Below are 430,244 nucleotides of genomic sequence, written 5' to 3'. Positions count from 1 at the left end.
CAGGATGATGACTAACATCTTCTCTATGACTTTCAAATTAAGTGACTTGCCCAGAGTCACATAGCCAGTATTTCAGGTCTTCCTGGTTTTAAGGTCAGCTTTCAATCTATCAGGTGATGATGTTTTTGTCCTTATTTCAAACCCAAATTTGGTCTTTTGTCTCTTCCATTCATTGCTACTGATTCTGCCCTCTGGTGCCAAAAAGACCACATTATCCGTGTAATAAGCCTCCAAAAAATCTACAGTCTCATGTGTCCTGTTAGCCTTCTCCTCTCCAGGATAAACATCCCTACTTCCTCCAATGAATCCTTATGTGACTCTGATCCATGACCCTTCAACCTTCCTTTTAATACTATTTAGCTTGTCAATGTTTTCTCAACTATAGCATCCAGAACTGAACTCAATACTCAGCATGTTTTCTGATCAATGCATACAGAATTGCTATCACTACCTTATTCCTGATACTTTGCAGCTCTTATTATCTTCCAAGATACCATTAGCTTTTTTTTGGCTCCCAACCTCACAGCTGATATTCACTGACTTTTAAACCCCTTGGTATTATATTCAAAGACTCTCTGATGCCCACAAGCAAGCATTCCCTCTGGTGAGGACACATCAGCCTTCCACCCCTAACAAGCTGCCGGGCTTTAGACCTTCCCAAGACATATTATGCAGTCCTTTGTTCATATGAATATATAATCAGATTAACAAAATTTTGAGAATAAAATAAGGATTTACATGGTAGTAGTACAAATAGATTAGAGCTAGAGGCTTAAAAGAAATATGCAAAATAGAATTTGAGACTCTTGGACTGGATTAGAGCAGGACTAGAGGGAATCTCTTAAATCCCTCAGTGCATGATGGTTAATCTCCAATTTTATTTCAGTCTAATTAATGACTTAGAATTCAGTTGTGTTTTACTAAGGTTCATGAATTTTTTTAATGTCAATAACTGTTTTAATATAATTAGTTTCCTTTGTAATCTAATTTATTTTATTTCATATAGTTAACAATATCATTCTGTGGTAGTTTCATAGGTTTCACCAGATTGCTAAAGGAGTCCATGAAACATAAATATACACCCACACCCATACACACCCCCAAACATACATAAAAACATTAAGAACCCCAATTTAGATTTAAATTCCTAATCTTGAAATTATTCAGCAGATTTGTCCCCCAATACAAATTTCCCTATAGAATCAATTTAGAATACCAAAATAGCAAATCCTCAAAGAAAATCATCAGGGGAAAAAACTATAGTTTCATGAAACCCTGAAACCTAGAGAGTTTCATTCCCATTAATAATCTATCTCAGAGGTCACCTGAAGGGTATAACTGCCAGAGTAATAAGCCTACTCTCATTCAGGAAAACTTGATAAACAAAAGTATAATTGTCAATGCATAAGGGGGAAAAAAGATAGGTAATTATACTACTATATAGAAAGTGGGGCATTAAATCATAGATCTTTGTCTATGATTCACCAGAATTACAGTCAGGTACAGCCCAAGTCATAGAGTGAAGAGTGCACTGGAAATCTTACTTTCCTTTTCTAACCTCATATCATAGAAATAGTCTTTTCTGAGTTATTTTCTATTCTGATCTTGATTTTATAAGCATTCAAACAGTATGAAATCCTATTACCCAATCGATATTACCCTCTGATTATAAAAAAAAACAAAAGAAATAAGAGTAGACATATGCCACAAATCATAATTTTTCCAATTAAATCTGGATACTTGTTATTATATAAACTTGTTAATAGAAGTAAGCCTTTGGTGTTACCTAGGACAAAAACAGCATTTTTAACTATACACATAATCCAATGTGTTGCTGCTATCAGAGTAAGTATAACTAAGTTGTGAAAGTGAGAATGAAGCAACTAATCTAATAGCACTAATGAGGAAGCCAGATTTTTGTCTTCCTTTAAAGCTACCTCTAGAAAATTTATAAAAACAGAGACAGCCTAGGTCTAATGTTTCCTAAACTGATGTTTATCCTATGGTTATGGTGCAAATATGTTGGCAGGAGAGAGAGCAAGACAAATATGCGAGACCTCATGATGTCAAAGAAATTTCATGATGGGGATTCAGTCCTATATGTCTTTGTGTTCCACTATATTCTGTGGGTTCCCGAAAAAGTCTTATGCATTGAGTTGCACTACAGGCTGTTTGAGGTCTTAGACAGGGCATGCTCCAAAGGGCTCAGCATCACAAAGTAAACAACAATAGATATATCATTGTCAGTCTTTTCTGAGTTCTTTTCTATTCTTTCTGTCTTACCTATGTCAGAGATTATGAGACTCAGACAATTAGTGGTTATGGAATCCTGACACCTTGTACTGCATTTCTCCCCTCCCCCCATTCAAATCTAATACTTGGAATATCAGTAAAGAAAGTATCTTTTATCACTCCCATCAAATGAAAAAGCATCTTTTGGCTTTCACCTGCATTTTCTTTTAGAACTTTCAAACTTCTAGGGAGAATGTACATTCATATCTCATTTGTGTGCAATTCTTCTCTTAGAGTCTTCTCAACAAATATTTATTAAATGGCTATTATGTGCACTGCACTTTTCCAGATGTTAAGGGGGATATAGAGATAAATAGGATATGTTCCCTGATTATAAGACACTCATAAGCTAGTATAAATCATAATAAAAATGAACTTGATAAATGTATGAGAGGTGGTGCAGAATAGTGGCAGATCACCCAGGTAACAAGTGTCAGGTCTTCTAACTCCAAATGCAGAGCTCTTTCCATTGTTTCATGTTGAGTCTAAGGTATTGGCAGGACAACCAGATGGAGATTTAAGCTCTCTATATGGAGATCACAGGTGAAAGGTCAAAGGCCAAGAGAATAAATTTAGTAGTCATCTGCAGAGAAGTCAATGCTAGAATCTTGAATGTGAATATGATCATCAAAGGAAAGAGTATTAGGAGAAAGAAAATTTTCCTTTGCCTGATGGGAGGGAAAGCTTTGGAGAACATCTACATTGAGAGATTGGGAAGAAGATGAGTTAATGAAGGAGACAAAGAAGCAATTAGAGAAATAAAAAAATCTAGGAAGATAAGTTATACAGAAGCAAAGCAAATATTGAGGAAAGATAGATTGCTATTGATCCATCTACTCTTTTCAAGTCCTGTCATCTGTACCTAACCATATCTCTTTCTCCCATCCACAGGTATGTTTTAAGTGTTATTCAGTCACATCCTACTCTTTATGCTCCCATTTGGAGTTTTCTTGGCAAAGTTACTGGAATTGTTTGCCATTTTGTTCTCCAGCTCATTTTATAGATAAAGAAACTGAGGCAAATAGAGTTAAGGGATTTACCCAGGATCACAAACTACGAAGTGTCTGAGAATTAGATTTATATTCAAATCATTCTGACTCCAGGTCTGGTGCTCTATCCACTGTGCCACTTACATGAAATTTTGTTTACTAAAATCACATTTTTTTTCAAATGAACTGTTAGCTAGTCATGCCTCTCCTATCTTGTACTTGTGAATTTATTGTTGTTGTTAACCCCAATACAAGACTTGAGGCAGATGGTACAAGAAGAATGCTAGTTTTGGAACCAGAAAAACAAATTCAAGTTATTTCCCCGTTATTTACTTATTGTGAGTCCTTAGGCAAGTCACCTGACCTCTAGTCTTCAATTTCCTCATTTGAAAATCAAAAGCATTGAATCTATTGATTCTTGAGATCTCTTCCAGCTCTAAAAACGTAAAAATAAAACATTAAGATTACATATATTCCTAATATTTAGTGTATTATCTGCAAGCATTCCTCCCAGCTATGTCTCATCTGAAAATCTGATAAACCTCCAAGATAAAAGGAAAGTTGGGAAGTGAAAGCTGATCAGTTTGCTTCTAAAAGGTCAAGAGAGCTGTGATCTGACCTATTCTGTAGTAGGTTCCAGTCAACTCACCCATTATCCCTCTTATTTTCAATTAATATTCTGGAGCAGATCAATTTTTATATGGATTGGTAATAAGGGCCTGTTTTCCTAGGATCTCACCACCTCTAGACAAGGGAGTTGACCATAGAAGTTCCAGAACCACATTCTGGGCTGGTGGTAACCCTAACTCAGGGCATCTCTGCATGAAACCCACTCTAAATAGCCTGGAAGTTTTATATAGTCACCTTAAAAAATTCTATACTTGGTAAAATATATAAAACCAAATAAATAAACAAAATTGAAAATGCAAAAAACATTAATTCTAATACTTATAATTTATTCAAAAATAACAAAAGCATCTTGTTTGCTTCCATTTCCTTTTTGACTTCTTAGTTTATTTCTGTGTAATTTTATATCATTGGTAAAAATTATTTTTAGCTTATTAAAGTCATTGTATATATGTGATTCATAAAAATTCTGAGAATTTTCATCACAACTCCCATTCTTACTGACTAGTTAAGACCCCTAATCTGTTGTTTGTCCTTCGTTGTAAAAGAAGATCATGATATCAAGGAGATGATGGCCATGACAAGCAAGTGAACTGGGGTTGATGTGCTAAGTCACCAGCTTTACTTTCTCCCTTAAGACAACTAGGTCCAGATACAAATCAGGAAGACTGGAGATAGCCCTGGATGTGAGGCATTTAGGGTTAAGACATTTGCCTAAGGTCAGATAGCTAGTAAGTGTCTGAGGTTGAACTTGAACTCAGATTCTTCTGACTTCAGGGTTAATATCCTACCCTTTGCACTATCTGACCCTAGTCAAGGGGCTAGTTCAGTCACCTCAGGGATCCAGGGATACCTCCGAGGGCCAATGGAATTTTCACTATTGCTATCATTTCAAGCCTCCATTCAGGTTTCCTCCCTAATATAAACAAACAGTAATAGTATTATTCTAAAATCATCAATATCATAATCCCTTCCAATGATTAGTACCTCAATATCACTTAACCAGTTATTAACAGCTAACTCCTTGTTGTTATTGTTAAATTGTTCTTCAGTTCTGTCTGCTCTATGACCCCATTTGTGGTTTGTCATTTGCTTTTCCAACTCATTTTACAAATGGGGAAGCTGAGCTAAACAGGGTGAAGTGACTTGCCTAGGATCACAAAGCTAGTAAGTATTTAAGCCAGATTTGAACTCAGGAAGATGATTCTTTTTGACTCCAAAACTGGTATTCTATCCACTGTACTACCTAGGTGTCCAGTTAGCTTTTACAAAGGGATATTTATTAAGAAGAAATAGTACAAATAGAAGTACAAATATTCTCTCCTCCCCAAGACCTATGGTTGTACCTTCCCCTATATTACATTAGTTCCTGGCAAGAGTGGCTCCAACCTAAAATGCTTGTTATTAATATTCACTCCAATTCCACTTCCAAATGTTGGTACTGCCAATGGATGAGTGAACAAGTTACTCCCTCTTGTCTTCCTTGATTCAAGCAGATCACTGAAGATTACATTATTTACCAGCCTCATCTGTTCATTGATTCTACCTTCTGGACCTTCTCTGTCCTTTCATAACTCCTTAGGTGATAATTTTGTCCCATGTTCTTTAGCCTAATAGTAGAAAGGAACAAACACAAAGGGACCCATTTTCTTGGCTACATGTGGACCAGTATAGTCAACTAACATTTGTGAAATACTATATGTGTGGTGTGGTAGTAGTATGGATAGAGTGCCAGACCTGGAGTTAAGGAGAAGGAAATGGCAAATCATTCCAGTATTCTTGCCAAGAAAACACCAAATAGGTCATGAAGAGTCAGACATGATTAAGATAACACCAAATAAGAACAATGTTCTAGATACTGTGAGCTTTCCCACTCAAAAACTTATAGCATATCTTCCCTCAGCTGCAGCCAGGGAGGTGGGAGTGACAAAATCATTTAATTAGTGCCTTTTCTGAGAATTCTGAGTTTTGGCTCAGCAGGCAATAAGAAGTTCCCCTTCTTTATGAAGTGAGCAGATTAGAAAAATATCTGTACATGATCTGAATACTACATGGGGATTGTATCAACAGAGCAGAGTGTACCTGCTCACAAGGCTATCATCTGAATGATCATAGTTTATTGCCCTGATTCTGCTTTCTTCAATACTTCATAAAAATCTCTCCACATTTCTTTGTATTCATCACATTTGTCATTTCTTATATGCAATAACATCCCATTATATGTTGGACTTGGAATCTTCCTAACTCCGAAGTCTTCCTGAGTTCAAATCCTGCTTCAGACACATGACCCTGGGCAAGTCACTTAATCACTGTCTACCTTGGTTTTCTGTAAAGTGAGGATAATAATAGTATCTTCTCTTCCTCCCAGGGTGATTGTGAGGATAAAAATCATTCAACATATGAAGTGCTTTGCAACCTTAAAATACTTTTAAAATTTTGACTATCATCATCATCATCATCATTATTAGGTAGCACAATTGTTCATTCGTTTTTCCATTCCTGGATCACCAGAGTGATGTCTAGAAGGAGTGAGTAATCAATAATAGGATTCTTCTAATGTTAAAACAAAGGCACCAAGCCATTAGTGATTTTACCTGGAGCTCATCAGGTTAGAACATCCTACTAGCCTAGCTAAATTCACAGGTGCTCCAAGAACTCCAACTTCCCCCAGGCCGAGCTATCAGCTAGGTGAACAGACTGCTAGCTCTTTCATATCCTAAGGCTAAAAAGCTGCTTGTCTCTTCTTGACTTTTCTCAGCTTGTTCCTTTCCTTATATTTGAAAAATAAAAAAAAACCCACTACTTCAGCATTCAAATAATCTTTAAAATATTTCTAATAAATCGCATAGATTCTCCACTTGGAGCTAGTACCTAGCTTAGGTGGAGGGGAAAATGTTCCTTATCCCTTTAAGAGTTTTGGTTCCTCTTCCTCCTTTCACACACACCCACCCCCATCCCCAGCACTCTCATTCCAAGCATTTAATATGCAAATGAATCAGGTTAATGGGCTTTAAGTTTTTATAATTACAGATTCTACTGCACTGAAACTGAATGTAAGCATGGAATAACTTTCCTAAAGGTGAAGGGACAAATTTGTCTATTCTCCCTCTCCAGGATTCTCCAGTGAATCTGAAAGGAAAAAAAAACCCAAAAGGACTGACTAACAAATGTGAAAACAGCTTTTCCTCCAATCTTTCCAGGGTCAGAGGAGGGGAAGGAAGATGTACTTAACTGAGTTGGAATGCTTCACCTGTCCCCCAAGTCTACTGGTCTCAGACTTGCCCCAGACTACCACCCCCTCCTCCACTGAAGCTAGTTCAAACTGGAAAGCCGAATATTAAATTTTCAGTGTGAGTATTTACATGTCAGAAAACAGCAAATGCTACAAATCAAAGTCTGATTTATTTATTTAATTTTGTTGATTTTCTAAACATAAAAAAGATGGAGAAAATGTTAATAATTCAGATTGAAATTAAAAGTACATTTTTGGGGGGGGGGGAGAGCCTGTTGTTTAAACATTTACCAACATATCACCAACTCTATTCCAGTAGATTCAGAACTTTTGGTCTTCACCTTTCCTGGCTTTGCTCTACTTTTTCTCTGTGCCTCCAGCTCTGAAAATTCCACTCTAGAGACCTACACAAAGCTTGGGAGATGGCTAAAAAGCCATTCACCTCTCTGCTCAGAGAGTCCAAGATGAAGTGTTGGTTGAGATTCCTAATTAACATTCCCTGCCTCTCCCTTCTCCCTAATCTCCAACATGGCAGTCATTCCTTCTCTGGTCACTGTCTGTACTGTTTAGGCAAGATTGAGACTGCTTATGGCATGGACAGCCCCTACCTTCTTGAAAGTCCATTCAAGATCAAGAACACAGCAATAAGAACCAGAACTCAAAAGGATACAGAACCCTCCAAGTTACCATGCTAACAACTCTGGGGATGTGTGCTGCACCAGTCTGTCTGAATTAATACTAGAAACATAGTCATTTAATGTAATCTAATACATTGTAAAAGGAAGGGAAGAATATTTACCAGTGGGAAGGCTAAGTGATTTAGAGTCACTGTTGAAATGGAACCTTAAGGATCCTGGTTAGGATCATTTCCCCAGCTTTATTATTTATGACTATTTATATTTCTTTTTACAATTATTTCTTATAGATACTCTTGTAATGTGAGGATTTACCAATTCTTAAAGGAAAAAATGGATTTGGGGGGAACATATTAGAAGAAAATGCTATCTTACTACAATTACCCTATCAGAAACTAGAGAACAATATCAATATTACAGGGATTCTTTGAGGGTTAATTATATATGGTACTTTTAAATGTTGAGTACAGACACAAAGTGCTATGGAAGTTCTCAGTATAATGCTATAGAATTATCACAATTTTAGCTTCCAAATTATATCCCCAACTGAGCCTGCACATGGGAAAAAATCTGCTACATTTGAAAAGGAAGGGAAAGAAAAGATATTGAAGTAGAAATAGCTCTCAAGAACTTTGGAAAATGAGAAAACACTATTTTCTAGATGAAATTTTCAAAAGGTGACTGACTGATCACAAAAGGTAGTCAGACCTTCTGATTGGAGGCAATATCTATCTTCTGTGGCCAGCTGCCCTGTCTCTCAAAAATTTATTCTGGCTCTTTTAAGAAACTGGGGAAGAAAAAAAAAAGAAACTGGGGAAGGAAAATAATTTAAAGAGATTGAAAGGTGGTGCTTACAGTTAGAGTTTTCTTTTAGTTTGGTTCTAAGTTTTTGAAGGTTTAATATAATAGAGGACAATTTTAATTAAGTCTGCATATCCCTGTGATAAACATTATAGCTCATAGGTCAAATATGAGCCCTTTACGGTCTCCTTAAAATTTCAGGAAGGTTTATTTTATGATTTATCCTTGTCTGCTCCTCCTTAGTCTCTTTTGTTAGAATTTCATCTATGTCACATCCATTAACTGTGGATATCCTTCAAAGATCCATTCTGCCCTCTTTTTTCACTCTATATTATGTCACTTGGTAATATCAATGATCTCTATGCAGGTTATTCTCAATTATTATTATTAATATTATTTATCCAGTCCTAGTCTCCTAGTTTTAGTTATCTAGTTATCCCTGGTGGTCTACTGAATATTTCAAACTCAAATGTGCTATAGGCATCTTAAATCATTATGTCCAAATTATTATTCAATTAGGTGGTAGAGTGGATAGAGCTTTGGACCTGGAGTCAGGAAGATCTGAGTTCAAATATGACTTCAGATACTTATTAGTTGTGTGACTCTGAGCTCACCTTTGTCTGCCTCAGATTCCTTATCTGTAAATTGGGGATAAAACCCAGGGGTGTTGTGAGGATCAAATGAGATAATGTTTGTATAGTACTTGACATGGTTCCTAAAATATAACAGACACTATATAAATGATGATGATAATTTCCTCCAAAACTCACCTCTTTCTTATTATTGTCCAAAGCAATCCTATTCTCACATTTATCATGGTTCCCAACCTTGATTTCATTCTGGATTCCTCACTGTCTCTTATTTTATATATCTAGTTACCAAATCTTGTAATTTCTTTCCTTATACAATCTATCTCTTATATGAGTAGCCTAGCACACAAATATTATCTGTGGCTTCAAGAATCTGTAGCCATGCTGTAGTAAACTATCTCTGGTATACCCAGTTGAGGGTAACTGATGGACCTCAGATCTGTCAATGAGTTAGGGGGTTATCTTTCCTGAGAATGTGAAGACTTCTCCCAGTGCAATGAGCAAGTGAGAATGATTTGTTCCAGTGGCCACAAAGGCTACTGAAGCTGGGTCTGTTGAATGCTTAGAGCTCAGACATCAAAGCCAAAGTCATGCACTGCTTCCATAGTCATCATCAGCTATTTAGAATTTAGTCTTGCCACTGGACTTTGATGTATGTCTCTGGAAGAGAAAGTCAGGCTGATGATTTTGTGCAACTGCCTCATTTAAATCCACTTCATGTCCAAGCCAAGACAGCACCCAATATCTTCTATTTTACCCCAACATGGTAATATCATTGATTCTTTTCAAAAACAAAAGACAGGGGTAGTTAGGTGGCACAGTGGATAGAGCACTGGCCCTGGAGTCAGGAGGACCTGAGGTCAAATCTGGTCTCACACATTTAATAATTATGTAGCTATATGACCTTAGGCAAATCATTTAACCTTGCCTTGCAAAAAAAATCCCCAAAAAACAAAAGGACAAACAACTCTGTCCTTCACTCACACACTCTCTATGATCATTCTTGCCTGAGAAGGTTCTAGATTTGAGGATTATAGAAATGCTGAGAAAACAAGAGCCTGGAAGTAATAGCAAAAATAACTTTTATTAAAGTGAAAATCAAAATAAATGGAAGGAGCTTATGCTTCTATCAACAGGGGAAAGATTATAGTAGGAGGAGTCCTTAGTACCATGAGTATGATCTAGGTAGATAGAGACTTCATTGATATAGTTTAAGATAAAACCATTTTTTTGTGCATACTCTTTGATCCAGCAATACCTCTACTGGATCTATACCCTGAAAAGATCATGAAAAAGGGTAAAAACATCACTTGTACAAAAATATTCATAGCAGCTCTGTTTGTGGTGGCAAAGAATTAGAAATCAAGTGAATGTCCATCATTTAGGGAACAAATTGTGGTATATGTATGTTATGGAACACCATTATTCTATTAGAAATCAGGAGGGATCGGATTTCAGAGAAACTTGGAAACTGATGTTGAGTGAGATGAGCAGAACCAGAAGAACATTGTACACTAGAACAGCAACATAGGATTGATGAACAACCTTAATAGAACTGCTCATTCTATCAGTGCAATTATCAGGGATAATTTTAGGGTATCTACAATGGAGAATTCCATCTGTATCCAAAAAAAAAAAACTGTGGAGCTTAAACAAAGACCAAAGACTATTACCTTCAATTTTTTTAAAGTTGTCTTATGTACTACATAATTTTGCTATCTCTAATATTTCATTTTTTCCTCAAAGACATGATTTTTTCCTCTCAACACATTCAATTTTGATCAATATATACCATGGAAACAATGTAAAAATTATCAGATTGCCTTCTGTGGGGAGGGTAGGAGGAGGGAAGGAGGATGGGGGGAAATTGTTAAATGTAAAACCTTACAAAAAATGATAGGTAGAAACTACTATTGTATATAATTGGAAAACAAAATATTTATATAAAAATAAATAAATGGGAAAAAAGATAAAAACTATTTCTTTGAGTCTGAGCTTTTTGTCTTAGAGTCATTTGGTTACTTGGGTATTATACAATGGAATGACAATTCTACTTACCAGAGTAGTCACTACTCATCTGAAACCAACAGAGACAATTTATTCAACTTGTCTTTATATAACAAATTCTCCTGCAGTTTCTGTCTCTCGCTATTCAATTACAGGAAAAAAATATTAGAACTGCTGTTTACTTTTTTTAAACCTAAAAAACCAAAACAGGTGTTAAGCTTTATTAATCTGGGTTCAAGGGTTTAGGTTGCTGCTTTTTTCCTCTCCACTAATGAACCTCTCTCATCATTAGAGCCACAGCTCCAGACTGAATTCAGTCCTGGGGGAGCCTGACCTTCTTTTACTTGGTTTACTTCTCGTACTTGTTTGTTCTTTACATCCCTTATCTTGATGCCCTGGGTAAGATTTGCTTAAATCTTAGATTTGGCTTATGTTCCTAAAATAGGAACTAGAAAGGTACTTGGTACAAATCAGGTACAGGACAGATATTCATTTCCTGCACACAAAAGAAATGCTTGTACAAAAGGCTTTAATAAGTGTGCATTGAAGGTAAAATCAAACACTAAGTAGTGTTAATTACTATTCTGCTCTTCTGGGAGGGTAAGATTTTTAAATCTTAGACCTTGACAGTTTGTTGAATTATTAAACAGATATTTTACACCCTATCTCTCAAAATTCATGTCTTCTAGCCATTTAAGCCAATGGTTGAGATCATTCACTGAATAGTGGTTTTCTTTTCCCTGAGCACCAGAGAGAATAGTTAGATACAATCAGGTGCCTCAGGGTATAGAGTACTAGGTCTGGAGTCAGGAAGACCCAACCTCAGATACTCACTATGTAACTCTGGGCAAGTCATGTAATCTGTGTCTTATTCCAGTGAAGAGAGGGATGTCAAAACACTTCAATATCTTTGCCAAGAAAAATGCATGGCTAGTACTGGAAAGCTATGGTTCATGGACTGAACAACAAGAGAGTATTTGTTGGGGACTCCTCCTAAAATGAAAGCAGCAACAATGGAGGATTCAGGCTCTCCAAAAGCCTTAAACTCCGTGTGACCATGGGCAAATCATTTAACCTCACTGAGCCTTCTTATCTCTAAGATGAAGCTATTGGGCTCAAAGACCCTTATATTTACTTCTAGCAATACATCTATGATATGATCCTATGCTCCATCTTGGGCAATTAAGTGGTGAAGACCTGGAATCAGAAAGACTCATCCGCCTGAGTTCAAATCTAGCCTCAGATGCTTATTAACTGTATGGCCTTGGACAAGTCATTTAGCCTTGTTTGCCTCAGTCTTCTCATCTGTAAAATGAACTGGACAAAGAAATGGCAAACCACTTTAGAATCTTTGCCACTAAAACCTCAACCCAAGTTGAGTCTCTCTCTCTTTTATACACACACACACACAGAGTTAAAATAACTGAGCAAAAACAAACAATCCATTTAAGATCACTCCTCAGTCACATACTCAGGAAAGGAAACAGAAAGTGCAAAAGACAGCCAGGTACTCCAAAGAAGGCCTAGCCTCAATTTACCTAGCTAAGGTCCTACTCTCGTTGACAAAGAGATAGGTGGTCAGTATGTGGGAAAGGACAGTTCTCCCTAACTCTCATGGGGAGAGGGTCAAACAGTACAGGTTGATCTGTAGCTGGGAAGAGAGAAGGCGTAGGTGAGGAGTGATCACTACCTTTTAAAGATCCATTGAGTCATTAACTCTTCCTGTTCAGGAACCAACAGGGCATTACTTTATAATCCTCAAAGTACCCAAATGCTTCATGACAGCCCAGAAACAGCCAGTTGTTTCCTGATTCCCCGGAGTGTCCAATACTGATTTAGCCCTTGTGATCACTTGGAGGCAGGCAGGGGTAGCTCTGCCCAGGACCTGTTAAACTAATATGTAATATATTGATTGATAATAGTACTCTGACTTGGCCTGAATATAACTGTCATGTATCATATTCTATAATAAGAAAGGGTTGACAATAACCTTATCCCTAAACTTTCAATCATTCTTTTGTTTTCAGTGTATTAAACTATTGTATTTTATGTATACTCAATTAAATAGATTTATGGATTATGTTATATGATTTTAACTAAATTCATCCTCACAATATAGACCAATGGTTTTTTAAAAACTCCTTAAAAGAAAGAAATTAGAAAATAATAATAAGGGGCAGCTCGGTGGCACAGTGGATAGAGCACCAGCCCTGGAGTCAGGAGGACCTGCATTCAAATCCAACCCAATTAATAATTACCTTGCTGTGTGATCTTGGGCAAATCAATTAAGCCAAAAAATAAAAATAAAAAACCCTGAGAATAATAATGAAAACACAAGCAAAGAGAGAGAAAAGAACTGAAACTCTAGCTCTTCATTAGTTAATGAACAATTATTAAATAGCTTCTATGTTCCAGTCACTGTGTTAAGAACCAAGGATACAAAGAAAGGTAAAAGTTCCTGCTCTCAAGGAGTTCATAATCACACCATAAAGTGAAAATTACATGATATTATCAGGTAGGAATTTGTTTAATTAGAAATTAGGTACTAAAATTGTGGATCTGCATCTTCTGTGTTACAGTTTGAGGCCAGGGTATGGCTACTGAGAATATTACAGCTTCCTGGAGCCAGGTGAGAGTTGGGTGAATCAGGTGGATGCTAAAGATGGATGAGCAGACCTGAAAAGAGCCGAATAAGTCTTCACACAGAAAGCACTAGTCCTTCTGATGAAGAGCTAAGAAAACAGAGTAAAGAAAACGATACACATAATAACAACAAAAATGTAATTACACAAAAAAAATCAAAGTAAATGTATTAAAATTATAAAGGTCAAATAGTATGTGAACAAAGAGATGTCAGAGGATACCCCCACCCCACTCCTTCTTGGAGGTAGAAGACCCAAAACATATTGCTTGTTTTCAGACTTTTTCAGTATATTGATCAGTTGTGTTGGTTGTTTTTTCCTCTTGAGAGAGAGAGAGAAGGGAGTAGAAAGACTACATCTAGTATTAATGATGAATACTAAATTTCTATTATACCTTGAGATATATCTTAACTAAAGATAGTACAAAGTCAATCATAATTAGTAAGACATTTAAAACTAAGCTTTTGTGGGGGGGGGGTGGACTGAAAATGATGTTAGAGTATGTAGCCATTATACTAGGCTTAACCAACATATATACAGTACGTTAGGATTGATTATTGCACATAAACCTAGATGGGGTAATCACTTCTTTTTCTCTATGTGCTCCTAGCTCATGCTTCTTAATTTATTCTCATCCTCTGATCTCATTCTCTATCTTCTAGTGGGAAGAGAGATGTTATGATGTAAGGAAATCAAAAGATAAATTTTATAGTTTCCTGTTAATCAATAAAATGTTAATATCTACTTTATTATACAATTAACTATGAGCCTCAATCTCAGTTTTTAAAACATAATTTTCCTAGAACTATTTATCCATTTCTTTTTGGACAAATAACTATGTAAAATAAATCAAACTACTTAATGTCCTAGGCTTAAATAAACATCAGGTTTACTAGCCATGTAATTTAACAGTATAACATAATAAAAAAAAGCTATGGTCAATGTATCAGCTATGAGAAAGATCAAAAGTCACTTTTAACTATCACTATAATTACTTCTCTATTCTGGAAAGTCAGTGCCATTATTTACCTTTTTTCAGGATAGCACTCAAAGTCTTTCAAGAATTCTTTTTATAGCTATAAAACTTCTTTTGACTTATATGCACTTGTAATATATTCAGAAAATCACTGCTAGAATCCTTTTTTATAGGGATAGCAGTGGATGAACTCTACCTATAGTTAGATATCTTCGACTCTTAAAATTAGAGTTCATTTGTCCCAACTTGTGTGCTTTACATTATTAACCAGATAATAAATACAACCAGTTCTTCATAGAGGCATTTACTAAAATAACACAGTAAGACCTAGTAGGTACAAAATAGTTTTTCCCCCTGCCAATATATATGGCAAATTCTTCCAAAATTATACACAGAAATTTAGGAAGAGTGGTCACAAACTTAAGAATACAATGTGAAGCATCCATGTAAGGACCATATATTGTCAAGGCAACTCTTAACTATGGCACTGAAAGACCCTAATGTCCTTTCTTCATAGAATCTTCCCAAAGTTTCCCCTTGAATGCAACATCTCTGCTAGGCACTTTACTGGAGTGTCTACTCTCTACAACTGAGTTTTAGATTTCTAGGGCGCAATTCTTTTTTTGAGTCCATAGTCAGCTTTATTTTCTGCTGCCAAAAATCCTGCTCTTCAAAGACACTTCTATTCTTAAGTAACTGTCTCTCTATTCCTAACTGTACCTGCTTAGTGGTGCAGATTCCTGTCTGGTTAAGGGACCTATGTCACTTACAAAGGCATTTTAAAAGAGGACATGGGGGTAGGAGCAGCTAGGTGGTGCAGTGGATAGAGCACCAGCCCTGGAGTCAGGAGTACTTGAGTTCAAATCCCACCTCAGACACTTAATAATGACCCAGCTGTGTGGCCTTGGGCAAGTCACTGAAACCCATTGCCTTGCAAAAACTTAAAAAAAAAAAAAGAGGACATGGGGAAGAGGGAGATTGAGGAAGAAGCAAAGCAATAAAAATAATATTCAAAAAATGAGAACAAAGAAATTGTGAATAAAATTAAGTTGACTGGAGGAAGGAGTAAGGCAAGAACTTTGGGCCCTCAGAGCCATGTACTCATATGGGAAACCAAACCTATTATGTTCCAGGACAGACTTCCCAGTCTTGCATCTCTAGAGACCTGCCCTGAGGGAGAACATTCTCTTTCTTCTGGTGTGAGTTGAGATATTGTATTTCTCTCTGCTGAAAAGTTCACTGGCTCTGTATATTTGGACAACCTACATTCTAACATATACATTTACATATATATATACATATATATATATATACATATATATATATATATACCCACATATCTTGGATATAAAATAAATTTGTCTATTAAAATGTGTTGCTTATCCCCTAATTACCACTAATTACCAGTTTCTTTGCAAGGCAGAAAACCAGAAGCATATACTTGTCAAAGAGTCTAAATAGGAGTATTTTCTCTCTATATCATCTGCCAGATGCTCCTGTTTGTGGATGCACTTTGCTAAAAGCATCAAATATTAGAGTACTACAGAGTCTCTTTAATGGGATTACCAATCATTAGAAAGAATTGGGTAAGCATATACACAGGAGAGATCAAGTTAAAAAGAAAGCAACATGGTTTAGTGAGCTTTTTCAAAATCAGGAAGACATAATGGTTCAAATACCTTGGGCAAGTCACTGTAATCTTTCACTGCTCCCACATAATTTTCTTTTTTTTTTGCAAGGCAAATGGGGTTCAGTGGTTTGCCCAAGGCCACACAGCTAGGTAATTATTAAGTGTCTGAGGCTGGATTTGAACTCAGGTACTCCTGACTTCAGGGCCAATGCTCTATCCACTGTGCCACCTAGCCACCCCTCCCACATAATTTTCTAAGACTATATAAGTTGTGTAATTTTTGCCATCCATAATAGTAGAAAGACTCTTTACAAGGTAGAAGCTGCAAACATCAATAAAATCACAAATCTGCAATCCAAAAAAGGAAGAAAACAAAATGGTGAAAGAGTGTCTATTGTCCACACAATAATATGCAGTTGGACAGACCTACCATACAGACCTATAATCCATCAATATAAGATCATACAAATTCTACAAATGGACAACAAATCAGAGTCAAAAATAGGGGAAATTACTTTTCAAGATCACAATTTATTTCCTGAAACAAAAATCCACCAATTTCTGGTCATGTTATACATATGTCTATAAATTATATGATATCACAATTTTCAGTGAATCAGAATTATAGCTCAAAGCTAGATGACTTAGTCAGGAATTCCTTAGTTCAAATCCAGTATCAGATACTCACCAGCTTTGTGACTCTGGGTAAGTCACTTAACCTCTATTTTGTCTTAATCCACTGGAAAAGAAAATGGCAAATATTCCAGTATCTTTGCCAATAAAAACTCATGGACAGTATTGGCATGCTATGGTCCATGGAGACACAAAGAACTGTATACAACTAAATAACAGAACAACAACAACGACCAAAATGCAATGGAGAAACTTATGGTATACTTAAATAGGCTGAAACCAATTATCAATAAAGTATACACAAGAAATAGAATAAAATATCATCCAGAAAATGTCTGATCAGAAAAGATGGTAATCCAGGACTGGGAGCAAGTCAACAAACATTTATTAAGTGCTTAGCAGTTGTAGGCACCAGAAATACAAACAGAAAATTCTTGTTCCTCTATTGGAAGAAGATAGCATACAAAAGGAAGTTGTGAAAAGGTAGAGTGGGGAGGCTGATGTGCAAGCGATGAAGGTCACTAATTAGGGAGGTATTATAGAGAAAGTCAGGGAGAATCAAGAGGAATAAAAGTATGGCAAGTCTGGGCCTTCATTTATAATAGAAGTTCTAGGAGGAACCAGCTAATCAGATAGAGAGGTTGTAGAGTAAAGAGTAAGTACAGAGGTGAAGTGAGCATCCAACGGTGAAAAGCTTTCTGGTACACTGTAGAAAAATATTGTGGAGAGTGAAGAGTTAAGTTTAGAGAGCATTGAGGCTATAAAAAATTATGAAGGTAATTTTCTATCCTTCCCTTTTACTTTCCATCTGTTTTTACCCTTATATTTAGCAGAGACAGAATTGACATGGGGCAACCAGATGTGCTAACATGTGGGGAGGGGTATTTCCTGCCCCTCCCCTCACTAACCGCAGGCTGCTACCCCCAAATGTACTATAGCTTTCATGTCAGTCTCTGGGATGGATTCCCACTGGGGTAGGCAGATTGTCTCTCTTCACAACACAATGAGTTGTCTAAATGGGGAATCTGTCATACAGCTATGGCTGAACCTACCTTCTTCCTACCCCCGAGTTCACAATCCTTCTCTGCTCTCCCTTTTTGAACCTTCTTTGATTTATGAGGCATGTTGAGGAAGCAGTGGATAAAGCTTATGATCTAGACTTTAAAAGTCCTCAGTTCAAATCCCATCTCAGACACTTTTTTAGCTATGTGGTCCTGAGCAACTAGGAGGGACAATGGATTGAGTACTGACCCTGAAGTCAAGAGGACCAGAGCTCAAAACCGACTTCAGTCACTGAGATTTACTAGATGTATGCTTGCCTCACAACCCAGGCAATATCCAGTTGTTCTGATTCATATCTGGGCCACGGATCAGATGACTCTGGAGGAGAAAGTGAGAATGTGAAGGTTGATGATATTTAAGCACACCCTCACTCAAATCCAACTCATTTGCATGGCATGGCATGACCTCCTTGTTGTCATGGTCCTCTTCAAGGACAAACAATAACACGTGGTCCTAGACAGGACTTTTTCCTTGTCCATATCATCTTTTAACCTCCAGGCTATTCTTTCTTCTCCTTGTCCCTAACCCCTTCAAACACTTAACCCTGGTAAGTCAGGTAAGTCAAACTAAACACAGCTAGTGTTTAGAGGGACAACTTTCTTCCCATGACATGGAGAAGCACAATTTGTCATGAGAACTTAGGACACTCTGTACAAGGAGCCCCATTGGGCAGAAGTAGGTATTTTAGCCTTACAGAGGGACATCATATGGAAAAAATTCTTCTGTTGGTGCTGATTCCAAAGGAGAGAGAGCCTTAGATTGTCTAGTCCAGTTCTTTTGGGGATCCAGATCATTTGGCTATACTCTTGGCCACTGCCCAGAAATCAGTGTAAATAAAGATCTGATCTGTTCTTTTTCACAAGGCTCTCTCACACAGTAACCATGTGGTTTGAAGTTCAGTTCACTACTAGCAAGACTTGTCAGGACTCCTATGCCCCAAGATCCCATTATAATATTAATGTCTTTTTAAAAATCTAATTGTCTTTTTTTTAAGGTTTTTGCAAGGCAAATGGGGTTAAGTGGCTTGCCCAAGGCCACACAGCTAGGTAATTATTAAGTGTCTAAGACCCCATTTGAACCCAGGTACTCCTAACTCCAGGGCCGGTGCTTCATCCATTGCTTCAAAAGTCTAATTGTCTTTTAACGAAGAAGAGGGGAAAAAACCTAACCCAACCCACAAAGCAGAAAATTTAGCCTATGTATGTTACTCCTACCACAAGATGCTAAATAAATGTTCATTGGATTAAACTGATTATTTTACAGAGTAAGTTCAGGGGTCAGAAGAGGTAGTGCCATGCTCATTCTGGCTTTGTCAAGGAAAATCAAGATAAGGAAGAGGGTTGAGGTGCTCCACAACTACCGAGTAAACTTTGGTTGTACTAGTTAAAATTGAAGTTTTACAGAATGAGACATATGTATTCTGCCCACTTGCCCATTTCTAGGATTTTAGGGTTGTCAGTGTTGTTGGTTTTTATCTTCAGTTACACATTAAAATTACTTTGGGGAAAAAAAAATCTCAACTCTGTTGGCAAAACAAAAAAGAAAACGAAAGTTGATATGAAGCCCAGAATTAGAGTGATCAGAGTGCCCCTATTGGACAGGTGTTGCAATTGCAATGATCATGTAATGACTGGATATAGGACTGGATTTGTGAAAACTCAGGTGAGGGGGTAGTGGTAAAGCAGGCCTAACTCTTACTGATCATCTTTAGGGCTTTTCCTATACACTTTCAAAAAAAAAATGTAGAGGAAAGATTAAATTTCAGATAGTTGGAAAAAGTGGTTCTTAATGACCAGGAAGGGTTCTAATGGAGTGTGAATTTCTGGGATGTGAGATCAGTTTTTAAAGAGCATTTATAAAGCACACACAGCATTAGGAAATCGAGAAACTTGGGTTTCTGTCCCCAATTTTGCTATTCAATCACCCTGTGATAAGAGGCAAATTACAAACTCTGAGCTTCTTTAGGTAGAAAGTTTGTACTGGGGGGCCTTCCAGCTATGTTCACCTCCTTTCCTACGCCCTCCAAACAAGAGTTTACTGTGTACAACTTGCTGGGAAGAAATGAACTTCATATGAACTTGAAAAGGTAAGAGAAGACCCTGCTCTCCAGCCCGGCTTTGACGGGTGCTCCTGTTTCCTAGGCGGTGCCTAGCCCAGCTTTATCCTCAGCTGCGATGCTAATTCATTCAGTAACGTAAAGGTTCTTCTTCTTGGAAGGCCAAGTGCACAGATTACCCTCCCCTTCAAGAACAAGTGGGGTTTATTAAACGTATCGCAAAGACAACATTAAACGGCATCCTGTCTTTCACAGAACTATAAACCGGCGAACGTCCGCGTTTTAATCCGCTTCCAACAAAGTGGTCTCTCCATGTCCCCCAGCAGGGTGCAGATGCCGGAGGCAGGGCAGCGAGGCACAGCTGGCCGGGCTGGGGGAGGGGCTGGAGAGGTCACGGTCACGGCCGGGCCTGGAAGTCAGCGGCACCCTTGGCTCCCGGGTCTCCCCGCGGGTGGGTGCTGCGGCTGCGGGGGGGTTCAGGATTCCCGGGGGTTCCCGTCCGCCTCGCCCCTGGCCTTAGCGGAGCGGAAAGCGCAGGAAGCTCGGCCCGAAGCGGGGGTGAATGTGCGCGGGCGAGCGCGGGGCTCGCGGGGCGGGGGCGCACGTCGGAGGTCGGGAGCGGCCCAGGCGGCCCGCGAGCGCGGGGGCGGGGCGGGGGCGCGGCGGGGGCGTGGCCGCGGGCTCCGCCCCCGGGGCGGGGCTCGGCCGGAGGCGGGCTCTGGCTGCGGCGGTGTCACACACGCGGCGGTTTCGGAGGCGGCAGGAGGCGCCGCCGGGACGGGCACGGGCCGCCGCTCCTTCCCTTCCTCCCTCTCCTCTCCTCTCCTCTCCTCTCCCCAGCTCCAGCGGGGGTCGCGGACAGGACCGCGCGGCCCTCCCGGCTGTCAGCGGAGCTGCCGCGGGAGCCGAGGAGGACCCGGGCCGGGAGCGGGACAAGTTGGAGCCGAGGCGGCGGCGGCGGCGGCGGCGGCGGCCGGGGGCGGCGCGGGCCCTGCCGCAGGACGGGCGCCCGAACTAGCGCCAGCCGGGGAGGCGGCGCGAGCCGGCGGCCGTCCAGGCGCCCGCGTCCCCCCCTCGCGATAGCGCGGCCGCCCGGGAGGGGGCAGCGGCCGCCCGGCCCCCTCGCCCGGGGCTTTAGCGGGCGCCCCGCGGGGCAGCGTCCGGCCGGCGGCCGCGGCTGGCACTTGAACTTGACGCCGCGCTCCTCCCGAGGGCTCTCGGGCCGGGCTGCCCGCCTCGCGGCCCCGGATGGCAGCGGCCGGGCCGTAGGGGGTCGGCTCCGGGGCGGTCCCGGCGGCGGCACCATGGCCAAGTGGCTGAACAAGTACTTCAGTCTAGGGAACAACAAAACTAAGAGCCCCCCGCAGCCTCCCCGGCCGGACTACCGCGAGCGCGGGCGCGGCGGCGGCCGGGCGGCGGCGGCGGCGGCGGCGGCGGCGGGGGGCGCCGAGCGGCGGCAGCCCCAGCCCCCGGCCGCCTCCTGCTCCGCCTCGGCCTCCTGCTTCTCGGCCTCGTTCCGGGAGGACGGCGGCAGCACCAGCGACCTGATCCGCGCCTACCGCGCGCAGAAGGAGCGCGACTTCGAGGACCCCTACACCGGGCCCGGCTCGTCGCTGCGCAAGCTGCGGGCCATGTGCCGCCTGGACTACTGCGGCGGCCAGGACGGCGGCGGCGCGGGCGCCAGCAACGCGGGGGACCGGACCTTCTCCTCCGCCTCCTCGTCGGCCGGCTGCTGCTGCGCCTCGGGCGGCGGGGGCGCCGCCGCCTCCTCCTCCTCCTCCTCCTCGTCCCCGCACCTCTTCCGCAGCAACAGCGAGCGGCGGCCGGCCACGCCGCCCGAGGTCAAGTACATCTCCCCGAAGCACCGGCTCATCAAGATCGACAGCGGCGGCGGCGGCGGCGGCGGCGACCCCGGGGGCGGCGGCGGCAGCGTCCGCACCTGGAGCCCGTCCGGCGGCGGCGGCGGCAAGAAGCTGCTCAACAGGTGTCCGGAGGAGAGCGGCGCCGCCGGGGGCAAGAAGGAAAAGGTGAGACCCCCCAGCCCAGCCCCCCGGGCCTGCCCGCAGGAGCTGCTCCCGCCTCGCGGCCCCCGCATGGGGGCGGGGTGGGGAGCGCGGGCCGGGGGGAGCTGTGCGGCCCCCTTCTCGGAATGTAAAATCCGTCGGATGCCGTAAGCGAGCATTTCTGCCGCATGCACCTCTGCGAGGTTAGGCGTAAGGGCTTTATTTCACTTCCACCGCTGTCTTACGTAATGATGTCTTTTTTGCATATTTTGCAACTTTCAGTGCTGCTGATTTCGTAGTCATGGGGGGGGGGGTCGCGGCCGCTTTCAAGTGGTATGACCTTGCGCAAATCATTTTACTTCAGAGCCGTGGCTAGACTAAAAATCTGAGGTTTGTTCTAGTTGCAGGGTTCTTCACTGAGAGAATCTCCAGAACTGTAGTCGTGTGTGTGTGTAAAAATGTCCTTTTTTTATATTATACATATATAACACATACAAGTACATACATACACAATATACATATACATAGCCAGTTTATATATTGAAATAACTTATCCGTGGATACACAAACACATATAATTATCTCTGCTATCTATATAGAACTTTATTTCAGTGTCACTTGCTTCATTTATATCTCTATTTATATTAGAAAATCTCCTGAAGTGTTTGTATATATAAGCAAAATTCATGAAATTCTCTCCTTTGAGGCCCCCTGATGTAGACCAAACCTTAAATTTTACAGACTTTGTCAAGGTTCAAAACTGAAATAACTTGTACAAGGTCATGCCGCTAGTGTGTGGCTGCAACCTCTCCTTCCCACTCTGTTTAATCCCCCCCTTTTTTTTAACTGCCCTCCTCCTTTTACAGGCTCAGAAACCAAGGAGGCAGACAGTCTGTATTCACACAGCTTCATAGATTATAAGCATTACCCCCTTGTGTTTTTTTGGAAGGTATATAACTGGCAGGTTGAAACAAACAGTGCTGCTTACCTAAAATAATGCCCATAATGCCTTGGGTTTGCTAACTTCAGTTTTACATTGGGAAGAGAAGAATGGAGCCTTGCTCAGGTTCATTGGGACAAAGGTTATAGAGAGGAATAACTGTATAAGGAATTTAAAAATACAAACACACCTTTTGCTTTTTCTCCCCAAGCCCCTTAAGGTGGGGAAAGGGGGGAGCATTGTTAGTGTGTGGTATAAAATTTTTCATAGTTGTACAGAGAAGAAAACCCATTCTGAGAAATCCTTTTGCCAATTTTAATATAAGGTTTGTTATCTTCTGGTGTCTCTGGGAAGGAGTGACATGTAGACAGAGATGAAACTTATCTAATCCATCTGAGAGGCATGGGAGTAGTAACTTTTATACTTCAGCCTTACTCCTTTCCCCACCCCCTCACACCCCCTAAAGAAAGAAAAATTAGAAACAAAAAACCTTGAACCATCTTCCTCAGGAATGCTGTGTGAGTCAGATGCATCAGTCAATGAGAGAGTATAAGAGGAAGAACCAACAGTTCTGTTGTTTTTCTTCTTATCTCTGCTACTACTGGCCTCTTGTCACCTGTCACCCAAAGACTGACTTTCCCCTAATGGGGCTTAAAATGGACCTCAGCACAGTAGAATTTCTCTTCAGTTATTATATCTAACTAGATTGGAGTAGATGAATTCAAGACTGGACTGATGGATTATCTTTCAGTATAGTATACCTTCAAAAGGAGAAAGAATGGGCCAGGGGCAGGAGAATGATACTTGATATGAAAGATGAATGAAATTAACCTACTCCAGTCCCTACAAAACCTTAGCATATCTTATTTTATGAACAGGTAGGCTTCTGCCCTGTAGTCAACCAGAACATCACCTTCCTTCCAGGTCACTTTGACTCTTACTTTTTTAAGAGACTGAATTGTTAGAGAAGCTATAGTGAGAGGATCTTTGATTATATCTCCCACCTGCTGCCTCAGTGGAACTAGTGGACAGTAGGTGGTACCAATTTAGAAGTAAAGGGAGCTCCTAACCTGGATTTTTTCCCCCTCGAGTTTTCCAGGTACTTATTCTACTTATAAGCAGGAAATTTCTGTTGCTAGGAATGCATCCATAAAAAGAATACTTTCAGGGGATTAACTTAGCTAGCAAAGGTGTAGGGGCCAAAAGATGTTGCTGTCACTTAGGAATTGGGAGTCATTCCGGTCAAAACCTGAAGGGGAAAATAAAGAGAAAGAGTAGCCAAAAAAGGAAACAGTTTTTGTTGTTAAATCATTCCCCACAAAATGAAACATAGCTTCCCTTTTGTTTCTTATGTAGCTTTTGCAGAAAAAAAGATGTGAAACTTTGTTTTCCCCCTGTTAAATGCCAAGTATACACAAGGAGAGGAAACATGGGATATGAAAAAGGATATGAATTAAAAGTTTACAAAAGAAAAACTGAAAACTTACCAGCAATTTGAAAGAATATTCTAGATCACTAGAAATAAAAGAAATGTAAAACATAAATTACCCTGAGGGTTAGGCTCACAACCAGAAAATTTGGAAAGATGACATTATATGGTACTGTGTTGGAAGGATTATGGGACCAATAATACATAGATTGAACTGTGAATTGGTCTGACTATCCAGGAAAGCAATTTGGGATTTTTTTCTTTAAAAAGTAATTAAATTATCTATACTCAGTAATCTCACTGCTAGGCATTTGTACCCTCAAGGATGTCAAAGAGAGAGAGAAAGGTCTTAGCTATTCAAAATATTTATAGCAGTGTTTTGTTGTAATTATTTTTGTGGTGTCATAGAATTAGGAACAAGTAGATAACCATTGATTGGGAGAACGGCTAAGCGAATTGTGATATATAAATATAGTGTAATAGCTTGCCAATTTGAAGAATTAAGTAAGACATGAAGACACATGCAGAGTGAAGTAAGCCAGGAAAACAATCTATACAGAGACCACAACACTAATTGGAAAGAACAGTTAAATGAAAGGGAGGCGGTGAGAATGTAGCTGAAAGTATTCTGACCCTGGAGTCAAGGGACCTGGGTTTAAATCCCAGCTGTGTCTTCCACTTTACTACCTGTGAGACCTTGAGCAGACTGCTTCACGTCATTCATAAAAGGAGGAGGTTGGATCAGATGACCTTATCTCCAAGGTCCCTTCCGGTTCTAAATCTGTTACCTCATGAAACAGAATGCCATATAATTATAATGAGTGATCTTTGACATGGAGGAGGGTAGAAAAATTGTACCTTTCTCCCTTCCTTGCAGAAGCAGGGGACTAAGGATATGGAACAAATGGAACAAATATGTGTGTGTGTGTGTCTGTGATTTTGCTGAATTGTCCTTTTTACCTTTATTATAAAGAATGGTTTATTGGTAGAAGAGAGGGAAGGGAATGTGTTTGAAAATGAAAAACAAAAGGAATTCATTACAGAACTGAAAGTGCCCTATGAAGACCACATGAAAATGATTTTTAATGAGAGAAGTAAAGTTTTGACTTATTTTTAAATAAGTTGAGAACAGAGAATTTACTCAATAACTGTGGTCATTTTAAGTAGAAAAGACAGGAGACAACTATATCTGAGAAAAGGAGAGAGATCTCAAAGGGAGACAGAAAGAGAAATAAGTTAATATGTTTTGATTCAGCCTTGGATTCCTACTCCTGGGTCTGATGACTTCCCCCATTACTTTTGTCTTCTCTCTGCTGACATTTCTATCTCTATCTCTCTGGTCTTTCTCCCTCCTTCTCTCTAGTTTCAGATGAGAAACTGAAATTCAGGCTTAAGCTATAGCTTGGGTAGAGCTAGAATCTTTGCATCTCATTTATAGAATTGTCCTTGTGTTGACCATTTGATGTTTTGAATTTTAGAGTTGGAAAGGGAGGTGAGAGTTCACTGAGGAAAATGAGGTAGAGAGATTAAATTGTTCATCTAGTTTAGTGACTGATTTCTAGTTCCCTTCTCCACACGATGCTGCTTGTCTGTTTTTTGTTGTATACAGTTGGAATTTGTTTTATTTACTAGAGTTTGGTGTTGGCCCCCTTCCCCTTTTGTAAGGTTTTGTTTTCATGCTTGCTGCCTTTGCCTCATTGTCTTTTTTTTCCTTGCACACCTTGAACACTGAATCTCTTTGCATCTACAAAATAAAGCAAATAACATGCAGCCTTTTTTTCTCTCATCACCTCTCCCCTCTGTTCTCTCTAGGGTTGGGTTTATTGTACCTATCTCCATCCAGGTCCTATGAAAGAAGCTGGACAGTTGGGGAATAACTACAGGGTTATGACCAGGGCTTAGAGAAAGGGGGTTGATTGTGTGGGTATTGTTTGGTCAGTGTTGGGGATGAAGCAAGAATTCACCCCAGAAGTAGAAAAAGCGAATTCTTCCAGGCTTCCAATGAGAGAAGGGAAGAGAGGGAGGAGATCCAAAGGAACCTTAGCTACAGAATGATTTTTTTAAAAAGATTCAACTTAGCCATATCATTTTGATATCTTGCTAAAGAAATGCTTAATGTAGAATCTAATATTGTATTACTGTTAGAAAAAATAATTTTCAAGAAAATACAAGTAATTTCCATCATAATATTCTACATGGAAAACCTGTACCATCTAATTCTATTTTTGCTGAAGTCTTTTGTTTTCTCTATCCTCATTAACTACATATTAATTTCTACAACAGCTGAACAAATGGAAAAGATGAATCATCAGATTAATAAAGGACTTTGGATTTGGAATCCAAGGGCCAGAGTTCAGATCCTAGCTTTATATACGTATGTCCTACTTGACTTTGGGCAAATCATTTCACCTCTAGTCCTCAGTTTCCACAAATGTCAAATAAAAGAGTTGAGTCAGATGACCTTTGAAGCCCCTTGCAATTCTAAATCTAATACCCTGTGAACTCAGAACAGTGCTAGTTCTCTCCATTTTCTTATTTATTCAACAAACATTAACTACTTAGTGTAAGCAGCATGCTAAGGTGTGTATGGGGGTGACAGAAAATTAGGTATGGTCTCTGACTTCATGGAGCTTAAGGTAGAGTAAACTGAATCTCCATAGTTAAACTGAATAATAACACATAGCCTGTACTTAAGTAACAAAGAATAGTTTGCCTTTCCCATTTGGTTCAGACCTATAATTTCATCTGTACAGCAGAATTCCACCCTGGAAACTCCCTCCACTCCTTCAATCAGCAACTCATCCATAACTTATTGTCTTAAAAAGTAGGGGGAATGAACTTGAACTCGGAACTCCCAAGTGGACCCTCTATTCACTATACCATGTTGCCTTTTGATAAAAATCCCTAGAATAAAATTAGATTAAAACCAGCTGTTAGACTTTTTAACTAAAAGGTTATACTGTCAGAGACATTTCTATATAGCTCCATTAATAATTCTTAAAAGTACCGTGATTAAAATGAAGAAACAGCAGTTCTGAGCTTTAGGCCCTATCATTTGTATTCCAGACTGTGAGATGATCTCTGCATATGGTTTCATAGCCTGCAGTGATGATGATGTTTGTCCTTCATTCTTGAAGAAGATCATCAGGGAGGTGATACCATGACAAGCACATGAATTGGATTTGAATAAGGGGGTGCTGTACAAAATCACCAGCCTCACTTTCTTCTCTAGAGCCATCTGGATTCAGTGGCCAGATATGAATCAAGGTGACTGGAGATGGCCCTAGATGCAAGGCAATGAGGGTTAAGCGACTTGCCCAAGGTCACATAGCTAGTAAGTGTCAATTGTCTGAGGCTAGATTCAAACTTCAGTCCTCCTGACTCCAAGCCTAGTGCTCTATCCAGTGTGCCACCTAGGTGCCCCATAGCCCACAGTATGAATTATAGGTATTTCTTGATTTACGGAGCAGATATATATTTGAAAAGTTATCCATAATGAAACTTAAGTATACAGATCCCATTTTCCTATTGATTTCTATTAGGAAGAAAACCCCAACATTGAGAAGGGATTAAATTTAATCCTGAATTCAGGAATTAATTTGTAGGTCATAGATTTAGAGCTGAATGTTGATATGGGAGGTCCCTCCTAAAGCAGAGCTACATGTTAACCCAAGTTCTTAATAATTCACAAACTTAAAGCACTTTCAAATTTTACAAAGTGCTTAATATATTTTTCTCATTTAAGCCCCCCAAATCACAATTCTATGATGAGGTTGACATTATTATTATCTTTATTTCATAGATGAAGCTGAGAGAGCTTAAATACTTGTGCATGGTAATATGACTAATATCAAAAACCCTTTTTGAACCCAATTCTTTCCATTACAAGTCAAGCACTCTGTTGAGGTTTAAAGTATTTAAAAGTGTGAGGCTCTTGATAGTCATTGATGTATGAAAAAAGAAAAGGCAGCTAGGTGGCATAATAGATTGAATATTGCCCTTGAGTTCAGATCTGCTGACAGATACTAGCTCTGTGATTCTAGTCACTTAACCTGTTTTCCTCAGTTTCCTTTTCTGCAAAATGAACCAGAGAAGGAAATGGCAAAGTACTCCAGTATCTTTGTCAAGAAAACCTCAAAAGATATTATGAAGAATTGGACCCAACTGTAACAATTCAATAGCAACACAGGAAAGGGATATTCTTCTTTTGCATATCCCTGAGATTCAGTGAGGTATAGTGAAAGGAGCAATAAATCTGAAATCAGAAGATCCCAGTTTAAGTTTCTTCTTTGCTATTTTCCATATATATATATATGGCAAAGACATTCACCTCTCTTTCAGACTCCATAGTTCTTACTTTGAATGTGAATGGCATTTTCCAACACAAGTCCTTAGGAATTGTCTCTGATTATTGTTCTTCTTAGAAGACGCATTATAACTGATCATCACATAATGTTGCTATTGGTGTGTATAGTGTTCTCCTGGTTCTGCTCATTTCATTCAGCATCAGTTCATGGAAGTCTTTCCAGGCTTTTCTGAAGACTGGCGGCTCATGATTTCTTAGAAAAAAATAGTACTCCAATACATTCATATATACCGTAACTTATTCAGCCACTCCCCAATTGATGGGCACTCTCTTGAATTTCGATTCTTTGCCATTACAAAAAGAGCTGCTATAAGTATTTTTCTACACGTGGCATTTTTACTCTTTTTTTTTTGTCATCTCTTTGGGATTCAGACCTAGTAGTGGTACTGCTGGAGCGAAGGATATTCACAGTTTTATTGCCCTTTGGGTGTAGTTTAAAATCGCTTTCCATTTGGGTTGACTTTTAATGAATAGATAGATTGGGGAAACTGTATAAGCAAATCCCAAGAGATAAAAAGAAGTCTGGAGTACAGATGGAGGACGACCAGTCTGATTGTACTGTTGAGTATATGAAAGGGAGTAGTGAGAGATAATGCAAAAAAATAAATTGCCACTAGATTCTGGATGATAGTGAGTGGCAGGCAAAGGAGTTTTAACTTGCCTTGACAGGCCACTGAAAGTTTTGAAGAAGTATGATTACTAATTCTGTTGTGCATAAGCCTGACAATTATGGGAGAGATGAATTAGAGAGAGGAGAAAGGAGAAACATAGTGACCTATAAATAGGCCAGTGGTCTCCTCAGTGAGGGCCTTGGAATGACACCAAAGAGGCTGTGACTTTACCCCCAACAGGACTGTGATCATCTAGGTGGAGTATAGAAAGATGAACTGCAGCACCACCACCCCTTCCCCTACCTATGACCAGTCATGGACTTGTCTCCAATACAACTATATTATCCCCTTTAATTCTTTCTCATTTAGCATATTCTGGTGGGCTCCTCAGGGAAGTGTAACCTAAAAGGATAGAGGCAGGTAGTTAGCTATGCCAACAAAATTCCATAAATCCACTTCTAGCATCCCTATTCTTTAGCTTACTTTCTGTATACTCATAGCACTCCACAAGCTAGTGGAGTAAGTGCGTCATCATCAACTCTCCAACTACTTTTCATGTTTCAGTGAGTAAGAAGCACAAAATGAGCAGAGAAGAATGGATCTCAATTACAATACTTTGTTCCCTCCCAATCTATCCCTCTTCCAAACTTCCCTAATTCCTTTGAAGTCACCATCATTATTATATTTTCCAGATTTCTACCTTCCTCATTATCCTTGATTCCTCCCCCAATTGAAACTGCTCTCTTTAAAGTTACAAGTGAACACTTAATTGCCACATTGGATGGGCTTTTCCCCAGTTTCATCCTTTGGACCTGTCTGCAACATCTGACAGTTAACCACCCTTTTCCACTAAGACACTCTCTCTCCTTTGAATTGTCCCAGTATGAAGCTTTTCTTTTGGTTCTACCAGCTCTTTGATGGCTTCTAAATATCTGGTCAGTTGTCAGATTTTTTTGTCTAGCTTTACCTCTATATCTCTCACATTTGTTCCTTTTTTTTTTCTGCTCACACAGTCACCACTCTTAACTTAGTCCCCCATCATTTCTTGAGTAGGTTATTGGAATAGCTCCCAGTTATGGTCTTCTAAGCCTCAAATGTCTCTTCTTCCCAATTTATCCTCCACTACCAAAGGAATTTTCCTAAAGTACTAGTCTGATCATACCACTCCCCTCAATAAATTCCTCATTTATCTAGGAATAAATATTATTTTTTCTTCGTGGCTTTAAAAAATATTCTTTTTGTGCATATTTTTGATAATTATTTGTACAACCATATAAACATACATATATATATATATATATATATACACACACACAATTAGGTTAATATATAGCTATTGGATTGGGGGTAGACAAGTGGTTTTGAGGTCAGTTCTAGACTAATAGGTGGATGGTGATGACAGTCAGTACTAGGCTGGTAGCAATGGAAAAACAAAAGTCAATTGATGTTAGAGATGTGGAGATAAATAATACTTGGTAATTGAATGGATATGAGTGCGGAGGTGAAGGGAGTCAAAAGTATCTCCCAGGTTTCTGAACAGGGGAGACTGAGTGAAAATTAGTGTCATCTGTAGAACTGCTAATTTCAGGAGGAGGAGCATATTTGGGAAAAATAACAATCGTATTTTAGTCTTGTTTAGTTTGAGGTATCATTGAGACATTCAAATAGAAATGTGTTGTAAGTCATCTGTATCAAATACAAGGCTCACAACATTCTGGAATTGCCCCTGAGCCAGATTAAAATGTAATTGGGAAATATTTAATCTTCTTTCTTTTTCTTTTTTTTCTTTTTAGGTTTTTTTTTTTTTGCAAGGCAATGGGGTTAAGTGGCTTGCCCAAGACCACACAGCTAGGTAATTATTAAGTGTCTGAGGCTGGATTTGAACTCAGGTACTCCTGACTCCAGGGCCGGTACTCTATCCACAGTGTCACCTAGCTGCCCCCGGAAATATTTAATAAAAATACAATTAAAAAATAGATGATGTTAATATGTGGCTTTCTAAATCAATATGCATGCCACAGGACTCCTTATGTACAATTTAGTGGCTCTCCTCTGAGTTGAGACCACTGCTATAATCAGTTGGAGATGTCCGTCTGGACTTGGTAGAGAATTCAGCTCTGTAGAGATAATTGATTTGAGAATTACTTTAAAACAAATGGTCATCGAAGCCTTGGGAGCAAATGCCAAAAGTGTTTTTAGGGAGAAGGGGTTAAACCATAGCCATGATGAACATTTACCTTAAGAGACTGGAATGAAGGTAAAGGGTCAGTGAAGGAAAGAGAAAATAGATTCATGAAAAAGAAATAAGGATATTGTTTTTCCAAAGTCAAGAGAGATGAGAATATGCAAACAGAGGGAATGACCCAAAACTATACCTGTGGCCCTGATTTCTGAGAGGATAAGGATCTATAAAGGTCATTTGATTTGATAATGAGGTACTTACCAGTGATTTAGGAAAGAGCAGTTTCAGTAGAATCCAGGGAGAAAAAAAATCCAGAATACCAGAGGTAGAAGGAGTGTGTGTGTGTGTGTGTGTGTGTGTTAATCAGTAGAAGTGTCCATCAGAGTCAACTTTTTCAACAAGTTTGACTTGAGAGAGAGAGATGGGACTTTAGTTGGATTAAGTCAAAAGGTTGAGAAAACCCTCCCTCCCTCCCTTCCTCCCTTCCTCCCTTCCTTCCTTCCTTCCTTCCTTCCTTCCTTCCTTCCTTCCTTCCAATTTCGTTGTATTTCGTGGTCAACAGGAAGGACTCAATGGAGAGGAAGAAGGTGAATAAGAGACTGTGATGAATGATGGAATAAGACTGGAGGACTGGACTCAAGTGCATATGTAGTGGGATTATTGTTAACAAGGAGAGGTAGCTATACCTCTTCCTATGAGATGGAAAAGAAGAAGGTGAGAAGAGATGATGTGATGCAAATAAATTTTAATGATCTGCATTGAGGGAGTTCCTTTTGAATGACCTCAGTCCTCTTAGAATTTCATAAAAGGAGAATTGAATACATCATGCAAGTTTTATAAGGAATTGTTGCTTACACAGAGGCATTTATACATTAATAAAATGTATAACTTAGGAAGTTAGTATATTTCCTACATCTTATGTATGAAATGGTTGGTTTAGTGTTTTAAGAATTGAAAATAAGCAGCTCTACAGTATCTTATCACTCTTGAAAGTAGATCAAATGATGTCTTCTCAAGAGATTTTGATAACCTCAGTGATTAACTACCATTTGATTTAACTTGGAGATTTAACCCCTTCTCCAAATCTTTCCTTACCAATAAAAATTGGTTTTAAAAAGCAAATCTGAAACAGGTGTGGCTTTCTCTGGCCATTCAGTAAAAGCTGGCTGAATTTACAGGTGGTCAGAGACCTTGACAAGCAAGTTCAACCTGGAGCAAATTTTTATAGCTTGAGTTACGAGCTCATTATAAAATGATAATAACAAATGAAGAGAGTAGCTTTGTAAAACTGGCCTTTAAAAATAAATCCTAGAATCATAGCTTTGAAGTTATAGAGCTACTTTGCCTGCATAGAACAGGAAAGACTTCCTGCAATATGAAATTGTCTTGAAATATTTGAAGGCACACTTAAATCTCAGAATTATAAAAGTTAGTGTTAAAATGTGCCCTTAGTGAAATCAGCTAATGTGATCTCTTTGTTGCAGGTGAAGGTGAAGAAGGTGAACCAATTTGCTCAAGGTCACACAACTCAACCTGGAGAACTGAGATTTAAAACCTTAGTGGGTCTTGACTCCCAGTTCATCACCCCCCCCCCCCAATACATCACTCATTGTTCCTATGAAAGAGAGGTTAGACTTTTCTAAAGGTTTAGAGGAGAGAACATGGACCAGTTGATAGAAATTATAGGGGCAGAATTTTATTTAATCTAAGAAAGAACTTCCTAATAGTTAGACCTTTCACATAGTAGAGTGGATCATCTTGTTACATAGTGATTTGTCATTGGAGATGAAAGCAGAGGCTCATTCAGGCACTGGATTAGAAGGCATTCAGAATCCTTCTGTAGATCCTGTGATTAGAATTGTCATATTTCTAGCCCATGTTAGCTAACTTGTTCCTTTAGCTTTTCTGGGTTTAATCATATTTATAGGAGGATTTCTTTTGGAATGAAGGGTGCACATTGATCATTTTTTAATCGCAGTTTTGGCTTTGTGGATAGAAAAAGATATTGCCAAAGATCTAATTACTAAATATTAAATTAATCAAATATTAATTATTGGTTGTTAATTTCTTGCTACCTTTGCTTTGTTGAATCATCCTATTTTCTGTATATGCTTTAATTTGTACCAAATTGTATTATTGCCTGTCCAGCAACATTTTATAATCTTTGCTTGACTTAAGCAATTTAGTTTTTAGAATTAGAGAATTATACTGAGGTCTTTTGATCTGCTTTAGAGCTACTACTACCAGTGTTTCAGGAGATTGGTTTTAGCTGATTTTGGATGGACTAGTTTTACTTGGTAAGCAGGAAGGGTGATAGCCTGATTAATTTCTATTTTGTTCCATGGTTTAATTTTTTAATTATTTTCAGTCTTGAGGATGTTAACTGTAGATGGAAGACTTGGGCGCAACAATGGAATTTTCCTTCTCTTCCTGTTTGGTATTTTCCAGTAATATTTCTATTAATGTTTCACTTTCAGTAGGAGTTAACTTCCTGAGTTTTTTTAGCTTTCTCAACTGTTGAACAAAAAAGAATTAGCTTTTCCTCTAAGTCATTCAGTTTCCCTACCATTTTAATAGCAAGTGTTCTTTCTGGATTTCTCATTAGGCTGTAGAGGAAGGATCTCAGAGGTGGGTCCAAATGACTTAGATAGGAAAAGTGAACACTTTTGTGGATGACTCATTTTTTTTTTCTTTCCATCATGTAACTTAATATTAGGGTTGTTGGGGAGGAGAAATGACTAGAGAATTTTTGTGAATATCTCCATTAATCACAGGACTACAGGTGGTCTTCTATCTGTGTGATCAGGAAAGCTGGAGCTCAATCAGACACTGTCACTGATGTCTTTTAATACTAGTTGACATTTCTCCAGATTGTGAAACACAAGGTTTTTTTTTCTCCTAACAAGAAAACTCTGAAGTACAAGTACATTTTTTTAATTAAACTATTTTTCAGTGTACAAAAAAAGATTTTTTTTTCTCATCCTTCCCTCTCACATGGGGGAAAAGTTCTTGTAACAAATATGTGAAGTCAAATGAAATTCTCATTGGATATATCCCAAGATATATCTCTTTCTGCAACTTGAGTCTAGTCATCTCTGGAGTCAGGGTTGTAGGGATCATGCTTCATTATTGGTCCTCTGAAATCATGGTTTATCTTTTCATTGATATGACTTCTTAAGTCTCTCAAAACTGTTTGCATTTCTAATGTTCTTTTTAATTATATGAATTATCTCCTGGTACTGCTCATTTCACTCTTCACATGTAATGGGGGTTTTTGGAGTATGCCCAGTTCATCCAAGATGTAGCCTTTATCAAGAGGGCTTGTGTAGGCACCCAGATTTCTTAAGATCTTTTTTCTTCTGTTTATTCCCCTTCTCTCTCTCTCTGGATATAAATAGGGAAACCCTAAAGGAAAGACCTTGAGCTAGATAAAGGGACTGTCTCAACAGCGTTGCCAGTTTTAAGATCACAACCTATTTCCATTTAGACAGTAAAAGGAGACTAACCCCCATTTGGTGGTGGGATTGCTTTCATCTTTGTAGATATGGGAATGCCCAGACAAGTCCTCTTAGAGATGGGTTCCATATTAGACAGCTGGGCTTCTTCTAAAGAACCCATTACACATAGATTTTTTTTTAAAGTTAGAGTCAAAACATTTCTAAAATTTTTAGTATGATTCCAATGATCCAGGGTGTTGTGGAAGGCAATTTGAATTCACAAAGGTTAGGATAACAGAAAACAAGCCTGGGTAGATCCTCTCAAATTATAAAAGCTCTTTGATATAGGGCTGAGATGGAATAAATGTCTGTCATTTGAAAACAACAATAACCAAAAAAACACAAACAAAAGCAAAGTGAAAGTCAAAGGGGGAAGTGACTTACCCAGGGTCACATAGCTAATAAGTGGTAGTTTGAATTCAGATCTCAGTTTTTCTAACTCAAAATCCTGTAAAAGTCACATTTATAAACTTTTCCGTCTACAACCTTAGGTACAATAAGTTTCTTATTTCTTAAACCAAGATCTAGTAGCATCTCAGCATTAGGAACAGCAAGAAGAAAGAGAAGTTTCACAAAACTGACACATCAACTGAGTCCAGACCCTCCTAGGTTTTCCAGGAAGGGAGGGAGAATCATTTCTCCAATTCTTCTCCAGTTCCACACTTGCTAATCATTATCATTACACAACATTCAGTTTTGGGCCTTTCCTGGATTTGATCTTACAACTTATATTGTTGTAGTCTTTGTGCATATTACTTCTAGTTACTCCATTCTTCATCACTTTTTATGTAAGCCTTACCGTGCTCCTCTGAATTCTTATTTTCACTGTAATAGTAATATTCAATTATGTTCATCTACTGCAGTTTTCTTGATTTTCCAGTCAATGTATGCTTTTTATTTTTACATAAGTAATTTCTTAATGTATCCTTTACTCCCCCAACTTCTGAATCTTCTTCTATACTATAGATATTTGAAGCACCATTATTATCCTGGCCATCTTACAAATGTATGAGAGTTCAGCTCTCATAATTCTGTCCACTTCTCTGCTAAGAGGAAGAAGGTGTATTGTTTTATTTAGATGAATTTTTAGCAACTAAAATAATATTTGAAATTCAGGAGCACTTATGATTTGGTTATTTAATTCAGGAACACTCTAATCTCTTTTTGCTTCGAAAAAATTCCAAGTTTTTAGATATAGGATTTTGGCTTCTATAAATTAAAATCTCTCCTATGGGTTTGTCAGCCAGGAATTCATGATGGTGCCTTCTTTGTTACTGCTTTCTAGGAGTCAGCTCTTCACTATGAGGTTTGATTATTTTGGTTATAGTGAACTCCTAGAATATCACACATTCTCATTGCATAGAAAATAAGTAAGAAATATTTTTGAAAGTCAAATGTGGATTATTTGGCACGGAGGGTTTCAAATTGTCTCCACTGGAAATAATAATAATTAAGAATTTATTAAAATCTAGGGGAGCAGATAGGTGGCATAGTGCCAGCCCTGGAGTCAGGAGGACCTGAGTTCAAATGTGACCTCAGACACATAATAATTACCTAGCTGTGTGGCCTTGGGCAAGCTACTTAACCCCATTGCCTTGCAAAAAACATAAAAAAGGAATTTATTAAAATCTGGAGTTGTTAAATTAGATTGGGGGAGGAGACAATTCTGTTACCATTTTAAACTGTAAATATTGTCATTTTAAATACATTGATGTGACCAACCTCTCAGTTTCCTCCTCTGTAAAATGGGAATAGCTATGGCTATACTACAAACTTCATGAGGTATGTGGGCAAAATGCTACAAAAATGTACTGTCATTTGTATCTAGGGATTACTAATTATTGTTATGCTAGAAATGATGTTTTTCCTTTTGAAATTAACACCTTGAATCTAGAGATAGTCAGGCATTTCTTACTCATTCATCTTCCCACCATTCCAGTAACATAGGTGACAAGTTCATTATCTCTTTGTAGCAGATGAGGAAATTAAAGTTATAAAGACATGCTCAAGGCCAGATAGTTGGCACCTCAGTGATGTACTGTAGTACTGGCGGGGGGGGGCTCCCCAGAGGGTCTGATGTCTTCCTGAACAGAGCCCACTGGACAGCCTCTGTGATGCCAGAGCCTCCCCATGATGATCTGTCTTTTGTATTTTGTTTCCTTGGGGGCCCTTCCAAAAATTCAAAACTAATGATTTTATTTGCAGAAGGAATTTCTTTGGTTTACATGGTTCAGCATCAGGTGACTTGGATCTTAAACATTTTTCCCTCCAGAGTACTACAAAAATGAGACACAATCCAGTTCTCCATTTTTTCCCCTGTCTTCCTTGAAATAACTCAACTCTAAAGAGATTTCTGATCTCCTGACAGTGGAAAACAGTTTCTTCTCCTATGAGCTAGGTAGCAGCTGCCAAACAGTTACCATTTGTTCCCTCTCCCACACCTCCCTTCCTTGCTCTGTTAAATGGCAAGACAAAGAATGCCACAGGACTCTGAATAAGAAATCAGACACCTGCTATGTGTCTGTCTGAACGAATTTCAAGTAGAGGGAATGGTCAGAGGGATAATACAAATACAAAATGCAAGATTTGGGGGGTTTGTTTGGATTAACAGTTTTGGAATTTTGGAGAAATTTCTGAACTCTCTTCTCAGATGGCCTGACCTATCTTAGAGGTAAACCTGTGTTTTCAAAGTATAATCTCATTGGAGTGCATCTTAGAAAGCCTTTGAGTGTGGTCCCAGCATAGACTATGTCTGCCTAGGGGTTCATTACAATCTTGTCTCCCAATGTGGTATAATGCAGACATGTCAGAAACCCAGCCCATGGACTGCCAAATATTTAACAAAATAAACAAAACATAGCATTACATTAAAAAACTGAGTCTGTAAGTAGTCCTCAGGGATACTTAAATATGGTGTAATGGCTCCCATTTCTGTTTGAGTTTGACACCTCTCACATTATGGAAAAGTTCTTGAAGTTGGGAAGACCCATTTGATATCCTATCCTAGACATATAACTAGATCTGTGACTACAGGTAAAGCTTGTAAAGGTTTTTTTTTTCCAGTCTGTTTCCTCATCAGGAAAATTGGAATATTAATACCTGTACTCCTTAGCTCAAGGGTTTGTGAGAGGATCAAATGAGATGATGTGCTTTCCAGACCTTAAAAGTACCATGTAAATATCAGTTATTCCCCTCTACTGAGACAGCCCATCTGCCAGATGAAAATGCACATCAGTTTTTAAAATTTTTATTTTTTTTTGCTGAACTTAACAAATTTTTAACAAAACATATTTTTACAGGTATTTCAATATACTTTAGTAGAATAGCAAAAGAGTACAATCTGTGAAACTGCTGATCTCGATTATGTACAACTTGCTTTTCTTCTGAAATATTTAATAAAGTAATTTTCCAAGTTTTTTTATTTGTACTTATTTCTGCCCTTTTGATCTTTGCATACAAAGGAATATTATGCTAAATTATGGATGGTACAATTGCGAATGTTGTAGGCCAAACCCGGGTGGTACAGTGGGTAGATCCCTGAACTTTGACTCACCAAATTCTGAGTTTAAGTGTGACCTCCAATACCTACTAGTTCTATGACCCATACCTCAGTTTCCTCACCCATTCCTTAGTTTCATCATCATAAAATGGGGATAATGATAGTATCTTCCTCCCATGGTTGTTGTGAGGATCAATTGAGATAATATTTTTAAAGTTGTTATGAAGAGTCCTGGACCAGGACTCTTCCTGAGCCAGACCAAGTTGTGGGGAGTAGTGGGAAGGGGTATTTTGATGATCTTTTATATGAGCAGGGCAGTGCTATTATAGCAAAAGGCATTCAGGTTGTCTTAGCTACTATAGTAAAGGGCATTTGGGTTGTCTTAGCTATTATAGAAAAGGGCATTCAAGTAGTCTTAGAAAAGTGCAATAAGAACTAGATTGGGTTGTAGGGAGGAGAAGACTTTTGATGTTCTATATAGGCAAGGGAGTGGCTTATTATAGAAAAGGATATTTTCATATTGTCTTAGCTACTATAGAAAAGGGCATTCAGATTGTCTTAAGTACTAAGCCTGGGACCACGTTTAAAGCTGGGAAATTCCATACAGGCAGGAGGGGAAGGAGACCTTCTTGATTTTAAATAGACAACTAGAGTTTCATTGTCAGGGCTTTAAGGAAGAAGATGGGAAGAAAACAATCCAAGTAAGTGGACCAGGTTTGAACATCTAGTCCAGAGCAGAAGTGGGGATGCAAGTCAAATAACCTGGGAGAAGCAGCTTTGAGGTCAGAACATAGATACCAGGCCATACCAGAAGCCAAATGGAATTAAGACAATTGATCCCCAAAAGAGGTTCTCTTTTCTTCTCTGGCTTTATGCATTATGTTTGCTGTGAAGATAAGGAGTGATCCATGTTGATGAATAAGTTATTTGGCCCTTCCCATCTTCTTGGAAAACAAAATCATATTCAGATCTTCTAATACTATCAGTATAAAATTTCACTTGTGCCTGTAGCTTTTTTTAAAAAACAAGATGCTAGCAATTTGAGGGGATTTAATTGAACCCAGCCCTATATTTAATAATAATAATAACTAATGTTTATGGACCAGACACAGTGCTAAGCACTTGGCAATTATTAACTCGTTTGATCCTCACAACCACCCTGGGAAGTAGGTGCTGTTATAATTCCCATTTTACTAATGGGGAAACTGAGGGAAACAGAGACTTAAGTGACTTGCCCAGAGTCACACAACTAATATCTGAGACTAGATTTGAACTCAGATCTTCCTGGCTTCATGATTCTAGAACTGCAGATTCAATATTCATGAAATTGAGAGTTGTCCAGTCTTTTTTTAATGAGAACTTTAGAGGCAGCTTGGATAGGGACTAAATCAGTGATTCACTGTGGTGAGAAATGCAAGGATGAAATAATTTACCAGAGGATTCTGTACAGTTCTACAGTCTTAGGGGTAGCTGTGTAGCACAGTGGAGAAATCTTGGCCTAGAGTCAAGAAGACTTGAATTCAAATTCAACTTCAATCATTTGCTAGCTATGTAACCCTGGGTAAGTCATTTAACCTCTGTCTATACTCTTAATAAAATCCGATTCACATACATGTCATGGCATTAGCTCCCAGATTGTCATGGTCTTCTTGGAGAACAAAGGTCAAACATTATTTGTCATCACCTTTTAATAGGTAATATAAAAATACCTTTTCCTTTCTCCTTTCCCCCTCCCTCCCTTTAGATTTAAAGAGTTGATTAGAAAGGATCAAGTGGTTAAATGAGCTGCCCAGGGCCACAACAGCCACCAGTAAGTCAGAAGGAGTACTAACCAGCTCCATGGACAGTTCAATTCAGTGGACCATAGTGACTCTCAAACACTGAGTGTGATTGGCACAATTAAATTTCCCATTAGTGAAACTGGATTGTACTAGATAATCCCTAAGGTGTCATCTTCCAACTCTAAATCTATCATCTTGTCTTTCTTTTAAGGAGCTAGCCAGTGTGGGCAGGGAACACTCTAAATAGGTAGCTAAAGAAGGCCACGAAGAGGGCAGAGAGAGGCTCAAAGTGGGGTTTTTTTAGGTGATTTGAGGAGGGGGAAAAAAACTGAGGGATCAGGAATAACTATAGGGAGGAAGTGGCACAGAACACTAAACCTTAAAGTGATTAAAAAAAATAAAAATTTAAAATAGAATTTTGGATTATTTTTAATATAGTATTATGAGGCAGCTGGGTGGTACAATGGATAGAGCATTGGTCCTGTAGTCTGGAGGACCTGACTTCAAATCGCTTAACCCCAATTGCCTCTTTTTTCCTTTTTTTTTTTAAGGTTTTTGCAAGGCAAATGGGGTTAAGTGGCTTGCCCAAGGCCACACAGCTAGGTAATTATTTAGTGTCTGAGGCCATATTTGAACTCAGGTACTTCTGACTCCAGGGCCGGTGCTTTATCCACTGTGCCACCTAGCCGTCCCCGCCATTGCCTCTTTAAAACAAGCATTATAGTATTCACAAAAAAACATTTTAGGATGCTTACCAGAGAAAAAAGTTGTTGATGTGATCCCTCTGTTGTAGCATAATGTAATAAATTGATGTTAATTATCAAGAAACTATCGAATTGCATTTTAGAAACTCCATTTAAGCAAGAAGACGTAGTACATTTTGCTGTACATGAAATTATGGGTAGAGTGTTTTTTAAAAAGATTTTGGCACTTTAAAGAGGAAATTTTACTTGTGTTGAACAATTCATTTCCTGGCAGCACTGGTAGATTAGACCTTACTGTAGATTGATCTGTGTGTGCGTGGGCATGAGGGGGTGTTTACACTGAGTGTGGGTGTGACAAGTAGACTGAAGGAATCACAGAAGAAGAGTTTGACTTTCAAAATAGCACCTAGAAATTAAACCTAGAAATCATTCCTTCAAAGAACAAACCTAAAGAACAGCAATTCTCAAGCCTTTTTGCCATGGCAGAATCTATCATTTTAAACCAGTTTTTGTCAGAACCCTTCCAGTAAATACTTTTAAAAAGAGTTGGAATGCTTTTCAACTGATGATGTCAACAAGGATAAGATTGATTTTTATAAAAACAAACAAACCACAGACAAAACTTCAAAACATTTCCAGATAATTTTTACTTAGAATCCAATAGTAGTATGGTTCCTTTCATTAAAATTCTCTAGCTTATTGTTGTTCAGTCATGCCCAGTCATATTCTGCATAGTGTTGAGGTTAAATGACTTGCCTAGGGTCACACAGCTAGTGAGTATCTGAGGCCAGATTTGAACTCATTTCATTCCAGACCCATTGCTCTATCTACTAAGCTACCTACCTTCTTCCTTAGTTGTTATAAATAACTTTTAAAAATAATTAAGAATAATTTTAATAATAACCTTCCTTATGATGAGATACCTTGGGGTGGGTAAGCAGGGCACAGGATAGAGCACCGGCCCTGGAGTCAGGAGTACCTGAGTTCAAATGTGGCCTCAGACATTTAATAATTACCTAGCCAAGGCAAGCCACTTAACCACATTTGCCTTGCAAAAACCTAAAAAAAAAAAAAGAAAATGAGATACTTTACAATAATTTCCATTTTCCCCTTTACTTATACAAATTGATATGTCAGTAAGTTGTTTCAGTTCATCATATTTTCCCTCTTAAACTGTTGAGAATTTTGTTTTAAATTTTGCATTGTTTGCTTTAAATTTTGCAGTCTTTGAAATATCTTCAGATCTATAGAATTAAAGAAAAATTAACTAATTCACAATGAACTTTAGCATAAGAGCTGAATTGTATGCCATTTTCAGATTTCTAAAATGCTTTACATAAATTATCCCTGGTAATATTCAGAGCTTTGGGAGGTAGGAGCTATTATTATCCTCATTTTACAGTGAAAAATTTCCTTCACTGTAAAAAGCAGTCAGGTTAAGAAATTTGCCCAGAGTCACAAAACTAATGAGTCTGAAGCTAAATTTGAATTTGGGTCTTCCTGACTCCAGATTCAGTAGTCTATTATGCTTGCTCTATCCACAGATACCACCTCAACCAATTTGGAAATTTACATGTGTGACTCTTCTGAATTTGATTTTTTTATATTCAAATCAGGTTTGTATGTTTTTTAGAAACATTTTATTAAATTTGAGTTTTACAATTTTTTTCCCCATTCTTGCTTCCCTCACCCCACCCCCCCACAGAAGACAGTCTGTTAATCTTTACATTGTGTCCATGGTATACACTGATCTCAGTTGAATGTGAAAAGAGAGAAATCATATCCTTAAGGAAGAAAAATAAAGTATAAGAGATTGCAAAATTACATAACAAGAGGGGCAGCTAGGTGGCATAATGGATAGAGCACCGGCCCTGGAATCGGGAATACCTGAGTTCAAATCCGGCCTCAGACACTTAATAATTACCTAGCTGTGTGGCCCTGGGCAAGCCACTTAATCCCATTGCCTTACAAAAAAAAAAAAAACAAACCCTAAAAAAAAATTACATAATAAGATAACTTTTTTTTTTCTAAATTGAAAGTAATAGTTTTTGGTTTTTGTTCAAGTCCATAGTGCTTTCTCTGGATACAGATGGTATTGTAGATAGCCCAAAATTGTCTCTGATTGTTGCACTGATGAAGTGAGCAAGTCCATCAAGGTTGATCATCACCCCCATGTTGGTGTTAGGGTGTACAACGCTCGTCTCCATCAGCATCACTTCGTGCAAATCCTTCCAGGCTTCCCTGAATTCCCATCCCTTCTGGTTTCTAATAGAACAATAGTGTTCCATGACAGTTTGTTAAGCCATTCCCCAATTAAAGGACATTTACTTAATGTCCAATTCTTTGCCACCACAAAAAGGGATGCTAAGAATATTTTTGTACAAGTGATGTTTTTACCCTTTTTCATCATCTCTTCAAGGTATAGACCCAGTAGTGGTATTGCTGGATCAAAGGGTGTGCACATTTTTGTTGCCCTTTGGGCATAATTCCAGATTGCTTTCTAGAAAGGTTGGATGAGTTCACAGCTCCACCAACAATGTATTAATGTCCCAGATTTCCCACATCCATTCCAGCATTAATCATTGTCCTTTCTAGATATATTGGCCACTCTGAGAGGTGTGAGGTGGTATCTCAGAGATACTTTAATTTTCATTTCTCTAATAAATAATGATTTAGAGCAATTTTTCATATGACTATGTATCACTTTGATTTCCTCATCTGTACATTGCCTTTGTTGCATATCCTTTGACCATGTGTCAGTTGGGGAATGGCTTGTCTTTTCTTTGAAAATTTGACTCAGTTGTAAAAGCTATTTTCCAATTTACTATACATTTCTTTTGATCTTGGTTACAGTGGTTTTCCCTGTGCAAAATCTTTTAATTTAATGTAATCAAAATTATCTAATTTATTTTTAATGATGTTCTCCATCTCTTCCTTGGTCATAAACTGCTTTCCTTTCCGTAGATCTGACAGGTAAACTACTCCTTGATCTTCACGTTTGCTTATAATAATGTTTTTTATGTCTAAATCCTGTATCCGTTTTTATCTTCTCTTGGTATAGGGTATGAGGTTTTGGTCTAATCTAAATTTCTTCCAAAATGACTTCCAGTTTTCCCAGCAGTTTTTATTAAAGAGAGAGTTTTTATCCCAATCACTGAACTCTTTGGGTGTATCAAACAGCAGATTACTATAATCATTTCCTGCTATTGCACCTAATCTATTCCACTGATCTATCACTCTATTTCTTAGCTAATACCAGACAGTTTTGATTACTGAAGCTTTATAATATAATTTTAGATCTGGTAAGGCTAAGCCACCTTCTTTTGCACTTTTTTTCATTGAATCCCTGAAAATTCTTGACTTTTTATTTCTCCATATGTATTTATTTACAACTTTTTCAAAACTTTATTTTTTGTTTTTGCTTACAACTTTTTCTAACTCATTAAAGTAATTTTTTTTGGAATTTTGATTGGTAGGGCAGTAAACAGATAATTTAGTTTTGATAGAATTGTCATTTTTATTATGTTAGCTCAGCCAATCCGTGAGCAGCTGATGTTTGCCCGCTTATTTAAGTCTGAATTTATTTGTGTGAGAAGTGTTTTATAATTGTTTTCAAAAAGTTTCTGAGTCTGCCTTGGCAGATAAACTCCCAGGTATTTTATATTGTCTGAGGTTACTTTGAATGGGATTTCTCTTTCTAGCTCTATAGAAATGTGGATTTATGAGGGTTTATTTTATATCCTGCGACTTTGCTGAAGTTGCTAATTATTTCTAGTAGTGTTTTTAGATGACTTTTTTGGGATTCTCTAGGTATACCATCAAGTCATCTGCAAAGAGTGAGAGTTTTATCTCTTCCTTTCCAATTCTAATTCCTTCAATTTCTTTTTCTTCTCTTATCACTGAGGCTAACATTACATATTGAATAGTAGCAGTGATAATGGGCATACTTGTTTCACTCCTAATCTTACTGGGAATGTCTCAAGCCCATTGCATATAATGCTTGTTGATGGTTTCAGATAGATACTGCTTATTATTCTAAGGAACAAACTCTTTTTCCTATACTCTAGTGTTTTTAGTAGGAATGGGTGCTGTATTTTGTCAAAACTTTATCAGCATCTACTGATATAATCATATGATTTCTGATAGGTTTGTTATTGATACAATTAATTATAGTAACAGTTTTCCTAATATTGAACCAACCCTGCATCCCTGTAGTAAATCATACTTGGTCATAGTGTATTATCCTAGTGATAACTTACTGTAATCTCTTTGCTAAGATTTTATTTAAGATTTTGGCTATATTCATTACGAGATAGGTGCCAAAATCTTAAATATCTTAAATCTTACTCTTCCTTGGTTTTGGTATCAGCACCATATTGGTTTCATCAAAAGAGTTAGGCAGAGTTCTGTCTTCACCTGCTTTTCCAATTAGAATCAATATTTGATAGAATTCACTTGTGAATCCATCTGACCCTCGAGATTTTTTCTTCGGGATTTCAGTAATGGCTTGTTAAATTTCTTTTTCTGAGATAGGATTTAGGTTTTTAATTTCCTCTTCACATAACCTGGGCAACTTATATTTTTGTAAATATTTGTCCATTTCACTTAGATTGTCAAATTTATTGGCATAGACAGGTGCAAAATAATTCTGTATTACTACTTTAATTTCCTCATTGGTGGTGAGTTTACCTTTTTTCATTTATGATACTAGTAATTTGGTTTTCTTTTTTATTTTTAATCAAAATGACCAGACGTTTATCAATTTTATTGTTTTTTTTCATAAAACCAACTCTTGGTTTTATTTATTATTACAATAGTTTTCTTGCTTTCAATTTTATTAATTTTCCTTTAATTTTTAGAATTTTTTTTTTAGTTTTATTTTGCAAGGCAGTGGGGTTAAGTGACTTGCCCAAGGCCACATAGCTAGGTAATTATTAAGTGTCTGAGGCCAGATTTGAACTCGGGTACTCTTGACTCCAGGCCCAGTGCTCTATCTACTGCACCATCTAGCCATCCCTCATGTAAGCATTTAAAGATATAATAAATATATCCTCTGACAGCTGCCTTGAGTGAATCCCATGGGTTTTGGTAAATTGTTTCATTATTGTCATTATCTAGGATGAAATAATTCTATAATTTGTTGTTTGATCCACTTATTTTTTAAAAATGAGGCTATTTAGTTTCCAATTAGTTCTGGGTCTGTATCTCCCTGGCCCAATATTGCTTGTGATTTTTATTGCATTACAATCTGAGAAAGATGTGTTCACTATTTCTGCCTTTCTGCAGTTGATCATTAGGTTTTTATGTCCTAGTACATGGTCAGTTTTTGTGTAAGTGCCATGTACTGCAGAAAAAAAGTATATTCCTTTCTGTCCCCATTCAGTTTCCTCCATAAGTCTTATCAAATCTAGCTTTTCCAACAATCTGTTTATCTCCTTAACTTGTTCTTCTTGTTTTATGATTAGATTGTCTAAATCTGAGAGTGGGGGGGGTTGAGGTCTCCCACTAGTGGAGTTGTGCTGTCTATGTCTTCCTTCAACTTCTCCTCTAAGAATTTGCATGCTGTACCATTGGGTGTATACATATTTAGTATTGAAATTACTTTATTGTCTATGTTACCTTTAAGGAGGATATAGTTTCCTTCCTTCTCTCTTTTAACAGTAATCTATTTTTGCAACTGCTTTGTCTGAGATAAAGATTGCTACCCCAGTTTTTTTTTTTCACTTCAAGTTGAAGCAAAAGATATTTTGCTCCAGCCTTTTACCTTTACTCTGTGTATATCTTTCTGCTTTAAATGAGTTTCTTGTAAGCAGCATATTATAGGAATCTGGTTTTTAATGCACTCTGCTATTCACTTATGTTTTAAGGGAGAGGTAATCACACACACAAAGTTATAATTATTAACTCTTGTCCTTCTTGCTATCTTCCCTCTGTTTGTTTTTTCCCCTTTTTTCCTTTGTCCATATTCCCCAGTATTTTGTATCTGAATATCATTCCCCTTTGTGTGTTTACCCTCCTATATCACCCCCCTTCTTTCCCCTTTCCCTTTCTTCCCTCCCTTCCTTCTGTTAGTTCCCTTTTTCCCCCTCCCTGTCCCCTCCCTCCCCTTTTCCCCTTTTAATACTTGAAAGGTAAGATAAGTTTTTTAACTGTTTGTGTAAGTTAACTTTAAGCCCTCTGATGAGAGCAAGATTCAGATGGCTCTCAGCTCTTCCTTTCTTCCCCTCTATCACAATAGGTCTTTTGTACCTCTTAATGTAATGAGATTTACCTCATTCAGTCTCCCTCCAACCTCCCTTCTCCTTACTGTCCCCCTTTTTAAGGAGATATTTTTAAATCATTGTATCTGAGTCACAGAAAAGTCATGAATGTCTATCACTTCTGATTAAGTATATTCTCTCTAATAAGAGTTACAATTTTCAAGAGTTATAAGAATTTTTCTCCGAAGAGGGGATATAGTCAGTTTCATCTTACCTGGATAGCAGTTTTTTTTTTCATGTGTCTCTTGAGCCTCCTGTTTGATGTCCAAATTTTCTATTAAGCTCTGTTTTTTTTCATCAGGAAACGTTGGAAGTCTCCCATTTCATTAAATGTCCATCTTTTCCCCTGAAAAGAAGGCTCAGCTTTGCTGTATAGTGGACTCTTGGCTGCCTTCCAAGTTCCCTTGCTGTTTGGAATATCTCATTCCAGCCCCTTCAATCCTTAATGTTGCAGCCAGGTCCTGTGCAATCCTTACTGTGGTTCCTTGGTATCTAAATTGTTTCTTTCTGGCTCCTTGCAGGATTTTCTCTTTTATCTGATAGTTCTAGAATTTGGCCATAACATTCCTTTGGTGTTTTCATTTTAGGATCTCTTTCTGAAGGGAATTGAGGTATTCTTTCTATCTTTTTTTAAATTTTTTTTTTAGGTTTTTGCAAGACAAATGGGGTTAAGTAGCTTTCCCAAGGCCACACAGCTAGGTAATTATTAAGTGTCTGAGACCGGATTTGAACCCAGGTACTCCTGACTCCAGGGCCGGTGCTTTATCCACTGCGCCACCTAGCCGTCCCGAGGTATTCTTTCAATAATGATTTTGCCCTCTAGTTCCATGATATCAGGGCAGTTTTCCATCACTAAATGCTGTAATATTAAGTCCAGGCTTTTTTTCTGTTCAGTGTTTTCAGGAAGACCTATAATTCTCAGGTTCTCTCTCCTCATTCTATTCTCAAAGTCAGTGGTTTTGCTCATGAGGTATTTTACATTTTCTTCTATTTTTTCAATTTTTTGGTTTTGTGGAAATAGATGTTTTTGAATCAGATCCTTTTTATCAACTTGTTAGCTTCATCGTACACTGTTACTCAAAACAGTTTTCCTGTTCTTTTTCTAAGCATTTGAAATTTGCTTTCTTTTATGACTATTATACTTGAAAAAAAACAAGATGATAATACCCATAGGACTCCCTGAAAGAAACATTTAATGCAGGCTTAGACTTTTATCTATTTCAGGAATTCCAACAAGGTTTTCTGTTACGTTCTGATTTGTGCTGATGTTTCAGGTGATCAGTTTGTTCAAACACAACAATAATGTTTTCCGCAGGAGGGGATCACTCTCTGTACTCCTTTTCTGTATTCTGTATCCTGTATGCATAGGATGAAGCTCACACAGATTGAAGTGCCCAGGCAAGAGGTTGCCTGGATTTAAAATCGCACTTTTGTCATTAACCCATGTGACTTTGTACCACCATTGAAACATTTATTAAATTACTATCTACCTGGTACTGCACTCAACACAGGGAGACTTAGAGAAAATGAAATGATTCCATTCCTCTAGGACCATACATTTTTTTTCAAGTGAACAATATGTATGCATAGTATACAAAATAAATGTGAAGGAAGCATAAATGGTGATCAGTAAAGGCCTTATGGTAGGAGTTGGTTCTTAGGTAGAGATGCAGAGGACAGTAAGTACAAAGATAACAGAGATAGGAGATGTATGTTGGAGCAACAACAAAATCAGTTTGACTAGTGTAGAATACAGAAAGGCTATAAAGGGTAGGTCAGAACTAGGTAGCACAGGAATCTGGCAGGTTACTTACCTAAGTCTCAGTTTTTTCATCTGTAAAATGAGAGTTGGGCAAGATAACCTTATAAGGTTTGTTTCAGCTCAAAATTTCTAAACTGTGAGCAATCTGATGGGAAGAGAGGTACATCTAACCAGTAGTTTCTTATATTCCAAAGTATTTTCTTCATCGAAGACTTAAATTTTTAGACTTTAATCTTATCCTTATTGTTTTCCCCAAATCTTAGGTTTGAAGGGGAGAAAACTTTCTGATTATATGATTAAAATAAAGTGTTTCTATGCTGCTACCACATCTTTACCCCCACAAAAGGTTAAAAAAAAAGATGCTATTATTTTATATAAAAATCTACCTACTGTATCAGATCAAATGCTACACTTTGAAGTCTACCATTATAGTCCTGCTTCAGATGAAAACTACAGTGCCTTTCTGCCAGTTTCAGCAAAGGAGGAAGCTTTTGATTTCTTCTTGGCCTATAGGCTAATTCTTATTGATGCTTTGTCTCTAGATGTTGGTAGATATTACTGCCTGCCTAGGTCTAAAAAAATTGAGTGGGACTTAAGAATAGCACCCACTTTTTTACTAGAGAAAAATGTAAATAAGGGCAGTTTGACCTGCCTTCTTATACTAATAGCTCAGTGAATAAGGAACCAAGAGCAAAGTTTTAAAGTTTTTGAATTTAAGTCCTGTGACTTTGAGAGCCACAAAAAGAGCTTAAAGAAAAGTAGACTTCTTTATCAAAAGATGAGAATTCAACTTGATTTGAATCCAGACTATTAAGTGATACAGTTAAGGTTTTACCAATTAAGGGAAGTTGTCTAAAGCCTTTTACACAAACTTAACAATTAAATACTTCCTGGGGGCTCTAGGAAACCTAGAAAGTTTATAGGCCTCTCTGAAGAACTGCCAGTACTCCATGTGTAAATGTGGTAACTTCCATGCAAGAGACATTAGTAACCTCTAAACTACATCCTGTGTTGTGTCCCCTGACTTCCCCCAAGCTATATTAAAATAATTTGAGTCTCGAAGCAATTTGTTTGCTGCGAGTTTTTTTCAAACTGAGTAAGAGGTGATTTTTAAATACTTGTCAAATGACTGTGTATTATTTTTGTTTCCTTTTTTATTATGCTCCTAATGAACATAAACAGATAGTCAAAGACCAGAAGAGAATTGGGTATTAAATTTAATACTATAATAGCAACATTGTCCTGTTCATCATCTATGAATTTTCTTTCCATTTCATTTTTTTTTCTTAGGTTTCCTTGATACTCCTTTCTTTCTTTTTTTAATGATTTCACTAATACCTGCCAAACTCCTCTCTATATCCTTTCCCCTCCCCCTGACATCTGCAAACATAAACTCTGGATTCTGACTTTATTTTGGGGGGTATTTTCTATTTGGGGTTTCTTTTAGGAGCTGATTAGTGTATTCTTGAAATTTTCACTTTATCCTTTGGTTCTAATTGATCACAATTCTGTTCTATGGTTTCTTAAAATACAGCATTCATGTTTTTTATTTAGTCATATTTTTCAGAGGGTCTGATCATTATTTCTCTCCTCAATTTGTTTTCTAAACCCATTGTTTTTTATATTAATTAATTACATATTAATATATGTTAATTAATATGTATATTAAAATAGTTCAGTGTTTTGACTTCAATATTTATTTATTCTTTAATTATTCATTTCCATTTGTTCCAATCTATTTCTTAAGGAGTTCACTACTTTTGTTGTAGTCTATCTTAGCTATTTGTTTTCCTGCTATTTTTTCCCTCAGTAATCTACTTTAATTTCCCCCCACTCTTTTCTTCTTTTTTTTACCTGTAAAATTACTTTCATTTTTTGCATTTACCTCTTGGGTTTCTCTTAACACATAGTATTTCTTCTGCTTACTCATTTCTCTAGCTCAAAACTTAGGTAGATGCTTTGTTCCAGGACCCCATCCCATTCTCTTCAATATTTTTGGATCAGGTAAGAAAGTCCTGACTGATTCTGTCCCCTCTGCATCATGGATGCTGGATGCTACTAGAGTACCACAGCTCGGACCCCTGTATCCCCTTTGCCACAATCCACGGCTTCTTCCTGCTGGAGCAGTGTGGATATTGTCTCTGACCCCTTTTCATCACACAATCACCAGCTAGTTTTTGAATTTGTCACTTTTTTGATGATACCTGAGATTAGGCTATCTTTAAGGTACTCATCTCTGTCTCCCTGATCTTTTTTTTTTTCAGTCTCTGAATGAACCAGTTTCAGGCTTATAAGGTACTACACAGACATTGTTTCATTTGATTCTCATAGCAAACTTGTGGAGTGGGTGCAGTTAATGGGGAGGAAACTGAGGATGAGAGAAATTAATTGATTTTCCCGTTTTCACATGATTAGGAGGTATCTAGAGGCCAGATTCAAAGTCAAGGCTTCTTGACTCCCAAATCTTACAGACTTCCTGTTGTACCATGTACCACATACCTTGAGACCTGCCAGACAAGAAGCAGCTTAAATTGGGGAGGAGGGAGGAAGGAGGAGTAGATTGACCAAACTCTGAGAATCTGAATTTATTGTTCTAAATCTAACAACTAAACATGCATTCTAGCCAGAAATTTCTTAATGTCTAACACAACTTTAACCATGTGCTCAGCAAATACCTTGGAGCAAGCCTTTTATCTAAACCAAAATGTGAATAGGTGCTGGGATTAGGATCACTGGTGTTCTAATGTTTAAAATAGATGCACAAATGTGTGGGGAGCAGAAATTATAAGCTCTATGATAATGCTACAATCATTTTAATATAAATATTGAAAGAAAATGTACTGCAGAGTATAGAAACCATAAGATATACAAAGCAAAATATTTGCTGACTTCTGCAAGTACTGTAAAGTTGAATGTAAGGATAATGGATAAGGATCCTCATTATATTGCAACAGGGATATGTGTCCCAAGGCCTGACCTGTTTATCAGTTATGTAATGAAGCTAGCTGTCTATAAATAATTTATGGAAGATGAAAAGAAATTTTAAAACCTGTAAAAACTGTGTGTAGCCTTCAAGGAGTGCAGAGAATCAGCAGAATGGGTAACATGTGGATAGAGTACTGGACTTGGAAGCAGGAAGGCCCAAGTTATATCCTGACTCAAACGTTTATTAACTGCGTGACTCTGGTCAAGTCTAAACTTTTCTGTCTCGGTTTCTTTACCTGTAAAATCTGTTTCACAGGTTGTTTTGCTCTATTATTTAGCTATTATTAAATAATGGCATTGGAGACCTTTATTTCTTCCTTCTATCTATACCAACTATCTATCTATCTATCTATCTATCTATCTATCTATCTATCATCTTATCTGTCTATCTATCCATCTATCTTTTCTTTCTTATCTTACCTAGGCTGGAAATACAGTACATCACCAAATTTTGTTGTTGGTTGGCAAGGAAGCTTTGACTTCTATTTTTTTTTACCTGCACCTGATCACCACTCCTTAGATAGCCTGGTAACCAATTCTTCCTGCTCCCCTTTCCTATTTTATTTCCCCTTCCCCTCCCTCCACCTCCTCCTCTTTCCCTCTCCTAGGGTTCAGCATATTGGTGCCAGACTCAGTGGTAATACCCAATTGTGTTAAAACCTCTTTGCTTTATTTTTGTCTTCAGGGTTTAACATAGTGCCTAGCACATAGTAAATTCTTAATAAAAGCTTGTTAACACTATATAGGATGAAAAAGTCCTGTTTTAAAAAATTTATTCTAAACTCAATTTCTTTAACAAGGCTACCTGCAAATAAGACAATGCACCTATGTCAGAGATGTCTTGTTGAATAACCCAGATGAAATTAGTTGTTCTGAAAGTAGTAGTAGTAGTAGTAGTAGTAGTAGTAGTAGTAGTAGTAGTAGTAGTAGTAGTAGTAGTAGTAGATTTCTTTTGTTAGTCCCCAAGGAAAGTGAGTGTTAGACTAAGAAATGGTTAGGATTTTGTTGGCAGCCACATGTTGCTGATATAACTCTCTAAGATGTAAGGCATTCAGGCAAAAATATACATAATGAGATTTTCAAATAATAAGATGAGTTTTCTGTGTGTAGTTAATAGAGAGACTCATCTTTGTTGCTTTATAGTCATGATTCACAATATTGGTAATAATGATACTGCATTTTAAAAGATTACAAAACAGCACACTTAGGTCTTGATGTTGGGAAGGGACTTTCTAATTTTGCAGAAGGAAGGTTACAAATCCTTCGAAGTTGCAGTTCCTGATTCTTTTTTCCTTCTTAGTGCTTTGGATTTTTCTTTTGTAGTAAGGAGAGAGAAGGGGGATTGTGTTGGAAAAGAACAAATTGGGAAATAAACTAATGAAAAAAAAGATAACTAGACCAATCTAGAAAATCCTTTGTTAGAAGTTCAGGAAGATGAAAAAAAAAGGCACAGAAACTACAGATAGAGGCAACTGTAACCATGAGATTGATTATACATTTTCATAGGGGAAAATTTTTAGTTTATGTGCTTTGGATTTTTCTCTTTTTATTTAGCTGCTTTTTTCTGCAAATGAGTTCTTTCTGTGTCTAATTAACACTGTGGATCACAATAAGTTGATTACATAATTTTACTTCTTGAATTTAATTAATTTAATTACAGTAATAATGAGCATTTCTTCTGTTTCTTTTTCTTATATAGGGGAAAAAAGAAATTAACCCCCTCCTCCAAGATGTGAGTTTAACAACTTTTAGATCCATTTGTAACACTTCTCAATAAGAATTTCATTAACTGTCTGGTCAAGATTTAGACAATAATTAGAAAAGCACTAAATTTTTGAATAAATTTTGCTTTTTGTTAGACACTGACAATATACCAGAACTGACTGCTTCTGATCTCACAGCTAATTACCATGAGAGGCAGGATTAGATCTCAGGTCTTGCTGATTACAAGCTCAACATTTTGTTACTGTACTGTTTAGCTGCATCTAGGTCACTAATATTTCATCGACTCCTGATTCTGCAAAAAAGTTAGGGAAAGTGATGAGGAAAGAGGCTTCTTATATCTTTTCTTTAGGACCAAGCTTGGTAATTATAATTTCACAGCATTCGGTTTCAATAGTTTTATTATCCTTTCCACCAATTTTGTTAAAAATCATTTCATGTATCATTTTCTTGGCTTTCCTTACTTCAGTCAGCATCAATTCACAGAAGCTATCCCATGCTTCTGATTTCATTCTAATCATCGTTCCTTACAAAACAGTAATATCACTTACATTCATGTACCACAACTGGGCTTAGCCATTCTCCCTCTCAGTGAATCCCTCCACTTCTAATCCCTAAACCCAGGATTAATATAGTCATACAATCTCAGTTATTTATTATTATTTATTACTAATTGATACTAATCTTTAATTGACTGCAACATAATAACAGTACCCTTTTACTAATTACACACTATTTGATTAAATAAGAAATTAGTAACCTTTGAATTTTTCCATTATTATAAGAGATATCAAATTAATTGGTTAAATTAATATTCTGACAACCCTTACTTGATATTTTCAGCTCCCAATTTAGCCACTCCCCAGACTACTTACTTCATTTAATCACATTTGCCTTGTGGTCTGATTACATTATAAGAATATTTCATCCTAGCTTCTCCTTTCTTTTGCTGGCTGGGTCAACCTGGCTGGAACTCTAAAGACTGTTTCCCATAAGTTTTTATCTTTAACTTTCATCACCCACTCTTAAACCCAGCCTCCTCCTTTCTCCACTTGCCCAGACCTGCTACTAGTCTCCATCCCCCTCCCCCCCTCTCCCTTCCCCACCCCCTTCCCCTCCCCACTTCATATACATACTACTCGCCAGAATTCATCCCCTAAATTTTTAAGTAGAGCTTGCCAAAATGATAATTCTATGAGCAATTCACATTATGTGTAATATATTTTCATAATCCATTTCTACCTTGCTGTAACATTTGGCACTCTTGACCAGAGGTGTCACTGCCCACAACACTCCTGTGTGTGACCAAACCAGATTAAAATGTAATTTAGAAATATTTAACAAAATAAATAAAAATACAATAAATAATGTTAATATGTGGTTTTCTAAGTCTAAGTAATAGTGTCAGGGATTTTTAGGCAGATCCTAGATCCTGTCAGAGACTTTTGTATAATTTTTTTTTATTGCCAAACCTTAAAGCATTATGGAAAAATTTTCTTCTGTGTCAATTCACAGATACTGTTAATAGAAAGTGAAGAAATATTTGTTCTGTGGCTTAATTAGTTTTATGCCTGGCATATTAGAGTAATTTGTGGTGCCTCAAAGGTAGATCTGATAGAGAATTTCTCATTGTATTGGAATGTAGCAAATGAGGATAACAGGAAGTGATGACAAACACTGTTCAATTCTGTAACATGACACACTCATCCCTATCAGTCCGTTCATTCAACTGTGTTGGTTGCATCATTTCTGGGTGCCCAAGGCACACACTTTATTTTGAGTGGTTGTTTGGCATATACAGAGATTTTTTATCAAAAACATACAAGCAGATGCGGGAAACTGCATTACTCTCAGTTGGCTCCAATTTGATGTTTTGCAAGAGGATGGAAAGTAGAAAGCCATGATAAATATATCAAGCATATCCTGTATGAGAATGCCACCCTCTCTGCATAAATTTATGGGATTATTTTTCCTTCTTGAAATAAATCTATCTAGCCAGTATAATCACGTGTTTACTTAATTATAGCAATTCATTTTTGAATCATATCCCTTTCCCATTTCACTTTTGCCAGGAGTTTTAAGGCCCTGGTCACATTAGAACAGTTATCAATTAGAGATAATTGCTCTAATCTAGTGTAACTATGACCTTATTAAGGTTGTAATCCAGTTTGTTGTCTCAATTAACTTCCCTGCAGGAAGAAAAGAGGATAAGAAACTGTGATTTGAATACACATGGAGTGTGTGTGTGCTTACTGTACTAATAATAAAAAAAGACCCCATGATGAATGTATTCTTTCTGAAGCCTGACAAATGTGTATATTTTAAAGAACAATGCTTTCAAAGTGAATACAGAAGCCTCTTTATCAAAAAGATAAAGCCATTAGTGAATTGAAGGAAACTCTGTATCCTTTAATTGCATTATATTTTTATCAGTATATCTTTTAAAGTTTTTTAAATATAAAATAAACAAGTCTGGGACCGTTTGCCAAAATAGGTAATAAGTGAATTGAATAAAAGCCTTTCTTCTTTATTTTAATTGTTATATTTGCATCATTGATTGAAACATAAATGCAACTTATCAAATATCATTCAACCTTTTGGCAAAGGGCTCCTGATTTGTTTATTCATTTTGAAACTATTGTTCTTTAGAACATCCATATTTATTTTCCTATCTTTAGTGAGATCTGAAGTGGGGAAAAGTGGGTTTAGAGTCCAAAAGTTAGGATGTGAATTTTAAAAGGAACTTTTTGTCAAGAACTGATTCTTTCCACGTGAATGCCTCTCTCTCTTCCCATTTTTATCTCTTTAGTCTAATCTTAACACCCCAGTCCTGGATTGCTCCACTAGTCTCCTTGTTTGCTTCCCTTACTAAAAGCTCTTGTTTCTCCAGTTCTTCTTGCTCACCATTACCAGACTAATTTCCTTAAGCCACCATTTTTTTAGTGCCCTCCCCTAAAATCTTCTGCCAACTTCATCTGTTGCTTTTTAGATCTAGACCAGGCCAGTCTGACTCTTTAAAGCCCCTCCCCCTTTACCTGAATATTCCTTAGTCTATTCATTCTTATGCACTTTTTCTCCTTATAGACCTCTACTCCCAATAGGCCCAACAACTTTTTGTACTTTATGTATGCTGTGGTAACCCTCAGTTTTTTGATTAAGGTAGATCATCTCCAACATAGAACAACACTCATATTTTAAAGAACAATGCTACTCTTACAGTCTATATCTTATCATCCATATCTCATCTGCTTAAATGAGATAAAATAATGAGACTATTAAAAATGAACAAACTAGAACTTAGTCATCTTGTTGATGAAGCTAGAACATTCTCTTGTGAGGCCATACCCTTATTTAAATGGGGCTGTCTTCAAAACCGGTTTATAAATTAATATAAAAATTACCCTTCTTAATTTAGTCAAATCCTTCTGATCAGCTTCAGAATGATTTTAGGTTGTTTCCAAATCCTCTGAAGGAATAAATAATTGCCACAATTGAAGACCATTCAAAGAAGGAACAAATTTTGAAAGTTACATTAAAGGAAGACTTCAAAAGCATTTTTGAAGTATATAAATGCATGACCTTACCAAGTGACCATATTGAAGAGAACAGTATTCACTTAAGGTTAATTTTTTAAAAATCAGTGATAGTATTTTGTAGCAATATTTATAGAATTGCTCTACTTTTTTCATAGTAAAATACTCTTAATACATCTTTCATGTATACATATAGAAATGCAGGCATCGCTATTTCACTATCTATTCACAAAGCCTTGAGCCCCAGATATTTTCTACCTCTGACTGATGTCAAACCTAGCAAGGTTATGGCTCTAGATTCAAATGATTATTGAACATTGTTACCTCTCTCTTCTGAGTGTGAAAAGGTCAAAAACTAAAGAAAACTTTCTTTATAATCCTATGCTTCATTCTTCAGTTCTGATCTTAGAATTTAGAACTGGAAAAGTGACCTTAGAAGTAATTTTAGTCCAAGAGAAGTTGCGTGACTCACTCAAAGTCAAAGAAATTGTATATAGCAGAGTCAGGATGTGAAACCAGATTCTCTGACTCTTAAAAATAGTGTTACCAGACTGTGTTCTTGTTGATGAAGCTACATAATTATTAGAAATAATAAAGGTGGGGGCAGCTAGGTGGCGTAGTGGATAAAGCACCGCCCCTGTAGTCAGGAGTACCTGGGTTCAAATCCGGTCTCAGACACTTAATAATTACCTAGATGTGTGGCCTTGGGCAAACCACTTAACCCCATTTGCCTTGCAAAAAACTAATGATAATAATAATAATAATAATAATAATAATAGGCTGTATTGTTTTGCTAGTAGAATATTCACTAATATCCCTTTCAAACATTTTAAAAAGAGGCTTTCATAATGCAAATTTTTGAATGTTAGTTTACATGGTAAATGCCTTTTTTTCTGAAATCCTTGGGAAATAGGATGTTATAGTTAACTTAGCATCCTTTCTTTTTTTTACAAAAAATGATGTCTGGGTTCATTGTCTTGAATGAAGGATGGGGTTCTGTGAATTTTCTTGCATTTTATGTTAGGTAATTAGGAGAGAGAAATCAGCAAACTTTGAAGTTCAGCCTTTTCCATTAGTAGTACATGAGGATTTTTCATGCTAAATAGAATTTTTTCCTCTGGCTCAACCAGCAGAAAGAAGTTATAGAATGACATTCAAAATGGAGAAAAATATATTTTTTCCCCCTTGAATAATTTGAAGCTATCAAAAAATAAATTGAATAAAAAGCAAAAATGTTCTTAAAGTAACCCATGAAAAAAGTTCCCATTGAATTAGGTGTTTTGAGTCATCTGATGTGGAAGTTAGCTAAAACAGGTTGAGTGGGTTATAGTATCTCCTTTCTTACCTGCTCATGTTTTGTAGAATTCTGACATAAAGTAAATAACAAGCCCCTCCCTTCTTAAAAATGGGTTTGGATTTTTTTTTTAAAGACCTGAGTTTGTCAGGCTACAGGTAACTTCCTTGAGATTCTCATTTCTTCCATGACATCCTTCTTCATGAAAAGCTACCTCTCATTTTAAGGGTAGCCAGACTTTATTTTGTACCCAACACTTCGAGAGAGTGAAGTCTTTGATTTCAGTATAATATTTCCTTATTTCCCCATTCTCTGGGAAAATAGCACAAGTAAGTGCTAGTAAGCATATTAATTTTGCCTTAAAGCAAATCAAAATTAATTTTGTTTTCAAATGTCTTGATATCCGCTCCACCTTGAGAATCCTTATAACTTTAAATCTTGGGATCCCAGGAACACTGTCCGCCTTCTGAGATGTTGCAAAACAGGGGATGTGAATCACTACTGTAACATAACAAACTGCTGCTCTATTATTTTATACAAATTACCATCAGTATATATAGAGGGGAAAAACAGGTTGGTCTAAAGCATAAGGGAAATGACCAGGCTTCAGTTCTAGTTCCTAAGTCTTCTTTTCCATACTAAGTCTTTTATTAAGAATACTATTACAAAAGGAAATGCTGTTTAACAAATAGGTATTTCTAGGGTCCTACTGGAGTCCTAGTATAAAATTCTGGCCTGACACAATCATTTGGAAAATTCCTTTATTATAATGTAACTTTCCTCAGAGTTATTAGTCTACGTACAATTGTTCATCTAATCAGCAAGTATGGATTAAAACTGAAATTGTTGATTTGCTTGCAACTGGAAAGGAGCCTTAGGCTCTTGGACCTCTAGTTCAAACCTCTGATTTTACCAATGAGAAGACTAAGTCCTGTGCTTAATAAGTCAAAAAAAAATTTGACTTAATTCACCATGCCTTAAAGTAAAAAGGTCATACAGTTGCTGAGTACAAGGATTTGAAACCAGTTCCCTTGAATCCAATAGCGTGCTTTTCCACTGACTTGCATTTTATTTCAAAAGCAAAGAAGGAACTTTGAACTAGTTCTATCAGAAGTTTTGATCATTTTCTAGCCCCTTTAAGAAAGTGCTGCTGACTACTTGGGCTTTTTAGCTTTGAACCACATTTTCTTTAAAAAGAGGCATTTACATGTTTGAAAATAGAGTTCTATTGAAATATTTTGTTTTCATTTCATTGCTAATTTCTCTCTCCTCACCTCTTTCCATGGAGCTATCTTTCATAACAAAGAATTTTTTTAAAGAAAAAGAGAAAAATATTAAAACTGATGAATTCATCAAAAAAGTTTGTCTATCACAAAGGTAAAACTTAATGGAATATTTCTGATATTGTTTTCTAATTCTTTCCTGTGCTTTAGACTTAAACTCCTTCCCACCCTCCACAGGAGTATAGTCTTCCTAAGGGGGGGGTAACTTTTTATCTTTCTCTTGAAAATATTTACAATTTTAAAGGCAATATAAGGATTTATAATTTTGTCCTCACAATTGTAATTCTTGGTGTCTGGACCTGGATGTTTAAAACAATAAAAGTGCTTTGTCTTTTCTCTGGTGATATGCTAAATATTTAGTTAGGTCTGATTAATAGGAATAGGGACAGGGATAAATGTGAGACATCTGTGGTCCTAACTTTTGAAGGTAAGTACACTGTTTCTAAAAAAGGGAGATTATAATTTATTATTCTCTGAAAATCACCTGCTAGAATTGTTTTAGGAAAATCAGTCAGCTTGTTTTTGACCTAAAGTAGCACTGCCCAGTTTGTCTGTTAAGTTTGACCACCCACTTATTCATCATACCCTAAATTACTTTGGATTGTTTCCAAAAATTATATCTTCATCCTCATAGATTGAATGTTTGTCACTCACATATTTTCAATAGTGATAGACAAATACTGTGCTTAAGATTTTGAGGGCAGTTCTGATATTGCCATCACTCTAGAACAGATCCTTGTCTTTTCATGCCTGGATGACTTACAGCAGCCTGCTGGTGACTATACTTGCCACAAGTCTCTCCCTTACTTCTGTCCATCCTCCAAGATTCAGTTGCCACAGTGAACCAGTGTCACATTCATGACTCAGTGAACTCTAATGGCTCCCTATAACTGCTATTAAATTAATTTTAAAAGTTTCCTTTTGGCATTCAAAGTCCTTCATAATCTAGGCCTCCCCCCCACCCCAGTATTCTTACACTTTACAATTTCCCAGTTACTCTTGGACTCGTGACATTGACCTTGACTTTGACAGTTTTACTGGTGGTCTGCCTTCTTCATCTCTGCTACTGGTGTCCTTGGCTTGCTTCCCAGCTTCTGTAGAAAGTTTTTCCCAGTCTCTCTTAACTCTAGTCCCTTTCCTCTGTTGATTATATTCTATTTATCCCGGTTATAGCTTTTTTGTACTTATTTGTTTCATATTATCTCTTTGGATTGGGAGCAACTCAAGGTCAGGAACTGCCTTTTAGTCTTTCTTTGCATCTCCATCTGGCACTGATTAAATGCTTATTGATCAACAATACCAAAATCAGGCTTAGAGAATCATAGAATTAGAGCTGGAAGTCACTGAATCCAACCTCCTCAATTTCCCTATGAAGGAAACTGAGGCCCAGAAAGGTGAAATTTTCTTTCCCAGGTTCATACAATTTATATCTTTCTGAGGAAAGATTTGAAACAAAATCTTCTTGACCTCAAGTCTAGTATACCAAATGGTTTCCCAAACAAAAATCTTTTAAGCAATATTGAAATTGTTGAAATAAGTATATGGCCTCCAAAAGTAATAGTTTTAAAAATAGCAACATTTATCTGAATGTTTGGTGTGTTTTTTTAAAATAACATTATTTAATAATTGCTTTTTAGATACCATATGTGGATTACATATAAAATGTATTCTATGCAAATAATAATAAAATTGCTAATATTCAGGTAGCATTATATAACATTATACATAAACATTATAAACATATATTATATAACATTTATATAGCTTCTTCTATATGCCACACATGTTAAGTGCTTTATAAATATCATCTTGGGAGAGCGGCTGACTTCTAGTTGGACTGACTTTGACCCAAAGATATGCTACTCTCACCTTTGGGAAAAAGGAATTATGAGTAGAAGTTGCCAGAGCCAGGCAAAGAGAAATAAGAGATTTAGAATATGAACATAGAAGTGAATAACTGTTGAGAGATAAACCACTCTATAGTAGTAAGATCAGTCTAACTGAGGGGTGAGATCAGGGACTCCTGCAAGTGAAAATATCTTTCTCCTTGGTAGCCAGGTGTGCGGGCTGAACACTTCTTTGTCAAGGGCTTAATAAATGTTTTCTTTGCTGACTGAACTGCTGCTTTTCATTTAAATCTCATTTACTTATTCTAATTTCCTGTTAGACATCAGAAATACTAAGCTCTGTGTGCACTGTATTTAAGGCTTATCTATAGAGAAAGAGGTTAAGAGAAATTATTCCTTATTACAGAGCAGTAGTTTTTAACTTGGTGTCCATGATTTGAAAAGAAGATATTGTCATTACTGAGGTTATTATTATCATATGGCTATGACATGAAAGGCTCACCAACTCCCTTCCTAGAGAGACAAAAGATCTGACCAGTGGGAGCTGATGGGGTAGTTAGAAATGTTAAGACAAAGTGGGAGATTGATAATAGACTATACAGGCCTGACATGAATTTGGGATTCAGATAGTCCTAGAAGTCTGGGGAATTTTACTCTCACTTTCACATAGCCCACTGCTTTATTTGGTGGGTTGGATTTGAAAGGAAAGCCTTTCTCTTACTGAGTGGGGACAGAGAAGAGGAGAAAGAAAGAAAGCTCTTCCTCCATTAAGGAAGGAGGGAATGGTGTTGTTCCCCTGTGTCCCTTCCCCCCAAGTTCAGATTTTCTTGCTGCTACTTACATATTGACCAGGATTTATGCTCTGATGATTCATTTAGAAGGCACCTCAGGATCTTGGAAAGCATTTTGGTCAGTAGAAAGAACATTATATAATTCATTATCCAGGCATGGGGGGGGGAAGTATAGGAAACTGTACTTTCTGTATTGACTCCAGATCGTTCCTGGGAAGTTGTTTTTTTAAATAATCCCATTCAATTTATTTTCCACTTGTTGCTTTCTCATAAAAATACAATATAGGATGTGACATGCAGTTCTTATAGAAATTCACAGAAATAGTGATTTGAAGGGTTTTGGCTCTTTGGATTACTGATTATCAGGAATTTTATCTTATGATGACTGTTTATGACAGTATAAGGTAACTGAAAAGTCAAATCAAGTCAACAAACATTAAGTGCGTACCATACATTAGGCCCTGTGCTAGATTTTAGAAAGGCAAATCCAACCCCTGCTCACATTTCAGTGTGCAAGACAACATACAGACAGGGTACATACAAGATATTACAGATATATATATATATATATATGTGTGTGTGTGTGTGTGTGTGTGTGTGTGTGTGTGTGTGTGTGTGCATATATGATGTGTACCTATACACAGGAAAATTGAAGGTCATCTCAGAGTCAAAGCACAAACATTAAGGGGGATCATTTGACAAATCGTTTGACCATGCTTCTCGTGCAATTTATATGTGTAGATCTTGTTTAGGAGTTGTATGCAGTGTAGTGACTTCCCCAAATAAAGGTCTCTACTGTCATCTGAGTAGCTGGTTATTCCCATGACTTGGAATTGCATCTCTTAAAGAGCTTGTGATTTTCCTTTAGGAAGGAAGAAATTCATAAAGATTCAGGCATTCACAGTTTCACTATCCATCCCCAGATATCTGACCTTAGTAATTTTATATCTGTGGTATATTGTTGCTATTTGATCTTTGCCCACCTTTCCCCTTCTCCCTTCCCCATCCCCCATTCCAAAGCTCTGTAACATAGGGACATTCCCCCACATGTTTAAAGGTGGTTCTGTCAGTGTCATGTTTCTACCTACATCTGATGATCAAGGACCAGTTTCCTGGGAATGATGCAACTGCGCAGGTAGTACAGTTAGGGAAAACACAGGTGTGGGGAAACTGGAACACTATTGTATGACTAGTGGAGTTGTGAACTGATCCATTCATTTTGGAGAGCAATTTGGAACTATGCCCAAAGGGCTATAAAAGTGCTCTATCCTTTGATCTAGCAATAGATCTGCTAAGTTTGTTTCTCAAAGACAAAAGGGAAAAGGACCTTATTTGTACAAATTTATAGCCAGCTCATTTTGAGGTAGTTAAGAATTGGAAATCAAAGGGATACTCATCATTTGGGGAATGGCTAAGTAAGCTGTGGTATATGATTGTAACAGAATGTTAATTGTGTTGTAAGAAATAACAACCTGGAAAGACATGAACTGATGCAAAGTGAAGTGACAGAATCAGGAGAATGTTTTACACAGTAACAGCAATATTATTCAATGAAAAATTATGGATGGGGGCACAGTGGATAGAGTACTAACCCTGGAGTCAGGAGTACCTGAGTTCAAATTTGGCTTCAGACACTTAAAAATTACCTAGCTGTGTGGCCTTGGGCAAGTCACTTAAATCCATTTGCTTTGCAAAACCTAAAAAAGTTATGGATGACTTAGCAGTTCTCAGCAATACAGTGAACCAAGACAATCCCAAAGGATTAATGATGAAGCATTCTATCTGTCTCCATAGAAAGAACTGATATTTATTAAAGACTGAAGCATGCTATTTTCTACTTTTTAAATTTTCTTTCTTTTATTTGTCTTCTTATACAAAACAACTAATATAAAGGTTTTACATAATTGTACACACACACACACACACACACACACACACACACATATATCCTATATCCAATTATTTACTGTCTCATGGAATGGGGAGGGCAGCAGAGAACAGAATATATTTCAAACTCAAAACTTTAAATAAAAATGTAAAAAATTGGGGGGGCGCAGAAGAAATATGCAGGGAAAGGGGAGAGAATAATATTATCCCCTAGAATTATAATACCCCAGCTACTTATAGTCTAATAGGAGAATCAGTTATGGTGGGGGGGGGGATGTAAAGAGGTATTTTTCACAATACACTCAGACAAGTTGACATTTGTTAACCAATATGTCTCCTTTTGACAAGTGTTATTGAGAGGAATAGAATGAAGATTTTTGTGAGTCTTGAAGAGTCAATTCTCCTGTCTGCTTTCTTTCCTAGTCAGCAACAAGTTTGTTAATACTGTTAAGTCTGGAGTCTCTGCTTTCTTTGGAAGGATGAAGTAGACTTTTTTTTTCTCTGAAAAGTGAACCTCTGTGGGTTTTAGAAAACCATTTTTATGACTAGCTCTAACTTAGAGTGGAGGGAAGATTAAGTTGGGAAGAACAATATAGACATACATTTCAATAAAGGAATCAATAATATTACAAGCAGTCATTATGTTTTATTATGATCAACCTTAGTCCTGGAGATGTGATAATGAAACATATCTCCTCCCACCCTGTATAGATAGGTAAAGGTCAGAACAGAACACAGATTAAATACAGAATATGCTATCTGTAATATGCCTGCTGTTTTGTTTGCCTTTGAATAAATTTTAAATATATATTTAATATTTTAAGTATATTAAATTTTTTGTTTGCTACAAGGAAGGGTTAGATGAGACTTGGGAAGGGGATGGTATTCAGGAGAAAATCAGATAAAAGACAAAAAGTCAACAATAAAGCTTAAAAGTAATTTGGAGAAGAAACATGAGATGGGGCAGTGTACTGTAGCTCTCAGCTAAATAGTTCCAATTTTGTCACATAACTAGTGACAAACTTTTGGTTTTGCTTTTCTACTGACCCTATAATCACATGGATATAGGAAATTTTCAGTGAGGAAATTACCTCTTATACAGATCATCACCTACTCAAGTTTGCAGTTTATAATCTTAGTTGCCTCAGGACACTGAGAAATTAAGTGACTTGCCTAGGATCTCAGTATATGCCAGAGGCAAGATTTACTTTAATAATCCTTAACAATAGCTAGAGGTTATATAAGGCTTTAATGTTTGCAAATATTAGCTTATTTGATCTTCACAACTTCCTGGGAAATAGATATTGTTACCCCCATTTTACAAATGAGAAAACAAGGAGACAAACTAAGTGACTTATCCAGTAACATACAATTAGTGAGTGTCTGAGTTTGAATTTGAATTCAGATGGTTCTGAAGTAAGGTCCAGTGCTCTGTCCACTCTGCTGGACAAGTGAATATCGATCCTAGTCTTACAAACTCCAAGGCTAATTCTTTATGCACTATGCCCCACTGATTTTCTTGCTGACCTAAAGCAAGTTATTTAATTTTGTCATTTATTAAAACTTAGTAACTGAATTGTATGATCCTGAAGTTCTAAAATTCTATGATTTTAAGAGTTATATGGAAGGGCCATTTTGGATATTTGTCCTTGTAGGAAATAGGAAAGAGAGGTGGATTCAAAAATTTAATGTCATTTTCCCTAGTGCAGATTCCATTTCACTCTTTTCCTTTCTTTGCCTTTCCATCCCACTTCATTTTACTTTTAAAATTTAGGTGCCAACTGGGAGATGGGAAAGTGCAGAGGAACAATATTTGGGAGGAATGCCTAACTAAAAGAAGGAAAGAAGGAAGGGTTATAAGGAATGTAAGCCTGCTCTTGGGGTTTTGGTTGTGTTTTGTTTTTTGTTTTTTTGATTCTCTAGAGAAGTATTTCTAAAGCAGTGAGATACAAGGTGATTTTTCAAGCTGTTGTATCAGACTAAGCCATTTTGGTTAAGGAGTCCAGTAACACAAATAGGATAAGGGAGTAATACTTTGCAAAAAAACCAAATCGATGACAAATTATAAATTCAGTGATCAGGAATCTTTCTTTAGTTGATGAAAAATTCAAGCACCTGACCTCATGGAAATTTGCATTTAGAATCAGAGAACTGGAGGGAACCTTAGTGGACATCAAGCTCAATCCCCTTTTATTTTAAAGATACAGTAACAGAATACTTCGGATTTGTCCAAGGTAGTAAACATCAGATATGATTTTTCAGACTCCACATTCAGTGCTCTAAATATATTTGATTTAGCGATGCTTCAGAGTTAGGTAGCAATAGATAGGGCACTGGGTGTGGAGACAGGAACTTAGGCACTAGCTGTGTGACCTTGGACAAGTCACTTCACTTCCTGTTTGCTTCTGTTTCCTCTTCTTTAAAATGGAGATGATAATAACACTTAGCTCCTCTTAATTCAGTGCCTGGCAAAGATATAAATGTTAACTATTATTACATTAAAAGGCTACTTGTCAGAATGGAAGCATTTTCTAAGCATTAACTTTCATTCTCTGATTTAAAAAAAAGATGCATTTTAAACTTATATTTAGATTCCATTAGAATAGACAGTTTAAGGGGAGGTTGAAATAATTCACTTTAAAATAGAGTTGAAAGAAGCTTGCAATTCAAATTGTATTACAGTATTTTAGAGGATCCAAAATCATGGAATCTTAATATGTAATCTCAATCAAACCTGAAGTCTGCTCTCTAGGATCTTCTGACGTATAGCATTCAGTCTGTCATGATTTGTCAGAAAGATTACAGCCACACTGGAAGAAAGAGACCCAGTGTCCCTCACATAAATGATGTGTAGGAGTCATTGTCAGCTGCAGAAGGATGCAAATGATCACTAGCCTACAAAACTAGGGTCCAAGTCAGAGTATAATCACTGTGCCAGTAGAGGCAGCAGCAAGATTTGCAGGTTGAGTCTCACCAGGCTTGAGAGAAAGACTTGAGCCTTGAGCCAAGAGAAACCACATTATGCCAGAAAGAGCATATCACCATTTGATAACTTGCTTTTTGACTGGATGCTCCAGCTCTGGGTTCTCTTTCTGCCAGATTTATTCCATTCAGCCCCATTCCTGCCTACCTTTCAGAGGGGGCCAGTGCCATTAGATATAGGGATCATGTGTTGATGTTTAGCCATGTGATATGATGCATTGGGCATCAGAGTAAGGTGGGTTTAATCCTCATATCTTCCCCTTCATCTCTCTGACTGATATGCAAGTCATTCAGATCTGCCTTCCTTCATCTGTAAAACAAAAGTTGGGCTAGGAGAAAAAAGGTCCCATCTGTCCCTCAGTCTCTGAACCTTTGATCTGCTTTTCTCATTAATATGAAAAAGTAAAAAGTTTAATTGCATAAAATCACTATGAAAAAGAGACTATGCAAAGAATTAAAAGAAAGCAGACTCAAATAATTGAAAAGAATGAGACAAGAAATCTTAGAGATCATATGTGGAATGGTTTAAGAAGACCAGGTAACAAATTTCTTTACAATAGTGGGACCTGTACCTTAGTCTACTGTCAATACAAGTAACATATCACACGGAAAGAAAGGAAATAATCATTAATTAAGTTCCTTCTCTGTGCCAGACACTATGTTTAACACTTTATGGTGTTTCATTTGATCCTCAAAACAACGTTAGAAGGCCCATTTGAGGAAACTGAGGCAGGTAGCATTTAAGTGACTTGCCCAGGATCACATAGCTAGTGAAGTTTTTGAGTCAGGGTTTGAATTCAAGGTCTTCCTGTCTCCAAGCCCTTTTCTCCAACCACTGTGTCACTTACCATATTTCTCCATGTGTAAGATGCATCCTTTTATTTGGAAAAATTTAGGGTCTAAAAACTGGGAGTGTCTTATAGTGGTTATAGATTTTTTTACTTGGATTTCCTGCTTTTTCATGCTTGTTGTCTTTGCCCTTATTGTTATTCATTTGTTACTAGTATATCATTTACATTTTGCCATGTTCTGCTGAGGAATGGCTAGAAAAGATTTTTTTACAGTGCTGAATTCAAGTTCAAAGTGATCCAGTTTGCAAAATGGAAATCATCCTGCTGAGCATCAGATTGGTTCTCCTCCAACTGAGAAAACAATCTGAGACTGACTGTGGGGAAGAAGAAACCCTCCTAAAAACGCCCCAGCAGAAGTCCAGAAGAGGCAAGTCAGCCAAATGGCCTGACTTAGGGAGGGAGGGAAGTGAAGAAATGGATTGAAAAGCAAAGGGCTAGTGGAATTCCTGTGTCCACAAAGATGGTTCAGCAGGAGGCAAAAATTGCTGATAAGAAAGAAGTGACTGATTTCAGAGGACACAGTTGGTGCTTCAGGTTCATGAAGCATAATGGACTAAGCATGCACCAGACTTGCCCAAAAGAGCCTGAAAGCTACAAGCAGAAGGTCCTTGTATTTCATGATGAGTAAAACATGAGTTTAATAATTTTATGAAATACTTTCTTTTTCAAATTTTAGGCCCCCAAATTAAGGTGCATTATACATGGGGAAATAATGGTATCTGCCCCTTACACAGGAAAGAACAATGGATTTGGAGTCAGGTGTATATCAGGCTTATAACCCTGTGTGGTTTCTACTGGCTACTTTTATATATTTGAGCAAGTTGCTTCAGATCTCTGGATTTGTGGTTCTTTCTCTATAAAATGAGAGAATCAGACTGGATGATCTCCAATGTCCCTTCTGACTCTGAAATTTTATGTTCCTCTGAATTTTTCCAAGGATCACTTGGTTTTTTTTTTTTCATTTTTGCTACTGTAATTTATTAATAATTTACATTTAGGTGGTGTTTTGTAGTTTAGTAAAACAAAACTTTCATACATTAACTCATTAAGTTTGATAGTTTTTGCCATCAATCTCAAAAACAAGGCTTGAAAACTCATTTTGAGCCAGGTGGGAGAAAATCAAGGAAACAAGTTCAAAGATTTCTGTTTTCTTACCTTCCTTGATCACCTCCTTTTTTATATATATTTAATATTTATTCTCATTTTGTACAACTAATTTTTTATACATTAAAAAAATATTCTTGTTTAAGAGTAAACAATACCCCTCCCCCCAAAAATATAGACTTGTTTGAGCGATAAAGTTAAGGGGAGAGAAAAAAATTAAAATAAAAAAATAGTAATAATTGTAGGTATGGCCAGGTGGCACAGTGGACAGAGCACCAGGTCTGGAGCCAGGAGCACCTGAGCCCATATCCGGCCCTGTACACCCAACAATCACCCAGCTGTGTGACATGTAAGCCACCCCAACCCCACTGCCCTGCAAAAACAAAAAGGAAAAGGAAAAAAAGACCCAAAATAAAATAGTAATAATAGTAGGGGTGGCTGGGTGGCAGACAGAGCATTGGCCCTTGAGCCAGGAGCACCCGGGTCCAAATCTGGCCTCAGACACCCAATGATCAGCCTGCTATACGGCCCCAGGCAGGCCACCCAGCCCCATTTGCCCTGCACCCGCCCAAATAATAATAATAATGATAATAAAATGTGCTTCAGTCTTTGTTCCAACACCAACAATTCTGTCGCAGGTGGATCACATTCTTTATGATAAGTCCATTGCAAAAGTTACTTCCATATTTTTCCACCATTGCCATTGCTGATCGCAACTCCTTCCTTTTGTATTTCTCCACTACCATGTCCTATATTTTCTATCTCCTTTCACACTGACTCTGCTGTAGGGTAGCTGAGTGGTGCAGCAGACAGATACCCGGCTCTGCGGCCAAGAGGCCCTGAGCCCCCATACCACCCCTTAGGCCCAGCATCTACCTGGCCCTATAGTCCTGGACAGGCCATCCAATCCCAGCCCCTTGCAAGAAGTAAAAAAAGAAAATGTGTTATATCTGACCACTCTCCCTCCATAGTCCATCCTCTCTTCCATCATTCACATCCCCACCCCTTCCCCCTGTTCCCCCCTCTCTCCTTCTTAATCCAGATGTCTATACCCCATTGAGTATAGATGCTGTTTCCTCTCCTAGCCACCTCTGATGAGAATGAAGATTCCCTCATTCCCCCTTGCCTTCCCCCCTTCCATATCATTGAAATAGCTCATTGTAATAAAGAAAAATCTTATTATATGAAATATCTTGGCCTATTCCCCCTCTCCTTTTTCTTTCTTCCATTACATTTCCATTTTCTCTATTGACTCCATTTTTACACCATATTTTATCTTCAAATTTAGCTTTCTCCTGTGTTTCAACTATAAAAGATCCTTCTACCTGCTCTATTAACTGAGAAGGTTCATATGAGTATTATCAGTGTCATTTTTCTATACAGGAATATATGCAGTTCATCATCATTAAGTCCCTCATATTTTCCCCCTTCTCCTCCAATCTCTATGCTTCACCTGAGTCCTGTATTTGAAGATCAAACCTTCTGTTCAGCTCTGGCCATTCCAAAAGGAACTTTTGAAATTCCCCTGGTTCATTGAAAGTCCATCTTTTTCCCTGGAAGAGGACATTCAGTTTTTCTGGGTAGTTGATTCTCGGTTGCATTCTAAGCTCTTTTGCCTTCCAGTATATTATATCCCAAGCCCTACAAGCTTTTAATGTAGTTGCTGCTAAGTCCTGTGAGATCCTGATTGCAGCTCCATGGTAGTTGAATTGTGTCCTTCTGGCTGCTTGTAATATTTTCTCTTTGACTTGGGAGTTCTGGAACTTGGCTATAATATTCCTGGTGGTTGGTTTTTTGGGATCTCTTTCTCGGGGGGATCAGTGGATTCTCTCCATTTCTATTTTGCCCTCTGTTTCTAGAATATCAGGGCAATTTTCCTGTAGTAATTCTTTGAAAATGATGTCAAGGCTCTTTTCCTGATCATGACTTTCAGGTATTCCAATTTCCTAAGTCTGTTTTCCATATCAGTTGAGATATTTCACATTTTCTTCTAATTTTTCATCTTTTTGGTTTTGAAGTATTGATTTCTGATTTCTGTTAAATTCATCAATCTCCCTGAGTTCTATTCTTTGTCTGAAGGATTTGTTTTCCTCAGAGAGTTTTCTTATCTCTTTTTCCATGTGGCCAATTTTGCTTTTTAAAGCATTCTTCCCCTCAATAACTTTTTGAACTGTTTTATCCATTTGACCTAAGCTGGTTTTCAGCATGCTATTTTCTTCAGCATTTTTTTTGGATTTCTTTGACTAAGCTACTGACTTCATTTTTATGTTTTTCCTGCATCTCTCTCATTTCTTTTGCCAGTTGTTCTTCTAACTTCCTCATTTGATTTTCAAAGTCTTTTTTGAGCTCTGTCATAGCCTAAGCCCAATTTCTGTTTTTCTTGGAGTCTTTAGATGCAGGAGCTTGTGCTTCTTCATTTCAGACTGAGTGTTTTGATCCTTATCGGGCTCATTTGCAAAATATTTCTCAATGGTGTTCCTCTTGTTTCTCTGCTTGCTCATTTTCCCAGCCTAAGCCTGTTTTGGGGGTGCTTCCTGAGCTTTTGGGACACTCCCACAAGGATTTCAGTGTGTGGGGCTCTGTCCTCCCTCCTGGTCTGTGAATGACCATAAGCGCCCCCCTCTGCCACGGGCCTGAGGTGGGGGGGGGGGCTGCTGTTCTATGGGGGGCCTAGACTGAGATCAGGATCTGAATGTAGTCAGAACCCCAGAGTCCGGCAGAGGACAGAGCTCTACAGTCTCTCTTCACTCCCCTCTCTAGGTTCAATGGACTCATGCCCTGGGTGCTCCTGCTTACCGGCTCTGCCTGCTTCTGTTCCTGGACCTGGGCTGTGGTGGCTAAGCTGCTCACTGTGTTCCCTGAGGGCTGGGCTTCACCTTGCTCACACTGGCAGAGGTCCCCTGCTGTTCCCCCAATTTGTGCCCGGTGCTCCCCGGGGCATAGGTCAGGAACCCCACCCCCCTGCTGTGAGCTGTGGCTCCCAGCGCTCTGAGGCTGCCTCCGGGAGGCTGAAGTTCTTTCACTCTGGCAGGCCACCCCTCTGACCTCGGGGAGCAGAGCCTTTCTGCTCTTTTCCAGGTTACCTTGAGTAGGAGAACTGCCTCACTGGGACCCTCTTTGGGCTCTATCTCTCAGAAATTTAGAGTCCTTAGTTTCAAAGATTTATGAGAGAGCGCCTAAGACACAATCCATTCTTGTCGCCATCTTGGCTCCACCTTCCAAGGATCACTTGTACATGATGATGGCAACTTGGAAGTTACTCTTGAATGAGAAGCATAAGTATTGTCAGGTCTCTGTAAAAGATTGCTGTAGTTCGAATTATGTTGTTATTTTTTAATGCATAAGTATAGTCATCCATGTAAAACATGGTCCCCAATGAAATTAGGGTCTTTGGCTCCTAGGTTTATAGATTGAAAAGTAAAAGGGAATTTAGAGGCCATTTCCTCCAACCCTACTTCTTTAGTAAATGAGGGAGCTAAGATCTGGGGAGAAGAGATTCATCCAAGTCCCTACACTAGTGTTCAGGGAGGACCCACCCCTCCAACATGAGTTTCTGAATGTGCTTAGAAACTCATTATAAATAGTAAACTGTTGATCCTCCTTTGCTGTCTACCTGTCACCCAACTTTCACCTGTTATTCCAAGAAGTAGTAAGTGTAGTGGCCACACCCAGATAAGACTTGAAGATAGGCTAATCAGACAGGCCTCAAAACCATCAGTGATTCTTGAGGTGTCTGTCTACCCTGGGCATGTGAAATGGAGAACAAGTTATTCCAAAGGCCCAGGAAGGTAGCTCTTTGAGGCTTTGAAGGCCCCAAGGCATCCATCCACTGTGTCCTGGGCCATCACCAGTGATGCTGACTTGCCTTGGCACTAGGCTTGGATGACTCAGGAAGAGAGTGAGGCTGATGATTTTGTACAACTCTGCCTCACTTAAAATCCAATTCAGACACAAGTTGAGACAACATCCCATGATGCCACTGAACTTTGAAAACAAAGGACTACAACAGCAAAACATAGTAAGTGGAGCCAGGATTTGAACTGAGGCTCTTTGCCTCTTTATCCAGATCTTTTCTGTTGTAGACTTTATCAAGAATTAAGGAACAACAACAACAGCATAACAGCATTTATGTCATCCTTTTAAGATTTTTGCTTTACAAGTACATACATCTGGTCTTCACAGGGAGGTGCTATTTATTTTCCCCATATACAAATATGAAAAATAAGACTTAAAAAGGTTAAGGGACTTATCCAGTATCATATACCTGATAAAATGAGTAAAGCAGGATTTGGACTTAGGGCTTCTGGACTCTAAATCCAATGTTCTATTCACTGTACCCCCCAGGTGCCCTAAACCTAGTGCCTATATTTAAATAGTATTCAACATACAGTCTTTTAGTTTTTACCTCCAAAAATGGAAATATTTTAGCCATCATCTATCATAATAGATTTGTTTTTATATATTGTACTTTTTTGTGACCCCATTTGGGGTTTTCTTGGTAAAAAATACTGCATGGTTTGCCATTTGTAAAATGAGGAATGACATTTTACAAATGAGGAAACTGAGACAAACAAGGTGAAGTGATTTGCCCAGGATCTTATGTAATTTTATGTCTGAGGCCAAATTTGAATTCAGGAAGGAGGAATCTTTCTAACTCTAGGCCCAGCATTTTATCTATGGCTCCACCTAGCCTGCCATGTTACAATAGATAGATGTTTAATTGTTGGAGCTCAGTAATCAGATACTTGAATAATTTCTTCGTAAAAATATTCATTTCACAGACAAGATAGAACCCAAAGTCATTTGAGGGGAAAAATGGAATTCTAGATTTTAATAAGATAATTTCTCAAATCATGGAGTTTCTAATCATTTCATTTGACTATTTACCTAAAACAAGATGGTCAGTATTCTTGTATTTTGAATGTGAATCTGACTTTTAACAACAGCATACATGGTGGGAGAAGGTGGATAGTAAAAAAAGTTTAGTGTTCAGAGTCTATTTACCAATTTACAAAGTCTATCTGTTGAAGCTCAGGAAAAATGTTAAGATTCAATATTATTCCATGACTTGACCTCTTTGCACTGATGACTTTAGTATTTATTAGATAGCCTAGACTCTCACTTATTATTCAAGACATTACAGCATGTTTTAAAAGTGACTTCTTTTTCATGGTACAAGAATTAGTGACAGTGTTAAAAAAAGCAAATTTAGAAACCAATTCATCAATTTATTGCCCACAGTTTATATATCTATTTATTTTTACACTTCATAGTATTTTATTTTTTCCAATTACATGTAAAGGTAGTTTTCAACACTCATTTTTCTGAGATCTTGAGTTCCAAAATTTTTTTCTTAATTCTGTCCTCCCAAAGACAGCAAGCAATCTGATATTGGCATACATGTACAATCCATGGTATACATGTTTAACCTCTTTCCGCATTAGTCATGTTGTGAAAGAAGAATCAAAACCAAAGGGAAAAAACCATAAGAAAGAAAAAAAAAACAAAGTAAAAGTGAAAGTAGTATACTCCTAACTGCAGACTCCATTGCACTCTCTCTGGATGTGGTTAGCATTTTCCATCATAAACTTTTTGAAATTGTCTTGGGTCATTCATTGTATGACTGAGAAGAATGAAGTCTATTACAGTTGACCGTCGAACAGTGTTGCTGTATCTATATACAATATTTTCCTGGTTCTGCTCACTTCACTCAGTTTCACTTCATGCAAGTCTTTCCAAGTTTACCTGAAATATGCCTGGTTATCCTTTACTCATAAACAACAGTATTACATTTTTTTTTACCACAGCTTGTTTAGTCATTCCTCAGTTGATGAGCATCCCCTCAATATCCAATATTTTGCCACCAGAAAAGGGCTGCTGTGAATATTTTGTTAATATGAGTTCTTTGCCCTTTTTTTTATGATCTGTTTGGGATACTTCTAGTATTATTGCTGGATCAAAGGATATGCCCAATTTTATAGCCCCTTGGACATCAATTCATTTATTTAACATTTACTGACTTCATTCCATGAATAGGACACCTTGGAATATATAGAAAAGGAAACAAAAACTGTAATGCTAATAGATATGTCTAGCAAATAAGACAGGTGCACAACCAACTTTTTAGAAAAGTTGTATTTGAATCATGCCAAGAAAAAAATAAGAAAAAGTTTTGTGAAGAGTGGGATGTAGATGATAATTCATAGAGAAGATACTTAACTATATGCTAAATATTATTTAAAAATTATACAAGAATGGAAGAAAGTATGTTTTTCAGCTGTGGTGAGGGGCGATTTCTTAATTAACAAGAAATAAGAGATGATCATAGATAAAATGGAAGATTTTGGTTACATAAAATTCTCTACATGAAGAATAATTCTATATCATTATTGATTAAAAATATAGAGAATTAAGGCAACTCATACCTATTAGATTGGTTAACATGACAGAAAAGGGAAATGACAAATGCTGGAGAGGAAAGTGTAAAATACTAATGCACTGTTCGTGAAATTGTGAATTGATCCAACCATTCTGGAGAATAATTTGGAATTGTAAAGAGATAAAGAAAATTTTGCATATCACCACTAGGTCTGTATCCTAAAGAGATTAAAGAAAAGTAATATAAAAATATTTGCTCAAAAATATTTATAACAGTTCTTTCTTGGTAGCAGAGAAGTGGAAATTGAGGGGATGTCATGTCCTTTAACTAGGGAATAGCATATTTTCACCAGACCTACTTCACATTTTATTTAGTCAAAAACATTATTCAGTATTGCTAACATCTTTTTATATGCATAAAAATAAATCAATGTATATTTTCATACATGTATATATAAAGTTTCTCATATGGGGCAAACTCCTGGTCTTTATCATTTTCTCTAGAAAGTCATCATCCTGGGGCGGCTAGGTGGCGTAGTGGATAAAGCACTGGCCTTGGAGTCAGGAGTACTTGGGTTCAAATTCGGTCTCAGACACTTAATTAATTACCTAGCTGTGTGGCCTTGGGCAAGCCACTTAACCCCATCTGCCTTGCAAAAAAAAAACCTTAAAAAAAAGTCATCATCCTGAAACAATCACATCAATTCTGAAATTCACATCTTTCCCTGAGTCACCTCCCTGTCTTTATTGGGAAGAGCTTCTCCCACAGCATCTTATTTCATGTTGGTCATCTAGCTTCACTCCTCTATATACACCTTCTATCCTTGTTCATCACATACAGACATAGACAGACAGACAGACAGACAGACACACACACACACACACACACACACACAGAACTTCTTTTTCTATATTAGCTTCTCAAATTAGGTTGTAAACACAAGTTCCTGTCTTGCCTTTATTTTCCCAGCATGTTACAGTGTACTTGCACATGGTAAGCACTTAATAAATGTTTATTGACTGCCTGATAGAGGTATCTTTCATCTCCTCCAATAGAATGTTAGCCCTTTGAGGAACTGAGGCCTTTTCTTTCTTGGTCTCCCCAAGCTGCTTGGCCCTTAAATTTTTGTTGATTCCTGGTTTGATGGTATACTTCCCACCAATAGGCCTTAAGAGGGTCTATTGGGCAGAATCAAACCTGTAAAGGTCAATAGGCCACATTTGTCAGTGTGCTTAATTTTTACCAGGTCAGTTAGAAGAGATATCCTCAGCCATCACATGATTTGAAAAGAATCTTTCTAGCATAGTAATAATGACTTATGTTTGTATAAGGGTTGGGTTTGTTGATTAAATCAATCAAGTCACTTAATTTTTATGAGTAGGGCAGAAGGTGCCCCATACCTTACTTGAAGAAGATAAGAATAAATCTTAAGCATTTATTAAATTTTCTGGGGGCCAGTCACAGTGATAAGTACTAAGAATGCAAAGAAAAGCAAAAGACAGACCCTGCTCTCAAGGAGTTCACAGTCTAATGGGGAAAACAACTGCATATAAACATGATCAATACAGGATTAAACTAAAGATAATCTACAGAAGCTACTAGAATTAAAGCGGAGGGAGGAAAGACTTCTTATTGAAGATGGGATTTTAGCTGAGGAAGTCAGGAAAAACAGGAGGTAGAGATGAGAAGGGAGGAGAGTATTCCAGGAATGAGGAATCAGTGGAAAATGCCCAGAGCCAATCTATCAATCCAAAAAATACTTGGAATTGGAGCAAAATGTTGCACAGGAAGACTGCTACCACAGGTTGACTAAACTTGATCATGTCCTGGGCAAGGGGAGATGGGGGCCTCTATGAAGATCAAGCAAGACTAGCAAAACACTTTGAGAAGTAACCACTTGGGGAAGAAGAAACCAAAGCGCCTTATTCCACCCTACCCTACCCTGTTGGGGACCTTACAAACCTTAAAGGTTCTAGAGAAGCTGAGACTTCTCTTCTCATCTCTTTGTTAACCATATCCCCAAATTACCTGATGACAGGGTGTGCTTTAGGGAACCTAGGTCATAGCAGATTCATATTCACCATAATGAGGGCCAACTCCTTAAGCTCTCCAATGAAGGGGAGGAAAATCTTCCTGTGACCAGGATCTATGTTTCTCCTTTGGCTTCATCTGTTCCCTCTATGAGCTTCAATTCACTTTCCTCTGGGGCACTATGTGTACCTGTGGTAGTGTCACAGATTTTTTAAAAGGGGGAGAGAGAGAAGGAGATAGGGAATGGATGTCAAGATGTTTTATAACAGCTGTTCTTACTATATCAGCTTAGTAAATACCCTTCTATAAAACCTGAGATTTGCTTACCAAATGATAGCCCATAATCATGGGTTGAACAGAATAGGAGATAATAGAATGGGAGCTCAAAATGATAGCATTTGATGGAATCACTCAATCCCCACCCTCCCATCTCTGCCCTATCACTGTACTACAGGGATACTAGAACTCTGAAGGGCAGATGTAGCTTCAATTCAGGACTTGGCTATTCTTTGTAATGGAGAGATGGGAAAAGCATCCCTCAGCAACTGTAACTGCCAAATTTATATTGACTATAGAACTTTGGAAACTTATTATCATTATTATTATTATTATTATTATTATTATTATTATTATTATTATTATTATTTCAGCACCAACAATGAAGCAAACAGCCTTTCCAGATCCTGTTTAGGAATCTTTCTTTAAGAGTGAGTATAGTTATTCTGTTTTGTTTTAGTAGAGGTGTTCTCTTCCAGAGAGTTTCACAGTAGGGCTTGTATGATTAAAACAGACTATATATTAGAGATTCACTTAATACTTTCTATTTCAGGATTTCTTAACAGCAAGTGAAATTAATACAGGAAGGTTGTGTGTGTGTGGATATAAACCTGTAATCAGCAACTATTCTTCAAAGCAGAGTTTGCTGGGAGTACTTTTTGTTTAAGCATCACGCAGTCAATTTATCAGCAGAACTTCAGCCCAGTTTTTATTGGTTTTGAGATTCATTTTCTATCTGCTAATGCCATATGACTTATAATAATCTTTTTAAAAAAAGGTAAACTTGTCCAAAAGTAGAATGCGTTGCCTCCAGAGGTGAGGAGTACTCTCTTTTTCCTGGAAGTCTTTTTTTTTAGAAAGATTTTATTTTAGTCTTTCCCTAATTGACAGATGGTCAAAGGATATGCAAAGGCAATTTACAGATGAGGAAATTAAAGTGATCCATAGTCATATGAAAAATTGCTCTAAATCATTACTTATTAGAGAAATGCAAATTAAAGCATCTCTGAGGTACCACCTTACGCCTCTCAGACTGTCCAATAGGACCAGAAAGGACAATGATCATTGTTAGAAGGGTTGTGGGAAATCTGGGACACTAATATATTGTTGGTGGAGCTGTGAACTCATCCAACCTTTCTGGAGAGCAGTCTCGAACTGTGCCCAAAGGACAACAAAAATGTGCATACCCAGCAATACCACTACTGGCCTATACCCTGAAGAGATGATGAAAAAGGGTAAAAAAATCACTTGGACAAAAATATTCATAGCAGCCCTGTTTGTGGTGGCAAAGAATTGGAAATCAAGTGAATGTCCATCAATTGGGGAATGGTTTAACAAACTGTGGTATATGTATGCCATGGAACACTATTGTTCTGTTAGAAACCAGGAGGGATGGGAATTCAGGGAAGCCTGGAGAGATTTTCATGAACTGATGCTGAGCAAGATGCACAGAACCAGAAAAACACTGTACATCCTAACAGCAACATGGGGGTGATGATCAGCCTTGATGGACTTGTTCATCTCATCAGTGCAACAATCAGGGACAATTTTGGGCTATCTGAGATGGAGAATGCCATTTGTATCCAGAGAAAGAACTGTGGAGTTTGAACAAAGACCAAGGACTATTACTTCTAATTTAGAAAAAAAAACTAATATCATATTGCCTGATCTTGCTATCTCTTATACTTTATTTTTCTTCCTTAAGGATATGATTTCTCTCATCACATTCAACTGAGATGAATGTGTACCATGGAAACAATGTAAAGACTAACAGATTGACTTCTGTGGAGGGGAGAGGGGGAAGCAAGAATAGGGGGAAAATTATAAAATTCAAAATAAATAAAATCTTCCTTTTTTAAAAGATTTTATTTACTTTCACTTTTACAATTTTCCCCCTAATCTTGTCCCCCCCAACACACACAGAAGGCAATCTGTTAGTCTTTACATTGTTTCCATGGTATACATTGATCCAAATTAAATGTGATGAGAGAGAAATCATATCCTTAAGGAAGAAAATTAAAGTATAAGAGATAGCAAGATCAGACAAGAACATAACAGTTTTTTTTTTCTAAATTAAAGGTAATAGTCCTTGGTCTTTGCTCAAACTCCACAGCTCTTTCTCTGGATACAGATGGTATTCTCCATTGCAGACAGTCCCAAATTGTCCCTGATTGTTGCACTGATGGAATGAGCAAGTCCATCAAGGCTGATCATCACTCCATGTTGCTGTTATTTCCTGGAGGTCTTTAATCAGAACCTGGATACCTACTTACTTGCCTCAGGGAGCTCTAGTTCTAGATCTGGTTGATCATTTACATATTGGGTTAGACACAAACACTTATGTGACCTTAGTCAAATTGAGCTTAATGCTCCTGGCACTTCTCTCAAGAAGACTAGAAGGTCCAGAAGAGTTGCCTTTTGCATTGATGGAGGTTTTATAGAGGATGTTCCCCATATGAAGAAATTCATAAGTCTAGATCTGCCTCCTTTCACTACCCCCCCAATTTAAAATATTTAAAGGAGCTGATTTTAAGTCATTTGATTCATTGATTTTGATGCATTGATTGGTATAGTATTGACAGTAATCTTACAGTTATTTGTTTTTAGAAATTACTTGGGGGGAGGTAGGGCTACTTAGCACTATAATTCTAAAAATTTCCACTATATGGAAATTTTCTTCACCATTACAAATAGATAGTGTTTTAGAAGAATGCTGTGTTTATAGAATTGCCTGGGACATTTTGAAGAATTTGCCTATGATCACACAAGTGTCAGAGACATTTCAAATTCATATCTTCCTAATTGTAAGGCTAGTCATCCATCCACTGTACTGTCTTTTATACTTCACTGCCTTTCACTTCTATTTCCAGAAAAAAAATTCTCATTGTAATTTTTTTTGCAAATGGAAATAACACTTTCCAAATTTTTCCTTGAATCTTCATGTTGCTAACTGAAAATTTTACCCAATAAGTTGACTTTTTATTGCTGAAAGTCTCATAAAATATTAATTTTCTCCTTTCCCCTGGCCAAATAAGCACTTTTCATATTCCTGCTTTTGTTCTCCCTACACTAAAAGCACCTTCCCCATTTTTCTTTATTCTTTCATGTCATGCTTCACATTTCCATGTGTCTTCTTGTCATTCCCTTTATAACATACAATCTCGAGTATTCAAATACTGAATTTCTCGGTCATGTTATACCCAATCTTACACATACAGTCTTTTAAAAATATTTTTTATTTTATTTTCCCCAGTTACATATAAAATAAGTTTTAACATTCATTATTAAAATGTTGAGTTTCACATTCTCTTTATTCTTCCCATTCCACCCTCTCGCACCATTGAGAAACCAGGTAATTTGATAAAGGTTGTGTAGTCATACAAAATATTTCCATAAAGAGTTATGTTGTGAAAGAAAACATAGACCTCCATCCCTCAAAAAGGAAGCCTCAAGAAAAATCTGTATATACACTCTTGCTTCTAAATGCTATTTACTTCAAAACAAAAACCCATACTATACCAGTTGATGTCCTTGGTCCCACTGAGGTAAGGATGTTTCTGTGTGTGTGTGTGTGTGTGTGTGTGTGTGTGTGTGTGTGTGTTTTGATATTTGTTTTATCTAGCTGGAATGGAACTACTAACCTTTTATTTTTGGCTACTTTACACTTTCTAGACAACTTGTCTCAACTGCTTCACCTTCCTCTTCATATTCTGTGATTTCTAAACTCAATCCTGAAGATACATGTTGATAGCTAGCATGCTAGCTACCATTTATATAATGCTATAGGTTTTACAAAGACGTTTACAAAAATTATTTCATTTTATCCTCACAAAAACTAGGTTTGTGCTACTATTATTTCCCTTTTATAGATGAGGAAACTAAGCAGAGGTTAAGTGCCTTTTTCAAGGTCACAAAGCTAATCATTGTCTGATGCTGGAGTTGGACTTAGTTCCTCTTCCTGTTTCCAGGTCCAGTGACTTATGACCTGACAACAGCCAATCACAACTTCACAAAACTTACATGAAAATTAGGTTTATTACAAGAGAAATGAACATGTGGATTCCAAAAAGTTTACAATCGATATAGACGTTTGCATTTTTAACAGTAATTCAAAGGCAGAAGAAAGGTGGCATGGGGGGGGGGGTAAAATAAAGGTAGGGAAAGGACAAAATCCCTCCCAAAGGGGAGGAACAAATTGATAACAAAAGCCACATTCTTTTCCCTTAGGAACTTCTAGACCAGTTAGATAGGTTGGTTTGCTTATCTACCAGGGTCCCAGCTCCATAAGCAATTTCTCAGTCTGGTGCAGTCTTGCATCTCAAGGTCACACAGGTAGTCTAGACTAGTTTGTCAACTCAGGGAAGGACTTCATCCTTAGCAAGTGCAGGGCCTCCCTCATACTTTGGGTCTAGTTTTTCTGAAAAATAAGGCAACTTAAAGACAAGTTCAGAGGATCCCATAACAATCTTTTTTTTTCTTTTTTTTTATTTTCTTTTAGGTTTTTGCAAGGCAATGGGGTTAAGTGGCTTGCCCAAGGCCACATAGCTAGGTAATCACTAAGTGTCTGAGGCTGGATTTGAACTCAGGTACTCCTGACTCCAGGGCCAGTGCTCTATCCACTGCACCACCTTGCCACCCTCTGCATTCACATTCTTTTTTTTTCCTTTTTTTCTTTATAGTTTTTTAATTTATTTTTATTCTCATTTTGTACAAATGTTTTTCTTTACATTAATAAAATATACTTGTTTGCAAGTAAACAAAATACCCCTCCCCCCATGAATATAGATAGACTTGCTTGGGCAAAAAAGTAAAGGGGGGAGAAAAAAATTAAAATTAAAAAAATAATAGTAATAATTGTAGGTATGGCCAGGTGGCACAATGGATGGAGCACCAGCCCTGGAGCCACGAGCACCCGAGTCCATATCCAGCCTTGTAAACCCAACAATCACCCAGCCATGTGACATGCAAGCCACCCGATCCCCACTGCCCTGCAAAAACCAAAAAGAAGAAAACAGAAGACCCAAAATAAAATAAAATAGTAATAATAGTAGGGGTGGCTGGGTGGCAGACAGCACTGGCCCTTGAGCCAAAAGCACCTGGGTCTGAATCTGGCCCCAGACACCCAACAATCACCCTGCTATGTGGCCCCAGGCAGGCCACCCAGCCCCACTTGCCCTGCACCCTCCCCCAAATAATAATAACAAAAAATGTGCTTCAGTCTTTGTTCCAACACCATCAACTCTCTCGTGAGTGGATCACATTCTTTATGATAAGTCCATCACAAAAGTTAACTTCCATATTTTTCTAACGTTGCCATTGCTAATTGCAATTCCCTCCTTTCTTATTTCTCCACTACCATGTACTATATTTTCTCTCTCCTTTCACTCTGACTCTGCTGTAGGGTTGCTGAGTGGTGCAGCAGACAGATCCCTGGTCCTGGGGCCAAGAAGCCCTGAGCCCCCATACCACCCCTTAGGCCCAGAATCCACCTGGCCCTATGGTCCTGGGCAGGCCATCCAATCCCAGGCCCTTGCAAGAAGTAAAAAAATAAAATGTGTTATATCTGACCACTGTCCCCCCATGGTCCATCCTCTCCTCCTTTATTCACATCCCCACCCCTTTCCCCTGTTCCCCCCTCCTTCTTACTCCAGTTGTCTATGCCCCACTGAGTATATTTGCTGTTTCCTCTCCTAGCCATCTCTGATGAGAGCAAAGGTTCCCTCATTCCCCCTTGCTTCCCCCCTTCCATATCATTGCAATAACTCATTGTAATAAAAAAAATCTTATTATGTGAAATATCTTGGACTATTCCCCCTTTTTCTTTCTCCCATTCCATTTCCCTTTTTTTCTTATTGACTCCATTTTTACACCATATCTTATCTTCGAATTCAGCATTCTCCTGTGCTTCAACTATAAAAGCTCTCTCTACCTGCTCTATTAACTGAGATGGTTCATATGAATATTATCAGTATCATTTTTCTATACATGCAGTTCATCCTCATTAAGTCCCTCATATTTCCCCCCCCCTCTCCTCCAATCTCCATGCTTCACCTGAGTCCTGTATCTGAAGATGAAACCTTCTGTTCAGCTCTGGCCATTCCAAAAGGAACCTTTGAAATTCCCCTGGTTCATTGAAAGTCCATCTTTTTCCCTGGAAGAGGACATTCAGCCTTGCTGGGTAGTTCATTCTTGGCTGCATTCTAAGCTCTTTTGCCTTCCGGTATATTGTATTCCAAGTCCTATGAGCTTCCAATGTAGTTGCTGCTACGTCCTGTGTGATCCTGACTGCAGCTCCATGATATTTGAACTGTGTCCTTCTGGCTGCTTGTAATATTTTCTCTTTGACTTGGGAGTTCTGGAACTTGGCTATAATATTCCTGGGGATTGGTTTTTTGGGATCTCTTTTCTCGGGGGGATCGGTGGATTCTCTCCATTTCTATTTTGCCCTCTGCTTCTAGAATATCAGGGCAATTTTCCTGTAGTAATTCTTTGAAAATGATGTCAAGGCTCTTTTCCTGATCATGACTTTCAGGTATTCCAATAATTTTCAAATTATCTTTCCTAAGTCTGTTTTCCATATCAGTTGTTTTTTCAATGAGATATTTCACATTTTCTTCTAATTTTTCATTTTTTTGGTTTTGAAGTATTGATTTCTGATTTCTGGTAATTTCATCAATCTCCTTTAATTCTATTCTTTGTCTGAAGGATTTATTCTCCTCAGAGAGTTTTCTTATCTCTTTTTTCCATCTGGCCAATTTTGCTTTTTAAAGCATTCTCCTCATTAGCTTTTTGAACTGTTTTATCCATTTGACCTAAGCTGTTTTTTAGCATGCTATTTTCTTCAGCATTTTTTTGGATTTCCTTGACTAAGCTGCTGACTTCATTTTCATGTTTTTCCTGCATCTCTCTCCTTTCTTTTCCCAGTTTTTCTTCCAACTCCCTCATTTGATTTTCAAAGTCTTTTTTGAGCTCTATCATAGCCTGAGCCCAATTTATGTTTTTTCTTGGAGTCTTTAGATGCAGGAGCTTGTGCTTCCTCATCTTCAGACTGAGTATTTTGATCCTTCTTGGGCTCATTTGCAAAATATTTCTCAATGGTCTTCCTCTTGTTTCTTTGCTTGCTCATTTTTCCAGCCTAAGCCTGTTTTTGGGGGTGCTTCCTGAGCTTTTGGGACACTCCCACAAGGGTCTCAGTGTGTGAGGCTCTGTCCTCCCTCCTGGTCTGTGAATGACCATAAGCGCCCCCCTCTGCCACGGGGCTGAGGGGGGGGGAGGCCTAGACTGGGATCAGGATCTGAATGTGGTCAGAGCTCCAGAGTCCTGTTCCAGGGGCAGAGGACAGAGCTCTCTTCACTCCCCTCCCTCAGCTCAATGGGCTCATGCCCTGGGGGCTCCTGCTTACAGGCTCCACCTGCTTCTGTTTCAGAGTCTAGGCTTTGGAAAGACCAGGCTGCTGGCTGTGTGCCCTGAGGGCTGGGCTCCACGTGCTCCCTCTGTCAGAGGTCCCCTGCTGTTCCCCCATTTTGTGCCGTTGCTCCCCAAGGTGCAGCTCAGGAGACTCCCCCGCTGCTGTGAGCTGAGGCTCCTAGCGCCCAGGGGCTGCCTCCGGGAGGCTGAAGTTCTTTGGCTCTGGCAGGCCACCCCTCTGGCCTCTCGGACCCGGGGAGCAGAGCCTTTCTGCTCTTTTCCAGGTTACCTTGAGTAGGAGAACTGCCTCACTGGGTCCCTTTGTGGGTTCTGTCTCTCGAAAGTTTAGTTAGAGTCCTTAGTTTATGAGTTTTTTTCAGAGATCTCCTAAGACTCGATCCCTTCATGTCACCATCTTAGCTCCGCCAGATATCATAACAATCTTTAACACACCTAGTTGGGGAGAGGGGTAGGATATGCATGTGTGTTCAGATTATAGATAGGCAGGAGACAAATGAACTGAATCCAAGTTACCAAAAGCAGGAGGAAGGCTAGAAATTTGGGAACTGTATTTTGATATTCAGAAATATTCATAGAGTTGTGCACATATAGTTTGGCCTTACATACTCTTACATAAATGCCAGGAATTGCTGCAAATACTTCATTCTGTGATGACTACTAAACTAAAAAGTGAAATAAGATTTGACAAAATGTGAAATAGCTTTGAAGTGGTTAATGATGTTAGAACTACTTGTTTAATCTGTTGATTTATTTAAAGCTGATTATGGTATTAGGAGAAAGGTCTTCATTGGTATTCATTGTCCAGGCATTCAAGTTTCTTTTGATTTTTGAAAGGCAGTGGGTTAAGTGATTTGCCTAAGGTCACACAGCTAGGTAATTATTAAGTGTCTAAGGTCTGATTTGAGTTCAGATCCTTCTGACTCCAGGGCCAGTGTTCTATTTACTGTGCCACCTAGCTGCCCCCCAAATTTCAAGTTTCTTTAGACACCATCTTGACCCCACATGCACCTTTACCAGGATCCCCCCCTCCCATGACATCTTGATGAACATTTCTTCCTCCTCCATTGGAAGAGCTCAGTAGAAGGGAAACCTGTTTCATCCTTAGACAGGTCCTTCCACTTTTGGACAACTCTGATGTCTTAATGATGATAATTACCTTCCTACATTAGTGACAGTTAACAAATTCTGGAGTTAAATGTATTAATAGGTTGTCTAGCTATCAAACCCAGGCTCTGGTCCATACTGCAAGAAACAGTGTGTACTATTTCTGCCTTAGTGAATAAAACAGAAAAATTGTTTACTCTCTCAAGAGTGTAATAAGTTCCCTGATAAATAGTAATTGGAAATGCTGTTTCTTTGCTCTTAGCAATGTTAGCATAATAATAATGATTATTATAGTAATAATAATATTAATAATAAATCACATGTATGTGCAGCACTTTGAAATTGACAGACTCTTGCCAATGTATTGAAAAGCATTTCAGATATACTGAAGCATAGCTCATATGCAAGGCATTGCTATGTTGAAAAGGTACTTTTCCAATTCTGCAACCCAGCAAATATGTTCTCCTCTTGGGTACCTTGTACATAGTAGTGCTAGAATACCTCTGAGGTCCTCTCTTATACCATTTTGTTTATGTTAATAGCTACTTGTGTTCATTTGATGTTTTGTAGTTAGGAAAATATTTTTACACAGATTTGCCCTAGATATTCAACCTATGCCTCTTGTTTTGGATTTGACCTATGATGTCATTGGTATAGGAAATTCCTGGTGAAATCAACACCTGCTTTGCCACTCTGAGGGTCACTTTGAGGACCTAGAAAGCTTAAGTGACTTTCCCAGAATTTTATAGGCCTTTACATATTGACAGAATTCTTTTCTCATCTTTCATTTGCAAATGCTTCCCCCTCCAAGGTTACCTTCTGGGTTCCTTTAGGCAAAAGTATATCTTGATGGCTTGAATGACCTGTTTTATGGCCTTAAATCTACACTTCAGTTTGTATATTTATAGAAATGAATGTTGAACATCTACCCATGTGCTTAAGGAATAACCCCTGTAGGTTTACAATCTAGATGACCTCATGTGCTTGTAAGAGAAGACCAATTAGTTTCTTAATGTCTCATAATAGTAAAACACCATATAAATGTAAGCTTTTATTATTCAATAAATTTGTGCTAACTCAGACTGTTTCCACCAGACCACAGCCAGCACTTTGAGTATAGTTTTTAAGAGTAATCTTACAATTATAATAAGGTAACACCAAACCAGACCACAGGTCACAAAGGCTAAGAATTGTCCAGGCTGCCATACTGCTGATCCTTTATCACTGAATAAACCTAGTCACTCTGGAAATTTAGGGGAAGCCATAAATCTAAGAAGTAATCTAAGAAGTACTTCCCTTACCATCCAGTACTACCATAGCTTCCCACTATGATCTACATGCAATACAAAGTCTAGTGTCTTTATATTAATGCCAGGAAAGGGAAAAGATAAATTTTTGTTAAACATTGTCTATATGTCAAACACTATCCTAAGTGCTTTACAGATATTTATCTTGTTTAGTTTGTAGTTTAAAGAGGTACATTTTGAACAGTGCCTCCTAATTTGGTCAGAGTGCTGTGAAACTAAATATCTTCTGATCAAATAAAAGACTGTGCCGAAGTATTTTGAATATGTTAGAGAATATAAATTCAATAAAATTTGCTTATTAAATAAAATTTATTATATGTTCCTTTACTGTCCAATTCACCTTGTTCTCAAGGGATGCAAAGGAAAAAAAAAAATGAAGTATTTTCTTCCCCATAACAATGTAACAGCCATTAACATATACATAACACATCCAAATCAGTCAGTCAGTTGGTAAGCATGTATTTAGCTGTGGAAGAAAGAAACAAGCTCACTTTCTGATGGGAGAGACTCCCTGAAAATAATCATGTCCAAACAGGATATATTCCTCTGCAGAAGGTGGGATTTTAGCTGGGACTTGAAGGAAGCCGGAGAGTAGAGATGGGGGGGGGGGAGGATTCCAGACATAGGGAAAGAACCAGTGAAAGTGCCCACATTAGGAGATGGGGCATCTTGTGTGAGGACAGCAAGGAAGCCAGTGTATAGCAGGGTTGGAGTAGTGAGGAGTAGAGTATAAGAAGACTGGAAAGGTAGAAAAGTGGTACTACATTGTCAGAGGTTGGGAAATCAACCAGAGAATTTTCTGTTTTATCCTGGATAGGATAAGGAACCAGCCACTCAAGTTTATTGAATAGGGGGAGGAGTGGGGAAGAGGAGTAGCATGGTCAGAGCTACATCACTTTCCATATGTTCTCTCATTTGATTTTCACAACAATCCTGTGAGGTATGTGTTTGTATTACTTCACTTTACAAATGAGAAAACTAAGGTTGAGAAGTTGGGTCACACAACTTTGAAGTGTTTGAATCATGCTGTGAACCCAGTCCTTTCTGACTCCTTGCTCTCTGTTTCTTTATTCATTCAGACAAAAAATTTCATTTTGACTTGAATTACCTGGCTTTGGTCTTAATTTCCCACCTCATTTTATCTATTTATAGATCCTAATATTGACCGTCCACCAGTGTACTTAAGGAATAGTTCCCCAGGTTCGCCTTCCAATTGATTTCATAGGAGTAGAAGAGAAGAGTGAAAAAATTCTATGCCTGTTGGTGTTTTGTTGTGGAGAGCTTGTACAGTGAAGGGAACATTTTCCAGGTTTGCTCATGGAGCCTTTCTGAAGAGTTCTATTATAATTTAAGAACTACACAACAATGAAATAAGCAGCGGTATAGCTAAAGATAGATGATGGGTTTATTCAGCTTACCCAGATCCACTTGAACGGGTTCACTTTCTAGATTCAGAGAACACTGAATATTATTGCTTGCCTTTGCTAAGCGGTTTTGCAACATGACTTGATAGATCTCAGGATTATAGATGCTGCATATCTGTAAAGGCAAAACCTTCCCCAAAGGGAGCACATCTTGACAGGTACCCCATAATACCTGGAGGGTAACCTCTTTTTTCTCAAGTACTAATAAACCTTTACACCTTCTGACATTGTCTTTCATGCTCCTTCTAAAAACAAAGATGGTTGTTTTTAGAAATTCCTTTCAGTAGAACAAGATAATCTTGTGCTTAAATGCCTCTTTCTTTTATTTTTCTCCTAACTCCCAGAGGTGACATGTGTTTTGGAAACAAGAATAGAATGAAAGAAAAAAAAGAAATACATAGATTTAGACTACCCCTTTGGTAGTCTGATAGAGTCTCTGGATTCTTCTCAATAATGTTTTAAGTATGTAAAATAAATGCAAAAATTTTAAAGGAAATCAATTTTTATTGAGATATCAAAGTTTTAAAGTTCATGTACCTCAGATTAGGAGCTCCTGATCCTAGAGCTATGTAGAATGGGGGTTGATTGCATCATTTAGTGATGCCATTTCCTCTCCCTTTCACCTGTTCAACAGGAATTGGATGTAGTTGAACCCTGTACCTAGGCAACATTAATCCTTTATCCTTCCCACCCTCTATAAATGCATCCATTCTCAGTGCCAACTTGAGGCTGCAAAGGGACTCAGTTATTTGTAATCCTCTCTTGTTTAGACAGGCTTTCTCTTCACCTTTGCTCTCTACCTCTTCCTTGCAGGTCAAAGAAAGGAATGGACTTTTAACTTGAGAATGAATGCAAATGTAAATCCCATACTCCAAATGAATACAGCATAAACTATAAACATGATCCATTTCATTTTGTTATTGAGACTCATGGGCTTCAATCTCATTGAACTAAGCATGATACTTAGTTCTCTGGTCTTTATTTTCCCATGCAAGTAATTTTACAGACTTTTGCTTCAGACTTTGACTGTGAGAGTTCCCCACATGGCTTTTTTCTCCTCCATCCTTCTACCATTGATTTTAGTGGGAACTCCTCATCCTGTAAGAGGGAACTAATACTGGTTAAACCAGTTATACAAATTATTGGAAGAAGGAGTAAAAGACATAGGTATAACAGAAGTACTTAATGGGGGAAAGAACATCTTTTAAAGTGAAGGGAACAAGAAACCCAATTGAGTCCGGTCCTCTCCCCTCAGTTCATAAGAGTACTATGAATTCTCAGCCAGTAGAAAAGAGGGGGACTGGTGACTTAGAGGAAAGCCAGAGACAAATGTTTGTAAAAACAGGAGAATGACAGAAGGACTAACAGTTTCATAGAGTCTATGAACAAATCTAGTTCATAAGTAAAGAGCAAAGTGATAAATTCTTCAAGTTAAAAGGAAGAATGATTAAAATAATGAGAGACTAGAACCTTATAAGCAAGTATTAGACCATGAAGGAAAACAAACAAAAATTCCTTGATCAAAAAATAGTATTTATTAGATTCTGAAGAGATCATGTAGCAAGAACAGTAAACTCTCAGAATGATTAAAAAAAGAAAAGATATTAGAGACCATTAATGGAGAATTTAAAATGACAAATAAGGAAAACAAAATTTAAAAGCTAAAGATGCCTCCCACAAAGTCCAAAGCAGAACAAAAGAGGGATTGTAATTTCTTTAGTCTTTAAACCTGAGGTTGGGCTGTGGGGAGAGTGGCCTAAAGCAATTATAGGAGAGAAATCTCATCTCAGAAGAGGAAGCTTCTGAAGACCATTCCTCAAGGGGTTGGGAAAGTTGGGATGGTATATGTCTATGGTAAGAGAAAGGAGCCTTATAATGGTTTTTGTTTAGGGGAGATTTGTACATTAGAAGAATGCATCCACCTTAGGAGAAGAGTCCCCAAGAGTAACTAGTACCCCATGGTGGTAGGGGAAGTATAGAACCAGAGATGGGATAATTTGACCTTATGAATAGTGATTGATCTTATTCACGAGTTTTCTTGTAAAAATGTGCATCAGAAGAGTTAAAATGATTTATTGTGAAGTATTGCAGTTTTTTAAATTCAAAATTGTACAGAAGTATAATCAAAATTCAAGTTAAATGTACCCTAATATTCCCCTTGCACTGGAACAAATTCACATTTTCAAAACACAAGCTATAACAGACTTGATTCTTGATATTATAAATAATGAGTAGGTCAAAGAACAGCTCAATAGAAATAATAATTGTAAAATTATGTCTTTGTTGTTATAGCAATGAGACAGTGTGCTCTAATTTCTGGGATACAACTAAAGTAGTTTTCAGAAAAAAGATCTGAAAATATTAATGGAAGAGAAGATTAACAAACTGAGAGAGACAGGGAGAAGAGGGATAGGGACTGGACTTGTGATTTAATTGATATGGGGAACTCCAAAAATAAAATACAGGCCAGGATCTTCTCCACAACTTAAGAGTTATGGTAAGTTTTCTCATAAGGAATGTCAGAGGCAGGCCCCAAGGCTTCCTGAATATTTTATTTGTTTTCCAATTATATACAATATTAGTTTCTACCTGTCATTTTATTGTAGTGTTTTGAATTTTATAATTTTTCCCCCAACCCTCCCTACAGAAGGCAGTCTGATAGTCTTTACATTGTTTCCATGCTTTGCATTAATCAAAATTGAATGTGCTGAGAGAAAAATCATGTCCTTAAGGAAAAAATAAGATTAGCGATAGCAAAATTACATAATACATAAGATAACTTTTTTTAAAGTTGAAGGTAATAGACTTTGGTCTTTGTTTAAACTCCATACTTCTTTCTTTGGATACAGATGGTATTCTCCATTGCAGATATCCTAAAATTGTCCCTGATTGTTGCATTGATGAAATGAACACATACATCAAGGTTGATCATTACCCCCATGTTGCTGTTATGGTGTACAGTATTTTTCTGCTTCTGCTCATCTCATTCAGCATCAGTTCATGCAAGTCTTTCTAGGCTTCTCCAAATTCCCATCCCTCCTGGTTTCTAATAGAACAATAGTTTTACATAACATACATACAGCACAATTTGTTCAGCTATTGCCCAATTGATGACATTCACTCGATTTCTAATTCTTTGCTACCACAAACAGAGATGCTATGAATATTTTTAAATAGTACTAGTGATGTTTTTACTCTTTTTTCATGATCTCTTCTGGATATAGACCCAGTAGTGTTATTTGCTGAATCAAAGCGTATGCACATTTTTTATTGCCCTTTAGGCATAATTCCAAATTGCTCTCCAGAAAGATTGGCTCAGTCCACAGCTCCATTAATAGTATATTACCATCCCAGATTTCCCACATCCCTTTTAAAATTGATTGTTGTCCTTTCTGTTCATATTGGCCAGTCTGAGAGGTGTGAGGTAGTATGAGCTTGACTTTCTTAGCTATCCACTATATCACACTGTCCTTTATTCAGTTAAAAATAGGCATACACATATATTATTTTTTAGAAAATTAACAACAAAAACAGAAAAAGATAAATTCCTAAATATGATTAGAAAGAAGTAAAATGAAAAACAAGAAAAGAATATAGAAGCATTGGCAAAATTCCAAGGTTGTTATTTAAAAAAAAAAGACTAATAGGGGCAGCTAGGTGGCACAGTGGATAGGGCACTGGCCCTGGAGTCAGGAGTCCTTGAGTTTAAATCCAGCCTCAGACACTTAATAATTACCTAGCTGTGTGGCCTTAGGCAAGTCACTTAACCCCATTTGCCTTGCAAAAAAAAATTTTAAAAGACTAATAAAATTGGTAAACCTTTACTTAACTTGTTTTTAAAAAAAGATGAAAATCAGATAAAAAAGAGATGGAATCACAGTATATAGCAAGAGAACCAACTTTACTTACAAAAAATATAATAATACCCATATTAACAGAATATGAAATAGAAGACTTTACCCAAACTCAGAAAACACAATGTAACAAATTATAAAAGTAGCGATAGGGAGGAAATACATTATAAGTATCATTCAAATACATTACAAATGAATTCTGTGAAACATTTAAAGAGCAATTAATACCTGTGCTACACAAATTGTATGGTTTACGTTTGAAATCAGGAAGACCTCAGTTTAGATTCTGACTTAGATACTAGTTATATGACCTTGAGCAAATCACTTAATCTCTGCCTCAGTTTCCTATTCTGTAAAATGTGGATTATAATGACACCTGTCTTACTGGGCTTTGGTGAGGATCAAATGAGTTAACCTAAAACACAGGTTTAGTTAACCTAAATATTTACCTTGCAAATCTTGAAATGCTATAAAAGTCCTATTACGCTAAACAATCCATTTCAACGTAGTCATTTGCCATTTTTGTAGTAATTGCATATCCCATAAGATAATGTATTCACTGGTTTGCTCAACTTATTCCTTACTCATATTGTAAAGTCATTTTTACAAGGGAAAAGGCTCACAAGGTAGGAAAGATGAAGGGTAAACATATTCAGAGATGGATATCATTTTATTTGTTTGCCTCAATTTCTTCCACTATAAAATGGCTCCCAATAAGAATCAAAGGAAATAATATTTGTGATGCCTCTCTCATGCTTCCCTTCCTGCCTTCTTCCTTTTCTTTCTTCCTTTTTTATTCTCTAGGCATGGTCAAATCTCAGTCTTCAGCAAATAAAGTAAGGGACATCCCAGTTTGCTTCCAAAATAAGCTAAAGCTTGCCTTTTCCCTTGATGATAAATAAAGCAAAGCATTATTAGTTTAGAATCTAAGAGAAATTTGAAAATGTGTGTGTGTGTGTGTGTGTCTACATTTTATAGTTATTTCTTAAACTGGCATGAAAAGGATGTGCCTGGTAAAATCTACCAAGTATAGATCCACCAGCCAAGGAAATCCTTTTGAGTGACTCTTCTAGTAATAGAATTTTAATATTTCTGAATATCAGTCTTTCTGCCATTCAGATTTTGTTTGTCAATTTGGAGAGGTATATGGTAGTTTTAGGATGTTCCTCCTCTTCTTCCTTTTCCCATGCTTATAGCGTCTGAGAAAATAAATGTACTGTGACAAATGAGATCTATGTGTCCCCATATTGTGGATCACAGAGAATACATTCCCTGTGATCTTGTAAGACTGGTTATTTTTTGAGCACCTGCTTTGTATGAAGGTTAGTCCTAGAAGCAAAGAAATTGGAATTGGAACGTACAGCCCTTGAGTCCTTCTGAAGATGAAAATCTTCTGAAGAAGGGATTGGATTTTAGGGCTGGTGGCTGGGACCAAGATAATTTATTTCACACACACCCCTTACTTTAGTGAGAAAATTAAGGACATTTGTTCTAAGCTCCCTCTTTTCCCTTTTTATTCATCTCAGAACCCCTTGAATATGGTAAGGAATGCCCTCTCCTCTTTTCCTATACTCTATGAAACTTTGAAGCAACGTGGAGAAGGGGGGTTAGAAGAAAATCATAGTAACTGGAAAAATGGTGATTATCCTTAGCAGTCCCAGGGAATTTAGAAGAGAGGATTTGTGGAGAAAGAGATCTGTTTTGTACAGATTGAATTTGAGCCTAGGGTCCTGGTGAAGATGTCCAAGAGACATCTGGTAGTATGGGACTAGAGATTAGGGGGAAATTTCGGGCTGAATACTTAGAACTGGAGACTTTTGTTCCTATTCTTTTTTTTTTTTTTTTTTTTTTTTTTTTTTTTTTTTTTTTTTTTTTTTTTTTTAGTTTCTGCAAGGCAAATGGAGCCCAAGGCCACACAGCTAGGTAATCATTAAGTGTCTGAGACCAGATTTGAACTCAGATACTCCTGACTCCAGGGCCAGTGCTTTATCCATTACACCACCTAGCCACCCCTGTTGCTATTCTTCTTGTTGAGACATTTGGGTTAAAGTATCTTGTCCAGGATCATACAAGCTAATAAGTGACTGAAACTGGGTTTGAACTCAGATCCTCCTGATTCGAAGGCTAGTACTCTATCCACTGAACCACCCACCAACCCTGGGAGAAATCTTTATAAAGAGTCATTTGACCTCATGGGAGGTGATAGAGATCACCAAGAGACTGTGTGAAAAGATAAAAACAGAAAAGGCCCTGGATAGAGCCCTTAGACTATCCAGACAGCTAGACTTAGCCAGACAGCTGAAAGAAGAACTAAGAGACAGCAGCATCACTATGTAGTAAAGAGTGAACAAAAAGATTTAAACAGAGGAGTTGTTCTAACTTGTCACAAACATTTTCCTTGATAAAATTCATTTATTCAAGCAAAAATAATTATGAATGTTTCAAGTCATATTCCCAATCTTAGACATTTAGTAGATGTGTGACTTTGGCAAAGCCATTTCACCCTGTTTGTCTCAATTTACTCTTTTGTAAAATGAGTTGGAGAGGAAAATAAATGGCAAACCATTTCAGTGTCTTTGCCAAGTATACCCCAAATGAGGTCACAAAAAGAAGGACAAGCCTGAAACAATTGAACAATAAGGACAACAAACCTAATGCATTATCATTCAAAATTAATCAGATGACTGATTAAAGCACAAAAGCTAAAATGTGTTTATGCCATCTGGCATGCTTTTATTTTGGTGATAGAGGGAGAGGAAAGAGGACTTTATGTCCAGCCAACAATATGGATTTGGAACTTCCTAAAGGTTCGTAATATCTGAGAAGGAAAGAAAGGGGTAGGTAGCTTCAGGGCAGAATGCTGAAAAGGTGCCTTGGGCTCTGGCTGTTTGTTTGTTTTCTAGGTACAAGTTTATGTTGTGTTGCAACTTGCATTCAGTAAGAGGAAGAGAAGACTTCCAGTAGGCTGAGGAGGCAAACCATAGACAAAACTGAATCACTGACAGAAAGGAGGAGGAGAGGAAGGCTTCTCCTCCCTATCCTCTGTAACAGGAGTCTGTCTTGCTTGTGCAAATCTCTGGGCTTCTCCTTGGAGACTGATTGGTTCCTATCCCACCTTGTCCTAAGCTGATATTAAAAATGCGCAATAGAATCAAATTAATGGTGTTTTCCCTTCTTTCTACCTAGTTGAGGCAAGTCACAGTCCCTTTAGTGATTTCATTCTAGAGGAAGAAATATTTTTGCCTAGTAGTCTTGATATATTTCTGTTTTATCAAGAAGGAAAGAAATAGAATAGAATTTCAGGACCTTCAAAACATCTAGTCCTGTCATATGATAGATAAGAAACTGACCCAGAGAATTTACATGATTTGCTAAAGGTCACCCAGTTACTTCATGGCAGTCAAACTTTGAACCCATCTCTCCTGACTCAAGGTCCAAAGTGATTTCCAGTGAACTTGTGCTCTCTGTGGGAAAGTAGGCAGATGCTTATGGATATTTTGAATAAATATAATCATACCACAATACCATTATTTGGGAATTTTCTTTCTTTCCAAGGAAGTTGCTAACCAAGGTCTACTTTCCGAAGTAGATTCTTAAAGATGCATTTCAGAATACATTGGAATTTCTTTTAAGGTCATTATATTCTCTCTGACAGATAATAGCAATTGGCATTTAAGTTAGCTTAGTGTTCAAAAAACACTTTGTTTACATTATCCTGGACTCTTACAAGTGCCCTGAGAAGTAGGCATTGTCTTATATGTACTTCTTTGTGTATACTGTGACTTCCCTAATTGAATTTAAAATGTAGTAAGAGTACATGTATATGGGGAAGTGGATAGAGAGCTGGACTCCAGCAGGAAGACCTGAATTATATACTTTCTGACCTTAGATATTTCCTAACTATGTGACCTTGGTCAAAGCACTTAAACTTCATCAGTTATTCAAAACAGTTTATAAGCTACTACAAAAAGTTCCCAAGTTACTACATAAAATTCCCAGGTGACTACTAAAGGATCATAGCTTAAGTTCTTTAGGAGAAGCAGCAAGATAGTTTTCTTAGCAGCAAGAAAAGAGTGGGAGAGTTTGGGGAATCATGCTCCCCAGAGCAGGCTGGCTTCCCAAAGGAAGACAAGCAAGTAGGGCATAAGGAGAAGAAAAGAGCAAAGAAGCAGGAGAGTTTGAGGAACAATGCTCCTCCTAGAGCAGGATGCCTGCCCTCCAAAGGAAGTCCAACTGCTATGAAATTTACTCATTTTCCTGACCTATAACATGGAGAGTCCATAAAAGTACCTAATCCCAGTACTGTTGAGAGGATCAAATGAGATAATAATCGTACAATTCTTAGCACTATGCCGAGTGTAGAGTAAGAACTTTGATATAAAAATTAGCTATTGTCATCACTATTATTATTATGTAAGATCCTGGAAGACAGTTTTATCTGTGAGTGTGCCTAGTAATCAGTAGGTATTTGATAGTTGCTTGTTGCCTGATTGATTAAAAGACAACGAATGTTTAAGTGATTTACTCAGGGTCATTGGTGAGCATTAAGTCCAGCTCATCATAACTCCAGCCAGCACTTTCTTTTCTGCCCCAAGCCAGGTGTCTTCTGTTTATGTCTGTACTGAGAAGGGCAATTTGGAATATAGATAACCAAATAAGTCCATAGGTTTACACCTGATAGCCAGAGCAGCAATAGCTGAAAGCTGTGGGAAACAGTTTGTCTTTCAATATTTCATGAAAGCCAGTGAAGGGCATTTCATCTGACCCTCGTGCTAGCTATGAACAAGGGTATCTATGAGGATTAGAATCACAACATTGTGATTAATGAAATCTTGACATTTCTATAGCACTGTACAAAAAAGTTTTCCATTCATGATGTCTTTGGATCCTCACAGCAATTCTTTGAGGCTTAACTTACAGTTATTTATTATCCACATTTGACAGATGAGGTAACTGAGGATGAGACTTGCTGAAGATCCCATAGCTAATAACAATAGAACTAGGATTCAAACTAAATTCTTATCATCCCCAAATCCAGTGCCCTTTCCACAACAGCATAACTCCTGAACATGAATTAGTTTCTCTTTGGAGTTTATGATAATCTTGGTTATGAACGATGTGAATTTCCTGGGTAAATTTTTGGAAGGAAAGAAGCAAGATTTATTGGAGTGAAAGAAGACTATGAGAGATTGTCTAAGATATCTGTGAGGACAAGGAAGGACAGAGTGTGATGGACTAGGAAAATGACGGAGAGGTGTTTGATGAAGATGAGTCTAGAAGGAAAGAACCCAGAAGATGAAATTTGGGGCAGAGTAATGGAAAACAAGACATTTTAAATTTGATGTGGTAGAGATAGTTGAAAAGTAGTAGAAGGATTTCTTTTTTTAAAAATTATTTTTATTTTATTAAATATTTCCTAATTATATGTAAAAAAAATTTTAACAGTCATTTAAAGAAATTTTGAGCTCCAAATTCTCTCTCTCTCTGGCATTTCTTCCCTCCTTCTTTGAGAAGCAAGCTCTTTGATTTTGATAATATATGATGTCATACTAGTCATTTTTTCCATATCAGCCATGTTGCAAAAGAAAACATGAACAAAATAAAACAATTAAGATGAAGAAAAAAAATTTTTTTAATTATACTTCAATCTGCATTCAGAATTCATTAGAGATGATATCCATCAGGAGATGGAGAGCATTTTTCCTCATGGGTCCTTTGGAATTGTCTTAGTTCAGTGTCTTGATCATGAAAATAATTTTTTCAAAATTTTAAATGTTTATTGTTATGACAGGTAGGAAGAAGTAGTTCCAGAAAACTAACCAACTTATGAGTCAAATATGATAGTTCAGTGAGTGTCCCACACCTCCCCAAAATATAGGAGAAAAGTACTGGTTTTTATCTCTTTGCAGAGCCAAACTTGATTACAAATGATTACAAAGTCTCCAGTTTTCATTTTTGTTCTACTTTTCATTTTTATTGTTAATGATTATATCTCTTGTTTTCTTGTTTCTAATAATTTCTGTATCTGGTCATGTAAATTTCTTTTTTCTTTTCTGAGTTCTTCTATGTTTGTTTATCTGTTCTCAAGGTACAATAAATGTTTCATTATATATTCAGGTATGACAGTTTGTTTAATCCTTCCCCATGGGCATCTACTTTGTATCTAATTCTTTGATACCAAAAACAATCCCTGCTGTAATGAATTTTTTCTTGTGTATTATCTTATGCCCTCATTGGGTTATTTATCTAACTAGGGATCTCTGGACCCATGGAAATGCCCTTTAAAGCATGATTTAGACCCTATTTAGTCCTTCTCACCATCACTGTTCTAATTTATGAATGAATTTCAGGGAAGGCATAAATTGTAATGTATTAAGGATGGGAGATGTATAATTGACAGAAGTTTTGTTTGCTATTGTACCTATCATTTCATCAGTAGAGGGAATTCAAAAGGAGGAAACTTGCTCCACCATTGTAGATCACCACCTGCTATGTAGCTTGAGTAATCTATCTTGGGCCACTCAACTACTGTAAGTCAAAAGTAAGAATTAAGCTCTGGTCTTAGTGACTTCAAAGCTAGCTCAGGGTCCACTTTGCTTCTTAGTAGCTAAGGGCAGGATGAATCAAGTGCAAGCATTGCAGTTAGAAAATCCCAAGTTCAAACCCTACTTCAGAATTGAGCTTTGTGTCATTTGATTGTCCCTCAGTTTCCCAACTGTAAAATGAGGACCATAATAAACAATCAAATGTTATTAGGTTCAAATGAGTTAACTTCTATAAAGCATTTTTGCAAATCTTAAAGTGACATATAAATATGAACTATATTATTTATGTCCAGCTAGACATTACAGTGGATAGAATACTGGGCCTGGATTTTAATAGTGCCTAAATCTTACAGGGTAGGCAGCTAGGTAGTACAGTGGATAGACTGCTGGGTCTGAGGTCATGTAGACCTGAATGCAAATGCGACCGCAAATATTTAATAGCAATATAACCTTGGGCAAGTCACTTCACTCTGTTGCCCCAGTTTCTTCTTCTGTAAAGTGAATTGAAGAAGGAAATGGCAGACCACTTGAGTATCTGCCAAAAAAACAGCAATTGTGATTAAAAAAAGGGTAGGACATGACTAAAAAGCTTCTTATAGATTTGTTGTGAGGATCAAATGAGTTAACATGGGTAAAGTGCTTTGTAGAACTTAAAATGTTAGGTAAATACTAGCTATTATTAGTAGTAATTAATTCAGTGTTCATCTTAGATCTTAAAAAGCTAATGTTCTGAAAATCAATAATCAAGGTGTGGAGATGAGAGTCAATGAGGACAATATAGTATGATGGAAAGATTCATGGATGAGAAACCTCGTATGAAGGTTGTTTCATGAAGCATGGTACAGGAGAAAGAGAAGACTAACCCTGGAGTCAGAGGATCTAGGTTTGAATCCTCCTTCTGACATAGATTAATGGTGCAACCTTGGGCAAACTGGGCCCCAGTTTCCTCATCTCTAAGATCAGTGAGTTGGTCTCAGTGACTTCTGAGGATCCTTCCATTTATCTATGATCCTGTGATTCAGTGGCATATATAATATTTGAAGACTAAATAATATCTGAGGTTGATTTTCTAAAATTTCACATATCTGACAATAGATTATAACTCAAAAGTTAAAATTTTGTTTAAAAAGGAAATATCTGATAACTGTAGTCCTTTTTGACCTAAAAGTAACACAAGGGAATAAATTCAGTTACTTGTCAGTGCTTAGTGAAAGGTTCTAATTAATCAAGATAACATTTCACACTATATATATGATATAAAAAATGTTGTTGTTAAGTCGTTTCAGTCTTATCTGACTCTGCATGACCCTATTTGAGGTTTTCTTGGCTGAGATACTGGAGTGGTTTGCCATTTCCTTTTCCAGCTTATTTTGCAATTGAGGGTAAAGTGTCTTCCTGGGTCACACAGCTAGTAGCTGAGTGTCTGAGATTGAATTTGAACTCCGGTATTGACTAAAGACCCTGCACACTATCCACTGTGCCAGCTAGCTGCCCATCTATAGGTGATTCAGAATTACAGATTTGTTGTGATTCTAAAATTGAGGAATTTAACATTTCCTTTCTAAAACTGAATAATTTAGTACATTTCCTTTGCATCAGTTTGACTTTCCAAAAACAATTTTGTTTATTGTTAAGGGAATTGTAATATCACAGAAACTGAAGGAAATGTTTTAAAAGTTGGCCACTTTTTCCCATAGGATGTAAAATGAGGATATCAACAACATGATACTAAAGTGATATGGTTACTAAAGTAGAATTATCAGCAATAGTAAATTTCATATTGACTAGTACTTGAATATGCCATCTCCACACTGGGAGTTTGTCACCTGGGAGTACTGAGGTTGGCCGCCTATGAGGAAAAAGAAGCTTGCAAAGGGAGAGGGAGTATTAGTCCAATAAATATATTATCCTAATAAAATATTCTAAAAGTAGTAATATGAGTGAAAAGATGTTGTTGTGCATTAAATATAGTTTTCTTTGTGAAAAAATTAATCTGTTTTACTTTTGAAGTAGCCAGTGGGCCTTAACAAGCCCTAACCTCTTAGGCAGTTCTTCAAGATGGTAAGTTGCAAAGCAGCTACTCATCTGCTTTGGTGGAGGGGTTTTTCTCATCTGGGAGTTCCCTTTGTCAGATCTCTCATAGGTTCTATCTCTATCTTATTTTGATTCTATATCTTTTTAGGCCTGTGTGTGGAAAATTCCAGAGTTTATTTCTTTTCATGTTGAATCTTTAAAGGTACAAGAAGTTTAAAGCCCGAGGATCCATGTTCTGACCAAGTTGGGAACCCCCCCCCCATTCCCTTGGAATTAAGTAAGAAAACAGTTGGGAGTCATGTGGAGTGTTGTCATCTGTTGAGATGACAGGGCCCTTTAGCGAATTATAGATCATTCAATGTGCAGATTCTTATCATTATTATTTTTAATAATGACGGTCGCATCACACAGTTATCTGAGGTTTCCAGTTATCCTCCAGCCTCCCTTGGAAGTGCAGTATGACTGCTGATAGTGTTCCCATTTGCCTCTTGAGAGTAGCCACAGTACAAGATATGAACAGGGTGCTAGCCCTGGAAGCAGCAGCACCTAGACCCAGAATTGGCTACCCCAGGTGGGCAGAGAACCCTCCAGTAGGCTGCTGCCAGTGGGCAGCTGTGCAAGTGAGGGCATCAGTTCACAGGAGGGCAGCAGTGGGCAGGAGGGCAGTTGTGCAGCCAGGTTTGCCATGTTCCCCAGCCTTCCTTTCTTTGATTTAGAGTTGCGACCACTTTGTTTGTAGGAAGGAAATTGCTTCCTTTAGCTGCTGGGATCAAGCAGTAAATTTAAATTTATGTAAATAGCTATGCAAAGTAGGCATCAACTCTTCTAATCTTGGAAAGTTGCCAAATGGCCCAGTTACTGTAGTAGAAGGGGCTCTCTAGGACTAGGCAAATGAGGCAGAGATAGTAATTTATGAATACAATATGTTGGATTTAATGGTACCTATCCAGCAGGGCTTAGCAGTAGGACATAAGTTAGTTTGATTTTTGAAAAGGAGCCTGAGGGCAGTTCATGACTGCCTGAAGGTGAGTGGCAAGCAAGGAGAATCCACATTCATCATTGCATCAATAAAGCAGCTGATGACAAAAGGCTTGATGGAACCTGCTAGGGCTAGACAGTCCCTGGGTGAAGGTGGTAGCACAAGTTCATTTAAATTAAAAATGATAAGAACAAAATCCAGTTCATTTTGAGCTCAGATTGACAAAGAAAGGGCATGTCATTTCCTAGTTAATTCTTTAAACCAAATATTTGGCATATAAATTCAAAAACAGACAGTGACAAAGACTGACACTTATTTGTGATTTTTAAAAATGCAGCATCAAATCAAATTTACTGGTTCAAGCAGTGAAATTACTATATGATTGCTGCAACCTTTTAGTGGATAATTATGACTTTTGACCGTCAAGTCAATATTATCTCTAAACTTTGGAGCAATACTTCTTTTAACTGTAGGATCAATTTATAAATTTCATTTTGCCACTTGTTCATTCCATTAACATGTATTTATTATTGCTGTGGTCTCTGACACCACACAAGTACAGACCTCATAGATGTATTTAGTGAGCAGTTTCTGTGAAAAGAGGACTTGGGATTTTAGTGAGCCTGCAAGCACAATGGGAATCAGTGGTATGATGTGACAACCACAAACCCCTTGCAATCTAAGACCAACATATTGAAGGAGATAATCATCTAGATGTACATCTAGATATACTCAGCCCTGTCAGGACACACATGCAGCTTTTTGTATGGTCTGGGCTCTGCAATTTCAGGAAGAACATTGACAATCTCTAATAGATACAGAGAAGGACAAGTATTATGAGGGAATCCAAATCTATGTTTTATGAGAATTGGTTCCAGAAATTAGGAACACTTAGCTAGGAGAACAAGAAACTTGGAGGAAAATACTTGTGCTTTTCAAATAATTGAAAGGTTATCATGTGGAAGAAAGATCAGACTTATTCATTGTTGTTGTTCTGGCATTCAGTCATGCCCAGTGATTTAAGATCCCATGGATCCCATATATGCCAGGCCTTTCTATCTTCCATAATCTCTCGAAGTCTGTCCATGTTTATATTCATTGTTTATGATACCATCTATCCATCTCATCCTCTGCTGTCCTCTTTCCCAACATCAGGGTCTTTTCAAATGAGTCCCATCATCTCATTATGTGCAGCTTCAGCATTTGATCTTTCAGTGAAGAGCCTAAGTTAATTTTTTAAAAATTTATCTCAGTTTAACTGTACTGAGGGATGGAAGCTAATAGACATAGCTAAACATGGGAATGGAAACAATTCCTAACCCTTAAAGTTAGTAATAAGTTCTTCAACACCAGGAGTCTTTAAGCAGAGGCTGAATGACCCATTGTTGAAAACATTGGAAAAAATAGTAATATTTCAGGTAGGAGTTTATTTAAAATGAATTAGAGACTATCAGTCCATAAAGTTTCAGTAGTATTATTTTTATAAGCTTTTTCTGTTTGGTATATTTATGTAAAAATACCTTGAGTTCCTACAAAGAAAGATTTAACACAGAATATCAGGGTTGGAAAAAACACAAGAAGTTAGCTAGTTCAACCTTCCATTCAGTGTAAATCAAAATTATATAGTCCTAGTCATGGGGGGAAAAAGTCACTTCTTTTGGGGAGGCTACCTCTGTCTTTTTGGAATTGAGCTGATATTTAGGAAATTCTTCCTTGTGTTGAGTTAAATTATACTAACTAGTCCCTGTCCCACTTCCAGGCCTTGGATTATGCTGTTCCTTCCATTCTTACTGACCTCCCTTTCTCTTTCCTCCTGAAATCTTACAGGCCAGACTCTTCCTGACCTCCATTGTATGTTCACCAGTTTATAAATATTTTTTAAACTCTTCTTATGTGCTAGGCCTTGTGATAAGCACTGAGAATGAAAAGAAAGGCTAAAAAAAATAATACTATCCCTGTTCTCGAGAGGCTTATTGTCTAATGGGTGAGAGCCTTGTGGTATGTCACTACAGTGCTCCATGTAAGATGACATAGATCAGATAATCACTGTGTTTGTCCATTGAGATAGTTTTACTATTTACTACTATTTTATATTATTCAGGTCTCCTGCCAGGAATCTTGTTCACAAAATTAAAATGAAAGATTTCTTCAGCTGCCTTATTGAAATAAAAATCCACTTTGTCCTTGGCATCCCACTGATGCCCTATCCAAAATGTTAGATTAACTTGCTGTTACTTAATTAGGGTCATAGAATTTGGAACTGGCCAGTACCTTAGCAGTCATTTTGTCCAATGCCCTTATTTTGCAAATGAGGAAACAAACCCAGAGAGGTGATGGGACTTTGCCAAGATAGTAGGTGGCCAAGATAGGATTCGGACTTATACAAATCCTCAAACTCTATAGCTCTTGTTCTCTATGCTAATATTCTACCCTTGTTTTTAGGGAATTCATACAGATTTCCAAAAATCCTAATTTTCATTTCTTGGTTTTAATAACAAATTATGTGAACTCATGGAGCAAAGCAAGCCGAACCAAGAGAACAGTGCTCCACAGTGAGTGCAAATAACAAATGGAAAAGTTCACTAAAATTCTGAGCAACAGAAAAATTATTAAAGATCAAGGAGAAAGGACAAAAGTATGAAACAGATTTTCCTTTTGACACACAGGTAGAAGACTACTAGAGTAGAATATCCTGCACATTTTCAAACATCATCTCTGTATTAGATATTTTTGTTTTACTGTTCTTTGCCATGAGTAAGGATGCAATCCAGAAGAGAATGGGGAATACCTGTGAAGATAAAAATATCATGGCATCTTAGATTTAGAGCTGGGAGGGAAGCATCAGTAAAAGGTATCTTTTTTTTTTCCTGAGGCAATTGCAGTGAGTTGGGATCTGAACTTGGGTCCTCCTGACTTCAGGTCTGGTGTTCTCTTCATTGTGCCATCTACCTACCCCAAAATGTATCTTTTTTAAAAAGAAAATATTTCAGAAGTAACAGGGAAGACTTATAGGAAGTAATGCAAGTAAAATGAACAGTACTGGGACAGTTAACCCAGTGAGACATAATGGGCTGAAAGAGATTGTAGAGGGGAATCTACTCTAATTCCTTTATTATAGAGATGGGGAGACTGATTTCCCAGAGAAATTATAACTTGCCTACATTCCCACAAGTGGCAGAGTTGGAACCTGAACCTTGGACCTTCATTCCAGTTCCACTACACAGGGAACTGACCTAAAGTTTAATAACCTATACAGAAGGAGGAAATTGCATAGAACGAATAAGCTGATCTCAAGAAGCAAGAAAACCTACCTGTATAATCTTGGACAAGACATTTAACTTCCCTGGGCCTCATTTTCCTCAACTGTGAAATGAGAGGAGTTGGAATAGATATCCTCTAGGCCCCCTTCCAAGGGGCAGCTAGCTAGGTGGTGCTGTGCATAAAACCCCAGACCTAAAATCAGGTGGATTCATCTTCCCACATTCAATATGGCCTCAAACATTTGTTAACCAAATGAACCTGAGCAAGTCCTTTAACCTGTTTGTCTTAGTTTCCTCATCTGTAAAATAAGTTGGAGAAGGAAGGCAAATTATTCCAGTGTCTTTGCCAGGAAAATCCCAAATGGTGAATATTAAGAGTTGGACACAACTGAAATGACTGACCAGCAAAAAATGCCCTTTTCAACTCTGTATGTTTGATTTTTTGATCCATAGTCCCATGCAAAGAAAAGAAGACTTCAGGCAAAGATAACAAAGTAAAAGGTTTCTGCTGGGCCCAGCTTCCCAGAGAAACACCCCCAGCAAAAAAAAAAAAAGATAATAAAGCACCATATGAATAAAGATTCAATAAAATCAAAGATAAACACCATCAGCAATAGCAAACAGTAAGCAAGCTCCTTCATCCAGTCCAGAACTGCACAAGAAGATGGCAGCAAGCCTACTGGCTCTGTGGTTGGGGGCCCCAAGCCAGTATGATCTCAGGTCCTGGCCTGTGCAAGCTGTAGAAAGGAAAGAAGCCAATCCTTAGGATGTGACTACCAAGGAGACAGATGGACTGAGACACCTGGCATGTGTCTTCCAGGAAGCCTGATGCAGCTGACCTCTGATATCAAGTCAGGACCATACCAAGGGACTGAACCAGCTCCTAGTAAGTGCCTGCACAATGAGACAGAGATGAAACAGATATGAATGCATTCTGGATGACTAGGAGACAGAAGGAGGAGACAGGGATTGAAGCAGAATTCAGGTTCTAGACCCAGCTCCTTGTCCCATACCTCAGGGTGGCAGAAGAATACAGGGAGCAGTAACCAGAACTGAACTTTTCCATCCAGAACTATGGCAGAGTAAAAGCAATGGTATCCAAACTGTAGTTGAGACTTTATCTGTGGACTGGTTACTTCATCAAAGGAATAAGAGCTTGACCTTAGTACAATGTCTCAATCCAAGAACTGAGCAAACAGAAGAAAGCTATCCAAAAAATGAAGAAATGCTGTAGGATACGAGAAGCTAAACAGGTATATCCAGAAGAAGAGATTATATTTGCAGTGAATACATCCAAGCTAAGCCCCAGAAAAAAAAGGGAAAAAAAATGAATTGATCACAAAGATTTCCAGGACTGGATGGAAGAAATGAAGTAAGGAATTTTTATTAAAGTGAAATTAAAATTTCAGAGGAAAATTGGAAGTAGGATAAATGGCTTCAAACAAAAATGGAAATACTGAATTCCCCCTCCCCCCCGAAAGAAAATGAAACAAATAAGAACTCAATGACTCCAGGAGACAAGAAATACTTGGAGAGACTGGGGGAAAGAAAAAGAAAGAACATAGAAGACATCCACTATCAAAAGCAACTGAGAGAGTTTTAAGCACCATTAGACATCCTGGAAATCATGACCAAATAAAAACTGCAAGATATAATATTTCAAGAAATCTTTGAAAAACACCACCCAGAACTATTAGAGCCATAGACCAAAGTGAAAATAAAAATCCCAAACTGAACACTTTCAGAAATGTATTAGTTAAGAATTGCAGTGTTGAGGATGTCACAGCAGCCTCCCAGGTGGAAGCTCCTGCCCGTGTCCTCAGCTACCCAGGCCCGCCACCCATGGGCCTCCTCCCCGCTCCCACTATGCCCTGGAGCGGGCCATGCTGAGGCTCTGGGCAGCGCTCCCCAGAGTCGCAATGGGTGTCCTCAGCTGCGGCGGTGCCCACCACCTGGGCACCACCATGTTCTACGCCGTCAAGAAGGGTCGCAAGACCAGCGTGTTCCCCAACTGGAGTGAATGCCAAGCACAAGTGAACCAATTTCCTGCTGCTCAGTTCAAGAAGTTTGCTACTGAGGATGAGGCTTGGGCCTTTGTCCGAAATACTTCAAGCCCTGAACCTACAACAGAGGACCCCAAAGTGAAACCAAACAAGAGACCCTGTGAATCATCAGATGAAGATGAGCCTTGCAAAAAAATTGCAAAACAGATTCCAAACCTTTACTTAGCAAAGATAAATTTTCTTACATGGGAGATGCAACCGTGATTTACACAGATGGCTGCTGCTCCAGTAATGGGAAGAGGAAAGCAAGAGCAGGCATTGGTGTTTGTTGGAGACCAGGCTATCCCTTAAATGCAGGTGAAAGACTTCCTGGGAGACAGACAGATCAAAGAGCAGAAATACATGCTGCCTGTAATCAAAACATCAGTAAGCTGGTTCTCTACACAGATAGTATCTTTACTATAAATGGTATGACGAATTGGGTTAAAGACTGGAAGAAAAATGGCTGGAAAACAAGCACAGGAATAGATGTGATTAACAAAGAAGACTTCATTAAGCTTGATAAATTTATTCAAGGCATAGATATTGAGTGGATGCACATTCCTGGTCATTCAGGGTTTCCAGGCAATGAAGAAGCTAAAAAATTTCAAGATTCAACTTAGTATAATTTTTAAAATCTAATTAAAGAGCAAACCAAGTGAAAAAAAAAAGAATTGCAGTGTTTATAGATCAAAGAAAAGACATTGCAAGCATTCAGAAAGAAAGAATTCAAGTATAAAGGAATTACAGGATATTATGTTAGGCTATGTTGCAATTAGAGTAAAGAAAAAATCTTGAAATACTGAATGTTCCCCCTTCCCCCCAAAAGAGAAGGAATAAGGCTTAATAACCAACAATCTGGATAAAGTAAATATAATCTTATGAGAAAGGAATTTTTAGTTGAATAAAATAATTCCTAATGAAAAGACCCAAGCTGAGCAAAGTCTTTGAAATATAAACATAGCAGAGCATAGGAGAAACACAGAGAGGTAAAATTGAACAATATGAACAACTAAATGATTATTAAGTATTAAATTCTAAGGGGGGGGAAGGGACAAAGTGTGCAGAATTCTATCTTCAGAGATCACTAAAAGATTAAAGAAAGGTTAAATATCAGGGTCTGCAAGTGGTTTTATTCTATTTTCAGATTTTCAGAGGAGGAGAAAGAAACTAAATACTTTAAGGCAGAAATAAAATGTTTGAGGTTAGAACTTACTGTTTCTCATAATTGGGATGTACCAGAAGATTATACAAATATGAAGTTGAGATTGTGGGGTAGCAGGCTTTTCATGAACTTTACTCTTCTTATCTGAACTGATCAAAGGAGAACTGAATGTAGAGAACTATGTGACTATACACACATAAAAAGCAGCCTGGTATAGAAATACATTATATCCAACAGGGAAATACTCCAGGGACTAGGAGAGGATAGTAATGTTAGAGAACAGTCAAATAAATTCCACTTGATCATAAGACAGCATGAATTTAAAAGATGACTGAGAAAAGTACCTGATCCAGACAGATCAGACTTTTTGCTGTTGTTGCTGTTGCTGTTTATTATGAAAACAAAACAAATGTCCCGGTTGAAGGGTCCATGATTACCAAAATCATCAAAAAGTACTTAACCTTTTTTTTGTTCAGTTGTGTTGGGGCCAATACTGCAGTAAGAAAAGCTTAAACTACTTTACTTATTTTTTGAGTGACTGACATTTACAGGAATATATACTAGAAAAGTCACATTTATAAAAAGTTTAAGAAAAGATTTACTGTAAACTTGCATGCACATCATATAGAAAAGTAGCATTTTAAATTTGAAGAAAAACTTTGGAAGTGTTATGCCAGTATCATGGAATAGTGCTGAAACCATACATGTTAAATCCTACATTGTTGGATTTGTGTCTTTTTTCTCCAAACAATTGCAAAAGATGTAAATGCTGTAAAAATGTATCTTTACAGTTTAAAAGCAAGATAATAGTGCCCAGTGTGAGAAATTTTCTCCTAAGTAAATTTTGAATTCTGTTGAAGGCTAACCTTTATGAGTTTACTTGTACTTGAGAATGGTTATGTCCTTTTTCGATCTCTTATTAAAAAGCTTTTTTTTGTAATGCCCAACCTGACCCATCTTTTTTTTTTTAAATCCTTTCCCCAAAAAAGAAAATTTTCTACAGTTTTCAGTACTAGGATGATTCTAATTAGATAACTGTACTCATCCTTACCACAGAGGAAATGGTAAATAATCCACAACCTGATATTGAGTTTGTTGAGAAGTTCCCTCCTCCTTTCCTTCCAAGGGTAAAAAAAAGTATACTCGATTTTGTAGTGAACACACCATTTTTGAAACCTTGAAACCATAACCAAAAATTCATTGAACTGTCCACAGGATAGTTTGACCTAGGAGCACTATTTCTAGCTATATACTCCAAAGTGGTAGGGCAAAGACAGAAGGAAAGAGTCCTTCTGTTCAAAGCTCTTTATTAATATCTACTTTTTTTGTTGTAACTAAGATAAACTTTGAATGCACATCAATTAGGGAATGGCTCAACAAACTAGTACATTAATGTAACAGAGTACAGTATTAAACCATAGGAAATAACAAAGGGCTCAGATTGAGAGAAACCTGTGAAGATTTGTCAGAAAAGAGATATGAGCAAAGTACATAGTACACCCAAAGAAAAACATCTTTAAATGGTGATTTAACTCTGTTCATGCAGTGACCATTCATGACTACAGAAGATTGATGAGAAAGTATGCTTCTCACTTTTGGGAGAGAAGTGATAGACTAGAGGTACAGAATGAGACTTTTATTTTCTCCTGTAGCTAATGTGTTGATTTTCTTTGCTTGGATAAACTTATTTGTTACAAGGAAAGATTTCTCTTTGGAGTAGAGTAAGGAGTTGCTGGGTTGTTGTGACACTAATGCAAAAGGTGTAGAGTATCAAACTATTAAAAATAAAATATGTGTATGTATAGATAGATATGAAGAGGCATAGAAGAGAATAACCCACAAGCAGGATAGTGTTGTATTAAATTCAGTATACATTTTTGGAAAAAGTAGATATCAGAAATTTATAGTTTCATATGCAATCCCCTTCTTTTATGTATTGAAATTTTACTGCTTGTAATAATTATAGTCATTATTTTAAAAAAAAGAATTTAAGAAAAATAAAAGGAAATCAGTTTCACATTTAGCTTTTTCCAGTTGGTATATCACTATGGCTTCAGAGCTTCATCTAACTCTGTGATCTTGGGTCTGTTGTTTGATCTTTTTAGAACCCAATTTCCTCATGTAAAATGATGCTAGAACTAGATGTCTTAGCCTCAAGTTTTCTCATCTCTAAAATCTCTAAACTGCTTCACCAGGTTGTTGCAAAGATTCAAATAAGATAATATTAGGATTTTAATATAAGATTTTAGCTATTTTCAATATTAATAATTTCTTATTGAATGAGCTTTGAAACCTTACAACTTTTTTCAAGTCTATGATCCCATGATTCTTCTAGCATCCCATATTTTGTGATTTCCCATGCTAGACGATATGGAAACCCAATCTGAAGAGATTTACTTGCTCTACTATACAGTAATACTTAATTGCTTTAACTCTAGAAATGCTTATTCTTACTCTTTTTAACAATGCAGATTACTTATCCAAGCTTACCCAATCCTGTGTGTAACTCTTTCCCACTAAGCATCTCCTGCCCTTCCCCATAGTATACTAGGACTTTACTTACTTTTTCCAGCTTTTGCAAGTGGAGCACATAATCAGCACATAGATTATATCTTGCTCTTACCATATAACCAGCTCCATCTTTTTCAAGCATGTATTTCTCTTATAATCTTTATTTTTTTCATAGTTCCTTATTTATGCACTATTCGCTTTCAATGACTCTTTCTCCCTCTCCCCCTCTCACTCCCCTCCCCCCCTTTTTCTCTCAATTTTGTCTCCCTATCTTGCACAGCTTGGAAGTGCAAGACCCACTCCTGGGGCCTGATTAATACCGCTTATCAGCAGAAAAGCTTTGACCTACTCAATTTCTAATGTGGGTTGCTTTACCTTTTGTCAGGCAGCAAGATAGTCTCCTAATCCCAGGAAATCACCATATTTATACCAGATTTAATGTGAACCAGATAATATTAGCCCTTCTAACAACTCACAATTCCCTCTCTCAAAATCAGTCTCAGCCTCTCCATAACAGGGATGGCAGACATGTGTCACCATTTCTGGTGTGCTCATTTTTAATTTTTTTAGAGACTACAGTATCCTATGCTTGCCAAATATAATACCACTAATAGAATATCAGGAATTTTTAAATGGTTTTTGCTCCAGGCAGAAGCTTAGAGTCATTAAAAGAGCTTTGTAATCTCCAGAGAGAAGGACCTTGGGGTATTGGTCGGAGAGCTGACCTTGACTGTGGGACCCTCAGTAAAGTCATTTAAACATTTCAGTACTATGGCCATCTCCGTGATAGTAGACTCTAAAAATAGACATTCTTGTCTACTTAGTTTTTCCTTTGTGGATTCTTTGCCAACTTCCAAGTTCCTAAAAATCTGAAGTATGTTAGAAATTAAATGTTTAATAATGTTATGGAAGCATCACTTTTAAATGATAGTATGAATGAGCATCGAGTTCTTTGGTTTGTTTCTATGTCTTAGTTTTAATATTTCTATTCTTGATTCAAGGATTCTATGCTTCAATGTGCTTTGAGCAATGGTTAGGTCATATTGTTTGCCTTTATAGACTCTTGAAAACCAAGTTTAGTTGGTCTTTTTCAAGGAAGAGAAAATTAATTTAGATTATTTATATAGAAAAAGTAGTAACTAAAAAGCATATTTGCTTGTCTTTCTATATAATTGTACATAAAGACTCCACTCAGGTATCAGACAAAGGGTAGTTAAAATAAATAAATTCTTAATAATCTATCTGATATAAAGTAACTAATGATTATAGGATTAGATGAAATCTACATCTGATGGAATAACCATAGAACTATCTGCTATTTAAAGGATTTAGGTGATTAAATTAACTTCTGTGGCCACAGCATCAGTGAATAGGTGTTTGGTAGCTGGTTGGGTTTTTTTTTTTCCTGACAACTCTTAATAGATCTTTCTGTACCTTAATCTCATCTGCTGTTTTGAGGGTGAAGGAATGAAAAATTTCATTAGTTTGCCTTACTTTTGTAAATCAATATCACAGAAAAATATATGTAGTGATTATTCATTCTGGAAAATCCATCTACTCCAGTGGCTGTCTTACATCAGAATATTCCTCCTTCTGTGGTTAAATGCCTCTTAGGTCCTCCATTTTGGTGAAGGGCTCAGGTCAACCAACCTTCATATTGGCTGTCCTATTACAAACTTTAAACAGTGACCTTTGTTGGTAGTTTACCACCCTTCCCTCCTTTTGGGAGTAATTACCTTCCCCATTACAATGTAAGCCCCTTTTTTGCTTGTATTTGTATTTCCAAAAGTTATCACAGTGACTGTTGTATAGCAGACATTAAAGAAATACTTGTTTCTTTGCTTTATTTTACATCAGTGCTGTAATGAATTTTCTATGTAGTTATATGATCATGGTTAAGTTATACTCAATAGTCCCTAGCATACTGTAACATATTGTGTGATCCAAACATTACTTGTTAAAACAGTGGTTCAGGCCTGTAATCCTTTGTACTGTGAAGGCTGATACTGATAGATCACTTGAGCTCAGGAAATTTGAGTTGCAGAAGATTAAGATGATGTGGTGTTTACACTAAGTCTAGCACCAAAGGGGCGAACCCCTAGGATCAAGAGGGGGCCACCAGGCTGCTCAACAAGGGGCAAAACAGCCCAGGTAGGAAAGGGAACAAATTTCTGTTACTGTGCTGATTGATCATCAGTGGAATCAGATGCAAAAATGGACACTGTCCATCCAGCCTGGTGAGCTTAGAAGACCCAATCCACCCACCCCCATCATCCCCTACCTCCATCCCTTCATGATGAATGGAATTTCTAAGGGTTCATATTCAGCTGAAGAACTCAGAGTTGGAAGTGACCTTTGAGAGTCAGTTTTATAGATGGACAAGCTTAAGACGACCTTGAAAGATCGAGTAGTTTGCCCAATGTTATAAACATATCATAATTATCATAATTATTAGGGTAGAAAGGGAAAGATAATAGAAGATCCTCTTAATCTACCCTACTCATTTTGCAAATGAGAAAACTGAGGCTCAGGCAGGCAGAATGACTTGCCTAAAGATTAGTTAGTCAGTGGCCTAGCTAGAATTGGAACCCAGGTCTCCTGAATCTTAAGCCTAGACTCTTTCTATTCCCCTACATTGGCTCTTTCTACATACTCAGCACAATGATCAGCCACGTACTTTCTGGTCTCTGTTTCCATGCTTTTCTTTCTAGGATTCATCCCCCCCCCCCCATTCCCCTAAGTAGAAGTTGCTTGTGTTTGCATCTGCCATATGCTTATATTTGCATAACCACATGCTCAAAAAAAATGACCTAGTAAGCTTCTCCAAGAATTTGACATTGATGGGCTTTTCTGCTCACTTTGAAGAAAGAAGCATATAGCAATACACTGAGACTAGCTGGAAGCCATCCAAATTCTCTTTGGGAGAAGAATGAATGTATTGCCTTGTACTTATTTGAAAAATCTCATCACTGCTAATGAAAGCCTGAGGATCTTAGGCTGAATTTTTTCCCTTTTTCTTCATCCTCAGCTGAACATGTCTCACTCAGAGTTCCATTCATTTGAACAAGAGTTTATTTAGCCTATGCTACTTCCAGTAGTATTCTCATTAGGACTTTTGAATGTAAAGTAGTATATTCATTCAAATATTTATTAAGTACCTACTGTGTGTGGGCGTTAATAGAGAGACAGGAAAAAAAAAACAGTCCCTTACCCAGGGGAATTTATATTCTATTGAGAGAAAACAGCAAAGCAAATGTAAAGTAATTATGGTGGGGGAGAAGAGCACTAACAATTTGGGGAGACCAGAAAAGGTCCCATATATAGTAGTGCTTGAATTAAGCCTTGAGGGATATTAGATATTTTGAGAGGTGGAAGTGAGAAAGGAGTGAAGTCTAAGTATGGGAAAACTAGAAAGGAATGCTGAATATAGGGACAGCTAGTAGTACAATTTCATTGAATTACAGAGTACATGATGGGAAATCATGCTCAATAAACCTGGAAAGAAATATGACAAGTATTCCCTGTCTGCAAAGAGCTGATGTTTTTTTCTTTGGGGGGAGGAGTCAAGACTTATATTGAACATTAAATAACTTTAAAACAGTAGTGTATATAATAGACTACCTAGCAGTATTTTATAGGAACTGGTTCAGTGTTCTGAAACATGATAATATTTGTAGACTTCTTAGGAATTCAAATAAAACGAAGGAAAAAACTTAAGGAATTTGATAACTATCTTTTAAGTATTTGAGATGAAATATGGAAGAAAGATTAGACTTGTATTAATTGATCTCACAGACCAGAAGTAGAAGTGAGCTACCTTAGAAGTTAACAAAGAGGCAATAAGGTGACTCAATAGATGGAGGCTTGGACCTGGAATCATGAAGACCTGGGTCGTGATATGTCTTAGACACTTTCTGTATAAGTCTGGACAAATCAGTTAACCTCTTTCTATCATAGTTTTTAAATGGGGGTAGTATTAATAATAGTACAAACCTAATAGGGTGGTTGTGATGATCAAATGAGATATTTGAGGAGCACTTAAAACACAGGACCTGGCACAGGGTATGTGCTTAATAAATTTTTCCTTCCCCTTTTTTTCTCCTTCCTTCCTTCTCAGTTTCTCTCTTTCCTTTTCTTCTTTTCACCCTACTTCTTTTCCTTCAATTCATTTCTTCTTCTTCTCTTCCCTCCTTCCCAGCAGATGCTAGATAATCTCTTATTGGAGATGTTGTAGACACTTTATGCTTTAATCCAATAACTATTTTTAATACTGTGAAGATATAAATATATAAGATCTCAGAGACTTTACACTCTACTGTGGAGGAAATTTGTATAAATACAATATATATAAAAGAAATACAAGGGGTTACTTTTTTTTGGAGGGGGGGAGAAGGCACTAGTAGTTGTGGACATCATGAAATGCTATATGAAGAAGTATTGTTTGAGTTGGGGGTTCTAAGAGGTGGCAGTGGCCTGCAACTTCAGTCATTGGAGACGATGTATGCAAAAGAAATAATGGTAGAGGGAATGTCTCCTGTGAACACACAGGAAAGAACTAGTTGGACTGGATCAAAGAGTGAATTAAAGAGAGTAAAGTATAATGAAGCTCCAAAGAGAGGGTGGAGCTGGGTCATGCAGGGCTTTAGAGGAGTTTGTGTTTAATTCTAGAGATAGGGAGTCACTGGAGCTTGTGAAGCAGGGCAGTGACCATAGTCAGACCTTTGCTTTAGGAACTGCACCTTGACCAGATGTGTAGGGTATAGATTGGGACGCTTGGACTGGATGACTTTTGATGACTTCACTTGCCAAAATTTTGTCACTTGCCAAAATTTTGTAGTCTTTAAGATACTGTGATTATGGGTTCAGAGAATAATAGATTTTTGGCATCTTCCCTTACTTGTTGAAAAAGTGTGTACATAATCATTAATGGACACCATGACAAAAATAAATATTCCTCATTTAGTATCAAGTTTATTATTTATGTGTAATGAAGTTTTTGCTATTAAAATGATTTCTAGATCTTATTCATTGTGATCCTCCCCCTATCTTTTTTTCCTCTTGGTTAATATCTAATGATGTAAAGCAAATCCTTCAAGACCTTAAAGTACTATGACTTTTTTTTTTTTGATGGGACATTTTTGGTGATGGGAAGATGAGAAGCAGCATGGTGCAGTGGATAGATAAAAAAACCATCTTAGAGTCAGGGATACTAAGGTTCCATACTAGCCTCTGATAGATATTAGCTGTATAAATTAATGCCACTGTTCAAGAGAACACTCTAATTTTACAAATTGAAGAGTTCCTTATAATGATGACTTCACAGGTCTGGATCAAACCTAGGTATGCATATGTGTTTGTGTATACATACATATAAATATACATCTAACAACATACATATACACATATATAAATACACTGTGTGTGTATATATAAAACTGCATGCAGATGTGCATATGTGTTTACATGTATATTGTGAACATATATATGGATATGTATGTATATATACTTATATGGATATAGAGATATATAAACTATTTGGGATAAGAAACTAGAGAAGGGCTATGATTTTCATCGAGAGAGGGATACCCAAAGCACTGGCATGACATATCTACCAAGGTTTATCACATACATACACATATAACACATGTACATGTGAATAAATGCACATAAACCAATAATTGTAACCCATATATACATGTACATATTGCACATGTGTGTATGTGTACATATATATGTAATAATAATAATAATATATGTATAAATAAAACCATGATAAAGGAGAATGTGGGAATCCCCACAGCTCTGACTTTACATGTCTACAAGGTAGACATGTCACATTCTTTAACTGCTTGATTTTAAGTACTTTGTGTTGCAGACGTTAGGCATTTGTCTTTTAAATTATGCTACCTTTCTTTAAACATTAATTTTCCTATAGGCAAACTGAAAAGCACTAATTCAGAGTGGAAATAGTAGGGAGAAGCATCGATAAATGAGTGTTCTTTTTATAAGGGTCTTTGTACTGTTCAGAGAATTGATTAAAAATGCCTGAGACACTTGTTGGAAGGATACCTTATCTTAACTAGTAAAACCAAAATGAAAATATCTTCTGCTTAAAATTATTTCTGTTTAGGAACCATTGAGATTATTAAAATTCACAGAGACTCTGAGACTCTTACATATAAAATGGCTCTGGTGAGATGAATACTGCCAACTTAAATCAGCTTTTACAATGTTTATTCCAGTACTTTTCTTCTCTCTGGGACCTCACATGTTTTATGAAATCTGGTTATTTCTGATGGAAGACAAAAATTAGTTCTTCTGTCCTTTGTCAGGAACGCCTCACAAGAACTGTAGGCTGGAAATGGTGAGGGAGACACCTATGTAGTGAAGCCCTCACTTTAGCTTTGACTTTACAGTGAGAAACAAAGAGACCACTGGCAGAGTTTCCTATTTCAACAAGCTTGACAGCTCTATCATGTTTGGTCCAGCATGTATCACTGAGTGGTATGGATAATGTTATATAGAAATCACAGATCATCAGAGCTGGAAGAGATCTTGGAAGTGCCTGGTCCAGGAGGGAGGTACCATGGTACAAAGAATTTGAGTCATAGAATCCATAGAACTTGAGTCCAGATCTTGACTCTGCCATTGCCCTCAGTAAATCAGATGACCTCTAAGATCCCTTCCAGCTCTAGATCTATGAGCCTAGGAACTCTTTCATTTATAACATATTTTGTTGAAAGGGACATGACAAAATTGAGGGAAGCTCAATTTTTCTTTGTCATTATTAAGATGTGGAAATTCGGTGAAATCTTGGAATGAACAAGTAATTAAATGCCATCAACTACTGAGGTAAATGTACCTATTTTCCAAGATTCTTAGGAGGCTCAAAGGAGATAAGCTAGGTAGAGTGTGCAAACTTTCCAAGATTTTTACCCATAGTAATAGACCTACATTCAGACCTAAAAACAATGTTTTTATCTAAAAAGTATTTAGAATCATAAAGCTTCAGAACTGAAGAGGACCTTAATGAGCCCCTATCTAGCAACACTTTTGTCTCATTTTACAGATGGGAAAACTGGGGCTCAAGCAGCAAAATGATCTCTCCAAAGTCACAAAGATAGTAAGTGGCTGAGCCAGAATCCAGTTCTCTCTTCTAGACCATTTTTCTTTTTTGTAATCACTTTTGCCTCTTTTTGTAATCCCAGTGATGGCTGGCACAGAGTAGATTCTTAACAAATAATTGATCAATTATTTTTTACTATAATGTTCTAGATCTGTGAAAGAAAAATTATTTTAGTGACCAATTATCCCCTCAATGATAAAACATAGAATTTTAAAACTCTTCAAAATCCTTTCTGACTTTCTAATCTGCTCAAACATTACTCTAATCACTTAATGACCTCTAGTCATATTGGAATATTTGCTTTTCCTCACACCCAGTTCTTATTCTTTCCTTCCTCACTTCTGTCTCTTGGAATTGCAAGTTTCCCTCCACATTCAACTCAAGAATCACATTCTCCTTGATGCCCTTCTTGATCCCCCCCCCAAGATCATAATGCTCTCTCTCCCAAAACAAAATCATATTCTTTTTCTAGGTTTTTCAATACACTAATATCTAAGGGAGTGTGGTATAGCAGATAGAACACTAATTAGATCCAAAGTCGTCTCTTAGCACTATTTCTAGTAACAAAAATTTGGAAATTATATCTAACAATTGGGCAACATCTGAATAAATGATGGTATATGAATGTAGTGGTTTATTATTTCAGTGAGGAATGATGTACATGATGAAAAATTGTAAGAAATAATAGTAAATGGGGCAAAGTGAAGAAAGAACCCAAAATATAATGTACAAAATGATTAACTTTAAAAGGTAAAAAGTCAGTATAGACTTAAAGTAAAAACCATTCCTTTAAAAAAAAAAAACAGAAATAACCTAAATATAAGATCACACAAGAGAGTTGAAACCTCTTTTAAATGGATTTGCCATTAACTGAGATTAGATGCTGTGGCAAGTGTGAGCAGGAAGTGGAATCTGGATGCTTTGTTTGAAACAAAGTTTGTCCTAAAAGATAGACTACAGATACTAAACAGAAAGAATGAGCTGCATAAGAATTGATTGGTGATTTTGTAGCCTCTCAAGGTCAGAAAATGTGAAGGATAAGGAAATCAAATAATATGGAAGACAAGACTGCCTTAGACTTTGAGAGCAGGGATGATTACCCAATGCTTTGCATATCCAGAGCTGCTAGGCAAGACTAAAGTATGGTTGTGAATCATGGAAGAATGGCTTAAAGGCTTTTCAGAATGTTTATATGAGGGAAGAACACAAGTTACGAATTTCAGGGGTGTGGTTTCAAAAGAAAATTTTAAGGTGATTGAGAGTGACTTAGTAAACAGGGCTAAGTTTTTCTTGTTAAAAAGAATCCAAAATAATATGACAAACATTTTAATGCTGGCTGGGTTGCTGATCACTATTGGATGCAAAGAGAAATACAAAGTTTAGCTAAGACTTGAATTCTGCTCTCAGTTGGTCTGCAGATTCATTGTTCCCAGAAAACCACCCCTCAGCTCAGATTCTCACCAGTATGATCTTCTTTTTAGTGCTCAGAATTACAGAACAAAATATTTTGTGTAAGGTAAGTGGACATTTCAGGAAAAAGAGATAGATATTCAGTCCCCCAAATACGTGCTTCCTCTATGAGGAGGACTGGTTCAGGTGCCTGCCCTCAAGGAGTTTTGGGGTAGGGAGGGTCAACATTAATGTAGTTGAGTAACAACCACCACCACCACTACTACTGCTAGCTTTTCTAGAAACTCTAAGCTTTGCAAAGCATTTTATCTGTTATCTCATTTGAACCCTCCAAACAGCCCTGGGAAGTAATTATTATGATAACTATTTACAGATGAGGAAACTAAAGTCCAAAGTGTCCCACAAGCTAGATCAATATCTGAGGCAAGATTCTAATTCAGGTCTTGCTGACTCTATTTGCACCAATTATACAAAATAACTTCTAGCAGTGGGGAACAACAATAACAGGTAGAAACTGGAAAGACTTTTATGCAAAGTAATCCAAAAGGACAGCATTAATAATTGAAGAAATTAGGGAAGTCCTAAGGAGGAAGTGGTTTTTGAGGATGACTTTAAAGGATATGTAGGAGTTCTTTAGGAAGTGAGAATGAATTATCTTTCCTGACTCAATGGCTGGAACGAATCCTTACTTTCTAAGTTATCAGTGTCATAAGTTCAAAATATAACAGCCCCTCCCAGTGTACTGAAAAATCTGTAAAATGTCAAACTTGAAAATGAGGTATTAGGACTTGACTGTTGGGTTATCCCTAAACTGACTTAAGTGGGCTTGTCTGTTACCCTTAAAAAAGCATTTGAATGGAAAGATTAGAGAAGGAACCTTCCAGATTGAACTCTGAATGGAGCTGACATGGACTATAATTTCTCTGCATTTTCAGGGCAAGTTTGAACATGCTAAGAGTCTAACTAACATTGTTTTCAGTTGGGTGGATATGGCCACAAAAAGGGTGGGTCCTTGAAAGCCCAACAGTGACCACTTTAAACATTTCTTCCATCCTGATGTGTTGGTCACGTTGGTTAGGTAAGCTTGTCAAGCTTTGGTAAATAGAGTTGAATATGCTTACTCCACCAATAGAGGTGGCTTAACCACAAGCTCTCACAGGAGTCAGTAGGATGAGCAAAATGCCAGAACAAGTGAATCAGCATATTATCCATAGCACTGTAAGCTGTTTAAAAAAGAAAGAAAGAAAAAAGGAACACATTTTAGCTTTGTAGAAAAGTGGATTTTAAAAAAAATCTGTGTATCTCTTACCTCACTAGTGATTTCCATGTAGTAATCAGAATATTAAAATTTAAACTCCTAAGTCAGTTGGGTTTTTGTTGTTGATGTTGTTCTTGTTTTAACCAGACTAATGCTGTTATACAGAAAGAGCAGGCATGGAACTAATTAGAAAAGTTGGCTAGTGATGTTTAAAAGGTTTGCTTTTACATTTATTTCAGCTTCCCTAAGTGCTTGTTTCTTTAGATTAGTTTGAATGCCTGAAGCCCAACAGAAACAGGAAAAAAACAGAGTTTAGCAAACTCCCATACCTTCTTTACTCAGTGGGAATTTAGGGGGTGGATGTATGAGTATTGAATGGGCAGCGTTCCCTTATTAGAGTCAGGGGATCATGGCAACCAAGATACACATAGAGCTATAAAAGGATATTCAAGGAACGAACCACACAGCTCTTTTCAAACATCCATCCTCTCAATAGTTATCCCAGGCCTTAATGCTTTCTAGTCTCATTTCTGAAGATGTTGCCATGGTTCTTTTTTTATTTTGCCATATATACTTGTGCATTTCTTCTGTAAAGCACTGATGAGTTAGTCACAAATGAGTATCTTCAATTAAATCCAGACATTCAAAAGTGCTTGTCCCTCTGGATGCATAGAAGGAAGAAGGTAGATGAAATAACTATTAAGCACCTACTAAGTAAAGTTACAAATGAAACTTTCTTCCATAAGGAACCTTATGTTCTTTTGGAGGCCTGAGTGTGTACATAAGTATATCAAAAGAATTACAGGGTAAATTGCATTGGAGGCAGAAAGGAAGGGTGCCAACAGCTTAGTTTCAGGGAAGACTTCTTGTATTAAATGTTGCATGAGCAGAGCTTTGAAGGAAATAAAGAATGCTGAGAAGGTGATGATATGGAAGAACATTCCAGACATGAAGAACAGTCAATGCAAAGACTTGGAGATGAAGAAGAGTTCTGTGTATGAGGAACAATTAAAAGGTCAACCTAGATGGCCAACAGAGTATACTACTCCTTTCATCATTTCTTACTTTACAATAAGCTTCTATTACATTCATATCCTATAATTTGTTCTGTATCTCCCTATATGGTGAGCACCCTGTTTTATTTCCGGTTCTTTGCTTTTCTTGTTATGAGTATTTTTGCATTTTGGTTCTTTCCCACATTTCTGTTTTCTTTATAGTGCCTGACACAATATTGGCATTTAATAAATGTTTCTTGATTGAATGATCAATTGATTATATGCCTAAAAGTGGTTTTGTGGAGTCAAAGGGTGTGTTCATGTTAGTAATTCTTTGGATATATAAAGTTCCAAATTGCTTTTCACTCTTTTCTTCAATTAGTCCACATACCAAACGCTGGTGCTTATGCTTTCTTTTTTTTTCCTTCCTTTTAATTCCTGTGTACAAATAGTCTTTCAAAGTTCCAGCTTGTTTAGGTTCACTCCATTCAAATCTGGCCTTAGACATAGTAGCTGTATGACCCTAAGTAAGTCATTTAACCCTGTTTAACTCAATTTCCTCCTCTGTAAAATAAGCTGAAGAAGGAAATGGCAAACCATTCCAGTATCTTTGCCAAGAAAACATCAAATGGGGTCATGAAGATTCAGGTACAATGGAGTAACATCAACAAAACACATTTCACAATCTCTTAAACTCAACTTTCTCCTCTCCTTTTCCCTATTTATTTCCCTAGTGAACTTATTAATGTATTTCTGAATTAAACTTTTTGAATGTGTGTTCAATGAACCTCCTTTGCTCGTTTCAGATATGGGTAAACTCCATTCTCCTACCTTATATGTCCAAACTTTAGGAAACTGTCTGTAGTCTTAATTTTTCTCACCTCCTTATTCTCTGTCAGATTTTGAGGGTTAACACTCATCTGAAGTTATTCTCTGCAATGATGTCTCAATGACCAATTTAAATGTTCTTTTCTTAGCCTTCCCACTCAGTAATTTGAGATGTCTACAGAATAGACAATTAGAAATTCTCTCCCTTCCTGATTTCCAGGAAATTATTTTTTCCTGATTTTCTTACTTAGAAGGAGGCCACCATCCTTCCAGTCACCCATTATTTTTTCCTGATTTTCTTACTTAGAAAGAGGCCACCATCCTTCCAGTCACCCAGGTTCATATCTTTGGAGTCATCCTCAACTCTTAACTCTCCCTCACTCTTACCCTATCAGTTACCAAACTTTGTTCCTTTTGCCTCCAAAATATGAAGACAAATAATTAGATATACTATAATAGCTTTAAGAAAGGTGATAACCAAAGTTACCACCTCTATTACTTGACTACAGATGACTCAATTTCTTCAGGAAACAGTTCCACCATTCAGTTCATTCAAGAAACAAATCAAGGACTCTTTCTTCTCAGTAATTATCTTCATCCTCAACAAAAGGTATAAAGGTTAAAATAATTCCATCAAGAAATGAGACATCGCCCTCATTTTTAACCATCCCCCCCCCCCCCCCCCCCCGCTTCTAAGCCATGTAGGAAAGGCAACTTGGACCCTTCTCAAGCTATCATGTAAGTTTCTCTACAAACTGACTCTTAATAAAATTATCCTTATAATGTTTTTCCATTAAATAACAGTTTGAGATAGTTTTCCCAAGAAGGAAGTTTTTTTAATCTCTTTTTCTTTGTCTTCTCAATAGTTTCTCTTAAATCATGTCTATTAATTCTCTTTTTTTTCCTATTTCTCAAAAACTTTTTAAGTTCCAATGAAAAATCCTAAAATATTCAGTTTGCCTCTTAAAGGTATTAAAGTAATTACTATAGCCACTATAGGAGAGGCTTCTGAACCTTATATAAGTATGTGGGTTACTTTACCTTTTCCAAAGATGAAAAAACTTTTCTTGGGGACTATCTTGTACCTTTCAGTCTTTTCACCCACTGTCTTGTTTCTTCCTAATCTATTCTCTCCTACTCCCTTCTCTGAACCACCCTTCCAATGATTATCTTTAATGATTTGGATAATACAATACATGAAAATTCTCACATTGTTAGCGACTATTTTAACTTGGTTATTTTAAATTCTTATCTTTTTGACTGAGAGACATGTTTGTTGTAGGAGGATGTCTGTGAAATAGAAATGTTTCTCTGTAAATTTTTCCAAGTGTGTTTATGTTTAAAAATATCTATCTTCATAAAGCATTCTTTTTCTAGATCAGGGGTTGTTAACCTGGAGTCTAAGAACTTAAAAAATTTATTAGAATTATTTCAATAGGATCTGTTTCCTTTGTAATTCAACATTCATTTAAAAATTATTCTAGCAAAGGCTTTACCACACTGCCAAAGGAAAGATTGAGATCTTTTGTTTTGATCTTTTGTTTTTGATAATCCTAAATTTGTGAGTCTTAATTTGGTAATTGTTGTATACCAATTTCTGCTATTCTTTCTTGTTTTCCTTATAAAAATCTGCAGTGATCCTGATTGGATTCTCACAGAAAATTTCTAATTTATTTTTTCTCAAAGTTTTTGCAAGTTTTTCCCTTTATATTTGTAACTTTCAGGTTTAACTATGTAATGTATAAGTTATAGTTACCTTTTGGACTCTTCCTCATGGGCTCTCTCTCTCTCTCTCTCTCTGTCTCTCTCTCTCTTTATGTGTGCATTTGTTTTGTGCATGAAGCTATACAAAGGAGGAAGAGAAAGAAAAAATTTACTATCTGTATTTCACCAATTTTTTTTTACTAATTCTGAGAAGTTTTCTTGTATTTAATGTGGCATCCAGATTCTTCTTTTCCCTAAATTCCCTGAGATGTCATTAATTCCTGAGGTTGTTGTGTCATGATCTATCCTCCAGGTCAATCAGTTGAGTTTCTTTATTTTCCAGTAACATGGATAATTGAATGATTTGGTTTTTTGAGCCTGTATTTCCAGCTGGCCTACATTGTGTGAAATTAGTTTTCCACTGGACTAAGTTTACTATTTGCTGTTTCTGTGCTGCTTTTTTTTTGAAGTTTTCTATTGTATTCTCCATGTGGCCATTTTATTTATTAGTTCTCTTAATTTTTTCCTTTAATTTTCTACCTCGTTCTTGATCTCCTTTTGTATTTTTTTCTTAGCACTGCATATTCTCATTTAGTTTCTTTACTTATATTATTTGCCCATTTTATGACATGTGATTCAGTTGTGCTACAATAATATTTTAATCAACTTTTCTTTGCTCATTTTTTTGTTTTGGTTTTGGTTTTAATAAAACATGCTACCCACTACATGAGAGACGCCTGATACAGAATGAAATATTTGAAGACAACTAATGCAGGGCTAAGATTTGCTAAGAGTCAGTTTCTTTATCAGTTTAAAAAAAAACAAATAAGCAATACCTGTAATACATAGCTCACAAAGGTTTTGTGAGGTTCAAATGTTTTGTGTATCTACATAGTGATCTGACAAATTTTAAAACATTCTGTCAGAGCATGTGAACTTTTAGAATTCTTTTTCTGAAACTCATAAGAACTAGAATGAAATTCACATGGGTTAAAATGGAATCCAATATTCATCTGCAGATTCTTCGAGTAAAGTTTCTTAGTTATTAAGCTATCTCTGTTGAAAGGCTCCCTAGAACCAACTTTTTTTCAGTATTCTAATGATCTATCATTTTTTCAGTGGGTACACCAATGAGCACAGATCCCAGTTTTTTTATAGCTTAGTGTATGGTCTTGAAAAGTCACTATGAGGGGCGGCTAGGTGGTGCAGTGGATAGAGCACCAGCCCTAGAATGAGTTCAAATCCTTTCTCAGACACTTAATAATTACCTATCTGTGTGACCTTGGGCAAGCCACTTAACCCTTGCAAAAACCTAAAAAAAAAAAGTCACTATGGTCAAAAATGTCATCACCCTGCAATAAACACAGTAATAGGAGAAAAGGGCCTAGCATAACAGAGGACTTAGGCCCCTATACAAAAAAAAAAAAAACTAGAAAGAACACACTGATGGCAGAGAGATTTTCCAGGATGAGATGGCAACTGAGGCACGATGACAAAAAAATCTGTAAAGATTTTTGTTCTGTACTCTTTGACCCAGCAATGCTACTACTAAACCAGTACTTCAAAAAGTTTAAGAAAAAAAAGGGCAAAGCTATACAAAAATATAGCAGCAAAGAAAAAGAAACCACAATGATGTCTATCTGAGGGGTAATGCCTAAAAAAATTATGGGTATGTGGATAAAATGCAATACTCTTGTGGTATAAGAAATGATGAAATGGATGATTTCAGAAAAACTTGGAAAGACTTTGAGGAACTAATACAGAGGGAAGTGAGCAGAACCAAGAGAACATGTTTTTTTGTCCTTCAGTTTCAATTACACTATAACAGCACTATTGAAAAGATAAGAGCTTTCAAAGATTTAAGAACTCTGATGAACATATTGACACACCATGATTCTAGCAGACCACCAGTAAAGCATGCTACCCATCTCCTGGGAGAAAGTTGATGAGACATGTATTGTTTAGACATGGTCAGTATGGGAATATGACTCTTGTGTAATTGTTAAAAAGAGTTCTTTTCCTTTTTTCCAGTGAGAAGGGAGAGATAAAGTTTTTTTAATTAGAAAAGTTGTTAAAAATTTAAGATCTTTTTTGCTTTGGAATTTCAAGATTACAAGGCAAAAATAATTTCATTAACTTAAAGACTTGGACAAAAAGCTTTTTGATATGTCTAGTCAGACATTATTCTACTGTATTTTTAGCATGGGGTGTTAATTTAATAAATATCTGTATTTAAATGACCATATAAATCAATTATATATGGCAGTGTACCAATTAAGTCAGAAGGCAAGGATCCTATAATTCTCTATTTCTATTTACTTTAAAAAATATTAGTAGGTAAACTGAATAGCCGATAGTTGGGCTCAGCACTAAAATAGATTCCCAAGTTTTTACTCCATTCAATTTATTTTGTAGTAGCAGCAGCAACAGCATAAAACTTGGAAGTCCAGAATGCAGCTATTTCTTCTGGACAGTTTAGTTGCCAGCCATGTAGGCACAGTCATTTAAACATGTATGAACCTGCAAGGTAGCTTTTTATAAGTTTTGGGCTCCTTATCTTCTCATCATTTCCTCTTTATCAGGAGATCATAATTTCTACAAAAGTCCCCTCCATTCTACAACTGGAGAACTTTGTGGGCGAAGACTCCACCTCACAGCCCAATTAATTCTTGCCAACGTAGGATGATTACAAAATGGAAAGCTTTTCTGTGAAGCCAGGGCTAAGATATATTTGGAAATCTGACAGAGTGATATTGTGGGACCATGATAAACATCTCCACTAAGAATATAACAGGGAACCAGCAAATTCCAATATCCAAACCCTATATTCTCTTGTGAGGCCCTCCTAGTTCACAAGTATGACTTCCTTATATCTCTATGATCCCCACATTGCACAATCTTGGATAAGGTTCACAGAGTTACACAGGATGATGCCATTTACATTAGTGTCTTAGATTTTAGAGATGGGGGGGACCTATTGGGTTATCCAGATTTTCTGAGCTGAGAAGTTAAAAAGAATGCAGAATGACATGAAGGAAAATGAAGTAATACAATTCTTGCTTCACACTCAGAAGTGAGCTGAAAAATCACTGGAACAATGCAGAGTAATATAATAGAATTAGCATTGCTATATGAAAGTAATGAACATTTGAGAGATGACACCCTAGATTTTTGGACTATAAAGAAGTTATTGAGGAAGCTATCTTTTCAACTTTGAAGTATGTTTAATTTCCTGGCACCTGATCTTATGGATCCAGTTCAGTGACTAAAAAAATCCATAAAAATGCCTCTTAATATTTAGTCAGTTATGATACCTATAGCAGCCACTAGATGACCTCTAAGGTTCCTTCCAACTTGCCAGTTTTTTATTTTTATGAGTATAGAATCCATTGAATAAATGCTTGTTGTGTGAATGAACTTAGTATTCTATGTTTATAATGAACAATAAACAGCAGTAAAAAACAATAAGCATATAAAGAACTCTTGAGGGCATTTCCATGTTTGAAATTTTATTCTGAAAGATACTCCCTGATATAATTGACTTGCAATTCATCATCTAGTACAGCATTTGGAGTAGGAGTTTTCCGTCATTGGATATGTTTTTGTAGAGGTTGAACTACAACTTGTCAAGGATACTCTAGTAGAAGGAATTCATGCTTCAGCAGTGGTCTGAATGATGGCCTGTGGCCATTAAATTCCCATAAATTCTGAGTTTCTTTGACTTTAATTATAGTAGGTGTCAAGCAAATGTGTCTTGAATAAGTGAATATAGTCATTTCCTTTATAATAAAGTTACAAGTTGATATTTATTTAAAGTAAGCAGAAGATGTTTCATATTCATGGAGAGCATTTATGTTGTATTTGTTGGTTTTTGTTGATGTTCAGTCATTTTTCAATACCGTCCAAGTATTTGCAACCCTATTTGGAATTTCCTTGGCAAAGATAACTGAAATGGTTTACCATTTCCTTTTCCAGCTTATTTTTTACAGATGAGGCAGATTAAAATGGTTAAGTGACTTGTCCTCAGCTAGTATCTTTGGCCAATTTGGACTCAGAAAAGATGAGTCTTCCAGGTCCTGGACTCTATCCACTGCGCCACCTAAGAGGCCTGTATTTATGTTTGTATTTGTATTTACTTGCTTCAGTTGCATCTCCAGCATTATAGTATTCCTCCTAGGGTCTGTCTTATGTTGTAGTTTCACTTATGCTAAAAAATTCTTTTAGCATCCCTGTTGAACCCTTATTTAATGCTTTTCTTTCAACTAGAAAACCAAATCTAATAAACTCTTTTACATTAAGGTATTAGTAAAGGGGAATTAGGCAAAGCTTAATCTGGAGAAATGAATCCCTAGTCTTAGTATTGAAAACATTGTATCAGGTAGGTTGAAGATATAAATGGGTTGATGAACCTTCCTTGTTTTCTTAATGTCACACCATTTTGGTGACTGATTACTCCATTCCTTAAAAAGGGACTGTCCCTTAAAAAAAAATAAAATGAACCCTAAATATACTTGTCTTTATCTTTCCATTTTCTTTTTTCTGCCTTAAGAAGCTTTCTCCCTATCCACAATACTTTCACACCCATAAATTCTAGTTCTCCCACTATATATATATTTGGCTCCATCTCCTACTCATCTGAACTATGATCATACTTAGCCAGTCAGACTTAATAAGTAGTGAAAAGTGGACATTGATAAACACTTCAGAGATACAAAGAATTGAATTGCCATTTTTAGAGAAGCAAAGAGGCAGATATTCTTAATCCAAATCAGATTGTAAAGAGATAATCTTAATGAATGTCTGTTCCCTTTAAAATAGAAATGGCATTTGATTAGAATGTCCCATCTTCCCAGCAGGAAATTTTTTATTTGTGTCTGTGTTAGTAAAACTAGTCCACCTAGTTTTCTTTGGAAAGGTAAACTTTTAGAGCCTCTTATTTTTGGTTTTGGTTTTTGAGCAGAGAATTTGTTTTTTGAGACTTTAGAAGTACAGCCCACCCACCAGCCCAATTCTGCTACTGATAGGCACAAAAGCTTTGATTTGTTCCATTTTTCTTGTCCCTCCTTAGACAATCTAGTGGCCTTCACCATATTGATGCCAAACCTATTTCCATTACCCAATGGTTTTTTTGTCCAATGCAGTTCAAAACTTGACTAGAGACAGTTCAATTCCTCAACACTGGTAATAGGGATTACATGCATTTCATCACTGATACCTTTCATTTGCTTAAAAAGCGGAGAAAAGAGAATTCCTAGCTTTCTATTGGTCAAGTTGCTTGATTGAATTGGGAATTTAAGCTAACATCATGAGGCAATAATATAATTATCTTTAAGAAAAAAAGAATCCATAGCCTCTTATCAGCCTCATGTAATATCATCATAAACAAAACTATTTGCACTTGTAATTTATTGGTATTTGCAACAACTTGGAAATGGTACTTGCATAAGTAGGAAGCTTATGCAAGTTAACTTTTACTAAGCTTTTCAAACTACTGATTACATTTTAAACCTAACGTCAGGAAGCTATTTAAAAAGGCAGATAAAAATCAAATTTATTAGTATCTGGTAAGATTTTAAGATCATTTCTAACCATATTGTCACAGTTAAAAGTTCAGAAATGGGTGGCTAGGTGGCATAGTGGATAAAGCACCAGCCCTGGAGTCAGGAGTGCCTAGGTTCAAATCCGGTCTCAGACACTTAATAATTACCTAGCTGTGTGGCCTTGGGCAAGCCACTTAACCCCGTTTGCCTTGCAAAAACCTAAATAAAAAAAAAAGTTCAGAAACAAACTCATTTAAATATGTTTTAGGAACTCTTTAACTTATATAAAAAAAAGAAACTTTTTTTAAATGAAAAGATTTGCAAATGTCAGCAGGTGTAAGTGAAACCATGAGTCAATGAAGTCCAGCTGCTTTATAAAGGCTGAGAATTTGTAAATTCTTATTTAAAGTAAAATAAAGACTCCAGGCAGTAGAGGGTCTATGACAGCTCTGATCTGTAGAAAAGATTCTAATTAGAAGACACAGCAGAACATGTTATATAGCCTGCTCCCTGGGTTTCTTGTAAAGGGGGGAAAAAGTGAACAAAGGCTTAAATTTATACTCACAAGCCCCATTATTTTCAAATTATGCAGCGCTTCATATTTTGGTAGATATATTGGTTTTGAATGAACATAACCAAAATTTTCCCCTCTGACTTCCTAACACTGTTCTGATAAATGATACTTTTCTCCCTTTAAAAAGTACTTGTCCTCTTTCTGCATTCTCCCTCTTCATCTCCATTTCCTGGCTCCCCCGATTTCTTCAAGAATAAGCTAAAGTTAGGTGGCATAAGTGATAGAGTACTGACCTGGAGTTAGGAGGACCTGAGGTCAAATCCGGCCTCAGACATTTAATAATTATCTAACTGACCTTGGACAGGTCACTTAACCCCATTACCTTGCAAAAAAACAAAACAAGAAAAAATTGTAAGCTAAAGTCTACCCCCTTTGACAAGAAGCCTTTACCATCTTTATTAACCTAAGTTCCTTCCCCTTGACATTATCTGCAGTCTGTCTATCTCACAAATTTCTTGTTTATACTCAGTTGTTTGCATGTTATTGCCCCAATTAGACTGTGAGCTTTTGAGGGAAGGGATTTTTTGCTTTCTTTCTTTGTATCCTCATCACAAGGTTTGATGTATACAGTAGGCATGTAATAGATGCATGTTGATTTGAAGACACAGCTCTGTGTGTGAAATTTGCTCGAGGCAAGAGAAAGGAAGTCAAATCTTATAAAGTCCATTATTTTATCCATTCTGCCTTATGCTCTCTTGAACTCTGAAAGATGTTACCATTGTATTTAACCAAATCAGCATCTGATATTATCCTGTTTGACAGCAGTTCATGTGTATAATTTTCCCCCTAATGTTTTCTGCAAATGGCAAAGTAGAAATATCAAATAAAAGACATTATCCACATTAGACTCCTTTTCTGTTTCATGTCACTTTAGTGCTGTTATTTTAAAGAAAAGAGACTATTACAGTGTCAGCATCTGGAATCGAAGCACAGCAGGGAGCCCAAGATGCTATCCATCAGTTCTTGACAAGGCTGCATCAGGAAAGCAAATGGATCGGGCTTTAGCTCTGGGGCTTTTACACACAAACCTGCTCTTCGTTCTGGGGAGAAATTACTGCCGCCTGATGCACATTGTTGTCTTTGTGAAGCGCACCCAGCGCTGACGCCCTCTGACAGGACTGCTGATTACAGCTCTCGCATACATTACTGACAGACAACCTGTGGCCTTTGTCAGGGAGTTCTCTGGGAAAGCTGCAATAACAAGCCATTCAGTTCAGTGGTTAAGGAAAACAAAGGGTCCAGTTCCCCCACCACCTCCACCACCACCTTTACCCTTGTCCTTTTGTAAGTGCCCCAACTACCTTCAGGGCTTAACTTAGGTGCCACCTGCTGCCGGGGGGTGTGGGGGGGGAACTTTCCTTATCTCCCAAGTTGTTGATCTCTCAGTGTCTCTGTCTCTCTCTCTGTCTCTCTCTCTCTCTCTCTCTCTCTCTCTCCCTCTCTCCCCTCCCCACCTCTCTCCCTCTCCCCCCTTTGCTCTCTTTTCCCTCTTCCTCCTCTCCTTTTTCTCTTCTCTTCTCTCTTCCTCTCTCCCTCTCTTCTCCTTTTCTCTTTCCATCTCCCTCTTTACCTCTCTTTCTATCCTTTTCCCCTCTCCCCTTCCCTTCCTTCCTTTCTCCTTTGTATTCTCACCTTAAATTATATTACCTGTTTTGTATTATATTCCCCTCCTCCCTCCCAAGAAGGCAAACACTACTAGGACAGGAAGTGTTTTTCTTTGTGTACACATTGACTTCCACATTTGCCTCCCTCTGACACAGATAGTCTGGAAAACTCCCACTTTGGAAAATCCTTCCATTAGTACAGATTGTCCACTCCCCTATAATTTGTAGTCTTTGTACATAGTAGCCTCTTAATAAATGATTTTTCATGAATTTCATTCATTCTTTGGAGAATCATCTGGGATCCTGAGGCAATAAATGGCTTGCCAAGGTTCATAGCTAGTATCTGTCAAAAAGGTCAGATTCCAACCTAACTCTTCTGATCTATAAGACCTTCCTTCTCTCCCCTAAACCATACTGCCTCTTTTTCTAGACAGCATAAGCACTGGACAAATGCTTATTGAATTGAATGTAGGTCAAGAGGATGTCAGCTTTTAAACATTCTTTTTCAATACCCTATAACTGAAGGGTTAAAACATTTTCTCTTTCAACTAAGTGGGGTGGGGGAACTCATCATTCTCTAATGAGATAGAGAATGAACTTTTCTAGATCTTAATCTAATCTTTAAGCTCCAGATGTGAATCACATGGCTTTCAGGGTAAGGGTAAGCATACTAGTTTCCTATTCTGTTTAACTAGAGATTATATTACAAGGAAGATGAGATTGAAAACCTGGACTCTAATCCACACAGAGAAGACTGCTCTTTAAATAGCAAAGGGGAACACTGACAGTCAACTTTCTATCTGCATGAGCTTTTCCTGTTCCAGTGGAATCTTGGCAGGCCTTTCTGATGTGGTCGTGGTTGGCATCGGTCCTTGGGATCTGAAGAAACTGTTGTTTTCCCATTGCTTTATAATTTGGCCCTTGTCATTTTCCTTCAAAGATAGAAAGGGTTCTGAGGGAGGTAAGGCTGATAGAGCCAGAGTTGAAAAAGGTTTGTTTCTTTTTCCTTTGGATGCTTCTTGATAAATATGATGCTTAAAGCTGTGTTGTTGAGAGGTGGCACCCTCCAGTTTAAAGACTGCAATGGTCTTATTCTGAAAATAAGGACTTCAACTTTAGTGACTGTAAGTAGATAGATAGATAGATAGATAGATTAATATGCTCAAATATGCTCTTGAGAATACAGAAAAGCAAGGGCAACTAGGTGATCCAGTGGATAGAGTAACAGCCCTGGAGCTAGGAGGACCTGAATCCAAATCTAGACTCAGACACTCAATACTTACTACTTGGGCAAATCACTTAACCCCTTCCACCTCTACCACCCCCACCAACACCCAAAAAGAAGAGAATATGGAAAAGCAAGACAATTTGTAAATCTGGGACATGAGTAATTTCATATTATTATTATCATTAAATTATTTTATTGATGTCTTTTGTTTTAAAATCTGTCATCTGTGGAAATAAACTCTCTACCCCCCTCCATTTTGAACAAAGGAAAAAAGTTAAGCAAACACACTTTATATAGTAACTAAGTCTGGCAATGTTTGAATCAACTGCCAGTATTTTTAATCAATCAACCAACACTATTATATTTCAGGCACTGGAGATAGGAGTACAAAGAATGAAACTATAAAACTTTCTGCTCCAGTCTCACCTGTCTGGTGAGAATGGGGAGAAGTTTCATTATCTGTCATCTGATCCATTCCTGTTTTCTCTTTGGTTACATCTTTGGCTCATAACTTTAGGGCTGGGGACACCCCAAAAGTTATTTAGACCAACTCCCTAAGTTTAAGAGGAGGAAAATCTGAAGTCCAGACGTATTAAATAATTTTCCTGAGTTCACACAGGAAGTAGGAGAGCCAAGATTTAAATACCAAGCCCATCTTAAAATAGGAGCATGACAACTGGTCCACAGACCTGTGGTTCTTGTTTTATCATCTGTTGGGATTGGGAGCAAGAGTATGAATGGTTCTTTGAGTTCTTTGGATTTCTCTTATTTTACTGTGTCAGTTCATACATATCTTCCCATGTTTCTCTGAAGTCCAATATCATTTCTTATTGCATACTAATTTTCCCTAATCCTAATAATACTACTTTGAGCTACCTCTCAGTTTTTAACAGGCACCCAGTTTCTAGTTCTTTGCTAGCAACTTCAAGTATATACCTCATATAAGAATCATTGCAAGATACAATGATCTCACTAAATTGCTTTCTGCTAACCCAAGAGAAAATTGTGTTCTAGATTGGAAGGGGGAAAAGATAAAAGATTATTGTACAATACTTATGTTCAGGGAAGAGTTTTCTGTGGTCTAGTAAGGAAAGAATGCTTTAGAAATTACAGGAAATGTATTTTGGGGGACTCTCTTGTTTTATTTAATTTTTTATTTTATTTTAATTTTTTTGGCACTCTACTAAGATGCCTTCAGGCCCAACCTTTGGATTTCAACTTGCCATGCAAATAGTGGCAATAATGAATGAAAATTTTCTCATTTCAGGTTATCATTGCAGATGATTATTCAGATCCCTTTGATGCCAAGAGTGAGTTGAAGAATAAAGCAGGAAAGGGGGAAAGCACTGGCTACATGGAGCCCTATGAAGCTCAGAGGATCATGACAGGTAAGAATGGCCAGTGACATACAAATAAAAGAATCAGCCAACAAACTTCCAGGTAAAAGAGATAGATAAGTTGGTGGATATGGATGTGTACATGTGCAAGATTTGGAACAGGGCGTCACTTTTCAAATGAGATCATTTGATTTGGTATATTCCCAGGAAAGGCAGGGAAGGCCCATCTTAAATTGTGAGTGCTCTGGAGGAAAAAGGAAAATCCGGAGTTTATAGAGAGAACTTGGTTCAGAGAAAAGAGAAGAAAGGAAGGGCTTTAGACAGTAACTCAAGATTTTTTCAGTGACTGTCTTTCAGTAATTGGGGGGGGGACAAAAATATTTAAATGTTAGTAGAACACATTAAGTAATTTGGTAGCGATTTAGGAAGCTACAATATGTTTCTGAAGAACCAAAAAAAAAAAATGTTCCTTGATTTCCCTTGCTGTTTTTGGTGTTTGCTCATGTCTCTCTGTTTGTATTTTTTTCTAAGTTTGTATGACTTTGGAGGATTCCTATTTCTTGGAATTTCAGGAATACTTTTTAATCTGTCAAGTTGTTTTATCCAAAGTATTGATAATGTAGTAAGTTTATGTTTATAGAAGCTAATTTTAAAATGACTTCTTCATTGACCAGTTGTGGTGTTACCCAACAAAGAGTTGAAATTTTTTTATGAAACACTATGGAAGGGAGAGGCTGACTCACAGAAGTCAGATTTTTATTCAAACATCCTGTGAAAATACTGATCTCCGGGCAGCTAGGTGGCACAATGGATAGAGCACCAGCCCTGGAGTCAGGAGTACCTGAGTTCAAATCTGGCCTCAGACACTTAGTAATTACCTATCTGTGTGGCCTTGGGCAAGCCACTTAACCCCATTGCCTTACAAAAAAACTTAAAAAAGAAAAGAAAATACTGATTTCCATCTTCCTGAAAGTTTGCTTTTGTTTCTCATTAGATAATTGAAAGCTAATGGTGCTTGTTAATGAATATAAAAAATTGTTTTAGATACCTTTTTTTTAAAATCTTTGTTGGTTTGGGAACTCCTAATGTAAATCTCTGTGGGCGTAAATTGGAAATTAACTTAAAAATTTAGAGAGTTGCTTTGGTGATTGAGAATGTAACTTGCTCAGGGTCATACAACTAATATGTGTAAGAGGCAGGATTTGAATCCAGATCTTGAATCCCTGTGGGAATGTGGAATGGTGGATTGAGTGCTAAACTAAGATGACCCAAATTCAAATTCTAGTTTTATATACTCAACCTTGGTATTTTACCCTGAGCAAATCACTTATCTGGCCAAGTCTAAATTTTCTCATCTGTAATGTAAGAGGGATGGACTTGACCTTTCAGGTCCCTTCTAGCTCAAATCTAATCTCCTGTGATTTTCCTAATACTAGGGCTGACTGCCTATATATGACACTATCACTGCCTCTACCTTCCTTTGGTTGTAGATACCTTTATTTTATACTAGATTGAGAGTCTCAAGCTCCCACAAAAGTCCAGAGCTGAAGGTTTATTCCAGTGAGGAGGCTGATCCTGAGCACAGGAAGGCTCTGCCAGTGCAGTGCAAGCTCTGACAGGTCCTCCCAGACTGAAAAGACTTTGAATATGTGCCCAATGATGAAGTGTATGTCTGAGAACCAGCCTAGCTGGCTAAGTAAAGGGAAGCTCCATCACCAGAGGGTTGGCCAACAGGTAAGGAGTTGTTTTTGGCCATAGCAGTAACTCCTGAAACAATCGACTACGTCACTGAAGATTTGTAATTTGTGTCCGTGGAGAGATTATCCATACCAAATCCTGGAAGTGTTAAGTAGAGGAGATAAAAAAATTATATACAATACTAGTCCATCTTCTCAGGACACATCCTCCCTTCTGTAATGTAGAGAAACCCTGGTTCACTGGTCTTTTCTTTTGGAGAAAGCACTTTAAGGAGCCACATTTGGGGCAGGGGGTGATGCTTTGCAGAGTATAAGGTCTGGAGTCAGAAAAACTCATCCACCTGAGTTCACATTTGGCCTCAGACACTCAGTCGGCACTTTAACCTTGTTTGCTATTTGGTTTTCTCATCTGTAAAATCATCTGGAGAAGGAAATGGCAAGTTGCAATATCTCTGCCAATAAAACCTTCAATGGGTATATAAAGAGTTGGACACAACTGAAAAGACCAAACAACAACAATGCAGGTTTCACTTCAGGACAGCTGTTATTTCCTGAGATTTAAAGGATTTAGACCAGATTTAGAGAACCAGCCCTCATTGTAGCTCCAGTTAACTTGGCATGGTTTGGTTGGTGAAATTGGTTAAAAACTTGTGACTGTCAAAGTTAGTCCTGGTTGGGAAACTTGGGATGGTCTGGAGACCCTATAGTGGTAAGCTGGTCTTGCTGAATGCCCAGATCTGTCCTTTTCCTTCCCTGGTGGCATGATATCATAGGAACAGGACTAATGGTGATGAGATAAACAATGTATTGGGGCCCCATTCTTGGGATTGGGAGTAAGAGGCAGGGAGAAGGTTATATGAAGATGTGGGGAGGAACAAATCATATTTTGATAATTTTGGACCCTCTTCTCTCTTGACCTCTCTGAAATTATCTTGATACTATAGATCATCTCATCTTCATCATCATCATCATCATCCCTCTCCTCTTGGGGGTTTTTCATGACATTATTCTCTCCTGATTCTCCTACCTGTCTGACCTCTTCTTAGTCAGTCTCCTTTGATGATTCCCTTTGGAGTTCCCTCAAGGCTCTGTTCCAGGACCTCTTTTTTCTTCTTTTTCTCTCCTGTCCCTACCTCTCTTCCCCACTTCCTCTTTCTTACCATTTTTTTCCCTCTCCTCTCTTACCTACCTCTCCTTTCTCTCACCTCTCACCTTTCTCTCTTTCTCTCTCTCTCTCTCTCTCTCTCTCTCTCACACACACACACACACACACACACACACACACATACACACATGCATTCGCATTTTCTCTCTCAGACATTCAAATTTTTAACTCTCCTATCCTGCATCTGTAACTGAGGGGAGCTGTGATTTCTGTTCTAGCTACAATACAATGGCTATTTTTAGCTTGTCCCTGGCTGTCTGCATCAGATCTGGTTGACAGAAGAATCAAGATGGAGCCAGAGTATGAGGGGGAGATTCTTAGTAGTGAGACTTTTGGCAAAGTGCAATCAGTTGGCTTATCTGCTTTCTAAATTATGTCAGTCAGGTTTAGTTCATTGAGGTTTTTTTTTTAATATTGCAGGTATTTCAAGTAGGCTGATGGTGGTTGCTATCATAGTATTATTTGTTATTGGCCTGTGAGCAGGAGCTGGATATATCTTGAGTTTCTGTGTGTGTGTGTGTGTGTGTGTGTGTGTGTGTGTGTGTGCTCAAGGGTATACCTTCCTGCCTTGAGATCTGTTTAGAACAGTGCCACTAAAAATAAATCAGAGAAAAGACAAGGAAAACCATGACTTTTGTGATTCAGAACTACCTTTTATTATTTCTTTTTTTTTGCTTGTGTGCAATTCAAGTTAATGCAGTTTTTAAAAAATAATGCTTTATTCAGAAATATGATGGTAACTATCAGAACAGAATAAAACAATTTTGCTAGATCTTTATGTTCCTCTCGGTTACTTACAATTCTTATCTTAGATTAATAAGCAAGGACAGCAGTAGAAGTCATTAAAAGAAATTGCTCCTATCATTTAGTTAAATAGACCTCTCTCTCTGATCTATATATAGACTGTTTTTTCTTTCTTTTTTTTTTAATGTTTCTAGTTTTATTCATAGGGTCTGTGTTAAAGATGATGATGATGATGATTAAAAATTATTCTGATGAATAATTTGATGCAGAAAGAACAGAAAGCTTCCAGTCTTTATTATAAGACTTGGGAGCAAAAACCTTACACATTTATTCTCAGGCCTCCTTCCAAAAAGAAGACCTAAAGAAAACAAACAAACAAAATAGAATAAGATATGAACTTTTTGTATGAATAGTAACCTGTGAAATGAAGATCTGGGAGTGTGATACTTTTGTGCTGATCCAGCAATTCCAGATGTTACATTTTCCTTATGCACTTTTAAAAGCCCAGACGCAAATATTTATTAATTAAACATATACTGGCCACCTCGTGTTATGGTATCAATGCCACAGGATAATTGGATGTAAAAGTCACAGAAGAACTTAATGAACCAGCCAAGGAGATAAGATAGGAACACAAGGATAAAATGGAGAATAATAAAAAACAACATAGGAGCAAATAAAGTGGCATTGTGGTTAGAGATATATATGATCTGAATTGGTGAATAGGAGTGGAAATCACATTCCAAGTTAAGTATTAGCAAAGTGAAATGAGTAGGAAGGATTATTGAACATAATGATAGTACTGTAAGGGCAATCACAGAATTTCCAAGTTGTAAAGGACTGCAAAGGTCACCTAATGTAATGCATATCTGAACAGGAATTCTTTTGGCAATTGTATACTCTACAACAGTTTCTTAAAACATGTACCCCTGAAGGTCCTCAAGACTTTTTCAGAGAGTCCACAAAGTCAAACTCTCTTTGCAATAATACTCAGATATCATTTGCCTGAAATATTCCCTTTTCCAACTACATGTCTGTATGAGGCTGGATTTCAACCAAGACAATATATCCGAACAGATTGAATTCAGAAACAGATGTGAGAATACAGATGTCTTCTATTAAACCAGACACAAAGAAGATTTTCAAAACTAATGTCACTCTTGTGATTTTATTTTAATTTTGAAAAATATAGCTATTTTTATTGGAATGTTTTTATATTAACATAAAACTTTCACTATTGTTATTTTAAAACAAATTAATAATTGTTTAAAAAATTTAACAGTTGTCATTTCTAAGGTGATAATAGAAATAATATGATCCACATTAACAAAAACTCTTTGCAGTCCTCTAATTTTTAAGAGTATGAAGAGGATCTTAAGACCAGAAGGTTTGGAGTCAGCTAGGTGGCACAGTGGAAAGAGCACTAGTTCTGGAGTCAGGAGGCCCTGAGTTCAAATATGACCTCAGGTACTTAATAGTTACCTAGCTGTGTGACCTTGGGCAAGTAGCTTAACCCCATTGCCTTGCAAAAAAAAAAAAAAAAAAAAAAAAAAAACTAAAAAAAGATCAGAATGCTGGGTGGTTGAAAAACACCAATCTATAACATACTAGACAAATGGTCCTCCAGTCTTTGGTTGAAGACCTTGAGATAGGGAAAACCAGTCACCTGATGAGGTATTGCATTGGATCAAGGATTTTTCATGAGATCTGTACAGAAGGGGTTCTTGGGTAGATTTGAGGGAAATCTTTGAATTTGAATGGGGGGGGGACATGATATCTTGGCTTTCATTGTTTTCTAACTGAAATCTTAGTGTTTCCTTCAGGTGATCAAAGGAAATAATGGTTGTAAATAGTTGTAGGACAGTCTCTGTCTCTCTCTCTCTCTCTCTCTCTCTCTCTCTCTCTCTCTCTCTCTCTCTCACACACACACACACACACACACACACACACACAGACACAATCCTTTTGTTTCCCTTTGACTATTTCAAAACACTTTATGACAAAGAAGTTCACAAACCATACCAGATTGGGTTTCATAACACAGAAAAGGGGTTAACAGTCTTTTTTTTTTTTTCAGGTTTGACTTACCCAGGATCACATAGGTAGTAAGTGTCTGAGGTAGGGCTTGAACTCAGGCTCCCTTGGCTCCAGGACCAGTGCTCTATCCACTGTGCCACCAATATTCACTGTATAAGAAATTAAAAATCACTAATGTTAGAAAAATAGTTTTGTTCATTAACTTCCTTGAAATGATCTTGGGATCTCTAAATCCCAGAAGTTTGAGAACCACTGATCTATAGAAAATATTTAGAAAAACTAGAATCAGAGTTCCTAGTTTCAAACAGACTTCTCTTAAGTCATCTTGGATATAATTTGTCACTAAGTTTTTTTGCTATGCTAATGGAAAAAAAAGCAGATTATTGAGGCAAAATCTCATGCAGAAAAGAACAGAAGAATAAAATGGTGAATAGCACAAAGACTTAAATGAGCACAGTTTCTCATTCCTCCTGAACTCATTTCCACTATGACATTTTAGTTCATGTGTCCAGTCTTAACAGACAACTTCAAATTTTTCCCATATAATGATCCATCTAAGAATTATCTAAGTTAAAAATTTTCATTTAAATGCATCATTGGATGGGGTAACTTTGATGATATTGATTTCATGGTGACCTATGCAGAGCTTCTCTCCTCTCCCAAAAATAAATAAGTAAACAAACAAACAAACAAATAAATAAATAAATAAAACCAGAAAGAAATCAGAAAAACATGTTGGTTGATTAACTTCTCACTCCACTTTTCAAATTCCTTTTAAAGTCGGTGACTATGTTCATTCCTAGGACAAAAGATGTTTATCCAAACAGTTTATTTTTTTATAGCTGTTAGGGATTTTGGATCCAAAATCAGACCCTTTTTGCTTAGAGTTGTCTTGTTACTTTTTTTTCCAGTTAAAATTCTCTGTACTTGACATTATAAATGGTTGCATAAAATAGTTACTTGATGTCAATAGACATCAGATTGTGTTTGAAAAAATCAGAATGAATTTATAAGAATCAGCGATCTGATATGAAATAAGTGTCTGTAGTAATGTGGAGAAATGTAGAGAGAAAAGTGACGATTAAAAGAGATGACGTACGTTAAAGTCTGTGGGTAGGGCAAAAGGAGAGAAACAGTGTCAACTATAATATTTTTTTTCTGAAGTTTCCATGAGGCTGTGTTTGTAACAATGACAGACCTCTGCTGGTTGTGTTTCTGATAAAATACAGATAGCATTACATAGTAAACTCAGTAAACAATCCTTTTATTTTTTGTCTTTGAATTTGCCAAATGTAACCAAAAGTTGTTTACCTCCTGTTAGAACCTAGTAGATTCAACTATGTAATTAGAGTTCTTCTAGAGGCAGCCTTCACCTGAAATCAACCAACAATATCTTGACAAAAGAGCAGTGAACCAATGTGGATTTGCTCATGGAAACAGAAGGGTTTATGGTGGCAACTCAAGACCCGATTTTTGGCACTAGAAATTATAGATAGATGAATTATCCTTAAGAATTATAGATGAATTATCCTTTTTTTTTTTTTTGTAATGGGGTTAAGTGGCTTGCCCAAGGCCACACAGCTAGATAATTATTAAGTGTCTGAGGCCGGACTTGAACTCAGGTACTCCTGACTCCAAGGCCAGTGCTCTATCCACTGCGCCACCTAGCCTCCCCCCTAGATGAATTATCCTTAAGAAATCTATTGATTTGTTGATCAGTATAGATTACACAAGGTAAATACCGTGCAACACATCTTTGGAGGCTCCAGAATTTAACTCTTACTTCAAGCATGGGTGACTAGGTGATTCAATAAGAGTGCCAGGCTTAGAGTCAAGACAACTCAACTTCCTGAGTTCAAATTGGGCCTCAGAAACTTACTAGATGTGTGACCTTGGATATGTCACTTCATCCTGTTTCCTCATCTGTAAAATGAACTGGAGAAGGAAATGGCAAACCCCTGCACTATCTTTGCCTAGCAAATTCCAAATGGAGTCACAAAGAGTCCGACATGACAGAAAGACTGAACAACAACAAAACTGAATACACAGTAAGATATGACTTTGTGTCTAGAAATATATATCAGAATACAGCTATCCAATCACAAAGACAATACCTCAGCAATATAGACCATAATATATCCTAGAGGATTCAACAAATAAATATCACAAATATCACAATATCACAAATTAAACTTCTGCACACATTCTCTTCGTTATAATACTTATGCATAAATATTTAAGAACAATGTTTTAGATTCAACCTACATTGAAGGAAAAATTTTCAAAGTACAGAAAAGAAATTCAAATGTTGTAAGAACGTGATGAAATATGCCATCCGTGTTTTCTTAAAGATGTTTTTCAGTGAGTCTTCAGAAGATGCATCCACATCTCAATACTTTTATTCATATATATAAAAAGTTTTTATACATTTATTCTATAGTTTGCAGAGTATAACAACTTGTTGCAAAATAGTTTCTCTGAACATCATCAAAAAAAATGAGAAGAGATGAAATGCTTTAATGCCAACTATGTGATACAGGCACTGTGGAACTAGAGTGACAGGCCTAGAATCAGAAATACTTATCTTCCTGAATTCAAATCCTACCCCAGACAGACACTAGCTGTATTGACCCTAGGCAAGTAACTTCATTCTGTTTACCTCAGTTTCCTCATCTGTAAAATGAGCTGGAAAAAATACGATAAACTCCAATGTCTTTGCCAAGAAGACCCCAAAAAGGGTAACAAAGAGATGAGAACGTAATAAAATATCCGACTGAACACCAATATGTGTCAGATCCAATGCTTAGTTCTGGGGATACAGAGACAATGAGACAGTCTACCCTTAAAAAAAAAACTTAGGGGTGGCTAAGGTGGCGCAGTGGATAGAGCACCGGCCCTGGAGTCAGGAGTACCTGAGTTCAAATCCGGTCTCAGACACTTAATAATTACCTAGCTGTGTGGCCTTGGGCAAGCCACTTAACCCCAATGCCTTGCAAAAACTAAAAAAAGAAACTTAGATTCTATAGAGGCTGCTAACATATGTGCATTAGATGTATTTGCCAAATATACATAATTAGTTCAAGGTAATTTGTTGATGGGAGGCACTATTAACTAGGGGGATCAGGAAAAGCTTCATGTATAAAGTGACTTTCAAGCCGAGCTTCAAAGATAATTAGAGATTCTCAGAGTTGGAGCTGAGAAAATATTTCTTAGGCATGATATGATAGATGATGCAAAAGTCTAAAGAAGATGGATTGTCATTTCTAAGGAATAGCAAGAAACTCAGTACATGAAAAGGAGTAAGACATGATAACATCAGAAAGGCAGATTGGAATCAGGACATGAAGGGATTTAAATGACAGAGGAGTTTGTATTTTCTTTTATTTTTTTTTATTAGTTTTTTTTTTTTTTTTTTTGCAAGGCAAATGGGGTTAAGTGGCTTGCCCAAGGCCACACAGCTAGGTAATTAAGTGTCTGAGGTCGGATTTGAACTCAGGTACTCCTGACTCCAGGGCCGGTGCTCTATCCACTGAGCCACCTAGCCACCCCAGGAGTTTGTATTTTAGAGGAGTTTATATTTTATCCTGGAAATATTCAGTAGTCATTGAAGTTTACTGAACAATCAGTTAACTATACTATGATAACTCATTATATATTATATATAACAATCCTTCATAGTATCTGTAGCTCTTAATGTTTTGCAAAAGCACCTTATAAAATAGGCAAATCAAGTATTATTGTCCCCATTTTACAAATTAAGAAACTAAGTCCAGAGGGTTTGTGGTTTGCTGTCCAAGGTCATAATAATATTCATGAATAGAAAAGAAACTAAAACTTAAGTCTCTTCGCTCATAATTCAGTGAATCTTCCATGCATCATGTTGTCCAACAGGATTAGGATAAGGAGCTGTTTTATAGTTCTTTTGGTACCCCCAGCATTGAGTGCAGTGTGTGACTATAGGTGCTTACTTAATGGTTTATTGATGGGTTGACTTATGATTTCATTAGTTTAGTGTGATTAGAGCACAATTTCTGCAATTGTTAGTCTTCTGGACTCACTGGAGGTTAAGTCTTCAGCCAGAGTAGGGTAGGGCTGCCCCAAACTTAGAGCACAATGGTCATAATGCCAGCCCATAGTGCTTTATAAATTGCTCATTGACTGAGTGATTTAATATGTGTAACAAAGAGTAAAACTCTGGGGAACAATCATACAGTTAATGTCATTTTGACAGTGTCACCCGTTTTATTGTGGAAAAACTTTCGTTGTGGTATTCATTTCTTTTAAATATGCACTTTGCTTTAATAGAAATAAATAAAAGAAACTGAATGAAGAATGAAGAAAAAAGAATGGAACCAAATCAGATCCCTTTCAATGAAATTTCAGGAAAGAACCCCAAATCTTTCATATGGGAACTGAATGTTGAATACATAGCTCACCATCTGCAGATAGTGGGGCTCCAGAAATCTCTTTTATAAACAGTATTACCTATGCACATAGTAGGCAGTCAGTAAATATGTTGAATAAACAAATGAACAAATGAATGTTACCAAATGTTTTAAAGACATTTTCACTGAAATGAGTTGTTAATTTGTACACAAGACCCAAATTATAACCCTCAGTCCTATTAATATCTCCTTATTAGAGATTTGCTTTTAAAACTCTTGGTTAGTCTATTAAATAGGAAAAAGTAATCTTAAAATACAGAGTGTGCCCAATGTGGTCAAATTAGTGCTGTGATTAATAAACTAGCTATTACCATTTTAATTCATAAGCTTGATGCTACATGTTGTAGTGAGTTTTTATTTGCCCTGATTAGGATAGGAGTTCATTCATAAAAACGTAAGCCCTCATTTGCCAAGGGCTTGATTGCTCAAAACTCAGGCAGGGCTCTGCTTTGCTTCTTTTAAAATTACATTGGACAGTATGCAAATGAGTCTACCTGAATACTTTTGCATTTACACCTGGTGAGTTGAGCCACAAGGTTTAATTATCTGGTCTAGGTGTAGACTCCCAAATACTTAGGCCACCATTATGTCAAAAGTGTTTCAAAGCACAGGATAAAACAAATGTTATTTTGCCTTACTGGTCTTTCCAGGTTGTGAAAAAGGGGGGTAGGTCATGATCAGCTTCTCAGCACTGCACAGGTAATGAATGCATTCCTGGTTGGTAGTTCTGATTATAGGTTACACTAATGTCATCTGCCCAGACTTGTTCCTTCTTTTTAAGTTTCTCATTGGCTACATCATGGATTTTGCAGTAAATCTCCAAAATTTGTCATCAGACCTATAGCTTTTCTCTCATTTTTAATTGTCCTTTCACTTAGACATAATATATTTTAAGGAAATCCTAAAGGGGGGGGGGAATAACAACAAAAAAACAGTTGTCAGTTAAGATCAGAACTTTGTATGATTTATTTTTCTAAGTTGCAGAAACATAGTTTGTTTTACAAACTCCTTCTGTTTCTGTCTCAGGCCTCTAAGGGAATTTTGGCAAAGTGCCCTAGAAAGAATCCTGGTTTTGGAGTAAGGAGATTGCTTAAACTGTTTCAAACCACATGAAGCACTTCATTTCTCTCAGGCTGAGTTTCCTCATCTGTAAAATAAGGACAATAATACTTGAATTGCCTCTATCACAAGACTGTTGTAAGAAAAGTATTTGCTAAACTGCATATGAACTATCTCTTGACTCGAGAGAAGTCTGAGTTTTTACAAGAAAATTTTTGCTTGACTTTTTTCCCTCCAGTAATCAAACCTGTATTTTCATGAGGCAGTCCTGAGTGGCAACATGGTATAATAGAACACAGACTTGGGAGCAGGAGACCTGAGTTTTCCTCTTGTCTTAACCTGTTTCTCCTCATTTTCAAACTAGAATCCTGAGGAATTGGCCTATTCTCTCTGGGCCTCAGTTTCTTCATCTTTAAAATGAGGGGATTCTAGAATCCTGCAAATGTATAGAGCTATTTAAATAAAGTTGTTAATACCTTTAATACCTTACTTTGGCAAATATTAGAAGGAAATAGATAAATGATTTGTGCAAGAAACAGATTTCCCATGTATAGGAAGGACATCCAGTTTAATAGTTGGCAACTCAATTTTGCTCCAGGAAAATGACACTCTTAATTACTCAATTGTTTTATTTGGTTTTGGTTTTTGTTTTTTTAGTCCCAAGAAACCTATTCTGGGCAAGCAGTAGATAGAGTATGGGTCTTGGAGTCAGAAAAACTCATCTTTCTGAGTTCAAATATGGCCTCAGACAATTTTTGCTCTAGTTTCCTTATCTATAAAATGAGCCGAAGAAGGAAATGGCACACCACACCAGCATCTTTGCCAAGAAAACCCCAAATGGTTATGAAGAGTCAGACACAACTGAAAAAATGACTGAACAACAACAAAACCTTTTCTCAACTCCCAAACTCCTGGTGTTCTCCCCCTTTTCAAATTATCCTGTGCTCCGTTCTCTTTTTATATGTGTTCCCATGCCCCAGTGGAATGCAAGTTTCTTGAGGGCAGAGACTGTATTTGTTTAGTCTCAGCAGTTAGTAGCAAGCATACTTTGCTCATTGATTTGCATTCCTGGTTTTGAATTTCTTCCTACACCTATAATAAATTCATATAAACTGAAGAAGTACAGGTAGATGCAGAAGCAACTGATAATGTTGAGTATAGGAAACAGTTTCCAAAGTAAAAGCCAACGCATGGACCATCCTATCCTTAATTCATTGGTCCTCATCAATCTCAAACTATTACACACTCCCTTTATTTACATCCAAAAGATTTATTTCCACAGGGGAGGATTAACACAGTGGAACTGGGCCATTATACACTGTAACACAATTATTGGGATTAGTCACAGGTCCAGCCCTATTTTACCAGGTCCCCAGTGTCACCTTGAATGAGTGAGTATTGGGCTGGAAGCTTTTTCTTAATGGTGCCAGCATTGTTTTTCTGAATGAGGAATTGGTTTTTCTTTTCCTCTTTTGCTTCCCTTTGTCGACTTCTTGTCCCATCTCATTTTCTCCGTTTCTTTTTAAGACAGTCATGGCCAGGCATAATGGCACATGCTTATAATCCTTGCTAATGGCAAGGCCAAGGCCCATAGATCTCTTGTGCTCAATTCTGGTTAAGCCAGTCCACTTTAAATTCAGCATTTATTTGGTGAACCATCTTCCGGGTGGGGGTGGGAGTGGGTGTGGGGGAAACCAAGTTGTCTAAGGAGAGGCAAACTGACCCAGATTGATTGCGGAGCAAATCAGAGTTCCCTCACTGATTACAATGGGATCAGACCCAGAAGGGGCCCCAGTACTTGAGCCAAAGCAGAATACAATGACTTAGTCAATAAAAAAATTAAATTAAATAAAAAGATAAATCATCGTTCATTTTAAAATTCTAACCTTTAAGGTGGGAATTATCTGTCTTAAGTAAACTGTAGGCTTCTACAGTTATCCATATGTCAAGAAGACCTGGTTTGAATCCCATCCTAAACATTTCCTGACTGTGTGACCCTGAGCAGGTGACCAAGACCTCAGTTTAAAGACCATATACACAATGAGGAAGTCGAACTCAAGGACTTATAAAAGCCTCTTCCATCTCTAACTTCTGTGATCTTGGGTGTAATTGCTATTATTAATGAAACCTTATTTATCTAAAACCACTTGCTTCCTGCAAAATTACTTCCAGAGAAAGAACAAAGATCTAACTGAGAAATGAAATAGTAATTTTTCCTTATCATTGGGTCCCCATCATGAGGGGAGATTTCTAAATTTTTTTCTGAATGCCCTTTTATATATTTTTGATATGTCATCTGTTACATGGGTATCGATTTAAAATATCTCTGTAATTTTCAGTGTGCAAACAATTAATTTTAATTGCCTTCTAAAATATTAGTGTTTAATTTCCTATCAATTCTCATTCTCTGGGGACTGCCCCTTTATGTACAGAAAAGATCTGACAGGTCCGTAGAACAAATTATGACATTTGTTAAATATGAACAGCAGAGGCTGGAGGAATTCAGTCTGGTATCTCAACCCCCCCACCCCATCCTGGTTATTTTTATCCTGGCTTAGGAAAAATTAAAGAAAGGACTGTTTTCTTTAATGGGAATAGCCTTTTAACAAAATACCATATGCTCTCCTGACTGCTGTAAAGCCTTCATCAAGCTTGCTGGCATTTCTAGTCCAAAAATCAAGGAATGCCACATAGATGGAAACCACCACCACAACTTCCTTCTGTCCTGAGGGAAATCTTCCTATGTCTCCCCATGACATTGAGGATTGAGCTTCAGAGACACAGTGAATAAATCTCTCCCTTGGCCCCAGTTTCCCCAAAGTCCCCATTTCCCTTTGCCCTGGTACCATGTGATTTGTGAATTAGTGTATATTCCTGATATGGGAATGTCCACAGGGAAAGAGATGAAGTGAAAGTCAGAATCATCCAATAGTTCCAAATGAGGCTTTGACAATTGATGGGCTAAACATGGGCAATGAGTATGGCCACCAACCCTTCCCCCAGCCTGTTGGTATTTCCAGAGTGCTAGGGTGAAAGGGGTATGGCATGGGTGGAAGCACCATAACAATGTCCTCTGGCAGTCTTGATAGGATCACCCCTTCCCCCTATGAATTCTCATCACTTGTATACACACACACACATACTCTGGTCAATCGTGAATGTGTGATAAATAAAGAAGGTCTTGAGGGTGCCTAGATTGTATGAGCTTTGATGATCTCTATGCTAAAATTCTTTGAGTATATGAAAGTTTTAATCAGTCTCTTCCCTGCTTTTGAATAAATGAACAAAGAAAGCACTTAAGTACTTTGTGGTTGTTCCATCTTATCCAACTCTCATCTCATACCATCTATGGGTTCTTCCTAGTAAAGCTACTGGAGTGCTTTGCGATTTCCTTTTCTAATGGATTAAGACAAACCAAGGTTAAGGAACCGGCCTAGGGTCACAGAATGAGTATATGAGGCTGGATTTGAACTAGAACTAGTGCTCTATCCACTGAGCCACCTAGTTGTTTCAATGTAAGTTCTTTGTGGTGCTAAGTATTAGGGATGGAAGAAAAGTAAGAAAAAATGGGGGGGGGTGTTCTGTAGGTCCTCTTAGTTTTATCTTGAAACTGTTCTTGATGATTCTGTTATCAGTGATGTCAAGAATTCCCACTATTCCTTTCCTCATTGGTGAGTCCTGCCTCTTTTAGGGGGAAATTTTTTCCTTCAGCTGTATAGTATTATCCTGAGATTGGGTTCCCTAACAACCTAAAGCATTTGAAATCACCAGAGAATTGACTTCTTCTGGATCTACATAACTTAACAGAATCATAGTCCACAGTACCAGCCCCAGTAGGGCTTTTCCACCCTTTGAGTCTGTCCCTTACTGCTGCTTATTTCCAATTCTGACCATTGGTTGATTGTTGGTTTGTTGATCAAAATTTTCACTGTGTCCAGGAAACTCAGTCTGGAAACTCCTTGTGGTCCAGTTTTGTCGGGGAGTCCTCACCCTCTAAGTGTCTCTCCGATTCTTTTCATTATTAAATACAAATCCAGGGTGTTTGAGCTGATTTTGAATTCTGAAGGAATTCTAGAATTCTAGAAGGAAACTTGAAGGACATCTTGTCCCAACTCTGTCCTCAAGGGTCCAGAAGCAAGTCACTTAAAGTCTGAAGGCTTTATTTTTTTTCTGCAAAATGAGGACTTGAACTAGATAACCTTTGAACCCTCCTCTAAGTCTTAAAGTTATGAACTTAGTCCAATCCCCTTATTTGATGATGAAGTGGAGTCTAAGAAAAATTGACTTGCCAAGTCTTATTGATTCTACCACCACACTATCTCTCCCATCTGTCCCTTTCTCCCCACTCACATGGCAACCACCTTCATTCAGTCTCTTTGCTTCTCACCTGGATTATTGCAGTAGTCTCATCATTGCTCTCCAAAAAAGCTGCCAAAACAATGTTCCTAAAAAGTCCTAAAAATCCTGACCATGTCATTCCCTTACATCAATTGTGGCTCCCTTTTACTTCTGAGATCTACAAATCCCTGTTTGGCATCTAAAGTCCCTCATAACGTGGTTATATTCTACCTTTCCAGGTTTCTTATTATATCACTTCCCTGCACATAATCTTTTGTTGAGTTAAACAGGTTTTCATGTTTTTCCTCACATCAAAATCCTATCTCCTATCTCCATGCATTAATATAGGCTGTCTCTCATGGCAAGAGTACGTTCCTTTTCCTTACCTTTACCTTCACCTCTTAGAATCCCTAATTTCCTTTAAATCTTAGCTTAGAGGGTTGGTTAGGTGGCGCAGTGGATAGAGCACCAGCCCTGGAGTCAGGAGTACCTGAGTTCAAATCGTCTCAGACACTTACTAATTACCTAGCTGTGTGGCCTTGGGCAAGTCACTTAACTCCATTGCCTTGCAAAAAAAACTTAGCTTAGATATTGTCTCATAAATAAATGATGCCTTTCTTGATCCTCCCAGTTGTTTGTGCTTTGCTTTCTTCCAGACTGCCTTATATTTATTTTACATATACTAATTTTACATTTCTTTCTGTGTCTCCATTCTGCCATCTCCAGTGAGGTCCTTGAAGGCAAGGATTGTTTTCTAGCATAGTGTATCTCATGCAGAGTGGGCACTTAATAAATGTGCCTTGATGGGTTGTTAAGGGTCACACAGGAAGGAAACTCAAGATTTGAACTCAGACCTTCAGATTCTACATCCTTTTTTTCTCCTTTGTAGCACACTGGCATTAAATTAGACTGTGGGAGGTCGAATGAATGAATTCATACCACATCAAAGAACTAATCTTTAGAGATAAATGCTTCCTTAAGAAAATTCCAGGGAGATCCTAAAGGATTAGCAGGTTCTTCTTAGGCATACCCTCTACATTCTCTCCTACCCACCCACCCCCCCAATCCCTCAGCTAAAGAGTGCACAATCCCTACAGATGATACCTGAGGGCCTTTGGGAGGGCACTTGTAATAATACATACACACACACACACACACACACACACACAAACACACAGAGTTTTGAATATTTCTCTGGGCACTCCATGGTTTAGTGGGCCCTTGTCCTACCTCCTTAATACCTTATATTCCTCCAAAGAGCAGAAGAAAATGTCATATCAGTGATATCCTTGAAACAATTCTTAGGTATTCCTGCTTAAGCTTAGACCTACCATATCTATTAACTTCTTAATTGGTACAAAGATCTATCTAAATTTGACCATGTGGACCAGGCTTAGTGTCCCTTTTCTCCTTAAATAGGTATTATTTTGAGGTACAATATGAACTGACCTGGCCCTGGTTACTCATTCCATCACCACCTCTCCCTCCCCCCCTTTAATTAATTAAGATTAATTTATACTTTGCCATTTCATACACTAGTGGACTTGGTCTTTAAAAGAGAAAGAATCAGAGAAAGATTGGAGAGCTTTACTTACCATGTTCCTCCTGGGCACGCCCTCTACACTGGCAAATAAAAGGTTTGGTCTCTGGCATCCCTTAGCTATAGCTTCTCTGACTAGTCTATCATTTACCAGAATGATTTGCCTACTAGACAGGAAATAGATTATCAAAGGTAAATAGATTTTATATGCGTCACCTGATGACTTTCCTGCTCTTAGGAAACAGTACAGCATACAGCACACCCTACAGTGAGTTAGACTAATATGATAAATGACTGAGGGTGAGGGGAAGTGGGAGGCAGAATAATAAAGAAGGTCTTGAATTAAGAGGTGGAAAAGGTAGGAGGCTGGTAAGAGTGGGGGAGCATGCACAACTAAATGTGAAGAGAGATAGATGAACTTCGGTTTTTGTTAAAAAAAAAAAGGGGAAATTCTTCATTTTGGACAAATTAGACAAATGACAGGAGAGACTGATCAAGTTTATAAAATTATAAAGTTTTCCCCAATCTTAAAATAAGAGAAATAGAGAACACCCTTTGAAGCTCACAAAAAAACAAATTTGGTATCTATTCAGTTCAGTTATTTCTAATTTGCTAATCTGCAAGGCACTAGATTACTATGTTACTAGAAAGTAACCTTTCTTCCAAAGGGCTTGAGAAGTACTGCACATGCTGATCCTTGATACCTTTGTCACTTGGGCCAAGTTGCTTGACCATTCTAGAGTCCCATCTTTCTTATCTGTAAAGTGAGAAAATAAGATGTCCCTTTCAGCTCTAAAGCTGAGATCCTATATATATATATATATGGTAAGGACTACTGAATACAGTTGGCATTAAGTTATGGAATTCCCTACCCTCGCAGCATAGTGTCTATAGGTTGAAGACATAGATATGCTTATGGCAACTCTTTTTCCAAACTAAAATTGTGAACCACGGAGTAAACTCTTCCTAGATGTGTATGAGGAGGTAAGAAAGCATAAATATATTTTGAATAGGGTGCATAGTGGAAGGGACACCATCCCTAGAGTTAGAGGACCTGACTAACTCCCAATATTGCCTATGATTCTACCTATATGAATGTAGACAAGTCACCTCCTCTTTTCTCATAAGCAAAACTGAAGGGTTCTCCAAATCTATTAAGTCAACTAGTATATGAATATTTGCTGTTAATTCTAATTTAGTATAGACTATATGAAATGGGATGAAAGTTCTTCAGAGCCCTTAATCTCTATATTATATGTTGCCTAAAGGTTGTAGTAAGAGTTTGGGGGGGGGGTGCTGTTTGTTTTTTAATTCCCTATATGAATTACAGATTCCTAGAGAGTGAGGTAGTCAAAGTTGTGAAGAAACAAAAAGGAAAATTGGAAGCTTTTGAGGTTTTTTTGGAGAAGAGGTGACCATAACTGAGGATAAGGTTATCAGAATTAAATGGGTCTGGGTTAGACCTGAGAGGAGAAGAGAGAAAAGATGGGGTAGGAACAGGTCAGGAGAAACATAGTCCTATTGATAGGACTATGAGTATCCAGAACAAAGCAGAAAATTTAGGGAACAGGGACAAGGAGACAGCTACTTGCTAAACTGTGGCTTCATATGTTTATAAGGAAAGCTCTTTCACTCTAAATTAACACCAGGACTCAAGGAAGGTCAGGAAAACAATTGCTTCAAAGGTAACAAAAAGGTTTTTAAGAAATGATTAATTTATAAATTTTTTATGCCAGAAAAATTCTATTATCTGTGAATTTTTTTTTGGAAGGGTTCATATTTACGATTCCCCTAGAGCAGGAGACTACCAGTGAAGATACTCCCTCTATACAGAACAATAATTGTTCTGAAACCTCAGTAGAGTTGCTTAGGGCAACTGTCTCCAACTTTTTAATTGCCCATACCTATAGTCTTAAAATTTTTTTTATCAAACAACCTAATTATATGTATGCTACTAAAGTATGTACATTATAAAGGTACATAAAGAGATAAATTTTTGAAGGGATTGAAATAAATATGAAAAAATATTTGATATCCTAATAGGGAACCACTGGAATTCATTGAATGAGAGTGACATGATCAGTCCTGTGTTTTAAGAAAATCATTTTGACAAGCTGTGAGTGATATAGATTGGACAGGAAGAAAATCAATTAGGATACTTTTATAATAGTCCAAATAAAATTTGATGGAGAGTCCTTACTAGGGTCTTGAGTATATGAAGAGAGAGAAAAAGGACAGATGGCAGAGATGTGAAGAAAGAAATTACATATTCTGACAACTGATTGGCTCTATGGGGTGAGGAACATTGAGAAATCAAAAGTTATCCCTAATATTGTGAACTTGTATGACCAAAAGGATGGTTGTGCCTTGGTAGTAATGATCAGTCTAGTGGAAAAGATAATTTAATGAAATCATGACCTATGGTGACCTATACTATCCCACTTAAAATAAAAAGGGGACAAGGCATAGAGTTTCCCCAGTGGCACCTAGGCTGCTGATATGGTTTTCTTAATAAATGGGGTTGTTGCTATATTGGACCAAAGTCTGGATCAGAAAAAGAGGTAGGAAGCTTGCAAAGTGGTATGATTTAGGATAGTCAGTCTGTGTGGGGGACATGGGTGATTGTATAGGTAATAGAGATGATTTTCATAATGGTTTATATAAAAAAGATGGAGTTCACTCCATCCCTTCCTCTTCCTATTGACTGACCACATATTCATTGAGTTAGGCCACTTGACTTTCGAAGACCACTTCCTTTGACCACTATCAGGGAATCTCAGAGTCAGGACTTGAACCAAGTTATTCTGACTACAAGACAATAATAAAGCTAATTAAGTAATGAATTTCTTCTTTTCTTATATAATTCATCTAACTTGTCAGTATGAGAACTTTAAAAGTTTCTTACACTATAGTAAATTTAGTTTTGTATGAGAAAGGACAGCAGTGATTAAGGGTTGCCATCAGAAGAGAGAAGGCAGCTTTCAGATGTCCATAAAGATAAAAATTAAGTATCAGAAGTCAGAGAAATTGTAGTTAATGAAAGAATAGAACATGGGCTTCATTAGATAAAATTACATGTGACAAAAGTTGTATTTAGTTAGTTTGGGATTCCCATTCTACTCAAGAAGTGCTCTTTTTTCTAACTACCTGAGCCAGTAGAGGTACAAGCGAGTTCAGAAGACCCAGTAATATTGATAGTTTCTTCCATTTTTTTTGCCTGTTTCTCACAAACTGGAAAAAATTAAGGGATGTTAGATCACTTAAAGATCAATATCTTAGGGATTTCTGGGACACGTGAGGAGCAATATCAGACCTCTCCAAAACAAATTATATGCCAAAGATAAAGCAATGTCAGCTATTTCCATTGTCCAAGACACTCAGAATTAAAAAAAAAAAAAAAGATTTAAAAACAAACCCCAAAAAACTAAGAACTGATGTTCACTAACCTTGAGTTTACTCCCATGTTATCAACAAGTAAAGCTGCATGAGTAAATCCAAAGAGATGACATAGATTTGCATCGTATCATATAACCTAATCCTAAACTCTGATCTCATCTCCCTATTTACAGTGCTGTAGAAACCCTGCATCTAAGCTGTGAAATTTCCTCAGACCTTAATAGCCAACTTGATCACAGCCTTCCAGAAGCAAAAGGCTTCCAGGGCCTGCAACCCCAAAGCATCAAGGATGCAAATCTCTGAACTGCTTGTTGCTGGGGAAAGCAGACTCTGCTGATGTCAAGGAAACCAGACTTTAAACTACTGGTTCTGGGTCAGAGAATCAAGGAACAGAAAGATTGGGATAAATAAGGACAAGACAGCATCCAGCCAGGGTCATTTCTGACTGCCCAAATGTGAGTTGGAACTGAAACCTATGGGTGAATCATGATGTGGCAAGAAACTTGAGACATTTTGAGATCCCACTACTAAGAAAATCACAAGAGGGGAGGGAGTCAGAAGGTAGGGGAGGGCACTGAAGGTACCAAAGATTCTAGGAAGAAGAAATCTCAAAGACTTAATCATAAACAGATAAATCAGCAGAAAAAACCAGTTAACAATAGAAGGCAATGTAACCTCAAGGTCTAATAAGCAAGTTCAGACATTTATGAATAAATACTGCAAAATGAAAGAAAATGATCCAACACTGAGGAGAAGATGGAACTGCAATACGCTGTTCCTAAGTAGCTTAAAGAGAAATGGAAATCTTGAAAGCAGAGTTTAGTTCTACACAGCAGAAATAATAAACATAGAATAGAAAAACGAATCTACAATGAAAACCTCATCAAAGAAACTGACAAGAGAACAACAGACTGCGAATTCAAATACAAAGAAGGGAAAAACAACTCATGAAGAAAAGCAAAAGAAAATTTGAAAGACCATTAAAAGAAAACATGAAAGCAAAAACATCTGAATCTAGGAGAAAAGATGTGTGAGCATAGCCTAAAGATGGGGGGGGGGGTCTCCCAGAAAAATGTGACAGAAAAGAAAAAACCTAAAGGAAATAGCAGAGAACTGCTCAGAACTTCTGAACATAGAAAACAAAATTCCAGTTGAAAAAATTCATAAATTTGACAATTCAATTCAGAAACAAGTTCTGCAAGCCATTTAGGAGAGAAATCAGCATCTTCTAGATTCCCCCAAAATGCATTTAAAAATAAACTCAATAATAATAATAATTGCACATAACTAATATTTAGATAACTCTTAGGGTTTGCAGGGCATTTTATAAACATTATCTCATTTTATCCTCACAACAACCCTGGAACAGAATTGCTTTTGTTATCTTCATTTCATAGATGAGAAAATTGTCAAAGATTTAGTTACTTACGCAGGATCATATAGTTTAAATGTCTGAAATAGGATTTTAATTCAAGTCTTCTTGACTCCAGGTTTAAGACCCTATCTATCCAAGGCATCACCTAGCTTTATTATTACCTGAATATATTACAACTTTTAATTTTTGTCAACCAGGATAATTATATGAGTGAGCCAAATTGTATGTTGTATATTTTTAATATTCTTAAATCTCCAAAATGATTTATATATGTGAAGAGTATTTCTCCCTCTCTCCAGCATTTCCATTTTCTACAAATTATCCATATTTCTTGCCCTTAATATTGAGTCACGCCAAAGAAATCATAATTTCAGCATCCCTGAAACAGTTGTGAAGTTGAACTCAATGAAAATTACTGATTGGTCTAGTTTTCTAATTGCTCCTAAAAGTCAGAATAAGTAGATGGGCTAGCAAAGGACTTCAGTCTGGTCAACTTGAGCAGTGACTTGATCAATTTGACACAGGGAATAGCAAAGCAAGAGGGGCAACTTCTTTTTTTCCCTAATAGCACAAAAAGAAATAATGTGACAGACCAGGTCAGAAATGATAATATTCACCAGCTTCAAATGCTTCCATTTGGCCGCAAGTGAATCAAACCACACTACCCACAAAATGAACTAAAGAAAGGAATGCTTTCATAGTGATACTATACCATAAGAAAATTGGAAACATAGGTAAGGCTTCATGTTACTTTTTTGTGAATGATATCCTCAGCTCCAAGTCATGCCACAGTTGCTTTCCAGTGTCAGGAAATCATAAATGATAATTCCATCCTTAAGGTTAGATTGGACAGAGTAAGAAATTAATATGAAAAGTTATTATAATCTGGAGAAGAAAAAATTAAAGGACTTGAGGTTATTGGGGAAATCACAAAATGTAAAGTACAAAATTCTACTCATAACAAGACAGATGACAAAGACAGGGTCTGGGTCTCAAATGATTTTTTAAAAGTGATGGGCATGCTTTGACTAGAATTTTAAAACCCTCTTTTTTAGTTTGACACTTCAAATCCAACTAGTTGACCAGTTTCAGGACCTCCCCACATTTTAGGACCTCCCTACAGAATTGCATATGGTGGCCATTTCTATAGTTGACCCATGGAAGGAAAATAAAACAGTCAAGAAATATCCCTAAGGACATCAAATAAAACTATGGCAGAAGCAACTTCAGAGAGGTATCAAAGGTGTGTGGGAAAGTATTGGAAGATAACATCATTATGTAAGATAAGAAGATTACATCAATATGTAGCTAGTAGGTACAACAGAAAAGTTTTGGCTGATGTATTGCTTGATTAAAGGCAACAAAAAAGAAGTGTACAGAAAGGTATCCACATAACTCTTAAGTATATCAGAAAATCTGGATTCCCTTAACCATCCCTTGAAAGTGAGAATCAAAAGGTTAAGTTACACAATGAATCCAAGCATCATAAAGAGAAGCAATTCAACATCATTCAAAAACTTTGCTCTCAAGCTTTAAGAATTAAAGAAATTGGATGCCAAAAGAAACCACAGAGAAAGAGCATGTGGAAAATTTGTGGCTAGCAATATGGCCACAAGACATTCAATATCAAAAGTACACATTGAAAACAGAAGCAAAACAGATTGCACATCATCAATATAATCCTACAGAACTGTTACAATGGAGGTGGCTTTAACTGTACCTTCTCTGATAACTGGAAAATGACAGGCCTCCAAAAGATCCAAAATTATTGGCTCAAATATTTCACAGTGGCACCTGAATTCAAGGACCTTTTACCAACTTCCTCTCAATTATAAGTTTCATGTCACCTATTTATAAAAGGAGACATTGTATCTATCTCTCCCCCCCCCCCCCCCCCCGCCCAAGGAGAACAGCAGTGACTCCTGCATAGTGTGGAACAAATAGATATTTATGTACTTTATGAAAATGATTTACAATTTGTATCACTGCATGCATGTGAGTGTATGGGTGGTAGAGGGAGTGCACATATTCATGTGTGTGTGTGTGTATGTGTGTGTGTGTGTGTATATATATATACATATACACACACACACAGTTGTCTAAGGAACAAAAAATATGTCTAAAAATCCTAGGATTATAAAGAACAATGTATTATCAATTTGATAATTATTGTACAAACCTTCCAAAAACATTGTAATATTTATCTCAACTGCATTGATTATTCCAAAGTCTTTGATTCAGTAAAAACTCATGGTTGATTCACAAACTGCAAAAATATATAACAGATCCAGGTATGAGAACACCAGAGTATTTGGTGTTCCCATAGAAAAATTACCCTTAAAAAAAGGTAAATTTATTCTTTTTCTAAAACACACCACAAATGTGATGTTAACAGAAGACAAAACATGCCATTTTTCAGACAATTTTAGATTATGAATTGCTATCCTTAAGCCCATTATCATCTCTTCTAAATAAAAGTATGTATGTATGTATGGCTTCCAAGTTTAAGAGGAAGTTAACTATCTTAAATCCCTTGATAAATATGTATTTGGATAATAATCAAACTATATAGTTCCACCAAAATAAAAATTCAGCAGCTTCTCATGGACTCCTCCTTCAATCCTGTCTAAATGTCATTTGAACTCAAGTTTAAAAGTCTTAACACACATCAAGGAAAACTAGAGAGTGAAGGCTCAAATTCAGTTGTTTCATTACAATATTTATGATGATGATAATAATGAAAATGTCAAGTAAGAATCCAGTGGAAAAAAAGGAAAATTCTACCTGTTTTTGAAGTAGCTATTTTGTACTTGAAACATGTGTTCTATTGACTACTACTTCTGATCTGCAGATAACCAATTGCCTGGCTTCTGTATTGACATACCAGAAAAATGGGGAAATTGGGCACTTCTCTTGTCTACTACCCTGTTATTTGACTAATTGGTGCCACGTAGCTAGTTGGGTCCCAGTATGTACTCAGGAAGGTTGGTTATAATAATAATAGTTATTTTCTACTTAAATGATGTCTTTCATCTAGTGATCTCAAAGCACTTTATATATTACCTCATTAATCTCATGAAACCCCTAGAAGGCAGCAAATATTATTTCCATTCTTTACATGAGAAAAATGAATCAGAGATCTGGAATGTTTGTGACTATTCAATGAGTCAGTGGTGAGGTAGGATTCAGTTCTTTCCTGTCACTGCTCCTTCAGCTATGTTAACACTTCTCCCATGTTGTCAAGTATACCAACCCTCAGTGGTGATAGGAAACTTGATCTTCACACTGATTATGGTAGATAGCATGTATATGATCTATTAACATCCCTACTGCCGATTTCTTGCCTTGCTGTATTCAGTGCCTGAGGTATTGATTGAAGTCAAGTTTCACCTTTATGTTGCTTTGGCAGCTCTAGCAACAAAACAAAGCACTGCTTAAACATAGAAAATGAAACACCACAAAATATCTCTTCCTCGTTTAATGAAAACAAGTATCCTCATATTTACTAGGGGGTCAAATGAATCCCTTTTCTCATCCATGAAATATGGAATTCAACCCCCCTTAAGAAGAGTTGAATTTACTTTACATAGGAAGCTTTTATATAGCTCTAAAGAAAGTTCAAATATTCTTTTCCTTTCCTTTCTTCTCATTATTGCATGCTTCTGTTTCTGCCAACTTCTTGAAACTGGCTTTTTTTTCCATTTCAACTTTCTAAGAATATTTTTCTCTCGTGTTTCCAACTTGAAACTTTTTGTCTTTTCTAATAAGCTAGAGAATGGAGATGCTCTGAAACCCATTCACCTTACCACACCAACTTACATTTAATTCATAGTTAGTTGGAGAGTACGTCAGAAATAGGTCAAAAACAATTCAAACCTTGCGTCTCATTCCAGTTTTTTCCATATCTAAAAATGGAAAGAATTGGGGCCAAGGTTATAGTCCTCAAATATAGCCACAGTTCACTATAACTCCACCTGAAACCTTCCACTGATAAATCTTACAGCAAATTTCCTGTTTTTAATGCCTCAATTGCTCAACTTGGCTGAGGACCAACCCTGAAACTTGAACTTTGATAGCTAGCCTGTCCCAATCCCTTTAAATCATTTGCTGTCTTGATAGGGAAAAAGGAAAACATCTGACATCTTATAGTAAAGGATAGGAACCTGAATGAATATATGTGTGCGTATTTATGTGTATATATGTATGTATGTACACACATACACATACACCATTCAGTAGACTAGATTCCATTTCCAGTAGCAAGTATGTGGGATAAGGAACACAAAGTAAAAAGAGAATTGACTGTAGACTGAGAGGTATTCCTTTCTGGACTATGTTCTTTCTCCTTTATTTTTATTCCTGTCTATCGCTCTTAGGATCTTCTCATTTATAGCTTCTAGTTGAAATAGTTTTTAAAAAGAAAAGAGCTAACAGTGAACTGAAGCCTTCTCAAAGTTATTATAAAATAAGAGAGTGATTGTGAAGCAAAATGGGCTGCTTCTCCTCTTCACCTTTTTCTTCTTCTTTTTAGGTGGACTTCTTGGAGATAGGTTTATAAAGTAATTTGGAGGCAATTTTAGAATGATATCTGATGAGAATTCACTCAAGAAAAGGGGAGAGCAGGAAGAATGCTTTTTTTCCTATCCTACAGATACTTAATGTATATTTTATCATATTCATTTTTATTTATGATAACTTTAAAGCTTGAGAAGCATTTCAGATTTTTGAGAAGTAACTTTTCTGAATAGGTTCCATTTTTCCCCTCAAAATATTCTTTTTTTATGTTCAACCTTTTCTTGTTAGTCTAGAAGAACCCTTGTCTTATACTTTTAGTTTTGAAAACAACCTCTTAAATGCCATATTTTTATATTTTAATAATTTATACTTTTCAGACAGCTCAAAGAACTAGAAATTACTAATTTCAGTGCATTAAGCCTGTTTACTCTAGAGACTTGAAGCTAATTTTCATTTGTTGAAGAATAAGATTTGTTGAAAACAAGCTAAGGCTCCATATGCTAATGAATAATTTTGAGAAGCCAGTGTGCCCTGTGTTTGTATTCTTCTCACAGGAGAGGTTTTTAATAAAATGACACAAAATAATATTTTATTACTTTAAACCTATCATAATACAATCAGGCTCATTTTTCATTTCCTGTTTCTAATAAGATTTGTACTTGTATTTTTTCTTGTTTTTTCAAAAACTGATTAATTATAAGAAGTTTGACTTTCAGAGGTAGTATACAGTTCCCTCTTGATCAATTAACTAAAAATAAAGTCTTAAATATAAGTAAACAGAATGATTTTACTGTGGTAGGAATAGAAATATTTGGCTCTACCCAGAAGACATTCTACTATCACTTTCCATAGAAGATGTACTTCTTATTTCCCCAAATTTATTATTATTATTAATAATATCATTAGCTATTATTTGAAAAAGACTATTCTTGACCATTTCTCACAATTTAAAAGGGCTGATATTTTTCTATAATGTCTGTCTCAAGTAATTTCCATGTCTTATCTACCAGTTACTTCTCTTAAAATAACTTTAGCATCTGCCTCAGATGTTATCTGCCTTGTCTCCCTTCAGCCTTCTTTCTGATTTCAATGTCCACATGAACAATATTTAACTTCATATTTCCCTGATTTTTAAAATTTAAAACCATTCATCTCCACTCTCCATTAGCTATGCATTATCATGGCCACTTACCAAGGCTCATCATTTCACTTCAATTCACTATTGAGATCTCAGATTAGTACTCCCTTCTCGTTGACCACCCCTTCTTGTATTTTTTCTTTTAACTTTTTCACCCTCACTGAACCAGCACTTTATTCCTAGTAGACTCTGATCACATAACACCTTGAACTTTCTATAGTGTGTTTTTTTAATGGATCTGATGGCACTAATGCTACCTAATCAACCTGACTTTCTGACCCTAGTGTCTTCTCATTCCAACAACCTAAGTCATTAAAAACATTTTTCATTAGCTTAAGAAACCTCACTTATTCCTTGTGGTGAGCCTGTCCAAATCTGAACTCCTTTCAAGACTTTATCTATTCCCACTCTGTTTATTGAAATTCATTTCCAACCATTTCCTAGTTTATAACACTGTTATAGCTAAAGCAAAAAACCAAATATCTATTCACAAATGTTACAGATCAATGAAAGGTTGAATCAGTAATGAAGAAATCACAGAGTTGTGGGGTGGGCTAATTTATGCCCTAAGAGAAATATCTGGTTTCTTTTTGCATTAGTCTTTCAGGAAGATTTGGAGTATTTCAGTCATGATGTAGAACTTTATGATTGTTTTTGCTTTTTAGTCATGTCCAACCCTTCATGACCCCATGAACCATAGCATACCAGTAGTATCCACTGGGTTTTCATGGAAAAGTTATTGGAGTAGTTTATCATTTTCTTCTCCAGTGAACTGAGGCAAACAGGGGTTAAGTGACTTGCCCAGATTAGATTCATATAGCTGGTACATGTCTGAGACCAGATCTGAACTTCCCTGACTTCAGGACCAGACTCTATCCACAATGCTATCTTATTTCCTCATTATTATGACTGTCTTCTTTATAACAAATTCTTCCTTTTTTATCCACCTAGAAGAAAGGATAAGAGTGGGAATATTTGAAAGACCAAAGGTTTTGAAGAAGAGGTGACTTCTTACTTTAAGTGAAAGTTTCTTAGATGGTTTCTCATATTCAAAGAGGAAAGGTACAAGGTTTTTATGACTCTCTTTTTCCCTCCACACAAACTTCCCCCATCTGCAAATCAAGTCAAGCTTATTTCCCACATATACCAAAATACTTTTCTCTCATCTCTATGTCTTTACTTTTTTTGTACTCTTCATTTGAAGTGTCATTCTCTTATCTCACCAACATCCCTAAATGTTTCTCCATTTTTCAAGGCTCACCTCTAATCCTGCATTCCTCCTTGAAGACTTTTTTTGACTATCCTAGTCCTCCTCTCCCCAAATTCTGTAACACTTTTGTAGACTTACCAGTCCCACTTAGAAATGAATCATATGCTACCTGACCTATGTCTATGATTGTCACATCTTTTTCTTTGCTCATATCTAAAAGAATGAGTGCCCAGCTCATTTACTTGAGTCCTTAATCCTCTCCTCTACAAACTTGCCCCTTTAATCATCTCTTAAATTTTAACAATTTTCAACCTCTCCTTATCCACTTACTCTTTCCCTACTACCTTCAAACATATCAGTTGCTCCATACCTTTTTTTTAAAAAGCATTATTTAACCCGTCTTAGAACCCTGAAACCCTGAACTCTTGGGTTCCAAGTTAGTGTCCTCCATCATTATCCTGAAGGGTCACCCTTGTGGAGATGAAACCTCATCACTGCTCCTGCAGGTGCTAAAACCAACCATAGCTCCTGAAAATGCAGAAAAGAAAGATGTTTGGTTTTTTACCACCAAAGCCCTTGAAACTGTAAAATGGTTTAATATCAGAAAAGATAGGATTTTACAAATGGAAATAACATTAAAGAAAAGACATCATCTATTTTGCCAGTGTATACTAAATACTTTTCCATCTAACTTGAAGCTGAAGTTTTCCATACTGTCCTCTTCCACCATTAAAATATGCACCCTTATACTAATACATTACTTTGCACAAAGTAAGCACTTAATAAAAAAAATAATGCATTCATTCATTCATTCATTCATGGTATATTCCATCCCCAAACTACATTTATGTCCATTTTGTTTGTATCATTTTATATAGCTGCAAGTGTGTGTCCTTATACATATGTACATATATAAGTACGTGTTTCCCTCAGTAGATTGTGAGTGAAAACATCCCTTATACTTAACATAGTAGGAACTCAATAAATGATTTTTGATTGAATGATCTTCTCCCCCCAATTATATTGGTCACTTGTGAAGGGCAGGAAGCATGTCTTAAATTTCATTTCTATAGACCACGGTGTCTAATACAGTACCTTATACTTAGGTAACATTTAAAACTCCTGTATTTTGTAATACCTTTATGTTTTATGGAATAATGGAGGCAGTGGATAAAGTAGCTGATTAGAATCAGAAAGACCTGAGTTTCAATCCTGCCACAAATACTATCTGTGTGACTCTGAGGAAATCACCTAAACTCTTTCAACCTTAAATTTTATCAAATGTAAAGTGGAGATAATAATAGCCCCTACTTCCCATGATACTTAGGAGGCTCAGAGGAGATTATTTATGAAAAGACTTTGCAGACCTTCAAGTATTATATAGAAAGGTGCTATTATTTTTTTCTACATAGTAGCAGTCCTAGAAATAGTCAATGATTTCTGTAAAAAAATTTCTCAAGCCTAAAATTGTGCTTTTCTAAAAGTTATGAAAGTTTATTTTCAGATACTTTTAAGTATTTCTTTGGAAATATTATCAATATTATTCATTTTTTATTGCCTATGATGAAAGGAACAGAAACCTGAGCCTAAGACCCCTTTGTTTAATTTTTCCTTGTCCAGTAGAAATAAAAATCGCCTTTCTATGTTCCTCTTCCTTGTGGCTGTCAATGATGTCATTGGTATTCAATGTCTTCAGTCTAAACTAGGGGTCAGTAAAAAAACTTTTTTATTTCCTGGTCTCTTCAGGCTTGTGGCAATTTCAAATTAATCCTGTCAGAATATGTCACATTTTCCCAATTTCTTAAAGGTCATTTTTAATTAATTCATTAGTTGTCTCCCCTAAGCAGTAGCAAGAATTACTAATTCACAGAATCCTTTGTACTTCAGCTCATATGTGAACCCTAGAAAGCTAAGGCAGTTGATTAGAGAGGAGAATATTCTGCGCTTACTTTCTTGGATATTTTGATCTTTGAGGGGTGGGAGAAACTATTAAATGAAAATATTTTTGAATTTATATAAAATCTTTCTTCTATGAAAGGCTCAGAATATTTAAACACTGATGTATCCCTAATTCCAGATGTATTGTAGGGACCTGACAAAATTTCAGAAGATGCAGTTTTGAGAAGCAAAATTAAATGATTCATTGATAAATGTCTTGCTTCTCAAAGCCTTGAGGACATAATTGCTTGAAGACAGCATCGATTGATAGTAAAGAGTTAGAAAGAAAAAAGCCTCAGTGACATTTTAACCTGAAGAATTGTACATATTCTTGCAGATAGAGGTCAAGAGAGGATTAATAGTATCTGAATGATCCTTTGAAACCGTATCCAGGGTTGTCATCTTTAATTTCATGTCACTGACATAGCCTGAGTATAACTCCACAATTATCTCCATTTACTTCCTAAGAGTCCTTTCCTATCCCTGCAGACAATTAGATATAAAATATACATGTTTTTCCCTTGATGATAAGAATCTAAAAGCAATGTTCAGAAGAAACTATTACAAGTGAGCTGTCTTATTTAAGGATCGTAAATAAAAAACAAAAAGTAGTCTTTTCTTGGGATTATAAAAGCTGAGTGGCCAAAGAGTGGCCAAGAGCTTTTGTAGAGTGGATCATTTATGTGTAAGATGTGATTTTTGAATCATTATTTACTTTTCTGTGGTTTTCTGCCTGACTGTCTTTTCCTTTTTGTAGATATTCTATAGTGACCAAGGTTCAAAGTGTAAGGCTAATGAACATTAGAATGACCTAGTGAGGGATACTCACCTAGAAGCAATATGAGGCTGATTGGTTGACAGAGTCAACAGTGGTTAATGAATTATCCTAGAATACATACAGAAAGGCCACGACTGTCCCAAGAGAGTTGACCTGTAGGCTCTGGTGAGTGAATGGGCATGCAAGTCCAAAAATTTTTCTGGAGGTGTATGATGGAGAGCAACCTCCAGCAAAAATAATGGGGAAAATTCAACCTTGTCTATATGTACTGAGAGACCATGATAACAGACAACCAAAACCAGTGAAGTCCTTGAATTCTCCTGATAGTAGTTGCTCGCTAGTGTGTCAATGAATTTTCTTTTAATATTTACGTTCAAAGTACCATCAGTTTCAAGATTATCAAAAGGATTTAATCAACAAAATGTCCTGAAAATAGTTTTAATTGCCCTCATTATGTCCCTCCATGAACTACTTCTAAAAGTAAATCTTTAGAATTTCCATAAAGATTTGCTCAGCCCTGGATATCCCTATAATTCCATGAAGGTCAAGATTTCATTTTAGCTTGAAAAATAAAATGTTTCATGTGATTGATTGTTCTTATTAAATGATTTCTTGTAGAATGTTTGTTTTTTGACTGCTTATTCTTTTCACACACTCTCTTCTCTCCTCCCCCATCAGTTTGGCTGTCAGCTTTAGTACTTTCTGTCACTTCAACTACTTGAATTGTCTTTGAGTGGCTTTCTAGAGAAAATTTGCAGTTGGAAATGATTTATTATTATGGGAATAGCTGAACCATTTAGAAAAGGGTAGGCCATTATGGTTGATATACCAGATTGCATATTCAAGTGAAACTTTTGGAAACCTTTTAGAGTTTTTTTTTTAGAAAATGGTTAGCTTATCCTTAGATTCTTTTAATATTGTCTGCTTAGGAGGCAGAGGGATGAAATAGATTTTTTTCCAGTTTCTTTTCTGATCTGTTATTCCCTCACTGAGATTCTTCTTTTTTCTTCTCCTTCAAAACTGTACAACAACAGAATCACGTTTGGAGGATTCTGGTATAAATTGGTCCCATCACCCACCAGAAACCTCTCCTCAAGGAAAATTCATCTTCTTTACTCTAGTTGGGGGCTATCCTTTGGTAGAAATGTGCAAATCATACAGGGTCATAACCTACACAAAATGTTCTTGAGCACAAACCAGCCATTGTATTAGGAGACTTCCAACATTACACAAACCTCAAACACCTTTTGGTAGTCCTGTTATTGCTAAATAGTTTCATTTTTATCACAAGTTAGAATCAGATTTGTTAAACAGTCATATTGTTACTGTCATCAAGTTCCACTTAGCCCACCAGAAACTGCTCCAAAAGTAAATTTTCCACAGCCTCTGAAGAAAAGGCCATTCTGCAGAAACTCATTTCAGACTGGCTTATGGTGTCTTACCTATTTTTAAACATGTCTTAAAAAAAACAACTTAAAGTACTACCATTATCTTCTTTGTACATATATCATTTGAAAGAAGGAAAGAAACATTTTAAGGCATTTGTTCTGGCTATAAAAATCATTGATGCTATGATTCTTCCATATTTTATCTTGAATCATTTTGATCTGTGAACTTGTTATAATAATTGTAATAATATTATTAACAATAGTTAGCATTTATATGGCACTTTCTATATGCCAGACACTATGCTAAGCATTTATAAGCACAACTCTTGGAAGTAAGTGGAATTATGCTTCCCATTTTACAGTTTTAGAAACTGAGGCACTCAAGTAGTAAGGGTTTGTGAATTCAAGTCTTTCTGTCTCCAAGCCCACTCTATCCACTGAGTCATCTGGCTGACCCTCCTGCCTTCCCCTGCCCCATGATAGGTTGTAAACTTCTTAAAAACAAAAATCTTCTCTTTTTTCACTTTTGTATCTTCAGCTTCTAGTGTTGTTTATACATACATATATACTATGGCAGCTTAATAAATGCTTTTCAAATTGAATTGGTAAAATTGAGTTTTGTGTACTTCTGTCCCATTTTGATTCCTGTCCAATGGGGGGGGGGCATGACTACAGATGCGAAGGCAACACTTGGACAAAGGAAATGAAATTTTCTCTATTAAAATGTAATTGTGGGGCAGCTAGGTGTCACAGTGGAGCACTCACTGGCCCCGGAGTCAGGAGGACCTGAGTTCAAATGTGTCTTCAGACACTTAATAATTATCTAGCTGTGTGACCTTGGGCAAGTGACTTAACCCCATTGCTTTGCCAAAAGAAAAACTTAAAAAATGTAATTGTGTGACCTTAAGTACTTTAAATAACAGTAAAGTCAGAGGGAACTCCTCAGGAATAAAAGAACAGTATATGTATAATGTAAAAATAATGAACTGAGGGAAATGACTGCAACTTAATGTCACAGGAAGGCAGTTGGCTGTTGTGGAATAGAAGGAGCTAATCATGCTTAATACAGATAAAAAGAAACTGGAATACTGGAAATCTTGAATGCTTTGATTCAACTTTCATGTCTACTGAGAAAGACCTATGGGATAAAGGAGATGCAGTAAAGATAGATTTCCAGGGGCAGAGCTTAGAAGGATATATGGTAAGTAAACTAACTGCAGTAGAAGTTTTGAGTAGAAAATATTGGGTTTCAAAGGACCTCTTTCCTCTGATGCTAAATAAATTATTTAAAAAATAAATATTCAAAACCACATGATTTTATTAGTAACTACAGAAAAAAACTTTTAACAGGTTATCCCTTTGACATCATGGGGGTTGGAGCATGAAGCCCCCACAAACTGAAAACTCTGACTAAAACTTTTTGGCCTTACCTTCATACCAGAGAAGTCTGAATTATTGTGGTATTAAAAGATAAAATTTGATACTTTACAATACTATACATATGTTTTATGCATTTCTGAGTTTCTAAACTTTTTTGTGTCACCTGCTGGCCTTGGCATGTCTTCTGTGGTTTCTGAAAATCTCCTTTCAAATTCTCATTTAATTTTTTATACCAACTCATGATATACTGAAACTGTGAAGGGGAAAGTAATGGTAGGTCCTTTAACAGAAATAGAAAGTATGGAAGAAGGTAGATTTGGGGGAAATAGGAGTTCTGGTTTGGATCAGTTTAATTTGAGACATCTCTGGGACATCCATTCAAAATGTCTAATATGCAGTTGGTGATAAATGTCCAAAGCCCATTTAGATTAGGGGTAGAAGTAGGGGTGTAGCATAGAAATCTTTGAGATATCTTCATAGATATGATGCTTAAGCCCAGGAAAGGTGATGAGGTGGCCAAGAAAGAGTGTATGGAATAATGTGTGTATGTATACATATACATATACATATACACACATATACATACATACATATATATATAAAATGAATGAGCAAAAGGACTGTGACTCTAGGGTTTTATTGGCAGACTCCAGCTCATTTTACAAATGAAGAAACTGAGGCAAACACTGTTAAATGATTTGCCTAGAGCCACACACAGCTAGCAAGTGCCTGAAGTCAAATATGAATTCAGGAAGATGAGTCTTCATAACTCTAAGCATGCCCCTTCCCACTCCACACTGTTTCCCCTGGCTGCCCCTGACTGAAAAGGTTTGTAGGAAAGAATTAAAGGATACTTTCAATCTAAAAATGGGGCCAGGCTTGTAGAAAAAAGCACTAGCATCATGCATATGGTTTGTGATTGTGTAGCAATCACAACTTTGGGGGTCAGAAGCATTTATAAAAAGGTGAAGATAGGAGAGGGTCCAACCAAGTCATAAATCATCTTTAGTTGTTACCCTTGTTTTAATCATTTAAAACTGTGCCAACCAAATTGAGCAATATGATATGTGTATATGTGGCTTACCTCAGTTCTATTTCATGTGTTAACCCATAATGCCCTACACTATTATAAATTTTAGTTGTGCCCTTGAACCAAACTATTCCCAGGGCTGCATTTGCAGGATGAGAAGAAAAATGTTTGGCTGTAGAGAAAGGGATTCAAGGTCTCTGTCTCAAGCAGAAATCCTTTGCCATTTATTACCTTGGGTGGTGGTAGCAAAGATTGCATCTGAGTCTTAGCTATCAATGCAAGATGGAATATGGTACCCTCATCCATCACAGGATGAAATTTATTTTTTATGTTGCCATTAATAGAATTTTTTCCTCCAGGAGGCAGGAAATTAGCATTAATATGATAATCATACCAAATTATTTCTTGATAATAATAAGCTATATAGTATTTTAAAATTTATAAAACTGGGTACATCATATTGTTTGATCCTCACAACAACCATGTGAAGTAGGTAGAGCAAGTTTTAGTATTCCCATTTGATAGATGGAGAAATTAAATTTTGGATGACTTGCCCAATTTCATCTTAACTGGGAACTAATAGCACAGAGTCTTGAAGGCTGGTCCTCTGATTCTTTTCTATCATATTGCAGTGATTCATCTGCCTCCTCATATATTCTCAGTTGACAGATAAATCACTTGAGATGTAGAGCACCTAAATGACTTTGCAAATTCTTTCACTCAGGGTGGCAAAATTGATCCTATACTTTTCATGGTATCTTGATGATGGTGATGGTGATGATGACAACAGTGATAAAAGTTATGTCATAGCATGTTAAGGTTTGTTAAATGCTTTGTAAATATCTCACTTAATCCTCAAAATAACCTGGGAGATAGATGCTAATATTATTCCCTTTTTAGAGATGAGGAAACTGAGACATAAAGATTAAGTGACGTATCTAGAATCACATGACTAGTAAGTATCTGAGGCAGAATTTGAACTTGGGTCTTTGTGACTCAAGGTCCAGCACTCTACCAACTATACCAAGTAGATTATATTGGCTAGTTTTCTAGCCCAACTTCACTAATTTTATATTTCTTCAAATGGGAAATTAGATATTAAAATATTTCTTATTTGCATCCCTGTGTATCTTTCTTATAATTAAATGTTATTTGTTATAATTTTAACAACCATCCTTGCTTACCTATCCTTCCCTAGCCCCCTTTTACATTGTTGTTCTGAGAGATTTGTCCTAGAAATATTTAAATTTTGTCCTATCTTGGAGCCCATAGGTGAGAAAAGGTAGACAGAAAAGACCAACTGAAAATAGAAAATTAAATCAGAGATGACCTATTTTCTAGGGACAGTTATGCAAGTAAACTGTTAAAGTATTCCTCAGTAATTGCTGTAAGACTCATTCCAAAAAGTTTGTCTTTGTTTAAACTTTGCTAAAAGATGTGCCCTATACCAACTGAATTTAGATCCCCATTGTGCTTTGACTAAAGTGACCAGTTCCAGAGAAGTCACCATCCTTGTCGTTATTCATAAAAACCTTCTGAATGCAAAGCCCAGCCCTCAGCTAAGCAACTGAGGGAGAACAGGTGGGACCCAGAAGACCACAATATAGTTGTTGGGAGGGAGGTTCCTAGTGGTGATCCCAAAAGAGTCGGCTCTTGGACCTGTTGTTTTCAATGTTTCTATCAGTGACTTGGATCAAGTCATAGAAGGCTTGTTTATCCCATTTGCTGATGACAGCGTTGAAAGGAATAAATTTTAGATTAAACAACAGAATCCAGAAGGGTTAGCTTTGGAGGGGGAGAAGGTTATTTTATCTTTCGAGACAGAAGAGCAGGATGAGGATTTATTTCTCTGAAACTTTACTCATCCCCTTAGAAATCATCTCTGCCTCCTGACCACATTACTTAAGTGTGAATATATCTCCTCTTGTACTTTATCCCATTACTTTCTTGTCTTATAAATCACCTCACATTTTACATGTTACTTAACCAACCAATCAACCAGTGGGTACAATTGTCTATAATGTATCCAGCACTTATTGTTTAGCCAAGTTTTTTGTTTTTCTGAAAAGTCCCCATTTACAGCAGCCTTTTATTTTAATGTTAAGTTGGTTTTATTATAATCATTGTACTAAAAACGTGGATTGTTGAAGTTTCTCTTTTGTTACTGTGGTGACAAATGAACAACCATCAGGCTATTAAACCATTCTTCTTCTTTTGAAATTATGGATTACTTAACTAATTATCTAAATATTTGGCCTAGCCTTAAAGGTGAAAGTCTAAGGTTGACTATAAATGAGTAACTAATGGTTCTCCAGTTCTGGGAAGTTTACCTCATTAGTATTATTGCCATTTGTGGGAGACTTTTTTATAGGAAGGGAGAATTCATCCTGTAAAATTAATGGTTGGCATCCCTGAATGTAGCACTTTGACAAGCTCAGAGTCACAAAACATAAGCTCTTTCCTAACTGTAGTTAGTCAGAGTTTATATTCTATCTAGGCCTCTGAGACCTTCTGATAGGAACTATGTAAAATGACTTGGTATTTACATTTATAGGAGTACTTGAGCTAGCTAGAAAAAATTTTACAAGTACAGGACTCTATTTTATAATAGACTTCAGGAATTATATTTTTTAAATGAAAATTTATTTTCACCTTTATTGCTAATGATTTGAGTGATCCAGAAGTGGATAGCACAATTGTATTTATTTTTTTTAAGTTTTATTATTTTTTTCAATTGACAACATACTTATTTTTTGTTCCTTCTCACCTGTGTCCCAATTGAATAAAAACAAAATAAAAATAATTTTAAATATAATATAAATAATATAAAAAGAAATCAAAAGAAACCCTCATCACAAATATGTATAGTCAAGCAAGTAAAATTCCCTGATGGTCATGTTCAGAAGTTTATGTCTTCTTCTGTATCTTAAGCTATCATCTCTCCACAGTTTTCTTAATTATATCCTCAGCGTGTCACAATCATAGTGCAAATGGGCTGTCTCATTGCCATCTTCTTGTTTCCCTTAGTTTTGTATAGTTAGCTACTTTTAGTATGATGAAATTATTTTTGCTGAACTGGAGCCATTTTCTCCTGGGACTTTACACACTTGCCTGGGTTAACATAACGGCCACTTCTGCATTTAAGTGACCCAGAAATAAGCCCTAAGAGGGAATGTAACCTAGGGCAAGTAAGTCACTTAGCTTCCCCAGACCTGACTTTCTGACATGTAAAATGAGAGGGCTGGATTTAGATGATCTCTGGGGACCCTTCCAGCTCTAATACACTATGATAAGTGATCAAGTGACCTCCAAATGGGTCTCTGAGACTTAAGTTTCTCCCCTCAGCAACCCATCCTCCAACCAGCTGCCAAAGTGATATTCCTAAGGCATGTCTGTCCGCAGTCTCAAAAAGTTCCCTATTTCCTTTAAGCTAAAATAAAACTCCTTTGTTTTGGCCCTGAGCCTTTCCCAATGTGGCTTCAGCCTATCTTTCCAGACTTATTATTCACTGGTCCTCTCCACATATTCCGCATTTCAGCCAGAGTGCTGACTTGCTCCTCTCATCCATGGCATTCCAGATCTCATCACATCTTTGCACAAACCAGCATCCCTCCTGCCCGAAATGTATTCCTTCTGAAATGAATTGAGGGTCAACTCACGTACCGCCTTCTCTAGATCTCTCCTTCTCAGCCCCCTATCTACTAGGATTACCCCTACCCCCAGATTATTTTGTATTTGCTTTGTACATATTTAATAATAGTTGTAGTTCTACAGAGTGTAACTTCTGATGGAATGTAAGCTCCTTGTGGGCAGGAGCAGTTAAGGCTTTTGTTTTTGAACTTCCTTTTCTAACCATTGTCTAAACTCTATGTTTGTTGACTGATTTATTAAAATTACTGCCAAGTCAGAACTTTAGATGGTCTCAACACCCTTCTTGGGCCCCTGCATTCCAGTTGACTTAGAAATTAGTGGGAAAAAATCTGGACTTGCTATCTCCCTGAGTTCACTTATCTAGTTATTAATTTCCATTCTTTGGAAAATGAGAGGTTTCAATGTGATGATTTCTAAGAAAAAAGTTTGAATGATATATTAAATAGTTATAACTTATTAATCAAAACTATAAGATGTTCTCTCACTTGGAACAGCAAGTTTTGATTTTTTTTTAACCCTAGATTTTTAGACAAAAGGTTCTAACCTCTTAAGTAACTAAGGGAAGAAAAGGAGTGTCAACAAGATTCATTCAATGACCCCATACTTTTAAAATAAAAATTCATCATCAGATTCTTGTTGCCATTAAACAGCAAAGATATACAAGACTCTTTGGAGATTAACTGGAGGGTGGAGAGTTTTAAAAATAGATCAAAAGATTAGCAGAATTAAATATCAGAAAAGACTGTTTCCTCCCTCTCTCTGTACCAATCTCCATCATGTCTTTTTTTCTATCATGATTAACCCCACTGAAAAGTAAGGGCATTTTCTCCTCAAAAGCAATTTTGATCTATTTCATTTTAATTTCTCAAATAAACTGAGCAATTATTTCTCAAATCATTTGAACTTTCTTGAAGTAAGCTTGAAAGCTGTTTAAATCAGCAAATATGGAAGGACAGTTCAGCTTTAGTTTCAACATATGCTCTTTTGTTGAGAGAAAATGGAGGAAAGTAAGCCATCATCAGTCCTCTTGCAGGAGAAAATTCAGTCATCTAAACATAGTTTTATTTGGGACATCAGGCTTACCCTCTATTGTCCAACCATTGGCACTCAGTGATAGCTTCCCCAAACCCTGACTCCAGGTCTTAAGCCTCCCCCATTCAGACTTCTATGCCATCTCCTGCCTTACTCAAAACACAATGTCTCTTCTCACTCATCTCTTACTTTCTCTGTGTCTGACTCTGACAATGAATTCTTAGTTGAGAGGAAGGAAATTTTCTACTTAGCACTAAATCTCTCAGAATTCATTCAGGTATGTCTCACAACTCTCAGAACCCAGGTATACTGGTGCTGACCTTAAACAAGTTAATTCAATTATTTACATTAAATACTTTTAAAAATGCTTCCTAATCAGCATCTTCCCCCTCCCCCACCTGCCCAAATCAAATCTCCAACTCTTTGTTGAACATTGTATCCTGTACCAGGTTCAGAGTGGGATATGAGAATGTGGAAGATAGTAGTTCCTTCCTCTCAGTGAGCTTATTGCTATCTCATTAGGGATGAACTTGAAAATTTAAAATGCCAAAAGTAAATATTTCAAGACAATTGAAGAGATGCCCCCAATGCAAAACTGATTAATTATCAAAGGAATTATACATACAATAACTGATACAGATGTAACAGAAGAAGTCTATCCTGTTAGCTTGAAGTGGTCAGGAGGGAGGGTTGTGGAGGAGGAGCAATTTAGGGGCAGGTGTGAGGAAGATTTAGACAGTCTGAGAGGAGGGAGGTGGGCATTCCAGGAATAGCGGAAGGAAAGAGGAATGTGTTAGGAGGGTTAGGGAAATGCTGGTTGACAGCCTGAGCAATTGTAGAATATTTTAAGTGTAGCTTTATTAATAATAGTAACCATTGGAAGTAATAACATAAAGCATTAAAGTACTTTTATTACTTTTGAATATTTTTGTTGTTCAGTCATTTTTCTGTTGTGTCCAATTCTTTGTGACCCATTTTAGGTTTTGATAAGATTGAAGTTGTTTGCTATTTCCTTCTGCAGTTCATTTGACAGATGAGAGAGCTAAGATAAACAGGGTTTAGTTTCTGAGGCCACATTTGAACTCAACTCTTCCTAACTCCAAGAATGACACTCTTACCCACTGCACCATCTAATAATTGGAACTAGGTTGAAAAAGTTTTCCTAGTGAGGTGCTTAACAATAGAATTTGATTTTCAAAATAAAAAAGAATGATTTGGAATTCATGAGATCATAATGTAAACTTCTGGAAGGGACCTTAGAGGCCAAATCACATAACCTAGAAATGTTGCCCAGGATCACAGAGGAATTAAATAAAAGAACTGGATTCAAAACTAGGACTTTTTTGTTTGCATAGCATTTTGGAGTATTTGCAGTAACTTAAGTTTTTTCTCTAAATTATTTTTTGATTATATAAATATATTATGTTTCTCCAACTATATATAGGTAGTTTATACCAATCTTGTTTTTGAGTTTTACAATTCTCTCTCTCCTTTTCTTCTCTTCTCCCCTCACCCCTCAAAGAAAGCAATCTGATGTAGGCCCTACATTTGCAACCACATTAAACATAGATTGAAATTGAATGGGTTGTGAGAGAAGATTCAGATCCAAAATGAAGAAGAAAAACATTCCTCTAAACTATTTTTAATACCCTATAGCATTTTTGCTCTATTAATGAATTTTACCCTTTTTTTGCCCTATGAGGAAAAAGATTATTAAAAAATTCATCCTAAAATAGAACCTCAATAAGTTAATTCTGAATTTGTTTTCGAATGCAGAAACATTAAGTTAAAAATCATTTTCTCCACTTGTAAAAGAAGGGAATTTGATTAGGGCAGCTGGGTACTCATTAACCACAGCATAGAGAGTAGAACCAGAGCATAGAGAGTAGAGCCAGAGGTAAGTTTAAGTCCTGCCTTAGACACCACTTGACTGTGGTCAAGTAATTTAACATTTATGTTCCTAACTTGTACATCTGTAAAATAGAAATAATAGCAGCTACTGCCTGGAACTGTTGTATTAAATGATATAACATAGGTAAAGCATATCTTCTTTAAAGTACATTATAATTCTTTGATTCTGATTTCTTTTTTGCCACTGTTCTAAACCAGAACTCTGTGTAATCATAAACCTCTTAAAATAACTAAGGGGGAAAAAGTTTCAACAAAATTTATCCATTGACCCCATGCTTTTTTTTTAAAAGTCCATCATCAGATTTTCTGTTGGCCACAAAGATATACACAAGACTCCTTGGATATTAATTGGAGGGTGGAGAGTTTTAAAAATAGATCAAAAGTCTAAAAGGATTGAATATTAGAAGAATACAAACACTAGGGGAAATTAGCAAAAGATTCCTTTTTGGGATAAAAAAAAATTCAAAGTGGTATGTTTTAACATTTTTTGTCATGCCTAAATGAAAATGAATGTATGGCTTATACTGTGTGGTATGTATACAGTAACTTTGCCTGTGGTTTTCCATTTAAACTCTAATAGTCCCAAAGTGGAAAAGGTGAGTAAAATCTAAAGTATGATTGCTTGGGGTTTATTCCACCCCGCCCCCAACAGCAGCTGTAATGAGCCAGCTGCCACATCCCTCCTCCTCTTTCCCCTTCCCCCCCTTTTTAAACCAGCAAACTCGCTTGGAGATACTGCCTAAGCTGTCAAGTAGCATTGGTTTTTATAGGTTCTTAGTTATTGGAAAAGTGCCAAACCAAAGCAGATGATATACTTAACTAAGCACTCAAAAAGGAGGTTGTGCCTTTCCTTTATAAGCCTCTCCTTAGGGTTAGAGCTGGTATTTCCAAGCTGTTTGATGTTATACATGCAGTGAGTTTGTATTAAGTTACTTACATTGGAATCCCTTTTTGGTCCCCAAAATATGTTTTCTTCAGTTATCAGTGTTTCACAAAAACTGCCCAGATCTGTCAAAGACATGATTTGCAGTCAGGTTTGGAAACTGAGGAATGAATCTGCCCTTCCAATGCAACTTAGGAATTGATCATTAGGAATTGAGATGAGTCTGGCAAGACTAATCAAGTTATGGTCTTGATTTAAATGACCATTGTTTTGTTTTAGTATCAGTCATTTACTTGGTCAGAGATTTAGAATTTCTGACAAAAAGTTGTAGAGAAAAATTAGAATTTGATAAAATTCTTGTGTAAAGTTCTAGAGAGCGGATAAGTCATTCAACAAACAATTGCTGGTCACTGGTCTAGCCTTTGAGAATACCTAGACAAAAGAAAAAAATGTTCCCCACTCCAAAGGAGCTTACATTCTACTGGAGGAGCATTCAGTCAGTAAGCTGCAATCAAATGCATTCTGTATTTCTGACCCTAAGTATAAATACTGCTTGAAGAATGAAACAGTCCCTCCAAAGTAGAGGGTAGTTTACAGCCTCAAATACAGTAAGCATATGATCACTATGGAAAATAGGGACAAGAATATTTTTTTAATTGAGACAAAATCTTATTCTTATATCATTGAGCATCACCTATGAGTTTTTGAAAGTTGACATTGCATTGTCTCCAAACATGGGAACATTTTGATGCTATGTTTCTACATATCTAAAACTCCATTCTCATTTCACTGGACCCTCTTTATGAATACTGGGCATTCCTTTCCCAGACACAAACAGACACACACAGACAACACACATACACAGACAGACATATAGACTCACACCGGATTCTTCTCTGATCATTGGATTGAGGAAAAAGTGGGGACCTACTATCACTGTTTTTGCATTTGCTTCACCAAATTGTCTTGAACCTTTTTTTTTTTAATGGTTGGATCTTTATTCTGTATTTTACACTTGCAATCAGTATTCTGAACACAGGTGTTTAATAAGTATTGTTCAGTTATTCTTTTTTTTGATTAAAGATTTTATTTATTTTGAGTTTTATTATTTTTTCCCTCAATCTTACTTCCCTCCCCCCACCCCCCACAGAAAGCAATTTGTCAGTCTTTACATTGTTTCCATGTTGTACATTGATCCAAATTGAGTGTGATAAGAGAGAAATCATATCCTTAAAGAAGAAACATAAAGGATAAGAAAGATAAGATCAGACAATAAGATATCAATTTTTTTTCTAAATTAAAGGGAGGAACAAGAATCTTAATATTTAACAAGGTAAAACTGAACACCTTAATGAATAATTAGCAAAGCACACTTTCATTCTGTGTCTCTTTCCAGATTGTTCTGAAGTTCTACTTCCTCTAGTCTATACCTTTTTTTCCTTTCTTTTCTTCCTTATTAAGGGATATATAGTGGATATACAGTTAAGTAGGGTGTAGTGGATAGAATGCCACACTGCAAGTGAGGAAGACCTGAATTCAAATCTAAATTCAGACATCCTAGCTTGGTGATTCTGGGAAAGTTACTTCATCCTGTTTGCCTGAATTTCCTCATCTGTAAAATAGAAAAAGAAAATGGCAAACCACTAAATATCTTTGCCCAAAGAACCCCACCCTATGAGTGCCTGAAGAGTCAAAAACAACTGAAATGACTAAACAACAAAAATATGCAGTTTGAGGTGTTCTGATGTCACTTTTCCATATTTGCTTGGATGCTTCATGTTCATCATTTTTAATGAAACCTAAGTATTCTCTTCTGTGAATATGCTATGATTCAGGTAGCCATTCCCCATGTGGGGAATACTGGATCAAAGTTTTAGATTTAGAAGGACCTTAAGAGTTCATTGGGTTTAGCTTCACATTACAGATGATGGAACTTAGGCACAGAAAAGTTAAATTATATACACATAATTCAATTTAATTTTATTATAATAGATAAGATAATACTATAATATTATAATATAGCTATGAATGTTTTCATACAAATAATCCCCTCCCTTTCCTTTTTTCTTTTTTATGATGTTTCCAGCAAAGGAAATAACTGGGTCAAAAAAACATTTGGTTTTTAATCATGAAAACCCACTAAAAATTTGAAAAAGGATTGAACATTGAGGTATACTTCTACTCAGATTTACAAAAATGAGTAACAAATTCTTAAGCAAACATTTAGAATATACATTTATATATTTTTGTTTGTTTGTTTTAGTTTTTGCAAGGCAATGAATGGGGTTAAGTGGCTTGCCCAAAGCCACACAGCTAGGTAATTGTTAAGTGTCTGAGACCGGATTTGGACTCAGGTCCTCCTGACTCCAGGGCCGGTGCTCTATCCACTGTGCCACCTAGCTGCCCCCTATATGTTTTTAATCTACAATTATATTAACATTTCTTTATCTGCCACTCACTGGCAGCTTGTTATCATTTGTTACCCCCACATCTTCCATATTAAAACCTATGCAAATACAGATGATAAAAACTATTTTAACCTTGATATAATATCAGTATATATAGCATCATGCTATCCTGGCCTCCAAGCATTCTGTTTAGCCTTTTGTGTCAGAAGGTGATAATATTGAAAATGTGTGATTTAGATTTTTTTTTCCCATTTGGGCATCTGTAGAATGTATACCCAGTACAAAATTTTTTTGAAGACTTCTCATAAAAATGGTTCCTTACACTTTACTGTTTTTCTCATTTGATGCTACCTATTAAAAGACCTGCCTAATTTTTTTTGCCACTTTTACTGATTTATTTGGCAACTTGCACTCATTCCAAGTAGATGCAATCAGTCAATATGCATTGCATTTGTACTTCCATCTTCATCCCCACAATGACTTGGTCTCTAGGAAAGTATTACATCTTTTTTAAAAAAAAATTAATGTTTGGGACAGCTAGGTGGCACAATGGACTGAGCACCGACCCTGGAGTCAGGAGGACCTGAGTTCAAATCCGGACTCATAAACTTAATAATTACCTATGTGACCTTGGGCAAGCCGCTTAACCCCATTGCCTTGCAAAAAAACAAACCAAAAAAATTTAGTGTTTGCCTGTATTGTTTTTGGAATTGCAGAGTTTTGCCTTCATAGAGGTCTTCCCCATCATCATTTTCTCACCTCTCATGACAGACAATACTTTTAGCTCTAGCTCACATGGCACCATATGTTGGGCATCATCAGTAATGATTCAGACTAATCATGAGTGCTACTCCTTGTTATCATTTGGTACCCCCATATTTTCCCATATTAAAATCTATGTAAATACAGATGATGCAAAGTATTTCAATCATGATATTATATTAGTATAGATAACTCAAAGAACTGACTGTTCTAGAAACAGTGGGTAGAAATTGCAGAGGTGAAGATGGAAACTTGATATAAAGGAAAACTCTAATGATTAGAACTCACTATTCATGAGATAGCATGCCTAGGAGATAAAGGAGCAATGGGTTTCCTCTCATAGGTCTTCAGGTAAAGTCTGCATAATCACATGTCATATGCAATAGAGAGGATTTTTCCAGGTATGAGATTAGAAGGCTATTGTGAATTCTCCCTCCTCTGAAATGCTGTGATTTTAAGTTAACATTAATCCTTTTCTTGTCCTCTGAGAAAATACTCTGTATTTTCCCAGATTGTCCAAGTTGATTAAAATAATTGGAAAAATACCAATAACATATCATCTCTCTAGAGTTGAAAATGCCTCTAACCATAAAGTAAGTTACACAAGTGACTACACAAGATCACATATCTAGTAAGCATCTAAGGTAGGATTTGAACTCTGGTCTTCCTGACTTTTTAAGTTCAGAGCTTTTTTCTAAGAAGCAAGAGAATATTCTTGATAAAAAAGATCCATCACTAACTATCCAGGTACCTTTTGTCTCAGAGGTATTTCTTTGCAAATCACTCTCCAGGCAGCAAACGGACTGGAGAGTAGCCAAGAAAGGCATTTTATATTACGTTTTATAGCTGTCAACACATTGCTTTTTCTACACAGGAGGGACTGTTTCTTGAGAGGAGGGACTGCTTCCTTAATGTTTAGCTACAAGTGTAGGTTGTGACCCCTGCTTGAGAAATTGAGTGTTGCATTCTCAAGTGTAGTGACTGCTCCCAGGTATTTGAGTGAGTCTCTTTTGCAGCTGCTGTAAAAGTGACCATTAACACAGCATCATTTCATTCTGTACATTAAACACTCTCCTTTATCCCTCTAAATGTCTTTATTCTAACTAACCCCCTTTAAAATAATTGTCTATCTTCCATTAGTAGGATTCCTTGGCCAGCAAACACTGGATAGTTTTTAGTTCTTCAGCATAGGAGGGGAGAGAGATTGATTGAGCTGATAGTCAAATATTTGTACTCAAATTTCACTGTCAACTCTGCTGTTCTGCCATTCAACTGCTGTAAAATATACAAGAGTACAAGGAAAGGATTTTATGGGAAATCAGGGTTTCAATACCATGGCCACACTCTGGCCAAAGAGAGGAGATTCCTAGATTACATATAACAATAGAATCCAATAATGTCCAGTTTCCCTGGTTTAACTTTGTCCAGCAGACAGGAGTTGTCTAAAATTGGGAATGTGTGTATCAGCAGATTGAAAGTCTATGCTGCATTTAAGGAATGAGTATTCAGCCTTTTAGCTCTTCTGGGCTGCATTGCCCAATAAAAACCTATCAAAGTGGGCAGCTAGGTGGCACAGTGGATAAAGCACCGGCCCTGGAGTCAGGAGTACCTGGGTTCAAATAGTGTCTCAGACACTTAATAATTACCTAGCTGTGTGGCCTTGGGCAAGTCACTTAACCCCATTTGCCTTGCAACCCCCCCAAAAAAAAAACCTATTAGAATTTAACATCTATTTATGACTAGCCCTTGACAAGTTTTTTGTTGAGTGATGCTGCCCAGAAGAGCTAAAAGGTTGGACAATTTTGTTTTAGGGTGTTACCAGTTCCCTCTCAGGGTTGTCCTGAGGATCAAATAAGATAATATTTGTAAAGTACTTAGTATAGAAGTTTATAAGAACAAGTTTCCTTCTTGTCTTCCTCTAGCGTCCCATTTTATTAAAAATATCAGGTTAAAAAAGGCTAAAGTGTCCTTTGCATTCAGGGCCATCTCCAGTCATCCTGATCCTATCAGTTAACTGGACCCAAATGACTCCAAAGAAAAATTGCGCAGCCCTCTTCCCCTGGTAAATCCAAGACACTTTCATGTCCTGGTCTCACCTCTGGGAGATGTCCTGGCATTTTCCAATATGAAGAACAGAAAACAGCAACCACCCATTCTTTAAAACCCAGTTGCACAATCCACTGTCTTGGTTGTCGTGGATGAGGAGTAAGGAAGACCTGATTGCAATAGCTACCTATATTAGTTGCTTAATAACTTAGTTGTGTGAACCTGAGCAAATCACATATGCGTTCTTTCTCAGCTTCAGTTTTTCCAACTGTAAATAAGAATAATAATATCACTAACTTTGCACGTAGGATTCCCAGGATTAAATAAAAGAATATTTGGAAAGTACTTTGCACAACTTTCAGCTAAAAATGCTAGCTATTTCCTACTGCATCCAATAGAAATTTCCATTGATAGCAATATTTTTCCTTGCCTTTTACCCAGGTCTTCATGTTACGTATCTGAATTTCATTTGCCATATAAAATTGTACATTATGGTTGTCTGCAACCTATAATAAACAAGGAATCATGAAGGATAAATGATATAAAGGATATTGCCAAAGAAATGTACATGCAGAAAAATTGAGCTACTCATATGCCAATGAGCCAGGGATAACCTAGTGGACAGCCCTTAAGATCTTCCAATATTCTTGTCATATGAAGAAAAGGAGAGGAAGATCCCTAGAGTTTTGGATGGATACCCTATGATGAACTTTTGGGAAGATATAAAAATAAGAGTTCTACAAATAGCTTGTAACCTGTATCATTGGAGGTAATTACTGACATAATTGATAATGCGGATTCATTGAATTAGCTTATTTGTATTGGTGTCTTGTTTCCATGGGCAAAGGATTCTGTCTTCTCCAAACTTTGTATCTTTCTCAGTACCTAGTAGCAGTGTTTGTTCAGTTGAATTCCAGAGTCAGCTTGTGGTTCTCCAACAAAAAATTTCCATTTTCTAAAACCAGATTTCTTTTTTGGTGATCCTGACCCAATTTTTCTTTTTAAATCATATGAACAAGTAGTTTGTCATATCATTAATAGTCTTAGAAATAATAATAATAAAATGTGATATCTTTGATAATAAAATTACCTCAATATTCCTATGACTCAGGCAAGATAGGTACTAGTCCTGCCATTTAATAGATGAGGAAATGGAAGTTCACACAGACTTTAAAGAAATTTGCCCAACAGCCACATTGCTTTCAGTTCCTTCCATTTTAATTTCATTTGCAGATATCAGTAAAATAAACTGTTCTTGGGTACTGGTCTGAGTTCTTGATCTTCCCCCCCATGATCATTTTTATCTTTATTTTTTTCTTTTTAGATGAATCCAGGGATGTGCTGGTAAATATTTTAACAACCAGCTCTCTGGGTTTGGCGGGGAGAGAAGGGGGTTTGAGAGAGGTAGGGGCTGGGGGGGCTGGAGATGTACACATGACACACTCTAAGTTTAATCTATATTATCCACATTTTCCCCATCATCTTTTTTTTATTTAAAAAAAATATTTAAGTCAATGAGGTTAAGTGACTTGCCCAAGATCACAAAGGCAATCACTAAGTATCTGAAGTCAGATTTGAATTCAAGTCCTCCTGACTTCGGGGGTGATCTATCCACTGTTCCACCTAGCTGCCCTGCAAACAGCATTTCAAAGAGATATCCCAGCCTCTCCTTTGGGCCAACCTGAAAGTATGAAACTTCTCTCAAGCAAACTGGGCATATTCTCCACTGGCGTTTACCCTATCACCACTATCAAAGTAACCAACCCTCAAGAAGAGGTCATTTAGATTCAAGTTCAGAAATTTATCTTTGAGATGCCTGAGTTCCTCTCTCATTTCAGTATCCATCAGTTCTGACATTATTTGGTTCATCTTGATAACCAAATATCCATCAGATCTTCCAAAGACTGGGAAAATGAGAAAAATCCAGTGTCATTTCAATTTTTTTTGGTTTATTTATTTTGTATTATTATAATAATCTTCTTGTGAGAGTAAACATAAACCCACCTCCCCTCCCCCAAAGAAGAGAAACCTCAAGAATAGTAAGAGAGAAAAAAAAGTACTTCTGTTTGTGTTCAGATTCCAATGACTCTGTCTCTGGGATGAATTGTCTGCTTTATCATGAGTTCACTAAAGAAGCTGCTTGAATATTTTTCCCACAGTTGCTATAACTAGCTGTATTTCCCTCTACTCTCTTCCTGTCCTCATTTACTCTATTCTCTCTCATTTCACCCTGTCCCTGTTCAGAAGTGTGTTGTATCTGAGTACCCTCTCCCATGATCTTCACAATTTTTTATCACCTACTACCTCCTTCCATTCCCCCTTATCCCATCCTTTCCCTCTCATTTTTCTCTAAGGTAAGAGATTTCTATATCCTATTTAAGTGTGTATGTTATTTCCTCTCTGAGCCATTTTTGATGAGAATGAAAGCTCTCTCCTTCCCCCTATTGCACTCCATTGAAAAAGCTTTCTTGACTCTTATGTGAAATATTTTAGCCCCTTCTTCCTCTCAGTACTTTCCTTTATCACCCATTGACTCCATCTTTTTACTATCTTATACAATTATATTCAGCTCCTTCTTGTGCTCCTTCTAACTGCTTTTATAAATGAGAAAGTTCATGAGTTATCAGTATGTTCTTCCCATGCTGGAATACAAGCAGTTCAGCATCATTAAGTTCCTCATAATTAGTCCTTCTCATTCACCCCCTCTATGGTTCACCTGAATCCTGTACTTCGAAATCAAACTTTATGTTCAACTTTGGTTGTTTCAATAGGAAAGTTTGAAAGTCCCGTTTGGAGCCTTCTTGGCTCCATCCCCCTCTATCACCTTGTAAAGTCTAGATAATCACAAAAAAATTAAACCAAGCCCTTATTTCTAGCATTTACCAATTCCCAAGGTATAAAATGTCCACACAAAAAAATTCAACAATCCACCTTCCTGAACTAGTACAAGCTGGCTCCAACATACCACAGGATGAATCTTTTATAGTTATATAACTATTATAATAAGATCAGATCAATTTCAAATATCTATTTAAGATAACTGAATAAACTATTTTAACTCACTAAGATGTGGGGTTTTAAAATATATATATATACATATATATATATGTATATATATATAATTTAGTTGATACCTTAGTCTATTTTTATAAGTGTTTAATATTTTGGAGTTTTGAATAGCAGATTAAAGATTCTGTTTTGTTTTGTTTTGCCTTCGCTAAAAATGTTCATCAGAACTCACTATAGATAGATTGAAGTATACAGATACGGAATGTATGAATGAATGTATATTCACATATGTGTGTGTAAATATTTATGTAATATAATATTTAATGTTATATGTATGCATAGAATATCTAATAGTTATGTTGTATAGATTATACATATAATGTTTCCCGAAAGCAATATACATTGAAAAAAAAAGAAAATCCTGGTTAGAGGAAATACCATATTTTTATGTGAAAGCTCTTTCTTATGATTAAAAATTTGAAAAGATCAAGTTCAATAAAAATGGTTTAATGTACTTTGAAATAGTAATAGAGTCATCAAAGAAGCTAACAAAAACAGAAATGGCAAAAAATTTTCAGACTATTCCATATCTGTGGTCTTGGAATCCTGTGGGGGATTTAAATATGTTAAAATTGCCTCCTTTCACCTTTCACCTCTAATTATTCATAATAGATGGAAGAGATCCTGGGTTCTACTGTTACTACTGTCAGTAAACCCCCACTCCAAGCTCTGAAAGATTCTTTCCTACTGGAGAGACTTTAAGTGCTGTGCAATCAAGCAGCTAGGTGAAATGGAAATTGGAAAGCCTTGTCTTCCTGAGTTCAAATCTGTCCTCAGACATTTCCCAGCTGAATGGCCATGGACATGCCATTTTGCCCTGTTTGCTTCAGTTTCCTCATCTGTAAAATGAATTGGAGAAGGAAATGGCAAATTATTCCAGTATCTTTGCCAAGAAAACCCCACATGGGGTCACTAGGACTTGGATACGACTAAAAAATGACTAAATAATAATGATGTCTGAGGATCAGCTTAGATAGATACAGAGAAACTCATCAATCTAAGTAATCTGACTATTGTATGATGAATCTATTGTTATGGTAACCAATGAAAAATAAAGAAAAGGGAGGAGGGGCAGCTAGATGGTGCAGTGGATAGAACGCCGGCTCTCAAGTCAGGAATACCTGAGTTCAAATCCAGCTGGCATCAGACACTTAATTACCTAGCAAAAAAAATTTTTAAAAACACCCTAGGTAAAGGGAGGAAATGGCCTCCAATCTTATGTGGTAAAGGAAAGAATGAAAGTGCATAGGATTGGAGGAAAGGGGAGGTTGGGTTTTTTTTGGTTGTTGTGTTTTGGGTTTTTGTTTCTTTTTAGGTTTTTTGCAAGGCAGTGGGGTTAAATGGCTTGCCCAAGGCCACACAGCTAGGCAATTATTAAGTGTCTGAGTCCAGATTTGAACTCAGGTACTCTTAACCCCAGGGCTGGTGCTCTATCCACTGTGCCACCTAGCCGCCCCTGAAGGTTGTTTGTCCATCATTTCTGAAGACCATGATGTCAGGGAAGTGATACCATGACAAGCACATGAATTGGATTTGAGTGAAGGGGTGCTGTGTTTGGTCACCAGCTTTACTTTCTCTGCCAGAACCAACTGATCCAGTGGCCCACTATGAATCAGAGTGACAGAAGATGACCCTGGATGCAAGGTTATCAGTGTTAAGTGACTTGCCCAAAGTGGGCAAGTGTCTGGGGCTGGATTCGAACTTCCTTCCTCCTGATTCCAAGACCAGTGCTCTATCCACTACCACCTAGCTGCCCAACTGATGAGTTAACATGATACTGGAAGAACTGAGCATTATTAAAACTGACATTCTTTCTACAAACAGAAGACGTAAGGAAAATATAACCAAAAAAAGAATTGACTCTTACTCTCCGAGGCAAAAGAGGAAATTAGCAAAGTCAATTGATGGTACATCCAGAGACAATAAAAAGCTTTGATTCTTCTCACTCTGCTAATATTTCTCATGAACATAAGCAAAAAAAGACCACCTTAAGCATATTATAATATCTAGCTCAACCACAGCAGCTTGTTGATGCAGTGAATAAAGCATCAGCACTAGAGTTGGGAGGACCTGTGTTCAAATCCAGCCTCCAATACTTAACACTTTGCTTAGCTATGTGACCTTTTGCAAGTCAGTTAACTTCATGACTTGCAAAAATACAAAAAAAAAAAAATCTAGTTCAACTCCCATATCTAACAACTGAGGATGTTTAGGTCTGGAGAAATTGACAGGTATAAGAAGTTAGAGAACTTCTATGAAGCTCCTCTTCCCAAGTTAGATCAGCATATCCTTTAATACTTGGTGACTTCAATACAAAGTTGGATATAGGAAAAGGTAACAGAAACTAGAGCTAACAATTAAGAAATGAAAGATGTCAAATATTTATAAATTACACAGAATCTTGACAATGATAAGAAGTCAAAAGGTAAAGCATCTAATAATGTTCCAGGAGAAAATTTTAATTCACTCCATACTAAAATAAACAACTGGTTACCAATATGGGAGATGTTTCTGAATCAGTTGCCTTTATCCAGTCAGATTTATCAACTAGGAACACTGACAAGGGAACCTAGTATATTGGATCCATTGAGGATGATGGCTGGGGATGTGAACATCTCCCTTCCTGTAGTAGAGGAAAAATTAAAAACCTAAATACATACATACATATACACATACACATGCAGCAAAGTGTTCCTGGGGAGCTAACAGCAGGCTAGAAGTAAATAATGACAGGAATTTTCGTTTCATTTTTCAGTTTCTTTTCATGTCACTTCCAGCCTGCTTCTCTCACTGGCTAAATTTTATTTCAGATAATATCAATATGACTTTGTTGTCCAATTGTTCTGAGTTAGATGCTCAGTTCCCTCCCTCTTGTTTTAGTACAAAACAAACATTTTTTATCTCCCTAGGATAAGAAGCACTGACTCCCTTTTCCTCTCTTGATTTATAAACCTTACATAAAATATATATGTAGCTTAGGGTTTTTTCCGATCCAACAGTTTTTTCTATTTGTATTTGTTTTGTTTTTGTTTTTTGGTAAGAAAATGACATCCAAAATGAAAGTAACAGGGGCAGCTAGGTGGTGCAGTGGATAGAGCACTAGCCTTGGAGTCAGGAGTGCCTGAGTTCAAATCTGGCCACAGACAATAATTACCTAGCTGTGTGGCCTTGGGCAAGCCACTTAACCACATTGCCTTGAAAAATCTAAAAAACATCAAAAAAACAAAACAAAACAAAATGAAAGTAACATAAAAGAAACAAACATTCTTGCACACAGAAGAGAGACAAGCCACTCTCCAAGTAGATAGAAAAATCAATGAATCAATCAGTTTTTTCACTCATCTAAGTTTCACCAACTAGAACCTATGTCTCCATGGGTGGCACCACTCTCACTGCCCTACAAAGTAGTGGTTTTTCCAGCCCCTCTTATCCTGCAGAAGCTTTGCAGTTCCATGCCTCATCCTCCCCATCTCTTCTTCCTGATTGAACCATTCTCAGATCCCTGATTTCTCCCACTGTCTCTATTCATAGGCCTTTTTTTGCAAAGCTGGCCATATCCACAAGAGGCAAAAGACTTGAATCCCCACTTTTCATAAAAAAGTCTTGCACATTTTTATAACTCAAACAAATCTTAAACATTAAATGTATAGATTAGAGATAGTCTAGGAATCTAAAAAATCTTCCAGCATGTATCTTGGAAGTTTTAGAGCCTCATGTAGGGCTTATCATTCATGGTAGCATCACTAAAACATTCATTACCCAGATGTTTCTCTCTAATTGCCCCTTTTGAATTGGAGAAATTATTTTTGGATTTTAGAAATTATTCTCATGGATTGAGTAAATTGTAGTGTTTACAGAAAAATTCACTTAGAGTTAATTTTAAATAATAATACTTTAATGCTGGTCAAATTTTGTTTACACACACTCCTGAATCTTATATATACTCATCAGGCTATGATATAATAAATTTTAGGATGACCAGCAATCTGACTAGTTATTAAATTTTGGATAGTAATTATTAGTTAGTCATAAGGTAATTGTTCACCATTAGATCATTTAACCCGAGGAATGCCATTTAGATCCCTATATACTTGCGTTCAAATGATGCCTTCCACATTATTTTCCATATCCAGAAGACTGAATTATACTGTTTCTTTGAATATCGCCATTGAATTCATTTCTGTTTCCAGGATGTCTAAACTGGGAGTTTTGCCCTAGGTTTTGATAAAGATGAGAGTTGCTCATATGTCTCACTCTTTGCAGCTTAGCCCCAAGTCTGGTTCTCCCTATGAATATGCTTATAACAGTATCACTCTGTGGAAGTATGTCAAGCAACAGTGGCAAGTTTCTTAATAAAGTGTTAAAATAAATAGGATTAGCAGAAACTATTAGTCTTCACAGAAGGTTTGTGTGTGTGTGTGTGTGTGTGTGTGTGTGTGTGTGTGTACACATACTACATTAGTGATTTCCCCTAATATTCGATGATTTTTTTTAATGCATGTTAATGCACTATTCTGAGAAGGGATCTTTAGGCTTTCCCAGACTGCCTAAATGTATCTAGGACACAGAAAGGTTGAGCAATGGCCAATGATTCCCAAACTCTGTGCTGTAATGCCTTAATAATATTAATGGGACTGGTGAATTTGTCTTTTGACACAAAATTTTTCAAAATATGGTATCATTTAGGATGGGGCTGTCCAATATAACTTTTTATTTTTATTTTTTAAGATTTTATTTATTTTGAGTTTTACAATTTTTCCCCTAATCTTACTTCCTTCCCCCCACCCCCCACAGAAGGCAAATTTCCAGTCTTTACATTGTTTCCATGGTATACATTGATCCAAATTGAATGTGATGAGAGAGAAATCATATCCTTAAGGAAGAAACATAAAATATAAGAGATATCAAGATCAGACAATATAATATCAGGTTTTTTCCCTAAATTAAAGGTAATAGTCCTTGGTCTTTATTCAAACTCCACAGTTCTTTCTCTGGACACAGACGGTATTCTTCATTGCAGACAGTCCAAAATTGTACCCAATTGCTGCACTGATGGAAAGAGCAAGTCCAAGGTTGAGCATCACCCCCATGTTGCTGTTAGGGTGTTTTTCTGGTTCTGCTCATCTCACTCAGCATCAGTTCATGCAGATCCCTCCAGGCTTCCCTGAATTCCCGTCCCTCCTGGTTTCTAATAGAACAATAGTGTTCCATGACATACATATACCACAATTTGCTAAGCCATTCCCCAATTGAAGGACATTTACTTGATTTCCAATTCTTTGCCACCACAAACAGGGCTGCTATGAATGTTTTTGTACAAGTGATATTTTTACCCTTTTTCATCATCTCTTCAGGGTATAGACCCAGTAGTGCTATTGCTGGATCAAAAACATTTTTGTTGCCTTTTGGGTGTAGTTCCAAATCTCTTTCCAGAAAGATTCGATGAGTTCACAGCTCTACCAACAATGTAATCGTGTCCCAGACAATCTAACTTTTAAAAGTTTTTGCTGAAACAATAGGCGATATAGTTTGATTTATCATTTTAATGAGAGCTCTGCAGTGGCTCAGCGTCATTTACTAAAGCATTTAGTAAACCCATAGGAAGCCACATTTTGGACAGCCCTGATTTAGGATATTTCTAATCACATTTCTTCAACTTATTAACCTTTCTGAGTATCAAATTTCTTCACTTGTAAAAGAGGGAGTGGCAGTGAAATGGTACTTAATAGCTTCTAAGATCCTATTTGGATCTAAGATTATGCTACTTTAATACAGGAAAGATACTATGATACTATCGTACCTCAGAGATATTTGGGTTTGGTTGCAGACCACTACAATGAACAGTCACGTGAAATTTTTCATTTTCCAACACATAAAAGTTAGGCTTATACTTACATTAAATGTATTATGTCTTTAAAAATGTACATATTTTAATTTTAAAATACTTAGCACTTAAAAAATGCTAATCATCATCTGAGACTTCAGTGAGTCATACTCTTTTTGCTGGTGAAGTGTCTTGCCTCAGCATTGATGGCTTGCTGACTGATCAGGGATGGTGGTTACTGAAGGCTGGGATGGCTGTGGCAATTTCTTAAAATAAGACAACAGTGAAGTTTGCTACATCAATCTACTCTTCTTTTCACAAAGATTACTCCGTAGTCTTTGATTCTGTTTGATAGCGTTTTGCCCACAGAACTTCTTTCAGAACTGAAGTCATTCCTCTTGAATCCTGAGGCTGTGGTATCAACTAAATAGTAATAAATATTTTTGTGTCTCAGGGAATAGGGAGGCCCAAGAAGAAAGAGAAACATGGAAATAGCCAGTCAGAACACATTTATTAAATTTGCCTTTCATGTGGTTATGATAAAAGTGAAACATTAATATAGAACACAGATCATCATAATAGATAATGTTTTGAAATATTGTGAGAATTACCAAAATTACAATGTGAACACATGACTGTTGGAAAACTGGCCCCCAAAGACATGCTTGACACAGGGTTGCTACAAAGCTTCACTTTGTTCAAACAAAGCAAAAAAAAAATAATAACTGCAATATCTGCAACATGCACTAAAGTGCAATAAAATTAGGTCACTGTTTTCCTAACAGCTACAGTAGGAGACCCTCTTTCACACAAGCATGATATTCCAAAGCACTATTTAAATGCTAGCTACCATCATTATTAATCAATGTATCACTTTTTTTTTTTTTGGTAAAGCAGACAACTCAGTTGTCATCCATAGACAAAACATAAGGTTTTGATTTGGTTCAGACTACTGGCACAAGTCAGGTCAATTAACTATTCTTACTCAGATAAAAGCAAGACCAACTGTATCATATTTGCTTACAGCAAATGGATTCCTGATCCACTCATTAGAACCTCTAATTCATAGACTGAAAACTCTTAAGAGACCTTATCTTAAGGTCAATGAAAAATGATTCTTTTACCTGATCAAGTAACTAATGAGCATGTCTTTATTTTGTTTTATTTTATTTTGAGGGTATAAGTTTTTCAAATGAGAAAACTTATCAAAATGTTTGTAAATCTATTATTTACAAATATTTTTCTTGATTTACAATAATTTTCTCTTTTTTAGACCAAAGTACAAGTTTGAAAAATTTCATTGATTTAAATTATGTATTTTTTCACAAGTATCTGTCAAATCTGCATGTCTCAGGAAGTAAAGTTTCTCATAAAATGAATGTATTTCATCATTATTGTTATCACCAAGAAAAATGGCACTTTCTGATTTTGACTTAAAATTTCTCGAGAAACAATTTGGCATAAGAAAGCCACTTGTTTAGTTATTTCAGTCACATCCAAATCTTCATAACCCCATTTGGAATCTCCTTGTCAAAGATATTTCATTAGTTGACCATTTCCTTCTCCACCTCATTTTACTAATGGGAAAATGTTAAGTGTCTTGGTCCAGGTCACATACTAGTAAGTGTCTCAGGCCAGATTTGAGTCAATCTTCCTGCCTCCAGGTTCAATACTATCCATTATGCCACCAAACCTTCCAATACTATCATATAAGTTTGAAAAAAAATTTTAATCTTCCTTTTTAATGGACTGTTTATATATTTCAAAAAGTTCTTTAGAAATAAATTGAAAAGCAATATGTAGCTCTTGACATGTGTTTCTTGATACAAATGAGAATGAAGCAGTTCCAAACAGAACCATAAATTACATTTTTAACTAAAACTTATTGATCTAAGTTTCCTCTTGTCTCCATTATTGCAGAGTCCAATACATTTTTCTCCACCATTATATCATTTTCATTTTTAAAAGTCTATCAACTGTATTAGAAATTTCTCTTATTATGGCACTACCTTCAGTAAGTTTGCAAAGTAATAAATATTCCCCTAAAAATCACTTTCAACTTTATTATCTTAAAATCTAATCAAATAAATATTTTTAAATCTGTTGCTTCATCCACTTGAAATGAAAAGTAGAATTATTGTAGTTTCTTAGTTATTTGATCACTACATCTTTTCTCTTCCCACTTGTATTATCTCACAGTGGAATTATATTCAAAGCTGCTTTGCATAGAATTCACGAAGCATCATTTCCACCAGTCAGAAAGAATTTATTGAATGCCTGTTTGGTCCCAGATACTATGTTAAAGCATAGAAGCATAAAGAAAAGCAGGAGGACTCTTGGGGTTTCAGTTTATCAATAGCTGCAATTAACACCATTTCTTTTATTATATGTAGGGTTGTTTTTTTTGTATACTTAGCAATTCCGTAAACTACCTTTTTCAGTGTGATTCTTTTGATCACATAAACTTGTTTTTTATCTACATTTTTAAAATATCTAATTTTCTCAGAAAAAAACATGTTTTCCCCAAGATTTTGCATATAATAACTGCTTTGCTTCCAGTCATTTTAAGTAAAATTGAGTTTCCCATGTAAGTCATATGTCTCAAGTTTGATTTGAAATTTATCCTTTTTCAATATATATATATATATATATATATATATATATCTGGGAGTTGAACTTTTAAATATCCATTCATTTTTGCTATTATTTCACACCTCTCCTCATGGGAGCATCCCCCCAGAATTTGGAAAAATAAATGTGTTTTAAAGTCTTTTGCATTCCCACTTATTTATTTTCAGTAATATGAGCACATGGTCTTGATGCATAGATCTGGTTTGCTCAAAAACCATCTGTTTCTCCCTTGCCTGTGGAGTCAAGTTAAAAGACCTTTGCTTGACATTCAAGAGACTTCCACAATCTGATGCTAGCCTCATTTTCCAACCTCATCTCATGTCTTCATGCACTCTTCCCTTCAGCCAAACTGGACTGGCTTTCTGCTCCCCTTTCCCTATGCCATGCCTTCTGTTTTCCTGCCTCTCTGGCCTTTCCTCAATATTCTTCCCTTTACTTTGCATGTTATCTCTTTCCATCTTCTCTTGTTAAATCATTTTCAGCTGTTTAAATCTCAGCTCAAATTGAAACATCTCCACACAAAACAGTTCAAGTTGTACCTCAGTAACTTTTTTGAAAATATTTATTGGTGCATTTCATTTTTATAATACAGACACTTTCCAATAACCTATATTCATTAATGCCCTTATTTTTTAAAAAAATAAAACCATCTAAGGTGATCATAACTTAATAGTATGTAACTTTTTATAATCACAGTCAACCACATCTTTACAAATTCATTTCAATATTTTTTAAGGACCTACTATCTGCCAGATACTGAATTAAACACTATGCATACAAATAGGAAAGAGTTCCTACCCTCAAGGAACTTAGAATCTAATGAGGAAAACCACACATAACAGGAATCTGGAAAGTGGGTGGAATCTGGAAGGGGGTGGAAGTTGGGGGAAAACTACTGGAGGGAGTTACTTAGCTTGGGGAGATGAGATGAGAGTATGAGGGTTTGGGGACCTGGGGGTATGGGAGCATGGAGGTATGGTGTGTATAGGGACAGTTTTGTGGAATTGAAACCAAGCAGAGCCGCAGTTGGAAAGGGGAAGTGAGCTGGAAATCCACTTTCCACCCTCTATAAAGGAAGACTTTGGGAAGAGTTTAGTGTTCCAATCCTCTAGCCCTGCAGTCATAAGGGAGAGGAGGCTTAGGATTACAATTATAAGCCTATTAAAGTCATCCTGAAATATAGTGTTCTCCCCCAAAACAAAAAATGAAATGGGAACACCTTGAAGGCAAGGGATATCCAGTTTCATTCTTTTATCCTAGCACCATTTACAGTTCCTGGTGGTAGGTAGGTGTTGAGTAAATATTTGTCCATTGACTCCTAATTGATTTTGACTCTTGACTGTGAGCTCTTCAAGGACAGAAACCATATCTTAACTGTTAAGTTTCATTGCTCCCTCAGTACCTAGAAAGTGTTTTAAATCAAGCAGGCTCTTGATAAATATTTGTTATTGAATGAATGCATAAAAAGAGCATATCAATCAATCAACAGTCATTTTATTAGGTCTACAGTTTATGCCTATATTAAGCATTGGGGATGTAGAAACAAAAGTAAATACACATCCCTCCTGAATATAAATGACCCTTTCACATATTGGGTAGTGAAAATAAATATGATATATTATTTATTTGGGGTATTTGAGAAAGTCATTGATAAACTTTAGAACCAAATTAGCTCAAGAATTATTTGGTATGAATAAGCATTAATAGCTTGCATATAAGTATATTACTTCACTTCCATGGAAATGTCAACTTGAGTTCTGCACTGATAATTATGTTTTACTTTAAAAAAAAAAACCTGGGAAAGATCTGCAGTGGCTTGAATGAGTCCTCTACAGAAGAATTTTGGAAAAACATGAACAGGTCTCTCACAGGAAGGCATGGGGCAAGAACCAACTTAGATTAGATTAAGACTCCATTTGAACCTCTATTCAGAAGGGATGGCTGGAGGCCCACATTTCCACACTGTCACTGGCAGCCTGGTCATCCTCATCCTGGAATGCTACAGTGAGGTTGATGGATTTTATAAATGCCAGGGAGATTAATTTGTACTTGGAGCCTATTCATCTCTGAGAGCAGTTCCTGAGAAAGGAAGATTGAGGCCAGAAGCTTGCCAAACCACAACCAGGCACTTCCTGTCAGACAGCTGGGGTGGGCATTGGAGCATAATTCCAGAAACTCCCTCTCAGCAGGAGGGAAGAAATGACCGAGGACGTAGCTAGTACACTGCCAGCACCCACCAGATGTATTCTCTGCATCATCTGGCCAAGAGTAAATGCACTTGAAGGGAATCTTAGAGCACTCCTTTAGTTGATTTGTATGCTCATCTTTAAAAGAGAAAGCAGCCTTGGTCATCTTTCCCAAACATATTCTGAAGCTTTCTGGCCAATGTGATGATTCCATATTGAGGTCAAAGCTGGGTGCTGGGTGGTGGTGGTGAGAGTGTTACTAGAAGAAGATACTGGGTACTACATCACACTTTGAAAACTTCCACATGTCTGCCCTTGTGAGCAGGGCGCCCTGCAGACTGCCCCATCTGTCAAGTGCCAGATTAGGACCAGGGATGAGGGAGAAAAGATCAGAGAGCTATCAGACTGACTCCTCTGTGGCCTTGAGGTTTCAGAATAAAGTCATTGGCTCCACTCAAGTCACAAGCTCTTCAACCAAGAGGAACCATCACAGTGAGCTGCTGATCAATCTCCAGGTCTGAAGTCAGGAGTACCCAAGTTCATATCTACCCTCAGATACTTGCTAGCTTTATGGCCTTGGGAGAGTCACTTCGACTCAGTTTCCTCAACTGTAAAATGAGGATATGATAGCAGTGAAGATTAAATTTTTGTCAAGTGCTTAACCCTATATAAATGCTAACTATTATTGAGACATCTTGGAAAGAGCAGTGGCTTTGTAGTCAGAGGATCTATGTTCACATTCCACTTCTGGACAGCTACTGCCTGTGTGACTTTGTGCAAGTCATCTAATTTCCTTGAGCCTCAGTTTCTTCATGTATTACTGAAAGAATTTAATGGATGATGCTATTGTCTGTCCTTTATTCCCAAAGAGGACCATTACATCAGGGAGTAGATGCCATGACAAAGATGCCATGATAGGATTTGAGTGAGGGGGTGCTGTGCTAAGTCACCAGCCTCACTTTCTCCTCAAGGGCATTTGGGTCCGTGACCACATATGAATCCAGATTACTGGAGATGTCTCTGGATGCAAGGCAGTGAGGGTGAAGTGACTTGCCCAAAGTCACAGGTCATTGTCAAGTGTCTGGGACCAGATTCAAACTCAGGCCCTCCTGACTTTTAAGATCAGTACTCCATCCACTGTGCCAACTAGCCATCCCCAGAGAATTAACTAGTTGTCTTTTGACATCCCTTTCCAATCTAGTTCTATGATCTTGTGATGTTCCCCTCTTCCCACATGCTTACCCTTTTTTCTCCTCTGTCTTCTTCAACTCCTGTCTCCTTTCTCCCCATCACGTGAACTTCTTAGAAGTGTGTGAGGAAAACATGGAAAGGGGATATATTAGTGTCAGGGTAAATGGGCTAGCAGTAAATTGCAGCTGCTGTGTTTGTTTGAGGGGAGAAAACAAATCTAGTTTGTTTTACCCTGCCTCCTTTTACCTCCTTTACCCTACCAATCAGTCAGGCTATGCTGAGGGGGGGAGGAAATCCACATTTGAATCACATGATATTTTCTGCTTGTGATCACTCAAATGAACTCTGAAGTCCAATGTACTAGTACCATTAAAGTAAAATTCTAGTGTCTTTCTCATTTCATGAACCTCAGCTAGTGGATGTCCTTAGTACCCAGGCTAAACTTCTCATTATCATCTGTAGTGGCTATCACCACCTTTGAGACCTAAGAAGTTATAGTTTTTGTGAAATCTGATGGGGAAAGTGAAAGTGTGTATGTATGTATGTATGTGTGTAAGCCTGTATGTATTTCACTTTCTTAGCTTAATGGTTCCTGACCAGATGTCACTGAGTCTAAGACTTCAATCACATGGGAAAGGCATTGGCAGTAGGACTTATCTGCACTAACGTTATCACCCCAGCTTACCTCCCCATCAAGGATATTCATGAAATAAACAACTGCGATTTCCCAATGATTATCACAACCCCCATCACCAGACTGTTCTTATTGGCCCCTGCCTGTTCTCTTGAAAGGCATTGTTTATGCAGTCTGTTTGTATACTTTATAGGCAATGGCCTGTTTTTGTTCAGAAATATTAGTCTCTAAGGAAAAATATGATTCTAACAGTATGAATTTTTTACTCTAAATGTTAAGGAACCAATGCTTCAGAACCTAAACACATTATTTTATTCTTGTATTAGAGAACCCTGCATGACTTCAGCCAGAGAGTCCTTCCATGTCTTAGATTTTTTATTATTTTTATCATCAATTATTAGTTTAGTTTATAAGCTCAGGCTGTCATGCACTGTTAAATATAGTCCTTAAAGATGAATTTTTTTGTGCTATTTCAACAGTGTTACTTGAGGGGACAATGGCTTAATTTGAGAGTCTTGATAAATGTATGTTCCTTCTGTCTTTGGATAGTTTCAAAGTGCTGAATCAATGATAAGTTCACTGAAGCCAAGACTTAAACCAGATTTCAGTGGCTTTCTTTCATTTTTTGTTTTCTGTTTTTATAGCTGTGTCTAGTTTCCATTCATTCTAATCCTTTTGTCTCTTCAGAGAACCTAAGCATTTTTTCTTCCTATAAACTAGGAATGGATGATTTGACCTGGGACTGTAGTATGGAAGAGGAGGGGAATCAGGGACACAAAACATCAGTGTTTCTTTCTAAAGCAAGACATTCCTTGAAAAACAAATAGTTAGCTCCATAGAAGGTTAGTTCTCAGCAGTGGAAATTGGGTGAGGATACTGTGAATCTATTCCCCAATGCTTACCTCTAAGGAACAGTGTGACTTTTCGGCTACCACCACTTTGCATTTTGATTAGCACATTGCTTAATTTTGTGCTTAAATTAGAAGATTCATCATGTTAACATTGAAAATCCTGGGCAGAGGTCTTTCAGGCCTTTCAGGTCTTTCTATGTCTGAATCATTATTTTGTAAACAGATCTCAGAAGATGGGTCTGTGTTTTCATTATACTATCCCATTGAAAACCTTTGAAGTCTTAGTCCAAAATGAGCTTAGAAACCAGGACAATTGAACTGTACCTCTGCTCCACTATTGATTTCTTATGACCTCAGGAAAATCACTTGATCTTTCCATTTCCTTAATGTAAAAGGATAATGATATTTTCCACCCACCCTTTCCAGGGAGATAGAAGGACTAATGAAGCATCTATAGAGCATCTCAAAGTAAAAATGTCACATCAATGTGTACATCCTAATTGTTTTCATGCAAGGCAGCAACACCTTTATTTCCAGTACTCAGCATTTCTGATAAATGTTATTCATTCCCCTTAGATGACTTGTTATCTTTTTTTGTTCTCATTGTTTTCAGTACAGAAATAATTCATCCTGCTTTTTATTTTGTGGTTACCACCAAGTGTTTATTTAAAAAAGCAAATTTCCAATCCTGGAGTCTTCCGTTTCTGAGACTTCTTTTATCTTCTAAGATGGGATCCAAATGATTTTGAGGATCAGTACAAATTATCAGCAAGAAATTAAAACATCCAAAATATTTTTTTCATTTTGTTCGGTTTTGGGGTGGCTAGGTGGCGCAGTGGATAGAGCACTGGCCCTGGAGTCAGGAGTACCTGAGTTCAAAGCTGACCTCAGACACTTAATAATTAGATAGCTGTGTGACCTTTGGGCAAGCCACTTAACCCCATTGCCTTGCAAAAAAAAACTAAAAAAAAGGAAAAATTTTGTTTGGTTTTTTTTTGAAAACTCCCTCTTCCACAGTAGCAGATCAACATTTGCTTTGTAGTTTCAACTCTGAGAAATTAAATGATTTGTCTATATGTGTACATAAAGTTTTATTTCCTGAACCTCTCACAAAAAATAACTTCTTTTTCTTTTGTATATATTCTTTATAAAGTCATGAAGTATATAATTATTAAATTCCATCATCCATTAAATTCTTTCAGTAATACATGAAGAAACTGAGGTTCAAGGAAGTTAGATGACTTGCCCAAAGTTACACAGACAGTAGCTGTCCAGAAGTGGAATGTGAACATAGATCCTCTGACTACAAAGCCACTGCTCTTTCCAAGATGTCTCAATAATAGTTAGCATTTATATAGGGCTAAGCACTTGACAAAATTTGATCCTCACTATTTTTATATTGGTTCTGAGACTGCACATTTTAATAAAGTTAGAATAGTTAATAAAATCATACTAGTAAATTTAAATTCTTCTAAGTTTACCTTACTCCCCACCAGTCACTCTTTTATCCAGTGACACTATCCTCCTTATTTCTTGTCCCTGGGTATTTTTTTCTGGCTGTACCCCAAGTCTGGAATGCTCTCGCTCTTCATCTCTATTAGTTTCCCTGATGTCTTTATAATCCCAACTAAAATCCCCATCTTTTCGGGAAAACCTTTCCTTCTTAATTCTCAAGCTTTCCTTTTGTTAATTATTTCCTCTTTATCATTTCTGTAGCTTGTTTGTACATATTTGTTTGCCTGTGAATGAAGCAAGTTGTGATGAGAATTGAGTGAACTACACTGACTCTATCCTATGACTTAATTCTGGAATTAGCTCAGTTTGGCCCCTGCCTGATCTCTTGAAAGGCATTGTTTATGCAGTCTGTTTGTATACTTTATAGATATTTAATTGTGGGAATTGGGAGAAAACCTTATTGCATTGTTTGAACCTATCCCTGTGTGGTGGGGGAACTAGACTGTGTCTACCTGTTGCTTAGAAAGTCTTAAATAAGGACCTAGCTTATGCTACCAGAAACCCAGTCCAAAGATTGGGGCAAGAAGGTTTTTCATAATTATACATTTTAAGCAACCCATATCTTTCCATATGTTGTTTACCCAATTAGATAGTGAACTTCTGGAGGGCAAGAAATATTGTTGTCTTTCTTGTCTTTTGTATAACGTTCTATATTCCCATGCAAAGTTCACTCTGGTTTATTATAGGCACTTAATAAACATTTATTGATTAAGCAATATATATTTTTCCTCTTCCTGTTGTGTCTCTGTTGCTATTGATAAACTTGGCCCTCTGCTGCTGTTCTTACCATTAGTCTAGGTTCCAATTCTTCAAACCCTTCATTCAAGAATATCTAGGGCCAACTCTCATCAGGGTTGTCCTGTGGGAGAAACAAAAAAGACAGGGTCTCTATCATGGAATTAGTAATCCAATGTTTACTACTTTCAGCCCAAACTTTGACCTGCTAGCTGTTAGCATATAATAAGTGTAGTGGAAGCTATTTAAACTTGGAACCTGAAAAGACTAAGGTTCAAATTCCATTTTCAGTATTTACCAGCTGTATGACTCTGGACAAGTCATTTAGCTTTTCACAGTCTCCATTTGCTGGTAACTAAAATGATAATAATAACATCTGTTGTACCACTACAAAGGATGTTATTGGGATTAAACTAGGTAATGCAAAGTATTTTCCAAACCTTGAAATGCTATACAAATGTCATTATTGGATGAGGATTTTTTTGGAGGGCATTTTGCCCAAATTAATCTAATATTTATCTTTTAATCATCAAATAAGAAACAGCAGTGAGATCCTTTATCCTCTGCATCTTTCAATCAATCATGAAACTGTAAAGACATGGTCTACTGTAAAATATCATTTGTGAAAGCCTGCCAACCCCCACTTCCTCATGGCTTCATGAAGAATTCCCTCAATATTTATGTGGAATATTCTCAAAAAGATTTTGAAGAGATGGGAAAATAAGACATGGGTTGTTAGTTATTGGTATTTCCTCAATTGCCTTTTTTATATCTGGGGTTTAGTTTGTTGTTTTTTCCTCCCCCAAGTGTTTAAAAATCCTTTTCTCTTTCACATATCTTGAAAATAGGATTCCCTTAAAACTCTTAAAATGGTATCATTGCTGACATAGGTTTTCTCTTTATAGACTTCAACTAGTCCAAATACTCTTTCTGCAATTTTAAAAAATTGTTCTGTAGTGAAATAGAGACTTGGATTAGGTGGAGACAGTGTGAAAGATCACCCTTCAGAGCCTAAAGAAGTTCCAAAGGATAGAATGAGGAGGAGGTTGAGTCTTGATGGCCAGAGTGAAGGTAGCTAAGTTTGAAGCTGTAGATATTTATTCAGTATGTATTTATATATGCATTTGTCTTCCTCATTTGATTACAAGGAGCACCAAGTGTCATAGGACAGTTTTAAGCTAAAATTGTGACTTTAAAGACTCTTGGGTCACCTTATATACACACTTTAATAGCTTAATAACAGCACTAAGAATTTCAGGATATCCAATACAAGCTCTTTATTGCCTCTCCATAGGAAAGAGTTGCAACAGAAAGAGAAAGCATCTTTGGTTAGAAATATGCCAATCAATCTATCAATAAGTATTTGTTAACCACATGCTTATGTAGCAGACTCTGAGGATAGAGACAAAAATCAAATGACCCTTTCTCTCAGTGACCTGATATTCTATTGAATGAGGCTGTACATTCATAAGAAGGCTTATACAAAATAAACAGAAGGTACATTTTGGGAGAGGGAGCACTAATTGCTGGGGGGAGTTGAACAATAATTCATATAGAAGATGACAGTTACCTTTAGACTATATTCTCTGCATCTTTCAATCAATCATGTAACTGTAAAGACATGGTCTACAGTAAAATATTATTTGTGAAAGCCAATTCCAGCTTCCTCATGTCTTCATGAAGAATTACCTCAATGTTTGTATAGAACATTCTCAAAAAGATTTTGAAGAGATGGGAAAATAGGACAATATGGATTGTTAGTTATTGTTAATTCTTTGATTGCCTTTTTTATGTCTTAAGTTTTGTTCTTTTTTCCCCCAAGCGTTTGTAAATCCTTTCCTCTTTCAGTTGTCTTGAAAATAGGAATAGAATACTCATAGAGATGAGGTGAAAGAGTCACCAAAGTATTATTATCAACATCCTTATACTCTTCTCGTCTTTTTTGATGGGCTTCAAAAAACAAATAACTTTTTATAGCTGAATAAAACTATTAAAATGTAATTTCATCCTCTGTAGGCTTATTGACTATATCCTGGGTCCTATTTCAATAGCGGATAGAAAAATCAAGAATGATAATGTATCTCCCCAAATGATTTTGACCTTCTAAGCTAGGTCTCTATTTTTTGAAAATTTTTTTTACCATGTAGCCTAGAGATTTAGCATTTTGTATGATGAAATATTTAAGTTTTTAATTTTTGTCAATAAATATTGTGTCTGATAATAATAAAGATCTGGTTACAGTAGTTTATTGGTTGATATTTTAATCTCCATTTGTAATATAAGAATTTGTCAACTGTCAATCTCTAGAAGACAATGAATGCCTCATATGTAACTCTAGTTACCAGGCTATATCTTAATGAGGCGTTAAGAAAATGCTAAGCAGATTTTTGCAGCTTGCAATGATGTGTTGCACAATTTCTACCAATTACTTAAATAATTACATTGATTACCAAATCCAGTCTTCAAAAGGATAGTCTTTTAGGAGGGTCCAATCATATCATCCCTTACTCAGTAAACTTCAGAGACTCCTATCACCTTCAGGATCAAATACAAATCCTGTTTAACACTAAAGTCCTTAATAACCTACTTCCCCCCCCCCTTTCTTTCCAGGATTTTTACACCTTACTCCCCATTGCATCCAATGACACTATCCTTGTTTCATGAATAAAACTCTCTCAGCTCTGGGCATTTTCTCTGGTCACCCTCCAGTGTATCGTGCACGGTATGCTCTCCTTTCTCATCTCTGCCTCCTGCTTACCTTTAAGTCCTTACTAAAATCCCAGATTCTAGTGTTTTCCTTCATTTTTAGTTTGGCTGGTATATATATATATATATATATATATATATATATATATTTGTTTGCTTGTTGTTGCCTTCTTTAGATTGTGAGCCTCCTGAGCTCAGGTGTACTATCTTGTGTCTCTTTTTAGTCCCCAGAGTTTAGCAGCATTAACAGCACATAATAGATATTTGAGAAATGTTTGTTGACTGACTTGATTTTTGTAATTTATAGTGAAATGACTGGATCCTGAAATGCCATTAGAAACCCTTTGTTTTCAGTCAAGCAAATCTAGAGGACACAGCCATGATTGTTAGTCTTTGTTGACATTCAGAGTTGACTAAGATCATGCAATTATTTTCCATGGAAGATTTTTTTGATTATTTTATTGGATCTTCAGCTCAATTCAGAGGCAAACCATTTTGTTACATTTGACAAATCTTTTGGGATGGACAAACCTAATATCTAATTTTACTTTTGTTCAGTCAAGTGATAATGTGTTTGTTCTGAAAGTATTTGTCAGGTTTTTATTTTGTTTATCATTTTTTTGTGAATATATTTTAATAACTTTATTATCTTTGGTAAGGAAGTGTTAATTTTTCCATAGCTGCCTTAGGATGATGGACCCTGGGTTTCATTAGTATCTTGTCTTTTTTTTACTAGGATACTTTCCAAATCTGTTTTGATCTATTTTTAAGTATACACAAAGCTTATTGTCTTGCTTTAAAACAGGAACTGAAATTGTACACTAATTAGAAATTACTGTGATAATAATAATAGTAATAATTGTATTGTTTAATAATTTTGTAATTCAATTTTTATTTGACATTCTGCTCACATATTTTATCTTTGATTTAACACTGAATTTCTTTTAATAATGACAATTTACATTTTTAGTTAAATTATGAGAATTGATAGAGTGAGAATAAAGATTTGATTTTGAAAGCAATTCAGAAATTCTGATTAGAAACTTGGCTTTTTGCCACATGAATTATCTCTCATTTAGCACTGTAAAAGAACTTTATTGAGATTTTGCCATAATATAAGTCAGTGATTATCCCAGTCCGTAAAGGCAGTCATAAAACTTATATTTCATATTTTCTAGTATTATTTATTTCCATAGCACATGTTGCTTTTGTAATATACTAAAATACATAAATTATGTATAGAAGCATATATAAACTAAGATTTTGAAAGTTCAGCCATTAAAATGATATATGAGAACTTTAGCTATAGTTACAAATTCTGCTCATATATTTTCAAAAGGGTGATGAAAGCATCCTTTGGGGGGGGGCATAGTGGGAGGTGGATCTGTAAAGGCAAACATTTTAAATCTCTTGAAATTGTTTCCAAAAAATGAATGAGTTCTTTTTTTTCCCAAATAAAGTAGCATCACGGGGCGGCTAGGTGGCACAGTGGATAAAGCACCGGTCCTGGAGTCAGGAGTACCTGGGTTCAAATCCGATCTCAGACACTTAATTAACCTAGTTGTGTGGCCTTAGGCAAGCCACTTAACCCCATTTGCCTTGTAAAAACCTAAAAAATAAAATAAAATAGCATCACATGCTAAATGAAAAAGCAGGCCTCAAAGTCAAGGCTTGATGTTTCTTGCTGGACTTCATGTGTCAGGAAGATCTGGGTTCAAGATTTGTCTCTGACATACTGGCCATATCACCCTGGTCAAGTCACTTAACCCCTTAAGTGTCCCCAGACTGTTAATTAGATCACTCACCCATATTGGTTAGAAGGGAGTATCCTACTTCAATGAAATCATAGTTACAGCTGGGGTTTTTGTTTTAAGAAAAAGTAACTCTGTTAACTGTTCATCATAGAGGCCAACAAGGGTACATAGGGACAAAGAAGTATCTTGTGATAGCAGGTAGATGCAATTACCCCACTTCTCTATAAGGTTCACTCCTGTAGTTCATGGTTTCTGGGAGAAATTGACCTCCACCCTACTGCATTAGCAGTTTCTTTCTGTTTACCTTCCCTAATTTATCTGCTAACCTATTAAAGGGGTGGATGCAGGTGGGGGGGGGGGGGGGTGTATGTCTCTGTGTGTATTTTTTTCTGGTAAACAGAATAGAAAGAAAGAGAAAATCAGAATAGTTAATTTTACTGCTTGTGTGCAGACCTGAAAATAAGATTTGATGGAAGCAGGTTGAAAATATTCACTAAAATGAGATACTTGGAATATCCTTGGATTGCAGTTACCCAAATCAGCTCTGTCCTGTTGTCTAGAACCAACCATGTCTGACAATTTCAAGACTAGTTTTAATAGTGTGTCATTCTGACAAGCAATAGTCTGCACACCACATACACACAACACACACACACACACACACACACACACACACACACACACACAGCCTTACACTTTTTCTCATTCCAGTCTCTTTTTTAAACAGTAGGATAATTTAAAAAAAATTGATGAATTTTTTCTTTTAATAACACCTTTTTTCACTAACATTTTCATGTTAGAAAAGTTACTCATGTTTTTCTTTATCACTGAGTCCTAAAGCTTGAATGTTTTAAGTATGCATATATAATTAGTCAACACTTTAACTAGGGTAAAATACATCACTTCCTCAAGTTTTAGTTGTGTTGTTGGATGTTTTTGTTACACCTCAAAAGTCTGATTAAAACAGATTACCTTTCTTCTCAATAAAAATACAAGAGAAAAGTAGGCTCCCAGAATGTTGCAATGAAAATAGCCTTCAGTGCACTGAGATTCAGGAGACTTTCATTATATTACTAAGTCTGCCACTAACCATCTGTTGTGATGTGAGGCTTAACAAGATTAAAGAAGTGCCTAAGAGAACAATCCAAAGTAAAATAGTGTGTCTTACAAGGTTGGTGACTTTACCCTCATTAGAAGTGTTCAAGCAAAGAAGACTCAAGACAACTTCCTGAGCTCCACCTCCCAGCTGTCCCCATTTCAATCTCTCCATCCACACAGCTTTCAGATGGATATTCCTAAAGCCCAGGTCATGCCATGTCACTGCCTTGCTCAAGCAACTTCAGTGAATCCCTCTTTCATCTACAATAAAATTTTTCACCATTTGATTCCCTTCATTCTCCAGATAGGTTAAAGATTACTCCCTATAATACAGTCTGTGCTTCAGCCAGACTGGTTTAGTTAAACATAGCATCTATCAATTCAGGCTTCTCACAGACTATCTCCCATATTTGCCAGACACGGTTGGCTCTTGATTCTCCTTGATAACAAGGGACAGAACTGATTTGGATAAGTACAATCCAGGGATATTCCAAATTTCTCATTTTAGCCATAATTTCAAGCCTGTTTCCATTAAATCTTTTTTTCCAGGACTCCACACAAGTATGAATTTAACTGTTCTAATTGTCTCTTTTTTTCCATTCTCTCTACCAGAGAAACACATATATGTAGAGGTATATCCGTGTACATGTTATTTCTTCAAGTCAAATATAAACTCCTTGACAACAAGGACTGCTCAGATTTTGTTTCTTTATCCCCTATGCCTCACATATTATAGGCAACCAATCCATGCTATTTTAATCATGTCAGCCATATCTGACTCTTTCTTACCCCATTTACTTGGTAGAGATACTGGAGTGGTCTGTCATTTCCTTCTCTAACTCATTTTATAGATAAGAAAACTGAAGCAAACAGTGAAATGACTTGACCAGAGTCACATAGCTAATGAAAGTGTCTGAGGATAAATTTGAACCCCAGAAAATGAATCTTCCTGACTTCAGACCCTGCACTATCTCCACTGCACTATCTAGCTATCCCAGTGTAATCATAGAGAAGATTGTTTGTAGATCTGTTTCATATAAATGAAGGATAAATGGAACTGGATTAGATGGTCTCTGAGTATTCTGTAGCTTTATAGGCTCCATTCCCAGTACTTGTTCTTTGAAGTTTTTCATTGATTGCCAGTGTTAAGGAACAGAAGAAGAATTTTGGTAACAGGAATCCTGGAGCTCAATTTTAAGGACTTGATGTTCAGAAGTAGTAGTTTTGGGACATTTTGGGACAGTCTTTGGTGCAGTGGATTGTCATTAAACAAACATTCAGTGATTGTGTCTTTGGGGAAAATGAATGGACAAAAGTACAGATGGGAGGTCTTCAACTAAACTCCCACTATGTATGGGAATATCTGGATAGGATGTATTTGTCTTATTTATAAGTGAACTACTTTGGTTAAAGTCAAAGCAGAATTATTTGGTTCACCTGACTGAATCTAATCACCTTCCTCTATTTTTTCTAGGCACTAATAACTATAACTTGTTTATCTTTTCTGTTGTTTGAGAAGTTCAGAGGTCTTCCCTGCGTATATGAGCTTTGGTTAACCAGATTGTTGATTTTAAATAAAATTGTCAACTTCGGAGGTGAGCATCATAACACCCTTCTGTGTTAAAATCAGAGCAGTTCATGTGATTGTAGTCTGGCATTTATATCTACAGGCTAAATATATGTTTCTTTCACACCATGCTGGTGGCAAAAGCCTGGGAACATTTAGCTGAAGCAGATTCCGTGTCCCCAACTCACCCCATCATCCCAGTGATTAGGGGATTGTGCTTTAAAACTGACAAACAAGCCCAGCTAGGTAAATTAGAAATGAAGGATCTATTTTACATTTTCAGCCTCTGTCATTTCAAATTAGACTTCTGTTTGTCTGATCCCTCTGGTATTCCTGCAGAACCACCTCCAGAGCTGGGATGCACAGGAAATGGCTAGTCCACTCTATTTGAATTCTCTGGCATGCTTCTTCTATAGAGCATCTATTGTGAACCACCTGATTATCAGCTTTTGCAACTAGCTTCTGGGTGTTTTGATATATTGGTCCAAGCCACTGGAGTGGACTGAGATGGGGATGGGGTGGGGAAGGGAGAAACATGGTCAGTTATGTATTTTTAGGATGATCACTAAATTGAGAGTAGGTTAGATGAGGAGAGACTCATGGCATGGACACCCAAATAGATAACTTCTGCAGGGGAAAGGTAATAAAGTGATTATATGCATTGAAGGGAACATATATGTGAGTAACAGATTGGATTTGTGGGGTAACTGAAAGTTATGAGCCTGAGTGACTAAAAGAATGGTAAAATCCTTGTCCAAAGGAAACTTGGTGGGGCAGTGGATAGAACACCAACCCTGGAGTCAGGAGTACCTGAGTTCAAATCCAGCCTTATAAACTTAATTATTACCTAACTGTGTCACCTTGGGCAAGCCACTTAATCCCACTGCCTTGCAAAAAACCTAAAAAAAATAACAACAAAGGAAACTTGGTAAGAGCAGAAGATGGCAAGGGGAATATAGTAAGTTCTGCTTTTACCATATTGCACTTTTGAGAGACTTTTTTTTAGGGTTTGTTTGTTTTTTTTGCAAGTCAAATGGGGTTAAGTGGCTTGCCCAAGGCCACACAGCTAGGTAATTAATTATTAAGTGTCTGAGACCGCATTTGAACCCAGGTACTCCTTACTCCAAGGCCAGTGCTTTATCCACCTAGCCGCCCTCATTTTTTTTTTTTTACAATTTTGACATCCAAATTTTCTCCCACCCTTCCCTCAAGAAGACAAATGATATCAATTTTATATATATATATATATATATATAAAGCCATGCAAAGCATATTTACATATTCTCCATGTTGCAAAAGAAAACATCCATAAAAATAAGTTAAATTAAAAAAGTATGCTTCAATCTTCACTCAGAGCTCATCAGTTTTCTCTCTTGAGGTGAATAGCATTTTTCATCATGGGTCCTTTGGAATTGTTTTGGATCTTAGTTTAATCAAAATAGCTAATTCATTCAAAATTGCAACTGGCCCTTTGACCCTTTTGCAAATCCAACAAGATTATCATTAAAATATTTTTGTTACTGTGTTCACTCTGCTCACTTCATTTTGCATCAGTTCATATAGGCCTTCCCAGATTTTTCTTAAAGCATTCTGCTCATCATTTCTTATAACACATCACAATCATATGCCACAGTTTGTTTAGCCATTCTATAATTGATAGGAAAACTCTCAATTTCCAACTCTTTGCCACCACAAAAGAAGAGGTGCTATAAAGATTTATTTAATAAATAGATCCTTTTCCTTTTTTTCTTTTTCTTAGTAATGGTATTACCAGGTAAAAGGGTATGCACAGTTTTATAGCCCTTTGCAAATAGTTCCAAATAGTTTTCCAGAATGATTGGACTTATTCACAGTTCAACCAACAATGCATTAGTTGAGTTTGAGAGGCTTTCATCTAAACCCCCCAATAATTAAGGAGGGTTGGGAGGTGGATTATAGATTATATTTATTTATCATATTTGCAAGTACTTGGCTCAGTCCCTTTTGATAGGCTTTAACCTTTTGGAGTCAACACGTTGGCATTTAATATCTACCTTGGACTAGGCACTGTACTAATAATAAGGCTTGGGAATATTTTAAAAAAAGGCAAAAGGGCAGTCAGTATTATTACTTGAATAGCTAATAAACAATATCTGATCAAGATTTATTGAATGGTTTGAAAAGATCATTAGGCTCCCACAAGGCAAAGCCTTTTCATTGGGTGGGACCCACTCATGTTGGCTTTCCTATGTTACTTTCCAAAGTGAATATGAGTTGGAGCCTTGGGAAGAAGAGTCTTGTATCTGAGGTCACCAATTGAGTCATAGTCTATCCATTAGAGGCACAAAGAAACTGGTCATGGGGAGATTTGGCTGGAGAAGGGGGTTTGGTTTATAGAAACTTTTGCCATTAGGACATTTTTATGATTAGCTGTAGTTCTTGGAGTAGCAGAAGCTTCCCTGAGATTTCCCTGAAGACTCATAAAATCCTGTGACCAAAGGGGCTTATACAGGCAGCTGAGTTCTTATTATTCTGCACTATACCAGGAAGGTCTCTATATACAAAATATCTTTCTTACACCACCTGAAATGTCAAATTCTACAAAATAGAGATTAATTAATAAATTTCTCTTTTAACATTATAGACCAGCTAGGCACAGTCAGGACAGATTAGTATTAATCAGCTTAATCACATTGCTTTTCCTGGAATATCTAGATGAGATTGACTGCTCTGGAAGATTGAAAGCGTTGATGAAAGACTGGGAAGAGGAAATATCCTGAGAGAATGGAATGAAAGGGGAAAGACAAGCTTGGGTAGAGGACCATATCAGAGTAAGGGAAGGGCAAGAAAGAGGTACACCAAGAAACTGGAGTGAGGCAAAGAAAAATTTCTTCTACTTCAAATATTTGCCTAAAGACTAGTCTTAATCTTGTCTCTTACTCCCAAAGAACAGAGGGGAAATGGCCCTTCTTTTTGAAAATCTGGGTCCAAGAAAAAAACCATCCCTTTTTGGGACACCTGGCAGGAAAAAAAAAAGTGAGAAATAAGGGAAGAGGCCAACTTCCCTAGAATAACAGCCTGTTCCCCAATAAGGGAACTTGAGATGACTAAGATAGAATCCCATTCAATAAAATGAAGAACTGAAGGCATATCAGAGGTACCAGATACAATACTGGGCCTAGAATTGGGGAAATCCAAATCAGGGCCCAGATACTTCCTAGCTGTGTGACCCTGGGCAAATCACTTCACCTATCTTCCTCAGTTTCCTCAATTGTAAAACTGGGGATAATAGCAGCATCTCTTTATCTAGATTGTTGTGAGGATCAAGTGAGATAATATTTATAAAGCACTTTAAATAGTGCCTGGCAAATAGTAGCTGCTTAATAAATCTTAAGCTTTTTTTTTCTTTCCTCCCTCTCTATACTCTCCACCTTCTACTCAATAGCGATAGAGAAGCCTCCCCCTCCTTCCCACTCATCCTACTTTCTGAACTGGCTGGTTCTGTGATTAAGTGAACAGGCACCAGGGGGAAAGTTTTGAAGGTCCAGTGAGCGGCAAGTATGTGTGTGTCTTGACCATGCAAAGATCTAGGGGATCAGCAGAAATTGCCATGCAAGCCCCAAGGATTTCTCTTCCCCTTGACCTCAGATGGGTTGTGCATGTTTATAGTGACGGACCCTCTAAGCTCTAGTAAAGCCTTCCAACTTCTTCCAGTGACAGTGCTTCTGAGTAGTGAGAGTTTATGGGTAAAATTTATTGTAGCAAAACCTCTATAAAATCATGTCTAGATAAGTGACTTGGGTAACAATACTTTTTTAGTTTATACAATTAATCCTCTGTTTTTCTGTTTCTCTCTCACACACACACACACACCTGGGTATAATCATCATTGAATTAACACATTTAAAACACTTTACATACTTTAAAGAACCATATAAACAAAATACCATATAAATAATTATGTAATAGCTATTATGTTTTTTTTTTTTAGATTTTTCCAGGCCAATGGGGTTAAGTGGTTTGCCCAAGGCCACACAACTAGGTAGTTATTAAGTGTCTGAAGTCATATTTGAACCCAGGTACTCCTAACTCCAAGGCCAGTGCTCTATTCACTGCGCCACCTAGCCACCCCTAGCTATTGTTTTTGTTGTGGTTACTTTGAACCTTGGGGGAGTATAGATAGTAATGGAGGAAGAGGGACCATATGAAAGCTAAGCAATCACTTAACTCTTAGCTTTTTTAGTCATTAATTAACCAAGCAGTTCCATCACCATTCACATCCTCACTTCATACTTCTTGCTTCATATTTCTCAAACCTTGACCTAAAATTTCAAACCAGATGTCTAAGGTATCTCCCAGAGATATCTGTTCTATGCTCCTTAGGGATTATATTTCAGGGGGCAACTAGCTAAGTAGTACAGGGGCTTGAGCACTAACCCTGGAGTCAGGAAGACCCTGAGTTCAAATTCAGCCTCAGACACTTAATACTTAATTTAGCTGTGAGGCCTTGAGCAAATCACTTAACCCCATTGCCTTGCAAAAGAAGGAATTATTTTTCACATTATGTCTTCATCATTCCAGGCCAGCTAAGATGGCACAATGAATGGAATACTAGACTTGGAATCAGGCAGACTCATCTTCATTCACTTATTAGCTTTGTGACCCTGGGCAAGTCACTTAATCCCATTTGGCTTACCTCTATTTCTTAATCTATAAAATGAACTGGAAAAGGAATGGCAGACCACTCCAAAATCTTTGCCAGGATACCTCCAAAATGGGTTCCCCAAAAGTCGGACATGATTGAAACTACACAATTCATTACTCCAGACTTCCATTACCATTCAGCCAATTTAATCTTATTCTATTCTAGGGAATTGGAACTAGCATAAGAGTCCACAAAGGTTGGAAGAAGTTTGCAAGCAACTTCTGAAAGATATTTGTCTCCTGCTAAAATAGTAAAATCCATGGATTGAGACCTAGAAGCTAGAATTTGGAGGTATAACCATATAATTTAGAGGTATAGATGAGGAAATTGAGGTCTAGAGAACCTGGGAGATCTTGTAGAGCTGGAATTTGAGTTGTCCTCTCACTCCCAACATAAATGCTTTTTCCACAACATCACAGAGATTCCTGGCAAATGGAAGATGTTGACAAGATAATTACAAAGTAAAATTATAATCACCTTTGACATTTATTCTATGATGGGGTCTACCTTTATTTTTGGCTCTCCATTTTTGATAGATTGTTGCTTTTCACCTACAATTACAAAGCCAGCTAATTCTATTCCAGAGCTGAGATCTCTGCAGAATTCTCTCCCCTACTAAAGGTTAAATGCTCGATCCATGATGACCCCAGCCATCCTCCTCATCTTCCTCCATTGGAACCTCGAACTTCACTTCCTGGGACACCAAGATTTAAGAGGGGAGCTTTCTCTCCCTTTTCCCTGGAACTAGGCCTCAATGACCATCTCTATAGGGTACTTGCCCTACTCCCAGGTTTTTCTAGCACTTCTCTATATGGTGTCTTCCCCACCCCCCAAGAATGTAAACTTATTAAGCACAGGAACAGTCTTCCTTTTTAGTCCTTAAGTGTCTAGAGCTTAGCACAGTAACTGGTATATATTAAGTGCTCAGATTAATGATTTCTTTCTATCTATCTATCTATCTATCTATCTATCCATTTAGTTTAAAAGGAATGAAAGTGTGTTAATTGATAAATAATAGGGGATTTAAAGCCATTGGAATGCTCTGGACTCTAGACCTGGACAAGGGGGAACAAATTTAGGCAATTTGTTTTTTGACACTAGAAAGGGAAGAAAGAATCCAGAAAATACTTGAGAAAAAGGATATAGTAGTAATGGTGAAAAACCTGACTAGAGAAAGAATATTATTTTATGATAGTTAACAATATAATTTTTATAGCTTAATGATGGTGGGTCTGAGCTGTCTGTGGCATATTGCTGGCAATGCCTTAAGTGAAAAGATATCTTAGAAAAGATATAACTATAAAAAGTAAGCTAAATATGTGAGAATAAGAGATAACAGCTGGACAGCCTGAGGCCTGCACTGGTACTTCTGCAATGATAAAGGCAGGTGGTGGGCAACCAGCATTTCTTGAGAGATTCTTATCTGCTAAGAGGGAAGATGGAGATATAAATATATTTATAGAATTCTTATTTAATTTATAATAATTATTAAATATTGAATAAATATTTAAAATTAAATTATATAATCATTATATGAATATAAGGGAAAAAAGACTGTCCCTGACTTCAAGGTGCTTACATTCTAATGAGGAGGGGGAAGCCTACATAAAAAGAAGCTGAAAAGGGAGGATGAAGCGGAGGAAGAAAAGGTAGAAGTGTCCAGAGGTGAAAGAAGAGCGAAGCCTGACTGGCATGGATCCCTCTACAAAATGGAGGCACAAGGACATAGGTGTCCAAACTTTCAGCTCTTCTGGGTCACACTGCTTAACACTAACTCACCAAGGGCTGTGTGAGTCAGGGGTTTAAGCTGATCTGTGATATTGCAACAGTGGCACTCACCTGTTCCTTCATTTTCTGGTCATGCAACATGGGCCCCATGAATGGGCTTTGAGGGCTGTGACTTGGGTATACTCGTTCTGGGAGGAAGTCACCAGAGGGAGAAGTGAGTGAAGGCTTTACATAACTATGTTGTAGGTTGAGAAGACTGAAGGAGTAAACAATTCCAGGATGAGACAGTAAGGTATGGAAGTTCAGGAGCCAGGAACAGGAAGAAGAAAAGACTTAAATGTTTATGAGGACATGGACAATAATTGCACGGGATAAGAAGGTGAATGTATTGAGATTGGCACTACTAGAGGGGGACCCATATGGGGAGGTCCTGATAAGTATGAGGGTGAAGAAGAAAGAAGACTTGGTGGCATATGGAAACACCATGAAGATTCTGGTCCCTCTATTCAAGTACCCTTAAACCAAATGTGATTACATAAAAAAAACAGGTTCATAAAGGATTTCTCATCACTTTGGTGCCAGCCTTTTTTTATTTCAGTGTCTCAGGAATCCTTGCTTTCATTGGTACTTCCTCCTTGAATACAGATCCAAACCCTTCATGCTGTGATAAATAGCTTGTCCCTTGGTGGCCACGAGTTTGATGATGAGCTTTTTTAAACTTGACTAAGCGAATTATCATGCCTCTCCCAGAGTCTGTATGCAAAAGCCTTTTATGCCTTTCTAAGACCTGCCAGAGCTTGCAATCTGCTTGGATAACATTTGAGAATCCCTAGGTCATCTCCACGTGAGTCACTGGAGTCACACTTTACTACTTGATTTGAGAGCCCATGTGTTACTTAGCTGGTGGTTCCTTTCTCATTAATTATAACATTTATCTACAGCCTCAAATTCCACCTGTTGTTTTACCATGCTATTAATGTAGGGGCTCGCTCCTGGTTTTCTCAGTCAGATGAAAGAACTGAGTGTTTGGAGCTTTTTTTTAATGAGATGAGTGTGGGAAAGGGTTGTGCTGTATAAAGTCATTAGTTAAGAGTACCATGTGCTTGGTTGAATTAAAATGTCTTAAGATAATATCATCTGTGTATAATTATACACTAAAGTCTTCCTTATTAGAAACATGGTTCTCAGTTCTTAGAATAAAAATTAAAGAAACTCAGTACAATAATTACTCGTTTCCCTCAATATGATTTATTAGAAGTCTTATGGACTTTCCCCCAATAAAGGAATTATATTTATCCCTGACAAAGGTTACAAAAGATAGCTTCATTGTTTTTATTCAGTTCTTTATCTTAGCACAGGAAGATGGTATTTAGAATAGACTCTCAAGCAGAAAGAACAATAATAATAATAGTCAACATTTATAAAGCATTTACTTTTGCCAGGCACTGTCTCACAACAACCCTAAGAGGTATGTGCCATTATTATCCCTTATTTTACAGATAGAAAAACTGAGGGAAAGAGGAAATTTTTTTTGTCTTTTGGGGGGAGTTTCGTTTTTGAGAAGTTGAGGCAGAAGACTAGCAGCTGCAGGATCAGAAAGAGCCTTGGATAGGCTTTGAAGGAAAGGAAGGATTCTAAGAGGAAAAAGTGAGGAAGAAGTGCATTTAAGGCTTCAGAAAGCCATTGAAAGGACTAGAGAAAGAAAGGTAATTGACTAAACAATAGAGTATTTTGGGAGGAGAGTGAGAGACGGAGACAGAGATCTAGAGATGGTCTTTACTGCCAAATCAAAGTAGTTTTTCATTTACATTTGATTGTGACTTCACACACACCCCAAGAGCTGAAGTATTTGTTGTCAAGAGTAATATGCCCATTTTGAAGAGAACTCTAAAGTACCTTTTTGTTTTTTTAATTGATATTTAGAAATCCATATAGAACTTAAGTGTAGTTTCAGGGTGCTCCTTCATCCATAACCTGTACAATCATAAACATCAAAAAGAGAATTAGCTGGAATGAGTTGATGAATTGCTATTGATGTTTCTATATGTTGTTTCCTTTTAACAATACTTTTTTAAAGGGGAAAAAAATCAGAATAGATGAACATGGCATTCACTTATGGCCTTGATCTTTCCTGAGGCAGACTTTATCTTTTATGGGCTGTCCCCAGCCTCTTGAGCACTGTGCTTCACACACAATAAGCAGCACTTAAATGCTTTTTCATCCATCCATTCATTCATTCAAAGCCATCTACTGGGAGTTAAGAGGATAGGAACTGATAATAGAACCTAGAGTTAATTCTATCCAAAGTTCCTTCCCTGTCTCTACCAGTCATTCATTCTTCCCTCTCCCTTTGCTTCCCTGAATCTGGGCACATCATCAACTAATGCAGTGTGAGAACAGAGCCAACTCTGGCTCTGGAGTCAGAGGATCTTCCCTTTGACTCTAGAGGTCATTTAACTTCTCTGGACCCCAGTTTCTTCATCAGTAAAATAAAGGAGAGGGATGAGAAACACCCCATCTATGACTTCTTCAGGGACTCTTGTTTCTGCCAGTCTGCAAGATTCTCAGAGACAACTCTGTCACTTCCCACATTAGATATGCTCAATTGAATTCAAACAGTGAAGTTCCTACCATGTGCAAAGTACTCTATAATAGATTCTGGGTTTAAAAAGGCAAAAATTAAACAGCACTTACATTTAAGTTCATCCTGTACAATGAATTTTTCTTGCCCATTCCACTATTAGTGGTGGTAGACAAGGCCTTAGTTTAGGATAAAAGTGTCTGTGTATATTAATAACATATTTATTAAAGGATGTAGCTTTGTAGTAAGTAGGACCATTCCATTCAGTAAATCAGGATAATTATAGAAAAAAAAATCTGAAACCAACTTCTACTGGCTTCTGGGAGGGCATCTGAGTGCATGTAAAAGGATAGAAGATGACAACCAGATATGATTTTCTATCCTCCAGTGCTCTCAGAACCCTCCCAAGCCCATTCCTTATGTATACCATGGTGCCAAATTCAAAATAGATAGTATAGACTTTATATTAAGTAAAGAAAATTAAAAATTAACATCATGCTGTATTACATTTTTGTTTTGTTAAATATTTCCCGATTGATTTTAATTCTGTTAAGGCCTACACTGGAGGGAATTTCATGGACATCTTGTAACATCTCTGGTGTAGACCACTGTAGTTATGCCCCCAAGACTGGGTTACCGCCAGTTCCTCCAGGTAAGTATTGAATGAGGAAATCATAGTGAGATTGATTGGTGGATAAAAAGAAACATTTACTATGTGCCAGTCACTGTTCTGAGCATTGGAGATCTAAACAGTCTCTACTCATAAAGATCTTACATTCTAATGGGAGAAGACAATAGATAAAGGGAACTGGGGAGGGAAGAAAGAGAGGAAAGGGGTAATGTAGCAAGTAAAGAAGAAGACTGGAGCACAAGTGAAATAAAACATGACTGGGCTTCTTCCCAAAATAATGGACCCAGGGAGAGGTACCCCAAGTTGAGATTTCTGAAGGTTGGCATTGCAGCAGGTAAGGAATGGGGGGGAAATTCTGGAGTGAGAGATACAGGAAAATGTAAATAATTGAAGCCATACTCTATATGAAAGAATAATCTTTTGTGTAAATGTGAACCAAATCATAACAGAGCTCCATGGTGGTCCATTATCCTAACCATAGGAGATGAAGCACAATGTTTCTGTAGTTGGACCTCCAGGGGTGTGGTCTGTTGAGTTATTGATCTAGACAACTGACTGCCTCCCAGTTCTTTCTTTTGCTTCTGTAATGGTGTTATATTTCTGAAGTGTTCCTTCTGGTTGAATCAGAATGATGAAAGCCATACAGTTCTCCCAAGTCCCTGAGTTCATCATGACCTCTGGCAATTCAGTCTCAAAGATCAGACTTAGGTGGGGTGAGACATATAGAAGGAGTTAGGAATTTGGCCTCTTAGCCACAATGGTCAATAGACTATTGGTGGACCTCTAGTACCAAATAATCAAATCAAACACTTAGTAAACATCTACTCTGTGACCAACACTGTACTCCATGGTGGGGATACAAAGAAAAGGCATAAAATCCAAAGAGGTTATAATTTAGATTATAAATATTCCATCAACCACTCTTGAGTGTGCCCCAGTGGAGGAGCCCAATTTTGACAGGAGCAGCCCCAAGATAATCAAATGACTTAGTCCAATTTGAAGTTTGGTTGGGCCTACCTGGGGACTTCATTGTTAAAGTACACCTATAACTTGTTGGTTAACTGGAGCTTGAAAAATCACACTTTGAGCTCTGCTGTAGATTTTTATGTATGATCTCATCCTGAACTGCTCTTGTATTACAGTAGGACAGGAGATTTGTGATAGCTACTTAAAATGGAGCTATGAAATGTAAACAAATAGAATAAATAAACTTAATAAACAATAAATTTACAAGCCATTTAGTCCAACTCCCTCATTTTACACATAAGAAGCTGAGTCCCAGACAAGTTAAGTGGCATGTAAGATTATTATTGTGATTATTATTATAATCTGTGTTCAGAGTAGTTAGAAGGTGGCTTTAGAGATGAAGGCTCTAGAACAGGTTGTGGGGACCTGGAAAGTTTCCTGAAGGGGAGGTAGACTGAGTAGAATCTTAGAGCAAACTAGAAGTCAGTCAGAAAAATTCCCTCAGCCTTCTCCTTAAAGAATCCCCTGGCAGCACAATGTGGTAAAAGAGCCCAAGAGACTTCAGGTGTTATCAGGATCCAATGTTGAGGTCACCAAGCTACAATGCAAAAAAAGACACTAGGGGCATTTTTATAAAGCCTGAAGGCAAAGAATGGCTGCTACATTTTCAAATAAAGTTTTACCAAATTTTAAACCATTCTTAGCACAAAAACCATAGAAAAAACAGCATCTACCCAAGTTGCTTCTCACTCTAAACTCTGTTTGCCCTAATCCAGTGTCAGCCCATCCAGCCTCAGTAATCTGGGCCAACTATCTCTTCAGATCTTCAGTCTCTAATGTCCTCTGCTGGTAAACTCCAGCTTATATGTCAATGAACTCTCTCCCATTGTCAGCTGAAAGGTAGCCTGTTTAAGAATAAGTCAGATACTGTCCCAGTTGGCGATTAGAGGCAGCTACAAAGGTAAGGTAGAGTGAGAAATCTTCTCTTGGGGAAGGAAGGGTAGAGTCTATCAGGAAATCCAAATAAACACAAATAAATCAATTAACTAGTATTTTTTAAGGGTTTCCTATGTTCTAAATACTGTGCTTAAATATTAGAAATAAAGAAAACCACAAAAACTAGGTCCCTGCTCTCAAAGATTTTGCAATCTAATGGGGAAGACAACAGGCAATTAAGGGTATACACACACAATATACACAGAGCACATGGCAACCTGGGCTTCTCCGGAATCCATGAGATGGTAACAATTAAATAAATATATGTAAGAATACTTCCTGTGTGAACCAGATGAGGTAGTGTGGCAGAATTTACAGTCTTCAGTGCTGGAAAAAATACATGTATTAAATATATTCCAAATCCACTAAATTATAACCGTGCAGTATAGACTTTGTTGGTACAAAATAACTGACTAGCTGATTATGTAGTTTTGCTCACTTAGCTAGCTAGGCCTGTTTCCTCTTGTAAAATAGGGGTTAAACAAGATAATCTCGGGGCGGCTAGGTGGCACAGTGGATAAAGCACTGGCCCTGGAGGCAGGAGTACCTGGGTTCAAATCCATCTCAGACACTTAATAATTACCTAGCTGTGTGGCCTTGGGCAAGCCACTTAACCCCATTGCCTAGCAAAAAAAAAAAAAAAACCTAAACAAGATAATCTCTAAAGTCTCTTTGAACCCTTAAAAAAGTAGCTTCTACTTACCCATCCATATTGAATAATTGAGGTATGTCTCTATTTGTAAGCTCTTGGGTCTTTCAGTGACCATGCTTTTAAACCCTTAGAGATAATGCTCAACAAAAACAGAAACCTGTCAAGGCCAGATGCTATTGTGTTTTCCTCATCACACAATATGGAGAAAACAATCCCATGCTTTGGCCATCCCTGCCTTCCTCAGTGCTATGCAGATTTTTTTTTAGCTTTTTTTTTAATGGAAATATTTGGGGGACGGCTAGGTGGCGCAGTGGATAAAGCACTAGCCCTGGAGTCCGGAGTACCTGGGTTCAAATCCGGTCTCAGACACTTAATAATTACCTAGCTGTGTGGCCTTCGGCACTTAACCCCATTTGCTTTGCAAAAACCTAAAAAAGAAAAAAATATATATTTGGGATAGAGCAAGATGAGCAGAAACCAGAAAAACACTATATTCCCTAACAGCAACATGGGGGTGATGACCAACCTTCATGGACTTGCTCATTCCATAAGTGCAACAATCAGGGACAATTTTGGGGGTATCTACGATAGAGAATACCATCTGTATCCAGAAAAAGAATTGTGGAGTTTGAAAAAAGACCAAAGACTTTAATTTAGGGGCAGAAAAAACCCATTACCTTACTATGTAATTCTGCTATCTCTTATACTTTATTTTTCTTAAGGATATGATTTCTCTCTCATCACATTCAACTTATATCAATGAATACCATGGAAACATTGTGAAGACAAATAAACTGCCTTCAGGGGGGGAGATTGGGGGAAATTGTAAAACTCAAAATAAATTTTAAAAATTTTTTAAAAAGAAATATTTGGGATAAAGATTAAAGTGAAAATCAAAATTCAAGCAAACTAAAGACACCCATTAATTACATTTCTAGTCTTTATGTCTAGTTTCACTGTGACAGTCTTTCTTCTCCTGCCTGAGGAAGAAGAAAGAAATCCACCTTGTCAATTTAATGCTCATACACTCTGACTAAGAGGCATGAAATAGCCACCTGCCACCTCGGTATTAAAGGTCATTTTCCATGAATTTATAGATAGGCTGTAAAAATAACATGATTTAAAACATATGACCACTGACTACAGTATTAGATTCCTAGACTGTTGAATGTTGGTATCTGCATTAAAGAAAATCCCACAGATTGTTAGTCAAGAAGAGAATGCTTCATTTGACTATCTGGTTTGAAATGATTGTCCCTATATTTTGTAAATAATGGAGCTTTACTTTGGAAACCTAATAATAAAATTATTAAGAGCCTTAAATTTTTCAAAGCACTTTACATACTCATTTTCATGTCTTACCTTTTTTTTTGCTACTCATTGACCTCTGTATGGGGAAATATCCTTTTTATAGATGGGGAAACTGAGGTTCATTTTGATGAAGGACTTTCTTATGGTCTCAGAAAATTCAAAGGCATTGTAGAGGCAGCTAGGAGGCCTAGTGGATAGAACACCAGGCCTGGAGTCAGGAATACCAACGTTCCTGTCTTTCCCCAGACACCTATTAGTTGTATGACTCTGGATAAGTCAGGTAACCCTCTGCTGTCTCTGTTTCCTCAATTATAAAATAGAGGTACCATAGCACCTCCTTCACTGGGTTGTCATGAGACTCAATCCCTGAAGAAGAACCCTTAGAGGGTGGCTAGGTGGCGTAGTGGATAGAGCACCAGCCTTGGAGTCAGGAGGACCTGGGTTCAAATGCGGCCTCAGACACTTAATAGTTACCTAGCTGTCTGGCCTTGGGCAAGCCACTTAGCCTACCATTTGCCTTGCAAAAAAAACTTTAAGAAAAAAAAAGATAAAGTATATAGGATTACAAAAGAAACCAATTATTATTGATTCAAAGACATCTTTTTTCCTCCATCTGAGTTCACAGATACATTATCTCTTCCCCCTCATTTCAAACACCATACTACCATCTACCCTCCCTTCCAAAGAATCTCTGTTCCAGAGAGTATATAGCTGGAGCTGTTCTGAAGAGGTAGTGTATTATAGTGAAATGAAACCGATGTCAAATTAGAGATCTGAATTTGATTCCCCCCAGCCTTTCCACTTATCTGTGTGACCTCAGGCAATTCAGTTAACCTTTTTTTTGACCTCACTTTCCACAACTTGTATTGCCTCATATATAGGCAATATTATTTTTTTTTAATTTTTGAGCCCTTTAAAGCCATAAAAATATTTTCTTAGTAATTTTTTAAATGTGTATTTGTACATCAAAAAAAAATTACTTGTCTTTTCAAATATTCTCTTACTCATAGTTTTACTGAGACAAGCCTCTTCACAATTAATATGAACAAAACTTTACTTAACTCAGTAACTGATTCTTTCTCCTTTTAGGGTAGTCTCCGATGTATTGGTATCAACACGGACAAGCTAGAGTTTATAGTTGAAGTTTTAGACAAAAATGATTCTTATTTCCATCAGGTGCCTAGATTGTTAACATGCCTGAAACAGGCTTAGTGCTAGTGAATTAGGCAAACAGCTGGGTGGGGAAAGAGTTCTTCTCCATCTCTGTTTGGGGTGGGTTGGGACTGGGAATGTAATTCAAATCTGGAGCTAAGCAAACCAATCCAGGTTTGGTATGCAAGGTCATCTGTATAGCACCATAATCCAAAGGGTTAGAATGGGGGGTGGGGGGACAGATTCATACTGGAGGATCAATTCTTGGTCAGGAAGAAAAATGTAGAGAGCACCAAGGAAATTGCTGTTTCCCAAACCTAAAAGTGCTAGACCCTCCATGAGATGAAAAACTAGCATTCAATGAGCCTTTTTAATGCTGCAAAAAGATTTTTTTTATATAGCTGTTGCTACCCACCCCCAACTTTTATCTACATACCAATGCAGTCAGAGGATGGAAATGCCATCCTCACATCCTCAGGGGACTTGGCCACAGGTCCACTTAGAAATCTTTTAAATCCACTTGGCCACTTAGCAATCTCTTAAATGTGTGTTTGTATATCACAAAATTGCTTGTCTTCAAATACTCTCTTATTCATAGTTTTTTACTAAGTAAGACAGACCTCTTCACATTTAATATGAACAAAGAAAGCTTTGCTTAACTCAGTTAAGTGATTCTTCTCCTTTTAGGGTAGTCTATAGGTATCAGCACAGACAAGCTAGAGTTTATAGTTGGAAGTTTTAGGCAAGAGATTATTTTTGAATTATTTCTTAATTAGAAAACTTAAGTCTTTTTTTGGTTTTGGTTTTCCTTTTCTAAGTTCAGCGATCCAACATTTTCATAGACCCTGGAGTAGATAGAAACATTTAGGTGAGACACTGTCTACTCTCAAAAGGTTTATTGTTATAATATGAGGATAAGATACCAAATCTGACAGTTCGAATGCATAATATTAAAAAAGAACTGCATTTGAGAAATATAAAACAAAGTGCTACATAGGGTCTGAAAGGGGGAATTATTACAGACTGGAAGGGATGAGCAGAAGTTTCCTGGAAGATATTTGACTTAAACTTTAGGGTAAGAACTTAGCAGGTAAGAAAATATAAGTGTACAAAGTCTGTGTTCTAATTATTTGTGTTTGTCTTATCTCCCCTAGTAAATTAGAGGCTCCTTGAGGACAGGAGCCACATGCTTTTTGTGTTTATATCTTTCTCCAGTATTTGCAATATGCAAATTTTTGATAAATGCTTGTAAAATTATTTCTATGATCTCTGGGAAGAGTGAAAAGGCAATTTTAAAAGACAAAACTTTCTTAAATATTTATAATAAATGACATTTTATCCAAAATTCAAACCATAGATTGTTTAATTTTTAATAGTAATATACAAAAACAATTAGTAATTTTAATGATACTTTTAGGATCCAATAAAATCCTTATTAAAGGATAGTTATATTCTGTATATTTTTACTATTTATGATGTTCTGGGCTAGGCTCAACAGTTATTCTGACTCAGGGTGTAACATTCAACAAAAGAAGCTTCCTTAAAAATAGCATTAAAAAGACTCAGGAAAGAAACAGCATTGACTCCTTCAGGGCATTTCTCTCACTTTTAATTTGCCGTGTTAAATTTCCAGGTTGAAGGATGTGCTAACTTATAGCCATGGTCTTGTGCCTGAGCAGTTTGAGCCATAGTTTTCCCTCCTCCTCCCTATCCAATCTAAGTTTCTTCCTTCCTTCCTTCCTTCCTTCCTTCCTTCCTTCCTTCCTTCCTTCCTTCCTTCCTTCCTTCCACAGACAGGCCTATTCACTATTAATAAAAGCAAATGAAGTTTTACTTAACTCAGTAGTTGCTTCTTTTTTTCTTTCCTTCTTCCTTCCTTTCTTTACTAAATCAGACAAGCCTATTCACAATATAAACAAATGAAGTTTTGCTTAAGCCCCCCCCCTCCAGTCTTCTTACTCTTTCTTTTCTTTCTTTTTTTTTTAGGTTTTTGCAAGGCAATGGGGTTAAGTGGCTTGCCCAAGGCCACACAGCTAGGTAATTATTAAGTGTGTGAGACACTATTTGAACTCTGGTTCTCCTGACTCTAGGGCTGGTGCTCTATCCACTGCACCACCTAGCCGCCCCCTCTTTTCTTTCTTCATTTGGGGGAAAAAAACTGACTTTTAGGGCAAAGATTTTCCAGTGTTACTTCTATGACATGTGTATTTTACTGGCTTTTAGTATTTGAAAATTGGTAATACTATGGTCTTTCTTTTTTTTTTAACTGAATCTCTGATCTCATCAGAGAAGGAGCTTCTGGTCAGATCTCTTTCTATCAGTACAGGTCCTCACCAGCTCTCCAACTTAAAAAGGCTTAGAGAATTTCTGCCTGGGTTATTGGAAGGTTTTCAGATAGGTGATATAATGGATAGAGCAGGGGGCTTGGAATCAAGAAGACCTGATTTCAAATGTCACCTCAGACACTTAATAGCTGTATGACCCTAGGCAAGTCACTTAACCCTGTTTGCTCCAGTTTCCTTATCTGTAAAATGTACTGGAGAAGGAAATAACAAACCTGTTCAGGATCTTTGCCAAGAAAACTCCAAATGGATCAAAGAATTGGACACAACTGGAAAATGACTAAATTGCAACACTGAGAGGTTAAAAGTAACTTGCCTCTGTTTACCAGCCAAGTGGTATTTGAACTCATTTTTCCTGACAGCGAGGTCAGCTGTACATTCAACTACCTCACACCACCTCTCAATAATATATAATTGTTGGTAGGGGGTTATGGGATATTCAGGGAGGATTTGCACCTTTGGTATGATGCCTTGCCAAGCCCTTTTCAGGAGTGCTCATCCATTTGTAGGATCCAACAGTGGCATCAAGAAGCAGCACACCCTGGTAAAGACTCTCTTGGCAGATTGGCCAGATTGAGGGTAAATTGATGAGTTAGAGGGATGTCTTGCCCAAGCATGTAAAGATTTCCCCTGGCAGAAGAATGGTCACACTTTGTTCCAATAGCTATGAAGGCAGATGAAGCAGGCACTATCAAACACTTAGAGCTTGGTCAGGCATCAAAGACGCCAAGTCCCAGGTCATCTCCTGACTTTTGTCCTGCCACTGAACTATGGCTGTGAAAGAGAGGGTGAGGCTGAAGACTTTGCTGCCTCACTTAAAACCAATTCACAAACAAATGTAATTGTCTTCTTCAAAATGGAGAATAACAATAATTGTTTGGTTAGTAGAACATTTAATTAATCTTACTAGTCCCATTTTCCAAACATTTGGGATAAAAGATTTTTACTGTCATTTTCAGTGTGGAATTGTTGGAGCATAGAGATGACAAAGTTTTTGAAAAATATATTTCTAAACACAAAAATCAGGGTATGATAAATCAAACCTCAAATTTTAAAGAGAGATTCAAGTTCCATGGAGGTTAAATGATTTCCACAAGGTTAAATACTAGTAAATACTAGGATTGGGATCTGATCACCTGATAATTTTCCTCTACACTCTAGATAAACATGAGCTTAGGTAACCTATGATCCTTGTTCTCTTTCAAGCCTCATCTAATAGCCTACCTTCTACAAGAAGATTTTCCTAATCCTTAGGTAATCTCTAGTGCTTTCTGTCTATAGCTTGTTTCATATATGTTTGTTTGCATATTGGCTCCTTTATTAGACTGAAAGCTCCTTGAGGGCAGGGACCAGCTTTTTTCTCTTTTGTATCCCCGAAGGCTTCACACAGTTTGTGGCCCATAGTTGCACATTTAACAAATACTGATTGATTGATTGATTGATTGACTCCCCTACTAGACTGTGAATTCCTTGGCAGCAGGAGCTGGTTGTCCCCCCCCCCCATCTTTCTTTGTGTCTGCAATACTTAGCACAATATTGTGCACATAATTATTGTTCATTTGTTGTGACTTTTGTCCTAGTCTTGCCCTACCCCCATCTGGGGTTTACTTGGCAAAGATCCTGGAGGGGTTTACCATCCTTCACTAGCTCATTTTACAGTTGAGGAAACTGAGGCAAACAGTTTAAATGACTTTAGAGTCATACAGCTAGTAAGTGTCTGAGGCTGGATTTGAATTTAAGAAGATAAGTCTTCCTGACTCTAGATCCAGCACTATTTACAACTCCATCTGTCTGCCCCGTGCAAGGATCTTAATAAAAAATTTGTTGGCTGACTTACTGTGAAGGTAACAAAACCTGTGCCATTTTGATGTTACAGGTGATCCAGATTTCTTCTCACAATTTGCCTGGACCTTTCATTTGTACTAATTTCTTTTCCCCTTGGATATTGTTATTAATGTAGTTTTTTCTTCATCTGTACATTGTAAGACCCTCTAGAGCAATCACTTATCGATTAGGAACTTATTAAAATGTTTACTATGGTCCAGATATGATACCAGAGACTGGGGATACAAGGGGGAAGCAAAAATAATCCCTGTTCTCAAGAAACAATATGCATATATCATTAAACAAAGGAAAAACTATATAGCCTACACACAAATGTATAGGCATCTATACACAGTAGATGAAGAGTAATCTTAGAGGGGGTGGCACAGTCCCTTGGGAGGGCAGGGAAAGATCTCCTCAAGGAGATGTACCTAGAACTGAGTCCCAAAGGAAGCCAGGGATGCTGAGAGCCTTCCAGGCAGAGGGAACATTCGACAAGGGAACGCCTGGTCTGGCTGGGGAGGGAGGGTGGGGTGGAGGGGAGTCACACCTTCAAAGGAAGGGGTCAGGACTTTAAATGAAGGCCAGACCTGGCACTGTAGCTTTCTTCTTTACAATCCCATGTACAAGTACAATGCATTGTATGTAAATAGATGCTTGATAAATAGAAGTTGCCTAACAGGTTCCTAGCAAATCATGTTAATACCATGTTTCTTTTCTCTGCAGAATTTCAGAGGCAAGAAAGCGTGAAATCACAGAATAAAGGTGTCCAGTTATATGACACCCCTTATGAGCCAGAAGGCAATGGTGTGGATTCGGATTCAGAAAGCTTGGTCAGCCAGCGGTTACGAGAAAGCAAATTGCCCCAGGATGATGACAGGCCTGCAGATGAGTATGATCAGCCTTGGGAGTGGAACAAAGTCACTATTCCAGCTTTAGCAGGTAAAAGAATACAAATTAAGACCTACAGTTTTTAACAGTCTATCTTGGACACACATACACACACACACACACACACACACACACACACACACACATTTACATATGTATATCTAAATATGTGCGTTTTTACTACTACAAAAAAATGTACAAAGTTCTCTATAGTCTCTCCAAAATAAGCAACAATGTTTTCTATCTATTTACTTCTTGGAAGCATTCCATTTTTTGTGTATGAAAACACATCCATTAAATTATGGAAGTTTGCACACCCTTTTCTTGAAAACCTAGCTGTCAAAACCATCCTTACTTCCTGGAGTTGGGTAAATTGACGTCCTAAAAACAGGGGGAAATATGAGGGAAATGACCCAAGTAGTGATAGAGTCCACTGCTAGGTCCAGCTCTTAATCCCTCCTAGAATCCCCCTCACTGTCAGCCCTAGCTTCTCCTGCACTGACCTTATAGAAATTTCCCTAGTCTTTCTCCTAGTGGTACCTTGGCCAGCCCTTGCAATTGGATTAATTTCTCTCTAAATGCTTTGGTTTGCCTGAATCATATTTGCCAATTGGGTGCTTAGCTCAGTTCTTCCTTCTGTCCTCACCTGTTTTGTTTAGGTAGTGCCTAGACCCAAACTCTGTAGTAATAAGTCAATCTGTCAGTAAGCACTTACTAAGCACCTTCTGTTTCTAGTCAGCTAGGTCCTGTAGTGGCTAGAGGACCAGGCCTGAAGTCAGTAAGATCTCAATTCAACTCTGGGCTCAGACACTTCCCAGTTGTATGAATATCAGTCCTTTTGAGGCATCGAATCACACTGTAGGGACCATCCACCCAACCTCAAGATTAAAAAAAAATAGGAAAACCAACCTCTAGGACACCCTGGTGAGTGACCAGGAACAGTCTTCCTGTCTCTAGCTCTTTCAAAACCTTCAAGGCATTTTGGGCTTCCCACCAAGTTCTGTTTCCTATCTGAAGGTTGGTTGCCTCCAGCTCTTAGCTCATTTGCAAAGCAGAAAGAATGATTACTAGTTCCCAATCAATAATGCAACAATTTCTTCTTAGATTCCACACCTAGCCTCTTTCCAGGTTCTCATCAAGCAGGTACCCCCTAGAAGAAAGTTTTGGGTTTTTTTGAAATCTCTGTCATTATAATTTTACAGCATCAAAAATGCTTTAAAAATATATTGAGTGATAGGGAAGTAGAGGGTCTTTCTCAGAGGGTTAGATAGAGGAAGAGATTTTTAATGTAGAATAAATTTTTTTTTTCCTTCTTGTATTGCTCTAATCCCTTCCATACATAGAAGAGGCTAATAGAGAATTGGAACTCCAATTGTCCATTTAGAAAGCCTATTCTCATTTATAATTAAGTAAATACTAACGTAAACTACTCTGTGGTACTCTTTTATAGCCATCAAATTGGCAAAAATATCTTGAAAGGCAAAACCCAGTGTTTGTGAGTCCTAAAGAAATAGACTCACTCTGGCAGAATACAAAATTCGAAAAATAATTGTTTTCTGATTCAATCAAAATAGAATACCCTTGGTCTTATCCTAAAGAAAAAACACATGGGAGAAACAGAGAGATGATAGAAAAATACATACATAGATGTATATGTAAATGCATACATAACACTATTTGTAATTGCAAAGTGCTATAGACATCTTCAGTCTTCACAAGTGGTGAATAACTACATACATTATAGTATAGCAATGGAATAGAATACTATACTGTCATTAAAACAATTAAAATAAGGAAAATGTAATTGGTGAGATTTTTTGAATACCTCATTAAAGTAACAGTGAAGAAAGCATAAATAGATACTAAGACCACATTAAAAGAAAAAAAGCATTTGCAGATACACAGCTGAATGCACAAACAGAAACAGAATAGAATATGAAGGAAGTAACTAATAATGTTTTGTATGGAGAATGTTTAATGTACTAAAATCTTTGTTAATTCTTGGAGGTTTTTGATTTAGTTAAGCGTGTATTACAATTAAAAAGGAAGATTGTAAAGTTCAGACAAAAGAGATTTAGGTTTCTGAATAAACACAAAATTTTATACTTATTCTCATAGAAAAACATCATGATACTACCATAATATCTAAAATAATTTTCTCTCTGGTATTTTGGTCTCTGGTGCAAAAAAAGAGAAGAAATAAGTTCTTCTGTATTTCTATGTTGAGCAATTAAGAATTTAGCTTAGAAAAAGTTTGATATCTTTCGTTTTGATTTCGCCAAGGTTTCTCCCATTAGTCCTTTTTTCCTCCCCCCCTCAGTCATTTTTTAATACATTTTTAAAAATTCTTTATTTTTTTCCAACTACATACAAAGATAGTTTTCAACATTCATCTTTTTCTTAAGATTTTGAGTTGGGGGGAGCAGTTCGTTGGCGTGGTGAATAGAGCACAGGCCCTGGAGTCAGGAAAATACTGACTTATCAGTGTTCCACACATGGACCCCCACCTCTGCAAAGGAGCATGAGCATGTATCTCCTTATTTCTCTTCCTCTGGGTCAAACTTGTTCTTTATAATTTAGCAATATTAACTATGAACATTTTCAGTAATTTTTCTTGATTTAATTCAGATTTTAAATCATTTAAGAAATTTTTGAAATGGTTCTAGGTATATAGGCAGAATAAGAGGTAGAGTGGAAGGTTGTATAGCTCAGGGGTCCTAAAGTAAAGTCTTTCTGGGCTATAGAAATCCAGTTCACCTCTATCAATGGTGGCCATTGATATGCTCTAGAACCTAAGTCTCATAAAGCATGTGTGACTTTGAGAAGGACCAAATGTAACAACACCTGAAAATGTATATAGAGTCTATGTCAGGCAAAGCATCTTGTTAAAATACCTGTTAATGGAATTGTTCAGTCATTTCAATTATGTCTAACTCTTCATTGGTTTTCTTTGCAAAGGTACTGGAATGGTTTGCTATTTCCTTCTCCAGTTCATTTTACAGATTGAGGAACTGAGGCAAACAGGGTTAAAGTGCCTTACCTAGGGTCACACAGCTAGTAACTATCTGATGCCTCAACTTGAGACCATCTCTGAGAGTTACAGATTCAGATCATAGATTTCTGTACCTAGATACATCAAAATTTTGGTAACTAGTTCCAGAAGACTATTTCAAGGTTTTAAAAAATATTTAATCATGATTCAGTGAATGTGGACTCTAATTGAAAAAGGGAGTCTAACCCATGCCTGGATCCAAACTGTTGGAGCAAAAACTAGTATAACATTCTGCAATAAGAATATCTATTCAGATAATGTTTGGATGGCATCCAGAATCTTAAAAATCAGCCCTGAATTCCATTGGTAGCGCATGAGCTAGTCTTCTCTCTTTTGTCATCTCTTTCTGCAACTTCTACAGATAATAAACTGTTATAAATTTGCTAGTAAGTACCTAAAGAGGTGTGATGGTAGGGAGTAGGGGGAGGGGATGTTGAACTAAGTTTTCTAAGCTAGATCCCTTTCCTCATCAAGGATAATGATATTTGCATTATTTACTGTTAGACTTCCAATGAAATTTTCAAGAAGGTACTACTATTGTAACCCCCAAAAAAATATCACTTTGAAAAGTCTTATCAACTACTGATTGCTAAGAATTCAGGTTGCGGGAACAGCTTTGTAGTTCAGTCCTACATTTCAGTCCTGTTTCCACAAAATATCTCACATTCTTCCCCTCCTTTCTAGTCACACAGCCCCATCCTATTTCAAAATCTTATTACCTCTCACCTGACTTAATACAGTAGCTTCCTAATTGTTCTCTCTGCCTGTAGTCTTTCTCTTCACTAATCCCTGTTCCATATAGCTTCACAACTAATATTCCGAGAGAAAGATCTAGCTATGTCTTTCTTTTGTTCTAGAAGCTCCTCATGCCTCCCTCTTTCCTGTAGGATAAAATGCAAACTTCTCTGTTTGGCTTCCAAAATCCTTTATAGTCTGCTTCAGCATAACTTTCCAGAGTTACATTCTATGATCATATTGATCTAATTGGTGTTCTTTTCATCTATTATCATCTCCATGCCTTTGCATGAGCCCTTCATCCCTGTGGGACAACAGATAATAGACTTGCTCTTGAGTCAAGTCCCACCTTTGATCCTTCCTTTCTGGGTGATCTTGGGAAAGCTTAACCTATTGATCTTTGTTTCCTTATCTGTAAGATGAGGGAGTCAGACTAGATGGTCTCCAAGGTCCCTTGCAAATCTAGAACTATGATTCTCTGACCTTCTGAATGCTCTCTCCTCATTACTTTTTTACAGAAAGCCCATCCCACCCCACTTCCCCATACCTCCAGTTTCTCATGTCCTCACAATTGTTTTATCCATATTTTGGATTTAATTTAATTTTCTGTGTACATGTTGTTCCCCCCTCTCCAAAAGAGAACATAAGGTCCTGGAAGGCAGAAATTGTTTTGTTATTGTTTCTATATATCTAGCAACAACTTCAGTCTTTATATATCAAACAACAACCTGACACCATCCCTGAGATTTCATCTGGCAGTAGTAGGGAGATTCCCATGAAGAACTTGTTCTACCATAACAGGCCCTTCTCTGTGATTTATGATCAGAGAGTTGCCTGGAAAGTTTAAATGACTTGTCCACTGATACAGGCATTATGTAGTTGATCTGGGACTTGAACCCAAGTCTTTGAGACCTGGAGACTAGCTAGACTCTATACTGCACACTGGACTACCTCTTTCTCTTCCTTCTCCCTTTCTTCCCCCTCCTCTCTCTTATCTCTCTCTTATGCCTCTCTTCTGTCTTATGTCTTTTCTCCCATCTCTCTCTCTCTCTCTCTCTCTCTCTCTCTCTCTCTCTCTCTCTCTCTCTCTCTCTATGTCTTTATCTCTCATCTTTCTTCTGTCACTTCTGTCTCATGTCTTTTCTCCCATCTCTCTCTGTCTCTCTCTTTATCTCTCTCTCTCTCTCTCTGTCTTTATGTCTCTGTATTTCTCATCTCTCTCCTATCACTATCTTTCTCTCATCTCTGTTTTGTCCCCTTTTCCCTTTGCTTTGTCTTTCTATCTCTCAGTTCTCTTTTTCTTTCTCTCTGTGGCTCTCAATATCTCCTTTTTTCTGTCTCTGTTAATCTTAATGTGTCTATCTCTACATAATAGCTGCTTACTAAATACTTTTTGAATTAAATTGAGAGTTGAGGAAGGTTTTCATTAGTTGTGTTCCCTTAAAGGCCTTTGGAGAAGGAAGTGGTAGAAGAGCTTAGCAGGCTAATGAGGACTAATTAATGTTAATGCGATTGCCTTTCTCAATATCTATAGCTACAATACTTGTAAACTCAAGCACCATAGATATCTTAGAAATGTTACTGTTCGGTAAAGAAAATAAAACTCATACAAATTTAAAGGATACTGAATTTTGTTAGTTTTGGTTTTTTTATTTGGAGTTGGGTCTTTCTGTTACTGTTGTTGGCTTGCTTTCTATTTTTTTTTTAAAAAGGCAATTTGCATGTCATAAGGAAATTCCTATCTTTCCATCCTTCTTTGTAATAGTTTGCATTAAATTTTGTTAAGTTGTCCCAAATCTTTTCACACACAAAACCTTAGGCTATTGAAAAAAAGAAAGAGATTTATTTCAAAGCAAGGAATAAACCTGAATTATTGTTTTTATTGTTATTATTCTTTGAATTTCTACAATGCTTTTCAAACTTATTTGACATCATGAAAAGAGAGGTTTATTAGTGATAAAAAGAAATACCTTGCATTTTTCAGTGAAAGCATCCATTCTAATATTTATGGTCTCTGAGTTCTGTATGTGAACATCTCCTAGAAAACTCAAACCTGCATTCTATGAAATCAGTGCAGCGACACACTGTAGAATTCTACATCAACATTTTTTCAAGTCACACATATTATAAAATGTCAAATGGCACTAGGATTTTTTGATGCCATGACTCATTCTTTCCCTTGGAATTTTGCTACTAAAGCTGAGACTTTCAAGAAGAGACAGTCAAGAAATACATGCTCAGAGTCTTGACCAGTAAGTAGCATGATTCTCCCATTCAACAGCATAATGTGCAACCATTGGCTGAAATTCCCCCAATGCCAGAAAACATTAGGAACATTCGGCTTTTGATGAGTCCCAGCAGCAGAGGGCAGATCCTGAGGATCTGATTTCACAGCCCAGCAACCCACAGCTTACAGAGGGAAACAATATAGGATCTCAATGGGAACAGAAGGATATTGTAAGTTTAATCAGCCTTGCACGCCACCTACCCTTCCACCAGCAGGAATCCTGCCTTATAGACTGGAGAGCATCTGTTTCTATCCAATTTTGAAACTCCCACTGAAGCTTTTGTAGGAACAAATTGCATGGTCACAGCCCCAGACCCCACTACCAGGTGGGTTCTTAAATTCACTTCCCATTCCCTTTGAAGAGGTAACCAAGGCATGGAACTCAGCTTTCTGTGTGAACCCATCCTTATCCTGAAAAAAAAAAAAGGAATGAGTACAACACAGCTGTGGGCATGTCACCAAAAAGAAACTCCTCCAAAACTCCTCACATCCCAAACTGAACTCTGAACTGAGTACTCAAATCAAACCTCATACTAATTTTCTTTCTTCTCTTGCCTATCAGTTCTGAGATGGTTTTATCCAACTCAGGGAGAGTCTGGAAACATTGGATCAAAGATTTAGAGCTAGAAGGGACCATCAGTCCAACTCCCATCATTTTACAGATGAAGAAACTGAACACACATTTTTTTAATTATTTTTTGAATTTTACAATTTTTCTCCCAGTCTCACTTCCCTCCCCATCCCCCACAGAAGGCAGTTTGATAGTCTTTGCATTGTTTCCATGCTATACACTGATCAAAATTGAATGTGTTGAGAGAGAAATCATACCCTTAAGGAAAAAATAAAATAAAGATAGAAAAATTACATAATAAGATATCTTTTTTTTTAATTAAAGGTAATAGTCTTTGTTTAAACTCCACAATTTTTTCTTTGGATACAGATGGTATTCTCCATCGCAGATACCCTAAAATTGTCCCTGATTGTTGTACTGATGGAATGGGCAAGTCCATTAAGGTTGATCATCAACCCCATGTTGCTGTTAGGGAGTGTACAACGTTCTTCTGGTTCTGCTCTTCTTGCTCAGCATCAGCTCATGAAAATCTGAAGCACATTTTAATCCTAAAATTCATTGTATATGCATAATATTCTAGTAATACTGTTTTATTTCTGAATGTAGCCCACACAAAGAAAGTATATAGGATGCCTGTCCAGTTTGGGGAATTCTTGGAAAGTGACATGTTGGGGCAGAGCCAAGATGGTGACAAGAGAGTATCTTCTCTTAGGTGCTCTTTCTTAAAACTTATAAGCTAAGGACTCTAAATTTTCGAGAGACAGAACCCACAGAGGGACCCAGTGAAGCAGTTCTCCAACTCAAGGTAACCTGGAAAAGAGCAGAAAGGCTCTGCTCCCCAGGGTTGGAGTGGCGGTACGCCAGAGTGAAGGAACTTCAGCCTCCCGGAGGCAGCCCCAGAGCACTGGGAGCCGGGGCTCATAGCAGCGGGGGAGTTCCCTGACCTACACCCCGGGGAGTACCAGGCACAGCTTGGGGGATCAGTGGGAGACCTCTGCCAGAGGAAGCACATGAAGCCCAGCCCTCAGGGCACACAGCAAGCAGCCTGGCTGCAGCAGCCCAGATCCAGGAACAGTAAGCAGGAGCCCCCAGGGCATGAGTGCAGAGCCTAGGGAGGGAGGTGGAGGGAGACTGCTGAGCTCTGTCCTCTGCCCCTGGAACAGGACTCGGGGCTCTGACCACATTGAGATCCTGATCTCAGTCTAGGCCCCCCCAAAGAACAGCAGGGCCCCCCCCACCTCAGCCCTGTGGCAGAGGGGGGGCGCTTATGGTCATTCACAGACCAGGAGGGAAGGACAGAGCCTCACACACTGAGATCCTTGTAGGGGTGTCCCAAAAGCTCAGGAAGCACCCCAAAACCAAGCTCAGGCTGGGAAAATAAGTAAGCAGAGAAAAAAGAGGAACACCATTGAGAAATACTTTGCCTGTGATCCCAAGAAAGATCAAAACACTCAATCTGAAGATGAGGAAATCCAAGCTCCTGTATCTAAAGACTCCAAGAAAAACAGAAATTGGGCTCAGGCTCAGCTCAAAAAAGACTTTGAAAATCAAGTGAGGGAGATAGAAGAAAAATTGGGAAAAGAAATGAAAGAGATGCAGGAAAAACATAAAAATGAAGTCAGCAGCTTAGTCAAGGAGAAAATGACATGTTAAAAACCAGCTTAGGTCAAATGGATAAAACATTTCAAAAAGTTATTGAGGAGAAGAATGCTTTAAAAAGCAGAATTGGCCAGATGGAAAAAGAGATCAGAAAGCTCTCTAAGGAAAACAAATCCTTCAGACAAAGATTAGCACTCAGGGAGATTGCTGAATTTACGAGAAATCAGCACTCAATACTTCAAAAGAAGAAATGAATGAATGAAAAAAGAATGAAAAATTAGAAGAAAATGTGAAACATCTTATTGAAAAAACAATTGATATGGAAAACAGATTTAGGAAAGATAATTTAAAAATTATTGGAATACCTGAAAGTCACGATCAGGAAAATAGCCTTGACATCATTTTCAAAGAATCACTACAGGAAAATTGCCCTGATATCCTAGAAGCAGAGGGCAAAATAGAAATGGAGAGAATCCACCAATCTCCCTGAGAAAGAGATCCAAAAAAACAACCCCCCAGAAATATTATAGCCAAGTTCCAGAACTCCCAAGTCAAAGAGAAAATATTACAAGCAGCCAGAAGGACACAATTTAAATATCATGGAGCTGCAGTCAGGATCACACAGGACTTAGCAGCAACTACATTAAAAGCTCGTAGGGCTTGGAATATAATATACCAGAAGACAAAAGAGCTTAGAATAACCAAGAATCAACTACCCAGCAAGGCCGAATGTTCTCTTCCAGGGAAAAAGATGGACTTTCAGTGAACCAGGGAAATTTCAAATGTTCCTTTTGGAATGGCCAGAGCTGAACAGAAGGTTTGATCTTCAGATACAGGACTCAGATGAAGCATAGAGATTGGAGGAGAAGGGGAAAATATGAGAGACTTGATGATGATGAACTGCATGTATTCCTGCATAGAAAAATGACACTGATAATACTCATATGAACCTTCTCAGTTTATAGAGCAGGTAGAAGGAGCTTTTATAGATGAAGCACAGGAGAAAGCTGAATTTGAAGATATAATGTGATGTAAAAATGGAGTCAATAGAAAAAACGGGAAATGTAATGGGAGAAAGAAAAAGGAGAGGGGGAATAGGCCAAGTTATTTCATATAATAAGATTTTTCTTTATTACAATGAGCTATTGCAATGATATGGAAGGGGGGAAGGCAAGGGGGAATGAGGGAAACTTCGTTCTCATCAGAGGTGGCTAGGAGAGGAAACAGCATATATACTCAATGGGGTATAGATATCTGTATTAAGAAGGAGAGAGGGGGGAACAGGGGGAAGGGGTGGGGATGTGAATGATGGAAGAGAAGATGGACTATGGAGGGAGAGTGGTCAGATATAACACATTTTCTCTTTTACTTCTTGCAAGGGGCTGGGATTGGATGGCCTGTCTAGGACCATAGGGCCGGATGGATGCTGGGCCTAAAGGATGGTATGGGGGCTTGGGGCCTTTTGGCCCCAGGGATGGGGGATCTGTCTGCTGCACCACTCAGCGACCCTACAGCAGAGTCAGAGTGAAAGGAGAGAGAAAATATATTACATGGTAGTGGAGAAATACAAAAGGAGGGAGTTGTGATCAGCAATGGCAACAATGGAAAAATATGGAAGTAACTTTAGTGATGGACTTACCATAAAGAATGTGATCCACCCACAACAGAGTTGTTGGTGTTGGAACACAGACTGAAGCACATTTTTATTATTATTATTATTATTATTATTATTATTATTATTATTATTATTATTATTATTATTATTATTATTATTTGGGGGGGTGCAGAGCAAATGGGGCTGGGTGGCCTGCCTGGGGCCACACAGCTGGTTGATTGTTGGGTGTATGGGGCCAGATTTGGGCTCGGGTGCTCCTGGCTCCAGGGCTGGTGCTCTGTCCACTGTGCCACCTGGCCATACCTATAGTTATTATTTTTTTTAATTTTAATTTTTTTCTCTCCCCTTTACTTTATCGCTTAAGCGATCCTATATTTTGGGGGGAGGGGTATTTTGTTTACTCTTAAACAAGAATATTTTATTAATGTATAAAAAACATTATTTGTACAAAATGAGAATAGATAAATAAATTTTAAAAAAAAGAAAATGACATGTTTAGAATGAAGTATTCTGCATTTTAAACCTAAATTATGCCTACAGTTTTTATTTGGAAAGCAAATTAAATGTAGACTATTAATAACAAGACTTCTGAATTGTTCCCAGTTTTCAAGGGACAGGTAGACTTGTCTGAAATATCTTTGTGTGATTTTGAGGATGATAATTCAGAAAGAGAAAAGTTTGTTTTAATTGAAAATTGAAATAAAATATTAGGGTTTTAGTATCATTTTGGATCTTCAGAATAAAACTTAGTGTATGATTTCACAAATTACCCAAGGTGATTATAGAATTTTAGGAGAAAAAATCAACTCATCCAAATGCTTTATCTTATGGAAGCTGAGGGTTGAAGAGCACAGGACCTGTACTTTTTTTCTTTTATTTTTGAAATGTTTTATTGTTAATATGTATGTGTGTGTATATGTATACACACACACCCATATATACATCATCTCACAGACACTTTCCTTTGTAACAGGTAGAAAAAATCGAACAAGAAATGCTTTGTCCATATCTATAAATGCATATGCCTTATTGAAATTCTGTAGCCCACTATCTCTATGCTATGAAGTGGCATCTATGTTGAATTTTTAATCCTTTAAGTCATTACTGAAGTTTTAAAGCCTTTTAAGTATGTTTTCTTTTACATCATTGTAGTCTGCATTAATCCATATAGTTCTTACCAAATTTCTCTGAATTCTTCATATTTATCATTTCTTATGATGGCAATATATTGTCACATTAATGAAAGGTAATATAGATCAGGGAAAACAACATGACTTAATTCTCAAAGACCTTAGGTTCCAGTATATAGACATACCTCATTTTATTGAGCTTCTCAGGGAAAGTGTTTCTTTTGCAAATTGAATGTTTGTGGCAAATCTCTTGACACCATTTTCTCAAAAACATGTGCTCACATCATATCTCTGCCATATTTTGGTATTTTTTGCAGTATTTCAGATTTTTTCTTTTTTATTATATCTATGGCAATGTTCTGTCACCACTGACCTTTGATGTTACTATTATAATTTTCAGATGTCACAAACCCTGCCCATATAAGGCAGTAAGCTTAATCAATAGATGTGTGTCTTCTGATTGCTCCTCTAACTGATAGCTCCCCAATCTCTCACCCTCTCTGCAAGCATCCATATTCCCTACAATATTGAAGAATATTGTATAATCTTAGTTGATAAAACAGTGGCAGGGTTTAGAGGATTGACTCCAGTTTTGAAAGAAGTTCTGCTGTTTGGATAACATGCTATCAAATAGCATCATATTCTATAGAGAAATATTTCATAGAAGAAGAGTCTATCAATACAGCAAACTTAACTGTTGTCTAATTGTATGAAATTGCCACCTCCACCCCACCCTTCAGCAACCACCATCCTGTTCTTTAGACATAATACTACTGCATGTTTAATAGACTACAGAATAAAGTAAACATAATTTTTATATGTACCTAGGAAACCAAAAACTTCCTGTGACTCACTTTATTGCAGTATAGAACTGAACCCTCAATTTCTCTGAGATATGTCTGTAGATTTTGCTGCTAACTTTTACCTAGGCAAATGTGGGAATTGGACTAGATTGTTTATGACATCCCTTCTAGCATGATATACCACAGTGTGTTCAGCTATTTCCCTATCAGTGAGTGTCCACATTTCAACCTGTTTTTCCCAATAAATGAAGTGTTGAAATATACATATGTGTGTATAAATGTTGTTCTTCTACTCCCCTCCCCTTCTCTTTCCTTCTCTTCCCCTCCTTTTTTCCCCTCTCTTCCTCTCATCTTCTCTGTTCTCCTTTCTTAATTTAATTTTAAACTATTTAAACTATTAAAGTATATATTGTATGTGTGTATACATATATGTGTGTGTATGTATATGTATATACGTGTGTGTGTGTGTGTGTGTGTGTAGGCCTCAGTAGTTTGAGGCATAGAAGAGTGAGGTGAAAAGTAATTTTTTTTAATCCCAACCTAGTTTCCAGAATAGTTAGACCAATTTATCAGAGCTAGGATTCAAACCCAAATATGCTCATTGCAAGTCCAAGTATTCTTTTCATTACACAATAGTGTTATGGCCTAAAGATAAGTTAGTTCCTCACAATGGTGTGTAATTTGGAACCTGTACCAACTCATTCAGGGGGCTAGTATTACTTAAGATGCCATACTACCAAATGCTAATATTCTACTCTTATCAACTTACCTTATACACCCAAAAATGCAATTTCTTGTGGATCTGAGTCGTTCCCCCCACCCCAATACTACAAAAATCACCCATCATATACATCTCCTCTCAACTCTTGGCCCTTTGTCACCTCTTACCTGAAGTGCTGCAGTACCTTTCCAACTGGTCCCCCTGCCTTGTCTCTCCATTTAGCTGGTAAGATGATTTTTTAGAAATGTGATCCTGATTGTGTCACAGCCCCATGACATTTACCTACAGATCAGGATGCTCCCTGATACAGAAATCCCATTCTCCTCCTTCCATTCAATCAGAGACCTATAATTGTCCATCCAAAATAGATGTTATGATGAAATAGTTCAATAAGTTGTCATCTGGAGATATGGGAGAGTACCTGCAAGAAGTATTCTTTATGCATAAGGCTTTTTCTGAATGAATCCTGGAGATGATTGGTTTTGAGCTTGATGCACTCAGAATCATGCCATATATAGATAGGAGCATCTAGAATATTCCACAGGGCAACTTTTTCCTTTGGACTCTGTACAGTATAACCTCGGTAACTGTGGCAAACATTTTTGATGAGCATATGTTTCTTGTTTTATCCCTCACTTAATTTTGAGCTTCAAAATATCTTTTAACATTGCTATTTTTGTGGGTGCATCTCTCAAGGAATTCATGTGATATAAACTAATACATGGAAGTCACCTCGTGGGAGGGGAGCCTTTAATATGCTACATTATGCTCCACTGAGTAAGATTTTATTTGTTAGTTTTTTTTGTTAATCAACAAACAGTTGACACAGCAGAATCTTAAATTATTTGCACATTACCATCATTTGAACTCAGTGTACCGTTGAAAAGAGTGTATGAAAGCCTGTCCATTTTCTTTTCACATATTTTTCAACCAACAAGCATTTATTGTGTGATTTTTATGTTCCAGACATTGATTGCATTAAGTGCTGGTGATGGGGCAGGGGGGGAGAGTCCCTCTCTCAAAAAAAAAATAAAATAAAAACCTAGAGTCTCTTCTTCAGAGGAGCTCATATTCTAATATAGTTACTCTAACATTTGTTTATATCTTACTCCTCTGTAGTCATTCCTAATTTCTCCCTCTATGAATTTTATTTTTCTCTTGAATAATTCTGGAGTTTCTTGTTTCATTTATCTCTGTGGAGTTCACAAAATTCTAGCTTTCCTCAGACACCATGTGTTCACTATCTTTTAATATTTAATATCTTTAATATTTCCTAAGTTTAACTTCTTTCTGTTTTTGGAATCCTCTCTGGTGATTTAGTTGCTTGTGCATTGGGCTTTTATTGAGGCATTTTCTCTTTATATCTCCAGTGTTCCACTCTTTTTTTTCTTGTCTCCCATTTCTTAGCTCCTTGGCCATGTTTCTTTCCCAGATGGTTAGACCACCTCCCAAAGTTGGATCAAGACTGCCTCTGCCTCCTTATAGTGGAGCATAGGTCTAGGCCCAGATGATTGTCCAGCTCCCTTTCCATCAGGAAGCTACTAATACTAGCATATTTTCAACCTGCCCTTTTTATGCTTGCGTGGAAGGAACTGTTCAGGAAGTCACTGAAACTAAGGGAATCTCTTACCCCAGGTCTGCTGCACTTGCCTTCATGTTTGCTCATTCTCCTTGTCTACAGAAGGAGGGTGGGAGATGAGACCTAATCGAAACCTGTAGAGATTAAATCTCTCTGGTAATAATTTATAAGATTTTTTTGGCTAGGAATGAGTTGGGGTGAGAGAAAAGAGTCTTCTTATCCTCTAGATTTTGTTATAATTCCTCTACCTCTGGAATAGTTTTGAAAACAACTTATTGCTGTCTTGCTGGTCAACTGTAAGGGATTGTTCCCATAAAAGATATTTTACCAAGGGACACATGGATTCAGTGTGGTAGACTGAAAACCACTAACTCAATCTGAATTCATGTCCCAATTCCCATGCTTACATTTGTGACCTTCTGACCACAAGCAGCTAAGAGTCACTGGATAAAGCACTAAACCTGGAGTTAGGAAGACATGGGTTCAAATCTAGCCTCAAATACTTGCTAGCAAGGGGTTCCTGAGCAAATCCTTGTTCTGTGTTGAAATTCTTGTTCTGGGTACAGTTATCAAATCGAAATACAATTATTTTTGGAAAGATAGCCTGCATTGACTGTCCTATGGATCATCTCACAATCCTAGTGACTTCCCAAACCAAAACATTTCCCAAAAATTATTGTCTTAGTCTATTAAAATGTGAGCTCTTTAAAGTCAGGAATTTTCAGATGTTTTTAGTCCCTTTTTCAGTCCCTTATATATTAAGTGCTTATTATGGGTTTTTTATTCACTAATTCATGCATGAAAGCAAAATGCATGAGCATTAATTAGACAATTGCTGGAATAAATTTATGACATCATATTAATATAATGGAATGCTTATGTGCAGTAAGAGATGACAAATATTTGTAATTTGGGATATGGGAAAAAATTACATAAAATTATGTAGATCAAAATGAAAAGAGCCTAGAAAACAATAAACAGTATGACTAAAATGATAAAAAAAATCACTAAAAGGAGATTTGGACTAGTAATGGAAAAAGGAAGGAAGGTCCTGCAGAAGTCATCTATTAAACACCTACTGTGTACCAAATAGGTACACAGGATATGAAGAAAGACAAAAGACAGTTCCTGTTCTCCAAGAGTTCAACAGTCTAACTGGGGAGGCAGTGTGCAGACAACCATGTGAAGGATAAGTCAGAGATAGTCAACAGAGGGAAGATACTAGTTTTAAGGAATTCTTGTAGAAAGAATTTTAGCTGACACTTGAAGTTAGCTAGGTAGCCCAGAAGATGGGTGATAAGGAATAAGAGAATTGTAGGCATGAGGGGAAGAAACGAGTGAAAATACACTGAGCAGGATTAAGTTCTTCGAGGAGCTTCGGGGAAGCCAGTGTCATTGGGTGGCACAGTTAATGGTGGAGGGAGGGGGATGTAAAGAGTATGTTGTAAGAAGACAGGAAATGTAGGAGGGAGAGGTAATGAAAGACTTTGAATACCAGTTGACTTTATATTTGATCCTGGAAGTAATAGGAAATAAATTGAGTTTATTGCCTACAGAGATGATATGGTCAGAACTGAGCTTTATGAGGATCACTTTGATAACTGAATAGAAGATAGACCACAGTGTGGCGAGACCTGAGTTCTGAGGAGACCAACCAGAAGTCTTTTGTCATTGTTCAGGTGTGAGAGTCTGCATCAGGATGCTGGTAGTGTGAAAGAAGATAGGAGAATTTCATATGTATAATTGATATTATATTGCTTGCCTTCCTCAATGGCCATGGGAGAGAGGAGAGAATTTGGAGCTCAAAATTTAAAAAGGAAAAATGCTTTAAAAATAAATTAATTAATTTAAATGTTAGAAAAATAAAATGGTTTTTTAAAAATTAAAAAATCAAGACGATTAGGGGACATATATGAGAGATTACACAAAAAGATATGACAGGAAATTGAGAATGAATTGAATATGGGGAAGGTGAAAGAGAATGAGATGTTGATCATCAGGTTGCCAGCCTAGATGCTTAAGAGGATGGTGACACTCTTGACAGTTAAGGAACCAGAGGGAACTTGGGAATGAAGACAATGGGTTCTGTTTTGGATATGTTTAGTTTAAGATATCTTCAGACCCTCCAGTTCAAGATATCCAATAGGTAATTCGAAATGTAAATTTGGAAGTTAGGAAACAAATTAGAACTGAATAAATAGATTTGAAATTCATTAGTCTAGAGATGATAATAAAATCCATGGGATCACCAAGTGAAATAGAAGAGAACCTAGGACCAGAGTTTTGAGAGACATCTAACATTAACAAGTGTTACCCTGATTAAGAACCATCAAAGGAGACTGAGAAGGAGCAAACAGGTAGTAGAATTAGAAGAACCAGAAGAGAATCATGTCAACAGACACCTAGAGAGAACAGTGTCCAGGAGAAGACTGATTAACTTTGTCCAAAGTTATTCAGAGATGAAGAGGTATAAGAATTAGGAAAAGTACATTAGCTTTGGCAGTTAGGATATCATTGGAAATTTTGGAGAGAGTAGTTTCAGTTGAATGATGAGGTAAGAAGCCAGAGTGTAGCAAATTAAGAAGGGGGTTAAAGGGGAAGGAAAGAAATTTAAGCATCATTTGTAGACTGCCTTAACAGGGACGTAAGAGAAGGTGATAAGACAAATTGCCCCCTCATGTCTAAAAGGTAAGGGAACTACTAGGAGAAAATGTGTATACATTGACAGAAAAACTTTCTGTAGCCAATATTTTTGCTTAATTGTTTTTCTCTGTCACAAGAGAAGCTTCAGTGGAGGATAGGATAATACAGAAAAGGACTCTGATACAGAGAGGGAAAAATAGATCAGTGAATAATATTTACACAACTAAAAAGACCATAAAGGAGGCATCTGTGTCACCAGTAGGGAATGAGGTTTTTAATCTTTTTTTCCCTTTAAAATAATTTCATCAGGCTTATTTTTAATAGTTTAGTACCCCAATTTGAGATCCTTTGAAAACTGATCTTTTGGTGCTTTCAAAATTATGTTGACTCATCCAGCAAAGATTTCTTCTATCTTAGCCAGACAGAAGATGATAATAATTTTTTGGTGCCATTTCTACTTCTTATATAAGTCATAAATGACTAGGGTGTGTTAGATGCCAATTGCAGAGGCTCCATTGACAATTACAAGAAAAGAATAACAATTATAATAAAAGGATTCCACCAAAACCTTGGCTTATTCGTTCCATTTTCTTTTTGTTATCTTTTTTTTCTTTTTTATAATTTATGTGGAAATAATCTAGCTTGGTTGGGCCATCTACCAAACCCTCTGCAGACTTATTTTCTCTCCCATTGTTTTCTTGCTACTTAACTATTGCTGCTAATAATGGTCTGCTATCCACTGTAATGCATTGCAAATAAGTATACCAGAAACTGGTAGTTGTCCTTGACTGCCATGTCTCCGTGCTAAGACAAGAAGATAGCATATGTGAGCTGAAACAATTTCTGTCCTTCTTTGATTGTGATGAATATATCAACTAAAGTGCTATAAGAAATGGTGATAATCAGAGATAATTTATTTTTACATTTATCTTTTTCTCATTTTTTCAGGGTCAGTAGCCAGCTTGAATAGTTCAGATTGGAGCTGCGTTAATTGCCAACAGTATCTTCTCATATTTATACTAATTTGTGTTGATTTTGACCTTTGATCTGATAGTCGATGGTCTAAATATACACAGAATGCTAGTTCCAAAATGACTAACTGCTCCTTAGGTCATGTTTCTACCACTTAAATTCCAATGAATAATCATAACTGATGTTTATGTATCACTTTGAGATTTGCAAAGCATTTTATAAGTAGATGCTATGTATGGACACTATAAAACAACTCCTCTTTTCAAAGAACTTATATTCCATCAGGAGAAGGCAATATACACACATATTCAGTTCAGTCTTTTTTTGTTTGTTTAGTTGATCCTACTCTTCATGACCCCATTTGGGTCACATTTGGCCACTGGAGTAGTTTGCCCATTTCCTTCTCAAGCTCATTTTATAGTTGAAGAAACTGGGGCAAATAGGGTGAAGGATCATATAGCTAGGAAGTGTCTGAGGCCAGATTTGAACTCAGGGAGATGATTCTTCCTGATTTCAGGCTCAGCATTCTATCCACTGTGCCTAGACAACCTATGACCCAATCACAGAGATTCTGGGTGGAATCATAGGCAAACAAGAAGGTGATATATTTCTCAGGAACAAGAATTGTGTTGAGTGGATTATAGTCAAAAGAGAGAAATGAGAAAGAGATGAAATGGAAGTGGGGATAGGCTTCCCATACTACAAGACAGATGTCCTGATCCAGCCGGATGGCCAAGACATGGGTCTTTGGAGTCCTGCCTGCCAGGCTGATTATTAGAGTAGTGAGACTTGTTTGAGATCTTGTTCCATGACTCACTCCACTGCTGAGTAAATTCTTTTCCTCCGAGGTTGGGGGAGGGAGCAGTATTCATGAAATTATTTGTACTTTACAACAATCCTTTTTTTAAAAGAATCCTCATTTTATAGATGTGAATAATTGACACAGAAAGAAGTTAAAGACTTGCCCAATGGCCACAACTAGTAAGTGTCAGAATTAAGATCCAAGTCTAGTTCTTTTGCTCACAACCCAAATCATCCAATATTTGTATCTACATCATGATGATTTATGTTTTTTAATTAGATGTCTGTTCTTTTTGACCACTTGTTCATAATATGACCCTACACTAGTCTCTTGATCTCTTTGAGCTTAAAATGTCCCAGCAGTAAATAAAGATTTTGATCCTTTCCACCTTGGCAGTAATAATTTTCTCAGATTCTGGGATGAAAGACAATGATCTGTAGATTGATAATTTTTTTTAACTCAAGTGGTGGAATTAATTACTACTGTATAAAAAATGAACTTTTGCACCTATTTGAAGTAAAAATAAATAAGAGTAAGGTACTTTCTCCAAATGAAAATTATATCTGCAAGGGAAAACACTTGTAATCTTTTTTGGCAAATGAACTGTTTCCATAAGCCACCATCAACACAAATAATAGTGGTCTAATTTTTTTCATTCAAATTATCCATTCAGGTCAGTGTACTTGGACTTAGCTACATCTGTCTAGAGATATCCTCAAACTATAGGTATGACTTTCACAGGTTGTAAAAAAAAAGAGCTGTTGAAGGAAAAGATGTTTTCATAGTCAGTTGACTTTCCAAAAATAATATTTGATTCTTCATTCTCTTAAGTAAATATTTCTGTTCTGTATGAGAATGACACTATAGTGAAGTTCTGATATAGCCAGTGAGAAGTAGACTACATGTGGATAAATGAAATCTACAAGTATTCCCAAAATATTTTTATGAAACATTGAAGCCAGGAACCCCCTCAGAGTTCTTTCTCTCCTCATTCCTCATAATTTTAGAGTTAAGCTATGGCCATCCTTGCACAAAGAACCCATTCTTCTTATACCTCAATCCCATCCTATCCTGTGACTTTGTTCAATTAATCATTCCCTCTCACCCATTCATCTTCTTACCTTTTGGCTCCTTAGTTGTTGTCCCTTAAGCACTGGGTATTCCCCAAATTTCTCTTCTTGGCCAACTTTTCTCTTTCTCCTGGCTGTCTTTTGTGTGGAAGGTAGGGATTGAGTGTATAGACAAGAGAAGAGAAGGAAAAGGAAAGACTTCCCCGTGGAGAAGATACCTGAGCTCATGTATGAAGGATCTATGGATTCATGAGGGGCTTGAGGAAGTCTTTCAAAGTCACAAAAACAGAAGAGGGAATGCTTTTTACAGGAAAGATTAAAATATATCATTTTGAATGGAGGGAAATGAATGAATGAAAGTGAATAGTATGAATTAAGCCTGGAAAGGCATAATGGAACTAGGGATAAAGATAAAGATATGCCAGTGTGGGTGATTGATATTTTAACCTCTAGCAGGGGAATAACATATCTCTAAGCTGAGAAGTTTCAATTTGGTAGGTGAAATAATTTCTAAGTGTTACAGTAACCAGACAAGAGGTGATGAAGACCTGAACTAGCATAGTAGCCTTGCTGATAAAATCTACAGATCTTGTCCTGTGATTAATAGTAATGAGCCATACACACACACACGCGCGCGTGCGCGCACATCAATTGGCATTTCTTTGTAAAAGAGGCTGCCTCTGTTTAGTGCTCAGACATCTCATTGGTGGTAATTGTTTATTATTTTAAGTATTTCCTTTCTGAATCTTTCTCAATACCAAACTGTCATGATTTTACATTCTTTTTATTTTGCTATTAGTTTCTCCTAAAAGCTTGATTGCCAGGGATAATGAGAAAGGAAAGAGGAGATGGGGCGGGGAGGGGCAGTGTGTTCTGTCTCTTTTAGAGTTTCTCTGGTTGTCTTGTGTCAATTAGTAAGGAAGCTATTTTGTTTGTCCCATGAACATTGGATATGGAATAGATAACCATTGTAATTAATGTTTTAACACGGGTGACAGAAAAGGGATTTAAATGAGGAAACTAGCAACATTGACTTTGGATAATAAAAGGCTGGTGGCAAGGTTTTAGTAGTGGTTTTCTTAGTTGAAAAATGAACAGATTCATTAAATGACTTCTCAAAAGTCAATGTTAATGGCTTTTAGCTAATCTGCATGTGATAATTGGTAGATTTGAATTTTCTGTAGGTGGTTTGAAAGAGATTCAGAGTCAATATATTATTTTCTTTACTTTAAGAACCTTTGCATGAAAAAAATAATGGGGAAGAATGATTTCATCGACTACTTTTTAGAGAAGAAAAAGTATGATTTTCTTGTTGTTCAGTCATTTTAATTGTGTTTCTGAATCTTTGTAACCCTTTTTTGGGATTTTCTTGACAAAGATAATAAAGTGACTTGACATTTCTTTCTCCAGCTCATTTTTACAGATGAAGAAACAGGCAAATGGGGTTAAGTGACTTGTTCAGAATCATACAGCCAATAAATGTCTTAGACCAGATTTGAACTTGGGAAGATGAGTCTTCCTGCCTCCAGGCCCAGCATTCTATCCTCTGTGCTGGCTAGCTGCCCCATAATGTGTCTATTGGCAAATTGAGTTACATCAAGAACACTGTATATTTAATAATAATAATAATAATAATAATAACACAATGCATGGAACATAGTGACACTATAAATTTTAGATATCATTATTAATAGCTTTAAGATTTACAGAGTACTTTACAAATGTGCCTCATTGGATCTTCACAACAACCCCAAGAGGTAAATACTTTAATTTGCATTTTATTGGTGAGGAAACTAGGACAATCAGGGTTTAAGTGTCTTGTCCAGGATCATACAAATAAGTGTCCGAGTCTGTATTTGAACTCGGGTCTTCCTGACTTAAGTCCCAGTACTCCATCCATTGAGCCACTTGGGTTCCTTATATTTCAAGCATAATATTCAATTTAGATACACCAGTGAGCTCATCAATTTGTCCATTTCATACAGTGATGCCAATCACATTGTACACTCATCCTTTGTAACACTTATTAATGCCCATTCCCATGTTGATGTCAGTGACTGACTACAAGGACACCCCCTAGCCCATCTGTTAGTGGTCTTCCTCACTTTTTTTCTAAAATCTCAAGGATATACCAATGGTACCTTAAAGTATTTATATCCCTCTCACTTGCCACATCTTTTTCATTCTATGTTTCCTTGATGATAATGTTTACTCTAGTTGTTCATCATATTTCCTTGTTTGCAATGTGTGGCCGCCTGGTCCCACCCACCATGTGCCTCTCCATTTGCCCTCTGGGTATACTCATTTTCTGTTCATCAGAGATTGTAGTGTTCCATGGCTTGCTGCCATATAATAAAAGGTTGAGCTTATTAGATGATTTTTCTCTCATGAATTTATTTCAGTCATATCATTTTTGTTGTCATTGTTTAACCATTCTACATGCCAAATAGTAAAAATAATATGAGTTTTCTCAATTTTTATGCTAACTGGCTCATGAAAGAGATTTATTCAGTTTAAATGCCAGTGCATATTCTAAGGATGAGTGAAGGAAATAGTAACGATAACTAGTGGGCAGAAGGACAATGGACTAAAATACTGTAAAAGGCATCCACAAACTAAATGGACTAAGCGATCCACTAATGAATTGCACTTTTGTCAAAATGAAGGGAAAATGAAGTTTTGTTCCTTAACATCTTCTGTGTCCCATCAGTTCCAAATAGAGGTTTGAAGCTGACAAATGCACACTAAATACATCCAGTTTCTTGAATGATGTAATTCTGTTTCTACATCAAAATAGTTAGTCTGCTAAATTTGGATGCTTGATAATATACAGGTGAAAAATTAAGGAGCTTTGTCATTTCCTGTGTTAGGCATTTGTGGGATATGTTGTTGTCTCTCTCAATTCAAGGAGATAATTGTCAAGAACAAATATAGCAAGGCACATAACTGAAACAGGTAGACCTTTTTGTTTTATTTGAAAATATCTTAATTTATAAACACATGATTCCTAGAATTCATCTTACAAATATAGAAATTATCCCTAATTATGCTCATTTATTTATATACAGCTTAAGCCAGTTACTTTTTAATATCCTTACTTGCCAATAGGCAAAGAATCACAAAATCTTAGAACAATTAAAATCCTTTGGTCCAAACATCTCATTTTGTAGGTGAGGAGGGCCTAAACCTGTACCACATTAGTGACATAGCTAAGACTCAAAACCCAGATCCCCCAACTCCATCCAGTGCTCTTCACATCCCAACATGTTTTTCAGTTAATGTTTTTAATGTGAGAGAACTAAAAGAGGTCATGGTCCTGCTATTTATTCTCTTTTCCTTTCAAACATGAAGATTCCTTTGTTACACATTCAGAAACATGCCTTCTGATAATGAACATTTGGAAATGCACACCATGAAATATTTAGAGTGCCTTCCTAGTCACCCTATGAAATTGGCACTATGAATGCTTGAAGAATATGATGGGAAAAATAAAAATAGTCCTTGGCTCTTATTGACAGCTTTGGAAAAGCTTCATTGCCAAGAAAAGGAGAATGAAAATAAATTGTCCGTACTTATTAAGCAATTAGAGACCCAGGTGAATGAGCTTTTTGATCTTGAAAGATTGAGCCCAGGCTAAAGAAAGATTAATGGATCTGGTAATTATACACGTGAAAAGGCCAATGTTAATGGAAGTAAAGATTAATGGACTACAGGTGGAAGGTATGAGCTGTGATTCAGAGGTTTTCCTGGAGAGTGTTAAAACCTGATGAAATTAAAGCTAGAAAAAGAGAAATAAGTAGAAGCAGGGATGGATGATCATGAGTGGGAATCAGAACCAGAGGTGAGAACCTGTGATTTATACCATTATTTCTTCTCTCCTTCATCCCCACCTCTAGGATATTATTTTCTGTAGAATGACTTACTCTGTGGAAGAAACAGATCTGTTGCACATTTACCATCAAAGAATCAGGTGATTGAAAGAAAAATTTTGCTAGTAAGACTTTATGACATTTGAACATGGTCTGGGATAGGAATTCACTATTTGACAAAAACTGCTGGGAAAACTGAAAGACAATAGGTTACAATAATAGGTATAGACCAATGTCTCACAATAGGTGAGATTAATCAAGAGAAACAAGGTAAGGTTAAAATGGATACATGATTTAGACATAAAGGGGTGACACCATAAGCAAATTAGAAGAGCAAGTAAAAGTCTACCTGTCAGATCTATTGAGACAGGAAGAATTCATGACTAAAGTAGAGATAGAGAGCATTACAAAATGTAAAATCAGTAATTTTGAATTGATTATATTATATTAAAAAAAATTGCATAAGCAAAATTAATATAACCAAGATTAGAAGGAAAGCAAAAAATTGGGAAACAATCTTTACAGCAAGTGTCACTGATTAAGAACTCATTTCTCAACGATTTAAAGAACTAAGTCAAACTTTACAAAAATACAACTCATTCCTCAATTGATAAATGGTCAAAGGATATGAACAGGCTATCTATAGGCATACAAAAAATGCTGTAAATCATTTTTGATTAGAGAGACAAATTAAAACAACTTTTTGAGGTACTATCTCAAACCTATCATATTGACCAATATGACAAAAAAAAGGAAAATGATAAATGTTGGAGAGGATGTGGGAAAATTGGAACACTAATGCACTATTGGTGGAGTTGTGAATTGATCTAACCATTCTGGAGAATATTTGGAACTATGCCCAAAGGTCAACCAAACTGTGGATATCATTTGATCCAGAAATAACACTACTAGGTCTGTACCACAAAGGGACTATAAATAAGGAAAAGGATCTATACGTGCAAAAAAGATTTATAGCAGCCCTTTTTGTGGTGGAAAATATTGGAAATTGAAGGAATGCCCAATTGGAAAATACCTAAATAAACTGAAATGTAATAGAATACTATTGTGCAATAAGAAATGATGAACTGAGCCATTTCTGATGGGAATGAAGGCTCACTCATTCCCCTTCACCTTCCCCCATTCCACTTCATTGCAAAAGCTTTATCTTGACTCTTATGTGAAATATCTTAGCCTCTTTTTCCTGTCCTTTTCCTTCCTCCCAGTACTTCCTTTTATCACACATGCACTCCATCTTACTACTACATGATACCATTATATTCAGCTCCTTCCTGTGCTCCTTCTAATTGCTCTTATAAATGAGAAAGTTCATATAAGTTATCAATATCTTCTTCCCATGCAGGAATACAAACAGTTCAATATCATTAAGTTCTTCTTGTCCACCCCCCTCAATAGTTCACCTGAGTCCTGTACTTGGAGATTAAACTTTGTATTCAGCTCTAGTTGTTTCAAAAGGAAAGTCTGAAAGTCCCCTGTTTCATTAAAAGTCCATCTTTTCCCCCAAAAGAGGATGTTCAGCTTTGCTGGGAGGTTGATTCTCAGTTGTAAACTAAGATCTTTTGCATTCCAGAATATCATATTCCAAGCCCTACAAGCCCTTAATGTAGAAGCTACCAGATCCTGTGCAATCCTGACTATAGAGCCACAGTAGTTAAATTGTTTGTTTCTGGCAGCTTTTAGAATTTCCTGTTTGGCTATAATATTCCTGGAAGTTTTTCTTTTGGGATCTCTTTTCCCTCAATTTCTATTTTACCCTCTGCTCCTAGGATCTCAGAGGACAGAGCCTCTGGAATCTGAACACAGACTGAAGTACACTTTTCTCTCTCTCACTATTCTTGAAGTTTCTCTATCTTTTTGGGGGGGTTATGTTTATTCTCACAAGAAGATTATTGTAATCGTATAAAATAAATTTAAAAAAAAGAAGTGATGAACTGGCAGATTTCAGAAAAACCTGGAAACATTTGTATGAACTGAGAACAAAGTAAAATGAGCAGAACCAGAATATGATTGTACATAATATCTCCAACATAGTAAGATCATCAGCTATGAATCACTCAGCTCTTCTCAGCAACACAGTGATTCAAATACAAAGAATTCATGAAGGAAAATGCAGTCCATATCCAGATAAAGATGATGAATATCTGAATAGTGTCTGAAGCATATTTTTTCACTCTTCTATTTTTTTTGTGTGTGTGTTTTATTCTTTTGATCTATTTCTTTTTTCACAACTGGAACACTAATATTGAAATGTTTTACATGACAGCACATGTGTAATCTATATCAAGTTGCCTACCATTTTAGAAATGAGGGAGGGCAAGAGAAAAATTAGGAATTCAAACATCTTTTAAAAATGAATGCTAGGGGCTGCTAGGTGGCGCAGTGATAGAGCACCGGCCTTGGAGTCAGGAGTACCTGAGTGCAAATCTGGCCTGAGACACTTAATAATTACCTAGCTGTGTGGCCTAGGTCAAGCCACTTAACCCTATTGCCTTGCAAAAAAAAATGCATGCTAAAAATTGTCTTGACACGTAACTGGGAAAAAATAAAATTGTCACGTCAAAATAAGAAAAAAAAAGGTCATGGTCTAATTGGATAATTCAAAGTACTTGTCAATTGTAGAGTTCTATCCTAGAGAGATTATAGATGGTTTACTATTGGAAATCAATTGGAGGCTCTAAATGGAAAGATTGTCCTTTTTGACATAAGTAAAATAGGGTCTTCTGTATATTTGACTCCATATTAATGAATTCCCTCTTGTTAGTTCCCACAAAAGGGAGTTGTGAGTTTTTTTTAAGGATATAGGTTTGGTGAATTAAATGCATATTGCCTTCTACCCCTTTATGACCCACAAGCTTTAGGGATAATTAATTCCCTACTTTTGAGCAGCACTCCTACCTGAATATCATTATTCCTCCAGGTATAAGATTCACACCTTTTCCCCTATATGGTATTTATACCCCTACTTAAGTAAAAATGTTTTTAACAGGCCCTGATATCTGTGACAATTTTATTTGTTGAATTTTGCTTCCTTTGTTTTAAAAACAAAATTGTTCCAGGCTTAAGATAGTAAAATATTTCATTTTAACTCCTAATAGTCTTTGATTACCTTTTTTCTATCAACTCAACTTTTGTGAATTTATTTATTTTTAAAAGCAAATTAAATTTAGCTGTGACTAAGAAATTTTGTAAAACTTTAAAATTTAGGGAGCCAAGATGGCAGCGTGAAGGCAGAGTTTCCCAGAAACTCCTTCCCCAAAAAACTCCAAAAGTCATCAAATTATGACTCTAGCCAAAATTTAAAGGAGCAGGACCCACAGAAAGACTGAGTGATACATTTTCCCAGTCCATAAAGATAACTTAGAAGTTCTGAGGGAAAGGTATGTTTCACTAGGACTGGGATTGGAAAAAAGCCCTGGCCGGAGCTCAGTGCAGTCCAGCCCAACCCAGCCCAGAGATCACTGTGAACAACTTGAAGGGGAGGTGAGAGAACTCTACTGCTTCAGAATGAGTGTGGAGTGAGGAACACTGGCCTCAGAGCAGCCCTGTGACGAGAACCTGCAGCAGAAATCTGGGGAAACCAGCCTGTACCTCCAGAGCACAGTCCAGAGAGAGTAAGGGTGTCAGGGGAGACTGCAGAAATCTCTCTGTTATCCCTGGGGCAGGACTGTGCTGTTTGTTCACACTCAGATCCAGGTTGCAGTTTGGCCTTCCCATGCTAAGATAGCAAGCATCCTCCTCACAGTTCCAGGACAGAGGAGAGTGCCTGTGGTCATCTACCTATCAAAGCACAGGGAAGAAAACATAAGACCTTGAAGGAATAAAAGGTCCCAGTGGGGTGTCCCAAAAAAAACCCCAAAGCAGGTTTCACAATAATATTCAAAAGCTCAGGAAGCACCCCAAAACCAGGCACAGGCTGGAGAAATGGGTAAACAGAGGAAAAAAGAGGAATACTACTGAGAAATTCTTAGTCTAAGATTCCAAGAAGTATCAATATACTCAATTTGAAGATGAGAAAGTACAAGCTCCTACATCTAAAGACTCCAAGAAAAATGGTAGCTGGATTCAGCTATGACAGAGCTCAAAAAAGATCTTAAAAATCAAGTAAGGGAGATAGAAGAAAACTTGGGGAAAGAAATGAGAGAGATGCAAGAAAAACATGAAAAAGAAGTCAATAGCTTAATCAAGGAGATCCCAAAATATGCTGAAGAAAATAACATGTTAAAAACCAACATAGGTCATATGGATAAAACACTTCAAAAAGTTATTGAGGAGAAGAATGCTTTAAAAAGCAGAATTGGCCAGATGGAAAAGGAGATAAGAAAGCTCTCTGAGGAAAACAAATCCCTCAGATGTAGAATGGAGCTAAAGGAAGCTGCTGACTTAACAAGAAGTCAAGATACAATGCTTCAACACCAAAAGAATGAAAAATGAGAAGAAAATGTGAAACATCTCATTGAAAAAACAACTGATCTGGAAAACAGATTCAGGAAAGATAATTTAAAAATTTATTGGGATACCTGAAAGTCATGATCAGGAAAAGAGCCTTGACCTCATTTTTAAAGAATTTCTACAGGAAAATTGCCTTGATATCCCAGAAGAAGAGGGCAAAATAGGAAAAAAAATGCCAAAAAAAAAAACAGAACTATTATAATCAAGTTCCAGAACTCCCAAGTCAAAGAGAAAATATTACAAGCAGCCAGAAGGACACAATTCAGATATGGAGCTGCAGTCAGGATCACATAGGACTTAGCAACTACATTAAAGGCTCGTAGGGCTTGGAACATAATATTCCAAAAGGCAAAAAGCTCGGAATGCAACCAAGAATCAACTACACAGCAAAACTGAACGTCCTCTTCCAGGGGGAAAGATGGACTTCCACTGAAGCAGTGGAATTTCAAATGTTCCTGTTGAAATGACCAAAGCTGAACAGAAAATTTGACCTTCAAATACAGGACACGGGTAAAGCATAGAGAGTGGGGGAGAAGGGTAAAGTATGAGGGACTTAATGATGATGAACTGCATGTATTCCTGCATAGAAAAAATGATAGATAATACTCATATAAACTTCTCATTTAATAGAACAGGTAGGAGTTTTTATAGATGAAGCACAGGAGAGAGCTGAATTTGAAGATATAATATATTGTAAAAATGGAGTCAGTGGTTAAAAATAAGAGTAAGAGAAAGGAGAGGTGGAATAGGCTAAGATATTTCATGTAAAGGTTATGTATTTGCAATGATATGGGAAGGGGAGAAGGCAAAGGGGAATGAGGGAACCTTCACTCATCAGAAATGGCTCAGAGAGGAAACAGCATTCACACTCAATAGGCTATAGACATCTAGAGTAAAAAGAGAAGGGGGTGGAAAGGGGGAGATGTGGGTGATAGAGGAGAGGGTAGATCATAGGAGAGAATAGTCAGATATAACACATTTTCTTTTTTACTTCTTACTTGGGGCTGGAATTGAGTGGTCTGTCCAGGACCACGGGGCCAAGTGGTTGCTGGGTCTCAGGTGGTATGTGCGTTCAGGGCCTCTTGGCCCCAGGGCCGGTGATCAGTCCGCTGTACCACTCAGCTACCCTACAGCATATTTTTGAAAAGGGATAGAGTGAAAGGAAAGAGAAAATATAATATATGGTAGTGGGGAGGAATGGAGGGAGGGAATTACAATCAGCAAGAGCAACTGTGGAAAAATATGGAAGTAACTTTTATGATGGACTTATCATAAAGAATGTGATCCACCCGAGAAAGAGCTGATGGTATCAAAACACAGAATGAAATACATTTTTTTTCTTCTTTCCTTTACTTTATTTCTCATGAAGGTCTATATTTTGGGGGGGGGAGTATTATGTTTACTCTTAAATAAGAATAGTTTAGTAATGTATAAAAAAATCACTTGTACAAAAATATTCATAGCAGCTCTGTTTCTGGTGGCAAAGAAATGGAAATTAAGTAAATATCCTTCCATTGGGGAATGGCTTAACAAAATGTGGTATATGTATGTGATGGAACACTATTGTTCTATTAGAAGACAGGAGGGATGGGAATTCAGGGAAGCCCAGAAAGATTTGCATGGACTGATGCTGTGCAAGATGAGTAGAACCAGAGAAACATTGTGCACCCTAGCAGCAACATGGAGGTGATGACCAACCTTGATGGACTTACTCATTCCATTAGTACAACAATCAGGCACAATACTTTATTTTTCTTCCTTAAGTATATGATTTCTCTCTCATCACATTCAACTTAGATCAGTATATACCATAGAAACAATGTAAAGACTAACAGACTGTTTTCTGTGGTGGGGGGAGGTGAGGGAAGCAAGAATGGGGAAAAAAATTGTAAAAAATTAAAGATTAAAACAATAATAATAATAACTTTAAAATTTATAAATAGCTTTCCTCACAATACCTTTTGGAGTAATTATTCTTCAACATTTCACTGAATTTTATCCATGCCTATAATGTAATTCCTTCAACAAGCTATCTTTGTCTATGTCCTCTTACAGATCCTCCATAAAAGACCCATCCAGGGTTCTGGGGGCCTTCCTCTGGTCTCAATATTATGAGTATCAGATTAGTACTCATGTTGTCCCACCCATTGAGCCTCACTTTTTTTTTTAGATTTTTTTTTTGCAAGGCAATGGGGTTAAGTGGCTTGCCCAAGGTCACACAGCTAAGCAATTATTAGGTGTTGGAGGGCAGATTAGAACTCAGATACTCCTGATACCAGGGCCACTGCTCTATTCACTGTGCCACCTAGCCACCCCTGAGCCTCACTTTTATTATATGACTGACCCACCTCCTTCCCTGATCTCTTCCTTCATATGCCCCTTACCACTTCTTGTATATAGGTCTTCTTGGTGTTTGTTACAACCTACTAATGCAAAGCAGACTTCTTACTCTTTCTGCTCTTTTAAAAGCAACTTCCCATTTTGATTCTTTAGAAATTTAGTGTTGCAAGGACTGTATATTTTCTGAAAAAATCCCAGTCTGTTTTCTTTTTTATTATTCACTTCTGGGCTCTATTCACTGTCCATCTGCAAAGTCTGTCCAAGTTAGATTTGCCAATAGACCAACACATTTTCCATTCAGCAACATAGCATAATTTTGATCAGTGGTTCTCAATGTTTTTTGTTCTTGCCCTTTTATTTTCTATGTTATCAACAATAACAAACATGTTTCAAGATCTCAGGGTAATTTAATATATATTACCCACAGTATTCTGCAGTTATTTACTATTTAAGGCAATATAAAGAATTTCTAGTGTGAACTCACTTGACATCATCATAAACTTTCAAGGGGTTTAAGAACCACTAATTGAGAACCATTGGTCTAGTTAATAATTAATCTTCAGTCACTTGGTTTTTCCTATTTTATGGTATTAGACCAGATTCTTTAAGGCATTTAAATACTGTTGAAGAAACTGAGGTACAGAAAAGATTGGAGGGATCTAGAATGTGAACTCAAGACTTCAGATTTCTTTTTATTCTTTATTCTTATTACTAAACCATATAACGGTATGTAGTTTTTCACTGTCAGGCTGAAATGTCAATAGAAATATTATGTTCTTCTGTTTTTTAATGGAAATATGCATTTCTCCCTCTAAATCACATATAAACATTCATATACACACACACACATATACATACTCTAGAGCTTCCTTCTCTTAAAGAAAAAATTTTTTTCCATTGCAGGTGTTGATTTATTCCTTATCTGAACCACTGCCTAACTTAATGTGTAACTGTAGTAAAAATATATATGATTTAAAAAATTTAGAAATATATATGATTGATGGAAGTAGTTTTTTTTTCAATTTTTATGTACTCTTAGACTCCATTCACAATATTTTTAAAGGATATATAGGGGGAGCATCCATATTTCTTTTTCAGATATTTCTCTGCATTTTATTAATAATTGTACTTTCATTTTATATTTTTGTGCATTTGATTCTTATTTTGAAAGTACTGTATAATTGATATGAAAATATTACTTAGACATGTTAAGTAATATAAATCATATTTCCATATTAGTCAAATCTCAATGAAAAATATAGTGAGAAAATTACATTTCAATTTACCCTCAGATCTGGTTCATCAGGAGGTGGATAGCATTTTTTTTAATCATGAATTCTTTGGAATTGTCTTGAATCAATGTAGTGCTCTTTCAGATCTTTCACATTTAATCATCATTAAAATATTACTATTACTGTGCACAGTAATCTCCCAGTTCTTCTTACTTCACTTTTCATCAGTTCATATAGGTCTTGCCATTTGTGTTTTTTTTTAATTCTAAAAGCACACCTGTAATCATTTCTTGTAGCACAAATAGTATATTCCATCACAGTCATATGCTGCAACTTGTTCAGCCATTCCCCAGTCGATGAACACTCTCTCAATATTGAATTCTTTACCACAAAATGAATGATTATAAATATTTTTGCGCATATAAGTCATTTTCATTTTTCTTTGATCTCTTTGATGCAAACATTTAGTAGTAGCATTACTGGATCAAATGCAATTTTATGACCCTTTAGAAATAATTCCAAATTGTTTTCCATAATGGTTAGACCAGTTCACAACTCCATAAACAATTCCGTAGTGTCTCTATTTCCCTCATCCTCTCTAGCATTTGTCATTTCTGATAAATGTGAAGTGGTACCCCTGAGTTTTTTAATTTGCATTTTTCTAATTAAAAATTAATTTGAGCATTTTTTTATTATACTGTAGATAACTGGGGTTTTTTCCCTTCTGAAAACTACCTGTTCATATCCTTTTACCATTTATCAATTAGGAATGGCTCTTATTTTTGTAAATTTGACTCAGTTATGTGTGTGTGTGTGTGTGTGTGTGTGTGTGTGTATTTTTTTTTGAGACATGAGTCCTTTATCAGAGAAACGTGCTGTCAAAAAAATGTATCTTCATTTTTATTTTACCTTTTATTAAAGTGTAGTTTACCTAATTATCTCTTATAATTCAGACTATTTTTGCTTTAGTTTTGTCTAAGATCATGTTCCTTTCCATGTTTTTTTTTAATTTCAGCTGAAGTATGCTGATTCTACCCCAGCTTCTATTTTAATTCTGTGTGTGTGTGTGGCTTCTCCGTTATATATTATCTCTTGTAAACAATATATCATTGGATTCTGGGGGGGGAGGTTAGGTTTTTGCTAGGCAATGGGGTTAAGTGGCTTGCCCAAGGCCACACAGCTAGGTAATTATTAAGTGTCTGAGACCGGATTTGAACCCAGGTATTCCTGACTCCAGGGCCAGTGTTTTATCCACTGCACCACCTAGCTGCCCTTGGATTCTGATTTCTAACCTATTCTGTTATCTGCTTCCATTTTTGGAGTGAGCTCATCCCATTCATTTTCACAGTTTTGATTACTGTGAATTTTCCTCAATTCTCTTTTCCTCCTTTTATCCTCCTTATTTTTATCCTCTCTCTCAAAAGTCTGTTTTACTTCTGACCGCTGCCTCCTTTAACCCACCCTCCCTTTTGTCTTCCCTCTCTCTCTATATATATATATATATGGCTCTTATACCCTTCCCCTCCCATTTGCCTATTGGATAAGGCAGATTTCTATATCCAACTCAAAGTCTTAAGTGTGCCATCTTCCCATATAGAAATATAAAAACTTTTTGAGTCCCTTTTGATTATTCTTTCATGTTTATCTTTTTTATGCTTCTCTTGAGTCTTTTGCTTGAATGTCAGATTTTTTTTCATCAACTCTGGTCTTTTCATCAGGAATGTTTGAAAGTTGTTCTATATTTCATTAAATATCCATTTTCCCCCCCTGAAGGATCACAGTTTTGCTGAGTTAGGTTATTCTTGTTGTAGTACTAGTTGCTTTGTCTTCTGGAATATTGTATTCCAAGTCCTCCACTCTTTTTAACATGGAAGATGCTATATAATCCTGAATATGACTCTGATATTTGATCTCTTTCTTTTTGTCCATTTGCAGTATTTTCTCTGTGACCTGGGAAACTTTGAAATTTGACTGTAATGTACCTGGAAGCTTATGTTTTGGGATCTTTTTTTCAGAGGTGTTCTTTCCATTTCCATTTTAAGGAGCTAAAATATTGGGGCAGTCTTCCTTTATGACTTCTTGAAATATGATGTATGGGCTCTTTTTTTTTTAATCTTGGTGTTCAGATAGTCCAGTAATTCTTAAATTATCCTTCCTTGATCTGTTTTCCAAGTCAGTTGTTTTTCCAATGAGGTGTTTCATTTTCCTCTATATTTTCATAATTTTGTGTGATTTTTTTTTCATGATGTCGCGTGGAGTCATTTGCTACTACTTGGCCACTTCTAACTTTTAAGGAGCTTCTAATTTAATTTAATTCTCATTTTGTTTTGTGAGATTTTGAACTTCTTTTTTAAATTGGTCAATTCTGTTTTTTAAGGAATTCTTTTCTTCAGTGAATTTTTGTATCTCCTTTTCCATTTGACCAATTCTGTCTCTTTTACTAAGCTGTTAATTCTTTTTCATAATTTTCATGCATCACTCATTTCTTTTCCCATTTTTTCTTCTACTAGTCTTTTCTTATTCTTTAACTCTTCCAGAAATTCTTGTTGATCTTTGGTCCAATTGGTATTTGGGGGAAGGGGTGATTTTGTTTATAGCCATTTTCACAGCATTGTTTTCTTCTGAGTTTATGTCTTGGTCTTCCCTCCACTGTAGCTTTTTATAAACAAATTATTTTCTTGTTTGCTCTTTTTCTTGACTTTTAACTTTATGATGAGTTGGACTCTCCTCACCTAGAGGGAGGGAGGCATTGTCCTAAGCCTCAGACCTTTTTGTGCTACTGTTTTCAGAGCCAGTTCTGAGGATCTACAAGTTTTCAGTGTTTCCACAGTGGTGTGATTGGGGGAGAGGGGTGGTCACTGCTTTCTTGGTCTGTACTATATAGTCTTTAACCAGGTTCCCACAGCTGATATCACTAGTTCTTTTCTCTGCCCTGGAACTGCGATCAATGCTCCCCCATGACTGACAAGTCCTGTCTTGCCCTAGAATTGTGACCTAGAACTGCATATGGGCAGTTTGCATTGCCAATCTGCAGTGGCCGCATTCGGTGCCATCAGAGGGTTCCCTTTAAGCTCTTTCTGACCAGTTCTCCAACTCCTTTAACTAGTTCCAGTCTGAGAGCTTCCTGGGCTGTCATCAGACCCGTAGCTTGGTATACTACTGCCATGCTCCAGGCTGGCTCATCACTTTGGAGTCACTAAACTCTCTTGCCTGACCCCCTAAGTTGTCTGGGACTAGAAAAATGTCTTACCCTGATCTTTTTTTGTTTTTTTCTCCTCCCAAACTTGATTTGAAAAATTATTTAAAATGGTTTGGATGGAAATATTGGGAAAGTTGGCGTATCACTACCTGATCTTTGCCACGTTGGCTCCTCCCCTCCCCACCATGACAGTATTTTTATATCAGTTTTGAAAATAATTTTAGTAGTTATTCCATTGTTGTTAAATTTAAATATAATTCTTAACTATTTTTTATAATTTACTTGGGATCCAACTGTGTGTATTTTGTTGCTCCTTTGGTTATTTTGTACAAATATGTGTTGATGTTCAAGTTAAGTCTAGTATGAAATCTTTAGTATAATAAAAGAATTTTGTATAAATAAAGATTCTTTAACTTAGGGACCGTGAACTTTTTTTAAAAATATTTTTATTATTGCAAAATATATTTCCTTTAAAAACAGCATGTCAAAAATGACAATTTTGTTCAGGTAAAGAATGTACTTGATTTGTAAAGAAAATAGAAATATGATAGAAACAAAATGAATGCTCTTTCTCTAGAAATATTAGTAAAATTGTGTCAGAACATTACAGAATCAGAACAGAAAGGGTCCTTCAGTCCTCCCAAAATTTTGGATAACCTTGAAAATTCCATCCCACTTACTTGTTGCTAAATAACACTTAGCCCTGGTTGTCCACACTCAGCTAAATCTTTGTTTCCAAAGTTTATTGGAAAGTTTATTTATTGGAGAAAATCTTTCTATTACAAGAGAATTGGCCTAGTCCAATGTTCCATAGTAACTTAATGGTTAGAAGAAAAACCTAGAACCCAACTTGTCTTGTTCTAATATAGTGTTCTGTGCTGGCAGAAATTTTAAAACCTAAGAGATTAATTTTTTTCATCTTGGAAGTTATTTCATCTCCGTATTACTAACAAGCTATTCAGATCTACCACACTGGGCAAATCTGTTTATATTTCTGTTTATATGGTTGCCAAAGTATATATTCCAAAGCAATCAGTTTGTAATCTACTCTGTTTTGAAATTTGGTTTTTCTGATTGGGGAAGAAGCATTTACACTCCTGACTACCCTTTGTGAACCAAATGACTCATATATTGTATTTCTATTCTTTGGAGATTCCAAATGATTCACTGAGAGGACCAACTTTGGTAGGAATCAGTAAAGTAACTCTTCATAATGGGAATTTAGAGTCAGCCTTCTCCATCCAAAAGGAGGCTGTCTTCTGAGCCAGTGATACCTGTCATATATAGAGGACACAGCCAGAGAAGGGCATTTGTGTGCCTTTGGCAAGGTTTAAAAATCAAAGACTACCTCCCTGACTGAAAATTACACACTTCTGGTATATATCCCTCACTACTTGAAGCTTTGAGTTTTCACCATATTCTTTGACTTATTACAAAATAAGTAATAATCAGTAGGAGATAGGCCCCTACTAGATGGATTCCCCTGATGCTATAGCAGATTTTCCGGTGTGTCTAGTATATAATTTACAAAAGTCAAGTGACAATGAAGCACTCAGGTAGCTGTGGCATGTAGTGCATCGTCTGGCCACAGGATGGCACCGCCTCCCCTGTCGGCAGCCAGGTAGCTTTCTCAGCAGGTATTTTGTGTGCATGTGCTGACTTCCTGCTGACTCATCCTGGTAGCTGCCTCTCCCAAAGGCCACTGCTGACTCATTCTATATAAGCCCTTAGATCAGAAGTTCTCAAAATGGGGTCCAGCACACCCCCTGTAGATGCCTTATGACCCTATAAGGGATCCATGAAACTACTTTCATAATAACACGGAGGCAAATTATTTCCCAAGAAAATACTGCTCCCTTTTCCATCTGTACAGGGGCAGGTACAGGTGGTACAGTGGATAGAACCCCAGGAAGATGTGAGTTCAGTCCACCATCAGACATTTCTTAGTTCTATGACTTTGGACAAGTTGCTCCGCCTCAGTTTGCCTCAGTTTCCTCAAATGTTAAATGGGGATAATAATAGCTCCTCCTATGAGGATGAAATTCTCATAATTGTACAGCATTTTGCCCAGTGCTGGTACATAGTAATCACTATATATAAATGTAAGCTAGTATTATTAATCTGATGAGTCCATATTTTCTTTATACACTTCAGCCAAAACAACCTAACACAATAAATTGAATGCAGAAGGAGAGGAGAATGCAGCCATCTTCTATTAAGTCAAACACTAAAAAGTTCTGCAAAAATGTATCAAACACCGGCCTTGGAGTCAGGAGCACCTGGGTTCAAATCCAACCTCAGACACTTAATAATTACCTAGCCGTGTGGCCTTGGACAAGCCACTTAACCCCATTGCCTTGAAAAATCTAAATCTAAATACATATATATATCAAACAATGCCACTCTTCTTTCTGAAGTTTTTTTTGAAAAATATGTTTTTCATAAAATCATGTTGTTTATGTTAACATGTAATGGGCTTATTGGAATATGGTAAATACTGAAGATATTACCCAAATAAATACATACGCTGTGGGGTCCTTGCTTGTTAAGAGTGAAAAGGGGTCCTGAGAACAAAAAGTTAGAGAACTGATATCTTAGTCTATTCCTCCTGCCATTTCCCCAACTTCTTGGTCAGCATAGGATGAATTAAAATCAGTTTAGAAGTAGAGAAACAAGAAAATGGAAAATTACTCCAAAATGTGAATATTATAGACATCTCAATTTGTTTGTAGTCCCCAACCCACATTGATAAATCTCTTTCTCTTGGTCAAATTAGACATAAGACTTAGACAATAAACTTTTTAGAGACCATATGATTTCTTTGACCAAATGAATAACAAAATGCTATATAGTAAAACTCTTAAACTAATTTTTCAATCATCCTCCAGACATTCCTCATTGCTCTAGATTAGAAGAAAGCATTGCATCACAGGAACTACCTTGCATCGTCTTTACTAACTATGAGTAAATGAAAAGAGTGCCATATTTTGGGATGGGTCTACCTACCAGAGCTGAAGATGGCATCTCAGAGGGGAAGGCATTAGTTTTCATGAAGATCAGGATTTTAACTGAAACTTAAGAAGGCCAAGGAATTCAGAAGATAATTCCAGGCATCAGGAATTAGCCAGTGAAAGTGCCCATTGGAAAATATCTTATCCAAGGAACAGCAAGGAGGTCCTAGTCTCTGGATTGTAGAATATAAGGAAGGAAGGAAGATGAAAGAATATTGAAAAGGTAGGAAGGGACCCAGTTACAAAGGGTTTTAAACTCCAAACTATAATTTATTGTGGAGGTGATAGCCACCACATAGTTTATTGAATAAGGGGTGTGATGTGACTACATCACTTTGATAGCTAATTGGAGAATGGCCTGAACTGGGAAGAAACTTGAAGCAGGAATATCAACCAAAAGACTTTTGCAATAGTCTAGTTGTGAATGAATGAATGGATAAAGCAGGTATTTATTAAACACTTACTATATATGTAGCACTATGCCTAAGCATTAAGAATAGTAGTAGGTCTTTGTTCTCAAGGAATATACATTCTAATGAGGAAGATGAGGTTTCAGCTGCAAGTCAGATGGAAAAACAAGGTCCTTTGGCCTTGGATGATGAGGTGATAAAAGTGGTTGTAGTGTCAGAGAGAAGGCAACCAGTAGATAAAGCATCAATAATGTTGATTAATCAACAATAAATTAATTGTAGCTCATATTTGCTGATCAGAGTTGTCTGAGCCAAGAAAAATATTCTTATCCTAGTATGCTGCCATGATTTGGATTTAATTTACATCTTTTTTGATTCAGATTAAATTTTTAATCACCTACATGTTCAATTAATTCATTTCCTCTATTTTAATGGTTTGTGAGGGTGGTATGTTTTTCCCTAAATACAATTCTTTTACATCTTTATCTTCTGCAGAAAAATCACTAAATTAAAAATATTGCCATCTTAAACTGCAGACTAAAGAGAAATTTAATTAGAAGGAAAGAAAATTGTTATGTGTTTAGAGCTTCTGTGATTTCTTTTTTCACTACTGAATTACTGCTATTGGAGCTTGAATATTTTTATTTTAAGGGAAAATGATTTGCCTAATTAAGCTTGCCATTCATTTCCACCTGTTCTCTCTAAAATATATGGGTATATGATTATGGTTGCAAATGAATGTATAAATTAATTCATTGGGGAATCAAAGTATTGTCTGTGACATTATTAGATTTTATCCAATTTAACTGCTTTGAAAACTGATATTTTACTCTAAAAAAGAAAAACAGAAGGCATCAAGTTTCTTCCATTAATGAACTCTGGTGTCTGTACAGTTATACCCCAATTTTCTATAATAATAAGTATGTAGCCTTTAAATATTAAAAAATATTATATATAAATTTTCTCTCATCTATATTATGTTAATACATTTAATTTGAAATTTTAAATGTTTAGATAATCTAAATTCCTGACTTTAGATAGGAACCTCTCTCTTTTAACCTGAAGGGATCAAAATTAACTGGTTTGAGTTTCTCTTCCTTTTCCTTCCTCTGGTCAAATGATGGGAGAAATTAGTATTAGAAGCAGTTAGTCAACAAGCATTTATTAAGAATTTAATAAATGTGAGGTACTATACTAATCATTAGGCACACGGAGAAAGGAAAGGAGAAAGAGAAATCTGGCCCCCCACTCTCTTTTCCAACTTCTCCCTCTTCTAGCCTCTTCCTGCTCCCCAGCACCATCTGCTTAGGGCCCTTTATTCATCTCCTATCTCTCTATAATCACATTCTTTGTCACTGGCAGAATGGAGACAATATCTTAAGCTTCCCTGGAGTACCCTATATTTCCTCACATAGCCTTGTCATAGGTATAAGCACATACCCCACGAAGTTGCCCTGAGCAAATTTGCTTTAAATGAATGTTGTTAATAGATATAACCACAAAACTAATATTCCTGAAGCCCAGGTCTTACTGTGTCACTGTCCTGCTCAAGAAACTCCAGTGATTCCCTTTTTTCTCTGAGACTGAAAACTCTTTAATTTTAGAATATTTTGCATTCTGTCTGCCCTACTTTACAGACCTGCTATGCACTTTTCAGTCCAATCAGATTGGTCTGCTAGCTTGTCTCTGTATTCCGTTATCCCTTCTACATTGAAGGGGTTAGGGGCTCAGTATCCCTAAGATCTGTAAGTCTGCATGAAATTGTTTGGCCCACCCATCAAAGCAGAGAAGAAGTCTAAATTTTTTTCTTTTTTCTTTTATAGGGTGTTTTCAGTACCTTATTGTAAAATTTGGATTGGTATCATACAATAGTTTTCTGAGTCATTTGTGGCTTCCACAAAACTTCCCAAAAATTCTCATTGAATTTCTTATGTCCAACCTGCTATATATTGAAACCACAAAGGGGAAAGTCAATGTGTGGAAGGGATAACTAACTACAACCTTCCAGCTCCTATCTCTTAATTTTTGTGCCCTATACTTCTCCCCTAGTTTAGCACACTGAGAAAAGCATTGACTTTGGAGTAAAAGGACCTGGGTTCAAATCCTACCCTTACCGCTTACTCAGAACTAAGTGACTTTCTCATCTGTAAATTAAAGGGGGTAGACCACAGGACCTCTAGTTTCCTGACGTGTGGGATCCTAGAGACAAGTAAAGTAAGTGGAATGTAGAATGTAAAATGAAGTCTTATGAATTCTTATTGTAGTAGTGTGGGGAAAAGTACTGAATCTGGAGTCAGATGAAACCAAGGTTTGTGTCCTTGCCTCCAACATTTATTAGTTCCGTGTAATGGAGAGGAAAACGAACATTTATATAGATTCTCTGCCTTTACAAATATAATTTCATGTACCCATTAGGCAGATGCCATTATTTTCTTATTTTACAGTTGAGGAAACTAAGACAAGCAGAGGTTAATCGACTTGCCCAGGGCTCTATCCACTTCAACACCAGCTATCTCTACTGTGAACAAGCCAGTTGATTTTTCTGAGTTCAGTTTCCTGAGATTGCCAGATTCTTTGCAGTATGATTTAACAGTTTTGCCTGTTATATATTTTTCAGTTAAACCAGAAACCATGTTATATTGGCTCCAGGGCCTCGTCTCTACTTGGGATTAGTAAATAAGATGGGGATGCATCCCCTGGGAGGGTGACCGGATCACCTCGTTTTAAGGGATTATCTCATTTCTATTATTTAGTCAGTGTACCATGAGGTCTTTGGAGGATTAGCATATCCCACAATTTTGGAACTGAAGGAAACCTTAGAAGTTATTTCTTCTCATTTTATTACTGAGGAAATTGAGACTCAAAGGAAGTAAATCATGACATTAGAGATTTAAAACTAGAAAATACCATAAAGATAATCTAGTTCAAATCCCTAATTTTATGGATGAGAAAATGTAGGTCCCCAAAAGTTGAGATTAATTCAAATATAGGACTCTTATGAAAATGTAAGTGGCGGCTAGGTGGTGCAGTGGATAGAGCACTGGCCTTGTAGTCAGGAGTACCTGGGTTCAAATCCAACCTCAGACACTTAATAATTACCTAGCTGTGTGACCTTGGGCAAGCCACTTAACCCCATTGCCTTCAAAAATCTAAAAAAAAATGTAAGCAATAATCACATACTGGGCAATACTTTGGGTTCATGATATAACAGAATAGTACTACACAGCTTATAAAAGAGTTGATGAGTCCAGAGATCTAGGGGAATAATTACATGAACTGATACAAAATAAAGTTAACAACCAGGAAAGACAAATATACAATGTAAGTAGAATTTACAGCATCTAAACAACCAAAACTGAATCCTGCAAAATTATAATAACCTCTGCAGAAGTGGGGATTTATGATAGGGAGCACTGCATATAAATGCCAGACTTCTTCAGTATTAGGTAATTTTGCTGAACTACTAATTTCTCTTATTTTATTTGCTCTCTAAAAGGAGGAGATATATAACAATAATAATAATAACAACAACTAGCATTTTATGATGCTTTAAGGTGAGGCAGAATTTTACAGATGAGGAAACTGAATCTATTGGATCTATTGGAAGTTAAAGATGATTTCAAAATAAAAAAATGATCAGTAACAACCTTTAAAAGAAAAGAAATATTCTCAGAATTTATAGTAATTTTTTTTAAAAAGCAAGTGGGATAAAATGATATGTCCAAGGACATACAGGTAGTAAGTGTCTGTGACTAGATTTGAACCTAGGTCCTCTTGATTCCAAAACTATAACTGCTCCTAGGTTATGGTCATGTAGAGCTTGCTTCCATATATTTTTTCCAAAATGGTTAAAAAGAGAAAAGAAAACAGTATACTATGTATAAATGGAAGAAATGGAATAAAACTTTAAAATACACACACACCCCCACACACAATAAAATTCTACCCATCCTTATATATTTTCTGAATCCTGTGTTCAAAAGGTACTTCAGGAACAAAAATTAACTTTTACGTTATATGACATGTTTGGAGAACTACAGAATCGTTTGGACTATAATCAAAAATGCATTATTTATCCCCTAATTGGGGGGGGGGGGAGAACAGGGCTTAAAAAAGTCAACCTCCTTTCTCACCCCCCCCTCCACACACACACACACTCATTTTCAGATGAGGATGCCCAGACTCAGTAAAGGACTTAGCCACAGAGCCAAGTTTCCTTACCCATAGAACTAATTGCTTTCTCCATTGTAGCCTTCTGAGTCTCTCCCATTGGGCTGCTCAGCTCTTCCTGGAAAGAAATTTTGCTTTTTTCCCACTCTCTATCTTGCCCAGCAATTAGAGTATAATCCTCCCTATCAGCACCCCAGTATATTTCACCAACCACTATTGATTGACTGAGGTTCTCATTTCAGAAGCTAGGGTTATTTGTCACATATATTTCTCTTTCTAGAGTCACTTGAAATTCTTTTTCTTTCTTTCTCTTTTTTAATGAATTGGGATCCCCAAGCCAGATGTTTATGTCATCCTGGCTGAGACATTAATCTGCAGGAGCCTTCAGATTTAAACTACATGCTTCTTTGTCAAAGGATTTCTTGTGGGTACTGGTTTTTAAATACAACATTACCATCACAATATTGCTGTGATGGTTACATCCAGGAAAATGTGTTAGAGGGCTTATTTTTGCTGGGTTAAGTTAAATGGTTTTCAGTATCTAATTAAGTATATTGTTCAGGGGCTCCAGGCAAAAGCTAGTACATTAGCATTCCTCTATCCCCAGAAGACAGAAGATTTCCATATTAGAGTGGCTGCTTCCCCCACCCCAATTTTACTCTTATTGAAAAGAATAGTTGATTGCAAGTTTTATTGTAGGCCTGAGCCACTGCCCCTTAGCCCTGATTCATTCACAAAATCACTTCTTATTTAGGATGTTGGGGTTTTGAAAGAAGTATTTGTGTGGTATGCTGAAATTATGAAAGGAAATGTTTTCTTTCCTTTCTCTAAACTGTACTTTGGAGAAGAAATGTAGTTGACACACAAATATTAACCAAAAGGCAGAATGAGCTATGAAGATATGTTGGTTACAAGCAGAAGCTTGCATTTTGATTACAATACTTAAAGAATGCAAAACACTGCAACCCTCTCTCACACACACACTAACAGCATGGAAAGAGTTCTGGATTGGGGAGGACCTAGAGGAACTCCACCTCAGGTATCAGTGACCTGTGTGGCCTTAAGCAAATCATTGTATCTCCCCAGGCCTGTTTCCTCAACTGTAAAATGAGGGGGCCACCAGAAGGCATTTTGTAGCTCTAAATATATGAGCCTGTGAACTCTGACTCCTACCTTTTAATGATTGACCATGGAGTGGAATTGCATGCCATTTTATATGCTGTGTAACCACAGATAAATCGCTTACCCTTTCTGAACCTTATTTTCCTCCTTTGTAAAATGAAGATTATAAACCTGTGTTGTTGCAAAATACAAATGTGACAGTATACCAAATCTTAGAGCATTATTTCAAATGCTAGCTACATATTATTTTGGTTTGTTTTTTTTTTTAATCTTAACACAGGGTGGATTACAAAAGCCAGAGTTCTCAGATTCAGTGAAGTAGTTCTGCCAGGGAGCACATCATCCCGATTGTTACCCTTAAAGTTAGGGCTAGGATCCTGGCAATAGTGACCCTGCAGAGGCCCCTGGTGTCATCTCTTCATCCCACAGTTGAAGAGGCATTTGTGTGGTTCCAGTTTCTCATCACCTTATTTGGCCATCTTCAATCCCCAAATATGTCTGTTATATGTATTTAGAAAGCTGCAAGCTCCTCATGTCTCATTAAAGTCATAGTAATGTGAGTTCTGACATTCCCTGATGGGTTTTCTTAAGATACTTCTATTCTAGGGGGCATATTGTTAACAATTCCCCACAGTATTCTTTATGTTTGAATCAGGACTTATTTCAAAAGAGGACATGAGTCTCTTAGAATAGAGAGAGGGGTGAGATATCTATTAGCCTTACCCCAATCAGGAGTGAAAAGTATTCTTTGATCAGATGGCTGGAAGTGAATCAATCTTGCTCCTACATTCCCAAACCATAATCTGACTTAATATCAAAATCCATGTGTGTTTAATTGTTTTCAGGCGAGTCTGACTATGGCCCATCAGGATGGACTGGATGTCCCATAACTGAAAAATCCCTTGTTGTTCTTTCCTAAATTCTTAACAGTTCTGTTGTGTATGGCTCATTGGTACTGACTTTAATACTGTATTATTTTTGTATCCTGAGCCATGCACAGAATCTCAATATGTGACTCATTTCATACTTACGATTATCAGCATGTGGATTATGAAATTTTTTATATCAGAGAGCAAGTGAGTACTCTGGGGCTATTCTTATCTAATCTCAAGTGTAAACCCCACCCATGTTGATCTTCAGAAAGTATATTTCACCTTTTTATAATTGGTTTAAGAAGGACAAAATGTACCCACCCAATCTGAATACCAAAGTGTGGAAGAAATAGTAACTGAGTCATCCTCTATAACATCCTCACAATTAAATACTTTAAACAATCAACACCAACAATTGCCTCATACAGGATTTCAGGGCATCTGGATTATCAAGTTCTACAAAAGCCAGATACATATATTTAGCCTTACAATTTTTCCTACTGGAAAAATTACCTCAGTGGGACATCTTACTGAAAAAAATTTTTTTCACTTAAGACATTAAATACCAGTTTGGAAGAAGTAAATATCCCCTAGCCCAATAACGAATTGCACCTATCTTCAGATATTACACTTTTTAAAAAAATGTTATCACTGTTTCTCACGCTCTCTGATAACTCTTTCATCTTTATCTCTTACAGCTCAGTTTAATGGAAATGAAAAAAGGCAGTCTTCCCCCTCACCTTCCAGAGACAGGCGTCGACAGCTCCGAGCCCCAGGTGGAGGCTTCAAGCCCATCAAACATGGAAGCCCCGAGTTTTGTGGGATATTGGGAGAAAGAGTCGACCCTACTGTCCCTCTGGAAAAGCAAATGTAAGTTCAAAGAATTAACTTCATTCTCGAGTTCTGAAAATCTTTTCAACTGCTAAATTGTATCATACTACTTTGGGACTTGCAATGTGACTCTTAGAATTTCAGGGTCTCAAAAGCAATTGCATTCATACAGTAGCACTGCAGACCCATCCAGTCTTTGCTTGAAGACCTCCGGTGAAATAGAACCCACTAACAACTGAGAGCCCGTTTCTTTTTTGTTGTCGTCGTTGTTGTTGTTGTTGTTTCTTTTTTTGTCGTTGTTGTTCAGTCATTATCAGTTGTGTCCAATTTTATGTGACTTCATTTGTCAAAGATTCTTAAGTGTTTTGCCATTTCTTTCTTCAACTCATTTTATAGATGAGGAAACTGAGGCAAAGATGATGAATTGACTTGTCCAGGGTCACACAGCTAGTAAAATGAGTCTTCCAGACTTCAGGTCCAAAACTCTACTGCTCTACCTAACTGCCTTGTTTTTACTTTTAGATAGTTGTAATTATTCAGACACCTGCTGTTGTCTAGTGGGAGAGAGTTTGCTCAATGAAAATCCCCTATGTAAATGAAATCAGTAATCTGATTCACCCAAACAAACCCCTTATATCTCAGAAAAATCTCTTAAACATGTTATGTTTTTATAATCCTCCTTATAGATGAAGAATAAGAAGAAATGATGAGCCATCAAACTATCTCACATGTACTGATTTTATTTCATGAAATAAAGGCATTTCTTTCAATTATTGCCAATCAGAGAAGCTTATCAGGAGAGCTGGAAAGGACCTTAGAAGACATCAAATACATTCTACAGATCAGAAAACAGAGTTAAAGACTTAACCTGAGGTCACACAGCTAGTTAGCTGAGGAAACAGGATTTGAACCCACTTCCAGTGGGGGGGGGGGGCTAGGCTTCAGATGGGCCTTGGTTTCAGACCAGGTGTGGATCTTCAATATAGAATGAATTTCCTGATTGCTGATTTCCTTTAAACAATGAAATCACAAACCTGTTCCTCATAAGAACACCTTCCTTATACAAGTTAATAACAAAGCCACAACAATGATAATAATAGTAGCTAAAATTCTTAAAGTGTATATTGCACACCAGGCTTTTTTGTTAAGTCACAAATAGTTTTCAGAAATATTATCTCCATTAAATCCTCACAACAATCCAGGGAATACCTGCTAAAATTAACCCCGTTCAGTTTACAAATGAGAAAACTGAGGCAAACAGTTAAGTGACTGCTCAGGGTCATACAGCTAGCAAATATATGAAACTAGATTTGAATCCAGAGCTCCCTGACTGCAGCCCAGCACTCTATTCACTGCACCACCCCCAACTAACCCCCCCCCCACACACACACATACACATACCTCATACTCCCTCATACACATATACTTTTATAATTAACCATTTAAAAATAATTGTTTAAATTCACCAGTATATTTCATTTGCCTGAATCCCTTTAATGTCATCTCTTCCATGTATTAATTCTATAAGTCTGGATTTTCTCAAATGGAATTTTCTTAAAGCAAGATAAATCTTTATGCTTCAGAAGGCTTCAGATAACTGAAAATCTGTAGTTTGGCTTTGTTTTGTTCTTAGCAAGTTTTCCATATGTTCACGTAAAGAAAGAATACCACACTTCCAGAGCTTTCATCAGTTGATAAACACTTGGGAACACCAACTCCCATCCTGGTCTCACCAGCCTCACCCTTCCCTGCTATGTCTGCTCTGAGACCCTATCTGTCCCACTGGAATGTAGAAGTTCCCCAAGAGGTGTCTCCACTTCCATTATGGAAGCTCTCCTCTGGAAATGCCAGGACAATACTGACCAATAACCTAGAGCCTGCAGCTGCCCCTGTTCACTCTATGTATATTGGGGACACTTAGTCCCTAGGTCTAAGAAGGTGCTATGTTGTGTACACATACACATCCCTTCATAGTTTACCCTTCTTTGAGTGCAGGGTCTTGTGTTCTATCCACTTCACCACCTAGCTGACACCTTTGACAGTCTAGTGAAATATTTGGACCCCATCTCTCAGTATAATATTTTAAATGCATAAAATTGTATTCTGCAAGCCCAGGATCTTATCACTGAATGAAGGGGTGTCTTATACCCCAATATGTAATCAGGAGATGAGATTTTATTATGCTAGCAACTTTAGAAGATAGGAAGCTCCTGCTGAATTGAATTAGTAGGATTTCTAGATCCTCACTGTCTGGATCAAGATCGCAGACTTTCTGATCATCTTTCAAAATTTACCAATTTCATGTAGGCCATGAAGAATTTCTCATTTCCCCACCCCACCCCATCCATGTCCACTGACTTCGTTGCTTCTAAGAACAACTATTCAACCAACAGCATGCATCTAGGAGCAAAGACATATACCTCAGTTAGACATGGATACAGAGGGGACAGTCTGTTACTAGAGGGTGGAAGCAGGTACTAGGAGTAGGACCTCTTGATATAGAAAAAAGGATTGACTCTAGACTTGAGAGAACTAACCCTGGAAATTGAGAGGGGATCAAAGATCTTAACCACCCAGCTAAGCAACCCACCTTGGATGGGACTGCATCAAAACTCCACTAAGAGACGAAGGACTTCCAAGCTCTTTAGTACCAGAATTTTGAGTTGCATTGGCCATATACATTCTCCATATGTATGCATCACATATTGTATTCTAAACTTTTCTCACAAAAGCTTGCTCCAGCGGGAGATCCTAGATTTATGAGGGAAATGTTTTCTAGGTATATGTCTACTGCCTGATTATTGGGAGAAATACATTAGTGAGGGCTTGGAATTTTTAGGTCAACTCTGGAACCTGAGGCAGCAGGCATCTGGAGATCCAACCTTGGAGTACAAATACAGATTATGGCAGAAATCCGAAAGGATGATACACATATAGGCCAATCCCTCCACTACTGTCCCATTCCAATATTTCATTTGAAATAGAAGTAACACATGTTTTCAAAAGCTGTATCACTTGAGGGCAAATGATGCCAAGTCCTAATAAACTAGACAGACCAGACAGTGTACTGTAATTCTTGAATCACCTAGGCAAGTTTGGAGAGTTTGGTTACCAGCAGCTTGAGCAAAAGAAGATCATTTTTTTTTCATTCACAGCAACACATAAAGGCCATTTACATAGTCATAAAGATGTTTCAATCAATAGAGAGTGGTGTTGCCAATAAAATATTAGATCCTTGAAGTATGGAAGGATCTACCATGTTTCTCTTTTGTAACCTTTGTTCTAGGACTTACTAATTATTTCTTCTAGGAAGGCTTCTCTAATAACTTCTCCCATTAGAGAACTCCTAAAATGCTTTTTTTTAATCCTCAATTATGTACTCAATACTATCTTACTTATATAGTGGGTTTGTTTGGGTTTTTGGTTGTTTATTTTCCTGAGTTCATATCTGATTTTACCCAACTTTTTTAAAGTTTGGTGACAGAGACAGTAGCTTCTATTCCTTTGGGTTCTTACCAAATAAATGCTCAATAAATTCTTATTGGTTGAACCAAAGAAAGGAGGTGTTTTTTCCAGTTTTAGAGATGCCCTTCTAATATGCATTAGATCCCACACTGAGACCTGGGAGATTGCAGCTTTCCTTGTAAACAGCCACAACAATATTCCCTATAGAAATTCACTAGAACAGAATTAGAGTTTATAGTAAAGTAATAAAGAATGTGGTCCCAGAAGATTCACATTAATTGAATTCTTCTAAGAACATTACCAAATTTGTTCTTTGCTATTCACATCCCAATAAAGTTGCCAGAAGACACAAATGGCTGATGCAGCAAGAATGATCTTCCTTTTGTTGTGATGAGCATATGAAAGGAAATATAAGAAAACAGAGAATTCAGAGGGTCAAGTTTCTCAACAAATAGCTCTTTTTTTGCATTCTCTTTTAAATTTTATTTTTATTTTGAATATAATCACCCAATAAAATGAGTATTTCCATATGCAAAATAGAATAGAAAAAGAGGATTTAATACAAAACCACAAATCTCAATTACATACAGTTCCCTTTAAAGCTTATAATAAATTTCGCATAGACTTTCAAGGATATCCTACATGTCTGGGTTTCCTTTTGGCCTTCCTTCTCAGCATTTCTTGTTTAGTTTTTTTGTTTTTGCAAGTAATGGGGTCAAGTGACTTGCCCAAGGTCACATGGCTAAATAAGTACCCAGGTCCCCCGATGCACCTCCTAGCTGTCCATGTACATTTCTTAAAAATGCTTCAGTGGGACGACTCCTTTTTCTTTCTAACAGTGCTCTCTCAAACTTCAACTTTCTCTCCCAAAAAGAAATAAGGAAAAAGAAAGGAAAGAGGAAGGGGGAAAAGCAGAAAGAACAGTCAAACCCTTGTAACAAATATTCCCAAAGCAAGGGAAAAAAAATCCCGCAGGGACTGTGCAAAACAACATATAGATCTTAAAAACTATAGTTCTTGAGTTGCTAGCACCCCAAGAATGCTATAATTTTTAGAATTATACAATTGAAAGAGAAATCATCTAGTCCAACTCTGCCCATTGTATATTTTCTTTAACATTTTCTTTAACATTTCTGAAAAGTAGCTTCCACTTCAACTCCTCCAGTGAGAGGGAACATGTAAACCATTCCCTTTTTGGATAGTTCTAACTGTTATAAAGTTCTTTTTATTATAGCAGTATTGTGTAATAATAAATTATTATGTCCTCTAAGATACAAATAAGAAAAAGTAAGGCAATCCCTGACTTCAGGGAATTTACAGTTTAATGGGAGAAGACACAAAAGGAATCAGAATGGAGAGAGGGAAAGAGTTTAGATATATAGAAGATGGTAGAATTGAAAAGATGCAGCCAGCTAGTAGGAACTGAAGAATTGACTGGCTACTTAGCCCTCTTCAAAGGTATTTACTTTTTTTTTTTTTTTGACAAGGCAATGGGGTTGAGTGACTGGCCCAAGGCCACACGGCTAGGTAATTATTAAGTGTCTGAGGCTGGATTTGAACTTACAGCACCAGCCTTGGAGTCAGGAGGACCTATTCACTGGGTCACCTAGTTGCCCCACCCTCTTCAAAGGAAGGCTTTGAGAGGAGTTTTTTTACTCTACCCTCTAGCCTTCCAAGAATCTGAGGGACAGAAGCACTGGGGATACTGATGTGGTTTGCATACTAAAGTTGAAGTAGTCTCCGTCATGATGAGTTTCCTGGTGATAAGTTCTTTGGAGATAGAGGGTCTGATGGATGGAAGAGTTAAAACTAAACAGCGTAGCTGGTAAGAAATGAAATGAAGAGTTGGCTAGGCTTCTGGGGCCTCCAGAAAGGGAGATGTGGGGAGGAGTGTTTATGTTCTGTTCTCCAATCAAAGAGGGAAAAAGTGTAATTAATATTCAACTGAAATCAGCTTTCCTATACTTTCCACCCTTAAGATCCTATTTCCATCCCTAATACTCAACAAAGTGAGTATAATTCTTCTTCCATGAGACAACCTTTCAGATATTTGAAATATGCCCCAGTAATTCACTGACTCCTTGTAGAGGCTTTGAGGTTTGAGACAGATCCACTGGAAAGTTTTATAATTTATCCTAACATTATTATTTCATTCCAGGTACCTCATTGATGTTATATCTACCTCATTCATCTGGTAAGAGGTGGGGGTCAGCTTTTAATAACATTGATTTAGGACATAGCATTCTAACCTAGGAAGTGGAAAGATTTACCTACCTCAGATACCTACTGTGCAGTCCTAGTCAAGTAACTTTCCCTCAGTTTCTTCACCTGTAAAACAGAAATGATGATGATGATGATGATAATGTTTGCTTCACAGATTTTTTTTTTTTGGAGGCAATTGGGGTTAAGGAACTTGACCAGGGTCACACAGTCAATAAGTGTCTGAAGCAGGATTTAAACTCATATCCTCCTGCCTCTAGGGCCAGTACACTATCTTATTATAACATATAAAATACACAAAATATTTAGCAAAATTTAAAAAAATCTTAATTGTGAGCAACTGTTATTCATAGAAGTATTACTAAACAGAGATGCTACCATCTAGACTCTGATAAGTGTTTGTTTAGAAATAAAAATTCATTTCTAAAAACTTGAACAAAAAGTTATGACCTTTACTGTGAAATTAATGAATATTATCACAATAAACAGATTGTAAATAATAAAAAAATCTCTTGAGCAGACAAATGCTAGATTTGTCTAGTTCCGTTCCTTGGCAGAATTCCACTTTAGTCAAATCTGTGTTCTCTAACCCCAGCTCACATTCACTGGCACTTAGCTAATGATAGTTCTCTTCACTAACTCATTTTTCCCCCTGGTAAAATGAATGGAGGTAATAATACTTGGTGTACCTACCTCATAGGGTTATTTTCAGAAAGGTATAATTATAATCTACCAAGTCATCATTATGAGTTATCATTATGATGATGATGATGATGATGATGATGATGACCATCTGGAGATTCAGACCTCTTATCGAGTAAGTAATATATTCATCCAAATATAAAAGCCACACTTTCCCCCCCAAATCTAACATATTAAAAAAACTGAATGTGGTCTATTTTTGTACTCTTAGTGTCAGAGACACAACTGATAGCCTCCCAGCAACAGCAATAAAAACAAAACTTTTCTACTGGCCAACACCCTTGTTGAAAGGACATGGTATTCCTACTAACTAGTACTAAAAGTTGACCAAGGAAGCAGATCATTCCTGTATGCAGCTTCCTAGTAATTTCATTTGTCTTCTTAAGATAAATGTCTTCTTGAAAAGTCTAGCATATGTGCTTTCTGTCTCCCTCGCCCCCAAACCACTTAACTGCAGTCCCAAGGTAGGAAAAGACTATGGAGAGTTATGGTAAGGCAGGATCCCAGGAGTCCTCCTTCACTTGGAGCTTACACTTTATCTTACAGCTCTGGCATTGATCTTCACCTTCTCAGGACTGCTACTGACACCTGCCATTGAGTTCTGTATCATGAAACCAATGAGCAATGAGGATAAAGGAGTCCAGGGCTGTAGGTTCTATCAAAGTGTTTCCATGTTTTGCCACAAAAGAAGGGACTGCCCTAGAAGTAAAGGAAGACAAGGAGAAGCAAGTAAAAAGGATCCAATTGTATTTTCCTCCTCTTCAGCCTTGAAAAACCAATTTCCCACATTTGCTCACTTTTATAAATTTCCAAACTCCTGGGTTCTTTTTAATTTGTTATGATGCCCTGCTTTCTTACATTATAGAACTACATTTATCAAATAAAATAATAGGTTCTCTCAAGTAGATCAGTGTTCTTTAATACAGCAATTTACTTTCATTTCTTTTTATTGTATATGTAATTGTATTAATATTTTATAGGGCTAGTCAAGAATTTAATATTTTACAGGTAATTGTGCTAAAGGCTGGAAATACAAAGTCAAAAAAACCTGGTCACTGTCCTTAAGGAGTTCACATGTTAATAAGGGAGACAATTTGCAAATATCTGACAAGATATATACAGGGTAAATGGAGATAATCTCAAAGAGAAAGCACTAGTATACAGGGGTTGGAAGACCCAGAAAGTCAATCTGCAGAAGCTGGGTTAGGGATCTAAACTTGGGCTTTTATTGGGGAAAGGAGTTGACACATCCTGGCTTGTTGCCCCTGTTAAGTCATTTAACCCTTCATTATTCTACATCAAAGTTGCCAAACTCTTGAACCAGATTAAAATGTAATTTCAAAATTGGGAAAAATAAATAAAAATAGAATACAACATATTGTTTTTGTTCATCTGTTTTAATTATGTCCAACTCTTTATTTACTGGGGGTTTACTTGGCAAACTGGAATGGTTTGCCATTTCTTTCTCCAGCTCATTTTACAGATGAGGAAACTGAGGAAAACAGGGTAAAAGTGACCTGCCCAGGATCATACAACTAGTGTTTGAGGTCAGATTTAAGGTCAAGAAGAGTTGCCTTCTACCCACCTACCTGCCCTATAATACAACATAGACAACATGAATTTGTGATTTTCTAAGTCAACATGTGACCATTCTGACATCACTGCTCCACACAATTCTGTATAACTTGGAAGGTGCCACACTAAAGTAATTTCCTACATGCATTCAGGTCTTCTATTTACTTTTGGGGCCCCACTCATTACCTATCTATAGAACTTGTTCAAGATAAATATGTTGGTTGATAGACTGACTTGTTGAACTGACTTTCCTTGCCATAATTTGGAAATTATGCATTTTCTTCTACTTTATTTCTCCAGTGTAGAATATTATAGGATTGTAGAGTTTGGAGAGACTTCAGAGATCATCTAATCTAAGAAATCTTAGCCAAGCATCCATGAACTCATTTTTTAAATATTATTTATTTCAATGAAAAGTAATTGTATAGTGTCTGTGAAGATTCCACCAGATTTCAAAGGGGGCTTAGTCTAACAGATGAGACTGTCAGACCTAGAAAGAAGTGGCTTGTTCCAGGGTCACATTAATAACATACACCAGACTCAGATCTTCTGAATCCAATTCTCTTGCCATTATAACATAATTCCCAGAATGGGCATTAGGGTGGGTTTCAATGAGGAGGAATGATAGTGGCCTGGGATTTTGTGCTTTGGGTACCTATTTGAAGTTTGAACAGGAATGATTGGAGAGCCTCATTATCAGTATGAAATCCTTTATTTGTTTAGACTTTGTAGAGGACATCTCTGACACAGGCAAATACTTCCAGCAAAGATTTATCTCCTAGCTTGATGTCAATTATTTTTGTTCATGGAATCATACTCTGTAACAATGAATAAATATTACTTATCACGTACAGGACCTTAATCTAGGTATTTGGGGCCCTTCAAAGATGAATTAGATTTGGGTCCTGTCTTCAGGGAGCTTGCAATCTAATAAGTAAGAAAAGTCACAAACTCAGTCAAAAGATAACTAACCAACTACACAAGACAGTAAACTTCAAGAGCCAAATTGAGTGAAACCAAGAAGTTCACAGTATTCAGAGAACACTCCACACAAGAGTCGACTTGGGCTGCATCTGGAGGAATGGTGAGAATTCAGATAGATGAACAAAGATGGTGTTTGGGAAGTTGTGGCACAAATGTCAAGAAGAGAGAAGTCTAAGGATTTGGTTTGCCACAGTGACAATAGTCATCTGGAAAGAATAAGTAGCAGAAAAATCCTAAATACAACTTAAATATAAGCTGATGTTATTCTTGGATCCATTCCAGTCTTCTTCATTCTAAAGCATCTTTTCTGAATGGTATTTTGGTGTTAACGTGATCAAGTCAGTCTCAATTACTGTGTCTCGGAGTTAACCATATACAATTTGAAGTATAAATTATTTCCTAAAGGATGGTGTCAGAGGAAAGCAGTAGATCCTGAAACATAAGAGTAACATGTGTATTATGTGCCATTCTCTTTTCTTTTTAATGAAAATTCTCCTTCCACTATCAAAAGAAGAAATAAAACATTCTATTATTTTGGTCTTATATTGCATTAGATACTACTGCATTAGATGCCACACTGTTGATAAATCATGAGTCCATCAAAGAATCCCCTGTGGTACTTATTATTGGGCCATGCCAGGGACATGTTGGGAGGGGTCGGCAGGTGAGGCAGAACTGAGCCTCACCTCTGATTGCAAAGGTATTTCTACCTTCTTTTATGGGTAGATTTCAGATTTTCCCAGATTTTATAATGTGCAATTCACCCTTAAATTTTATTTTAGAATATACAATAACAGAAATGTGTCTGTCTCCATGATGCCAATTTAACAGCTTAGATTTAGCTATACATTAAGGCAGCAAGGATGATTTCTCAGCAGGTGTTGTGTTAATCATTTATCACAGCCACACAGACTGGGTAGCAGGTTTTTCTTGTTTCTGCTCCCTATGCACAGAAACTGTGCACTTTTTAATCAACAAACAAAGCAAGATCCAGAAATATCATACTCCACTTTATTTTTAAAATAGCATTTTTAGTATTGTTTTAAATTAATCTATTTCTATGTAAATATCCAAATGTCAGGCTCTGTTTTACCTGACACCCATGTTATTCTCTAGTTGTAAATGAAGCATCTATTTCCAGCATTAGTTCTTTGAATGTGTTACTGCTAACCTTAGATCATTACTTTTAAGCCAGTGAAAATTGTCTCCCTAGTAGATATTTAATGTTGTTCCTTAAGCATCTTACCCAATTTCAAGGAAATAATTTTTTATTTGGGGAACTATTTCCATTAGCAACTTTTAGTAGATTTAGGGATTCTAGATTATAGAATTCAAACCCCACTGCAGATAATGTGGAGCCAAATTTAAATGTCATTCTTAAGATAGAAATGTCATTGTTAGTGAAGTTAGTGTTAGTATTACAATAGTTACTATCTACTTTTTTGAAAATATGTTTATTTGTACATTCTTTCCCTTTTAAATATTTTCATTCATAAACTTAGACTAGCAGAATTGAAAAGGGTAAGAGTTCATATTATCCACCTATTCCTTCAGTTTACAGAGAAAAAATGGAATCCCAGAAGGTAAACTGTTTCATGCAGAACCAGGGCTAAAATCCTCAATGTCCTAATTTCTGCCTGTGATGTTTCCTCTCTTCTTTGGACCTCAAGGATTATGACTAACCCATTTATTGGCATTATTTCTGGTTCTCTTAAATTTACATTTATATAAAATACTTCACAGTATTTTATACAGATGAAAATGTAATAATCCTATGTGCTGTTGCCTTGTATAATTGCTTGCATGTAATAGGTTGCTTCATTAATATTTGTCGAATTAAATGGAATTGGATTGAAGTGTGCTGAAACATTAGTTAATCTCTTTATTACAAGAAAAAAGGAGGTAACAAATAGCGAATTCTAATTCTTTTCAGATGTCCTAATCTTATATTCCACTTCAGTCCTAAACAGGCCTCCCCACCTCCCTGCCGCTGCCACCACCACCACTAAAGTCACATCTAAAAAATTCCTAGATCACCATCTTAGACCAATAGTAAGAAAGGTGGAGTACCTGGCACATGGTAATTGCTTAATAAATACTTATCAATCAATTACTTAACTGTTTTTCTTGATTATACAAGAGGGTTCATTGTGTGTGGGGAGGAGGGGTATATTTCCTGGAATCCCTGAGGTAAAAAGAAAAGGAATCAACTCATTAAAAAAAAAAAACTGAAATGTCAGCCAGGAAACCTAGATTCTAGCTCTAAAATCATTCTACTCTAGACAATTCCCTTAAAGGCTCCTCATCTACAATCTACCAAAAGATTGTAGTCCCTAAGAAATCTTCCAGCTTTAACCCCCTGTGATCCTATAAAGTTTTGGTGAACATGTCAGTTGTTGTCCATTTGTTTTTAGTTATGTCCAACTCCTTGTGACCTCTTAGAGTTTTTTTTTTCATTGGCAAAGATGCTAGAGTTGTTTGCCATTTCCTTTTCCAGCTCATTTTACAGATGAGAAAGCTAAGGTAAATAGGAATAAGTGACTGGTCCAGGGTCACACAACTTGTAAGTATCTGAGATCATATTTGAACTCAGGAAGAAGAATCTCCCAGACCACCCAGAGCACTTTACCCACTGCTCCACCTAGCTGCCCTAAACATGTTGCTATATTCTTGCAGATGTGTGACCTACTGTTTAACTGAGATAACTCACCAAAGGTACTTTTTTTTTAACTCTCTTTGAATTCCTAGGACTTAGCAAATGTCTAATATATTGAAAGCACTTAATAGTGCTTGTCTAGGGGCATTAACACTTTTATCTTAACGTTCTAATAACATTTTACTGACATGCAAATTACTATTTTTAAAATTTAAGTTTGATAATAGCTACTGGAATCAGGAAAACCTGAGTTCAAATATGACCTCAAACATTTACTAGCTGTGTTGACCCCTGGGCAAATCACTTAACCCTGGTTTCTTCACTTTCCTCTCTGTAAAAGGAGCTGGAGAAGGAAATAGCAAAGCACTCTAGTATCTTTGACAAGAAAACACCAAATGGGTTCACAAAGAGGCAGACATGCCTGAAAAATTACTGAATAGAGGCTTAGTTGATCTCTTAAAGCCCTTTCCAATACTAAATCAATAATACAAAGAACAGACATTTCAGTCACCTTATTTCAGAGAATGTGTGGCTCTTTTTCTTTTGTTTGAAATGACTTTGTTACCTTTTCACCATCATTTTCTTCTCCAATCATAATTAAATTAAAAACAATCCAGATGCACAGAGTTTTTGTACATCTTTTTTTTTTAACTTTTAAAATAAATCCAATTTCAACCTCTGTTTGGAAATAAATAAAAAACCTTTAGAAAATTGTAAACAGGTGAGAGCAAAGAACTGTGACTTGAGCTTCCTAACTAAAGACAGTCCCTCTTTTGTTAAAGAAAAAAAGAAAGCCCAGCTCTGGATTTCTGTGTTCAATTAAAAGGTTGCTAGAGTAATACTGCAATATGAATCAGATACAGGTCAGAAAAAGCCAGTAATCAATCAATATATCCTTGTTGAGCATTTACTGTGTGCCCAGCCCTATAGGAGATAGAAAAGAAAGATAAAATCACAAGAGCAAGCATACACACACACACACACACACACACACACACACACACACACACACACACACACATATCCTCTTTATAATTGTAACAAGTCACATTTATATAAGACTCCCTACAGCCTTGTGATGTAGGTACCTCAAATATATGATATGATATTCCTATATTTCAGATTTGGTCATGTCATTCCTCTCCTTAGTGAATCTTTGTACCTCCCTATTACCTCTCAGCTCAGACATACTATTGGTATGTAAATCCCTTCTTGGGTTTTTTAGACATATTATACATTACTCCCCCTTCTTGCATCCTCTGATCTAACTAAACTGGCCTTGTTACTGCTTCCCACATGTGATATCCATCTGCTGCTCACTACCTTGCTATTATTTTCCCTAAACTTTACAGCCTCATTTCTAGGAATGTACCACCTCCTCATCTCTACCTCTTAGAATACCTGGTTTCCTTCAAAGATTAGTCCAAATACCATCTTTTTTGTGAGGCTTTGAGGGGTTCCCCTTTCTCCATACCTTATTTTTCATCTATTTTTATGAGCATCTATTATCTCTTCAATGGAATGAAGTTGGAGAAGGCTTCAGATAGAGGAAATGGCTTTGGCAGGACCTCATCCCTTAACTCCTATACATTCATTGAGTGAATTAAAGGACTTCAGCCTGGTAGGATTGGTAAAGGGTTGGTAAGCAGAGAGAAGGAGGGAAGGCTTTTGAAAATATGTAGTAAACAATGGTTCCTATAAGTTATATTTAGGAGATCAACCAAATAGGTCTTCCTTAACAACTGAAATCAAGCCATTGCCCTTACTTTCTATGACTGCACTCATTGAGGAAGGCTACTCATCTTAAATTCCCAAAGTCCAGACCTGGAAATTCTTCCCCCTCTTCTAATAGTTATTATTGTTTAGAGACTTAAATGTTTCCTTATTCTCTCCCTTTATCACCAAGTGATATTTGCCATTACTTAGTATCATGAGATTTAGAGGTAGAAAGGGCCCTAGAGATCATCTCATCTAGGAAACAGGGAGCAGCCAGGTGATACAGTGGTTAGAACATAAACCCTGGAATCAGGAGGACTTGAGTGCAAATTTGACCTCACAATTGTCCTCTTTCTGCATTTTCCCCCTTCAACTTCTATTTCTTGATTCACCTGACTTCTTCAAGAATAAGTTAAAGTCAGGGTAGCTAGGTGGCTGAGTTCAAATCCAATCTCATACACTTAATTACCTAGCTGTGTGACCTTGGACAAGTCACTTAACTCCATTGCCTTGCAAAAAAACTACCAAAATAAAAAGTGAGGAAATTGAAGCCAAGAGACCCAAGTAACAAAGGCTATAAATGACTAAGATAAGATTTGAACCTAATCCTCCTAATTTTAAACCTAGTAAACCTTTTGCTATACCACATATTTAAATTTAAAATTTAATCTATAAAGCCTTAAATCCAGTGGACTTTTCCCCAACTATGCCACATATTTAATAGAATCTTATCTACAAAACATGCTCCCCCAAAGGTAGTTAGTTCCTCTTAGGCTCCACTTAAAATTGGGGATGGTTTTATATGGTAAAATATATTCCAGTCTATCCAAGCTCATGTTTGTTGGTTTCATGATACTCTCTATATCATCATCTGCGATCTTTTCCTTTTGCCTTCAATCTCCTCAGCATCAGGATTTTATCAGTGAGCTCCATTTTCTCATTATGTTACCAAAGTTTTTCAACTTCAGCTTCAGTATGTGCCTTTCTAATGAGTAGTCTGAATTAATTTCTTTAAGTATTGATTGAGAGTCAAGGGACCCCTCAAACTTTTTAGAGGATTTAAATCTTGCCCTTTGGAGATTACTAACTTTGTGGCCATAAACAACTGGCTTTAGTTCCCTGGGCCTTGAATCTTCATCTAAAAAATAACAGGCTTGACTAGATGACCTCTGAATCCCCTCCAGTTCCAGATCTATGACTTCAACTGTCATTAGTAATTACCTATATTTGAATATTAGTAATAAAATTTGGAGCAAGATATTGAAAAATCTGATGCTTGTGCCAACAAACATTTAAGCTCCTTGCCAAGCAGATATGGCAGCCAAGGGCAGCACCATTCTAGAATATAAACTTGTTTGTAAAATCTTACATCACCTCATAAAACTGAAAAGCAGTGAAGAGAAACAAGTTTATAGAAAACTTGGCAAGATATGCAATTGAACCAAATCATCTGAAGCATATTTAAAGATGAAACTAGAAAACAACGAACAGACAGAAAATGAAAAATATCTGTTAAAAATGTCTTTAACAAGCACTTTCCTTCCTTATTGACAATGAAGTTGCCAGACATACACACTCTTAGTATTAAGCTCCCCATTGTGCTCCATGAGGAAATAGAAATAGCATTGGAAACAAAGATGGGAAAACCAGCTGGACTGGACCAAGTATACACACACACACACACACACACACACACACACAGCAGCGTTCCATTCTGTAGATAGCCTGGGTGGATTCTCAACCTACCTTAAAGAGGGTACAATACAAAGTACTTGGAAAAAATCAGACCTTATTAGAACCTACCAAAAGGCAGCCATCGTTACCAGCCCCCAAGTCTACTTTTCCATGTCACAAAATCTTTACAAACATGGAAATTATATTCTATAGCAAATTGCATCTTTACAATCACACAATTGTCTGAGAGATGTAAAGACAACAAATTCCTGGTTCTGCTTAATTGACTGTGCTTCAGTTCGTGTAAATCTTTCCAGGCTTTTTTTTGCATCCTGCTCATCACTTCTTAAAGAACAATAATAGTATTTCATTGTATTCATATGCCCCAGCTTGTTTAGCCATTTCCCCAATTGATGGGCATCCCTTCAATTTCCAATTCAGATGTCTTCCCCATAATCACAATTCTATCTAGTTTTTAATAGGTTTTTATTGTCATTATTTCTCAGGGCAAGTAATCTAAAAGCTTAGAGCACTAACCCTGGATTCAGGAAGGCTTGAGTTCAAATCCAGTCTCAAGACACTTACTGAGTGATCTTGGGCAAGTGACTTAACTTCAATTGCCTTGCCAAAAAAAAAAAAAGAATAGAATTACATAGTATGGAGGGAAAGCACTGAAGCTAGAAGACATAGGTTTAGAGTGCCCTACATGATCTCAGGCAAGTCACTTAACCTAGCTGGGCCTCAGTTTCCTCATCTGTACAATGAAAGGGTTGAGTTATATGACTTCTGAAATCATTTCCAACTCTAGATCTATGAGCCTTTGATTTTATAAATCATCCAACCAGGTAGCACAGTGAATAGAGCCCTGGACATGGGATCAGAAAGACTTGAGTTCAAATCCTGCCTCAGATACATACTAATTGAGCCAGTCACTTAACATTTGTTTGCCACAGTTTTTATTCTGTAATAATAGCTTCTCCCTTCCATCATTGTTGTAAGGATAAAATGAAATAATATACATAAAGCACTTTGCAAACATTATTTTATTATTCAGTCATTAATTACCATGTCCAACCCATTTGGGTATTTTCTTTGCAAAATTACTGAAATGGTTTGCCATTTCCTCCTTGTTTCTATTTGACTGCAAGATGATTGATGAGGAAAACATGGTTAATTTAAGTGACTTGCCCAGGTCCACACAGCTAAGAAGTGTCTGAGACCAAATTTGAACTTAAAAAGAAGAGTCTTCCTGACTCCAGTCCAGGAACTTCTATCATGCCATCTAGTGGTTCCTGTAAATATGATAATGCTACATGTCTTGCCCAAGGTCACATAGCTAGCTAAAAGCAGAGCCAGGGCTAAAACCTTTTATCATCATGATACAGGTTGCCCATGTTCAAAAGTACTGTGATGTAAGAGCTTCAGACTAACAATTGGGAAAACCCTGATTGACTTAAGAGCAATTCATTAACCCATCTCTAATGTTTCTGTAGTATTTATAAACCTTAGATTCTTGGAGAATTATCATTTTTTTCTGAACTTTTTAAACTCATAACAGACAGAAATAAACAAGTTTTAAATAACAGTTGTTTAATAGTTTCATTAGCTCATGCCATTCCTTCTTTTAAATTGTCTTCAATATGCTTTCACACCAGTTTCTTGAGTTTTCATTAGTTGATTATGATCATGAGTATGTTATGAAGATATAAATGTGTAAATAGATGTTGATGAGAAAAGAGATGACAATGCTCAGCCTTGTCAAATTTTTTCTGGTTTCTCTGTGTTTGTATATACTTGACCAGCCATGTGGATCTAGTTTTTTATTTATCCAAAGTCTTCATGCTTTGCTTGGAAATTCTTTATTCTTATTTTCTTATTTCTAGGTTGTTTATGTTTGCTCAGCCACCTGAAAAGTGTTCTGTTTCCATCTCCTAATACTACCCCAGCTTGAACTTTCAACAGAATTCTTATGGTACCTTGGACAGTACATTGCTTTTGATTCTCTCAGCTTCTTCTCAACTAATGTTTCTCTCTCTCTCTTTCTTATATGTATTTGGTATTGAGTTGTGTGTGTTTTACCTAAAGTCACATAGCTAGCTAGAAGCAGAGCCAGGGCTAAAACTATATACACATGCACACATGTATGTACAAAACAGTAATAGTAAAAACTATTTCTTGTTGAGAAAAATAGAAAAATTGTTCATTAGGATAGATTAGGTATACAAGTTCAGAAGCAAATGAGTATAATAAACTAATGTTCTACAAATCCAAGGATCCCAACTAATGAGATAAATCTAGACAAACTATTCAACAAAACAATTGGAAAAACAGGAAAATAGTCTAATAGAAATTAGTTTTGGTCAAGCAACTAATACCACGTGCCACAAGCTCCACAGAAGCAATGGCTAAATTAGATTTAAAAAGGTCAAATCATTAAAAAAAAAATACAGGAGCAAGGAATAAGATGCCATTTAAAATTCTGAGTGGGGAACAGTTCTTGAATATACAAGTGCTAGGGGAAAAAACTGTAAGAGATAAAATTAACAATCTTTTAATTAATTTTTTAGTCTATTGATATATAATATTGAAAGGTATTGTCACAAATAAAATATATCCAAAATATAGAAGAATGATTCTTCATTAAGTGCTGAAAGGATATAAATAGATAATTCTCAAGAATTAAGGCAACAAAAGTTGAGTCAATTTGAATGATGATGAGATTTCAGGTAATGAGCTTATTCTAAGAGAAGGTATGATAGAAAAATAAGGGCTACTAATCTATCTGTTCCTGATTCTTTCTCTCCCTTTATTTTAGTGTTTCAATCTCTCTCCTGCTTTCTCTTCTTGTCTCTTGTCCTTAACTAGTTAGGTGTAATACTAGCACTTAAGTATTTTTTTATTTATTTCATGTCCTTATACTTAAATGTGACTGCATTTATTTTCCTTTTTTTTTATTTTTCAAAGTGGGGAGAGTGGGCCAGAGAAAATAAATGCTTATTTATTTTATAAAGCAAAATAAAATTTGGAAGAAAAAATAAGCATTGTAACAGTAAATGGCTGACACATTTTATATTTTTTTCTTCAAAAGGTAGAAAAAAGAATGCCACCTTCTATTGAGTTTTTTTCCCCCTGTGATTGTTCTAGAATTTAGAGATGGAAGAGGTCCTCTAGTTCAAACCCCTGCTTTTACTCTTGAGGAAACTGTAGTCCAAAGTTCTATGAAGTGCTTTCTTTTCTATTAGTAGTAATCAGCAGAATTCAAAGCCAGGCCATCAGACTTCAAATCCAACCTGTTTTCATCATACACCTCAGCTTTCAACAGAAACACATTCCCCACCTCTATACTGACTGATGTCATTTTCTCTCCTGCATTATCTATAGGGCCTTTTGTATTATTGATCCCACAAAAATAAATAATAGTGCTATTCCCAGCTATACAATTAATACCACATTTGTTTGGCAACAACACGTTAACAGTTTGCTGTAATCCCATTCCAACTGATTAATGCTTTGTGTAATGAGCCCCAAATAATAGCTTCACAGCTGTCACCTCATAGCAAAAGAGAATCTCTTAGTGTCCATCTTTTGAGATTATCCGATTCAGAAAATAAATTATTTATTTTTTCAATTGTATTTCTACTATGTGCTTAATTAAATATACTTTCTGCCTTTTTTTTTAAAGATGGTATCATGGAGCAATCAGCAGAACAGATGCCGAAAATCTCCTCCGGTTGTGTAAGGAGTGTAGCTACCTTGTAAGAAATAGCCAGACGAGCAAGCACGACTATTCTCTGTCATTGAAGTAAGTACAATTTAATCACTCTTTTCTGGCATCCATTCCTTAGTCAACTCATGATAGTTATAGGTAGTAGTCTTTTTTTAAGTTACCCCAAAGAATTTTAGTATTCCCTCCACCAAGAGGGTACTATTCCCAGTTAGCAAGTCTTAGATCTGATCTTGTATTCTTGGGTCAAAAAGAAATTCTTATTGTTCATTTTTGTTTTTCCAAAAGAAGAAAATATGCTTGTTCTTTCTCCTAATTTGTATGTCAAAACAATTACTTCCTTTTTTACCTTTCAGTAAATTATAGCATTACACTTAGAACACTGTGTTTTAATTTTGTTCTCAATTTGGAAAGATCATTTCAGTCTTTAAGATTTTGGGTAAACAACTCTTCACAACATATGAAAACACCATATAATGTTTTGTATTCAGTCTTTGAAACAAAAATTACTAATTGATTCTTTGTGAATGAGATATTTTATACAGTCTTGGGGCTTTCAAAAGTAATGGCCCAAAATTTAGAGAAAAAAATTGCTTTATATTTTTCATTGTTTTTATCTCTTTTGATTTCTATGGCCTTGGCATTGTTTTGAATTTGTTTGAGGATTTTTGTTTGATTGTTTTTTTATATTTTAAAGGAAACCAGAATCTTATTATCTGGAAAAGACCTTAGCAATTATTAATCCAAACCCTTTCATTTTACAGATGAATTGACAGCTACTTAGAGATAGTCTAGGCTTCCTAAACCAACAAGTGCAAAATAGAAGGAACTCTTTGCTGCTCTGTTTTTCTTTGCCTTTGATGTCATGCTGAATGTTTTATGCAACTGAAGTTTTCTGCTTTATCCTTTTTATCTCTTCTATCCTTTTTTAGTTAGAAATTCTTTCCCTAACCATAGTACTAAAAGGTACCTGATTTCATTCTTTTCTGTTCTTTTAATGGTCTGACATAAGTTGTCACTTCTATGATTACTTTTAATTTATTGCAGAATATACAGTATAAAAAGTTGGTTTAATTCCATTTTCTGCCAATTTGCTTTACAGTTTTCCTCGTAGTTGTTATCATATAGGGAATCTTCCCTCCATTAATTTGTGCTTGTGGGTTATCAAACAAACATGAAAAAAACCCCACTGGATTATTGATTTTTGTTACCTCTGTTTCTTGTTTATCTAGTCTGTTCCGCTGATCTACTTTACCGGTTTTTAACTAGTAGGTTTAATGATCACTGATTCATCATATAAAGTGACATTTGATAGTATTATACCCCCTTCCAATCACAATTTTTTCTTCAGATGGTGGACTTTCTTTTCTTCCAAATGAATTCTGTTATTTGTATCTAGTTCTAAAAAATATAGCCTTGATAATTTCATTGGTAAATGAGTTTGGGTAGTGTTGTCATTTTTATTATGTTGGTATGGCCCAAGCATGAACCCTGAAATCTCTCCGATTATTTAATTCACCTCATATTTCTGTCAAGAGTGTTTTATAGTTGTATTTATATAAATCTTGTGGGTGGATGATAGTAAATTAATTCAAATATTTAATATATTTTGTAATTGTTTGAATAGAATGGCTCTTATCATTTCTTCCTAATTTTTTTAATATACAGACATACTAGTGATTTATCCATTTACTTTGAATTCTGCTTCCTTGCTATTAATCATTTCAGTTTCTTCACTGGTTTTCTGGCCTTTTCTAATTACTCCACTATGTTGATTACAAATAGAGATAATTGTATTCTCTCTTTTTTTCCTCTTATTGCTTAAAAAGGGCATTTGAATAACTATGTCAAATAATAATAATAGGATGAGAAAGCATCTTTGTTTTACTTCTTCATACATAATGGTTAAGAATCTAGTCTTTCTCCATTACAATTCCAGCACTTGGTTTGTTTTTTTTTAGATTTTTGCAAGGCAATGGGGTTAAGTGGCTTGCCCAAGGCCACACAGCTAGGTAAATATTAAGTGTCTGAGACCGGATTTGAACCCAGGTACTCCTGACTCCAAGGCCTTTGCTTTATCCACTGTGCCACCTTGCTGCCCTTTAGCACTTGGTTTTTAATACATTACATGATTTTGAAAATTCTAGTACTTGATTTTGATGTGCTGCATGATTTTGACAAATCTAGGTCTTGTTTTTTAGATACATGCTTTTGATCACATAAAAGAAGAACCCTTCTGTGCCCATATATTTTAGAATTTTTTACTTAAATGATTGCTGATTTTTGTCACTTTTCTGTATCTACTGAAGTAAGCATTTGGTTTTTATTATCTTGGTTGTTTGTGTGATTAACTATCATTATTGTTTTCTTGGTGTTGCACCATTCTTTTTTTTTTTTTTTTTTTTTTTTTTTTTAGGTTTTTTGCAAGGCAAATGTGGTTAAGTGGCTTGCCCAAGGCCACACAGCTAGGTCATTATCAAGTGTCTGAGACTGGATTTGAACCCAGGTACTCCTGACTCCAGGGCCAGTGCTTTATCCACTACGCCACCTAGCCACCCTGTTTTGCACCTTTCTTACAACCCTGGTATAACTCCAACTTGATCACTGGATTATTTTCTGTATGTGTTTCTGTAGTCTTTGAAGGATTTTACTTATTTTGCATCAATATTCAGTGGTGAGATTGATTTATAGTTCTCTTTCTTTGCTTTGTTTCCCTCCTGTTTGGATATATGAACTATAATTGTCTAATAAAGGCATTTGTCAGTGTGCTTTCTGTCTGTTTTGATAATAATTTTTGTGGCATGTGCATCTGTTACTCTCAATATTATAAAGAATTCACTTGTAAATTTGCCTGACCTGAGTTTTTTTTTCCCTCTTTTGACCATTAATTTATGGTTTGTCAAGTTCTTTTTCAGAGATGAGTTAAGATCTCTTAGTTGTTTTGTTAATTCCAGGTATTTTTATATTTTTGTTGGTCCTCATCAGTTTCCTTTGAGTTCTCAGTTGTGTCGACATTATCAGTAATTTCTGATAATTGCTTGATTTCTGCTCACGTTTAAGTTTATAAATGTTTTTGTATTAACTTCTATCAGCTATTTAGGTGAATATAGATTTAAAGATAAATTTACTTCCTCTTGCAAATCACCACTTAGGTTCTACCATTTGTTTCTTCAAATTTAATACTAATCTCATCTTCCTTCCCACTCTAGCCCCTTCTCCCTCCCAAAACCCTGGTCGTACATACATTATCATTTTCTCTCTCTCTCTCTCTCTCTCTCTCTCTCTCTCTCTCTCTCTTTCCCTCTCCCTCTCCCTCTCCCTCTCCCTCTCCCTCTCCCTCTCACCTCAGATAAACATTCAAGTGCTTAAGCCTCCCTTTCCATCCATTCTTCTATTTCAGTAATATTATTAATAATGCTTTCCAAAAAGTATTATTTTTTGCTCTAGTCCCTTTCTTATAATTTCCATCTTTGAGGATTCTCTAGTCTCTGCTCCTAGGAATAATTTTTGAAGGAGGACATCATGATAATCTTAGAGGTTCAGTTCTCTTTTTTTGTCTTGTCCTTTCTTGCTTTTCCCTTTTGATTTGTTCTGATGGTAACCCTAACTTTTCTGTGTTCTGTCCTGTCTATATCATACCTTCCCAAATACATCACCACCTTCTCTCCCAGGTGACATACCATAAAGATGCATGGCCTATCTTGTCAAATATCTTCTCTAGTCTCCAGTTAGACTTGGTGATTTCTTCCTTCTAGACTTATTTCCTTTTGGGGGGACAGGGAGTCATATTTATCAAATAAATGATGTAATATAATCTGGAATTCCAAAATTCCAAATAAAGAAATTTCACTTTTTGAACATTTCTTGTTATTTTTTAAATACTACAGGTTTGGCCAGCCCAAAGATGACCTAATCATAGATCTTCATCCTTTCACAAAGACCTCTGCCAGGGTATAAACTGTCCAGTTACAGATCTTTTGGTTCTTCCATTCATTTCTCCACTTAAGAGAAGGTGAAAGGGTTAGCCTACTGTCTCCCTTTCTGCATAATCAGAGCAAATTGACTTGTGATGACAAGAGAGGTATCAATGAACCAGTCTACAGAACTGGCAAGGCAATTTTCAGTTCAATAATCTTAGACGGTTTCCAGGTTTTTCAACACTTTTATCCTGGTACAAATCCATGAAGTGGTGCAGTGCAGTGAACTGCACCTTCTGCCGTTCTGCCAACACCAGATGCTGCAGTTCGGCCTCATCAGCCTTGGCCAATTCCACTATGTCCACCCCTTCACTGGGAGTCCCACTAAGACTCTAGTCTTAGTGACTAGAGTATACTGATACTGGCTTCCAGTTCATCTTTGGACTTATTTCTTTAATATTTTATTTCTTTGCTCTTCCCAACTATTCTGGAGGTTCTTAGAGATGCTCAATTGATATTTTACCAGGGGCCTTGCAGAATTTATTGTGTTAACTTTAGTTTCTTTTGTTAAAAACAATTGTTCCTGAGATGTATTTTTTCTTCAAATATATCTTTATTCCCTTTGCTCAGCTTTTTGGCTGTCTTAATCAATTAATCTGCTGATTTTTCTGAAGGTCTCCTAAAAAATGTGCTTGTCATCATTCCCTTCCATTTAGAAGTCCCAGCCCTAATTAGTTCCTTCTCCAGCTCTTGTTGCCAGTTCCCCCTTCTTTCTGATTCTTCACCCAAAGTTGAACAAGGTCTGTTTGCCTTCAGAGGTCAGGAGTAGCCAAGTGAAACACTATTACAGGGTTATTCAAAATGACTGATAAAATGGAGCCAACCCTCTACTTTTACCAGTTCCATTCTTTTATGCAATTATATTTTACAGGTGTCAAATATGTTGCCCAGTATAGCCTTAACTAGATTAAAATATAATTGAAAAGCATTTAACAAAATAGATAAAAATTTAGTGAAGCATATATAATATTAATACATGGTTTTCTTAGTTGAGATGTAGCCTGAAAAGATGTGCTCTGAGAAAATTTTGCCCTTCGATATTTGGATATGGACACTGAGGAAATTTACTTCACTGATTTTGTATTTTGGTTGTGTGTTTTTGGTTTCTTTTTTGTTTAACTGATCAGAGGAATGGGGGGGTAGGAAGTGGAGTAGAGATGCTACTTAATTTGAAAATAATAAGATGAAATTGTATAAGAAAATTTGCACTTGAGTTTTTTTTCACTTGAGTTTCTCTCTGACCTTTGGCTACCTTTTTAACCTCCTTTACTATATTAGTTACTTTTGATCACCAGTGTTTCTGGTCTCCTCCCTCTTCTGCTTTCTCAGGTTCTGTATTCATCCACTACCACCCCATTGCCTTTTTCTCAAGACTTGGGGCTGGTCAAATTCAAAAGCCTCAACCCTGCTAGTAGGATGTCCTCTTGGAAGTACCAGAGGAAGCTTACTAGGCCTCCCCACCTCACCTGGAAGTAGGAACTCCTTCAGACCTTCCCAAAATGAAAAGGCTAATTTCAAAGGCAGGAACCTAAAATCATAGTAGCAATGATGGGTCAAAGCATCGTAAGTGGAATGGCTCTGGGATGGCCAGGTCAGCAGTGCTTGGAGAGATGGGAATTGACATGTTTGTGTTGATTTTTTTCCCTATAAGAATTCCCTTGTGTAGAGTTGTCTCATCTTTTTGGTATTGAACCTTCTAAATTTGGGGGCTTTTTACTTGTATTTTTTGGTATAGCAAACAAAAGCCACACTTGGGAAATCTTCCATTCCCTGCCATCTTCCCAGGATTCACTGAGTAATAAGCAGATTAATGAAGATCTGATTATTTGTAGGGCAATGAGGATGAGCCATTGTCCCAGTAAATAAGACCTAATAGTCCCTTTGTATGGTTTCTCATACTTCCTGGCCTTTGTCTTTTCTGGCTTTCCATTTTTTTCTTTTTCTTTTTTGGAACCAGCTTTCCATTCTGCTTTGAGCTTTATTCTCCAAATCTATTTCAAGACAGCTTTCCAAAACCAATGTCCACACACAAAGAATTTCTTAAAACTATTGCCACCTCTTTTGTTTAGAGGAGTAGTGAAGAAAAGTAAGACTGAAAAAGAAAAATCATTAGACTCAATGACTTCACACCTGGGTTCTAGTTGTAGCTCTATCACCAATTCAGTATATGACTCTGGGAAAACAATATTCCCTTAAAAGCTTCCATTTTCTCTTCTATAACATGAAGATGGTAGATTAGATTGAAAGTTGTTAAGCTTTGGGGTGTTAAGGACCCTGTTCTCAAAGTCATGTTTTTAAAGTGCATGAAATAAAATAAATAGTATTTATTACTAAGTAATTATTATATTGAGGGTGTCCCAAAAGTTTTGATGCAGTTTTAAGGGCATCTGGGTAGCATAGTGAATAGAGCACCAGACTTGGAATCAGGAAGACCTGAATTTAAATCCAGCCTCAGACACTTAGTAGCTGTGTGAATTTGGGCAAATCACTTAACCCTGTTTACACTAGTTTCCTCTTCTGTACAATGAACAAATGATAAACTTCTCCACTATCTTTGCTTAAGAAAATCCCAAATAGGGGTCTTGAAGAGTTGGACACAAGTAGGAAAAAAAAGAGTGAACAAACTTAAAACAACCCTAACACTTTTCTTTTTTTGCAAGGCAATGGGATTAAGTGGCTTGCCCAAGGCCACACAGCTAAGTAATTATTAAGTGTCTGAGGCCAGATTTGAACTCAGGAACTTCTGACTCCAGGGCTGGTGCTCTATCCACTGCGCCACCTAGCCACCCCAACCCTAACACTATTGGGATTCTCTGTTTTAGCTTTGGTTTTAAATTCATCTTTCCCAGATTAAGAACCCCTTGGAACAGAGAACATCTAACATCATAGAAGCATATGATTTTGAGAAAGTAGCGATGGAGACAGCTCCAAGAATCTCCCAGTCCTGTTTTCACTCACTCATTTAAGAACTATTTATTAAGCACCTACTAAAAGAAGTGTTTCATACAAAATCACATGAGAAATTCAGTATAAAATTTCTAGAGTAGGAGCTTGTGTCAAGAATTGCTTTGGCAATCTGATGAAGACACCCTACCAGGAGTTATTGCCTACATTCATAATTGAAGGAAATCTTAAATTTTAGTTAAACATTAGTGAAAATATGTGGTTTTTTTCCATTCAAGTTCACAGACCCTCTGAAGTCTGTCTGTAGAGGGATGAATACCCACTTTAAAGAAAGTAGAAGCTGTACCATTGAAAGAACAGGCTTGTAAAGCATTTTAAGGAATCCATTTCAATTTTTCACATATTCATTAAGTACCTATTAAAGTGGAAGGCACTAACCTGGACATTGTGGCTTCAAAGAAGAAAAACAGGACAGTTTCCACTCTTAAAGAACTTATCAATTAGTCTAAAGAAAAAGATAGGATCAGTAAAGACAGCATCAAAAGATAAGTTCCTTCTTCAGTATTTTAACAGTTCTTAATGTGCCAAATTATAAGTTTCTGTCTTTTGAAGATTGATTACAACTGCCACCTTTAACCTACTAAGTTATGGATTATCAAAAGAAAGGTAATATTATTAGTATATATATATATATATATATATATATATATATATATATATTCTTGCTGCCTCATGCCCTCTAAAGAAGTGCCTTAAACACTTCACCATTAATTTTCACATTCAGTCCAATTCATTCATAACCAAGCATTCACATTCAAGGAAAATTCAGTGCATTAAACTACAAATCAATTAGGATGTGGAATTTGGCACTACACAAACTGTAAAAAGTTCTAATTTAGTTATAGAAAGCCAATTCTCTTCAGTTAAGCCTAAAGGACATTGCCTATACTGAGCATGGAAGGCAAACATTATAATCTTTGATTCCACATTGGTTCTTTTCATTATACTTTTTCTCCCTTAAAAATATTTTTAAATCACTTTATAATCCATGTGAAAATCTTGCTACCAGATTTCTACTTTTCTGAACAAACACCCTCTTTTGAAAAAAGTTACATAAAGGAGAAGGTATTGACTTTTTTTTTTACTTTTGAGTGGGAATGGGGAGGATGGCAATGAATAATGGAGCATCATTAGCTTGTAAAGATTCCTCACCTCTTTGATTAAAGCCAGCACTAATAAGAACCATGGTGAGCATTTATTTGCCCACATTGGTTCTGACTGTTAAGAACTGCCTAAAGCAAGAAAGGAAGGATAGAAAACTGGAAACTGCAGAAAGTAGGCTATCTATCATTGATTTGTGTATTGGCCAAGGACAGCAATGTGTATGTTAAGTAACAGGTCAAATTTAGAAAGAAATGAGGGAAAGTAGGAAGGCAGACTTTATTGTTCTAGATGATATATAGAGAATTCTCATGTTTATGTGATGGTTAAGGTTTGTAGAAGACTTTTCATTTTCTCTCTCATTTGCTCTATGAAGTTAGTAAGGAAAATATTGTTAGCCTCACTTTATAGTGAAGAAACTGAACCTTAGAGAAGGATAAATGACTTAGTCAAGTTCACAAGACTAGTCAGTGGCAAGTCTGAGCCTGGAAACCACAATTCAAGTTCATTACTCTTACAGAAAGTAATAATAAATGAATTCCATCCGTTTCCTTAGGTTCAATTGTTAATATTGTTTGTCTCAAGCAGTTACAACTCAAAAGCTGATAAGCACCACAGTTATCTTTTATATTTTATAATATTCCTACATTTGTTCCTCTTCTGCCCTTTGAATCATTCATAAGGGATTCTAAACCATTCAGCTAAGGCTCTGATCATGTTTTCACTCACTCATTTAAGAACTATTTATTAAGCACCTACTAAAAGAAGTGTTTCATAACTGGATGAACAAGGATTAATTAAGCATTTATTATGTGCCAGCCCCATCCAAAAAAAAAAACCCATTAAGACTGTGACCTCCAAGAGCTCACATTGGAGGAGACAGACTGCAAACAACTATATCCAAACAAATTGTAGAAACTATACATCAGCTTTATATTTGTTGTAATATATTTTTATTTATGATATTAAATATTTCCCAATTACATTTTAATATGGATTCAGAAGAACTCAAAATGTCTCATATTTGACATCTCTGAGGTAGAGAATGGCAACAGAAAAAAAGTTGGGGTCTCTGACAGTAGAGAGTCCTCATATTGGAGGGAATAGTAAATGAAAAAAAGGAGCTGTGGTTCAAGTGTGTTCACTTGGTTACTACATCGCCCCTTTGCTCAGTGGCTGCCTCTCTCAGTTCCTTAGCTTGGTATTTAAATCCTTTCATTATCAGACTTCAGCCTTTCCACTTTTCCAGGCTTATTTATGATATTCTTCTTTATGTAATATGAGTTCCAGCTAAATAATCCATTTTCTGTTCCCAAAGTTCAGTGTTCCATAATACCTCTCCTCACCTGCCATACCTAGAATGCATTTCTGCTCTGTAGGGATGGATACCTGGCTTCTTGTAAGACTCAACAACTTGGTCACCTCTTATAGCAAGCTTTTCCCCAGCCTCCTTTCATTAAAGGGTGTAAGGGTGTGTGTCTGTGTGTGTGTGTGTGTGTGTGTGTGTGTGTGTGTGTGTGTGTGTGTGTACACTTACCCATTTAAAATTTCTTGCCATCAGGAGCCCTTTTGTGTTTCTTCTTTGTCTCGAGGCAAGTTGTCTTGCAAATAGTATGTTGAATGGATTAGCCTAGAAGGTAAGATATATAATAGGAACAAGGTGAAAAAACTCATTTGAATCTAGACTGTGGAGAGGCTCCATTGCTAAGTCAAGAGGGTTGATCCCAATTCAATAAACAGTGAAGAAATCATTGAAGGTTATGAATAGGGAAGAGCTGTGATAATACCTCTGGTCCAAGAAGACTAGGCTAGCAATTGTCTGTGAATGATTTGGGGAGAAATAAGCAGGAGGACTTTTGGGGGGTTATCTTTTGTTTTGATATGTCCTGCCTCTGCCATATATTGACTGTGACTCTCTTGTGGTTGAGTCAGTTCAATCATATCCAACTTTCCATTACCCCATTTGGGAATTTTTGGCAAAGATACTGGAGTGGTTTGCTATTTCTTTCTCCAGCTTATTTTACTGATGAGTAAACTCAGTCAAACAGCATTAAACAAGACTGTCCTCAAGAGAGGCTCACAAAGAATTCAGATCCTTCTTGATTCCAGGGCCAGCACTCTAACCACTGGATCATCTAGTGACCCTGGACAGTATAATTAATGATGATGATGTTAATGATGATAAGAGCATTTGTAGAGTGTTTTAACTAGCTTTTCAAAATACCTTAAATATCTCATTTCATCTTCATAACATAAATATCTCATTTAATGAGGAAATGGAATTGAGGCAGAGAGGGGTTAAATGTTTTACTCAGGTTCACACAGCTAGTAAGGATCTGAGGCTGGATTTGAACTGGGCCTTCCTGACTCTAGGTCTGGGTCTACTGCTGTATCCATTGTACCAACTCCCCACCTAACAGCATCTTTGTGCTCCATCATTGATGTCAGATTCATATAGTAATCGGGACTTCTAAACAAATATTAGGATCCTGAAGTCCTCATATTGACTTAGAAAATTGTGTATTAATTTTATTTACTTTTTGTTATATTTTCACAATACTGTATTTTATTTAATCTGATTCAGGAGTCTCGTGGACTGCTGGGAGCCATGTCTAGCACCTCTGTTCCAGGCAGCTCTATAAAGACTATAAATTAGAGAGAATGTGCAAGCCTGCATTTGTGAAAGGGATTTCCCAATCTGAGAGTGCCATACAAAATGAAATCACAGTCCATTCCCTATTTCCCCCTCTCCTTCATTTCCAAATATATCTCCCTGTTTCCTATCAAGGAAGCTATTCTTTAGAATAATTCTTAACCAGGTAGAGTAGTTCAGCAGAACCAATTAATAAATTTATCTAAGTCTAATAATATATTGCAGAACTCTACACCTGTCCCCCACCTCAGCAAAGAAGAGGGCATATTTTCTCAACTCTTCTCTGGTTCCAAATTTCTTAGTCATTATAATAGAGAACAACCTGAAGATCTCTTAGGGGAGACCAAGGTGGAATAATAATCCAGGTTAAAAAGTAAGTAACAAGGAGCAGAACAAAGATGGGTTACCATGCCTAGTGAGAGGATATGTAAGGAGAAAGAGGAAGGAAAGGAGAAAGAGAAAAGGAAGGAAGGAAAAAAAGAAGGGAAAGGAGGGGAAGAGGGGGAAAGAAAGGAAAAAAAGAAGGGAGGGAGAAATGAAGAAAGGCAAGGAGTGAGGAGGGAAAGCAGGATACTTTTAAATTATTCACAGAACCCTAAATCATTCTGAGCCACTATCAAGTTCTTCATAAAGATGAACTGATGACTTCAATGTGTCTGTGGATGCAGCTGTTCTTCCCCTTCAAGAGACCATGTCAGTGCCTTGGGTTGTTGAGCTATTCTCACTACTTCAAAGGCCAAAGTTAGAGAAACTGAGCTTAAAACAACAGTTTGACAGAGTCAAGTTAGACATGAGAACAGATTTCCTAATAGTAAAGATTATTAAATGTGAAAATGAGATGCAGAATGATAATTTCATTTTCAAGAGGTCTTTTAAAGTTTCATCACCTATATGAGATGTTTGAGACATAGAGGAGGGAAGAGGTACTTTCCAGGTCTGAATTCTGTAATCCATCACAATCTGTCACATCACCTGCTCCTTGTTTGCCAGTGACAGCCCTGCCTTGGAAATCCAGGCTGGGAAACTCCACGGGAGACCATCCTATTGTAGCAGCAGTACATCTTTTGCTTCACAAATTTTAACAACCCAATCTCCCTGAAATCCACATGCCTTCTGTTTAGCCTGTTGGATTATGGATGAAATCCAGCCGGCAGCCCTCATATGGAAGAAGAATAAAATTGTATTAGCCATAAAGGGAAACAAAAGAGAATTATCTAGACAGAAATAGAAAGTAAACTTGCCCAAGATTGGGGAGAATTTGTCCACCCAAAGCTAGCATGGTGGGTGGGCTCAAGTTCCTTTTAGTTTTTGTCCCCTTGGACATCTGGAGGATGGCAGCAAGCTGAACTATATCCTATTCTGACCAGCCAGAAGATAGCTGGTCCTCTGAGGGGAACATCTGGTTTGGTGATCTGTGTGCCCTTGTCTCCATACAGACCTTTGCTCCCCAGAATAATGACACCTTATATCTGCATAACTCTTCACAGTTTAATAAAGTGCATGTCCATTGGATTCTTTAATTTACCACATCCCTACTAGACAGCCAAAGGAGTAATAATTATCCCCATTTCATAGATGAGAAAAGTGAAGCTCAGAAAGGGAAAGGGAAGTACCCTCCAAATGGCAAAGACTAAAATCTGGGTCTCCCAATTCCTAGTCCTCGGCTCATTCTTGCCATTCTCCATAGCCACCCAAAGACTGAAGTGGACCCTTTATACTGCCCCATGCTCTTGGCATTGTTTGTGAAACTTGGCTTTAAGACTGGAATTCTTCCCAAAGCACAAACTGATAGATTATAGTCACTCTGTGACACCCAGCTCCTAGGATCCAGACAGCATGCCTGGCATCCTTAGGCTTGGGGAATCTTAGCTTGAGGCTTCTTAGCCAAAAGGCATTTGCTCTGGACAGCCCTGGGATACAGTGATCTGCTAAGTGACAAAACATTGGTATCCAATAATTTATGTGGAAGGGGGTTCCCAAGTTCATATAATAAAAAGATAAAAAACAACAACATAGAAATAGGGCCCATAATCTGTATATAAGGATCCATGCAGGATAATGTTGATTTATAAAAACACATAGTAACATTATCTGTGTTCTATTATATTTTTATTTATTTGGCTAAATATTCCCCAATTCCATCTTAACTTGGTGGAGCTTCATGTTTCACACCCTCTACTCTAAAGCATTGTGTGTAGAGTCATTTATTATTCTGATTATGCTGGAAAACAGTCTGGAATTATATAAGAAAGTCACTAAGCTGTACATACCTTTAAAACAATGCTGGGCATGTATCCTAAGGCAGGCCAAAGACAAAAATATCCCAGATATGCAGTAATATTCTTGGCAGCATTTTTTGTGGTAGAAGAATACAGGAGACATAGTAGCTATCTGTTGTTTGGGGAATGGTTAAACAAATTGTGGAATGGATATATAATAGAATATTGTTACATTACAAAAAAAACTATGAATATGAAAAATTTTAGGAAGAATTTTATGAACTGATGAGAGTGAAGTAAGCAGAACCAGGACAGTTTTTACACAATGATCATATAATGTAAGGAAAACACTGAAAGACTTCAGAGTTTTGAGCAATTGATTTCCGAAGAATTGTGAAGATTCCTTCCCTCTTTTTCACAAAGAGATGTAAACTAAAGAGTTGAAATGAAATATTGATCATTGCAAATTTTCTTTTGCTTAACTGTACTTTATTAGCAGAGAGGCTTTAGTTGGAGATGGGGAAAAGAGAATCTTTAGGAAAAACAATGATTTAATTTTTTAAAAAATCAATAATGAATCATTTGGGCTTTTTTCTAATGACCTTAGAAGATCATCTGATCTCATCATTTTACAGAGGCAGAAGCAGAGTACAGAGGTGGGAAATGAAGAGATCCTAAAGTTTACAGGGTTAAAATTGGTGGCAGAGAAGGGACTAGAATCCAGATTTCTTGATTCCTACTCCATTGAACTTAACACTGCAGTAGTACTAGGGGTTTGCCATAGAATAACTTTTTGTTTCTGGAGAGAAAAGCAGCAACTATAGTGTAGAAAGGATTATTACTCACAATAGTAACTAGTTACCTTTTCTTTCCCTCCATTCTTTATTGAGGCCATATTTATATAGTTCGGCCCATCTCTGGGTGAGAGTTGTATTTCCAATGTGAAACTTGGAAGTGATTCAGACTGAGCCAGTGAATGCCCCCAAGGCAGGAAGGACCTTCTTCAACTAGGAAAAAAAAATTTAGATTTTGCTTTGAGAATCCCACAGAATAAGTTTCTGAAGCCTGTTTGTTGAACCCCCTCTCTGTTGGGGCCCTGGGAATTTTCCCTATGGAAATTCAAAAACCCCTTGAGAACTACACAAGTACTGGTATTATTGGTCAAAGGGTATAGGTAGTTTAATAACTTTTTGGGCATAATTCCAAATTGCTCTCCAAAATGGTTGGATCAGTTCACAATTCACAATTGGTCTATTTCCAAAGAGAATTAGAGGGAAAAGGAGAAGAATTTATATTTTCTAAAATATTTATAGCAGCTCTCTTTGTAGTGACAAAGAATTGGAAATTGCAGGGAGACCCAATTGGGGAATGGCTAAACAAGTTACGGTATGTGGTTGCAATAGAATATTACTCTGCTATTAGATCTTAGAAGGGCATGGAAAGACTTTCATGAAATGATGAAGAGCAAAGTGAACAGAACCAAGAAAACATTGTATACAGTAATAAAAATATTTTTAAATGATTTTGAGAAAATAAGTTATTTTGACTATTATAAATATCCAAACTAACTATAAAGGACTTATGAAGAATGGTGCTATCTGGATTCAGAGAAAGACAATTTACATGATAATTTTGTTATATATTTGAAAGGAATAACAATTTGTACACAGTAGATTTGCATTTTCATATGCAATCTTTTTATCATATTGTTGCTTTATTCCATAAATTATAAATTTAAATTTAAAATGCCCTTGAGGTTGCACTCTACTGAATAGCAGACCCTATATCAAGATGAAACCTTGTCGTTCTAATCAATTATCCAAAAACTTTTAGAAGCTGACACGTAACAGAGTTTGGGTTCATAGGACATATGTAAAGTGTGGGACTCCTCCCCCGCACTTTCACAGAATGGAGTCCCACAGGCTGAGGTTTAAATGTGCCCATATCTTTATCCCTCTGTGAGGTACAACTCTTTAATGATTGCATCAAAAAGCCAATGGCACAATTGGCTGAAGAAGCAGGTTAGCCACAAAATGCTTGTTAATGGATCATTTTAGCCTCTCAGAAATCATTCGGGAAGCTGAAACAAAGCCTCTTTGGAGAGCAGTTGGGGAGAGATGTCTCACTGTTATTTTTGAGACTGAAGAATCCCAAGAGAATGAAAACTTAAGACTTTTTTTGGCAAAACCTGGTAAATGAAAAAAAAACACTAAGTAATAGCCTTCAATAGGTCATGACATGCTGTCAGTATTCCATATCCTGCTTCAATAGTGAGTGATATTGCTTTACTCTCTGCCACTAAGAGAGCATTTGAGCTGTCTTTGGGGACGGCAGCAAATCAATTAAGTGTTTTCTGTTAAATTTCCCTAACTACACTTCAGGACCTCAATTGCATGTGTCCTGATTAGCCCTGTATTGATCTTCACTTGTATTCTTAATTTGCCTACGTCTTGGTCAGTTCTCTCACTCTTCTGTGGAAAACTGTTAACTATTTTTTAATCTCCCAATGAATTTGTTTACTGGATTGTCATTTTTATCACTCACAAAGTTGTACAAAGTGATTCAAACCTTGCCTCTGAAGTTCATTAGTGTGTGTCTTTGGGGAAGTCATTTAAATTCCTTAAAGTGAGAGTCTTGAACTAAATAGGATAACCTCTGAACTTCCTTCTAGCCCTAGACCTTGAAACCTATTAAAATGCCCAGTAGTATGAGAGGAAGTGGAGTGGATCCTCAAAGTGAAAGGAGGGAGGGAGCAGGGGGTGGAGGGAGTTCTCCAAGTACGCCTTGTCTTCTCTCCCCTTTCTCCTCTTGCTAATTTGATAATTCCCCATCAGTACTTTCAGTAGCTACCTGCCACTGAAATCCAGGGTCATTATGGATAAAGCCCTCAGCAAACTGAGAAGCACCCTATAAATGTGAGTTACTATTGTGTATATCAGTAACTACTGTCATCGGATCATAGATTTAAAGGTAGGTCTCAGATCATCCAAGGCACTAGGTGGCACTGTGGAAAGAGTTCCTAGCCTGGAATCAGGAGAACCTGAGTTCAGATTCAACCTTAGACACTTAGTAGCTGCATAAACCTGGGCAAGTCAGTCTACCATATTTGCCTTAAAATTTTCCTCATATGTAAAATAAGCTGGAGAAGTAAATGGCACATCACTCCAAAATCCAAGAAAGTTCCAAAGTGGGGTCACAAGGAGTCAGGCCCAACCAAACAACAGCAGATTCTATAATTATCATCATTTTACATTTGAGGAAACTGAGATAGGCAAAGATGAAGTGATTTGTCCAAGATCACATGGCTAATCAATACCTAAGGCTAGATTTGAACTCAGATCCTCCTGATCCCAGGCACCACACTCCACCCAATGTATCATCTAGAATATATATATATATATATATATATATATATATATATATATATATATATATATATATATATATATATATATATATATATTAAGGAAGCCACAAGGTATGGTAGCATGTGTTCTGAACTTGGAATCAGATAATCTGCAATGAAGTCTCAGCCTACTAGTCAGTTGCCTTTGGAAAAGTCAGCTAACTTTCCCTGCATATCAGTTTTGTGTTCTGTAAAATGGACATAATAGTTTTATGAGTCAATGTTTTTGGAAATACTAAGCACTATACATAAAAGTTTATTATGATGTCACTGGTATTGTTCTTCACTTTTCTTGTCTATCAGTTTTTATGTTGGAGTAAATAGCTTTGTAATACACATTGACTCTTGTAATAACTTTTTTCAGGTTCTAGAATTCTAGATCAACTAATATTTATATATAGCTATACATTATGGTATTCAAGATTCAGAGCAAGGGATAGCAATAAACCTTGGAGATTTATTCCAGTTCTGCAATTTTATGTCTGTTATCTGTATGGAATGAGTAAGTACAAGGGGAAAGAGAGGTGTCTACAGAGACCCAGGGAAAAAAAATCCATGTTGCCAACTCAGGGGTTTAAATAATAATACACACTAAAAACTTCATGAATGTTAATAAACATCAACAAATATTAGGAAGCAAACTTAATAAATGAAATGTAAAAGAATACTTAGCTAATTTAAATTCATCTAAATGATCAGAATTTAGATGACTGGTATCCAGGGGTTCTTAAAAGGACTAGCAGAGAAAGTAGCATAATTGATTATCTTTTCTAATTTTTCCCTTTGGAATAATAGTATAGGGAAGTAAAGATGATGGATAAATATCCTTCCAGGCAGCTAGGTGACACAGTGGAAGACCACCAGATCTGGAGTCAGGAAGGTTCATTTTCCTGAGTTCCAATCTGGGCTCAGGTTCTAAACTGGGTGACCCTGGGCAAGTCACTTAACCCTGCCTCAGTTTCCTCATCTATAAAATGAGCTGAAGAAGAAAATGGCAAACTACTCCACTATTTTTATCAAGAAAACCCCAAATAATGTCACAGAGAACCAGACTCAGCTGAAAAAACAGCCAGTCAACAATTTAACCAATTTGTCATGCTTGCCTTTTTTAAAGCCTTTCGTTACCTGGGCCCCAAGTGTCTTTGAAGCTTCATTTTATATCCTTCCACTTCCCACACTCTGCAGTCCAGCCAGACTGACCTTGCCTTTGTTCTGACTGTCCCTCCACCCTTGGAATACCCCTGGAATACACTCCTCCTTACCCCCACCTCAGAATTCATCTCTTCTTCCTGATCCCCCCAACTGCTATTGCCACAACCCTCCATTTCCTTTGTATTTGACAGGCAGGTGGCTCAGTGGATTAAATGCTGGGCCTGGGGTCAGGGAGTCCTGAGTTCAAATGTGGACTCAGATGTTTGCATGCTGTGTGACCCTGGGTGAATCACTTGACCTCTGTTGATATTAATCTGATGGATAACTAAAAGGCAAAAATCACTCTGATATCCTTGACACAAAAGTTCCATACAGGATCACAAAGAGTTAGACGCAAGTGAACAACAACATCTTTTTTATATTTGACACCTTAAAATGTAATTAATCTCTTCAGTAGGAATTGTTTCCATTCTTGGTATTTGTGTCCATTAGTACCTAACGTAAAATCATATCTGAATCTCCATGATCCCCATTTGGGATTTTCTTGGCAAAGATACTAGAATAATTTGCCATTTCCTTCTCCAGCTCATTTTATAGATGAGAAAACTGAGGCAAACAGGATGAAGCGGCCTGCCCAGGGCCACACAGCTAGTATCTGAGACCGAATTTGAACCTGTCTTCTTGACTTCAGGTTCATTCTGTCCACTATGCCGCCCAGCAGTTCACAGTAGGCCCTGTGGTGGTTGATTGGCTGTTGATTGATTGATGGTATTACCACAAAAGTACAAAACTTTCCTTGGATAGGAAGGAAAGAGTGAAATCTCAAAGCTTGTCCTGGTAGTACTGGTACTTTTTCTCAAACCTAATCTGGAGGTTTCCCCTGAATCTTCTCTGAGTCAACTACATTTCACCATTCATTTAAAAAGATTCCACAATTGACATCACCTGAACTTTCCTCTAAATCATTTTGTAATGATTATAGGTTCTAGCCTTTAGCAGAATTTCCTTGAATATATCCAAAGTCTCAGTAAAAATTAGTTTCACCTCCTAGTGAGGTCTTAAAGGACAAGGATTTTGATTCAGGTGATTCTATCTTAGTATCTGTAAATAACTTTCATCCTAGATATGCTGATAACTGTTTAACAACCAGTTTTCCAGGAAAATAATATTGTAATAAATGCATGAACACTTAGGAGTATAACCAATTAAATCTATAAATTAAGTTAATCATTAATAAGTCAACCAATCAACAAAACAATAAATTAAGCCCCCTGATTTGCAGTGTACCCTTGAAATAGAAATATTTACTCTGGAAACCGAGGTAGTCTGTTTATGAAGGCCCCAGAAATCCAAGACTTGTTTCTTCCCTCTCTCTACCTGGTTTTGCAAGCCTGTCAAACAAGATTTCAAGGTTAGCAGAGAGATTGTGCACTCTTAGGCCTGAGGCTTCCCAACAGATTACCACAGTGAGGACAAAAGTGCCAACTTCTTTATAAAGAAATGATCCTAGCATTGTGTTTAAAGCTATTTTTAGGATATAGAGATGCAAAAATCAGAAGATCAAGTTCCTTTCCACTGCTACTGTGTTGAAATGCAAATTAGAAAATGTCTTGGTGATCTTTGCTTGCTTCCTGCATTTGGTTGATGATTACCTGCAAATGTGACAGTTGATTAAAAAAAAGTTTCATTGTTGACAGAGGATGAATCAACTCTGATATGGGTTCTACTGCAAATGACAAGGCATTGTCCCCAAAACTACTGTCAATCTTAGATTGTATTTTCCCCAACACGAATTTTTTTAAGTTTCAGAATTAGTTAAATTATTCATAAAAAGCATTGTTGATGGGTCCTGATTAGCTGAGCTGATAAGTCAAAGTTGACAAAGAAAGGAAAACACTGAATATTTCAGCAAGCAATCCTACTTTTAAAATAAGATGTGGTTCTCTATTTTAAGGCAATAGCAAGGATGCCAGCTCTGTTGAATCCAATTTCAAATTCCTTTGGGTTTTGGCATGGGCTTGATAATGAGAGTCCTGAGGAGAATGAGTTAGTGAACTGGATGTGTGAGTAATATCCTGCAATTAATCATTTGAAGCCATTAAGGGCTGTTAAATTAACCTTCTACTTGGGATTCTTCCTTGCCCCCCCCCCCCCCCAAGCTAGGCCAGTTATCAAATACTTCCAGCCTGAGTGAGAAGGGTGGTGGTTTTGACCATCCTGCAAGTACCATTTAAGCTTTTTGACATTGGAATTCAAATAATTTTCTCTGCTCTTTTACAATTGTAATGCAAGGGCTGGGTCTGAAAGAAGGTTTCTACTGATGAAACAGTCAGCTTTGTAGCTGGTGCTGTCCTTACTGTTTGGGGTGGTAAGTGGGATGATGTTTCTGTGTGATATAGAGCAGGGAAGAAATAACCACTTTTTACCCTCAGACCCCAAAGCTTCAGATATTCAAAACCAGTTCATGGTGAAAATTCCACCTTCAGTCCTCCTTCACTGACACCCCCCACCACACACACACACACACACACACACACACACACACACACACACACAGAATTAACACCCTCCCCACCAACCTCCAATGTTCCATATATCTCTTTCTCTACCCTTTACTTATTAAAGGATTGATCCAAACCTCTCATCACTTCTTCCCAAAACCAAATACCTAATTTAAAAGAAAACCCTGAAAGAGTTGAGACACTATATTTTAAAAGAAGTGCACCAAAATAAAATAAAATAAAACCAAACCCTAAAATCTACTAAATTAAAACCACTCACTGCAGTAATTAGAAGGTGGGCTTCTTGAGTTTGAGGAATTTAAAAATCAAGAGGAGACATACCTGATTCTTCTCCTATTTCAGTTCCTTCATTTGGAGGCAAATGTCTGGATTTCAGAATCCTTTTTGTGCACGGACCCTTTCATAGAATAACTTTTTTAATAATTGAGGAATTATTAAATTAGAGCTTAGTGAAAAATAAAAAGATCCATTTTCACCCATTTTCCCAAGTTTATAGATTCCTTGAAATCTCTCCTTGGAGATCCTGATGACAGGTTTAGAGTCCCTGTTTTATGGGGGTAATCCAAATATCCACATTAAAGAAGAGGAATGGAAACCCTACATGACTAGCATGTCTAGAGGAAATTTGTTGAAGGAGTTTCTTTTCAGCCAGCTCTAGTCAGAATTAGTATACCTTAGGTTTCTAAAGCAATTTCCAGATTGCAACAAGAGTGGGATAGTATGGGAACTCCAAAGATAACTTGCTAATTCCTCCCTTTTTTTCTTCCATTTTCCTTTTGGGAAAAGTCTCAGACTGCTATCTTCTTTTCATGGATTCTACAATAGTAATTGAAAAGAGAGCACAGTGTTAACATCTGCAATCTCAGCTTCCAGGTCTGTGCTTTGGGATACTGGATGAAGTTGATAAAATGAGAGTAGAATGTTCTCTGATGTTCCCCAAAGTTAACTCACAAGAGGGTTGTGGATGGTCCTTTCCATGACGCTGAGTCCAAACATAAGCTATCTCTGAAGTTAATTAGGAAGAAGAGAAGTCTTGTCAGCTGCCAGTAGGGATGGAAACAGATGACAGTTAACAGAAGAGTTTAGGAGTAGGTAGGTGCCAAGAGACTAGCCTTGGGTAGCTCTCTCAACTAAGGAGTCCAAGGTCATAGAATGACTCTTATGGGTAAAATGTAAAAAAAACTAATTCACCCTATGGAGGAAGGTTGCTAATATGCCAACCATGAGAATAAAGATCTTACTTATTAACAAAGCAGTGTATAATTGGGTATATATTCAATAGCAAGTCATTTTGATTTATATTTCTTTATTCATTCAGAGGAAAGTCACATCATACATATAATAAGAAAAAGGTGTAGAAGTACAAAGATCAAGCCTTATGATAAGCATTGCAGCAGTTAATTCTTTTTTTTTTTTTGGCTCTGTCTATATATTTTAAATTCCTAACTCTTTCTGTTGATCCACTTCTTGCCAGTATTTTGAGAAGAATTAAACTAGTTTCAATTCAGTTTGATTCAACAAGCATTTATTATGAAGCACTTGCTGAATTAGCAGGCACTCATAAACCAAATGCCCTCTGTCTTCAATAAGCTTATATTCTCCTAGAAGAAACAACATGCCAAGGGTATCCACATCAGCCAACCAAGATAAAAACATTGAGGTTGGAAAGAGATCACCAAAATGGAATTTACTCTGACTTCAGGAAAGTGGAGTCTGAGCATAATGGGAACACTTGAGTGTTTGCAGCCCATTTACCCTTGACCAAAAAAATAAAGATTCAATTTTCCATCTTTAAGAAAAACTATAGTGGGAGGAGTTGTAAAGTCTTTAAAAGGCTCATCAAAAAGACTCTAAAGGCACTTTGGGATATTGAATTGTATTTACCAAGTATGATTTTTGATAAGTTTTTCTGCAAAGGAAAAAGGAGTATATGAATGAAATTTCACTTCAAAGACTTTGGGATTTAACATGAAGGGGAGAAAGGATTGGCAAAATGAACTTTGGGTTACTCCCCATTGCTTTCTCATTTCATTCCATCTCTTGTTTGGTTGGTGTCCGGCTGAAAGGAGTTATTTGAACAAGATTCTATATTAGCCTTCACTTAGACACTTGGTTTTATTTTATTTGAAGGACAACTTCCCCAGGAAAATCACAGTATAGGCTCCCTTCCTTGGAGAGGAATCATTCCTTGTATTTTTATTAGAACAATGAGAAATTCACAGAGTGTCAGGGCCAGGTGGCTCCTTTGAAATCATTTATCCAACTCCCTATTTTAAAGACTTTTTAAAAAATTTTTACATAATTAAAATGATTTTTACAGATCATTTTTGTTGATGTTCTTAGAAGTTGAGTAACTTGTTCAAGGTCAAAACAGTTAATAATGACTTTGAACTTAGTTCCCTGGATTTCACATTCCATGTTCTTGCACTACACAATTAAATTATATCAAAAATTCTGTTTTCAGGGGTAGCTTGGTGGCACAGTGTATAGAGCACCAACCCTGGAGTCAGGAGTACCTGAGTTCAAATCCAGCCCCAGACATAAAATAATTACCTAGCTGTGTGACCTTGGCCAAGTCACTTAACCCCAGTTACCTTACAAAAATAAAATTTAAAAAAATTCTGTTTTCCACCTCTTTCTCCCTCCCCCCTCTTTGCTTTTTTGTAGAATTGACCTGTAGGTCCACAAATATAGAATATTGCAAATGACAGATCCTTTTCAATACATTGGATCACTTTTGCTGATTTTTATTTCTAGTCATTCTCTGCTACTTTTCTTTACTTTTTAAAAATTCTTTCTTATGTTTTGCATGATCGCAGTTATAACCTACATCAAATTGCTTACCATCTCAAGAAAGAGGAAAGGAAAAAAAAGAATTTGGAATTCAAAATTTTTAAAAATGAATGTTATTAAATTACTATTTTTTATAAATTCTTTATGTAAGAACTGGATCACAGGGGAAAGGAGGGAGTTAGAAGTCTAGGTAATAAAATAAAAGATACACAAGCCATTTTGTTTTTAAGTTTAGACTTATTTAAGATGTCTAAAGGAGGGCATTCTATAGCACTCCAGTGGCTCAGGGTCTTATACCCTTTCTAAGTTAGAAAGATCTTTGATAAAACTGCCCTCGACATGTCATGCTACATATCCAATATGTTGCTTGTTCTCAGTCTATCTTCAGTGAAGTGTTACTCACTGTTACCCTCTCAGTATCTCTAGTTCTTCATGTGCTCAGGGATTATCATCTTTATTCATCTTGGATGAAAGAATGCATAGAAACAACTTAATAATAGCCTCCCTACCCAGTTTTATCTTGTGAGCTATATAATGATTTTAGCCTTTTGTCACCTGTTCTCTCCTAGTTCTCCACAATATGTGCCACTGCTTCCTCTGCTAGCCTTCTCTCAAAGTACAGTAACGGTCCTCAGATGTTTCAGAGAATAGGAAATAGAGGAGATCACTTGGGTTTCAGCAGAAATATCACTCTGCCCAGTCCATTACTGATCTTTGGAGAATGAAACTGTGGTAGCCTGTTAGAAGCCCCTCCATTTTGTTTTCCCAGTAGAACATGCATCCATCGGTCCTCTTGAGAAGGCTTTTTTTCCTTTCAGTTGTGAAGTCACAATAAATATAGCAACAGAAAAAAAACATGCTGCTTATTTTTAATCAGATCAGTCACAGTTTCCCCTTTTCCAGCCTTAATCTGTTCCAAGGTAGAGCAGGGAAGATGACAGGAATTTCTCTGACCCCTTATTATTTCCTTCCTCTCACCCACCCCTTTTATTCAGGGTACAGAGCTTACCCTTCCCCACTTCTGCACCCCCTGAACAGACGCAGCTGTCAAAGAGCAAGAAGCTTCCAAGAGGATTCAATTTCATCTGTTCTGAGAAGTCCCAGGAGGCATTTAAGGGTGGAGCAGACAATCCTAAGGAGAGGGCTCTGCTCTGCCTGGCCCTTCTAGTCCCCTTGTCCTTTAGAGAATGTTCTGATGGAGGCCCTTCCCCAGTGCCAGTCATAATGCCAGGTGAATCTTGTCATTTATGCCCTAGGGGTGGTAGATAGAAAAACAGTCTGGGCTCCTTAAGGAAGGAACTTGAGAAGAGGGTGGCTGTCACAGCAGCCAATTTGTAGACATGTACAACAGCATGTTGGACTAATAATTTAATAGAATCCTGTTATTTAAATAGTTTGATTTAAATAGAGTTACTGTTTTTTAAATACATTCAAATAATGTTATTTAAATACAATTTGATTTAAATATAACTAGTGTTATTTAGATATAGTGTTTTATTAATAATCTAATAACATCCAATTATTTAAATACCATTACAGAGCAGTAATGCGTTTGTGCTGAATTTGCTCCCAGCACTTTTTGCTCAATTGACAAATTTGTTGGGGGGGGGTTCCACTCAAGGCTGAAAGGAGGAATGGGAAGAGTTGAAAGTCTGCATTCCAGCATGGATATGTGTATGGATGTGGCATTTTGGTCCCTTGTTGATTTATAGAGTGAAAGAGACGGTTGTCAAGTAGTAGACAGGTTGGAGTTTGGTTATGTAATTAATCTGGATTTGTAGCTGCTGACAGCCACAAGCAAGAAACTATGAAGATTATTGGGAAATGACAGTAAAATATGATAGAGAGAAGGGTTGGTAAAGAGATAACAGCAGACAGAAGTTGGAAGGGAGAGAAAGACATAGAAAATGCAAACTCAGTCATGCCACATCAGTAGTCTCTTCCTCAAATTTGTTTAATTAACTTCATTTTGAATAAGTACCTTATTAAGCTCCCTAACAGCGGAAGCATTTGTTATTGTTGTTGTTGTTTTTGTTGTTGTTGTTCAGTTGTTCAGTCATATCCAACTCTTTATGACCCCATGAACCAAAGCAGGCTAGGAAAATATTGTGCAGGGGATTTTCTTGGCAAGGAAACTGAAATGGTTTGCCATTTCTTTCTCTAATAAATCACCTTTTGTCAGAATCCTCCACTATGAACTGTCCATCTTGGATTAGCCTTGCATGGCATAACTCATAGTTTTATTGAGTTACACAAGCCCCCTCTTCTTCACAAGGTAGTGATCTCGGAGAGGTAATTATGCCTGCTCTTAAAAACACGTTTTCCTTGCTAATCATAGACTAGTCCACTGAAGGGTAGTATCTGACAGAGCCATCAAAGTCTGTTTTGTCCTGAGTGGGATCTCACATACAAGTCATGGCTTCAGGGGCAGCTAGGTGGCACCGTGGATAGAGCACTGATCCTGGAGACAGGAGGATCTGAGTTCAAATCCTGCCTCAGCCACTTAGTTGTGTGGCCTTGGGCAAGTCACTTAACCCTACTGCCTTGCAAAAACAAACCAAAAAAAAAGCAAGTCATGGCTTCTACTAGTTGGGGATTCTTTCTGGATTGCTATTTAAATCAGTTGGGTTGGTCTTTTTCTTTGATTCTAATTTGTATTTATTTTTGCTTTTTCTCTGTTGGTTAGTGATGTGATGGGCAGCTGCATCTGAAATGACGGTTACATCTTTAAACACTCATTTCCTGCCCATTAAAATCTTGTCGGTTTCATTTTTTTTGAATGATGTGTTTATTCACCATGTCCAAAGTCTTCCAATGTCTTTCTTAAATAAAATACTCATGATGCGTAGGCATGAGAAATAGGATTCAACAGACCTCTGACCTTTCATTTCTTGGTCCTGAACCACATGTCTGACATAGTTTTGATGTTGCCTTTGTGTTGTACCAGGTAGCAAAGGAACAGTTGACTTGATTTAAAGGTTCTTATTAAGTTTTTCAAAGAATTTTTTTTATTTCTTCATCCTCTGAAACCAAAATTGGCATATGAGAATGCCAGTTATTTTTATGGTGGTTAGTCTTCATATTCTCATTTGTGAGCACTGCAAGGAGAATTAAACAATCATTCCATGAAATGATATTTCTGGTTACCTTTGGACACTTCGCCAAGCCCTTTATTAGTTTTTCCCAGAAGGACCTGCAAACCTTCCTTCTTTATATTTACCTGCAGATAAAAAAAAAAAACAACAGTTAATACTTAAGGATGGATTCTGGACCTGTGATTTCACTGATACAGAGAACCTTCAGAGGAGGAAACTCCTTCCACCAATGCCGATGGTTGCCATCTTTGCAACCTAAAGAATTGCCTAGCAAACTGAAAGGTTAAGTGACTTGTATCAAAGAGTCTTGTTCTACACAATTAGTCACTAAATAAAACTCATTATGACTAGTTCAATCAAATGATTTTTTTAATAAACAACTCTTTTTTTGTATTTGCTATAATTGGAAAATTTCCAGCTTACAAAGCAGTTGTATTATAAAACAGTTGTGGGGCAGCTAGGTGGTGCAGTGGATAAAGCACCAGCCCTGGAGTCAGGAGTACCTGGGTTCAAATCCAGTCTCAGACACTTAATAATTACCTAGCTGTGTGGTTGAGCAAGCCATTTAACCCCGTTTGCCTTGCAAAAACTTTAAAAAAAAAACAGTTATTTGGAATTTAAAACATATTTCCCCCCTTTGGAATTTAAAAAACACATTGTCTCTATAAGAGACAGTCTTAAAATTTATGGTTAGGTTTCCAGCACAGCCCACAGATATCATTTTAACCCACAGTGTAGCTGAAAATAATTTATTCTTTCTGTTTAAGTCAATCCACCAACTACACCACTATCCTGTCAGAAATAGAAAAGGGCAATTTCAAAGCTCATCTGGTCCAGCTGCCTCATTTTACCAAGGGGGAACCGAAGTGTTGAACTCTTAAATGAGGAAATGGTAAAGTCAAGAATTCAAACCTAAGTCTTCTGGGTTTGACTATGCTTTTTCCCCTAAACCATACTTTCCCCCTCTTTTCTTTTCTATAATATTTCAACTATACTATGAATTAACTGGACTTTTGCAAACTAATCCTGAATAATAATAATAATAATTATTATTATTATTATTATTATAACAGATAGCATGTATATAGTACTTTAAGTTTTATACTAAGTTAACTTATATAATCCTCAAAATAACTCTTGTAAGGTTAGTGATATTATTATCATCATTTTAAAGATGAGGAAACGAAAGCTGATAGATATTAAGTGACTTGCCCAACATCACATAGCCAATAAGGGTCTGAGGCAGTATTTGACCCTAGATCTTCCTATTCAAGCACTCTACCTACTTACTGTCTCCTCTACCTCACTGTCTCAAAGTACTTAACCTTGTTCATCAATATTTTGCATGTTCTGAGGTACAAATATAATCAAGACCATCTGGTATCCATTCCTCCTCCTCCATACCTCAAAATTGCTTGACATCAGGGCCAGTCATCACTAAGATCAGATGGTTCTGGAAATGATAGTGAGAATGGTGTCTTTGCACAACATCCCTTCACTTCAATCCAAATCATGTGTATGTCATGATTATCACTTCCTTGGTGTAATGGTCTTATTCATGATAGAAGGGCAGCTTAGCATTATTAACTCTGCTGTCATAAAACCTTTTCTTCTTAGTCCTCCTTTCTTCATTTGTTTTTTCTTTCTTTTTTACCGTTTTTTCTTTCTTTCTTCCCTCTTTTCTTCCTTTCCTTCTTCCTTTTTCCTTCTTTCTTTCTCCCTCCTTCAGTTTTCCCACACTATTTTGACAGGGTCTCTCCTTTTTCCCCTTTACTTCCTAGTTCATATTATGCTAACCTCCATATATGTTGTATCACCCTCAAAAAAATCCTTGAAGGAAAAAAAACCTTTGTAAACTTCTTATCCCCAGTCCCAATACAATTTCTCTAACACATTTAAGAAATGATCCCTGGGGTCAGCTAGGGATAGAGCACAGGTCCTGGAGTCAGGAGGACTTGAGTTCAAATCCAGCCTCAGACAATCAGTAATTGCCAAGCTTGAGCAAGTTACTTAAACACTGCCTCGCCAAAAAGAAGGGAGAGAGAGAGAAAGAGAGAGAGATCGATCAAGATCCCTGGATGAATCATCCCAATAAGTAAATTTTATAAATGTTGACCCCATTTTGCTGATGAGAACACTGAAATCCAGAGAAGTTAAGTGAGTTGTAGAAGGGCTTTTCTGAGCTGTAGACCACTAAAGGAGATTTCCATGAACAGCTTAGAGGTTCCACGTGGAATAATTGACAAGAGATCAAAGCTTCAGACTGGATGGTCCATATTGTGAAATAGTGAGAGATAAACAAGCTGCTTCTTGACATCTTCAGGAGAAATAATTCTCTGGTCTTCCACCATAAAAAAAAAAATTTCTAATTTCTTTTCCTGATACACAGTGGAACACCAGGTGAGATTTCTCCATACTCTCTTATTCAGTCTTTTCTGGCTATCGTGCTCTCTTAAGCTTCACATATTTAAAAAATATTCCTCTTTAGTTATCGTGCTATTTGTCCACTTCATTTTTCTCTTCCAATTCCTACCTCCTACCCCCCAACTCACCACCTTACCTCCTCTGAATCCTTTATGATATTCCCCATTCAGTCATCAGCTCTCATTGCTCCAAAGTCATGTTTACATTCTCTTTATCTTCTCATTATAAATGTCAGGAATTCTGACAAACCAGTTCTTATCAATCACCATTTAAAGAGTTGTTTTCATTCCAGGTGTAATAGAAATATGGAGGGAAGGTTTCTTTGCCATTGAGCCTTCTCTGGAAGAGGAAGTTCTTTGTTTCTTAATATAGTGGATGTATCTGTTTTTGGTTTCCACCAAAGTTTAAAATTAGCTTTATTTTTTATCATAGCAGGTGTACCTTAAGGAAGAGTAGAATATTAAATATCCTATACAAAGATTAAAACAGGATAGAAAAATCTGATTTTCGAGTTTTTATTGTATACTCAATGTTAAATTCAACTAGAAAATTAGGTTTGTTAAACTAATAATAATTGCCACCATCATCCTAATCATCAACCAGGTAATGGAAGAAATATTCCCAGAAAATCTAGCACCTAACCCAGGATTTAGGAGATAGTAGTACATATTAACTCCTTGTTGATTGATTGCTTAATCCTATGATAGGTATATTGTGTAAAAAGGAACAACAAACTTGTATAAGCACCTGCTTGCAGGCAGATTCCTACAAAGTAGACCACAGTTTTTGATAAAGCATCATACTATAATAATTTTTTAAAAGAACAGAAGATGCAGCAAAAACATGCTTACATTGTGCCAAAGCTGCTATGTTTGGTACTTGCTGATTTTCTATAAATATCAAAGCATAAATATTTTTCTCTTGCCCAGTCCAATGATGACAAACTGTGAAAGAAATGCCCTTGGGTAATTTACTGCCAATACCTACTAAATCACAAGCCCTGCCTTACATAATGTATTGATTTCCTTACATGGCCTGTGGTGTGTAAGAGCTCAGGACCACACTTTCATTATCAGCGAATTTATTACCAACAATACACCTTTAGGAAAGTTGATTTAATATAGAAAAATAGCCTTTAGGCACATTTCCTCCAACTTATTAACTAAATGGAAGCCATATAGTCAGGACCTCATGAATCCAGTGGCAGATCTGCCCTGCTTTCTAAGTCAGTTTGAAATAGATTAAAACCAGGGGGGGGGGGTTTCCCTTTTAATTAAATTTGGCATTAAATGGAAATCCCCAGAATAGGGCATTATATTTATTTTAATATTTATTCTATGGAAAATTTTATTATTGTTCATTTATTTCACACAGCTGAAAAGATTTTGATGAAATTTAAAGTTCAGCATCCATAATATGTCTTCACTGTAGCACTTGGCTGAGGTTGGGTTAACCCCACCAGATTCTGGTCACCTAGTGAGCAAGGCCCTCAGGGTCTAGAGGACAAGGAAGGGTAGGTAGCACAGTTCCAGTTGTGAGGACACTTATGAGGAAGAAAAACATAACTTAAGGAGAAAAAAGTGAATGATAGGAAAGGAAGTATTCAGAGTTACAAGTTTCTAGCCCTTAGTGCAGTGTCTGGTCCATGGTATGTGCTTAATAAATTTTTCTTTATTATTCTGAATTATTCTCCATTGGGGGGGGGGGTAAGAGAGTGGCTTTCTTTTCTTCTTGATTTAGAAAACTCTAAGCTATAATTGTTTGCCTTGAATAAGATACACCATTCTTCCATGGTTTCAAGAATGATTCCCACTGGTCCAGTCTTTAGTGTGTTACTTCATTTACTTGGCATTGGGTATCACTTGTAATGTCCCAGAACCCTGTGGAGCATCTGTTGGTTTCCTTCTGTCCATTGGCCTGCACATTTATGTATGTTTAACATCTCCCTATAGTGAGGAGCTCAGCCAGCACGGGGTAGACAGAAGATTATATCAGTGGACCTGGGGATTACATCAAAAGAGGAGAAACACCAAAACAAGTTTTGGAATTCTAGGAAGGAACATGCCCCACTGTCCTGGCAATGTGGCACACCCTTAAATCCAATTAAATACACATCTATGTATACAACTCATATCCTTTTATGAGGCTTCCTCATATCCTTTTATGAAGCTCCGTTTACTTTTGAAGGCTTATTTGTCTCACTTCAACCCAGTTCAGGATATCAATATCCATTCTCAGAGCAGCTCAGTGAACTTTTCAGGTATGTTTTAGAGCCTTGCCTAGTCCATCCATAATGGGTTTTTCATTATATTACTTCATATTAATCTTTCAGGATACAAGTCTATTCAACTTGTAAAGGGAAAAATTTCAACAGCCTGCCCTGAAGCCAAGAAATACATACCCCAGTTGCTTTGCTTTGAGAACTTATAGAGCTTCTCAAATAAGATAAAGGAAAAACCTTCAATAATGCTTGTAATATCTTGGTAACAGAATATTTTAAATATATATTTCTGCAAAAGTCATTCATCTAGTACTGGGTTGTTTGAGTAATGAGGATAGGATGCAGGGAAGGAAGCAGTAGAGGGACATGCAACCTCTCCCAGACAGTGTCAATTCCAGACTTCCCAAACATTAGAGACCTTTCAACTCATCTAATCCCTTCATTGCATGGATGAGGCAACTGGAGAGGTCAAGTAACTTAACAGTGATCATACAATCTTAACAACAGAGCACCAATTCAAACACAGATCCTCTGACTCTTTCTCCTCAAATCACAAAAAGCCTGGCCTTATGGTGAAAATGGCAACCTTTGATTAACCAAGAAAGGGGGAAAAATAATTCCAGGAAGGAGCTGTTGAGAAGTTTGAGGACAGCTATGTCTAATTGCCAAACAAGATTTACTGACTCAGTCTTCATTTTGGCAATGAATGCTGAATTACTTATTAACTTATCACGAAATTATACTACCTTCTTACCCCCAAACATATTCCTGATAAAACTGGAAAATTACCATAAATGCCTTGTGTCCTCTTGTATTATCATGCAGAAAAACAAGATAAAGAGCCTGGAGTGCAGTCTCTCCTCATTTCTACCTCCTGGCTTCCTTCAAGTTGCAACTAAAATCCTATCTAGGAAGCCTATCTCTTAATTCTACTGCCTTTCTCCTGTTAATTATTTCCTATTTATGCATATTTGTATAGCTCATTTGTACATGTTTGTTTGCTTCTCCCTTCCCCATTAGATCATTAGCTCCTTGAGGGCAGACTATATTTTACCTCTTTTTGTACTTGGCTCAGTGTCTAGCACATAGTAGCTGCTTAATACATGTTTATTAACTGAATTATTATCTTTAATATATTTCAGTACTCTGACATGCCTACTCAGCCTGCCCAGCTCACATGGCACCTTATCTATGGATCCTTCCCTCATTGCCCTACTCTCATATCTCACAGAGCATTTTGCTTTATTTACACCTTTCTAATTATATATTTTTCATGCTTCTCATAATTATTTGTCTTTATGTCTTCTACTTGGGAAGGGTTCGAACCTTATCTCAACTCTAAATCTCTCCCAGCTTGGCTGAGTTCTTTGAGCACAGAAGACCCCAAATATCTACTTGTTAGATGAGGGAATTTTAGCTTATAGTATGTTGTTTCAAACATACTTTTTAAATCCCTTTCAAGATTCTAAGTTCCTTGGAAGGGAAGACTAGTTATTCTGTTTTTTTGTGTGTGTAGATCCCCCATAGCCCCTAAAGCAATACTTGAAGTCTAGCACATAATAAGAACTCAATAAGTATTTGTTCAATTGGATGAAAGGTCAGTTATTGAGCTTGAGATTAAGGTCTAATTATTTCTTTGGCTTTGATTCACTTGGGGAAAGTACAAAAAATGATCATGAGGAAGCTAGACTCCAGAAACGGGGGGGGGGGGGGGGGGCGGGGGGGGGGGGGGGGGACGACTCCTCCTACCCATTGTGTTCTCTCTCTTTCTCCCCCTTTCACTTTCTACAACCTCTCTCATGCCCCCCACTTCTTTCTCTCATCTCACTCTCTGTCTCTATCTTTATTTCTTTCCCTACCTCCTCCCTCCCAACTCCCTCTCCTCAGTCTCTTCTCTACCTTTTACCATCCCCTAAATAGCTCCTGCATTGCAGAAGGGCTAGAGGCTATTGATATTAACCTAGAGAAATCAAAGGTTTTCCTTAAGATCCAAAATGTCTATATGCCTGAAAAAACTATACTTCTATTTTTATGATCATCTTTACCCTCACATCAGTTTTTTAAAAATCTGAATAAATAGCTCTAAAAACCCATTAGAAAATATTGTATGTTTCTCCTATGACAGTTATGTCTTCTAGAGTTTGAAATGACTGATTTCACAGCCAAATTCTGCATTGCCTTTTTTTAAGGTGAATGTTCTCTAGGACCACATTTACTTTTCCTGCTCCCTCAGTCCTCTCTGATGTACATAGTTTAGAATGAGCATTTTCATTCTTATCTCTTTTCTGTTGGTTAGCTATTAAGCCTCCAAAACAACTCTCATCAATATTACTCCTGTTGGAATGAGAAAGATGCTTCTGAAGCTCGGACTTAAGAAGCTGAGTTGTGAAAGGGCTTAGCCACACTTAAATTCACAGCTCATTAGAGAAGGCTCCCCATGCACCCTAGGGACCCACCTTGAGTTGCCGTAGTGTGCACCTCCTACTTTTAAGGGAAATATATAATTGTTTAATCTCATTCATAAGATCAAAATATGGAAACAAATGTTTCCTATATAGCCAGTTGTGATAGGGAGTATTTTAATTGAAGATGATAACATTCCTTAAAAAAAAAAAAAAGAAAGAAAACCATTATTAGCATGTTCCCCCATTTTTCAGAGCTGTCTGACAAGTTCATCATAATAAGCTGATCCATGTCCTTGCAAGAGCTCTGTCTACCACAGTACATGCCACTCTGAACAGACTGAATTTCCATGTTGTTGTATGGATGAGTCAGCCTGCTGCTTAAAATTGAACATAAAGTCATCTGTGCCAAAGCCCTCATTTACAGAGGAGGAAACTGAGCCAGAAGATTTGCCTAAGATCTCACAAGATAGTAAATAATAAAATGGGGATTTAAACTCAGGTGCTTGTTAGAATGATAATGATAATATCTAGTATTTGCAAAGCACTTTACATATATTATCTCATTAGTTCCTCACAACAATCCAATGAGATAGATACTGTTATAATCCTCATTTTGCAAATGAGAAACCTGAGGTTGGAAGAGGTTCAGTAACTTGCCTAAGGTCAACAGTTATTAATTGAACTGGATTTAAATTCTAGTCTTCCTGACTGGGGTTAGACTCATCTTCCTGGGTTCAAATATGGTCTTACACCTAAGAGCTGTGTGACTGTGGGCAAGCCAGAGCCCAAATGGGATCAAAAAGAGTTAGATAAGGCCAGTTAGGTGGCACAGTGGATAGAGAGCTAGACCTAGCTCTCTAAGAAGACTTGAGTTCAAATCCAACTTCACACACTTACTAGCTGTGTGACCCTGGGCAAGTCATTTAAGCCTGTGTGTCTCAGTTTCCTCATCTATAAAATGAGCTGGAGAAAAAAATAGTAAACCACTCCAGTGTCGTTGATCAAAAAAATCAAAAACAACCAAATGAAAAACTAGTGTTACAACTGAAACAAGACTAGTCAAAACTTAATAACCCTACACTCAACATTATCTATTGTGGCACCGAGTTGCCTCTTAAGACACACACACATAGTATTGGCCATTTAATTTTAGCAATGGACTTCAGTTACATCAAGAATTTCATTTAGATTGAAATTCTAAGTATTAAAATATTTGGCCATTTTGCCAGAACTCTCGAATCTGAAGAACACTGGGCTTGTGGTTTAGAAAACTTGAGGTTAAATTCCTAGTGCTGCCACTTTCTGTCTATGTGATCATTTCCCTGAGACTGTGAGGTCTGAGCCCATCATCAGTAGAGTTTCTTCCAACTCTAACACTATAATCCTGTAACATTTGAATTAATTCCAAAGAAGATTAAATCAAGTTTTATTTTCAAGGTGGGCCAAGGAGTTGGAGAATAATTTTATGGTCAGTAGAAAGGGTTCCCTGCCTTCTCAAAATTTAGCCCTAACTGCTTCCTGATAGCTAAAAGTCTCACTCTGCTCTTGAAAATAGAATGCTTGAACTGAAAGTGGATTGACTAAAATTCATTCACAATCAAGCAATGACTTCTTCCTCTTTTTGACTACAAATCTGAGAGTTACTTCTATTCATTCCTGCTTCTCTGGTCCTCAATTTCCTTATCATTCAAATGAAGTGACTGGACCCAAATGACTTCTAAGATCTCTTTCAGCTATAAATTAAGTATTTGATCCAGGGAGCCCAGGCATTTTGTTCAACTATGGGGAGATGCAAAGAATGAGGTCAAGTCCTAGCCTGGGAAAGGAAGCAGATAGAGGAAGCTAGGAAATAGAAATATAGACTTAATAATTAAATTCCATTCATGCAACACTTTATATTCTTGGTGTTATTTGACTCTCATATTAACCCTTTGAGATAAATAAGGCAAGTAGGATTTTCATTTTTTGTAACTGAGAAAATTGAGAAGTGAGTTACCCAAGACTGCACAGTAACTAGATAGAGCCGATATTCACACGTATATCTTTGAACTTTTAAGTCCAATGTACTTTCCAATAAACTCCACCACAGCCACTGAGATAAGACAGTCTAGATTGTTCTGTTTTATTAGGGAAGGGGAAGTGATTGAAGTTAATTTGGTAACTACCGCCTCTCTTTAATCAGAAGAGTTGAAGGCGATAAGTATCAGCAATGAGTATGAATGAACGTGTTTGCATTTGTGTCAACACACACTGAGCATACTAAAGCTAAAATGCTTTGACCACATAATGATAAAATGGGATTCATTGGAAAATACCCTAAGGTTGAGAAAAATTAAAGACAGAAGAAAAAAGGGATAGTAGAGGATGAGATGGATAAATGGTGTCATGGAAACAAAGAACATGAACTTTGACAAACTTCAAGAGATAATATAGAGAGGATAGAAAGATTTGGTGTGCTTCGTGGCCCGTGGGGTCACAAAGCAGCAATGATCAATGAGAAGAGACAAAAGAAACATAAGGGACTTTACCTACACAAAATGGACAGCACACTATAAAAAGATAACACTTCCAAAGAGGAAACTGGAATACTGCAAATAAAATCATAAAAGAGATAATGGGAATAGAAAAGATTGCCAGACTGGTTAATTCTAGTCCTAATTTGCTGAGTCATGTAACTCCAGGGCCTCAGTTTCTTCATCTACAAAATAAAGGAGATGGACTAGATGATGTCTAAGTGCTTCTCTAAAACTTATATTCTGTAATTCTATTAGTGCTTAAATGTCACTCACACAAGATGAGAGAGCTAGGAGGGATATAAGAGTAAAAATCATACACCACAGGGGAGATGAGGTCCCTAAAATCATAATCAGCAAACCCAGAAAATGTCCTGGAGAATCCTTATCTTTTTTCAATAGAAGTAGGAAGGGGAATTTATCAATAATAATACTGAAGGGATGACCAGAAGCCTGGAAGGGGAACTAAGGTGTTGTTCCATGACTTTAGTTGTGAAAATTCAAGGTTCAAAATGAGTGACAGTACCTCAAAAACTCAACTTTCTAATACAAATACTCTTGACACAGAAGGTGGTCGGTCATTCTATGACCCAATCAGAGAATCTAGCAGCAGGATAAGACTGAGAAGTCTTAGAGAGGAATGATTTTGTTTTTTTTTTCTTTTAAGAATAAAGATTTTAACAAAACTGCTGTGAAAATTATATAACATTCTGGCAGAAATGAAGTTTTGATCCACATTTTACACTATATAACTATAGTAAATTCCAAATGAATAAAAGATCTTTTATTCTTATGAATAAATGAATGAATGCTGCCTTAAACACCAGTGGGTATGGGGAGAATTATCAAGTAAGTGAAGCATAAAAATGATCAAAAAAGATAAAATGAACAAAGTCAATTAGATTTCTTCAAATGAAAAGTAAAGAGGAATAGAAATTAAACCTCTGGGTCTTGTTAGCAAATTTCTCTGACAAAGTCCAATAAGCAAAATATCTAAAGAACTCATGCAAAAAATATATAAGAATAAGAACCATTCTGTGATATACACTTGGTCAAAGAGAGCTAGCTACTAAACTGAAGACAGTATTGGAATTGCAGTCAGGAAGTCCTGAGTTCAAATCTGGTCGCAGACAACAGCTTTGTAACTGCAAAAGTCAAGTCACTTAATGACTCGGCCTCAGTTTCCCCAAAGATAAAATGAGAATAATAATAGCACCTCCCAGGATTGTTGTGAGAACGAGATAATCTTTGTAAAGCACTTTGTAAACCTTAAAGCTATATGTAAATGCAAGCCATCATTCTTAGCTATTATAATCAAAGAATATGCATAGATATTTTTCAAAAAGGTAAATGCAAGCTATGAACAAGTATATGTGAAAAAATATATTACCAATAGTAAGGCAAATTCAGATTAAAACAACACTAAGGTTCCAACTCACACCCATCGGCTTGGTATATATGACTAAAGAGAAAATAACAATTGTGAGAAAGACTACAGAAAAACAGGAATACTCTGTACTACTGGTGAAACTATGAATGGTTTAGTCATTTTGGAAAGCAATTTGTAACAACAGCCAAATAAGACATCCATAAGCATTACCATAAAGCATTGACTTTGAAGTCAGAAAGAAAGGAAATATATATACAAGAATAGGTAGCAGCACTTTTTGTTGTAGCAAATAACTAAAAACAAACTAGGTACCTATCAATTGGGGAATATTTAAACAAATTCTGGAATATGAATATAAATGAATTTTTTTGTCCCATAAGTAATGGTGAAATATGAGAGAGTTCGAAAAATTTGGAAAATCGTAGATGAACTCATACAGAGTGAAATGAACAATTCCAGAAAAAGCACAACTAGAACAAGGTTATGGAAACAGATGGAAAGGAGTCTGTAAAGAAAGAAAGAGAGGGAGAAGACACAAAAGAATGAATAAATTGTTTAACTTTTGGCAGGGAAGAAGGGAGAAAGCAAACTTAAGTAGATCCTGCTTACCTTATCTTGATTATTCAAAGCCCTTCATACTTTTCCTTTCTAGACTTTATTATAAACCATCCCCCATTCTTATTCTGAGCATTCAAGTCTTAGGAGCTCAGAAGGAACCTGTCATCTGTATAGAGGGATAACTTTGGAAGTTGAGGCTTAAAGGGAGTGAGAAAAGTATATGTCCTGTTTTCTGAAACCAAACCACATTGTAAGCCATTTACAAACAGGATCCACCTTTTAAAAAAGTATCATTTGAAATGATAGTTTTAGAAATGAGTATAATATGAAAATAGGGAACTTGGCTCCTGTAAGACCAGGGAATAGAGAAGTATCATGTTATTTTCCCTTGCATTCTAAACCAAGAATGTATAAATTAGATCTCCTAAGGTTAAAAAAAAAAAAAGCTAATATTTAGCTATTTTGTCTTTTTTTTATACTTTCCCTAGTATTAATGGTATTTTGTAAATATTAAAGTCCATAGAAATGTGATTTATTATTACTTTTATAGCAGTAATTGATCAATTCTATTGCAGATGACAGTTTTAGTCAGGTATGACTGATTTAAAACTCTAGGAAGCATATGTTATAGACACTGGAAAATAGAACCATCACAGCCACCAAGATGCTGTTCAATTCAACAGCTATTGGTGACTATTTATTAATATTCTGAAGAGGATATAGAATGTTTAGATAAGGCAAATAAAGTTTCTTGACCTCAGTAAGTTTACTTACAGTCTAATAGCAATTCAGTCTAATAGTCTGAAAACTACATTTCAATCTAAGTATAGCTTTTGTTGGTGTTCAGTTTTATCTGACTTTTTGTTTCCTCATTTGGTGTTTTCTTGTCAGAGATACTGCATTGGCTTACCATTCAACTCATTTTACAGATGAGGAAAGGGAGGTGAGTAAAGATAAGTGACTTGCACAGGGTCACACAGCTAGGAAGTACCTGAATCTGAATTTGAGTTCAGAAAAAGACTTCCTGAGTCTTGATTCAGCACCTTCTCCACTGAGCCACTAGCTGCCCCATAAATCTACAAAACAAGGTGCTGGGTTAGATGGGTCATTACCAGGAAGGCTCAGAGGGGGACTAGGTGGCACAATGGACAGGACAGTGGGCCTGAAGTCAGGAAAACTTGAGCTTAAATCTGGCCTCAGACATTTCCAAGCTGTGTAACCCTCTGCAAGTTACTTCACCATGTTTGCCTCAGTTTCCTCTTCTGAAAATGAGCTAGAGAAGGACTGGCAAACCACTCCAGTATCTTTGCCAAGAAAACCCAAATGAGGTCATGCAGAGTTGGACACAACTGAAACAACAACTTACTAGTCATGGGACTCTTGGCAGGATATTTAATCTCTATCTGCCTCAGTTTTCTTCACTATAAATTAGATAATGATAACACCTGTCTCCCAGATTGCTTGTGAGGATCAAATACAATATCTATAAAAAGTACTTAGCATAGTATCCAGACAGTTGTTTAATAAATGCTTGTTCCCTTCCTTGCACCTTATCCATTTCCATGTTCTTTAAAAGGATGGTTAGAAATTCAGGTGAATAGGAGTCTGAGAAGACATTCTAGGCAGTGGAAGCAGTGAGCAAAGCCCAGAGACCAATGAGCAAAGCAAATGGACTAGAACCCAGAGTAATGCAAAATAAGCTGAAGAGGAAGAGTGTCACCAGATTGTTGGAAGACTCTGAACTTAACTCAGCTGGCCATTAGGAATCACTGAAGATCTTTAAGTAAAGATTTTTTATATTTTATAGCACACCTGAACTCAAGATTCTCATCTTCCTCAATATTTGTATAATCCTTTTTTAATTAACATTTTTTAACTGTACAGGAATGTTGAACATCTGCTTTTTTATATATTTGTGGGAGTTTGAATTGTTTTTCAAAGCAGTCTCTAATAAGAATAAGTTTGGAGAGCTCTATTGCTTGCAGCCATACTGGCAAAACTATAATTAATGTCATCCGGTCCCTGGTCAAATAAGATGAAGTCGTTATTGTGTGTCAGCCTATAAATCAGAATTTTATTTGTGGAGAAAAGAGACAGAGATTCAAGTAAAAGAAATTTCTTTACATTGTAGGAACAGGTTGTTCCGCACCCCCCCCAAAAGGAAACTAGCAACAGCTATGAGAGGGCTCAGTATACAAACCCAGATTACAAAGTGATGAACTGACCTCTGCAGGTTGCATCTCTAAAGCGTATAAGTCAGTGACTTTTTGCCTCTTAAAAACTGTAGAGATAGATTATTTTGATTTTTGCTTTTCTATATGTCTTCATAGGTGCTAGTGGGGCACTTCATAGATGTTTGAATGAATGATTTAGGAAAATGATTTCCATACCTATTGAGATTTGCACGTCAGGATAATTAGTTCTTCTTGGATGGACAATGACAGGTCAATTTGTGCATGCGTGTGTGTGTGTGTGTGTGTGTGTGTGTGTGTGTGTGTGTTCTCGTTCTAAAAATGTCATTTCTGGTTCACTGGATACCTCTGACAACAAAGAAAGTCATTGTCTCACTAGAATGAATACATCTTGCTCATCCTAGGCTTATCAATGGAACTTCTCGGCTTTGTCTATAATAGGAAAAAAATTATAGAAATGTACACGATCCTTAGCTCCTTTTGAATCAGCTCATTGAAATGTCAGATGCCTTTATGCCACCATCATAGATCACACCTCAAGGGATCTCCTTTTTTTTTTAATATTTTATTTGTTAACATTTTATTTGTTTTTTAGTTATGTACAATAGTAGTATCTACCTGTCATTTTTTGTAAGGTTTTGAATTTTACATTTCTTCCCCCACCCTCCCTTCCCTCCCCCACAGAAGGCTGTCTGATAGTCTTTACATTATTTCCATGCTATACATTGATGTAAAGTAAATGTGTTATAAGAGTAAACATAAAACCCTCCCCACCCTCAGGAATGTCGGGGGTGGGGGGCGAGATGTACTTTAGTCTGTGTTCAGATTCCAGTGGCTCTGTCTCTGGGGTGAGTTGCTTTCTTTATAAGTCCACCAATATTTTTCCCACAGTTGCTATTACTAGCTGGACCTCCACTCTATCCCTCCCCACTCTCATTTATTCTATTCTCTCTCTCCTTTCATCCTGGCCCTGTCCAAAAGCGTGTTGAATCTGAGTATCCTCTCCCTCAATCATCCCTCTCTTTTATCATCTATTCTGCCCTTCCCTCCTTCCGTTCTTCCTTATCCCATCCCTTTCTTCTCATTTTTCTCCAGGGTAAGATAGACTCCTCACCTTATTAAATGTGTATATTATTTCCTCTCTGAGCCATTTCTGATGAGAATGAAGGCTCCCTCATTCCCCCTTGCCTTCCCCCTTTCCACTCCATTGAAAGAGCTTTTTCTTGACTCTTATGTGAAATTTCTTAGTTTCTACTTCATCTCCTTTCCCTTCCTCCCAGTATTTTCCTTTATCGCCCATTGACTCCATCTTTTTACTATATTATACCATTATTTCCACTCCTTCCAGTGTCCTGTCTATATATGCTCCTTCTAACAGCTCTTATAAATGAGGAAGTTCACATGAGTTATCAATATCTTCTTCCTGTGCAGGAATACAAACAATTAAATATCATTAAGTTCCTCATAGTCCTTCTCTTCCACCCCCTCTATGGTTCACCAAAGTCCTGTACTTGGAGCTCAAACTCCCACCCCTTCAGCTCTGGTTGTTTCAGTAGGAAAGTTTGAAAGTCCCCTGTTTTATTGACAGTTCATCTTTTCCCCTGAAAGAGGAAGTTCAGTTTTGCTGGGTAGTTGATTCTCAGTTGTAAACCAAGATCTTTTGCCTTCCAGAATATCATATTCCAATCCCTAGGATCCCTTAATGTAGATGCTGCCAGATCCTGTGTAATTCTGTATGGAGCCTCAGTAGTTGAATTGTCTGTTTCTGGCAGCTTTTAGAATTTTCTCTTTGATTTGGGAGTTTTGGAATTTGGCTATAATATTCCTGGAAGTTTTTCTTTTGGGATCTCTTTCAGGGGGTGACTGGTGAATTCTCTCAATTTCTATTTTACCTGCTGCTTCTAGGATCTCAGGGCAATTTTGCTGTATTCTTAAAAAATGAACTCTAGGCTTTTCTTCTGATTGTGGCTTTCAGATAGCCCAATATTTTTTAAATTATCTCTCCTGGAATTGTTTTCAAGGTCAGTTGTTTTTCCAATGAGATATTTCATAGCTTCTTCTAATTTTTGGCTTTTTTTGGAAGAGTTTTGTTTCTTCCTGAGTTCTTGAAAAGTCATTAGCTTCCTTTAGTTCCATTCTGCATTTGAAGGAGTTATTTTCTTCAGAGAGCTTTTTATCTCCTTTTCCAGCTGGCCAATTCTGCTTTTTTAAGGCATTCTTCTCCTCATTTGCCTTTTGTTTCGCTTTTTCTATTAGGTCTAAACTGGTTTTTAACATGTTATTTTCTTCAGTATTTTTTTTGTGTATCTTTCACCAAGCTTTTGATTTAGTTTTCATGATTTTTCTGCATCACTCTCATTTCTCCTCCCAATTTTTCCTCTAGCTCCCTTAATTGCTTTTCAAAGTCTTTTTTTAAGCTCATCCATAGTCTGAGCCCATTTTCTATTTCTCTTGGAAGTTTTGGATATGAGAGCTTTGATTTTGTCATCATCTGAGTATGTGTTTTGATCTTCCATGGGACTAAAGTAATTCTCTATGGTCAGATTCTTCTTTTTCTGTTGTTTACTCATTTCCTCAGCCCAAGACAGCACTTCCAAGTCTTTGGGTTTTGTTTTTTTGAGGGGAGGGACACCCCACTGGGATCTTTTTTTCCTCCAAGGTCTTATGCTCTTGCCTGTGCTTTGATATGTAGATGCCCCTCATACTTCCCTCTGCCCTGGAGCTATAAGGAGAGATCCAGCTTGGCTACTTAGTATGGAAGCCCTGACTGCAACCTGGATCTGAGTATAGGCTAGCAGCAGAGTCCTACCATGAATGAGAGCAGAGAAATCTCTGCAGACTTCCCTTACCGTCTCTGGGGGTGCGGGCTGCTTTTTCCAGATTCTCACTGCAGGTACTCCTCACTCCACACTGATTCCGGTGTAGCAGAGTTCACTCCCACCCCTTCAAGCTGTTGCTGGTGATCTCTGGGCTGGGCTGGGCTGGGCTGCACCTGTGGCCAGGGCTTTTTTTCCAACCCCTAGTAAAGCATACCTTTCTTGCGGAACTTCTAAGTTACCTTGGACTGGGAAAATATATCACTCATTCTTTCTGTGGGTTCTGCCCCTCTAAATTTTGGCTAGAGTCATAATTTGTTGGCTTTTGGAGTGGGGGGGGAGAGGCTGCCTTCACACTGCCATCTTGGCTCTGCTCCTTCAAAGGATCTCCTTGAAAAGTATTTAATGTATGGGCCCTTCTCTCTTACCCTCTGCCTAATCTCCATTTATACTGTCACAGCTATTTTTTTTTTTTTTGCCTTGGAAAAGTGATTGTCTCGGTGTTAAAATTTTATTGGTGCACTTTTTGATGCCATAATCATTTCCCAATATATCATCTGATCTTTGAACCCCATTTCATAAAAAAGGAAAAACAATTAGGCACCACTGAGAGGCAAAGTGACTCCAATTGGCAGCATGTGCAACCCAAGGCTCCCTCCTGTCTCTGTAGAAAGGATGGAGGCCTATTTTATCCTCTATTCTCTAGAACTAAGATTGGTCACTGCAATTAATCCTACATGGAGCACCGTTTTTTAAAAAAAAAAAAAACATGCTTGTAATCATTTTCTATATTGTTCTTCTGGTTCTACTTTATATCATAGCTATTTAAGGGTTTCCTCCCTACACATGTTCTAGCAAATAATTCCCTATGCTTAATATCAGTCATAAGTTTTCTTGACAGAGATATTGGAGTGGTCTGCCATTTACTTTTCTAGCTCATTTTACAGATGAGGAAACTAAGATAAACAGGGTAAAATTATTTGCCCAAGGTCACAAAGCTAGTATATATCTGAGGCTTTATTTGAACTTGGGAAAATATCTTCCTTCAAGCTTCACACTCTTATCAACTGTTCCACCTAGCTGCCCAGAGTTCAATTCAACTCATGTATTTTCTACAATACATTGTGTGTTTGTGTGTGTGTGTGTGTGTGTTTATAGCAAGCAAATGAGTAAGCACCCTGTTCTCCCCAATCCCATGTTCATTATTTTTATAGTTCACATTGATATAATACATTTCAGTTTACAAAGTACCTTGGGCATTATATCTTGGATATATTGCTCCTCATCACAACCTTATGAAGTGAGTAGCCAAAGGTAGCATAGTTGTATTGCAAAGAGTCATGGTTTTGAGGTCAGAAGGAACTGAATTCTAATCCTGATCTTGATACTTAGCAGTTCTGTGACTATGGGCAATTTATACAAAGACTCACAGATCATGCAAAACTAAATTCAGGTCCTTTTTTGACAGCAATTGCTAGACTAATAGATCTAAAAAACATATCTCATTTGCCTAACTTTTTTTTTTGGTTTGGTCTGGTTGGTTTTTTCCCAGGCAATGGGGTGAAGTGACTTGCCCATGGTCACACAGCTAGGTAATAAGTGTCTAAGGTCATATTTGAACTCAGGTCCTCCTCATTCCAGGGCCTGTGCTCAATCCACTGTGCCACCTAGCTACCCCTGCCTAATTTTTTTTTTGCTTTGTTCAAGTAATCCTATTTTTCCCTCTGTAGATTTATTTTTAAAATATTTGAATGATGCGTTTTGTTTTCCACTGCAGTCACATCCTAACTCAGATTCCCCAATAGAACTTTCCCTAATAAGAAAGAAAAATAGTAAATATCAGCCATGACTGACGGTATGTCAACTCCATGCCTATAGGTCCACCATGTGTTTAATGGAAAAATGGAGGCATATTTCATAATCATGGCTGCCTGCCAGAACGAAGACATGTACTTGAGAAATGGAATGCTATGGCTGAAGAATCAAAAAGACCATTCTGGCTGGATTGTAGGCTGTGTGGGGGAAGTAAAATATAAGAAAATTGGAAAGATCAGAAGGGACTAGGTTGTGATTAGGTTATAAATGACAAACTGGGGATATTTGATCCTAGAGGAAATGCAGAGCCATTGGAGTGTATTGATTAGGAGAGGGAAGTGTGGGATATGCAGGTCATACTGGCACATCAGAAAAATCACCCTGCATGACCACAGATTGGATGGTAGTAGGAAGAGACCTGAGTCACCTATTAGAAGACTCTGGCCAGGGGCGGCTAGGTGCTGCAGTGGATTGAACACTAGCCTTGGAGTCAGGAGTACCTGAGTTCACATCCAGCCTCAGACACTTAATAATTACCCAGCTGTGTGGCCTTGGGCAAGCCACTTAACCCCATTGCCTTGCAAAAACTTAAAAAAAAAAAAAAAAGACTGGCTAAATAGGCCAGGCAGTAGACTATGACGGTCTGAATTAGGATGGTAGCTGTGTGAAAGAAGAGCAGCTCCCATATGAGGACTGTCAGAGGGCGACATGAACAGATTCAACAGTGGCAGCAATTAACCAAGTCAGTGACAGGCAGACTAGGATAGGTGTTTTAGACAGGAAGGCTGACTTTAGTCACATTTATTGTTTCTGTTATATTTTTGTGTTAATTCCAAAACATAAACAGGTTCTTTCATGTTTCACTTTCTTTTTTCTTTGTCTTCTCTCTTGTTTCTTTCATTTTCCTTTCTTTTTATTTTTTCTCTCTTCTTTTCTTTCCTGCTTTTCTTCTTTTCCTAACTGAATTCATGGATAGAAGGGACTCCCAGTGAGATAACCCATTGAGCACCTACTTTACCTTTGCAACTCTTTCTTAATTCTAGTGCCTTCCTCCTGCAGATTAATCCCCATTTTATCTTGTGTATAGTATGTTTGTACATAATTGATGGTGTGTTGTCTTCCCTTATTAGACTGTGAGCTGTTCAAGGACAGGGACTATCTTTTGCCTTTCTTTGTATCTCCAGAGCTTATGACACCATAGTAGGCACTTAAGAAGCTTATTGACTATCTAACTTTGCAATTTATAATCTTAATAAGTTGCCTAAAGCTCTGATTTAAAGTACTTGCCCAGGAGAGAGAGACAGAGAGACAGAGTGTGAGTGTGTGAGAGACCAAGCTTCCAGACATCTCTTTATAGTCTTGCCTGACCCCAGCTCAAACTGAAGGCAAAAATTACAGAGGACATGACTATTTGTAATTTTTCTAAAGCTGTATGAATGCAAAGTGAAAAAAAGTGAAGAGAAAACTCACACAGCCTTGGAGTCAGAGAGGCATGGGTTCAACTTTTCAACTTCTACACACACACACACACACACACACACACACACACATCCCTTTTCAGACATATTATGGCTGCTCCTCTAAGTGTATCCCTAACCCAAGATCATTGGGCTCCCTCGAGTAATTTGTTTCATGAAGCATAAACAGAAATTGATAGATCACAGTTTTGACCCATTTCAATGCTTCAGCAGAGTTTAGTGCAGCAATGAATGCTGGGTAGCAAGGAGGAAAGTGCTCATTACTCTAATAAAGACAGAATTGGAGACATAATATGCAAACCAGATGGGAAGTCTGTGTGTGTGTGTGTATTTTTAAATATAGTGTCTTTTTTTTTAGTATCAATCCTACTATTGTCTCACATATCCCCCAAAACCCCTACCTAAAGCCTCAGTCTTCTATCAACATCATCAGCAAATGCTGATCCATTTTCCACTTCACGGTCCCAGAGGCCATTTATCCCATTTTTGATGGGAAGGAATTTTTTTCTTATTTTGACTTGAAATATACCTCCCTATTACATTTTTTGGATCCCTATTACTTTTATTTGATCCAAGAGCTAGAGCTAGAAAGGAGGGCCCTCAGATACTCTGGTCTGATCCCCTTATTTTACAGATAAAGAAACTGAGGCCCAGAGGAGTTGTGACTTATTCAAGGTCACTGTTAATAATAAGCAATTAATGACAGGATTTTTGCCTTCTGAGGCCAAATAACATAAACCTGAACCCCATTAATCTTCTACTAGTGAAAAGAGTTTCTATGTCACCCCTTAAGGCAACTTTTCTCCAAAATAAGTCTGCTTAGTTGCTTCTTTTTGCCTCGTACACACCATGGTCTTGAGCCCTGTTCCCATTGCAATTACTATCTTCTGGATATTCCCAGGCTTATCAACATGCCTCCTAATGTGTGGACCTGAATTTCCAAACTGGTTACCAAGATGCTGCTACTGTTGCTGTTGACCCTTCATTCTCCAAGAAGTCCAGTGACATCATGAGGATAAAAGTCATCATCCTTGCTCTCTCCTCCAGAGCTATTCAAAGACTTGGCCAGCTCTACCTCACCTAAACAAGATGTCCCCTAACATGGGACTATCATCCTCCTCTTTATATTGACATACTAGATCTATTTTTTTTATTAAAAACTGCTCACTTTTATAAAATTTTTTGAGGTCTATAAAGCACTTTTCTCAAAAGAACCCTATTAAAATTTTCACCATTTTGGAGATGAGAAAATTGAAGTTCAGTGAAATTAAGTGACCTGGCTCATAGCCACATAGCTAATAAGTGTCAGAAGCAGAATTAAATACCATAACTACTATGTCTGCCACCTCATACTATTTACTTAAAATGAGCCATTAAAGCCTTATTAATAACTTCAAACAGCAGGAAGACTTTTGGGACACCCTTTATTTAGCTTGCAGCCCACTCAAATCCTAGGTGATTATTGTTTTTTATGTGAATTATGAGTTTACATCAATCGAACAAAACTTTATTAAAGTACTTGCTATTTTCAAGGCGCTGTGCTAAAAACTGAGGTTGAAGAAATATACCTCCTCCCTGACTAATGTTGAATGGTGATATGCTCTGTGTGTGTGTGTGTGTGTGTATATGTGTATATATGTGTATGTTTATGTATATGTGTGTAAGTAAATATAAGCTAATTTGAGGGGGGGAGAACACCAAATCTAGCCACATTTCTTCCATCTTATGTTTGTATGATTGATTTTTAACCCTAAATTCTGGATTTTATGATAATCCCATCATTGGATTTGGACCATCATTCTAACTTATTGAAGGTTTTTAGACTTGGTTTTAGTTTGGTTTCAAGGATATCATATGTTTGTATTCCAATTTTGAACTACAGTATATTAATTTTCTTTTCCAGATTCATGCTAGCTGTAAATTTTCCTTTCTTTGTCATTAGCAACTTTGATAAGCAGGTCTTCAATGCTTTCATCTGAATCATTCACAAAAATGATTAACAAAATCAAATCCTTCACGTTGAAAGAATCTTTGGTTATAGTTGGCCAACTAGATCTAAATACACCAATTGTGTAGTCATTTGGTGACAGTTGTTCTATCTTGTTCATAAAGGTAGACTATAATGATAGGAGTTTGTGAATGTTGGTTTGTTTTTTTAGCAGAGAGAACAGTTGGGGGGGGGGGGAGTTAGTATCCTTTGGAGAGCATATACCTACTATTTGAATAGCAGCATAACATGATGGATAAAGTACTGCACTTGGACTCAGAATTTATGATTTTTGTTGTTGTTGTTCAGTTTCAGTCATGTCTGACTCTTTGTGACCCCATTTGAGATTTTCTTGGCGCAGAGAGAGAGAGAGAGAGAGAGAGAGAGGTTTGCCATTTCCTTCTCTAGCTCATTTTATAGATGAGGAAATTGTGGCAAAGAAGGTGAAGTGACTTGCCCTGGATCACACAGCTAGAAAGTATCTGAAGTCATATGAACTCAGGAAGGTGAGTCTTCTGGACCTTAGACCAGCACTCTATCCACTGTGCTTCCTAGATTCAAATCCCTCCTCTCACATTTACTAAGTTAGGATGATGAGCAAGTCCCTTAAACTCTTAGGCTTCACATTATGCATCTCAAAGATGGGGATAATAATACTCTGCCGTATCTACCTCAGAGAGTTCTTGTGAGACCCCAATGAAAGAAATTATTATATAAAGCATTCTAAAGTGTTATATGGTTGTCAGCTGTTATTTCTGCCATACCAGTTATGTTGCCTTGGTTCAACAAATTTTTTTAATTTCTTTGGAAGTACCTATGACTTATCATTTAATATCCTCCATTCTGATACATCAAAAGGCATTTAAATCCACAAAAGGCATTTCAGGACAAACTTAGTGAACAGATTGGGTGATCAAGCTGGACGATGCCATTTAGGGTTGAAAAAAATGTGACTGTGTAGTAGTAAGACTCATTGACTTGTGAGAGGAGGGAAATGGTACCAAAATCATAGAACCAACTAATTTACTGGTTGGAAACAAACTCAGAGGCTGTCCAGTCCAAACCATACCCAGAAGGAATCCCCATTACAACATACCCAACAAGCAGTCATCCAGCCTCTAGGGAATCCTCCAAGGAGGGAAATTCTCAGCCACCTATTAGACTTTTGAACAGTTCTAACTGTTAGCAAGTTCTTTTTGACATTTGGCCAATTGGCCTCTTTGAAACTTCCATTCTCTGCTTCTGATTCTACCCTCAGGGGCCATATAGAACAAATTTAATCCCTTCTCCAAATGACAGCCCTTCAAACACTTCATCAACTATGATGCCCCCCCTTGAGTCTTCTCTTCTTAAATTAAAATCACTTCCTATAAGACTGAATAATGGCTCTCTGTGTGAGTTTTTAGAATGAAACTTGATCAGCTCCTTCTGCCCACTTCATTTCCTACATTTGGTTGCAAAGTCCCTCCAAATCAGTGATTATGTGGTTAACTCAGCTTCCACATTAGGAAAAGGAAAATGAGAGAATTCAGACACAGAACTCAGGGTTCAAACAATAATTGTAAAGGATATCTTCAGAGACAGTTGGAGAGTGTACAGCTGCCCTCTAAATCCATATCCAGGCCACAATGATAATATGACAGCTCCCTCAAAAGATGTTTTCCCACCTTTTCCTTTCTGCATGAATGAATGATGGATAGAATCTTCTAAAGGAAATCTTTTAGTCCCTTTCCTCTATTGAATATTCCAATTTATCCTGCACATGGCTTATTTATACATAGTTATTTGTATGCTGTCCCCTCTTAGACTGTGAGTTCTTCAAAAGCGAAGATTGTCTTTTCCCTTTCTAACCCCTACCACTTGGCATAGTGTCTAGTATATAGTAGGTTCTTAATAAATGGATGGATAAAAAAAAATTATTGAGTTTCTTTTATGTGCAAAGCACTGTATTTAACTTTGAATATACTAAAAAAAAAGTAAAGTCCCTCCTTTCAAAGAGCTCACATTCTGATAGAGGAGACAACAAAAGTAAATAGTCTCACCACAAGCTAAAAATTTATCACTTTCTAATGTCAAACCATTTGATAATGCCAAGGACTTCAGTGACAAGAACTTTCTGAAACTAGGGCTACAGGACCTGCACTTCCATGGGAGCTGCTTCTCAAAATGATGGCATCAGGGATTGAACTAGAAGCAGAACCAATAGTCTGGGGATACTACCACTGCCAGAACTCTTGGGCTTATCTGTCCATCAATAGCCACTCCCAAATATTTGATCTCAGTTATGGTTTTGAAACCTCAAGCTGGAAGTAGGATTGATGGTCTTGTCATTTCCAAACTTCTTGGGCTCAGAGTGCTAGATCTTCTCTGTCAAAATCTGAGAAGAATTGGGGGTTACTGAGGCAGTAGAAGTATTCAGACTGTCTAGAACATAAAATTTCCTGGTTTTTCCCCCAGGTGCCTAGCTGCTACAACTAAGCTGGCTTGCCTGTCCAGAAAAAGTCCCATCTCTAATGTATGTTTGAGTTGTTTTCTCTAGTTTAGAGTTTGGAAAAAGAGTGAAGTGTTATCTGCTACAATTTGGAGATCTTTGAGCATCAGTAATTGGTTAAAGGTTGAGAAAATAGATTAAATTCTTTTCTTTTCTTTTTTTTAATGTTTTTGCAAGACAGTGGGGTTAAGTGGCTTGCCCAAGACCACACAGCTAGGTAATTATTAAGTGTGAGGTCAGATTTGAACTCAGGTACTCCTGACTCCAGAGCTGGTGCTCTATCCACTGCGCCACCTAACCGCCCCAGATTAGATTATTTTCTAACAATTTGAGGCTGACTAGCAATTTTTTTTTAGGTTTTTGCAAGGCAGATGGGGTTAAGTGGCTTGCCCAAGGCCACACAGCTAGGTCATTATTAAGTGTCTGAGACCGGATTTGAACCCAGGTACTCCTGCCTCCAGGGCTGGTGCTTTATCCACTACGCCACCTAGCCTCCCCAGCTAACAATTTTTATATGACTTTATTTATGATCTTAGTTGCTCTAGAGTTATTTGGGTCCAGGTAGACATTTACCTATGAAACTATAATGTATAAGTGGAGAAATGAAGAAAATGTATCAGCAAATTTTAGGGGTAAAAGAAAAAAGGAAGCAATTAAAACCACATAGGCATATAGGATAGCAGACAATTAATAAGGGTAAGAGACTTCCCAGGTAACTGGGAATTCTGCTTCTAAATGACCTGGTCCATGCCAGGAAGATGGCCTTGGGTTGTCCTCTGAAGTGAAGATTAAAGGCCTCCTAATGGAATGCTGAGAACGTTTTTCCAAGGGCATTCTACAAAGGAAGTCTCACTGTTGGGGGCAGAGGTCTAGTATACAAACATCCTAACATGGAGGAAAAGATTATATTAATATAGCCATGTATAAACATATCTAAACATGTATATAGTCTCTAGTGAGAAAATCCAATTAATTTGTATTCCCCTGAGGAATGATGGCACTTGCAGATACAAAATTCTAAGAAGCAAAAATATTCTTAGACACATTATTAAGAAAGGTCATAGAAACCACAAATTAAACACCATGAAATGGATTGTCTTAGTTTAATGAGCCCCAGAAAACTCTAGGCTAAATATCCAAACCCATAGTTTGGACTCACAAGGCCTGTGACCATCCTGGTTGACCTCTAGCTGTTGGTCAGCTTATCAGTGTCCTCCTTATATTGTGATAGCCAGTACTGAAATCAGTATTCCAGATGAGGTCTATAAGAGATTGTACTTAATCTTACTGAATTTAATCTATTAGATTCAGTTGGTACTCTTACCTGAAGAAATCTTTCTGAATCCTAACTCCATCATCCATTTTTATTAACTAACCTCTGGAGCTTTGGGTGACCTGCAGTTGTGAATCTCAAGCCTTCTGTCCCTTGTGGTCATACAACCTTTAAAATTACTCTGAGTCCAGCCATCCAAACAGTTGAGAATCTGTTGTTGCATTATTGTTTGATCCACATCTCGGCATCTTCTTCACAAGAATAGGATGAGACATTTAATCAAAAGCCCTTGCTAAAACTCTAGGAAAACTTTATTGACATCCACTAGTTTGGAAAAGGAAATGAGATTACTCTGAAACAACTTAGTCTTGATGAAACCATGCTGGCTCTTGATAATTACTGCTTCCCTTTCTATACATTTACCAATCAATCTTTGTAATAGTCCATTCCAGAATTTGCCTTGTGGAATCAAGGTCAAGGTCATTTGCCTCTAGATTGTAGGTTCTCTTCCCTTTTTAAAAAAAAATTAGGAAATATTTGCCCCTTTCTGATTTTTGTGGTAGTTCCCTCTTTTTGTATACTATTTCAGTTCTTATTGATGATAGATCGGCAGTCATAACTATCAGGACCCAAGGATATACTTCATCTAGGATACATGACTTGAATTCAAGGACATGTGTTTTCCTACTGTGTCCATACTTCTCTTGGGTATCTTTCTGTTCAGTCATTTCAGTTGGTCTGACTCTTCATGACCTACTTTGGACTTTTCTTAGCAAAGATAGTGGAGTAGGGTTTGCTGTTTCCTTTTCAGCTCATTTTACAGATGAAGAAAATGAGGCAAACTGGGTAAAATGCCTTACCCAGGGTCACACAGTAAGTGTCTGAAACTGAATTTGAACTCAGGAAGATGAATTTTCCTGACTTCAAGTCTGGCATTCTATATCCACTGTGCCACCTAGCTGCCCCCTCTCCACCATAGCATTAGCTATTTTCTCCCCATTCATTGTTTTTGTTCCATCATTTTCAGAGGAAAAGTCATTCTCCTTAGTAGAAAATACAAACAGAAGCAACAGTAACTCCAGTAGTGTTTTGAGCAATGACAGACTTGTCTGATTTTATGTGTAGTTTTGTATTAGACTGGGCCCCTTTTTCGTAGTGTCTTTATGTCAGTACTTTAAAGATCTGTGATTATCTTAGTATGAGAACTAGTTCATTGATAACATTATAGCTCCAGAGCCTGATACAATGTAGCCCTTGAAATACTTGGAATGTTAGAGAATTCTTAAAAGTTGCCCATGATCACAAACCAGACTCCTAGGATTTGAACCCAGGTCTTCCTGATTTCAAGTTCTATTCATTAGGTCACACTGCCTTTTCTGTTACCCTTGACCAATCTTAACCTTTGAGACTGATCTCTATTGTTGGGATTGTCCTTGATTTATTTCTTTGAGTCTTAAGTCACCGGTCACCCAGACTGATGGGTGGTAGATTCGAGTTCCAGCCCACACATTTAAGTAGCTCATCTGAATACCCATAAGTACATGTTCATATTATAGCCAGTAATCTCTACAGAGTAAGAACAGTTTCTTGTTCCACACACAACTTGGCTTATCATTTTAAAGTCATCCCTTATAGTATTAAAGTTTAATACAAATATTTGTGCTGCACAAACCACACACACACCACAAAACCTGAAGGATTTATTTCTTTTCTAATCTTTCTAACTTTTCCTTACCTATTTCAGAATTTCATTTAGTAGGAAATATTGAAACCTTAGAACAATATCAAATAGGTGCTTTCTTGAACTTACAACTCTATTTTATTAACCTTTCTATAAAAAATAATTTGGAAATACAGCAAAGACTTTTTTGTGGTAGCAGCAAACAAAAATAATCAGAAAGGGAATGACTGAACAAATGTTGGCATATGAATGTAGTGAACTTTCTCTGCCAAAAGAAATAAAGAGTATTACAAATTCAGACAAATGTGGAAAGGCTTTAGAAATTAACAGAACCAGGAAAACAGATGCAGTGACCAACTAATATGAAAGGAAGTTGAAAAGACCTCAGAATTCTGACCAAAGCAATAACCAGCCACTAGTTCAGAAAGACTGATGTAATATACCTCTTACCTCCTAGCCAAGAGGTGATGAACTAGAAACATGAAATGAGTTGTCAAGTTAATAAGTATGTAAGTGGGGTCTATGAAGGTTCAAAGAAAGACAAAAGGCAATCTAAGCTGTCAAGGGGGTTCACAATCTAATGAAAGAGACAATATTTAAAAAAAAAACAACTGTGTACAAACAAACCTGTGTTCAAATGTGAGCTTAGACACTTAACTCTTACTAGCTGTGTGACCTGGGCAAGTCGCTTAACCCTGACTGCCTCACATCCAGAGCCATCTCCAGTCATCCTGATCCATATCTGGCTACTGAACCCAGATGACTCCAGAGGAAAAAATGAGACTGGTGCCTTAGCACAGTCCTCCCCCTTCCCCCCAATTCAAATCTAATTCATGTGCTTGTCACAGCATCACCTTCCTGAGGGTGGGTCTTTCTTGAAGAACAAAGGACAAACATCATTATTATATGCACATATTTATACTTATAAAGTGCAAAATATATATAAACTACAAAAGAATCATATAATTTAATATGTCCTTTTTTCTGTCAATCAATAAATTGTTTTTTAGGGATTATATATTATATATTTTGGGGTACTTAGGAGAAAATACCTATTATGTCCAAATAAACTGTTTCAATAAATTTAGGATGAGAGGTGAATTACTGAATAAAATTGCTTAACTTGTGATTTTATTCTATAAAGAACTCACGCATGAGAAAAATTCCTTTGCCAGAACAGGTTGGCACCTCCTCTCCCATTTAGAGTCCCTGAGACTCACCCAGAGACAAGAAGCTGCCCTGTGTCAGAGGCTGTACTTGAACCCAGGTCCCCCAAGGTCTAGGACAGCTCTCTAAGCACACAGCTTCCTCTCAGAACAATCAATTTTTTCAAAATTAAAAATAAAATGCTCCAGAGCCAGAATTAAAAATGCAAATGGGAACACCACCATTCTCAGGATATCCTCTTTGATCTTGGGAAGGGAGAATGAGAAAACTAAGAACAAAACAAAACAAAAACCACCAGTCACTCCTTTCAGACTGAAGACCTGGGGTAACACGCCTTGGGATCCCATGAGCATCGCTGCCAGCATTGTGTCACTCACATATACACAGCAAATACTTGCTGGACCCATTGTTTTTATGGACGCATAAAAGAATCTTTGTATTTGCTGTTTCTGAACATCCTACAAAGTGGCAGCTTGCCAAAGATAGCATTCACCTGATCTTCTGATAATGTCATCAACCCTTTAAAAAAAAGTGTTCTTACCTTAACTGGAATATATGTATTTTTCCTATTCTGTATGCAGGCCAGAGGCATTCTGTACATGTTAAATTATAATAATTATAACATGGCTTGCAGCTGCAGAGTCATGGTGCCATAGTAAAACAAAGGCCCAGAGAAGATTTAATAGATGACAAGTTTCTAGAAAAGCCCAAGTTCTTTTCTGCTCAGAGTCCCACAGAAAAATGTAGAGCTGCCTCTCTTAGAATATGAGGGAAGAAAAGTCTTCACCAACTACAGAAAGCAGTTCCTGGGAATGTGTGAGTGTGTCTGTGGATATGATGATAGAATCATCGACTATTATCATCAAGAGGTCCCTTAGAGAGCGAACCTGCTCATTTTGCAAATGAGAAAACTGAATTCTCAGAGAAGGAAAAATGATTTGCCAACCATCACGCAGGTCAGTGTTCTTATAATAAGAACCACCAAAAGGAATTTTTTTTAATTTTCATTTTATTCAAATAAAATGAGCATTTCCATAAACAAAAGGAGGATTTTATGAAACTATGAATCTGTTGCATACAGCTTGCTTTTTCCTTTTGAGTATATAACTTCAATATAAATTTTTTTTATTTTTCAATTAACAAATATTTTTCTCTCCCTCTTGTTCCTCAAATTAGAAGAAAAATCCTAATAACATATTCAGAGTAAAGTAAAACAAAATTAATAAATTATCCATTTTCAAAAAAAAAATTTTTCATCCTGTACATCAGAAGATAGAAAATAAATCAATATCATGCATTGGCCAGAGGGTTTAAGACTTTCAATTTCTTTTTCTTTCCAATGTTCATTGTTCTCCTGATTCTGTGCACTCCATTATGCATCTATTGGCATTAAGTGGCTTACCAAAGGTCACACAGCTAGGTAATTATTGAATATCTGAGGTCAAATTTGAACTCAGGCCCTCCTGACTCCAGGGCCGGGGCTCTATCCACTGTGCCACCTAGCTGCCCTGAAATATAACTTTATAAACTGTCTTCCTTCTGCCTTAAACAGCATCAACAACATCTGTATTTCTTTCTGCTCCCTTCCCTGCAATTTTTTAAAATTGCTTCAATGACCCTCTTTTCTTTCTTTTTCTTTTTTTCTCTTGGCAACCCCATTAGTCAACCTTCCTTACTCCAACCTTCTTACTCTCAGTGAAGAGAAGAAAAATCCCTCAACAAACATTTACCTGCAGAGCACATTGTACCTATTGGGGATACAAAGGAAAAGAAGAAACATTTCTGCCCTCAAGAGGTTCATCATTTCATAAAAGCAGTAACAAAAAGCCAAATGTAACTGACTTTTATGAGTGGGTCAGCTAGGTGGCACAGTGGAAAGAGCACTGGCCCTGAAGTCAGGAGGTCCTGAATTCAAATCCAGCCTCAAGAGACTTGATACTTACTAGCTGTGTGACCTTGGGCAAGTCACTTAACCCCATTGCCCCCCCCCCAAATAAATAAATTTAAAAAGAAAACCCACTGCAAAGATGAAATTCCATGGATTCATATCATTTATTAAGCTCCTACACCAAAGTCAGGAAAGGAATAAAGTATTATTAAGCATCTGCATAGTAGATGCTATGCACTAACTATGCTAATCATTGTATAAAATCTCATTTGATCCTCACCCTGGGAAGGAGATGCTATTACATTTTTTGGTTATTTTTCAGTCATGTCTAGTTTTCATGACCTCATTTGGGGCTTTCCTGGCAAAAGATACTAGAGTAGTTTGCCATTTCCTTCTCCCAGCTCATTTTTAGAGATGAGGAAACTGAGGCAAACACAGTGAAGTGACAGGGTCAAAGAGCTAGTTAGTATCTGAGGCTGGATTTTAATTTAGGTCTCCCTGTCTCCAGATCTGGATTTACAATACATCCTAGAGGTGATAGGGATCCACCGAAGTTTATTGAGCATGGGAGTGGAGATGGTCAGGCCTGTGTCTGGAGATGGTCAGGTACCACTTTGGATGGCTTTATGGAGGTGTGTTTGGAGGACATAGTCTTGAATCAGGGATCAGTTCAACTTTTGGAACAGGGTTAGTGAGAGGTGAGGGCCTGAACCTAGTCAGTGGAGGTGTGAGAGGAGGCCAATCAATAGTCTTAGCAACTGATTATATAAGCCTCAGTTCAGTAGGAAGGACTGAGGCTGCTGGCCCCAGGAGACTGGAGGGAAGCTGGTATCCTCCCCCCACCAGGGGAACCCCTTCCACAGATCTAGACCTTAGGAGCATCCTTATTTTGCTCCATCCTCTGGGAACTGGTCCTGTTCTCCACTCTCTGGGACGAAACCCCCTCTTCCCCCCGCCCCCCAGCAGGTTTCTTTTCAAACTCATGATTACTTTTCCAAAAAGAACCAAAAAAAAAAAAAAGTAAAGGGCTTATATTTGGAATCTAACCCAAGCACATGCATATGGATATAATGAATAAAAAGGAAATTAGAAGCTCCTTACTGGCATCAGAATTGTCTTCTCCCTGGAAAAAAATGGCAGAAGAGGAAGATGAGTAGCTCACTTATCTTGTTCTCCCCACTCATACATTGGTCAGCAGCATAGGTTACTCTCTCATCCTTTGTCTCATTCTTATGATGGCCCCACAGCAGCTCTACCCCCATTAATCTTTCCTGGCTCACCAACAGCTGATAACAAGGCTCTTCCCATCTCAGGTTTGTGATGGCTTCCTTCCCCTTCCGGCAAGGCTTTTCAACTTCAAGGTCAGCTTACAAATCAAACATGCAAAAACCCTTCACCCAAGATGTTAAGTGTAATTCCATCATGGCCCGACCGATGAGTAGATGTTGAACTGGGTTAGATGTATTGAGTTTGAGATGAACCTTAGGTGATAGGTCATATGGGGCTAGAGCTGGATATAAAGATCTGGGAGTCATAGGTTCATAGACTTGGACTACAAGTATAGGTAATCCCTAATGGAGATTATTGAATTCAGTCCCCTCATTCTTATAACTGAGGAAACCTGGAGATGTTGGCCCCAGAATTACACAGATCACTGAGGTCAAAGCTAAGTCCTCTGACTCCAAATCAATCCCTTTTTCTACTGTGCCACAGTTCCTTTGTGACCAGAATCAGTTTTAATAGTGAGACCACCTCAGTAAATATTCATATATTAACTTATCATTTCAAACTAAGTTGTTTTTGCTCAGCAATTTTGTTTTTTGTTTTTTTTTTTTTTGCAAGGCAAAGGGGTTAAGTGACTTGCCCAAGTCACAAAACAAAGTAATTCTTAAGTGTCTGAGACCAGATTTGAACTCAGGTTCTCCTGACTCTAGGGTAGGTGCTGCCTAGCTGCTCTTTCTTCTTCTTGTTTAGTTTTGTCTGATTCTTCATGACCCTGTGGATCATATTGTCTATGATATTTCCTTGACAAAGATATTGGAATGGTTTGCCATATTATTCTCCACTGGATTAAGACAGAGGTCACATAGATGATACCTGTCTGAGGTCAAGTTTGAACTCACATCTTTATGACTCCGGGCCCAGTATTATCTCCACTGATTCAGCTAGCTGCCCTTAAATTAAATTAATTTTGATCACTGGGTTTTCTTAATAGTTTAAACCGCTACAAAAATGGAATTGCCATCAGCTTAATGTAAAAATCTGTAATTGAATCTAAAAGAAGTTTCAATCCAGGGAGCTGAAAACATCCCACTGGAAGATTTCAAAGCACATTTACCAATTTTTTAGGGAGAGAGAGAGAGAGAGAGAGAGAGAGAGAGAGAATATGAGAAAGTACAAACTCCAAATCATAGGTTTATGGAATCTTCTATTTAGTTGAAAAGAACTTTAAAGGCCACATAAACTAATCTTCCCATTTCATAGATGATGAATTGTCTGGGGTTACTCAGTGGAAGTGTGTGAAGATGATAATTGGACTTCTAGAAGCTGATGAGGTTATTTAGAGAGAAAAGGACATAATAGAGGTTAACCATGTTACCAGATCCTAGGTAGCCTTTGTTTAAGGTACTGTCGCACTTCAGGAAAAAAAATTTAAATGTGGTACCCTGTTGTTAAGCAAGTTATCAATTTAATCCACCTGAGCCCAATGTGAGTCAATCCTTTCTCCCCATTGACTGGTAGGATGGTAAGGATGAGGTCAATGCTATAGGGAATACTTGGTCCTACAGCATAAGAGTCACATAACAACAAGCATGATACAAAACTGAAACAGGCTTCGAAATTGCAACTAAGCAAAACCTAAGGCTGACCCAAAAGAAGGGAGAAGAGAAGGCACCTGACCCACTTTGTAGTAGAATGGAATGCTGCAGATAATATCCAAGGGTGTTTTTATTGTTGTCATCATTAGTTTTGCCACTTTCTATTTTTTTAAGTAAATTATAAAGGATGTCTCTCTGAGTAGTAGAGAAGAATACATTGGAAATATAGATAAGGTTAAAAAAATAAAGAAAAATGAAATTTTAATTAAGAGGGGAAAGAACACATCTCTCCCAGCAGTGGGAATATTCATGAGCCTAAGGAAAGTTATTAATGTTTTGTTAATGTTTAGTCATTTCAGCTGTGTCCCACTAACTGTGATCCCCATTTGGGGAGTTTTCTTGAGTGGTTTTGCATTTTCTTTTCCAGTTCATTTTACAGATGAGGAGATGAGATGATGTTTGTCCTTTATTCTTTTTTTTAGTTGTTTTTTTTGTAAGGCAATGGGGTTAAGTGGCTTGCCCAAGGCCACACAGCCACACAGCCAGGTACTGCTGATTCCAAGGCCGATGCTCTATCCACTGCACCACCTAGCTGCCCCCACTGTCCTTTATTCTTGAAGAAAGCCAGGATATCAGGGAGGTGATGCTATGACATGAATATGAATTGGATTGGGGGGGGGGGGGGCTGTGCTGAGTCACCAATCCCACTTTCTCTTCTCAAGTCATCTAGTTCCAGTAGCCAGATATGAATCAAAATGACTGGATCCTAGATTTGAGGCAATCAGGGTTAAGTGATTTGCTCAGGCTCACTCAGCTAGGTAGTATCTGAGGTCAAATTTTAACTCAGATCCTCCTGATTCCAAGCCCAATGTTCTATCCACTGTTTCACCTAGCTCCCCAAAGTTATAATAGGTTTAACTACTGAGTGTATGGAGTCATAGGTTGGAAAGGACCTCAAAGTCATGTCAGAGGGTCCAGCCTCCTCATTATACAAATGTGGGACTCTGGAATATATTGTGTATATATGTGTTATTACTTTTAAACCTGTTCCCTCCCTGCCCAGATTCTTGTGATGAAATATCCAAAGAGGAACATTTTCCCCAGAGAACCAATGTGTCATGGTTCTGGAAGCACCCCTAGTTTTAAAGACAATCTGACAGAAACCATCTTCCTCTCCTATCAGCTGTCCCCAGGCAGAGGAGGAACAAGGAGAGTGAGTTTTCCCTCCTGCCGATTCCTGTGGCTCTGGTGTAGCTGAACATCTCCCCAGCCTCCTTACCTCCTTCCATGTATCTATGTACTCCCTCTCATCTTTTAAGTTTAAAATATAGACATAAGGACAGAATTAATGGAAATAGGTTTAATATCATTATTTTCTACTGACAACCATTCTCCCATGAGCAGTGCATTATGCTGGGTACTGAGAGAATTAGGACAAATGAGGCAAAGTATATTAGCATAAACCCTCCATTTGCCTTAGAAGGCCTGGGTTTGATTATTGTCATTATCACTCACTTAGCGATATGACCTTGGGAAAGTAGCTTCTCAGCTTCACTAAACTGAAGGGGGTAGACTCGGGGATCTCTGTGATCCCTCCTAGATTTGAGGTCATTGACTGACTGATAGATCTAGAGCTCTAGACCTCAACAGCTATCCTAATCCCATTCAAAAGATGAGGAAACTGAGATCCAAGGATGTTGTTTAGGGCCCAAGTTTGAACTCAGTCTTCCCATCTCAGATCCAGTATATATATATATCATTTCTCAGCATGAGTGGGACTTTGGAGGGGGGTGGAGAGAGAAATAGAATAAGGAGGTGAAATCTGTCATTTACCCTAGTGCAAATCTCTTATTCCAGTGATGGTCAATAAAACATTTATTAAATTCTATTTTCCAAGACCTGTACTAGGCAGCTGAAATACTAGGATAAAAATGAGACCATTCCTTAGCCAGGGAGAGTACTCCTTGCACAGAGCTTCGAAGAAAGTTAGGAAATGTAAGAGTTGGAGGTAGAGAAAGAGTGCATGCTGAGTATGAGAAATAGACAAATAAAGGCATGGTGGTGGGAGATGGAATCTTGTGATTGAGGAAGGACAAGAAGGCCAGATCGGCTAGACTTCGAGACTGTGTGAAGGGCAATTGTGGATGAGAAGGCAGGAAAGATAACTTGAATAGGAGGAGTTTTAAAGGCCATCTTCAATAGTTGACATCTTATCCTGGAGGCTGTGGTGAGTCATAGCAGTACAAGGAGGAGGATGACTGCCAGACCCACCTTAGGGGGTTTGGAGGGGAGAGAGTTGAGAGAAATAGGCTAATTAGGAGAACATGGAACCAAGCATTTAGCATGTAAATGTTAGCTATTTATTGCTGCTGGTGTTGATATTGTTGTTACTTATTAATTATTAACATAAGATAATCCAGGGCAATGAGGTGACACAGTGGATAAAGCACCGGCCCTGGAGTCCGGAGTACCTGGGTTCAAATCCGGTCTTAGACACTTAATAATTACCTAGCTGTGTGGCCTTGGGCAAGCCACTTAACCCCATTTGCCTTGCAAAAAAAACCTTACAAAAAAGAGTGGCGGGGGGAGTCTGTCAGGGTAGAGATGGAGAGGAAGGAACCAAGGACACCTGGAGGTTAGCCCTGGTTAGAGAAAGGACCACCTCTTCATCAGACTAGAGCAGGGCTGTCCAACCTTAATTTTAAGTTTTTATTGAAACAATAGACAATATATTTTGATTTACCATTTTAGTGAGAGCTCTGCAGTAGCTTGGTTTCATTTACTAAAGCATTTAATAAACCCACAGACAGGTGGCATGCAGCTCCCAGTCTGCATTTGGTATAGTCCTGGACTAGAGTAAAGGAGTAGACAGCTAGGTGGCACAGTGGAATCAAGAAGAATTACATTCCTGAGTTCAAATATGGCCTGAGACTCTTATTATATGTGCGACTCTGGACAAGTCACCTGTTTGCCTCAGTTCATCTGTAAAATGATCTGGAGAAGGAAACTGCAAATTTCTCCATTATCTTTGCCAAGAAAACCAAGAAAAACAGATACAACTTTAAAATGATGCAACAACAAAAAGAGGAGAGAAGGGGGCATGGGGTCAGTTGGTTTTGAAATAAAGAGAAAATTAGGTTGGCCTGGGTGAGGGGGAAGGATCACTTCATCATAGATGGGAGTAAAAGAGGAAAGGAGGAAGGAGAGGAACAGTAGTGTCAAGAAACTTGTAATGAAGAGAAGAGTAGAGAGCTCACCCTGTATGTCAGTCCAAAAGGAAGGTCAGAGGACCCAGACAAAACCTACATGAGGTGGAGGTGACCAAGAAGTAATAGCTGTATTTATCAACAGTTCATAACATTTTTTATGTCGTGGACTTCCTTTGATTATCTGGTTATCATGGACCCCTTATCAGAATAATGTTTTTAAATGAATAAAATAAACATAATTACAAAAGAAACAACTCATATTGAAATAATTATCAAAAAATTATAAATTCACAGACACTAGGGGTAAGATCCCTGGATGATCCCTGGATTTAAGTTCCCTGGCACCCATATATGAGAGGTTTTCTCATGGTGGTTATTTCAAATGGGAGTTTATTAATAAAATGACAGATTTATTCCATTACTAATGGAAAGAACATTAGAGGTTTTCCTTATTGCATCAGTGTTTGATATAAACTCAGTTTTTCCAGACCTGCCTGCTTTTACTCCTCTCTAACCCCATGTCAATAATCCAGGTTTAGGCCATAATCTGGCCATGTTTAGTTATTTTGTTTTGACCTAGTCCCATAAACTCATATGTATCTGTCATTATAAAATATTTAACAGGAATCCTTGAAGCAATCCAAATCATTCCATGTGTTTGGAGATTTGACATTTTTCTTTTTAAAATTCCATTGTCTTTTGGATGAAGAAAAATTAGTGTCCAGCCCCCTGTACTGTACATTATATAAAGAAGCAAGGATTCTTCTACTACTACTACTACTACTACTACTACTACTACTACTACTACTACTACTACTACTACTTCACCAACTACCTGTCCTTATTTGGAAGCCACAGATAGATGGTTGGATTTGGAGTCAGAGGACCCACTTTCAAATTTTATTTCAATCACCATGACTTTGGGTGGGTGACTTAATACCTCAGTTACCTCATCTGTAGCGTGTTGTCATGGTTGCCCATCTTTCTTCCTCCAAAAGGACCAATGACCCCTGGGGACATGGTTTGTGGAATTGGACTTATGTGAGGTTGAGTCACACAATTGTCTGATTTGGCTTCCCTCTTCTGGAGGTGAGAAAACTGAGACCCAGAGAGATTAAGGGGCTTCCCCATGGTCATCCAGCTGGTGTCAGAGGAAGAACCTGATGCCTTGGCCTTATGATTCCAAGGCACGCTAATGGCAATACCACATAGGCAAGTCTAAACAAAAGGGAAAGAAGAGAATACACTGCTTTCAAATTATGCATCTCCATTGCTAAAATAACTTTTTCTTGGCTTTAAGTGATTCCTCTTATGCCTTTTTATTTTCTTCTTTCTTGATCAGCCTCTTCCTCATTCTGCCCTTCCCACCCAGTTTAAGGGTCTTCTAACTGGCCCTGTGGATAGAGCGCTAGCCTTGGTGTTGGGAAAATTCATCTTCCTGTGTTCAAATCTGGATTCAGATACTTAGTAGCCATGTGACCCTGGGCAAGTCCCTTAACCCTGTTTGCCTCAGTTTCCTTATCTGTAAAATGAGTTGAAGAAGGAAATGACAAATCACTCCAATATCTTTGCCAAGTAAACCTCAAATGGGGTCAACAGTCGGACATAACCAAAGATGACTGACCAACCAAAAAAAAGAATAACCAAGTTATAAAGACTGGTTTTGTAACAATGATGTTTAGAACATAAAAATCTCCTTAATAATAAGAGCTCCCATCTACATAATACTTTGAAGTCTACAAAGGTTTTGATATCCACTGTCTCATTTGATCCTCTTGACTACTACCATGGGAAGTAGATGCCTTACTATTAACCCCCATTTTACAGATTAGGAAATTGAGGCAGGTAAAGTTAAGTTGCCCAAGGTGTCACATACCTAATAAGTGTTTGACGCAGAATTTCAGCCCAAATGTCCAAGTCTGTCGAAACCAGTTTTTGATGTGCTTTGGCTTTTTTTTTTTCTTGATTTGGTTAAGTTTAGTTCCTTAAAGTGATTATAAGTAAATATTGTTTCATGAAGGTGTGGTTGGTTTGGACAAATAGGAATACCAAAATGAGATTTTTGAAAAGGTGAAATAAAGCTGTGTCTTAAATCTTGAGTTCCTTAAAACCTCTGGACTGGGTTGGGGTGAGGGGAAGGAAGGGATGTTCTTTTTTTCTCTGCTCTTTCATTTCCCCTCCTAATTCAAGAATTGGAAAAATTAGACAAGGGATATTGAGAGGAACTGGAGAGATTCATTTAAATTGGAGAAGACTAAAGTTGACATCCTTGCAAACCAGTCTTGGTAATATTAGGCTTTCAAGGAGTAAAATAATGGATATGTAAAGTGTTCCCTTTCTGGCCTTTACAAACCCTTTTATAGTGGGTCCTGGAAGAGACTGAAGTTTAGCATGAAGATCTCCAAAACTACACATTGCCTTTAGAATAGAAATTCAAGTTTTCCTGCATTTGGAGGAGTTTTTATTTGTTTGTAGACTATGCGTTTGACATTTTAATAACTGCAGCTGTTCATTGTTTTACTACATTTAATGAACATTACTCTCCAAAGGGCCCGTGTTGCTTCCCTGATAAAAATAGAGGGCAATAAAATGGTTTTGTACCTTATTAAACAAGATAGTAGATGACAAAGTGGGTAGAACACCAGCCCTGGAGTTGGGAGGACCTGAATTCAGATCCAGTTTCAGACACACACACACACACACACACACACACACACACACACACACACACACACACCCCAACTGTGTGACCTTGGGCAAGTCATTTAACTCTGATTGCCTCGCATCCAGGGCCATCTCCAGTTGTCCTGATTTATATCAGGACACTGGATCCAGATGACTCTGCAGGAGAAAGTGAGGCTGATTACAGCACAGCCCCCTCTTCACCCAAATTCGGTTCACATGCTTGTCATGGCATCACCTTCCTGATGTCATGGTCTTTGAGAATAAAGGACAAACATCTCACATGCTTAGAGAGCAGTCGGTACCACCACTGGTGTATTCCTGTAAAAAAAGGCAACAAAGGGTAACAGTTCTTGAAAATAGCAAGGACAGAGCTCTGTGATGAGCCAGAGCTCTCTGCTTCCTTCACACCTCTGATCATCCTCAGCCCTGACCCTGTCACCCTCAGGACTTCTCTTTGGTGCAGGAAGTCATCCCCTGACTGGTCCTGTACAGATGTTTGCAAGCCTCTGGTTCACTGTTGTGGGGAGAATCTTTTCCTTGATAAAGAAGGAAGAAAGAAAATAGAAGAAAAGTACCTTTTCTGTCTTAGGATAATACTTCTTATCCCACCATTTTTGCTGGATGGATATTGGAAAATCTGGATGGGTATGTCCTTGGACCACAGACCGCCAGGTCTGCACTTAGAGTATCCCTATCTCCCATCACCATCCTTAGGGGACACAGTGTTCACTCTGATATGTGAGCATTGTTCCCCTTTTATCAGTTAGGTGACTCAGTGGATAGAGCGCTGAACCAAGAATTGGAAAGACATGAGTTCTAAATTCTCCTCAATTAATGGCTGTGTAATTATAAGTAAGACAGTTAAACTCTCTCAGCCTCAGTTTCCTCCTCCGTAAAATGAGGGTAATAACAGCACCCGTCTTCAAGGGTTACTAGGAGGATCAACTGAAATAATATGTGGAAAGTGCTTTGTAAACATCATTTATAGCTCTATACAAATATCAGCTATCATTATAACTGTTAGCCCCAAAGGGTGAACAAAAAAGTATTACTGTGTGCATTTTTAACAGGATCATAATCATTGACACCAGAAGACAATTTCTTAGCTTTATATTGCATAAATATTATATGCAAGTATTTTTAGTCATTTCATCATGAAAATAGGTGATTTAACATAACTATTATGCTGTATTCTTCATGAAATATGCATTAAGCAATTACGTCTAAAAGTGAGAGGCAAAGGCCAGGCACAGTGCTTCAAGCGATGTGCCCCAGCAACTGCAAGGATGTGTGATGTATTATTAAATACCTTGATTATTATGAGAGGACGATTCTTGTTATTAGGCCCCATCCAACAAGGAGCCTTTGATAATCTCCAGGATCTGAAATTACTTTTTGTTATGATAATTAAATATCTGAGCATAGGTATGGATTGTATCATGTATCATTTGAGAGCACGACCACATTAATTAGGCAGGTCGCCCACCAGGGAAAGCCCTATCATTGTGACTTTGCTCCTTCAAGATGTACTATCAAAGGAGAAGAAAATGGCCCAGAATCTTGTCTCCTGTCTGAAAAAGTAGCTGTCAGCCCTGGCTTGTCAGGCATCACCTTGGGTTGCCAGCTTTGAAACAGATGATTCTACAACAGCATGAGCACCAAGGAGCAAGGACTGGATGTGGGACCCTCTACCGCAGCCAACCAAAGACCTGGAGGTTGAGGATATAGTAACACATTGTTGAGTGGCCCTTGTATTTGGAGTTTCAACCAAAAGATCATTTCAGGGAAAATAATGTCCTTCCAGACAATCTCCAAGGATGAAGGTTCTGGCAGGAATAACTCAAGACATTCCATCCCCTTTCCTTCTATGTCCAAGAAATTTTCCCATCTGACCTCACTTTGTTCATTTCAAGGGAGTGCAGGTTTAACCTTTTCTGTGTATTCAGCACCCAAAACAAAAAGAATTTAGATTTAGAGTCGGGGGGCCTGTCTTTGAACCTTGATGCTTCTCTGTGGCACCTCTGGGACTTGGAGCAAGTTACTTAGCATCTCCAGGCCTCAGCTTCTTCATCTGTAAATGAGGGGTGCTGCGGGCAGTAGAGGAGAGTATTGAATTCAATGATCTCTATAAAGTCTTATCTAATAAACACTCCTAGACCCCTTGGAAAAAAGACTGGGAATGGTGGGTGAATGGTTATAAAATGAGGGGGGCTGTTTTCCTTTCAGCAAGAAGCTTGAGGGAGGCAGCTTGGTAGAGTATAGACTAGAGTCACAGTTCTACTCTGGTGATTCTCCTTGATGTAGAGGAGAGTCAGGGTCCTTGAAGTCTGTGCCAATAAAGCATAAATCCAGGCAGCTTCTGCCATGCTGGAATGGCTTCCATCCTGGTGACAGATTATATCCACCTTCCTAGGATGCAGTAAGAGCCTTCAAATTGTAACTTGAACATTATGCATTTTGTTAATTATTGTATTATGTTATATATAATACATGTTAATATTAGAGCCAGAAGTACAAAAGTAGACATGGAAAAGAATAACCAAAAACTATATAGGTTGATATATATGCATGTGTGTGTAAAATATGACTCCCCATTAAGAATCAGAGACCAAAGGCATAAGCCTCGAAGGCCCCACAGAAGTCTGTGCAGAAGAGAGCTGAGCATCTTCATTGCAAATGCAAATAACATCAGTTAAATTGCTTATCTCTCAACAGATGGGAAATGACTGTCCAAAGGCTGGAGTCCTTTTCAAGTTTGACCTTGAGCAAAATCATTTAAGTTCTGTATTCTTTGAGTAACTCCAACTCCCTAGAAATTAGGTACATCACAAATGGGTTGCAATCCTCATTAGAAAGAAGTCCCTGGAAGAAAGAAGGGAAGGAGGAAGAAAAAGAAAGAAAGAAAAAGAATACATTCTGTGTATAGGATTCTCATATTTCTAATAAAGGCCACTATCCATTTAGGGCATTTCCTCTCCTGATGCTTGGACCCAAATGAGGAAATCAGGGCCAAAGAACTTAATGGCCTTTGAACATTACATAATATATGTGTTATGTTAATGTTACTTACACATCAAATATAGAACGAATAGTTTTCCCACAGCGACACAGACCCTTCATCCGGATGCTCACAAACCTGCTCTGCTTGACACAAGTCTACTTGCACACTGTCTTTCCCTGAGCAATTTTTTCTTGCACAGAGCCTACTGGGGTTAAAACAGGACCAGCCCAAGCTCTTTATCTGTCAAAGCTCAGTCACAACAGCTCTCAGAAATCTGGCATTATTCCACTAAGTTCTAGCTGCACAGGCAGGGATCGCTTTACCTCTGCTTCCCAGACAACATGAAATTCCCCTCCTAGGATCCACAAAGCCGCCCTTCCTATCATTCCCTCTAAATGTCAGTTTAGTTCCATTCTTAACCCCATCTGATCCCCAAGCCTCTTGCTCTCTCATCTTGTTTTTCTCATTCTCTCCCTCTCTCCCTCCCCACTTCCCTTTCTATCCCCTTTTCCTTATCTTTTCTCTTTTCCCTAACCATCTTCCTCTCTATCTCTTTCCTCCCTCCCTCTCTATTCCTCTTCCCTTCTTTCTCTCTTCCTTCTTCCCTCATTCCCCTCTCTCTTTCCCCCTTCCCTTTCCATCTCTCTTCCTCTCCCTTTCTCCTCCACTCCAATCATTCATTAACTGCTTCAAGAGCATTGCCCCAGTCAAACTGATGCCTGTTAAAGTAGCTTAAACAGACCAAGGTTCCCCCTGGACCCAGATACCTCTGGAGGAGAAGGTAAGGCTGGTGACTTAGCACAGCATCCCCTCTTTCAAATCCAATTCATTTCTTCATCGTTCCCGTCGTGGCATCACCTCCTTGATGTCATGGTCCTCTTCCAGAATGAAGGACAAACAACAATGATGATAACAACTGCCACATCACAAACATGTCTTGGGATCAACTCTCCCACTACCACACCAATAATTATCACCAGGGTCAAGCACACCAGTTAGTGTCCTTTTATAGCCAGGGGGTATGTAAAGATTTTGTACAGCTAGGTTTCAAACTGTGCCCTTGCTGGGAATCTGACTAACTCTATATATAAGAAATTATCAATGATCTGAGTTAGGAGCCTTTCCCTTCTTCCCATAGGTGGGTGTGGGAAGAGCAAGATTTTAGTATGGGATCTGCCATTAATGATCAACCTCTTTATTTTTCTTTTGATTTTTTTACTTTCTTTTTTAGTCAATTAAACATTTATTTTCTCACCCCAAAATTGAAGTAAAACAAGACCCTACTAGTAAATATAAAGTCAAAATAATTCCCACATTAGCCATATCTAAAAATCTGTTTTCTCCTGCACCTTGATATCATACTTCATCATCCACCTCTGTAGTCATGGTTATGTCACTGCATTGATAAGAGTCCTTAGATCACTGTTGTGATTATATACCTTTTTCTCCCCATTCTGCTCACTGCTCTCTGCATCAGTTCAGGTAGATATTCCCAGGTTTCTCTAAAATGGTCCATTTCCATTATTTCTTAAGACACAGTAATGTTCCATTACACTCAGACTCCATTATTTATGCAGCCATTCCTCAACTGATGGGCACCCTTGCAGGTTCCAGTTCCTTGCCACTACTAAAAGAGCAACAGTTTTCAGTACAAATAAGTAATAACGTCTTTGATACCTCAGTCCACTCCTTGGTAAAATGTGGATGACTTTGAAGGTTCCTTCCCACTCTTAATGTTCTCTGAAGGCATGTTTCTCATGACATCCATCCCTTTGTACCAGACTGCATATCTGTGGTACAGTAAAGACATGAGGTTCAGAAAACCTGCTTCATGTCCAAGCCACTCTGCTAACTAGATTCATGTCTTTAGATGAATCATGTAATTTGCTCATCAATAATAAAATGTGATACTTGAATGACTCACCTCAGAGAGGTTGTTGGGAGGAAAGATCCTTATTGATTCTAAAACTGTTCACTTTTTATTATCCTAAGCTCCCCCTGCCCAGAAAGCAACCATCACAGCCAGAACCCTAGAAACTCTCAACAGAACTCCAGCCCCTTGGAATGAATAAATGAATTCAAAATCTGTAGCCTTAGAACAAATCCCACTTCTCTAGAGTCTCATGGGACAACACAGGACCTTCAAGCATAGACTAAAACCCAATTTTTCAATGAAAACTGTAGCCCAGGGGCGGCTAGGTGGCACAGCGGATAGAGCACCGGCCCTGGAGTCAGGAGGGCCTGAGTTCAAATCCAGTCTCAGACACTTAATAATGACCTAGCCGTGTGGCCTTGGGCAAGCCACTTGACCCCATTTGCCTTGCAAAAATAAATAAATACATAATAAATGTTGCTCTTTCTTAAAAAAAAAAAAAAGAAAAGAAAAGAAAAGAAAAGAAAAACAAGAACTGTAGCCAGAAATCGATGTCAGTGACACCCAAAAACCTAATGTATTTGGTTGTTCCCTAATTGTAAGCATGCTTAAGTGTCATGCAAACTGAAGTATTGGGAGCAGGGTTTCTTGTTTAACTTGTTTATTGTAATATTAGTAGGCAGGTTGGTGCACTTAGTAGTAAAAAATGACATTGTCTATGGCCTTAGGTAGGTTCCATATCAATTTTTCCAAGCATTTCACTGTCTCTCTTAGGTTACTTTTACTGTGATTGTGAATTTTGTCCACCTAGAGTAATTTATTCATGTTGCCCTGGAGATTGGCCCCCTTGGTTACATTTTTTTTTAAAGTTCCTTACATCCTTCTTCTCCTTCTAATTCTTTTTTTTTTTTTGCAAGGCAAATGGGGTCAAGTGGCTTGCCCAAGGCCACACGGCTAGGTAATTATTAAGTGTCTGAGACTGGATTTGAACCCAGGTACTCCTGATTCCAGGGCCCGTGCTTTATCCACTGCGCCACCTAGCCGCCCCTTCTTCTAAACCTTGATGTTGATAGGTTGCTGTTGTTGTTGAATTCCTATACCTGATAAAAGACCTCAAGTCATCACCTTTCTCTCTTTAAAAGCCTCAAGCACTCTGCATAATCTTTACTTCTTTAAAAAAGACTGTTCCTCTAAATTGCTGAAACTTGGGTTCTCGACACAGAATGCATTTATTTCTCTTATCACATTAATTTGAGGGTAGAACCTTAAAAACCATTTCCTAGCAGGAAAAAATGCTTGATGAATGGTTGAAACAAAACAATATAGCTACTCCAAACATTTAGAGATGTCACCCTTGGCTTAAAGGAAATCACTTAGAGAGCAATTATTTTTCAAAAGCGAGTCATTCCTGTAAAGAATTGAAATTTAAATCAAGATTTCTAGGTTGGCAATGTTATAATTACAGTGCCTGCAGTGATTTCTACTCTTCAGTGAAGGGTCATTTCATCAGAGAATTGCCTCAACAAATCTGAAAAACATGAGCCTGCATTTACTCAAATTGCTCCAAAGAGAATCACACGTGGATATATAATGAAAATTTTTAAGTAACACTTGAAGACTAATATAGCCATCATACTAACACATAAATGAGAATTTTAATTGTCACATTTATGTTTGTGTTTTCTTTCTCTCTCCTCTCTCTCTCTCTCTCTCTCTCTCTCTCTCTCTCTCTCTCTCTATATATATATATATATATATATATATATATAGACATATCTTTATATTTATAGATTTGTATATGCACACACACATCGTAAGACAGCCACAATTTTATTACACGTGGGCATTATGTGACCTTAGAAATTTTAGTGTCAAGAATTACTCTGTTTAGGATATATTCCCTGAAGAGTCCCTGCTGTCTGAAGCAATATAATCTGCTTCAATTGATGTTGAAATACATGCTGTGGTGGCATGAAAATCTGGATAAAGCCAAGAGATTTACTATATAAATTATCCAATTGGGTTGATCTTGGTTATTGAAAGAAAGCAATCTTGTTATTACTATGACCATTTCACACTGGCTTTTCTTTTTGATAGTATCCATTATTGTGTGTGTCTTCAAAATATTTGGCCAGTAATGGCTTTAGTTTACTGCTGAAACAGAGATGAAGTTAACTGTAAGTGCTGTTCCCGGCCTGTGCATTCACAGTAGTAACCACTAATTAAAGTCCTATAAAAATCTAAGTTGCATGGATATAATGGACAAAGACATACTTATCTAATAAAAAAAAAAACTTAAAATTTCCATTACATATCCCAACCAATTTTCATGTCTAAATTAATAATGTTCTCTTTGTAGGTAGCATTTTTCTTTGTTTTTAATATAAATATTTCATTTGTTTTACAATTATATACAATAGTAGTTTCTGCCTATCATTTTTTGTAATGTTTTGAATTTTACGATTTTTCCCCCACCCTTCCCACAGAAGGCAGTCTGATAGTCTTTATATTGTTTTCAGGCTCTACATTGATCAAAATTGAATGTGTTGAGAAAAATCATATCCTTAAGAAAAAAATGAAATATTAGAGATAGCAAAATTAGACAGCTTTTTTTATTTTTTTGGTTTTGTTTTTTGTTTTTGAAAGGCAATGGGGTTAAGTGACTTGTCCAAGGTCACACAGCTAGGTAATTATTAAGTGTCTGAGATCACATTTGAACCCAGGTACTCCTGACTCCAAGGCTGGTGCTCTATCCACTGTGCCACCTAGCTCCCCCCCCCCCCAGATGACTTTTGTTTAAATTGAAGTTAATAGTCTTGGGGCAGCTAGGTGGTGCAGTGGATAGAGCACCAACCCTAGAGTCAGGAGTACCTGAGTTCAAATCCAGCCTCAGATACATAATTACCTAGTTGTGTGACTTTGGGCAAGCTACTTAACCCCATTGCCTTGCAAAAAACAAAACAAAACAAAAAAAGAAGTTATTAGTCTTTGGTATTTGTTTAAACTACACAGTTCCTTCTCTAGATACAGATGGTATTCTCTGTCACAGATACCCTAAAATTGTCCCTGATCGTTGCACTGATGGAATGAGCAAGTCCATCAAGGTTGACCATCACCCCCATATTGCTGATAGGGTGTATAGTGTTTTTGTGGTTCTGCTCATCTCACTCAGCATCAGTTCATGCAAATCCCTCCAGGCTTCCCTGAAATCCCATCCCTCCTGGTTTCTAATAGAACAATAGTGTTCCAATAAATGTACATATACCACAACTTGTTCAGCCATTCCCCAGTTGATGGATACTTGATTTCCAATTCTTTAGCATTGTTCTTCTAAGAAGTTCAGAGGTCTTGCCCAGGAAACCTTGAATTTGTGGATGGATAGATATAGATAGATAACTGGGTTTTTTTTCAAAATGGGTTTTCCTTTTAATCTTATGTAATATTTTTCATTTAAGTGTATTATTCTGAGAAGGGATCCCCAGGTTTCAGCAGACTTCCAAAAGGATCCATGATTCAAAACAAGATAAGGATCCCTGAACCGCCTGTTCTAGTTAGAAATTTCTAAGGATATCATAGAACTGAGTTAATTTACTTCTTTCTCACACTTATGCAGACTGCCTACCTTTCCATCAGCCTGTTATCATGATCCTATTTGATAGCCACCCAGGAGCATTGTCTCCCAGCACTGATACAGAGAAAGATGAAAAGAGTCCTAATTGGCTGGAACCATTTCCAACTTCCTGCTACATCCAGTTTCTCATATTTCCACCACAGTAGCAGAAATTGATGGGAGATAGAAGAAGTCACCAATATGGGGGAGGGAGGGATCAGCTGTGTTGCTAGGGGTTGTCACCATGACCTTGATATAGGATGTATTGTTTCAGTTTACTGAAGTATTGTGCTTCAATCCTAATCTTAGATAAGATTTTAAACATAAAAGTTTTGGAGCTCAAAAGATAAAGTGAATCCATAGCTATAGTTATCCCTGGCATCTGCCAGGCACTCCTGAGTGCTGAAGTTCCAATAAGCCAGAAAGCTTGAATTTGCATTGACCTGGAGTCTTTTTTCAATTCTTATTTTTTTATTCTTAATTTATGGAATAAAACAAGCATTTTCATAATGTAATAAAAGAAAAAAGGTAATTGCATGTGAAAGTACAAATCTATTATGTACAACTGTATATTCCTTTTAAACATAATAAAGTTATCATATAATTTTTTTTGCATTTTTTTCCTTCCCTCACCCTAGTGTTGGCTACCATTGGAGTGTGTGTGTGTGTGTGTGTGTGTGTGTGTGTGTGTGTGTGTGTGTGTGTAATCATTCTATACATACTTCTATTTATCAGTTCATTCTCTGGATGCAGATAGCATTTTCCCTCATAAATCCTTTGTAGTTAACTTGGGTATTTATGGTATTCAAAAATAATTCATTTACTCCAAGTTGTTGTTTTTTTTTTTTTTGGCAAGGCAAACGGTGGCTTGCCCAAGGCCACACGCAGCTAGGTAATTATTAAGTGTCTGAGATCGGATTTGAACCCAGGTACTCCTAACTCCAAGGCTGGTGCTTTATCCACTGTGCCACCTAGCCGCCCCTCCAAGTTGTTCTTAACAATATTGCTGGTACTGTATACAATGTTCTCTTGAGTCTGCTCATTTTGGTCTTCCTTATTTCATGCAAGTATTCGTATTTTTCTTTTTTTTTCTTTTTCGTGTTTTTCTGAGATCATTGAGCTCATCATTTCTTGGAGCATGCTCCCATTCCATCACAATCCTTTACCATGACTGTTCAGCCATTCCCCAATTGATAGGCATCCCCTCAATTTCCAGTTTTCACGTTCCAGAGGAGTCTCCATCTCATTTTGGTGTTTGGTTATTTCCTAGCCCCTCAGCCCCGACTTCTGCTCCTCTGCTCACCTTGGCCATTGGCATCCTCTCCCCAGCGCAGTCCTCCTCTCACATACCTTACCAACATGACCTCTTCTTGCTTTCTTCACAGGAGCAACCAGGGCTTCATGCACATGAAACTCACAAAAGCCAAAGAGAAATATATCCTGGGGCAGAACAGTCCTCCTTTTGACAGCGTCCCCGAAGTCATTCACTACTACACAACCAAAAAACTGCCCATCAAAGGAGCCGAACACTTGTCCCTGCTCTACCCTGTGGCTGTCCGGACCCTGTGAGAGGAGGGACCCGCTGGCCTTTTCCCACCCCAGAGAAGGAGGAAGCCAGGACTCCTCCCCAGGCACTGACCAAGAGCTCTGGACTGAGATGAAATGTAAAGTTCCTGGTTTTCACCATAGATGGACTGGCTGGGTTCAGATCATCTGAGTGGTACTTTGGCATTGCTGCATGTCTTTAGAACTTTGTCTTTATTGAAGGGGATGGAGGAACCATATTTTAATGTGATAGCAAATAATCCAGTCCCACCCCACCCCACATCTCCTTTTATTTCCTGTGAATTAAAATATTTTCAAATCCAAAGAAATGCCTTCCAGGGTAAACAGAGCAAAGCAGCTTATAGCAAACAGTGAGCTCCAAGACTTCATTTCTTTGTTCTCCTGCTGTCATGAACTCACACCTGAATATGGTAAAAAAAAAAAAAGATAATAATAATAATAATAGTAATAATGATGGTGATAATTCTCCACTGGTGCTATACTGTCCCCTATTGATAATGAGAGCCAACAGATGCTGGATCTTTCAGGACCTAGAAAATGACAGTACATTATTCAACTCCTTCCCGCTGGAGTCTTCAGAACTCTGCCTCTCCTCTTTGTGCGCATGCTTGTCTGCACACACGTGTGCGTGAGTGTGTGTGGGTGTGGGTTCAGGGGTGAAGGTGCGCTTTCACACATGGTTGGTTAGACTAATCCAACAAAGAAGTTTTTTTTCCCTTCCCTTGATGTGACCTTTCTCAATGGAATCATTTTGCAGTAGCAGAAAGAGTTCAATTATTTATGGCTAGGGTATGTAAATAAAATAGTGGTTTAATATATATATATATATATATATATATATATATTTTTAATCTTTTTTTCCTTTGGTACAACAATAAATCTCTAAGGGTGTATCTGTTCACTCACAAGTTTCATTCAGAAGCCAAGTCAGACCCTGAGGCTTCTACCTTATGGTAGTTAGTGCATTGTGGCCAATGTTTCATTCATGGGACTAAGTTATTCCAGTGAGGGTGACAGGGGAGGGAGCGGGGATGCACTTGGGGTTCAGGTCTTTCAAAGGCTATTGTTGTTTTATCACATCTCATTTTCACAAATAGTGCATGAATAAGTATCACTAAAAATAGACAACAATCCAATATCTTTTTTCGCCTCAGGGATAGAGAAGCATTCTAGAAATGGTGTGTCCATATCTCTAAGTCAGAATGAATCTCAAATAGACAATGTGTAGCAATCAGTCTGGTCTTTCCCAGGGCATTGAGTGTGGTGGAAGGTGGGGAGGAAGCCTGACACCCCAACCCCAGCCCCCTTCGGAAATAACCTAAAGGCCCCCCTCTAGCTTATCCTTATAGACAACTGTATGTACCCTCAAGGCCATGGTCTAACTTCCTGGAAGAAAAGACATTGGCAAAGTAATACTGCTTCAGAAATGCAATTTGAACCCTTCTCCCTGAGGTCCCCAAAAGACCTAGTATACTGAATATGATAAAAGATAAACCCTTGAATGCAAATCCTGTTCAGAGAACTCGCTTGTCTTGCCTCCAGCCTGTCCACTGACCTAATGCCAGACTTCGCCATTTGTGATCAAGGCAGGGCAAGGTTGTGGAACTTGCAAAGGGCCCTGTATTGAGTACAGATCAGGAGAAAACTATAAAAATGTCTGCTATTTCATTCTATTTCCCACTCATTTCACCAGACTTTGATTCAGCACTGAATTTAAAAAAAAAAAAAGATTTTAAATAATTTGTTCTGAAATCTCTAATGCACACTGATTCCTAGATAGAAAAGCAAAAAGGGGGGTGGGAGGGAGAGACTGGCATTAGGTTCTGGGCTAATGTTTTCTGCTTCCTGACTGCAAAGCCTTTGATGTATTGATTTAGATTTGGGTGAGATAATCCCAACAGTTTTGAGAAGAGGAGCATTACAGACTTTAAGGCCCATCAACAAAATGTCGGCCAGACATCAGATTGCCCTCTTAGTTGTGTTTAAATGTTCTGACTTAGAGCTATGGAAGCAAGCTGTTATCTTACCCTGGGAAGGATTGTTCAGTAATCTTTTCTTTCAATCCACAAAGTTTTTCTCTCCAAACGAAAAGCTTTCCTTCCTGGCAGCCTTCTTTCACAAAGTTCCTCATTCAACATCAGGGGGGTCATTTCTAAAAATATTTACCTCCACCTGCTATAAAAAAGAGCCTGACCCTTAAAAGGCACATCGGACAAAAATCTGGCATTTCTCATTCATCTGGTGCCCTTTGAAAGCATCTTGGTCAGGTTTCTAAAGGATAGAGCCACAGGCTTTGTCCCATTTTGTATTATCAGATACATTCCGTGAAACCAGATTACCTGGTATCATGTGTGTTTACCTGCTCTTTTTTATGACATGCAAGTGAGTTGCATCTACACTTTACATGGAAATGCCACGCAAGGGTAGCATGACAGGAGAACCGATTAGTGATGTCATCTTTTCTCTCCCTTAGCAGGGGATGGAAAGGATTATGGATATCCTGTTTGATTAGCCATTCTTCTTAAATATGCAAGTCTGGAGATGTACAAAAGTCTGCAGCAGCTTTGTGGTCTACCTGATTACATCTCCACAAACTAAATTAGTTTCCTAATCCAGTGAGTCATATCTTCTCTTTCCATAGTATTAATAGTTTTTTTTTAAATGAAAATTTTTCTTAAAAAAATGCTGCCTTCCCTATGTGCAGCTGAAATAAAAATAGGAGTTTGTTTGCACTGACTTTGACTTTGCTTATTGATGTGATCATAAGCCACAATGGTTCACCAGTCACCATTATCAAGTTTACCCAAGACTCCTAATCCATTCCCCTTGGTGAGGGCCTAAATACTGGAATAGGTTGAAGAAGCAATGTGTTATCACAGATTCACTCCCCATTACCAGTTTTTGTTTATATCTTTTTTTTGTTGAACCCTCTCCCTCTTCCTTGAATTGTGACTACTTCCTGTCTGTCAACTTGTATTCATATTTTCTTCACTATCTAACAATTGAAGCTTATTTTTCTTTCAGAACTACTCACATGCAAGCCTAGCATGTCAGTAGCAAGTAATGAAAATAATATTTAAGCTTTATTTCATATAAGGAGAAAAAGAAGGCCTGTCAGAGCATCTCAGTGCATCTCAGTATTTTATCTTTATGGGAAGGGGGGAAAAAAACCTTTCAAGTTATTGCACATCCTCTCAAACCAGAATATTGATGTATAACAGTGCTAGGTGTTGGGGTCAAGAAGACCTGAGTTCAAATACCACTTTTCACACTTATTAACTATGTAATTTAGTGGAAAGTCACTTAAAACTGAAGTTCTGAACTTCAGTTTCTTCATCTTTAAAATGGACTAATGCCCCTCTCAGCTCTAAACCTCTAATTTATGGCATCTCCAACCACAAAACTTCTCATAAAACAGTACCTACAGATTCAACCACTTGGTAAATATAAAGTTGTCATTTGGGATGCTTTTTTCCCCTTCATTTAGCAACTCAGAGCAAAAAGTCAAAAAACCTATATGCCTTCTACAGAAGAAAAAGGAGGGTATAAGAAAAATCTTGACTAACAAAGGGATCCTTGATAAAATTGCCTTTTTCTGTTTTTTTTTTGTTAGTTTTAATTTTTGCAAGGCAATGGGGCTAAGTGGCTTGCCCAAAGCCACACAGCTAGGTAATTATTAAGTGTCTGAGGCCAGATTTGAACTCAGGTCCTCCTGACTCCAGGGCCAGTGCTCTATCCACTGCACCACCTAGCAGCCCCTAAAATTGCCTTTTTTTAAGATTTATTTTGTTTTGTTTGAGAGAGGGACAAGTGAATTTTGACCTGAGATTTCATTGATGCAGGAACCTGCTAGGTTAATCTACAACTTTCCAAAATTCAGTCCTTTGTCCATAGGAATGAAAACAAATGCCATGCCCCTATGTTGCAAAAATAAGACCTACATCTTCTGACTCAAACACTATTGACAGATACTACCTTGTTTCCCTCTTTGGTCTTTTTTTTTTTTTTTTTTGCCCTGAAAGTCCAGTTTCTTAAATTGCCCAGAGCTGCTCTTGCAAACCTCGATGGGAGCAGGGCCCTCCCTTCGACTTTCATCATTGCTTGAAGCATTTTGTTTGTTCGTTCTAAACATCTTTTGTGATGTTTTGTTCCTATATCATTTTGGTTCAACACTTTGAAGAATATAAGTGATGTGAAAATACTGACAGAGCAACAGATTAGAATCATTATTTTAGGAAGAGCCTAAGAAGAAACAGGTGAAGTCATTTCATTGAAAAATATTCACCATCAGTTGCAAATCTTTTTTAAGGGTTTGATCTCAAGTTCTGGTATGACCTTGAACTGAACATCTAAGAGCAAAACTCATTTGTGGCTCCTCGGGAAGTGAATTCATTAAGCTTGTTCAGGCCCCACATGGATGGGATTGCCATTTGGCTCTCCTTGCTAATTTTATGGGATCCTTTCTTGGTGGTATGAGCAGAACACCCCACAGTTATGCGGAAGTAGTGTTTGCACCAATAATCTCACCAATGAAGGTACATTGCCAGAGTTATAAGGGAACTTTGTATTTCTTCTCATGCTATATTTATCCTATGAAATGCACTGAGGATTCATTCTCTGGGGCATCAAGCTAATGACACAACCCAATAGACTGTTGGAGTATAACCTTTTCATCCTTCAAAATTAATTCACCAAACAGCAACAGAAGAAGGCAAAATGGTGGGGGGGGGGGGCATCCAAAATGAACCAGCTCCATGCATGATATTATTATATTCTGGTGCCTTCAAGACCTCAGCACTGATGAAATCTCCTAGGTAGGTAAAGCGATATTTCACCTCTCATCTCCTGAATGCTGTTCTCCCGATGGTTCTTCCATGTGGAATATGTGCCAATTATACTCAGCTGTTTTGTGTGTCACCTGTCACTTATCTCACTGCTGTAAGTTGTGTATTGGGTATCTACCATTTAAAAGATTCATGGAAACTTTGAATGCAAATTGTGAGTGTTTTCATTCTGTGTAATAAAATGTATAAAGATGTATATTTAATGTGAAACTTTTAATATAAAAGTGTCTTGTTAAATGCATTTAAGAGAGTATGGAAGTTTCTTTCTTTAAAAGACAACTTAATAGTCCTTTTTGTCATTTTAATATACTCTGAGAATAGCTTTCTAACTGGATAGGTTATGATTCTGACAGCCATGATCTATTCATCTACCACTGCCAAAAATATGAGTGTATAGTATTATTATTGTTATTATTCAGATATTCAAATTCATCACTTCTATAAGAATTTGAGAAACTGGAATCCTAACAACCCAGCTAAGCAGTAACCAAAAATCTAGTCTAGTCCTAATGCAAACACTGTTCTATTGGCCTCATGAAGATATTTGAGAATATTACATTCTATGATTTTATTTATAAACAGAGACATAGGACACATAGGAAATCTAAGAAAATGGTATGCATATGAAATCCCACCAGTATGTCACTGATTTTAGGAGTCCTCATCCTGATGTTGGACAATAAGAATCAGGTGTCATCCCTATTTTTCCCATAGCAAAACTAAGATAAAAGAGGTTTAGGAGACTTACTCCTTAGAATCAAAGAATATCCCCCAATCTTAAAATAACCCCAGTCCTTTGACAGAACAAGCTTCATGTTCATCTTCTAAAATTAGGGGAAGGGTGGGGAAGAAATGCTACACACCATTTAAATTATACTTTTCTGCACTGATTGGATTTTAAACTCTAGGAGAAGATGAGTGGCGCTTTTCTTTTGGTCCCATGGATGAATGTGTAAAATTATTAGCAGGTCTGCCCTTTCTGCTGCTTCCCTTTTATACTTTTTTCCTATATTTTCTTGGCAAAAGTTAATAACACAGATAGCTAATATTTGAGAATCATTTCCTTCATTTTAGAAAACAACGTCTGTAATATTAGGGCCAAATTAAAATCTCTATACTGGGTAGTTACTCATATCCACAGGATGAAGTATGGGGGTCTGAATTTACTACTTTTCATTTTTTTGAGTTTCATACCTTTCCTGTGCAGATCACAATCTTTCTGCACCCCATATATGGTGCAATGAATTTCTTTTTGTTGTTGTTGCTTTTTAGGTTTTTGCAAGGCAAATGGGGTTAAGTGGCTTGCCCAAGGCCACACAGCTAGGTAATTATTAAGTGTCTGAGACCGGATTTGAACCCAGCTACTCCTGACTCCAAGGCCCGTGCTCTATCCACTAGCCACCTAGCTGCCCCGCAATGAATTTCTGTGACCAAAATAAACAATAAAAAAGATCTAACGACCCTCTGCTGATGAAACAATCCATGGATCAAAAAGCATTTATTTATTAAATTTTTACAATGTACCAGGTCCTGTTAAGCACTGGGGATGCAAAGAAAGATAAACACCCTGCCCTCAAGGAGTTAACATTCAAATTAGAGCACCAATAAGCAAATATCTAGATATGGAGATGGAAGGTCATTTCAAAGGGAAAGGCACCAGCTGAGGAAGATGATAAAAGGCCTATGGCTGGATGGGGTTTGGAAGAAATCAGAAAAAGTAAATGGCAAAGGAGAAGAAGAGTATTCGAGATATAGGAGGCAGTCAGTGAAAAGGCACAGAAAAATGGGATATTGTTTGGAATAGCAAGTAAGCCAGTGGAGCTGCATCATGTTCAATGTGTGTCAGACTCTTCGTGACTCCATTTGAGGTTTTCCTGGCAAAGATACTGGAGTGATTTCATTTTCTTCTCCAACTCATTTTACAGATGAGGAAAATCATGGGTAAGTAATGGGTAAGTGATTTGCTCAAGATCACACAGCTAGGATTTGAATTTTTTTTTTTTGAGAAAACTTTCCCAGTAAGATGTAGGGTCAAGAGCCAGTCCTCAGGCCAGATTTGAACTTATGCCTGACTCCAAGCCCAGCACACTTTCCATGACAGTGTCCAGCTACCTTGGCTGAATCAAACAGAATTTAATTAGATTGGTCTTCAAGGGGCAGACATAGATCCCATCACTAGTTACATCCTTAAAACCTTTTCTAGTCACGGCTTACTCTCCTTTGAAAACCCAGTTACCTCCACTCTAGGATAAGACATTGCATAAACCTTTTAAAATGGAAACTAGAAAATGCCTAGTTGGAAAGTAGGATTAAGGAGCAGCTAGGTGGTGCAGTTGATAGACCACCGGCCCTGGAGTTAGGAGTACCTGGGTTCAAATCCGGCCTCAGACACTTAATAATTACCTAGCTGTGTGGCCTTGGGCAAGTCACTTAACCCCACTGCCTTGCAAAAAACTTAAAAAAAAGGATTAAACTCCAGTTTGGGGGCATTTTTTTCCTCAATGTCCTCTGGGCAAGAATCTAGCCCTATAAAAGAACACTGATGCAGGCTAAGAATACATAGAGAATGTCACAGACCACTGTACATTAGGAGCAGCAGTTCTTGAGAATAATCTCTTCATATTTCACATTAAAAAATGAAAAAAAGTTGTGTCTTGCCCAAAGTCTTAGAAGCTGGAGTAGGATCTGGGTCTCTATGACCCTAAATCACACTTATAATCTGTATAATAGCAAAGGAAGAAATCATGGTTGTACAGGAAAAAATTGTTGAGAAGAATTAGGTTATGAATATTCAGACAGAACCCAGTGGTCTCTGAGGTCTTATCCAACTCTGAAATGCTATTATTCTATGTAGCATTCAAATCTAAATAGATTTTTGAGAAAACTTCCACAATAAAATGTAGGGTCAGGAGCCAATCCTGAGGAATGACTTTGGGCAAGCAGTATTCATTAGATTCTTTCATGCTTTATTTTCATCATGTAATGGATCCATGATCATATCAATGTAAGTACTTCCCATAGCATTACTAATTGCAACCCCTAGTATTTTGATACTGCTCCACCACCCTGGTGGATTCCTTGAGCTTGAGAGTTCTGAGTTAAAGTAGGGCTAAGTTGATAAGGGTCCCCATGTGGGGGATCCTCGAGGAAGGGAGGAGCAACCAAGCTGCCCAAGTTAAAGAGAACCACCCCTGGTCAGAAATGGAGCAGGTCAACATTCCCATGCAATCAGGAAAGGGATGGAGACTGAGAGACCACTGTATTTTCAGCTTGCATGAGAGTCTTTTTGAGACCAAAACAACTAGCAACTCCTCCATGCAACCTCACCATTTGCAATTCTTGCCTTTAACTTGCCATAAACTTTCCATAAAGGAGAATAATAATTCACATGCATCTAATGCTTTAAGTTCCACAAAGCATTTTCCTCATAGTAGCCCTATAAAATAGGTATTGAAAATATAATTATCTCCATTTTACAGATGAAGAAACTCAGGTGAGATGCCCAAGGTAACAGCCAGCAAGTGTCAAAAGTGGGATTCAAACCCAGATCGCTACAGACTAAATCCAGTGTTTTTTACCCTATACCTTGATGCTTTACCCAGTTTTCTCAAGGCCTTCTAGTTAGTCTATGCCATTTCTCATGCAAAAATTGCCACTAACAGCATGCTACCTACTATGCTTTGCTCAGTAATTTTTCAGTCATGTAATTCTTCATTACCCCATTTGGAGTTTTCTTGGAAGAGATACTGAAGTGGTTTGCCATTTCTTTCCCCAGTTCATTTTACAGATGAGGAAACTGAGGCAAACTATGACATGTCTTGCCCATCACATATAGCTAGTAAGAGAAGTGTTCCTGACTCCAGGTCTAGCACACCACTTAATTGCCTCTCCCCCACTTACCTATATTCACCCATTTTTTCCATTCTTTTTTGGGTAACTAGGACTTTTCATTATTCCTAGATTAAGATGTTCCTTCTAACCATATGGAGTCAGGAGGACCTTAGGTCAAATCCAGCCTCAGACATTTAATATTTACTTAGTTGTGTGATCTTAGGTAAGTCATTTAACTCCATTGCCTTGCAAAAACAACAAAAATATAACCATATGGTACCATTAGAAGGACAATGGTAATAAAGAGCTGAATTTTTATAACAACTAGACGTCTGAGACTATGGAAAACTCTTAACCTCCTAGATTTAATAGAATCCAAGTCCATTTCTACCTATCCAAAATATATGGATTAACTCAAGGGGCTACATAAAGGCTGAGAAATATGAGTTTTCCATCCAATCTCTGGAGTGTGTGGTTAGACCAATTTCTTTCATAATAGTGTAGAATTCATTGTGGTACTTAAGGCTTGATTCTATTGTTCAAAACCATTTGTGAATGAGAACACAACAAGTTTATTAAATGTGTAGGTGGAACAAAGTTGTAAGGGATAACCCTGAATCACAGTCAGAATTCAAAGAGATCTTGAAAGGCAAGAGCACTTGGTTGAATCTTTAAAAAGTATAAATTGAAGAGAGGAAAGAAATGTGGTTAAGATGCCAGTGTGAAGGGCGGCTAGATGGCACAGTGGATAGAGCACCGGCCCTGGAGTCATGATACCCGAGTTCAAATTCGACCTCAGACACTTAATAATTACCTAGCTGTGTGAACTTGGGCAAGCCACTTAACCCCATTGCCTTGCAAAAACTTAAAAAAAAAGTTATCAGTGTGAAAGATGTAGAGGAGTCCATTCTTATAGATACACTACAGCAGATTTTTGGCAAGGACCCCCAGATAGAACAGTGAGAAAAAAAAATAGACAATCAGAAGTAAACTTCCATCTAGTCCAAAACTATCCCCAGAAATGACCAGAAGCTGGCAGAGTCTGGGACAGGGGTTCCCAGAGGAGGCAGTTCAAAATGATCCTGCAACACCACCCAGCACAAGCTTCAGGAATTAGGGCATGAAATCATATCCTGCACCAGTCCTACCAGAATAGAAGTAAAGGATGGACTCAGCCTTTGTAGGTCACTGTGCATGACAGAGCAGTGGCACACTGGGAGCCATAGTAGAAGATAGACATCCACACCAAGAGGCACTACCAGAGCCCAGAGACTAGAGGAATCTCCAGAGGAACCTCCACCAGAGGATGTCAAGGCCCACCAGGGAATGGAACCAAATCCCATTTTATTGCACAAAAAAAAGAAGACAGACTAAGGCCATCACCTTCCATAGACTACAAGGAGACTGAGGCAGTGAGGGGGCCTACTGCCAACCACCCCATCCAGAACTGGGACAGAAAGAGCATTCAGAATTTAGAAGAGATAAAACATATTATATAGGGTCTACTCAACCCATCCAAAAGTCATAAAAAGAATGAAACCCAATTCTAGCACAAAGTCCCAATCTAAGAACTGAAGCTAGAAATATAAGTAATAGAAGAAAGCAATAAACCAAGGAAATATTTGTGTGGGTATGTGTCTATAAATATTCATGTATGTATGTATGTGTGTTATATGTATATATGTTATATACACATAGAGAGAAAGAGAGGGGAGAGGAAACCCCAAGAGGTCAATCCATAAGAAGAATATGATTCCATATGGACAAGAAGGACCTTAAAGAATAAAATGGACTATAAAAGTGATTAAAAGAAGTGAAGCAAGTGAGGTAAAGTAGAACTAGAATTAAAATAAGAATTCTGGAGGGAAAATTTTTAAGGAAAATAAATAGCTCAGGAAAGAAAGTATAAAAATTCACCCAAATAATATGTTTACATCTAAAAGCAAAGTAAAATTAGAAAGGACCTTACAACTGATTCCCCCCCCAAAAAAAAACACTTGAATGAAAAGAAAAAGAATAGGATATAATTGCCAAATAAAGGTCTGACTAAATGCTACTTTGTACATGAGGTCTTCCTGATCCCCCCCGCATATTTATTTTGTATATATTTATTTACGTACATGTCCCCCAATCACTAATAGAATGTAAATACCATGAAGGCAGGGATGGTGTCAATTTTTAGTATTTGTCTTCTCAGCATCTACCAAAGAACCTGGCACCTATTAAATAGTTTGTTGATTGATTGGTATTTGTATATCTACATATTTAAGAGTGACTCAGCCCCCCTTGCCTAAAAAGTTGGGTATATTCCATTTCACCCCTCCCCCAGTATTCTAGTTCCTTTAGCAATTTAAGTTAGATTAACTTTTTTTTTAGATTTTTTGCAAGGCAGTGGGGTTAAGTGGCTTTCCCAAGGCCCCCAAACCTCAGAGGCTAAATCCTCCCCATTTTCCCCTTATCTCTGGGGAAGGGAGAAGGACTTTAGTTTATAACATAGCTCAGTTCAAATATATATGTATGTCTCTCCATGGCACCATATGGCCAAGTTTCCCTTTGTTCACTGCAGTCTCAGATCCGTCTTCTTTTCTAGGGTATACAATCTCTCTCTCCAATACTCCAGTGCAACCTGCATCTCCCTCCCTCTCCTCTCTACCTTTCAGCTCCACAGGTTTCTGCCCAGCATCCCTACCACAACTCCTCTCTCACCTCTGGAACACAGCTGCCTCCCCAATGGTTTGCCTTTCTCCCTGTTCTCTAGCCCACTCCTACCCTCCCTGTTCACATACTGATCTGCTCGTGCTCTAGGCTTTTTCTTCCATCTCATACATAGGAAAGAGCTGCCACAATCACCTCATAGCTACTTGGATTCTTTTGGCACGATTCTCCTCTGAGCATGTATTCTCTATTTGCATCTGGAAATCTTTTGATTTCAATGGAGAAGATTGTTCTTATTTATTTTTTCAACTAGGAGGTTTACAGTCTTGTAATATTTCTTTAGATTTGGTAAAGCTGGGGAGGTGGCATGAAGAGGAACTTTGATCCAATGATAAGTAGGCAGAAGTTAACCAACCATTGAGGGTTTCTGTGCAAAAGCTTTCATTAAACTCACAAAGCTCGAAAATAATGAAACAAGCATTTATGAAGCTCCTACTATATGCCAGACTGTTTTTACAAATATTCCTTTATTTGATTTTCACAAGCACTCTGGGAGGTTATTCTCATGGGGAGGAGGGGGCTGTATTATCCCATTTTTGTTGTTAAGTCATTTTTTCAATTGTGTCTGACTTTTAATGACCTCTCTTGGGATTTTGTGGCAGAGACACTGGAGTGATATCATTTCCTTCTCCAGCTCATTTTACAGATGAAGAAACTGAGGCAAACAGAGTTAAGTGACTCGCCCAAGGTCATACACTTGAGACCAGTTTTGAACTCAGGAAGAAGAGTCTTCCTGACAACAGGCCTAACACTCAATTACCCACCTAACTGCCCCAATTTTACAGTTGAACAAACTGAGATGGGCAATTTATTATTTGTTATATTATTTATTATTTTTATTATATAATATTATAATACTATATTGCTATTTATCATAATGATTAATTACAGAGAAAATTTAGAGTTTCATTGTTAGAGTTCCCTGTATCACTGAATTCACAGGTCTAATGTTTTGCATGATTTACCCAGGGTCACTCAGCTATTAATAGTCAAAGGTCACATTTGAATTCAGATCTTCCTAACACCAGGTCCAATGCTCTTTGTACCATACTACCTACCTGCCTCTAAGATGAAGGAGCATTTCTACCAATATTAAGCCTAGGCTGGTCTCAGTGGGTTGGAGAGCCTGCCTCAAGTCAGGAAGACTTGGGTTCAAATCCTATTTCTAAGACATATGTGTGACTCAGAGCAAATTTCTTCATCTCTAAATGTCCCCAAGCAACCCTTTTAGACTATAAATAGTAGCTGCTTGTACTATAGAAGCAGCAGGGTCCTGCATTGAATAAAGCCCTGGTTTTGAAGTCAGGAAAACCAGTTCAAATCCTGCCTGACATATTTATTAACCAGCTGATCCTGGTTAACTCAATTTCTCAGGATCAGCTTCCTCATCTGTAAAATGGGGAAATAACAATAGTATTTACCTCATGGAACTTTGTGAGAATCAATCAAGAGTACTTGTAAAGTGCTTTGCAAGCCTCAAAGCTCATATAAATAATAGTTATTATTATCATTATGAAATGATTAATTATAGAGAAAGTTTATACCTGCATTGTTAAGCATTTCCTAACCTGCCCTATATCACTGGAATCACTGGTCTAATATTTTGCATGACTTCACAGGTATAATTGATATCAAATAACTTGCTTTCTCAGTGGGTAGGGAAGGGATGGGAGGAAGGGAGAGAATTTGGAGCTCAAAAAAATTTTTAACTGAATGCTAAAAATATGAACATATAGACTTACAGCAAGAAGAGAGAAGTCATCCTTTTCTAAGAAAAAAATTATTTTTAATGTTTTTTTATTTTGAGGAACAGACATTATCCTAATATTTTCCCATCTACACAACTCCAGTCTTTTAGATATCTTAAAAAGCTTTCCTCCCAGCTCTTTTTCTCCAAGATCCAAGCTTTTAAGATACAGAGCTTCCTATCTTATAACATAAGCCATTCTCCAAACCTGATTTTTTTAATAGTATCTTAATAAATAGTATTATTTAATAATAAAATAAATCAATTTCTAAATAAATAAATAAATGTTGATGGGGTAAATGCATATTATATAAAATAAATAATAAGAATATAAATAAAATATAAAATTAAAATTAAAAAGAAATAAATCGGGTTTTTTTGTAAACCCTTCACTAGAATTCATTTTGGCAGGGAAATAGCCCCGAGTTCTCAAATGTCATATCCACAGAATGCAAGCTCCAATGTGTCCTACAAACCTGGATAGGCTTTGAACACAGCTGGTGGTGGACAAAATGTTAGCTGTTCAATGACCAGCCTGGCTCAATGCAGAGAAGCTTTATCATTCAAAGCTCTGCTCCATGATGAATTTTTCAGTCATGTTCTCTATTAAGGGGTTGTGACCTGCATCAGTAGAGAGAATGTACCCACAGAGAAGAAATCACAGATCTTTCCAAGTCCCAAAGTAAAGATTCAAAAATGGGGATATAACCTGATGGAAATAACAGTGAAACATTGTCCCCTTCACACAACAGAATTAACTGGAGAATAGGTGAAAAGTGAAAATCACCCTCCTACCCAGAGAAATCAGAGATGAAACTTTACTGCCATCATCTGGCTGAATTTTGAGCCATAGCTTGAAAAAGAATAGAGAATATTTCTTTCTCTTTCTCGAAAGTCCAAATTCACACATTCAGACAAGGAAAAAAATCAGAATTAGTAAAATTCAATTAATTTCATCAAATATTTATTTAGTAAGGCAGCTTACTAGAGCTGACCTAGGAGTCAAGTTCTTTCTCTGAAAATGTGCTGGCTATGTAATTCTAGGCAAGTCATATAACAATAATAATGAGGAGGAGGAGGAAGATAATGATAATGATGATGATGATGATGATGATGATGATGATGATGATGATAAATACAGTTATCCCTTCCACTTCATGGTGGGTTAGGGGCATGGCATCCCTGTGATCTGGAAAAGTCTTGTAAAATATTCTGGCCCTCCCTTCATACCAAAGAATTTTTTTCTTTTATGGGGTATTTACAAAACTTTATTGTTAAATTTGTGTTAAGCCTTTGCTCAAAGGCATTGTGAAGTCTGTGGTTTCCACAAAAATCTCCAAAAATTCCCATTTGATTTCTTATACTGACCCAGGATATAGTGAAACTGCACTGAGGAAAGTCCAGGGGTGAAAGGGATCCTGCAATAACAATAAAAATAATACTAATAATAACATTTGCATAGTTTTCATTATGAAACTGGCATTGTGCTAAGTGCTTCACAATCATTTTCTCATTTGACTCTCAGAGCAACCCTGGAAGGTAGGAGCTATTACTTCCCCATTTTACAGATGAGGAAACTGAGCCTAACAGGGGTTAAGTGACTTGCTTAGGATCACACAGCTTGTCTGAGTCTGAATTCTAACTTAGGTCTTCCCTGATTCCCAACCATCACTCTATCTAGCCAGAACTCTGTAAGACTATAACTTGTAAACTGATTGCAAATCTGCATAATAGTAGGAGTTTCCTCACAAGAAATTCCCTAGACCAGTGAAATGATTGGCCTAGACTCCCCCAGAATGTTGAGGATATTGGTGTTATATGCTGGGGAATAAACCAAATACAAGAGTCTCAAGAAACCTGCCATGTGCATTATAGCAGAAAATAAAAAAGTGATTTCAAGAGAAATAGAGAAAGCACTGTGCTCACACACACACACACACACAATTCAGCATACCTTAATACATAAACACATACATACTCAGACACTCACATACCCTAGACTCACATACTGAATACATAAACACTTACACCCAAACACACACACATCCCAGTTCAGCACACCCAAATACATAAACACCAGTTCAGGAAAAGCTACATACAACATGTAGCTTCTTTTCTGAGTTCAAACAGTCTCTGACATGAAGGAGAATATATTCTATTGGAAGAAACAATTATTTGCAATATGATGATGATGATGCTCCTTCTATGTGTCCTTTCATCTTCTAGTTCTATAACTTTGAAATAGGTCTTTACCCAGGTCAAAAATATAGGTCCTCTTCACCTCTATCTTTGAGAATACCTTGATTACTTAAAAGGACAGTTCAAAAAAGAAAAAGAAATAAAAATTTAAAAAGAACTGCTCTGGGGCGGCTAGGTGGCGCAGTGGATAAAGCACCAGCCCTGGAGTCAGGAGTACCTGAGTTCAAATCCGGTCTCAGAACTTAATAATTACCTAGCTGTGTGGCCTTGGGCAAGCCACTTAACCCCATTTGCCTTGCAAAAAAAACCTAAAAAAAACTCTAAAAAAAAAAAAGAACTGCTCTAAGAACTAAAAAAAAAATGAATAAAAAGATCATCTTGGAGATGATGTCATGACAAGCACATGAATTGAATTTGAGTAAGGGGGAGCTATGCTAAGTCAACAGTCTCACTTTTTCCTTCAGAATCATCTGGGTCCAGTGGCCTAATGTGGATAGATCAGGACGACTGGAGATGGCCCTGGATGCGAGACAATCATGGTTAAGTGACTAGCCTAAGGTCACACAGCTAGTAAGTGGCAATTATGTGAGGACAGACACTTTAATCAAAATAATGTGCATGTCATGTCTTGATGTCATTAGGGGCAATTAGGTGACATGGTGAATAGAGTGCTGGGATGGGAGTTAGAAAGACCTGAGTTCCAAATTGGCCTCAACACTTACAAGCTGTGTGCCCCTGGGCATGTTATTTAACCTTTGCCTGTCTCAGTTCACTCAGCTATAAAATTGGTGTCACAATGGAGGCCTATTGTCAGGAAGAGTTCTTTTCTGAGTTCAGTCTCTGACCTGAAGGAGAATATATCTATCCTTCAAAAGACAACCATCAATCAATTTGCACATTTAAATAGATACAAAATATATGCAAATATATCAAGAGGATATGTGTAAATATGTATATATATACATATTGTATAACTGTGGAGGTAGAATTGACAGAATTGGGGAAAGGATTAGATATGAGAAAATAAAGAAGACTCAAAGATAATTGATGAAAGGTGGTGCAGTGAATAGAGCACTGGCTTTTGAGTCAGAAGGATAGGAGTTTGAATGTGACCTCAGACACTGGACACTAACTAGCTGTGTGACCTTGGGCAAATCTCAATTCCAAGGTCATCTCCAGTTGTCCTGCTTCCTATATCTGGTCACTGGATTCAGATGACTCTGAAGGAGAAAGTGAGGCTGGTGATTTTAGTACAGCACCCCCTCACTCAAACCCAATTCACCTAAGTTCAAACGTTATTAGCTAGCCTGTAGAGAGCATTGCAAGTTTGTTAAAAAACAAACAAACAACTTTTAATTAGATTATTTTACTTGATCATTTAAAGAACTTGATGAAGTTGATGATATTATTATATAAATTTTACAGTTGAGGAAAAAAACAACAGTATTTTTCTTGATTATATAAGTTGTGACTTAGCTTGAGTCACCCAGTTAGTAAATGGATTTAAATTCAACTATCTGGATTTCAAGTCTAGCTTGTTACCTAACGAGTAAATAAAGTTGGAAAAAAGAATGAGCTTGAGGTAAAAGACAATAAAACTATGCTTTACATTTGTTGAGTTGGTGTGCCAGTGGAACTTAGGGGCTTAGGACAATGGTCAGCACTAGAACTGATTTAGGGTTCAGCTACATCAAACTCATGAATGATTTGCCAGTGATGAATGAAATTACTGAGAGAGAAAGTGAGAGTACAGTGAGAGAGAGAGAGAGAGAGAGAGAGAGAGAGAGAACAGAGAAAGTGGTCAAAGTGGTTGGTGGTAAAGAATGAAACAGATTTTGAGACTGGATCTATCTCTAGCTAATGCCAGGATATTTTCTTGCCACAATACCCGGGAATCTGAGGCTGGTGAATAACTAGGTGTCTAAAGGAAGTATGGTGACTCCTTGGGAAATAGAGGGCCACCAATGGAAGACTGAACCTGCCTAGGTCCAAAACCCCAGCAGGTCGAAGTTCTCGAGCAAATCAGTAATATGTCCCCACCACATGAAGCAAAAACAAGTCTCACCATAGGTGCTCTCTCTCTCTTTGCTTACTTGCTGTTTGTTTTAAAGTAGTAAACAGGGGTGGCTAGATGGTGCAGTGAATAAAGCATCCGCCCTGGAGTCTGGCGTACCTGGGTTCAAATCAGGCCTCAGACACTTAATAATTACCCAGCTTGTGTGGCCTTGGGCAAGCCACTTAACCCCATTTGCCTTGCAAAAATCTAAAACCAAACAAACAAACAAACAAAGTAGTAAACATTCCAACCATTATAGAGATGAATTTAGGATGCAGCAATATATGTGTGAATATGCACATATATACATATAGTTGTGTGTGTATATCTATATATGTCTGTGGGATTAATTGTTCAATTGTTTTAGCTGTATCTGTCTGACTCTTTGTGACTGCTTGTGGGGTTTTCTTGGCAAGGACGCTGGAATGATTTGCCATTTCTTTCTCCAGCTCATTTTACAGATAAGGAAACAGGCAAACAAGATGACATGACTTGTCCTCAGGTCAACTACTAAGTGTCTTAGGTTGGATTTGAATTCAGGTATTCCTGATTCCCAGCCCAGCTTGGAATCTATCCACTGTACTGCCTAGAATGTGTGTGAATGTGTGTGTGTGTGTGTGTGTGTGTGTGTGTGTGTGTGTGTGTGTGTCTATACATCTATGTGCATATGTGCGTATGTGTATTCTTTCATTAAAGAAATTTATTTGGCTAGAGCATGCATATTTGTTATAAGAAAAAATTTTATTACAATGGAATGGAAAAGAGAAAATAGATTTCTGCAAGTTTTTTTAATGAGAGAGGTAGAATGTTGGTACAGATAGAAAATATTGCATGAACTTTCAGATGAAGTCACTGTATTATTAGTTTTACTTAACTGTTTAACTATGTTACAAAAGACCTTTCATGAAATGAAGTAATCTGTAAATGTAATGTAAAACCAAAAAATATCAATAATATTTTTTTAAAAAATTTAAAAAGCAAATAAATAAAAAGACTTTTCCTTAATAAAAGCATTTATGTAAAACCAAGAAATGGTATTACTACTTGTTACAGAAAAAAAAATGGAAGTTTTCTCAGTAAGATCAAAAGTAAAGCAAAAATGTCCACTATTGTCATTTTAATTAATATGGTAATTAATAGAAATATTAGTTATAGCAAGAAAAAAATTAAAGAAAAAATTAGTAGAGAGTTCTTTTCTCTACCTTCAAATAACATCATAATTTACTTAGAAAACCTAGGAAATCAATAAAAATTAACTGGGGAACAATCTATTGCTTCAGTAAAGCAAAATATAAAATAAACCCATTAAAATTGTCATTATTTCTGGAGATGGCCCTGTTTGTTGTTGTTTAATCATTCTCTTTAGTCTTCTCTGACTCTCTGTGACCCCATTTGGAATTTTCTTAAAAAAGATACTGGAATGGCCGCCATTTCCTTCTCCAGCTCATTTTACAGATGAGGAAACTGAGGTAAACAGTGTTAAGTGACTTTCCCAAAGTCACATAGCCACTAAGTATCAGAAGACAGATTTGGACTTCCTGACTTCAGGATCAGCATTCTATTCAGTGTGCCACCTAATTGTCCTGTATATTATAAACAAATATTAGGAAGAAGAGAAAGTAATCTCATTTCAAGTGTCAACAAAATGCCTTAAATATCTGGGAATTAACCTTCTAAGACATATACTATATTTATATGAATAAATAAAATTAAAAAATAATTTTCAAGAAGGAATAATTGGAGAAATATTCAGTCTTCATAGCTAAGCTGTTCCACTATAGTAAAATACCCACATTAGTCTACAGATTTAATACTATACAAAAAATTACTAAGAAAATACTTTATACAATTAAATAAATAATACAATTTATATGGGGTAACAAAGGTCAGGCATCTCTATATTACCAGAAGTTAATCAATGTTCCCTTTTCCTCATATCTCTGCCAATATTGATTTTTTTCTAATATGTTACCCTTGCTAGTGTGATAGGCAAAATCAGAGTTATTTTCATTTTCATTTCTATAAGTACATTTTAGATAGTTGGAATAGAGTGTATTTCTTTGGGAAAAAGTTCATATCCCTCAACCAAATATTTATCTATTGAGAAATTATTCAAATTTTAAGTTGTCAATTCTTTAATGGATACAAGATTTTTGCTGAGTAAAGTGTCATGCAAAATTTTACTTCGGTTTTTCCAGATCCATATTTTTTCCCTAATACTTCATTTTCTATATTTATCTGATCTATTTAAAAAAACATTTTGCTTTTGCATAATTACGATAGTCTATCTTGTCCTTTATACTGTCTAGGACTGAAGATTTTGAATAAGAAGATATCTCAAAGGCAGGATGACCTAGTGAATAAAGAGCTCACCTCAGAAGCAGGAAAATCTGCCTCTGACACAATAGCGATTGGACAAGGCCCTTGTCCTTTCCATAATTTAAGCAGTTTTCTAAAACCATAAACTGGAGTGGGGGAAGGCAGATCCCAACCTGCAATGATAAGAGTTTCCTCACCTGAATTTTTTCTTTAATTAATGTGAACATTGAATGGTGACTTATGAAAAAATATTGTTTTTAGTTCATCTCTGTACCTCTAGGGCAAGATGGGAGGAAAAGTCATCTTCATCCAAAGAAATATTGTTACCTAAATCAATTTCTCACTGAATAGTTATACCTCTTTTTAGAGGTATAAGGTAAGGCTTACATCTCCAACCCCTCAGGGTTTTGTCTCTAAAAATCTTCTAATATCACTAATAAACCCAAGGTCAGGAGAAAGGAGGAGTCATTTCTGAAATTAATGGAATTAATGAAATTGATGGAATTGTTGATCACTCTCCTCCTTAGTGGTATGACTCAAAACACAGTGAACTGACCCAGCTGGGAACTCCAGGATGTAAAAATGCTTATTCTTTCTTTGAACTCTCAACCTTTTAAGTTCCTCTTCCTTGAAAGATTATTGCAGATCTAGATTCACATCAAACCTGTGACTATTGCTCTGTTTGTCTTTTATCTTAAGCATACTAATATATAGTGATGAAGTCATAGACCCAATCCCTGTCCCCAATATTCTCTGTGTTGTAACTGGTTATAAATTTATTCCTTCTTTATTCAAAGAGGTAAGCAATATTAACTTTCTGTTTTAATGGTTCAACTTTTTATATTTATTGGAATTGTGGCAAATAGTTCAAACACTTCTGTCCTCATATCAAACAAAACTGCTAAAATAAAAGTTTCTCTCTATCACAATGAATCTTCTGTGTTGTCTTACTTAACTTCTTGGGGGGATAAACTGTTCTTTGAGGAAATTCAATTGTGAGGACACTGTGTTATACTGTATAATGTAGCAAAATAAAATGTACAATAAATAGGGGTAGGGAAGAGGAAAAAGCCATCCTCTGAGTCATTACTGTTCCTACAAGCTCAGGACTCCTAAATTCTATTTCCTAAAGTTGCTTAACATTTCTGTTACTTCACACATATCTCACACTCACTCCCCTCCAACTCCCCACAACCCCTTCACATAGATACTGTTTCTTCTGACATTCTTCAAGAATGTCTTTTTTGCAAAGTTCTGCCTCACTTAAATCCTATTCACATGAAAGTCAAGACATCACCCTTGTAATGTCACTGATCTTCTGGAAAGAAGGAGGAACAACAACAATAGCCTAAAGCTCATCTGACTTTCTATGATTCTCACTCCAAGATTATTACATTTCCTGCTCCTCAGCTATTCATCCCAGCACACTTGCTTCACTCTAATTTCTTTAGCACAACCTGAGCTCATTAAATTCAATGACTAATCTTGATTCCAGAGGTAAAAAATGAAACAGTTTCCATCCTCTTGGTAAAGAAGGTGTGGTGATGGATACAAAATGTTGTCTATGTTGTGTTGCTTGGCTTTCCTTTAAAATTTCTTATTTTTCTTTGACTGATGGGTTTGGGAAAGATAGAAATAGGATATTTTTAGAGGGTGTTCTAATTATAAAAAAATACATTAATATCATCTTTAAAAGTATAAAGGGCAGCAGCTAGGTGGCATAGTGGATAAAGCACCAGCCTTGGAGTCAGGAGTACCTGGATTCAAATCCCATCTCAGACACTTAATAGTTACCTAGCTGTGTGGCCTTGGGCAAGCCACTTAACCCCATTTGCCTTGCAAAAACCTAAAAAAAAAAGTATAGAGGACATGTAGCAGGCACCTCAAGTATAGAGCATATGAACAGGAAGATTGCCTTATAAAAGGTAAGATTGGAGTTCCATTTGAAATAATGTCCCCAGTGAAGCAGAAGATGCATATTCAATGGATAGGCACCTCATTTGTACTTGAATGGTCCCTCTCTAGCTTGGCTGGTAAATGCTTCAAGGTCCTATCTCAGTGCAGCTAGGGAATATTTGAATTACATCCTTCAATTTATATGCTCTTGTGTTTATGGAAACTTGCTTTTGCCTAGGGATAATAGGAACATAGCCTTTCACTTATAACATTGGAAAAAACTATGCAAGGTAAGTATCTCCTTCTTTTCCCTCCCCTCAAGCTATGTGTCTCCTATCTATAGGAGCCAAAATTTCTTCCTTCTGCTATCATTAAGGATTTGGTGGCAGCCTGATCTTTTGTTTATAATTGGATATATATGATAATTCAAGGGAGGAGAAAAATTCCATCTAAAGGCACAAATAAACTAACATAGACTGATGCTGGCTAGAGAGGGGTGAGACATATGTCTCTCTGTTTCTTCTTCCCCTACCCAACTAAGAAGTAGAGTGATGTGGGTAGCAAACATCCCATTGATTCCAAGTCTCACCAACCTGTAAACACAGACTGTCACAGCCTGTCAAAGTCCTTCAGGAAGGGACAAATCCAGAACCTGATCCTGCCTGCTTGCTTTTTGTTTTGTTTTGTTTGTTTTTTGAACAGTCACTTATTTTTCATATAAATGTTCGTATATACATTTGACAGTCAGCCCATTCACCACCACAAAGACATGGTCCAGCTCCCAAGTCCACATGAGTGCAATGTAAGTATTGGAAAAGGAGTAAGTCAAGTCAGTTGATAAACATTCATTAAGCTCACACCCTGTGCCAGTTACTGTGCAAAGTGATGGGGAATAAAAAAGGAAAAAGATAGTCCCTGCCCTGAAGTGCTCGCAGTCTAGTGGGGGAATTTATAGTTCTTGCCCCTGCAGGGCAATATTGACATGTTCCTGTAGATTTGGTAAGAGGCAGCTGTCCAGGTTAGGATCAGGTACTGGCAGTGGGGGACTTTGGTACTAGGTCCTCCATTGTGCGGTCAGAGTACTTATCTAAATTAAGGAACCTGGAGGAGCCTTCCAGAGAAGGGTCTCCTTACTTTTCTGACTTTTTAGAACACTCCTTGAAGGCCATGAGATTGACTCTAAAACAAGAAGTCTACAACATAAAAACTACTGAGTCAAGGTCTGACTTCTCCTGTAGAATTCTTTTCAAACTGAACTTGAATGCCTCCTATAGAATGCTGTCCTTGATCTCCTCAATCAGTAACAGTCTTCCCCTTGGTTAGTAATTTGTCCTATTACACCTGAATGAATGAATAAATGAACTAAGTATTTATTAAATTATTATTATTACTATTTAGAAAGCATTGTGTTAAGTGTACCTAGAGGTGGTAGAGAGGAGCAATCAGAGTCTTGGACCTTAGTTGAATATCAAGCAAGGAACAAGTTCAGAAGTATGCAATAATCTTCTGATCCTAGGAAGCAATCAGCAGGGACTCAGTTCTAGCTTCTAGCCCAGGCTAAAGTCTATAGTAGAATAACAAAGGAAGGAAACCCAGCCCCAAAGGAAGCCCATAGTTTAGTCAATGTGAATTTGCAAAGCCTCTCCATGGATGAATAATACTTGAATCTAGCAGCGGTCTACTGGAACTGCCCACTTGGGAAAAGTCAAAAGACCCAAATCTAAGTCAGGAATTTATAGAACTAAGTCCAGGAAGTCAGTAAGCAGAGTTCAAGTCAGATTATATCAAGATGAAATCCCTGGAAGTTTTCAGGTCCCCAGTCAGAGATTTGAAAGCCCCAGAAGGATGCATGAGGATAGCAACTCAAGCCAAATTGCCTACTCTCTCAAAAAAGTCTAACCTCACAGGTTCAAAGTTAATAAATAGGCTAAAAGGATGAGCAGAAAGAAAAATAATAATACTGCCACAATAAAGATCTATGGAATGTTCAAGATACAAACCCAGAAGAGAGTGACTCCAAAATTCTATAAGCAAAACCTCAAATTAAAACCCAGATTAAGTACAAATTCAACCAAAGTTCCTAGAAGCAATAAAGCAAAAGTTAAAAAAAAATTAAATCAAATGAGAGTGTTAGAGGAAAAATGGGAAAAGAAATAAGAGCTATAAAATGATGTGAAAAGACAATTAATTTATTATTTGAAACCAGAGAAACAAAATCTTGTCCAAGAAAATAATTCCCTGAAAATTAGAATTGACCAAATAAAAGCTAATGACTCTGAGACATCAAAAACTATAAAAAATAAAGCCAAAAGACTAAAAAAAATGAATAAAAAATTGACCTAGAAAACAAATCAAGAAGAGATATTATTGGACTAACTTAAAGCCATGACCAAAATAAAAGCCTAGACATCATATTTCTTTTTTTAAAAAATATTTTTCCAATTATATGTAAAAACTTTTTTTAAATTTTGGGTTTCAAATCCTCTCCTTCCTTCCCTGCTCCCTGAAACAGCAAGCAATTTTATATAGGTTATACATGTGCAATCATGCAAAATATTTCTATATTAGTCATGTTATGAAAGAAAACACAGACCCCCCCCAAAAAAAGAAACAACATCACATGATATATATAAAATAAAAGAGTATGCTTCAACCTGCATTCAAACTATATCAATTTTTTTCTCTGGAAGTGAATGGAATTTTTTTTATCATTATGTTCCTCAGAATATAGACATCCTATTTCAAGAAATAATAAAAGAAAACTGCCCAGATTTCTTAGAATTAGACAATAAAAGGAGAAAATGAAAGAATATATACTGGTCATCTCCTGAAAGAAACCCCAACAAATGAAAATTTCCACAAATATTATAGACAAAATCTAGTTTCTAGGTCAAAGGAATAAAATACGGTGCTGAGGAGCTACAGTCCTTGATGAGTATCATCATCATTATAGCAGCCACCACTATTAAAGAGCATAGATTGAAGTAGGATATTTCAGAAGGCAAAAAAAAAATGGACTCATGACCAATAACTTCCCTAACAAAACTCAATATTTTTCCTACAGAGGAAAAATACATATTTAATTAAATAAAAGATATCCAAGTATTCCTGAAGAAAAGTTCAAAGCAGAGTAAAATATTTGACTTAGGCAGAGCCAAGATGGCGAAAAGAATGGATCATATCTTAGGCGCTCTCTCATAAAAGTTATAAGCTAAGGATTCTCACTAAATTTTCAAGAGACAGAACCCACAGAGGGACCCAGTGAGGCAGTTCTCCTACTCAAGGTAACCTGGACAAGAGCAAAAAGGCTCTGCTCCCCGGGGTCGGAGGGGCGGCCTGCCAGAGGGGTGGCCAGCCAGAGCCAAAGAACTTCAGCCTGCCAGAGGCAGCCCAAGCCCTGTGGCTCACAGCAGTGAGGGAGTTTCCTGAGCTACACCTGGGGAGAACCGGGCACAAATTGGGTGAACAGCAGGGGGGACCTCTGCCAGAGCACACACGTGAAGCACAGCCATCAGGGCACACAGAGAGCAGCGTGGCCAGCCAAGTGCCAGGAAACAGAAGCAGGCAGAGCCTTTAATCAGGAGCCCCCAGGGCATGAGCCCATTGAACCTAGGGAGGGGAGTGAAGAGAGAGAGACTGCCAGCTCTGTCCTGTGTCCCTGGAAGAGGACTCTGGGGTTCTGACCAAATTCAGATCCTGATTGCAGTCTAGGCCCCCCCATAGAACAGCAGGGCCCCCACCACCTCAGCCCCATGGCAGAGCGGGGTGCATATGGTCATTCACAGACCAGTAGGGAGGACAGAGCCTCACACACTGAGATCCTTGTGGTGGTGTCCCAAAAGCTCAGGAAGCACCCCCAAAACAGGCTTAGGCTGGGAAAATGAGCAAGCAGAGAAAAAAGAGGAACACCATTGAGAAATATTTTGCATATGAGCCCAAGATGGATCAAAACAGTCTGAAGATGAGGAAGCACAAGCTCCTGCATCTAAAGACTCCAAGAAAAACAGAAATTGGGCTCAGGCTATGACAGAGCTCAAAAAAAGACTTTGAAAATCAAATGAGGGAGTTAGAAGAAAAACTGCGAAAAGAAATGAGAGAGATGCAAGAAAAACATGAAAATGAAGTCAGCAGCCTAGTCAAGGAAATCCAAAAAAATGCTGAAGAAAATAGCATGCTAAAAACCAGCTTAGGTCAAATGGATAAAACAGTTCAAAAAGTTACTGAGGAGAAGAATGCTTTAAAAGGCAGAATTGGCCAGATGGAAAAAGAGATAAGAAAACTCTCTGAGGAGAACAAATCCTTCAGACAAAGAATAGAATTCAGGGAGATTGATGAATTTAACAGAAATCAGAAATCAATACTTCAAAACCAAAAAGATGAAAAATTAGAAGAAAATGTGAAATATCTCAACTGATATGGAAAACAGACTTAGGAAATTGGAATACCTGAAAGTCATGATCAGGAAAAGAGCCTTGACATCATTTTCAAAGAATTACTACAGGAAAATTGCCCTGATATTCTAGAAGCAGAGGGCAAAAATAGAAATGGAGAGAATCCCCCAATCCCCCCAAGAAAGAGATCCCAAAAAACCAACCCCTAGGAGTATTATAGCCAAGTTCCAGAACTCCCAAGTCAAAGAGAAAATATTACAAGCAGCCAGAAGGACACAGTTCAAATATCGTGGAGCTGCAGTCAGGATCACACAGGACTTAGCAACAGCTACAGTGGAAGCTCGTAGGGCTTGGAATACAATATACCGGAAGGCAAAAGAGCTTAGAATGCAACCAAGAATCAGCTACCCAGCAAAACTGAATGTCCTCTTCCAGGGAAAAAAGATGGACTTTCAATGAACCAGGGGAATTTCAAATGTTCCTGTTGGAATGGCCAGAGCTGAACAGAAGGTTTGATCTTCAGATACAGTACTCAGGTGAAGCATGGAGATTGGGAGGAGAAGGGGAAAATATGAGGGACTTAATGATGATGAACTGCATGTATTCCTGTATAGGAAAATGACACTGATAATACTCATGAACCTTCTCAGTTAATAGAGCAGGTAGAGGGAGTTTTTATAGTTGAAGCACAGGAGAAAGCTGAATTCGAAGATAAAATATGGTGTAAAAATGGAGTCAATAGAAAAGAGGGAAATATAATGGGAGAAAGAAAAAGGAGAGGGGGAATAGGCCAAGATATTTCATATAATAAGATTTTTCTTTATTACAGTGAGCTATTGCAATGATATGGAAGGAAGGAAGGCAAGGGGGAATGAGGGAATCTTTGCTCTCATCAGAGGTGGCTAGGAGAGGAAACAGCATATATACTCAATGGGGTATAGTCATCTGGAGTAAGAAGGAGAGAGCGGGGGACAGGGGGAAGGGGGGATATGAGTGATGGAGGAGAGGATGGACCATGGAGGGAGAGTGGTCAGATATAACACATTTTCTTTTTTACTTCTTGCAAGGGGCTGGGATTGGATGGCCTGTCCAGGACCATAGGGCCAGGTGGATGCTGGGCCTAAGGGGTGGTATGGGGACTCAGGGCCTCTTGGCCCCTGGACCAGGGATCTGTCTGCTGTGCCACTCAGCTACCCTAAAGCAGAGACAGTGAATGAGGAGAGAAAATATAGTACATGGTAGTGGAGAAATACGAAAGGAGGGAGTTGCGATCAGAAATGGCAATGGTGGAAAAATATGGAAGTAACTTTTGCGATGGACTTACCATAAAGAATATGATCCACCTGCGACCCAGTTATTGGTGTTGGAACAAAAATTCAAGCAAATTTTTTTATTATTATTATTTTGGGGGTGGTGCAGGGCAAATTGGGCTGGGTGGCCTTCCTGGGGCCACATAGCAGGGTGATCCTTGGGTGTCTGAGGCTGGATTTGGACCCGGGTGCTTTTGGCTCAAGGTCCAATGCTCTGTCTGCCACCCAGCCACCCCTACTATAATTACTATTTTATTTTATTTTGGGTCTTTTTTTTTCTTTTTTTTGGTTTTTGCAGGGCAGTGGGGTTGGGGTGGCTTGCATGTCACACGGCTGGGTGATTGTTGGGTCTATGGGGCCGGATGTGGGCTCAGGTGCTCATGGCTCCAGGGCTGGTGCTCTGTCCATTGCACCACCTGGCCATAACTACAATTATTTCTATTTTTTTAATTTTAATTTTTTCTCTCCTCTTTATCAAGCAAGTCTATATTTATGGGGGAGGGGTATTTCATTTACTCTTAAACAAGAATATTTTATTAATGTAAAAAAAACATTATAAGGAACTAAAAATTAAACTGGTTACATTCTTATACGGGGAGATGATAACATGTATCCTCTCAGAATTCTAAAGCATCAGGGATCATAAAGAGGGTTTAGTTAAGCTGAGGGTCTAGGAGTGACTGATCTTAAAAGAAGTGAAAAGGAATACACTGGTAGGGAGGAAAAGAATGAGGGAAATTATCTCACATAAATGGAGTACCCCAAGAGAAGTTCATATAACATAGAAGTGGGAGTGAGCATGGCTGACACTTGCACTTCTAGCTCATCTGAATTGGTCAGGGGAAAGTATATACATATATAACACAAAGAAAGAATTGGGTACAGAAATACATTTCATCCAACAGAGAAATAAAAGAAAAGGGATAAGGGAGGAAGGTGGAGTGGGGGGGGGGGGCAGAAATAAGAGAGGAATATATTAAATGGGGGAATTAGACAAAAGCAAAACAATCTTTTAAAGAGGGGATGAGAAACAAGGAGAAGGAAAAGTATGAGGGAAGAGGATGGAAGGAAAGAAAGAATTAACTATCATTGTGGTGACCATGAATGAGATGACTTACTCACAAAATGGAAAAATTATAGCAGAATAGATTGGAAACTAGAATCCAATAATATTTTGTTGAAAAGAAACAGTTAAAACAAGCACACACAGAGGGGGGGATATTGGAGCAGAATCTATTATAAAGATAAACAGGGAAACTGCATTTTGCTGAAAGGTATTACAGACAATGAATTAATAAAAATACTAAACATGTGCTTCAAATTGCATCACATTTAAATTTTTTTTTTTTAGATTTTTCAAGGCAATGGGGTGAAGTGGCTTGCCCAAGGCCACACAACTAGGTAATTATTAAGTGTCTGAGGCTGGATTTGAACTCAGGTCCTCCTGACTCCAAGGCCGGTGCTCTATCCACTGTGCCACCTAACTGCCCACATTTAAATTTTTAAAAGTTAAATTAGTTATTTGGAGAAATAAATAGTAAAACAAGAATACTGAGAAACCTCAATTTATCCCTTTCAAATTTAGATGAATCTAATCCCCCCCAAATTTGTTTTTGTTTTTTACAAGGCAATAGGGTTGAGTGACTTGCCCAAGGTCACACAGTTAAGTAATTATTAAGTGTCAGCGGCTGGATTTGAACTCAAGTCCTCCTGACTCCAATGCCAGTGCTCTATTCACTGCCCCCTCCAAAAAAACTTTTTTAAAAAAAAAATGAAGGACTTAGGGGCAGCTATGTGGCGCAGTGGATAGAGCACTGGGCCTGGAGTCAGGAGGTCCTAAGTTCAAATGTGGCTTCAGACACTTAATAATTATCTAGCTGTGTGACCTTGGACAAGTCACTTAATTCCATTGCCTTACCAAAAAAAAAAGGATTTAAATAGAATTTTAGGAAATTTTGATATGACAGACTTCTAGAGAATATTGATAGAAACAGAAAGAAATATATCTATATTCACATGTAGGTGACAATTTTACAAAAACTGACCATGTATTAGAGAAGAAATAAGATTAAAAATTAATTGGAAACTAAATATAAATCCTAAAGACAGTCAAAGAATAAATTGTAGAAAAAATAATTTCATTAAAAATAGTAACAATGGGGTGACTAGGTGGCACAGTGGATAGAGCACCAGCCCTGGAGTCAGGAGTACCTGAGTTTAAATCCAGCCTCAGACACTTAATAATTACCTAGCTGTTTGGCCTTGGGCAAGCCACTTAACCCCATTTGCCTTGCTAAAACCTAAAAAAAAAAAAAATAATAATAATAATAACAGTGTGGGCAGAGCCAAGATGGTGGCAGGAGAAGAGCCTCTCTTAGGTGCTCTCTCCAAAATATTTCAAAAACCTTAAAATGATGACTCTAAATTTTCAAAAGAAAGATCCAGTGAGGCAATTCTCCAGCCCACTGGAAAATAGTGGGAAAACTGTGTTCCACAGGGTTGGAGGGGTGGCACTGTGCCAGAGTGAAGGAACTTCAGCTTCCCAGGAACAGCCCCAAGGCACCTGGGAGTACCAACTCCAGTAGCAGAAGCAGTTTCCTGACCTGTATTCCAGAGAGCACCAAGCACAACTAGGAAGATCAGCAGGGAGACCTCTGCCAGAGGGAGCTCGAAGCCCAGGCCCTCAGCCTGGCCTCCACAGCCGAGATCCCAGGAAATGGAAGCAGGTTCATGGAGCGGCCCAGCAGGAGCTTCCAGGCAGCTGTACCCTGAGTGCTCAGCCCACTGAAGGTAAGGGAGTGGAGAGAGACTGCCAAGGTCTGTCCTCTGTCGCTGGAACAGGACTCTGGGGCTTTGACCACATTCAGACCCTGGGTCGCAGTCTAGGCCCCCCTATAGAGCAGGGACACCTCACCCCCACAGCCCCATGGCAGAGGGGTAAGCTTGTGGGTCATTCACAGATCAGGATTACAGTCAGTGCTTCACACGCTGAAGTATTTTAGGGTGGGGGTAGGGTCCCAATAATACTCAAAAGTTCAGGAAGTACCCCAAAACAAAACACAGGCTGAGGAATTGAATAAACAGGAAAAAAATTACTTTGGTCCCAAGGAGGACCAAAATACTCAATCTGAAGATAAGAAAGTCGAAGTTTCTGCATCTAAATACTCCAAGAAATATAGAAGTTGGGTTCAGGCTATGACAGAGCTCAAAAAAGATTTTGAGGGGGCAGCTAGGGGTGGCCCAGTGGATAAAGCACTGGCACTGGAGTCAGGAATACCTGGGTTCAAATCCGGTCTTAGACACTTAATAATTACCTAGCTGTGTGGCCTTGGGCAGCCACTTAACCCCATTTGCCTTGCAAAAACCTAAAACAAAAAAAAAAAAGATTTTGAAAATCAAGTAAGGGAAATAAAATTCTGGAACAAAAAAAAATCAAGTAAGTGAAATAGAAGAAAAATTGGGAAAAGAAATGAGAGAGATGCAGGAAAAACATGAAAACAAAGTCAGCAGCTTAGTCAAGGAGATACAAAAAAATACTGAAGAAAATAACATGTTAAAAACCAGCTTAGGGGGTGGCTAGGTGGTGCAGTGGACAGAGTACCGGCCCTGGAGTCAAGAGTACCTGAGTTCAAATCCGGCCTCAGACACTTAATAATTACCATTGCCTTGCAAAAAAAAAAAAACCAGCTTAGGTCAAATGGATAAAACAGTTCAAAAAAGTTATTGAGGAGAAGAATGCTTTAAAAAGCAGAATTGGCCAGATGGAAAAAGAGATAAGAAAGCTCTCGGAGGAAAACAAATCCTTCAGATGTAGAATGGAGCTAAAGGAAACTGATAACTTTTCAAGAAATCAAGATACAATAGTTCAACACCAAAAGAATGAAAAATTAGAAGAAAATGTGAAATATCTCATTGAAAAAAGAACTGATCTGGAAAACAGATCTAGGAAAAATAATTTAAAAATTATTAGGATATCTGAAAGTCATGATTAGGAAAAGAGCCTTGATCTCATTTTTAAAGAATTTCTATAGGAAAATTACCCTGATATCCTAGAAGCAGAGGGTAAATAGAAGTTGAGAGAATCCACCACCACCCCCTGAAAGAGAACCAAAAAAAAAAAAACTCCCAGGAATATTATAGCCAAGTTCCAGAACTCCCAAGTCAAAGAGAAAATATTACAAGCAGCCAGAAGGACACAGTTCAAATATCGTGGAGCTGCAGTCAGGATTATCCAGGACTTAGCAGCAACTACATTAAGGGCTTGTAGGGCTTGGAATATAATATTCCAGAAGGCAAAAGAGCTTGGAATGCAACCGAGAATCAACTACGCAGCAAAACTTGAACATCCTCTTCTAGGGGAAAAGATGGACTTTCAATAAAATGGGAATTTAAAATGTTTCTGTTGAAACAACCAGAGCTGAACAGAAACTTTGAACTTCAAGTACAGGACTCAAGTGAAGCACAGAGAGGGTGGACAAGAAGGGTAAATTATGAGGGACTTAATAATGATGAAATGATGAACTGTGTGTATTCCTTTTTTTTTTTCGTTTTTTGCAAGGCAAATGAGGTTAACTGGTTGCTGAAGGCCACACAATTATTAGTATCTGAGACCGAATTTGAACCCAAGTACTCCTGACTCCAGAGCTGGTGCTTTATCCACTGCACCACCTAGCCGCCCCTGAACTGAGTGTATTGCTGCATGGAAAGATGATACTGATACTACCCATATGAACCTTCTCATTTAATAGAACATATAGAAGGCATTTTATAGATGAGACACAGGAGAGAGCTGAATGTGAAGATATAATATAATATATATTGTAAAAATGTTATCAATGGGTGAAAGGGAAATGTACTAGTAGAAAGAGAAAGGACAAGTAGAATAGGCTAAGATATTTCATATAAAAGATATTTCATGTAGCTTTTGCAATAGTATGGAAGGGGGAAGGCAAGGGGGAGTGAGGGAACCTTCATTCTCATCAGAAATGGCTCAGAGAGGAAACAGCATACACATTCAATAGGGTATGGACATCTAGAGTAAAAAAGGAGAGGGGGAGAAGGGGGAAGGGGGAAGGGGGTATGTGAGTGATAGAGGAGAGGGTAGATCATAGGAGAGAATAGTCAGATATAACACATTTTCTTTTTTATTTTTTGTGAGGTACTGGGATTGGGTGGTTGCTGGGTCTCTGAGGTGGGATATAGGCTTGGGGCCTCCTGACCTCAGGGCCAGTGCTCTGTCTGCTGCACCACTTGGCTAGCCCACAGTAGAGGACAGAGTGGAAGGGACAGAGTGAAAGGAGAGAGAAAATATAATAGATGATAGTGGGGAGTACTGGATGGAGGGAATTTAAATCAGTAACAGCAACTTTGGAAAAATATGGAAGTAGGTGGAGCCAAGATGGCAGCATGAAGGCAGCATTCCCCAAGAACTCTGACCCCTCAAACTCCAAAAAAGCTAACAAAGGATGACTGGCCAAAATCTAGCGGGGGCAGAACCCACAGAAAGACTGAGTCATACATTTTATCAGTCCAAGATAACTTAGAGGTTCCGCAGGAAAGATGTGTTTCACCAAGACCCAGGGTTGGGAAAAAAGCCATGGTGCAGCCCAGCCCAGCGAAGCCCAGCCCAGTGAAGCCCAGGGCAACCCAGAGATCACCAGCGACAGCATGAAGGGGTGGTGAGAGAACTCTGCTGCACCTGGGTGAGTGTGGAGTGAGGAGCACAGGCTGAAGAACCTACAGTGAGAAGCGGGAGAAAGCAGCCTGCACCCCAGAGACTGTAAGGGAAATCTGGAGGAGATTTCTCTGATCTCCCTGGGGTAGGACTCTGCTGTTTGCCTACACTCACATAATGCAGTTTGGGATTCCAGCTGGATCCCGCCTTATAGCCCCAGGGCAGAGGGAAGTACTGTTCCATCTACATATCAAAGCACAGGCTAGAGAGCATAAGACCTTGGAGGAATAAAGGTCCCAGTGAGGTGTCCAGCAAAAAAAAAAAACAATCCCAAAGCCTTGGAAGTGCTGTAAATTAGCTTTGAACTGAGGAAATGAGTAAACAGCAGAAAAAGAAGAATCTGACCATAGAGAATTACTTTAGTCCCATGGAAGATGAAAATCCATACTCAGATGACAACAAAATCAAAGCTTCCATATCCAAAACCTCCAAGAGAAATAGAAAATGGGCTCAGACTATGTATGAGATCAAAAAAAGACTTTTTTTTTAAAGGTTTTTGCAAGGTAAATGGTGGTTAAATAGCTTGGCCAAGGCCACACAGCTAGGTCATTATTAAGTGCCTGAGACCGGATTTGAACCCAGGTACTCCTGACTCCAAGGCTGGTGCTTTATCCACTATGCCACCTAGCTGCCCCCCCCCAAAAAAAAGACTGAAAAGCAATTAAGGGAGGTGGGGGAAAAATTGGGAGGAGAAATGAGAGCAATGCAGAAAAATCATGAAAACCAAATCAAAAGATATACAAAAAAAACTAAAGAAAATGATTTGTTAAAAACCAGTTTAGGCCTAATGGAAAAAAGCAAAACAAAAGGCAAATGAGGAGAAGAATGACTTAAAAAGCAGAAATGTCCATCTGGAAAAGGAGATAAAAAAGCTTTCTGAAAAAAATAACTCCTTCAAATGCAAAATGGAACTAAAGGAAGCTGATGACTTTGCAAGAAAGCAGGAAGAAATAAAACTCTTCCAAAAAAGCCAAAAATTAGAAGAAAATGTGAAATATTTCATTGGAAAAACAACTGACCTTGAAAACAGATCCAGAAGAAATAATTTGAAAATTATTGGACCAGAAGAAGAGCCTAGACTTCATTTTTCAAGAAATAATACAGCAAAATTGCCCTGAGATCCTAGAAGCTGAGGGTAAAATAGAAATCGAGAGAATTCACCAGTCACCCCCCTGAAAGAGATCCCAAAAGAAAAATTTCCAGGAATATTATAGCCAAATTCCAAAACTCCCAAATCAAAGAGAAAATTCTAAAAGCTGCCAGAGACAGACAATTCAATTACTGAGGCTCCACAGTCAGGATTACACAGGTTCTGACAACATCTACATTGAGGGCTCCTAGGGATTAGCATATGATATTCCAGAAGGCAAAAGATCTTGGTTTACAACTGAGAATCAACTACCCAGCAAAACTGAACACCCTCTTTCAGGGGAAAAGATGGATTTTCAATGAAACAGGGGACTTTCAAACTTTCCTATTGAGATGACCAGAGCTGAACAAAAACATTTGATCTCCAAGTATAGGACTCTGGTGAACCATAGGGGAGTGGAAGAGAGGAACTAATTATAAGGAACTTGATGATGTCGAACTGTTTGTATTCCTGTATGGGAAGAAGATATTGATAACTCATATGAACTTTCTCATTTCTAAGAGCTGTTAGAAGGAGCATATATAGACAGGGCACAGGAAGGAGTGGAATATAATGTATGATGTGGTAAAGGGATGGAGTCAATGGGTGATGGGGGAAAGTACTGGGAGGAAGGAAAAGGACATAAAGAAGAAGTTGAGAGATTCCACATAAGACTCAAGAAAAAACTTTTTCAATGGAGGGGAGGGGGGGAAGGCAAGGGGGAATGCGTGGTCCTTCATTATCATTGGAAATGACATACACACTTAATAGGGTGAGGAAATCTGTCTTGCCCTGGAGAAGGATGGGAGGAAAGGGACGGGATAAGGGGGGAAGGGGGGAATAGGTGATAGAAGAGAGGGAAGATCGAGGGAGAGGGTACTCAGATGCAATACACTTTCGGATGAAAGGGCCATGATGAAAGGAGAGAATAGAATAAATTAGAGTGGGGAGGAATAGAGTGTAGGTACAGCTAGTAATAACAACTGGGGGGAAAATTTTTTTTTAAAGTTATTGCAAGGCATATGGGGTTAAGTAGCTTGCCCAATGCCACATGGCTAGGTAATTATTAAGTGTCTGAGACGGGATTTGAACCCAGGTACTCCTGACTCCAGAGCCGTTGCTTTATCTACTGCACCACCTAGCCACCCCATGGGGGAAAATATTGAAGCAACTTCTCTGGTGGACTTATGATAAAGAAAGTAACTCACCCCAGAGACAGAGCCATTTAAATCTGAACACAAACTAAAGTACATTTTCTCTCTCTCTCTCTCTCTCTCTCTCTCTCTCTCTTCTTGAGGTTTCCCATCTTCTTGGGGGGAGGAGGGGTTTATGTTTATTCTTATGTTTACTCTTAAAACAATTCAATTTACATCAATGTATGGCATGGAAACAATTGTGACTGTCAGACTGTCTTCTGTGGGGGGGGGAGGGGAAAAAAATTGTAGAATTCAGAGCCTTGCAAAAAATGATAGGTACATATTACTATTGTATATAATTGGAAAACAAATAAAATGTTAAAAATGAAAAATATGGAAGTAACTACTATGATAAAGAAAGTGATCCACCCGAGACCGAGCTGATGGTAGCAGATCACAGACTGAAACACATTTTCTTCCCTCTTTCTTTTACTTTATTTCTTATGAGGTTTTATAGTTTTTTGGGGGGAGGGGTATTATGTTTACTCTTTTTTCTGTGTGTGTGTGTGTATGTTTACACTTAAACAAGAATATTTTAGTAATGTGTAAATAAATTAAAGAAAAATAAATTTAAAAAAATAATAACAATGAAATGACCCACCAAAATTTGGGAAATGCTGCTATTAAATACTATTTTCCCCAACTGTGTGCCAATAAAACTGATTATCAAAATGAAATAGTTGGAATTTATATCAGAAAAGAAGAGATGGAGCCAAAAGAAAGTACTACAAATTCTCTTCTCCACAAAAACTCCTTCAGACAAATCTAGAAAATGCACCAGACTGAATCCTGATCAGAAAACAAAGAAAAAGTCATTTTTCCAGGCTAGGTAGACATAGACAGAGAGGTGTATAATTGCTGGGAAAGGACTTTACCCAAGAGCAGCCACAAGGAGCAATCCAATATAGGAAAGGCTTTGCAGGAGGTCCCACATCCAGGGATACTTCATTGAGAACAGGAGCCATCTGTGTCTGATCACTGGTAAAGGGCAGCCTGAAGACAGTTTCTGTGCCTAAGAGTGGCATTGTGAGGTAAGGATGTGGTTATAGGTCCTGGGCAGATTACCAAAAGCAAAGCAAACTCAGAAGCAAGCAAAGCAAGGTGACTCAAACCCACAGAGCAGGGCAAGTCTCAAATCTAGCTTCTAATCTAGACCAAGCTGAAGCCTGCAAAAAAAAATAACCAGTGAGGGATCCCAAACTGCTGCAGCTTTTTCACTCTAAATCAGAAAAGCTTCTCAATTGCTTGCTAATAGCTGATTCAGCAGCATCTGCCTTTGTTCAGATCCAAACTGAAGATAGGAACTCACAGAGTTCAGAACAGAATGACATAATTTTTATTGTTGTTTTTGTTAAATGCCATTTTCCCCAACTATATGCCAATAAAGAGGACCTATGACATCAGGAGGGTGACACCTTGATTTTCAAGTGAGTTGGATCTAACTCACTATGCAAAGTCATCATCCTCAATCTCTCCTCCAGAGTCATCTTGGTCCCATGGCAAGATGTATTTCAGGACAACTGGAGATGGCCCCAGATACAATGGGAGACCTTGACTTTTTTAAGCAAACATCTTTCCCCAGGTCTGTTTGTCTCAGCAATACCCTTTCAGTGATTCCTAAGGCTAGGTAAGAAATAAGGCAAAAAATGACCTCTTTTACTCACTCAAAAAAAAATATCTGGGAGAAAAAGATCCTCAGGTTGTCTGGCTAGAAATTATTGCTATTGACCCTCACTCTGAGCCATCAAAAACCTAACAGAGGTTAAGGTTGGCACTTATTATTGGTCAATCAGTGAGAGCCAGAGTAAATGCTTAAGGCATACTTAGGTTGTTCCATTTGAATCCCAATAGCCTTACCAAAGTCTAGTGGGGTTTTTTTGGGGTTTTTTTAAGGCAAAAGGGAGGTTAAGTGGCTTGCCCAAGGCCACACAGCTAGGTAATTATTAAGTGTCTGAGGCCAGATTTGAACCCAGGTACTCCTGACTCCAGGGCCAGTGCTCTATCCACTGTACCACCTAGCCACCCAAAAGTCTAGTTTTTCCAGAGCCCTAGTTCCAGGAATCCATTTTCTTTTGGGAAGAACATTCACATGTAAATGCATGGTTCCCCACATGGATTGAGGGAGAGAGGGAACAAGGAAGGAGGGAAGGGAAGGAAAGAAAGGAGGAAGGAGGGAGAAAGGAAGGAAGGAAGGAAGGAAGGAAGGAAGGAAGGAAGGAAGGAAGGAAGGAAGGAAGGAAGGAAGGAAGGAAGGAAGGAAGGAAGGAAGGATGGACATTACCCAATTCTTAATGTCCCCAAGAAAACAGCAACAGAACCAGCCTATACCTTTCCTCCATAAATGCACACAGCTCAACCTTAACATCAAGATCAAGGTCAGGAAAAAAGGCTAGAAAAATGAAATAACAAAAAGAATCTTATCAAAAAATTATTATGATGACAGGTATGCTCAAGACACAAACCCAGAAGAAGAGTATAATTAATCCCCAAAATCTAGCTCAGGCACAAATTCAACAAATTTCTGGAAGAAATGTAACAAGTTTTAAAAAGAATTTGACATCTTCATAAATAAAATTTAATATCTTCATAAATAAAATAAAAATATTAGAGCAAAAAATAGAAAAGAAATGAGAACTAAGGAGGGAAAAGATTGGAAAGGGAATTAACTATTTGGCTATATCTACTTGGTACCAAAGGTTCAAAATCTTGTCTAAGAAATAACTCCCTGAAAATCAGACTGGACCAAATAAAAACCAATGATCTCAGAATAATACCACAGGAACTGTTTATTTTTCTTTAAAGTCAAAAGACTAAAAAAAAAGTAGAAGACAACAAAAGGTATCTCACAGGAAAATCAACTGATATGGAAAAGAGAGGAGAAAATTTTAAGAATTATTGCAGGGGAGGCTAGGTGGCGTAGTGGATAAAGTACCGGCCTTGGAGTCAGGAGTACCTGGGTTCAAATCCGGTCTCAGACACTTAATAATTAGATAGCTGTGTGGCCTTGGGCAAGCCACTTAACCCCATTTGCCTTGCAAAAAAAAATAAAAAAAAAGAATTATTGCACTATCTGAACATTATGATAAAAAAAAGAGCCTAGAAATCATATTTCAAGAAATTTTGAAAGAAAACTGCCTGGATTACTGCTCTGGTTTTAAGGAACCAGAGGACAAAAAGGAAATAGAAAGAATCCATTGATCCTTTCTTGAAAGAAATCACAAAATGAAAACTCTAAGAATGTTATAGCCAAACTGCAGAGTTTTTAAGTCAAAAGCAAAAAGACTGCAAGCAAAAAAACAAAAACATACCAAGGAACAATAGTCAGAATTATCCATGATTTATCAACCACTGTTAAAAAGAAGAGGAGAGTTTGGAATATATTTGAGAAAGCAAAGCTCGGGGTGGCTAGGTGGATAAAGCACCAGCCCTGAAGTCAGGAGTACCTGGGTTCAAGTCCGGTCTCAGACACTTAATAATTACCTAGCTGTGTGGCCTTGGGCAAGCCACTTAACCCCGTTTGCCTTGCAAAAATCTAAAAAAAAAGAAACAACAACAACAAAAATCTAGGTACAGCCAAGAATAACTTACCCACAAAAAAACCAGTATAATCCTTTCATTCATTTTCAGTTGTATCTGACACTCCACCACCCTATTTGGAGTTTTCTTGGCAGAGATACTGAGGTAATTTGTCATTTTCTTCTCAGATCATTTTATAGATGAGAAATCTGAGGCAGACAGGGTTAAGTGACTTGTCCAGGGTCACACTGCTAGGAAGTGTCTGAAGTCAGACTTGAACTCATTAAGGATACCAGTCCATTTTTCTATTCATTGAGCCACCTAGCTTCCCAGAGAATATAATCCTACAGGGAAAAAAAAAATGAATCTTCAGTGAAACAGGATTTTCTAGTATTCCCAGTGAAAAGACCAGAGCTGTGTAGAAATTTGAAGTCCAATACAGAGTTAAGAGAAATACGAAAAGGTAAACATGAATGAACAATGATAAAGGACCAAAAGAAAAACTACTAACATTCAAATATGGAGAGATGATACAGACTCCTTTGATCTCTATTATCATCAAAGGTCATAGAGGAATATTTTATCAGCAAAGCTTGAGATTGGTTATTTTGTCTTGGTGATCTAAAGAGAAAATAAAAAGAAGGGAAAAATATAGTAGGAGTGGGGGGGGGAGAAAAGTTAGGGAAAATTACCTCACATAATCAGTGTGCACAAATAGACATTTATAAAAATAAAGAGGATAGGATGGGAGGGAGCAACTGCTTCAACTCTCTCCTTTGACCTGTTCAAAGGAGGGAAGAATACACATACAAACATACACATACACATACAGAAATAACTCACTCAACAAGAAAATAAGAAGGAAAGGTGAAAAGGGAAAATTAGAGAGAAAGTAGATTAATGAAGGATTTGTCTTAAGTAAAACAAATTCTAAGGATGTACAAAAATATTTATAGCTCTTTTTGAGGTGGCCATGACTGAGAAACCAAAAATGGTATCTTTAAATTGGGAAATTGCTGAACAGGTTATGTTATATAAATGTGATAGAATGATATTTTATTCTAAGAAATGATGAAGGGGATGGATTCAGAGAAATCTGAGACTTAGATGAACTGATACAGAATGAACTAGGAAAATAATTTATACAATTACAACAGTTTGGCAAAAAAAATAAACAAATAAAAAAATTAGGAAGTTTAATGACCAACCCTTCTTCCAGAAGTCTAATAAGGAAATATGATACCCATAAGCTGATAGAGGTAAAGGACTCAGAGTGCAGAATAAGACATATTTTTTTTGATGTGGTCAAATGTGACTATACACATTTATAACAGGAATTTTGTTTTTCTTTCATTCATAACTGATTTTAAAAAATCAATAAGTGAATGAGGAATTGCAAAAATTTAAATTTCCCAGACTAACAGAAAAGAAAATTGATTAATTAAATAACTTTATTGTACAAAAAGGAATTAAACAATCCAAAAGTGAACTCCAAAAAAGATTAATAATTGAATTCTAACAAATATTTAAAGAACAGCTAATTACAATTCCTTTTTTTTTTTTTTTAGTTTTTGCAAGGCAATGGGGTTAAGTGGCTTGCCCAAGGCCACATGGCTAGGTAATTATTAAGTGTCTGAGGCTGGATTTGAACTCAGGTACTCCTGACTCCAGAGCTGGTGCTCTATCCACTGCACCATCTAGCTGCCCCAATTATAATTCTTCATACACTATTTAAAAGAATAAGAAACTAAGAGGTCCTACCAAATTCCGCTCTAAAAAAGAAATATATTGATTCATAAATCAGGAATATTATATTGATTTCTAAAGCAGAATAAGTCCAAAACAGATAGAAAACTATAGATTAATATCTCTAATTGATGCAAAAATTTTAAATTAAATATTAACAAGGACACTACAGCAATAGATACTGTGATCAGGATGGATTTTATAAATCCTAAAGGTGTAAAAACCCTAAAAATACAGAGTTAAAATAAAATGACAAACAATAGAGATTAGACATTTAAATTGTATTCTCCAATATCTTACCCCCTAAAGTAAATGACTACACTCAAACTAGGAAAAGGGGGAAATATTTATGCAGAAACAGAGAATAAGAAAAATTATTAACCACCTTTTTCACTTTGGTCTGTATTTAATTAAATTGAAATAATGCTTATTTAGTGCCTCCTCTGGTCAAGATACTTTTTTTTTGGTGATAGGAACATTAAAAAAACACACACACACACAAAACCCCCACAATAGATCATGCCTTTAAAGAAACATATTCTTTCTTGGGGGGGGGGGGGTGTTGTATAGTATGTATACAAATAAATAAATAAGATAGAATATAAGTTAGTGAAAGCACTAACAACTGGACCTGACAATGAAGATTGCACAATATCAAATTGCCCAAATGTCTCCTCAAAGACTATCATCTTTGTGCAATATTATCTGATGAGTTGTTCTCTCTTCCTGGCAGAACAAGTCTCTCAGCATCCTGATCGCTATCTTCCTGAGTTTGTAATTAATAAAGGGGGAGATGCCCAGGAGATTTAATTTTTTCTTTAGTGACAAGGTGACTGATATGAAGACTGAGTACTATCTAAAGAAATCAGTCTTTTACTAGGAACATAGTTTTTAGAAACATGTCCTTTGACAGCTGATTCAACATTAGGAACATTATAAATCTAATTCATCACATAAATAATAAAAATCATGATTTTCATCAATAGATGCAACAAAATTAATTCAACATATAACAGATGGGATTAGAGGTCTGATACATTGCTCCCAAACTTTAACATTTTCTTTTTATTTATGCCACTAGGATTTTGAGGAAATGCATCAATCTTTTTAGGCAGATGGTCTACAACTATAATTAAAATAGGATTTACTGTAATACTAGAAGATATATCCTGATATCATGTAAGGGGAATTAGTTTGCATCCTTCACATCAGTAGAAAGATGTTCAGCTACAAATGTGGAATGAAACTGTCACACATGGCCAATCAGCTGATTTGTTTTACTTGTGTATTTTTTTTTCAGAGGAGTTCTAGGGGGAAACGTGATTCGTAATGATTGGAAAATGACAGCAAATTTTTTAAGCATTAAAAATGTATCTTTTAAAAGCATTATATTATAATATAATTTTACTATCTCATACTTTATATTTCTTTCTTAGGATATGATTTCTCTGTCATCACATTCAACTGAAATCAATGTATAACATGGAACTAATGTAAACACTAACAGAATGCCTTCTGTGGGGGGTGGGAAGGGAAGCAAAAATGGGGGGAAATTGTAAAACTCAAAATAAATAAAAATATTTCTTTAAAAAAAATGTATCTTTTGGAGAGGTTAGGTAGCACAGTGAATGGAGCACCAGCCCTGGAGGAGTCAGGAGTACCTGAGTTCAAATGTGGCCTCAGACACTTAATAATTACCTAACTGTGTGGCCTTGGGCAAGCCACTTAACCCCATTGCCTTACAAAAACTAAAAAAAAAAAAAGTATCTTTTAAAAAGAATATTTATTGCAAAGATCCAATTTGATTCAAATGTAGAATGCATTAAAATTAGTATGAATTATGGCTGGAGAAGTGCATCAAGAGGATTAGAATAAAATAAGGTTGGAGTCAGATTCTGAAGGGTCTTAAATGCTAGACAAAAGAGTATATAATTTTTTTTTTTGGTAGAAGCCCTTTATTAGCAGAATTGCATCTTCAGAAAATTATGAAGCCATTCGCCTGGACCAGATTTAGTTCCTAACAAAAAGGTTGGACTTTCCCAAACACACAAATAACCTACAACTTTTAAGAAAGTTGCCAACACTTAATTTACCACCTCCCAACAAGGAACGAAGATGGCTTATTGTGTGAAATAAGCAGGGGGTCAAACAGGCTACTTCTCTGACTGTGAGTTAGAGAAATGAACACAGTCGGTTTTGCGTAATCTGGCTGAGACAGCTCCGGATTAGCAGCACTGGAGGCTTCCGCTGAAGGCTTGCAAATCTTAGATCCCCACAACAACCCTGTGAGGTAGGTGCTCTCTTCTAACTCAAACAAAACACAGAGAGGTTATTGTGAAGGCTTGTTTGAAGCAGGGCTTGAGCTTGGTTTTTTCTCAACAGGAATAACTTGTTGCGGGATGATCTCTGCCTCTTAAGCATAACCTCAAACAGAGAAATGTCACATAGAGATGGAGAGAACAGTAATTTAAACTATATCACAAAACACAGTTTACCGAACGAATGGATGGAAGAGATGAAGACATTCAAGGGCAAGACAAGTCGAATACTTTGCTGGGTTTTTTTTTTTTTTTTTTTGATGTCTGCACTTTGGCAGACAGGTTTCCAAAATGGGAGGGGCAGCAGTAGTAGTTACTTCTTATTGGGGGCAATGAGGTGATTTAAGTGATAGATGGATGGATGGATGGATGAATGAATGAATGGATGGATGGATGCAATGGTAGGGAGGGGGAGGTGGTCTTGGTGTAGAATGTCTTTCATTTCCCTGGCCATTCTTTATAACCTGAGCTTGGTCCTTCTCCAGTGTCTCCTCTTTGAGTTGTACCTGATCTTATTGCCAGTTTTCATCCGAATTCACTGGGGAATGGGACGATTCTGCTTCTGTTTCTTGGCCAGGAACCTCTTGATTCTGATCTTCAAGATGGGGTAAAGGAGAAACCAAGACTGGGAACAGAGTAGATCTTCCCAGGGCTTGGACAACAATGTAAAAATGAAAACTAATAAGATTGAGTTGGAAGTGTGAACCCTAAAACTGTAAAATCCTTTAAAAAATAATGAGTTAAAACAAAATTGGCAGAAAATCTAGATTAGACATGAAGTTTTCTTTTCTGGGATTTACATCTAACCCTATAGGTAAAGACCATTAAGATAAAGACCACTCTTGAACTAGGAAAGAGAGGAAATATTTATATAAAAACAGAGAAAAGGGAAAATTATTAATCTCCTCTGTAGCCTGACAATGAAGGTTGAACACTATCAAACTGCCCAAATGTCTCCTCAAAGACCATCATCCTTGTACAATACTATCTAATCTCTTCTTGACTCTTCCAAGTCTCCCAGCATCCTGATCACTGTCCTCCTGAGTTTTTAATTAACATAGGGGAGATACACCCAGGAGTCTTAATTTCTTTTTTTTAAATTATATAAATATTTTATTTGTTTTCCAATTACATATAATGGTAATTTCTACACTAATCATTTTTTGTGGCAAGGTTTTGAGTTTTAATTTTTTTCTCCCCACTTCTCTTCCCTCCCCCCAACAAAAGGCAATCTGATATAGTCATCTTAATTTCTTACTGATATGTGAAGGCTGAGTACTCTCTAGAGAAATCAATCTTTTATTAGGAATATAGTTTTGAGGAAACTTACTATACTTTATCTGTTATACAGTTACATAATGTTTTAAAATAGCAGAAGATCTTGGTTCAAATGCTCCTGCCATTTACTACTTATGAGACTTTGAATCAGTTCTTCTGGGACCTTCAGTTTTCTCATCTATGAAGTGAAGAGACTTGAACAATTGATTTCTAAGTTCGCTATAGCTTTAAAACCTATGGTGATATCTCTGCTTAGGCTCAAAAATCTCATAAAACACACAGAGAAATGGGATTCTGAATTAACTGACCAGTCAATTCATTGGAACTAAAATTTAGTTAAAATTGAGGCAAATCAAGAAGAATTTGATGACAGATAGGAACTGGGAAGAGAGGCACATAGGGTCAGGATTAAACTAAGGAACTATATCTATGAATACTTCAACACATCTGTAACCTCATCAAAATGGACATTACCAAGGGATATTGTGAGACTAAAATGAGATAAAGTATGCAAGGTACTTTGCAAACCTTAATGGCCAGTTACTATTATTATTAGCCCATAATCCCCATACCTACAGCCTCTAAAACAATACAGGGGTTGGTAAATATTTAAGAATGGGGGAGAGAATGAGGATGTATACTCAAACACTTTTATTTTTGGTTTTGTCTGGCATTGGGGTTAAGTGACTTACCCAAGGTCACAAAGTTATGTGTTTGAGGCTGGATTTGAACCCAGGTTCTCCTGACTCCAGAGCCACAGCATTATATACTACCACCTAACTGCCACACACTCACACTTTTAAATTTAATCTGCTTTATAAACTTTCTTAAACCTACTTAATTAATAAATCAATAAATTAAACCATGATTTTAACAATTATTATTTTCTGAGTTGATTGTAAAGTTAACAATCTCTTACAAATCCTTAGAATTGGCTACAGTACACCCTTGATATTACTTTAACAAAGCAAATCACAATCCACCTATACCTAATTATCCTATTTGATTTGTCCATGTTCTCTCAGAAATTTGCCAAAAAAAATCTACCAAACATGCAAGGAATGAAACCTTCCTCTTGTTTTTTGGTATTACAAAGACATCAATGGAGCCTGAAGACCAACTATCACTCAAAAAACAGTCCATTTTTTTCCCCCATTTATCCTGTGTTTTCTCATAGGGCATCAGAGTAAATTCCATTGAAATGCATAAGAACATAATATATATATATATATATATGTATATATATATATATATGTATGTATATATACAGAATATAATATATTAGGGAGCAGAAGAATGAGTGGGATAAAAGAATCCTACGGTATTCTCCCCTCTTACAAGGGACCTAGAGATTGAGGATCCCAGCTATCAAGGAGGAATTCATCATTTTTGAAGAGACCATAGACATCCCAGGTGATGTCTCGGTTTGTGTGCAAACTGGATTTAAGTGAGGCAGAGTTGTTCAAAGTCAGTAACCTCACTCTCTCTCTCTTCTGAAGTCATTGAAGTCTAGTGGTAGGACAAAAATCAAGAAGACTGGTGCTGGACTGGGATCAAGTGGATGATCTTGGTGTCTTCAATGTCTGATCAAATGTCTTCTTCAACTGCCTTCACAACCAATGGAACAAATTGCTCTCACCTGCCCATTCCACCAGGGAAAGTCTTCACATGCTTGGAAGGAAGAAATAGTGGTAGTTTAAAATCTAAATGTGGCATGAATGAGCTGAGATCTGGGTTGAGTGACTAAAAAGAAATAATGAGGGGCAGCTAGGTGGCTCAGTGGATAGAGCACCAGCCCTGGAGTCAGGAGTACCTGAGTTCAAATCCGGCCTCAGACGCTTAATAATTACTTAGCTGTGTGGTCTTGGATAAGCCACTTAACCCCATTGCCTTGCAAAAACTAAAAAAAAAAATGAGGTTGAAGAATACATCCCATACACAAATCAGTTTTATTTTTTAAACTTTGTCAAAGAGAGAATCTGATGGACTGATGGAGAGGTAGATAGGTCCATATGAATAATGTTAAATTCTGCAGCAAGGAGGTGAAGAGTTAGGGTGCTGGATCTGGACTCTGAAAGACCTGAGTTCAAATCCTGATTAACCCAGTTCTGTGACCTGGTCAAGTCATTTAATATCCCTAATCTTCAGTTTTCCTCTCTGCAAAATTAGAATAATAATGACAAGAACAACTTGGGCAAATCACTTAACCCCACTGCCTTGCAAAAAAAAAGGAAAAAGAAAAAGGACTTTCCTTATCTGGGCATTCCCTTTAATCAGTTCAAATACAGGTCCAGTTCTAGTCCCTTAACTCTAATCAGTTTGTTAAGATCGAAGAATATGCTAGAAGAAAACGCTAAAGGCAATAGATAACTTAGAAAACAAAATGATATAGAAAATAATTCCCTATCTGGGGCAGCTAGGTGGAAGACAGGAGTTCGAATCCAGCCTCAGACACTTGACATTTACTAGCTGTATGACCCTGGGCAAGTCACTTAATTCTGATTGCCTAGCATCCAGATCCATCTCCAATCATTCTGATTCATATCTGACCACTGGAACCAGTTCTGGAGGAAAAAGTACAGCTGGTGAATTAGCACAGACTCCCCTACTCAAATCCAATTCATATGCTTGTCATAGTATAACTTCCCTGATGTCTTGGTCTTTGAGAATGAAGGAGAAAATATCACAATTCCCTGCCCTTGACTATTAGTTTGCCCATAACTGAGTCTCTAATACTTGGTGCTGGATTCCTTCTGTGACTACTACACACATACCTGGATATCCATTAACTGCTTGCTACATAAAATTCTGTCCTGATGGGAAAAATAACTTGTTTAGTATGGCTCTTGGACTCAGTTTGAGCCTTTTGCTAATAACAATCATATTCCCAGTCTTCCTCTCTTCTATTCACCCCATCCCTTCTCACTCTGCCTACCCCTCTCTCCCATACTTACCCCATGCACTGATCTCTAACTTTTGGGGGGTGGTTTTTTCATTTTTATAATTATATTTTATCTTATATATCACATTCATTTGAGAATATATCCCTAACCCTTCCCAATCCAAATAAGTCATCCTTAGTGATGAATTAAAAGGAAAAAAGGGAGGGGAGGGTAAGGGACATAGTGTAGCAAAACTAACCAACATGTCAACTAAATCTAACCATATTCAGATATAGTGTGGGTTCAGTTCTAAACCACTACAATAAAGCAAATATTGCGAGTGAGGAGTTTCTAGTAGTGAAAGCCATAATGTGGATCCTTAAGCATAAAAGTTATAAATAATGTGGATTTTTTGGCAAAGGTTTATAGCAGTAAAAGTCAAAAATAATGGGGGTCCATATTGATGAAAACCATAATAGCAATAATAATAATATGAAGTCCCTATCAGTGAAAGCCATGAATAATGAAAATCAAGTTTAATGTAAGTTAAAAGAAAGAACACTGACTAGGACACAATTTGGACATGACCTGTATATGTTTAGTTCATAGCCTTGAACTAATGAAGCACCTTGGTTTCTGGGATTGGAGCCCAGTGCTGAGCAGAGACAACCCCAAAGTATCAACCAATCCATACTAGCATAGTCTAAATTGTTCTTCAACTAGTCTGATTTCTATAATTACCATAGGGTTATGGGTTGTGGGGGTATGGGGAGGGGTGTTGGTTTGGGAGGGTCTTGGCAGCGGGGAATCAATATGTTGTTGACTGGTCACCTGCTTCAGACTGCCCCAATGTGAGTATCCTACTTTGATTATTAAACTATTTATTTGATCAGTCTAGAACTCCCAGGTCTCTTTTTTTTGGAATCATGTTGGACCCCTTGCTTTGGGGAAGCCCTGAATATCTCACCGAAGGCAAGACAGCCAAGTCATATAAATTTTCTAGTTTCCCAATGCATATAAAACTTATGTTTTTATACTATACTAGTAACCTATTATGCATTACATTATGTCTAAAAATGCATATATCCTAATTAAAAATAATTTATTCCTAGCCATTATCTTAGCCTTCGATGAATCATAATCTTTTTTGCTAGTGCAGGGTTTTGTTTCAATGTTGGTGGCTGCTGACAGATCAGGGGGAGGTTGCTAAAGACTAGGGTAGTTGTGGCAATTTTAAAGAATAAGATAACAATGAAGTTTGTCACAAAGAGCTATTGTAAAGTTATAAATTGGCCTAATTTCAATATTGTTGTATCTCAGGGAAAAGGGAGGCCCAAAAGAAAGGGAACCTCCTCCAGTTCAGAAGAGCAGTAAGAACATACACAACATTTATCAATCAAGTTTGCTGTCTTGTGAGGGTGTGGTTTGTGGTGCCCATAAACAATTACAATAGTAACAAAAAAGATTTTTTCATCACAAATCACCATAACAGATATAATATTAATGAAAATTTTTTAAAATATTTCAAGAATTACCAAAATGAGGGACAGAGATAAGAGGTGGGCTCAAACTTTTGGAAAAATAGTGTTGATGAACTTACTCGATGCAGGGTTGCCACAAACCTATTCAAAAAATATATATTAAATAACATGAGGTATGCCTCTATGCTAGTCCAACCCTAGTCCAAACACCATGCAAAGAAGGGAAGAGCTTTTTAAATTAAAAATCGTATTTTCTTATTCTGCCTAACCTATAAACTTTAACCCACTGTGAGACTTCAGTCCCCTAGAACAAATCACTCTTTGCTCCCATGTTCAGCTTCCTGGCCTTCACTGACCCTCAGGTTCTGCCTAATGTATCACTCCCTTTCCTTCTTCTAGTCTAACCTATCCTGAAACAGCAGAAACCCAGTTATGGCATATATTCTCATAAAGGGTCAATTCTTAGTCCAAGGAATTAAAAGATAAACCTTCTGTTTTCCAGAGGCCTTTTTACCACAACCACAACTTCCCAGAGTGATTCTTCTATATCTTTCCCAGTGGATTTCTTTCTCACTCTTCTTTAATTAATCCATTTAATAAAATTCATACAGACTTAAGTTCAAATTCATCCTCAGACATGTATTAGTTATGTGATCTTGAGCTGGTCATTTAACCTCTTTGCCTTAGTTTCCTCAACTGTAAATCAGGGATAATAACACCCACACCTCAGGATTGCTATGAGTATTGATTGAGATAACATTTGTGAAGCATTTAGGACAGTATCTGTCTTAATAAAAGCTTACTCCCCCCCCCTCTTTTTTTTAGGTTTTTTGCAAGGCAATGGGGTTAAGTGGCTTGCCCAAGGCCACACAGCTAGGTAATTATTAAGTGTCTGAGGCTGGATTTGAACTCAGGTACTCCTGACTCCAGAGCTGGTACTCTATCCACTGTGCCACCTAGCTGCCCTTTATTCCCTTTTAATCATTATTTTAAGGTACTTAATTCATTGATATGACCAAAGTGGACTTTCCATATGATCCAGTCACCTTCTTTGTTCTGTGCCACCACCTAGCTCAACCAGGTACCTCAAACATACAAACCTAAATCCTTGTGCCTGAGGGCTAAATAACTATCTGAACCGGGGTGAGGGTTATATACACAGGCTACGGAGCTGCCAAAAACCATAGGAAGTTCTATGTAGAAATTTTAAAATCTTATAATTCATCATTAGTATTATCAACAAATGTTTATTGAGTGGCCAAAGAGCTTACTGCATATAAGTAAGAGTTAGAAGACCTGGACATGTCGGCTATATGGATTTCAAGCATATAAAGAATCTGGCTTGACTCCAAAACTGACTACTTTATTCATGACCTAGTATTTTCTCATTCCATTGTCTTTGTAATGCCAGATTGAGCATTTAATTTAAATCCATTAGTTCCTTTTTCAGGTTTTACCACAGAAGAATAATTGCTCCATTCTAGTCTGAAATTAATTATTGATATTTAAGACTACTATTAGATGCCTGACTGATTCACTTATTTTTTGAATAATAGGACTGAATAGAAAAGGGCACCAGATAGGGCAAATATAATTTCCTGGTAAATTCATCTTTCCCATCACTCTCAAATTAATCTTTCTAAAACAACATGTCTTGTGTCACTCCCCTCCCCCCAAATCTTTTCTCCCAATATAATTTTTCCCTTGGTGTCCATAAGATAGGGCATAGTATAGTCAATAATGTCAAACTCAAATAAAAATATGAGGCAACTAATCAGTACTTATGGATCCCTGCTGGCCACATGTTGGCTTAATTTTTAAATGTAATGTTATTTAAACTTTTAATTTATATTGTTTAAATAATTTGGTGTGTTTATCACCTTTTGAGTAGTAGAAAAAGCATTGGACTGGCAATCAGAAGTGGGTTCCATTCCTAAATTTTTTATAATTAGTTAGTTGAATAGGTGGCACAATGGATAGACTGTCAGATCTGGAGTCAGGGAGACTCATCTTCCTGAGTCCAAATCTGGTCTCAGACACTTATTAACACTGTGTGACCCTGGAAGAGTCTGTGAGCTGGAGAAGGAAATGGCCAGACATTGCAGTATCTCTTCCAAAAATCATGAAGAATCAGATCTGACTGAAAAACAACTAAACAAAAGAAAAAACAAAATATGAAACAGTTGAGTAATTAATCATGGTCGGGTCACTTTTCATTTCTGGATCTCATTTTCCCCATCTGTAAAAAGGAGGGGTTTGCACTATGTGATCTTAGAGCAAAAGATTTACTTCCCACCATTTCAGCTGGGCTAACAGTTTTGATATTTTTATCATTTGGTGTCTTCTCTGAAACTAGTGTTCACCCTGTGTTTGTTGAGGACTTGTCAATAGACAGCTAGATTGCCCTCAAAACTTCTCACTTATTCTCTACTCTATACATGTCAAACACCAGCCTCAATACTCCTTGGTTGCAGTCTGAACCAGATTAAATAGTCCTTTCTTCCCATCATAAAAGCACCTTTCTAAGATTAATCATCAGTGCCCTTGATCCCATCTGTTCATATCTTCTACCAGGACTTTCTCTAATCATCCATCATTCCCTTTTTCCTCATGTATCTTTAAACTATCCCTTTCTATAAGCTCTTTCTCCTATCTCTTAAAGGTACTCCTAGGTTTCCCTAATTCAATAAAAAGCACTCTCACAATCCTTCTCTCCTATGGAGCTACTATCCCATTTTGTTCACAACTAAATTTCTGAAATAATGCCATATAATTATCCCTTCTATATTAAAGGGGTTAGGGCTATGGCACCTGTGAGATCTGCAAAACTCCCTCAAGATTCCCATTTAATTTCTTATGTCAACCTGAGATATATAAAAACCATGAGAGGGAAAATACTGGGGTAGAAGAGATAACTATAAAAGATGACTACCTCCCCACCCAGGTAGCTCCTTGCAGTTAGGCTTATCATTTTACTCCATAGTTTCAATTTGACTACTACTACTACTACATAATAATAATAATAATAATAATAATAATAATAATAATACTGGTAGCTGATATTTGTGTAGCAGTTGGCAGTTTATGTGTTTTCCTTATGTAATGACAAGGGCTTTCTCACCCATAGGCTCCTATTCAAACAACCCAAGTTACATAGAGTTCAGGTTGGATACTTTATGGGTTAGTAACCTTTCCAAAACACAGCTTTGGTGTGGCATTTACTTTTACCTGTCAGCCAATAAGAAGATTCTCATCAAAAACTTTTAAACTTTAATAATTTTTTGGTTGATACATTGTTCTGGCATTACCTTTATTTCAGATATATACTTCCTTCCCTACTCAGTGAGCCAGCTTTTATAACCAAAAAGTGAAAAAATGAAAGGGGAGAAATGTGTATTTTTTTAAACTTTTTTTCCTGATCTAACCTTGATCAATTACATAGCTGTCAGCTTCAGGTTTTGTCATTTTTTTCATTTATATTATTGTGGTCGTTGTGCAAGGGCAGAAGACTTGAGTTCAAATCTGTCCTCAGACACTTACTAGTAACCCTAAGTCATTTAATCCTGTTTGTCTTTTTTTTAATTTTTTTATTTATTTAAGGCAAGGGGGTTAGTTTTTTTAATTTATTTTTTATTAAAGATATTATTTGAGTTTTACATTTTTCCCCCAATCTTGCTCCCCCCCCCCCAGAATGCACTCTGTCAGTCTTTACTTTGTTTCCATGTTGTACCTTGATCCAAATTGGATGTGATGAAAGAGAAATCATATCCTTAAAGAGAAGTCTAAGAGGTAACAAGATCAGACAATAAGCTGTTTTTTTTTTCTAAATTAAAGGGAATAGTCTTTGTACTTTGTTCAAACTCCACAGCTCCTTATCTGGATACAGATGGTACTCTCCTTTGCAGACAGCCCCAAATTGTTCCCGATTGTTGCAGATAGAATGAGCAAGTCCTTCAAGCTTGAACATCACTCCCATGTTGCTGTTAGGGTATACAGTGTTTTTCTGGTTCTGCTCATCTCACTCAGCATCAGTTCATGCAAATCCCTCCAGGCTTTCCTGAAATCCCATCCCTCCTGGTTTCTAATAGAACAATAGTGTTCCATGACATACATATACCACAGTTTGCTAAGCCATTCCCCAATTGAAGGACATTTACTGGATTTCCAATTCTTTGCCACCACAAACAGGGCTGCTATAAATATTTTTGTGCAAGTAATGTTTTTACCCTTTTTCCTCATCTCTTCAGGGTATAGACCCAGTAGTGGTATTGCTGGGTCAAAGGGTATGCACATTTTTGTTGCCCTTTGGGCATAGTTCCAAATAGCTCTCCAGAAGGGTTGGATGAGTTCACAGCTCCACCAACAGTGTAATAGTGTCCCAGATTTCCCACATCCTTTCCAACAATGATCATTATCCTTCCTGGTCATACTGGCCAATCTGAGAGGTGTGAGGTGGTACCTCAGGGAAGCTTTAATTTGCATTTCTCTACTAATTAATGATTTAGAGCATTTTTTCATATGGCTATGGATTGCTTTCATCTCCTCATCTGTAAATTGCCTTTGCATATCCTTTGACCATTTGTCAATTGGGGAATGGCTTTTTGTTTTAAAAATATGACTCAGTTCTCTGTATATTTTAGAAATGAGTCCTTTGTCAGAATCATTAGTTGTAAAGATTGTTTCCCAATTTACTATTTTTCTTTTGATCTTGATTACATTGGTTTTATCTGTGCAAAAGCTTTTTAATTTAATGTAATCAAAATCATCTAATTGGTTTTTTAGTGATGTTCTCCAACACTTCCTTAGTCATAAACTGTTCCCCTTTCCATAGATCTGACAGGTAGACTAGTCCTTGATCTTCTAATTTGCTTATAGTATTGTTTTTTGTCTATGTCCTGTAACCATTTGGATCTTATCTTGGTAAAGGGTGTGAGGTGTTGGTCTAATCTAAGTTTCTTCCATACTACCTTCCAATTATCCCAGTGGTTGGACTCTTTGGGTTTATCAAACAGCAGATTACTATAATCCTCTCCTGCTTTTACATCTATTCTATTCCACTGGTCCACCACTCTATTTCTTAGCCAATACCAAACAGTTTTGATGACTGATGCTTTATAATATAATTTTAGATCGGGTAGTGCTAAGTCACCTTCGTTTGCATTTTTTTTCATTAAGCTCCTGGCAATTCTTGACTTTTTATTTCTCCATATGAATTTACTTACAATTTTTTCTAACTCATTAAAGTAATTTTTTGGAATTTTGATTTGTAGGGCACTAAACAGATAGTTTAGTTTTGGTAGAATTGTCATTTTTATTATATTAGCTCTCCCTATCCATGAGCTGTTGATATTTGCCCAGTTACTTAAATCTGATTTAATTTGTGTGAGAAGTGTTTTATAATTGTTTTCAAAAAGATTCTGAGTCTGTCTTGGCAAATAGACTCCCAAGTATTTTACACTGTCTGAGGTTACTTTGAATGGGATTTCTCTTTCTAGCTCTTTCTGCTGTTTCTTGCTAGACATATATAGGAAAGTTGAGGATTTATGGGGGTTTATTTTATAACCTGCAACTTTGCTAAAATTGCTAATTGTTTCCAGTAGTTTTTTAGATGATTTCTTGGGATTCTCTAGGTAGACCATCGTGTCATCTGAGAAGAGTGACAGTTTTGTCTCTTCCTTCCCAATTCTAATTCCTTTAATTTCTTTTTCTTCTCTAATTGCTGATGCTAACATTTCTAATACAATATTGAATAGTAGTGGTGATAATGGGCACCCTTGTTTCACCCCTGATCTTATTGGGATTGCCTCTAGCCTCTCCCCATTGAGTATAATGCTTGTTGATGGTTTCAGATAGATACTGCTAATTATTTTAAGGAACAGTCCATTTATTCCTACACTCTCTAGTGTTTTTAATAGGAATGCTGTATTTTGTCAAAAGCTTTTTCTGCATCTATTGATATGATCATATGGTTTCTGATAGGTTTGTTATTGATATAATTGAGTATACTAACAGTTTTCCTAATATTGAACCAACCCTGCATTCCTGGAATAAATCCTACTTGATCATAATGTATTATCCTAGTGATGACTTGTTGTAGTCGTTTTGCTAAGATTTTATTTAGGATTTTTGCATCTATATTCATCAGGGAAATAGGTCTATAATTTTCTTTCTCTGTTTTAACTCTTCTTGGTTTAGGTAACAGTACCATATCGGTTTCATAGAAAGTTAGGCAGAGTTCCATCTTTCCCTATTTTTCCAAAGAGTTTATATAGGATTGGAACCAATTGTTCCTTAAATATTTGGTAGAATTCACTTGTGAATCCATCAGGCCCTGGAGATTTTTTTTTAAGGGAGTTCAATAATGGCTTGTTGAATTTCTTTTTCTGAGATAGGGTTGTTTAGGTATTTAATCTCTTCTTCATTTAACCAGGGCAACTTATATTTTTGTAAATATTCATCCATTTCACTTAGATTATCAAATTTATTGGCATAAAGTTGGGCAAAATAATTTTGAATTATTACTTTAATTTCCTCCTCATTGGTGGTGATTTCACCTTTTTCATTTATAATACTAGCAATTTGGTTTTCTTCTTTCTTTTTTTAATCAAATTGATGAGAGGTTTATCAATTTTATTGGTTTTTTCATACCAACTTTTGGTTTTATTTATTAATTCAATAGTTTTTTTGCTTTCAATTTTATTAATTTCTCCTTTAATTTTTAAAATTTCTAATTTGATATTTGATTGGGGATTTTTGATTTGTTCTTTCTCTAATTTTTTTAGTTGCATGTTTAGTTCATTGATTTCTTCTTTCCCCAATTTATTCATATAAGCATTTAGAGCTATAATATGTCCCCTGAGAGTTGCTTTGAATGAATCCCATAGGTTTTGGTATGTTGTTTCATTATTATCATTATCTAGGATAAAATAGTTAATTCTTTCTATAATTTGTTTTTTGGTCCACTCATTTTTTTAAGATGAGGTTATTCAGTTTCCAGTTTTCTCTGGGTCTATATCTCCTTGGCCCAGTATTGCATATGACTTTTATTGCATTGTGATCTGAGAAAGATGTGTTCACTATTTCTGCCTTTCTGCAGTTGATCATTCGGTTTTTATGTCCTAGTACATGGTCAATTTTTGTAAAAGTTCCATGTACTGCAGAGAAAAAGGTATATTCCTTTCTATCCCCATTCAGTTTCCTCCATAAGTCTACTATATCTAATTTTTCTAACCATCTATTTACCTCCCTAATTTCTTTCTTGTTTTATGATTTGACTTATCTAGATCTGATAGTGGGAGGTTGAGGTCTCCTACTAGTAGAGTTTTGCTGTCTATGTCTTCCTGTAATTCTTTCAGCTTCTCCTCTAAGAATTTGGGTGCTGTCCCACTGGGTGCATATATATTCAATACTGAAATGACTTTATTGTCTATGGTACCTTTTAGGAGGATAAAGTTTCCTTCCTTATCTCTTTTAACGCTATCTATTTTTGCTGCTGCTTTGTCTGAGATAAGGATTGCTACCCCTGCTTTTTTAACTCCAGCTGAAGCAAAATATATTTTGCTCCAACCTTTTACCTTTACTCTATATGTATCTCTCTGCTTCCAATGAGTTTCTTGTAAGCAGCATATTGTAGGATTCTGGTTTTTAATCCACTCTGCTATTTGCTTACGTTTTAAGGGAGAGTTCATCCCATTCACATTTAAGGTTATGATTACTAATTCTTTATTGCCCTCTGTGCTATCTTCCCTCTGTTTGCATTTCCCCCTTCCCCCCCTTTTATCCATATTCCCCAGTATTTTGTTTTTGAATACCACCTCCTTCAGTGTGTTTGCCCTCCTATATCACACCCTCCCCTTTCTTTCCCCTTTCCCTTCCCTTCCTTTTGTTATTTCCCCTTATTTCCTCCACAACCCTTCCCTTTCTCTGTCCCCCCTCCCCTTTTCCCCTTTTAAAACTTGAAAGGTTAGATGTTTTATAAGTCAACTGAGTATGTGTAGGTTGACTTTAAGCCAAGTCTGATGAGAAGAAGATTCAGGTGTTTCTCCTCTACTCCCTTCTTCCCCTCTATTACCATAGGTTTTTTGTACCTCTTAGTGTAATGAGATTTGTCCCATTCAATCCCCTCCCTCCTCCGTCTCTTTCCTGTCACCCTTTTCAGGGAGGTAGTGTATTTTTTTTAGATCATTCTATCTAAGTCATAGAAAATTCTGAGTGTCTATCCCTTCTAGTTCAGTATACTCTGTTGAATAGAGTCAACATTCCTGAGAGTTATTAGAGTCTTTCTCCCCAGTGGAGTTAAAGCCAGTTACATCCCATTAAATATCAGTCTCATGGATAGGTCATGGATGTCCATCATTTCTGGCTAGGTATATTCTCTCTGTTAGAGTTACACTTCTCAGGATTTATGAGAGTTCCCCCCCCCCCCCATGCTGTGATATAGCCAGTTTCAACTTACTAGATTGCATTTTTTTCCCCTTTACCGCCCCCTTTTTCCTTTTTTTTTTTTTTTACCTTTTCATGTGTCTCTTGAACCTCCTGTTTAATATCCAAATTTTCTGTTTAGCTCTGGTCTTTTCATCAGAAATTTTTGGAATTCTTCCATTTCGTTAAATGTCCATCTTTTTCCCTGGAAGAGAAGGCTCAGCTTTGCAGGAAAGTAGATTCTTGGCTGCATTCCAAACTCCCATGCTCTTCGAAATATCGCGTTCCAGGCCCTTTGATCCCTTAAAGTTGATGCAGCCAGGTCCTGCATGATCCTTACTGTGGCTCCTTGATATTTAAATTGTTTCTTTCTGACTGCTTGCAGGATTTTCTCTTTAATCTGATAGTTCTGGAGTTTGGCCACAACATTCCTTGGTGTTTTCATTTTAGGATCTTTTTCTGGTGGGGATCGATGTACTCTTTCAATAACTACTTTGCCCTCTGATTCCATGATGTCAGGGCAGTTTTCCATCACTAGATCCTGTAATATTAAGTCCAGGCTTTTTTTCTCTTTTCAATGTTTTCAGGAAGTCCTATAATTTTCAGGTTGCCCCTCCTTGATCTATTCTCGAGGTCAGTGGTTTTGTTGATGAGGTATTTCAGATTTGCTTCTATTTTTTCTATTTTTTGATTTTGTTTAACTGACTCTTGCTGTCTTGTGGAGTCATTAGTTTCTGTAGACTCCATTATTTTTTGGGGGGAGGAGTTTTCTTCATTAACCTTTTCCAATTGGCCAATTCTACTTTTGAAAGAGCTTTCCATTTGACCAATTGAGGTTTTGAGAGAATTAATTTCTTTTTGCATTTGCTCATTTGAGGATCTGAGAGAATTATTCTCATTTTGTAATTGTCCAATTCTACTAAGGTTTTGTTTTCTTGTTGCAAGGTATTAATTGTCTCACCCAAATTTTCCAGTTGATTTTTAAACTCCTTCTTTATTTCTTCAAGGAAGTCTTTCTGTGCTGGAGACCAGATTGTATTCTCCTCAGATGTTCCAGGTCTCTCTGGGTTGGGGTCTTTCCCTTCCAGGAATTTTTCTATGGATCCACCTTTCCGCTGACCCGTCTTCATTATGCTAAGACATTGAGTTGGGTGGGGCTGGTTCACCTGGGCTTGGGATCTTTAAAGGCTTTGCTGAGTGCAGTTTCTCTGGCTGGCCAGTAGGAGGTGCTGGTTGCTTTCTCTGGAGTGTCTGTGACCTTCGTTGCTAGGCCTTCTCCCTTTGCTTGAGGGAGGGAATTGGAGCTATTGAATTCTTTTGCCTTCAATTAATGGTGGGCTTTACCCTGGCCTGAGGAGCCCAGGGATGGTGTCCGCAGCTCTCCTGTACCAGACCTCTCCCAGCAGCCCCTTCCCCAAGCTCCAGGGGGACAGCACCAACACCAGGGCCTCTGCTTCCCCGTGGACCCAAGCCCCCTTCGTGCAGCCCCACCGCTGATCCAGCAGGCCTGGCTCTCGGGCCCTCAGACTCCTGGTTCCAATTCAGCTGTTGATCTGGCTGATCCCGGGGGCTGATCTTCCCTCGGAGCTCAGACTCACCTGCAAGTACTCAGCTAAGGCTGCTGCAAGAGACAAATCCTGAGCTAGATTTTCCTCTCCTGGCTTTTCTTTCTGGGTTTCCTGGTTCGGATTTCTTTTAAGAGGTTTGTTTCATGTGATAGATGGGGAAGAGATCAGGAGACTTTAGAACTGTGCCTGTCTTCTCTCTGCCATCTTGGCCCGGAAGTCTGGAATGCCTTTTCAATCATACCATTTAGTAACAGTAAGACATGCTATCTTGTATAGATAAACTGGAGTTTATGGCTTTGAGATGAGGTATTACTGAAAAATGAAAAATGGACACTGTGCATGGAGCTAAATTTCTTTTTTTGGGGGGGGTAGTTTGCAAGGCATTAAGTTCAAGTGATTTGCCTATTAAATGTCAGGCCACATTTGAAGGCAGTTACTTTTGACTCCAGAGCCAGTGTTCTATCCACTGTGCCACCCCAAGCTTAATTTCAAGTGCATAGACTGACAATAATCAATTCACATAATTTGACTTAAGGGAAAAAAAGGCTGCATTTACTTACAATCCCAGGTCTTCCTGACTCCAGGGCTGATGCTCCATCTACTGTAGCCCCTAGCTGCCCCTTAAGGCAATAGGGTTAAGTGACTTGCCCAGAGTCACACAGCTAGGTAATTATTAAATATCTGAGTCTTAATTTGAACTCAAGTCTTCCTGACTCCAGGGCTGCTGCTCCATCTACTGTGCCACCTAGGTGCCCCTTAATTAAGGCAGTTAGGTAAGTGACTCATTTACTTACAATAAATACATTTTGCAGCTGAGAGTGAGGTTGAAGAAAATTTACCATCTAATTGTGATTCTAGGTTAGAAAAATTCTAACCTTACTGCTTTCGAATTCTCTTCTTATAGATTGTCCACTTCTGTAAGTTTGGATTCCCAATCTTTTCATCCTGCATTAATTCACACATATTCCTAGGTTTCTCATTTCATAGAGTACAATAAAATTTCATTATATTAACATACAATAATTTGTTCAGGTCATTCCCCCACTATTGAGTACTCACTTTGTTTTCAGTTCTTGGTGCAACAAAGTATCACTAAAATGTTTTCATATACACATGTCCTTTCTCTTTTTTTAAAAGTTTATCCCTATAGGGGCGGCTAGGTGGCGCAGTAGATAGAGCACCAGCCCTGGAGTCAGGAGTACCTGAGTTCAAATCTGACCTCAGACACTTAATAATTACCTAGCTGTTGGGCAAGCCACTTAACCCTATTTGCCTTGCAAAAAAAAAAAAGTTTAGTCTTATTAATGTAGTCGCAAAGTTTAGAGAATTTTTGGATATGGTTCCAAATTGCTTTCCAAAACAGTTAACAGATCCAAAAGTACATTTTTGATATCTTTTCTTACAAGTTCTTAATTTTTATTTCTTATTAATTTTATTTCTTATACTAGTCATTTGGAGCATTTTTTACTATGGCTGTTGATGACTTCCTTTCTTCTTTTGAAAACTGCCTCTTTGTAACTTTTTACCATTTATCTATCAGGGAAATGGTTCTTGTTCTTACACATTGTTATTAATTTCCTATTACATGTTGGACATGAGACCTTTATCAGAGTTGCAGTTTTCTCAGTTAAATATTTCCACTTTAATTCTAACTTTATTAATTGTTTGTGCAAGTTTTTCAATTTCATTATATCAGAGTTTTCCAGTTTTGTGAAGAACTCTTCCTCCATTCAAAGTTGTGAATCTATTTTTATTCCTTTAACATGAACTCTTATATTTATGTCATGTATCTTAAATGATCAAGATTGGTTCTATATCATTTTTATTGATCCACTTTAGAGTTAATTGATTTTTCCTATAACTGCCTCAGTCATGGTTCTTTGTCTCTGAATTTAGTTCAGAATTCAGCTGTTCTATAATGGGTTGGGGTTAGAAACCCAGTTCTTTTGATAATCTCTGTTCTGTTCTTGCCTCAAGGAATTCTACTAACCTTTGAGGATGAGGGTGGACTGGGAATTTGGGCATATATCTTGCAAGCAGACTTAAAGCAATGAACATTTGTTAGTGACAGGCCAGGAGCAGGTCCTTGCTAGCCTCCTCCTTTACCAAATTTCCAAACAATGATATAGTTCCCCACATCTCAGTTACATAACCAATCATGTTATCCTCAATCCTTCATCAACCTCCCTTGTTCTGTTCTGTATTCCCCAAAACCTATAAAAGAAAATCGTTCCCTTCCATTGGGGATCTTATCTTTGCTGAGAAAGCTGAGACCCTATTTATTGGTAAATTCATTCTTTACTAAAAAAATTGATCACACTTGGAAATTTGTGCCTCAGTTTACCTTATTTTAACCTACTTTTAACTTAACATTTGGAACTTATTGTGTTATGCTATGCAAACTATTGAGGTAAACCTAATCCCTGCCATTGCTTTCCAATTTTCCCAGATTTTTCTTGTCAAATAGTAAGTCTTTATCCCAGCAGTTAGGGTTTTTGCATTTATCTAGATTGCTCCTGGATTTTGTGTGCCTAATCTGTTCTAACAACTTTCATTTTTTTTTAATCACTCCCAAATAGCTTTGATAATTACTGCTTGGTTGTATAGTTTTGTAGCCACTTGCTACTTGGGTTTGATTCTGCCTATGAGGAATCATTATTCAGACTCGGGAAAGCATGAGTGGAAATAAAACAAAACTTTATAAAAAGGTTCCAAGACATAGGAAGGGCTAGGGAGAGAGGGAGGGAGGGAGAGGGAGAGGGAGAGGGAGAGAGAGAGGGAGAGGGAGATAAAAATAGCCAAGCAGCCTTGGCTGGGCCATGATCAGAGAAGACTGACCTGACCCTGAACTGGAGTCCAAGCTCAGGTTTTTATGTCTTGCCTCTCATCCAGAGGGCAAAAGGTGAACTCCTTTCCCCTGTACTCAACTGGGAATTAAGCCTAAGGAGATCAAGGATACAAATTTTACATTAAACAATGGTACTTTAAGAATGGGGAGGGTCCTCACCCAAGATTACAATTATTTCTGTTACAATCATAATTCTCTACTTCAGGTCAATTTACATCTCCACCCAAATTTTTTCTGTTACATTTAAATTCTCTTCATCTTCCCCTGTATCAGTTTGAGATCTGGCACTTCTTGGCCCCCTATTCCATGATCTCCCTCAAATATATTTTGGAGAATGAAATACAAATCTTTGATAAGAAACACCATGGACAGACAGAGTCACAAAGACTTAATATTTTCCTGAATGCTATGGAGAAAAAGGGATAAAACCTATAGATTGTGAATTTGTGAATAGATCTAAGGAGAAAAGTAACCTGAGAAGTCCAAGAAATAGAACTATTAGGTTGTATGGAGGTAGACCCTCAGGCAGACACCAACTAGATGAATGCAAGCTGATTAATATCTGGAAGGTCTTTGTTATCTGAGATATTTCTCACTCTACCACTTCTTAGAAATGCATTCTCCTACTGGAACTAACCAGATCTTCATTTTTTGGTTTGGGGAGGATCTGGTGAGATGGGAATAGCAGAGCTAGGGCAGTTGTTTTTTTAGTTTTTCAAGGCAATGGGGCTAAGTGGCTTGCCCAAGGCCACACAGCTAGGTAATTATTAAGTGTCTGAGACCGGATTTGAACCCAGGTACTCCGGACTCCAGGGCTAGTGCTTTATCCACTGCGCCACCTAGCCGCCCCTGTTGTTTTTTTACAAGGCAGTGGGTTAAGTGGCTTGTCCAAGGCCGGATCTGGGTCATTATTAAGCGTCTGAGGCCGGATTTGGACTGCTCCATCCACTGCCCCGCCTCGCCGCCCCTGGGGCAGTTTGTGGGAAGGGGTCACAGATGACAATGGGGATCCCTCGGGGCTCTCGACATTCGCACCTCTCCCTGCAACCATCTGACACCTCGTGTTTAATACGGGGACGCCTCACCTGGGGGGCTTGCGCAAGGTGGGCCACAGAAGGGCCTCCTTCGTGGCTGCTCATTCAACTCTACCTCCCGCCGGCCCCCCCAGCCCAGCTCCCTTCACAGTCCGGGCTCTCTGGGCCTTTTTTGTCTTGAACTTGGAGAGAGGCCTGGAGGCTTCGACA

At 37.3% G+C, this 430,244-nt stretch overlaps 1 protein-coding gene and 1 pseudogene across 1 annotated transcript; both read left to right on the top strand.

Annotated features, from left to right (window-relative positions):
• Positions 1-21,287: 21,287 nt before the first annotated feature.
• Positions 21,288-374,700, top strand: SHB (SH2 domain containing adaptor protein B). Its single transcript, XM_074205859.1, has 6 exons — positions 21,288-22,199; positions 135,359-135,479; positions 228,649-228,864; positions 273,783-273,954; positions 292,590-292,709; positions 367,395-374,700. Exons 1-6 carry the CDS (start codon positions 21,477-21,479, stop codon positions 367,576-367,578), a joined length of 1,536 nt encoding a protein of 511 aa, XP_074061960.1. The 5' UTR covers positions 21,288-21,476; the 3' UTR covers positions 367,579-374,700.
• LOC141502771 (ribonuclease H1 pseudogene) lies at positions 95,168-124,082 on the top strand (annotated as a pseudogene).
• Positions 374,701-430,244: the final 55,544 nt, after the last annotated feature.

The sequence above is a fragment of the Macrotis lagotis genome, chromosome X (genome assembly GCF_037893015.1).
Source record: "Macrotis lagotis isolate mMagLag1 chromosome X, bilby.v1.9.chrom.fasta, whole genome shotgun sequence".
NCBI classification, from domain to species: Eukaryota; Metazoa; Chordata; class Mammalia; order Peramelemorphia; family Peramelidae; genus Macrotis; species Macrotis lagotis.
Note: the sequence above shows the minus strand (reverse complement) of the source record. Positions and strands in the feature narration are given on the sequence as shown.

What these genes read in the sequence shown, in the direction of transcription:
- SHB (XM_074205859.1), top strand. Translation starts at nt 21,477, where the DNA reads ATGGCCAAGTGGCTGAACAAGTACTTCAGTCTAGGGAACAACAAAACT. An exon ending in CCGGGGGCAAGAAGGAAAAG is followed by an intron (nt 22,200 to 135,358) that starts GTGAGACCCCCC and finishes TTCTCATTTCAG; the next exon opens with GTTATCATTGCAGATGATTA. An exon ending in GACTATTCTCTGTCATTGAA is followed by an intron (nt 292,710 to 367,394) that starts GTAAGTACAATT and finishes CTTTCTTCACAG; the next exon opens with GAGCAACCAGGGCTTCATGC.